This window comes from Moschus berezovskii, chromosome 20 (genome assembly GCF_049115385.1).
Source record: "Moschus berezovskii isolate FMDL1 chromosome 20, NW_MosBer_1.0, whole genome shotgun sequence".
Taxonomy (NCBI): Eukaryota; Metazoa; Chordata; class Mammalia; order Artiodactyla; family Moschidae; genus Moschus; species Moschus berezovskii.
This window is the reverse complement of record NC_142479.1, coordinates 48,843,634-49,418,359: the sequence shown is the minus strand read 5'-3', so window position 1 is coordinate 49,418,359 and position 574,726 is coordinate 48,843,634. Positions and strand designations below refer to the sequence as shown.

The 574,726-nt window shown below is 46.0% G+C and overlaps 9 protein-coding genes, 2 long non-coding RNA genes, 1 other non-coding gene and 2 pseudogenes across 24 annotated transcripts; 4 read left to right on the top strand and 10 right to left on the bottom strand.

Moving 5' to 3' along the window:
- Positions 1-35,024: 35,024 nt before the first annotated feature.
- On the bottom strand, positions 35,025-100,735 carry ZNF652 (zinc finger protein 652). 5 transcript variants are annotated; one of them, XM_055407605.2, is made up of 7 exons: positions 100,419-100,735; positions 61,504-61,604; positions 56,950-58,112; positions 53,655-53,802; positions 52,293-52,408; positions 51,681-51,825; positions 35,025-44,072 (listed from the first exon to the last, which is right to left on the bottom strand). In XM_055407605.2, the coding sequence occupies exons 3-7, from the start codon at positions 57,850-57,852 to the stop codon at positions 43,561-43,563; spliced, it is 1,824 nt and encodes a 607-aa protein (XP_055263580.1). In that variant the 5' UTR covers positions 57,853-58,112; positions 61,504-61,604; positions 100,419-100,735; the 3' UTR covers positions 35,025-43,560. The 5 variants fall into 5 exon arrangements, with proteins under 5 accessions (XP_055263580.1, XP_055263581.1, XP_055263579.1 ...); XM_055407606.2 differs by lacking the exon at positions 100,419-100,735 and adding an exon at positions 99,480-99,721; XM_055407604.2 differs by lacking the exon at positions 61,504-61,604.
- On the top strand, positions 99,759-109,996 carry LOC129544280 (uncharacterized). 2 transcript variants are annotated; one of them, XR_016035519.1, is made up of 3 exons: positions 99,759-99,918; positions 106,835-107,063; positions 107,896-109,996. It is a non-coding gene; the product is annotated as an uncharacterized LOC129544280 (long non-coding RNA). The 2 variants fall into 2 exon arrangements; XR_016035520.1 differs by lacking the exon at positions 99,759-99,918 and adding an exon at positions 100,938-101,045.
- Positions 109,997-135,607: 25,611 nt separating this feature from the next.
- Positions 135,608-146,124, bottom strand: PHB1 (prohibitin 1). Of its 2 annotated transcripts, XR_016035518.1 has the most exons (8): positions 146,040-146,124; positions 144,713-144,827; positions 143,112-143,273; positions 140,557-140,699; positions 140,309-140,425; positions 138,084-138,179; positions 135,989-136,757; positions 135,608-135,905 (listed from the first exon to the last, which is right to left on the bottom strand). XR_016035518.1 is itself a non-coding variant. In XM_055407602.2 (7 exons), exons 2-7 carry the CDS (start codon positions 144,798-144,800, stop codon positions 136,545-136,547), a joined length of 819 nt encoding a protein of 272 aa, XP_055263577.1. In that variant the 5' UTR covers positions 144,801-144,827; positions 146,040-146,124; the 3' UTR covers positions 135,608-136,544. The 2 variants fall into 2 exon arrangements, 1 of the variants encoding a protein (XP_055263577.1); XM_055407602.2 differs by having other exon boundaries at positions 135,608-136,757.
- A 22,031-nt stretch (positions 146,125-168,155) lies between these two features.
- Positions 168,156-169,212, bottom strand: LOC129537244 (small ribosomal subunit protein uS2 pseudogene; annotated as a pseudogene).
- Positions 169,213-229,752: 60,540 nt separating this feature from the next.
- On the top strand, positions 229,753-249,009 carry NGFR (nerve growth factor receptor). Its single transcript, XM_055407601.2, has 6 exons — positions 229,753-229,923; positions 236,798-236,939; positions 240,221-240,580; positions 244,459-244,711; positions 245,948-246,108; positions 246,781-249,009. Exons 1-6 carry the CDS (start codon positions 229,858-229,860, stop codon positions 247,080-247,082), a joined length of 1,284 nt encoding a protein of 427 aa, XP_055263576.2. The 5' UTR covers positions 229,753-229,857; the 3' UTR covers positions 247,083-249,009.
- Positions 249,010-284,311: 35,302 nt separating this feature from the next.
- Positions 284,312-288,356, bottom strand: LOC148774719 (uncharacterized). The gene is made up of 3 exons (XR_016035408.1): positions 288,294-288,356; positions 285,294-285,408; positions 284,312-284,875 (listed from the first exon to the last, which is right to left on the bottom strand). It is a non-coding gene; the product is annotated as an uncharacterized LOC148774719 (long non-coding RNA).
- Positions 288,357-297,580: 9,224 nt separating this feature from the next.
- On the top strand, positions 297,581-301,887 carry NXPH3 (neurexophilin 3). 2 transcript variants are annotated; one of them, XM_055396742.2, is made up of 2 exons: positions 297,581-297,840; positions 300,225-301,887. In XM_055396742.2, exons 1-2 carry the CDS (start codon positions 297,787-297,789, stop codon positions 300,927-300,929), a joined length of 759 nt encoding a protein of 252 aa, XP_055252717.1. In that variant the 5' UTR covers positions 297,581-297,786; the 3' UTR covers positions 300,930-301,887. The 2 variants fall into 2 exon arrangements, with proteins under 2 accessions (XP_055252717.1, XP_055252726.1); XM_055396751.2 differs by lacking the exon at positions 297,581-297,840 and adding an exon at positions 298,105-298,198.
- Positions 301,888-319,728: 17,841 nt separating this feature from the next.
- Positions 319,729-408,967, bottom strand: SPOP (speckle type BTB/POZ protein). 2 transcript variants are annotated; one of them, XM_055407599.2, is made up of 11 exons: positions 408,800-408,967; positions 361,707-361,752; positions 341,742-341,885; positions 340,984-341,105; positions 338,973-339,124; positions 338,720-338,847; positions 330,350-330,527; positions 326,479-326,534; positions 325,867-325,989; positions 322,039-322,181; positions 319,729-320,770 (listed from the first exon to the last, which is right to left on the bottom strand). In XM_055407599.2, exons 3-11 carry the CDS (start codon positions 341,817-341,819, stop codon positions 320,626-320,628), a joined length of 1,125 nt encoding a protein of 374 aa, XP_055263574.1. In that variant the 5' UTR covers positions 341,820-341,885; positions 361,707-361,752; positions 408,800-408,967; the 3' UTR covers positions 319,729-320,625. The 2 variants fall into 2 exon arrangements, with proteins under 2 accessions (XP_055263574.1, XP_055263575.1); XM_055407600.2 differs by lacking the exon at positions 361,707-361,752.
- Positions 408,968-421,801: 12,834 nt separating this feature from the next.
- SLC35B1 (solute carrier family 35 member B1) lies at positions 421,802-433,020 on the bottom strand. Of its 2 annotated transcripts, none has more exons than XM_088828988.1 (10): positions 432,785-433,020; positions 431,932-432,035; positions 431,228-431,358; positions 430,907-430,937; positions 430,167-430,324; positions 428,276-428,402; positions 427,402-427,508; positions 427,092-427,245; positions 424,572-426,427; positions 421,802-422,237 (listed from the first exon to the last, which is right to left on the bottom strand). In XM_088828988.1, the coding sequence occupies exons 1-9, from the start codon at positions 432,985-432,987 to the stop codon at positions 426,375-426,377; spliced, it is 1,068 nt and encodes a 355-aa protein (XP_088685114.1). In that variant the 5' UTR covers positions 432,988-433,020; the 3' UTR covers positions 421,802-422,237; positions 424,572-426,374. The 2 variants fall into 2 exon arrangements, with proteins under 2 accessions (XP_088685114.1, XP_055263573.1); XM_055407598.2 differs by having other exon boundaries at positions 425,733-426,427.
- On the bottom strand, positions 428,409-429,781 carry LOC148774718 (large ribosomal subunit protein uL16-like; annotated as a pseudogene).
- On the bottom strand, positions 429,682-429,816 carry LOC129544817 (small nucleolar RNA SNORA70). Its single transcript, XR_008683564.1, has one exon. It is a non-coding gene; the product is annotated as a small nucleolar RNA SNORA70 (small nucleolar RNA).
- Positions 433,021-435,270: 2,250 nt separating the features above from the next.
- Positions 435,271-479,472, bottom strand: FAM117A (family with sequence similarity 117 member A). Of its 3 annotated transcripts, none has more exons than XM_055407595.2 (8): positions 479,225-479,472; positions 453,189-453,358; positions 444,742-444,837; positions 442,699-442,809; positions 442,178-442,312; positions 440,849-441,050; positions 439,527-439,677; positions 435,271-436,521 (listed from the first exon to the last, which is right to left on the bottom strand). In XM_055407595.2, the coding sequence occupies exons 1-8, from the start codon at positions 479,418-479,420 to the stop codon at positions 436,221-436,223; spliced, it is 1,362 nt and encodes a 453-aa protein (XP_055263570.1). In that variant the 5' UTR covers positions 479,421-479,472; the 3' UTR covers positions 435,271-436,220. The 3 variants fall into 3 exon arrangements, with proteins under 3 accessions (XP_055263570.1, XP_055263572.1, XP_088685113.1); XM_055407597.2 differs by having other exon boundaries at positions 453,189-453,383; positions 479,225-479,355; XM_088828987.1 differs by lacking the exons at positions 444,742-444,837; positions 453,189-453,358; positions 479,225-479,472 and adding an exon at positions 443,053-444,714.
- Positions 479,473-498,752: 19,280 nt separating this feature from the next.
- Positions 498,753-537,532, top strand: KAT7 (lysine acetyltransferase 7). Of its 2 annotated transcripts, XM_055407593.2 has the most exons (15): positions 498,753-498,934; positions 501,996-502,143; positions 506,359-506,535; positions 507,633-507,872; positions 510,966-511,048; positions 514,085-514,174; positions 515,601-515,699; positions 518,098-518,208; positions 519,880-520,071; positions 525,997-526,086; positions 526,303-526,443; positions 527,426-527,519; positions 530,855-531,001; positions 531,599-531,705; positions 532,484-537,529. In XM_055407593.2, the coding sequence occupies exons 1-15, from the start codon at positions 498,920-498,922 to the stop codon at positions 532,583-532,585; spliced, it is 1,836 nt and encodes a 611-aa protein (XP_055263568.1). In that variant the 5' UTR covers positions 498,753-498,919; the 3' UTR covers positions 532,586-537,529. The 2 variants fall into 2 exon arrangements, with proteins under 2 accessions (XP_055263568.1, XP_055263569.1); XM_055407594.2 differs by lacking the exon at positions 514,085-514,174 and having other exon boundaries at positions 532,484-537,532.
- A 3,196-nt stretch (positions 537,533-540,728) lies between these two features.
- On the bottom strand, positions 540,729-550,211 carry TAC4 (tachykinin precursor 4). The gene is made up of 5 exons (XM_088828986.1): positions 550,095-550,211; positions 544,856-544,949; positions 542,658-542,687; positions 541,763-541,822; positions 540,729-540,766 (listed from the first exon to the last, which is right to left on the bottom strand). Exons 1-5 carry the CDS (start codon positions 550,209-550,211, stop codon positions 540,729-540,731), a joined length of 339 nt encoding a protein of 112 aa, XP_088685112.1.
- Between the last annotated feature and the right edge of the window lie 24,515 nt (positions 550,212-574,726).

The window sequence follows — 574,726 nt, the reverse complement described above, 5'->3', positions numbered from 1 at the left end:
CTAAGCCCGAGGGTAGGCTTCGGTTGACCCCGCCCAGGGGAAAGCAGTTCCTCTCCCCTGTGCGCAAAGCTGGGCTGGCTGGGTGCCCTCTGCCCTCCAGGCGGAGTCACTTCGCCCCGCTACCTGGGACCCTTGCCCCGGTTACAGGTTACAGAGGACTGCGGATTTTCCCGCTCTCCTTTCCAGTATACACTGAGTTGGGGACCAGACTCTCTGCCCCTTTGCAAGTAGTGTTGTAAATAAAAACCCCGACTTTCTCCTCGTTTCCTGAGTCCTTTCCCAGTCACACCCGCTCCACCCTTATGCCCTCCCACCCTGGTGGTGAGGAGTAGAGATCATGTTTAGAGAGGAAAGAAATTTACCGGGAACACACTATGAACCCGGTATAGTACTAGGTCTCAGCACTTAACGGTTGAATGTTGACAGCAGGAGAAATTGAGTTCAAACCCCCGCACAGCTAACTCAGACGGGGTCACAAAGGGACTGTTTTAGCTAGGAAGAAGGTGGGCACCCCCCTACCTGCGTCTAACTTCAGTCCTACCTGGTCTCCCTGGCTCCACTCTTGGAAGAAGAGAAGGAGCAAATGCAAAGGGCCTGAGTCATCTGGGAGCTGGTAGGGCTGGAAACCAGAGGCAGCGGGGTCAGTCAGGGAGTACCCTAATCTCTGTGCCAGGGGCTAGGGGTACACTGATGAACAGGACAAATGTGTACCATGCTTCCATATATACAAAAGGAAACAAACGCTTTAAAACTGCAAACCTGACCCTTGAAACTCTTACCAGTAACTCCCAGTGTCCCAGCTCCTTCAACTGATTGGCTGCTTCACCTCATCTCACTCCCCTGTCTTCACACCTCACCTTTTTCTCTTGCTCTCCTGTTGGGGCCCTCTCCTCCTCAGGAGCACGCCCACCCCATTTGCTGAAGGAGCTCAGCCTGGACATCATCTCTTGCCCTGTTATGCATCCTGCAGCCCCTTTTATTATACTGACCACATGTGTACTAACAGAGCACACAGTAGGTGCCACAAGTGTAAGCACATAGGGTAGGGGGGCCCCAGAGAAGGAGATCAGGCATGGCCTTCTTGACATGAGAGGCCTTTTATTTAATTTTTTTGAGAGGTCATTTTTTCCTAAGCCATTTTGTGATCTTAGCCTGGCCACAATGATTATCATTGACAGGTCTCAGTAATTAACGAGCTTAAGGAAAGAACACAGGAAAAGCAGTCAAGAAAAAATAGTTCAGTGATAAAACAGAGTCCAAGTTCCTCCACAAGGGATACATAGCAATCTGATACATATCTTTGAGTTCTGCAGGAACTATGGCCCCAACCCAGGTGGAGGATGGAATGATGGTGTTGACCCTTCTGACTTCAATCAAGTAAAGCTTGAACTCTGTTGACCTTTGCCCCAACTTTATGCTGAATCTCCTCTGCTCAAGCCCCTTCATGAATACACATATACCAGACAAACCCCTTCAAGAACGCATGTACCCTTAGCTTAAAACTTCCCCAATTTTGCTGATCAGAGACACTGCTTTGGGAAAGATCTCCTTGCTTGCTGTAAGTAATAAATCTTTCCTTCTTCCTCTCTTTGGCTGGGTTGTGTCTAGTGGCTCCACACCCACCAAGAGTTTTCAGGTAAGGTAAGTATTTTTCCATGTGTCAATTCATGGAATCCTTCCCACTCTATGAAGTGGGCGCATGGCTTACGTTACTGTTGGGAAATCAAGGCACAAAGAGTTGAGCTAGTCTAGGGCCAACCAGCTGGTGAATGGTGGCGCTGGGCCTCCAACCTAGTTGCCTTAGTCATCACCCCACACTATCCTTTCTCATTTTGTGTCTGCCACCCTACTTCTCCTACAGGAGACATGAGGAGACCAAGTTCATCTCATTTATTAATGTCCCCTAGTCCCTAGCATATAGACCCTGGCACCTTGCTGCTGCTAAGTCACTTCAGTCGTGTCCGACTCTGTGTGACCCCATAGACGGAAGCCCACCAGGCTCCCCCGTCCCTGGGATTCTCCAGGCAAGAACACTGGAGTGGGTTGCCATTTCCTTCTCCAATGTGTGAAAGTGAAAAGTGAAAGTGAAGTCGCTCAGTCGTGTCCGACCCTTAGCGACCCCACGGACTGCAGCCTACCAGGCTCCTCCATCCATGGGATTTCTAGGCAACAGTACTGGAGTGGCTTGCCATTGCCTTCTCCGCTTATTTGTAAGATGGAAATGCTAAAACCCATCTGCCAGGATTGATGTGGGGATTATGTGCCTGGCACCAGTTGGTGCCTGGTGTCTGAAACGCAACTCTCCCAGCGGTGATCCACTCCTCTCTCTGGTCTGTGGCCCTCCTGCCCACCAAGCTAACCGGAGAGTCAGAGGCCACATTCCTGGCCTTCTGACCTCCCCAGCTCTACCACGGAAGTGGTAAGGTAAGTATTTTTCCATGTGTCAATTCATGGAATCCTTCCCACTCTATGAAGTGGGCACATGGCTTACGTTACTGTTGGGAAATCAAGGCACAAAGAGTTGAGCTAGTCTAGGGCCAACCAGCTGGTGAATGGTGGCGCTGGGCTTCCAACCTAGTTGCCTTAGTCATCACCCCACACTATCCTTTCTCATTTTGTGTCTGCCACCCTACTTCTCCTACAGGAGACATGAGGAGACCAAGTTCATCTCATTTATTAATGTCCCCTAGTCCCTAGCATATAGACCCTGGCACCTTAGGCCTTGGATATCTGTTATTGGATGAAAGAAATCCCCTGCTGTGTTCTTGTCTCAATGTTACTGCTTCATTTGTGTTCCCTCCTTAACTCTTCACACCAGGGTCCCTTCAGATTTATTCCCACTTTACAACAGGAAATTGAGATCAAATGACTTGTCCAGGGTCACATGCTCCCAGGAGGCTCTTGATGCAATTAGCCCTTTTAATCTTGTTTCCAAATTCACTGCTGGGGGTGGGGGAGGGATGGACAGAGAACTTACTCTGTCAAGAAAGTAGAGAGAACTCACTGCTCTCTGTAGTGAGTGGCTGGGAATACCAAAGCTCATGGGGGCTTCCTACAAAGTGCCTTTGTGGAATAAACGTGGAAATTCCTAGTTCTCCCTGCACTAAAATTTTCAGGACACAAACCTATTTCTCTTTAAACTTTCTCCTCTCATCGTGCCAATGAGTCAGCAAGTTGGATGATCAGTCATGTGTCTAAAGATGGGGACAGAAGGAATGGGAATTCCTACCTGCTGCCCCACCCTATCCCTGCCCCCAGCAGGTTGAGGCCTCTGCCCAGCGTTCGGGCTGCAGAACTTCCTCCCCCACTATGGGGTTCCTCTTAGAACTCAGGCCAGTCCATCTGGCAGAGAACTTGTGGGGACAGGAGTCATCTGAGGTGACAGGGACAGGAATCCCTGATGAACTCTGACTCAGGCAGCCAGGGAGGGAGCTTTCCAGCTGATCCTCACAAAGAGGGTGTGATTCTTGCCGGAGGCTTCCGTGGTAGAGCTGGGGAGGTCAGAAGGCCAGGAATGTGGCCTCTGACTCTCCGGTTAGCTTGGTGGGCAGGAGGGCCACAGACCAGAGAGAGGAGTGGATCACCGCTGGGAGAGTTGCGTTTCAGACACCAGGCACCAACTGGTGCCAGGCACATAATCCCCACATCAATCCTGGCAGATGGGTTTTAGCATTTCCATCTTACAAATAAGAAAGCAGAAGCACATTAAGAAAGCACCTTGCCCAAGGACACTGTGTAGCAACCCCAATCGTGATCAACCCCAATGTTCAGGTCAGCATTTCTCTGTCTGCAGAAGGCACTGGGCCCTTGGGGATCTGGCCACTGATGCAAGTGGGCTCAGTGGAAGAAGCCACTGGGAGTGACCCCATTCAGGCATTGTAGGCGCTCAGTGTCTAAGGCATTGTGCTGGGGCTTAGGGATCAGGGCTGGATAGATTCCTTTCCAGGTGTCTCATTTCCTTCCTAGATAACAATTACTGACATTGATGGAGCTCACTGTGTGCCAAGCAGTGTTCCCAAAGCCTCAGCTTTCTTCCTTCTCACATCAAGCCTATGATCTAGTCATTCTCCCTTTTTACAGATGAGAAAACTGAGGCACAGAGTGGTATGTAATTTGTCCTATGTCAATAGAGCTAGGAAGAGGCAGAAACAGGACTTGAACCCAGGCAGTCAGCTGCCGGTCTCTATTCTTAATCAGAACATTACATGACCTGCTTTAAAAGTCTCTTGAGTTTTGAATTGCCATTCTATAGATTCTTCCCCCATCCTTGGAAGAATCTGGTGATAACATAGATCAAGGCTCAGATCTTCAGTAAGGTCACATCAGTAGCTGCTGGCTGACTCCTGCTCTCCAAATCACCACTACAATGCAGTATTCCTGTGTTTGTGCTTTCATTCATTCAACAAATATCTGCATCCAGTACTGGGAGATATGACATTGAATAAGACAGAGACCCTGCCATCCAGGAGTTATAAGTTACAGAGAAGACCCAGACAAGCAAATAGTTCTTTCCAAAAGGGTGTCAGAGGGAATTCCTTGGCAGTCCAGTGGTTAGTGGAAGACTCCGTGCTTCCACTGCAGGGGGCATGGGTTTCATTCCTGGTCAGGGAACCAAGATCCCGCATGCCACATATATGATGTGGCCTGGCCAAAAACAAAAAAGAAAAAAAAAGGAGTGTCAGAGAACAACTGGCAGATCTGTTCTATTTGTGACTGTCAAGCCATTCTGTCTTGTCTCTCAGCAGGTAAGGCAACTGGAACCTGAGGTGCCTCCAGGAAAAAGAAGAGACTCATAATCAGGACTAGGATCCCCCAGAGATGCCCCATCCTGACCACTCTCCTTCCCTGGCCCACCCTAATTCCTGTTCTTGGCTACTGCTGGCTTTCCCCTTCCCTCTCTTTTCTACCTTCCCTGAACAGCCTGGAGATACCCTAGAACATCCCTCTACCTCTGCATCTTTCTGTAAGCAGATAGGTAGGGGGTCCTTGGAGAAAGAGAATCAGACCTGGATTTCTTGACATCAGAGAGACCATTTTTGACCTTAGATCATTTTGTGATCTAAGCCTGGTCACAATGCCATGCTCTTAAACAGGTCTCAGTCATTGAGATTAAGGACAGAAACAAAGGAACAGTGATAACAAGAAATAATAGCTCAGAGATAAAAGAGATCTAATTCCTCCTTAAGGAATATACATAACAATCTGATCCACTTTGAGTTCTGCAGTAACTAAGGCCCCCACCCAGGTGAAGAATGATAACTACATGCTGAGTTCAAAAGGAGTGATGGTGTTGATCTTTTCTGAGTTCAATCAACTAAAGCTTAAACTCTGTCCACTTTGCTGAATTCTGTGCTGATTCTCCTTTGCTTAAGCCCCTTCCAGAATGTGCATATACTGCCCAAGCCCCTTCAAGAATATGCATTTACCATTAGCTTAAAAATTGACTGCTTTGGGAATCCCTAGTGTTCTCCTTACTGGTTGCAAGTAATTAATCCTTCTTTCTCCTGCTCTTTGGCTTGGTTATGTCTTTGGCTTCTCACCAGCCAAGAGGCGAAATCAGCTTTTCAGGTAACGTTTACCCCACTTCCCTCCCCAGCCCCAGCCCCTCCTCCATACAACAGGCTCACCCTGGCTGAGCTGTCCTCTTTCACTCAGCAGGAAGGATGGGGAATAAGGTGGCAGGGGCAACAGGGAAGAGAAGAAAATGATCAAACAGTTTTTCTCCTATGTGGCAGACCCCCTGTAGTGGGGACAAAGTAATCCCGAAGGGCCTCCTCTGGGCCAGGAAGTCCGTGCTGTCTGACTCAGATCCCACTTGCTGGGGTATTTCCTCTCATTTCGCTTCTCAGGCCCTCCTGTGAAACAGCTTCAGAAACTTGAAATGTGCCACTCCTGTCTCTTCATTTTTGCAAAATATCACATTAAAGAGAACAAAGTGATTTAGTCTCTGCCTGTCTCATGTCCGTGGTTACTTCTTGTATCCCTCTCCTCCTCACAGTGGGCTTCCCTGGTGACTCAGATGGTAAAGACTCTTCCTCCAATGCAGGAGTCAAGGGATCAATCCCTGGGTTGGGAAGATCCCCTGGACAAGGAAATGGCAACTCACTCCAGTATTCATGCCTGGAGAATTCCATGGACGGAGGAGCCTGGTGAACTACACAGTCTATGGGGTCGTAAAGAGTCAGACACAACTGAGCAACTAACATGCACACCTCCTCACACTGAGCCTTAGTTCAGATTTTCACATGTGCTGCAATAGCCCCTTTGCCCATGTCGTAGCCTCTTTCCACCCCAGCCATGGTCTTTCAGTGAGTTCAGAGCTCAGCTCATATGCCACTTCTAAAAGAAAATTTGTTATGCCCACGGTCCCTTGATGTCAGGAACTCCCATTCTACATCTCTACAGCACGCTGAGCTTGTCCTGGGTGATTAATATCTGCCTCCCACCAGACCCTCAGCTCCACAAGGATAGGGCCATGGTGTGTTTGCTCCCACAGAACCTAGCACAGGCCTAGATCTACAGCAGCTGCACAATAAATACTTGTTGCCTGAAGGACTGCAGGAGTCTCCCTCTGATCTACTGGTGTGGCCTTAGGCCTGGAGTAAGACCAAAGCAAGATGCCTCAGTTGTGTTGCAATCTGGCCAGCTGACTGTGAATTTGCTAACAAAGGACAGGGCTGGCAGCTCAGCCTGTTTTTATACCTTCCTCTGAGCAAACTGCCCCACCCTGGAATCTCCCTACCCCTAGGCAAGCCTGTGCTACTGGGAGGCCTTGAGGGCAGGTTGATAGGAACTTTTTTTTTGTTCCTTTTGCCTAAATCCAACCAGGAGATCCAACCAGTCCATCCAACCAGTCCATCCTAAAGGAAATCAGTCTGAATATTCATTGAAAGGACTGATGCTGAAGCTGAAACTCCAACAATTTGGCCATCTGATGCGAAGAACTGACTCATTTGAAAAGACCCTGATGCAGAGAAAGATTGAAGGCGGGACGAGAAGGGGATGACAGAGGATGAGATGGTTGGATGGTATCACTGACTTAATGGACATGAGGCTGAGTAAGCTCCTGGACTTGTTGATGGACAGGGAAGCCTGGTGTGCTGCAAGTCCATAGGGACATGACTGAGCGACTGAACTGAACTGAACTGCCTAAATCCAGGTGCACCCAAAATTAGAATTCCTCATATTTTCAGTGGCCTTTGGAACTTTAAAACGCTTTTTGGGAAATTTCTTGGTGGTCCAGTGATTATGACTTGCGTTTCCACTGCAGGGAGCATGGGTTTGATCCCTGGTTGGGGAACTAAGATCCCACAAGCCACACAGTATGACCAAAATATGAATCATTTTTTTAAATTTAAAAGAAAAACAACTCTCTGTAGTTCACATTATTTTCCTGATGAGGAAAATGAGGCTGAGAGAGGTTAGGTGACAAGTCCAAGGTCATACGGTCAGTAGTGTGGATAAGGCAAAACTTGAACCCAGATCTTTTGAAGCCAACCAGTTGTCCTGAGGCGATTATACCAAGGGGGATGATGTGCTGCTAACCAGCAAAGATTCCAAGATTCCCACCTTTGGGGCAGTTCACACTTTTTTGCTCTTTTTGTTCATCCGTGCATTCATTCCTTTGATCAGGAGACACAAGGTTCTCATTGCCTTCAAGAAGACCACAGTCCAGTGCTAGCATTTTGAATCTGTGGTCCGTCGGTGATTGGCCTGAGTTTATTACATACACTTTCTGTGTGTTTATGTACCACAGTGCATTTTTAATATAAATTTCCCAAAAATTTCCAGACACCATCTGCCCTGCTCTTCCCTTCCTGCAAAAAGGTTAACACCTCTGGTATTAACACACTCTACTTAGTGTAAGGGCCTCCCTCGTGGCTCAGGTGTTAAAGAATCCCCTGGCAATTCAGGAGACCTGGGTTCAATCCCTGGGTTGGGAAGATCCCCAGGAGAAGGGAACAGCTACCCCTTCCAGTATTCTGGCCTGGAGAATTCCATGGACTGTATAGTTTGTGGGGTCGCAAAGAGTCAGACACGACTGAGCAACTTTCACTTTGCGTAAATGGACAGCAGCCCACGTACTCAGCAGTCTGTCCTGCTTGTTTGGGTGACTAAGGCCCCATCACGTGACCATCTCTGGCCCAAGTGATAAACCTGGTATCTGGACCACATGACATCCTCGGCACTGAGACCCTGGACAGCTCCATTCAGCCACTTCTCCTAGAAGAGTAAACATATAGAAACACACATAACACTCAGTTCTTAAGCTGCTCCTGACATTAGGGAGATACTTTGGTTCCCCGCCCCCACTCCCCCACACCGCTGGTATTAGTAACACACAGTGCTGCCCATGATGGCTACATTTCTTCAGGACTGTGTGAGTCAGACACTACAATGCTTAAACACTCCTCTCTTTTCATCTCCACAACAGGCCCATGAGTTTAGGAGCCTGCCCAGGGTCACGTGACAGGGAAGAGGCGGAGTTGAATTGTAAGAGGGCCATGCGGACAGAGTGGTGGGCTGACAGAAGCTGAGTGTGGTCCAGACCCTTCGGGGATGGGGCAGTGGTCATAGCTCTTAGCTGCCCATGAGAACGGGTTTCTGCGGAGATCATTCCTCCCTGCATTCTTTCACTCTACAACTGCTTCTTGAGCATCTTCTCTGTGTTGAGGACAGGTTGGAGATGGGTAGTCAGCTTCCAAGACGGCCTCAGTGATGCTGGCTTCCCGGTGGCCACACCCAGGGATGGCTTGAGTGACCTGTGGCATCGGGCAGAACCAAAGGGACGTCTCTTCCAGTAGAGGCTCTAAGCCTGTGGCTTCCTCCTGGGAGCTCTCTCACGCTCTTGTGCTTCCTCTTTGGTATCACTTGCTCTCGTGGCAGCAAGGTGCCAAGTCACGGGCAGTCCTACAGGGAGGCCCACAGGGCAAGGAACTTGGCAGCCAGGGCACACCTGAGGCCTGTCAGCAATCACACAGGTCAGTCTGAAGGCAAACCCTCCGCCTCGGTCAGGCCTTGTGCTAAGTCGCTTCAGTCGTGTTCAACTCTTTGCGACTCTATGAACTGTGGCCCGCCAGGCTCCTCTGTCCATAGGATTTTCCAGGCAAGAAGACTGGAGTGGGTTGCCATTTCCTTCTCCGGGGGATCTTCCCAACCCAGGGATAGAACCTGTGTCTCTTAGGCCTCCTGCACTGGCATTGGCAGGCAGGTTCTTTACCACTAGTGCCACCTGGGAAGCCTTGAGGTGACTGCAATTTTGTGAGGGTTCCTGGTTCCCAGAAACTGTGGGAGATAATAAACACTAGTTTTAAGCTGCTAAAAATTTAGGGTCATCTGTTACACAGCCGTAGAGAACTAAACCAGAGATATATCTGCACATGGGTTTCTTACATTCTGTAGAAAGGAGACAGACAGTGGACGGAAGAAAAGGAGGGAGGGAGGGAGAAAAAGGGAAGGAGGGAGAAAAGGAAGCTGTATGTTAGACAAGCAGCAGGGCTATGGAGTGAAGGGAATGGCAGCCACTCCAGTATCCTCGCCTGGAGCATCCCACAGACAGAGGATCCTGGCGGGCTGCAGTCCATGGGGTTGCAAAGAGTCGGACACAACTGAGGGATTAAGCACAGCACAGCGCAGTGCTATGGAGAAAAATAAAGCAGGGAAATGGGGTGGGAGTGAAGGAGGTTCATTTTTCAAAAATTTTAAATTTTATTTTATTTTGCCCCATTGTGTGGTATGTGAAACTTCCCCAACCAGAGGTGCCCGAGGTGGAACCTGTGCCCCCTGTAGTGGAAGAGTGGAATCTTAACCATTGTACTGCCAGGAAAGTCCAGGACTTTCCATTTAGTTTATTTATTTATTAATTATTTCAAAAAAATTATTTTTGGCTGCATGTGGGCTTTCTCTTGTTGTGGTAAGTAGGCTCTAGAACTCAGGCTCAGTAGTTGTGGCACATGGGATTAGCTGACCTTGGAACTAAGTTGCATATGGAATCTTCCTGGACCAGGGATTGAACTGGTATCCCCTGCACTGGCAGGTAGATTCTTAACCACTGCACCACCAGGGAAATCCAAGGAGGTTCCTTTTAAATAGGGCGACCAGAGAAGGTCTAAGTGCGAAGGGGTCAGTTAAACAAAGACCCATGGGAGTAAGACCTAGAAAAACGTGAGGGGAAGAGCATCAGGCAGAGGAAACAGCAAGTGTAAAGGCCCTGAGGTGGGCTCATGTCTGGATAGGCACCTCCCAGAGCTCACATGTTATTTTTTACCACTAGATTGATTGTCCTCACCAGGCCTGGCTTTGGCCACTCATCATGCAGCCTCCAGGAGCAGGGAGGTGGTGTGCAAGGCAGTCACTGTTGTCTCTCTAAAAGGCCTGGGCCCTAGACCTTGGCTTTGTGGCTGTACACCTGGGAATGGGTCTCAGGCTCTCAGGAGGTAGAAGCAGCTGCAAGGCCCGTATTTTCCCAGCCTCCTAGGTTGGTGGTCTGGGACAAGCTCGAGTGAAATTTCAGGGTGAGAGAAATGATGGAGGAGATACAATTTGGATGCAGAAAGACTCAAATTTCAAAGATCCTCCAATAATTAGTGGGGGTTAACATGTAGAATTGGAGAAGGAAATGGCAACCCACTCCAGTGTTCTTGCCTGGAGAATCCCAGGGACGGGGGAGCCTGGTGGGCTTCCGTCTATGGGGTCACACAGAGTCGGACACGACTGAAGTGACTTAGCAACATGTAGAATAATCTTACTCCAGCCTCACTGCTGTAGTCGTAGGCTATTCTTTGCAGTGCCTGTCTTTGGAGCAAGCAAAGTGCAAAGTGTGCAGTTGGAAGAGTGCAAGTGAAAGTTGCTCAGTGTCTGCCTCTGCGATCCCATGGAATTCCAGTCCATGGAATTCTCTAGGTCAGAATATCGGAGTGGGTAGCTGTTCACTTTTCCAGGGGATCCTCCCAACCCAGGTCTCCTGCATTGCAGGCGGATTCTTTATCAGCTGAGCCACCAGGGAAGCCCATGATTGGTGGAATCACAGCACAAAGTGCCAAAATAAGAACCCACTCTACCCATTTGGCCAGCACAGCCTCCCTGCCTCTTAGTAACAGAAAGGTAGCTTGTCAGTGACCCATGGCCTGCGGACTCCTTCCTTCCTTCTGTGCCTCCCTTCCTCTCACCTGAAGGAGGTCTGCCTTATCCTACAGTGCATCTTCATGGTCCCTCGGGGCTCCCCTCTGGCAGGCCCAAGGCCAGAGCAACTGTATTTTCCAGATCAGAACGGACAGACAGTGCAGCAAGCCTGAAGGCATACTTAGAGGACAAAGGGACAGATCACTGAAGAAGGGATTTTCTGGGAAAATGAAGGGCCCAAAGTAGCAAATACCCCTGCCCCCAAGAGACCCACTCATTTTGAAGGGCAGATGTGCCATCCCTTTACTCATCAGTGAGTTCTTTCAACAAAATTTCTTGAACCCCTACTATACAGCAGGACTGGCCTGGGTGCTAGAAACAATCTGAGCAAATCAGACTTCCTGCCCTGGGAGCCTTACGACCAGCAAGGGAGAGAAACAGACCAGGGAGGGACTCTCATCTGAGTCCAAGGGAGGACCTAGGAGGAGCGTGTACGCGTGGTGATATCAGGGGAAAGTGCCATGAGAAGTGACCTCTAAGCCGAGATCTGCAGTATGAGTAGGAACTAGAGGAAGAGAAGAACTGAGTCTAGGCAGGGGAAGAGCTAGTGCAAAACTCCTGAGGTGCGATAGGTGGTAGAAAGGGCAGAGAGTGTTGAACGTTTCATCCCTAAGGCCCACAGGGCATTTTATTTTGTTTGTTTGTTTACATTTGCATTCTGGAAACATCACTTTTGCTACTGTTATTGACTGCTCCCCACCCACCGCCCGCCCCTTCCTGGCCCTGTGGCTGAGCATGAGCTGAGTCAAGAGCCTCTGGGGAGACCTCAGCCCAGGCTGACCCGATCCCCACGGTGTTGGGGGTGTAATGACAGGCTCTCCTCTTCTCTGCACCCCACCCACCCAGCAGACCACGGGGTCGGTTCTGAGGGCCGCTATATTGGGCTCTGGTGGGTGAGGGTTCTGTCCCTCCTCTGCCAACATAGGCTGGGTTCCCCTCGGGGATTGAAGGGTCATTTATATCTCCAGGGTGGCAGGGCCTCCTCCCCAGAGCCACGGGCGCCCAAGATAACAGGGCAGCCTAGGCGCTGTTTATGAAAAGGCAGTCTAGTGGCAGTGGGCAGGGCCTGAGGGAATGGTGACTGCTGCCACAGATAGCAATTGGGGCGGGGAAGGTTGTCTAAATTACAGCTCCCAGAATAGAGGGACCCGGAGGGAGTGGTGGGGCATCCTACCAAGAAAGCACTGGCTGCCTGCCAGGCACGTCCAGCCTCCGGGCCCTGCTGCAGGCAGAGGCGGGGTGACCACACGCCAGCCAGGCCCTGGGGGATGCCATTCATCCCTGGCCAAGGCAGCGGGTAGCTATGAGGTGGGCTGGGCAGTGGCAGGGCGGCTTCTGGGGCTTGGGAGAGAATCAGCCTGGTGTGACCTTCTGCCAGGGGTGAGAGCATTAGAGGAGGGAAGACCTGGGAATGGGGGCGGGGAGCACTGACATCTCGCTTGCCCCTGGAGGAAACTCCATCACACGTCCCTCTGGATATTTCACATAAGATGTGTGAGATACTGTAAAAATAACAAGAATGACAAGCATAAAAATAGCAGCTATGTGTCAGGCATGGCTCGAAGCAATGACATACATCACTTTAGTTAACCCTCATAGCTTAAGTGATGTGGGGAATTATCACCCCCATTTTACAGCTGAGGAAGCTGAGGCCCACAGAGGTCAAGTAGGTGCTAAGTAAAGCCAGTGAGTAGGAAACCTTGTTTGACTCCAAAACCTGAGCTCAGTCAGGAATCTGGTTGGAGCCTTTACCCACTGGGTTTAGGTTTTTTCTTCTTTTGTGTGGATCACAGCTTCCTGCTTTGTATCAGCCTCCCAGAACTGTTGTAGGAATTACATGCTGACAGCATGCTGGGCTGGAAAGATCTTCAAGTCTGAATACCTGGCCAAACTGTATGGCCTACCCACTCTAGGCCTCTCTGTTCTCATCTGTAAAATGGGGATTTCCTAGGGCCCTCTGATAATCAGATGAAAATATATATGTGGAAAAGTATTCAGATCTTTGAAGGCAGGTTATAAAGAGAATGCCACATTTCAAATGATTATTATTGGGAAGTTGAATTATCATAAAGGCAACAATTCCAGTTCACTAGGGGAGCTCACCCACGCACACCATCCCCAAGGAGCATCCTTCTTTTTTTCTTTAAAAATTATTTACTAATGGCTGCACACAGGCTTTCTCTAGTTGCAGTTAGCAGGGGCTGTTCTCTAGTTGCGGTATGTGGGCTTCTCTTTACGCCAGCTTCCCTTATCATCACATGGGCTCCAGAGCATTGGGCTTCAGTAGCTGCTGCTCGGGGGTGGATTCTTAACCACTGGACCACCAGGGAAGTCCAAGAGTCCTTCTTTAAAATATGGACTTGCCCCTTGGTTTATCCTTGGTAGTGATTTAGTTTTCCTGTAAGTGGTAGCTTAAAGCAAGGCACACTCACATTCATTTTCCATGAGGATTTGCTGCTCTGAAACTGCATTTCTTCAACTGCTTCTCCTCCAGTGCTGATTTTCAGCTGAGATGGGGGTCCCTTCCCACCCCTAAGTTCTCAGCACCAGCTGTGTTTTGGGCTGGGATCTCCACACTGAGACCCAGGCTTGGCCCTGGGTGACCTTTGTACCCAGGCTGCTGTCGGCTTCCTGAGCCTTCTGCCCTGCTCTCCAGGTGTGTTACTTAATGTCGCGCAAGATCCTCCAGTCCAGCCCCAGGGGGAAGTGGGGCAACCCGCCCCAGAGGCTGGAACTTGCTGATTCATCCAGGAGTCAAGGGCAGGTGAAGGACAGGAATAAGAGGGGACACCTGGCCACCAGCCTCACCCAACTCCCTTTGCACATGACTGCCTCCTCTCCCTTGGTCTCTGGCTCAGGGTCTGTGGTGATCTGCTTCTCCCAAGCCAGTGGTGATCTTTCCCAAGACCAGGTCTGCCTCCTCCCCCCAGGATCCTCGTCATTCACTGTGAGGAGCTGGTTCAACTGGGCACCTACGCCTTCTGCTGAGATTTACGTTGCACTCTCAACGATTGCTCCTGGTGAAACTGCCCCAGGACCTATTAATGTGAGCGGCCCTCTTCATGCTAGTGAGGATTCTATGGAGAATCCCTAAGGGGAAATCATTCACCATCATTCACCCACTCATCCATTCAACGAGTGCTTATTGCCTACTTACTGTGTCTATGGTACTATTCTGGTCACCAGGGACACAAAACATTTTGCCCTCATGGAGCTCACACCTAATGGGCGAGGCAACTGATACATAAATATACAGAATGCTGGCCAGCTAGACATGCCATGGAGAGCATAAAGCAGGGAAGGGTATTGAGAGTGGGGGGAAGGGTGATATTTATTCAAAGACAGCTGGAAGAAACGCAGCTGGTAAGATGTGGGGCAGGATGAGGGATCCAGCTGTGCAGATGTTTGGGGACAAGCCTTCAGGCAGAAGGAACAAGCCGCAGGAGACCAGGGCTTGTGAGAGAGTCCAGTGAGCCAGTCGGGGGCAGGGGCACTGGAAGAATAGAGTTGTTATTTAAGGAGAAGCAGGTTTGAAAGATGGCTGTAAAGCCCTAAACTCTAACCCAAGTCCCTCAAGCCAATTAGTTTAAATCAGCTGGGGTTAAGGGTTCACGTCCTGATTTGCTGCTTCCCCGACTCTGACCGTGTCTGCTGGAAAAGTGATCTAGCTCCCCTGTCTGGCAGAGTATCCTGCTGTCCCTCCCACCTCTCCACCCCACGCCTCCTCCAGCTCTCCTGAATCCAGAGAGGAGATGACTTACCTGCCTGCTCACCTCCCTTAACCCCTGACCCTGCACATACCCGCTTAATGTCATCACTTCTATTTATGTCTTTTCTCTCCAGCTACATTGAAAACAATGGTAGGGCAGGAACTAGTTTTAAACTGCTTGGAATTTATTGTGCTGGACTTAACAGAGACGTCTCTAAAAATACACTTGAATTGATCAAGATATAGATGCTCAAATGAGGCTATCTCTCTTCTTGGGGACAATGAGGCTCCAAGCAGCCTTCTCTCTAAATTGCCTCATGGGTTTGAGGGATGTGAGGAAGCCTGGCGGGGTTTACCAGTTCTCCCACCTTGGATCTGACAATCTGAACACCAGGTTCTTGTCACCTCTAGGATGTCACCTAAGATGAAACTGTGGTCTCTCAACCCTTGGGTTCCAAGAAGGTGCTGTAGGGGTTGCAATAAGGCAGAGGAAGCTCGCTAAACACCCCCTACTCACCCCACTTCACCAGGAGGAGGAGCTCTGCTTTTCTTTACATATATGCTTCCAGGTATGATCTCCTTTTGAAAAAAGATTTGCTGCTAATCACATGTGTATACACACTCAGAGTCTGTAAAACATCGGTGTAGCTGAAAGTGTTGGAAACTCTGGTCCTATATGAAGTTGACCAGGTTTGGCCACAGTCTCATTTAGAAACACTAACATATGGAAATACCTTTCCAACTACAGGATGATAAATGTCAAATTCTTCAAATCGATGTTCTCCAGCTCTAATGATTGTGACCCAAGGAGCAGACACTCTGAGATTCTGACTCAGGTGATCTATAGACCATGTCTTGACAAACATGGCTTTAAAAAATTCCTAAATGGGTAGGAGAGATAATTAGGATTAACATATACATACTGCTACATATAAAATGGGGCTTCCCTGTTGGCTCAGTGGTGAAGAATCTGCCTGCAATGCAGGAGACAGGGGTTCGATCCCTTGTCTAGGAAGATCTCACATGCCACAGAGCAACTAAGCTTGTGTGCCAAGATTATTGAACCTGTGTTCTAGAGCCCAGGACCCACAAACCACTGCAGCCCTCGAGTCCTAGAGCCTGTGCTCTGCAACAAAAGAAGTCAGCACAATGAGAAGTCAGTGTACAACTAGAGAGTAGGTCCCATTCCCCGAAACTAGAAAAAAGCCTGTGCAGCAGTGAAGACCCAGCACAACCAAAATAAACCAATAAATAAAAATTTTAAAGATATACCTTTATACTTAAAAAAATGTATTTAGTTTTGTGTGTGGGTCTTCATTTCCGTGTGGGCTTTTCTCTAGTTGTGGTGAGTAGGGGCTATTCTCTAGCTGTGGTGCATGGGCTTCTAATTGTGGTGGCTTCTCTTGTGAAGTATGGGCTTTAGGGAGTGTGGGCTTCAATAGTTGCGGCACATGGGCTCAGGAGTTAGCTCCCAGGCTCTAGAGCCTGGTGTGTGGCCTTAGTTGCTCCAGGGCACGTGGGACCTCCATTAGGGATCAAACTCAGGCGGATTCTTGACCCCTGAGCCCCCAAGGAAGCCTCCCTTTATATTTATTTACAGGCTTTTATTGAGTTCTACTGTGTGCACTGGGGCTAGGGAGATAAGCATAATTATGACGCGGAGAAAAGGAAGAAAAGTTAACTCTTTACATCAGAGAAAGTACGTGAATTAGAATCTTGGAATATTAGTGTTGGAAAATTTCTTGCTGCTAAGTTGCTTCAGTCGTGTCCGACTCTGTGCGACCCCATAGACGGCAGCCCACCAGGCTCCCCCGTCCCTGGGATTCTTCAGGCAAGAACACTGGAGTGGGTTGCCATTTCCTTCTCCAATGCATGAAAGGAAAAGTGAAAGTGAAGTCGCTCAGTCGTGTCCGACTCTTAGCGACCCCATGGACTGCAGCCTACCAGGCTCCTCCGTCCATGGGATTTTCCAGGCAAGAGTACTGGAGTGGGTTGCCATTGCCTTAGGGGTTTATATAATCCCTCTTATATAGGTAGGAAAACTGAGGTTCATGATGGGGAAGGAGCTTACCCAAGTACCACCAGTTAGAATGCTTAAGTGGTCTTTAATCAGATTTATTAATGAGAAAATAGGAGCAGTCCTTAGCCTCTCACCCTGATGGAGTGAAGCCGGGGAAGGTGGAGACAAGAGGGGGAAGGTGGAGTCATCCTGTGAAAGGAAGCTCGGGAACATAAAGCAAGGTCCAGGACCCAGGTCCTCCCTCCCTCCCAGCTTAGATCCTTGAAGCCTGCCATCCCCTCACCAGGGGATGCAGGCAGGAAAAGAAGGAGACTGGCCTGAGCCCTGCTAAGGAGGGTTTTCCAGATCTTCACTCCAGAGGCTGACAATGGAGGGACAGGAATTCTCTCTTTTCTGTTAGTTGTATCTTGCAATGCGTCTTTGGCCAAGTGGCTTCGCTCCTCAGTTTTGCCATCTGTTAAAGGGAGTTATGGTCCCCGCCAAGTCGCAGACGCAGATGGCAAGAGAATCAAGAGACCAGAGGCAAGGTTATTTGTACCCGGCTTTTCCTGAAAACAGATTCCGCCCCCCTCCCCCAGGACCTGTCCCAAAGAGGCGTCTGGAAATTCAACAGAGCCAGCCAGTCTGGGAGTTAAACAATCGGCAGCCGACGCGGGGATCTGCAGAGACAGAACAGCTATTCAGACGGCGGGGGCGGTGAGCGGGGGCCGCGCAGTGACACGTGGAGGGAGCAGCATTGCACACGCGTCCCCTCCCGGCCCCCACCCGTTGCCATGGCCGTCCCCACCCCACCTCGCCGGGCGTCCCCGGCTTTTCCCGGTTCGCGGTCGCTGGAGAGCGGAGCGTGTCACGTCCAGGAAGGACGAGTTGGCCCGCGGCGGGCCGGCATCAGGCTCCGGCTGGCAGCGGCCCTTTGGCTCCGGCCACGCCTCCGGCGGCGCCACATCCTGGGTCGGGTGCGGCCGCCAGGAGAGTCGCTTCTCGGGCCTGGGTGCCCGCGCGCCTCCCAGCCACGCGTGGCGCTCCTGGGGCGCCGGGCGGCAGCTCGCGGTTGCAGGGCGCACGTCCGACACTGGCCCCCTTTGTTAGCGCCGGACACTTGCTCAAGTTGAGTTGGCATCTTGGGGGCCAAAACCAACGGGGAAGGGGCTCAAAGGACTTCCGCTGGCCCTCCCCCCCGCCCCGCCTCTGCTGCCCCAGGTGGGGTTCCAGAGCAGAATCAATTCCTTCGCGCTTGGGTGACACTCCGCCTGCCCCAAGGGGTAACACTGCCTGCTCAGATGAACCAATCGTGGAACTGACTGCAGGATAGCATTGCCTGGTGGAGCAGGGTGGAGAGAGCCTAAGGTCAAACCTATGTGTTTTACTGCTGGGGAAACAGAGGCCCAGAGAAGGGGGTTGATTTGTTCAAAGTCAAGGTCCCAAGGTAAGTTACTACCCAGCCAGAACTGGGACCTATGTTTTCGAGGCCCAGCCCAGGGCTCTTTCTCCAACACTCTCCTACCTACATTAAATTAAATCACACCCACCCTGGGGCTAAGGACAGTCAGACTTTTTGCCAAGAGTGGCTTGGCTAAATTAGTGAAATGCCAGAAAAATGGAAGGTTTCTAATAAAAGCTGTCTCCAGGGGCCCAGAGTGTTAGAAGGTCTCACCCACTGACTCCACAAATCACCTGCACAACCTTGCTGGATGTTCACCTGCACAACCTTGCTGGATGTTTGCCGCCGGGCAACAGCAGATGGTCCAACACCTCCCTCCCTCCCAACACCCTCCCCTGCTCCGGACTCACAGACACAATAGCATTTTCTTCTCTGGCACTTGGAAGGAGTGGAGATGTCCAGAGACCTGATTTGACCTCTTACTGCCTGTTTTTTCTCTGACTTTAAAAAATCCCAGAACTGGGAAGGTGGGAGTGGGAGGTGGGTTTGATTTTTCTCCTATCTTGTACCTCTTGATGGGGTTCTTGCATTCTACCCGCAGGCAGTTCTCAAACTGTGTCCCAGAGTTATATTTAGATGTCCCTTCATTTCCAGTCTTTATGAAGGGCAAATTTAGCTATTTTCCAAGCACACCATGGCAGTGTTTCAAACCGCATCAAGGAGGACCTTTTGTATGTGAGTCCCACATCAAAAGTATTGAGTAGCTCTTCCTAGGTCCCTGCCCTGCCCCCAGAGAGTTCAGAGAGGAAATGGCCAGCTGTGTCTGCTGCAGTAGATTGAAACCTTAACCTGGTCGAGATTTTCTTTGGTCAGGAAAACCCAGAGTAGAAACTGAGAATATCAGCTGAGAATCTGGATCACCCCTCAACATGTGTGTGGTTCAGCACATCACTCAACTCCTCTAGATTCTTCTCCTTCCATCCCCTTGGGGAAATGCTCCATCTTCTCACCTATTAAAGAAACACCATCTCATCTCACATTGTGATGACAGACCTCAAAATGCTTTCAGATGACTAATCTATGCCCACACTTGGCGGGGGGCGGGTGTGTGTGGGGAAAAGGCATGTCTAATCTCCAGATCTCTGTCATGCCTTTGTACATGATGTATACATGTATTTTCCCAGACGGTCACATCGGTGCCCCAGAGGTGACTTCTGGGGTTACCTCTCAGAGAGGTAACTTGTCAGAGACCAGCTGGGTTGGAACACTTGGATGGAGCATGCTTGGTCTGAGGGTTTAAGGATCCTAGGTCTTTCACTTCTCTGTGCCTCTCAGGAATTGGGGTGGGGTTGGGCTCATCATAGACCCTTAAATAAGGAAGTTATCTTCAAGATTATCCTCTCATTTTGGAGCAATTCCATAATTACTTATTTGTATATTGAGTACCTAGAAAGAAGAGATGATCAAGACACTTCTCTTCCTTCAAAAGCTCACAGTAGGCCCATACACAGAGGAAGGGGTGCTTGAGCTGGGTTTTGAAGGATGGACAGTTGGCCCAGAAAGGCAGGCTGGAGTTAGGACCTGTTTTCTAGGCTGGTGCTCTTTACATATATGGTCACTGCTTCTGTCATCATTAAAAATATATATATTTAAAAATATTTTACTTTATTTATTTCATTATTTATTTTGCTGCACTGAGTCTTAGCTGAGGCATGCAGGATTTTCTGTCTTTGTTGCAGCAAATGGGATCTTTATTCTTAATTTTTATTTATTTAGTTATTAGTTTTGTCTGCGCTGGGTCTCTGTTGCTGCACACTGTCTAGCTGCAGCGAGCGGGGCTACTCTTCATTGCGGTGCATGGGCTTCTCGTTGCCCTGGCTTCTCTTGTTGTGGCTCATAGGCTCTAGGCCTACAGGCTTCAGTTGTTGCAGTGTGCGGGCTCACTAGCTGCGGCTCGTCGGCTCTAGTTGTGGTGCATGGGCTTAATTGTCCCATGGCTGTGGAATCTTCCCAGACCAGGGACTAAGCCAGTGTGCCCTGCATTGGCAGGTAGAATCTTAACCACTGGACCACCATGAAGTTTCTTCTTTTTTTTATAGTTGCAGCACGTGGAATCTTTAGTTGCAGTATATGAACTCTTAGTTGTGGCACGTGGGATCTAGTTCCCAGAAGGCCTCCTGCAATGGGAGTATGGAGTCTTTGTTATTGGCCATCAGGGAAGTCTTTGTTTCTATTATCTTGAGATGACTTGGTAGGGAAGCTGGAGAACTGAATTCCTAGCAGCCTGAAAAGGGGTACCGATGCAACAGTCTGGGAAAGGCCATTCTTATATTCAGCCTTGATCCAGTATCCATCAGAAGACCAGAGGTGTCTGGGCAGTAGAAGGAGGAAATGAGAGACAGCCTCACAGATGGACTGTGCTAGGCAGCAGCAGTGGAGATTTGAAGCCTTCAAAACCTTGGCATCTCCTGGAGGGAAACCATGGTCGAGTTGTTCCATTTTTCCTAGGCAAAGAAAGGAGAGGTAGTTTCCATTTCTCTTTCCACTCGTAGGCACCACAAGGATAACCTGCTGAATCTGAGCATTTGATTCTTGATTATCTGACTATGGCTTATCCACTAGTAAAGAAGCTATTTCCTAGACCCCTTGGTCCCTGCCTTCTGGCATGGATGTTCAAAGGATGCAAATATCTTAGCATAAGACAAACACAACTCAGAATGGCAACATGCTGCGTTAAACACACGCTTATAGAATGAATATCTAGTAAAAATGAAGTGGGAACCTGTTGTTTTGGATTAGTCTCTATATTGCTTCCTCTCCCTTAAAATAGGAATGAATTAGAATTTTCATATTATTTTGAAAGACTGAAATGAGAGAAATACCAGTGTAACAGAGCACGGTGAGTGCAGGCCATAGCTCACAGCCATTGCTGAGCATCATCACTCTGCATCCTGTTACTAGGCAACGGGTCCTGCTCAGTCATTGGTCAGTGCCTCAAATGGGCCCCACCCACTGGCAATCAACAGTCAAGAAATGACAGTGAGGAGATTCAGACAACAGAAGAGTGGTGGTTATGAGGTAGAGAATAAAGTAAGAGGCAGATCCCGGCCTTCTCCCAAGGCCCTGCTCACCTGGCCTTGGGCCAGTGGGTGAGCTGGGGGGCCCAGAGAACAGGCTTGGGACTGTGTCCTATAGGGACACAGGGCTCTGTGTCCAGAGCCCTCACCAAGGCCACCCACTAGCCGTGGCCCAGGCCTTGAGGCAGCAGTGAACCTCCATCCTTGTCTCTGCAACCTAATAGCAGTGGCAATCTGCCTGCGTTGCAGTCTGTGGGACCTTGTCTCCCTGCCTTTGGGCAGCCTGAGGAGCCTGAGGGCCAGTTGGGTTGGGCGCCTGCCTCCTTCAGCAATGACAACTGGGCAGGGTCTGGGGACCTGGCTCTGAGGAAGCTGCCAGCTGAGAGCTGCCTGCTCTTAACCAGGATGGGGACCTTGGAGGGTAAAAGTTGTGCCTTGGGACCTGGCCCTTTCTTGTCATCAGAGAATAATATTCATTTGGTGGAGATTTACAGGTACATTGTTACTTGACCATGATCTGACTTCAGGAACAAAGGATCTGATACCAAGAAATTTGAAACAACTAATCACACCCCTCCCTCACTTTTTGCTTTTAAAAGGGCTGTGATGAAAACTTTCAATAACTTTGGGGTTGTTAAGGCATGAGCCACCCATCTCCTTGCATGGCCCTATAATAAACCTTTCTGTGACCCAAACTCCAACATTTTAGCATTATTTGGCCTTACTGTGCATTGGGCGCATTCACCTGAATTGTTTGGTAACATCAGCATGCAAGTGGAAGGTTGAGAAAGGAATGCTCCAGGGAGGTTCTGGAACTGACCTTCCAAGGGTCAGCTCTGCCATGAACTTGCAATGTGGCCTTGATTGGTCACTTCTCTCCAGGAGTCAGTTTCCTCACCTATAGAATGAGGGCAGAGACTCCAGGGACTATGAAGCATGGAGTTTAGTCCTAGAGAGCTCAGACTCTTGAAACAGAAACCTACCTGTCTACTTTATCCCGCATCACGTGGAAATGTCTCCTGGTGACTGTCCTGAACATCAGTCTAGAACACAAGAGCAAAAGTGGAGGATGAGAGTCTGAGTCTGGGGCCCAGGCCCGGGTGAGCACACAGAGGGTGAGCTCAGGGCCGGGCAGAGGGGACGTGTGATCTAAGAGGGCTGGTCTGAAGGGAGGTAGAGGTGGCGGCAGAGGGATTGGAGATGGTTCTGCCCATTGCCTGTTAAGTGGCCTTGATGGATCCTGCTCTCTTGTCATCCTCACAACATGTGATTCAACTGATGGGGCAGCTCTCAGGATTCTCTAGAATGGGTCCCCGAATACGGTGGAGTTTTCAGATGCTCCACTGTTGGTCTCCTGAGCTGAAGTCCCCAGCTCTCTCCTTGACCCTTCCGTAGGGTCTGGTAACTTGGATCATAAAGAGATGGAAAAAACCAAATCCTTTGACAAGGGCTCTGTTCTTTCACTGAAGACAGCCGGTATGGTCTTCACAGGCCCAACCCAAACAGGTCACATCACCCCCAAGGACATCATTCTATTCATTCTGCTTGTGGTGCAGACCTGGACAGAAAGATGTGGCTCCCTGAGGGTGAGGAAGGTAAATAAAATGGTCTTAATTTGGTAACTAGCTAATGTCTGAAGCTTTAATTTTATGGCTTTCCAGGGTGAGCACTATTTTGTGGTCTGAGATTGTCTGGAATATTATTTGCTAACCCGAGCCACCATCATTTACCTAAGCCTGCATGCATTCCTGTTCTTTAAAAGTTCTGCTGCTCCATGCCCGCATTGGGCTGGCGTTTTCCCAGTGAGTTCCCTGATTTTAACCCTCCACTGGGTTGGCCTATGAAAATGAATGTCCTTTCATGGGCCCAGCATGAGACAAAGACAAACCCAGTCGTGAAATCAGAGCATCAGTCAAGGCAGATCAGTGGCTTCCTAAACTGATTTTTACAAAGTCACAACCGGAAAGCAAGAAAAGTAATTTTCAAAGGCTGAATGCTGACTGTTCTCATTTTTTGGCTCAATATTTCTGACTCCAGAGGAGCATCTCTCATTACTCTGACTGGTCAACTTCTCATTCCTCTGCTTCTGACCCATTTCAGGGCTTGATCCGGTCACTTCACACATGAGGGGCTGCGGGGGGTCATGCTGCATTCATCCTGCAGGCTCACCTGACTTCACCCCAACTTCAGCACCTGCCCATTTCCTCAAGGGGGAGACTTTTCAATGAAAGTCTTCGTTGGATGAATGTGCGCACACCCCCTCAGACTGGCCACACTTTCTGGTTACCGTTTCTATCATCCATTGATAACATTGCCAGATGCGATTTGCCACCATCTGTGATTATTAGGCTGGAGAGTTATGATCCTGAATAGTTTTCTTCTGCCTTGCTCTTGTCTTTAACACCAAATCTGTATTAATGGATACCACAGCAGGTGCTTGGGACAGGTGAGCTGTGGACTTATGGGTTCCCTGGAAACTGGTGATCTGGGAGCCAGAGGCTTTCTGTCCACTCTCATGCCTTTATTTATTTTTTTGTAAGCCCTCAGATAGTGACGCTGGCACAGGCCTTAAATCAGCCAGGGCTCTACCAGAGAAACCAAACCAGTAGGAGATATATCTGTGTCTACCTATATCTTTAGGGACTTATCGCAAGAAACTGGCTTATACAATTGTGGGGGCTAGCTAGACATGTCCATGATTTATCAGATCAGCAGTCTGGAACTCTTAGGCAGGGGCTGATGCTGCAGTCCACAATGGAATATCTTCCTCAGGGAAACCTCACTGTTGCTCTTAAGGCCTTTCAATTGATTAGATGGTAGTGGTTTGGTTACTAAGTTGTGTCTGACTCTTGCGACCCCATGGACTATAGCCCTCTGCCCATGGAATTTCCCAGGCAAGAATACTAGAGTGGGTTGCCATTCCTTTCTCCAGGTGATCTTTCTGAACCAGGGATCGAACCTGGGTCTCCTGCAGTGCAGGCAGATTCTTTACTGAGTAACCAAGGAAGCCTTGACTAGATGAGGCCCATTCAAATTATTGAGAAGACTCTCCTTAAAGTCAATAGACGTTAACTATCATAACAGCAAAACCTAGATTGAATTGGTGTTTGAATACGGGTGCTATAGCCTAGTCAAGTTGATGCAGTCCCTATTAACTTACCTGTAGCAGGAAAGGCAAACACATAACCAGAATATGTGTTGGTTCCAGTCAAGATTAATTGCTGCTGCATCCAGAGTAGAAGGGATCCAGTGTGGTCAACCTGTTACCAAATGGCTAGTTGATTTCTTGAGGAATGGTCATGCTGTATCTGTACCACAGCATTGGCCTCTTAGAGGTAGGTTGGTTGGGAGTAACTAGATGAATCTTGTTGAGTGGAAGTCTATGCTAGTGGGACCAGTTACAACTTCTATTCCCTGCTTTCATGGATCTCCATTCATGTATCCACTGGGTGAGCACTGGATTGATCAATGTTAATGGTTAATGTCAACTGGCCCAACAATTCATTCTACTTGGCATGTAGAGCATAGACATTGTGGATGTCTGGGATGGTCCTTAATGTGTATTGTGAAGATCTTCACACTTCACGCCCATTCCCTTAGGTCCCTCTGCATATCTCTTTACCATGCTTCTTTGTTCCTGATCATCCAAACTTTATTTCTCAAGCCCCTGGACAACTAGTCAGACCATTTGCGCCTATGCGTGTCTCTGGGATATACTTACCTCAGGCTGCTCCTTTTTCCACATGCAATGGATGTTGGCATACGTGGCCAAAGCTCTGCCCATGGAGGATTCTTCCTCATTGCTCTTCCTCAGGATGACACAGAGAGGGTGACAATGTAACACTAATCTATTCCAGAGTGTGTCCAGCAAGGCAAACCGTCTGTGAACCAAGCTTTTCCTTCAAATGATCATAGAGGGCCCCTCACCCCCCACACCAGGTATCCACCACACATGGATAACTAGAGGAGAAGTACCCATGTGGTGGGAGACATGGGGGTTTGGGCCATGCTTGTGTAGCTTATTTGTATGTTTTACTTGTGCCCTCTGTCTTTGCTCAAGTTCAACCCTGAATATACTCCTTACATCTTAGAGTGCTGCTCAGCCCACCTAACCTTGTGAGTTGGTGAACCTGACAGACTTGAGCTCATGATGGGAAGTTCTGGCTGCACGAACACTGATAGCTGAGGTCAGGCGTTCTGTTTATACCAGGGTTCAGTGGCATTCCAGAAGCTGTTTTGCAAAAAGTTTATAATGATCTTATGCAAATAGAATAGATCTGCTCCAGATCCCATATGGAAAGTGTTAGTCATTCAGTTGTGTCCAACTCTTTGTGACCTCATGGACTGTAGCCCGCCAGACTCCTTTGTCCATGGGATTTTTTCCAGGCAAGAAGACCCCATGTCTATGTAATTCTCCTATTTGGGCTTGCTATAAATGCCACATAATTTCACAGATACCTCTGATGCCACAGTTGTTGGGCCCTAATGTGTGAAGTGGTAGGCCGGCTTGCACCATGGCCTGGACCTGCTGAAGAACTCTTAAACTCTGGACCCTGCTAAAGTTGGCATCCTTTTGTGCCACCATTTACATGAGTTGAAGCCAAGTATGGAAAGATGACTCCAGAACCCACTGAGGCCCACCAGGCATTATACTTCTTTAAGTTGGAAGGTGCAGGATGAAACCATTTGTCCTTTATTATGGATGCCCTAGGAGGTGTCCCAGGTGGTGCTAGTGATAAAGAACCCACCTGCCAATGCAGGAGACGTAAGAGACACAGGTTTGATCCCTGGGTCAGGGAAGATCCCCTGGAGGGGGGCATGGCAACCCACTCCAGTATCCTTGCCTGGAGAATCCCACGGACAGAGGAGCCTGATGGGCTATAGTCCATGGGGTCGCAAAGAGTCAGACACAACTGAAATGACTTACCATGCATGCATGGATGACCTAAATCACTGGACCCCTAAACATTTCACTGATGTGGCCGGCCCTGGAATTTTAAGGATAATTTTCCACTCACTAGAGCACACATGTCTTAGCAAAGCCTACAAAATACTTGCCACTTCTTGGCCCTGCAGTCTGATTAATAATGTCGTCAATGTAGTGTATCAATGTGATGCTTTTCGGGATGTCCAGTCATGTCCCTTTGGACTATATTATATCAGAGGCAGGAGAGAGGACACAGATGGAGGGTAGGGGAATAGGCTATAAAATATACTCTTATCCATCTAAAGTGAATGTAAATTTTTTCTGCTTCTCTTTGCCTGGCATTGCCATTCACTAGGTCAATGGCCGTAAACCATGTATTAACACTTGAGGCTGTATTAATTACCCTTAGCAAAGATACCAAGTCTGGCGCAGCAGTTTCAGTGGAGCTATCATTGTTGAGTTTGCAGTGAAGCCTGTTTTAATCCCTGAAGCCCAGCCTGTTTTTTGCAAAGGCCAGACTGGTGAATTTAGCAAGGATATAATGGAGATTGTCATTCCTGCCATGTTCTATTAATCATCTCTGTAACTCTTTGCAGATCAGCTACCCTGCCCCCCAAATCTGACACGGCCACTCATTATAATTGAATCCACCTTGCCTCTGATGTTTAAGTGCTACCATCTGCCTCCAGTATGTAAGGATCCTAGTACCCCCATTGCTATTAGGAAGTCTGGTTCTGTACCATCAGCTCTGGTCAGCAGAGGACGGACCCATGGAGCTTCTCAGGCATGGTCTTACTCTCACCAGAGATTCTAATTCCTCCGGTAAAAGGCATGTGCTCCAGGTCCTCTTGTGGAATACAGTTATTTGTTGAATTTTCTAGCTCTTCATTGTATGTTCCACTCAAGCATGCCTACTTCTTTGAGCCTCCCATAGCAATTTCAGCTTATCTCCTTCTCTTAGTGTAGGCCGTTTTCTCTCTCCATTTCCAACAGCCACCCTAGCAGTAGTATATTAGCACCATCTCCTGTGGAATCTTTGCTAGGGTCCATTCTCAGAATGCTCCCATATCAACAAACTGTCATCTGTTCAACGTTCCACCACTCTATATCTCTTGATCTTGATCCTAATACTGTCCTGGCTTCTGTCAGTACATGCTGGCTAGGTCCTACAACTTCAGAATATAGAGTCTGAATCAGTCAGAGTCCAATCAGGAGTCAGAAACCACATTGTAATTTGGACATGGAAACTTTAATATGTAGAATACTGAAGTATAATAGGCAACTGGAATGATAAATGATTGGCTAGTAAAAAACAAAGAGAACTGAGAAGCAGTTAACATAAAGCTGCTAACTATAAGGAACAGCCACTACCCTTAATGTTGGGGTGGGGCAGTCAGGAAGAGGCCAGCCCAGGGTTGAGATCCAGATCTTGTTTAGAGGATACAGTCATGACTCTCAGGATGGCAGAGAAGTCACTGTGGTGCTGAGCAGGTGGAGCAGGAAACTGGCCCTGCAAACTTACCAAATCCGTCCTCCAGGCTGCCTGGGTCAGTCCACTATGAAACTTTCTGATGGGAGTGCTGGGAAATGCTGCTGGCTGCTGGGTGCTGCTGACTGTCCTGCACCAGAACTGGACATGGAAGCTGCCCATGCTGCAGAAGCTGGGAGCTGGAGATGTTGCAGGAACCTGCCAAGAGTGGCACACGAGAACTAGGAAGGAAAGCCCCTTGCTCCTGCAAAGGTTCTCCATGGCTCTCTAGTGCTGGAGCTTAGCATCATGCCAGCTGGCAAAGAAGAAACATTTAAAGGGCTCAGATCCATTCCTACAGAGCAGGCAGTGAAGGGTGTTTCTAGAACTAAGAGGCAAAAATTGACAACTGGCATAACTCTTTTCTTCCTTTGGCAAGGCCAGCACTTCCCTGGTTAGGTTATGTTGTGACTTGATCCTAGTTATTGGTCTGGTAGTCAGGAGGAGAGATGGGGTAGACCCAGAGAGGTGTGCAGTATAGCAAGGCAGAGGTCTCTGCATCCTTTTTAAGCAAGAGGGTGATATTAGTTTCTTCCAGGAAGGGGTGAACTGTTTCTGCAGTGCTAGAGGGTTCAGGGAGACCTGGGATTTCTTGGCCCAGATGTTCCCATGACATCTCTTCCCAACCAGACCCCTGGACTTGTCATAGTAGACAATGGATGAGAATTCATTGGATGAGAATGCAATGGATGAGAACTCAACTTTATCTGGAATTCTGCTACTCTTACATTTAAAAACTGGACCTGATCTTCAGCTTTTCTGCCTTCTGGCTGCAGAAGATGAGGATTTGTCCTTATATGTTGCCAAGGCAGTTAGTTTTCTATTGCTGTGTAACGAAAGACCACAATGAGTTGCTTTAAAAAATGTCCACTTAGTATCATGCAGTTACATGGTTTAGGAGTCTGGGCAGACTGGACGAGGTTCTGCTGAGGGTGTCAGGTCAGTTGTGCCACAGTATATAACATAAATATGGGGGTAGAAAGAATCTCATCATATTAATAGGTTCCAAGGATTAGGGCTTCCCTTGTGGCTTAGCTGGTAAAGAATCTGTCTGCAATGCAGGAGACCTGGGTTCGATCTCTGGGTTGGGAAGATCCCCTGGAGAAGGGAAAGGCTACCTACTCCAGTATTGTGGCCTAGAGAATTCCATGGACAGTCCATGGGGTCACAAAGAGTCAGACACGACTATGTGACTTTCACTTTCACTTTCAAGGATTAGGGCATAGAATCTTGGGAGGCCATTTTTAGAATTCTGCCTTCTATAGTCTATCCTGTGGTCCCCAAAGATTCCCATTCCTCCTAAATGCACAATATACTCAACCCCTTCCAAAGTTCCCAAGGGTCTCATCCTATTACAGCATCAATTCGAAGTCCCAAATCTCATCTAAATATCATCAACTCGTACAAAGTTTTATCATCTAAATCAAGCACAGATGAATCTACTGAGTGTAACCCACTAAGTACAGATCCTGGGCACAATTCTGCATCTATTGACCCGTGAAACTAAAGAAATAACAGGCTCTGGTTCGAAAGCGGGAAATGTCATCAGTCCAAAGCAGTCATTAAATCTAATCAAGCAAGCTCTTAGATTTCAAGGCCTGGGACAGCTGGCTCTTGACTCTGCCCTTGGGGCTCTTGGATCCCCTATTCTTCATTTTTCATGAAAGATAGCACATGTTTTCAGCTGAGATATTTTATCAACCTGCTTCTTGCTAGTGAAATTTGGGGGACCCAAAAACCTTCTTTCATTTTCCACTCTGTCTCTTTCCCTGTGGGTATAAATTTCTCAAGAACCTTGTGGGCTTTGCATTGATTGCACAGGGATTAACCAAACATCTAATGAGACAAAAGTCTCTCCCACACATCTTTCTGGAATAATCCCTTCTCTACATTTGGCTTCTGCTGAGGCGGCTAAGGAGCAATAACCCCTAAGCTTCCTACAGGACCCCTGGTTTGCTTGAGATCTATCACAATGACAGAGACTGAACTGTATCCTCCCAAAATTCGTCCTTGAAATCCTACCTCCCAGTACCTTAGAATGTGATTTTATCTGGAAATAGGGTTACTGCCAAGGTAATTAGTTAAGATGAGGTCAACCTGGAATAGGTGGACCCTTAATCCAATATGACTGGTATCCTTAAAGAAAGGGGAAGTACACACACACACACACATGGAGATGAAATGAGAAGATGGAAGCAGATATCAGGATGATGCTTCTACAAGCCACGGAACTCCAGAGATTGCCAGCAACCCCCGAGAAGCTAGAGAGAGGCATGGAACAGACGGTCAGTCTTCAGAAGGAACCAACCCTGCTGACACCTCAATCTCAGGAACTGTGAGACAATACATTATTGTTATTTAAGCTACCAAGTTTATGGTACTTCACTGCGGCACCCCAGCAAACTAGTACAACCCCTGATCTCTGGTGACTGGCTCATGGATCTTTCTGAAGTTTCAGCAAAAGGTTTTACAGCCACATACCAGGGCTTTTCTTTAGGCCAGTTTTTGGCAGCCAGTTTTTGGTTTCCTTTGTGGCTCAGATGGTAAAGAATCTGCCTGCAATGCGGGAGACCTGGGTTCCATCCCTGGGTTGGGAAGATCCTCTGGAGAAGGGAAAGTTTACCCACTCCGGTATTCTGGCCTGGAGAATTCCATGGACTACAGTCCATGGGGTCCCAAAGAGTCGGACACGACTGAGCAACGTTCACTTTCACTTTCTGAATTTTACTATCTTTTGCAATCTAGATAGGCTGAGAATTTCCCAAATCACTGTCTCCGTCCCCTTTCAACAAGTCTTCCCTTAATTTCTTTCTCTCCTCTTGTATTTTACTATCATTAGCAAAAAGAAACCAGGCTTTGCCTAGAGAATTTCAGCTATGTATCTACATTCCTTGCTTATAAGTTCTGTTTTCCACATAACTGCCGGACACAACTCCGCTAAGTTTTCTGCCACTACATAACAAGAATTACCCTCTCCAGTTCCAATAACATATTCCTCACTTCTGTCTGTGCCCTGTCAGCATCTTAAGTTTATGTGTCTGTTAATGATCTGTTCACGGAGATTGAGGCTTTCTCTAAGGCAGTTTAGGATCTCTACATTGTCCTCATGTTCTTTTGACCTGCAGCATCTTGAATGTACACATTTCTACTAAGAGTCGGTTCAAGGCAACTAGGTCTTTTCTGTCATGCCCCTCAAAATTCTCCTGGCCTCCACCCGCTGTCCAGTTTCAAAGGCATTTCCACCTTTTTAGGTATTTGTTTTGGTACCCTGCTTCCAGGCACCACATGTTTTAACTTTGTATTGCTAAATATCACAAACTGGGGCAGGGCGGGGGGCAGCTTGAAACAACACAAGGCCCTTGGCTTTCACACTTGTCTTCAGTTGGTCATTAAGCACCCTCAGCCATTCATTATCTAACTCCAATGCGTCAATGGCATTCACCAGTAACCTTCAGATTCCACTGTCTTTAGAGTTAGTACTTATTCCGCCTCTCAAAAGCCTGTGCCATCACCAACCGCACCCCCCAACCCCCATGCCCAGGACACTCCCTTCTGCAGGGTCCCCACTAGTGACAGTTTGAACGGTTGTCCCACCTATCACTAGTGATGGTGTCTTCATTACCAGCTGCCACCATTTTTGACTCTGCTTCCCTGAGCCAGTCCTAGTACCAACTGTATTAGGTCAAGTCCCGATAAAACTTGGAGAGTCTTCAAGGAAGAAGGACTGGACAGAGGTCAAGTTGGGCAGAGTTAAACTGTGATGCATTCACAGCAAAGACCTCAGCTGATCTCACAGGAGGTCAGGAGAGGGCAGCTCTTTAAAACTGTGCCCCCTGAGGCAGTCAGTCCAGGTCTTTATACCTCTGCACCAGTCACTGGATGTGGGTTGCCCTTGGGGAAGGGAGGAGGTGTGACTTTGGGGGAGGTGGCTGTCTTCAGCTGAGAGCAATCCTGGAGACTCAAGCTGAGGCAGAAAGGTTTTGGAGTGACTGGGAGAATGAGTGCCTGGACTCTGAAGCGGTGGCAGTGGGGTGGGGGAGGGTGCTTGGGGGGTAGAATTTGGAAAAGAACACCACAACATCTACTGCAATTATTGTTTTCTGTATCTGCTAATAGGTAACATTTATACTTTGTATTAATTCCTTGTTGCACAAATTACCCCCAAACTTAAAACAACAGTATCATTTCGTTTGTTGGTCATGAATCTGAGCTCAGCCTAGACAGGTGTCTCTGGCTCAGGATCAGCGAGCTACTGGCCTGGGCTAAGTCAATTCCAGACTGTACTGTGCTGGACAGCCCACTTCCAAGCTCACTGATGTGGCTGTTGGCAGGCCTCAGAAGAGCACTTCCAAATTCACTCACGTGGTTGCTGGCAGGTTTCCCTTCCTGGGCAAGTCCTCCACAGGCTGCCTTAAGCGTTTTCACGACATAGCAGCTGGTGATTAAAGCGGGAGAGATCACGACCAGGAGTCTTTTTTCTTTGCTCCCAAGTCTTCTTGTAACTAATCTTGGAAGTGAAGCTGTATCACTTGTCATATTCAATTCCTTAGAAGCAAGTTTCTGAATCCAGCCCAACTAAAGGGGAGAGGATTGCATGGGGTGCAAACATCAGGAAGTGGGGGTCATTGGGGCCAACTGTCACAAATACTATCTGGCAAACACTGAGCTGAGCATTTTACCTGCCTGGTTTTATTTAATCCTCACAGTGACCTTAAGGGAGCTGCTATTAATATCTTTCTTTGCAGATGTGGAAATAGGAACAGAGTGGTTAGATAACTTGAAGCCATACAAGTGACTGTTAGAGGAGAGAAAAAACGGAGTCCAGTTTTGTAGACACACACAAGTCTATGTGTTTCTAATTCTTATAATGTCTCCATTAATAACATCTTAGGAAAGTCAAAATTGTTGTAAAGATCAAAGCTGGATTGGGGGCTACCAGCTTTAGGTGCAGAGGCTGGGAGTGAGAGGTACCAATCAGAGGGGTCTAAACCCAGGCAATTCCTAACTCAAGAAGCTCAGGAAAAAGGCTGGGGACACAGAAGGCAGGCCAGAAGTCTGGGGAGAGGGGAATTCTGAACTGGTTGTGTTCTTGATGAAATCAGCTATGGACATGAGGAAACCCCTCCTTCCTTTGTAAGTTTAGAGTTGCTGAGTAGGGACTAGAAATAGAAGTAGCAGGGTTACAAATGAGTTACAGCTATCACTTAGTCATGCCCTCCAAAGTTCTTGCCTGATGAACTGTGCAGTTATAAGCTTTTAATAGTCAGACTTCAGTTTTAACTGTTAGACTTAAATCTTAGGGCTTTTCCAAGTTATCTTATTGCTGTGTAACAAACCACCCCGAATCTTAGTGGTTTCTAACAAAAATAATTTCTAGTGATTCTCTGAGTTGGCTGGAGAGTTATTCTGCTGGCATCACCTGGGCTCTTAAGCAGGCATTTAGTTGGAGTGTTAGCTGAGCTGAAGGGTCTGTGATGCCCTCACCCACAGGCCTGGAATCTTCACAGGGACACCTGGGACGTCTGTTTCCAGCAGTTCTTGTCAGTCAGTGGTCTCACCTGAGTTACCTTAGTCATGTCCGAAGAGAACAAAGGCAGCTGCTCCACTAGGCTCCAGAACCACAGCATCACTTCCTCACACTCTATTGCTCAAAGAAGTCATGAGACCAGCCCAGGTTCAAGGTAGTTGAGAATGGCCACTAAATTCCTACTGGGAGCTTAATGAAGAGAAGGGCAAGGCCAAGACTACAAAATGGTATGGACACAAGGAGGCATGGCACATCAAGGGTCACTATTATTACCATTTACCATGGAGACCTTGACACTGCAATAAAGTATTTCTAGCTACCTTGGTACAGGCAGCAGGTTAGAGGCCCCACAAGATAGGACTGCAGTGTGCCCAAGATTGACCTGTCTTCACTGCAGGGCACTGGAATAAGCAATGGCTAATCTGTGCCAGGAGCTTCAGAGTCTTGACCCAATCAGAAATAGAAACATCTAAGACTTAAGATGTTGGAAGACCCAGTTAAAATAACCAAATTCTACATGAAATTGAATTCAGGCTGCTGTTGGGATAAAATAATACACATACGCATATACCCTGCTTTAGAAAGATTCTTCAAACTGCAGGCAGAACTTAGTGGGTCTTAAAATTAATTTTGTAGTTCAAGGTCAGCATTTAAAAAATAGAAAATATCAAAGTAGATATTTTTCTTGAATTTTTAATTCACTTATACAAACTCATCAATATATATATTGGATAGCCAACTAATGTGAAAATACATTTCTTACTATGGGTCACGGCCAAAGTTTGAAAGCCACTGATTTAGTATATGCTGGGGTCAGGGGCTATCTACTTTATATTCATGAAAAAAGTGTGTTAACATCAGTATTTAGTCAGAGTTACAAAATGATAGAAAATAAGAATGTCAGTTCTATGATTTGGGCAGTTATGTTCCATTCTAAGAGGTAATAAAAGGAACCTTGAACAAGGTTTCCTTTCTATATGCTTAACTCCCTCAGTAGAATCCTTAATCTGAATGAAGCAGGGTGCATCCTGAGCTGAAAGGTTCCTGGCAGAAAATAGTTGCTCCTCCAATGGCTACAGTAACAGCTCATGTGTTGGAGAATTATTTACTTGCTTGTTGTCAGGTTTCCTCCACTGGAACACAGAATCCACGAAAGCAGAGAGTATCTTGTTTATGGTGGAACCCCCAGTGGGCAGGTCAGTGCCCAGTACGTGTTGGGAACTCCATAAACATTTGTGGAGCAGACAAATGAGTGCATGAGTGAACGGGGAAGGGAGCCTCATCCAAGTACCACATTTTATAATCATTGCTTTTCACTGAATGTGCTTTGTAAGCACTTTCCATCTGGCTTCTTTTTCTTCAGACTGATTCAGAACCCAATCATGATCCTTTTTTCAAACACTGTTTTCTAGGATAGGTTCAGATTATTGCTCAGCAAACAGAGTAATGTTACTGAAACCAATCAGCACTGAGCCAGGCAGCAGAGAAAAGAGAACTAATCACTCTAACTTTGGCCAGCAGCTGTGAAAACATGCTACCTTTCATAACAGGGGTCAGCAGGATTTGTGGGCTGGACAGCGTGTTATGAAGACTGTCAACTGAGGATAAGGAAGAAATGAAGTGAAGAAAGACACGCAATGGATATGGCTACTTTTTTTTTTTTTACTGTGAACATTAGCATTAAATTGGTTACCGTACACATCCAAAGGCCCAGTATCTTGGAAATATTATGAAATGGCACACCTTGTACCAGAGTCTCACAAGAATAAAATAGACAATGCTACATCAAGTGGTTAAAAATACACAAAAAAGTAGTTTTAACAGTCTATAAATTTTTATACTTAAAATCATGATTGAGTTGAAATAAAAAAAGTGCATTTCAATTGCTAAAAAAATAATATTGGTACAGTTAACACAAGCTGGGGGGGGGATCAGTACATTGAGGGATCTGACAGGATGCTGGAATACAGAGGACTCCGGGAAGCTGGGCACGTTTGGAGATGTGGGAGGGAAACTTGGTTCCCCCTCACCATGGTTCCCTGGGGCCGAGCAGCTCTCCTTCCCCAGTGTCTTTCCCATCTTAGGAGATCCTGTCCCATTACCTGTCACCTCCCCAACTGAAGACTCCTCTAAACTTCTTTGCAGCATGAGAGGTACCTGCCCTACATGAGTCCAACTTGACCTTCAACTGCATCCTCATAGAGGTAGGAGGGACACTGCCCTCTTCTGGACTTGACATAAGTACCCCAGCCACATGGCCTTAATCCTTATGACCTAGCAGGCAGAACAGGGACCAAGCAGCTTCTGTTTCGTCAAACTCCTTTGGACAAATGTTCAACATTCAACAACAAGCTCTGTAAACCTAACGCTGAACAATTCCTGGCAAGCAAACTGGATTTTTTCTTTAAGAAATGAGGAAAAGTGCAAGTGATTTCAGTACTGTCAGGGAAAACAAAAATAAAGACAAACAAGTTACACCTGGCCCCGTTACCTAAACTGATCACAGCTTCAGTTTTCTTTTTCATCAAATGGAGTTACAAGCAGATGCCTCTGTCCACCTATATTGCTCAGGGTCAGATTCGGCTGGGGAAGAAGGGCCAGGCAGACAGCTGTTTGGAAGGCCATTTCAGGTGCAAATGCCTCCCAGTTCTACAGGCTAAATAGTTATGGTCTGGGGTTTCCTCTTGGTTGATAACTGACCTGCTTATTGTGAGGAAGACGCCGCTATAAGCACAAACAAACCTTGTGATCAGAGAGCTGATAAGGATTAGGAGCCTGAAGACAAATAACAGACACAGAGGGAACATGAGCTGAACTCTAACTGGGCAGAGTGGATGCTGAAGCAGACCTCCCACAGGTCAGGATGCAGGGCTGACCCCAATGACTTGCTCTCTGCTATAAAGGACATGTGCTTGGAGCAGAGAAGGTAAGAAGCATTTCCTCATTCATACGCCAGTTATCCCTGCCGCTCTTATTCTTCTCAGAGACGTGATGGCCCTGCACTGGTGGTGGGATTTGGGAGGAAGAAGTAAGGAGGGTGGCCTTCCTGCTTTGCATTTAGCACATGACAGATCCCTCAAGGGAAGGTTCTGGCTTTCAATTCAGATGCCTGAGCCACCAGGACACCTGACCCACTCACCAACCTTTGTTTCCATAAGGCTGAGCACATAGTAATATGGGGAAACGTCTTAAAAACCAAGATGTGAAAACAAATATTGAGCCAGTAAAGAATATTCTGCAAGAGACTTAAAAGTGGGATGCTGCTTTAGAAGGTGAGAATAAAGAAGCTGAAGTATTTTGTTGCTCCCTTGTGGACAAAGCCAGTACTGCTGGTGGAGCAGAATCACACTGCCCATGTCAAGAAAAGAGGAAAAGGCATACTCAAAACTTGCAGAAGATTGAGAATTCATCTGAGGCTGCATATGTATGGCTGGGGATACAACTCTAGTAGGAAACACTCAAATTATGCCACATAGTTTCTTTCTTTTTCACTTTTGGAAAAAGTCTCAGGAGTTGAATGATCAAGCATAGAAAAGGTATTTTTAGGTCAGGTTAGAGATTCTAATAGAATAAAGTATTTCCCCATGAGCTTTCAAATGCAGTTAAACATAGCCTCAAGTCCTATGCAGAATGTGAGTTGGAGTCTCTGGCCTTGCAATCACACAGTCCCTTTCAACCCGTAAAAGGTAGGTAAGAAGGAAGTTGTGTTTGTCAAGGGAGGTGGATATTTAGAAACAACTGGACTCTTTGGCACATCCACTATAGAGACAGGCTCTTTGGTTGACCAAACCCAACAACACAAGTACCAGACTTCCTTCCAACTTTGGAAGGAAAATTCAGCTCCTACCCCTTCTGTCCCCCAAATCATTTTCAAGTAATTTGTAACATCCCTGATCTCACCAGGGAAGCTCAGATAGTGTGAAACTAGAAAGTGGAGGCGACACTTCTCCGGGGCCAAGACCCTTTGATACCTGTGCCAAATGTCTCATACAGACATGGACATGAAACAAGTCAACAGTCTGTCTCAGGGATGTGGCTCCTCAGTGTGAGCCCCCATCACTCCCACTGCTGTGCTGAGAGTCCCAGGAGAAAAGCCAAATATACAAAGCGGCTGCTTTAGGTAGAAAGTTACTACATAAAAGAGGCAAACTTCTAGGTCAATTACGGGGACTACCAAGGCATATTAAAGTAAAAAGATTTAAAACAACAAGAAACTTTTGTTACTTATTTCTGTAGAAATCAACTTTTTGCATTTTGTAAACTAGTATTCCCATTCCAAATAGCCACTGAAATCTTCAAATGTCTAGAACGTATTCATTATCAAACATAAGCATTCTCACAATTTTGCACTATCCCATCAATAACATACTGTCACCAGATAAAAAGCAGTAAGAATTTATTAACAGCTGCCTTCTTAGACTCCCACTTCATGTGGTTATTAGTTAGTCTTGAAAACCTGAGTATTAGAATGATTAACTTTAAGGAAAGAGACATGACATTTCAAGTCAGAAAGGAAAAATTTTGACTAAGGCCAATATATTCAACTCAACAGCCTTATTTTACTTAAAAAAAAAAAAAGCAATCTAATTTCCTCATTTGAAAGAATTGAATTTGTTTTCAGTTTTGGAGGAGAACTGAAAGGGAGCAAGAGACCTGTACACAGCACAAACTACAGTGTCGACCGTGAAAGGTGAGCCAATGACTAAAATGTTTTTATGATTAAGGTGCTCATATCACATGGAGAATACAAGGAAACCTCCTTTTTATTACATCCTTCATATATTACGTATCAACAATATTTAAAAAATTAATTAGATGAGAACAAGTAGAAGAGAAAGTAACTGGAAGTTTTTGAGGGATAGGATAAAAGAGGCAGATCAAAAATCAGTAAGGGACTTCTGATAAACCCAGAGAGCAATTTGAAATTAGACTAAAATAAAATTATGAGTACAACCTTGCAAAATGTTTCTAGAACAGGGAGAGAGCACATAGAAAGAAGGCATGGCAACAGCAGCATTCACGATACCTTACTCAGAAAGGGGAGGCATTCAGGAAGACTAATAAAGATGAGAAAAAGATGTTCGGAAGAGATACTTAATGACCTTTAATTTGAAAGGAACATCTAGTTTCTGGTGAAAGAAAAACACATGAGGAGTAAGATAAGGATAAAATAATTCATCATTAGATATGTAATACATGAAGAAACAAGATATAAATTAAAGTTTAAAGTGTAATCTAAATGGAGGAACAAAACAGAAATGCATAAAAATTTCACACCCGAGGTTTCAGCAAGCTGGTAGAAACAAACCAACTGGAATATAGGTGAGTTCCAATAGTCATGGAGGATGAAATAATCAGAGGTAGGATTTAGATCAGGAAAATAATGTTCCAGGATGCTGGCTTTTTGAAGGCACTCAAGAACAGAGCGAGAGAGACTGAAGCTGCAGCGAGAGATTGGAGAGACACACACTCACTAACCTGTCATAAGAAAATTAAAAACAACTCCAGGAGCACTGTGACAATACATACAGTATCAAGTTACACACAGTCTAACAAGGTAGAAATCCACCTTGTTAGTAGTTTCTGACAACAGTATAGCTTCTACTTAGGGGATAAGGAAGAGAACTTTGTTTTCTGGATATGCAATTCTGCAAATGGTAAATGGTATTCTATCTAATTCTTTAAACAAAAGTACCGAGTTACAGCTTCAAAGCTGGGACAATCAAGGAGTGTGATTTTCCTTTGAATATTGCAAAACCTATCCTCTAAGACAAAAAGATCTGATCACAAAATCTATAAAAAGTCCAGAGAGTATAAAAGTACAGAACTATGAAAGTAGATATCTTGATGGCAACTTTTATGGCTTCCACAGAAAGTCTAGAGAGGATCTCTGGTGTGCTTTATCGAGGTAGTGTCCAGGGTTGGAAGGTCATTGTTATTTATCACAAATGCTACAGATGACAGAAGCAGGTTAGCTAGGGTGTTGCTAGTACATAATAATGCCAGTATCTCTTAATGGCTAATGACCTTTCATTCCTGAAAAAAACAATGATCTTTTGGGAAATTTCCTATCTTGGTTCAGGCAAAGGAAAATTAAAACCCAATATTTACTTGCTCAATTTTAATAGTCTGAAGAAATCCAAGTGAGTTGATTTTTGTAATGGGACATAGTTCATAAAATTCCTAAATGTAATCTATCCCTTTTTCATCAAATACTTCCCATACAGTCTGGAACAGTATCAAAATGTTCATCATGTTGGTCAGCAACATAATCATAAAAGTTGTCTCTTCTATACAGTAGCTCAAACAGAAGAGTTTCTCTAACTTTAGTTTTTCTTTCTCTCTTTTCTCAAACATTAAAATCCCACCATTCTGTATTTCACTAACTGAAATCTTTAAGATGCGGTAAATACACACACACACACACACACACACACACACATATATACACACACATCTGCAATGAGTTTCTATTTCTGCTGGATTTTCTTAAAATTTAAAATTTCCAGTGAAATAAAATTAAGCTAAACAAGCATATCCATTCAACAAACATAAAAACTGAAAATAAAAGTCAAGAAATAGAAAATCAAAAGTTTACAAGCATCTCTTCAGAGTATTTTGCCTTTAGAATACAAGGGACAATCAATCATATATAGAGAGTGTATACAGGGAACATTCTAACCACAATGAAAATGTTCTTCCAATCAATGGTGCTTTAAGAAAGATGGTATGACTATGGTAATGTCCATGCTCAGTCATTAATTTAGAACAGAAAATGTAAATGGTAGACTGTAAAAGTATATGTAACTGATTAGTAAAGGCTACTGTGAACTATGTAGTAAAAGTTTACGTGGAGACTTCCCTGCCTGCTAAAAATAGGAATCAAATCACAAATATACATGGAAAGGAAGCCACATGCTTTAAACTGTTCATCTTATTTTCTTCATTCAAATGTAAAAAATCTAACTGAATATGCCTGCCCCTCTCAATTTGAGAAAGCAACAAGCAGCCTTTCATTAAGGCTAAGGAAGAGTTTATATTTGAATGACAAATCTACACAAAAGAAAAATGTAAAAAGAAAACTAAAAAGCAATATCAACTCAAGCTGGGAATTTCTAAGTCAGTCTTAATTCTAGCAATGGGACAAGCCTTTGAAGACAGTAAAATTTAAGTCATGAAAAACAGCCTCCATTTGATATCTATATAATGCTGAAATGTGGCCTTTGTTGTCTTTAAAATTTAAGTACAGATAAGGGCTGAGAACTCAAACTCCTCCAGAGTTCTTTTTTTCATAAACAGATAACAAATAGTAATTTCTGAAGAAGTCACACGGTGCTGTACTATAGGTGGGAGGGAACACACAACACAACACAACTTTTCTCTTAGTAAAGGATCCCAATCAAATTTTTAACCCTGAGTTTGAGTCTTAAGCATGTTAAACCTGATGTACATACACGTTTAAGGCTTCATCCCGCAGTTCTTCTATTCAGAAACATTGTTATGAATATTCTTAATGCATTTCATTAGGCATATGTAATCTGACACTGATGAGCAGCCAGTATGTTCTGAGTAGTTTTCCTGAAGACCACAAACCCCAAATCAGGGAACGTATACTTAACCAGGGGAAAAATTTGAGTTTCCAGATTGTTCCATAATACATTTCACTAAGAACTGTATTGTGTGACAATGCTGATTTTTTAAAAAAGATAATCCTTTATTTATTTTTTGCTTCTGTTAAGGGTGGTAGTGATTTTCTGCTTAGTATTGGTTTTCCTACGTAGCAGATATCTTCTTATGGCTATATTCACTTGAATGAAAAAAGAAATATTACTACCTGAATTTTCCAGTGTGTAATTTACAGTACACCTCATAAAATGGTTGATTCTGTAAGTCTCCAGTTAGAATTCAGAACTGCAGCCTAATACTGTAAATTTATTTAGAATAAAATAAGGTATAACCAATTAAGCTCAATTTACATCTTTAAAATCATTTTAATATTATAAGCTTGGACATGAAAAAATGATATGTCCACACAAAGGTGTATACCCACAAACTTGTCATGGAATGCCAAGGAAATTGTGTAAGTAAGGGGAGGCAGCCACTAAAGATAGAACAGTCATAAATAAAGAATTAACTTTTCTTATTGGGTTTGGGTACTTGAGTGTTCAAAGAATGTATACAAACATTTAAAAACAGCATTCTTCAGAAGTTACATCCAAAAATAGGGAGAAAAGTATGATAATAAAGATACTTTTCTGCCTCATTCCCAAATTTTCCTATGCTCACTATAGAAGACAAAGGCAATAATCAGAAAGAAAAAATCTGGAAGTATTAAACCAAAAAGCTAGCAGAGAATGCAGTATTTTAAAAATAGGGACTTAACCTCAATGGAGAGTTCCAGTTTTTCCTACCACAGAGCTAATAAGCCAGAAAAGTGCTGCACATATTTCTGCACATTTAATATTAAAAATAAAAAAATAAATAAAAGTCAGGGTTCTGAGTCACGCAAAGATTTAAAAGCCCGAGGAAAGAAAAATGAAGAAATTTCAAGATTAAAAAAAATGAGGAAGGGAGACAGAGAGAGAAAGTAGACTTTGCGCTGGAACTCAGTTCACTGACATGAAAAATTACAAAACTTTTAGCTATACTGAGTCTGGATAAATGTGATCAGTTAAAAATAATCTGTTAGCCCTTCTGCTCAGCCTTTCCTATAATGAATCCCCAACTGACCATGCTCTTTAGAAGTTACCCAAACGCTTCCAAACCTGCCCCAAATTAGAGATTAACTCTTCTTATCACCAAGAAGACTGCTACCAGGTAATTTCTTGCAGAGGACAGGGCAGCAAAATGTCACTTTCTTTCCCTCACTGCAATATTAACTGTTTTGAACAGCTTGAAGTTGTGATTATATCCATTAATACAAGAGACATTTTAAAAGTCATAACCCATTTGTGTTCTTATCCAAATTTCTCAGCCACTATCAGCAACATCATGTTTTGATTTTAATGTACTATTTTATCTTTCCGCAACAATTCTAGAAAAACAAAGCAACCTCAAAATGAGCAGTGTAGCAGGAGACTTCATTCTGTCATCCCACAAAGGTTGAACCTGAACACAGTTCTGAGGGAAGTGAGACGTGACTGAGATGAAACAGCCTCCCCAACTTCCTCCTCTTGATGGTGAACAGCCTGACTCAGATTTTCAAAACAGGCCAGCTTCAGGTGACTTCCCAGGAAAAGGCTCAACCCCCTGCAAGCATCCCATTTAACACACTAACTGAACCAAACAGAACATGGAGGATAGAGCATGTCCATAAGCCTAACAGACCCCCCAAGTGTTAAGCAGAGATTAAAAAACTACCAAGGACTTATGTCAAGTTCTGAAAGCAAAACCTCATTTTTTGCAGTAACTTGATCTGGAGACCCTCTGAGATTCATCTACTTTCTGAAGCACCTTTGAGTTGTACGGATGTAAGAATAACTTTGAACTATAGAAGTTATATGCATCTTTAAGAATCACATTTTGATGATTATAAAAATTTTTTCTATTTTACAACATAGGTCCAGCTACACTGAAAAAATTACACCGCTTATTGAAATACATTTCATTTTAGAAACAGACTACTAAAGAAGTCTATACAAAAACTCTAAAATAATTTCTGTAGTAAAATAAAGAGTGCATTAGGAGAGCTACACAAAGAAGAAAATTTCTTTCTCTATAATGCTTGATATACTGTGAAACACAGCTAGCTCAACTCTGAAGCCAGCACCAAAAGCTGAAAATAATTTGTTACGATACACAGTGATACAATTAATGCTCTGGATTAATCTCACAGCCTTCCCGATTAGTACAAAGGAAACCAGGCCTGTCCCCTCTTTGAGGAGAAGTCCAGGATATAAAAGCAAGCATACCTCATCAGCTGATATGAAATTATAAAATTCCACAAGTCTGAGTATTTGAAATTTATAAAAGTCACCAGAAAATGCAAGCAAATTGGGCTTTACTTCGGTGGTTCCCTGGTTTAGATGACAGTTCCCTCTGTGAGCTCAAGGTCTTCTTCACTCCCTCGGATGTGCTGATTCACCAAGACAATGACAAAGCTCTTGGTGGAGGCTGAGAGTCTGACAGCTACAGAAATGCTCACCAACCCCCTCTGCAAACTCACACAGGGGCACGCAACTCGTGGAGAACACACTTAAGGAGATGGATGTTAGTGATGCTGTGCTGCACTGTTCTTCTCTGCCAGGTGCCGCAGAAACGTGTCCTCACCCTGGCCTCTGTTGTTTAAAGGCTCACTCTTAAAGAGAGCTGGAGGTGGGGGGAGGTGGGGGACGGGGGGGATGGGAAGGTGGTGTGGGTGGTGAGGGTGAGCGTGGATGTGAAGGTGTGAGAAGGGGTGGGGGATGGGCCGAGGGGGCAGCGTGCCCACAGGGTTCATACTGACGGGAGGGGCGGGGGTCGTGGGGGTGTTCACCGCAGAAGGAACTGGGGTGGCTGGGGAGGTGGTGAGTGGGATCTGGACAGCAGGTGGCACGTTCACGGGGCTGGTCACCCGGAAGCACTTCTCCTTGTGGGCCTTAAGCATGTTGGAAAAGCGGAACCGCTGGCCGCACACGTCACACGGGTAGGGCTTCTCGCCTGTGTGAGTCCTACGGTGCCTCTTCATGTTGGGGCGGCTGGTGAAGCTTTTGCCACAGATTTCACAGATAAAGGGTTTCTCTCCTGAGATGAACACAGACACAAAGACATGATTAACACACCAGGCGGTAAGTATGTGCTCCAGCTACCCCTCACATTAAGGAAGGAGGTTACCACTCCTCTCCCTTACTGTGTATTATATTCTAGTAGTCACAGAAGAGTCCCCCAAAGTTGGGACTTCACAAAAAACAGCAGACAAAACTAAAACTTACATACAACCTACCATCGGGGTTTGGCTAAAAGAAGATTTGGGGGAAAAAAAAAAAGGCATCCACAAAAGTTATCTTCCACATCCTACAGGAAGAAGTGGTCAGATGGCTTTCCTGTGCTCAAGGGGACCAAGCCCACAGATGAATCTCTGCCTTTAAGCTAGGCCAGCTGATCTGTAAGCAATTTCTGACATTCCAACCCAAAGTAGGACTTTGATGAAAATGTCCCATGGAGTAAATAAGTCTCCTTAAGTCTACTCGTACCTAATCCTTAGCATGTGGCTTACTTTTTGGTATTTGGGGAAATACTGGACTGACTCACCCTACAACATGGATTTCACAATGCAGTGTTTCTCTGCAGGCAGTTTTCCATCACATGGGACTGTCTGCACATCTGAAGAGCACTCAGTGGTCCTGGCTCCAGTCCACTAAATGCCCCCAAGAAATTCTGACCATCAAAAATGTCCCCATACCATTTCCAAATGCCCAAGGGTGTGGGGAGGATTGAAAGGCAGGCTGTCGTTCTTGGTGAAGAACCTTTGGGACAGAGCCAAAAAGGAAACAAAACCCCATAATTCTAAGGGCACCTAGGCAGGAACTTGGGTTTGGGTTCTAAGGGATTAATTTTTAAGCTTTCCTTTGGACTTACTGCACAGTGGACTTACTGCTTATTCTATGCTGTTTGCCTGCCCCTCTCCCCAGGTCATAGGGGAGAAACAAAATGATGTTTGAACATACGTGTCTGTGATCACTTCATCCAGAATGCTGTGGTACCATGTGAAGTACCTGTACACATGTGCATCAGTGACCATGTGCTTGTACTTATCAATTCCTTCACCAATGCTCAGTGTATGTAGCTTCTATCTTTACTGCAGCTCCTGCTACAAGAGTTTGCTCTCACTTCAATCATTGCTCCCTTTCTTTCTAATGAAAATGAAAGTGAAAAGTGAAAGTGAAGTCACTCAGTCGTGTGCAACTCTGCGACCCCGTGGACTGTAGCCCACCAGGCTCCTCCGTCCATGGGATTCTCCAGGCAAGAATACTGGAGTGGGTTGCCAGTGCCTTCTCCAGGGGATCTTCCCGACCCTGGGATCGAACCCAGGTCTCCTGCATTGCGGGCAGACGCTTTAACCTCTGAGCCACCAGGGAAGTCCTTCTTTGTAACAGATGTCCTTATTCTATTCAGTATAAATAAAAGCTACTGCATATTGTTCTAATATGCAGTATTACTTACTTACTATGTTCTAATCACTTAACATCTCATTAACCTTTGGTGATCCTGACAGCATTATGAGGGAGGTATGTTGTTATCCCTATTTTACTGATTTCTTAAGAAACTTGCTAAAGGTTCTATGGCTAGTGGAGAGGCAGGATTTAAAATTCTACAGAATGGCTCCAGACACAAAAACCACAGCACTTTATACCTCAATGCTTTGTGCATTCCTGCACACACAAAGGAATGTTATTTTTCTTACTGTTTTCCTCCACCTTGAGACTTCTAACCCTTTGGCAAACACCTCTTTATCCATATTTCAGTCTTTACTTCTTCTCTCTGCCTTTGAAAATGGACATCTCCTGGTGGCCTCCTTCCATGGAAGCCAGAATGTCCTCACTTCCTGAAGACTGAATTGAACCGTCAGGACAGACCAGTTTTCTCCACTGTTACCAGTACCATCTGCTGAGCGGAATATTCCTTTTACCTTCCTACCGTTCATTACTCAGTCACTGCCACTCTTCACTGTGATTCACGTTCATCTTTCTAGATAAACTCTGTACCCATTTGCTTTCCTTCTTTCTAATCCATTTCCTCCAATAAAAAACTTAAAATTCTGTGTTAAATGGAATTGACCAATTGTGATATATTTATCTAATGGAGAATGTCATTAAAAACAGTATTTTAAAAAGTATAGAGATGTAATTGTTGACATGAAAATCTATAATCTATTATCTGTAGTCTATTAAGTAAAACATGCAAGTTATGAAAATGTATGCATGTGTTATCCGCTTTTAATGAAAAATGCATATAGGAAAATATGGAAAAAAATACAAATGTTACAAGTGATTATCTTTAGATAATGGGTTTATGAGTGATGTTTTATTCTCTTTTTTATGCCTATATGTACTTCCTGTTTTCTAAGATAAACATGATTCATTTGTATAATAAAATGTTTTAAAAGCACACCTATTTGATAACCTATTAATCCCATTGACCCTTTCCTCCTTGACTCTTCAGAGTTAATATTCGTCATTCCTAACAGCCGTATGGAACCAGAGTCAAAGGACCTAATCTTTGATTATTAACCTAACACAGGCAAATACTCTCCATTTCACTAATCACTTCATTGGTTCACTATGCATTTTACTGACTGAAAGCTTATTAAATATAGGGACATGGAACTTTCTGTTATGTGTTCAAACCTGGGTCCAATACTGGGTCTCTCTAATCATCTCTCATTTGTAGTCTTCCAGGCTATAATGATTTGCCACAGATAGATCAAAAACTATTAGAATTGGTCTACCACAAATCCATGTATTCAAATTTTAATGAGTCCTTTCTACTACTTACTAATCTTTTATCCATTTCTTGAGGTCCTACCAAATTTTCCACATTTGCTGTTCGAGACATAAACCCACAATCTCACCTAACTCTAACTCTCATTATTTATTAGGCCCAATCTTTTAACTGTGCTAATGACTGATGATAAAGTTTTCCTGAAACCTCAAGGCAAGATTACAATGGGGCTGAAACAAGGAAAAATAAAAATATAATATTTGAAATCAACCACCTGTACAATGTTCCATTTTAAGGAAATGCTAGTAAGTGGGTGGCTGGAGAAAGTACTAACATCTAAGTCCATCAAGGTAACTGCTGCTGCTGCTAAGTCGCTTCAGTCGTGTCCGACTCCGTGCGACCCCATTGACGGCAGCCCACCAGGCTCCCCCGTCCGAAACACATATATCAACACATCTTATGATGTGACCTGTTACATACAGATAAAGGTAACCTAATTTTAAGAGATAGTATTATAGTGAATCTGAAGAACACACAATATAAATGAAGAGAGAATCTGCAGGGAAGATAAAAAAGAGCAAGAATTTGGCTAGTTAGCTGTCTTCTGCACTGTTCAAAGGAAAAACTGATCTGGCCAATAAACATAACCACTCTAGTCTGCTTATGAATATCCATGAGCCGCATCAGAAATCTGTGTATCTATATATCTGGCCTACCATAAGATTACAGTCCTTCACTTGGATTACTGCAACAGCCATCTAGCTGGTTTCAGCTTATCTACTCTTGCTCCCCACCCTCCAATCCACTCTTCACACTGTGCAGCCAGAGTGAACTTTCAGACAGTGTGTCACACTCTGCTTAAAACCTTTTAAGGACTTCCGACTGTCCTTAGAATAAAGCTCAAACTTTTCTACATGGCTTATCCTGTGAGCCAATACTTGCTTATTGCCCTCAGGTATCATGTCTTATCATATTCCCTGCCTCCTCTCCTCCCCTAATTCATCAAATTCTAGCCAATTTCATTTAGTTGTACTTACTATGCTCTCATCACCAAACCCCTTAGGCCTTGACTGTCTGTCACCCTAACCTGACAATAAGATCTGTGAACCTAGGGACTATTTTAGCCTTCTTCACTACAGTAACCCCATTGAGTAGATTCTTAACATCAATAAATAAATATTAGTTAATTCTAAGACATGTATTCCCCCCCAATATTGACATCTGTGAAACTGATATATACCATAACAATCGATAGCATTTCATTCTTTAATTTGCAGCATTTTCTTAGTGATATATGAACTTAGCTTTGTCATGGAACTGATGACTTCTTGAATTCAATGAAGGTTGGTACTCACCATTAAGATCATTCGATTACCTTCCTTGCCTAAAATTTCCTGTCCCTGACAATCTTGTGATTATAATTTAGCAACTAATATAAATTTTATTTTAGGCAAAGAATATTCTGACCAAAGAACATAAGAGTTTGGAACCACCTATCATTCAGCCTTTTCATTGTAAATTAGCAATTTTATTAATATATCATTAAAACTATTTAGCATACACACACAAAAAGACTATTTAGCGCGCGCGCGCACACACACACACATACACAGACTATATTTAGCACAGATCAATCCCTCTGATCCTGACTGGGTACGCTGACAAATTCTGTAAGTTGAGAACCAGACTCTGGGATGGTGCTTTTTGCCCTCATGATGTCCTGTGAATCCTTCCATTTTATTACTTGCTTCATTAAATTTGTATCAGAATAACTATGTGTTTCTGGAGTCAGATTGCCTTGGAACAAGTTCTTTACTCTCTAAGCCTCATCTGAAAAATGAAGATAATAATAGGTTACTGTGATAAGTTAAAAATTCGAGGAAAGTGCTTAGGACAGTATTTGATACATAGTAAACATTCAATGCATTTTAGTGCTATTACTACTCTTATTATCGTCATTACTATCACTGGACTATAAGCTTTTTGAGGGCAAAAACCAGGCCTTAATTCATTCTGTATCTCTAGGTACTTAGCACTATGCCTGGTACAAGGAGAATCAGCAATTATTCTATGTTGAACTCACCCCATGTCCACACCATCCCAGGAAACCCTGCCTGAGGGCTGGTCGCTTCCCTAGATAAGATCTGCCTCACTTCTGTTTAACTGCAAAGAAATAGCCCAATCAATGTCAGTTCCTGCAATGGCCTTAATCCCCACCAAAACACACTCTACAAGTGGTTCCAACCAGCCATAAGAGTTATCTTTTTTTCTTCTGTAAAAGCTAACCCTTCTCGGGTCCTCTCCAAGGTACTACTGTCATCCTTATTTAATACTGATACCAATGGAACCAGAGGCCTACAGGAGTTGCATAATTCAGGTAAGGTCACACTGCTAGTGAGTGGCAGTGCTTTCCCGGTGTAAGCATTATAAACAATATTAAAAGGCAGATGACAAACCAGGCGGAAGTATTAACCTGCTGTTAAACAAGGTCCAGGGGACATAAATATATACAAAGAGCTATTATATAAAGAGCTACCACAAACAATAAGAAAAAGCCAAACACTGCAATGAAAGGATGAATACAAAAAAGGCATAAGCAATTCAGAAAATATACTGATACCCAACAAGTGTACTGAAAGAAATGTTCCATCTTACTTAGCAATTAAGTACAAATTAACACAAAAAGAAACCATTTTTCACCTATTAATTCAACAATTATTTTATTTACATTGGACAGGGTTAGGAAAATGAGTGTTTTCATGCACAGCTGCTAAGAGTGTATAAGGACAGCCATCTGGCAATACATACCACCAAGTCCTAAAAATACACACATCCCTTTGCCTTAATAATCCCATTTCCAGGAATATATCTAAGTAAATAATTATGGATGTGTTAGCCAGAAAGTTGTTTGTCACAGTACTATTAATAACAGTAGAAAAATTGGAAAAATCTAAATGTGCAATGGGGAACTGGTTAAATAAAATGAAGATAATATCCTTAATAGGACTGTGGTAAAGGTTATATTGATTAAATGAGATAATGTATGCAAAGTGCTTAAGATAGTACTTGGCATATATGTGCATAGTAAATGATGGCTATTATTACAACAAATTTATAAGGACTATTACACAACTATTAAAGTGATATTACTGTTAATGACATACTACAGTAAAATAAAAGTAGATTATAATAGAGCATAAAGACCCAATTTTTGTTTTATTACTATATATATATGAATATATAGTTTTTCACAGTATCTGTATATATATTAAGAAATTACAGAATTTTAAAAATACATATGCTAAAATGTTAACAGTAGTGACCTCTCACTGATAAGATTATAGATCACTGCAATTTTCATATTTTCTAATATACTTTGGTAAGTATATACTATTACTTTTAATGAGAAGAACAAACATTTAAGTGAATATAGGTGGCTATATTCCTTTAGAAGAAATAGGAAATATTCAGGCTGACTGGTCAAAGAAGAATATGTTAAATATATAAAACTTTGTTTTTGTTCAACAAATACATTAATCATGAAATGTACACTTCAGTTTCATACTCTGGATTTAAGGGCCTGAAAAAAGAAAGAAGGACAAAGGAGAAAGAAGAAAGAGGAAGGAACACAGAAGGAGAAGGAGAGGAGAAAGTCCAGGGAGGAAGCAGCACAGGGAGACAGGAAGAGAAGAGGTGAGCACGGAGGCAGAGGCTTGCATGGTGGACGTTCCTTCCAGTCTTGCAACAAACATTAACTGGGCATCTACTATGTGCCAAGCACTGTTTGTGAGTGTGAAACAGCTTCTGCCATCAAAAAGATTTATTTTCTGCTGAATAGTTTCCTGCTGAATTAACAAAAAACTGTGCTCTAAAACTGACTCAGAACTAAGAGTCTATCCAAGAACCACCAGACTTTAAGGGGGGAATCTGTTAAATACTCTGATATATACTGCTATCTGTTTAGGCTGCAAAGTTAGCATTACCTTTTGAAATGTAATTTACTTAAACTTCTCTCATGACTCTTCCTCTAGCTTATTCCTTAAAATCTGAGGTGCTCTGCTCTGAAGGGGAAAGAAGCCCATCAGGCAGGCATTCTTCCTCGGACTTTAAATACAGAAATGGGAACTACAGAGACCCAGACATGAGCAGAATTTCCTCACCACTCGTAAGCAGGCTAAGCAAGATCATCTCTTGTGGTTCTTTCTAGCTCTGCTACCCTGCAGACTAATAAAACCTAAAATTCTGTGATTAGATTTTATTTAAAAGCTTGAAAAATGTTTCATACTGTTCAGTTTGTGCAAAGACATCTAATTCCAGAGCATCAAGATGAGATGGAGATACAATGCCCTAGTGTTTACACTGGGCTATTATTCTAACCAGCTCTCTGAAGGCTGGGTGATCAAATGCTTACAAGACAAATGCTATGAAGCACATACCCCTGAAAACATAAAGCAGTTAAAATATTATTTAACCTCAGTTGATGGTTATGTTTACGAAAAGTAGTGAATTTTGGCAAATCAATTCCAATCAAACTTTAAGACTACTGAGAGGGTATTCTGCTAAAAGCAGTCAATATCCTCCATTTTTTAAAGACCTAGAATCCTTAACTCAGAAAAATAACATATACACAAAATAAGTTTCATATAATTTCAGGAGATCCTGTGCCCCAAATAAAGAGTCCATCACCTTGAAGGAACTCACAGTTAAAAGGCACTAACAATACTTTTTGAAATAAATACACTGATAAAAGCCTAATTTTTCAATATTATATTATTCAATATCAGATTTACGTAAAGCGGCATTTGCACTTGGGATGCAGGCTTGTGGTTTAGAATTTTAAGTAAACAGACTCACAGGTGATCATTAATAAGTGTCCAAGACACATCTGTACCTTTTTCAGGAATTCCTTACCAGTGTGTGTTTTCATGTGCTCATCGAAGTACTGCTTCATGTTGAAGTCCTTGCCACACCACTGGCACATGAACTGTTTGTGCCCGATGTGGATGCTCATGTGGGAGCGGAGCTGGTACTTGTACTGAAACCTTTCGTCACAGTTCTGCATTGGACACAGTGGAGACTTTTGAATGCCAGGCATAGTAGCTTTCCTTGCGCCCACCCTATACAGTCTGAGATTAGGTTTATTTATCATACTCAAAATAGAACCTGCTTGTGTCAACTGTTTGGCTCTGCTGTATTTCCCAACTGAGTTATTAATAAAGGGAAACATAAATAATTATCACTGAAGTATATCCAACTTCTCTGAATTAGTGAGAAAAGTAAAATAATTCATCACGTGTTAGTCCCAACTTTAACCTAATCTAAGAAAGTCAACACTGTGTTAAAAATGACTGCTCTTTACCCAGCAGTGAGCTAACAACACACAGCGCTCAGCATGTGGGTCTGACGGTTCTGCGGAAACGCAGCCTGTGCTACACACAAGGGATGCCTCTCTTCCACTGCTCACCACGTATACACACACAAGCCAGCCCCACACCTGGGCCTGGTGGGCAGCCCGGGCCTTACCTCACATCTGAAGGGCTTCTCTCCAGAGTGCTGCAAGGAGTGCACCTTGAGTGACATACTGCGTTTGAATGACTTTCCACAGGTTTCACAGGTAAATGGCATATCTTTTGTGTGTGCTGCAACACAGAATGCACTTAGACTCAAAATCAGTTCACCAAAAGGCTCAAACTGGAAAAGAGATATGTTCTACTATAAGGACATCTTAATTTACTACACTCTAATCTGTGTGTGTATGTCAAGGTTGTATATTGTCACCTTGGTTATTTAACTTATATGCAGAGTACATCATGAGCAACGCTGGGCTGGAAGAAGCACAAGCTGGAATCAAGATTGCTGGGAGAAATATCAATAACCTCAGATATGCAGATGACACTACCCTTATGGCAGAAAGTGAAGAGGAACTCAAAAGCCTCTTGATGAAAGTGAAAGAGGAGAGTGAAAAGGTTGGCTTGAAGCTCAACATTCAGAAAACAAAGATCATGGCATCTGGTCCCATCACTTCATGGGAAATAGATGGAAAAACAGTGGAAACAGTGTCAGACTTTATTTTTTTGGGCTCCAAAATGATTGCAGCCATGAAATTAAAAGACGCTTGCTCCTTGGAAGGAAAGTTATGATCAACCTTGATAGTGTATTAAAAAGCAGAGACATTACTTTGCCAACCAAGGTCCGTCTAGTCAAGGCAATGGTTTTTCCCGTGGTCATGTATGGATGTGAGAGTTGGACTGTGAAGAAGGCTGATTGCCGAAGAATCGATGCTTTTGAACTGTGGTGTTGGAGAAGACTCTTGAGAGTCCCTTGGACTGCAAGGAGATCCAACCAGTCCATTCTAAGGGAGATCAATCATGGATGTTCATTGGAGGGACTGATGCTAAAGCTGAAACTGCAATACTTTGGCCACCTCATGCGACGAGTTGACTCACTGGAAAAGACTCTGACGCTGGGAAAGGTTGGGGGTGGGAGGAGAAGGGGACGACGGAGAATGAGATGGCTGGATGGCATCACCGACTCTGTGGATATGAGTTTGAGTGAACTCCGGGAGTTGGTGATGGACAGGGAGGCCTGGCGTGCTGTGATTCATGGGGTCGCGGAGAGTCGGACACGACTGAGCGACTGAACTGAACTGAACTGAATCTGTGAGGCTGTAACAGCAAAGTTGAAAGAATAACAATGTTGAAAAGAAACCTGGGTGTGGAAGACTACCATCCAATCTGGTGATGCTTACTGAAGACATGTTGCATTTGGTTTCAACAAGTCAAAACTGATTCAAGTAAGGCAGTTTCTCATATGCTGCCCAATTCGAAGCATAAAACACACCAAAGAACAAGGGAAAATTATAGGTGTTAGAGAAAAGCAACTTACCAACCATATGCTTCCGTACATGAGCCATGGTATAGAATTTCTTCTCACAAATTTCACAGGAAAATTTCTTTTCTGCATATCCATGGACAATCTTGATATGTTCATGAAGGGACCAGAGTTTCTTGAACGATTTATTACAGGAAACACACTGAGCAGGATAAACAGAAATAATCTTTATTTATAGGGGTTTCCAGAAAGCCTCACCTGTGGACCAGCAGCTGAAATTGGCCAAGTTGAATGGGTTGCAGTATCTTAGTTCCCTTGACCAAGGACTGAACCCAAGACACAGCGTAAAAGTGCAGAGTCCTAACCACCGGACTGCCAGGGAAGTCTCATGAAGTGGGTGTGCTTTAGATTTGTGGCACAGACCAGAATCCAAACAAATGCTATTCTTCCATGAAGTCCAGATTTCAAAACCAACATCTTTATGTTACATTTCCTAAGATGAATTTTTTAGAGACACTTTGGGAGTATGAAAACAATGGCAAAAAGACAAAAAGAAATACAAAGTTCCACTAATATCAAAGAATTGACTGCTTTTATCAAATTAGTATTGCACCTTTGAAAAGAACCTTCAAGTTTTGTTTTTTTAAAAATATGGATTACTGTAAGCAGCTGTTTCCTACACATGGGTTACTATGCAGTTAATATGTGTTTACCAGAGAATACAAACTAATTTTAAATTAACATAAAAGCAAGATAAAGCATACGTGTATGGTTACAGATCTACAGAAGAATAACAATATTTTTGTAGCTTAGCAAACATGTTCAGAGTCTTCATTAATATAAACTACTGAGGTTTTACTATATTTTCCTGATTTTCTCTATTAAACATTTCCCTCTGGCAGAATTTAACATAACCCCTCAGCGACTGATATCTTCCCATTTCCTGAGGAGCTCAGATCCAGATCTCACACAGGCATCTGTAGGAGACACAGGCAATCCACCTACTGCCCTGTATTATGCATCATTACTAGTTTAGGATATCATAACATGTATCAAAATAAAATACTTCTGGTTAAAAACAGTACTAGGAAGTTCTAGGTAACCATCAGACTCTGTAATACATAAGGGAAAAAGTTGTTACTTGCTGCAAAATTTAATAAAGATCTCTGAACACACTGTCACTTCAGGAAATGAGGACCAAGAAGAGTTACAGAGCTAAGCCTCTGGCTGGATACTGCTGGAGGAAAGGACAGACAAACCCTATAAGCCATTCATCCTGTAGAGCACAGTTTAATTTTTACTTGTTATTAGGTCATCAGGATTAGAAATGCCAGAAGAGTTCATTCAGCAGAATCCACAAAACTTAAATTATAAATTTAAATGAAATTACGGTGAGGAGCAGTGAATATACAGTCACACAAAAAAAGGATTTATTAAATGTTTTCTTTTCTGCATTTCTTCTTGTTGTTTAGTCGCTAAGTTGTGTCTCACTCTTTGGGACCCCATGGACTGCAGCCTACCAGGCTCCTCTGTCCACGTGATTTCCCAGTCAAGAATACTGGAGTGGGTTGCCATTTCCTTTCTAGAGGATCTTCCTGACCCAGGGATTGAACCCACATCTCCTGCACTGGCAGGCACTGGCATGCGGATTTTTAACCAGCAGAGCTACCAAGAAAGCCCCTTCTGTACTTAATGAAGCAAAGTCAAAAGGAAAAAAAACAAAAAACAACTACACAAAGATCAAGAGACACCTTCTCAGCAATGAATCATTACAGAACTAAGTTTGACCCCTAGGGTGCAGCACAGCATCGCGCTTCCTCTGGCCTGAACTGTTGCAACCAATTGAGAACCAAGTCCCGGCACCAGTAGTTACTGAATGAGAGGCGCCATGATTCAGTCTTACCAAGTATGTCAGAGATCAAGTCACAACTGATAAATCAAAATGCAGTGAACTTTGAGCAAATGTAATTTGTATATATATATTTAAATTTTATTGATTTATTTTTGGCTGGGCTGGGTCTCTGTTGCTGCGTGGGCTTTTCTCTAGTTGTGGAGAGCGGGGGCTACTCTCCAGCTGCAGTCAGTGCTCAGGCTTCTCACTGTGGCGGCTTCTCTTGTTGCAAAGCATGGGCTCTAGGGCACAAGGGTTTCAGTAGTTGCAGCACATGGGCTTAACAGTTGTGACTCTGGGGCTCCAGAGCACAGGCTCAATAGTTGTGGCACACGGAATTAGCTGTGGCATGTGGGATCTTCCTGGATCAGGGATCAAACCCATGTCTTCTGAATTTGTAGGCAGATTCTCTACTACTGAGCCAGTGGGGAAGCCCCTAATTTATATTTTTAAAAAACTCTTTAAAGTAATGATTTCAGTTGTTGATTAAAAACAAGAAAGAAAAATGAAAAATAAGGAACATTCCAAATCAGGAGTACTCCAAGAAACACACTGAAACCAAACGATTTCATCTTCTACAAGAAGTTCAGCTTAAGTATGGTACAAGAAATTTCTATTTTACATATCTTTTGGAGACATTAATAGACTTACCTTTATGAATGAATATTCATATTCATAAATATGCACTTACATGTGCAAACCAACACAGCTCAACATAATGTAGTTCACACAACATGATCTAATTAGCACACCTCTTAACCTATCACAATACAGTCCTTTCAAGACACCAACCTGGTTTGAACACCGTGTTTTGTTACTTTAATACTACACAGTAGCATTATATAAGCCTACCGCCAGGTAGGCAATATTTTCAATCAGCTCAGCCTCCTTTAAAGTTTGCATATTCCCATGAGCTTAGCCTCTTGACAAATTTAGTGCTGTCATCTCTCCACTGGTTTAGAAGCAAACTCACTCCTGGAGATCTTCCATTTCCACCAGTCTGAGTCATTATGGTTTCTGTCCCCAACAGCTGCACTAGAACCTGGCATCCTTTCAAACCTTAAAAAAGGACCTCTCTCTACTCCTGACTTTTACTTGATATCTCCCACCTTGACAGCGAAGACACCAGAATGAACTATATTACATGTCTTACAAGAGTAAATCTCAGTGCCAAGTCGGTGTTGACTTTACCTCCTTGTCAATCACCTATAACAGATTCCCCTTTCCAATGGACCTGGGTTCCCACTAGTCCAGCGTCAGTTAAATTTATGTTTTTGAAAGAAAATGTTAAGCCTGGTTTTGAAAATACCAAAGCAGGGGCTTTAAAAAAAAAAGATAAATTGGTGAAAACTGTCCCTTCAGCCTCTATTGTATTTATTCTCTTGGGCAGATACCAGGTGCGTCTGAAACAGCCAGGTTCTATCCTGGAAAGTTTGCCCTCTTGGTGATAAGACCTACCTGAATATTTTTTTCACAGTCTGTTTGCTGGTGAAGGGACAGCTCACTTTCCAGGACAAACTTCTTGCCACACTTATCACAAATCTGCATGCGCCTATGAGTAACGTTCATGTGCTTCTCCAGGTACCAGCGAGTATTAAACACCCTGGGGCACTTCTCACAGGTCAGAGTCTCTTTCTCTTCACACTTAGCTTTCTGGACTGGTGCTTTGGGCTCCTTTGTGGCCCGCTTCTTACGCTTAGGTGGCTCTACACTCTTCCTACGACCTCTTGTAGCTCTGGGAGCAGGGGAAGTGGCAGCTGCGGCAACAGAGGCAGCTCTCCTCGTTCTCCTCTGGGTCACGCTGACCTTCTCCACTGTCTTCTCCTTTTTCTTCTGCCTCTCATTCTCTCCATAGTCATTGCTGTCATCCGTGGCCTCTTCCTCACTCTCTTCCTCTTCCTCCTCACTGCTTGTCTTAAGAACAGGAGTCTCTTTGGACTGAGAAGAGACACCCTTTTCCCCTTTAGACACATTTAACGTTTGATTATTAAGGTTTACCTCCACTATGATCTGCTCCCTTTTGTAGGAGACCTCCTCCTCCTCCTCCTCTTCTGTGTCATCAGAATTCTCTCGGTCTTCTTTAACACCGTGCACGTCAGACACTGCTCTTGTCTCCCTGAAATACGGCTGCTCCTCTGTTTCATGGAGATGTGGCTTGCTCATCTTGGTGTCCACTAACACAGAATAAGGACTTCCTGATTCCCTTTTGTACACTTTGGTGGACAGGTCGAGTTCTTGGTTGGCACCATGATAAAAGGAAGATGGCACTTGACCACGACGGCTATCTTCTTGTGCCATTCCTGCCACGTGCACAGCACGGTTTTCAACCAGCTCCTGACAAGGACTGGCTGTCTGGCTCATTAGTAAGTGGCCTAATTTATTAAGCAGTTCAGACTATAGAGAATAGGTTTAAAACAGGATAATTATTAAGACTCAAATTTTTTTCCATCCATGAAGAATCACGCAAACAGGGGGAAAAAAGGTATTCCTGGAACCTCCGTGCAATTCTTCCAGTGTGTGGCAGCACCAATGCGTAAGTCAAAGGTTTGGTATTATGGCAAGAGCAGAGCACTAGTGATTTTCCTTTTGCAGAGAGCTGCAAGTGACTTGGAGCATCTTATCTGCAAAGAAAAGCAAAGAGAAAAAAGATTAGATATCTCTTATTTCCTTCTTATAGCATGCACTGACATCATACGACAAACATACCTTAAATGATTAAACTCTTTATATATACAATTCTTTATCCTGCTCAAATGGTCCGGTGTGGGCCATCATTTTGCTGCATTACATGAATTCAACAAACATTTTGTAAGAATGTAAATTCTAAGACAGCAGGAGTCATTATCTGTCCCATTCACTGAGATATCCTTAGAGCTTAGTACACTGACTACCAGCACTTAGCTGGTATTCATTACACACTTAATGATGCTTAGTGAACATCTGTTTTTGCAGAGCAGTCATTATCCTGGACATACTGACATGGCAGAATATATGGTCCATGTCCACAAGGAGTTTACAGTCTAGATACACAATATGTGAGGTCCATGAAATACACAAGAACCTCATGCTGGCTGGCTTTCTTTTCAACATCAGACACCACCATCCACCACAGTGAGAGCTTAAGGAACAAAGGCAGTAGTGGTCTCAGCACTGTGGACCAGAAAAAGAAAGCAGCTAACGGACATCACAATAGAAGAGAGAGCGAGATACCCCTGGCCTTAATCATTTATAATCCAGCTACAGATATCATTGTTTTCAGGTTTATCAGAATAATTTCAAAGTTGCTATGTATTTTTTAAATTTGCTCTCTAGATTCACTCAATAACCAGATGATTTTCATGTGTCAGCTGCACAAAAGTCTAAATTCTAAGAAACAGTAGCCATAAAGCTGATATGGTTCCAGGAAAAATAAAATCATCCATTAAAAAAAAAAGATGAGAAGGGTGCATAATTTGCTTTGTGACGTACCTCACATTGCTGCTTAGCCAACCACTTAACTTCTGAGTCACACGAATATCACTACAGGCATATACCCTGTCTAATTAACAAAAGGAAGGAAACTAGTCCTGAATACCTGTTATGTGCACAAACACTGTAAAGGTGCTCATTACTTGTTATTTCTATTTAACACCCACTACAAAACTTTGGGGTTGATTTTTAAACTTATTTTAAATCTTTCATCAAAGTAATCACTAATAAAAAAAGCATCCACAGTTTTACAAATCAAATATACTGCAAGGTTTATAACAAAAGCAGCCATCCTCTGCCTACTCCATCCCATCTGAATTCTTTACCTGAGACAAAAGTGTTTCTTTTAGCTGTTCCTCTTCCCTTTTCCCCCTGTATTTACTTTTATATTTCTAAACAATGTGGTTATATTTCTTTTCTTTTCTTTTTTTTTGGCTGTGTCACAGGGCATGTAGAGTCTCAGATCTCCCATCAGGGGTTGAGACGGGGCCCTTGACAGTAGAAGCATAGAGTCTTAACTATCAGACAGCCAGGGAAATCCCTGTGATGATATTTCTATTTCTTGACTTTCCCTCTCCAATTTTAGACACTACCACTTATCTTTCACTATAGTTTTCTTACCTTATTGCTCTCAACTCTCCTTTCATCCTCTCAATATAGTTCTATCACTTCTTTTGTCAAGTATTTATTGCTTACAGTATTACGACTATAATAAGTAATTCACAACTATTTCTATCATTCATCTGCTACTGTTTCTCTTCCATTTTCTAAAAAATTATTTTAGGGAATTTCCTGGTGGTCCAGTGGTTAGGATGCTGTGCTTTCACTGTCAAGGGCCCGGGTTCAATCCCTGGTCGGGGAACTAAGATTCCATAAGCCGTGTGGCATGGCCAAATAAAATAAATTAACTTAAAAAAATGTATTTTACTTTCATTTTAGTAGAATTTCAGAAAGGAGCAGTGAAAAATGCCACTGTGTTTTACTCGACAACTTTATATATATATATTTCTTTGTATTTGTAAAAGAGGAAATTATGCCTATGAGAGGTTAAATAATTTGTCCAAGATCACATATCTGTTAAATGACAAAAGAATATTTGACCCAAGGCCTGCCTGACTCCAAAGGTTTATTTCTACTATGACAAATGACATTCCAAAATAATTTAAACTCAACTCTTCCTGTAACCATATAGCTTTTAAATCAGTTTTATACCTTGTATTTCAAGTAGGAAAATCACAGTAGCTTTATTTTGTATTGCCCAAACTTCTGAAATAATGTAAACTACTACAAGAACCAGTAAATAAAACTTACCCACATTAATTATCTCAAGTTAAGCAAGGGAAGAGGGACAGTAAAATTGAATTAGCCAGCAAAAAATAGGAATAGAACAAAATCATGAAGAAAAATAAATGAAAGGATATCCTCTATGGTAGTCATTAATGTGTTCTTCCCATATATCCTGGCCCTCAGCCTTCTGGACACATTGACAGGCCTGTACTTTCTGACTCTGCCCCTCCCCAGTAGTTGGGTGGGGCCACATAACTACTTTCAGCCAGTACAGGTGAGTAGAAGTGACACATGGAAGAGCAACATGAAACCCTCCGGGCCTCTCCTCCCACTGTGACGTCGACCAGCAACCCTCAAAGTGATGACTGCTATGGCTGCTATCAACCTAGGACTCTGAGTAACAAAATGACCCACAGGATATGCACAGTGAAGTAATCATTAAAATTCTTTTGTATTTTATTTAAATTGAGGGAGAACATGTTTTCAAAGCCACTGAGATCTTGTGTTGTTTATTACTGCAGCATAACCTGGGTCTCTCCTAGCTGATACAGGTAGAATCCAGAAGTGTGGTACTGTCTCATCAAAAAACCTAAAGTATATGGTGAAGGCTAAGGAGCTAGGGAGAAGGAGGTAAGAAAACTTATCAGAGGCTAAAAGGATAGCAGTTCATAGTGTGCAGTAGTGAAGAGAGCTAATATGCCTTGAGAATTTATAGCTCTAGTGGGAAAATGGACCATTAAGGGATTATGTTGGTTACTGCTGGCTGTATTTAACAAATTGTTGGATGAATTCAGAAAAGAATTCATCAGTTTCCAGCGATTTGTGGGGTCAGAAGAATCAAGTGCTTAACCCAAAACTGAGAAGGTCTCTGAGCTACAAATGCTATGCAAGACTGATCAGAGTTCAGTCTTGAGGCAAGAATCAAATAAAAGATTTGGCCTTTACAACCACTGATAAAACCTTCCAATTGATTAAGGTACTGCTGAATAAAACAGCTTTTCTAGAAAAAGACTAAAGAGGGGTTCTCTCATCAAAACAGCCTCTAAGTCTGTTTTGCTACTAAGCATGTTGCTTTGATGTGAATTAGTTCAAATGCTGTTAGTAAATAAGGAAATGATGTCAGTCAGAAGTTAAGTTGGTTTATATGCACTTTTCTTTTGTTGGAAGTAACCAGGAAAAAGCTTTCCCAAATTTAAAAGAAAGCCTTAGCAATATATGAAAACACTAAGAGAAAAACTAAACATCCCACTTATGTACCTTCCTTTAATGCAAGTCGTAGCTGATTGATTCAGCTGCTTCATGAATCACTGCATTTTCCACTTTATATCTGGTGAAGCTGAGGATATATGTTTCTCCTCCTGTGTTTAAAGAAGAAAGTTTTTGACTGCTGAATCATATACCACACCACAGATCAAATTTTTACTGTACTGAAATTAGTTTCTATTGTAAGTGAATGTCTTCAAGACCCCAAAGTCGCAGAGGAAAAAACAAGCATTCCAGAGGCTGAGTCTGTAAAGCTTCAGCCAACTGATGCTGACTGCATATGCCAATGGAGATTTAATACGCTATTGTTTTTATTTCAATTACTTTGTTGTTATTAGTGCACTGGTTACAGTGGTCCACAGATTTTGAGTTTGCACAATCCTATTTTTTCCTATAAGCCCTGTTTATTTTAGTGTGTAATTTTGCAGAATTCAGGAAAGCATATATGGCATTATAGAAGAAATACCTGTACTCAAAATTAAGTCAAGAAAGAAGTATGAGACCAATAAGGCAGAGCCACACAACAAATCTATGAAGTATGGTTAGAAAGAATTATGGATGTGGCTAGGGCACATGGAGCTGACCGGAAACAAGTAAAAAGCCAACTAAGTTTTTGAGGGTTATACTGCTAAAAGAACCACCAGCCTACACTTGAGAGTCTGTGACTATTCAAGACTTTTTCTTTTTGGCTGCACCGTGTGGCATGTAGAATTTCCCTGACCAGGGGATCAGACCCATGCCCTTCTTGGTGGAAGCGGAATCTTAACCACTGGACCACCAGGGAAGTACTCAAGACTTCTAAAAATGATCTTTGGGTTCCCAAGCATCCATGGCAGGAAGTGGATTAAAAAAGCTGTTCATCCCCTTAAGGGGGAATATTCCTTATTGTCCGTTTGGAATACAGCCAAGGAACAGAACAGGAAAAAAGGAGAAGGATCAAGAATATTACGCCAGGGAGCAAAGAAAGAGCAGACAGTTGAAACGGAGCAAACTTGGGATCTCGTCAAGAACATTCCCTATCCCTGGAGGGGTCCCCTCAATGACTGCTCAGAGGGACAGCAGTATTTGCTGTATGTCTCCTATTCTTCCTCTTTTCAAATGGGAGGTTTTTTTTTTTTTTTATCATCCTGCCACTAGTCACCACTGTACATTGTTTGTGAGGACAGCCAATCATTTGTCAATTTTTTTCTTAAGTCTATGGATCAAAAAGAGCAACATTTGGGCCCTATGTAGAGACAACCATGCATCATCTCCTCACGAACAGACCACCAGGATCACATCTTTGCATCCGCTCAGAGATCCTGGACTTCAAGCTTAATGCCATGATTGGATAGGAACTTAGGGTTTCTTACCTGGGAAGGAAGTGAGTATATTTTTCCTGTGTGAGAGAGTAGATCAATTAACTGGTGGCCAAAAGAATGGTGCTATTAATCAAATATTTTCAGCTGTCTGCCTGGCATAGGCATGTTATGTTTCCTGGCTCTGCCTAGTTACATGAGACCATCATGTTGTGAAACAAGCAATGTGAGTCACTTCTGAGCTAATGAGAGACCCTCTGGACTTCATTTCCCTCTTAGCATGATGACAAGTAGAGTACAAAAAGGTGGCTGGTTGTTCCATCAGCCTGGATCACTGAATGACACAAGCAGAGCTCCCCTGCTGATCTATAATGGCCATGAAGTGAGAAAAAATATTCCTTCATTGTTTTAGTGAACCAGATTGGGACATGGTTTGTTACTGTACACAATATAGCTAATGCAGTTCTTTATGAATATTTAAAGGAGATCAGCCCTGGGTGTTCACTGGAAGGACTGATGCTAAAGCTGAAACTCTAATACTTTGGTCACCTCATGTGACGAGTTGACTCACTGGAAAAGACTCTGATGCTGTGAAGAATTGGGGGCAGGAGGAGAAGGGGACGACAGAGAATGAGATGGCTGGATGGCATCACCGACTCAATGGACATGAGTTTGAGTGAACTCCGGGAGTTGGTGATAGACAGGGAGGCCTGGCGTGCTGTGATTCATGGGGTCGCAAAGAGTTGGACAAGACTGAGCAACTGAACTGAACTGAACTTATACGTACATCAACAGTTTCAGTCTTAAGCTAGACAGACTGAATTGCTAGGTGAAAGTTAAAAAATCAGAAAGATAATGAGATCAATTCTCTACTTAATAAGTTAGAAAATAAGACTTTTCCTTTTTTTAAAAAAATTAGACTTAAAGGGCTTTATTCTACTTTTTTTGTGGGGGTGGTGCTGCATGGCTTGTGGAATTTTAGCTTCCTGAGCAGGGATTGAACCTAGGCCCCGGAAGTCAAAGCACTGACTCTTAACCACTGGACACCAGGGAATACCCCTCCCCTCCTTTTTTTGCTTTATTCTATTTTTAACGATGTACACATATATGAGAGCTTCCCTGGTGGCTGCAGTACAAGAGATACAGGTTTGATCCCTGAGTCAGAAAGATGCCCTGGAGAAGGAAATGGTAATGCACTCCAGTATTCTTGCCTGGGAAATCCCATGGACAGAGGAGCCTGGCAGGCTATAGTCCATGGGGTTGCAAAAGAGTCGGACACGGCTCACCTACTAAAATTAGCAACACATATATGGATTCCCATATGAAACTGAAAGTGACATCTCACTACTAATAAAATCAGGAAAGCTCATAGAAACATCAATAAATGACATTGTTACAATATAAGAGGCAGTCTAATGGTTCACTCTGAAATACATATGGGCTTTCTGCTCACATTTTACTTTCTTCATTTGATTTTGGCACCTTTTCCCTTGTCTGAGTTTTGATGATAATCTTCCTGTATTTTCTTTCCAGAAAACTTAAAAATATCTCATAAGAGAATAACTGAGTAACTTTTAAAAAACCAAAACCACATTAGGGAAATTAAAACCTTTATCCAACTCTTCATGTGTAACTGAGGATAGAGTTCTATCCTTACTTATAGAGTAAGAGTTCTAACTTACCTATTACAAATCATCTTAACTTAGTTCTTAAGAAGACTAAGTGAATGTATTGAGCTCTAAGAAACTAAAGACAGACACAAGAGGCAAATGAGAAATAACCTTCACTGATATTTAAAGCTGTTCTATAGTATTAAAACAACATAAGTCCATCAGTTCTTAAAGATAATTTTCTAAAGTGTCATAAAATAAATCCCAAAATAAAGTGGGTCATTCTTTAGTGTTTTGTTATAATTAATGTGTGTATCTTGGGGGTAAATGTGGTATATGTCAGGGGTACACACGCTGAGAAGCAGTCAATCCTGGTACTCTATAAGTTGGACGAGCTATCAGGAAGAAAATATAATTTTTTTTTTTAAGTTAGAAAAGATGTCAGCATATATATAGATAGTAAAGTACAGCTTCCAGAATGTGCTTTTTTCAATGTCATTTTCCCCCAAGTGGACTACAAAATAAGTTTATGCAGTCCTCAAGGGTGTTTATTTGAATTTAGTTTTAAAAGGAAAACAATTAATTTCGTTCCCTGAAAATTTTAATTTCAACAAATTTAACTTCTTTTCTACTAAAATATGTACCTGTGCATTCTCCTTATATGTTAAAAAGATTCTATTTGGGATGAGTCTTTTCAAGTTGAAAAGGCAATTTTGTAAGCTACATCAATCTAGTACCTCTGCTTACTCCACTTCCTTCAGAGTCGTGGCCCCTGACCTGTTTACAAAGCTCAAACCACCCATGTGCTGCCAGACCCTGGTCCTGCCAAACAGAGGTTTCTAAAGCACACAACTACCTACAAGGCTCAGGCCAAAACTAAAACCACCAAGAAATGGAAAGGAAAAAGGAGGAAGAGATAAATATGTATCAGCAAAGTTCTTTCGAAAAATAATCCATTAGGAAGAATGGATAAGATGGGTTTGTGATAGCAAGGGTCTGATGTTTTAGTCAAAGCTTTCTTGCTTTTGCTTAAGGCTATTCATTTCTTTCTTATTGGGAAAGTATGTTAGGGATACATTTATCAAATAACAATTAATCTCAAAGTTTTTGGATGGTCAAGTAATTATTTAACAACTACTAACTAACTGTTTAATATGAATTAAAAAGTAGAAACCTGAAAGTTTGGAAGATAAATTGCATTCAGGTGGTAAAATCAGGAAAGTTCTGTGAAGGATAGTACATTTCAGGAAAACCTGAAAGGCAGGCAGGTTTCAGGTTGGCAGAAATGAAGGTAGAAAAAGTCATTTCTAGCATAGGGAAATAAGAATGGGCTAACAGTGAGGTACACTCCTGAACAAGAGACGGTATAAGTTGTTTAGTTTTACTAGAATACAGGGCTTGAGCAACAAAGAGATGGCAAGATAGGTGAGTTATTGCCATATAGTGACAAACCTTAAACCCTGGTCTGAAGAGTTTGTAGTTAATATGGATGACAAGATAGAGCAAAGGTTTTCCAAAAAGGAACTAATATAATTAGAGTCATGTTTTAGGGGTCAAATTATATCATAACAAACAATTGTAGACCTATATTTAAGTATGTATTTGAAATATATATATATATATATATATATATATATATGTGCTGTGCTTAGTTGCTCAGTTGTGTCTGACTCTTTGAGACCCCATGGACTGTAGCCTGCCAGGCTCCTCCTCTGTCCATGGGCATTCTCCAGGCAAAAATACTGGAGTAGGTTGCCATGGCCTCCTCCAGAGGATCTTTCCAATCCAGGGATCGAACCCAGGTCTCCCACATTGCAGGTGGATTCTTTACCATCTGAGCCACCAGGGAAGCCCAAGAATACTGGAGTGGGTAGCCCTATCCCTTCGCCACGGAAACTTCCCAACCCAGGAATCAAACCAGAGTCCCCTGCATTGCAGGAGGATTCTTTACCAGCTGAGCTAACCAGGAAGCCCAACATATACATGGTAAAAAAAATATACAATTAAGCAAAATAGAATAAATTTAAAATATGTAAATAAATTGAAGTAGGAAAATAAGGTAATACCAGGAATTAGGATAAAAACAAAATGAAAACACAATTTTATTCTAAATCCTATATTAGTACAGACTAAAATTTAAAATATCCAAATGGCAACTTTAAAGAGTTCTTTACAAGAATGCATTCTTTACGAAATAATTAATTCCCTACTTAGTGATTAAACTGAGTTTAAGACTCATGTTCACACTAAAATCTTTATTTATACATATATATAAAATACAGCAGGTTCTACTTTCAGTAGGCCTAAAATAAGTGAAATCTTACCATGTCCTGTTTTTTCCTTAAAAATAATCTGTGAAAGCAGCCGCTATGAAAAACAGTATGGTGATTCCTCAAATTAAAAATAGAACTACCTTTGATCTAGCAATTCTACTCCTGGGTAATTATCTGAAGAAAATGCTTATGCTCATTATAGTATTATTTACAATAGCCAAGAAAAGGAAGCAACCCAAGGGCCCATCAATATATGAATGGATAAAGAAGATACAGTGTGTGCGCACATATGTGCATGCGCATACACACACACACAGAGGAATATTACTCAGTTATGAAAAAGAATGGGCTTCCCTGGTGGCTCAGTGGTAAAGAATCTACCTGCTAATGCAGGGGACGTGAGTTCAATCCTGGGTTGGGAAGATGATCTGGAGGAGGAAATGGCAACCCACTCCAGTATTCTTGCCTGGGGAATCCCATTGACAGAGAGGAGCCTGGCAGGTTATAGTTTATGGGGTCACATGACTTAGCAACTAAACAACAAGAACAATGAAAAAGAATAAGATCTCGCCCTTTGCAACAGTATGGATGGATCTAAAGGGTACTAAGTAAAATAAGTCAGACAGATACTATATGACTTCACTTATATGTGGAATCTAAAAAACAAAACAAATGAACAAACATAACAAAACAGAAACAGAGTCACAGATACAGAAAACAAACAGGTGGTTGCCAGAGGGGTGGAGAATAATGGGGGGAGAAGAGAAACAGGTGAGGAAGATTAAGAGGCACAAACTATCACTTATAAAATAAATGAATCATGAGTCTAAAATGTATAGTGAATATAGTCAATAATTATGTAATATCTTTGTTTGGTGACATATTTGTAACTAGACATCACGGTGAAATTCACAGAAGTACTGAATCACTATGTTGCGTACCAGGAACTAACATAATGTTTTAGATCAATTATACGTCAAAACCAAACAAACACACTCACAGAAAATAGGATCAGATTTGTGGTTACCAGAGGCAGGGCAGGGAAGGAGGGGGAACTGGATAAGGTGGTCAAAAGGCATAAACTTCCAGTTATAAAATAGTTAAGTAACATATAATGTAAATATAGTTTACATTATACATGAAAGTTGCTGAGAGTAAATCCTAAGAGTTCTCATCACAAGGAAAATTTTTTCTATTTCTTTCATTTTGTGCTTATGTGAGATGATGGATATTCACTAAACTTATGGTAATCATTTCATGATGTATATACGTCAAATCATTATGCTACACACCTCAAACTTATACAGTGCTGTGTGTCAATCATGTCTATAAAACTGGGGGAAAAAATCTTAAGAAACCTTTCAGTATACAGTTGGCGCCCCCTATCCAGGGGTTCCACATCCACAGATTCAACCAACCTCACATTAAAAATATATATATTTGAAGGCAAGGGTGGGATGATTTGAGAAACAGCATTGAAACATGTATATTACCATATGTGAAATAGATCACCAGTCCAGGTTCAATGCATGAGACAGGGCACTCAGGGCTGTGCACTGGGATGACCCTAAGGAATGGGATGGGGAGGAAGGTGGGATGGGGGTTCAGGATCGGGGACACATGTACAACCATGGCTGATTCATGTCAATGTATGGCAAAAACCACTACAAGATTATAATTAGCCTCCAATTAAAATAAATAAATTTTTTAAAAAAGAAAAAAATATTTTTTTAATTGCAGAAAGTTCCAAAAAGCAAAACTTGAACTTGCAGCACCCAAGCAACTATTACACAGCATTTACACTGTGTATACCTAGTACAAGTGATATAAATACTCAGAGATACCTACAGGAGGATGTGTACAGGTTATATAAATACTATATACCATTATATACGAGGAAGCATCCTTGGATTTTAGTATCATGGGAGTTCTGGAATCAATCCCTCACGGATACTGAAGGATGACTTTACCGTGCGGTGTACACCAGAAGTCTGAATTACTTAAGATGATAAACTGCTACATAATTTTAATTAGGAGAAGGAAATGGCAATCCACTCTAGTACTATTGCCTGGAAAACCCCATGGACAGAGGAGCCCTGGTAGGCTACAATCTATGGGGTCGCAAAGAGTCAGACACGACTGAGCGATTTCACTTCACTTCACTTCAAGAATCATTTAGACCCCTCTGTCCTTGTTCTTTTATATAAAACAAAGCCATATTATTATAGTAAAGAATGCATGATCAAACAGGCTTAACGATGGGACTGATAACCAGGGTTCATTTTTAAATGAAATTTTGGTATTGTCAACTCTTAAATTTTACTAATCTATGTCTCAATCTGCCAGTCTGGAAGATGGGAGCTAAGAAAACAAACTGCAAAACTTGGTAAATTCTACTCTCTGAGCTATGAAACATATACAGTAGTGGAGATAATTACACACATTTACATGATACTTTACATATTACATAAAGCACATTTATCACAAATTTGTTAAACATTAACTAAGTGCCTACTTTCTAAAAGTGCTCACAAAATTGATCTGGTTTACACTAGAAAAGCTACCAACACCAACACATAAAAGGCAACTTTACAATAAACAAAACCTTAAATGATATATATCACTGAACCATATTTTAGATAAACATCATAAAGAGTTCTCAGAGGCCTATACTTTATATAGTTGAAAAATGTAACTAATTTTAATGTTGTGTTATCTAACAAAATTTAATATGTCAAAGAATTATTTTTTAAGCAGTCCATTTAATCCATTAACTGTTAGAGATGAAATTGAGAAATGCCTGTCACCTCCAATTTTAAACAAACCTTCTGTAAAAATAAAATTTCACTGTGGTTTCTTACATATGTATTTAAATGAGACTGTCACTGTGTTCCTTGGTAATATGCAAGTGAAGCTAGCAGAAGAGGACAAGGGAGAGGTACTCCTCCTAGGTACCACCTGATTACCTTCAAGCATCAACAGTCTCCACATTTCCAAATAAGATAATAAAAACTAAAGTGCATTACTCATCACACAGTCCGCTTAAGCAACCTTAACTTTCACCAATAACTCCCTAGGGTCAAAGAAACCAAACACTAAGTAGGCTACCCTTCAGGACCTGGGTGATCACAATATATTTTCACAACATCTTTCCCATTATTCAGTTTAATTCATAAATGTTATCTATAGACAGGAGAATATAATTTAACAATGGAGTTATTTTTGAAAGAAGAGTAAGAGTTCTGTATTACTGTTATCTTTCCCAATAAGAGCAAACAAAGTCCTGGACACATAAACACTTTCAGTGCCATTAAAAACAATCAGAAAAAACAAAACAATCAGAAGAACATAACAACAAAATACATAATTTTTGGAATTCTCAGTCTAGCTTTGACCAAAGATTGTTTTATGGAACAGTTACTGCATTTAATGTACTAGCCCATTTTCAAAATGGCTATCAATGTGAGTATCTTGATCATTATTAGTTGATATCCTGCCTATGAGAATGAGAAAAATTAGACCTGAAAGGCCTTGTGCATCTTACATTTCTTAAACTCCTAAAGGTAACATGTTAAGTTAGAACTGAGACCTATTTAGCAGGTACAGATGTTCATACCATGGCTACCTATATGGAAGCCATCATGAGAGGCCTATGTGTATGTTAACTAGATCACTGTGAACTTGAATTAAAAGCTCATTTAGAAAATGAAAATCAAGAAATTCTCTCATTACATTCATCCATGATACTTTACAAAAATAAAAATCACAGTATTCAGATGCACGACCAACACCAGGAAATTATAGAATTTATATATTTGACCTGCCTACATGCCTGCTCAGTCATTCAGTCATGCCCTACTTTTTGTGACCCCACAGACTATATAGCCCACCAAGCTTCTCTGTCCATGGGATTTTCTCAGCAAGAATACTAGAGTGGTTACCATTTCCTCCTCCAGGGGATCTTCCTGACCTAGGGATTGAACCCGAGTCTCCTGCACTGGTAGGTGGATTCTTCATGACTGAGCCACCTTGGGGTGGGATATCTGACCGACCAAAAGACAAAGGACTGTTTATGCTTTCTCACTGTTGGTGCTGTTGTTGTTGTTCAGCGTGTTGGATTCTTTGTGACCCCATGGACACCAGGCATTCCTATCCTTCACTATCTCCTGCTCAAACTCATGTCCATTGAGTCACTGATGCCAATCAACCATCTCACTCTCTGTCGCCCCCTTCTCCTGCCCTCAATCTTTCCCAGCGTCAGGGTCTTTTCCAATGAGTCAGCTCTTTGCATCAAGTGGCCAAAGTTTTGGTGCTTCAGCTTCAGCATCAGTCCTTTCAATAAATATTCAGGGTTGATTTCCTTTAGGATCGACTGGTTTGATCTCCTTGCAGTCCAAGGGACTCTCAAGAGTCTTCTCCAGCTCCACAGTTTGAAGACATCAATTCTTCGGCGCTCAGCCTTCTTTATGGTCCAACTTTCACATCCATATATGACTACTGAGAGAAACCACAGCTTTGACTACATCAGTTCAGTTCAGTTCAGTTGCTCAGTTGTGTCCGACTCTGCGACCCCACGAATCACAGCACGGCAGGCCTCCCTGTCCATCACCAAATATGGACCTTTGTCAGTAAAGTGACATCTCTGCTTTTTAATATGCTGTCTAGGTTGGTCATAGCTTTTCTTCCAAGGAGCAAGTGGCTTTTAATTTCATGGCTGCAGTCACCGTTCCCCAGTGACTTTGGAGCCCAAGAAAATAATGTCTGTCACTGTTTCCATTGTTTCCCCATCTATTTGGCATGAAGTGATGGGACTGAATGCCATGATCTTTGTTTTTTGAATGCTGAGTTTTAAGTCAGCTTTTTCACTTAAGAGGCCCTTTAGTTCTTCACTTTCTGCCATAAGGGTGGTGTCATCTGCATATATGAGGTTACTGATACTTCTCCTGGCAATACTGATTCTAGCTTGTGATTCATCCAGCCTGGCATTTTGCGTGATGTACTCTGTGTATAAATTAAATAAGCAGAGTGACAATATACAGCCTTGATGTACTCCTTTCCCAACTTTGAACCAGTCATTCTATGTCCAGTTCTAACTGTTGCTTCTTGATCTGCATATAGGTTTCTTAGGAGGCAGGAAAGGTGGTCTGGTATTCCCATCTCTTTAGGAATTTTCCACAGTTTACTGTGATCCACACAATCATAGGCTTTAGTGTAGTCAATAATGCAGAAGTAGATGTTTTTCTGGAATTCTCTTGCTTTCTCTATGATCTAACGGATGTTGGCAATTTGATCTCTGGTTCCTCTTGTCTTTTCTAAATCCAGCTTGTACATCTGGAAGTTTTCAGTTCACATACTGCTGAGGCCTAGCTTGAAAGATTTTGAGCATTACCTTGCTAGCATGTGAAATGAGTGCAACTGTATGGAAGTTTGAACACTTTTTGGCATTGCCCTTTGGGACTGGAATGAAAACAAATAAATAAATGAAATGAAATGGGCTATCTGGACACTAATACTTCAAAGATGGTCCAAAAGAAAAGATGAAATTAGGTAGTCTATATAAAAATGACATTATTGATTTACTGGATAGGTTATAAGTGATGAACTGGACTCTTAACAGGAAGTGATACAATGAGACTGAGTGGAAAATGTAAAACCACCCACAGTACTAAGGTCACAGGATTTAAACTGGCACTGTTGTGGGCTCTTCCACACCACTGGGCAGGTTACTCTACCTTTCAAACCCTCAGATTTCTCATCTACATACTTAAGGGCATCCCTTCCACCAGTGACACTTACTGTTTGCACTATTCTTTCTTTCCATTCTCTTGCCTATTTCATCTGGTCACCTAATGCTGCACAGTAACCCCAATCTTTTCCACATGAAGGGCATCATTTATACTCCCCTTGCCATTCTCATGATGCCCCTTCCACGTTTGCATGCAGCACTGCTTTTAAAAGTTGTGTTTAGGAATTTGCATTTAGGTCATACTTTAAAAAATTTTTGTACTAACCAAATATAAAAAAATAGCCTACCTTAACTTTTCGGTTAGGCTCTCCAGCTTTTACCATAATTTCCATTTGACTTTCTGAACACTAAAATTAGTTATTGATCTCAGGATGGGGATGCCTGAGTTAAGGGTATATATTATCTACAATCTTGAAGGAAGAATGACACTAAATGGGACTGGCTCATAGCCTGAACCACAGTATAGGTAACTTATCCCAAAACACTGGGTCCACCACACTTTCTCAGAGTAGAGAGAGAGATGACCATGCTTAACACCATTCCTTGGATGATTCAATCCTCAGCCTTGATCGGAAGGCATTTATGACAACGTGCCAAATAGGATGTAGAAGAAATCTATGAAGCCTCAGATACCTGCCATATCCATTGATACCTTATTTTTAATGGTCCTTAAAAAAAATAAGTTGTAGGTTGAGTGAAACAAAACCAGGTAGCAATGCCACAACTGTGTCAAAAAGGTAGAGACACGTGGTAGCGAACTGAGGCAATGGCTCTTCCTTCTCTTTTGGGAGGTACAGCTGAATATACGGAATAGGTTGATACTGGGATGTGGGTTGTAACCCTAACCACACTGAATTATGGTTAAAGAATTGTCACGAGACATCCAGTGAGTCACAGTCTTGGAAATGATAGGACTCTACTAAAACTGCTGCTACTCAAACACAGAGTTTATTTGTGAATGCCCAGATATCCTTTCTTCCTCTAAGGAGAGAAACGTCTAACTTTTTTTTTCTGATTATTAAAGGCAAAGTTTACAGGTCAAATGGGTTTATAAACTAAGTGTTTTCTGTCCAATTATAGAACTCTACTATTCATTCACATCTGTCATCTACACACAAAGTACCAAGAGTCTAATATAAGGAGAAAGATATTCATTTATTCCTTCAAATAATTATTGTATTGACCTCAACCTTCATAGGCTTAAATTTGTTTGGAGAGCAAGAACAAAAAACAAGTTACAATTGCCCAATAAAACAAATGGTATTTTTTAAAGGCACCACATAACTATTTAAAAGGGCAAGAAAGATGCAGAATGCACAGTTATGGAGGACCCCATGAAGAGCATGAGATCTGAGCGAGGTCCTGGAGGATGGAGGGATCTCAAGAAGCAGAGAGGAAATGAAAACACAGGCTGAGGAGAGTAAGGCTGTCATCATGAAGAAACACAGTATACTCAGGCCCAGTCAAAGAGATCTTACCAGAGGTTCAGTTCAGTCCAGTTGCTCAGTCGTGTCCGACTCTTTGCAACCCCATGAATCACAGCACGCCAGGCCTCCCTGTCCATCACCAACTCCCGGAGTTCACTCAAACCCTCCTCCATCGAGTCAGTGATGCCATCCAGGCATCTCATTCTCGGTCATCCCCTTCTCCTGCCCCCAATCCCTCCCAGCATAAGAGTCTTTTCCAGTGAGTCAACTCTTCGCATGAGGTGGCCAAAGTATTGGAGCTTCAGCTTTATACCAGAGGTTATAAGCTTATAAATGTGATTAGTGCAGGGACAGAAAATGGAAGGGTTTGACTATAGGGCTGAGAGATACGGGCATTACTAAAAGTGGCAGAGAGCCAAAAAAAAAAAAAAAAAAAAGGGAAAATCAACAGGATTTTCTCATCAGATGTGAAGGATAAACAAAGAAAAGTAATGGACTTCCCTAGTGGTACAGTGGATAAGAATTCGCTGCCAATGCAGGGGACATAGGTTCAATCCCTGGTCTGGAGATTCCACATGCTACAGAGCAGCTAAGCCCGTGTGCCACAACTACTGAGCATGCACCCTAGAGCCCACACCACAACTACTGAAACCCATGCACCTAGAGCCTGTGGTCCACAAGAAGATTCACCACACTGAGGAGCCCAGCACCACAATGAAGAGTAGCTGCCCCTCATGGCAACTAAAGAAAGCCCGCGTGCAACAACGTAGACCCAGTGCCGCCAAGAAGGAAAGAAAGAACAGTATCCAAGATGACGTAAGACAATTTGAATTTCCGTATCTAAGGCATCCTAATTTATACGGTCATGTTTGAGATGCAAATTAGCCATGCAAGCAAAGATATCAAGTAATCAATTGGATAGAAGATCAGGGGAGAAGACAGGACTGGAGTTACATATTTTGGAGACAGCAGCACACAGGAAGAATTTAAATCTGAGGACTGGGAAGACAGGATAGATAGAGAAAAGAAAGCTTTAGAGCACTCCAAGAGCAGAGGAGAAAAAGCCAACAAGGAAGAGTGAAAAATTAATACTGAGGTAAAATGGAAATGCTAAACTGCAACACACAGAAGCCAAGAGATTAAATTTTTTTTTTTTCAAGAAAGAAGAACTGGTCAGCTGTATCAAATACTGCTAAAAACACTGAGTAAGATGGAGACCTGATGTGAAGAACAGGCCCATTGGAAAGGACCTTGACACTGGGAAAGAGTGAAGGCAGAAGGAGAAGGGGACAACAGAGGATGAGATGGTTGGATGGCATCACCGACTCAATGGATTTAAGTTTGAGTAAGCTCTGGGAGTCGGTGATGAACAGGAAAGCCTGGTGTGCTGCAGTCCATGGGGTCGCAAAGAGTCAGACACAACTGAGTGACTGCACTGAACTGAAGAGAGAAAAGTGACCACTGAATTTAGTGGCTGAATAATTCCTTAACGTGAAGGCCCCGCTGTCCTTCCACAGCCTCCTTCTCCCTGGAAAAATAGGCGTCTTAATTAGTATAATACGTCCTCTACACATGAATGAGTTCCATTTTGAGAACACATTTGGAAATCCAATATGCTTTTAAGTCCAACAAAGTTAGCCTAGGTACCCAACTAACACAATCAACTATGTAGTACTATACTGTTATAGGTTTATAATACTTTTCACACAAATAATACATAAAAAACAAACATTAAAAAATAAAGAAAAAAGTTAAAAAAATAAAGAAAAAAGTTTAAATCTTATAGTACAGTACAGTACAGTAGTACCAGCTACATCACTGCTGCTTTTCTGCTCGCTTCAGGACATCCTGGGCTTGAAATGTAGTATGATATATTTCAAGCCTACATACAGTACTGTTCAGTAAAGCACACAAAAGCACAACCACTTGTAAAGGATGCACACGTATGACAATGTACGGCCACATGTATACCAGAATGTGACCTAACTTACGTGACTGGACATGCGAAACATTTGCATCTTTGAAAGTCTGCAACTTGAAGGTTCGTATGTACAGGACTTACTGTGTAATGCCTGAGGGCTCAGACTTGGGCTGAGTTCTAGAGCTTCCACTCCTAGCTGTGGGGCCCACTCAACTAACCAGCCTTTCCTGAGAGGAGCGGGGAATGGCAGCTAAGGAATGCCAACAAGACTCCAGAAAGACACAAAGTTTGATTTGGTTTTCAAAGATGGGAGAGATTTGAGTATGTTTAAATGCTGATGGGGAGGGACACCTTTTACCACAAAGAACCCACTACAAGAAAAGATTTTAGAATTTCATTATAGTAGGTTAGTTTATTAAGCTTTAAAAAATTATATACAGAAGAAAAACTATGATAAAGTCACAAACTTCATCTCCACCTCATTTCAGAACATATCAACCAAAAAAAAAAAAAAAAAAGCTACCTACCACAATATGTAGTAACAGTAAATAAATGAAAAGTAGAAAAGTACCCAATCTTCTCTTGGTTATACTAAAACAGTAATTCCAATATTAAAACACTAGGTACTAAATCACAAAAGTTCAGATATTTTAAAAGCTAAGGAAATCTATAACACAGCTACCTAAAACTATTTGGAATACACTCCTAAAACACTTTCAGTCTTTCATACATTCTCAAATCTTAAGTATTTTTTCCTTTTGGTCTTATTGAAGAAATATGCTGTCTAGAGATAAGCTTTCTATAAACTTATGCACAACAACCACATAAAAAATACTAAAACATTTTAATGTTCACTTCAGAAACTTCTAAAATTTAAAACCACTCCAAATTAAAATATGACCACTTCAAAGAAAAAGGGATAATTTCAAAGTTAAGACCAAAACAGCTTTTGATACAAACCACTGCATGTTGCAGAAGCAGTAACCTAGTTTCACTTTGAGTGTAGTGTTTGTTGCCCTCAAGGGATCTGCAACTTTCAAGAAAAAAAAATTTTTTGCACTAAATGCCATATAGCAGGTAAAGCAGTGGAGGAAAAAAAAGTCAAACACATCTCAATAGTTCAGTTTAAGGAATGAAAAGCACACTCCTTACGAACACATACATATACAAACATGCATACACATACACGTATCATACTGACAAACTTATGCTAGTTATTGGTGACAAAACACTAAAATTTTAACTCAAGGCCAACCCATAAAACATGTGGCAATTTAACAATGTGTTTGTGAGGAGCAAAAATCCCTCAGCATCACACAAAATTATTCTTCACTATTTGCTCTGTGGTTCAATAATTGGTCAGGGGTAAAGAGTCGGACACGACTGAGTGACTGAACTGAACTGAACCTGAGCAGAGAAAGCCGGTGGCAGATGTTCAAATATACAAAGGTTTTTCCACACAGAATTTTTAATTACTTTTCCCCAAACATGGTTCTCTATATTGAGCTGTGAATGACTGTGCATATTTCAGTAAGACAAAAATTCCAAACATCCTTATTTCTGAGCAAACAACCTGTTCCAAGGCACTATCTCCCTATAAGCCCCAGAGAAGTTACTTTGAGGGTATAAAATAAATTATTTAGTAACAATACACACTTTAAACATTTATATTTTAAATGCACTGGAATGTCTAGAAAATGAGCTTATGAACAGCAAAGGCAATGAGCCCAAGAGGAAATGAACAAACTCCTGGCTTGCAGACAAATGAGTGGGTAGAGGAAACATTTATGTGAAGATGATTTTTATATGATGCTTTTCTTAATCTAAAGAAAACCACAGCTCTTCACAATATATGTGCTATAAATAGATGTAATCAGTCAAAAACCTGAATATTTATTTGCCTACTTTTTTGTCATAACCCAAATCCAATGAGTGATCAAGATAAGCAAGCCAATATGACCAAGCAGGTTGCCCAGTCAAAGCCTTATGGACAGATGACCAAAACAAATTCTCCTTCACCTGTTTACGCTGAAGAAAATATATTAAATAGTAATGTGGATTTTTATTGTAATATCTTTAAATATACTTCCCTCACCAAAATCAAAGTGTTTTCACACTGTTTTACATCAATGCAAAATTTCTATCAACTATTTTTGGCAATACTTTTAAGAAACATTGAGAGTTTTAATCACATAACTACTGTTCAAGTAACTGTTTTCTCCTTCCCCAGCTCCCTCCTCCCCCGACCAAAACCCTGTATCAATCTAAGAATTACAAAGTTCCTGTCAAATGCGTACAAGTCTCCTTTATAAATAGAGGAAATTAAGGTCCTCTGGCTAAATGGTGAGTGAGAGGGACTCTGAGAGTTAAGAACTAGTTGAGTATATAACTGCTATGCTTTTTTCTCCCTTTAACTAAAATCCAATCAAAGGATGTGTTATTCTTTAGTTGCTAAGTCATGTCTGACTCTTTTGCGACCTGCCAGGCTCCTCTGTCCATGGGATTTCCCAGACAAGAATACTAGAGTGGGTTGCCATCCAGGGTATCTTCCCCACCCAGGGATTGAACCAGCGTCTCTCGCTGAGTCTCCTGCACTATAGGTAGATTCTTTACCGTTGAGCCACTGGAGAGGCCCATAATCAAAGGATAGATGACTTTTTTGGGGGGGGAAGTGGAGGTGAGAGTTGCTGGTAAAGAGGTAATCTACATATTCTAATATTTTTATAATGAACATATATTATTTCTACAATAAACAGAACAACAGATACTACACTTAAAAATTAAATGAATTTATCAAATCTATTCAGGTTCAATGTATAAGATCCCTTAGATGCAAGTGTTGATGAAAGCTGGAAGAAAGTGCAAACATAATTTAACAAAGCGTAAAAAACACTTAAATCTACACCACTGGAAGGATTGATGCTAAAGCTGAAACTCCAATACTTTGGCCACCTCATGCAAAAAGCTGACTCACTGGAAATGACTCTGATGCTGGGAGGGATTGGGGGTGGGAGGAGAACGGGACGACCGAGGATGAGTTGGCTGGATGGCATCACCGACTCGATAACTCCGGGAGTTGGTGATGGACAGGGAGGCCTGGCGTGCTGTGATTCATGGGGTCGCAGAGTCAGACACAACTGAGTGACTGAACTAAACTGAACTGAAGCCTCAAAATACCAGCAGATTTTCAGTAACACTCAACAAGTATTTACTGAGCACCTACCACAGTGAGTTACCACAGATAACTACTAACATGCTAATATGATCCCTGGTCTCTGGAAGCTTACAATATTGCCAATTAGTTTATAAACAGAGTGGCGGTATAGTCCTGATTTATACCTGTTTCTCCCAGAGTAATTATTAATAATGCCCCTCTCACATATCTCCCAGTCTGGACAATAAATTATATGGTTACTTACACATTTATGCAAAAAACAAACATACTATTGTTCCTGCATGGCATCCGGTTTGTAAAATGTGTATCATTGCCAGGTTTTATCTTTAAAAAGTCATTCTATTAATTTTTATTACACGTTAAATTAAAAAAAAAAGACCTTCATCTCATTCTGATATATACCTATCATACAATAAAATCAAAGATTTGCTTCAATCAAGTAAGAGAAAATCGAAATCTGATTTTACCACATCAAAATGTATGCAAAGTAAATAAACCAAATGAATAAAAAATGGAACTTTTAAGACTATAAGCCCCTTGAGATCAGGTAGTTCTTTGTGAAATACTACTTCAGAATTCTAGCCTGTGTCTAGCTCAGTACTGAGAACATACTGAGGTTCATATATTTCCCTCTAAAAGGAAACAGGACAGGAAACATCTAAGTCTGAAACATCTTGTCATAATGGAAAACAAAGAAGCTAACAAAGACTCCAAGGTTGTGTCAAAAGACTCAGAAGCCAGCCTGGTAAGCTCCTAATGGATAAAAACAGGACAACTGAGTATCAACAATGATGAGTAACAGAGTGCACTGAAACACATCAAATATGCTTAAATCCACTGGTCACCTTTAGCGGATGCCAAAAGGACAAGCTCATTCTTCTGAAAACTGGTTAGTGAAGGACAAGAATCAAGCATTCAACTTGCCATTCCTATCAGATCTGTACCTCAAGGAAATTAAATATTTGTTGAGGCGAAATTTCTTTTTATAGAAGTATTCTAATTGAAGAAGAAATTATTTTTGTATCATTTTGCAACCCATAACGAATAGATATAGACAAAGATCATCAGTGGCTGGTAACAGTACTGAAGAAACAACCAACGCTGTACACCTCCTGGTAGAATTATACACCACCACCTATTAGTCTTGCCCCACACCCACAAGAAAAACTGAACCTTAATCTGATCAAGTCTGTAGATCTAAAAACCAATTTACAGGAAACAAAAAGGGACCAAGGAACATGTTAAATGGTGTCACATGGATACAATCAGCACAATCCAGACTATGGAAGATTATCCAATAAAGGACATGCATTCCTCAACAAAAATTCCAAGGAAAAGGAAAAAGAAAGAAGAAAGGAAAGAGAACCTATATATTTAAAGAGATTTAATAGCCATATTAGCCAATCACTCATTCTTTGGACCTTAATTCAACATTCTAGCCTATATCTAAATGTTGAAAAAACAAACTGAAAAAACAATTACGAGTCAACTGGGAAGTATAGATACTGATTACTTAATGATGGTCTGGAAGTTGTTTTAGTGTAATGGTATTTGTCTTTTTTAAAAAAGAATTTTCATATATAAAAATAATATGATACGACATCTAAACCGCTTCAAAGTAACTGGAGAGAGGGAATTACAGTGAGGGTGGATATATATGAAACAAAATTGTGTGTGTGCTTGGCTGCATCCAACTCTTTGTGACCCCATGGACTGCAGCCCACCAAGCTCCTCTGTCCATGGAATTTTCCAGGCAAGAATACTGGAGTGGGCTGCCATTTCCTACTCTGGGGGAATCTTTCTGAACCAGGGATAATACCTGTGTCTCTTGCATCTCCTGCACTGGCAGGTGGATTCTTTACCACTATACCACTGGGAAGCCCTATGAAACAAGGTTAGCCATGTACTAATAATTGTTGGGCTTCCCTGGTGGCTTGGAGAAAAAAAAATTTATAACTACAATTAACTCTAAATTAACTGTTTGATATGACTAAATTAAGGAATTATAGAGGTAAAATATAGTTTGCAAATCCCCCCATATTATGACATTTTCTTTTCCATAACTTAAATTTCACATCTCTAAAAACTATAATATAAAATGTACCAAATATGGTATATGTTTGATATAATAAAACTTTAATCCCGAATATGCTAATACAGAATAATTTTAAAAAGTTAAATATATTCAAATAAAACAATTTGCCTACTAAGATCATCACTCAGTCAAGACTGGTTAGACAGTAGATGCTACTGTATTCTATACACTAAGTCAACTTTTAATTTTTCAATGAAAGTTCAATGTAGTTCAATAAGACTGAACTACAAACTTCTATCTTCATGTGGAACTTACTATGTAGCTCTGGCTACAGGTAAGGTTTTAGGTCTATACTGCTTACATGCATAGCCAACGTTTTAGTAAGAACTGGCATTAAAGCTGCTTTACATGTGTTCTCTAGCTGATGGACTACACAATACATTCTGTCACCTTCATATACACAGGTCCAACTAAGAAACCATTAGCCAAACAATGTACACATATGTTTATAAAGAGAAGCCTATGGGTGAGCAGAAGACCATTTTAGATGATTTTCTAAATCTGCTGTACTATGAGGTCACCAGGATTCTCATCTTCAGTCAGTGCTGTGGTGTTGCCATCACCATAAGTACAATACGTGCTCAGCTGCTCAGTCATGTCCAACTCTTCTGAGTCCACGAACTGTAGCCTACTAGCCTCCTCCATCCATGGAATTTTCCAGGCAAGAATACTGGAGTGGGTTCCCATTTCCTTCTCCAGGGGATCTTCCTGACCCAAGGATCAAACTCACATCTCTTGAGTCTCCTATGAATTCTTTACCACTGTGCTACTTAGGAAGCCCAAGCAAGAACACTGGAGTGGATTGCCATTCCTTTCTGCAAGAGATCTTTCTGACCCAGGTATTGAACCCAGGTTTCCTGCATTGCAGTTGAATTCTTTACTGTTTGAGCCACCAGAAAAGCCCGTAAGTAAATGGCCTACACCATTCACCATATAAAAATCAGATGCAGGTACAAGCCATAGCAATGGTTCTCCACTGTTAAATGAAAAACTACCTTCTTCCTTGCCTGGTTTGCTTCCTCTATCTTGAGTCAATTCTAAGCTGCATTTTATGGTTTCTAGAACAAGACTACATAATGTTCCTCAGTTCTAGGATGTTATTAAGTTCTTATTTTATGGTCAATTTTGTGGAAGGTCCAAATGAAGCAGCTGTAATTTCTGACTGAGGATCCAAACTTCAGGTTCATTCTGGGCTGTACCTTACCCCAATACCTAATGAACAAACAAGTCCTGTTTTTAAAAACTGACATGTCCTCCCTATTCCAATTGCTAACATAACCTCTGAGTTCAGGCCCTAATCATCTCATACACACATTACAATAGTCTTTCTGCCTCCCTTTTTTAAACCACCTTCAGTTCAGTTCAGTTCAGTCGCTCAGTCGTGTCCGACTCTTTGTGACCCCATGAATCACAGCACGCCAGGCCTCCCTGTACATCACCAACTCCCAGAGTTCACTCAAACTCACGTCCATCGAGTCGGTGATGCCATCCAGCCATATCATTCTCCGTCGTCCCCTTCTCCTCCTGCCCCCAATCCCTCCCAGCATCAGACTCTTTTCCAGTGAGTCAACTCTTCGCATGAGATGGCCAAAGTATTGGAGTTTCATCTTTAGCATCAGTCCTTCCAACGAACACCCAGGACTGATCTCCTTTAGAATGGACTGGTTGGATCTCCTTGCAGTCCAAGGGACTCTCAAGAGTCTTCTCCAGCACCACAGTTCAAAAGCATCAATTCTTCGGCGATCAGCTTTCTTCACAGTCCAACTCTCACATCCATACATGACCACTGGAAAAACCACAGCCTTGACTAGACGGACCTTTGTTGGCAAAGTAATGTCATAGGTTGGTCATAACTACACAGAGATTTTCTAAACTACATTTTCCTAAAGAATTTGGATTATGTCATTCCCTAGCTACAAAACTATTATCGGCTTCCAGAGCCTTGGAATAAAGTTCAATACCTTAGCAAGGCGTTCCAAAGCCGTCCTCCATCTGACCCAACTGACATTTTCAGACTTGGCTCCCCAAATCCTTCTCTTCCACCTAATGTCATCATGGTATTTCTAAAGTGCACCCTGACTTTTTCCACTTCTAAACCTTTGGTTATGTCATTCTTTGCTTATACCTAAACCACCACCACTCCACCCCCATGGCCTATATGACTATAAAAATACTAGGCACCATTGCAGACCTAGCTCAAAAGTACCTATCTCCTTCATGAAGCTTTTCGTGACTACCACTTTTGTTTCCAAGAATGCTTAGGAAGATTTTTATTTACTTTTAAAAGGACATGTAAGCTAATGGAACAGTCAACAGTTTTAAGCTGGAAAGAAAGTGATTTTTAAAAATCCATACCCATGTGATGTTGCCAATTTCTTCTGCCTCTTCCATAATGTAAACTGTTTCAATAAATCATTTAAATATAGTGAGTTTGGATGCCTCAGGAGGGATTCTCTGAATTAGCAAGTGAAAGATACCCAAGTAGTACCCCATCTATAACGGTTCAGTTCAGTGCAATCACTCAGTCATGTCTGACTCTCTGCGACCCCATGGACTGCAGCATGCCAGGCTTCCCTGACCTTCACCAACTCCCGGAGCTTGCTCAAACTCATGTCCATAGAGTTGGTGATGCCATCCAACCATCTCATCCTCTGTTGTCCCCTTCTCCTCCTGCCTTCAATCTTTCCCAGCATCAGGGTCTTTTCCAATCAGTCAGTTCTTTGCATCAGGTGGCCTAAGTATTGAAGCTTCAGCTTCAGCATCAGTCCTTCCAATGAATATTCAGGGTTGACTTCCTTTAGGATTGACTGGTGTGATCTCCTTGCAGTCCAAGGGACTCTCAAGAGTCTTCTCCAACCACAGCTCAAAAGCATCAATTCTTCAGTGCTCAGCTTTCTTTATGGTCCAACTCTCATATCCATACATGACTACTGGAAAAACCATAGCTTTGACTACATGAACCTTTGTCAGCAAAGTAATGTCTCTGCTTTTTAACATGCTGTCTAGGTTGGTCATAGCTTTTCTTCCAAGGAGCAGGCAGCTTTTAATTTGATGACTGCAGTCACCGTTCCACAGTGACTTTGGAGCCCAAGAAAATAATGTCTGTCACTATTTCCACTGTTTCCCCATCTATTTGCCATGAAGTGATGGGACCAGATACCACGATCTTCGTTTTTTGAATGTTGAGTTTTAAGCCAGCTTTTTCACTCTCCTCTCACTTTCATCAAGAGGCTCTATAGTTTTTCTTCTCTTTCTGCCATAAGGTGGTATCATCTGTATTTCTGAGCTTATCAATATTTCTCCCAGCAATCCTGATTTCAGCTTGTGCTTCATCCAGCCCAGCATTTCACATGATGTACTCTGCATATAAGTTAAATAAGCAGGGTGACACTATACAGACTTGATGTACTCCTTTCCCAATTTTGAACCAGTCCATTGTTCTATGTCCGGCTCTAACTGTTGCTTCTTGACCTGCCTACAGATTTCTCAGGAGGCAGGTAAGGTGGTCTGGTATTCCCATCTCTTTAAGAATCTTCCAGTTTGTTGTGATTTACATAGTTAAAGTCTTTAGAGTAGTCAATGAAGCAGATGTTTTTCTGGAATTCTCTTGCTTTTTCTATGATCCAACAGATGTTGGCAATTTGATCTCTGATTCCTCTGCCTTTTCTAAATCCAGCTTGAACATCTGGAAGTTCACGTACTGTTGAAGCCTAGCTTGGAGAATTTTGAGCGTTACTTTTCTAGCATGTGAAATGAGTGCAACTGTGTGGTAGTCTGAACATTCTTTGGCATTGCCTTTTTTGGGGATTGGAATGAAAACTGACCTATAATGGTATTCTGCTGCAAAACCAGCACCATTTTCTCTTTCAAGAACCGCTTAATATTTATATTCTCTCAGAGCCAGACAGTGCAACCATCCAGCACAAGTTAATTTCTTAGTAAAACAAAAGGTAGCTGTGTGCTCCTGGAGATAGAGATTTGTAACTGGACTGAAAAGGGTATCACTGTGCAAGAACTATACTTACTCATAATATAAATTATGCTTCTGCATGGACACAAGAAGGGTGGGGGAAAAAGACCTCCAAACCTACCCTAATATGGTCTTGGGCAGACATCTGTGAACATCAAAAGATAACTTTCAAAGATAATAACGACAAAGATATTTTAAATTTATCTAGACAAATATAAAGATCCAGATACATTATACACGGTACAAATGTACAATGTACGACTAAAATTAATCTATGAACAGATATTCAAGCTTATTGAAGCACAGAGTTTAAAAGCTTGATTTAGGATGTTTCCAAATAGAAAAAGAATATTAGTTGAAAAACTAGTGAAATCTGAACCAAATCTGGAGTTAAGCCGATAGTAATGTACCAGTGCTGGCTTCTTAGTATATGTAAGACTTTAACAGAACTAGATGAAGAGAACCATATTCAATATTTTGTAATAATGTGTAAGGGAAAATAATCTGGAAATATATGAATCACTTTGCTGTATACCTGAAACTAACACAACATTGTAAATCAGTTATACTTCAACGAAAATAAAGTTAAATTAAAAATTTTTTAAAAGAATTAATATATGAGAAAAGTATCTCAAAATCCTATTTATTGTTGCTGTTGTTCAGTTACTAAGTTGTCTGACTCTTTGCAACCCCATGGACTGCAGCGTACCAGGTTCCCCTGATGTCCTTTACTATCTCCTCGAGATAGCTCAAATTCATGTCCAAAACCCTATACAAATGTTATAATTATTCCTATGCTTTGTGTTTATATGATTTTCAACTTTATTCATAAGATATAATCATCTGGGATTATTTTCATATTCTACCTTTATTATAACTTAACGTGAACAAAAGGTCAACACAGTGAAGTAATTTTCAAATGCTAATTTTCATAGCTTGCCAAATACATAATAAAAATATACCGACTTTAATGTTCTTACCATTTTATTTTACCTGTTCTAACAATTATAAGAGAACAATGAATTTAGCTAAAAATAATTACAGATTCATTTCTCTAATGTACTCAACTGCTAAAATCTATGTAGAGCAAGTAATAAGCTCAGAAATATTGATATGTAATTGCTTTTTAAGTAATAATTTGTTTTCAATTTGGTTCAGAATAATGTGAAAGACTAAGTTATATTATTTTAATGGCTGTTAGGTAAAACTCGCAGTATCAGAATTAGGTTAGGAAACGTAAACACAGTCATAGAAAAAACAAAAATAAACCTTTAAAAGTACTGGACCTTAAACTCTACCATTATTCCATAAACCACAAGAAGACTATAAAGTTACTGAAGATTATCAATTGCATTTATAATATTTCTACGGACAGTTGTACTGTGTTACTGTAACATTTTTAAGTATATATTTTAACCTAAGGCTTTCTTTTTATAACCAAGAAATAAATGCATACACATTCATCTTAAGAAAATAGAGAGAACTAGATGAGGTGATATACAAATACCTGTTTTAGTCTATAAGCAATAAATGCTGGAGAGGGTGCGGAGAAAAGGGAACCCTCTTACACTGTTGGTGGGAATGCAAACTAGTGCAGCCACTATGGAGAACAGTGTGGAGATTCCTTAAAAAACTGGAAATAGAACTGCCATATGACCCAGCAATCCCACTGCTGGGCAGACACACCAAGGAAACCAGAATTGAAAGAGACACGTATACCCCAATGTTCATCGAAGCACTGTTCACAACAGCTAGGACATGGAAGCAACCTAGATATCCATCGCTAGCCGAAAGGATAAGAAAGCTGTGGTACACATACACAATGGAATATTACTCAGCTATTAAAAAGAATGCATTTGAATCAGTTCTAATGAGGTGGATGAAACTGCAGCCTATTATACAGAGTGAAGTAAGTCAGAAAGAAAAACACCAATACAGTATACTAATGCATATATATGTAATTTAGAAAGATGGTAACGATGACCCTATATGGGAGACAGCAAAAGAGACACAGATATATAGAACAGTCTTTTGGACTCTGTGGGAGAGGGTGAGGGTGGGATGATTTGAGAGAACAGCATTGAAATATGTATATTATCATATGTGAAACAGATCGCCAATCCAGGTCCGATGCATGAGACAGGGTGCTCAGGGCTGGTGCACTGGGATGACCCTGAGGGATGGGATGGGGAAGGAGGTGGGAGGGAGGGTCAGGATGGGGAACACATGTGCGCCCATGGCTGATTCATGTGAATGTATGGCAAAAACCACCACAATATTGTAAAGTAATTAGCCTTCAATTAAAATAAATTTAAAAAGAAAAAAAAAGTACCCATTTTGCATCTTTCTGTGAATTTAAAATTATTCCAAAATTTAATTTTTTTAATTTTAAAAAAGAGAACTTACAGGGGTAGTACAAATTGAGGTATAACCACATTAATGAAAAGATTTTCTTTGAATTAAAAAAAAAAAACTGCTTTATTAGTTTTTCTCAAAAGTGAGGGCTTTTTAAACTTTTTTCCCCATGCCACGTGGCTTGCAGGACTTCAGTTCCCCGACCAGGGAATGAATTGCAGCCTTCAGCAGTGAAAGTACAGAGTCCTAACCACTGGATCACTAGGGAATTCCCTAAAAAACTGCTTTTTTAACTTTGATGTTTTTCAACATTTTCAGGTTTACTTGGTAAAGACTATCAATTATCAAATGGACTGAGTTTTTTCAGCAGGATCCACCAACAAACATGTATAGATATGTTTTATGGCTTAAATCCCAAACTGGCTAATGCCAAGATAACCTGACTTCTGACATCAGCTGGTTTGGCCAATATAGACCAGAATGCTATGTGACTATGGAATAACCTTCATTAGAGCAACTCAGCACTATTTTCCTAAGTGTGAAGAGTGCATATTTTTGGACCCAGCTATCGAGAATTCCTCATTATGAAATAACACAAGTATAAAAAGATATGTGTACAAGGGTATTCATTTTATAGCACTATTTAATATAACAAAAACTTGAAACATAAATACTACATATTTATGTATACTACATATTTATGCATACTACACAGTCATTCGAATGATGATGTAGGTTTATATTAACTGACACAGAAATATGTCCACATGAGAAAAAATAAGAGTAAAGTACATGTGGGAGAGGAATCACGCGATCCCACTACGTAAAACTATGCACATACAACTACGCATATGTATGCTCATACTGAGAGATACCTAGGATGGGGTAAAGATGAAGAAGGAGATACTTTGTTTCTTCATATTTTTCTGTAATACTTAAATAATTTTGGATAAGCTTATATAATTCTTTAGAAAAATAATAAACTATTCTTCATAACACTATAGAAGCAATTTGTTTCACACTCAAGACACTAAGTACCCAAATATGTAATTTTAAAAAAATGATCCCCTATTCATGACTGAAAATGGTAAAATATTTGTTACTGAACTTACTGTAAACAATAGCCCTAGAAATCTGAGAAACAGTTCTATTATGAAAACATCCAACATTAGCCAAAGACTCTAGGTTGTCAATGTTAACTGCAACATTAGCTATATAATTCTAACTTATAGATATGACAGACACATCTCAGTATTATTATGCTTAGCTAGAGCTAAATTACAGTTATAAATATCAAGTTATTTCACATAGATTCTAGTTACAAACAGACATATATTGTTTATAGTGTTTATACCTTAGCTTAGATCCATCAACAGATTTTTTTGCATAAGCAACACAAATCTGTCCTGTTGCCAAGGATTTATGCTTCCATACAGAGAATGAGATGGCTGGATGGCATCACCGACTTGACGGACATGAGTTAGCGTGAACTCCAGGAGTTGGTGATGGACAGGGAGGCCTGGCGTGCTGTGATTCATGGGGTCGCAAAAAGTTGGACAAGACTGAGCAACTGAACTGAACTGAACTGGACCAATGAACTGGGGAGCTGCAAGAGAACTTACAACATGTTCAATATTCTCTGTTATATGAGAGATGAAGAAAAATGAGGTTTTAAAATGTTAAATGGTTCCTGTAAGGTCAACAGTTAGTTGATGGCACAGCTTGGTCTATTACCCAGATTCTGGTCCTAACGGTCAAAATGAATTATTTCTACACACTCATTAGGACTCAGGCTTCCCTGGTAGCTCAGATAGTAAAAAATCTGCCTGAAATGCAGGAGAACCGGGTTCAATCACTGGGTCGGAAAGGTCCTCTGGAGAAGGAAATGGATACCCACTCCAGTATTATTGCCTGGAGAATTCCCTGGACAGAGGAGCCTGGTGGGCTGTAGTCCATGATTTGTAAAGAGTTGGACATGACTGAGTGACTAACACTTTCACACACACACCCATTAGGACAGTGAAGATACAAAATACAATTTCAAGTGTCAGCAAAGATGTAGAGCAAACAAGACTGTCCTATGTTACTGGTGGAGATACAAAAGGGCACACTCTCTGGAAAACAGTGTGGCAGTCTGTTACAAAGTTAAACACACACACCTTATCATCAAGCAATCCCACTCCTAGGTATTTACTCTACAGAAATGAGAATTTATATTCACCCAAAACTAGAAACAACCCAAATGCCCTTTAAGAATGAATAAACAATCTGTGGTATACCTCACACAATGGAATATTAGCTAGCTAGCTAAGTCACTTTAGTCGTGTCCGACTCTATGCGACCCCATAGACGGCAGCCCACCAGGCTCCCCCGTCCCTGGGATTCTCCAGGCAAGAACACTGGAGTGGGCTGCCATTTCCCATTGCCTTCTCCAATTGGATATTACTTGGTGATAAAAAGGAACAAACTGTTGATACCGAAAAAACTTGGATGAATCTCATAGGCATTATGCTAAGTGGAGGAAGACAGTCTCAGGAGGCTACATACTGACTGATCCTATTTACACAGCACTTTCCAAAAGAGAACACTATAGAGATGGACAGCAGATCAATGGTTGCCAGAGTGGAGGGTGGGGGAGAGTACCAATGCAAAGGGATTACAGGAGTCTTGAGTGATGGACTTATCCTGTATCCTGACGTGTTGGTGGTAACATGAATCTATACAGGTACTGACACAAAGACCTGTACACATGCCAAAATATCAATTTTACTGTACATTATTTAAAAAAATAAAACAGGGACTCCCCTGGCAGTCCAGTGGTTAGGACTTCATACTTCCACTGTAGGGGGCACAGATTTGATCTCTGGTCAGGGAACTAGGATCCTGCACACTACATGGCATGGCCAAAATATTTTTTTTTAAAATAACAATTTAACAAAATTACTTACACAGTCTCTGAATTCTAAAAGCCAAAATATTTATGGATTTTTTAATTTAATTTTAAAACAAATTTTTCAATTACCAAAATAAAATCATTTGATGGGTCTTTTCCTACAAATCTCAACACCAAGAAAAGAATACATTCACTTTGGCAAGTTCCATAACCTCACTTTGTCTTAATTTCCCTGTTGAAAAATGGGGATAATAATATCTACCTCAAAGGGTTATCGGAGAAGGCAATGGCAACCCACTCCAGTACTCTTGCCTGGAAAATCCCATGGACGGAGGAGCCTGGCGGGCTGCAGTCCATGGGGTCGCTAAGAGTCGGATAGGACTGAGCAACTTAGCAGCAGCAGCAAAGGGTTATATGAGGATTAAATGGTAGATAAATAAAGAAAAATACAGACATATTCACAGTATATATAACTTCAGGTATGGAAATGAAAGTCAACTCCAACCAAGTAACTTTTAAGTTTTGTCCTTCCACTGAACCAGGTTCTGATGATCGCTTTTCTGACTGAGCTCTCTCTGAAACATAGTCCAAGCCCAGAGTCTGATTTTCACACAGTGGTAAAATTCACTATTGAGTCCTTGATGTATTTTTATTCTGTAACCATTTTACACAAGTAAATTGATATTTAAACCATACTTTGTGTTAAAGGTTATGCTGTATGTATTACATTTGTATATGTTTATATGTATTTGTATATATTTCTTAGTCCACTCAATTCTACCTAACAATGAATAAACAGCCAGTGCTTGACTGTATGTGTGTGTGTATTAAGCAAGAGTAGGTGTCCCATCTTTTAGAAGAACATAGTTTAAATGCTAGGCAAAATGAGAATCTAATTTTAACCTTTCCAGAGTTTCATCTTTAAGAATTAACTCTCTTTATGCAATAACTGGGTTTCCCTGGTGAGGCTGAGCAGTAAAGAATCCGCCTGCCAATGCAGGAGATGCAGGTTCAATTCCTGAGTCAGGAAGATCCCCTGGAGAAGGAAATGGCAACCCACTCCAGTATTCTTGCTGGGGAAATCTCACAGACAGAGGAACCTGTCTGTAGGTTACAGTCCATGAGGTCTCAAAAGAGTCAGATACAACTTAGCGACTAAACAACAATAATGCAATAACTAAGGTCATAAATATGATGATTTCCTTCATGCCATGTTTCTTAACACTTCACACTCATGCCATTAAGCACAGCTTTTCGTTATATCACTCCCCCATCCCCATTTAATCCAGTAAGCATTTGTTTAGCATCAACTTCAATAAAATACTTTTTGTTAAGTTCTATTTAGGGCAGTGATTTTCAAACTGTCTGTCCCAACCCAATTTTTACAAATGAAACAGTGTAAAATAACAGCCTGTCTCACAGATGGTAAGGCTAAGTACTGTTTCTGGAGCTTTGTTTCAGTTGTAGGTGGTGGAACACATGTGAGGGAATACATGTGGGCATGCATTCTCTCTGTGGATCATGGTCCAGAAGTTTGAGAAACAGTGTTACAGAGAATTAAATAAACACCAGTTCTACATTTAGAAGAGTCTAACCCTGCAACAGCTGGCTCTTGTGGAATGTCTTTAGGACTCTCTGTACCCCCTGACCTTAGAGACACAAGTCATCTTTAAAGAAAAAAATCTAACTTTCCATTTGAGGTGATGAAAAGGTTGAGGAGTTTCTGAAAAGCAGAAAAAACTACCTTTTGGATACAGTTTCAATTCCTGATAAGTTGAAACGGATACATAGGTGTATACATTGTTTACCACAATCTGACAGGAGGAAACTAGCCATTTGAAATGATATAATTTTTAAATGAGAAAAATTATTTAGTATACACGAGCAAGGATCAAAAATTTTAAGTACAGAAGAGAATATAGTGAATACAGCAGCATTACTCAAGACAGCTACACCAGAAACAATCCAAATGTCCATTAATGGTAGAATGGAGAAATAAATTATAATGTATGTATACAATGAAGTATTATATGAGAATAAATGAAGTATTGTTACACACAATATGAATGAATCTGATAAGCCATACTCAAATGAGTACATACTGTATTACACTTAAATATGGCTTAGAGATTTTTCACAATACTATATAGCTTCTTCATTCTTTTTTGTAGCCATATAAAATTTACTCAATTGCATGAATATACACTAACATTTATCCAATTCTTACTGTAAGGATTTAGGAATTTCCTAAACACTCACTGAGTTAATTTAAATGACTTTGTATGCCTAGTGCGTATGCCTGGTACGCTGAGGAAAACTGAAAAGCTCAGGATGTTTCAGGCAAGGTTAAGTTCAAACTCTTGTTCAGTCACTCATTCATGTCTGACACTTTGCGACCCCATGGACTGCAGCACACCAGGCTTCCCTGTTCTTCACCATTTCCTGGAATTTCCCCAAACTCATGTCCATTGAGTTGGTGATGCCAATCATTCATCTCATCTTCTATTGTCCCCTTCTCTGCCTGCCTTCAATCTTTCCCATCATTAGGGTCTTTTCCAGTGAGTTGGCTCTTCGAATCAGATGGCCAAAGTACTGGAGCATCAGCTTCAGCAACAGTCCTTCCAATGAATATTCAGGGTTGATTTCCTTTAGGATTGACTGGTTTGGTCTCCTTGCTGTCCAAGGGACTCTCAAAAGTCTCCAGCATCACAGTTCGAAGGTATCAATTCTTTGGCACTCAGCCTTCCTTATGGTCCAGCTCTCACATTCATACATGACTATTGGAAAAACCATAGCTTTGACTATACAGATCTTTAGAGGCACAGTAATGTCTCTGCTTTTCAAGACACGGTCTATGTTTGTCAATGTTTTTCTTCCAAGGAGCAAGCGGCTTTTAATTTTATGGCTACAGTCACTATCCGTAGTGATTTTAGAGTCCAAGAAAATAGTCTGTCACTGTTTCCACTGCTTCCCCATCTATTTGCCATGAAGTGATGGGACCAGATGCCATGATCTTAGTTTTTTTAATGTTGAGTTTTAAGCTAGCTTTTTCACTCTCCTCTTTCACCTTTATCAAGAGGCTCTTTAATCTCTTTAATTCCTCTTTGCTTTCTGCCATAAGGGTGCCGTCATCTGTATATCTGAGGTTATTGATATTTCTCCCCTCAGTCTTGATTCCAGCTTATGATTCATTCAGCCAGGCATTTTGCATGATGTACTCTGCATATAAGTTAAATAAGCAGGTTGATAACATAGAGCCTTGACATACTCCTTTCCCAATTTTGAACCAATCTGTTTTTCCATGTCTGGTTCTAATTGTTGCTTCTTGACCTGCCATATAGGCTTCTCAAGAGGCAGGTAAGATGGTCTTGTATTCCCATTTCTTTAAGAATTTTCCAGTTTGTTGTAATCTACACAGTCAAACGCTTTAGTGTAGTCAATGAAGTAGAAGTAAGATGTTTTTCTGGAATTCTCTTGCTTTTTCTATGATCCAATGGATATTGGCAATTTGATCTCTGATTCTTCTGCCTTTCCTAAATTCAGCTTGTACATCTGGAATTTCTTGGTTCACAAACTGTTGAAGCCTAGCTTAAAGGATTTTGAGCATTACTTTTCTAGCATGTGAAATGAGTGCAATTCTGTGGTAGTTTGAACATTCTTTGGCATTGCCCTTCTTTGGGACTGGAATGAAAAATGACCTTTTCCAGTCCTGTGGCCACTGCTGAGTTTTCCAAATTTGCTGGCATATTGAGTGCAGCACTTTAACAGCATCATCTTTGAGGATTTGAAATAATTCAGCTGGAGTTTCATCACCTCCGCTATCTTTGTAGTGATGCTTCCAAAGGCCCGCTTGACTTCACACTCCAGGATGTCTGGCTACTAGGTGAGTGATCACACCATTGTGGTTATCCAGGTCATTAAGATATTTTTTTGTTCAAACTCCAGCAATTAGTATATTAATATAGGGAAAGTCCATGGGCAGCTGGGACATAGTTTTAAGAGGAACTGGGGGTAAAAAACAAGATTTATCTACAAAACTGAGGTCACAAATGCTCTCCTTGCCACCCCCTCAAGAAAGAAAACAGTACTTTACTGTATTATTTTTTGCATTTCAATATTCACAGGCCACTGATATTATTCTAGGTATATTAAAATAATATATTCAAAAGTAAAAATAATTTATAAGGGCCTAGTTATAAATCTCATTTTATAGCTCACACAGTATAATTAAGAAGTTATATTCTGGGACTTCCTTGGTGGTCCAGCGGTTAAGAATTCACCTACCAATGCAGGGGACGCAAGTTTAATCCCTGGTCCAGGAAGATCCCACATGCTGTGGAGCAACTAAGCCTGTGCGCCACAATCACTGAAGCCCCTGCGCCTAGAGCCTCTGCTCCCCAAGAGAAATCACCACAGTGAGAATCCCATGCACCGCAACTCGAGAGCAGCCCCTGCTCAACGCAACTAGAGAAAGCCCATGAGCAGCAACTAAGACCCAGCGTAGCAAAAAATAAACAAAAAATTTTAAAAAAGATTACTTAAAAAAAGAAGTTATAGTCCATGGAATCTCCCAAACTGAATCTAAATCACAAAGCTGAAAAGTATAAATGTGTTGAAGATTATATTCTACATTAGCATTGAAGTCAAAAGGAATCACCCACACTTCCTATCCTGGTGAAATCCAGGTAGAGTCACAATTCTCTGATACCATGGTCTTTACATCCATGGTAAAGACCAAAAATCATGCTCAGGAGCCATTCTTTGCATTATTTCCATGCTTATTCTCTTCCAGCAATTCCTTCTCACCACACACTGACTGGCCTATCAAGAAACTGACAAAAGCAACAAGCCATCTACTGAGCCATTTGACTCCAGTAAACTAGACAGAAAAAAAAAAAAAAACGCACCACTTCCAAAAAAAGTTTACTTGGCAAAATGTATTACAGTTGAGAAAAAATTATGTTAACTCAATCATCTAAACTTTGTTTAGTCAGTGGGTTCACATAGCATAAATGCTGCTGCTGTACATTCTGGCCAAGGCTAAGTTTTTTTCAAGTGTTCTGCAAAGTCTAAGGTGAGTCTAAGACCATTACTTGCCAACTCCTCATTATCAGCAATCCAATACGACTGATTCCACTGATGGGCAAGCCCCTAAGTGGGTCAATAATAAAAGAAAATAAGGCTTAGCAGATTCCCTTGAGCTATTTCCTAATGCATTACTGATGTGCCTACCTTATCTGAAAAGTCTCTAGCTAACTCTTGGGTTATGGACTTATCATAGTGATATTCTGCAAAAATGACAGAATAATTTAATTCTATAGAACTAAAGAAACCCTATTTTAAAAGTTCTGTGTATTGAATAAAACTGTATACATGCCCTGAATCTACTTTCCAAAGTAACTAGACTCTTAAACTATGTTTATGTATGTGAAGTCGCTCAGTCATGTCCGACTCTTTGAAACCCCATGGACTGTAGCCTACCAGGCTCCTCCATCTGTCCATGGGATTTTCCAGGCAAGAGTACTGGAGTGCGTTGTCATTTAAAAAAAAATAATGTATTTTACCATAAACTTGCCTTTTTTACTAAAAACAATGCTGGGAACTATAAACATAACCTAAAGGTATAGGTCTAAAGTGGAGAGCTGATCAAATTTGACAGGTAAGGGACCTTACTTTTCTTTCCTTCACCCTTCAAAGCAAAAATGCCTTAGGCACTCAAACTTATAGCCCTAATAATACTTTATGATCAAAACCTCAGAAGAGCAATGAGAATTTTTTAAGAAAAAAATGTTCATAAGTGTTTTCAAATATCAAAGATAACTGCTATATAAACAAACAGATTAACTAAAATAAGCATCGGATGTCTTCACTGATTCCACCAAGCACTTTATGACTTGCATTAACCATGAAAATTTACACAAGGCTTTGCACGTGATTCAACTCTGGACACAGAACTCATTGAGCTACATTAGTGTCCTAAAACACCCCTTTCACCATGTAAGCTCTGAAAAGGCTTAAAATAAGCACAGCCTGTGGGTAACACTGTTGAATCTGGAGCTAAGTTTTATTGTCTCCACCAAGTTCAGCCAGCCATAGAGCAACAAATCAAAGTTCCAACAAGCACAGTGCACCTGCAAGACTTAGGTATGCACCAAGTTAAATATTTGCAATTTTTTCATCTCAAATCGACACAAATTAAAGTATGCAGATCACAGCACCAAACTTCTAAATCCTGTAAGCCAGAATGATCTGTAGTTTCACACCCACATCACTCCTGTCCTACCACTGAGTCCTTAATGTGTAAATGTGCCTGTGTTCCAGAAGTTCATATATATTATCTCTAATATCATTACAAACCCCATTCTTCTGATGAGGAAACTGAGGCTACAGAGAGGTCAAAGTGACTAGTCCAATGCTGTAAAGGCAGTGGAGCTTTATTCAAACCGAGTTCTGCCTAGCTCCAAAGAACCATCTCCCTGATCCTCCCTCAGCTAAAGTCACTAACTCCAACACCAACTCACTTTTATTAAAATAAATTCTGCTTATCAAAATCATTTTATCAAAATGCTGTCTGAAATGATGACAATAGATGAGAAAAACATCATACCTAAAACGGTAGCATAAGACTCAGGAATTCCTGGCGAGGAAATGCAGTCACCTCCTTTAGTTCCAAAGGCTATGATTCAAAATACGAGAGAATCCAGTTGAGTTCTTTTTTGCTTTTGGTTGTTTCTCAACTGACTTTTCAAAACAAGGGAAATGAAACTCAAGAGTATATTCACATTTTGGTGAAATTTTCTGAAACTCTTGAGAAAAGGGTGATTTGTTTTCAACAGTTCACTTTTACAAGTTTGCTTCTTCGAAAGGCTTCAGACATTCAAAAACAAAATCACATCAGCCGCATTACTAATCAACTTTTTTCTACAGACTTGAAAAGTATTTTCTTACCACACTACAAGATTACTTCCCATACTGAGAGCAGAAATGGAAACAGCTCTGGGTGTCACGCATCAGATCTTGAGGCCACAGTTGCAGAAAGTAGGTGCTGTTTCCCTTGAGTAGAAGCTGCTGATCTGAAACCTCCTAAGGGAAGGATGTCTGAAGAAGAGCGTTGAAAAACTACAGCAAGCTGTTTGTGTTAATGAGAGTGAGCTGCTGGCACCACTATTCCGTGTTTCACTGCTACGCAATTGTTTTCCAGCTTCCAAGCTCTGAATTTGGCAGAGACAATGCTGTTCTCACAGCCATATGAGTTATATGATCAGCTGCCTTGTGGTGTGTGGGTGTTTACCTAGGTAAGTGACTGGTTAGAAGAGGTTCTGTGATGTTAAATCAAGGAAGCACACTGTCCCCTGAGATTTTAATGATTTGTCATATACTACACAGACAAAGAAAAGTAACATATTTGCAATTTTGAAATTCCTTGGGCTTAGGATAGGCAAATAATTTCTGACAGTAAAACTTTAGGCACGACATGAAAAAAAACATAACCTGCAATATAAGCCACTGCAATCATGTTTATTAGATAATAAAAACTCAATATTTGCAATCTCAGCATGCTTTCAGATTTCATAGGATATACTGCATAATTATTAGAATAAATGCTATTCTTCGGGTGAATGAAACAGGTTTTACGCAAGATTCCAAGGCTCCCTTGCCATCCAAAATGCTGTTAATACCATCAATTCCTTAGCCTTTCAGAAACTCCAAAATATCAAAAATATGAAAGTCCTAAAGGATTTTGTAAGTGAAAAATATTATCAGAATTACAAGCTCCTGGAGAGCTGGGGACCTGTTTCTTTTATCTCACTGCCCATCATAACACTATCACACACTCTCTCCTGACTGAGATATGGTCAAAAGGCAAAGGCTGAGGGCAGGGTGATTTAAATAAGAACAGTTGGTATTTATCCCCTGCTTATTGTAGAATGGTGCAACATTCACACCGAGTTTTAGATTTTAAACATGGAGATTGAATTTCCTTATTATAGTTAAAATCCTTCCATTAAAACAAAATTAAAAAATGGATGATTCTGATGGTAACATCACTCTGAAAAAAAGACATGAAATCATATTTAATAAAGTTGAAAAATCTTCACAGAGCAGGTACTCTACCATGGGAAAGATAAGGCCTTCTTTTAAGAGATCAGATCAACCTCAAACGACACAAAATGATCCCAGATAGGCATTAGAAAACAGACCACTGATTCTGCTGTTGAAATCTGCTACACTTAGAAGATAGTGCCAGGCACAATTAGACACATTTAGACAAGTTACTCTGACTCCAGTTTTAACTTTCTCTGAAATTCTCACATACATTTCTTTACTGCAAGACAGGGAAATGATACCTTACAAATACCTAACTCACTGTAATTAACGAACAAAACAGGAGGATACATATTTCATCTAGTCTGTTGCTTACCGCTCAGTACCAAAGTAATGTCAATCCTCAAGAAAGAAAGAAAGCAAAACACAAAATTCAAAGTCCTTTCAATACAGATTTTAACCTTAGGGCCCAGGACCAGGTTCAAGATGATTGTAATTGCATACAAAATTACGAGTGTTTATTTCCCGTGGAAGAGGGTCCTAAAGGCTTCCATGAATCCAAAGAGAGGTTAGGAACCACTAAAACAGACATTTTCAGAATCCCGAAAATGAAGCAGTGTACACTTTCAACAAAATTATACTAAAGGCAGTATCTATCTGAACATATGTGCACAGTCCTGATACAAACATCCCAGATGCCTGCCAGCCCTATCACAGTACAGCTCACCACTCTCAAATCAGTCCTACATGGGAACACAACCAGCATTCGGTGCACACACTCTCAGACACCAGCCACAGCAGCTCTTCATTCCCTAAGCACACACATGTTGTCAACAAAGCATGTGCTATTTGCCATTCCCAGAACAATACAAACCATGCCATCTCTGGAAAAGAAAAGAAAAAAAAAACAAACATTTGTCCCAAAATATTACCCTATATATTTACTATGCCTTGACCACAGATGTTAAACATTACAACAAAATAAACGAAATTTTTAAAAAAATGAAATTCCCACACACCATACGTAATTAACTGGGGGAAAAAACCCATCACTCAGGTATTACTGGGGATCCACGGGAGATGTAATGTATATAGGGGAAACACTGGAAAGATGATAGTTGAACACAGAGGCAACCTGAGGACAATCAAAGACAGACTCACACAGCAATATCCTGAGAACATGGTTGTGGAAAGCAGCCTTCTCCAAAGGCAAAAGCACATTCCTTTGATTGGCACAAGCCATTCCTGACAATGGATCCGCGATGACAGGGACTGTTCAGCAATCAGGAAGTGTGTGTGTGTGTGTGTGTGCGCGCGCGCCCGCGCGCGTGTTGTGGGGGAGGGATGTGCTAGATGTGATCAAAGACTGGCTCTCTTCAAGGAGAGCAGACTGGATCTTAAATCGTGAAGACAGTGTTCTAGGGTGAAGCAGGGGTATTTTTCATTTCTGGCGGAGACATTCCTCGACAATGAACATGTTCTGTACAGACGTAACGGGGGTGTCACTACCTTTAGTGGCTCCCATCTAAGAATCTTAAGCAGAGCCTGATTGGAGGGGAGGCTGTGGTGGGGGTGGAGAAAGGTCTGCATTACCCTCTGGGTGAGTATTGGGCGGGTGTACACTTAGATGCATTTTTATCTCAGGCGGCACAATACTCCCGGGGGTTGGTGGTTTGGGCGCAGCCGCAGGGCAGGGGAGGCAGTGGGTGCAAGCCACCAGCTGCTGGGCAGGAGAATGCTCGAAGGAGGACCGGTGCAAACCTCCCCTCGGCCCGCTACCCCGTGCAACCCCAGCTTCCCCTCGGGCCTCCGGGCGAGCGCACTCTGCAAAACTGGAGCCCAGCCCGGGTCCGAGAAAGAGGGGGCGAAGGGACAGAAGCGGGCGCCTCCAGCCAGGCTCGGGGCCAGAAGAGCTCAACGCCCGGGGCCTCCCCGCCGGATGGGGGCTGCTCCGGCCTAGTGCACGCAGCTGCCTCGGCGAAGGGTTAACCCGGCGCCCAGAGCCCCTGTCGGCTCGGAGGGCGGCGGAGAGGAAGGGCTGCTGCCAGGGGCGCAGCCGCGGCTGTGGCGTGTGCGTGGGGGGCAGGGGCCCCTACTCACCCGGGCCGGCCGCCTCCGCCTCCGCCGCCCCGACCGCCGCCTCGGCGGTCCATTCCTGCGGCGGGGGGCCTGTAGCCGCGGCGCTCGAGTAACAACCGCCGGCCGGGCCGGCCCCTCCCCCCTGCCCAACGTCTGTCCTCAGGGCCGCTCCGCAGACCCGGCCTCGGCCGCCGCCGCCGCCGCCGCCGCCGCAGCGCTACGTGGCCGCCGCTCCGACGTCTCGCGACTCCCTTCCGAGCGCGCGAGGGCGAGCGGGGCTGGCGGGGCGGGCGGCGCGCGGGGAGGGAGGCAGGGGAGGGGGGTGTGCGTGTGTGGTTGTGTGTGCAGAGAGGGGGGCAGGGAGAGAGGGAGGGCGAGCGGCGGCGAGAGCGCGCGCGCGCCCGCGGCCCCTTCCCTTGCCGGCCCCCCCCTCGCCCGCCCGCCCAACAGGGAGCCCGACACCTCCCTCCGCCCGCCCCCCTGGCATCCCGGCCGCTGGGCGCGGCGGCGCGCATGCGCAGCCCTCGGGGCCGGCCCTGGCGCACCTTTTCTCGCTCCTGCCACAGTGTGAGCGCTTCGCCTCCCACACAACCGCCGACTCCCTCTCCACCCCCGCCTCCCCTACTCCGCCCACTGCCGAGCGCCCAGGTAAAAGCGTGGAGTGCGCGTGCGCGCCACTCTCCTTGGGTCTGGGGGCGTGGCTGCTGAAAGGAAGCCAAAATGTAGAGTAGCAGGGAGCTTTGGGCTGCAGAGTGGGGGCGTTCCACGAAGTAGAGAGCGGGTTAAGATTAGGGAAAGTGAAGTTCAGAAAGGGGGCCAAAGTAGAAAAGTAGGTCCAAGCGAGATTTAGTAGAAGTCAAGGAGGTTTTTTGCTTTGTAAGGTAAACAAACAAAAAACCACTTGACTCTGGCCCCCTTGTTACTGAAGGGCCGTGTGGGTGACAGAAGACAGAAATAAAAAAGAATGTAAGCAGTAGTGGGTTATTTGTCTGATGAATGGGACAGCTAATAAAAACGAGAAATTTAGAGATCGCCCAGACTTGTCAGAAAAACAAATTTAGAACCCTGCTTGTTCTGCGGCCAGAAATAGGGAAGGGGATTGTGTGTGGGTGGTGGGTGGGTGTGTGCAGGCGCACTCGTGTGCGCGATTGTGCTTGAGAGATGGAGCTGCCGAAAGAAAGGAAGCCTCCATTTAAGCATTACAGCATCATGACTAATTAGCTATTAATCATTAATATAATTAATGGTACTATTAGCTAACAAGGTAGCATTTATCCAAGTTCATCGCCAAGAGAAGCTGTCCATAATTGAAAGCGCTTGGAGTACAGGGAGGGGAAATGAACCAGGCAAAGTAAAGGCCTCCAGTGGAGTAGAACCAAGTCATGACCTTTCCCACCATAAACCAAAGTTCCCTGATGTTTTCCAAATTTTATCTTAATTGGAATTCCTTATTATTCTTACACTACACTTAATAAATGTTCTTGCACTAAATCTGAGCTCTCAACATTTTGAATACATATGCAGCTACTTCTCCAAAAATTGCACTCCAAAAAATTCCTGTGGGGAATAAAATGACCTGAGTCTGGAAAAAGGGAAGAGATTGAAACTTTATAAATAAAAGGGTTCCAGGGCTAACTCTATCCTTGGCTACTTCTCAAAAGATGCTTCATTTTTATTATACTTGGGACTCCAGGGATCATAATTTAGCAACTTTGGGTCATGTTCTTCAGTAGTGAGTGTCTTCAGTGGATAAACACTAAAAATAATGTCATATTAAAGCAGGTGAGAGAAAATCTTCAAGAAAAACAGGAGGAAACAAGCATAAGTAGTAAAAGGAAAAACTTAGATTCAATGTGAGAAAAACCTTGGCATCCATGGAGGCTAGTGAGCCTAGAACATCTCACTGAGATGTCTAACTTTGCCTTCTTGGACATTTGTTTCATCTCTTCTCCCACTCTGCCTCTTGGAAGAGGGGTATGCAGAGTGATGGCTGAAGAACCAAGTTTCTAGGAGTTTGTTTCTACCCATGGGCCAAACCTCTGAAGGGCTCCTAGTCATTGGAATAGTAATATCACCTTCCACTTGAAGAGTGCTTTACGGTTTTTGCAGACAGGTTATATCCATTATCAGATTTTCCAACAACCCCATGATGCAAGCAGAACTGGTATTATTTCCAATGAAGGCAATTCAAGCCAAGGTGTGTCTACTGGCTCAGCCTAAGTCACCCAGCCCAGTCAACAATGGAGGCAGGGCAGGACTCAGTCTTCTGACTCCCAACATGCTGTCCTCTCAAAGGGCTTCTTGGAAAAATGGCTGCATTTTCCTGTGGAGTGAAAACAAGTAGCCGCACAATGTGAGGGATCAGTTCAGTTCAGTTCAGTTCAGTCGCTCAGTTGTGTCCGACTCTCCGCGACCCCATGAATCACAGCACGCCAGGCCTCCCTGTCCATCACCAACTCCCAGAGTACACTCAAACTCATGTCCACAGAATCGGTGATGCCATCCAGCCATCTCATTCTCCGTCGTCCCCTTCTCCTCCCGCCCCCAACCTTTCCCAGCATCAGAGTCTTTTCCAGTGAGTCAACTCGTCGCATGAGGTGGCCAAAGTATTGCAGTTTCAGCTTCAGCATCAGTCCTTCCAATGAACATCCAGGATTGATCTCCTTTAGAATGTGAGGGATAATAGTTCTAATATTCAGTTTTACGCATCTCCTTTATTTCATGTTTTTTTCCTCTTCACTCTCTCCAGGCACTTGGGACTCGACCCGTATATTTGAAGCGTTGGTGACAGGTACTTAGGAAGGCCTTGGGCCTGGCATGGTGATCCTAGTTCCTCTGCTCCCCCTTAACTCTTCCCCCTTGAGAACCTACCAGAATAAGTGCTGTCATCACTTTGCTAGCTTCAGTGCCTCCCTTCTTCTGCTTGGCAGTCATTACAGGCAATATTTAGCACCCACATCTGGCCTTATTGGAAAATGAGACTTCTGTCATCCTGGTTTCCTGGCCCTGGATAATTCTTCACTATCTCATTAAGGCCATCAGCCAAAACCAGCAAAACTCCCTTGCCCCCACCCTTTTATTGGCCATGCCATGTAGCTCGTGGAATCTTGGTTCCCCAGGGATTGAACCTGGGCCATGGCAGTGAGAGCCCAGAATCCTAACCATTGGGCCACCAGGGAACTCCCGCCATTTAAAAAAAATTTTTAGTAAAAAATTCTGTATATTTTGACAGCTCTGAAAATCTTATAGATTTAATTTAAACAGCAGCAGAGCTATCTGGTTCCTATAAGGTGAGCTGGACAGCCTGGTACAAGCTCCCGATTCACTGCATTTCTTTGCTCCCCAAGTTTTCAGGGGTGTAGCCCTAGTCAATACTAGTTCTTTCCACGTGGAGGGGCAGTGGCTGTGGCTCCCTGCCTACCCATTGACTAATGTTACCCTATGTATTGCACCAGACTTGGGGCCAGAGTTCTGTTCGGGGTTTCCTAGGCCCTCATACTTGTAGTGCTGTGACCTTTGTTCAATCACTCCACCTTTGAGGTTTTGTAAGAAGAGGGGATTATATGGCTCTTAGAGCCTTTCAGATGTAATACCTAGGATTCTCCTTTAGAAAGTTGACTGTGTTCCTTAATACCTTGTAATTCCATTCCTTTCCTGAGAGTTACTATCCAATTTCTCATCTCGAAGCCCTTACTATAGGAAACTGCCACTTTTACAGAATGGATAAAGTTGTCCTGGACTTCCCTTTGGTAGCCACTTTTTTCTCAAGTGATAATATTTAGAGACAACCCAGAAAGTTGGACTCTTGGCTTGTCTGCCAGGGGGCTTGTGTGTGTGCACTTGTGTGTATGTGTATATAAGGTCCATGGGTGCTTTCATTCTGTGCCCTCTCAACTTTGCACCACCCCCACTAAAATTCCAATGACAAAACAAATGCCAGAATGCACTAAAAGGTCAGGTATGTGAGTGGAGCTCTTTTGCTTTGGAGACAAAGATGAGGGAGGCTCTTGAGGCTATTGGCCACTTTGATCTCAGCTGATTTAGCTGCAGCATGGCCTGGGACCATCATCTGGTTCAGAGCTCCATACAGCCGTGGTCTCCACACATCAGCTTCTCCAACTAAAACATCTCAGAGTTTGGGTCATAATTACTCTGGTGTCCTTATGATCAAAATGCATTTTATATATATATTTTTTTAATTCTACCAGTTTATTGCTATCAACCCATCTCCCTCTGCCCTCATGCACACATGCTCAGTCATGTAACCCCATGGACTGCAGCCTGTCAGGCTCCTCTGTTCATGGACTTTTCCAGGCAAGAATACTGGAGTGGCTTGCCATTTCTTTCTCCTTATAGTTTTTTTTAAAAAAACACACTTATGTGACAACTTCTACAAATCTTTCTTTTACAATATTTCACTTAATTCTTCCCTCAACACTGGAAGGTAGGAAGGGCAGAAAATGTTTGTTTCTGCTAATTTTTTTTTAAAAAACAATATATTAAAAACAAGGTCCAGATTTTAACGGTAACATGGCCAGAATGAAATCCTGGGTCTCCAGGGTCCAAGTCCAGGACTTGTCTGTGATACGGTACTGCAGCCCTTTGCTGGACACCATACAAAGCAAATGGAACACATGTGGTCTCTGCTCTCTGGAAGTTTGGACTCAAATGGCCAAGCACGATTCTGGCAAGCATAAAAGGACAAAAAGACTCACAGGCGACTCACATATGCCAATAAAGAAATGAGTTAAAGAGATAAGGAAAGCCACGTTTACCTGGCCTACTAATGTATTTGTTTGTTTGTTTCTTTAATTCCAGTTGGGTAGAAAGGACGGTGTTAATGAGGCTAAGGTTTTAGGCCAGTCCCATCTGCCTGCTGGCTTTGCACATGGACAGCTGTTTGTAGATGTACTGCATACTCTTTCCCCTTTTTGTCTTCGGCCTTCTATGAACCTTCCTGAAATGTCTACCAAGTGTCTGTCATGCCAGGTGGGAATCAAGACCATTAAGAAATTATCTCTCCCCTCAAGCAACATCTGTGACCGTTTTCCTATTTTAAACCACTGTGAAAGCATTAGTTAAACCTGTGTCTACCATCTCTGTGGATGGAAGGACAGATTAACTTAGTCCCCATCCTGTTGTGTGAGGGCCTCAGATTCATCTTTATCCACGCAAGATAGCCAATTAGGACAGTAGAGAGGTGGGCTTTGGAATTTGAGAGACGTTGTTACTACCCTAGAGAAACCACCTGAGTTTCCTGACTTTAAGCAAAGGCCAAGAGGAACCCTGGGGTTAGGGAGCATGGGTGGCCCAGGGCAGGGACCTACAACAAGAGAACATCTTCCATTCCTAAGTGGACTGCTGCAGCTCGATTCCTCCCCTGGGGGTTCTGCCTCAAGGTCCATGTACAGCTGAGTGATCTAAGGCAGTTAGGCTCGAACTGTGTTTGAGTTGTTTAAGAGGCTCACAGCTTCTTTAGGCAGCAGACTTAATTGTTGTGTGTAATTGATGTGACATGTGCCCCAGAGGCATGCATCGAGGTCCAAATGAAGAGATGGTTTTTCAAAAATTGGAAGTAATTAATTAAAGAAGGCAGCTGCACGGGGCTCTGAGTTAGTGCCAGACTCCGTAATCCTAAACCAGCCAACCCACCCAACCGGCCTCGCCACCTGAGGAACAATCCTGAAGGTCTCACGAAGGTGGGATGCGAGACCTGGGATGCAGTGTAGGATGTGGGGAATGCAGGGGTGAAGGAGAGGGCTCAGGAAACCCCCTCTTAGCTTTCGTGATCCTCAAAAGCCTTGGCTCTGGAGAGCAGTTTGGGAGTCAAAAGAAATGTGTTGGGGGTGCTAGAAAATTGCAGAAAAGGGGAGACAAGGTCAAGAGAGGTGTGTGAGGTTACATGGGGGAGAGGTGGCAAAGGGGATGCGGGTGTCTGGAGCTGGAGTGTTTGCGGGACTGGAGAATGATGGAGTCCCTCAGATGGGGCCTGGGAAGATCTTCCAGGTTGCAAGGACCCTGAAGGCGGAGCCCCGAGGGGGTGGAGCCTGGATATGGGGGCGGGAACACGGTGCCTGGGGCCTCTGGCATTCAGAAGAGGTATTCATTAAACCCCTGACCTGAGGTCACTAACAGAGCTGTGGCCGCTTTTCACAGGAGCTGGGTTAAGAACAACACTAACAAAAACAATAACAGCAATTAACGATAATGAGACCTTATCTGCAGCAAGTTGTTCCTAGAGCTTCCTAGGCATTAAGTCATTAATTCCCCTGGCCCCTCAGGGCCACTTTTTCTAGAAGTAATGGAGGTGCTAGAGAACACAGTTAATCCTGTGTGGTTAGGCCTCCTGCCGTCAGCTGGGTGGGTCAGTTCACATCCAGAGGGGGTAAAATTCCTTCCTGTTTCATAAACTGTTACAATCTTTTGCATTTACTTAGAGTTTCTGAAATGATGCTGAAATGGGGGTGAGTACAGAAATATAGAAACCAGCCACCACAACCTGTCTAAACAACTTGGATGTGAAAACTCAAGTCCCACCTGACAGCACCAGGCTGAACAAAATGCTGCAGTGGAAAGTGGCTGCAGATGACCAGGGAGTGACCTGGAAGCGATCATCTGCTTGAAGCCCTAACTGGTGGCAGGGCTGAGCCTCAGCCTACAAACAAGGTGAGTTGGAAGATTTCAGGTGTTTACCCCCCACTCCCCGCCACAGACCGAAGTTTAGAGGGCTCAAGGTGAATAAAAAAAGGAGGGTCATTCTAGATTGGAGGAGTTACATGGGATGGAGCCTGAGAGCCAAACCTTGAGCAAACCTAGTCCCAACAGTGACTAGCCTTGCAGATTTCGGTTGTTCTGTGTTTCATATAACAGTGACTGCGAATTACACACACCCAATCCAGAGGCAGACTTTCACTTTCATCCCATAGATGGTGAGAGTCATCATCATTATCCTAGTGCAGATCAAAGACAGCAATATAGACAAAATAATCTCAATATACTTAAGCAGAATGGATGTTCTGGTCACCCTTGGGTCCTGGAGCAGCAGGGATGATCCTCCCCATTAACGTAGAGGGCAGGTGTGATACGGAGCAGGAACTGAGCTTCTCTGAATCTCAGAGTTGGGCAGAAGAAGAAACTGTTTCACAGCTATCACCATTTATATCAGAGAAATAAGAGGGACCAGTCCTCACTATTTGGACCCTTGCCATCCCTCTGGAAACAGTCTTCCCTCCTTTCCCTGTGTTAGTACAGAAAATGTCTACCCACAGAAGGTACGAGAACTTTCAGGGCTTGAATACCAATCTTGCTTGTAGATTACATCAAAGAACATAAAGTGTTATATGATGAATTTAGGGAACAGAGTATTCTGGTTAATCAAATAATCTGTTTTTTAAAGTATTACTAAACATATAGTAACATTTGAGATATACTAAAATCATTCATTGTTTATCTGAAAATTCGGGTTTAACTGGGTGTCCTGTGTTTTATCCATTTGCAGGTAAACTTCTGGGCAATCCAAAACTGCTTCTTTAGAGTTCTGTAGAGAAAAAAACCGGAGAAGGCAATGCCACCCCACTCCAGTACTCTTGCCTGGAAAATCCCATGGATGGAGGAGCCTGGTAGGCTGCAGTCCATGAGGTCACGAAGAGTCGGACACGACTGAGCGACTTCACTTTCACTTTTCAGTTTCATGCATTGGAGAAGGAAATGGCAACCCACTCCAGTGTTCTTGCCTGGAGAATCCCAGGGACAGGGGAGCCTGGTGGACTTCCATCTATGGGGTCACACAGAGTCGGACACTACTGAAGTGACTTAGCAGCAGCAGCAGCATGGGGTCGCACAGAGTCGGACACGACTGAAGCAACTTAGCAGCAGCAGCAGCAGAGAAAAAAACCGGAGAAGGCAATGCCACCCCACTCCAGTACTCTTGCCTGGAAAATCCCATGGATGGAGGAGCTTGGTAGGCTGCAGTCCATGAGGTCGCGAAGAGTCGGACATGACTGAGCGACTTCACTTTCACTTTTCACTTTCATGCATTGGAGAAGGAAATGGCAACCCACTCCAGTGTTCTTGCCTGGAGAATCCCAGGGACGGGGGAGCCTGGTGGGCTGCCGTCTATGGGGTCGCACAGAGTCAGACACAACTGGAGCGACTTAGTAGCAGCAGCAGCAGCAGAGAAAAAAAACCAACAGAAAGGAGAGATTTTCTTTGATAGATTCAGGTTCTTTGGTAACAGAAAATGTGGACAGAGAAGATAGGGAAGAAGAGGCCCCAAACCAGTTGTCCACCAACTCAGAAGCACACTCATGGTCACACTGGGTATGTGGCTGAGATGTCGCCAGGTCTTTCACTGGCCCCGTGTCAAATCAAACACTTGTTCCAGGGATCTCAGGGAAGAGCTTAAGACAAAGCATCACCTACACTCTAATGTTATCCAACACAGACGGAACCCCACCTAAGGATAGGAACAGATTGGTGCAAATTCTTTCCCTCATTTCATTTTGCCAGCAGAGAGGAAGGTGAGAGCTCCACTGAGCAACGTGGTGCCATTCAGAGGGCCTGCATGATTCCTCTGTGCCATAGAATCCCCTGCCGCTTGGAGACCTCCTTGCTATTGTGTTGATGGTCCTGTGGAAATGGGTCCCCTAGAAGCTCCGTTCTGCTCTGCTTGGCATTGACTGCAGTGTTTTTCCTAGCCAGATTGCTGTTTTTTGCATGTACTGAGCACCAAGATGTCCCCAGCTTATTGAGTGCTTTCCACTGTCCTAAGTGTTGCACCTCTGTTAGTCTGCAGAATCCTTCCAACTGTCTTTTGAAGTAGGTATTCTCATTTCACAGATGAGGAAACAGAAATGAAGTAGAAAGTGATCTAAGATCACATGAGTCTTACGTGATAGAGTCAGGATTAAATCCAGGAGACCAGACTCCTACAGCTGCTCTTTGAACCACGGTGCTGTACTACCCAACACTCCAATTACCTCCATGCTCCTGCTCAGAATTCTGGCATGGCTCCTGTGATAAGCAGAATAATAGCCTTATAAATATGTCCACATCCTAAACCTGGAAGCTGTGAATATATTACCTTATGTTGGTGAAAGGGATTTTGCAGATGGGATGAAGTTAAGGATCTTGAAATGAGGACCTTAACCTGGATTATCCAGTGAAAGAAAGAAAGGAAGGAAGGAAGAAAGTGAAGTCACCCAGTTGTGTCTGACTCTTTGCGATCCCATGGACCACATGGGATTTCCCAGGCAAGAATACTCGAGTGGGTTGCCATTTCCTTCTCTGGGGGATCTTCCCAACCCAGGGATTGAACCTGGGTCTCCCTCATTGTGGGTAGACTCATTACCATCTGCCAGGGAAGCCCCATTATCCAGTGGGTCCAGTCTAATCACAAAGATCCTTAGAAGAGAGAGGCAAGAACATTAAGGTCAGAGGAGAAGTGACCAGGAAGCGGAGGTCAGAATGGTGCGATTGCTGGCTTTGAAGGTGGGAGAGGGACAAGTGCCAAGGAATGTCGGCAAACTGGAATAAGCAAAGAGCTGACTCTCTCCTGAGCCCCCAGAAGAAACACAGTCTGCCGACACCTTGACTTTGGCCCGGTGAAGCTCTTGACCTCCAGAACTGTTAGATAATAAATCTGTGTGGTTTTATGCTACCAAGTTTGTGGCAATTTGTTACAGCAGCAGTCGGAAACTAATTCAGCTTAAAGGGAAATCTGAACTGCCTTGCAGGGCATTCAGGGGCCTCATGTTATCTTCCCCTCATCTAACTGCCTGGCTAGCTTATGCCCACCCCACCCCTGTGTCACCCTCACCATTCTTTACAGATTGAATTGCTTGACGATCCTCAGCAGTCCATACCCTTTCTTATGTCAGTGCCTTTGCCTGGAACACCTTCTCCTCACTTGTTTGTCTGGCAAACTGCTCATCCTTTATGTCTCAGCTATTATGAAACAATACCTTCTCTGTGAGGCTTATCCTATTCCCCCAAAGGAACGTGGGACTCCTTTCCTGTATCTCATGCCTCTGCTGTTTTTCATGTTCACTCCCATTAAAGCAGATTGTAAGAACCTGTCTGTTCCCTTCCTGGGTTATGAGCTGTTTGAGGGGAAGGACCTCTCTTTTCAGCTTTGATCTCCTTTAGCACCTAGCATGGTCCCCAGCACATCAAAGAAAGGTCCCCAGAGAACAGAACTCTTATCGTGATCTGTGCCTATACCCATGATGCAGCCCCTCCAACCCCATTTCACCATCAGTAACAAGCATTTCAGGACATCATCCCTTCCCTTCCCTGATGAGAAATAATGACAAAGAAAATCAGATATGGAAGTGTTTCAAGTTTTTTTTTTTTTTTAAATAGCACTAATCAAAGTTTTGTGATATTCCAGCTGTACCTACGGTAGAAAATGCTTCCTGTCCAAGTCTCAATTTTTTCAGCTGAGAAATGGATCTGAGACGAGCTGTACAGAGACAGGAGCTATGGCCACTTTGTATCCTATAGTATGCCCTGCATCTACCCTGCTCTTGACTCGGGTGAAGCCTCTGATGTTGGTTGGTAAAGGTCTCGAGGGAGGTTTTTCCACATTCTTCGGATTCATCACTTCTCTCTAATGTGCAGGCTAATGTTGGGTCTCTTGAGCGAAGTTTTCCCCACGTCACGTTCTATGTAACTAAGTTCCAGAACCCTGAGTCAGATGAGCCTTCCAAGCCTCCAGACTCACCCGAGGGCTCTCCCACAGACACATCAGATACGGGGCTTCTTTCCAGTAGGAATTCTCTGATGTATAAAATGGTTGACAACTCCACCCAAATGAAGGCTTATTCATTTTTATTATTTTTATTTTCTTGTGTGAATTCTCTGATGTTTAATGAGAAGTAAAGGGCAAGTGGAGGTCTCAATAAAGGCCTATTAGATACCCAGCTCTGGGCTGAGGGACTCTAAAATGTAAGGAATGGCCCCTGCCCTCTAGACATTTTCAACCTGGTTGGAGAAAGAAGACTTGTACACAAAACAGCTGGGGAGCACCAGACACTGTGTAGTCATACCAAGAGATTCAGAGAAAGGAGTGGACAGCCGGAGATTGATTAGATGGGAAAGGTGTGTGAAAGAGGTTAGCCTTTAGCTTGACCTGAAAAGATGGTAGAACTGAGGCTGGAAGAGAGGAAGAAGGTGTTTCCATTGAAAGAGAAATGGAAGGATGGAAATAAAGAAGGTGGGGAGGCAGGAAAGTTGGAGGGAAAGAAACTTTCTAATGTAGGGATTTGCCTGTTGGTTTAGGAAACCCCCACAGACTTAGGGCAGTGGCCTTTGAAAGTTTTCTTCTGATGCTTTTCTTGTTTTAGAGCTCACACCACTTTCACTTCTGCCAGGCGCATCTAAAAAGGAACACTCTACTGCTGCCTTGCACAGGCCAGCCCCACCCCACCCACCACCTCCACAACATTCTTAGGGCCCACTCCAGTTCCAAAACCAGATGGTAGAGGCACCAAATGGGGAGAGACCCCCACCCATGGGAAGGCCCCGGGGAAGCACCCAGTAGGCTTATATTCAAGAATATGGGAGCTCTCTGCCCCCACCCTCTTACGCTACCATCACGTCCTCTAAAAAAGTTTCCGCACGGGATCCTCACTCTTCCAGAGAATGAGGGTCATCAGCTCTGAAACCCTTTTACTTTTGTCAGTTTTCTAGATGTTTGCTGAAAACATTAGGAGTAGGGGATACTTCATAACTTTTCCTTATTTTCCCCATTCCACAGAGAGCAGTGGACAAGCAAGCCGAGTGGAATATGCAGTGTCTCGTCTTGGTTAGATTGTTGGAGGACTTTTCTGCCAATTATAGTGGTTAAGCGCTGACTCAACGTCCAACCACTGCATAAGAGCTTAGAGCCTTCATTCATGGACAAGTTTCAAAATGAAACAGCATCACCACCTCTCATGAGCGATGTAGTCAGAGAACAGAGGAGAATTTCACCCTTAACGAAGTGGCTGCTTTCTGGAGAAGTGGCAGGATCTGGTATTTCCCAGCACGGTGAAATTGGGAAGTGCCTTTTGCAGTCCTTCTCACTTTCATGGTTTGTTTGGACACGGAATTCTTAAGCTCTTAATTCCGTCCCTGCTTCCTGTGTCACTTCCCTAGGAGACTGAATTCAAGGAGGGCGGGACCTCCTCCCCAGGGGCGGGGGAGAACAGAATGGGGACTGATGCCTTTGGGCTCTTACCATGAAGACATCCTGTTGGCACATTCTCCACTCCTCCCCAGCAAACCACACTCTGCTCTGTGAAGAATCCAGGCAGGAAGTAAAAGCGATCTGTGCAGCCACAGTGGAAATGCCCAGACTCTCAGGAACCCCAGATGGTCATCCAGTCTGATCACAGATCCCATTCTGTTTTCATTATTAGTGTCTGTCCTGTCTGTTCATGGGCTCCCCCAGGACCGGAGGCATATCTGCCCTAGTCACCATCAGCGCCACAGTACCTGGTACAGAGTGGCTGTTAGTAAATATTTGTTGAATAAATCAACTATAAACGTGGAAATGGTTCTCTTAAAGAGCTCTTTGCTCTTTCTCAGCTACTGAGTTACAAGACAAGTGTGCTGGTGGTGAGAAGGAACACCGTTGGGTTATAATAAAGGAAGGGGAGGCAGGGAAAGAAACTTTCCCACATTTCCCCAGAAATGTGTGGGAGGGCTCCTAAATGTTCCAGTTGTATATACTAAGCAACAGGGAATCTCTGCGAGTTCTTCAGGCCACCAACGGGAGATGGCGAACAGGTGGGGGCTGTGTTATTGTTGTTCAGTCACCCAACCGTGCCTGACTCTTTGCAACCCCATGGACTGTAGCACGCCAAGCCTCCCTGTCCCTTACCATCTCCTGAAGTTTACCCAAGTTCATGTCCATTGCATCAGTGATGCCATCCAGCCATCTCATCCTCTGATACCCTCTTCTTCTGCCCTCAATCTTTCCCAACCGTAGGTGACCCCTGGGAGTGGGGACTTTGCAGGCTGTTTTTGATCTGGAAGAGGGTAGGGTCACCTGAAGAACGAGTCCACCTTCTTGAAGAAGTCTAATCACAGTTGCAGGCTCCAGAGATGACTTTTGTGACTGACGGGTGAATATTTTAGCTAGGTGAGTGTCAAGAAAGTGGTAGGAATTCTAGTGAGCCTTGCTCCTGAGTGAACTCAGAGCTGTTGGTGGGAACAGAAGCAAACAAGTGCAGTCATGGTCAAAAATGGTCAAAGAGGAAGATGCCTTGGGACTCAGCCCAGGATCCTGGTATTGCACTACGTGGAATGGGGGGTGAAACCAAGTAGGAAGATTTGTTTTTATTCTGAAGGCAGAGGTCATGTCTTAAGGATCAAACCCATGGCTCAGAGCAGAGCACCTGACATATCATAGCTGCTTAATACATGCTTGATAATGAATGAATTGGGCTTCCTAGGTGGCTCAGTGGTAAAGAATCTGCCTTCCAACCCACAGGAGACGTGGGTTCAATCCCCAGGTTAGGAAGGTCCCCTGGAGAAGGGCATGGCAACCCACACCAGTACCCTTGCTTGGAGAATCCCTTGGACAGAGAAGCCTGGCAGGCTATCGTTCAGGGGACCGTAAAGAGTCAGACGAGACTGAGCACACAATGAGTCCTTGGGTAGTTGGCTGGCTCTGGGAGTCACTGAGAACACGAGAGCGTGTGGAGGCCTCCACAGCTGTGTTTACTATCCTCTCTCTTCATCCTTCTCAGCCTGCCCTCTGTGGTCCCACCTCTGCGTTAAGCCAGAAGACGTTCGTTCCCGAAGCTCACTGCTCTCTCGGTGGACAGCACCAGCTGGGTCTCAGCCTCAACTGATCAGTCCATTCCCTCCCTTCTCTTGGGGGTTCCCACTGCCAATAAGATCTCACTCAGCCCCCCACCCAGTCATCAGATTGGTGTTCACATCTTTTGCTCTTCGATCTCCTCTGGGCAGGCAGGGACACGCCACGGCTGGAAGCCTGGCCTTAGCGAACGCGTGTGTGTATGCACACACCCCCCTCTCCCTGTCTCAGAGCCTCGTCTAGCCCTCCGCCCCTGGCCTGGCCTGTCTTTATGAGACTTGGGCTCTTCCTCTCCAGGTGCTGAATGTAGTGTCTGGTTCGAGAGAACCAGGCATTTTGCAGGTCTGCATCTGTGGCCTTGGCCTCCCTCAGGGGCTTGGGTTGATCCACCCATAAGGAGGGACCTTCCAGAGAGACGCCAAACCAGGAGTCTGACCTCATGACGCCCGCAGCACCTGGCAAGGAGGGTACCAGCTCTGCTGTCCTGGCCCAGACCCAGTTCTCTCTTCTAGCATCCACACCTTCACTTTCCCTGGCTCCTCTCCAGGCCGACAGGACCTGCTCCTTCTGGGGAAGGATAAGCCTGGTCTGGTGAGTAAGGCCAGGAGAGTGAGGATCCCCAGGATCTTGGTCAAATCATTCCCTGGCTCCGTGCCTCAGTTTCCCCCCTGAGAAAGTCTGCCCCTGGTTCCAGGGTTAGGGAGTTAGTTCCCTGGTCTCACTGGGGAAGAAACCCGAACTAGTGTTGTGTTCCCTTGCAGCCAAGACCTGCCCGCCCCACCCTGCCCCAGGAGGCCTTGCTAGTTGGTGACGCCCGGCCAGCAAGGCAGGGTCCTGCAGGATGAAAGCTCAGAGAAGCCAGAGCAGGAATAATAATGATAATCATCAGCTGTGGCGTCTCAAACACCTGGGAATGCGAGGCCCACACCCTGTGCTCCCCACACCCCGAGACACTCTGAGGGCTCCTCTCCCTTCATTTTATTGGAGTGATCCCACACTCAGCCATTCCCAGCCCAACCTATTTGGATTCCCAAGGACTGCAGTCCAGCTACCTGCTCACTCAAGCCCCATGGGAAGAGTGAGCTCGACAAGACCCACTTGTCAAAGGTACGACGCCCGGCTCCTTGGAGACTCAGGCTCCTGGGTTTCCCAGAGAAGCATCTGGCCACCCCTGGCCTGAAGCACTTTCCCACAGACCCATTTCTGTCTGGTTAGCGTCAGGTCTAGGAGCTTTGCCTGTGTCAATATAAATCTGCATTCAAGTCCTGGCTGGGCCACAGATTAACTCACCATAGGACCCTGGGTGAGTTTTGTTTTGATTTCGACATTTTGATTTCACCTGCCCCTTGCTCACTGCAGATAAACTCTGAATCTTGTTGTCCAGCATGTGGCTGTTGAAAATCTGGTTTTAAATCACTTTTTCAACCCCACTGTTTGTTCTCTAGATGCTAGCCAAAGGTGACTCCTCACTGCTGGTCATGCATATCCCATGCCTTCCCATTCCAGAACTTCTGTCCTTCTTTGGGAATGTCATTTGCTGTGTTTCTACCTTGTCAGACCTTCCTAGCCTTTGAGGTCCAAGGCAGGGACAGCACCTCCATGGCTGTGCTTGACTTCCCACCCACCTTAGAACGCTTGTTCCTCTTTGTCTGAGCCTCAAGCCCCTGGTCTGCCCTGTACCATGGTATGTGCAGATCTCAGTTTGCTCACTGAATCATCAATGTGCTGGAGTCTCCATCTCTGGGTCCTTGTATAGCACCCTGCATACACAACACGTGCTCGATAAGTGTGTTGGGCATAAATTGTGGGAAATAATCATCCCTGCCCTATTAATTTCCCCACGCAAACGTGCTTTGAAAAAATAAAAGTAGTTATTTTAACATAAAATTGTATACATGTGTGTTCTCCCCAGTTTCCTTGGGGGCAGTGGGATGCAGGTACTCAAGTGGCAGGGGAAGGCATTAGCTCCCTGGCGTTGGGCCAATAGGTGGAAGGCTTTCCTCAACCAGTCTGGCCCAGTCTGGTCTTAGATTCTGGCTCAAAGGAGATGAGCACTTCCCTCCTCAGAGAATAGCAATCCCATCCCTTTGGAGCTTCTAAACCCTAGCAGCCTCCATGCCCCTTGGGATTCATACACTGGCAGGACCCCTAGATTCAAGTGTTGTAAAGAGATGAGTGGTTGGATGTGTTTAGGACCCTCTCAGCTGGATCCTTATGAGAACACCTTGGAACAGTGTTCACTGCTGCTGCCTGTTTAGTGTTGCGAATAATATTAATAGTAACGTAACTTCGGCAACGCCTTGTATTTACTTAATGCTTTTCTCCAGGGAGCTCAACTAATCTTTCCCTCATCTCCAGAAGGAAGAGAAGGACCAAGGCGATGAAAAAGTGAGCCATTGGGGCCACACTTTGAGTACAAGCATCCTTTGTTCTAAGAGGTAAATGCAATACGTAGCATTTCAGATGTGTGGAACTGATAAAGTAGGAAACCTGTTCATGTCCTGGGACCTGGAACCTAGGACTTAAGAATTTCCCCCCAAATCAAAGCCTGTGTGAGATGACAGCTCTCATACTGAGAAGTTACATATTATCAGTAATAAATTTTGAGAATGCACCCTTAACATAAGTTCAATCACTTACAAATCATACACACGACCCACTATCGTTATATTTCAAGACACAAAATACACTTGGGTGAGGTCTGTTTTTAACAATGGTAGGAAGTGTAATTCACATTTCAAACAGTGGCCTTGATAATTACAAATCATAAAGCAAGTTCGCTGGCCATCATTGTGTTAGACCTGATCAGGTTGTCCCCGTGTTACCCTCCCGATGGGCTGACAGAGAGCTCCTGGAAGAAGCACCAGTGGTGCTGCTTTCTTGTGCACTAGGGCTTGCCGAGTTACAGAGATCTTTACACTGCAGCTCCTTTGCAGGAATTATTTTAATTCCCATATCCATTTTGTGAAGTTAATTTAGTTCAAGTTAGATAATATAATCCATAACATCATTTAACCAGGCAATGGAAACTGTGATATTAATACTCTGTGGTTTTCTAATGAGCTAAGGATTCAGGAAGCCTGTCAGCCCCTCTGGTGTCAGCCCCTCTGGTATTAGCTTTTCTGGTATCACCCCTCTGGTGTCAGCTCTTCTGGTGTCAAACCCTCTAGTATCAGCCACTCTGGTGTTAGTCCCTCCGGTATCAGCCCCTCTGGTATCGGCTCCTCTGGAATCATCCCTCTGGTGTAAAACCCTTTGGTATCAACCCTCTAGTATCAGCCCCTCTGATATCACCCCTCTGGTGTAAACCCCTCTGGTATCAGCTCTCTGGTATCAGTCCCTCTGGTGTCAGCCCCTCTGGTGTCAGCACCTCTGGTATGAGCCCCTCCGGTGTCAGCCCTCTGGTGTCAGCCCCTCTGGTGTCAGCTGTTCTGGTGTCAAACCCTCTAGTACCAGCCCCTCTGGTGTCAGTCCCTCCGATATCAGCCCCTCTGGTATCAGCCCCTCTGATATCACCCCTCTGGTGTAAACCCCTCTGGTATCAGCCCTCTGGTATCAGTCCCTCTGGTGTCAGCCCCTCTGGTGTCAGCCCCTCTGGTATCAGCCCCTCCGGCGTCAGCCCTCTGGTATCAGCCCCTCTGGTGTCAGCCTCTCTGATATCACCCCTCTGGTGTCAACCCCTCTGGTATCAGCCTCTTTGGTATCACCCCTCTGGTGTCAACCCCTCTGGTATCAGCCCTCTGGTATCAGCCCCTCTGACATCACCCCTCTGGTGTAAACCCCTCTGATATCAGCCCTCTGGTGTCAGCCCCTCTGGTGTCAGCCCCTCCAGTGTCAGCCCTCTGGTATCAGCCCCTCTGGTGTCAGCCTCTCTGATATCACCCCTCTGGTGTAAACCCCTCTGGTATCAGCCCTCTAGTGTCATCCCCTCTGGTGTCAACCCCTCTGGTATCATCCCCTCTGGTGTCAGTCTCTCTGGTGTCAGCCCCTCTGGTGTCAGCTCTTCTGTTGTCAAACCCTCTAGTATCAGCCCCTCTGGTGTCAGTCCCTCCAGTATCAGCCCCTCTGGTATCACCCCTCTGGTGTAAACCCCTCTGGTATCAGCCCTCTGGTATCAGTCCCTCTGGTGTAAACCCCTCTGGTATCAGCCCTCTGGTATCAGTCCCTCCGGTGTCAGCCCTCTGGTATCAGCCCCTCTGGTGTCAGCCTCTCTGGTATCACCCCTCTGGTGTCAACCCCTCTGGTATCAGCCCTCTGATATCAGCCCCTCTTGTGTAAACCCCTCTGGTATCAGCCCCTCTGGTATCAGTCCCTCTGGTGTCAGCCCCTCTGGTGTCAGCCCCTCTGGTATTAGCTCTTCCGGTATCACCCCTCTGGTATCAGCTCTTTTGGTGTCAAACCCTCTAGTATCAGCCCCTCTGGTGTCAGTCCCTCTGTTATCAGCCCCTTTGGTATCAGACCCTCTGGTATCACCCCTCTGGTGTCAACCCCTCTGGTATCAGCTTCTCTGGTATCACCCCTCTGGTGTCAACCCCTCTGGTATCAGCCCTCTGATATCAGCCCCTCTTGTGTAAACCCCTCTGGTATAATCCCCTCTGGTGTCAGCCCTCTGGTGTCAGCCCCTCTGGTGTCACCCCCTCTGGTATTAGCTCTTCTGGTATCACCCCTCTGGTGTCAGCTCTTCTGGTGTTAAACCCTCTAGTATCAGCCCCTCTGGTATCGGCTCCTCTGGAATCAGCCCTCTGGTGTAAAACCCTTTGGTATCAGCCCTCTGGTATCAGCCCCTCTGATATCACCCCTCTGGTGTCAGCCCCTCTGGTATCAGCCCTCTGGTATCAGTCCCTCTGGTGTCAGCCCCTCCGGTGTCAGCCCTCTGGTATCAGCCCCTCTGGTGTCAGCCTCTCTGGTATCACCCCTCTGGTGTCAACCCCTCTGGTATCAGCCCTCTGATATCAGCCCCTCTTGTGTAAACCCCTCTGGTATCAGCCCCTCTGGTATCAGTCCCTCTGGTGTCAGCCCCTCTGGTGTCAGCCCCTCTGGTATTAGCTCTTCCGGTATCACCCCTCTGGTATCAGCTCTTTTGGTGTCAAACCCTCTAGTATCAGCCCCTCTGGTGTCAGTCCCTCTGTTATCAGCCCCTTTGGTATCAGACCCTCTGGTATCACCCCTCTGGTGTCAACCCCTCTGGTATCAGCTTCTCTGGTATCACCCCTCTGGTGTCAACCCCTCTGGTATCAGCCCTCTGATATCAGCCCCTCTTGTGTAAACCCCTCTGGTATAATCCCCTCTGGTGTCAGCCCTCTGGTGTCAGCCCCTCTGGTGTCACCCCCTCTGGTATTAGCTCTTCTGGTATCACCCCTCTGGTGTCAGCTCTTCTGGTGTTAAACCCTCTAGTATCAGCCCCTCTGGTATCGGCTCCTCTGGAATCAGCCCTCTGGTGTAAAACCCTTTGGTATCAGCCCTCTGGTATCAGCCCCTCTGATATCACCCCTCTGGTGTCAGCCCCTCTGGTATCAGCCCTCTGGTATCAGTCCCTCTGGTGTCAGCCCCTCTGGTGTCAGCCCCTCTGGTATCAGCCCCTCCAGTGTCAGCCCTCTGGTGTCAGTCCCTCTGGTATCAGCCCTCTGGTATCAGCCCTTCTGATATCACCCCTCTGGTGTAAACCCCTCTGGTGTCAGCCCCTCTGGTGTAAACCCCTCTGGTATCAGCCCTCTGGTGTCAGTCCCTCTGGTATCAGCCCTTCTGCTATCACCCCTCTGGTGTAAACTGCTCTGGTATCACCCCTCTGGTGTAAACCCCTCTGGTGTCACCCCTCTGGTGTAAACCCCTCTGGTATCAGCCCTCTGGTGTCCGCCCCTCTGGTGTCAGCCCTCTGGTATCAGCCCCTCCGGTGTCAGCCCTCTGGTGTCAGTCCCTCTGGTATCAGCCCTTCTGCTATCACCCCTCTGGTGTAAACCCCTCTGGTGTCACCCCTCTGGTGTAAACCCCTCTGGTGTCACCCCTCTGGTGTAGACCCCTCTGGTATCAGCCCTCTGGTGTCCGCCCCTCTGGTGTCAGCCCTCTGGTATCAGCCCCTCCGGTGTCAGCCCTCTGGTGTCAGTCCCTCTGGTATCAGCCCTTCTGCTATCACCCCTCTGGTGTAAACCCCTCTGGTGTCACCCCTCTGGTGTAAACCCCTCTGGTGTCACCCCTCTGGTGTAAACCCCTCTGGTATCCGCCCCTCTGGTGTCAGCCCCTCTGACATGCCTCTGTGCCTCTCCCAGCAGCCCCCTGGTGTCTACCATGGCCTCTGGCTTCATGTCCCAACTTGCTTGATTCAGTCTAAAGGAAGTCTTCTGCAACTGCACCTCATTTCCATCACTGAACTACCATTTCCTCCATCTCCAAGCCCCTCCTGGCTATCTCAGCCACCTCAAGCTCACCCTTTTTTTTTTAGTTATTTATTTATTTTTGGCTGCCCTCGGTCTTTATTGCTTCAGGTGGACATTTTCTAGTTGTAGCTTGTGGGCTCAGTAGTTGCGGCTCATGAGCTCTGGAGCACGGGCTCAGTAGTTGTGGCACACGGGCTTCGTCGTCCACAGTTTGTGGCATCTTCACAGACTAGGAATCGAACCTGTCTCACCTGCATTGGCAGGCAGATTCTTAATCACTGGACAACCAGGGAAGGCTCACTTTTTCTTTGACTGTCCCATGGGGTTTTCAGGATCTTAGTTCCCAGACCAGGAATTGAACCTGGGCCCTCCGCAGTGAAAACACTTAGTCCTAACCCCTCAGCTGCCAGGGAATTCCCTGAAGCTCACCCTGCCTAAACCTCTTCTGTCGAGCCTACTTTGTTCCCTTTCTTCCCCATCTCTGATAAGGACACCACTAAACACTCAGACTAGAAACTACAGGGTCATTTCTTCTCTTTCCTCCTTGCCATCCTTCCAAACTAGTCCACTTTCTTTCTTTTGTTTTCTTGAGCAGTATTTTTATTTTATTATTATTTTTAATTGTATAGTTGCTATATGGCAAGCCACTCCAGTGTTCTTGCTTGGAGAATCCCAGGGATGGGGGAGCCTGGTGGGCTGCCGTCTATGGGGTTGCATAGAGTCGGACACGACTGAGTGACTGAACTGAACTGATACAGTAGTATATTTGGTTGGCCCAAAAGTTTGTTCAGGTCTTTCCGTAACATATTACCTAGAATGTTGTCATTGCTGAGTCACTTAGTCATGTCTGACTCTGCTGCTCCATGGACTGCAGCACGCCAGGATTCCCTGTCCTTTACCATCTCCTGAAGCTTGCTCAAACTCACGTCTGCTGAGTCGGTGACGCCATCCAACCATCTCGTCCTCTGTCATCCCCTTCTCCTCCTGCCTTCAATCTTTCCCAGCATCAGGGTCTTTTCCAATGAGTCAGCTCTTTACCTCAGGTGGCCAAAGTATTGGAGCTTCAGCTTCAGCATCAGTCCTTCCAATGAATATTCAGGACTGATTTCCTTTAGGATGGACTGGTTTGATCTCTTTGTATGGTATAGGTGTATGATACAGTGAGTCACGGTTTCTAAAGTTTATACTCCGTTTATAGTTACTATAAAATATTGCCTGTATTCCCCATGCTGTAGTATATTTTTTATTTTCTAATTTTTTAATATTTATTTTTTATTTTATATTGGAATATAGTTGATCTACAGTGTGTTTGTTTCAGGTGTACAGCAACGTGATTCAGTTATATATATACATGTATCCATTCTTTTTCATATTCTTTTCCCATCCAGGTTATTACAGAGTATTGAGTAGAGTTCCCTGTGCTCTACAGCAGGCCCTTGTTGTTTCTGTTTTGTATATAGTAGTGTGTACTCCTAATCTATCCCTCCCCCATTAGTCCACTTTGTAAGGGCCCTCCTTTTGGTGTCTCTGGCCCTTACCATTGCTGGACCACAAAACCAATTGGCCTCATTGCCACTGTTCTGGTCCCTCTCATTTCCCCTCCACATTTCTGCCAGAGAATTCTTTCAAATACATGAGTCTGATTTGGGTCTCTCCCTTCCTAGCCTCTCCACATGCAGGATGAAGTTCCATCTCTCAGCAAAGGATGGTATGACTGGGCCCTGCTGACCCTTCTAAGCTGGTCACTCCCAGCTACTCTCTCTGCTCCCGACCCCCAGGCATTCACCCAGGAGCCACACCTTGAATACCATGCTTCCTTCTCAGCCTGCTGACTTACTCTACTTGACCTCTAAGACCAGTATTGGAGAAGGAAATGGCAACCCACTCCAGTACTCTTGCCTGGAAAATCCCATGGACAGAGGAGCCTGATAGGCTGCAGTCCGTGGGGTCGCAAAGAGTTGGACACGACTGAGCGACTTCACTTTCACTAAGACCAGTATGCCCAGCACCTTCCAAACACTGAAAGCAGGGAAGTTACTCCATCTTCATGCACTCTAGCACTTGGTACGAAATGCTTTTGTTTTATGCTGAAATGTGATTAGCTGTCTGTATCCTCTGTTGGTTCCTGAATGCTTAGGCTGCTGCTGCTGCTGCTAAGTCACTTCAGTCATGTCCGACTCTGTGTGACCCCATAGACGGCAGCCAATAGGCTCCGCCGTCCCTGGGATTCTCCAGACAAGAACACTGGAGTGGGTTGCCATTTCCTTCTCCAATGCATGAAAGTGAAAAGTGAAAGTGAAGTCGCTCAGTCGTGTCCGACTCTTTGAGACCTCATGGACTGCAGCCTACCAGGCTCCTCCATCAATGGGATCTTCCAGGCAAGAGTACTGGAGTGGGGTGCCATTGCCTTCTCCATGCTTAGGCTGCATCTATCTTATTTCTATCCCCTTCTTCCTTCCCTTCCTTCCTAGCCTGGTGTGGTGCTGGCTGTCTGTGAAGCGCTGTCCCCTGGACATGAGGCATTGGGAACTTCTTCCCACCCATCACCTGCACTGTCTCCTACTCCAGTCCGCAGTGACTAATGCTGAAAAAGCAATCCTCGGTACCAGGTAATGTTCTAGAAGCCTTGGGCAGGTACATAATCCTCCCCACAACACCATGAGGTTGTCCCTTTTGGCATCTCCATTTACTGATGAGGGAGCTGAAGCACAGAGAAGTTCTGCGTCAGTGCTAGGTGGTGGGTCTAGTAAGCAGCTGAGTCTGGAGTCAGACTCAGCATCCTGGATACAGGGGCTGACGGTCACCTCTGGTCAGTGCCATGCCACCTCACTCAGCCCTCTCACTGTCCTCCCTTCCCTCCACAAGTGTGGGTGCTGTTCCCAAGGCCAGGTGAGCCCCCTTCCACCCTGTCCTGGCCTGAGACTGAAGGTCTGGTGGCTCAGGTGGCCCTCTCCCCCCAGAGGGAAGGACAGACATGACAGTCTCCCGCTGGTCACCCCTGCCCCACTGTCCCTGGGGGCACTGCTTTCCTGGGCCAAGGCTCTTTGCAGGGGATTTGAGCCCTGGTCTCAGTGGATCCAAATCATTTCTCTGGGAATGTCTGCCTGAACCCTGCCCATGAGCCCCTCGGGCACCTGGGGGGCTTTCCCCACCTGTTTTACCTGATCAACTTCCGGCCATTACTAACATCTCATTCTCCTTCTCTGGGTTTTGTTTGTTTTTTTTTTTTTCTATTCTGCCTTGCTTCCCCACACTTCCTTCCTGTTCTTCTTTCTCTTTACAAGAAGACTGGGTATTTTTAACCTGAGGTTTCCACTCACCTCTTACTGTCCGGTTGGGACTGGGTGGGGCTGCTGGCATGTTTTGCCAACCATGGGGGTTACAGTCTGTGGCCTCCCTGCTGAGCCCAGCCTCAGCCCTCACCCTTAGCCGTCTCCCCTAAGCTCTCCCTTCTCCACTTATAGAGGAAACACCCTAAACGGGCTGTTCATTGAAGCTTTGGAAATTGGGCAGGGCAGGTAGGGAGCTGACTCCCCCCACTGCCTGCAATGCTGGGAGGCTGCTACGGAGCCAGGTGAGGATCACTCACATTGGAGCCTCACCAGGCCTCCAGGGTTAGCTCTCGGTCCACCTGTGTGACCCTCATTAGGAAGCGTCGGGGGGCTGCTGGTCCCTGGTCTGTGTTGTCTCCACATTTTCGGAGAGGCAGCTCTGACTCCCTCTCTGCCCTCCTGTGCTGTCCGACGTCTTTGGCTCCTGGCAGTGCTTCCTGCTTCAGCCCCAGCCTGGTCCCCCATCCCTCTGTCCTCAGCAGCCTCCAACCAAACCCCCGCCCAGGCTTCCCTGCCCAGCCAGTGCTTAAAAGAGAAACTTTTATTTGAAGGCCAAACAACTGCAAAGGGAAGATAACTGGGCTTTTAGAGTTTCCCAGTTATTGTTGTTTATTTTTAAGTTCGGTTTCTGTGCTCAGCTTTCTTAAATAAGAGAATAGTGGCAACTCAGTGAGTTGATAGCTGAGATTCTCTTTTAAGCAACTGACAGTGACTCACTGCAGGCTGCTGGGCCCACGGCTAATGTTCTCTAAATAATTGATAGGCGTAAGGACCGCCCGGGGCAGCGCAGTATCCCACTGCACCCTCTGAGTCACCACAAGGATTAAAAGTATACTCAGCATTGTTTTTATGTTGTGCGTGTGTGCGTGCTGAGTCGCTTTTAGTCGTGTCTGACTCTTTGCGACACTATAGACTGCAGCCCGGCAGGTTCCTCTGTCTATGGCATTCTCCAGGCCAGAATACTGGAGTGGGTTGCCATGCCCTCCTCCAGGGGCTCCTCCTGACCTAGGGATCAAATCTGCGTCTCTTATGCCTCTTGCATTGGTAGGCAGATTTTCTTTTTTTAACACTAGCGCCACCTGGGAAGCCTGTTTTTATGTTGACTGTGCTTTAAAGATTTGAATTCCTTAAAAAACAGCACCCACCATTTCCCCCCCATCCCCGTGCCGCCATATAACCTATATAGTAACTAGCTGATTACTGATTGGAAATGGGCCTCTGGGCCTTGTAGACCTGACAGAGTCTGTGCAGCCCTCATCCCTGGCCTCGGCCCCAACCATGTCTCTGCTTCACACTCTCTTAACTGACCCACCATTCCCCCTGGTCAGCTGCCCCACGGTCCGCTCCAAAGCAGCGATGCCTTCAGGCTCCACCATGAGCTGGGACTACAACCCTGTCCTGCCTCCCTTGTTCCCTGGCACCCCTTTTGGAGTTGGTCAGTCATTCAGTCTACAGACACTAATTGGGCATCCCCCATGAGCAGAGTGCCATGCTGGGTGGGTACTGGGAAAAGACAGAAGAGGTTGGTGCCACCTTCAAGGGGAAAGCTCTCCCTCCACAGACACCCAGAGAGCTGCTTACTGCAAGTTCACAAGAACTCTGTCTCACAATCAAAGAAGGGAGAGTCAAATGGAGTGGGGGGGACTTTATCAGAAAAGGCTTCTTGAAAGGGAGAGGCTGGAGTCTAACTTCGATTCTCAGTAGGGAGAAGGAAATGGCAACCCACTCCAGTACTCTTGCCTGGAAAATCCCATGGATGGAGGAGCCTGGTAGGCTGCAGTCTGTGGGGTCGCTAGGAGTAGGACATGACTGAGCAACTTCACTTTCACTTTCATGCACTGGAGAAGGAAATGGCAACCCACTCCAGTGTTCTTGCCTGGAGAATCCCAGGGATGGGGGAGCCTGGTGGGCTGCCGTCTATGGCGTCGCACAGAGTCGGACACGACTGAAGCAACTTAGCAGCAGCAGGGCCATTCCAGCTGGGAGAGTGGATGCACAGGGTTGCGGAGCTCATCTGGGAGTGGGACCAGAATTCCCCACCACCTCTGCCCGGCAGCTGCCTTGTGAATCCTGGGCTGCCCCTTCCCCCCTGGGCCAAGTGGGTGATAAGGATGGGGGACCAGCCCCAGCAAGGAGGAAGTGGCCTGGCTTCCTGTTTGTTTGTAAATCTCAGAGCAGCACCATGGAGCCATGAACCTCAGCTAAGCAGAGCAACCCCAGCCTGAGCCAAGAGCTATGGGGAGCTTGCCAACCAACCCAGCAAGCCCTCAGCCAGCTGGGACTCCAGAGCAGGGACCCGTCCAGGGCAGCCGTGCTTGGATGGCCAGCCTGGTAGCAGCCATGCCAGCTTGGCAGGGTCAGGAGTTGGAATAATGACTTCTCCAAAGAAGTCAGAGTCACACATTCACAAAATGAAGCCTCTGGGCAGCTCCAAGGGCTCAAGTGATACCATCCCCCCACCCCAAAGATTATTTCCTAGGACCCTGGGCACATCTCTTTTGCCCTAGAGGGAAACCTTGTGCAGAGATCCCTGGACCCTTTGAAAAATGGAGCTGCATGCATTGTGGTTTTGTTTGCAACAGCAAAATACATGAAAAACCACCACCAAGTCATTCAAAAGCCAGTTGGTGACAACAAAATATGATAGATTCAGGGGAAACGCTGCAGCCATTCAAAAGAATGGGGTGGATTTGTTTGTGCTACTGTGGTGAGATGTCCAAGATAGTTCAGTAAATGAAAGCAGTCAGATGCGGAAGAGCGTGATCCCTTTTCTGTAAATAACCAGGACAGCAGAGGACATGTTCATATAGGCTTAGAGATGGATGTGCTCCTGAATGCTTGACTTTTTGCTTTCTGAAAGGAAATTTAAGTGACCTAACAGTGATTATTCTGGGAAAAGCAACTGTGGGAGAAGAGTGGTGGAAAGGTTTTCACTGTTCACTGTTTATTTTCCTGCACTATTTTCATTTTAATTGATGCATATATGATATTAAATATAACATTTAAGAAACACTACCTGTGGGCACTTTATACTTCTCTGTATCATTTAAAATAAAAAATATTAGGCTTCCCAGGCAGTCCAGTGGTTAGGACTCTGTGATTCCACTACAGGGCGCGTGCCATTTGACCCCTGATGGGGGAAGATCCCACATGCCATGTAACCAAAAAAGTAAACAAATGAAATTAAAATATCAAAGCAATAAGTATTAGTTTTAAGCCAATTTAAGGAGTCAGGCAGTGTGCATTTGCAAGATTAAACAGGGTAGAGCTAGGATCACATTCTCCAGAAAAACTGACCAGAGGAGATGGGGAGAATGCTTTGCTTTAAGAGCTGTACACATCGGTAAGAGCAGAGCCAATTCAGTGCTCCACTTTATGGATTCCTATGGCAAATGTTTGAACTGTCTCTGTTTTCCTTTTAACCATTCCACTCCCCTGTTTCTCCTCCCATTTCATGGCCTCGTCATTTAACTTTTGACCTGAACCAAACAATAAGAGACAGAAATCTGAAGGGAGATGAAGATACACAATATGACTTCAATACACACAACCCGATCACCTGTCATTTGACTTAAGTTGTATTCACTTCTTTATAAAAGATCTGTGTTTGACTCATCTTCTGGTCCCCTGAAGCATCTAGCCCAGGACTGCACCCAGCAGGCACTCGGTAATCCTTGTTGGATGAGTAAATGGACCAGCTTGTGTATATGACACTTGTTCTTTTCAGGTCTGTTCATGCACAGAGCATCCACACAGTGGAAGTCCAAACTATCCCTAAGACTATCAGATTTTATTTTGCTTTTCCTCAGGAGTGTTTGGGGAGTTGGAAGGAAACTCCTGGGGTCTCAGAAGGAGAATGTGATGTCCCCTCTGTGTCTCATTAATTCATTAAAAACTGGTTAATTCCCCCAAACTAACCTCAGGCTGCCAAAGCTGTTAAGAGCCTGTCTGGTTTTAGAAAGAGTTAAAGCTGAACTAGTGGCGCTTTCCCACCTGGCAAAGAGAGGGGTAGCACCAGTTTGGCTGGTGGTTGGGGCAGAACACTTGGTATATTTACAGTCGCAGATGCCCAGGGGGTTCTATATCAGGAAGTCGACTGAAGAGGGTCACCTCTATCTATTTACTTACCCTCTGGTTAAGGGTAGTATTAGCTGGCGCTAACATCCTCCTGGTCCTTTCCTGGGGATCTTTTTCTGAACATCTTGTACTTGTCAACACAGCCTGGCACTGCAGCTGCAGGCAGGTTGCTGCCACCTGGTGGAGAAGAGAGGCCACAGTCTTGCCAGGCTGGGCCTGAAACAGACTGGAAGGAACCTTTGAAAACAGCTTCCACGGGACAGTGGATTTCAAAATTTTGTAGCCATGGATCTCTTCCTTTAAGACCACTAAGTGGCTGAGGCCTTCCTGTAAGACTGCTAAACTCAACTCTGCTGTGGCTATAGCAGGGGAAGGAGGGACTCAGAGCCCCAGGGGACACGTTCCACACTCCCCTGAGCTCAGTTGGCAAACAGCTGTTTACTCCCTCATTGCAAGGACGGGGAAATGGAGACTTGGAGATATAAAGAGATTTGTGCAAATCCTTTGTATGAAACACATTTTTGAGTATGTGCAGCCAACTTGTATCCCCAATCTCAAATAAGGAAGGTCTGAATGCAGCTTTCTGAGTGCTAGATCAAGCCTCCTACCTCAAGACATCTGGGCTCCGGGGAGGAGGAGCCTGGAACTCAACTCCTCCAACATCTTCTTGTTTGAATCAATCCAGGGGCAGACCCATGATGGTCCCTATGCCCCTCTTCAATAACTGGCCTCGAATCAGGGGCCAGTAGATGCCCAAATAAGTTTTTTGATATCTGACGTCAGGGAGAGGCAGGAAGCACCTTCAAACACAAATAGGGATGGGAACGAGGCGATTTGGGGCATCTCCTGTGTGCTGAGCCCTGTGCTGAGCATTTTCACATCTGTTATCTCACTTATTCCTCAACAACCCTGCAATGTGGATATTTGTGTCCTTAGTTTTGATGAGACAAAAAGGATGGTTAAAGTTGTTGACTAATTTACCCAAGGTCTCCCAAACTAGTAAGTGGCAGAGTCAGAATCCCAACACGAATCTTTCTGATTCTAGAACCCATATTTTACAAACTTAGTTGTTTTCTGGGATGAGAAACCTGGGACTTCCAGGCCAGCTCAGAGTTTCACAGTGTCTGCAAGGCTGAATGTAGCGCCTTGGCATGAGGGCCTTCGAAGGCACAGGTGCTGTCTCTGCCTCCTAAGTGCTGTGTTCTAGCTGGGGATGGAACTGTACACAAAGGGAATGAAGACCCCACACGCACTTGCACACCTGTGAGTGCCAAGGATTTACAGGACAGGGGCTCCTGGGTGTAGAATCCTGGAAGCTGAGAGATGGGATGGAAACAGTACTAGATGGAGGGTGGATGCCAATTCCCCCCTTGGCCTTACCACCTGCATCCTGTGGGATGCTGGGAAAGTCTCCTCCCCTTCTCCCCTAAATGAAGGGGCTGTTTCTGAGGCCCTGAAAACCTTCTGCTCAATTCTGTGCTGTTGTGACTGCAGTGGAGATTCCCAAAGGAAGTGAGTGAGCTGGAGGGTTGTGGATGCAGGAGAGGGAAATAGCATTTCACACTGAGAGGCCAGCGGAGGCAAGCAAGATAAAGAAGCCATCGTTAGCCAGAGACGGCAAGCTCCTCTGCTCTTGAATGTTTGGTGGAGAACAGGGTTGGCACAATCTACAGTGAGGAACATCTGTGGGTTCTTTTGGGGTCTCTGATTGTCCAGGATAGACACTGTCTTAACCAAGAGACTCTCCCACCCAGCGGCTAAATGTCCCAGAGGGCCCATCTCTGAAGTCATTGCTGCACCAGGCTCCCTTCCTTGGCTGTGGCCTCGCTTGGCTTGGAAAGGACAGTCCAGCAGCAAACGCTCCTGGAGGGCAGACAAATGGAAAAGAAGTGGTTTTACTGCAGGCCTGGAGATCCTCAGACCCCTTGTGACTATGGGGTCACCTAATTCCCATCTGTCTCCTACCCCATTCCCACTCTGCCTATTCCAGAGCCATGTGCAGCCACGGAGACAGCTGGTGTTGTAAGTCTGTGTGCCAGGGCCTCAGTGTTACTTTGCTTCCCAGTTCGCTGTAGCCTCAGACACAGTCAAGGACTTGGGTGACAATTACATTGTATCTGACATAAAGCCCTCAGGCCTGAGACTTCCAGATTTCAGGGTTCACCCCATCTTTAAGGTTATCTAATCTCCTTAAGTCAGAGGTCAGCAAACATTTCCTATAAAGGGACAGACAGTAAATAGTTTAGGCTTTGCAGGCCATATAATCTCAGTTATAAGTATTCAAGTCTGCTGCTGTAATGCAAACGTGCATAGTTCTTTTCCAGCAAAACTCTACTTATGAACGCTGAAGGTTGATTTTCATATCTTTTTTGTGTGTCACAAAATAGTATTCTTTTGATTTTTTCCAACCAGTGAAAACCACTGTTAGCTCATGAGCTGTACGAAAACAAGCAATGGGCTGCATGTGGCCTGCATGCCAGACTTTGCCAGCCCCTGACCTGAATGTTTGCAGCTCATTCGGGCAAATTTAGATGGTCCAAGCCTGTCATCAATAAAAGGCTTTTCTGGCCAATCCAGGTGGTTTGTCTGATCTTCCCTGGATGACAACAGCTTCCAGTTCCTTCAAAGTAGCCTTGCCCTTTTAGCTGTACTCTCTCTTCCAAAATAGCTTGATTGGAGGATGCTGGAAATACAGCCTCCTCCTTCTCCACACAGCGTCCTGGGCAAAGTCGTCCTCTTTCAAAATTTAACTAGCTTCCCCAGCCCAGTACATTTCCATTCTCTCTTCCAGCCATGTGCATCTGGGCCTTGCCAAAGCATCCCAGCCTCTACCAGCTGGGACAGGCCTCTTCACTCATTTTTTTGTTCAATCCTCAACCCCCCTGTTGCCAGAATTCCAGAGCTAAAGTCTTTTGAATAAAAGGAGACCTTATGTGTAAAGAAAGGTGGGAAGAGGTCAGCCACAGGCAAATTCCTGGAGAAGAAGGATTTTAAGTTGGGCTTGAGACAAAAAGGGACCGGGATTGAAAGAGGGAGGTGAGAAAGGAGAGGTGCTCCAGAGAGAAGCAAGGGAGGGCAGAGGAGAGCGAGGGGAGAGTCCGCACACGCAGGCCGCAGGAATTGAGGATGGTGGGACCTTTGTGGATGGGTCCGTCTGCAGGACTGTGAGCCCTGCTTTACCTAACATAACGGCGAGGGGAAAAACCCTCACCTCCCCTCTAACCTCAGTCCTGGATGTCTAGTCTTCATCTCTTCATCTGACTGACAAACATTCAGTAACTCCCACCAAGAACCAGGCATATTTGACTTGGGGGGAAAAGGTCACCAGGGTTGGGGGAAAGAAGAGGAAATGTTGACTCACATAAGGATCCTGCCTTCCTTAAATGTAGGGCTGGAGGGAGAACACACACACCTGCAACTCAAATGAGCACGAGGTGCCTCACGGGACTGTGGATCAGGGAAATTTTGTGTGTGTTAGAGAAAGAATCTGAGCTAGGACTCAGAGGGTGTGAAGGAGGAAACAGAACAGGCTCCATCTTGAAAGCAGGACTCCATCTTGGGCCGGACTCTGGACTTTGAGCTATATGCCCAGTATCTTTGGAAATGACATACCAACTGGAAAACCAGAGCCCCCCAACCAGATGGAAGAGCCCCAGGGTTTGTACCTAGACTCTCCGTAGCCTAAAAGAATACCCTAATTATCTGTGTAACCGAATAGAATCATAAATTCTATTATGCTTATTGGGGTATGACCACAGGCCTATTAATAATTGTCCACTGTTAAGTACCTAGGCTTAAGGCATATGAATCACGGTTTAACTTTGATTGTATCTTTCTTTTCCTTTGTTCAGGCTAGTTTCAGGGAATTTGGGGAGGTGGGTTTGGGCACTTACACTTAGGGTATATAAGGTTTTCACAAATGCTGGTTGGGGTCCTTGGCTAAGAGCAGACTCTGCCTTGAGCCCACCAGTGTAATAAACTGCACTCCACTATCTGCACTGTCCTTCTGAGTGAGTTTGTTTCCCAAACACGTGGCTACAACAGATGGGGGACATCTGGACCTGTGAAATGTGGGGGAACGGCTGACTGGAGGAAGTGACACTGTCAGCAGAGGGGTGCCGTGAAAGTGGGGGGTATGCCGACAGGAGCAAGGAACTTGGTTTGGTGTGTGTTTTCAAGGGGGGGTTTCACTGGCATTACATTGGCCTCATAGTGTCCCTGCCACCTCCACTCCCCATCACCTCATGCTGGTAGCAGCTGCCCCTTTCCACTTGCATTTTCAAATAGCACTCCCCATCCCATGGGAGCCACTAGGTAGGTATGCGACAGTAAGCAGTCAAGTATGTGAGGGGAGGGCCTTGAATGCCAGAACAAGGTATTTGCACTTTATTAACCAAGGGAGGCTTCCCTGGTAGCTCTGCTGGTAAAAGAATCCACCTGCAGTGCAGGAGATCCCAGTTTGATTCCTGGGTCAGGAAGATCCACTGGAGAAGGGATAGGCTATCCACTCCAGTATTCTTGGGCTTCCCTCGTGGCTCAGCTGGTAAGGAATCCGCCTGCAATATGGGAGACCTGGGTTCAATCCCTGGGTTGGGAAGATCCCCTGGAGAAGGGAAAGGCTACCCATTTCAGTATTCTGGCCTGGAGAATTCCATGAACTGTGTAGTCCATGGGTCGCAAAGAGTCAGACACGACTGACTTTCACTTCACTTCAACCAAGGGAGGAGTGGCTGCTGAAGGTTTTTCAGGAGAAAGGGGAAGAGATCTACTTAGAAAAATGAAGTCTGTTGACATATACTCATTCGGTTCAGTTCAGTTCAGTCGCTCAGTCGTGTCCGACTCTCCGCGACCCCATGAATCACAGCACGCCAGGCCTCCCTGTCCATCACCAACTCCCGGAGTACACTCAAACTCATGTCCACAGAGTCGGTGATGCCATCCAGCCATCTCATTCTCTGTCGTCCCCTTCTCCTCCCGCCCCCAACCTTTCCCAGCATCAGAGTCTTTTCCAGTGAGTCAACTCGTCGCATGAGGTGGCCAAAGTATTGGAGTTTCAGCTTTAGCATCAGTCCCTCCAATGAACATCCAGGACTGATCTCCTTGCAGTATAAGGGACTCTCAAGAGTCTTCTCCAACACCACAGTTCAAAAGCATCGATTCTTCGGCGATCAGCTTTCTTCACTACTATGTATAAAATAGAAAACTAATGAGAACCTACAGTACAGCACAGGGAACTGTTTAATGCTCTGTGGTGACCTAAATGGGAAGGAAATCCAAAAAAGTGGGGAGATATATATATATGTACACACACGTATGCATGCTAAGTCACTTCAGTTGTGTTTGAATGTCTGTGACCTTATGGACTGTAGCCCACCAGGTTCCTCTGTCCATAGGATTCTCCAAGCAAGAATACTGGAATGGGTTGCCAGGCCCCCCTCCAGGGATCCTCCCAACCCAGGGATTGAACCCATGTCTGACTCTTTGTGTCTCCTGCATTGCAGGAGGGTTCTTTACCGCTAGCGCCACCTGGGATGTGTATACATACAGCTGGTTCATTTTGTGATACAGCAGAAACTAATACAACATTGTAAAGCAACTATACTCCAGTAAAAATTAATAAAGAAAAATGAAGCTTGGAATAGTGTGCAGGATGAACAGGAGGCCAAGGAAAGGCAGGGACATCAATTACAGCATCCTGTGACGATCTCACCCAGGTTATTTTCAGTCAGGATGGGCTGCTTTGCCCACAGTATTGGCAGATGGCAAAGGTCCAGGGAGGGCCTAAACACTCTTCCCTGCTGATGGCCGGACCACTGACTCATTAGAAGAGAATTTGCTACACCAGGCTTGGACAATATTCCATTGTCTCTCTCTCTTTCAAACTGACCCACCTGGGGATGGGAGGAGCAACACAGCTCCTCCCACTTTGGTCCACACCGGCAGAACTTGTATAAAATGCAGCAAACTTTGAGGGTCTTTTTTCCCGGTTCCCCCAGTTCAGGGCCCAAACAAGGGAACTATTCAGCCTGACCAAAGGAGATAGGGATGAAGACACTCCCTGCTTGGCCCCCTCCCTGGACAGGACAGGACAAGGCTTTTGATCCAAGGCCAAGAGAATCCGGAGCTGATAAAAGCCCATTGTGGCAGTGTCTGGAGAAACCCGGAGGCCTTCAGGGGACACTGGGGGTAAGCAGTCAGTTAACAGCCCTTGAACATTTGTGAAAAGAATTACTTGGCGGAAGTCAAGGCAGAATGAGGCCCCGGGTTACCACTGGCACCATCCATGGCAGGGAGGCTACAGACAAAATCAGCAGGAACTGGCCTGCCTGCTGCTGAAGGGCTGACCTGGAGGCAGAAAGAACCCAGAGAAGCTGGGGAGGGCTCCCCTCACACACCTGGGTGGGAAATCCAATCTCCTGCCAAATGTAAGAAACAAACTGCTCTTTTAAAAAGGGCCTGGGGAAGTGAGGCGCCTCCTGCACCGGCCCCCCCCACCCCCCTCCGAGGGGGTCTGGAGCAATAAACAGCAGGAAAGGAGGAAGGCCGCTGAGTGGAAGCAGGTCTGGAACCTATTTAGCAGTCAAGCTCTTTCTGCTCCAGTCGTCATGCGTTTTGAGTTCAGGCACCTCACCACTTGCACACCTCGCTACTCTTACAGCAAAAAAACACAAGCAGAAAGAGTTATTCTGAGATAACTGATGCCAGGGAGGTGGTGAGGTGATGGGCTGAACGAGGCTTGCTCAGCATCAGAATGGAGCTTCGGTGGGAAGTTCAGCTGAGGGTCACAAGCCCATCACACTCCTGTCGGCATGCTCGCAGTGGTGGGAAGGGATGTGATCCCCGCGGAGGGGCCCTGGAAGGGGAGCAGGGTGTAGTGCCGGGAGAACTCAGTCCCTAACCCACCCCGAATCGGTGCATCTGTCCCCCTTCCCAGCTGACAGCTGGCCCTATCACTCTGGGAGAGGAAATGCAGAATCCAGGTCACGGACCAGCCTGCAGAGTCCTCTTAAGAGGCCGCTCTCCTTGGCCAGGTGGTGAGCCTGGGATTAAACTGAGAGCAGAGGTTAAAGCACAGTCAATGTGGGTGCTGACTGCATACTGTTGTTTCCGTTTTGTTCGTGAAAGGATTTGAGGTGGGTGACCTGCACAGCTCATTTCTCAATCCTGTCCCCCCTCCCCCAACCCTTCAAAGACCAATGCCTTTCCACAGCAAAGTAAAGCAGAATAAACAATACAATCCCATGACAGGCAAGGCACCTGAAGCCATCTACTGTCAGTCTAACCAGAGCGCACTGGGGGCTTAGCACAGGTCAATCCCTCTTTCAGTAAGTGGCCTACAACTCCCAACTCAAAGATAACAAAGGAAGTTAACAAGCCTCCATCCAACCTTACCTCCTAAGTACCCATGTCATGATAAACCTCACTTGACACCACTGATTAATTTCAGGCTGGGGATGATCTGGAACACAGCGACCCAGTATTTTCTGAAACCAAAGCATTTCCTGCCCTGCTGGAGAGTCTGTCCTCTCCGGTGATACAAATGTGCACACGAAGACTGCTGGAATGTTCTGTCCTGAGCCCATGGCTCCCACAAACAAACAAACCAAACCCATAAGACTGAGCTAGAAGGTCTGGGTGTCGTTTATTGATAGTAGTTTACACACATTTGTCTTCTTCCCATGGTCATTTCCTTCAAGGAACAGGCACAGAGCCCTCTAGAAGGGCAGTCTCTGAACCAGGGAGCCAGGAACACTGGATGCACACGTCTTTGGCAGGCCCGAACAGCTCTGGCCGGATGCAATCCTTCAAGCTGGAAATCCGCCGGGTATTTGAGACACGAAGGTGGGAGGTGGAGAGGAAGGCCATAGGACTCTCATCTCGGTCCAGGCCTGCTCTCTCTATTCAAATCCATTCCAGGACTCTGGGGCAGGGGGAGAGCAAATCAAGTCAGGCCCACCCACCTTCAGGGAGGCAGATTCTTCAATCCATGCCGTTTGTACACACCTGCTTCCGCTGGTCCCGCAGTTAAAGAGCATCGGCTTTATGGTAAGAGATGGGTCACGTCCTCTCTGACCCTCCCCAGCACCTCTCTTCAGCTGGGTCTGTGCAGGAACCACTGGAGAAATCTGAGGCCTGTGCTCACCATTCATCAGTGTGCCATCTTCCTCAAATCCCGAATGAAGGGTTGGTTGGAGGCTACAAGTTTACTCAGGCCTCCCACTGACTCCCAGCTCATCACACACAAGTCCCTGCTTTTCTTCTGCCAATTGTCAGTGCCTGGGCAGGAGTGCCAGCCAGCCCCAAAGACAGGAGCCAAGCTGTCTGTGTAGGCACTTAGCAATTTTGGGTAAGAAGGTAAATTTTAAAAAAGGGGATGGAAATGAGAAGAATCAAAGAGCTTCATCTGATTGAGTAATTAAGAGATCTGAAGTGATTTTACTTTTATTTCCTTCACTTTAAGCCAATCATTAAGTTTCACAGTGATTTCTGGGGCAGGAGAAGGAAGGTGGTGCTGAGCAACTTCGGGGCTGTGGTCCAGATGGCCCAGGAGGTGTGGGCCTTACTGGGGCAGCTGGAGGAGCACCGACTGCCCAGCGGGCAGGTAGGTGATGTTCCGCGAGCGCGACAGCTGGTACGCGATGTCTTCTGCGGCCTCCAGCTTGCGCAGCTCGATCAGGCCGTCGCCTGCGGTGGCGAGCGAGTTGGCGATTAACTCCGCCGCCTTGGAGTCACCCTCTGCGGAGATGATGGCTGCCTTCTTCTGCTGCTCGGCCTGCGAGGGTGGAAGCAGAGACCAAGATGACACGCTGGGGCATGGATGGTGGGTTACAGCCTCCAAAGCACTGTGTTAGGCACCCGCTCTGGGATTTTACCTCCCCTTTCAGAAGGGCTCAACAAACGCTGTTCACTCAATCCTCCTTGCCCCCATCATGCCCACTGCTTACTACTATAGGGACACGTTTCTGTTGGCTGTATAGACAGCTGTCTTATTTCAAAGTCCTCAATAACATTAACAGCAACCGAAGCCAGCCGCCTACTCTGAGCCTGGAGGAACCCAGACCAAGGAAAGCAAGAGAGAAAGAAAGGTAGACTCACTCTTCATCTTTCCCTCCAGGGCCAAGTGAAAGCGACTTTCATCAAAACCAGTGCAGCCAAGTAGGAGCAGCAGGCACAGGATGCTCCTTAGACTGTGGGCTGAAGGGGTTCCTGACCAGGAACTTGGGCACCGAGGACAAGACCTCCTGGCTTTCCCCGCTCTTATCAACAGGGAGACGTCTATCTACAATGCATGACCTTCAGAAGGGTGGGAGGAGAGCACAGTGCAGAGCCTCTTTGAGATTAACACACAGCTGCTCAACTGAGGCTCTGGGGCTGTTCACGCAACAAAAGTTGACGGATACCTAGTATCTACCCCAGGCAAGGTTTTGGACATGTTCTAGATGCGGGAGAGAGGCAGAAAAAAGAAAAAAAAACAAAAACCCTCCACCCACATGGAGTCTGTATTCTCTAAAGTTAAACGTCTTCCCATATATCTGTCTTTGGTTGATTCTAAGGACTAAGGCATCTTGGATTAGGAATAAAAATCCAAGTGTATTAGTGGTGGGGAGAAGGAGATACATGAAATAAAATACACCTTTGCAAAGACTGAAAGACCAGGCCCTGTGCAAATCCACTGCATCCCAGCACACTCTGACACATCTGGATGGATTTAGTGCTGGAAAAAACTTCAGCGACAACAGTGTATCTGGTGCAACGTTTGATCCCTTAGGCTGTCAGCTTTCACTGTGTAACCAAGGTTAAAAACAACTTCTCAGTGAAGCTGAAAGTATTCCAGAAGAAACATTTTTATTTGTGGGAGAGTGTTTTTGATCTTAGGGACGTGGAAAAGAAATTACTCTTCAATGATTTAGGAACATAACCTCACATATCCCTGACTAGACCCTAAAGACTCTGGAACCAATTGCAGGAGTACAATCCCCTTCCGATGATCCCGGAAGAAGAGATGACAGATGATGAATTTCCAGGCCACCCAGCAAACGGGGCGGCTGAGCACAGGAGAAAGGGGAGAGAGGCCCCTGCCATCTGGTTGAGCACTCACCTTCTCCACCACAAATCTGGCCCTCTCTGCTTCCTGCTGAGCCACCTGTTTGGCTTCCACCGCTTCTGTGAACTCCTTCCCAAAGGTCAGATGCGTCTAAGGGGAGAGAGTGAGCGCGAGATGAGGCATTGTAATTGCTTCAACAGGGCTGCTGCAGAGCCCCCATGGCGGCTGGAGGAAGGGGCCAGGAATGGCTCTAGCAGCTGGAGATAACATGAGGTCAGAACACCCTTCCACCTCCACATCCGTGTCCAAACTGAGTTCACAGCCCAGAATCCTCAGCTGCCCAAAGTGCTCCTGTACATCACTGTCCTCAGGTAGGAAACAGCCCACGCGCACCAGAAGGTGTCTATTCAACTGACCACCTCCCTAGGGGAGGAGAACTGTGGGTTCCAGGACCCCCATCACCGACAAGCGCTCTTCCAAGGTCCTTTGATGGCCTGTTCAAAGCCCTCAGAGAGACCAGATGGAAAACTGAGCCCCTGAGAGTGAGCAATGCAGCTGGTTCTCAGAGATTCAAGAGTGTGAGGCTCTCTGCTTATAGATTAACCAGTCCACTGCTTTCTCACAGCATCTCCATCACAAAACAGGAAGACGACGAGTGAGACTTCCAAATCATGATTTTGCAAATCACAGTATTCCTTATGAGCAAGTGCTTCTGGTAAAGGGTTTAAAAGAAAGAGAAAGCAGGTAAAGATTATTGCTTAGGGTGAAGGTTTAAAACTCTGATTATCCATAGGCCTTCCCTAGTAACATAAGTGACCAAGTGCAAACAATGGGAATAGCGCTCAGCAGTCCTAAAGCTTAATTTATCTAACTTTTTATTAAACAGGAAGAATAAAGGTGAGAATAGTATGGGTTCTGCTATCAAATTCTACTTGTTTCATTCCACCCCCACACTCCCAACCTCTGCTTTAAAAAAAATAAGCAGCTCAAAACCTCTTCTGGAGAGTAAATTGCAGTCCACTGTCTTTTCAGAATTTTTAACACGCCTAACTCTTACACTGCAGCTGTTCTACCTTGCTTGCTCCATTTCTGGACTCCCGTTCAAAGTTTGGGGAAGAAAATACGATCCTGAGAAATGATGCGCAATTAAGGAATAAAATTTCGTTCCAGAAGGGCCAGATAAAGGCAGCAAACTCCCCATGAAACCTAATTTTCTTCTCACACCTCTTAGACACTGTTTCTTGTGGTCAACCTGCATTTCCCCAGAATGGACTATGTGGTTAAATTTAGCAAAATGCCAAGGTTCTCCTAGGTTTTTACTTACTATGTTCTCATGGCCAAGGTGTTTAGATTAACACTAAGTGGCAGGGCCTGAGAAATTGCTTCAGTTGCAAGGGCCAAGTGGCTGCAGCCTGGCGTCTTGCCAGTAGAGGGAACCCAAAAGCCTTCCATGGAGGCAGTGCCCTGGGGTGAGCAATGGGTGTGCACAGGGTGACTGTTTAAACAGCTGCACAGATGCTGGGGAAGCGGTGGCTTTCCCCAGCGACGCACAGGAGAACGGAACAGGAAACACTCTACCTCACCACCCGAACAAATCACTCCAAATGATTTTTCCCAGAGAATCAGAAACACGACCCCTTTCCCTCACCCTCCCTGATCTGAAATGCTATCCTGCCTGTATTGCTTTCTGTCTGCGCTGCGACATTCAATGTCGTATAAATACACAGACCACACAGTCTCAAGAGGGTAACTCATGCCTCAGAGATGCCCCCATACCAGGCTTTGGGGCACAGAACCATTCATTTATACTCTATCACCTTTCATGGGGAGTTCTCAGAGTTCACGTCACTGCACTTCAAACCCTAGGTGTTAGGAAGTTCCCAAGGGTCAGGCTGGGAGGTCTGTGCAAGGGAGAAAAGACTGTCCAAGCTGCTCCCTAGTCTCTACCAGGCAGTTTCTGTCTGTGTCAAACGAGGTAGACATGACAACACTTCCTGGGGAGCTGTGAGGAACACTCAGTCTGGGGAAGGTAAAAAATCTAGTGGCTAGGGACCACCTGGGTAGGACCAGAAATCAAAATAGAAATGTCTGTGGCACAGGGGTAGTAAAAGAATCCTCACCTGAAAATAAACCCAAAGAGACTGTCTCATCCCACTAGGAAGGTTCCATGTTTTCAAGTTTTCATCAAGGAAAGTGGAAGGTAGGACCTCACAGTATCGACCCAGAAATGGAGCCAAGCACCCCCCACCCCCACCCTTCAGTCTCCCCCAGACCCTTACCAAGGATACGTCATCCAAGATGAGCCCAAAGGTCGCTGCTCTCTCTGTGAGGTCATCGCTCACCTGTCTGGAGACCAGCTCTCTCTGGGTGATCAGTTCTCCAGCATCAAAGCGAGCCTGGTTCCAAGGGAAGGTAGAGGAGCCAGTCATGATTGCGAAGAAGCAGAATCCCAATCAGTCATCACCAAGTTTTCTTCCTGCCACTGAGCTCGCTCTTGAGGGCTGGGCTCGAGGCCCTGCTCACTCACCACCACGGACTTGAGGATCTCTGTCGTGATGGACGGCAGCACACGCTCATCGTAGTCCTCTCCAATGCTGGTAAAGATGCGAGGAAGCTGACTAGCAACCGGCCGGAAGAGGATGCGCAGGGTGATGTTGACATTCTGTAAATCTGAGGGCAGGGCACAAATGCCGGAGTTAAAAATACAAATCACATGGTCTACTATGACCTCCCCTATGCCACATCTGCTACAATTTATAAGTAAAGTTGCTGATTAACAAACCCTTCAAGGTGAGGTACACAGGTTCATGGTTTCTTTGGTAGAGAACCCAGCAGAGCATCAGTGCTAATAACCTCAAGGATTCTGGTGATGGCAGCTTTTCTGTGTCCTAAATGCCCTCTGACATGAGCAAATTCTGATTATAGGTCTAGTGGGTGCCGTGGAATCTCTGGAATAATGAGTATTTTAAGCAAAGAGATAGGCCAACGCCAAGAATTCTAGGATAAGGCCTCTCCAAGGCCAGGTAAATGTGGCTCAAGGCAGGAGTATACCTCGGAGAGCTGACTGTGAGTCCAGTGGACTAACAGTCTAGGGCCTGGCTGCGCCTTAACTCTGATGTTTACTTATTACATGGCCTCACTCAGCCTTAGCCTCTCTCAGCTTATTTCCTCATCTGTAAGAACAGGGATGATATCATCTGCCTTCCAGGCATGTTGGGGGAAACTGAAGGAGGAAACAGATATAAAAGCACTCTGTCAAATATACAACAGAGGTGAGGGGTTATCAGACTCACTGAGAGGCCGCTTCTCATTACCAGTCAAAGGACCCAGGGAATTACAATGTCCCCTGACAATCCAGTTGTGCTTGGAGCTGAGGCACTGCTTGCAGCCATCAACAATATGGACCAAGTACCCATGAGACGAGTTCTGAACCAGGCACCAGAGTGGGAGATGGTTACACATGTGCTCCTTAAGGTCTTTAAGTTAAAATAAGATGTCCCTTAATGAACCCCACCCCACTGTTGATTTCCTCTGATGTAGTAGGCAGGTCAGACCCTTTACAGGAGGCTCGTCCTCTCCCTCATTGGGAGAAACAGGACGGATTAGACAATACCCTGTCCCCTCCCCTGTCCAACACGCTTCTCATCCTCAAGCACCAGCACAGATGCCTGTTCCTCACAGTCCCTCTGCTCCCCGACCTGCTGCATTCACCACACCCCATTCTTAACGCCCGTCCATGTCTGTCCCCCTTGCTAGATCGAGCTCCTAAAGGCTCCTGCTTTACTCATCGCTGAACTACCCCACCCTCCGACCCAGCACAAAGCCTGACACTACTATAGAAAGCAAACATCTGCCGAGGACCAGCAACAGCCACGCGATCCTCTCCTCCCGCACAGAAAGGTCACAGCCGAGCCAGCATCTCCCGCTCCATTTACTGCCATGCACCTCTGTGTGTATGACGGGGAGAGAAGAACCGTGATAGCAATTCATTTCAGGCCCCAACTAGGGAGTCAGTGGCATGTCAGACACCAGATTGCTTTCAGGGACGTGGGCCTTGGCCCAGGAGGTAACAGTGTGAGGGCAACACTGCTGGAAACATAAGCCTTGGAAAGCAAGGCAAAGGGTTGAAGGCAAACACAACAGCCAGCGATCAGTTTACAGTCACCCTGAGGGAACAAGAACTGATGGGAAGGGTCAACCAAGATAGCAAAGGCACATTCAGATTTCTTTAAAACTGGATCGCTATGCAACTATTGAAATATATCCGTTCATTTCTCTAAATTCATACAGTTGTGTATCTTGAATATACAGGCACATCTCATTTATTTGTGCTTTGCATACACCGTATTTCCTACAAATTGAAGGTCTGGGGCAACACTCTATCTAGCAAGTTTATCACCACCATTTTTCTAACAGCACCTGCTCACTTCATGTCTGTATCACATTTAAAAAAATATTTATTTGGCTGATTTGGGTCTTAGTCGTGGCACACGGGATCTTTTGTTGTGATACAGGGACTCTCTAGCTGTGGTTCGTGTGCAGCCTTAGTTGTGGGATCTAGTTCACTGACTGGGGATCGAACCGGTATCCCCTGCATTGCAAGGCAGATAACTACCAAGAAAGTCTCTCTGAGTCACACTGTGGTAACTCTTACAATATTCCAAACTTTCCCAATATTATTACATTCACTATGGTGATCTGTGATGTTACTACTATAACTCACTGAAGGCTCAGATGATGGTTAGCATTTTTCAGCCATAAAGCATTTTAAAATCATGCTATGTGCACTGTTTCTTCAGAGACAGAGAGCTGCTGCACCTGTAATAGCAATACAGTTTGGGATAAACATAACTTCTATATGCACTGGGAAACAAAAATATTGTGTGACTCGCTTTATTATGGTATTTGCTTCGTTGCAGGGGTCTGGAACTGAACTCATAATATCTCTTCAGGCATGCTTGTATATTTCTTTTTCTGTAGCCACATAAAACTCTTCAGGAAAAATATTTAGGGAAGTTCCACCATTCTGGATCCCACAGCACCCATTCCACACACTCTATCTGACCCACAGATGAGACTCACCTTTGCTACCAGTGATTACTGGCACATTGCGTGGTCGAGAGCGGCAGTCAAAGATAATTGGTTTCTGTACCCAAGGGATGAGGAAGTGAGTCCCTTCTCCTACGACAATGTCCTGCACTCCCCGGAACCGGTCAAAGATGACAGCTCTGTGCCCAGCATCCACTGGGAATGAAGGATAACAATGAGTCAGAAAAATCCCCTCACCCTTTAACCAAAAGGATCGTGTCTGAAAGACCCCTGGTGTTTTCCATTCATATATTGCTCTGTCTTCCCACACTTCAGGACTCCAGAGGCTTCTTAACAGCTACAAAACAAAGCAATCCCTCTCTGTCCCATGTCCTCCCAAGGACTTTGGTAACAGGATCTATTCTCAACATTCTTCCTCCTTGAAACAACTGGCTGCTGATTTTCTGATTAACCACTCCACCCGTGAACTCCCACCAACACATTCCTAGGAACCAGCTCCCAAAACTTCCTTCTAAAACTCACAGGCCATCCTGGCTCCGATTTAACCCAGTGTTCCCAGAAGCAGCACCCTCTCTATGGTAATCCTAAAATTTGGAAGTCCTCATTTTGTTTTTTTCCAACAGCTTGGTTTCTCTAAAGTCTGAAGGGGTTATAGAGCTGTATTGCTAATTTCAGAGAGAAATTAATGATGGTGATTACAGTCTAGCCATGCAGGGTGGCCAAAAAGATCAGAGTATAAAGCTGGGCCACAGAAGCAGAGCAGGCTTTTCTGATCAGCCGCTTTCTGTCTCTGCCTTTTTGAACTTTATAGTGTCTTCACTCTGAAAGTTATCCTTCTGCTGTCAGAGTCTCACGTGAGATGGGTCAATCTACTGCTGCTTTCCAACAGTGAAAAGAGAATATCAAAGCAGGAGGGGTCTTAGACATAAATTAGTTCAATCCTGCTGCTTGACTAACGAGAAAGCTGAGTCCTATGGAGGGGAAGGTGACTTGTCTAAGGTCACACAGGAAAGTGGAAGAAAACCTAGCTGTTTTTATTTTTTAAATTTTTGGCCACATTGCTCTACCTGCAGGATCTTAATTTGCCAACTAGGAACCAAACCTGCACCCCGTGCAGTAGAAGGACTTAACCACTGGACTGCCAGGGAAGTCCCCAAAAGACAGCTTAAAGCCTGGTTATGCTGTTAAAAGCTGGGCAATGCATCTCAAAGATATTTTCTCGGGAACAACTCAACTAGAGCAGAGCAAAAGTTTCTGTTCAGATCAAGGTCACCAAAGGTCTAAAGCCCTTGCTGAGTTACTCCCTACACAGGCAGAAGAGAACAGACTCTCCATTTCAACTGGCCAGCAAAATCCTGACATACTGATGCAGCATCACTTTAACAAGAGAAGGTGGAAACACCCAACTAGGTTGGGAGGCTGTTTGTAAATAAGGCTCTGAGAGAATCTATGGCTATGAGGACAGAGGTTCTGATGACAAGGCCATAATATGGTGCAGGATGGCAGCAGGTGAGCCTTCTTGGCCATAAATATATTCACAGCAAGTGGGTGCCAACAGGAATGTCACATGGGCTAGGCAGACCAATGAAAATCCTCTGGCAAAGGTCGTGACCCACCACCCCTCAGTGCCTCACCATTATACAAGGCAGAGTTCACCACGCCTCCTGCAACGGCTAAGGCAAGACCAAACTTGCCAATGGACTCAAACACTTTGGCAGCCATGTCTCCTTTGGCTGGACCCACTCACACCTAAGGGGGTAAAAACAAAACAAACAAAACAACTCAATCCCCAATCATCAGAGGAACCCCTCTCTGAGGCATCACACGCATTTCTCAAGCTAGCTATTTATTTCCCTACTCCTGACAGCTCTAAATCTTCAACTGAAAGACATTTGATAAATAACACTTTGCAGCTTGTAAAACTGTATAATCAATTCCTCTGATCTTCTTTTTCCGCTACTTTCTTCTTTTTTTTTACTAAAGAAATGGCGTCTGGGGTATTGGTTCAAAATGGGAAGGAGGCATGGGCTGGATTACCCATAGAAAACTTAGCACCATACCAAAACAGCCTCTCATCTTCTGGACCTGCAGGCCCCAGAAGAGAGGCTGTGGGGTTGGTTCTGTGCGATTTTGATTCAGAAAAGAATGTGATTTCAACAACAAAACAACAGTAGCGGCTAACCTTTACAACAGGCAGTCTTCTAACAGCAATTTGTGTATTTAACCTTCACATCAACCCCTATGAAGTAGAGGACTACACAGACGAGGAAACTGAAGCACAAAGAGAGGTTAAGCTACAAGAGAAGCCTAAGATCAGGCAGCTATGAAGGAGGCAACCAGGATTAGAACCTCGAGGTCTAATTCTAGAAGACACAGCTTAACTCCTCACCACGGTTTCTCAACATCAGGCATTAAGAATGAATGACCTGTTATTATGGAAGCAGGCCCTGGATGACGTTCTGGAGCCAACAAATCACGAGAAGTAACAGGGCCAAAAAGGTACTAAACAGCTGCACCGCGGAACAGCCGGGGGTGGGGGCAGAAGCGGGGTGGGCGGGAGCGCGGCTGGCCTCTCTACAATCTGCTCTGGCACTTAAACTTTGTCTTTCCCCGCCCCATCGTCGTCGGCCACTTCAGCCTCTCCCCCTCCTTCTCAGGCCTCAACTTCTGGGTATCTTCATCTCTATCCGTGCACTTAACTATTCCACTCCCGTGATCAGGACGCCTAGTCCGGACCCCTCGGCCTTTCCATTCGTAACAGCTTCTGGATTATTCCTCACCCTGCCCCCATACACACCTACCTCACTCTACGCAACTCCTGGCTCCTCCCAGGCTCACCCCCTTCCCCTCCGACACGAGGCGGACCCATGCACACACCCCGCCCGCCCAAACTTGAGAACGCAAAGGGGGCACTGCAGAGACGCCAGGACGCGGACCACAGCCGCTCCCCAGCATTCTCACCTGCTTCCACTCTGACCTCCACATGAATTCCTCAGCCACAGACAGCGCGTGCGCCGGACAGCTCCTCCACGTCCCCGCCCTACTTCCAAGATCCGCGCTTCGGATTGGTGAGGACGAGCGCTGTGCATTCTGGGAAGGGTGGCTTGCTGCCTTACTGTTGTTCCCAGGCTCTTCGCAGATGAACTACAATTCCCGAAAAGCCATGCAGGGGCTGACCCGCGCTGAAAAACCTTTTGTCTTTGGTAGTACTGAAGGCCCAGAGGTTGCCGCAAAGCATTTGGGGGGCTGTAGTTTCTTGGGGGATAAATGCACGTGCCTGTTGTGAACTGAAGCTGGAGGCTACCAGAAGATGAGCCCTAAGGCCCTCAGAAAGAGTAGCTGGGCCTGATGGATGGTGGACGAGATGGGCAAGGGCAAGTTTATGGCTGATGAAAGAGGGCGGGTGTACGCGCGGGATAAGGCAGTGAAATAGCTGGTGGACTGAGAGACAGAGGAGATATCTTCTTCCCAAAGACCTGTCTAGAAGCGACCTGAGTTGTGGGACATTGACGGCCAGAGTCAGAGAGAACCTTAGAAACCATCTGGACTAGAAAATGAGATCCAGAGAGAGGAAGGGAGTCGTTCAGGGTCATGCAACAATTTAAAAAAGGGATTGGGCTTAAAGTCGGGGTTCGGTGGACACATTTTTTAAAAAGTCTTATTTGGAGAACTTGCAGATAGTACAAAGAAGATGTGTAATCTTTACTCAGATTCACCTACCGCTAACAATTTGCTCCATTTACTTTTTTGATCTAAAGCAATAAAACAGCCAGTTATTTTATCAGTAAATTGGGTTTACTTGAGAACAGCAAAGAATTGCAATTCTGGGTGAGCAATCTATGGCAACCCATGGGCAAGTCTGCAGAACAAGGAAGAGGACTTTTCTTTTTTAGTGGAGAAGGGTGACTTGGAAGGGACTGTCATAAACAAAGAGAGGGAACTGGAAATTTAAAAGTGTGACTTTTCGTTGTCTCAATTGTGACAGTCTCTTTCTTATTGGCTGCGCTGTTTCTGAGCAAGGAGAAAATTTTCCTTCCTTCTGCTGGAAACTAAAGTAGTAACCTTCCTATTGGAGATGCAAAGCTGTCTCTTCCTGTTGAGTCTCTACCTGTTGGTAGGTTGTGAGAGTTCCCGTTTCTGTCCTCCTGACTCAATTTAAAATGAGATTTCTGCTTATTAATTTTCACATCTTATCATTTGTTTCCTCCTTCTCTCCCTGCCTCCTTTCTTCTCTCTCTTTGTATTTTTGAAGAATAAGGATATCCTCTTACATAACTTGAATAAATTTAATCTACCTTCTGCATTCCATTTTTTCCATTGACCCAATAATGAACTTCATAGCAGTCTTCTCTGCTCACCCTCCAATACAGGAGGCAGTCAAGATTCAGTTCAGTTCAGTCGCTCAGTCATGTCCGACTCTGCGACTCCGTGAATCACAGCATGCCAGGCCTCCCTGTCCATCACCAACTCCCGGAGTTCATTCAGACTCACCTCCATCAAGTCGATGATGCCATCCAGCCATCTCATTCTCTGTCATCCCCTCTCCTCCTGCCCCCGATCCCTCCCAGCATCAGAGTCTTTTCCAGTGAGTCAACTCGTCGCATGAGGTGGCCAAAGTATTGGAGCTTCAGCTTTAGCATCAGTCCTTCCAATGATCACCCAGGACTGATCTCCTTTAGAATGGACTGGTTGGATCTCCTTGCAGTCCAAGGGATTCTCAACAGTCTTCTCCAACACCACAGTTCAAAAGCATCAATTCTTCGGCGATCAGCTTTCTTCACAGTCCAACTCTCACATCCATACATGGCCACTGGAAAAACCATAGCCTTGAATAGGCAGACCTTTGTTGGCAAAGTAATGTCTCTGCTTTTTAATATGCTCTCTAGGTTGGTCATAACTTTCTTTCCAAGGAGTAAGTGTCTTTTAATTTCATGGCTGCAATCAGCATCCGCAATGATTTTGGAGCCCAAAAACATAAAGTATGACACTGTATCCACTGTTTTACCATCTATTTCCCATGAAGTGATGGGACCAGATGCCATGATCTTAGTTTTCTGAATGTTGAGCTTCAAGCCAACTTTTTCACTCTCCTCTTTCACTTTCATCAAGAGGCTTTTGAGTTCCTCTTCACTTTCTGCCATAAGGGTGGTGTCCTCTGCATATCTGAGGTTATTGATATTTCTCCTGGCAATCTTGATTCCAGCCTGTGCTTCTTCCAGCCCAGCGTTCCTCATGATGTACTCTGCATATAAGTTAAATAAGCAAGGTGACAATATACAACCTTGACGTACTCCTTTTCCTATTTAGAACCAGTCCATTGTTTCATGTCGAGTTCTAACTGTTGCTTCCTGACCTGCATACAGGTTTCTCAAGAGGCAGGTCAGGTGGTCTGGTATTCCCATCTCTTTCAGAATTTTCCACAGTTTGTTGTGATCCACACAGTCAAAAGCTTTGGCATAGTCAATGAAGCAGAAATAGATGTTTTTCTGGAACTCTCTTGCTTTTTCCATGATCCAGCGGATGTTGGCAATTTGATCTCTGGTTCCTCTGCCTTTTCTAAAACCAGCTTGAACATCTGAAAGTTCACGGTTCACGTATTGCTGAAGCCTGGCTTGGAGAATTAGGTATTATATTTATTTTTCATGTCTCTTTAGTCTTCTTAATTTGTCCTCAGGCTTCCTTGCCTTTTGTTATATTAAAATAGAAAAAAAGAATGTTCTGGTTTTGGGTTTCTCTGATGTTTCCTCTTAATTAGATTTGTTTTACTTTTTTTTTTTTACTTTTATTGCATTTATTTTTTGCGGCATTTATTCCCGGGCCATAAGTTTTTGTTTCTTCAGTTTCTTCTGGGATATCTTTTTCTTCTGTGCAACCTCCTCTTCTGGTTTAGGAGCAATCTGTTCTTTTTCAGGAAGGATCATCTCAATGTGGCAGGGAGAGCTCATGCAGGGGTTGATCCGACCGTGAGCTCTGTAAGTCCTGCGCCGCATCTTGGGGGCTTGGTTCACCAGGATGTGCTCAATGACCAGAGAATCTACATCTGAGCCCTGAAGTTCAGCATTACTCTCTGCGTTTCTGAGCGTGTGCAGTAGAAACTCAGCAGTCTTTCTAGGCCACCGACCCTGCATCCAGCGCCACTGTTTGGCCTGTGTACACCTACCAACTCCACAGTTGTAGCGACGGAATGGCACACGTTGCTTCTTTAAAGTGACATCCTTCAGATACTTGGTGGCTTTTCAGATATTCATACCCTTTATGGCCTGGGCAGTTTCACGAGTGTTCTTAAAGTGAACACAAAGATTTGAACCTCTTGATTTGCATGATTTTGTGGTTTTTTCTGGGTCAAGTGAATAGCACACCATTTTTAGGGTTCACCTCAGGCCGCTTACCGGAAAAGTTTGTTGTTTTGCATTCTTAACTAGGTAGCTAAGTGGTGTATGGACACTTAATTTTAATGAAACCAGGCCCATTTCTGGATTCTAGTATGATTGGATTCTTTCAACTTCTTTTTCCTGCATTCCTCTCCTCTCTGTCTCTCTTCTTTGTCCTCGCTTGGCACCAATGGGGAAACAAAGGGCCTGAGATATGCATGGCAGCACTCTTCAGGTAGTATGTATTTACCCTAAGTGCCCACGGGCTTTTCCTCTGCCTACCAGGATGCAAACTCTATGAGAGCTGCATATTTAGTCTACTGTCTTCATTGTTCTGTTCCCAGAACGTATGACAGTGCTTGGCATGCGGTGGGCACTCAATAAGTATTTATTGAATGAATGAATAATGAAGAGCATTGAAGTGGCTGGTTAGGCAGACTGTGGCCAGGAAACGCAAGGCAGGATGCTCCAGAATCCTGCAAGAATAGCCTTAGTATTGTCTGCTTCTATTCTCATCTCACTAGCAAGAATGCTGAAAATATGAAAAAAAAAAAACAATTTTTGTATGTTTTATCACTTTCAAGTCTGTGTATCTACAACGTCCTACATGAGCATCATTACAAACCCTTATGTTCTACAGATAAAGAAGTCAAAGTTCAGAGGTTAAATCACTTGTTTGGGGCCACTCATCTAGTCAGAGCCAGACTGGACCAGATCACATGTCTTCTAGGTCTAAGCCCTGTTTCCACTTCCCCTCTGTGTCCTGGGAAGCAAAGGCAACAGGAAAGCTCATGTGACATGCGGGCACTGTGTGGACCTGGACTAGTTGTAGGCAGAGAGATGGGAAGGATAAAGGATAATCATACTGAGGGGGGTACATGGGAAGAATTTAATTGGGCTGAGGCAAAAATTAAGGAAGAGCAGCATTGGGGAAGTGTGGAGATTCCATATAAAGCTGGAAATAGAACTGCCATATGACCCAGCAATCCCACTGCTGGGCAGACACACCAAGGAAACCAGAACTGAAAGAGTCACATGTATCCCAATGTTCATCACAGCACTGTCCTGGCTTCCATAGCCAGGACATGGAAGCAACCTAGATGCCCATCAGCAGACGAATGGATAAGAAAGCTGTGATACATATGCACAATGGCATATTACTCAGCTATTAAAAAGAATGCATTTGAGTCAGTTCTAATGAGGTGGATGAAACTGGAGCCTCTTATACAGAGCGAAGTAAGTCAGAAAGAAAAACAATACAGTATATTAACACATATATATGGAATTTAGAAAGATGGTAACAATGACCCTATATACGAGACAGCAAAAGAGACACATATATAAAGAACAGACTTTTGGACTCTGTGGGAGAGGGCGAGGGTGGGATGATTTGAGAGAATAGCATTGAAACATGTATATTACCATATGTGAAATAGATGACCAGTCCAAGTTCGATGCATGATACAGGGCACTCCAAGCTGGTGCACTGGGACAACCCTGAGGAATGGGATGGGGAGGGAGGTGGGAGGAGGGCTTAGGATGGGGGACACGTGTACATCCGTGGCTGATTCATGTCAATGTATGGCAAAAAAAAACACTACAATGTTGTAATTAGCCTCTAATTAAAATAAATTAATATTTTTAAAAATTAGGGAAGAGCAGCTTTGGGGAACCAGCTTCAGGGGTGGATCCAATTTATTGCTACGCAAGGCATTTCCCCTCCAGCTCTTCTTCCAGCCAGGTGTGCCCGTTGGTGTTAAGAAGAAATACATCTTGAACACTGACCGTGAACCACTTGCTTCATAAATACACAGTCTATTTCAATTCAGTTCAGTTCAGTTGCTCAGTCGTGTCCAGCTCTTTGCCACCCCATGGACTGTAGCACTCCAGGCCTCCCTGCCCATCACCAACTCCTGGAGTTTACTCAAACTCATGTCCATTGAGTTGGTGATGCCATCCAATGATCTCATCCTTTGTTGTCTCCTTCTCCTCCCACCTTCAATCTTTCCCAGCATCAGGGTCTTTTCAAATGAATTGGTTCTTTGTATCAGGTGGCCAAAGTATTGGAGTTTCAGCATCAGCATCAGTCCTTCCAATGAATATTCAGGACTGATTTCCTTTAGGATGGACAGGTTGGATCTCTGTGCTGTCCAAGGGACTCTCAAGAGTCTTCTCCAACACCACAGTTCAAAAGGATCAATTCTTCGGCACTCAGCTTTCTTTATAGTCCAACTCTCACATCCATACATGACTACTGGAAAAACCATAGCTTTGCCTAGATGAACCTTTGTTGGCAAAGTAATGTCTCTGCCTTTTAATATGCTGTCTAGGTTGGTCATAACTTTTCTTCCAAGAAACAAGCATCTTTTAATTTCATGGCTTCAGTCATCATCTGCAGTGATTTTGTAGCCCAAATAATAAAATCTGTCACTGTTTCCACTGTTTTCCCATCTATTTGCCATGAAGTGATGAGACCAGATGCCATGATCTTAGTTTTCTGAATGTTGACTTTTAAGCCAACATTTTCATTCTCCTCTTTCACTTTCATCAGGAGGCTTTTTAGTTCTTCTTCGCTTTCTGCTGTAAGGGTGGTATCATCTGCACTTCTGAGGTTATAGTTATTTCTCCCGGCAATCTTGATTCCAGCTTGTGCTTCCTCCAGCCCACCATTTCTCATGATGTACTCTGCATATAAGTTAAATAAGCAGGGTGACAATATACAGCCCTGACGTAGTCCTTTCCCTATTTGGAACCAGTCTGTCGTTTCACGTCCATTTCTAACTGTTCCTTCCTGACCTGCATACAGTTTTCTCAAGAGGCAGGTCAGTGGTCTGGTATTCCCATTTCTTTCAGAATTTTCCAGAGCTTGTTGTGATCCACACAGTCAAAGGCTTTGGCATAATCAATGAAACAGAAGTAGATGTTTTTTGGAGCTCTCTTGATCCCACAGATGTTGGCAATTTGATCTCAGGTTCCTCTGCCTTTTCTAAATCCAGCTTGAACATCTGGAAGTTCATGGTTCATGTACTGTTGAAGCCTGGCTTGGAGAATTTTGAGCATTACTTTACTAGTATGTGAGATGAGTGCAATTGTGCGATAGTTTGAGCATTCTTTGGCATTGCCTTTCTTTGGGATTGGAATGAAAACTGACCTTTTCCAGTCCTGTGGCCACTGCTGAGTTTTCCAAATTTGCTGGCATATTGAGTGCAGCACTTTCATAGTATCATCTTTTAGGATTTGAAATAGCTCAACTGGAGATTCATCACCTTCACTAGCTTTGTTCATAGTGATGCTTCCTAAGGCCCACTTGACTTCATATTTCAGGATGTCTGGTTCTAGCTGAGTGATCACATCATCGTGATTATCTAGGTCGTGAAGATCTTTTTTGTATAGTTCTGTGTATTCTTGCCACCTTTTCTTAATATCGTCTGCTTCTGTTAGGTCCATACCATTTCTATTTTTTATTGAACCCATCTTTGCATGAAATGTTCCCTTGGTATCTCTAATTTTCTTGAAGAGATCTCTAGTCTTTCCCATTCTATTGTTTTCCTCTATTTCTTTGCACTGATCACTGAGGAAGGCTTTCTTCTCTCTTCTTGCTATTCTTTGGAACTCTGCATTCAAATGGGTATATCTTTCCTTTTCTCCTTTGCTTTTCACTTCTCTTCTTTTCACAGCTATTTGTAAGGCCTCCTCAGACAGCCATTTTGCTTTTTTGCATTTCTTTTTCTTGGGGATGGTCTTGATCCCTGTCTCCTGTACAGTGTCACAAACCTCCATCCATAGTTCTTCAGGCACACTGTCTATTAGATCTAGTCCCTTAAATCTGCTTCTCACTTCCACTGTATAATCATAAGGGATTTGATTTAGGTCATATCTGAATGGTCTAGTGGTTTTCCCCACTTTCTTCAATTTAAGTCTGAATTTGGCAATAAGGAGTTCATGATCTGAGCCACAGTCAGCTCCCAGTCTTGTTTTTGCTGACTGAATACAGCTTCTCAATACATCTTTGGCTGCAAAGAGTATAATCAATCTGATTTCAGTATTGACCGTCTGGTGATGTCCATGTGTAGAGTCTTCTCTTGTGTTGCTGGAAGAGAGTGTTTGCTCTGACCAGTGGGTTCTCTTGGCAGAACTCTGTTAGCCTTTGTCCTGTTTCATTCCGTGCTCCAAGGCCAAATCTGCCTGTTACTCCAGGTGTTTCTTGACTCCCTACTTTTGCATTCCATACCCTACCATGAAAAGGACATCTCTTTTGGGTGTTAGTTCTAGAAGGTCTTGTAGGTCTTCATAGAATCGTTCAGCTTCTTTAGCATTACTGGTCGGGGCATAGACTTTGATTACTGTGATATTGAATGGTTTGCCTTGGAAACAAACAGAGATCATTCTGTTGTTTTTGAGATTGCATCCAAGTACTGCATTTCAGACTCTTCTGTTGACCATGATGGCTACTCCATTTTTTCTAAGGGATTCTTGCCCACAGTAGTAGATATAATGGTCATCTGAATGAAATTCACCCATTCCAGACCATTTTAGTTCGCTGATTCCTAAGATGTTGATGTTCACTCTTTCCATCTCCTGTTTGACCACTTCCAATTTGCCTTGATTCAAGGACATAACATTCCAGGTTCCTATGCAATATTGCTCTTTACAGCATCAGACTTTACTTCCATCACCAGACATATCCACAACTAGGTGTTGTTTTTGCTTTGGCTCCATCTCTTCATTCTTTCTGGAGTTATTTCTCCACTGATCTCCAGTACCATATTGGGCATCTACCAACCTGGGAAGTTCAACTTTCAGTGTCCTATCTTTTTGCCTTTTCATACTGTTAATGGGGTTCTCAGGCAACAATACCTAAGTGGTTTGCCATTCCCTTCTCCAGTGGGCCACGTTTTGTCAGAGCTCTCCACCATGACCTGTCCATTTTGGATGGCCCTACATGGCATGGCTCATAGTTTCATTGAGTTAGACAAGGCTGAAGAAAGGGAGATTCAGAGAAGCCAGGTAACTTGGTTACAGTAACATGGCTGGTAAGTGGCAGATATGTCTTAAACCATAGTCTGTGCTACTGCAAGCTGTGGGACTGTGCAATCTGTAATTAACACACAAACAGAGGTTGATTCTACTTCCAGGATCAGTGCCATAATGGGAAGGATGATAACTGAAGCAAGTAATTATAGAAAACAACTCTTTCTTTATTCATTTGACACATGTTTATTGGAGGTCTCTTGTATCATGCTAGACACTGGAGATAAGTGATGAAGACGGAGCAGGCCCCTGTCCTCATGGAATTTACATTATGGGATGAAGGGAGAGTGGCGTATTCAGACAAAAGGGAAGTACACAAAGGAATAAATGATACTGAATTTTGACTAGCTTCATGAAGGAAATAAACAGACAGTAAGACAAGGATCAATAAGTAAGGAAGTACTGCATGTAACAGAAGAGTGGACTCAGTTGACTTAGACAGTAAAGAAATAGATCAACTAGCAAGTCCCAGGGGAGAGCTGGTCTGGTGTTGGTTAATTTAGCGGCCCACCAAACCCTCAGTGACTCAGAATGTTCCATCTTTCAGCTTTGCCATCTTCAGGTGTTGACTTTCATCCCCATGCTTGTCCCCACAAGGACACGAGATGACTGTAGAAGGTTCAAGTTTAATGTTCTCACACAACAATAACCAAAGGCCAGAAGGCAAGAAAAGGGTATGTCATGTTTTTGGTCCCTTTAGATGAGTGAGGTAAAGTTTCTCAGAAGCACCCAAACAGACTTCCCCCCTTCTGTTATTGGGCAGAATTGTGTCATCTGCCCCTTTACAGAACAGTCACTGGCAAAGGAACAGCATTACAGTGTTGGAATTTTATGAGCCAAAAGTCAGCCTCTGGGACTGGGGAGGGCTGGCCTCTTTTCAACCACGTGACAGCCTAATATGCTAAGAAATCAAAATGAGGCTGCTTGTTAGCAAGGAACAGGATGCAAGGGAGAATGGATGTTGGAATTGCGACCAACTGGGTCTGATACAGTGTGTCTGTTTTGAGCGAGCTAGTCAAGGAGGGCTCCATGAGGAAATAACATTTACAGCAAGAAGTAAAGAAGTTAGATGTGAAAGGTTGGGTGGGATGGGAAGAGAGAATAACATTGATGTGTTCAGCCCAAGGAAAGGCATGGCAGAGATCTGGCTAGTAAAGAGACAAGGAGCCCTGTTTAGATTCAGACAGTTTATTACTTATACAGACACCAAAAGGAAGAGTAGCCAAAGATGCGAACTCCTAATGACCTTTGAGTAGTGCATCACAGAAAGAAATGGGGTCAGAGGTTAGGACGCCCTGTTACTGAGGAGCCCATGCCCTAACGGGGTGGTGGGGTGGGTGAGACAGAAAGCCTCAGACCTCACCAGAACCCAAAGGCTAGGAGAAACTATCTCCTGACCTTTTTTCCTGGTAGATAAGGAAATGAGTAAAAAATGGCCTTGTAGCAGCTCCTCACCAGCCTCTCTTTTGTCATAGGAGGATCACATGGTATTCTGCAAGACAAATTTTGCTGAAGTTCCAGCATTGCCAATATGGGCTCTGTTGAGACGTGTAAGGTTCCCAGGGTGCCATGGTGGAGCCGTTTCCCTACAGTGCAGAGACCTCCAGGCAGGCTGGACCTTGGTGCCCTGAAGGAACCCAGTGTGATCGAACTATAACGAGTGAATGGGACTGGGAGAGTTACCCACCATGACAGAGGTGAAATAAGCAAGCCCCAGATGGAGGTTTTCTAAAAACGTTCTAAATGCAGTGAGAGGTCTCTGAAAGTTTCTAAGCAGGAGAAAACCCCACAGATCCTGACAGTTGGAAATCCCCACTGAAAGAACCCTGGCAGGTCATCCTTGTGGAATGGTTCTTAAACTTTTTGATCTTAGGAACTTCTATGTTCTTCAAGGTTATTAAGTATTCCAAAGAGCTTTTAAAAATGGATTATGGGGGAGAGCAGAAATTAGGGGTTTGGGGATTAACATATACATATTACTATATATAAAATAGGTAACCAACAAGCACCTACTATGTAACACAGGGACCTATACTCAATATTTTGTAATAACCTACAATGGAAAAGCATCTGGAAAATATATATATTACTTATTTATATGCATATACTTTTTCAGATATATGTTAATCCCTGGGCTATACACCTGAAACTAACACAGCATTGTAAAGCAACTATCTTTCAATTTAAAAAAAAGACGGATTATACATATTCAAGACTGAAATGAAAAAAATTAAAGAATATTTACTTACTCATTTAAAAATAACAATAAACTATGTGTTAATGTATTTTTATGAAAAATAACTACAGTTTTCAAGTAAAAATATTTAGTGAGAAGAGTGATGTTGTTTTACATTTTTGCAAATCTGAGTTTCTTCATTCATTCTGTTAGGCTATCACAGGTCATGTAGCCTGCCTCTGGAAAACTCTGCTTGACACTCAGGAGAAAATGAGAGTGAAAAAGGTAAACAATAGTTTAGTATTGTCATGAAAATAATTTTTACTTCAAGTACCCTCTGAAAGGGCCTCAAGGACCCCCAGGTTATCTGGACCACACCTGGAGAGCCACTGCCTTGGCATGAAACTCACCCCTGGACATTCATACCAGTGAAGCTTCCAACCAGCTTTTCAGTGCTTGTATTAGCTGGAATATCAGTTAGAGCAGAGTTTGCTTTGCTATACCAAGGCGACCCCAAAATACAGTGGACTAAAGAAGATAGAATTTAGTTTCTCTTTGTTCCACGGGTCATTCACAGACCGTTTCCTTTCATTGGTTTGTCATCTCCTAAAAGATTGTCTTCATTTAATCATGGGCCATCTGTGCTCCAGCTTGCAGGAAGGAAAACAGAGGAAAATCAGGGCAGCAATTTTGTTGTAAGCATATGAGGCAGAAGCGGCACATAGAAATTCCACTTCAGTTTATTGGTGAAACTTGGCTGCATGACCTCATCTAGTCACAGAAGAGGCTAGAAAAGGTATCGTTTAGCTGGGCAGCCAAGTATCCAGGAAGAAAGGATTTGGGGACTAACCAGCAGTCTGCAGTACCTCACTTTCAAATATGAATAGACAGTGATGTAAGTCCATTTGAGAAAGCCATAAAATGAAAAAGAAAAGCAAAACAAACAAAAACAACTAAGCAAAACAAAAACAAAAGAACACAAAAAATTTGGCAGAATCAAAAACAAGGCAAAGAACATCGAAAATCTAAACCAACTAACCAACACTATAACTGATATCCTCAAGTAAAGGCAAAGAACCTTGAAGATGCATGAAATGAGAACAGATGCTTTTAAAATAGGTAGTGATGAAAGGTATTTTCCCTTAAAATCAAGATCAAGGTAAACATGCCCACTTCCATCACTTCTATTCAATATCAGGAGGTCTTTGCCAGTACAAAGCTATAACAGGCACAGAAAAATAAACAGGAGGCATACAGATAGGAAAAGATACAGTATAACTGCTTTTATTTATGGAAAATGAAGAAAATCCTAAACGTTTTGGAAAGAAACAATTAGAACCAATAAGTGAGTGTAGCAAGGATGCAAGATATAAGGTTGATAAACAAACTGAAAGATGGAAATTGAAAATTAAAAATACCCTTTACAATAGCATCAAAAAAATGAAATGCTTAGGGATAAATTCAATACCACATGCCCGATAAAAACTACAAACATTGCTAAGAAAAAATTTAAAAGAACCCTAAAAAAATGGAGAGATCCACCATGTTCATTGAAGAAAAATTCAGTGTTATTAAAATATCAATTCTCCTCACATTAATTTATAGATTCAAAGCAATCCCAAAGAAAATTCCAGCAAACTTCTTTTGGATAAAAATTGACAAATTAATTCTAAAATTTAAATAGAATTGCAAAGGACCTAGAATTGGCAAAACTACTTTGAATAAGAAAACAAAGAAGATTTAGTGTATATGGAGGATATACTGTCCATTCATCCATAAAGCTACAGTAATCTTGAAGATGTGGTATTGATTTTCAACAGAACAGAATAGAGAATCCAGAAATAAACACACACATCTGTAATCAGTTGTTTTTTGTTTTTTTTTTTACAAAGATGACAATGTAATTCAATGATCAATGGATTGTCTTTTCAAAAAATGACACAGGAGTAAGTGAATATCCATATGGAAAAATGAAAGTACTTCACCCTAATCCTTCTCCACACACAAAAGTTAACCTGAAGTGAATCATGGACTCAAACATAAAAGCTAAAGTCATAGAACTTCTAGAAGAAAAGCATGACAAAATCTTCAAGACTATGGTAAGAATTTCTTACACAGGACACAAAAGACACAAATCATAGAAGAAAAAAATGGATAAATTAGACTCCATTAAAACTTAAACTTTTGTTTTTTGAAACAGACTGTTAAGAAAAAAATTTAAGCTGCAAACTTGAAAATAACTGCAATGTATTTATGTGACAAAGCACTTGTATCCAATACATGTAAAGAACTCTTATAACTCAAGAACAAGAATATAAACTTAGTTTAAAAAATTTTTAAATAGACAAAAGATTTGAATGGATCCTTCATCAAAGTTTCTTAGCGTCAAAAAGCTAACAAACACATGAGAAGATTAGTCACCAAGGAAATGCAAATTAAAATGCAACAAGTTACCACTATACACCCTCTAAAATGATTAAAATGAAAAAGCCTAAAAATATCAACTCCTGGAAAGAATGTAGAATAATTGGAACTCTGCTGGTGGAACTGTAAAATAGTATAACCACTTTGGAAAACTGGCATTTTCTTATAAACTTCAACATATAACTATGCAAGTCAGCAATTTCATTCCTAGATATTTATTCCAAAGAAACAAAAACCTATGTCCGTATAAAAACTTGTGTACAAATGTTTATTTCAACTTTCTTCCTAATCTCAAACTGGGAGCAACCCCACTGTCAGTCACAAGGTGGATCGATAGAAATCTGTGAGGTGCAGTGGAATACTATTCAGCGGTGAGATGAAATGACTGACACAGCAGCAATACAAAAGTCTGAAACCATTTTCTTTATGAGAGAAGCCAGGTGCAAAAGAGTGAAAATTTACAATTCCATTTACATGAAACTCAAGAAGAGGTTGGTCTAATCTGTATTGTTGTACAGCATGTTGGTGGATGGTTGAGACCAGGATAAGGGGATGATCAAGGGCAAAGGGACTCAAGGGAACTTTCTGGTGTGGTGAGAATTTTCTATATCCTGATTGTGGTGGCGGTTACATGGGTGTATTAATTTGACAAATTTTACCAAATTTTATCACACTTAAATAGGTTCCTTTTACTTCATGTAAACTACACTTCAATAGGGTGGTTGTTGTTTTTCAAAGAAGTAGAGTATAAATAGACTCCTAAAACAGAGGTTTTTGTCTTTCTTCCCTGTCACCTAGAATGCCTGGCATATGCTTGATTCTCTATAAATATTTGTTGAATGAGTTATTGAAAACATGAAAAATCTCTTGGAGATTACAATTTTGAGATAAAGGTTAACATAAAAAATTCAATAGAGGAACTGGGAGATAAATTACTCCCAGAAAACAGAACAAAAGATAGAGATGGGTAGTAGGAGAGAAGAGATTGGAGAATCAATTCAGGTCTGACATCTACTAATAAGATTTGCAGAAAATAAGAACAGAGAAAGCAAAGAAGGAAGATATGATGAAATAGACAACATAGTGAACTGAAGGATATGATTTTCAGATTAAAACATCACAGCAAGTAGGGCATAGCAAATGAAAAAGAGTGCTTGACACCAGCACTCATCATCATAAACTTTCAGAACAATGAGGACAAAAAGGGGATTCTCAGTGCTCCCAGAGAGAAAAAGAACTGGAGTGGATGGCGTGAAGATTTTACCAGTCCCACTGGAATTTAGGATATGACAAAGCAATGCTTTCAAATTCTAAGGGAAACTGATTTGCTACTTAATATTCTATGTGCAGCAAGACGTTTTCAGAATACAAGATCTTAAAATTTTTATCTTCCATGCACTGTTTCTCAGGAAGCTACTTAGGGATGAGCTGCATTGCAGCAAAAGAAGGAGAAAAAATTTATAAAGGATTTAGGAAATAGGAGATCCAACCACAAGAGAGGCAAAAGAGATCTCTAGAATGATGGTTAAAGGAGCAGGAGGAAGCAGAGCTCCAGGGAGAATATTGTGAGGAAAAATATTTTGTTTGGGGCTTCCCTACTGGCTCAGATGGTAAAGAATCCACCTGCAATACAGGAGACCCAAGTTTGATTCCTGGGACAGGAAGATCCCCTGGAGAAGGGAATGGCTACCCAGTTCAGTATTCTCGCCTGGAGAATTCCATGGACAAAGGAGCCTGGCGGGCTGTAGAATGGAATGGCTACCCACTTCAGTATTCTTGCTTGGAAAATTCCATGGACAAAGGAGCCTGGTGGGCTGCAGTCGGACATGACTGAACACTCTATTTCCCTCAGTGGTAAAGCATCTGCCTGCAGAGGACACAGGTTTGATCCCTGGGCTGAAAGGATCCCACGTGCCATAGAGCAAAGTTTATGTGCTACAATGACTAAGCCAGTGCTCTAGAGCCCAGGAGCCACAGCAGCTGAAGCCTGTGTACCCTAGAGCCCCTGCTCTGCAACCAGAGAAGCCACCACAATGAGAAGCCCTTGCACCGCAACTGGAGAGTAGTCCACACAGCAACTGAGATCCAGCACAGCCAAAAATAAATACAGAAAATTTTAAAAGTCTGTTTGAAAATACTGAGATTTTCATTTCTGTCGAAGAGTGTGGGGATTAGCAATAAGCACATAGAAAATAAGCAAAAATTCTAAAAAGACAAGTTTAATTCCAGAGAAAATGAAGTTTTTCAAGGCAGGAAATAGTATCATAGTACACTAACTGGCTCAATGTGAATAACATTCTCATAGTCATAATAATATAAGCACTTAATGAGCTCATAAAACGTGAGACAGCAGCTCTGTTGGGAAGATGATGAACGAAGATGAGGTGTATGTGTATGAGGTAAATCTCCGACTTCCATAAGTAATACTGACAACGAAACATTCAGCAAATAGTTCTACAAGCATGTGGTTTAGAAACATGAAGGAAAATACCAAAAGGAAAGATACAAGGACTTCTGTTTGTCTTTGTAAGGCTTCTGAAACGCTTTGAATTATTTAACTGTGTACATATATATCTTTGATTAAAATGGAAACTAAAAGAATAAGGAAGAAAGATGGTTAAAAGGAGAAAGCATACACAAGAATACATGACAAAAGTTATCTCCCTAAACTTCTAACAAATAATTACAGAAGATAAAAAGCTGTGACGATTTGGCAGTACAAGAAGATATATATTCTACTTAGGCAGAGAGACAACAGACTTTTAGTTAAAGAGAGGCTTCTATTCTCTCATATATATTTTACTTTTTTGGATTATAAAAAGGTAAAATGTGTTCACTGAAGAAAATAGGAAAAAAGAAAAGCATCCAAAGCAAACAAAAATCACCTCTAATCCCAACATTCGTAAATGACCACCGTTAGAATTTTGCGCTTTCCTTCATTTTTAATGTATAAATAATTGGAATCAGACAGAATATGCAGCTTTATATCCGGCCTATATTCACTTTCCATTCTCTTATGAGAATTTTCCTGTCATTATTCTTTGTAAGCATGGGGGAAGAAAAACAGAATAGGAAGCAGGGAAGTGCAAACAGTGTGTCAACAATCCTTTGGGGAAGCAGAGAAGAGAAATGAGGTAGAAGCTGGAGAATGACGCGGGAAAAGGGGGGTCCCCCACCCCGGGAGTCACTCAGTCCTGTTTGTAGACTGACAGGAATTATCAGGTGGTGGGAAATGATGACTCCAGAGGCTAGCTCACTGAAGGAGCGATCTTCGGAAAGGCAAGGAGTGGAAGTGGAGGCATCGCGGCCTCATGCTGAGAGGAGGAGGAAGGATGGTGTGATGCAGGAGGTTCAGGGTTTGGTGGTGGGAAATGGCAGTCAGGTCAGATGGTTTCTCAGTTAAGTACGTGAAGGGTCATTGGTTGAGAGGCAGGAGGAGGAGGAGGAAGCCATGAGATGTCTTGGGGAGTGAAAGCAAAGCTACCAGAGAAACACAGCAGGATGGCTGAGCAGAGTCGAGTCCACTGAGGTCTGTGAGCATCAGTACCCGGTGACCTGCTCAGCGTCGAGATTCTCTGCAGCCACGGCCAGCTACTCACGCCAGGCTTGAGGAATGTGGATGGCTGACTGATGCCAGTGTTGGGATTTTGCCCCGGGGGTTATGACAACAGAAAGAGGAGAAGGATGGGTAGAGGGACTGCCAGGGGTGGGCCTCAGAATCCAGGCTGGGCTAAGGGGCGGGGGGAGTCAGGAAGGGCTTAATGGCTAGTGAGAAAATGGTACCCGGCAAGGAGGTCTCAATGAGCCTGAAGTGTGGGCACAGCAGGACCTGAGAAGCAAGTTGGAAGAACAGGAGGTGGCGTTTGGAGTTAGAGATTTCAGAGGAGGTGTAGTTTCTGGTGAGGATGAGGTTCAGGAAGGTGGATTAAGGTACAGATAGTGACAAGCTGGGGCGAAGGTAGATGGATCATAGGAGCTTCATTGAAGAAGAGAAGAAGGAAAAAAGAAATTGGAAGCAAGGACTCTTGTCTCCCCTCCAAGCTGCAAGGTGTTCAGGGTGTGAGAGAAGAAAAGCCTGCAACTGAACAGGCTTCAGGAGGGGCTGCCACGTGGGACCAGTTGCTCCCGACAGAGGGGAAGATAGAAGGGAGTCTGCCCGCCACAGGCTGGGAGCCCCAGGGGGCCCTGTGGGAGGGCTGGGAGGGCTGGGAGGACTGGGGGCCAGGCTGGGATTTGGGTCCATTGGAGGGATGCAGAGGGATGAAAGTCAGAGTGACCTGGGGTGACTTCTGGTGGAGATGAAGGTGAAAGAGGAGTGAGGCTGGGGACTGGTCTGGGGGTTAGGGGATGGGAGTGGGTGGGGCTCGCTTCCTGTCCCGATGCTCCCTTCCCTCCATAGCTGGCCTTCCTCGGCAACAGCTCTCAATCCTGCTGCTGGAGGTGCCCAGTCGCGATCCCCTGCTCCTTCTCTTCCTCTCACGGGTCTTCTGTGCTGCAGCAGGACCTGGAGGTGCCCTGTCTTCCCTGCAGAAGGAAACCGCCTCAGCCCTGGATCATTCATGTATTGGCTTGTTGGTCCCCCTAGCCCTGAAACCTCTGGAGGCCACGCTGATTTCCCTTTGAGCGCGCTGGGCTTAGACCACGCAGTGCTCCAGACGGTGCTCCCCAGGCTCCTGCTTGATTAAACTGAACTCATTCAGGAGGGGAGAGGGGAGGGAGGCATGCTTAATGAGCGCCTTCTGCATCTAGGCGTTTGTTGGTGCTGCTAAGTCGCTTCAGTCGTGTCCGACTCTGTGTGATCCCATAGAAGGCAGCCCAGCAGGCTCCCCCGTCCCTGGGATTCTCCAGGCAAGAACACTGGAGTGGGTTGCCATTTCCTTCTCCAATGCATGAAAGCATTTAGACCATTCTAAATCATGTTTGTGGTTTCTCTAGCGGAGCACTGGCACTCAGCAAATGTTAAGGGTTATTATTTAATCTTCCTAACACCTCACTGGATGGATATTATGAACTATTCCATTCTATGTATTCATGTGTTTCTTGAGTGCCTGCTGTATATCAGGCACTTCGTTAGACCCCTGTAATACTGAGTGTATATGAGTTTGCTGGTCCATCTTAGTTTAATTCCAGATCCATTTCTGTCCTGCCTGTAGGTAGGGAGGCCAGTCATTTCGTGTGCATCCACCCAGCTTGCCCACTACTTCCTGGTGAGTTAGGCCTGTGGGAGGCTCTGGCAGAAGATGGGGTGAGATAGAAACTCGAAGTTCTTCCTCGAGCCTCCCTTGCTTTGGGCTGGGTCTCTGGCAGTAGCCCAACTACCACACAGGGTCACCCCTTCCTTGCAGTTCTAGCTCTTGAGGGACTTTGGTAACAATATTTCTCTTCCTTCCTTGGTCTCTGAAAGGTCACAGATTGTGTAAAAGGGGGCAACTCTGTTGGAGAGAAAAAACAGTGAGCTTGAGAATCAGGAGACATAGGTCCCAGCTTTGTCACTCTTGCCAGTTCTGTGACCTTGAGCAACATATTTGCCTCAGTTTCCTCCTCTGCTAAATGGACATGGGAGAACATACCTTTCATGTTCAGAAGTCTTGCACAGAATCACCTCAGGACTTGTGCAGATGTTAGTTGCTGTTATAATCACATCCAACCCTGTCCCCAGGGCAGGACGCCCCCCTCACAAAGGACTTTTTCTTCTAGCTTACTCAGAAATGCAGGCACAGCCAGGAGTGATGAAAACGTTGCACCCTGGTTGGATGCCACACACAACTGACTCTTTACATAAAAAAAGAGGAAAAAATCACGAAAATTATACCAGCTCCCCTCCCCCAGAATTTTTTTTTAATTTTTATTCTTTTTCCTTTTTTTTTCCCTCAGGATTGTTGAATAAGCAAAAATCTTCAATTTTTAAAAGACCATGTGGAAAAAAAAAGAGAAGGATGGGGTCTGGGAAGTGGTGACAAAGCCTTGGTAAGGTCTCTGATTCACCTTCACTATTCTGAGGTGGAGTCCGGGCAGGGAAGGCTGGAGCCTGGAGGGCTGGGGGCTGGGTACAGACCCCTACAGACAGCTGGATGCAGTTCTGGGAGGTGCTTCTCCGGAGGGACCTGGCACCAGCCAAGCAGAGTAATCTGGGTTTTTTTTTAAAGGGGAAGCTTCATGATGAGCTGAAACAGAGGAGGATGCTGGTCCTGGGAGTGTGTGCAAAGAGGAGGCGATCTGAGCCCGGTGGGCGATCATTGAGCACACAGTATGTGTGAGTCCCTGTGTCAGACTCTGAAGAAACAGAGGTGAAGTAAGCATGGTTCTTCGGAGAAGGCAATGGCACCCCACTCCAGTACTCTTGCCTGAAAAATCCCATGGACAGAGGAGCCTGGTGGGCTGCAGTCCATGGGGTCGCTAAGAGTCGGACACGACTGAGCTACTTCACTTTCACTTTTCACTTTTATGCATTGGAGAAGGAAATGGCAACCCACTCCAGTGTTCTTGCCTGGAGAATCCCAGGGATGGGGGAGCCTGGTGGGCTGCCGTCTATGGGGTCGCACAGAGTCGGATACAACTGAAGCGACTTAGCAGCAGCAGCAGCAAGCATGGTTCTTGCCCCACGGAGCTTTCCGTCTGGCAAAAGTATCTAGGTATAACAGGGTGGGATGTGGATTACCAGCCATGGAAACACATCAGTCATGGCCCAGGAGCCTGTCCTGGAAGAGAGAGGGTCTTGTGGGGCCAGGCCTCAGCTCTGGTGAGAGTGAATGTCCTACAGTTGCAGTCCTCCGTTGGGGAATGAGGAACAGGGAGTGGGCCCATTCTGGAGATTGGTCAGAGGGAACTGGGGTCCTATGCTCCAGGGACTTGGGACTCCACGCCGACCTGGGACCAAGAGCCGTGCTCCTTGTGACCACTAGGAGGAGCCAGTGTCCTCGAGTGGACTGCAGGGTGGCGCTCTCTAGAGAGAGGGAGCATTCAGCAGGAGGGAAGGGAGAGCCCCAGAGGCCTGACAGAAACACCTCCCCTTTGACCTGGGCTCTGGCTGCCTCCTCTGTCACACTCAGGGTGGTGGGGGGAGTGGGGTACCAGGTTCTGTGGAAATGGGCAGATTGAGCGTAAATCAAAAGCAAATCTCATCACCCCCCCAACCCAGAGGAGGAGTGACTTGGGGGGTCAGTTTTAGCCAGGCCAGTCTACCCAGCTGAGCCTCAGTTTCTCCATCTGTAAGATATGAGGATTCGATCAGCTGGATGATTTTTGAGGCCCTCTGCTACGGTTGAAGAAGATTCGATAACCATAGGGCTCCTACCGTGGTTCCCAGCACCGCCCCTTCCCCTGCACCCCGGCCTTCCCTGATTCCTGCAGGTGCACGGTGCAGAGCGTCCTGCCCCTACTTTCCCTTCCGTAGCCCCCAGTTCAGGGGCAGTTCTCTGCGGAGGGGACTGCTGTGAGAGGCAGCATCCCTGGGAGACTGGGGAACCTACGCTGAGATCCTCGCTACTCTGTCTATCTCATTTGCAAGCACAGCCTGCTTCCCAGCTGACAGCCAGACCCCCCTGCCTGCATCTGAATGCACCCAGGCTGAACCCACCACACCGAGTCTAAGCTGTTCTTGTTCTGTGCTGTTCCTCCCAGGGGTGGTGCTGCCACTCTGCCAATCACCCTGACCTGAGGTGTGGGTATCAGCATCAACCTGTCTCTTGCTTCACTTTCTCATATTCACCAAAAGTCCAGACAGTCTTACCTGAAATGTGCCCTTTTCTCACTCCCTTGCCACCCCTGCCCTGGTTCAGCCTATGTTATTTCTTTCCGGAACTGGTCTGTCTCTCTGACTCCAGTCTGTCCTCTCTCTAATCTATCATCCATCTGTGTTGCTGCCAGAGAGCTCTTTCTAAAACACAAATCTGATTATGCACATCTCTGCTTTAAAATCTTGGCTGTAGCCTTGTGGCCTAAAGATAAATCCAAAGTCCTAATGAGCTTCCAAGTCCATTCATGGTCTGACCCTTGCTTCTGCAGCCAAGCGCATTTCCCAGCATGCTCCTTGATCCATCCACACCACACTTTGCCCCACCAAGCAGCCCATGTTCTTTCAGGGTTATTGCCTTGGCCGACATCACCCCCTCAACCAAAAATTCTGACCGTGATTTTTGCTTGGTGAACTTGGGCTCCTCCTAGAAGTCTGATCTCAAAGCTGTGAAGCCTTTCCCAGTTTCCCAGGCATATCTCTACTATCTGTCTGCCTTCCCCACTAGACTGTAAGCCCCTGTTTAGCTCTGTATCTCCATATCTAATCAATGCTTGATGTGTGGCAGCAATTCAATACCGGAGTCTGAATGAATGAATGGCCTGGGAAATCGCATGCTGGGTTGAAATCTTCTTTTTTCTCGGCTAGAGCCCATTGAGAAAAGGAAAGGCAAGAGTGGTAAGAAACGAGGTGGGGAAAGTTGGGGAGGCCATTCCAGCTGGGTCCTGTGGATCAAAATAAAAGAGTTTGGATTTCTTTTTTCCTTACTGGATCTCAGGTCCACAGTTTCATCATTCAGCTCACACTCTTCGAGTGATGTAGGAGCATCATCCTCAGCCTTCTAATTTGACTATTTTCTTGATGTCTTCCCTCACACTCAGTGAGAACCCACCAACATTTATCTCATGTGAATCTTCTATTCTTCCTGCTCCTATTACATTGACAAAAAAGCTCGTTTCGGTTTTTCCGTAACAGCTTATGGAAAAATCCCAAAGAACTTTTTGGCCAATCCAATAAGAAGAATTTGAGTTTCATTCTCAAAGCAATAAGTCTTCAGAGATTTTTAAGCAAGGGTGTGACATGATCTAATTTTCACCTCATAAAGATTGCTGTCTCCTCTGTGGAAAATGCATCACAGGGGACAAAGTGGAGCTGGAACACCAGATAGAAGCCACCAAAGTGGCCCAGATACCCAGTGGTGTTAGCCGGAGAGTGACAGTGGAGGCAAAGAAAGTGGGCAGGTCAGCGTAGGTTTGGGAGGGAGAGCAGAGCAGATGGGTGGGTTGGTGCACAAGTTGTGAGGATTAAGAAAGAAAAAGAGGAAAGGGGCGTAAATTAGGAGGTTTTTTTTTTTTTTTTTTTTTAGAAACAGTTTATTTTCCATCAACCAAATCTCCATTTGGAAGCCTGTGGAAGTCCTGCAAGTGTGTGGAAGTACAGCTTACGACCACTCGGTGGTGGTTCCTACCCATTCCGTGGCCTGAGCGGTGGGAGCTGCAGACCAGTCCTCAGTGGAAGGCTGAGCACTCCAGTCTTCAGTGGGGAACTGCTGAATGGGCACGGAAGGCACCTGCACACCTTCGGACCAGTCTGCCACCTCAGGCTGAGCAGCAGTGACCTCTGGAGCTGGAGCGGTCCATTCACCCTGAAATTCCTCCTTGGTCACAGCCTTCTCAGCTGCTGCCTGCTCTTCCTTTTCAATCTCTTCAGGATCTCTGTAGAAGTAGAGGTCCGGCATGACCTCCCACGGGTGTTCTCGGGAGATGGTGCCACGCGTGCGCAGAACTTCCCGGGCGAGCATCCACCACATCAGACCCACCGAGTGTGCTCCCTTGTTGTTGCATGGGATGGCAACGTCCATGTAGCGCAGAGGAGAGTCTGTGTTACACAGAGCAATGGTTGGCAGGTTAACGTATGAGGCTTCTGTGAGCGGCTGGTGGTCAGCCCTGGGGTCGGTAACCACCAGAAGCCTTGGCTCCCTGAACGCGGCCTGGATCTGGTTGGTGAAGGTTCCCGGAGTGAAGCGGCCAGCGATGGGAGTGGCTCCAGTGGCAGCAGCAAACTTCAGCACAGCTCTCTGGCCAGTATTCCTGGAGGATATGACACTGACATCAGCCGGGTTTTCAATGGCAACAATGGCCCGAGCTGCCAACAGAAGCTTCTCCCAGGTTCTCTTCAGAGTGATGATGTAGATGCCATCACTTTTCCTTTTGTAGATGTACTGTTCCATTTGGAAGTCAAGGTTGGTGCCACCTAAGTGGGTTCCTGCTGCAAGGAATTTGAGGACATCCTCCTCCTTCATTTGCAGGACATCAAGGGCTCCGGACATTGTGAAAGCTTCCCTTTAAGTTACGATGGGAATTCAGAACAACGCCGTATGGACCCCTCTCTGGGTAGCACCGAAAGAAATTAGGAGCTTTGAATTAACATATACACACTACTATATGTAAAAAAGATAATCAACAAGGACATACTGTATAGTCCTGGGAACTCTATACTCAATATTCCATAATAACCTATATGGGAAAAGAATCTGAGAATATAATATAACTGAATCATTTTGCTGTACACCTGAAACTGACACAACACTGCAAATCATCTGTATTCCAATAAACAAAAAGACCTCAGTAGTGAAGGTTCCAGAATTTCAATATAGAAGGGTTTTGGGAGCAGTCATGTTTTTAGAAGGGGAGCCAGGGACCATCTAGCAATTGTGTGCATAGCAGGCACTGTTCTTATTTAGACTGTGTTTATTTGGGGCAGGTGAAGGATGCTTAGGAGTATAATGGAGAGGGCAGTTTTGCATGGAAGGCTCTCACTCTAGCCTCGCTGGAGAGAGGACCTCTGTGTTCCTCTCCCACCATCACTCTGTCATGCTTTTACTTTCTTGGTAGCATTTATCAGTATGTTGGCATCATTCTCGGGTACAGCCCTTTCTGGAGCTTTTGGTGCATTTTCAAGGCTCCTCCCTGTCAACTACAAACTGGCACTTTCCATGGGCACTTACCTCTACAAGGATTAAGTCACATGCTGCTGTAGTTCCTAACCTTTAACCCCTGAAAAGAGCTCAGGGTAGGGAGCAGAAATGAGGCACTCTATGCTGGGAGTTAGATATTTTCAGGAGCCGATTTCAAGAGCCCAATTCTTGTGTCTTCTCGTATCTAGAAAAGTACTAAAATCCTCCATGGTGATGACGACTCCTCATGACTAGCAGAAACTTTCTGGAAAAGTATGTGCTTGATTGCAGGTATTCCCGCTTCACCAAAATGGCATATATAGTGACCTTTCACCCCCAGCCTCTTTGGGTCAGTTTCTCAGTTTCACCTCTCTCTGCTGGAGCCCCAACTATCTGAGCTGCTGTCGCCTGGGCTGCAGTCCTCATTTTGCCCCAAATAAAACTTAACTTGAGACTCTCACGTTGTGCACTTTTTATAAGTCGACATTCTCCCTGCTGGGGGACCTGCACAGGTTGGATGGCAGCTGAGAACTGAGTAAAACTGGACTTTGTGAGGAGCTGGTGCCAGGGCCACATCCAGGGCGGGAGGAAAGTGACCGGCTTGGCAGTCAGGCTGGAGTAAGTCAAACCCCAGAAGGTGGTAGCTGTCCTCCTATCCCTACTGTCACCCCCTCCCCCAGCTCAGCCAGCTGCTGGTGAGGGAAGCCCGGGAGGAAGGAGGCCTGGTGATTAAGAGCTCCGGTTTTCAGGGCTGGGGCCAGGGGGCACGCCCCCTGGGTGACATTTTCTCGCATTGTGTCCTCAGAACAAAAACGAGTCTTATTTGAGGAGTTGGAAGGGGGGCGGGGGCAAGGGGCCGAGTGGAATCGTGGCTCCAGGGAACGGCGATTACTCATCAAAGGCCAGGGCAGCCCGCGTCTTTGTGTGCCCTCCGCAGCCCGCCCGTGCCTGGCCACAGGCCCTCAGCCATAGACTCCCCCGCGTCCGACCTCCCAAGAGCCTGGCTGGGGATCGTGTGTGGGCAAAGAGCCGCTGCAGGCACGGTGGGGGAAGGGGGTGTCCAGGCAGACTTCCTGGAGGAGGGGAGACGGCTAAAGAGAGAAAAATGGGGTGGGTCTCCGGAGACCAGAGAGTGAGTGGAGGGGGAGGGCGGGGCAGAACCTCTAAGGTGTCAATTCAGCCCCCGGATGGAGAGTCCTGGAGGGGTCAGGGGAGGGGGCTGCTTCCTGCTACGAGGGCTATTTTGGGGCCTGAAACAAATCAAATCCGCCGCAGCCCCCAGAGCCCCCAGCAGCTGCGCACAACAGCTGTCCCGCGGAGGGCGCTGAGGGGTGGAACCTCGCTTCCTGCCCCCAACTGATCTCTCCCGCCGCCCCGGGGTGTGGGCTGCGGGAAAGGGGGTTAGAGGATGTGAAAGGGCTTTAGGCGCGAGTCAGAAACCTGGGCAAAACCTGGGCCTTTCCTCCACCTGTGCTGGGCTGCCTCGGGGCTGAGACCGGCTACTCCATCAGTCTTTAAGATGCTCCTGATCTTGGGAGGAGAGTCACCCCAGAAGCTCTTCCCTGCACCCCCCACCCTTCTTTGAGCCCCAACCGGGTGTCTCCCCTCGCCCAGACATTCCCTGCCTACAGTCCCTGCCCAGAAGCTCACCTACCTCTGGGAGAGGTAGGTGGGATAGGCGGGGTCCTTATCTAGCTCCTCCCGCCTCAAAAACCAGTCGCCATGCTCATCTCCCTGGGTCTTCTGGTTCTCTGTACCGTGATGTGTGGGTGCGAACTGCCCCAGCAACTGACCCTTCCTCCAGTGAGGGCTGGGGGCTCTGAGAGTGGGAGGGGTCTTAGCAAGGAGAGGGCAGGAGCCAAGTCCTTCCTTGGATTAGAGGCTCCCTGGAGGCTGAGGACACATCTCCTTTCCCCAGGGCAGTGCCCAGCTGGGCGGTGTCTGTCCACCAAACTAGCTTTGATTCCTTCCTGTTGACCCACAGGGACTGGCATGTGGGTGCTCTGGGATATTGTCAGCTTCAGGGCAGCTGCTATTCAGGCTACCCATTGCACTGAGCAGGGACCCCCATGCACGCACCCCACCAGGCCCACCCACCAGAACCCGAGACGTGGGTGTGTCAAGGAGCTGGAGGGGAGTATTGACCCCTCCTCCAGGGAGCCTTCTGGGACAGGCAGGAAGGAGAAGCTCTCTCTTTGGTCCACCCTGGCTCAAGGCCAGTCAGTGTCCACAAGTGTGACCAAGGCTGGGATATGCCCTGGGGCAGCCCTGTCCCTCAGGTCACAAGTCCATGCCAGAGTCCCTCGTGCCCATCTTGTGCAGAAAGAGCCCCGTTGTCCTAGGGGCATAGCTGAGGGGTGAGTTCAGAGCCCAGAGATGTGGACCACTTGACTGGTCACAGGCTTTCTGACCGCAATAGGAGGGAGTCAGGGAGAATCGCTGGACTGCTTGTTGGGGAAAGGGGCTGGTACACACAGCAGTGTACATGGACGGGCTGGTACACACAATGCACACGGAGGGGCTGGTACACACAACATGCCCACGAGCTGTAGCCCAGACACTGCCATCTTCAGTCACACGGGCCCACTTGCTCACAAGGTTCCCAACACACACACTCACACAATCTCCCTTCAGGACAGCCTCTCCTCGCTTCTTTTCACATTCCTGCCAGCAGATGCTCTATTCTTTCCTTCCGGGAGCTATTAAAGCAGAATCTCCCCACCTTCCGGGGGTGCAGGGTGGGCTCCGGACATGGCAACAACAAGGGGATTGTGGCACCTGTCCCTGGGGGCAGGGTCTTCCCTTGGAGCCCCACCCACACTGGGCTGAGAATGCAGGTGCTTTGATGTCCTGTCTGGGTACCCTTATGATGGGCGCTGCCAGGGTTAATGGAGATACACTCTTTCGGCCAGTTCTGCGTTCCTAAGCTTGAGTCCACATCTAAGCCCACATCTTCCTCCAGAGCCCTCTCCCCTGATGAAATCCTCTCCCTCTCACTGAGCACCTCACCGTATGGAAATCCCTGTCCCCTCACTGAATTCTCTTAACTCACTGAATTCCTCTCCTTTCCCACCCCCATCTGCGTCCCCCTTTCCGAGAGAGAAGCATCCTTTCCTTCTAATGTCTGTGGACCCCAGAGGATCTGGTCTACAGCACAGACTAGATGGTGCTGAGACAGTTGCACTGGTCTGCCCAGGCCCTGTCCCCCAGCCTACCCCACCCAGTACGCCCAGCACCACCACACAGGCCAGGCCTGTGAAGGCTCATCTGGGCCTGGACGGTGGGCAGCTTTGGTACCAGCCATTTCATCAGGTTGGGTCTCCTGGCCCAGCAGGGCCCACCAGGCTTCAAGCAGACCAGGACTGAAGAGAAGTGAATGGCCGAGGGATAGGTTGAACTTGATTCAGCTCTGAATCCTGGCCTCCTTGAAGGATCATTCCCAGAAATCACTATTCCACCTCCCACCCCCGCACCCCGCTGCCCTGCCAAGCTTCCAAAAGCGAGGAAGGTCCATTACCCATTCCCACCCTCTGTCATCCCAGACAGCTCAGCCAACTGGTCTGGTCCTGGTGGCCAAGAAGTCACCATATCTGCCTGGTCCCAGTTCTTCCTGCAGTGGTGGAGGCCCCGCCCCAAGAGAAGCAGGGCCTGCGGGATGTGCGGCTCAGGGAGGAGGGAGGGTGAGACCTAGGGAGCCAGAGACAAGCACAGAGTCAGCGAGCCAGAGAGGAAGTGATGGAGACACAGGGGGCAAGAGGGAGGAGAAAAGAAAGGGAAAGAGAAAATAAGCAGACAGGCAGGGAGGGGGGCAGAGGAGATTGAGAGGGTAGCCAAGTGCTGAGCCAAGAGACAGGAGGAAGGAAGCTATCAGCCTCCGTCCCTCGCTCTCTGCTCCTTCCTCCAGCTTGGCCACGCCAGGCAAGCTCCAGACCCAAATGCAGCCTATTGGGCACAGGCTCTAAACTGCTGCAAGGCCCTCCTGGGTTAACCTGGCCAAGGGTGTCAAATCAAGCATCATCCATCACCCCACACTCCTTAGAAACACAGGCCATGAGTTCCACTGGGAAGATGATTCTGGGAATCAAAAAGAAGAAGGCAAATCAGCTCAAGCCCCCCCACAGAAAGCTCAGCCCCTGCATGGCTGGAAATTCTCTCCCTCCCATAACAGGGCTGCACTGACCACCAGGCGGCCAGGCCTGCTTGCAGGAACAGACACCACCCCCAACCTTCTGCTGTGCCTTGCGAGTGACTATTTGCTGACTGTCTCTTTCATGTCGCTAATCGCCCGGCCCCATCTAATTGGTAATTAGCCTTGAGAGCCCAGCCTGTGCTTGGCTAATTGCTGTTTGTCTCACCCTCATCTCCGGCAGCGGAGCCGTGCCAAGGCTGCTGCCTGGGCTCTATCTGGGCTGCTGGCATCCATGCCAAGGCTCTGTGGAGGTTTCTGCAGCCCCACCCTGCTATATTCCAAGGGGGCTGCAGGGTGGAGCATCTCTCAGCAGTAGTCTCTGCCCTCAGAGGAGTGGTCCCCAACAGGTCTTCTGGGTCACTGCAAAGAGTGGCCCCAGCCTTCAACCATGTTCCACACCCAGTTGCAGAAGGAGACGGCCCTGAGTGAGCCATCCTGCTGGGGAATAGAGTCCGGGAGGGCTCCAGGGAGGGTGAGCTGTCTGAGGTAGTTCCTTGAAACTTGTCTAGGATTTAGCCATCAGAGAAGGGAGAAAGGACATTCCAGGCAGAGGGTAAGGCAAGGGCTGCTTGTAAAGAGGGTTCCACAGCAGGGCTGTACAAAGGCTGTCCAGTACCTGGAGGTGGTTGGCCCAGTGTGACTGGAGGGTCTGGCATGTGGGTGGTAGGAGAGGAGGCTGGAAAGGCAGGCAGGGGCTGGATTGTGGAGGAGGGGCTTTGGGTGCCGGGCTAAGGAGCTGGGTTTCAGTTTTCCCAGCAGTGGGAGCCATGGATGTTTTTTTCAGTAGGCGGGAGGCCAGATCTGCTCTGCTCTGGAGGCCATGAGGAGGATGAGGTTTGGTGAGGAGAGACCAGGATAGGGCACTTAGACCAGGCTGCTGCTTTGGGGTTGGAGGTAAAGAAGAGGCAAGAGTGGAAAAATCATTTTAGAGGAATCCACGGGATTTGTTGACTGATTAGAAGCAGAAGTCATCCATGGAGACCATGTGCTAAGGGTAGAAGCCATCAAGAGTCATCTCCTCCCTTCATAGCCCTGTTGAGGGGCAGGGCAAAGGGCACCTCACATGTTTTCTGTGGCTCAGAGTAGCTTGGGGATCCGTTTTCGAGAACTAACCCTCTGGTCTCTTTAGGAGCCTCTTAAGGAGTTGTTGCCATTGTCACAAGAACTGACATTGGCTGGGCCCTTACCATGGGCCAGTCACTGAGTGCCCACTTGTTTTGTGTTCAAAGAATCCTAGCTGGAAGCCCCTATTATTAACTTCATTTTTCAAATGACAAAACCAAAGCTGGAAGAGATTAAGTCACTTGCCCAAGGACACACAGCTAGTAAGTGAGGCTGGATGTAAACTCAGGTCTAAGTCCTCAGCCAGAACTGTAAATGTGCCTTCCACTCTCCTGTAACAACGGTGCTAGGCTAGGGTTTCTTTTATCTACTGATTTAGTTTAGCCAAAATGGCGCCAACCGGCTTGTCCCCTCTACCTGAAATCCCCTTCCTATTTAACTCTGTGTTGTGCTTAGTTGATCAGTCATGTCTGACTCTTTGGGACCCCATGGACTGTAGCCTGCCAGGCTCCTCTGTCCATGCGCATTCTCCAGGCAAGAATACTGGAGTGGCTTGCCATGCCCTCCTCCAGGGGATCTTCCTAACCCAGGATCGAACCCAAGTGTTCCACACTGCAGGTGGATTCTTTACTGTCTGAGCCACCAGGGAAACCCGAGAATACTGGAGTGAGTAGCTTATCCCTTCACCAGGGAATCTTCCTGACCCAGGAATCACACCAGGGTCTTCTGCATTGCAGGCGGATTCTTTACCAGCTAAGCTACCAGGTAGCCCTCTATCCAAATGCTATTTAACTCTATCAAAATCCTATTGATCCATTTAAGCTCAGGACAAAGCCTGCCCCTCCAGGAAGTGATCCTGGATTCTGTAAACCTTTCTCCACATGCTGGAGATAATCTCTCAAGTGTGCTTGATTTGAACCTGATGGCAGCACTTTTCCCACCTTTCCCCTTGGCCCGGAGCACCCCTGCGCCCGTGCATGGAAGGCCTGCCCTGCGGGAGGCCCCTCATGCATTGTCCACATTGCCCTGGACTGCTGGGGGGGTGTTCTTCCCACACTGGACAGCGAGTGTTCTAGACCTCTTGGTCTTCTTTGGTCCCCCATCCCCACCCCAGCCTGGCACTGCGCCCCTGGTCTGTGCCTGCTTACCAGCTGTGTGCTGGCTGAGTGATGCTTGCCTGCCCGGATGGAAGCAGCACCTCTCACACACCATGCTGGACTCCAGGGGCTCTTGGCTGCCCCCACACTCAAGTTGAACCCTCACGACTGAAATCTTTGACTTTGTCCTAAAGAGCCAGAAGCCTGAGCTGCTAGCTCAAAGACTGGCCCAAAACCTGGGGTGGGGGAGGGGTTCCTAGAAAGAGGGCTTTGAAAGGGACCACACATGGTCTGATGAGTGACTCCTGTTGCTTTTATCAAAACCATCAGTGACATCTTGTGTTTTCCTTTCAGGGCCCCTGTTTCCTCCAGCAGTGCTGGCCTCGAGCCCCTGGAAAACATGCATTCCTACTTTCCGCCCAGCCTGGAGGGCCCTCGGGTAAAAGCTGGTGGAGCTGCAGTAAAGGTGGGCTGGTGGGCAGATGAGCCCATTGTCTTTTGCTCTCAAGTGGGTCCCAGACTAAAGCAATCTAAGACTCATCTAAGAGCCATGGGTTGGAGACCCCACTGAGGACAGGATCCTGGGGGAAGATTTAGAATAGTGTTTTCAGTTGTGATCGAGAGACCTGCGGGATCCTTTGAGGTGCCTCAGGGACCATCTTGGGGTATGAAAGGGTATCATCTGGCCCTGGTTCCCACAGCCATTGCAGATGTGGGCTCTGCGACTGAGCTGCCTGGGTTCTGCCTGCTCTTCCTGCCCTGACTGTGTAACCTCGGGCTGTCACCTGGCATCTCCAGGTGGCATTCCTCATCTGCAATACAAGGACACTGATAATCACATCCACTTCAAGGTGGGTTGTGATGGTTGTAAAACCCATAGCAGGATGCCTGGTCCTCTGTAGGACTTTATAAATTTAGCTTATATTACTTTAACCATCCGCTTGTTTTGTTTTTCTAATCCCCTCTAGCCTGTCTGCCAGACTTAGGGAACAGCTTGGCACAGGCTGACAAAGACTTAGGAGGCTCCCACCACTGTCTTACTTCTGGGCACCCTTCTTCCTGGCCAGGGCTTGGAGCCGAGGCAAGAGGAGCCAGGTGTCCCACAGCCTGGTCCTTCCGGGAGGCCCCTCGGCCTTCCCACCTCTGAGAACATTAGGCCTTTGAGACGTGCCCCCGGCCTGCCCCCAACCCCCCCGGTCTGACAATGGGGGCTTCAGAGGGGATGGGTGGCAGGACACAGCCCCCTCTGTGAACTGGAGCCGCCCGCCAAGCTGGTGAGCCTCTGAGGACACATTCCTCAAGGGGCAGCGAAGGACAAGGGGAGGGGGCTGAGCGTAGGCCCCTCGGCCTGGCCCTGACCCGAAGAGCTGCCATCTCTGGGGGACTGGACAAAGGTCCCCTCTTCCTGCTGTCTGCCTCTTGGTGCCCACCCGGGAAATGGTGCCAGTCGGGCCAAGAAGGAAGGCATGAGGCTGGGATAGGGTAGGGGTCACCTCCAGGTTTGAATATAGCAACGATAGCACTATGGGGGGAACGGGGGAGGCCGGGCAGGCAGTGGAGAGAGTCTGCTAGAGTGTGTGGTGGCCCTGAGGGCATCCTTGCTGCCTTCTTGCATCCCCAGCCCCAGCCCTCTGGACCAACTCTTGGACAACATCTCCATCATTCTCAAAATTCCTCTCTTCTTCCTGGGTCTTCTTGGATTAATGGGGGAGTGGGGATGGCTTCACTCAACCCCGCTCAGTGTGAGGAAAGGAATTTCAACACCGTGTGACAACCCTCTTCCCTCATCAAGATCGGTGTCCAGATAGCCACCTCCCTCACCCCCTTGCAGGAGGAAGATGTCTGAATCAGGAAGCCCACCTTCCCCCCAGCAGCCCCATCTCCCCTCAGGACTTAGCTCACCACTAAAGTGAACTGAGCCATCCCCACAGGCTGGGCCTCTACATCACCACCTCACTTAGTCCTCCCACAGCTGAGGACCATCACTGTTCCCAAGACATGACCCAAGGTCATGCAGGTAGGAAAGAGAAGAGCCAGGATTTGGACCCAAGCTGTGTGACCCCTGAGAGTCATTGACTTGAAGCAGGAGCTCAGGAATGATACCCTAATCCCTGTGTCAGGCCAGTGGTTCCAGAACCAATGATTGCTTGACTCCTACAGAAGATTCTTGCTGGTGAAGGTAACAAGGAGGATAGAAAGATGAGATCGGTACTAATGAAGAAGAATGTGTTGATGAAGAGGTTGGATTCCTAGAAATTCCTACATGGGAGTCATTAAGTTGTTCATTCATACACTCCATCATCCATCTAAGGAGCTCTGTAGAGTACAGTGGTGAAGAATGCGAGCCCTGGGGTCTGACAGACAGTCCAAACCCCAGCTCTGCCGAGATTCACTGTGTGACTTTGGCAAGTTGCTTCGCCTCTCTGAGCCTCAGATTCCACATCAATAAAACGCAGATGATAAAAGTACTTGTTTTGTAAGGTTGTTGTGAATAATACATGATATAATATATAGGAAGTGGTTTGTATGGTACCTAGTACAGAATGAACACTCAATAAACGTTAGCGATTACTTCTACTCCTTGCCAGGCACTGGGCTAAGATGCCAGAGTTACAAAGATGAATGAGACTGCTTCTTCCCTGGAAGAGACTAGTGGAAGAGATAGAGGTGGACAGACAATATAATATGGGCTGGGAGAAGGGCCTATACAAACAGCTGCTAACTGTGCCTGGAATATTGAGGAAGGTTTCCTGGGACTTGAAGGATAAATAGGAACCTGTCAGGGAGACAGACAAAGAAAAGATAAAAGCCAGTCCAGCAAGGGAACAGCAAATGCAAAATGCTCTTGCACAAAAGGAGCATCATCAAGGGAGCAGGAGCAGTGTGTGCCTGGCAGGCAGCAAGTGCTGGGTCTGGCCCTAGTGTTGGGTGTAGGGTAGGCTAGCAGCAGGAGGTAAGTCTCTTACAGGACTAGGACCGTGATGCTTCTCCCAGACTTGGCTTCCTTAGCGGCTCAGTGGTAAAGACTCACCAGCAAAGCAGGAGATGCAAGAGAACCAGGTTCAAGCCTTGGGTTGGGAAGATCCCCTGGAGAAGGCAATGGAAACCCGCTCCAGTATTTTTGCATGGGAAATCCCATGGACAGAGGAGCCTGGCAAGCTGCAGTTCATGGGGTTGCAGAGTTGAACACCACTTAGCAACAGACTTTCTTACAGACAGGGATAACCAGTGAAGGGTTTTAGGTAAGACAAGACATAAGACAATCTTAGTAAAGCTGATCCTGAGAAGATAGGTTGGACACGAGACAGATTTTCTGGTGATTGGCGACCCTTGGGATTTCTTACACAGGAATCATGGAGCCCTTTGCTGATGCTGAAGGAGAAGGTGGACAGCTCTTTTGTGGAAATGAGACTTAAGACACATTTCTGGGGCTCTCCAAGCATGGACTGTGGAGATCCTGCCTGCCTTTGGGGTGTAGACTGAGACCTGGAATATCTGTGTGTGTGTGTGTGTGTGTGTGTGTGCACACGTGCACATGTATGAGTGTGAGGACACATGGGAGAATGAAGGAAAGACCTAGAAACCCTTCTGAATCATGGTTTGGACCTAGGAGAGGTGGACCCACCCAAGAAGTCAGAACCCTCTCCTAAGAATAAAGCAGAGACAGGGAGGGTGAGCATCATAGCCTCTTGCTGCTCAGCCTAACTACCCTTGTTGATCTAAACAACTTAGAAGCACAGACCTGGAGTCGTGCCCGCTTACAGTGGAAGGTTCTAGCACAGTGACTCTCAAACTTCAGCCTGCTTTAGAATCCCCTGGGAATCTTGTTAAAATACTGATTCTGATTCAGCAGGCTGGGGTGAGGACTAATAATGTGCATTTCTATTAAGCCTTCCCTCCCCCTTGGTGTTGATGTTGCCAATCCAGGAACCACACTTGAAGCGGCCAGGATGGTTTTCTTTTGGTTGCACATTTACAGTCACCTAGGGTCCCAGGTGGTGCTAGTGGTAAAGAACCCACCTGCCAATGCAAGAGACATAAAGAGATGTGGGTTCAATCCCTGGGTCGGGAAGATGCCCTGCAGGAGGGCATGGCAACCCATTCCAGTGTTCTTGCCTGGAAAATCCCTTGGACAGTTATAATCCATAGAGTCACAAAGAGTCAGACGCGTCTGGAGTGATTTAGTACACACAGGGAGGTTTTTAAAAGGAAAAAAAAAAAGGATTCCAGGGACTCATCCCAGACCAATTATATCAGAATTTTTAGGAGCAGGGTCTGGGCATCCATCCACTCCTGAAATGATTCTGATGCACTGTGAGGGCATGAAAGGAAAATTGCTCCAGAACGTGCCCATTCAGACTGGAGCACGGGGTTCAGAACTCCCTTTCCAGGCCGGAAACTAGAAATAGAAGGCAAGTCACAAAGTCCCAGACCCTGATTCTGTGAACAGCATTCCTGGTAACTCCAGAAGGGCAACGGAGGGGTATCCATATCAGGAAGGGGAAGGGGCAGGAAGGGCAGCCCCCTCTCAACTCTGTCCCCACCAGCTCCTCGGAAAGTGGCTTTGTCCAGTGTTTGAGGCACGGGTCTAAATATAGCCTAGGCTGGGGGCTGAATTCAGTCTATTGAGGGAGCAGGCCTGTTGCAGCCCTGCCCCAGGCCCAGGCCACAGAAAGCTGGTGCAGAAGAGGCTGGGAAAGAAGAGAGTAGGGGTGGGATCGGGAGTGTGGGCCTACCAGAAGGTGGGGCGGGGTGGGAGAGAGTTGGAAGGGGAGATCCGAGCTAGATCATCCCCCAAAATGGGGGTACAGTGTGGGGGGAAAAGGAAGAGAGATGCCTCACCCTGTGCTGTGGACCTGATTCGTGTCTCGCCTGGAAATTGGTATATTGAAGCCCTAACCCTAAAGTCATCATATTTGGAGATTACATATATATGGCCTGGAATGAGATGCTGCTGCTGCTGCTGCTGCGTCACTTCAGTCGTGTCCGACTCTGTGTGACCCCATAGACGGAAGCCCACCAGGCTCCCCCATCCCTGGGATTCTCCAGGCAAGAACACTGGAGTGGGTTGCCATTTCCTTCTCCAATGTGTGAAAGTGAAGTTGCTCAGTTGTGTCCGACCCTTAGCGACCCCACGGACTGCAGCCTACCAGGCTCCTCCATCCAGGGGATTTTCTAGGCAATAGTACTGGAGTGGCTTGCCATTGCCTTCTCCGTGGAATGAGATAATTGAGGTTAAATAAAGTCACAGGGTGGGCCGCTGATTTGATAGGATTCAGTTCAGTTCAGTTCAGTCACTCAGTTGTGTCCGACTCTTTGCAACCCCATGAATCACAGCACGCCAGGCCTCTCTGTCCATCACCAACTCCCGGAGTTCACTCAAACTCATGTCCATCGAGTCGGTGATGCCATTCAGCCATCTCATTCTCTATTGTCCCCTTCTCCTCCCGCCCCCAATCCTTCCCAGCAACAGAGTCCTTTCCAGTGAGTCAACTCGTCACATGAGGTGGCCAAAGTATTGGAGTTTCAGCTTTAGTATACAGTCCTTCCAATGAACACCCAGGATTGATCTCCTCCAGAATGGACTGGTTGGATCTCCTTGCAGTCCAAGGGACTCTCAAGAGTCTTCTCCAGCACCACAGTTCAAAAGCATCAATTCTTCGGCGATCAGCTTTCTTCACAGTCCAACTCTCACATGATAGGATTAGTGTCCTCATAAAAAGAGAAACACCAGATAATTTGTCACTTCCCTGGCCACCTGCATGCATGCAGCAAAGAAAAGTCATCTGCAAGCCAGAAGAGAGGTCTCAGCAAAAACCAAAATGGCCAGAATCTCGATCTTGGACTTCAAGCCTTCAGAACTGTGAGAAAATAAATTTCTGTTGTTTGAGCCCCCCAGTCTGTGGTATTTTGTTATGGTGGCTGGAGCTAGGACAAGAGTCAACTTCCCTTCCAGAAATTTAAGGATGGTTACTATAGTCTCCCATCCAACACACATGAGGAAGTTCCTCTTGCAATCTAGCCACAATCTTTACAGCTGCAACTAGACACGTTGGAGAGAAGAATGATGCTCAAATCCTAACCTGCAAAAAACCCACATTTCTTTGTTGGAGTGCCTACCAGAGGCTGACAGGAGGCACAGAGGTGTGGGCTGTGAGTACAGCAGAGAGAGTCAAACCCACTCCTGGCCTCTGGCACACCCCCTCCTCTCATACAAAGCCATTGTAGCAGACAGGCACCTCCGTAACACACACAGCATCCCTGAAACTCAGCTTGCCGCGGTACCAAGCCCCACCCTGAGGAGTGTGAGCTCTGTGGCTCGTCCCCATCAGCCTGGAGTGTTTAAGTGGTGAATTTGCACAGCAGTGAGGCCAGAGGCACATTAAGGATTAACTTCCTGGCTGCAGCCAGCCTGGCTCAGTCTTCCTGTTAGAGGATTCTGTGGGCAGCCTCTGCCCAGAGACACAATTCTGCAAAACCACAGCCCCCTCCCTGGCCTGGGCCTCCATACACCCACCACAGCCCCCTCTGGCGCCCAGGCAGGAGCTGTTCCTGTGCCTCTTGCCAAGGCCTTCCAGATGTCTTTGAGCAGCCAGCTAGAGACTTGAGGGGTCTCAGGTTGGGGGGAGGTGTGCAGAATTATCTTGGCTTTGCTGTTTCAGCTCTTAGCAATTATGCTTAACAAAATCCAAAGGTCTAATTGGCCTGACTACCTTATGGAAGGCACACTCCACTGTCTGCAGTCTGCATTTCGGGGTTTGGGGAGACAGTTCCAGACTTTCAGAGTGCCCTCCCATAGAGAAGACTGTCTTGGCTGCTTATGGGGTCCCAGACCAAGGGTAGAGACACAGTCTGTGTGCTTAGGTCTCCTAATCTGACAAGGGAGTAAGGACATATCTGGGGATGGGTGAAATGTAGCTGGGAGGATCAGAATGGGGGAGACAGGGAGGGGCATGCTGGGCTAGGCTGGGCCAGCTATGGTGGAGGTGGTGGTGATGGCAGATGTCAGGGAGAAGGGGATGTGGTGACAGGGTATAAGTTGGTCTCACTGCATACCTCTTTAACAGTCACCAGGAGAGCCCCATCTCAGGAGAGTTGCGCCAGTCACCCCATTGAGGGCAGAGCCCTCAGCCTTCTACACTGTGTCCTGTGTGCTGGATGGGGTCATTCCTCCTTTGCTCCCCAAATGACAAGAGGCTCCCGGGGTGTCTTGGGGCCCAGACTTGCTCAGACTGGTCCAGCCTGTCTCCAGGTAGCGGTACCCCTGACTGGGCTCGGGGTGTTGCCTCCATCACCTCGCTCTTCTCTTTGAGCACCGGCTGCCTCACAGTCCCAAGTAAGCAAGGAACTGCTTGGGGTGGGGGTGGGGTGGGTAGTCAGTGTGTGGAGGGGAGGGGGAGCCATTAGGGAGCCGAGTTGCTGCAGGACTAGAGGATTCTAATCGATGAGCTCATGTTATATTTATCAGCCACAGTACTTAGGCGCTGCCCTGAGCAGGACTAATGGCCTCCCCATTGGAGACGCCATTACAGGAAGTGTAGGGGGAGGGCCGGGGTGCTGAGAGGAGATGAACGCCTGGCAAGGTCTACTTCCCCTGACAACGACCCTCCACTTCACCCGCACCCCTACCTCAGGGGCAACTGATCTGCAGGCTGTTGTCAGAGTGTACTCCAGACTTCCTCTCTTCCCCACTGATGGGGGAGGAATCACCCAGAATCCTCTGTCAGAGGTCACTCCAGCCATCCCTCTGCCTCCCTTTCACCTTTCCTTGACTGAAGCCACACCCCCTCTACCCTTGTCTGAATGACAGCCATGTGGGCCAATCAAGTGGTTCACACTTTTCTGGGGTGGAGCCAGTAGTGGTTGCCATGGTGATCTTTCAGGGTGGTGGCTGGAGGGGCCTGGATTTTTCCTGTAACAGCCTTAATTGCTCATTTATTTAGGGCAATTAGTCCCTGGTGACCCTCCTTTCTTGACCCTAGCAGTGACTATTCTCAGCTCACACAACATTCCACCAAGATGGGGTGGGGCTTGGACGGGAATGCCTGGAGTGAGGAGGGGCCCGGAGGCAGGGTGCTCCCAAAGTCTGAGAATCCTTCCCTTGTCCTGTCACTGGCCCCCCGCACCCAGCGTGCTCTCGGCCCTCTCTGGGCTGTCCTTTCAGCCCCACGGGTGCATCCACCCCTCCACACTGCCAGCGTTGGTGGTCTTGGACAGTCACACTCTCCACTGATGGCATGAGGGTCTTTCCTGGCAGCGTCCGTTGTGGTTGGCTCCTGCACAGCTTTGCCCCTCCATCCCCGTGACAGGCTCTCCCATAGCTAAGGCTCTGGAGGGCACCTCCTTGCCCTGCCAGGTTGCACCATGTCTCATCCGATGACCACAAGGAGCTCCTTTGCCTGTGCCCCAAATCTGTACCTCCACACCCTGCTTCCTAGGACATCTTAGTTGGGACTGCTAGAACTTTGGTTCGGGAAGGATCTTGTTACACAGTTGGGGGAAACTGACCTAGAGGAGTGAGGCAGCCTGGAGCTCTTGGGTGAGTTAGAGGCAGAGCCAGGACTAGAACCCAACACCTTTGATTCCCATCCTGGTGTCCAGTGACTCTATGAGGATGCGTCCTCCAAATTCTTCATAGAAGCCCTCTTGTCCCTCTAATCCTCCTTCACCCCGTCCTGACAGTAAAGCCCCAGGAAACCTCCCGTCTCAGCTTCTCCCATCTCAGTGCTTCAGACTCTGGCTCTGTTGCCCTTCTAGGCTGTGGACAAGCTCTTCTACCTTCCGCAGCCCCAGCTTTTCCTGTACTCTGGGCCCCAGACACCCTCTGCTTCACTCAAAGCCTCCTCTGACCGTGCCTGTGCGACTCCCTGTTCACTTCCTCCCCAAAGGCCTCCTGGTGGAATGTTGAGGCAAGCTACTGGGGCCTTTCGGATCAGACCTCTCAGGTTTTCCTTTCGAGTTTGGAACTGTCTTTATAGATCAAGCCACTCTAGAGTCTGGAGATCCTTGTGAGGAAGTGTCACCCTGTAAGTTTGGGACTGTTCCTCAGCCCCGTGCCCTGAGTGTACCTGTGTCGAACCTTCTGCATCTCTACCAGTGCCTCCTGCCTCCCTGCTTGTTAGTGCTCCTTCCTGTGCCCCCTGGGAAAGCCTTTCTTGGGGTGGGGAGTTTTCCAGGGTTTTGGGGACAGGGAAAGGATGCCTGGATTTAGCCTTGGTGTCTCCTTGGCTCTAGGACAAAGAGAGTCATGTTGGGGGTGACCTCACCCTTTGGGCATCTTCCTGTTGGACAAAGGGCCCAATTGTTCCCTGGTTTAGAAGCAGGAGGCGGGAGGATGACACTCCAATCCTCGGACCCTTTTTAAAGACCCTGCACTTTGAGCTGATGTGACTTCAGCAGTGCAGTGAGGCAGGTCCTGTGGAAGGACACTGACCCAATTTGGAGTCAAGAGCAAAGCCTGGAATATCTGTGAAGTCCTTCCTAGGGTCTAACTACAATCTTGGGACACTGTAGTCACTGCTCTGAAGTGAGAAGCAGACATCCTCAGCTTTCTTTAATTCCAGCAGTGACCTCTGTTTGGACTTGCGGGGGGGCAGGAATCTTGTCTTCTCTTCCCTGGGAAATCAGTGGTTTTCAATATTTCTTTTCCAATAATATTGGGAGTCTTCAAATGAAATCTTCCTAGAAGTCTGATTAAAATGAAAGTGGAAGCTATTTTGATTGAAGTGGTAGGATTGGTGGGGTGGGAAGCAGAGACTTCCTCAAGCCCCTTTTCCCATCCCCCATGGCAGCATCTTTGGGGTAGGGGCATCCACAAAGCACAGTTTGAAAACAGCTGCTTTAGACATCTTTGCTCCATGCTGTTCCCTGTGTATCCAGGAGCCAGGTCTCTGTAGATGCTTAAAACCTAGTGGTTAAGTAAATAAATAGATGTCTCCCTCCCCTTGCTTATGGGCTATAAGATTTTGTCCTTGGTTCTCTTAAGGGCCTGGCTTGGGGCCTCTCCCACTTCCCCCTGTTCTAGGCATAATTAGGATCCTGGCATGTCCATCCCCAGTTAGGGGCTCCCTCTTGATTATGCAGAGCTATCCAATGTCCAGGCATTAACAGCCACAGCAAGGGACGTCAGTGGTGTCTGCTGAAGTAGCAAGCAGAGTGGGGGCAAGCATGTGGGCACCCTGGACACTGGTTACACACAGAATCTGCCAACAGCCCAGACACAGATTGAGTCCCCAAGACAGTCTGAAGTGGGACAAAAAATGAGGACCACCCTAACGTCATCCTCCTACATGAGCCAGAGGCCCTCAATTCTAGCCCCACCTCTACCACTTACTGCCACAGACCCATGGGCAGGTCACCTCGCTTCTCTGGGCCTCTGTTTCCTCCCCAATGAAACTGATGGAGTAGAACTAATCAGATACTCTAGGCTCTCGGTTCTGAGCTGTGCTCCTTCCCCCATGGCTCAATGGTAAAGAATCCGCCTGCAGTGCAGGAGACTCTGGAGATGTGAGTTCAGTCCCTGGGTTGGGAAGATCCCTTGGAGAAAGGAATGGCAACCGTCTTCAGTATTCTTGCCTGAAAAAAATCCCATGGATAGAGGAGCCTAGCGGGCTACAGTCCATGGGATTGCAAAGGAGTCAGACATGACTTAGTGACTAAACGATAACAAAGCCAGAGTTGAGCAGGAGTGGGGACAAAGCCTGGAGTTGGTTGCCACTGGAGGCTACCGGAAGAGGGAGAGACATAATCCTTGCCCCGGAAAAGGTTCATCTGGAAGTTATGGACAAGAAGGAAGGTGAGCAGAGCCTGGCCCCTTTCACTCCCTTGGCTGCACAGTTATGTCCTCGGTTTGAATTTCCTCTTGGGGCTGGGCCAAATTTCTTTGCCCTCTGCACCATTGTTCTTTGCCACTTTGCCCATAGATGTCCCATATTCCTACCTCTCCCTGAATATAAGCCTCCCCTCCTACACATTCTTTCTCTCCCATGTCTCTTTGTATTTTTATAATCCCCCTCCTCCAGGAAGCCCTCTCTGATCTCCTTGTCCCTGTGCCCTGGCTTGAGTTCATAGCCCCTGAGCTGACTCCTGTCAAGGCCCTCCTCGTGTGTTGCCATCATCATTTTGTTTAGAAGTTCTTGAGGATAGGAACACTACCTTTCTTTTTTTTTTTGGCCATGCTGCGTGGCATATGGGATCTTCGTTTCTGGACTAGGACTGAACCTCTGCCCCCTCCAGTGGAGTCTTAATCATGGGACTGCGAGGGAAGGCCCCAGGACACTCCATCTTTTCATCCCAGAATGCCCATCACCTGGTTCACAGCAGGGGCTTGTGGAAGGCAAGACAGGAGTGACCCAGAGGGAAGCACTCATGTGGGGATTTACGAGGCTGGGATTGTGTGCAAGGCAAACACTCCAGACCATCAAACTCACCCCCATGTATACACAAATCCAGACAGTCAGGCGCAGACATACACACCCATGTATATGTCTGCGCCTGGTGTGAGCACCTCTCTCACACTATGGCCCCCTTGTGGGGCGGGATGTGCTGTGGAGGAGGATGTGAAAGGGACCACCCTCCAGATGTTGTTGGAAATCCAACACATCCCCTCCACCCCTCCCTCTCCCGCTTCCCATTCCATTTCCCCTAAATATTTACTGATTTTTATTTATATTCTTTGCCCGAGGTGCCCAGCCCCTGTCAGGTCCCATTTGCTTGCTCTTGTTCCCTCCTGCCATTTCCCCTCCTCCTCCCTTGAATCTGGAGCCAGGAGTTGTGTGTGGTTGGCAAAAACCTCCTCCAGGCCCATGGGATGTTGGGGGGCAGTGAAGCCAGTGGACCAGCAGCTCTGGGCAGGGCTGGGGCAGACAGGGGCGGCTTGCCTCCACACTGTGGCCTGTCCCCAATCTGGGATAGCTTTAGCAAAACCCTTTGTTTCACGGAGGCTTCTGGAAGGGACTGATGGATGCCAGATGCCAGAAGCACAATCACCCAGAGAAGACCCTGAAGGGCGGGAGGAGGGAGAGTGGGAAAGATGTGACTGTGATGGGGACAGGTCTGTCCCTGGCATGCCGGGTGACTACTCCGAGCTGGCCGCCACTCTGGGCCTCCTAGCCCTGGCTGACCGAGGAGCCTGGAAAATTGAGTTTCTGCCCCATTTTCAGTCTCTCAGAGGCACATATACACTCTCTGTAAGTTATTTAATCAGTAGGTATTGAGTACCTACTATGTGCCAGGCGCTGTCCCAGGTGCTGATCACATATCAGCAAACCAACAGATAATTTTTTCCTACTCCATGGAGCTTGCTTTCTCTTGAGAGAGAATAGGTAAATTGTGGAGCAGTTAAAAGGTTGGAAGTGCATGGGAGAGGAGGAGAGAGCAAGGTAAAGGGGTGGGGCTGGGGAAGGAGTGCAAATTTCAATAATGCCAGCAGAGGAGGGGCCACTGAGAAGATGACACTTTAGCAGAGTCTTGCAGGTGAGGAAGTGAGCCATGGGGCTGAGGCAATGGTTTCAGGAAGAGACAACAGCCTAAGGAGGCTGGCCATGTGCTTGAGGAGCCCTCATGGAGGCTGCAGTCTAGTGGGAAGTAGACATCCAAATAGCCACACAAAAGCAGTCAGAATAACAAACATGGCCAGTGCAAAGAAAAAGTAGAACATGATGCCCTGAGAATATATATGGAGTGTTTGATCATCCAGGAAAACTAAGGGACTTCTTCAAGGAGGTGATGCTGAAGCTGAGGGAATGGAAAAATAGTCCAGGTAGAGAAAACAGTACATGCAAAGACCCTGTGGTGAAAGGGAGTATGTAAAAGGGGATTCGAGAAGGTGGTTGTGTCTGGATTTCAAAGATCAAAGGGTACAGATAGAGGGAGAAGTGGGCCGAAACTGACCATGCAAGTCAGTTTCAAACCTGGGTCAGTTTCAAACCTGGGTCTCCTGGGTTGGAGAGCAGTAGCAGCTCTTCAACCACATGTTGGAGAGTGTTTTGGGGTTGTGTTGGTTAGGTAACAGAGCATCACAGGTTGGCTTCAGATTGGGGGTAATGAGGATGGAGATGAGGAGACTTGTTAGAATGTGTTGGCAGTAGTTCAGGTAAGAACTGATGCCAGCTTGAACTAGGAGTTGGCAGGGAATTAGTAAGGCGAGGAGGGTGGTGACAAGGAAGTCTCCTGGATTTCTGTCTGCAGGGTTTTCCACCTGTGAAGAAGAGAGAAGCAGCTCTGCTTTCTCCTGGCATTAAGTGAACTAGCAGAGACCAAAATTCTCCTTCTCAGGAAGGCATGAGAGTGAACTCTGAGAATGCCATGGCTTCCTCCCCACAGACGGAGAGTTGTACCTTGGATCTACCTCCAACCCTTCAAACTATCCACACCCCTACAGAACCTGGAAGGTAAGAAGAGGTGCACCTTACACCGCAGTGAGCATGACGTCGATTAGACTGCTCGCTTCCAGTGGGGCTAGAGGAAAGTTATTAAGAATCAGGGGCAGGGGATGAAGAGGAGACAGGATTCAGGTGGAGGGCCACGTGCCAGGGGCACAGGACAGAGGCTGTAAACACCTGCAGAACAGTTAGGATCTGGCAGAGAGGAGGGGTGATCTCGGAAGCTGGCACTGGCCTGGAACACAGCTTCAAAGGGGATCCCGTACTGTACACCAGCAGAAGAGATGTTCTCCAGAAATCTCCACAGCCTCACAGGCCATGGACGTTGGCCTGCCGCCTGGAGTCTGTGTTTAATGGAGACAGAGGACACCCAGGAAACAGAGATGAAGGGTGTAGGTACCGGAGCTGGGCAGACATGCAGGGAACACTCTGGTGTGGCAGAGATGATCTGAGAAGCCTTCCTGTAGGAGGTGGAGAAGGAGGGACACTCAAAAGGGGCTTTGGGACAGCTGGATTTGTCGGCTATCTCTGGTGCAGCTTGGATTTACTCATTTAAGCTGACAGCAAGTTGGGTGTTAGGTGATCCCCCGCGCCCCACTGCATGCAGCACTTCCCTCCAGGATCCCATCTTCCTGTCAGTTTCCAAACTCCCAGTAAAAGGATGGTGGGCTCATTTCTCTGGGCCCCCTCCTCCGCTAATCTTTCCTCCTCTCTCACTCTGATCGCTAGCATCAGTGGCTTTGGAAGATCTGTACGCTTGGTTCCCTGCTCCTACCCTGCTTCTCCCAGGACCCTGGGTAGGTGATGCTCGCAGAGTGAGCACCACTTGGCTGATGGTGTAGGGTGTGCTGTGCCTTCGGCTCACATGCTGGCATTTGGGAAGGAACTAAGATCCTGATCTTCCCTGAGCATTGCTCCACTCCAATGAGGCCCCCAAGAGGGACCAGTCTTAACCTGTAGGATATGGAAGTTCAAGTGCAGGAAGGATTTCCTAGGCTTCAGTTTGAGGGACCAGCTCAAGTGCACTCTGCTGTGTGGAAAGTCCACAACTGAGGGCTTGGCTGGGGGAGGGTCAGGATCTTGAGAGGATCTGGAACTACAATGCCACACAGGCAAACAGAGGCAGCCAGACTGGACATCAGAACCATCCTGTGACACAGAGCAGGCCTTCTGTGAAGGCCTGTGGAGAGAAGAGGTTTTGGTTCCCAGCTGAGGTTTCCAATAGGTCTTCCTGAATCTCTAGCTTTTTATCTGGAAGATGGGTCATAATCCATGTACTTTCTTTCTCATTAAGCTGAAGTTCATGGGGAACATACAAAAGGATGATGGTGAGGGTCTTCTGTAAACACAGTCAACACAGCACAGTGCCTGACAAACTGTGATGGATAAACGTGTGAAAGATTGGGTCCCCAGCAGACTGAGCTCCATGAAGGCAGAGACCTGGCTTGTTCTTCCTGGTGTTGTTTCTCGAGTGCCAGCCACATAGGAAGAACCTGATAAATATTTGGATTGAATGAGTGATGGATGAATGAATGATGAAACTTAATCCTACCCTTGAAAATGTCTAGAACTTTGGAAGTGATGACCCTTAAACCACAGGGCAATGAACCGAAAGGCTTTGGAAACATCACAATCTTCATTTGAATTATGACTGCCTGAAAGCAGCTATTTCCCATTTTACAGGTGAGGGAAAAGGCTCAGAGAAACTGGGTGATTTATGTGTGGCCTCATTGCTCCTAGTACGTGATGGCCTCAGGATGGGAAGCCAGGATTCTGCCTCCAAAGCTTGTGCTTTTCTTTTCATAGAAGGTTCCTGCTATAGCTGGTCCATTGGTGTATGGTCTCCATTATGATCTACTTGACAAGCTGGTATATTCTTTTGGGTGGAGATCTCATAATTACATACCATCTCAGTGACTCCCTGGTCAGGGGCTTCTGGGTCTAATGAGAGGCCATGATTCTTTTGTGATGTGCCAGGTCACACACTTGCTCTTACATCTGTGTTCAGATGAGGAAACAACCTAGAAAAGAGAACTGTTTGTGGATTCTTCTGACCCATGGTCTTGGTCACATCCACCCACAACCACACCTCCCCTTGTCATCCTGGGCCAGCTCTGCTCCCCCACTGCTCCTATAGACCCAGCTCTGTCAAGCAGGGACTTGCCATGTCACAGCTGCCCTTTCCCTGCCTGAGTGGGTTTACCATTCAGTTCACTGCTTCCCAAAGTACAAGACAGTTTCTTGGGCTGTTTAGAGGTATTTCTTGCAAAAAAAGATAGTGTGGGATAGAGTTTGGGAAAACTGTGTAAAACATGCTAACCTTGCAGGACTTCTCAGAGCTTTAATTATGCTCATGTGGACTGTGAGTCTCCAAGGGGTAAGAAGCTCCAGTGAAGAACATTTTCCAAATCTGTTTGACCCCTAAGCCACTTTTTCAGGAGTATCACTTGGGACTGACATGCCCCATCAGTTTTGGAATTGTTGCTATAGTTGTGGAGAGTCCCTGCAGGCATTTAAGCAGAGCCAGAGAATCTGACTCTTGTCGTGAGAACCTCATGAACAGCATGAAAAGGCAAAAAGATTTGACACCAAAACAAGAGCCTCCCAGGTCAGAGGCAGGGATTGGACAATATGCTACTTTGAAAGAGCGGAAGGCAATTACTAGTAGCTCTAGGAAGAATGAAGAGCGGAAACGATGCTCAGTTGTGGATGTGTCTGGTGGTGAAAGTAAAGTCTGATGCTGTAAAGAACCACACTGCATAGGAACCTGGAATATTAGGTCCATGAATCAAGATAAATTGGACATGGTCAAGCAGGAGATGGCAAGAGTGAACATTGACATCTTAGGAATCAGTGAACTAAAATGGACTGGAATGTATGAATGTCATTCAGATGACCATTATATCTACTATTGTGAGCAAGAATCCCTTAGAAGAAATGGAGTAGCCATCATAGTCAACAAGGGCCCAAAATACAGTACTTGGATGCAATCTCAAAAATGATAGAATGATCTCAGTTCACTTCCAAGGCAAACCATTCAACATCATAGCAATCCAAATCTATGCCCCAACCACTAAGGCCAAAGAATTTGAAACTGAACAGTTCTATGAAGATCTATAAGACCTTCTAGAACTAACACCAAAAAAAGATGTCCTTTTCACCATACAGGATTGGAATGCAAAAGTTGGAAGTCAAGAGATACCTGGAGTAACAGGCAAGTTTGGTCTTGGAGTACAAAATGAAGCAGGGCCAAGGCTAACAGAGTTTTGTCAAGAGAACATATTGGTCATAGCAAACACCCTCTTGCAACAACAAGAAACAACTACACATGGACATCACCAGATGGTCAATAACGAAATCAGACTGATTATATTCTTTGTAGCTGAAGATGGAGAAACTCTATGTAGTCAGAAAAAACAAAACTTGGAGCTGACTGTGGCTCAGATCATGAGCTCCATATTGCAAAATTCAGGCTTAAATTGAAAAAGTAGGAAAAGTCACTTGGCCATTCAGGTATGACCTAAATCAAATCCCTTATGATTATACTGTGGAGGTGACAAATAGATTTGAGGGATTAGATCTGGTAGACAGAATGCCTTAAGAACTATGGACCAAAGTTTATAATATTGTACAGGAGGCAATGACCAAAACCATCCCAAAGGAAAAGAAATTCAAGAAGGCAAAGTGGTCATCTGAGGAGGCTTTAAAACTTGCTGAGAAAAGAAGTGAAAGGCAAGGGAGAAAGGGAAAGATATACCCAAATGCAGAGTTCCAGAGAATAGCAAAGAGAGATAAGAAAGCCTTCTTAAGTGAACAACACAAATAGAGGAAAACAATAAAATGAGGAAGACTAGATATCTCTTTAAGAAAATTGGAGATAGCAAGGGAATATTTCGTGCAAGGATGGGCATGATAAATGACAGAAATGGTAAGGACCTAATAGAAGTATAAGAGATTATGAAGAGGTGACAAGAATACACAAGAGCTACATCAAAAAAAGTCTTAATGACCCAGATAACCACGATGGTGTGATCACTCACCTAGAGTCAGACATCCTGGAGTGTGAAGTCAAGTGGGCCTTAGGAAACATTACTATGAACAAAGCTAGTGAAGGTGATGGAATTCCAGCTGAGTTATTTAAAATCCTAGAAGATGTGATGCTGTGAAAGTGCTGCAGTCACTATGCCAGCAAATTTGGAAAACTCAGCAATGACCACAGGACTGGAAAATGTCAGTTTTCATTCCAATCCCAAAGAAGGGCAATTCAAAGAATGTTCAAATTACTGCATAATTGCACTCATTAAGTTATGATCAACCTAGATAGCATATTAAAAAGCAGAGATATTACTTTGCCAACAAAGGTCTGTCTAGTCAAGGCTATGGTTTTTCCAGTGGTCATGTATGGATGTGAGAGTTGAAGAAAGCTGAGTGCTGAAGAATTGATGCCTTTGAACTGTGGTGTTGGAGAAGACTCTTTAGAGTCCCTTGGACTTCAAGGAGATCCAACCAGTCCATCCTAAAGGAAATCAGTCCTGAATATTCATTGGAAAGACTGATGCTAAAGCTGAAACTCCAATACTTTGGCCACCTCATGTGAAGAGTTGACTCATTGGAAAAGACTCTGATGCTTGGAGGGATTGGGGGCGGGAGGAGAAGGGGATGACAGAGGATGAGATAGCTGGATGGCATCACCGACTCAATGGACATGAGTTTGAGTAGACTCCAGGAGTTGGTGATGGACAGGGAGGCCTGGCGTGCTGCAGTTCATGGAGTTGCAAAGAGTCGGACATGACTGCATGACTGAATTGAACTGAACTAAATACATGCTAGCAAAGTAATGCTCAAAATCCTTCAAGTTAGGCTTCAGTAGTTTGTGAACCAAGAACTTCCAGATGTACAGGCTGGGTTTAGAAAAGGCAAAGGAACCAGAAAAAATTGCCAACATACATTGGATCATGGAGAAAGCAAAGAAAGTCCAGAAAAACATCTACTTCTGCTTCATTGACTAAGCTAATGCCTTTGACTGTGTGGATCACAACAAACCATGGAAAATTCTTAAGGAGATAGGAATACCAGGCCACCTTACCTGTCTCCTGAGAAACCTGTGTGCAGGTTAAGAAGCAACAGTTAGAACCAGACATGGTACAATGGACTGGTTCAAAATTGGGAAAGAAGTACAACAAGGCTGTATATTGTTACCTTGCTTATTTAACTTATATGCTGAGTACATCATGGGAAATGCTGGACTGGATGAAGCACAAGCTGGAATCAAGATTGCTGTGAGAAGTATCAACAACCTCAGATATGCAGATGATACCACTCTAATGGCAGAAATTGAAGAGGAGCTAAAGAGCCTCTTGATGAGGGTAAAAGAGGAGAGTGAAAAAGCTGGCTTGAAACTCAGCATTCAAAAAAAACAAAACAAACCATGGCATCCGATAGTATCACTTCATGGCAAATAGATGGGGAAAAAGTGGAAGCAGTGACAGATTTTATTTTCTTGGGCTCCAAAATCACTGAGGATAGTGACTGCAGCCATGAAATTAAAAGACACTTACTCCCTGGAAGAAAAGCCATGACAAACCTAGACAGTGTATTAAAAAGCAGAGACGTCACTTTGCTGACAAAGGCCCATCCAGTCAAAGCTATGGTTTTTCTAGTAGTCATGTATGGATGTGAGAGTTGGACCATAAAGAAGGCTGAGTGCTGGAGAATTGATGCTTTTGAACTGTGATGTTGGAGAAGACTCTTGAGAGTCCCTTGGACCACAAGGAGATCCAACCAGTTAATCTTAAAGGAAATCAGTCCTGAATATTCACTGGAAGGACTGATGCTGAAGCTGAAGCTCCAATACTTTGGCCAGCTGATGCAAAGAGCTGACTCACTGGAAAAGACCCTGAGGCTGGGAAAGATTGAGGGCAGGAGGAGAAGCGGGCAGCCGTGGATGAGATGATTAGATAGCATCATCAACTCAATGGGCATGAGTTTGAGCAAACTCCAGGAGATGGTGAAGGACAGGGGAGCCTGGGGTGCTGCAGTCCATGCGGTCGTAAAGAGCTGGACACAACGTAGTGACTGGACAACAGAGGATCTGAGCTGTGTTTAGGGAAGACTGTTGGGTGGACTGAAGGAACCAAAACAGAAGCAGAGAAAGTACTTAGGAGACTGACTCAACAGTGTGCAAAAGGGGAGCAGAGCTCTCCCGCCAGCCAGGCACAATGCCAAACCACAGTTTCTGTCCTCAGTGAGCTTGCAGTCAAGTGTGGGAAGCTGAGGGCCCATCAGGAGCTCTCCTCTAGGGCAGGAGATGCTAAGTGCACAAATTGAACCACATGGCCAATATCAGAAGGGTCCTGATGACTTATTCAAATGGCAGCCAGTGGCTTTGGCTGGCTTCCTCTCCTTCCTCTTTTCAAGAATCAATAAATTATTTGAGATTAAGTCAGGTGGTCTTTTGTTGTTTTTTCCACCTTCATTGATGAGTGAAAAATGGTCTCAGCATTCATCCCCAGAAGTAATTTGGAGTCAGCTTACCACATCACTGGGGCATTGAAACTCAAGTCAGGAGACTTGGTTCCAACGTTTAAGCTGCAATGCCTAGTTTATTTTTAGTCTATCATGTTGTCAAAAGGCCAATCCATTGACACTGAGGACAGCTTAGATTCAGTTAGGCTAGGGTGCAGATACAGTAATACTGCCATCCTCCCCTCTCGCCGGCTCTGCCCTGTCCCTCACCCACTCTGCAGCTCCAGTTATAGGGAAATGGGCTAATACAGCACTCCCTCCCCAGGCAGGTCAGGCAGCAACCAGGTCCCCAGAAAAACTGGATAAGAACAAAGACTCCCTTTACCATCCCTCTGCAGAGTCTATGTGGGGGACTGTCAGTTCTACCTAAGTCTCTGCATCCAGCTTGGATGTTCATCTAGCTGTCATGGCTGTTAGGGTAGGTTGGACCTCATGAGGACAGTGGATATTCGGGTCTTGTCCTCTGACTTGCTAAGATCCTAAAGCCCCCTCCTCTTCAGAGTTCTTCTCTGGGTTCACAGCTGGAGGCAATGGAGACTCCTTCTTCTCCCTGTGGTGGTGATTTAATCTCTAAGTCATGTTCAACTCCTGCAGCCCCGTGGATTATAACCCGCCAGGCTATTCTGTCCATGGGATTCTCCAGGCAAGAATACTGGAGTGGGTGGCTATTTCCTTCTCCATCTCCTCCCTATGCCCACAGGTTGAATTTGAATGGATTCCCTCTCCCAGTCTCTTTTCTTTCCTTGGAACCAACTCAGAATTTTCCAACATAAAATCTGATTGGGTCACTCCTGTCTTCAGCAACCTTCAGTGGCTCTCTATTGGCTTCAGGATAAAATCATCCTTAGAAACTGCACAAAGAGCCCTCGGTCATTCAGCTCCTGTCTGCTCTCAAAGCATCTCTCCTGCTTCTCAGCCACGTTAGACTCCAGCCTCCTGAATCTCGTTGCAATTGCCCCTGAAATTTCCATGTCCCCTGCCCCACTGTGGTTTTCCTAATCAGAACAGCTTCCTCCAGCTGGTTTATCCAGCCAATTCCTACTTGGTTTTCAATTCTGGGCTCAAATTCTAGCTCCGCTGTAAAGCCTTCCCTTTTCTGAGTACTTACTATGTATGTGCCAGGCTCTGTGCCAAGCACTATCTGTCCACCACTGTTTAATTTTCAGAATCCCAGTATTTAAGTATTGTAATGTGTCCTACTTTCCAGATATGAAAGCTGAGGCTTAGAGAGGACAAGCAACTAGCCCAGGTGACAAAGCTGGACACTTAGGATTGGAACTCACCTGCTCATTTCTTTCTTGCAGTTCCTGTCCCCAGGAAGGTTGCATCTTTTGTTCCCCCATTTTATTCCCTAAAAGCCACTCTTAAATTTCAATTGACATATAGTTGAGTTACAGAGTTGTGTTCCTTTCAGGCATACAGCATAGTGATTGTTGTTGACTGGTTTTTTTTTCTTTTTTCTTTTTTTTTTTTGGCAGATTATATTCCATTGTTCAGTTCAATTCAGTTCAGTTCCTCGGTCGTGTCTGACTCTTTGTGACTCCATGGACTGCAGCACGCCAGGCCTCCCTGTCCATCGCCAATTCCTGGAGCTTGCTCAAACTCATGTCCATTGAGTTGGTGGTGCCATCCAACCATCTCATCCTCTGTTGTTCCCTTCTCCTCCTGCCCTCAATCTTTCCCAGCATCAGGGTCTTTTCAAATGAGTCAGTTCTTCTCATTAGGTGGCCAAAGTATTGGAGTTTCAGCTTCAGTATCAGTCCTTCCAATGAATATTCAGGACTAATTTCTTTTACGATGGACTGGTTGGATCTGCTTGCTGTCCAAGGGACTCTTAAGAGTCTTCTCCAAATATTCCATTGTAAGTTATTACGAAATATTGGGTGTAATTCCCCATGTGCTGTGCTGTGCTTAGTCGTTCAGTCGTGTCTGACTCTTGTGACCCTGTGGACTATAACCCTGCAGGCTCCTCTGTCCATGAGGATTCTCCAGGCAAGAAGACTGGAGTGGGTTGCCCTGCCGTCCTCCAGGGAATCTTCCCCACCCAGGGATCGAACCCAGGTGTCCTTCATTGTAGGCGGATTTTTCACTGTTTGAGCCACCAGGGAAGCCTAAGAATACTGGAGTGGGTAGTCTATCCCTTCTCCAGGGGAACTTCCTGATCCAGGAATCAAACTGGTACCGCCTGCATTGCAGGAGGATTCTTTACCAGCTGAGTTACCAGGGAAGCCTGTAATTCCTCATACTATACAGTAAATCCTTGTTGCTTATCTATTTTATGTATAGCACTGTGTATCTATTAATACCATACTCCTAATTTGTCCTTCCCCTCTGCCCTCCTCTTGAAAGTGAAAGTGAAGTTCGCTCAGCTGTGTCCGACTTGTAGCGACCCCATGGACTTCAGCCTACCAGGCTCTTCCGTCCATGGGATTTTCCAGGCAAGAGTACTGGAGAGGGTTGCCATTGTCTTCTCCGGAGAATCTTCCCAACCCAGGGATCAAACCCAGGTCTCCTGCATTGTAAGCAAGATGCTTTACTGTCTGAGCCACCAGGGAAGCCCTCCTCTTAGGTAGCCATAAATTCCCATTCTTTCACCAGTGGTTCTCATGTGCTTGCCTGTCTGTAGTCCTATTAAGCTGGAATCTGCTCGAAGGCAGAGGCTGGGACAGTCACTTTATTATGTGCCTGATGCAAAAGAGGTGTGCAGTTATTGCTGGGGGAGGAAGCATGAAAGAACTCAAGGAGGGGATCATCAGAATCCCCACTTGAGCCAACAAATCCCTGTATATAATTAGTTAATTCATTAGCATTTGGTTATCTAGTGCTACTGCAACTAATCACCACACACTTAGTAGTTTAAAAAATATAAGTTCAGGTCAGAGGTTAGAAATCGAAAATGGTCAGCAGGGCTGTACCCTTCAAAATGGGAAAATCTGTCTCCTGGCCATTTCTAGCTTCTAGAAGCTGCTCACATTCCTTGGCTCATAGCCCCTTCCTCACATCCCTCTGACCTCTGCTTCTATCTTCACATGTCTGTGACCCTCCTGCCTCCCTCTTTCCCTTATATGGACCCTTGTGATTATATTGAGCTCATACAAATAACGGAGAAGGCAATGGCAACCCACTCCAGTACTCTTGCCTGGAAAATCCCATGGACGGAGGAGCCTGGTAGGCTGCAGTCCATGGGGTTGCAAAGTTGGACACAACTAAGCGACTTCACTTTCACTTTTCACTTTCATGCATTGGAGAAAGAAATGGCAACCCACTCCAGTGTTCTTGCCTGGAGAATCCCAGGGACAGCAGAGCCGGGTGGGCTACCATCTATGGGGTTGCACAGAGTCGGACACGACTAAAGCAACTTAGCAGCAGCATCAGCAGCATACAGATAATCCTAAATAATCCCAGTCAAAAAATCCTTAACTTAATTACACCTGCAAAGTCCCTTTTGCGATGGAAGGTAACATATTCACAGTTCCAGAGATCAGACAGAAGGTGGACATCTTTGGGGGAGGGCATTGTGCTGCCCACCACACCCTGGAAACAGAATGGGTCAATTTGGGAAGAAAGACGACTTCTGGAGTCTCAAATGAGACCCCTGTGCGGTCCTGTTTGTAATCAGGATCCCTGAAGTCCCCTTTGCGGACATTTTAGAAGCCCAAAGTTCTGCCCCTGAAGCAGAAGGGAGTGAGATGAAACCCCAGGAGGACCAGCTTCTTCTCCTGCCACAGGTGACACCTGCCCACCCCAGTATGAACTCTGACTCTCCCCAGAGCCCCCATCAGGCTAGAGTCCTGCTGCTCCTGGGGCCCTCCCACCCCCTCCCACCCCAGAGTCTGTGCCATCTTCCCCTGGGGTGGGACAGGGGGCTTTGTCTGGGCATCCTGTGTCCCTGTGGAGCCCTACGGCGTGGGGCAAATTGGGGCACAGGGCCTGATCAAGTGCCTCAAGTGGGCAAAGCCAAGGGGTGAAACACAAATTCCTTCTCAGTCAAAGATTTTTCAAGAAGTTTGGTAATTTAGATGAAAATAAAAATAATTTCATTTAGAACAACACGGATCTGTTATGGAGTAGAATACAAAATTGGCTAGAATTTTGCAAACAAAACTGCAGGACTCATTGTGTGGCAGCCACTGAAGGGAAAGCTGGAGGAAGCAAAGCAGAGGCCCTACTTGGGGCCTGAGGGGCCACAGGAGGAGCTGAGAGAGAAAACAGGTGTGTGTCGGACAGCGGGACTGAGGGAACTGGAGATTAAGGGCAAATCTGTGTTGAATGAGGCCTTGGGGAGTTGGGGGGGTGGTGGAGGAAGATGAACCTCCGCTCTTTCCCGTGGCTGGTTCCCCCACCTCCGCCTCCACTGGCCCTTCCTTCAGAGCCTTACCTCAGGTGTTTCCAGAGGAGGCCAGATGCTGAGAAACCAGGAGCCTTGGCCCCTTCAGGGGATGAAGGAAGACAGGAAGTGAGGGGGGGGTGACCTCAAGTCAGAGCCTTACAGACAGGGTCTTGGCTAATCCTCACGACTGGGGAGGCAGGTGTGGGGCCCACTTTTACAGATAAGTCAACTGAGACTCAGCAGCGCTGCCTCATCTTCTAAGATTGCCCACCCTCCTGCCCGGCCGCCTACCACCCCTCCCACACGCCGGATGAGAAAACATGTAGCTCCCTGGTAGGCCCCCTTCCCTCTCCCAGGCTTACCATACACCCGTCCTCTTTTCCTTGGCCTTGCTCTTCTGTGCTCTCCTTGCCCCCTCCTCCAGGAAGTCCACCTGAGGCCCTCACTCAGCGCTCTCCTGCTGGACTGTCTCTTCTGTCTGTCAGCAGAGGTGGGAAGAGGAGGATGTCTCTTCAATTTGTCACCTGCCCCCATCAGACTGGGCATGCACTCCTCCCACCGGGTCGCCTAACTACTCCAGGCTTAAGGGCTGCTCACTTGTAGACCCCGTGGAGGGGGGCCAGGTCGATCCCCCATGGCCGGCGCTGGGCACTGGGAGAAGTACAAAGGCTCCAGATGAGGTGAGAGTCTTGGCTACATCCCCACACCCATAAAGAAGAATGTTAACAGCCTCTGAGGGAGTGCGTGAGGGTCGATCAAAGTGGTGGGTCGGGGGTTTCCTGCTGGGGGGATGGCTCTTTCCAGGCTCCGGGTCAACACTGGCACCTCCTTTCTGCCCCATCAAATGGAGTATGTACATCCTGAGGCTGCTGATGGGTAGGAGAGTGTTTTGTTTCAGCTTCTCCCTCCTGCCCACCACCAACAGGGCCCATCTCTCCCTGCTCCCCCAGGGTACCCAGTGCTGTGCTCCCCTGTGGAGGGCGAGGGGACCAGGCTGCTATCCATAGGGACATGAGGAGGGGACAGGCAGAAGATTAGACTGGCATATAACAATCTGCACTCCTACCAGCCTGACTGTGAAAACAAAAATCAGTTGGCTGTGCCAGCTGACTGATGAAAAAACCAGGATCTTGAAAAGGCTAGAAGGTGTGCTTGGAAGGGGAAAGTAGGGAAGCAGAGAGGGGGACAGGAGCTGCTTTGGGAAGGAGCCTGGAAAAGCCAGCCAGGCATGGAAAGAACCCAAACATGGCACTAGACACCTGAGTCAAGGGGTGGAAGATAGTAAGCATATGGGGCTGGGGGCTGAGGTTGTCAGGACCCTTGTGGGACCCTGTGGTTAGTGGGCCTCGCCCATGACCCTCAGAGATGGTCAAGAACACCCAATTATTACTATTTTTAAAGTTTATTTATTGAAGTTAGTTGCTTTACAACGTTGTGTTAATTTCTGCTATAAGCAAAGTGATTCAGTTACACGTATATATTAGGCTGACCAAAAAATTGGGTTTTTCTGTAGGATGTTATGGAAAAACCCAAACAAGCTTTTTGGTTAACCTAATATATTCTTTTTCATATTCTTTTCCACTATGGTTTATCACAAGACATTGAATATAGTTACCTGGGTTACACAATAGGACTTTGTTGTTTGTTTGTTCTACATGTAATAGTTTGTGTGTGCTCAGTCATCTCTCAGTCCAACTCTTTGTGACACTTTGGACTATAGGCTCTTCAGTCCATGGGGTTTTTCAGGCAAGAATACTGGAGTGGGTAGCTATTTCCTCTTGCAGGGGACCTTCCTGACCAAGGGATCGAACCTGTGTCTCCTGCATTGTGGAGGTGAATTCTTTACCATTGAGCCATCAGGGAAGCCCATATAATAGTTTGCATCTGCTGGACTGTGAAGAAAGTTGATCACCGAAGAATCGATGCTTTTGAACTGTGGTGTTGGAGAAGACTCTTGAGAGTCCCTTGTACTACAAGGAGATCCAATCAGTCCCTTCTAAAGGAGATCAATCCTGGGTGTTCATTGGAAGGACTGATGCTGAAGCTGAAACTGCAATACTTTGGCCACCTCATGCGACGAGTTGACTCACTGGAAAAGACTGATGCTGGGAAAGGTTGGGGGCGGGAGGAGAAGGGGACGACAGAGAATGAGATGGCTGGATGGCATCACCGACTCTGTGGACATAAGTTTGAGTGAACTCCGGGAGTTGGTGATAGACAGGGAGGCCTGGCATGCTGTGATTCATGGGGTCGCAGAGAGTCGGACACGACTGAGCGACTGAACTGAACTGAACTGAATTCCAAATTCCCAATCTATCCCGCCCCCTGCACCCCTCCCTTGTCAACCACAAGTCTGTTCTTTTTCTGAGTCTGTTTCTGTTTCAGAGATGAGTTCATTTGAAGAATACCCCATTATTTCACAGACAAGGAAATGGAGAATCAAAGGCAAATAGGAACTTGCTCAAAGTCCCACAGCCACAATCCAGTGGCAGAGCCAGGACTAGATCCCAGCTCTGGTTTGGGGGCTGACTGCTGTGGAGGCCTTGTCTCTCGTATCATGCTGCTGCTAAGTCACTTCAGTCGTGTCCGACTCTGTGCGACCCCATAGACGGAAGCCCACCAGGCTCCCCCATCCCTGGGATTCTCCAGGCAAGAACACTGGAGTGGGTTGCCATTTCCTTCTCCAATGTGTGAAAGTGAAAAGTGAAAGTGAAGTCGCTCAGTTGTGTCCGACTCTTAGCGACCCCACGGACTGCAGCCTACCAGGCTGCTCCATCCATGGGATTTTCTAGGCAAGAGTACTGGAGTGGCTTGCCATTGCCTTCTCCGGCTCTCGCATTATAAGTCCATTTAAATGTGCGGCCATGAGGTTCTCTTTGTTTTTATTGCATCCCAATTCTCCCCATCTTCCCCACCACCAATTCTAATAGCAGGTTTCCCCCTTGCATTGCTCCTTCCCTGAACTCCAGCCCTCCCAGCCCTGTTCTGTCTATAGTAACCTCGGGTCAGCCCTGAGAGAGGCTGCAGAAAGGATGCCACCCCCATCCATTCATTCCCTGAGAGTCTCCATCCCCCAGGCTTTTCCCTGGCTCCCGCCTCAGGCCAGACCATTGATTTCCTCAGTTAACTGAATCACAAGAGCTATAGCCATCCTCTCAGTGAGTGTCTGCCCTGACCTTCTCTCCAATTGATCCCTCTTGCTCTTAGGCACACCTCCCTGAATGATCCACCCTCAAGATTCAGCTGTTGTTTCTCATTCACATAGCCTGCCAATGATCCAGAGACCTCCACAGGCCATGAACTCATAAAGCAATAAATTCATATGACATCAGAACTGGAAGGGTCTTCAGAAATGTCATCACCTTCTACTCATACCCTCACTTAACATAAGATCACTGAGGCAAGAAATAACAAATATTGACAAGGTTGTGGAGAAAAGGTAACCCTCCAACACTGTTGGTGGGAGTATAAATTGATGCAGCCACTATGGCAAACGGTATGGAGTTTCTCCAAAAAGCTAAGAATAGAAGTATCATAGGATGCAGCTATCCCACTTCTGGGTATTTATCCAAAGAATATAAAAACACTAATCTGAAGAGATATCTGCACCCCTGTGTTCATCATGGCATTATTTACAATAGCCAAGACATGGAAGCAGTGTAAATGTCCATCAAAAGATGCATGAACAGATTTATGGTTACCAGGTGGGAGAGGGTGGAGAGGAGAGATAGGGAGTTTGGGCTGACATGTACACATTGCTATATTTAAAATGGATAGCCAGGGACTTCCCTGGTGGTCCAGTGGTTAAGATTCCATGCTTCTGCTGCAGGGACCACAGGTTCCATCCTGGTCAGGGAACTAAGATCCCCCATGCTGCACAGTGTGGCCAAGAAACCTGTTTTAAAATGGATAACCAACAAGGACCTCCTGTATAGCACCAGGAACTCTGCTCAATGTTATGTAACAACCTAAATGGGAAAAGAATTTGGAAAAGAATAGATACACGTTTATGTATAAATGAATCACTCTGTTGTGCACCTGAAACTCATACGTCATTGTTAACCAACTATATTCCAATGTAAAATAAAAAGCTTTTTAAAAAAGAAAGAAAAAAGATACGGTAATATAAAAATAGAATACTACTCAGTCATAAAAAGGAACATAATTTTTTCATTTGCAACAACATGCATAGACTTGATAGTTACGTTTGGTGAAATAAGTCAAGCAGAGAAAGGCAAATACTGAATGTTTTCACTTATATGTAGAATCTAAAAATTAAAGCAATGAATGAATATAATAAAACAGAAATAGATTCAAGGATATAGGGAACAAACTAATGGTTACCAGTGGGGAGAGAGATGGAGGCAGGAGCAAAATAGGAGTAGGGGATTAAGAGGCACAAAATAATAGGTGTAAAATAAATGAGATACAAGGATGTAATGTTCAACACAGAGAATATAACCAATATTTTATAATTACTATAAATGGAGTATACGCTATAAAAATACTGAATCATTGTTATAAGCCTGAAACTAATATAACATTGCAAATCGATGATAATTCATTGAAAAAAAAACTGGTACATACATACACACGCACACACACACACATACACACAAACTACTCAGCCATAAAAAGACAAAATCTTGTCATTTGCAACAACATGGATGGACCTTGAGGGTATTACGTTAAGTGAAATAAGTCAAATAGAGCAAGACAAATATGGTATGATTTCACTCATATGTGAAATATAAAAAAACTAATAAACAAAAATAAACAAACCAAATCAAACAAAGACAAACGTAGATACAGAGACCAGTGGTGGCTCCTGGAGTGGAAGGGGCAAGGGGAGAGTGAAATGGGTAAAGGGGATGAACTGTTTGCTGAGAGATGGAAACTAAATTTTTGGTGGTAAGCACATTGTAGGGTATACAGAAGTAGAAATATAATGCTGTACTCATGAAGCTCATATAATGTTATTATAATGTTCTAAATCAAGTTACCCCAATTAAAATTAAAAGAAACAAAAAGAACAGTGAGACCCACAGAAGAGAAATGACGTGTTCAAGTTTTGTAGTTTGATTCGAAATCCAGATCCCCTGACTGCAATTTGTTTTCTGGTCCGGATCAGGTACTTGAGTTCCAGGGGTCATGCAAACCATGGCCAACTGTCAGGATTGCCTTCCAGCAAGACTCCTTGAATTGGATGGTTTCAGCTTGGGAGCAAGGCCAGAAGAACAGGAAGTTAGAGACAAGAGAAAAAAGTGAGTGGGCCCTCCAGCACCTCTCAAGCCTTTCTTGAACATCTCTAATGCCCCAGACCCCATCAAGGGAGCAAAGTTGAGCAAGCCACAGCCCCTCCTCTCAGGAATGGACAAGCAGATACCTGCTAAGGGATCTGCTGGTGTGGAAGTGCTGGGCTAGCAGTTTGAGCAAAGTGCTGTGGGAGCACAGAGGAGGGAGCAATTCATCCTGCTGAGCAGGGCAGTGAAAGCTGCATAGAGAAGATGACATCTGTCTCATCTTAGAAGGAATAGTACAAGTTTGCCAGGTGGAGGCGGGGAAAGGGGTGTTCTGGGCAGAGGTACAGTGGGAGCCAAAGCAAAGGGGAGTGAAAACCTCGGCACATTGGGGCAAGGGGAACAATCCCATGTGGCCAACAGCTCGTTAGATGTGAAAGGGAGGTGGTCAGAGGTGGGTTTAGAAAGGTTTGCTGGGGACTTCCCTGGTAGTCCAGTGGTAAAGACCCCACATCTTCAATGCAGGTTAGATACCATGTGCTGCAACTAGAGATCCCACATGTCACAAGTAAAAGATTCTTAGTTGCTGAGCTAAGACCCAGCGCAGCCAAATATATATATATTAAAGACAAGTATGCTGAACCCACTTCTTATTTATCTGTTTTGGTTGTGCTGGGTCTTCATTGCTGTACGCAGGCTTAATTTAGTTGTGGCAAGTGAGGGTACACTTCATTGAGGTGTATGAGCTTTTCATTGTGGTGGCTTCTCTTATTGAGGAGTACTGAGTTTTAGGCTCAGTAGTTGCAGCAGGGTTCAGTAGTTGTGGCACTTAGGCTTAGTTGCTCCAGAGCATGTGGAATTGACCCCCTCCAGGGATCAAACCTGTGTCCCCTGCATTGGCAGGTAGATTCTTAACCACTGAGCCACCAGGGAAGTCCTGGATCCACTTGCTTTATTTTGAAAGTTATGGGAGCCAACATTTTTAAAGCAGGAAGTGAAAGATTAGATTCCTATTTGGAGATGTGCATTCAGTGAGCAACATGGAAGAAGGAATTGAGTGGGGGATGGGCTGGAAGCCCATTGAGAGGGTCCTGGAATTGTGCCAGTGTGAGGGGCTCTGGGGCTGAGCCACCCCACTGCCTCACAGCTGGGGAGCAGGGGCCCAGTAGTGACAGGCCCATTTCATAGAATGGACCAAATTCCATACTCTCATGCCTGGTCAGACGTGGAGGAAGAAAGGGAAGAGGGAGCAATGGCCCCATGGTGCCAGCTTGGGCAGCCAATGCTGGCTTGAGCAGCTTTAGCTCAAGGTCCCTTTTGCAGGAGGAAGGAGTGGGCTGGGGAGTGAGGGATAATGAGCTCAGACTGCAACATGTTGAGTTTGAGGCCCCTACCAGACAGCTGGTTGATGATGTCAACTAGGCAGTGAGATAAAGGAGGCCAAGTTCAGGACAGAATCAGAGTCTCAGATGTGGTTCAGAGGACATTTGCTCAAGCATTGAAGTCAACCAGGCTGGGGTTCAAATCTGGTTCCCACATTCTTGCTCTGGGACCTTGGCCAAGTCCCTTAACGTCTCCACGCCTTAGTAATCTCATCTGTAAATTCACGTGGCAGCCAAAGCTCTGGTAGTTTCTCTCCCCATCTTCTCTGACTCGCCCATTTCCACTATTAGTTCTCCAACTAATCCTACCCAAGAGTGTCCGGAGGATCCTTCACTCCCTTCCTCATCTGCCGCTGTCCAGCATGGACTTGAGACCAACCACCGACCAGGCCTGAGAGTCCGGCTTTGAGGCTTCAGCATGCTGTGACTGATGTCAACACAGAGACTCCTGTGGGCTCAGGAGAGACAGCAAGGCACCGGCCAGGCTGGCTGCGCGTGGTTGTCTGTTGCCTGACCTGGGTCTCTGGTACCTTCTGTGCCCTTCACCTTCATCTTCTGTCAGAGGAGGGGCAGGTTTGGATCTTGGGGGCTGACTTGGGTCTGAAGCCATCCAGGACTCATCTTTCCTATAACCTGACAACTCAGGTCTAGCTCTCTGTTCTTGGAGGATGGAGAAAAGGGGGAAAGGCCAGGCTAAGAGGTCTCCTACCAGGTCTTTACTCAGGTTGAACCAGTCTAGTTGGTGGTGGGGGGTGGGGGTGTCCCATCTGGGAGCATCCAGTGCCCTCTGCCTTGCCAATGACACGCTTCTGGGATAGAGGGTCAAGGGTCTTCTCAGCAGTTCTGAGAGGGAGGTGCTCTGGGGAAGAGAGGACCATCCAAGGGAGGAAGGACCCCCCCCCCCGGCCGGCTCCATTTGGGGGGGGAGGGGCAAGCCGGCCTGACTAATGGGCTCATGATTCATCGCTGGGCTCTTGTCTATGCTAATTGGCTCTGCCGGCCGCCTGATTCATGGCAGGGAGCCGGGCTCTGGGGGACCCCCGTGTCCCTCCCCCGCCTCCCGCCCAGGATGGCTGCGTGAGGCTTTTAGATCCAGGATCCGTTCCAAGGGACTGCTGCCCAGCATCCATCACTGCTGACAGACTGGGGCTCCAAGGTGGGGGAGGGGACGCAGGCACGGAGCTGCCATCCACAGCTTCCGGACCCCACCCCAGCTGCGGAAGGGCCTGTGAGGGCAGTGGGGGCACCGGGGTCTTAGGGAGCAACACACGGGGGTATCCAGGCAGGTGTGAGTGGTGAGGAAAGGTTTTTAGAGGAGGGAGAGATGGGATGCAGTTCGAAAACGGAAAGAACGCTGGGGACAGGAGGAAAGCCTTGGGCAAGGGCTTAGAAGCAAGTGAGGATTGGGCTAGAAGGAAACAGAGAAATGTGAGCTGAGCTTGGTGACTCAGAGCAGAACTGTGTAGCCTAGAACTTTGAGGCTTTATCTCAAGATGCCCAGAGCAAGACAAATGAGACCTGAGGCTTTGCTCGAGAAACTGCTGTGACCTTTGGTAAGTCACTTAATCAGTCTGAGCCTCCACCGTGCAGGACTTTCAGAAGAAAACTATGACCCTCAGGCATAGGCACTCTTGGGGATCTTCTGGCAGTGTCTTGGTCCAGGCGCCCACAACCCCTGAGTAGTGTCTGTCATTCGTCACCCTCCACAATGACAATTATCTATCAGGACCTGCCTTCCTGGGTACAGGGATTGGTGGGGACTCCATCCCCTGGACAGGAACACTCCCTCCGTTCCCCCATCCTCCTTCAGAGTGTCTCACTACTCAGAGACTTTCAAGCTCTCTAAGGCCCCTCACGTCCACCCCACATCTGGGCAGCTGTGTATGAGGCCACACCCTGCAGGCTGGAGGGAAGGGTAGCTGTCTACCCTGATTGCAGAAGCTGGGCAGGGTCTGGAGAGGGCAGGACTGGGACTGGAAGGGGCCTGACTTAAGCTCAAGATGTACCTCTTGTGGGAATCCATGAATGAACAACTGTCCTGCAGCCTCTGCCAAGGCAGGCCCAGGCTGGCAGCAGCAGGAGATGAATGGAGAATGCAGTCCACACAAGACACAGCAAGGCTCCACCAGCCTCTCAGCTGCTCCCGCCAAAAGCCCAAGCGTCATCTCCTCTCCTCCTGTTGACCCTAGCCACAACTAGTTGTCAGCAGGGCTTGCTGGTTCGAATTCTAAACCAAACCCAGAATCTGGCTCTTCCCTCTGTCTCCACTGCTGCCAGCGGCTGTCAGCCCGACATTGCAGCAGCCCGGGTCTGACCTTCCCTCCCAGCTTCCACGCTGGCACCTATAATCCATTCTCCACACAGCAACCGGATCTTTTAAACACATAAATTGGATCTCATCACTCCCCTACTCAAAAAAGCCTCTGGTGGTTTTCTCTCGCATTTAGCAGAGAATTCAACCTCCTTGCCTTACCTCACAAGGCCCTCCATGATCTGGCCACTTCTCTGACCTCACCTCTGGCCAGTTTCGCTCCACTCACTCTGGCCTTCTTAGTCTGGCTCAAAATCCACCAAGCTCTGCACTGGCTGTGCCTTTTACCCAGAAAGCTTCCCCTCTGGTTCTGCACAATGCTGGCTCCTTCTTGGCCTTTGGGTGTCAGCTCGAATGTCACCTCCTTAGAGATAATCCCCATGACCACTCCATCTATTGCAGCCCCCAAGAACTCTCTATCACATCAATTTATTATATTTTTTAAACCCTTAATACTCCCTGACATTCTTATTTGTTTAAAAATCTGCCCTCCATCACAGAGTTCCGTCTCCTAAGCTTTCACTCCACTGGCTGCTCTTTTCCAGGGTGTCTGGGTCTCTCTCAGCATCTGAGGGTTGAAAAGGACTTAAAAGGCAGGCCTTGCCACCAGCTTTTCCTAGTGGAATGTTTTTCTCCTTCTTTTTGTCTGTGGAAATGTTTGTCTTCTCCATGCCTTTCCCCCACAATTGGACAGCTGCCCCCCCTCACTGCCATTCTATCCTTTTCACGGAGACTTCCTTTCTCCCCACCTCATCTTACCTCACTGCCTCCACCAAGCAGGAAGCCTAGGGCCAGAGCTGTGATGGAAGGGTAATCACCAGAGGGTGGTCCCTCCTGCAGAGGTTCTATGTGGCTTTGTGTTGGGACAGGTGGCTTATGGATTCATGAAGCTGGTGGGGAAGAGCATCCCAGCAGTGTCCAGGAGTCTAGCCCCCTCCATGCCACACACCCCTTCCCTGCCCCCAGGAAGGAGGCAGTTTTGGAAGAGAGGATCCCCCTTCCCACTGGGGATGTGGCCACTCCCTGCAGGGCCACTGCCTGCTAGGCTAGGAAGTCCTTCTAATTTAGTATCCATCCATTCTCCTGCAGTCCAACCTCACAAGTGACCTGAGTGACACTCACCCTCCCTCAGGATTTATTTCCTGTTCCCTGACCCCACTACAGAGGAAACTGGGAGTCAGAGGTCAGGAGAGAGAAGGCCAAGTTCATGTCCTCAATACTTAGAGGCCAGAGTCAGCAGGGAAAGGCTCTTATCTACAATTAGCAGTGGGGCCAGGCTGGAGAAACAAATCTCTTTTCTGGCTGGAAAAACTGAGGCCTGGAGGCTTGCTTCCCCCCGTCTAAAGTGGAGAACCAGGTTCCTCCTGCTGCACCTGCCTGCCTCATCTGTCAGGGGCTCCAACTGCAAGCTTCCGCCGTAAACCCATGCCCCTGCTGCCCGCCCCCCTACTCAAGAATTGTGATGGGAGTATAGAAATGGCTATGGAATTCTTGAGTCAAGAATTGTGACTAAAGAAGGTCCCCTGGGATTTCTGATGCTCCCTGTGGCCCTTTCCCTTCAGGAGGGTTGGCCTGATGGAAGGAGTGTAATGACTTTTGATCCTGATGGTGGCCACTGGGCAGAGCCACACCAGGAGAGGGGGTGCTGGGGCTCCTGGAGGCAAGTTTTTTCCTTCTCTGAGTGCCAGTTTCTCCATTTTCTATGAGCCCAAGTGGTGGTGGTTTAGTTGCTAAATCGTGTCCGACTCTTGTGACCCCATGGACTGCCAGGCTCCTCTGTCCATGGGATTCTCTGGGCAGGAATAGTGGACTGGGTTGCCATTTCCTTCTCCAGGGGATCTTCCCAACCCAGGGATTGAAGCTGGGTCTCCTGCATTGCAGGCAGATTCTTTACCGACTGAGCTATGAAGGAAGCCCATGAGCCCAAGGGTCTCTCCCACCTCTGCAGCATTTTCTTCTGTGAAATCCATCTAGCTAGAGATCTAGGAGAGGTGTCAATGCGTAGAAAAGAGGATGGGGTGTGCCCACAAAAGGGAGCTGCCTGGAGATTGTAGTGTCATTCTGAGACCTGTCATGCTGGCCACTCTCTGGTCTTACTCATTGTGTTCTTTACTGACCCTATTTTTCCCCATGCCCAGTCCTGCTAACTAACTGGGAAAAGGAAAACTGGGGAGAGGACTATGGAAGAAAGCAGAAGAAGAGAAAAGACATTTCCTCCCCAAAGTCTACTGACATCAACACGAACACTGATGTTGCTCCAACACCAGAGAGACTTGGCAGCCGCCCTAGTTCCTGGGGGCTCAGAGAGGGTGAGACAGGGGTCTGAGACCACCCTGTGAGTGAGCCACTAAGGCTGTGGGGGCTGGAATAAGCCTACCCTTGGGGACACTGAGAAAGGGGCAAGAAACCCAACAGGTTGAATTTCTGAAAAAGACACCAGGATTAGGCATATTTTCCCAGCCATCTCGAGTGTGGTTTTAAATGGAAAACACAGCCCATCAGGGCAAAAACATGTTTAGATGAAGAGCACCCCCTCCTCCCTCACTGCCTGGAAGCTCTCTTTCTGCTGAGACAAACATGTGATTATATTTATTTTGCAGGCCTGGGAGGCCTGATTGTCACCCCTCCCCTCTGCCCAGCTGGGGGCCTACAGATCTAGGCTTCATCACCAGCGGTTTCTTCTCCTATGGGCCTGGGGATGGTGGGAAGTTGCTGGGCTCACAGAGTAAAAAAAAAATCAGTGTTCAAGCCTCTGCTTTGGGTGACTAGAATAACTCTGGTGAGCCTCACTTTTCTCCATCTGTGAAATGGAAGTGATCAGATTACCTGTGATAGCCAGCTTCCAGCATGGGCCCCATGAATCCTACCTCCTGGTTTTCATGTTCTGAGTCCCTGGACCCCCACTAAATAGGGTCAAGTGGCATGAAAGACAAGTGACTTTCTCCTTATTCTTTCCGAGATCACTTGCTTGGGAGGAAACCAGCTGCCATGTTTGAGAACACTCAAGCAACCCAATGGAGAGGCCCATTGCTGAAGAGTTGAGGTCCCCAGCCAACAGCCATCATCAGGCGAGTGACCCATCTTGGAAGTGGTCCCTCCAGTGGTCACGTCTTAAGAGGACAGCAGTGACATCTGACTATGACTTCTCAAGAGACAGCTAGCCAGAACTACTCAACTAAGCTCCTCTGAAATTCGTAACCCACAAAAACTATATGAGATAATAAATAGATGAAATTGTTTTAGGTTTCTAAGTTTTAGGGTAAATGTGTTGGCAGCCATAGATAATCAGTATTCTCCTGCAGTCCCTTATCCTTCTGGCTTGGAGCCCCCCAGCAGCTGTCCTCCTCATCTATAAGCCTTGGGTCCCTCTATCACACTCCTGCTGCCCCCTCAATGCTAGAACCAGCCTTCTTTTTATTTGCTCACCTGTGTTTCCCAAACTTGTCTAACTTAACAACCACCCAGGACCCTTATTAAAAACACTTAGTCATGGGCTTCCCTGGTAGTCTATTGGTTAAGAATCTGCCTGCCAATGAAGGGGCACATGGGTTCCATCTCTAGTCCTGGAAGATCCCACACGCCATGGAGCAACTAAGCCCATGTGCCCAAAGTACTGAGCCCAAGCGCCTAGAGCCCATGCTCTGCAGCAAGAGAAACCATGGCAATAAGAAGCCCAAGCACCACAATGAAGTGTAGCCCCTGCTTACTGTAACTAGAGAAAGTCCATGTGCAGCAATGAAGACCCAGCACAGCCAAAAATAAATAAGTAAATCTTAAAAAAAAAAAAAAAGTCCCTCTAGAGGATCTAAATCACCCCATTGAGTCTTATGACCCAGCAACTCTGGAAAACTCTAACTGGTGTAGAAGTTTCTTACATAGCTCCTAGCACACAGGAGTTATTAAGTAAATGTTAATTTTTCTCCCAGAAGTTCTGATTCTACCATTATCTCCCTGGGACTTCCTATAAGGAACATACATGCCATCAAGTACCAGGGACTACACTACGTGTTAGCCTGCTTAATTCCACTCTTCTGAGATGGTGGGTACTAGGAAATTGTGAAGCCAGGATATGGCTTTTTCCTCTCCAGATCCCACTCCTAGCCACTTCCCCATGTGGAGCCCCCACTGCCTCCTGTCTGGTGTCCCTCAGGACTGCCTTCAGCCCCCTCCCTCACTGTCATCCCAGTTCGGCTCAATTTGATCCAGTTCACAATTTCTGGTATCTCCCTTGTGCCCGCTCAATTCTCCTTTTCTCCCAAACACCACCTTCATTAAGTTTCACACCAGCTATTTCCCGCCTCCACCTCCCTCCATCCCTCCCTCTGCCAGGAAGCCTGTCTGAACTGCCCACTCTATTCTCCTCCCTGCTTCTCTGTTCCCAGTTCTAGGATGGCCCCGGGTACTCCATCTGGACACCCACCCTACACCATCTCCCTCAGTCAAAAAGCACCATGAGAGCCAGAGACTCTACACAGGGCTTACTCAGCTCTGATGCAGCTGTAGCAGCCGCTGTGTGACTGCGAGTCAGTCACTTGATTTCTCTGAGCTTTAGGCTCCTCAGTCCCTCACTGAGCATCTAAAGCCTGCCTCCCGTGGATTGTGGGGAAGGTTAGATGAAATTGTGACCTTGAGAAGAACCTAGCAAGTTGTCAAGTGCCGTATAAATGTGAAGCGTTATTAGATGTGAGCTTTTTCCAAAACTGTCTCCACCCCCCCCCACCCCACAGACTTATGCTTTGCTGCAGCTCAGGGGTTATGTTAGCTCCCCTTCAACAGCCTAGGAGTCTCCTCTCTCATTTCTGCCTTGTTTGCTCCTATTCACTCTTTTCAGCCTTGTTCAAGTGTCACTGCCTCCAAATATTGTGGGCTTAACTGTCCTTGTCACCCTACTTATATCTACTAATTTATCTGCCTCCCTTGTGGACCATTTTATCTACCTCTGTAGGTATGCGTGTAGTAGGTACTCAATAAATGCGCATTAGCTTTGTATTCCTTGCTATACATTCCAGTCCTACTTAATAGCAGTTTGCTGTCTTCCTGTGAAAGTCGCTCATCCGTGTCTGTCTCTGCGATGCCATGGACTATACTGTCCATGGAATTCTCTAGGCCAGAATACTGGAGTGGGTAGCTGTTCCCTTCTCCAGGGGATCTTCCCAACCCAGTGATCGAACCCAGGTCTCCCACATTACAGGCGGATTCTTTACCAGCTGAGCCACCAGGGAAGCCCTAGGTATCCACAAACACTTCCTCTTCCAAATAAGTCTTCAGGAGTCACTCCCGCTTCCCTATAAAAATCTCCATCAGTTTACCTGCCCTCTGCAAAAAAGAACCAAAATGAGGCGTGACTGTGGTCTGGCACTCAGCCTCTCTCCTAGGGTCTGAGACAGAAAGAAAAGCTTGGGGAGGGGTGCGAGCGGGTAGGAGCTCCAGCTCCCCACCCCCACCTATTGGGAATTGGCTTTGACTCCACTGTTGTGAGGTTGGGGGTGGGGGGTCAGTGTTTGGTTTTCTGGCATTTCATTTATGCCTTGGAAGTTGGCTTAGGCTGTCAGGGGATCTAGGGAGGGGAGCCAGGCTGGTGGCAGGGGGTGGCTCCATGAGCAGTCCCTGACATTTCATTGGCTTCCTCCCTGTGCTGAGGGCAAGATCAAACATCAAACACGGTCTGGCTGGTGCCTGGGCTAATGGAGCTGGGCAAGCGTCTTCCAGATGTGTGCAGCTGTTTTTCCCCACTTCTAACCCAGAGTCTTGGGTTAGAGAATCATGTCAACTACTCTGGGGGTCCCAGGCCCTCAGGTTTGGGCCCGAGGAGGCCAGCCTGCCTTTCTCCCAACTGTGACCTCAGTGCTTCACGGATAGAGACTCCTTCACTTCCTCCCTCCCTCTCCTTCTATCTAAGGATTCTTTTCAGGTACTCCCATGGGGCTTTCCTAGTGGCGCAGGCAGTAACGAGACCTCCTACAAGGCAGGAGACCTGGGTTCAATCCCTGGGTCAGGAAGATCCCGTGGAGGAGGAAATTGCAACCCACTCCAGTATTCTTTCCTGGAGAATCCCATGGACAGAGGAGCCTGGCAGGCTACAGTTCATGGGGCTGCAAAGAATCAGACACAACTAAGTGATTAAACCACCGACTGGAAGTCCTTCTTGCTGTATAGTCTGCATCCTTCTGCTGTGGGAGATTGTCTCCTGGGACTGGAGGAAGGTAACGGAGGAGAAAATCTCTCGGGCAGAGAGGAAGGAAAGAGAGAGACTCAGGATGATTCAACAGGGGGAAATGCGCAGAGATAATGAAATATGTTAAGCACAAGTTAATTTGCAAATGGGAGCACTTCACTTCCAGGCACTCAGCCGTCAGAGAGGATATCAGCCTCTTAGCTGCCCGAGCCCCTCTTTCCAAATGCTATAAACTTCTAATAAGGATGTAATACAATTGAATTTATTACAAACTTAATTGTTTACAGAAATGTACCCAGCTGCAGACATGGACTAGGAGGATTGACCCAGTGGAAAGAGGGGAGAGCTGGAGAAGTACATTAGGAAAAGGACAGAGAATGGAGGACGAAGCGGGGATAGGAAGAGAAAAAGGAGGGGAGGGACACAAGAGGACGAAGGAAGCAAAGGGTCTGGAGTAGTAACGAGTCAGTCTATATCAGTCTAAGGATTTCTGCCTCTCCAGGGGCTCAAGGAGGCCCCATCCCCACGCTGGCTAAAGAGTGTTGGAGGAAGGATGGGCCCAAGAGGAGGGGCTTCAATGACACCTCACACTGGCCTAGGTAGTGGTCAGGTGGGACACTATGGGTGAGGCTTAGAGAGGGCAGAATGTCTAGGATCGGTTCAGAGACAGGAGTGCCTATGGAATGCTTTGGCAGGAAAGCTTATTGGATGGAGCAGAGCAGTGGGCTGGCTTTTCTGGCAGAGCCCTAGCTGGATCTAGAACCCTCCAGGCCCTTCTGCTCTATGTCGTCTTGTCCTTGTCTTTGACCCTGCCTCCCCCCAGTATATAGAAACACACCGAGAGGCACATTAATAACCAGGCACCAAACAGGAACAAGCGCAGGTGTCAGGCACTGAGGATTCACCAACTGGGCACCCATCATCAGAGCGCTTGCAGTCTAACAGGCAGATGCAGCGACAGATGTAGACATGGTCTCCAACAATAGGATGGCAGGAGGAGCCACAGAGCCTGGCATGCGGAGGGTGACCAATGAATATTGAATGGATAATGCGAACCGACTACTGGGGAACCGGGGAGCAGAGGGGAAAGGGGGCCTCACTGTGGAAGCTGGCCAGGTAGCACAGAGGGGAAGCCTTTGGACGAAGGTGAGGAGACTCTGAGCTTCTGGGAGGCAGGGGCTGGGAATCCTCGGATTCCACCACTCAGCTCAGCATGGCACAGAGGAGGAGAACAGTGAGTGTTTAATAAATGAAATGATGCCTGTCAGGAACAGAAAGTCATCTGAAACTGGCTTAAGTGAAAAGAGAGAGAGAACGTGGCTCAACATAACTACATTTCCTGGAGTAGGGTAGGGTGTTAACATCAACATCCAGGCAAAGCCGAGTGCAAATACTCATGGTCGCATTGAGCAGTTCTTGGCTCTTCTTCTTGTGTTGATTTTACACTCAGTCAGGCTCTGCCCAAGGGATGGTAAGAAGGCTTACTGTACTCTAGCTCAGCGTCCCAGCACAAAGAAAGCACTTCTTCCCTTGCAGTCCCAAAGAAACCCCAGGGCTGGCTCTAACTGGATGGGTTTAGTGATATACTCATTCTTAAACTGATCACATGTTACCAGGCTTTGGTCACAGGACCACTCCTGGAGTGGGAAGAGGGGTGAAAGTAAAGTGAAAGTAAGCTTCTCCTCACAAAAGAGTTGGGAAGAGGAGGCTTCCCATTAGCTAAAAAGTGGTGCTGAGCAACAGATGTCCCTGACAAATGGATACCTGAATGATTGGATAAATGGACTGGGCTTTGAAGGGTGAATAGGAGTTCACCAGGTGGAGAGAAGAGAGAGGGTCATCTTATATGTATGTGTACACACACAGAGTCCGATTTTTCATCCCTGGCTGCCCATTTATGTCTGTCCCCATCTGTGTGTCTGGCATCCTGGAAGCCCCAGAGGGCAGGGACAATGTCTGCTACACTCTATTTGGGCACTGCCCAGGCCTGTCCATTTAGACACTTAATCAAGGCTACTTAGGCTCTGCAGTTGCCCTCCCCTGCAAGCAGGGTGCTCTCTCCTTCCTCCAGCAGATCTGGGTTCAGCCAGGCCACAGTCCAGTCCTGGGGGAGGAGGTGGGAACTGTGCGGAGCCAGAGACCTGACAAGCGGACAGTGGGGAACCCTCTCCACAATCTCTCCTGTTCATCTGGTGATTCTTCCCTGCTCCCAACAACCTCGGAATGTCCTTAAAAAGGCACTCATGACTTGTAAACATAATAATCCAACATTAAAGGAGAGCTTTTAAAATGGAAAAAAACACAATTGCTCCCTTCTGGTCTTGAGCACATGGCATATTGAATTTAGGTAGAGTTGCAGCTCCACTTTTATCTACTTATTCCTCTCCCCATGCTGCCCCTTGGTTTCTAATTAGAGTTTTGAAGGTCACAGAAAGGTCACGGAGGGCACGCCCTCTTGACTTTCCCTATCCTCCCCCAGTGCTGTTTGCGCAACTGTTGGTTCATCGTCTTCCTCATTCATTCCTTAGCCACAGTTCATTCACCCACAGTTATCTCGTATTTGCTGCACAGGCCTGTGCTAAGCGAGGAGGAATACCCGATGGATAACAGACACACTCACTTTCCTCCCCAGGAGGCTCAGCATCCAGCCAGATAGCGAAGGCAATCACTGACCGTGCGGCAGCATGTTGGCGAGTGGGGGCGAGCAGGGTGCCTGAGGTCCATATGGGTCACACAGGCTGGAACAAGATGGAGGGCTTCCCGGAAAAGGCAACGCCTAGGCCAAGTTGTGAATGAGTAGGAGGGAGTGAGGCAGTTCTAAAGGGGGACGGTGGGGTGACGAGGCTGGAGAAACAAACAGGGGCGATAAGCATCTTTGGCTTTGAGATTTTCCTCGGCTGAGGTCTTCCCCTGGCCCCTGCTGCCACGTCTTCATTCATTTGTTTGCTTGAGCATTCATGCAGTTCTTTCACTCTTGCCTGCCCCCCTTAGTGTGGAACCCGACACAGACCTTCTGTGGAGACCCAGCGGAGCAGTCAGCAACCCTTTCTCTCAGACTCTGGGGTGTTTGCTGCAGGTTGGTGGGGGGGTAAAGTCAGGGACCCCAGGGGAAGTAAGCAGGGAGAGGGGAGTTATCTTTTATTTGGGAGGAAAGGCAGCATTCTGCGTGCCCCCAGAGTTGGGCTGAGATTGAAGGTCATATCCTGAGCATCCCCATAAAGCTCAGACTCATCTATACCCCATGGCTGATCCACTGGAGGAGGGGCCTCCAAGGAGGACTGGGATGGGAGAGGGACCTCAAAAGGCAGAGGAAAGAGAGAAAAGCCGCCAGGGAAATTACACGTTTCCGAAGCCGCCTGGGCTTCAGTAATGAGAACCAGAGAAAGGCCTAATGGAGATCAGATTGCCCAGGGGCTGGCTCCCAGCAGACCCCTCCCCATCCTGCTGAAGGAGAGGCCAAGGACAGGATGTATCAGGGAAGAGCCACTCTCCCGACCTGGTCCATCCCTTCCTTCATCTCGGCCAGAGTTGAGGGGATGGAAGTTGAAGGAGGAGGAGGACCGGGTGGACTGCTTCCAATGGGAGGCAGCAGGGTCGGGAAAGAGGGCAAAGGTCAGCTGGAGTCAGGCCCCTCGGCTGTGGCTTCCATAGGCCACTCAGTCAGTTGGTCAATAACCCAGCCCAAGTCCCAGGCACTCTGGCCACGGAGGGGCAGAGTGGGCACTCAGGGTCATAAGGGAACCTGGGCTGCACCTCCTCTCCCAGGCGATTCCCAGCCCACCCAAAAAGAGTTCAGGAAGCCCCCACTCGGGGACGAGGGAACACAACCCTGCCCTCAGGAGCCCCAGTCTGAGTCTGGTGGTGGGGAGGCTGGTGCCAAAGCCCACCTGCTGCAGGATGACACCTTGGCCTGTCATCGGGAGGCGCTCACGGCCAGGGGGTGAGAGGAAGAAAAACCAGCCCTCCTATTACTATTAATACTTCTACTACTAGTACTGCTTGTAATAACAACTGCCATCTTGAACTGAGTGTTCATTTCAGGACAGTTTTTGTGTACTCAATCACATCTGATTCTTTGTGACCCCATGGATTGTAGCCTGCCAGGCTCCTCTGTCCTTAAACTTTTCCAGGCAAGAATACCGGAGTAGGTTGCTATTTCCTATTCGAGGGGATCTTCCTGATCCAGAGGTCAAATCCATGGCTCCTGAGTTGGCAGGCACATCCTGGTTAAAAGTTTGGTAGGTATTTAACTTCATTTAATCTTCACAACCACGTCAGGAGGAGGAAAGGTGGACATGACCACTATTTTGCAGATGTGTGAAGAGGAGGCAATCACTTGCCCAAGGTCACAGCACTTGAGGGAGCCCACCCAGCGCTGGCATCCCGGGACTCAGCTCCAGCAGGCCCTGTGATTGGGACCCCAGGGGACCAAGGCCTCCCGAGCCAAAGCCATTTTCCTCCTCCTCCTCTGTCCCTATGTCTGCCTCTCAGTCTCTGCTTTTCTCTCCTTCCTGTCATCTCTTCTTGAAGTTGGTCCTTCTTTCTTCTTCTTCTACACGCTTCAGCTTCTGTCCGCTTTCTCCTTTTCTGTCTGTTCCCCCTTGCTCCTCTTCTGACTCCATCTCTGCCCTGTAGTGCCCTCCACTAGGCAACTGTCCAGCAGGGCACTTGGTTCAGGAAGGCAATGAGCAGACTCTAGGGGGTCTTCTTCCAAGGTAGAGAGCCAGAGCCAGGGCCTGCCTGCAGGGTACTGCGGGGCTCCTGGGCTGGACACACAGGCCACCCGACTGCTCAGTGGATGCCCACAGCCCAGAAGAGGAGACACAAGAGGATGCCGGCATGAGGCAGCTGAGCACAAGGTAGGGTAGCCCTGGAGAAGCTTGCCAGGTTTCTGGCAAAGTCATGGCATAAGGTGGGGATGGAAATGACCCTTCCACCCCCTCCTGCCTGTCACCCTTCCCTTCTGCCCGCCTTCTTATTGTTCTTTCCCTTTCTCGTTCCTTTTATCCTCTCCCCTGCTCTTTCTCCCCTTCCCTGAACTCATTCTGGGGCTTGCATTTTCTCTCTCTTTTTCCTCTCTCTCTCTTTCTCTCTCCCCCTACCCCATCCCTCTTCCTCCTCTATCGATCAGTCTCCCCAGCTCTAGCCAACACAGAGGCCTCGGATGGCGCTCACAGTCTTGCTTTAAATTTATTGCCCAGTAAAGGAGGCGGCAGATGGAAGTCTCCGCACCCCACCCCCACCCTCCATGTCTCCTCATCCCAACAAAAGCCAATCTAGACACGCATGTCGTCCATCAAATGCACCAATATGGGGTTATTTATAGGCCACCCCCTTCCAAGAAAGCAGAGTGTTTTTCCTTCCTCTCTTTTTCCTCTTTGAGCTTTCTCATCTCAGGAGCCAGGGATTCAATATTTGAAAAGCTGCACAATGAGGTCCCTATCCCTCAGATTCTAGGGTAGGGGGGCACAGAAGTGTCTTGATTGGAAATGAATTAATTAGAAGTGAGGCTCTTCAAGTCTCCGAGTTGGGTTATTTATAGTGTTTGGTTAATTTTGATAATTAACACTGGGGATGAAAAGCGAGTTCCGGGCAAGGCTGTGCCCGCCAACAGAGACATGCTTCCTACCCCTTCGACTGCCCCTCCCCACGCTGCTCTATTTGGACTCTGTCAAAATAGGCTACTCCCTGCCATGGAGCCCCTGGTTTTTCTAAAACCAGAATGAAGGAGGTAAGGGCAAAGGCACAGGGGCTGCTTGGGCGAACTGCTGTTTCTGAGAAGTGGGGGATGGTCTGGGGTCAGCTTCCCCATTCACCTAGTGTCAAGCCAGTACCCCTCCCTTCTCCTGCCAAATTTCTTTCCTGGAGCAGCAGGTGCCAGGCTGCTGGTCTGGGCTGTATACTGCACGGTAGCTTATAGAAACACAGGGGAGTCAGGGAGACTGTGCCTGAGGTTTGGGCATAGACGCTCATTCTCCCAAAACTGCTGGGGAGAGGCCTTCAGGCAAAGGGTGATGGGAACCAGAGACAGCAAGAGACAACAGGGAGAAGGTGGATGGGCAGAGATTCTCAGAGAAGCAGGAAGTTTTGACTTGGATCCTGCTGCCTGCCCCCTGGGCAGGCTGGGCATTTTAAGGAGAGGGAGTGATCCGTCACCCAAAGAAAAGGGGCCTTCAGAGTGCTCCCAGCCTGCTCGGCCAGCTCCATCTCAATCCACTTGCTCCCCTGTCCCCTGTGCTGCCCCACACTGATGGCTCAGCAGTTCCACACAGACAGCCTCCTTCCACACTCGGACAGCCTCGGACAGCCCTGGTGCTCAGAACGGCCTCCCCTCCCGGCTCCAGTGAGATCAAGGCCCAGTGCACTTGTGACCTCCTCAGCCTTACTTAGCTGGTGGTTCCCCTGCCTCGTGCTCTCCTAACTTTGGTGGAATTCACGGTGGAAGGTGGCTGTAAATATAGAACTGGAAAGACCCGGGGATGGACTCTAAAAGGCCCTGTGAGCCCTTCCCTGAAGGTGCGGGGAACTTCTTCTTTGCCTGGGAACTGGGCAGTGGGCTCTGGGCTGCCCCACAACACCAGGGTAGTTTACCAGGAAGGGATCACTTTTCTTCCTGGGATAAAGACCAACTGGACACCCTCGCATCTCAGTGGGGGGCAGGTGGGACCACCCAGGCCAGGAACAGGAAGTGGTGGGAGGCCTTTCTCCCTCCTGTAGTGTCCTCTCCCAGTGAAGTGCAGAGGCGGTCCAGAACTTCAAATGCAACCCTGATCTCTTACACTCTCCCGGTGACCAAGGGCCGTGGGCTCCTGTTGTTCCTGCAGCTTGTGCCAGCTCCCCCGCCCTCCCCTCCTCCCCCCAACGGATGTTCTCAGGTGTCTTAACCAAATCCCTTCCTCTGCCATTCCTTCCCTTCTCTCCTGGCTCCTGATCCCTGAGAGGAGGAAGAGGGATGGCTTTACCCTGCTCTCATCTCTCCATCTTCATAGTAAAATGCAATAAAACCCTCTGTGTCTCGTCTCACTCCCCTTTGCACGGTCTTCCCACTGCTGCCCGGAACAGCCCCGGTTCATTGGGATCTGAAATCGCCTTCGGGAAGCCTGCTGTGGCTGCCCCAGTTCTTTTAGTCGCCAGCCATGGTTACACTGGGCCACCCCCCGGGTTTGCTTCCGTGTTGTTCTGGGAGGTACTTATCGGTTTGTTATTTTCTATCTTAAATGTTTTGTGTGGACCCCAGCCCTTTTGGAGGTTGGCAACCTGTTCCTGCCCCAGACTGGAGGCCCCCCCTGTAGTGAGGGTCTTGGAAATGGAACTCCTGCTCCCCACTCCTCCCCCACCCCAGGGTGCAGACATGATGCCTGCGCCCCCTCCCCCCGCCCCCACCACCCTGCCTCTGCTCTTGTTCTGTCTCCACTGCCCAAGGCCTCCGGGCTCCTGCTGCCCTCTGTGGGCAGGACCCTGGCCATGTGGCAATTCCAGGCCAGGCCCCTGACCCTAGGCCACCACAGTCCAACCCTCAGACATCCCTGAGCATTCCCTGCCCCCCCCAACTTTTCAGCACAGGGCCCTTTGGGGAGCTGCTATTTCATCTCCAGCTTCCTCTGAATGGAGAGCCCATTTTTAATTAAAGTGGAAAAAGAGCTGAAAATCTGTTCGCATTTAATCATCTTGACGACCTTTTTGCTTAAGAGTTTCCAGCTGAGGGGGGGATGCTGAGAGGGGGATTTTGAATGGGGAGGAGGCATTTCTTGAGAGTGGGCCTGGGTTGGGAAGGACGAGGGAAATCTCTCACCAGGATGAATAATGGAACAGGAGCTCTGAGTGCCGACTCAGCACTTTCCTCCGTTGGTGCCTCCTCCAGGAGGTGCCCCCACCCGCACCTGCTGCCCCTCCCTGGAGCTCCCTGTGGGCTGGGCCACACAAAAGCCTGGCCTCAGGCTCCACAGGGAGCGGAAACAGGGGCAGCCTGGGAAGCACAGGTGAGCACAGGCCTGGAAAGGCACAGTGCACAGTCCCAGGTCACACACCTGTTACACTAGGCGGTCCCCAAGGCCCTGGGCCATGTCTCCCCTCCCCAGCCCCTGAGAATACAGGAGGGGACAGCAGCATTGCATCCCTCTCCATGTTTCAGACAAGCTCCCACAGGACAAGAAGCAGCAGTCTAGGTATCACATCTCCTCCTCAGAGTGGCAGGACCCAGGGCAAGGGCGCTTTCCCCCTCACTGGAATCCACTCAGTCAGCAGCCAGAGTGGGTGGGACTCAGAGAGCCAGGCCTTCTTTTGTAACTGTTCAGCCTTGTCTCAGGGCTCCCCCAGCCCAGCAGATCTGGCCTTGGGATGGTGGGGTTTGCGAGGGATCCTTCCCCAGCAATTCCTCCCCCTTCCCTCTTGGGGATCTTCTCTTGACTGGGACACTTAACAGACTATGCATCTATGCCCCTTACCCTCTTCTGCTAGAAAACCAACCCAGACAATTGCACTTGACCCCACTTCCCAGACGCGCCAGAGTGAAGATAAGCTGGGGCCTGGGCTGTCTCCTCCCCCAGCGATTCCCGTGGGAATTGTGCTGGAGCCTGAGGCCTGTCACAGCTCTGGCTCTTATTGGCAGCAGGAAGTCCCCCCAAGCTTCCTCTCGAGTGCTGAAATGTCACCTCACCTCTCATCTGGTCTCCAGCTTGCAGGCCAGAAGCCACCATCAGCAGGAGCAATCAGAATAAGAGTAACTGACCTCTGCCCAGTTCCCATGACACACACTCAAGACCTCTTTGATTCCTCACAGTAACTCTGAGACTGATTATCTTATGCCCATTTTATGGATTAAAGAAACTGAGGCTCAGAGCAGGGGAAAGAACTGGTCCAAGGGCACAGAGGAAATAAACGCTAGGCCTGGGCCTTCCCATGCCTCACCCTCTCACCTTCATGTTTCTCCAGCAGCGGGTAGCCCTACTCAGGTTTTCTTTAAAAGGTCTTGAACTGTCCTGGGCTTCCCAGGTGGCTCAGTGGTGAAGAATCAGCCTGCCAATGCAGGAGATGCAGGTTCGATCCCTGGACTGGAAATCCCTGGAGAAGGAAATGGCAACCCACTCCAGTATTCTTGCCTGGGAAATCCTGTGGACAGAGGAGCCTGGCAGGCTACAGTCCATGGGATAGCAAAAGAGTTGGATGCCACTTAGGGACTAGACAACAGCAACTATAATGTCTTGGATGCAGGATAAAAAGTGGGAGAGATGACTCAGTCCTTGAGTCCATGGCAACTCTGCCTGGGAAGGATCTAACTGGAGTGTCCAGAGGAATTTCCTAGAGAAAGGGTACTTCAGGGGAAATATGCTATTGAGAGGACGGCAAAGACAGAGAGAAGGGAGGCCCCCAGAGTCAGCCACAAAAGTGGCGGCCCCGAGGCGCAGGGTACCCAATCTCTCCCCTGTGCCCTTACCACAAGGCCTGGAACTCTCTCCATCCAAGCACTGGTGTATAGCATTGCCCTCTCTGGGAACCTCTTCTCCAAGACACAGAGTCTGGTAAAATTAAGTCCTTATTGCCTATGTGTGAACAAACCAATCAGATGTGATGCCTTGATGAGAGGTATGAGTGCAAAACAGGACACGTGTGAGGAAGGGTGGCCTTTGAAGGGAGACTACAGGTGGGACTTATGGAAGACTTTGACCAAGGCCACAGTTATGTTGAAGGAAGAGAAGAAACAACTCTCATGGGGGCCATAGAAGGGCTCAGAGGTGGGAGAAACTGAGTAATGTGGGTTAGACGGGGTGGAGGCAGGAAAGAAGCACCAGTCTCTGAGGTTGGTGCAGACAGTGGGGGAGGGCACCGCGGAACTGGCCCACTTTGATGCTCCAGTTAATCTAACTGGTCTCCAAAATTAGTGAATTCCTCTCCCCTCTCACTACTGATGCAGTTCTAGAATCCAACTGGGCTGACCCCAAACTAGTCCCCAGCCCACCCTGCCCCCTCATTGGTCAGAATCCCCTTGCAGCCCAGAAGGAGGCAGCTCAGAGGTAATCACTGCATCACGCTTCAAATCCGAGGAGCTAGTTCCTAATGCGGGGCAGTGGGTTTCACTTACCTGGCCTGACAGCATGCCAGAGGCAGATGGGATGCAGCTGGGGGAGGCCCAGCACCTCCTCGTCCCCCTCCCCTCAGAAATTGTCCTTTCCTTGCCCATTGCCCTTCATCCCTTCTCTGCTTGGACGCTGGAACTGGGGAAGAGGGGAGGTGATTTTCCCAAAGCAGGAAAAGTGAGTGTTCACTAGAAGAGCCTGGAAATCATGTCTTCAATCAAAAGACAGAGATCATCCCCTGGCTTGCCTCAGCCCTGGCCAAAATCCAGATTCTGCAAATGCATGTCAAGAGTGGATAACTGAGCTTTAGTATTGAAGGGCCACGTGCAGCCCCTCTGAGTTGCAGGTTCTATCTCCCCAACTCACTGGAGGGAAGGCTGGAGGGGCTGCTTTGGAAGAAAGGAGTGGTTGGAACATGGGCGTTAACATTGAGACATATGGTTGTGGAGGGCCTTGTACAGTGGTACAGTGGCCATTTATGGCATACTGGTTCCTTCTGGGATCCTTGAGCTAGTGGCTTAACCTCCTCAAGCTTTAGTCTCTTCATCTGTATATAGTGAAGCTAGCACCTCCTTATGAGATTATGTGCTGTGTTGTGATTAGTCGCTTAGCCGTGTCTGACTCTTTGCAACCTCATGGACTTCAGCCTCTGTCCATTGGGATTCTCCAGGCAAGAATACTGGAGTGGGTTGCCATGCCCTCCTCCAGTTATGAGATTACAGTGAGGATTAAAGGAGATACTTGTGTGGATCTCCTGGCTCACAGGACGTCTCAGTAAATGTGAGTTCTCATTGTCTGCACCCCCATTTCTGCTTAGAAGTGAGTTGGGGCTGCAGGCTGGTTCCCCAGGGACTGCTGGACACAGGCACAGAAAGCTGTGAGCAAAGTTCTACAGGGGCCCAAGGCGAGGGGTCCCAGTGGAAAGGAAGGACAGAGAGTATGAGTTAGGAGCTTGCCTTCCTGGAGGAGCAGGGAGGTGGAAGGATGGTGAGATTCAGAGGGGAGGGGCCAACACTTCCCGCTTCAATTCCTGAAGACGCAGCCTGACCCACCACTACCACTTTCAGCTCCATGTAGATCTGCATTGGGACCCTCCACCTTTTCACCTTAGGGTCATTGGGACCCTCCACCTTTTCACCTTATTTGGTCCAGGAGACCTTGGTGTATATGTGGTGGGGGGAGGGGGCCTGTATACCTGTAGTTCTGTTATAGGAGATGGTTTGGGGGGACCCTCCAATTAAAACTGCTGCCCCCTTGGTGCTGCCTTGCCGGTCAGCTCCTAAGAACCCTTTCCCCATTCCCCCCTCCCACAGCTGTGACTGCAAGTGCTGAGGTTTAGGGGAAAGGGAGCTGAGTCAGACAGAAATTTCTGAAGCATGCTCATGTTTGTGGCCAGGAATCATGACAATTAGGGAGTTAGGCTGGGGCAGGCAGTGCCACCATAGAGCCTCCAACATCGTTCCAAGGAAAAGGGGTGGACCTGTGTAATCAGCACTCGTTATAACAGGATTCCCTGCTGCTTGTGGTGCTGATGTCAAAAGGCAAGTGGTGGCAGTGGCCACGGCCCTGGCATTTGTGGTGATGATGTTGATGGTGGTGGTGATGATGTGGTAATCCTGACAGTGATGGGGACGGTTGTGGGAGGCAGGGATAGCAGTGGTAGCTGCGGTGCTTCTGGTAGTGATGCTCGTGTTATGGTGATGGGGGTCATAGAGGTACTGTTTCTGGTATAGGTGGGCAGGATGGTGACAGTGACGGAGATTGTGATGGCGGTGGTCCCAGCAAAGGAGCGCTCTAATCACAGTCTTGCCATCTATCTAACGGTCAAGCCAAGGTGTCACATTATAAAATAATCCTTCATAGCAAATCATTAACACACTAGAACATCAGCTCCATGAAGGCGGCTGCTATTGTTCCCTGCCGTATCCTCAGTACCTAGAGCAGGGTATGTATGGCCCATAGCACACGCTCAATAAATGCATGGGTTGAATGAATAAAAGGAGATTGAGTCTCTTTTTTGATGAACTTTATTTTGCTGTTCAAGATAGGATCTTTTCTTAAAAATTCCCATTTTATAGATGAGGAAACTGAAGCTGAGAGAGATGACATAACCACAGACCAGGCAGAAGTAACTGACGTGAGGATGAGGTGGGAGGTGTAGGCATACGTGGCCAGGCCTGTCTGACTCTCAGTTCAGTGCTCTTTTCTCTGCGCAGTTCACAGCGTCTCCCCACCAGCCCTCAGCTTTACATCGTGGTCTTGTGCTTAGGCTTAATCATAGAAATACTGCTAATAATAGTAACAATTACTGTTTGTAATTGTTCAAGTAAGGCTTAAATTGATCAAGACCATGGAAATTATTAATAACCCAGGCCCAGCCATGGTCATATTAAATTGTGTTGAGATGGATAACCTTGGCAATAATAGTAACCAAGGTCATAAATTAATAACAGAAGTATTTAAATTAATGCCATACTGCTGATACCCTTGGTAGTAAGCTGCTCAGTGCTGCTCTTAGTACTAATGTTGCTCCTTCCTGCCTTCCATGAATTCAGCTGAGAGGAAAGGCAGGGCTCTAAAAGCAGCAGGAGGAGACGGCTTAGAGGCAATCCCTGTCTTGGGGAAGGGCTCCTTGGGGATTTCTAAAGAGGGGATGGCTGCCTGGTGTCTTCTGCCCAGCCGTGGGAGGTAGCTTACTCACATTCATGGTCAAGGCCACAGTGATTGACGTCTACCTGTCCTTTCTGGGGATATCCACTGGATTTTGTTGGTTACACAGGAAAGAAACTCACAGGGCAGAATTTTTACTCCCACAAATGAATGATTTAGCTGAGAAATCACCTACCAGTAGTAAGCTTGCTCTGAGCACAAGTGTCTTAATCTCTCCCTTCTTACTGTAAGGCTATTTTTTCAAAGCTGAAACTGAGGTCCACACCTGGCCAAGATCAGGGTGAGGGGATGAGATTTATAGAGTTGCCCCCCACAACTCTGTGCTCCAGGGCTGTCTGGAAACCAGGAAAGGGTGGGGACAGGCAAGGTGGGGGTGAGCATCAAGGTGGAGATGGGAGTGCTTCCTGCCAAAAGACAGGTGGCAAACTCCTGGGGTTGCCAGGGCCTATAATTTGAAACTTCCAAGTTTTCTAGAGCATGGTGAGTGTGGTCCTGGAGATGTAAATGGATGGGTACATGGATGTGAGTCCATTCAACTCTTTTATTCTTTCTGCAGACCTTTATTGAACACCTACTGTGTGCTAGACATTCAGATAAGAAACCATAGTCCCTGCCTGCAGGGAGCTCATCAGCTTATGCAAACACAATCTAATGAAGGCAAATGGTTGAGGATACATCTATGTGTTCATATCTGTGTGTGTGTGTGCACGCTGTGTGAGAGACAATACATACGAGGGCTTTCATGGAGATGACCGCACACGAACACATGTATGTGTGAATGTGTACGGGAGGACGTGTGTTTGTTATGAGCACACGCCGATGAGTGTGCATACGTGGAGGTGCACAGGCATGTGCAGAAGGCGCTGGTCCACAGGACCGCGTGAGGATGGCAGGGACACAGGAGATTGCACAAGCACATACACATGTAACCTTGCGAGTGTGTGTATTCCTTTTTGTGTGTGTGCACACCTGCGATCGCTTCAGACCCGTCTTTTTGAGAATTCAAATGATGTCGGGAGGGTCTCCTCCTTGAACGTCCCCGCTGTCTGTGGTCGGTGTCAGACCGCTTGCCACCTCTCTCCCTCCTTCCCCTAGGCCTTTGTAGAGAGAACCACCCACTGGGAAGGGGCAGAGGGAGGGCTTGGGTATAGACCGGGAAATGAAAGGAGGGGCGGGCAGGGCGCATTACTGCTGATAACGGCTGGGCAGGGAGTAGGGCACCGGGGAAGAAGCTGAAGCCAGAAGCAGGGAAAGATGCGCAAGAGAGGGAACCCGAGCCCACAGCATGCGGGACGGACGCGCAGTAGCGCGAGTCGGGCGCCGGGTACCAGGTCAGGGATAAGCGTTGAGGGCGGGGCGCGGAGAAGCGGCAGCGGGGCGCACGGGCGCGGCTCCCTGCACGCTGTCCCTTTCCGCCTCTCCTCTCCGGGAGACCGCGGGGAGGGCGGGCGCGGTTCCGGGGGTGGGCGGGCTGGGCGGGGAGAAGGGCGGGGCCGCCGCACTGGCTTCTGCTAGCCCCTCCCGCCGGCAGCCAGAGGGAGCCGAGCCTCCGCCAGCTCCGAGGGGCTGGCGCTGGAGCGCTGCGCAGCGCAGCCCTGTCGGTCCGCGGAGCGGGCTGAACTGAAAGCCGAGCGCCGCCGCGGGAGGCGGGCGATGGGGTCAGGTGCCGCCGGCCGCGCCATGGACGGGCCGCGCCTGCTGCTGCTGCTGCTCCTGGGGGTGAGTGCTAAGTGGAGGGGAGCTCGCTCTCTTTCCCGGGACCGAAACCTCGATGAGGGCAGGTTTCCCTGAGGAAAAACAGAAAAGAGCCTTGGGGTCCCAGATGCTGGGGGAGGTGGCTGGCGAGAGAGGAGCTCCGATGCCAGTATCCACGGAGCAGCGCCCCAGGTTCTCAGAGCGAAGAGGCGACTCTGAGATTGAAGGTAAAGAAGCGGAGAAGACGGGCGCACGGAAGCAGGTCCTCGTGTGCCATAGGAGGTGCGTGAGGAGGAGCTGGGAGGGGTCTCGCAGGAGAGAGTCGTGGGGCTCTCGGATGCCTGGGTTCTTCGGAAGAGGGCGCTTGAATGCGGGATCTCGAGGCGACTTTCCCTCTGAGCATCTTGATCTCTGGAGAGTCGTGGGACGGAACCCAGGCTAGAGAAGGACGAGGAATGGGACGGGAACTAGACAAGTGAGGGGCGAGCGTGGTTGGGGTGGGGAACCGGAGACGAGGAGATAAGAATGGGGTGGGAGGAGGGCGGAGGGGCTGGAGGCAAGGGGACCGGGCATCGGACAATGAAGACCAGCCAGACAATGGGGTGGGGGGAGGGGCGTGGGAGGGAGAGGTTCGGGGAGCGGGGCTCTGCTGGAGGGAGAGAAGTGGGTTGGGCAGGGCAGAAGAGGGACGCTGGGGAGGGAGGTGGAGAGAGGGAAGCAAAAGGAAAGAGGACGGAGGAGGGAGAGCAGACCCTGAGTGGTCTGGGCCCCGCCTGTCCGCCGAGAGACAGTGGGACGAGAAGAGAGAGCAGAGACAGACTCTTCCCGCATGTGTCGCGCGCTCTTTCTCGCAGGGTCGGGGAATTGTGGTTTGGGGTCGAGGCTGGGAAAGGCGTGCCCACCTTGCCAGGGCGAACCCGCCTCCCCGGTTCCCCAGCGACCGGCGGGCTCCCTCTACGGACTTATTCTCGCGGTTAGAGGCAGAGCTGCAGACTGGATGGGAAGAAGCAGGCGTCGTTTGAGGGGTTCTGGCCGCTGCCAGTTCTCGGGGTGCAGAGAGGCGGGACTCGCAAAGCCGGGAAGGTCCGGGCAGTGCGCCGCCGAGGGGGCGCGCCGGCGAGGGCGGCCGGCAGGGGGCGCTGCGGCGCGTGATCGCCGCTACTGGCGCGACCCGGGCCGCGCGCTTCACCCGCCCCCCGGACCCCCTGTTAAGTCAACCTGCCGCAGCGCCGCCGCGACCGTCCGCTCCGTCTCCGCGAACGCGGGAGGGGGGATCGGCGTTCTGCCCGCGCCCCGCCCAGCTTTCGGTGAAAGAGTTCCGGCTCGGAACGAGAGAGAGGCTCTCACACATCCCGGCGAAGGGCTGCGGGTCTTAGAAAGCGCCGAGGTCCGCCCTGTAGATCTGACGGGACATTCAGGACCCGATGTGTGGCCGTGAAGGGAGTGCCCTGGAAGGTTCTGCAGTGGAGATGTCCTCACTCTCCCTGCCGGCTCCATCTCCTCCGAGCACGGAGCCCCCAAACCCCCATCTTACAGACAAGGAGACTGAGGCTCTGAGAGTTTTAACCGATTGGTCAAGGAAGGTCCCACAAGCAAGTTGAGCCAGAATCCTAGGGAGACTGCCCCTCACCTGACTGCCAGCTCGGTACCTCCCGTCCGTCTTACGGGGCAGCCCGGCGTCCCAGCTCCGGAGAAGAGCTGCGCGTCTCGGCGGCGGGCGGGCGGGAAGATGGGGGCTGGGACGGGCAGAGACCCATCCCCGAAGCTCCGCACGGCCCCCCGGGGCGGTCAGTACCTGTGGCTGCGTCCGGGCATTTGGGAGTGACTGTGGGCACGTCTGCGCACTAACGCCGCGGGTTAGAGAAGCCTCTCGGCCGGGGCCGGGGCCGAGGGCGGGGGTCGGGGGGATGGCCCGGAGCGGGGATTGGGGCAATCAGTAGTGCGGATTCCCGAGGAGCGAGGCCGTGGGCTCGGGATTTGGGCTGGAGAGTGTTCCCCCGAATAGAGAAAAGGCGAGGAAGGAAGGGAGCAGGGGACGGAGGGCCCGGGGGCTCGGGAAGGTGGACCCGCGCAGAATCTGCCGCCCGCGCCCCTGCGGCTCTCGCCCCTGCCGCGCCGCGGGGCTGCTGTCTACGGGCTGGCCCTGCGCACCGCAGCGGTCCGAGTTTCTTCCTGGGCCGCGGCGAGAGAGTGCTGAAACCGGAGCGCGTCCCGGCGGGTCGACTGGCGGGCAGCGCCGGTAATGGAGGCACTTTGTCATTCAGACGTCTGTAACCGGAGCCGCCGGCTGGCTAATGCGCCTAATAGGGATGCAACTAGGACAGCAAATGCGAGGACAGGAGCGGGTAGGGGAGGAGACCCCGGGAGGGAAGGGGACCCCGCCCCACCGTACCAGCCGGGTCGCGTTCACGCGCCTAGATTGTTCCCTGGGGGGCGAGGAGCGGAGGCGGGAATAATAAAACTGGTTGAGTGCCTACTGTGTGCCACGGACTACCCTGGGTAATTTCTCTTGTGTTATTTAATCCGTATAAGGTCCCAGCAGAGCAAATCTAGTTATTCCCATTTTACAGTTGAGAAAGCTGAACCTCTCAGGCCTTCAGAAAGGAAACTAGGTTCCCCAGTTAGTATGTGGTGGCACCCTTGTTGGAACCCAGGATTCCTGGCTTGGAGTTTACTCTTTCCTCCATATGCCAGGCACACTCCCCTGCCCAGCCTTCCAGATCACGGAAGGACACGTGGCTTTGAACCACCGCTAGACCTGGAGATTAGACTCTGTCCTATGCCCTTGGCACCACAGATTTGTAACTGAGCCTCTTCACCACCGCCCCCCTACCTCAGAGCTCTGCTCCTTTTCAAAGTCTTCCTGCAATATCCTCCTCAGTAATTAGATCTTGTTTTCCCCCTCAAACTCTACCCCTGTTTCAAGGGATGGGAGGGGGGCATGTGCCAGTGCCTCCTCAGGGTTTGCATTGGTCTCAAAAGACCCTTCCCATATTTGAAAACTCTCCAACCTCTTCACCCAGCCAATGGCTCCATTCACCTAAGGAACCCTTTGCTGAAGCTATTGTGAATAGTTAGAACTCATCACCCTGAAACCTTCCTATAGTTTCATATTCTTTCAACTATTTTGGCGTGTTTTCTTTTTGTCCAGTTTTTAAAAATTAATTATTAAAAGTCAGTTCACCTAAGGGTATTTCCACCTTAGTTTCTTGAAAGCCTGGACATGGGGAAAAAAAATTTGCAGACATTCTTGAAAATGGAATGAATAAGTATAATAAATGTAAATTTCAAGCAAATGTGTCTATATTTTGGTAAATTGCTCATTTTGGAACAATTAGCCTGAGTCCTAGTGACCCCCCCCCCCCACCTCACTTCCCAGGATTGCCTGGCCTTGGACCAATAGATGGTGTAGTCAGGTTAGTGCTTCCGGGCTACTTAGCAGCATGACTTCTGAGGGCCTCAGTTTCCACGTCTGTCCCTCAAGCCTTCCTCCTCAGCTTCTGGAATGGCTGTTTGAGCTGATATTTCCTCTCCCTCATGGCACTGTGACTCCTGCCAGGAATCAGGGACCCTGTCTCATTGGAAACTCTTAGTTTAGTGCTCAGTAAATATTTGCATTAGTTAACTTTAAACAGAGCCATTCCCCAGCCTCCTTTGGCCTGCATACCCTCTTCAGACTCCTTTTGGTGGGTAAATCTCTCTCCATTTCTATCCTGCCCCCTACTCTGAGGTGGTTTCCCCTGTTTGGGGATGGCTCAATTCTCCTCTCCCACTACCTACCCCTCAGGCTCAGCAGCTTACGCTGTATAAGACAAAACACTTCTTTGGTAACCAACATTTATTGAACTTCTATTATGCACCAGGCAGAGTTACATACCTTATTTCATTTAATTTTCAAAGCAAACTTGGACAGTAGATATCACCAATCCAGTGTTTTAGGGGGGGAAATTGAGGCTTAGAGAGATTGAGAATTGACCCAAAGCAGCATACTATTAGGTAGCAGATATGGAATGTTTTGAAATAGAAAACAAAACAAGCTTCGGAAACACATGGTTACTAATTATGTGGCCTGGATTCCAAACGGAAGACTTTGGAGAACAGAGAGGACCACAGGCTGCCGCAGGGGGAGGAGGCTTCCAGAAGAGGGGCTTGCATGAGGCTGCCCCTCTGCCCACGACTGCCACAGACAGACCCCCTCAGCTATCTGGAGCCCAGGTCTCTACCAGCCTCAACTAACTGGAACACAGCCAAAAGCCACAAAAGACCTTGGAAAAGAGAAAAGAGAGGTCCCAAAGTGAATAAACACCATACTCATTTATTTACTGCCTCCAGCAACCCTGAGAGGCAGAAACTGTCATGGTTACCTAATGACAAAGAATCTAAGGCACAGAGAAATTCAAAACCTGTCCCAGGTCACCCAGCTTGTAAGCCATGAGCCAGTAATCAGAGCAGTGAAGGCAGCTGAGGAGGAAGGTAGACTTTTTAACTCTGAGCATTGCCCTCTTCTAGTTCAGATCCTGCTTACACTCGATTTATATACCTTCTTCCCAGGGATAGTTACATATTTTCTAAAGATTCAATTTGTTGTTGTTTAGTCACTAAGTCGTGTCCAGCTCTTTTGCTATCCCATGGACTGTAGCCGTCTTCCCTGAAGCCGGCCAGGCTCCTCTGTCCATAGGATTTCCCAGGCAAGAATACTGGAGTGGGTTAACATTTCCTTCTCCAGGAGATCTTCCTGACCCAAGAATCGAACCCACGTCTCCTGCACTGGCAGGGGGATTCTTTACCACTGAGCCACCAGAAATGAGGATGGGAGGGGCTGCTCAGGTCCCACTAGTAGCAGTGAGAATTGACAACTGATATCCTGACAGGAAGGGAGCAGGCAGAACTGTAAGAAACGCTGACAGGGGAACTCAAAGAGACAGAAGTGTTACTTTGGGATAAAGAGCACAGGGCTTCACTGCATTGCATCCTGGAACACTTGTTGATGTAAGTATTGAGTCCCTGAGTCATGGGGAAACTGTGAAGGCGTGTTCTAGAGAAGCAGGAAGGTGCAGCCTCCATGGTTAAAGTGAGAAACATTAGGTGAGAACAGCAAAGCCATGACTTTCCAGAAACTCAGCTATCCAAAAAGTCAGTCCCTGGAGTGCTAGTTAATTGAGGCCATATAATATTATGTTCTTAAATATTCCATAAGTATCCATGTTGGGTCCCTAATATGTGCCAGGTACCATCACAGGCACTGAGGCAACCACAGCCCCTGGCCTCAGGGAGCTGACAGTCCACTGGGGGACTCTGTAGAGTGTCAGAGCAGACAGGAGTGATCAGGGAAGACATGTGACAGGGCAGCTCTGCCTGATGAAGCAGAGGCTGGGGCCACAGGACCAGTTCCCCGATGAAGTGCCATTTAAGCAGAACACTGAAGGATGAAAAGAAATCTATACAGACCCTTCTGGAATCTTGTTTACCTCCTGGGGGAAAGCTTGCATCTGGGACTACCCCCTCCCCGGGCCAAGGCTTCTGGTCTGCAGATGTTCCCAGCACTGTGTTCCTGCCACCTGAGAGTGGACGGTGGCAACACCCAAGGTTCCCCTCCTGTGCTACCCGTACCCTCCCTACCAATCTCTTGAGGACCATAGGCTGCCTCCTAGACTGATCCAACCTGTCTTATCCCCCTGCCTCCTCTGAACCCTAGTGAGACCTCGGGACAATTGAAAGGACTGAAGGGAAAGGAGTATTGGGAGCCATTCTGGCCAATGTGGAAGAAAGGAATGCCCAAATGACCCTTACGGCTCCTCTCTAGTCCCATGATCCAAGAGCCCATACTTCCTCCGAGCGTCAAATGGGAACTGCATGGTCTGGAGCCAGGGAAACAGGCTGTGGAGTTTTATTAGACATTAAGATTTTTTTCAAGGAACAGAAATATAAAGTAATCTGCCAGCAGCCCCTCCCTCTAGGGAATCTGGTGCTAAATCATTCCATCCATGAGTAAAGATGCCTCGGCAGCAAGAATCTGACTCCCCTTTCCGCTGTTTCCAGTGTTGTTCCCACTGACTGTGTGGGGGCAGGGAGAAAAGGGCTGGTGGCTGGAAATCAAACCCTGGGGGAGCAGGGCTGCTGGATGGTGAGAGCAGCCACTTTCTCATCATTGGTAACAGGCGTCCTTTTCCCCCCCGTCTTGGCACCAGAATCCTGATGATTGGCTGTTCATTTGCTTTGGCCCTGAGCTGTCTCCATCTCTTATCTGTCCAGAGAGATGAAAATTCAGAGGGAAATGATCAGGTCAGAACTCCCAGAGTGGAGTCAGGATTTGAACCCAAGGTCCCATCCCTCTGCCTTCTGTTCTTGGGTACAGACACCTCCCATTTGATACTTAATATATGGAATGGTAGGATTAAGGACCGAGAGTAGAGCTCTGCTAGCCTTTCTTAGAAAAAGATTCCCCTCAGGGTAGACGCATCCCTGCAGGTGTGCAGCTTAGCAAGTGGCATTTGGGCTAGATTTCAGCTTCAAGTTGCCCCCTTGGCTGGGAGCCCTGAGCAAGCTGCAACTTGCTTGCTGGTTCCTGACCACCGCCCAAAGGCCCTCTGCTGGTCCTCAGGTTACCTTCCCCACATGGTGTATCCTTGGGATTCCAGGAGTTACTGTATCCCCAAGGTGAACTTTGCAGAAGGTCAGCATCCAAGGCTCTGATCTCACAACCCAGCAGCCTGCAGGGGTGTGCTATCCCCCTGCCTTTCTTCCCTGTCAGCTTTCAAGTGCCAAATGCCTCCCTGGTGAGCTCATCCCAGGCCAGGTGGTTCCAATAGAAGGCTTTAGGAAGGGGTGTTTGCTCCCTCAGAATACATCCTGTCCCCTTTCTCTTGCCAGTCTGACCTTCTGATCTTCCCCCATCCAGGTGTCCCTTGGAGGTGCCAAGGAGGCATGCCCCACGGGCCTGTACACCCACAGCGGAGAGTGCTGCAAAGCCTGCAACCTGGGTGAGGGTGTGGCCCAGCCTTGTGGAGCCAACCAGACCGTGTGTGAACCCTGCCTGGACAGTAAGTAGAAAGTGTCCGGTGGGGGAAGGAGAGCAGAATGGAAGGGAGGGCAAGGGGACAGGCGGGCATGCCCAGTAGAGGCCTTACAAGCGCTCTGGGTCCTGGCAGGAACTCCTGCCCACCACCGCATGGGTGCCAGAAGTGAGTCTGACCCAGCATAGGAGACAGGGAGGGGCAGCTCAGAATGGATGAGGGAAATATATAGAGGGAGAAGGGTGACATGATAGGGGATGCTCAGGGGGTACCCGTTCCCAGCCCCCAAGTAAAGAGGCCTAGTAGAAGAGTGTGGCTAGGTGGGAGGAGTAGCTGATGCTAAGATCAGCTAAAAATACCATCCGCGTTGCAAAATCAATGGCTGCCACTTACCCTCTGCGCATTTGGGGGGAGGGGAAGAGGATCAAATCCTAGCTACCCTGGAGACTGACCTTGGGGAATCCTGGGAGGGTGTGGCTACCACCCCCCATCAGCCCCCAGCACCTCCCACTACCCACCCCCGCCACTGCTCCCCAGGTCAACTGTACTCCAGTTCTGACAGAGGAAACAGTTTTCCCCAGGCAAAAGGGATGGGGGTTGGAGCATTACAAGGATGTCCTTACTGGGTAGTGATGTTGGGTGCAACAGCGGGGAGGGGCGCTGTGGCCATTCCTACCTGGGGTTTCCTTGAGGAGGGGAGAGAAGCCCATCTTCCAGAGGTGCTGAATGAGGTGGTGGGTCTGTGATCTGAAATTCTGTGCCCTTGTCTCATCTCTGATGGATGCCCCTCCACCAGTTGCTTTCAGGCCACGAACCCTTTTCCTAACTCTGTCTGGAAACCTTTCCTGTTGACAGTTAGGTCCTGCCTTCTACCTGGCACTCAGTACCCACGTGGGGGGCCAGTGGGAATTCTACTCAGATTGTTCTTTAATCATGTTGGGAACCAGGGTATAGGAACTGGGAACTCTGAATCTGCCTGTCTTACCTTGAATGTCTTGCCACCGCCGTCACCACCACTGCCTCCGGCACCGCACTGCACACAGCATATCTATCCTTCAGGCAACCCCAACTCCTTGGTGTCCCAAACACCATTTTCCTATTTCTGTCCTTGTGGATCCTGTAACTCCATCCCCCAGCAGACGGATGCCAGGTAGGGAAGGCTAGACATCCCTTTGCTACCTTGCCGTCTGGGTACCTCCCCTGGCCCTGGCCTAACAGGGTTTCCATCCCAGGGCAGGACTGGCCAATCATAGCTGCCCTGGTATCTCCCATGTTTTCCTCTCATTTCCTAGACTCTTATCCAGGACCACTTCTCTTTGGACCATAAGTCTCCCAGGATGGGACCCTAATCCTTCTGTCAAAGCAAGGGCTGGGATACAGGAGGCTGAGAGAGGGCATCTCCAGGGAAGGGGAGGGGAGACAGGAGCTGAGAGGCAGCTCAGAAATCCCACTTCCTCTCTCCACTCCCCTCCCTTCCTCTTCTCTCACATTCCCCCTCCCCAGCTGTGTTAACAGGCTGCCTTTAAAAGTCTACTTTATGGGATAGAGACCCCAGCGGACTTTCCCTCTATCCTCAAAACGTTTCCACAAAGAAACCCATTAAGCTCCTGCCTTCATTCTCTGCCAAAAAAGACCACATTTTTCCCACCCCCTAAAACTCTCTCCTAGGAGTTCGCTGCTAATTTTCTGTATTTTCCCATGAGCAGGGCCCTCCCCGTCCCCTCCCATGTGACTGGACCCACCCCACTGCCACATGCCCACTAGAGAGGAGCTTCTTGTATAAACTGGACATCTTACCTTTGCTGTTTTATGTTTGGAAGTCCTTTCTGTTTGACTGTATCCCTGCTACTGAATTTATCATTGCCCACCCCAGGGACCCAGCTGTTACAGGATCCCTGCTGCGTGTCAAGTGCTTTATGGTGGAATTTCACTTATTCCTCACCACAACCCTGTGAACGGAGACATTATTCCTGGTTTTACAGAGAAAGAAAAAAAGCTCAGAGAGGTTAAATAAGACATCCAGAGTCACACAGCTAATAAAGTGATGGAAGCAGGTTTTGAATCCCGATCTGCTTGATGCCTAGGAAGAGAAACACAGGAGTTGCTCTGCCAGAAGTGACTTGAAACTGAAGGCTCCCTCCAGGCCCGTCTCTATCTTTTCTTCTCTCCATCACCCCCACTCCCAACTGCTGCCCCTTTCACTTCTCTCTGCTTTTTTCCTTCTTTGCTTCTCCAGCCCTAATCCCAACCTCCAAGATAATGATCCTGTGCTCCATCATGTGTCTGGATGCCGTTAGAGAAGGTTAAGATAGGACCCCCACAGCAAGCCCCAATTTCCCTCCATTGGGATCCTAACCTGCTACCTCTGCTTCCACATTCTGAGCTATCCTCTTTCCCCAGTTCTCAGGTCCTAAATGTGTGCTCTTCCTGCCCTTGGAGCAAGGGTACATTCTCTTGGATTCAGTTTGGCGTGGAGTTCTCCACCCTGGGCTAGAAGGGGTAAAGAAGATCTGGCTCTGTGCCTACCCACTCTGCACGAGGCAGAGAGGACCCTGGCATCCGTCCCCTTACTCCAGCGCATGAGTCAAGAGTGAGCTTGGAAATTTTTCCTTCATGCCCTTTGACTCATGCTCCAGAATGAGGGGAGGGATGTCAGGGTCCTCTCTGCCTCCTGCAAAGAGGGACCACACACACAAGTCCTTTATTCCTTCTAGCTTCAACCCCTCCTGCTGTGCCTTTCTTACCAGGAGTCCCATCCCCGCCCTCTAGAGCCAAGCCCTTCAGCAGCGTGGGGTAGCGCCATGGGTGGGAGATTTTGTCATCTAACCCTAGTCACTCCCATTCAGGCCACACCTGAGCCTCTGCCTGTGCGGATAGAAATGGAAGGGCAGCTGAAGCTCTCTGGGAAGGCTGGCCATGCCTGGGCTGGGTTCACAGCTCAGCTCTGGCCTGGGGGAAGGGCTGGGTGGGAACCACGCTCAGATTATTCCTTAATCATGCTGGGAACTCTCGGAGAGAATCTGCCAAGAAATTTACCGGCACCAGCTGGGTTACCCCCTGAGACTTCAGGGCCAGAGTTTCCGGGGCCAGAGCATGGGGCTCCTGGCTCCCTTTCTCCTTCCCAGCTTTCCCACACCCGGAATCGGGGACTGGCGGGAGAAGCGGGTGTCAGTGAAGGGGCGAGGTGGGCCGAGGGGCTCCCGGGATGGGGCGGGAGGGCCCCCTCAGCGTCCCAAGTGCCCGAAGGGCAGGCGACTAAATTCGGGGCGGCTCCCCCACCCCCATCCCGCACATCCCTCTGTCCTCAGGCGTGACCTTCTCGGACGTGGTGAGCGCCACGGAGCCGTGTAAGCCGTGCACAGAGTGCGTGGGACTGCAGAGCATGTCGGCGCCCTGCGTGGAGGCCGACGATGCCGTGTGCCGCTGCGCCTACGGCTACTACCAGGACGAGACGACCGGCCGCTGCGAGGCGTGCCGCGTGTGCGAGGCGGGCTCGGGGCTCGTGTTCTCGTGCCAGGACAAGCAGAACACCGTGTGCGAGGAGTGCCCCGACGGCACGTACTCTGACGAGGCCAACCACGTGGACCCCTGTCTGCCCTGCACGGTGTGTGAGGACACGGAGCGCCAGCTGCGCGAGTGCACGCGCTGGGCCGACGCCGAGTGCGAGGGTGAGAGACTGGGGCTGCCGGGTAGGGAGGGTGCCTACCCTGGCAGGCAGGTTCTGCGAGGGTCCGGCCCTGGCCTGCAGGGGCAGCCCCCCATGGCCTCGAGCCAGCAGACACCCTCCTGATCTTTCCCACCAAAGGACCCCATCCACTGTTAGCCCCTCTGGGCTAAGTGTTTGGAAAGCCATCCTTATCCTCCCAGGCCACACTCGGTTCCCACGCTTTGGTAATCTGTGGCTGCCCGCTCAGGACTGGGTGAGTGGCAGATGAGTGGCAGAGAACTGGCCTCCATGGCCAGAGCACAGATAGTGCATGTTTGAGCCTGAGGTAGACTCTCTGAACTGGATAAGGGGTCTGAGGACCCTCCGGAACTGGGACCCTTTGGCTCTGAGACCTATTGTGGCTCTGGGACCTGGGATGGAATCCGCCACCCTGTCACTTACTGCGTGACATCAAGAAGGTCGCTTTGGTTTCTGGAGCTCGGTTTCCTGCTGGTCACAGGGTTTCCAGGTTAGGGAAGGGGGCTGGTTCACTTCAACTTGTTGGGGAGGGGTCAGAAGTCACTGTTACAGTTTAGCCAAGGATGAAGTGAGACCCAGGGAACATTAAGGAGATCGTGGGAACAGGGGCTTTGGGACAGAGAAGGGAGGGGAAGCAGCAGGCCTGGGGTTTGGGAGCCTGAGGATGAGGCAGGTGCATGTGGACCCTCAGCTTCCCGGGGGGATGGGAGCTGGGTGTGCCCATCTTGGTCGGATGGGCAGTTCCTGGCATGGGGGGAGGAAGCCCTGTGGTAGCCAGGGCAGAACTGTTTTGGTCCCCTGGTTGGTGACATCCATCTTGGGGGAGAGGTTGACAGTGCCTTTACTTGCTATCACTCTATGACTGGGCACCCGTTGAGCTATTTCCCTTTGGGACCTAACCCTCAGGATGCTCTCTCACTTTGAGCAGGCAACAAGTGCCTCCTTCTGGGACCCCTGAGTTGGACAGGAGAGAATTGACCTTTGCCCCAGTCTGCTGAGGGAGACATGGTCCCAGCACTTAGTTCCCAGGAGATCCCCCTCTGTGGTGGGGGCAGCACAGCCTCTGCCTTCAGTCTGCGCCCAGTCGGATGGGGGAGGCAGATACCCTGCTGTGGAGAGCCTCTGCTCTGACACACCCATGCTGGCCTTCCAAATCCTGTGATCCTCTGGTGCCGGGACCTCAGGGTGGAGAGGGCTGTTAAGCTGGGCTGAGGCCAAGCATGTGTGTGAAGCTTCCTTCATTGGGCTGTGGGGTTGGGGTGGAGGAGTGGGATGTGGTAGTTCCAGTGGCAGCTGCCCTGGGCCAGGAGACAGGCAAGTAGCATCAGGCGCAGGGCAGAGCAGGGGGAGTTTCAGCAGCCTGCAACGGGCAGCGGGTGGCACGCTTCTGTGGGCAAGTTGGGACCAGTTGGTGGGGGGTGGGAGTTAGGGGTGCGGTTAGAGCGAAGAAAGGTGCCAGCTGGGAGAGGGGTGGGCTCTGCCTTTATGGGCATTCACAGATTCCTTCCAGATACCGCTCTGCTTTTCCAGCCACCCTGAAGGGTGTGTTTGTCCCTGCCCCTCTTCTCCTTCTCCCTCCGAAGGGTTAAATGTCAGCTGCAGGGCAGGGGGGAGCATTTCAGGAAGTGGAATTTGATCTGCGGTAGTTTGGCTGTCCCCCTCCCCTCCAGTGCGGGGTATATTCCTTGCATATACATTTCAGGTGTCCACACATGGTGACTCGCCCACCTTGGGGGCAGAACCTGACCCCCTAGCCCTCAACTAAAGAAATTTGGGTTTAGGAGGAGTAACCCAGTCCTTTCCACTGCCCGCCCCCGCCATGTCTGAGAGCTCCTATGCTGGAAATGGCTGTCAGGACCTGCCAGGGGCTTAGTGGGTTGGAATGCCAGAGGAAGTGGCCACATCTGGATCTCATCCTCGCCCTCTGTTGGGGGGCATTCGGGAGACCAGGGGAAAGCGCCCTGGAAGCGCTGTCTTCAGCCTGGTCTGGCTACCACCCTCCCTCAGCTCTTCCCCTCTGCTCGTAAATCTCTGTGATGCCTGATTCACTGAACTTCCACCTAACCGTGCCTTAAGCCTCTGGGTTCGGGTCACTTGAGCGGAGCTGTCCCCTCAGCCCTGGGGCTCAGGTTGCCCCTCCAGCTGGCCTAGTCCCCTAGCCAGGCAAGAGAAGACCCTCCCCAAACCAGCGCCTTGTCAGAAGGGAGGGCTGTGTCTCCTCCACTCCCTGCCACACCTCTTCCACCCCATCCTTCCCAGGACTGAGATGAGGGAGCCGAGGGATGGGGCAGCAGATGGCAGCCCCCTCGCCAGTGCCAGCCAGATGGATTCCAGAGTCACATCTGGGGACCTTATTCCTCAGAAGGTGCTGAAAATGGGGGCGTTTGAAGCATCTTTGCCTCGAGCCAAGGAGGTCTAGGAAACCAGTGGGCAGCTTCAACTCCAATTTGGGTGGGCAAACTGAGGGTTGAGTGGGGCAGATCTGAGGAGCAAAGTGCCTGCCCTTCACCCCAGTGGCATGTCCTGTCTGCTTTCCCTCCCTGCCTCAGGCGTGGGAAGCGAGGATAGATGGGGTAGGGAACTTTGCCCAGACAGGTACCCCCAGGTCATCCAGAGCCCACAACCCCAGGTACTGCCTTCAGCTGGGTGACAGAATGGAAAATACCACCCACTGCTGCCAGGGAGTGCTCAGTCCCCTACCAGGGAGGCTGGCAATGCCCAGCTGGTATGAAAGAACCTAAATAGATGGCAGAGCAGTCTCCTTCCTCTGAGACAGGGCAGTGCCTGGTCTGTGGGCCTGCTCTCCCCCAGCAGTCCTCATCCTTTTCCACCTGGGTTTGGGCTATCTGACACTGTCTTCTCTGGATGGCAAGATCAGATGGTATGGGGGCTACACAGGGCAGGAAATAGAGGCTAGCCACTATCCATGGACCGGTTGGAGGGAAGCGAGCTAGCTGTGCACCTCGCCACCCTGCCTGAGCCTAGAGCTAGGACACAAGAGTCTGGAAAGAAGGCTGGATGCCAGCTCTCAGAGGGTGGTGCATCGGACAGTACCTCTCTGCCACACCCGATTCCTCTTATCCTTCTTTAGGACAGGGGTGACTGGGACCACTCGGACAACCTGGGGCCAGAGAAATTACTTTTCACTAGCCCAGTGGCACCCCACTCCAGTACTCTTGCCTGGAAAATCCCATGGATGGAGGAGCCTGGTAGGCTGTAGTCCATGAGGTCACACGACTGAGTGACTTCACTTTCACTTTTCACTTTCATGCATTGGAGAAGGAAATGGCAACCCACTCCAGTGTTCTTGCCTGGAGAATCCCAGGGACGGGGGAGCCTGGTGGGCTGCCGTCTATGGGGTCGCACAGAGTTGGACACGACTAAAGCGACTTAGCAACAGCAGCAGCAGCAGCCTGATTCCAGCTGGAGGCATCCTAGTGCTTATTTTCTTCTTTGTGTGTTTATCTCCATGCGAGGCTTCTGGGTACCCAGAGTAGGCAGAGTTGAATTCTAGGGTCACAGCTTTCCCTGAGATGGAAAGGAGCTTAAAGACTATCTCTTTTAATATCTCCATTCTATAGATATGGAAATTGAGGTCCTGAGAGTTGAAGGGACTGGTCCAGAGTCACACAGGAAGTCAGTGACAGAGCTGAAGGGGGCCGAGCGCTGTTGATTCTTAGATCCCTTGGTCTTCTCCACCATTGTGATGTCATCCAATCCCAGCCCACACCTGTATATGTAGCCACTGGGCATACAAGCACCTGGGGCAGGGCCGGGGCTGAGGTAAAGCACTAGGGGTCAGAACCTAGGGGAGGGACTCGGGGGGAAGTGGGTCCTCACTCCTGTAGCCTTTTCTCCCAGAGATCCCTGGACGTTGGATTACACGGGCCACGCCCCCGGAGGGCTCAGACAGCACAGACCCAAGCACCCAGGAGCCTGAGGTACCTCCAGAGCAAGATCTGGTAACCAGCACTGTGTCAGATGTGGTGACCACGGTGATGGGCAGCTCCCAGCCTGTGGTGACCCGAGGTACTGCCGACAACCTCATCCCTGTCTATTGCTCCATCCTGGCTGCTGTGGTTGTGGGCCTTGTGGCCTACATCGCCTTCAAGAGGTGAGAGGGGGAACCCAAGACAGGGAGCAGATCTTTGGCCTCAGGGAGAGCTTTGCTGTGACCATGACCTGAAAATGCACACACTCTTTTAACTCAACCCCAAACCAAGCTCATCCTCACTTGCTATCAACTTCACCCTGAAGTCTTTACTTGAAGGTGTGGTGGGTCAGCAGGAGGTAAGGAAGGGGATCATTCCTGTCCTGTCCTGGTGCCGGCACCTCCCCACCCCCGTTGTGCTCCCCTACCTGAGTCCTCAGCCTCCAGCTGCACACACAGCTTCTTTACCAGCTGCTTGCATCCTCATTCCCTGGACTCCATTTATTCACACAGTTAAGTGTGTGTGTGTGTATCTTTCTTTCCCATGTCACACATGGATATTACGGCACTCCTGTCCAGAAATCCAGGATGTGGAGAAGACCTTGAAAGCATTTCAGATGTTTAAATGCATTTTCCATTCTTTAGAAAAAATCATCAAAGACATAACATGGTTGTTTGGGATAATGCAGAGAAGACCAATGTCTTGTAAAGCAAAAAGTAGTAAAACCTCCTTTTATCTCCCCAAATCCTACCTACCCCTCTCCTCTTTGGAATCTGTTTGGAATGGATCCCTTCCAGCCATTTTCTATGCATTTATAAACACATGTGTATAAAACCTTTTATAGTTATATGTACACACAGGTTGGCTTTTTTTAAACATCAATGTGATCACACTCTACATATTCTTCAACTTACTTTTTCACTAATCTCCCTTGGGAGAGCTTTCCTCAGAACATATAGATTATCTGATTATTTATAACTGCTCATTCAATAATATGGGTGGAGTATAATTTATTTAACCAATCTATCGAAGGACATTTGGTTTGCTTTTAGTTTTTCCTTATTGCTTATAATAGCAGAGGAAATCCTTACATGTACGCCTGCACACATGTGGGAGTACTTTAGAAGGAAAGATTGGGAAAAGTGAAATTCTGGGAAGTCATTTATTTGTGCACCATTTGTCCCACAGACATTTACTGAACACCGGCCACATACACCAAGCCCTGGGCATCTCTGTGCCCTCACGGTGCTTCCAGTGTGGGCTGGGGAAAGGTGTGGAGAGAGCCTCCCGTGCTGGGTGGGGGTTAGGGACCAGCCCCCACCAGGCCTCTGGTGCCCACACGCCAGAGCACAGACACTTTAGCCACATGGCCGTGTGGCTCCTCAGGCTCTGAGACTGGGCCTATGCTCCGGCTCCAGGTGGAACAGCTGCAAGCAGAACAAGCAAGGAGCCAACAGCCGACCCGTGAATCAGACACCCCCGCCAGAGGGCGAAAAACTGCACAGCGACAGCGGCATCTCTGTGGATAGCCAGAGCCTGCATGACCAGCAGCCCCACACGCAGACTGCCGCAGGCCAGGGTGAGCAGCAGGGCCGGGTCGGGGTGGGGGTTACTGAGGCAGGGAGAAGAGGAGTAATTAGACTGTAGGAGGGACTGCAGAGGGGCTGGCTGCAGGCCTCTGGGTGGAAGGATGGAAAAGGCCGGGTGAGAGAGTGGGTAGGAGAGGCCCTTGCCAGTGGAATGACTTGGGAAACAGAAGCTTTGACAAACTGGAGCATCTAGACTCATCAAGCTAATTGTCCCCCAGAGCTAATTACTCCTCAAAGTGGCTGCAATTAGCCTCCTGCCCAGGACTTCTGGGGAACAAGTAGTTAATTATGTCCCCTAATTGGTAGCCCATAGCCCAGCTCCAGACACTTGCTGCAGTTGAGTCTAGGACCAGAAGTCCTGTCTCCTCTGCCTTGATTAATTGCTGGGGGGTGGCGGCAGGAAAGTTAGGGGCTGGGGATGGCTCTGAAGCTAAGGATGAGAAGGAGACTTGAGTCAGCATCCCCCAGGTGCCGCCACTGCCCTGCCCACATCTAGGACTGCATCTTGGGCATCCCTCTGCTTCTAGGCTCTTGGGTCCTCCCCAGACTGAGAGGAGAAATGTCTCAGCCCTTCTTGGGTCTTATTCCAGGCCCCCCCACACCCACTGTGGGAGAAAGGGGGTCTAGTGGGTAGTGCCTGACTCCCCCTGGGTTCTTGGCAGCCCTCAAGGGTGATGGAGGCCTCTACAGCAGCCTGCCGCTGGCCAAGCGGGAGGAGGTGGAGAAGCTGCTCAATGGCTCTGCGGGGGACACCTGGCGGCATCTGGCAGGCGAGTTGGGTTACCAGCCTGAGCACATAGACTCCTTTACCCATGAGGCCTGCCCAGTCCGCGCCCTGCTGGCCAGCTGGGCCGCCCAGGACAGCGCCACACTCGACACCCTCCTGGCGGCCCTGCGCCGCATCCAGCGAGCTGACATCGTGGAGAGCCTGTGCAGCGAGTCTACGGCCACGTCCCCCGTGTGAGCCACCCGGGAGCCCCTGCCCTGCCCCCACATTCCGATGACTGATGCTCCAGCCAACCCCGCGGGTCAGAGCTGCCCGCCTCTGGGCAGGGCCTCAGAGCCTGGGCCCCCAAACCACAGCCCCGTCACTGCTCCTGTGTGGCCCTGTTGCTTCCAATCATCGCTTCTCCCTCTCCAGTGCCAGAAATGCCCCTGCTGCCTCTCCCACCCTCTCTGCCCCGTCGCCATCTCAGGCCTTCTGCTCTCTTCTCGCCCTGCTTCTCGGGATGCCAGCCCCTCCCACCTTAGCAGGCTGTCATATCTGGGGGGCTGACCCCAGAGATGGTGTTGGGGGCATGACAAGGCTCCAGAGACTCAGAAGGAGAGACTGAGGAAGCAGAGCCATGGACGCTACACTGTGAACTTGGGGAACGAGGGGGCACCTTTGTGGCCTAAACCTCCCTCAGCCCCCTCCCCTCCTCCCCTGTGGCCTAAGATGAAGAACCTCAGAGGTTTATCAGAGCTGGTAAGGGGGTTGAAATCTAGTCCATTCCCCTCGTCGTACAGGACCGTGAGGCCTAGAGAGAGGTAGTCATTTGCCCAAAGCATCCAGCAATGGAGAAGCCAAAGATGAACTGGCCCCTCACCCTGAATGAGGGGCGCAGGCCTCAGGCTTGCTGGAGAGGACCAGGTGACCCTCTGGCAAGTGTCTCAGCCAAACCCAGTCTGCTCTTCACCATCTCCAGGCCTGTCCAGCCCCTGTGAAGGGCAGATGCTTCACCCAAAGCCTGACCCCCTGGTCTGTCCTGACTCCGGTCAGAGTTGGGGTTTGTGGCGAGGGGTGCAGCTTCCCTCTGCCTGTCCCCTCAGGCACGTCAGTGTGACATCTGTGGTGTGGCCAGTCTGTAAGTATTTGCCATCCCAGCACAGACACGGAGCTAACACAGGCAGCATCTTCCCCTGGAGTCAGCCTTGGGGGTCGGGGACAAAGGAACCCCCCCGCCCCCGCAGCACACAGATTCACAGAGACACACACAGGATGAGAAATCTTGCTTCTCTCCAAGAGTTCTTTCTCTTGGGCCAAGGCCGGATCCTACTGGGGCAGCTGCCAGAGAAGCATCGAAGGGAATTGAACTCTGCTCACCGTCTTCCCTCACCCCCGGGTTTGGCGGGCCAAGGACAACTGAGGCTTGAGCTGGCGCCTGCCTTCCAAGGGCCCGCACGTGGAGGAATGCTCCCCCCTCCACCCTTTCCCTGCAAGCACGGGTTTGGCTGGCCCCGGAGGCTGCAGTGAGGAACAGTGGACCAGTGTGGGAACGCAGCAGGAAGAAACCGAGTTAGATTGTGGCCCATTGAGGGTCTCTTCCGAGTTTAGACGACCCTTCAAAGGACTGTTTCTTCCTAGCTTGGTACCAGAAAGGGGCTGTGAGGTCCCTCCTGGCCTGTGCTGTTTTGCTTGATGTTGGAATGAGTGTGGTCCCCTTCTTATTTAGCATGAACGAGCCCCAAGCAGGGTGTGCACTGCCAGCCACCCCCTCCCCAGCCCAGAGGTCTCTTATCCCTGTATAAGGGACTGGGGACATTGTACATAGACGGCACTTCTTTGACCTGAATCAGTAACAGGAGGAGGAAACTCACCTGCTGACCCCTCACCTGTGAATTTGGGGAGGGGAACAGAGTCTGAGGTATTTATTTTCCTCCCCAGCAGCGGGGGAAGGTTGGAGGTTGCAAGTATGTTTTAGCATGTGTTTGGTTCTGGGGCCCCTCCTGCCTCCCTTTGGGCTGAGATGGAACCCTTTTGCCTAGTCCCTCCCTGAGCTGGGAGCTGTGAGCTCCAGATTCCTCGTCACCTGCCCCTTGCATCCTGTGTAATCATTTCTTGGGTCCTCCTGAAACCTACACATAAAACATAAATGATGAACATTAAATAGCAAAGAAAGAAAAATTGTACAGAGATTTTCTGGAAACATACGTGGTTTGAGTTGGTAGGGGGTTGTGAGTGTGTGGTAGGGACCTGGGTATAATTTCCAACTCAGTGAGTTCCTGCCCTATTTTTTCCCCCCACTTAATGGGGAAGTTTTAACAGAAATCCAGCAAATTCACATGTGTCACCATGCAGTTAAGTGGGATGGAGACGGAGTGGGGGCCTTAGCCGCCAGATTGGAGAGGGAAAGTGAAAATGGCCATGCAGGAAGCTGGCCAGCTGTGAACTTGACCAGATGTCAGAAGTGAAACTGACCACAGGGGAGCTAGAGGCTTGCTAGGAGGGCCAGGTCACAACCCCACAGCTCCCAGCCACCCACATGACCTGGGAGGCACCCCTCAGCCCAACACACAAGCACACACACACAGTCCTGCTCCAGATGGCCTGGCAGGAGCCTGGCTGGCCCAGCCCGAGTTGGGCAGGCCCCTCCCCTGTGGCTCTCCCAGGCAGGTCCCAGCCCCAGCTCCCACCAGTCTGGCTTTGCTCCCTGCCTGGTCCAGGAGCTGCAGACTTCCAGGCTCTGGGCCTGTGCCCCTCTCCCAGGCTGGCCAGACAGCTGGTTTGAGCTGCTCAGCTTGTGGTTGCTAGGGAATGCCACGGGAGGCTTGCTTTCCCACAAAGAACAGCAAACAAGCCTTCCTGATCTTGGGATCCTGGGAAGGGCCAACCAGACCCCAGCCAAGAGTTATGTGTGAGGTGGAGGGAGGCATCTTCCATCTCCCACCCCCAGCCTGTAAGGGTTGTGAGGAAGGTGGTGGGGAGGGGCAGTGATTTAGAGTCGAAATTAGAAATGATCCTGGGTCTTGGGTAACCCCACCGTGATGGGGGAGACAGACTCTTGAGGGACCTCCCTTCCAAAGAGGGGAGACACAGCCCCAGACTAGAGGATACCTTTAATCTGATGAGGGAGGCACAATTCCTGTCCTAGAAGAGCCCCCATTCTGATGGGGGAAATGCCTCTAATTTGGTGGGTGAGAGCCAGATGCTGCGTGTGGAAATAAGGAGATGCAGACCCTTCCACAGTCTTGAGGGGGAGGCAGCAGACAGCTCCTGATGGTGTGCAGTGCCATGCTAACGGTGAGTGGGAGTCCCAGCCCAGACACCCCTCCTAGGGGTTAGGGAAGGTTTGCCAGGAAAGAGACAACAAGCGGAGTCAACAAGCTGGGGGAGGAGAAATTTCCTGGCAGAGGAATCAGCTCAGCAAAGGCCCTGAAGAGCGAGAACAGAGCACATGGGGCCTGGGGAGACTCCTGTGCCTGGAGCCCAGAGAGCGAGCAGGAGGTCAGTGAGGCCAGATAGGGAAGGGCTTACAAAGAAACACACTAAAGCAACCTGGACTACATTTTAGAACAATGGGGAGCCACTGAGGGGGATTAAGCAGGGGGATGCCGTAAACATATTTCCATCTCAGAAAGCACAGCTCTGGTTGCCATGAGGGGCATTAGGGTGGGACAGGATAGGTGGGCCAGGAGGTGGAAGTGAGAGGTAAGGAGGAGCCACAGGGCTGGTGAGAAGAGGGCGTCGTGAACGCTCCTTATGGCACACAGGATGAGGTAGGAGGTGTGGGGTAACTGACACTGGTCTGGGGCTCCTGGGGACAGTGGGGCAGAGAGCCTGAAAGACCGTGCCAGAGAGTCACACCCACCCTCCACCACACCGTGGAGAAACCATCTTTGTCCTCCGTCAGCCTAACTCTCCTCCCTTCTCTCATTCCCCTGCAAGAGCAAAACTGCTTCATTGGTTCCCGATCTTCCATGTTGCCTCAGAGGCTGTGTGAGACTCCTGCCAACCCCTCAGAGGCTGTGTGAGACTCCTGCCAACCCCTCAGAGGCTGTGTGAGACTCCTGCCAACCCCTCCAGACTCACTGCCTTGCTCCATCTGTCCTCATCCTCACTCTATGCTTCCCCACACCAGCACTCTCACAGTTCTTCAAGCTTCAAACCACAGGGCCTTTGCACATGCTATCCCTTCTGATTTCAGTCCTGACTTCATTGGAAGGACTGATGCTGAACTTGAAGCTTCAATACTTTGACTACCTGATGCAAAGAACTGACTTATTGGAAAAGTCAGTTCTTTCCCACCTGATGCTGGGAAAGATTGAAGTCAAGAGGAGAAGCAGATGACAGAGGATGAGATGGTTGGATGGCCTCACCAACTCGATGGACATGAGTTTGAGCAAGCTGCGGGAGTTGGGGATGGACAGGGAAGTCTGATGTGCTGCAGTCTATGGGGTTGCAAAGAGTCAGACATGACTGAGCGACTGAACTGAACTGACTGATCCTTTCTGTACCATTCTTCCTTTCTCAAGCTACCTCCCAGTTCAATGCTTCCTTGGGGGAAAAGCTCTCACCACATTCTGGATACAGATCAGGTTTTTTGAATCCAGGTTCAGAGAGCATCAGGTTCCATTCCTTCCCTGCCCCCCACTGATTGTGTCAGGTAGCATGCAGTGTCTTAGTTTCCCCGACCGGGGATCAAACCCATGGCCTCTGCTGTGTAAGCACAGAGCTTTAACCACTGGACCACCAAGGAAGACCCCTCAATTCCTTTTCTCTAAACTACTTATTTCTCTTTGCATTTAGGCACCCGTCTGAGTGATTATTTGATTACTGTAATCTCCAGGAAACCAGCGACAGGGTCTGGTTTTGCTCACCTTCTAATCCTCCACACCTTGCCTGGCATACAGCTAGCACCCAATAAAATTGTGTTGAATAAATAGATGAATGTGCTCTGAAGCAGCACTGTCTGATAGAAATATAATGCAGGTGACATAATTTTCAATTTTTTAATAGCCACATTGTTGTTCAGTTGCCCCGTCATGTCTGATTCTCTGTGACCCATGGGCTGCAGTACGCCAGGCTTTTTTGCAGTACGCCAACAGTAAAAAGAAGCAGGTGAGATGAGCATAATAATATATTTTATTTAGCCCAATATATCCAGTGTCTTTTCAACATATAATCAGTATTTTAAAATTATTAATGATATGGTTTACTTCTTTCTACTAAGTTTAAAAAAATCCAGTGTGCATTTTATTCTTACAGCACATCTCAGTTTGGATTAACCCCATTTCAAGTGCTCAGTGCTGTGTTTGGCTAGTGGTTGCCACTCTGAACAGCTAGCTCTAGTGTCAGACCTCATTCTGAGCCCTCAGTGGGCTCAGAGGGCAGATAGATGCTCCCTGGCTTCCTCCTGTGTCATCAGTCTGTTTGGGCCCGAGGCCTGTTGTTCTCTCCTTCCCAGCCCTAAGGCCCCTCTCCCTTCCGCTGTCTCTTTCATTCTCAAGGTTACAGGATGAGAACCTTCATCTTTGTCTGCTCATCACGGCCCCTTCTCTTCTAGAGCCTCCCTCCCCTCTTTCATCCGGTGCAATGAAGCTGAGATGAGTCTTGGAACAATAGGAGAGGCCTCTTTACCCAGTGGGGAGGGGTGTAATGGGGGCCACCGAGCCTGCACGCTACAGGAAGAAGGGGCTCAGCCAGAGCTGGGGTCAGAAGAAGACCTCTCCCATGATGCTCGGGGCTGTGGGGTCTGCTGACCATATGCCTGGAGGAGGCAGCTCCTCTGATAATGCAAAGCAGATTCCTCGCAGCTCCATGGCAGCTGGTGGGCAGAAGGCCAGGCGGCAAGACTGAGGCCCCAGGAATCCAGGTTCAGAAGGGCTGAGGTCAAGAGCACTCCTTCAGCCTCCAGCCCCTTGACTCCCTCCAATACCCCTGCCCTCATACTGACCGCTCCCAACCACACCAGGCTCCAGATCACCCTCCAGCTCCGTCAAAGAACCCCAGTTCTCAGCACACATCCTTGGGGATCTTTGATGCAACCTCCTCATTGAGAAGGGCCCCCAGCATTCTTCTCAAGGCAGACCCTGAGTGGGGCTCTTCATTTTGGGCCTGGGGTCATTCCTCCCAGTCCCCACTGAAACTTAAGGCTTTTCACATTAGTCCCAATTTCCATACCCCATCCCACCTATTCCAATCCACCAAACATCTCAGAGGTGAGGCCTCGATCATTTCTCTAAGGCTGTGTCATGCAAGAACGTTAAGGACATTCCAACTCTCACCCCCTATTCCTCCAAGGGCACTCAATCCTGCCCTCTTCCCACAGCATCCGGGCACTTCCCAGTTCCTATACTCCCCTCCCAGCAATCCCTGTTCCAGCTGCTTCCAGCAACATTCCCAAAGGGCTCCTGGGAGAGGTGTGATTGGGTCTCCTCCCTGGGCAGGAGCTGCTCCCTTTGGAAAAGTCTGGGAATGCACCCATCCCTTTCCTATCTTCTGGTGACTCATAGATGCTAGGGGTCCTTCTGCATCATCCAGGAGGCTGTTGCCCTCCTGAGAAGCCCTCAACACTCTCTGGCCTGGGCCTGGGCTCAGTGTCCACATTCCAGGGGCCCAGCCCAAGGCCTAAGTCTTCAATCAGCAGTCCAGATGGTTCTCATTCTACGCCTACGCACCTTGGGATGCCAGCAGTCCATTTCGGATATGCAGGCCAGGGGCATGGGGCAGCCAGGCCGCCATTTGTCAACCTTGGACCCAAAGGAGATCACATGGTGACCTCCTGTAAGATGATGCCGAAGGCTCAGAAGCCGGCCACCTGGGAGCTCCCCTGTCTTCACTCTGTGTAGCAGTTTGGATTTTTCATGTCAAAGGGGAGAAAACCCAACTCACGGTGGTTTGCAGGAATTTACTGTCCTCAGAAGTGAAAGGTCCAATGGTAGGGCTGGCTCTTGGCACAGCGTGATTCAGAGATGCATACACTACCCTATCACCCAGTGTCTCCTTCTCCATCTCATGCCTCCTTCCCTTGAATAGACTCTTTCTTTGTGATGATAAAACATCCTTTGAAAGTCTCCAGACATCCCTGGTTCTGACTGACCCAGCCAAGGAATGCCAATCACTGATTTGGTAAGGTGGAGGTCATATGATCCCTCCACAGGACAGGGATGTCGCCCTACCTAAGGCATTGGGACTGAGAGTGGCAGAAACAGGTACAGTGACCAAAAGTGAAAGTGTTCAAGTGTTAACCGTTCAGTCGTATCCGACTCTGCAACCCCATGGACTGTAGCCCATCAGGCTCCTCTGTCCAGGGGATTCTCCAGACAAGAACACAGGAGTGGGTAGCCACTCCCTTCTCCGGGGACCTTCCTGACCCAGGGATCACACCCACATGTCCTGCATTGCAGATGGATTATTTACCATCTGAGCCATCAGGGACGCCCATACAGTCACCAGAAGGGGACCCCAAAAATGTAAGGCTTCAGCCTAGATCAACACTTGGGCTCCTCCTTCTTCACCGGGCAACCTGAGCAAGACTTCACCCCCAGACCAAGCATATCTTTCTGGTGAGAAGGACTTGAATGCCAGGCTGAGGAATTTGGACTGAACAGGGAGCTACTGAGGTTGTCTGTTCTGGAAGGAGAGGCAGGAAGGCCAGCTGGGAGGCTGGTGCTTCAGACACAGGGACTAGCAGTGTGGAAGAAAGGAAGGACGCAATTTAGGAACCATTAAGAAGGGAGAATAAACTTGGCACAGGATCAGATGGGAATAATAAGACAGGGAGTACATGACTCGCAGTCTCCAGCTTTAGCAGCTGAGGTGCTGTTCACAGAGCGCGGTCCCTAGAGGAGAAGCAAGCTTTCATGGAAGATCAAGATTTCCGTGTTGAAACAGAACAAAGTCATAGATACAGAGAACAAACAAGTGGCTGCCAGAAGGAGGGAGGTGAAAGGAGGAGAGAAATAGATGAGAGAGACTGAGCTACAAACTTCTAGTTATAAAATAAGTGAGTCACCAGATTTGAAATATATGGGCTTCCCAGGTGGTGCAAGTGGTAAAGAAACCAGGAGATGCAAGAGTTGTGGGTTTAATTCCTGGGTCAGGAAAATCCCCTGGAGTAGGAAATGGCAACCTGCTCCAGTATTCTTGCCTGAAAAATTCCATGGACCGGGGAGCCTGGTGGGCTACAGTCCATGGGATCCCAGAGTCCGATACCACTGAGCAACTGAGCATGCGTACATGAAATATACAACGTGGGGAATATAATCAATAATTATGTAATATCTTTGTAGGGTGACAGTAACTAGACTTACCATGATGATCACTTTGAAATGTATAGAAATATCCAATTGCTATGCTGTGCGCCAGGAACTAACATAGTGTTGTAGGTCAATTATGCTTCAAATGAACAAACTCATAGAAAAAGTGACATACAACATGATAAGTATAATTAACACTGCTGAAAGTGAAAGAGGAGAGTGAAAAAGTTGGCTTGAAGCTCAACTTTCAGAAAACAAAGATCATGGCATCTGGTCCCATCACTTCATGGAAAATAGATGGAGAAACAGTGGAAACAGTGTCAGACTTTATTTTTGGGGGCTCCAAAATCACTGCAGATGCTGATTGCAGCCATGAAATTAAAAGATGCTTACTCCTTGGAAGGAAAGTTATGACCAACCTAGACAGCATATTAAAAAGAAGAGACATTACTTTGCCAACAAAGATCCGTCTGGTCAAAGCTCAGGTTTTTCCAGTAGTCACATATGGATGTGAGAGTTGGACTGTGAAGAAAGCTGATCGCCAAAGAATTGATGCTTTTGAACTGTGGTGCTGGAGAAGACTCTTGAGAGTCCCTTGGACTGCAAGGAGATCCAACCAGTCCATTCTAAAGGAGATCAGTCCTGGGTGTTCATTGGAAGGACTGATGCTAAAGCTGAAACTCCAATACTTTGGCCACCTCATGCGAAGAGTTGACTCACTGGAAAAGACTCTGATGCTGGGAGGGATTGGGGGAAGGAGGAGAAGGGGATGACAGAGAAAGATGGCTGGATGGCATCACCAACTCTGTGGACATGAGTTTGAGTGAACTCCGGGAGTTGGTGTTGGACAGGGAGGCCTGGCGTGCTGTGATTCATGGGGTCGCAAAGAGTCGGACAAGACTGAGTGACTGAACTGAACTGAACTGATGCATTATATATGAAAGTTCTTAAGACACTAAATGCTAAGAATTCTTATCAGAAGGAAAATTTTTTCTTCTATTTTTTAAATTTTATAATTATATGGATATATGGATATTCACTAAACTTATTGCAATCATTTCATGGTGTATGTAAATTAAATCATTACAATGTACATCTTGAATTTATAAAGTGCTGCATATCAATTATATCTCAATAGAACTGGAAGAAGAAAATTTCTGTGTTGCGTTTGAGAAACCTCTGAGACATTCAGAAAAGAAAGGCAAGCAGTATTTAAGTCAGGAGCAGGGAAAGAAATTCGAGGGCTAGAGTACCTCAGTGGTAAAGAATCTGCCTGCCAATGCAGGAGACACAGAAGATGCAGGTTTGATCCCTGGGTCGCGAAGATCCCCTGGAGAAGGAAACGGCAACCCACTCCAGTATTCTTGCCTGGAGAATTCCATGGACAGAGGAGCCTGGCAGGCTACATGTGGTCAAAGGAGTCAGATCCAACTTAGAGACTAAACTACCACCAGCAGCAGCCCAGTGGAATATTTAAAAGTCATCTGTCAGCCACTGGGTGAGGTCCCTGGGAGAGAGAGCCCTTGAGGTAGTCCTGCTCTGGTAACCAAGGAGAATGAGGAGGCAGAGATGACCATGTTAGTCGGAACATTGGGGAGTCAGTGAGTTGAAAGGCCTAGATCTTGCAACATCCAGGAAGTCTAAGAAAGGAGAAAGTTTCTGGGAGAAACAGCAGATGTTTCCCAATGCAGGTGCTGCAGAGAGGCCTGGGAGAGAGAGGCTGGGGGAGCTGCTGCATTGGACCCTAAGACTGCAGGAGACAGATGACAGTGATCGGAGGACAGGTTGGCAGGTAAGACAGTGGAGACACCCCTGGATAAATCTTCTAGAAGCTTGGCTGTGAGAGGGACGCAGGGCTTGCCCTGGGATAAGGAGGGGCTTCCCTGGGGAGATGGGGAGGGAAGACGTGACCTCCACAGTCAGGGGGTTTTAAGATTTAAAGCCAGGCTACCTTGAGCGGCCCCTCTGGTCTTGGACTCTACAGCCTCGTTCCACCAGCGCAGCCCTTCTGTGTGGTCTCAAGGGTCCAGGCCAGCTGAAGGGGGTCAACTTTGGTCCTCAGGTCCCACCCCTCTTGTTGTCCCAACCATCTTGCCCTCTACCCCACCCATTCTTCAGCCCCCCATCTCATCACCACTAATACAGGATTAATTAGCAAAAAACAGTGCCTGGTTCACAAGGAGCTCAAAATTCAGTTAAAACAAAGAGGGAAGTTGTCTAAAAATTCTAAATGGGACTGGATTCTGCCAGGGGAACCGCAACCTAAATCACTAGTCAAAATGCCGCCTCTTTGAGACTTTAACAAGCAGTCATTAGGCCCTGCAAGTTAGAGCCTCACGCCATGCCTTCCAAGACTGAAGAAGCTGCCAGAATCACATTAGGCTCCTGCAGAAGCCACCTTGGCAGTCCTAGCACCAAGCCCCACCCACCTCTCCCCAGGGCAACACCTGGGCTGGGCACGTGCCCAGAGAGTGCCACGTGTCTGCCAGGTTGCGGCCTGCCTCATGCCTCTCCAGAGAGGCTGCCAGAAACCCTGGACCAGGGCAGACCCAGAGCGGTGACTCGGTGAGGGGCAGGGGCTTGCCCCCTCCCCATCTGGAAGCATGGTGTTGCCTTCCTGGGCAGGAGAGAAGTCTGCTTGGCAGTCTGGCGTTGAGGCTGTCTCAGGCTGATCAAACGGAGACGATGCTCTGAAGCCAGGCTGTCCTCCGTCCATGAAGAGCTTCCACACAGGACAAAGGGCAGCCATGGGGCAGCCTGGAGGACCTGGCCCTGAGGCCTGCTGAGAGGATAAGAGTGGAGGTGACAGAGGGTGAGGGGTGTCAGGGAGCCGTAGCCCGAGTCTCTGGACTCTGGGCCCCACGTCGGGCCTCACGGTAGGGGATAGGCCCTGGCTCCCCCAGGGGACCCCGGGGGACTTGGGGGCCAACCAGAGCCTCTGAGGAGGCTGAACTGAACAGCACAGTTACCTGTTAACCAGGGCCTCTGGAGACACTACTTAATGATAACAGATGACATTCTTCCAGCATTTCAAAGTTGACAAAGCATTTCCACAGCTGTAATTTCATGTGATGGTCTCATGAGTCCGGACCGAGAGGTATTATTGAACCCACTTTAGAGGTAAGACAACTGAAACCCAGAGATTTGCCCAAGGTCACCTGATAGGAAGTAGCAGAGCCAACCTGGGAGCCACATCTCTCCCGAGCACCCTGGTCGCCTTTCCCTCTGCCCTCGCCACCCCCTAACCCCGCCAGGCTGCCTCTGTGGCCAGTGGGATGAGGAAGGAGGTGGTTGTGTTGGAGGTAAGGTGAGATGAAGGGTGGGGGTGGGGGGCTGGCCTGGGGAGGAGGGAGCCTAGAGTGGGGACTGGATTTCAGATAGGGGATGGAAATTGAAAATAAAGTGACCCCAATCAGGTATTTCCCAAGACTTACTCCTCTTCCAAAATCCCTTGCCCCCTCCTGCAAAGAGTGACAGGGACAGCTGGAGCCCACCAGGAGAAGAAAGGGGATCCCCATTTAGAGCCCAGTGTCTTAACACTGATGCACAACCGGCCCCCCTCCCTCTGCCCCCAGCCCCCTACCCACACTGCAAGAGGCTGGCGCCACACAGGGGACACTGGCACAGAGCCACACTGGCGGGGCTTGGTGGAGGGGGAAGAAGACCACTGCAACCTGGATCCCACCCTGGGCGACCCCTGCCTGGACCCCTCTGCCCATTCCCAACTGCTCAGCTCTCTGACTGGCCACTGAGAGTCCTCAGGGCCTGAGCTTCAGTCTGGGATTCAGAGAAGTCTGCCCTGTGGAAACACCCCCTCCTTCCCACCCACAGGGACCCTCCCCGGTCCCTGAAATGAAGCTCCAAGGTCAGAACACTTTTCCCACCTTTGCAGCTGGTAAATGGGAACCCACTCCAGTATACTTGCCTGGAAAATCCGGTGGACAGAAGAGTCTGATAGGCTACAGTCCATGGGGTCGCAAAGAGTCGGACACAACTGAGCGACTTAAAAAAAAAAAAAAAATTTGGGCTCTATCACCCGAGGAACATAAGTGTGACCTTTAGAATCACACAGTCCTGAGTTCAAATCCCAGCTTTGCCACTTACTAGCTCTGGGATCTTGGACAAGGTAGTTGCACATTCTCACAGAGCCTATTCCTCAGCTGTAAAGGGAAAATACATAGCAGGTCTTCTGGAGATTTGCTATAGAACTTAAAGCTAATATGTGTGAGATTAGACCTAGGACAGCCCTGGGTCACAGCAGATATTCGAATGATTGTCATTCCCCCTCCCCCACCACCACACTATCATAACTGGCTCCCACAGGAACCCAGCGTGCCTTCCAACTTACCCCCAACCCTGCAGCCAGACAAGGTGACTTTGTGTTCCCTGAGTTAAGCCAATGTTTCCCACTTGGGGCTTTTACTGCTGTGCCGGCTGCCTGAGGAGCCTCTGCCCAGCTCTATCCATAGCCACATCCCTTTCCCAGCTCCTCCCGGAAGTCCTCCCAGATCCCCCTCTCCCACTGCCTCCAGGATATCACCTTTGCACCACAGAGAAAAGACTGTTCATTTGGGTCCTTGATCTATCTTACGGTAAATTATAAGCTGACTCATCTCTGCAACACTTTCCATCTCCATGGGGGGCTTCCCTACCCTCCAGTGGCTGTAAAAGCCCACGGAGTGCTGACTGTGTTTCCCCTCCGTGGAGCAAGTTCAGCCCATCTCCCTCCAGCCTGCTTGGATCCACTTCTACCCGGAGCCTTTACATCATCCAGCCAGGACAGAGCATTACCATTCAAAGAGAACTTGGAACCAGACTACTTGGAACCGGTATACTCAGATACGATAAAGAGAGCGGGAAAGTGGAGAAAACAGCATAGTAATGGGAGCCAGCCCCATGACTTAATCCAACTTGACATGGTTGGGCAAAAGCCATTCACTGTTGTCCCTCTGGCTCCAACCAGGCCAGCAACTAACACCTTCCCCCATTCCCGGCTGTCTGCTATTGCAGACGTGGAGCTGGAGCAGCCACCCACAGACACCAATCTGCGAGACACAGCCTAGGCCTCCATGCAGGGGACTGCGGGAGGCTGTGGGGTTGGGGCAAGCAAACTTGAGGATAATCGCTAAGTTTGGCTGCAGCTGACACAGGGCTGGGGACGAATGCATCAGACACCCATCTGCCTTCTGAGCTGCTCTCCACCTCCAATCACCACTCCCCACTCCAGCAACATCCTCCATATTTTGAGTAAAGTCCCTTCTTCATTTCACCTGAACTGTGAGCCCCTTGAGAACAAGGGACTGGCCCTCACCCAGTGCTGTGCCTCATGAACAATTATTAGTACAATCACCCCATTGTACAGATGAGGAAATTGAGGCTCAAAGATGTATAGTGACTCATAAGGTACACATGAATGCACAGCAGAGTTGGGAACCTATTTGAGGCCTCGGGCCTCCAATATTCTGGACTCCTCTCACAGTACCTTTTGGCGGGGGTCAGTTTCTCAAGGCAAGATATTCTCCGCAAACTTCCAAAGCCAACAAGTTCTGGAAGATTCAGGAGCAGAAAGCAGGCTTCTTCCTCTCCACCCACACTCTTCCAGGGCTCCCCTCCTATCTTCGGAGGCCCTGAGCAAGGTCACTGGCCACTGGCCAGAGGGGTCTCTTTCCTGGTTTTTCAACAAACGCTTAGTCTTCTCCTTCCCTCCCTGCCTCCGCTCTGCGGAGGAGGACTTGAGGCCCTTGAGGGGCAGCGAGCCAGCCAGTGATGCCTCTGGAAGGGGACTCCAGGGTCTGGCTCCCAGGTTCCAGTCTTTCTGGAACCCCAGGCCATTCCTATATAAATAGCAAAGCTCTGCACTCTCCTGTTCTGCCAGCCTTAACTCTAACCTCAGTGTCGTCTGCTATTTGGAGCAAAAACTGCTGGCAGCAGCTGTTAAGCCCCCAGAGTGATGGGAAAGGCACGATTCTTGTCTCTGGTCAGCTCCTCAACTGATGGTGGAAACAGGTCGCACTTGGAAGACGGCAGAGAGAGGAAGAGCAGTGGGCGTTGGTGCAGGGCAGGAGGGTCGGCAGGGGAAAGGCGACTTGTGGGGAGCAGGGCGCTGGGAAGAAGGGCTGGCCCGGGAGTTTTTGGCCGGAGGAAAGGCCTGGGGGACCGGCGGCGGCGGCCTGCGTGGGTTGGGGCAGAGGCGCCGGCCAGGGCTGGCCCAGGGAGCGGGTGGCTGAGAGGCTGGGGGAGGGCAGGACCTCGGCGCTGGAGGTCCCATCCTGGACCGGCTCCGGAGGCCCCAGCCGGGAAACCTAAGCCTGTGGGCCCTCCCCCTCCCCATCATCGGGTGCTAAAAAGCCCACGACATTTACGACATTTACGACTTCAGGAGGGTAAAGAGCCTGAGAAAGAATCGCAGACCATATGGATTTGTTTCCTGGGTTTAAAAAAAAAAAAAAAGTCAAAACTTCTAATTAGGCCGGGAAAAGCAGTCTCGAGGCCCCTGGATTCAATTACGCCCCGGGCTCCCCCACGCGCGGCGGCAGGGCCCACCCCGCCCCTTCCACACCCGAGGTCAGGGGTGGCTGGAGACCGGGCGTGGAACGGGGGTGTCCCAACAATGTTTTTATTCACTTGGGATGGATTCGATGTTAGATCCCCTCGCGGCTGTTGCGAGTATTCAGCGCCCAGCCCTCCCCCAGCCCCGCCGCTGGGCTACTGCCTCCCAGAAGAGAGGTCTTGGGGTAGGACCTCCTTGAAGTCCCCTCCTCTCTGCTAGAAAAACTTCTTGACATCAGACTAAAACTGAATCACTGAGCAAGTTGGAAGGTAGAATTGGGGGTATTTTCACCAAAAATCGTTTTTAAGAGTTGGTATAAGACTTTTTCTAGGATATACGGAAACAAACCGGAAAAAGCCCCTTCGTGGGCCACCAGCGCTCTGGGCTCTCCCGGAGACTGTCCCCTCAGCCTGTAAACACCTTCTCTGAGCCCTGTCACTTTCTCGAGTCTGTTCTCACACCCTCTCCATCCAACTCCAGATTCTGGGAGAAAGAAGTCACCCCCTCCTGCCTCTCACCCTCAACCAACGCTGCTGACCTCCACCTCCCCATGCCTTTCCTGCCCCTAGCTGGCCTCCCTCCTTGTGGGACCCCCTGAGTGCTCCAGGCCTCACCCTCCCAGACCCCCTGACCCTGCCCCTGCCCCTGTGCTCTTAGGGCCTGGTCACCCCTGCAACGGGGTCCTCCCTAAGCTGCCTCTCCACTGACTCCTCCCCACACTGCCCCAGGGTCAAAGCTTCTGGGTTCCCTTCTGGGCCCTTCACTGTCTCTAGGCTGTGCTGTCTTTCTGGCTCACGTCCCTACTCTAAATGGCTCCTGAGTCTATTAGCTCAGCACCTTCTGATTTCCTCAGTTTTCTCGTTGCCTATAAGTACTGCCTTCTGCATGTTCTACTAACACCTCCAACTCAATGTGCTCGGAACGCAACAAGAATTCATTCTTGGGACTTCCCTGGTGGTCCAAGACTCGATGCTCCCAATGCAGGGGGCCCAGGTTCCATCCTTGGTCAGGGAACTAGATCCCACATGCTGCAACTAAAGATCTCACATGTCTCAAGGAAGATCGAAGATCCTGCGTGCCTCCTCTAAGACCTGGCAGCCAAGTAAGTCCATTTTTTTTTAAAAAAGAATTTATTCTTTATCTGCACCATCCTTCTGAAATCAAAACAACAAGAGTTCCTCCTTCAGTGCTCTGTATTGTTTTTTAATATGTATATTTCAAGAAGCAGCTTTAGGTTCACAGCAAAGGCGAGTGAAAAGTACCAGAAGAGCATCGACAATTCCCATGCGCCCTCTGCCACCCCAGCACATATCTTCCTCCACTGTCTACATCCCAGACCGCAGTGGTGCATTAGTTACAACTGGTGAACCTACATCGACACTCCATCATCACCACAGTCCATGTTCTCATTAGAGTTCACTTTCAGCGCTGTCCATCTTATGGGGTTGGACAAATGTATCATGACACGCATCCACCATTATAATATGGCAGAGAATTGTTCCACTGCCCTAAAAATTCTCTATTTGCCCCTCCTATTGACCCCTCTCTCTCCTAGTCCCTGGCAACCACTTATTCTTTTACTTTCTCCATAATTTTGCCTTTTCCAGATTGTTACATATATGACATACAGTATGTAGCCTTTTCAGATTGGCTTCTGTCACTTAGCAATATGCATTTAAGTTCCCTCCATGTCTTTTCATGGCTTGATAATGTATTTCTTTTTAGTGTTGAATAATATTCCATTCTCTGGGTATAATATCTATTCACCTACTAAAGGACATCTTGGTTGCTTCCAACTTTTTGGCAATTATGAATAAAGCTGTTATAAACATCTGTGGGCAGATTTTTGTGTGGATTTAAGTTTTCAGTTAGTTTGGGTAAATACCAAGGAGTGCAATTGCTGGATCATATGGTAAGAGTATGTTTCATTTTATAAGAAACTGGTAAACTGTCTTCCAAGGTGACTATACTACTTTGCATTCCCACCAACAATGAATGAAAGTCCCTGCTGCTCCACAGCCTCCCCAGCATTTGTTGTATCAGTGTTTTGGATTTTGGCTATTCCAATAGGTATGTTGTGGTATCTCATTTTTGTTTTAATTTGCAATTCCCTGATGACATATGATGACATCTTTTCCTATGCTTACTTGTCATCTCTTCTTTGGTGAGTTGTCTGTTCAGGACTTTGTCCATTTTGTAATTAGGCTGTTTGCTTTCTCATTGTTGAGTCTTTGGAGTTCTTTATATATGTTGGATAGCAGTCCTTTATTAGATATGCCTTTTGCCAATATTTTCTCCCAGACAGTGGCTTGTTTTCTGATTCTGTTGACATTATCTTTCACAGAGCAGAAATCTTTTACTCTAAAGAAGTCCAGCTTATCAACGGTTTCTTTCAAAGATTGTGGCTTTGGTTTTGTGTCCAAAAAGTCATCACAGTACACCAGGTAAACTAGGTTTTATCCTGTATTATCTTCTATAAGTTTCCTGGTTTTTTGGGTTTTACATTTAAGTCTATGATCCATTTTCAATTAATTTTCTTGAAGACTGTGAAATCTGTGTAGATTCTCTCTTTTCTCTTTCTTGTTTCTTGTGCATGTGGATGTCCAGTTGTTCTAGCACTGTTGTGGAAAAGACTATCTTTTCTCCATTGTGTTGCCTTTGCTCCTTTGTTAAAGATCAATTGACTATATTTCTGGGCTCTCTATTCTGTTTCTTGATTTATTTATCTATCTTTTGCCAATGCCACAGTGTGTTTTGATTATTGTAGAACAACGGGCTGTTTCCAAATCAGGAAAGGAGTAATTGGCTGTATATTGTCACCCTGCTTATTTAACTTATATGCAGAGTACATCATGAGAAATGCTGGGTTGGATGAAGCGCAAACTGGAATCCGTATTACTAGGAGAAATATCAGTAACCTCAGATGACACCAACCTTATGACGAAAGCAAAGAGGAACTAAAGAGCTTATTGATGAAAGTGAAAGAGGACAGTGAAAAAGCTGGTTTAAAATTCAATATTCAAAAAACAAAGATCATGGCATCCGGTCCCATCACTTCATGGTAAATAGATGGGGAAACAATGGAAACAGTGACAGACTTTATTTTCTTGGGCTCTAAAATCACTACAGATGGTGACTGCAGCCATGAAATTAAAAGATGCTTGCTCCTTGGAAGAAAAGCTATGACCAGCCTAGACAGCATATTACAAAGCAGAGATGTTACTTTGCCAACAAAGGTCCATCTAGTCAAAGCTATGGTTTATCCAGTAGTCATGTATGGATGTGAGAGCTGAACCATAAAGAAAGCTGAGCACCGAAGAACTGATGCTTTTGAACTGTGGTGTTAGAGAAGACTCTTAAGAGTCCCTTGGACTGCAGGGAGATCAAGCCAGTTAATCCTAAAGGAAGTCAATTCTGAATATTCATTGGAAGGACTAATGCTGAAGTTGAAGCACCAATACTTTGGCCACCTGAAGCGAAGGATTGACTCACTGGAAAAGACCCTGATGCTGGGAAAGATTGAGGGCAGGAGAAGGGGACGACAGAGAATGAGATGGTTGGATGGCATCACCGACTCGATGGACATGAGTTTGAGCAAGCTTCAGGAGTTGGTGATGGATGGGGAAGCCTGGCGTGCGGCAGTCCATAAAGTTGGGGTTGCATAGAGTTGGACACGACTGAGCAACTGAACTGAACTAAGTCTTAAAGTCAGGTCTTCCAACTTTGTTTTTCTCCTACAGAATTAAATTGGTTATTCTGAGTTTTTTTGCCCTTCCAGTCAGATTTTAGAATCAGTTAGTTGATATCCACAAAAAACTAACTAGTATTTTGATTAGGATTGCCCTCAATCTGTAGGTCACACTGAGGATAACTGAGATCTTGACAAAATTGAGTCTTACTATCTATAAACATGGAATATCTATTTAGTTCTTCAATATCTTTCATCAGAGTTTTGTAGTTTTTGTCATACAGATCTTATATGTATTGATTTATACATAAACATTTCAATCTAGGGGATGCTAGGTAAATGATAGTGTTTTTAATTTCAAATTCCTCTGTTCATTGCCTGAATGTAGGAAAGTGATTGTTTTATGTATATTAACCTTATATCCTTCAACTTTGTGATGATCATTTATCAGTTCCAGGAGTTTTTTGTCAGTTATTTCAGATTTTCTATATAGATGATCATGTAATCTAAGAAAAAGCACAGTTTGATTTCTTCCTTAATACTTTCCCCCGCCTTCTTTGGTTTTGCTGCATTAGCTAGGACTCCCAGTACAATATGGAAAATCAGAGAAAAAGGGGCATGCTTGCCTTGTTTCTTGTTCCTTAACAGGAACAGGCTTTCAGTTTCTTATCATTTAGTATGATGTTAGCTATAGATTTTTTGTAGATGTTCTTTATCAAGTTGAGGTATTCTATTTCTAGTTTACTAATAGTTTTTATCATGAATGGATGTTGAATTTTGTCAAATGCTTTTTTCTATACTTATTGATATGGTCACATGATTTTTCTTCTTTAGCCTGTAGATGTGATGGAGTAAATTAATTGATTTTCAAATACTGAGCCAGCTTTGCATATTTAAGATAAATTCCATTTAGTCTTGGTATATAATTCTTTTCATACATTGTTGGACTGGATTTGCTAATATTTTGTTGAGGATTTTTGCATCTATGTTCATGAAAGATATTGGTGTGTAGTTTTCTTGTATTATTTTTGTCTGGCTTTGGTATTCAAGTAATGATACTCTCATAGAACGAATTGGAAAGTATTTCCTCAGCTTTATCTTCTGGAAGAGATTGTGTTAGTAGAAAACTGGTATAATTTCTTCCTTAAGAAAAATAAAGTAAAAAATTAAAAATTTCACCATCTGGGTGAACCCATCTGGGACTGGTGCTTTCTGTTTTGAAAGGTTATTAATTATTGATGAAATGTTGGTAATAGGTATAGGTATATTCAGATTGTCTGTTAGTGTTCTCAGTGCTTTTGAACTGTGGTGCTAGAGAAGACTCTTGAGAGTCCCTTGGACAGTAAGGAGATCAAAGTAGTCAATCCTAAAGGAAATGAATCCTGAATATTCATTGGAAGGACTGATCCTGAAGCTGAAATTCCAATATTTTGGCCACCTGATGCGAAGAGCCAACTCTTTGGAAAAGACCCTGATTCTGGGAATGACTGAGGGCAGGAAGAGAAGGGGGTGACAGAGGATGAGATGGTTGGATGGCATCACGACTCAATGGACATCAGTTTGAGCAAATTCAGGGAGATAGTGAAGGACAGGGAAGCCTGGTGTGCTACAGTGATGGGGTCACAAAGAGTTGGATACAACTTAGCGACTGAACACAACAAATAAGTGTTTCTGTTCTTATTTGATAACACTTATGCCCCCACAGGCTTAGAATTGGCTATCATTGACTCACCCCAGTTTCTACCTGCAAACCAAATGGTTGTTACCTTAGATCAGGTCTCCCTCTCGCTAGAATAACTTGAAGGTTTAGAAGCTGGGTTCCAGGAGACTAAAACTGTTCTAAACTACCACACACAAGCTGTGTGACCTTCAACAAGACATTGCACCTCTCTGATTTCAGTTCCCCCACCCATGAAATGATGAGAGTTGGTTGTTACAGTGGTCTTGTAGCATAGACACCACGCTATTCTGCAGATTTTTGTTTTTTAAACAAGGATTGACTTTTAGACAAATCACAGAAGACTTATCTGTGGTTACAGCCTAGAAGGTAAATGTTAATAACTTGATGTCAAGGCTGGGAGATGTAAGAAAGAGAAGAGAGGTGAGGACCAATCATGAGGAAGTGTCCTCACTTCCAAAGTGGGAAATTGAGAGCTGTCACCTCTGGTGGGCTGAACAAGCAATAGAGGTCTTGATGTGTGATGTTGCAGGGATAAGGCGTGGAGGGTCTGCGAATAGTAGAGTGCAAGCCCATTTGGAAGGAAAAGAGGAAATGGGAGGTTGAGAGCCAAATCCTCATCAGTCCTGAAAGGCAATCAATAATGTCTAGAGTTGATAAGTCAAGGAAGAGAAATGAACAAAATGTTTTTTAAAAAAGAGTATAAAAATTAGAGATAAGATGACAATCACTAGAATATCTAAAAATAAAAATGTTTAAACTGGAGAACAGACCTCAGATTGGGACAGGGAGAGTCATTTTTCAGTTTAATCTCTTCTTTTTAATTTTTCAACCATAGGCATATTAGTTAAAATTAAAATGTTTAAATAAATTATTTTAATTATAAATTTCAACTGAAGAATTTTTTTATTTTCTTTCAGTGTTTTCTTTATTGAGTTTTAGTTGACATATGGTAAACTGCACAAATTTTAAAGGGTGCCACTTGACAGTTTTGACATATGTATACAACTGTGAAGCTCTCACCATAATCAGGATAGAGAATACCCATCACCCCTAAAACTTTCCTTATGCTCTCTTTAATCCCTCCTTCCTCTTACTCCCTACTGATCTGCTTTCTGTTTACCATAGATTAATTTCTGTTTTCTAGAAATCATCCTGGAATCAGGATGAATCATTTCCAGGAATCATCTAGCATGTGCTAGGATTTTTTGTTTGTTTTTTGGTCTGGCTTCTTTCATTCAGAATAATTATTTTGAGGTTCATCCGTGCTGTTGCCAGTATTTATAGTTTATTCCTTTTTATTGCTGAATAATATTCCATTGACCAACCTAGACAGTATATTAAAAAGCAGAGACATTACTTTGCCAACAAAGATCCGTCTGGTCAAAGCTCAGGTTTTTCCAGTAGTCACATATGGATGTGAGAGTTGGACTATAAAGAAAGCTGAGTGCCAAAGAATTGATGCTTTTGAACTGTGGTGTTGGAGAAGACTCTTGAGAGTCCCTTGGACTGCAAGGAGATCCAACCAGTCCATCCTAAAGGGAATCAGTCCTGAGTAATCATTGGAAGGACTGATGCTGAAGCTGAAACTCCAATACTTTGGCCACCTGATGCGAAGAACTGACTCATTGGAAAAGACCCTGATGCTGGGAAAGATTGAAGGTGGGAAGAGAAGGGGACAACAGAGGATGAAATGGTTGGATGGCATCACCGACTCAATGGACATGAGTTTGAGTAAACTCCAGGAGTTGTTGATGGACAGGGAAGCCTGGCGTGCTGCAGTCCATGGGGTCCCAAAGAGTCGGACACGACTGAGCAACTGAACTGAACTGAACTATAGATTTATAAGTTCTGAAATCAGGTAATGTTAGTTCTCCAACCTTGTTCTTTTATGAAGGCAGATTCAGAGTGATGCTTGGGCTAATCATTCCTATCACTAAAGTAAGACCTTCCTGCATAGTCTCCCCAGTGCTGCATGAATTATGAGTTTTTCCAGTCTGGCTGGTGGAAACAGGTGCTATTCCCAGATAGACACCGCTCTCTAATCCTTTCGGATTGTCTTTCCCGGCTGTTGGTAGTTTTCTCACCCTCATATGCTGATTGGCTCTCTGTGTAACACTCAAGACATTCCCTCTGTAGATCCGGCGGTAGCCTCTGAGCAGGTCTGTCCTCTCAGGTACCCTTCCCTGTAGACTCTAGACTCCTTGGTCTACTTGGACTCTCGTGTCCAGTCCTCCTCTCCAGGAGCCCCTCAGACTCTGCCTCAGTCTCTCCCTGTGCATGGCCTGAAAACCCTCTCTAGGCCCAGCACATGGTTTCCCATTTCTCAGGGATTACTGCCTTCGTCCCCAGTGCCTTGACGACCTTCCTTCATATCTTCTGTCTGGTTGTTTGGGGTTGTTTTGAGGATAGGCATACACAAGCCATATTACTCCATCCTGGGCAGAAGCTAAAGGATTTTAGTCTCTTCCAACTTTAAATCTTGCTGTTTATCAGGACTTCTGGGTGATTTCCCTCTCCACACATGCCTCCTTGCTGAGTCTAAAGTGACTCTGCCTGGGTGAAGGAGGGTCAGACAGAATGAAATGTGCAGGGCGTGGAGGTGGGACTGCAGGACAGGATTAGGGGCTTGTGCCAGGAGGAAACAGAAAAGAAGAAACGTGAACTCAGGGGAGACAGAGTCACATGGCCGTAGAAGAGCTGTTCAAAGAGGCGTGGGACCCAGGGGAGAGCTGAGGAGGAGACCCAGGGGCACAACCTGGTGTGTGATGAAACTGGCCGAATCTGGCTCTGTCTGACCCAGGAGCTCAAATTCAACTGCCTGCAGCTCTGCCTGCTCTGAGAGACCAACAAAAAAGATAAAGAGAGGGCTTGCATGCGGCCCAAACCAAGGGACCCTGCTGGACGGTCGCAGCTCCCAGGAAGAGCAAAAAAAGTGGGCAGAGCTGGGCTTTGCTGGGTCGGGAAGGGCCTCCTCCCTCCAGAAGGCTGAAGGCTATGTTATGTGAGAGGCTTACCCCTGGAGGCCTCCCAGGAGTTCAGAGCTCCCCTCAGTGCCCATGCGGTGCCAAGGACTGGGGGGCAGGGGTGGTGTCTCAGGGTGGACACCTTGTGCCCTGAAGGTTCTGGAGGTGAGGACGGGTGCAGCCCTGGAGTGTCAACCTGGCGACTTGCTGAATGTGCAGGAACCCAGGCCCCTGCCACCTGCCTGGATGAAGATTAGGATTCAGTGGGGCTGGGCCTCTGAGTCCCCAGTGAGTTTTTGGCAGCAGGTGGTTTGGGATTCCATTCTGAGAGCCCACGGGCGTCTTTCATCTAGAGTAGATGAGGCCTGGGGAGTATAGACAAGCATGGAAGGAAGGAGCCCAGGTAGACAGGCAGAGGTGCATTTGGAAGGGGGCAGATGTCGGCACCCCTTAAAGTCTGATGAGCCCTGGGCTGCCTCTCATCCCAGATCTTATCTCAGTGCTGGCCCCGGATGGTGCTTTCTCCAGGGCACCGCGGGATCCCTGAGGCAGGAGGAAGGGCAGATCAAAGGGCAGGCGCCCCAACAAGGGAACCCGAGATGGCTTCTTTGTCTGCACCCCAGAGAGGCCCGCCCTGAGACAGGATGGAGGGGAGCCCTGGGCCAGGGGGTTGGGAGGGAGTGTGAGCAGAGAAACCAAATCCTGATGCATTCTCTGTGGACAAAGGGAAGGACTTGCAGAGGGGCTCAGCCTCCTCTCACAGCTGCTCTGGCTGAAGGCTTCCGGCACAGTCTGGGGACATCTGGGTCAGTTCTTTTCAGAGGCAAGAAGGACCCAAAGGGGGTAGTGGTTTGCATGCCTGTCGGCTGGGGACTGAGGCCCACTCACTAAACCCTGTTTTTAGCTGATTCGAAGTTACCCACACCCAGAGGGGGCCTACAAGCAGAGCTGGTGTTAGGAGTAGGAAGCAGTGCCCCCCGATCCCAGACTCTCAAATCCCAGACACCCCCGACCTCACCATCCTCCTGGGAAAGCAGCCTAGCCACTTGGGTGTAACTCTAACCCCATGCTTGGGGCTCCCCCACATCTGGAGCCCCAGCTGCCGACCCACCATGGAGGCTGTGAACTCTTCCCCTCAAGTCTGCCTGGTCCCAACAACAGAAGAAAAGCCGAGGGAGCAGCAGCTGTCTCCCCAGGGTGTCAGGGCCACAGGCGAGCGCCAGTGCTCTGTAGGCGGGTGATGGGGGAGGATCTGGGTTTCACTTGCCTCTATGGTAATTTGGGACCTTGCAGTTGGTGTTAAGATTGCGGGTGTATTAGGGATACAGTTAACCTTATTGTAACTTTGGTCTGAATTCAAGGAGACCCAGAGAGACTAGGACCCTCAAACCATATACCCCTGCCCCTCCACAAGGCCCCTTCTGGGACCAGTTGGATTCCATGTAGACTTACTGGTCCAAGCACCCAATTCAGCCAGGCCAGGTCTGGAGGTGGAGATGGGTGGAGACTGGGCAGGGTAAACCCAGTGGCAGGTCGGGTATGAAGGCCTGAATTCAGTCCCCTCTCCTCCAGTTTTCTTACTCCCCTTGACCCTCCCCCTAGCATTCTGCCTGAGGCTGGTTGTTCTCAAGCCCACCCAGACTAGTTACTGAGTAACAAGTTATCACAAATCCAGCAACTGACAACAATGCACATTTATTATCTCGGTTCCCATGAGGCAGAATCTGGGTCCAGCTTAACTGGATGCTCTGCCTGGGTCTCACAGGCTGTAGTCAAGGTGTCCATCAGGCTGCATGCCTCCCTGAGTTTGGCCTCTTTTGAGCTCACGTGATTGTTGGCAGAATTCAGTTCCTGAGGCTACAGGACTGAAGTCCTGATTTTCTTCCTGGCTGCCAGCCGGAGGCTACTCTCAGCTCCCAGAAGCTGCCCACACTTCCTTGCCATGTGGCCCTCTCGCCCCCCTCTCACTACAGGAGTTTCCTCCTTCAAGGTCAACAAGAGGATCTCGCTGACCTCAGTCTCCCTTTGAAGAGCTTTTATCTGATTAAGCCAGGCCCACCCAGAATCAACTCCCTTTGGATGACTCATCATCCACTGATCTGGAACCTAACTACAGCTGCAAAGCTCCTTTCAGTTCAGTTCAGTTCAGTTCAGTCACTCAGTCGTGTCCGACTCTCCGCGACCCCATGAATCACAGCACGCCAGGCCTCCCTGTCCATCACCAACTCCCGGAGTTCACTCAAACTCATGTCCACAGAGTCGGTGATGCCATCCAGCCATCTCATTCTCGGTCGTCCCCTTCTCCTCCCGCCCCCAACCCTTTCCAGCATCAGAGACTTTTCCAGTGAGTCAACTTGTCGCATGAGGTGGCCAAAGTATTGCAGTTTCAGCTTTAGCATAAGTCCTTCCAATGAACACCCAGGATTGATCTCCCTTAGAATGGACTGGTTGGATCTCCTTGCGGTACAAGGGACTCTCAAGAGTCTTCTCCAACACCACAGTTCAAAAGCATCGATTCTTCGGCGATCAGCTTTCTTCATAGTCCAACTCTCACATCCATACATGACCACGGGAAAAACCATAGCCTTGACTAGACGGACCTTTGTTGGCAAAGTAATGTCTCTGCTTTTTAATATATTATCAAGGTTGGTCATAACTTTCCTTCCAAGGAGTAAGCGTCTTTTAATTTCATGGCTGCAATCAGCATCTGCAGTGATTTTGGAGCCCGAAAAATAAAGTCTGACACTGTTTTCACTGTTTTTCCATCTATTTCCCATGAAGTGATGGGACCAGATGCCATGATCTTTGTTTTCTGAATGTTGAGCTTCAAGCCAAACTTTTCACTCTCCTCTTTCACTTTCGTCAAGAGGCTTTTGAGTTCCTCTTCACTTTCTGCCATAAAGGTGGTGTCATCTGCATATCTGAGGTTATTGATATTTCTCCCAGCAATCTTGATTACAGCTTGTGCTTCTTCCAGCCCAGCGTTCCTCATGATGTACTCTGCATATAAGTTAAATAAGCAAGGTGACAATATACAGCCTTGACACACTCCTTTTCCTATTTGGAACCAGTCTGTTGTTCCATGTATAGTTCTGACTGTTGCTTCCTGACCTGCATACAGGTTTCTCAAGAGGCAGGTCAGGTGGTCTGGTATTCCCATCTCTTTCAGAATGTTCCACAGTTTATTGTGATCGACACAGTCAAAGGCTTTGGCATAGTCAATGAAGCAGAAATAGATGCTCTTCTGGAACTCTCTTGCTTTCTCCATGATCCAGCGGATGTTGGCAATTTGATCTCTGGTGCCTCTGCCTTTTCTAAAACCTGCTTGAACATCTGGGAGTTCACGGTTCACATATTGCTGAAGCCTGGCTTGGAGAATTTTGAGCATGACTTTACTAGCATGTGAGATGAGTGCAATTGTGCGGTAGTTTGAGCATTCTTTGGCATTGCCTTTCTTTGGGATTGGAATGAAGACTGACCTTTTCCAGTCCTGTGGCCACTGCTGAGTTTTCCAAATTTGCTGGCATATTGAGTGCAGCACTTTCACAGCATCATCTTTCAAGATTTGAAATAGTTCAACTGGAATTCCATCACCTCCACTAGCTTTGTTCGTAGTGATGCTTTCTAAGGCCCACTTGACTTCACATTCCAAGATGTCTGGCTCTAGGTCAGTGATCACGTTATTGTGACTATCTTGGTCATGAAGATCTTTTTTGTACAGTTCTTCTGTGTATTCTTGTCACCTCTTCTTAATATCTTCTGCTTCTGTTAGGTCCATACCATTTCTGTCCTTTATCGAGCCCATCTTTGCACGAAATGTTCCCTTGGAATCTCTAATTTTCTTGAAAAGATCTCTTGTTTTTCCTATTCTGTTGTTTTCCTCTATTTCTTTGCACTGATCACTGAGGAAGGCTTTCTTATCTCTCCTTGCTATTCTTTGGAACTCTGCATTCAGATGCTTATATCTTTCCTTTTCTCCTTTGCCTTTTGCTTCTCTTCTTTTCACAGCTATTTGTAAGGCCTCCTCAGACAGCCATTTTGCTTTTTTGCATTTCTTTTCCATGGGGATGGTCTTGGTCCCTGTCTCCTGTACAATGTCACGAACCTCCGTCCAGAGTTCATCAGGTACTCTATCTATCAGATCTAGTCCCTTAAATCTATTCCTCACTTCCACTGTATAATCATAAGGGATTTGATTTAGGTCATATCTGAATGGTCTAGTGGTTTTCCCTACTTTCTTCAATTTAAGTCTGAATTTGGCAATAAGGAGTTCATGATCTGAGCCACAGTCAGCTCCTGGTCTTGTTTTTGCTAACTGTATACAGCTTCTCCATCTTTGGCTGCAAAGAATATAATCAATCTGATTTCGGTGTTGACCGAAAAAACTCCTTTACCTTTCTCAAATTCTACCAACTAGAAGCAAGTCACAGGTTCTGACCATGAGCAAGGGAGGGGATTATATGAAGGTTTGACTCACTGAGTATCCCCCTTAGCCCTGCCTCTGCCACAGCAGCCACTGAGGGTCTTTGTAACTGACTACCCTTCCTCCTCCTGCAGAGCTCTGCTGTCTCTGGACGGTGGCAGCGAGAGAGCCAATACCCTGGGCGGGCACCTGTGTGGACTCTTCTTTCCTTGATTTCCTGTCAGCAAAGGGCTGAGACATGCACAAGGCAAGGCGTGGGGAGGGCCGGGGGAGGTGGCAAGGCTGAGACCCGTTGCTGGAACTCACATCCTCAAGGATAAGGCCAGCCCCACAAAGAAGTCACTTTAGAAGGCTTCCAAGGAGAAGGATGTTCTGAGCTGACTCTGATGGGGTTTTGAAGGCAACCAAGGTTGTGAATGGAGGGGAAAGGGCTGCTCTGGCTGAGGGACAGGCTGAGGGAGGTGAATTTGGGGAACGGTGTGCCTGTGGACAACAGGGGCTTTATTTATTTATTTGACCACACTGAGGCAGCGTGGGATCTCAGTTCCCTGACCAGGGATCAAACCCGTTGCCCCCTGCGTTGGAAGCAGAGACTCTTAACCACTGGACCACCAGGGAAGTCTCTACCACAGGGCTTTGGCTGGAGAGATCAGACTAGAAAGCAGATGCAGGAGGGCTGAGGATGGCAGGCTGAGGTGGCAGTGGGGAGCCATGAACCTGAACCTCCATGAGCCGGGGAAAGATACGATATCTTGCTATGACCACATCCTGGGAGGCCCGTGCCCCTTTCCCAATTGAGCCCCCACTCCGAGCCATAGACTCACAGTTTGGTGGTTTGGTGCTGTGAATGCAATATTGAATCAGCAGAGCGGGGATTCCAGGGATCTGAGAGACACAGACTAACCAAATCATCGATTCCATCTGGCATATGAACTCGGAGGAGAGAAGAGGGTATCGTATGAGCAAAGATCTGGGCTGTGACCTAGTCTGGTGAGTCTGAGGAGGCCACGGAAGGGTGAAGGTGGCGGGTCATCACACCTCAGCAGAGAAAAGAGAAAACAGCAGAGTGGGCCTGGATGCAGACTGAAAGCAGCTGCCCTGTCCCCGATTCTAGTCCTCTCTAATGGCGAAGGCCACCAGCACGTGCCCCTCTGGTGTGCCCAGCTCGGGGCCCTTCCTCTGCCTTCACATGCTGGGAAGGAAAAGCCCTCCTCACCGGGCACAGAGCCCTCCTCCCCGGGCACAGAGCCCTTCTCCCTGGGCACACAGAGCCCACAGTGGAGTGTCCCCAGGAGGTGAGAGCCCCTCTGTGTGACCACGGCAGGCCCAGGGCCCTGCCCCACCACCTCGATGCTCTGCACCCCCAGCCCCAGCTGTTCTCACGCCCTATCGCCCCAGACACAACCGCAAGAGCTGCACAGCTGGTGGCCTGTGGGACCGAGGGCCTGCCAATAGCCCTGGGAAGGAGGGCGAAAAAGGGACACTTCAGACAAACAGAGCTGGCTCCCTGAGCCAAAGCATACACCGCTCTCTGTGAGCCTGGGTGAGCAGGCTGGCCAGGGGGTGGCTTAACCCTTTCCCGCCCAGCAGGGCTCCATGGACCCCCGGGTACTCTCATCTCTGCCTTTCCCTTGCCTCCAGCCAGATGTCTCCACCTCTCCACCATCGCAGCAGACTCTTCTGGCTGGACAAAGGGAGTCCTTCCCTGCTCTCTGGGGGGCAGATTCATTCATTTTCACAGAAACAAGACACAGGTCTTGTCCCCATGGGGCCAGGGTCTGGAAGTTGTTTCTGCTGTCTGACCTTGCTCCCTGTCTCTGACTTGGTCACTGCTGATCTGCTCCGGCAGCTGCTGACTGCCCTCCCCCACTGGCCCCGATCTCCAGGCAGAGAGACAGGAGATGTGTCCGGGAAGAGCAGGGGCACAAGGGACGGAGGCAGGGTCTGGAGGCGGCTCTGGACCCTTGGTGTCCTGAGGGTGTTGCCTTGTTCTGGACGAGGCGCAGGGCAGCAGATGAAGCCTGCAGCCCCATCTCAACCCCCCACCCACTGATAGTGTGTTCCTAGACAAGTTGCCAAGGTCTCTGCTGACCTGTGTGTCATCAGATGGGCCAGAGTGTTGGTGTTGCCTCCCCAGGGCTCCCAGGAAAAAAGAGGCAGTTCATGCAAAGTACCCACTTAGCCAGGGCTGCTGGCTGCTGCTCAGACAGCAGGGCCAGCACGCTCCAGGCAGAGATGGAGTCTGAGTGAGTCTCCAGCTCACTCGCCAGGGGCCAGGGCCGACACTGAAACTGTCAGCCGTCCGCAAATGAGATCAACCCCAGCTGTGACAGGTGATAAGAAGGTACTCAGAGCAGGGTGAGCAAGGGTCTGGATGGATGGGTAGGAAGCAGAGTGGGGAAGGCTGGATGTTAGAGAGTGATTGTTTGTCCATCTCTCTGAGTCTGTGCCCTGGCGAGCAGATGGAGACTTAAACGTAAGCAGGTGCCAGGCCCTGCACCCAAGACAAATATTCAGAGAGACACAAGGCTACAGGAGCACAGAGCAGACATCCTTCATCCCCGGGTGGGCAGAGGGAGAAGAGAGGCTTGAGGCTATTGGAGGGAACGTGTGAGACTGGGATGAGATAAAGAAGCCCTGTGAGACCAGGAGTAAAAGGCTGTGAATGCCAGACAAGGAGCTGGCAGTGGGGAACCATGGAAAGTTTAGGCCCAGAAGTGATTGTTCAGATGTGGGTCTTGGAAGGACCGCTCTGACTGCTGTGAGGAGAAGAGATTGGAAAGGCTGGCCTGGGAGTGGCAGGGAGTCTAGATGGGCCAAGGGGGTGATTTTTGGAGAAAAACCAGTAGCTCCTGGCAACTGACTGGACCTGCAGAGGGGAGAAGACCTGGGTTTCCCTGAGCTGGACTGTGACTGTCCCTGCCCTGTTCAGTCCAACACATCTCAACACGTCTGCTGGGAGCAAGAGACAGCCGTGAACAAGCCAGATGTGGGTCTGATGAGGGCCTCGAAGAGATCCTAGCCGGTGGGGGAAACAGCTGTTAGACAAACTGCACTGGGAATGCTGGCTTCTGAATTATCAGAGGGAAGTGGGATGGGCTGTCTGCTTTAAACTTGAGCTTCCTGAGGGCAGGGGCTGTGTCTCCCTTCACCCTGGAGCTGCCTCAGGTCGGGGCACTGATTTCTTCGTGAGGCTGGAGGCTCCCTGAGAGAGGCTCTGCTTCCTGTTGGCGCTGGGGCTGTGGTCTGGCAGCCAGGCGCCTGGCCGCTCCCCACACCTCCCGGGAGGCCTGGAGCAGAGGGAGCGGGTCATGTCCTGCAACGTTCTCCAGCCACCCACTGCTTGCCGGTGAGCCCACAGCTCCCAAGGCAGCAGGGCCACCCCGGTATCTGAAAAGGGCCCCTTGGAGTATAACCAGGCCAGGGGAGGGTCAGCTCCCCAAAGGGGAACTCCGCAGGGGCTTACTGCCCTCCCCCAGCTCTACCCTTACCTGCCTATTCTCCCCCAACTGTAAACTGACTCAGCAGCCCATGTCAAGGGAGTCTGCTAAACGGGGCCGGGCGGGTACTGAGCTGAAGCCAAAGGCTTACACTCATCCTCAGGAGGGGCCTGAGGGCAGGACCAGGGTGGAAGGAGACCCATGAGAGCATGCCAGAACAGGGAGGGTCTAGAGCCAGGAGACAGAGCCTCTGCCCTCAATTCCCGTGGGCCTTGAGTAAGGCCCTTCCGTTCTGTCAGCCCGTTTACCACGAGGTGACAGGCCTGGGGTAGTCGCTGCAATCCCTCCAGCCTTTTTTTTTTTAACTTTTAAAAATTCCAACAGGGACAATACATCTTGGAAAACTGTAAGATTAGGAGACCTCCTGTGAGAGCCCCAGGAAGCCCAATGAGAGGAAATGCTGTAGAGCAAGGGGGAGGTTTGAGGCTGACACTGAGGAAGACTTCCTGGGAAGAAGGAGCTTGAGCCCCTGGACAAGCCCGGGGTCACTGCTGTCTGGGGCTCCAGCTTCCTGGACAGCGGGAGGGACCTGTGACCAAAGCAATGTCGGGAGATACCTCTGCCCTTGTCGCTGGGATAGCAGGACTTTGTCCTGGTCAGGCTGGATGTCCGTTCCTGGCCCTCATGAGATCTGACTTTTGACCTTTGGCTTAATCGTAGAGTGAGGTTGTTTGTCCAGTCACCCCACACCATTAAAATTGTGCGGAGCCCAGTGCTGGCTCTGAGCAGGGCGGGCAGTCTGTCTAAGGGGGAGACACAGCCTCTGCCCTCAGGAGCCCAGCGGAGGGGCAGTTAGCTCTCCTCCAGGGAAGAGCTCTATCACAGGGACAAATGACCTGGGGGTCAGGTGAGCCCCTCACCCCTCCTCTAGCGGCAGCTGGAGCCTGAACTGCAGGTGAATCAGAAACTAGATCAGGGAAGCAGAGCTGGCAGCATGCCCGGCAGTGAGAGCAGTGTTTGGGGAGCTGGTGGGGGTGAGGAAACACCCGGGGCTCCCCCTGCCCCTGGCTGTCTGCAGACATGCCCTTGGGGGTAAGGGACGAAGGCTGGGTGGGAGACTGTGTGCACGTTGTGTAGATGTTCAGGCCTGGGAGAGGGGCGTGCTGGGCTCTCAGTCCTCCATGCTGGTGAGTGTGCTGCACGCGGAAGATGCACGAGACATCTGAGGGTGTCAGGTGCAGGTGTGTGCACTGCTGGTGCAACACGTGTGGATGAGCCAGGATGCAGCCCACACGGGGAGCAGGGAGACGGGGCCGGTGTCTGCCCCAGGTCGTGCTGGGTAACCTGCCCCTGCTCCCTGGACCTCAAGGCCCCTGCACACAGGGAGGGGTCGGCAGACGGCTGTGTAGGCCTCCCCAGCTCCATCCGTCTGTGTTCTGAGCACCTGCACCAGGGGGAGTCCCAGGGGCCCTGCCCGCCCACTGCCAGGCCTTCTGTCTCCCCTTGATCCCTCGTCTTGGCGCCCCAACAACTGTGCCTGACCAGCAAATGCAGACTGAGCCAGCTGTCACTGTGACATCCATTCTCCTCGGTGGGCCTGGGCACTCCCACCCAGCTCCCCTAGCTCCTCTCGCCCGTCTCCCTCCCTGCTACACCCACATCTGGGAATTAGGCAGGGTGACACCTGAAAGCCTCCAGTGGCCATGGAATCTCATGGGGTTCTGAGCCTTAGTCCATGAGCTGGGAGAGACCAAGGTAACAAGAAGTTCTGCTCCCAGCACCCTCAGAGCCCCACTTTCTCTGCCCCAGGGATCTAGGAGGACTCCTGGGGCACCTGCCCAGAACAGGAAAAAGCCGCCTTATTTGCATATCACTTTCATCTGATTTGCACGTGCCTCCTGGTTTGGCCATTTCTAAGCAACCCTAGAATTCGGATCTCACAGGATGCTGAGCCGTTTCTAGAGCTTGCTTCTCTGCATCTCCCATGACCCAGGTGTCTCTTAAAGGACGGTCACTTGAGCGTCCTTGCAAATAATCCCCCCTGCCAATGCAGGAGACGCAGGTTTGATCCCTAGGTCGGGAAGATCCCCTGGAGAAGGAAATGGCGACCCACTCCAGTATTCTTGCCTAGGAAATCCCATGGACAGAAGAGCCTAGTGGGCTATAGTCCATGGGGCCGCAAAGAGACACAACTTGGTGACTAAAACATCAAAGGACAGTCACATGCACAGAACTCTCCCCCACGCAGCTGCACTTGTACACAGGCACAAGAGTACACCAGCCTCCACCTACGTGCAGAACTGCGGAGTCCGGGGTCCTGGCCCTGCGCACCCTCACCCCTGGCCCATGGAATATATACCGAATACACACTCACATGTGCAGCTGCATACTTCTGTCTTCACACGCACTCCAAACACACACATTTGTCTACACACAGCCTCAGGGCACAAGCAAACACAGCTCAGCTTCACGTAGGAGTTGGATGGGTTACACCCCGTCTCTGTGCCCACCTGCCAGTGAGGTGCCCTAAGCAACAGATCCCACCCAGCCCCTGAGATGGGCAGGACTGGCAAGGGCACTGCTGTGTGACTGGCTGGGAGGAGACAGCACAGCTCAGGGGGCTATTTTTAGCAGTTTTACCACCAGCAGGTCCCTAGGATACAGAGTCAGTGTAGTGATCCTTTAGTCAGAGTTTTGTCTTCCCTGAAATATGGTTTCATCCTGCATTTTCTATACCACTTTTGGTCCCCCAACCCCGGGCCTCCTGCCCTTATTGGTCCCCAAACAGCTTCCTTGTGTGGCCCTGCCTTCTGACTTTATTCACCCTGCTCCCTACCAGGAACACCTCCCTCTCTTCCTCCAACGTGAACAGGCAACACCTTCGTTCGTGCCCTCTTCCTGGGTGGGCTTCCTTCCCTGTTCTCTCAGCACACTTCTATACATCCTTCAAGTCCCACCTTGAACGTCACCTCTTGGGTGAATCCTTCTCCAGTCTTACCAGGCAGAAGTAATCTCGCTCTTCACTGTGTCTATCCAGAGGCAGAACAGTGGGTAGAAAGACACAGCTGGCCCTGAATATCTGTGTAGAGGATGTTTAGGGACTCAGAGGCTTTATTTGTAAGAAAGGGCAGGGGACTTTTCAGAAGAACATAATTACATGGTGAGTGTCTGGGTTTAAATACTTTGTGTTTATTTTGGGGGGAAGAGCAATGGCACCAGAATCAGACAATGCTGCTTCTACCATTTCTGCTGTGCCCCTTTGTGTGAGTGTTGCAGCCTCTCAGGCCTCAGTTTCCTCATCTGTAAAATAGGCTTATGGGGGGGGATTATGAGGACCCCATTAGAGCTTAACTATTTATGGCCTAAATTCTCATTCCATTGAACAGTACAGACTAATTTGGCTCAAAGGATTTTTGCTCAGTTCTTTGTCTCCCCACTGGACTAGAAGTTCCTTTACAGCAAGGGTTATGTCTCCATCTACAAAATGGGGATAATAATAGGACAGACCTCATCTGCTTATTGTTCTTGTTCAGTCACTAAGTTGTATCCAACTCTTTGCAACCCCATGAACTGTAGCACTCCAGGCTTCTCTGTCTTTCACTTTCACTGTCTCCCTGAGTTTGCTCACTCATGTCCATTGAGTCAGTGATGCCATCCAACCTTCTCATTCTCTGTCACTCGCTTCTCCTCTTGCCCTCAATCTTTCCAGCATCAGGGTCTTTTCCAAAGAGTTGGCTCTTTGCATCAGGTGGCCAAAGTATTGGAGCTTCAGCTTCAGCAACAGTCCTTTAATGAATATTAAGGGTTGATTTCCCTTAGGATTGACTGCTTTGATCGCCTTGCTGTCCAAGGGACTCTCAAGAGTCTTCTCCAGCACCACAGTTTGAAAGTATTAATTCTTCTGCACTCGGCCTTCTTTATGGTCCAACTTTCACATCCGTACATGACTACTGGAAAAACCATAGCTTTGACTAGATAGGCCTTTGTCAGCAAAGTGATGTCTCTGCTTTTTAATACGTTGTCCAGGTTTTTCATAGCTTTTCATCTGCTTATAGTGAGGATTAAACAAATCAATTCATGCAATATGCTGAGAAGAGTTACCTGGCACTACTCAGTATTTACTATTATAGTTATTACTACATACCTGATTTAACTCCGACAACAATCTTGTGGTGTTGGAGATACTGGCTTTCCACTTTATAAGTGGAAAGTGGACTTAGAACATTTAGGGGCTTTCCAGGTGGCACTATTAGGGGCTTCCTTGCCAAGGTCACACAACGAGCAAATATCAGAATCTAGATTTTAATCTGGATTTGGGAGTCTTAATCATGGGTCAGGATGTGACAGTTCTGGGCAGACAGATCAAATGTCCAGCCTAAGACTTCCTGATATAGCTTATTTGTGTAAGTCCACGCTCCTTCTGTGTGGCCCATAGGCCTGTGTTTCATCTGGACTCAGCAACTGATGATAGCGTGGGGTCCAGACCCAGAGAACCAGATACTCGAGTTCTGTGGACACTAGTGTGACCAGGGCTGTAGAGAGGAAGATCTGGTTGATAGGGAGGCAGTGGTCTGCGGGGCACACCCAAAACCTCAGCTTCAGCAAACCGCTCAGGGTACGGCGATGCCGCAGCGCCCTCTGTTGGCCAGAGGATGTGGCCATCTAGAGGGCTGCGATGATGAGGAGGGAAAGAGATTGCTTGCAGGGCTGTTGTTGTCCGGTCGCTAAACCTTGTCCGACTCTTTGCAACCCCGTGGAGTGCTGCACACCAGGCTTCCCTGTCCTTCACTATCTCCCTGAGTTTGCTCAAACTCATGTCCACTGAGTCAGTGATACCATCCAATCATCTCATCCTCTGTCACTCCCTTCTCCTTCCCTCAATCTTGCCCAGCATCAGGGTCTTTTCCAATGAGTCAGTGGCCAACATATCGGTGCTTCAGCTTCAGCATCAGACTTTGAGAATATTCTTCCAATGAATATTCCTTCCAATGAATATTCAGGGTTGACTTCCTTTAGGACTGACTGGTTTGATCTCCTTGCTGTCCAAGGGACTCTCAAGGACTCTGGCCCAATGCAAGATTTCTAGGGCCCCAGGAGTCAGTGCCCACTGAAGTGGTCATCTGAGCTGGGAAAACTTTAGTGACTCCTGCATCAATCCCTGTTTTGTTGCTGGGAAAACTGAAGCTGAGAGAGGGGAGATGATTAACCCCCAAAAGTGTCTGGGGCCAGGGACTGGATTATGAGGCTGGCTAAAGCCCAGTGGCGGTGTCATGGAATGACCTAATCACCCCCACCGGTCAGGCTCCCCACCAACCACCCCAGCTCAACCTACACCCAGACAACTCCAGATCTCCTAGCTCTGCCTCTTCCTCCCACCCCTTCTGCCCAGTCCCTTCTTATAAGAATTCGAGAACCTCCCTGTCTTGTTGCTCTGCCACCATATTCCCCAGTCCTCTTCAGCAACCCGTCTCAGGAGACTACCTGTTCTCTCTCACAACCCATTTCTCATGTAAAACCTTCTGCTTTTTTCTTATTTTTCCCCCCAAGAAATGAAAACTTTAATTTCTTTCTTTTCTTTTTTTAATTAACTTTATTGGATTTTCTTTTTAATTACAAACCACCATACTACACATTCTTTGTAACAGCTAAACAAACCAGAGGTATCTAAAGAAAAACTTGGTAAACTCCTCCCTCCCTTTCCAGCCCCACACCCCTGAGATCACTAACGTGGTTGAAGGAGCGTTGTCTTGCCTTGTTGTTCTAAGGCTATTCACTAAGCAGGCAGGAAGAATGGAAACCCACTACGTGCTGAGCCCTGTGCTAAGCCTGGGCTACGGGAAAACAAGACAACAGCTACAAAGTCCATTGCCCTCATGGGGCTTACATTCTAGTGAGGGGGGAGACAATAGACAGTGAACACTGCAGATAGTGATGCAACCTCTGGGTGGGGGTTGGGGGGAATGGTGGGGTGATGGGCTGGGAGTGATGGGTTCTAGGGCAGGGACCAGGCTGGTTTGAGTGGAACTGCCAGGGAAGGGCTCTTCAAAGAGGGACGTTTGAGTTGGTGCCCAATAGAGGGCGCTGTAGACCACTGTTTGAATGTTACTCTAAGGGCACCAGAAAGCCACTGAGCATAGGAAGGGGCTGGGAGAATGGATTGAGACTGAGCCAGTATGGCTGTCAGGAGAAAGAGGGAGAGAGATTTCTTCTTTCAGATATTCCTTCTTTTTATATAAAATGGGCTTAGACTATATACATTTGCTCTTCTCTTTTTCCTTCCAGTGCTCTGTCAGAAAATGCAATTCCAGTTCCAAAAGGACAGCAGTTCACACCGAGCAGCCAGCACCCCACAGGTGCCACAGCCCTGGTTGTTAATCAGTCTCTTAATTTTTCCAATCCAAGGGGTAAAAAAAATACAACACAGGGATTTAAACAACAAAATGAATAAAAGTAGTATTGGATTACAAGCCAAAGCAGAAAATATACATGAGTCCACAGTGGTTTTAATAAATGATTGAATAAGTTAATAAACGGGGGAAGAAGAATTCCAAGTAAATGGTGCAGTCAGTTCATCCTCGAAGAGGGGCATATAATCCCTCCCTCCTTAACTGTGGGCTGTACATAACGACATCCTTTTAAAGAGTAGAGCATGGAAGAGGCAGGCTAGGGAGTGAGGGATAACTACAGAGAAAAAGCCTGACAAACATACTGCAACCAGGTGATCCAGGTCAACATCAGCTGTCATAAGGCACGTTGACATTATTTGTTTCTGAGTCCATATTGGCTCAGTCTGTTCACTGCACAACAGGCCAGTAAATCAATGAGCTGTTGGGGCAAGTAACAGCAACTTTACCTGGAAAGCCAGCAGACCAAGATGGCAGACTAGTGTCCCAAAGAACTATGGATGCTAGAATAGAGAAGGGAAGGTGAGGAAATAAAAACAGGAATAAGTTGCTCCAAATGATGCCTGGTTCTAGCCAGACCCTGGAGAGGATGTGTTAATTTCTTCTTTCCTTCAGCCATTCACAGATAGACCTGGCCAGGATACTACCTGAGAACGAAACAACGTATTTTAGCTTCATGCTCAGCCCTGGGAGGCAGGGTTCCCAGAGATGAGCCATTATGTATATTTTAAGTTATAGGCAACATCCTTTCAGGGATTAACTTATAGCAAAAACAATAGAATACAGAGGTATAAAGTAAAACAAAGAGATCCAATATGGAGTCAAATTTGTTCTTCTCTATTATATACGTGGGCTTACCTGGTGGCTCAGTGGTAAAGAATCTACCTGTCAATGCAGGAGATGTGAGTTTAATGCCTGGATTGGGAAGATTCCCTGGAGAAGGAAATGGCAATCCATTCCAGTATTCTTGCCTGGGAAATCCCATGGACAAGGGAGCCTGACAGGTAACAGTCCATAGGGTCTCAAAAGAGTTGGACACAACTTAGCGACTAAACAATTACATACGTATCCTTGATATGATGTGATGAGAATGGCACTTCACCTCTGTGGTCAACCTCCCAAAAATGCATAGGCCCAATCTATAAGAAAAAGATCAGACGAAGTCCAGCAGAAGGGTATCCTACAAAAAAAAAAAAAAAAAAAACCTGATCATACTCCTCAAACTGTCAAGTCATAAAAAATAAGAACAATCTGAGACTAAATGTAATGAGGTATCCCAAATGGGATCCTGGGACAAAACATGGTAAAAATCTGAATGCAAGTATTGACTTTTGTTAACAATAATATATCAGTATAGGTAACTCAGACAGTAAATAATCCATCTGCAATGCAGGAGACCTGGGTTCAATCCTTAGGTTGGGAAGATTCCTTGGAGAAGAGAATGGCTTTCCACTCCGGTATTCTTGTCTGGAGAATTCCATGGAAGAGGAGCCTGGTGGGCTGCAGTCCATGGGGGCACGAAGAGTCGGACACGACTGAGTGAATAACATTTGTGTAACGATAGTACATCACTATTGGTATCTTTAGTTGCAGCATGTGGGATCTAGTTCCTTGACCAGGGATCAAACCTGGGTCTCCTGCATTAGGAGCAGATAATCTTAGCCACTGGACCACCAGGGAAATCTTACTATTGTTTCTTTAATTGTAACAGATGTATCATGCTAATATAAGTTGTAAATATTAGGGGAAACTGTGTATGGGGTAGGGCAAGGGATATCTATGGGAACTGTCTGTACTATCTGCTTAATTTTTTCTGTAAATCTAAAACTATTCTGAAAAAACTGTACTAGTTTAAAAATATGTATCTCATGCAACTAACAAGGGCTTAATTTCCAAATATACAAACAGTTCATGCAACTCGCAACAACAAAAAACATGAGCAACCCAATCAAAAAATGGGCAGAAGACCTAAAGAGAGATTTCTCCAAAGAAGACATATAGATGGCCAACAGTCACATGAAAAAATACTCAGTCTTGCTAATTATTAGAGAAATGCAAATCAAAACTACAATGAGGTGCCACCTCACATGGTCAGAATGGTCATCATTAAAAAAATCTAGAAATAACAAATGCTGGGGAGGATTTGGAGTAAAGAGAACCCTCCTACATTGTTGGTGTGAGCGTAAACTGGTGCAGTCACTATGGAAAAATGTATGGATGTTCCTCAAAAAACTATAAATAGAACTATCATATGATCCAGCGATCCCATTCCTGGGCATATCTCTTGACTAAACTATACTCAAAGAGAAACATACATCCCTATGTTCATAGCAGCACTATTCGCAATAGACAAGACACGGAAACAGCCTAAATGCCTACCAACAGATGGATGGATAAAGAAGATGGAATACTACTTGGACATAAAAAGGAATGAAATAATGCCATTTGTAGCAACATGGATGGACCTAGAGATTATCATACTAAGTCACAATGACAAATACCATGTGATATCACTTATGTGTAAAAACTATAAAGAAAGCTGAGCGCCAAAGAATGGATGCTTTTGAACTGTGGTGCTGGAGAAGACTCTTGAGAGTCTCTTGGACTGCAGGGAGAGCCAACCAGTCCATTCTAAAGGAGATCAGTCCTGAATATTCATTGGAAGGACTGATGCTGAAGTTGAAACTCCAATACTTTGGCTACCTGATGTGAAGGACTGACTCATTGGAATAGACCTTGATGCTGGGAAAGATTGAAGGCAGGAGGAGAAGGGGACAACAGAGGATGAGATGGTTGGATGGCATCACCAACTTGATGGACATGAGTTTGAGCAAACTCCGGAAGTTGGTGATGGACAGGGAAGCCTGGCGTGCCGCAGTCCATGGGGTCGCAAGAAGTTGCACATGAATTGAGCGACTGAACTGAACTGATATGTAAAATCTAAAATATGGCACAAATAAACTTATCTACAAAACAGAAACAAACTCACAGACATAGAGAACAGATTTGTGGTTGCCAAGAGGGTGGGGGAGAGATGAATTGGGAATCTGGGATTTGCAGATGCAAACTATTAAATATAGAATGGATAAACAACAAGGTCCTTATTGTATAGCACTGAGAACTATGGGCAATATCCTGTGATAAACCATAATGAAAAAGAATATGAAAAGGACTATATATTATATATACATGTATAGCTGAATCACGTTGCTGTACAGCAGAAATTAACACAACATTGAAAACCAACTAGATTTTAATAAAAATAAATTTTAAAAATGTTTGTCTCATTATTTTAAATTGTATTTCCCTGACACCTTCTGAAGCTAAATCTCTTTTCACATTTCTGTCAACTGCTTGTTTCTACTTCTGCCCACTCTTTTATTTTTTGCTTTTTTCTTATTGGCTTATAAATTTTTTTCACAGTAAGGATATTAACCCTGTTAATGTCTGTTACACATGTGTGGCAACAGTATTTTTTTTTATTTTGGCTGTGCTAATAGTATTTTTTAAAGTCTGTTGTTGGCCTTTCTATTTTGTTTATGGAAACATATGTCACCCAGAAAAATGTTCTTCTATTAAAAAAAAAAAAAAAACTCTCTCTTTTGTAAGACTTCCAGATCTCCTGTCCCTGCAAAGTTAAAAAATTATTCTTCTAATTTTTCTCCTAATATTTTTAGTTTTTATTTTTTACTCTAAGACTTTAACCCATCAGGGATCTATTTTGCAGGTGGTGTCAGGTGAGAGGGGAGAATGTGGCTTTATTTTCTTCCAGATGGACCATCGATATGGCAGCATCATTTATTAAGTATACAGACTTTCCCACTAACTGGCCATTCCTCATTAACAGAATATAAGTTGCCATATAGAGCCTTAGATCTGTGTCTGGGAGACTGTTCTCCAAGCTGTCATCTACATCCAGCTCAAGAACCCACACCCACCTTCTCCTGGAAAGCTGTAACCCCCTGCCCCACTCCTCCCAGCTGGAATCACCCTTATCCCCACTTGACCTCCCTTACCCCCCACCTGACCTCCTATGGGAATCATTCATTCAAACCATACACTCACATATCGCGCTCCTCCTGAGTGCTAGGCACTGGACCAAAGAAGACTGCCCCTGTCTTCTGGGAAGAGAAGGGAGAACAAAGTAAGGCCAAGTAACTGAGGGAAGCCTGATGGGAGAGGCATCAATTTCATTTCCGAAATCTTCAAGAAGGGAATGACACTGAGGAGGCTGAAGGGTCCAGTGGCAAGCAGGTGTTCACCAGGCAGTCATGGAGGAAGGAGCTGCCAGGTGGCATGAACAGTGTGTACAAAGGCACCAGGGCGAGGCAAAGCTTGGTATGTTTGGGGAGATGCAAATGGTTCAGAGGCCCCGGAAAGGTGGTGCTGGTGGAGAAGAGAAAGCAAGGGGCAGGCTGGCATGGTAAGTGTAAGACAGACTGGGACCTAGGACCTGGGACCCTTTGATGCCATGCTTGCATCTGGACAACACACAGAGACTATAAGGGACAAAAAATAACTACGTGCATGCATAGTTGGGACAAACTATGGACAAGGTATAAAAAGACCAAAAAACCCAATTGCCACTTTTGACGAGCCCAGAGCAAGGGCAAAAGCAGGGTACTATGCATGCCCCTTGAACACACCACCAAAGGGGAAAGCAAGCCCCTAAGCCACCCCTCAGGTCTGATCCCTGGACACACTCCTACCCTCACCACATGTAAGGAACCAGCTTACCTTTCCTAGGTAAGCAAGCAAGCAGGGAGACCTGTTACTTGTTCTCGTTCCCCCTTGCTGCAGCAGAGCCCCAGTAAAGCCTAGCCTGAAATTCTTGTCTGGCCTCTGGTCAATTTCTATTGATTAAGGAGGTCAAGAACCCTCGTTGGTAACAAGCGGGGCCAGAATGCTCACAAGTGTGCTGCAGCATGTCTGCCTTTTCTCCTGAGAAGCACAGTGTGGCAGCAAGTGCGCCGACTCTCATATCCCATCTCCACATTCTACCTGGTCTGTCATATGCTTACTACTTTGCTTTCAGCTGGGCTTCCCTTGTAGCTCAGCTGGTAAAGAATCTGCCCGCAAAGCAGGAGACCCCAGTTTGGTTCCTGGGTCAGGAAGATCCCTTGGAGAAGGGATAGGCTACCCACTCCAGTATTCTTGGGCTTCCCAGGTGGCTCAGACAGTAAAGAATCTGCCTGCAATGCAGGACACCTGGGTTCGATCCCTGGGTCGGGAAGATCCTTTGGAGAAGGGAACGGCTACCCACCCCATTATTCTGGCCTGGAGAATTCCATGGACTGTATATATCCATGGGGTCAAAAAGAGCCTTCTGAGTGACTTTCAGTTAGCTAATCTTTTTCCCTAAAATAAATTCATTTTAAAGAGTCACTTTGTATCACCTCCATAAATGGGAAACCAGTATCCCTTGCTATAAATAAAATAGAAGAAAAAGCCTTAAAAGGAAATATTTCTACAAAAACTAAAATTGTTCATCTGTACTATTTAAAAAAAAAAAGGATATCCCAGCCAACACAACAAATACTTCACATCAGGGCACACTGGTGTGCTGAGTAAAAGAATGGGCCGCCTGGGTCCAAACCCCAGCTCTGCAGAGTATTAGCTATGGATCTCTGGGGAAGCCACCTTATCTCCTGAAGTCTGTTTTCCCATCTGTAAAATGTGGCAATAATACCTACCCCACTAGGTTGTGCGATTAAATGAGAGAATTTGGGTACCATTTCATGAATGTTCTCAATATCCCTTGGCTCGTTTGAGGCTGTAGGAAGTCCTCCAAGGATATGAAACAGAAGATCATCTGGTTTGCATCTTTCCTTTGACTATGGGATAGGTAAGGAATGACTGGGAGAGACCCTCCCAGGCTGCTGTGGTCCCAGTGAGCAAGGATGGAGTCCTGAAGCCTCCAGTGAGTTGGAGGAGATGCAACTGGACATCAGGAAGAGAGACTGGAGGTGAGGCTGGCCCCAAGATTCTAGTGAGGTAGATGGTGGGGCCCTTCAAGGAAGGAGCAACACGGGAGGCAAGACCATGGTCCAGGGTGTGAGGAGTATGAGTCTGTATACTTGGGGTTGGCAGTCTGTGAAATCCCACATCCAGAGTTGGCTGATTCAGGGTCTGACATTCAAGGGTGAGTAAGTTATGTCTTTGGGCCTAAGTCAGTCCCCTCCCTCCAAGCCTGAAAGGCAGCAGAGTCTTGCGAGTCAGGCGTGGGCACTCAGGAAGCACCCCCATGGCGTCCTTCCTGCTGCCTCTTCACCGCTGCGCTGACCCTTCCTGGGAGCTGCCCGACTGAGGCCCCTTTCAGGCTGTGGCCAGTCCCAGACTCATCTCCCAACGCACCGCCCTACATTGAAATCTGGGAAGGGCTGGGGCACTGGAGGGGAACAGTGATGACCCCAAATGGGGTGGAAGGAGAATACTATGGAAGTCTTCCTCCTGAATTCTCTGAATTTGGCTCCCACTCCAACCCTGCCCCTTCCTGAGGGCCCCTGGACCCCTGCCCCACATTTAATCAGATTAATAATTGGAAGGTTTTGATCCCATCTCCACAACAGAACCCAGGTAAGCGCTGCTCTGGGAACCCTTCACCTCTGGGATCACCCCGATAGTGTCTGCTCCCCATCTCACTGCCCCCCCAACACTGCCCGCCACTCCCCCGCGCTCCCACCTAGGGGTGCCCAAGAGTTTAGACAGGAGTTCCTTGAATGGAGGGGAGGTTCCGGCAGTCCTTCCTTCCGCCGCTAGGCGTCACCATCGGTCTGGAAATGGAAGGCGCAGCCAGGCCCTCTGGACGCCTGGTGCACAGCGGGCCCCGCCAGCTCCGTGCCGGGTGCCAGGAACCCTGCAGGAAGGACGCCTCGACCTCCGGAGGGCTGCCATTGGGTGCTCTGGACCCCGTGTCCCGGAATTCTGGCCGCTGTGACCTGGAGTGGAGGCGAACTGGAGCGCCAGGGTGCGTGTGAGCCTTGGAACCTGGGGGCGCTCCGCCTCTCCGCCCACCCTGCGCCCCTGCCGTGAAAAGAAAGTAGGAATTGTTCACTTACGGGTGGTATGCTGACCCTTTCACAACAAAGAACTCGAGGTTCCCTTTCTGCGCCCAGGTGGACGACCCCTCTCCCTGACTCAGTCGCGACCCCAGAGCGGCCTCCCCGCAAAGCTCCTGATCCGACAGCGACGTGAACACCTGATGAGCAACCGCACGCAAACATAAGGACAGGTGGCACTTACTGAGCACTTTCTGTGCGCCAGACGCTGCTCCCAACAAGCTTATACGTGCACTGTTAACTATCCCCATGAAGAGGCTGGGCAGAGAGGTGAAGGCATTTACCCAAGACACGGTGGCCAATGAAGAATTGGGACCCAGGCAGTCTGGCTCGAGAGCTCGATTGCTCAACAACGTCTCCGAGCCGGACAGGCCCTCCCTTGGCTTCAGGAGTTTCCACCAAGCGCTTGGGCGCCAGAGGGACAGAGGGAGCAGCACAGCGGGCGGTGCGGCGTCATCTTCCCGGCGGGGCAAAGCGCCCCCAGGCGGCGCCCCAAGTGACCACCAGGCGGCGCGCTGACCCCACTCGCGTCCCACTCGACACGCCCGCGCTGTCTCCGCATCCTCCCGGTGGGAGCTGGCGCCGACCACGGCGACCTGGGTCCAGCCGACAGGTGGAGAACAGCTGACCTGGTGCCAGGGGTGGGGTCCCTGCCAGGTGCCCTGCGGTCTAGCGGCCCAGGGCCTGTTTTCTTCCCCTTGCTTCTCACCTCCAAGCATACTGGTTTGTACCATGAAAGGAGCACAGGCAGACTCCTTATGTTCAAGTGCTTCACTGTTTACAAAGCTCTTTCCACCAGCTCAGTGCAGACAAAAGACCAAGGTACTATGTGCCCACTGGGAGCCAGATGTTCTCACTCTCACAGTCCTCACCTGGAGAGAGGGGCAGTGCCAGCTCCCTAGACAGGCAGTGCCAGCCCCCCTAGAAGACAAGATGTTCTCCCAAGATCACCCACACAGCCAATCTCAGGGCCAGGCCCTAATCCAGGGATCCTGGACCCCACGATCTTACCCTTTCCTCTCAAGACAGCACCCATGGGAGGTGTACAGCCCTCCTGGGTGGAGAGTCCCACGAGAGGCCGGGGCACAGACAAAATGACCCCTCAAAGAGGCAGGCACAGTGTGGGATGTTAGGGGGCAGCTTCCCTCAGGCCTCTGGGGCCAGGGGATTCCTGGCTCCCCTGTTCCCGCTCTGTGATCACTCCTCCCTACATGACTGGCCCTGGCAGCCCATTGTGTACCCTCACTGTCTGTCCTTCGGGAGTCCCTCACACTCTCACCTCTAATAACTCGAGGTTTGCACACCTCCCAGTCTGAACCTTCCAGAGGGACCTTCACCCTGCACCCAGCTCTTCGCTGTACCTGAGCACCTGAAGCACTTAACACCACCGGTCCAGGGCAGGGCACTGCATCCTCCTGCAAACCTGCCCTTCATCTTGTGTCCCTGGGCTAGAAAGCTGGGGGCATCTCTGACTCCTCAGCCACTCTCCTAGAGCCTAACTCCTCTTCATCCCACTACTTAAAAGTCTTTCAGGACCATCCCCTCCTCCCCATCCCCAGGGGATCTGCCCTAACTCAGGCCACTAGCACCTCCTAGTGGGTCCTAGGACCCACTCTCTTAAATCTACTGTCAGCAGAGTGATCTTTCTAATGATCATTCTAAAGTGTATGTCTGCTCCCTGTTTAAAACTTGTAAATTAAAAGTTTGTAATACAAAACATCTTAATCATAGGACAAAGTCCAAACCTTTCACCAGCCCTATAAGGCTCTGGGCCCATCCAGGCCTTGCCCGTCTCTCTGCCCTCTTCTCACTCCCCACTCCTTCACTGCCTTCAGCTCCTTCAAAGCACCAAACTCTTCCTAGGCTCTGAGTCTTAGCATGCGCTGTTCCCTCTGCCTGGAAGGCCCCTCCCTAGCTTGATAGCTGGTGAGGCCTCCTCACCTTTCCGATCCCAGCTGAAACGTCACATCTCACAGAGCTCCCCCTGCCCAATTCCAGGGAAACTGGGACCCCTCCTTAGTTTCTCTCTCACTCAGAACTGGCTGGTCTTCTTCCTTCACACCTCTTGCCAACATCTCAGAGCTTGTGTTTTCATATGCTTAGCTATTTAGTCTCTGGCTCTCCCAGAGCCCAAATTCTCCACTGGAAGGGCTGCCATCTCTCAATCACAGCTGTACCCCCACACCCAGCCCAGGACCCAACATAAAAGACATCCGATAACTATTTGTGGAACAAATGAGTCTTTCATCCTGTCCTCATCAGAACCCCATTCCCAGCCTTTCTTTCATCTCTGGCCTTTGCATGAGTTGCTTCCTCTGCCTGGAAGGTTCTTTCCTTCTCCCACCTCAGCTGATGCACATATCATAAAACTAGTTTCTCTAGGATTCATCCTTGGCCCCCTCATTAGAATTAGGGTTTCCCTCTGGGCTCCCCTGGTTTCCTCTAATAGCATTCTATCCTAACACTCAAAAATTGCAAATTTCCAGGTAAACAGCAGAGATTGTTAGCAACAATGATCTACTCCCACTTCTGCCTCTCCCGTGACCTCTCCGCTCCAGCTGGCTCAAGGGCATCCATTCTCTGCCTTTCAAACCATCAGGAGCCCCATTTCCTATTCATTCAATAAGCACTGATCAGGCACCCCTGTGTTTTTTCCTTTACTGCAGCACTGGAGTGGCAGAGAGGAGGGGAGGGATACAGACAGGACTCTTCCAAAGGTGAGACTGAAGCAAGTGAGAGCATCAGAAGCACCAGGCAAAGGCCCAGCCAACCCACACCCAGGGTGCAAGCAGGCACCAAGGAGCCTGGGGGCCAAAGGGCAGGACTAGCACATTGAGTTCTACCCTCTTCACTGAGCATCTGCTGTATGCAGGGTGTGGTGGGTGAGAGGGTTAGGGATATGGAGAGGTGACCCTGAATGGCAGACACATCTGGGGTTACCTCCAGCACAGCTGTGCACAGAGTTCACTGAATTTGTGGTCTGTCTTCCCATCCTGCTAGCAGCTGGAAGAAACAGTGTTGGGTCCAGTTCCCAGAGGACCCTCTGCCAAACCCTATAGCCTCTTTTATGCCAGGTCTGCTCCTGTGAGCTGCTGCTCATTCCCTCTTGCTTGACATTCCCCACACACCAGTGTATCAAAGTCCAGAGGAAAGGGGCAAAAATGCATGGTCCTGAGCTCCCATCTGCTGACCCTGGAGTGGGACCTGCCTGTGTAGTTACCTCAGCTTGGCACACTCATGTGAGAGCCCCACTGCTTCTGTTGCTTCTGGGATCAGCCCACAAACCCTCCTTTCCCCTGGCTGCCAGCTTCTGCCTGGGGTCTTTCGGGAGCTGCTCTTCCTCTGCCCACCCCTTAAATCCATCCAAGCCCCTTGTTCTACTTGCACATCCACACTCCCAGTACCCCAGGCTAGACTCTGTTCTGCCTTTGAAAGGGTGGCTGACAGCACCCAGACTTGACTTGACCAAAGCCAATCCCCATCGCCCTGGAACCAACCTGCCTCCCCACCGCCGGTAGCGCCCACCTCAAACAGCATCCTGCCTATTGCCCAAGCCAGACACTCGGGTATCAGACTTGACTCCCTGTCTCCTTTCCTCATTTCAGCAACAACTCAGTCCTGATCTGCCTCCCCAGCATGTTTCCAGTCTCCCCCTCTCTCTCACCCCAGATTGCATTTATCCCCTAACTGGTTCCCTCCAGAGCGCTAGTCTTTCCTCTTTCCTGTGAATTCTCCAAAACGTTCTAAAATGCAAATCTGACTATAATTACCAGCCCCCCTTAAAACCCTTCAAAGTGTTTTCAAGGTCCTAACCCCCTTGACCCACAGGAAAGACCTTGGGTCAGCTGCTCCCAGCTTCCTGCTCCAACTTCCTCCCCTCCCCTGTGAGCTCCAGTAACAGCAAACTGCTTCCGGTTCTAGCCTCCAGATCTTAGACCATTCATTCGTCCTTTGGCACCACCTCCTCTGGGAAGCCATCCCTCTCCACCCACACCCACAGGGTCCTCGGCGTATCCATACTGACTGCTGGAAGGATCTTTCTACTCACCACGCTGAGTTACAATCATTGATTTTCATGTCTCGGTTCCACACTAGCCAGTGAGATCCTTGAGGGCGGGGACGGAGTTCCATTCATCTGTGTATCCCAACCCCTGGCCTGGTGCCTGGCACCAAGGGCAGGCTTGGCCAGTGGTTGATGGATGAATGCGGAGTGCAAACTTGAAGGAAGTGAGAGTCAGGAAGGGCTGAGAGGGCAGTGAGGGCAAGCCTGGCAGGAGGCTCAGCCAGAGCAAATGTGTGGGCAGTAGAAAAGAGCTTCTCTTTATTGCACGCCATGACTGCCCGCCAGCCATTGTGCCTGCTTTGCTTGCACATTCTGTCTCATTTCGTTCTTGCAACAACAGATCAGGAAACTGGCTTCAGAGAACCAAAGCAACCTGCCCAAGGTCACACAGCCAGGCCTGGAATGGAATCCAGGACTGTCTGGCCTGAAAATCTGTGCTCTTTCTGCTGGGTCACACTGCTCTCCTGGGGACAGGACCTTCTGGAGATGGACAAGGAGTGGGCCCAGCTACGCCTCTGCCTAGCTGAGCGCCGGAACTAGCTGCCCACGCTCAGGCCGACAGCTTCTTCCTCCCAGCCTGACCAGAGGCTCAGAGGCCAGACAAAGATTTATCTGTTCCTTCCTCCCCTGGCTTTGGTGGGGTGGGGGGTGGTCTTTGATTAGACAGGCACACCCCCCACCACCACCAGAGAAGGCCTGCTGTCTCCGGTACTGCCCAGGGTGCCTGGGGAATGCAGGGGGCCCTGTGACGCTGTCTGGGTTCTGCAGAATCTGTCTCCCTCATCGCACTTGGCCCAGGCTGATATTAAGATTCATCTGCATTCCCCATGCACCCGCCTGGCAGATGGTGGGGGAGGAGGCTGGGTGCGTGCTGGGGGCTGCAGCCAGAGACCAAGCTGGGCCTCAAGGGCCACAGCACAGTGCCCACCCACCCTGCCCCATGGGCCAAGGCCAGGCTGGGGCCACTCCAAATGCTGATGTACTTCCTCAGCCTCACAGCCTCTGAGAAGTGCTGGGTTCTGGGACTTGACCTTTGATTTTTCTAAGGACTAAAGGGGCCCTGCAATTCCAGGAAGACAACGTGGAGATGGGGGCGATGGGGGATGGGCCCCACTTTGCAATCTCGAATGAGGGTCTTTTTCTTCCTTCTTGCCCTGGAGGTTTGCAGAAACCAGAGACAGAGACCCTGCTGGCATAGGAGCCCCATCCCAGCCTGCGACTCCCTGGATCACAGGAAGGGCAGAGTGAAGATTGGAGGTAAGGCCTCCAGGGGCCTTGCTCACCTCACGCCTCAGCTTCTCGGGAGGCTTACCCTTGACCCCAGCCCCAGAAATCCAGCCTGGCCCCTAGCTGCCTTTTCATCCCAAGACTCCAGTCAAGTTTCCTGTCACAGTGACTGGACTGAAAGGTACTGGGGGGAGGTGGGGAGGCTTGTCCCAGTCCCTCTGAGTAAAGCAGAAGAGGATAGGAATTGACATTATAACCAAAGGAGTACAGGCTAGACACCCAGAAGAACTTCCCCCAGTATAAAAGCAAATCTTGCAGAGAGAAGTGGACTTTGGGCTGTGGAGACAGGTTACAATAAGGAAGACCTTCTTTTCTGGCTGTCTTGCAGTGGGGTTTGGGGAAAATAATCTTTTCAAATCCCAGGTCTCTTGGGGTTCAGGGCAGGGCAGCAGATTCTCAGTGCTCCTTAGCAGGAACAGAGGCCCTGCTCAGGGTTGGAATTGGTAGGGTCCCTATCCCCGAGGTCACCACCCTCTCCCTGCCTCGCGGAGTACACTCCGCCCCCAAATCCTGCCCCCTGCGTCCTAAATCCCCGGGTTGCGGGCCGGCAGGGGAGGAGTTAACTCCGGAGGTACCGGCTGGGCTCACAGTACCTGCCGCCGCCGCCGCCGCCGGTGGTGGGAGGGACGAGGAAGCGGGAGCCGCCTGGGCGCCAGGAGCGCTCCAGTCTGGCGGGAGGCAGCGCGGGGAGCGGCGGCGGGGCTTGGCGCGGCCAGGGGCGTCCGCCAGGGGGCGCGCCGCGGAGGGGCGGGAGGGGCCGTCTGGCCGGGGGAATTCGCTCTGGGGCGAGCGCGCGCGCGGGTCCCCAACACATCTGGGCGAGAGCGGCGCCGCTGGAGCCGAGGGGGCATATCTGGAGCCGCGGAGCCGCCGCGCAGCCGGGGCCCTTCGAGGCGCTCGGGGCGCACATCTGGGGCGGCGAGAGGGGGCCGCGCCGCGCGCAGCTGGCCCAGGGGAGGGGGGCGGCGGCCGCACAGCTGGACCGGAGGGGGCGGGGTCGGTCCCGGGCGGCTGGCCGCGCGAAGGGCCGCCGGGGCCGGGCGACTGGAGCATGGGACGGCGCGCCTGAAGGAGCGAGCAGGGGCGAGGAAGGGCCTGGGACCCTGAAGGGAACAGACGCGAGGAAGGGGCACGGGAGCAAAGGAGAAAGATGCAACTGACTCGCTGCTGCTTCGTGTTCCTAGTGCAGGGCAGCCTCTATCTGGTGAGCGATCCGCGGGGAGCGGCGCGGAGGGGCGGGGGCCGGGAGGACTGGGGGAGAGCGCGGGAAGCTTCCGAGCCCGAAAACTTTCTCCCTTCCCCCCAACATCCCGGGGATGGAGGAGAAGCCTCGAGGCTGGGGGAGAGGGCGGGCCCGAGGCCGGAGACTGTAGAGGAAGGGTTAACAGGGGCGGGGAGAGGGTGCTGGGCTGGCCCACCTACTCGGCCGCTGGTGGCGGGAGGTGCGACGGGCACGAGGGAAAATGCCCGCAGACGTCGCAAGGCTCACTCGACCTCTTCCCAGGCCCCGGGCCGTGCGGAAGGGTGGTGGAGGGTGGCTGTGGAGCTGACGACCTGCCAGGGTAGGGGGCATGGGCTCTCGCTGACCTCGGGGACGCGCGGGGACCCGGAGGGCCCCGCGCTCTGGGGCCCCCAGCGCACTAGCCGGCCCAGGCGGGGTGGCCCCCGCGTCCCTCGCTCCCGCCTTCCCCGCCGCTCCCTCCCTCCTCGCCTGTTGTTTTCCTCTCCTCTCCCGGCTGCGCGCAGCCCGAGCCCCACAGGACCTGGGCAGGCGGCTCCCGCCCCGGGCGCTCGCGGCAGCTGAGCGGAGCGCCCGAAGCCCGCTCCCCGTGCGCTCGCTCGCGCCTTCCTGGCGGCCCAGGACGCGGGGAATCCACACCAGACCCCAGGGCGCGAATCCCCTCCGACCGACCGCCGCCTACCAATCCTGTCGTGGAGAAGCCTCAGACCCACATCTGGGTCTGCCCGTCTCCTCAAAACAATAATCCCCTTTGCCATTGTGTGGAAGAACCCTTCCCTTGTCACATCTCTCCCTAGGGCCCTTCTCTTCCTCCTCCAGCCATTCAGCTGTGACCGCACCCCCCCCCCCCCCAGGGTTAAGTACACGCACACGTCTTCTGCCTTGACCCCAGCCCCGCGGCCCTCCCCTCCTGCTGTCCCTCTGCCCCACCCTTGGGTCCTGGCAGGCGGGGACACAGCGCACAACCGCAGACATGGCCGGGGCCAGAACAGGGGACATGGAGACCGCGAACCCCTTTGTAGCCGTGCATACGGCAGCCTCAGGCATTCTGCATCCTTATCCCAGGTCCCAGCAACTCCAGATGCTGCCCAGCTGTGAGCTGGTGCACCAGGTGCCGGTCATGAGACACAGAGGGTCTTTCTTGAGAAGCTGAGCATACCCATGCCAGGCAGCTGTCCTCAGGGAAACTGGTCCATTCCCTGGTGCCCTCCTGAGCTGTCCTGTGTTTGAGCTTGTCATGCTGTCCTGCTGGCCTTCCCCACAGCTCCTTCAAGAAGCCTCCCCAGATGTGGCCTGTCAGTAGAGCAGATGTGGCAGAGGCCAACCGAGCCTCCGCAGAGCTTTCCAGAGAGCCCAGATGAGGGTAGGGTTTGGATAAAACTTCCGTAGAAGGACCCATCTGGTCTGAGAGCCTGGGAATATGGTGGATTAGGAGGACTGACCCTGAAGGACTTAGTCTTGTAGTGATGTAAACTGTGAGTCTGGTGTCCCCATCTGTGAAATGGGAATAATAAGAACTCCTGTCTCCTAGTATGTCGTGCCCTGGCATGTTATCATCAGTGGAGTTTGGTCATCCTGGTTATGGAACTCACCCAGGTCTCCCTCAAATTCTCCCATTAAAACCTAAACTGCATTTGGACTTGAGATAGAACTTCATTGGGTTCTGTTTTCTTTTCCATCATCTGTTGGTTCTCTTTGCCTCTGAGGGTAGAAACTCTCCCAGTGTAGGAATGGTGTCTCATTCAGCAGACTAGAAAGTTCCCAAAGGCAAGGGCTGTACCTCCCCTGTCAATGAGGGGCTCTCTCAGCAGAGAGATGGGGCACCCCTACCTGACTTGGGGCTCTTTGAAGGCAGACAGTGTACCGCCCCCATTAGCCTGGGAATATCACAGAGGCAGAGACTGTATCTCTCCTAGACAACAACTGCTCTGTCAACAGAAGGGTGTACTTCTGCGGTCTGATGAAGGCTCTCCCAAGAACAGGAGCTGGGCCTCCCCCATCAGACTTGGAGCTTTCTTAAGAGTAGAAGCCGTGTACCTCTGCTGCCTTGGTCCCTGGAGAGAATTCTCCAGTATCCTTCCAGACCCCGAATAGTGGCCCGAGTCAGCACAGTGGCGCGAGGAGCTAGGGGTGACTTGAGTGTCAGAACATGCGATGGAACCATGACACAGGCCGGAATGCAAACCCAGTCCCCAGTGCAAGTGGGCAATGTGCCAGGGCCCCTTGGCCCCAAGTCAGAGTGGAAGGGAGGGGCAGAGAGATGGTGCTGGTGGTAAGGAGTGGTGGGCCGGAATTCCTGAGTCTTCTGAGGGCCCAGGGGCTCACTCTCCTCCCAACTGCCTCCACAGGTCATCTGCGGCCAGGAAGACGGTCCGCCAGGCTCAGAGGACCCTGAGCATGATGACTCTGAGAGCCAGGCCCGGCCCCGGATGCCTCGAAAGCGGGGCCACATGTCCCCTAAGTCCCGCCACATGGCCAACTCTACTCTCCTAGGACTGCTGGCTCCACCTGGGGAGGCCTGGGGGGTCCTTGGGCAGCCCCCCAGTCGCCCAAACCACAGCTCCCCGCCGTCAGCCAAAGTGAAGAAAATCTTTGGCTGGGGTGATTTCTACTCCAACATCAAGACGGTAGCCCTGAACCTGCTGGTCACGGGGAAGATCGTGGACCATGGCAACGGGACCTTCAGTGTCCACTTCCGACACAATGCCACGGGCCAGGGCAATATCTCCATCAGCCTCGTGCCCCCCAGTAAAGCTGTAGAGTTCCACCAAGAGCAGCAGATCTTCATTGAAGCCAAGGCTTCCAAAATCTTCAACTGCCGGATGGAGTGGGAGAAGGTGGAACGGGGCCGCCGGATTTCGCTCTGCACCCACGACCCAGCCAAGACCTGCTCCCGAGACCACGCTCAGAGCTCAGCCACCTGGAGCTGCTCCCAGCCCTTCAAAGTCGTCTGCGTCTACATTGCCTTCTACAGCACGGACTACAGGCTAGTCCAGAAGGTGTGCCCGGATTACAACTACCACAGCGATACTCCCTACTACCCCTCTGGGTGACCCAGGGCAGGCCAGGGCTGGAAGGACAGGCCTGCCCACACAGGAAGCCATCTGTCTGGATACTGGGCAGGGAAGGGAAGGGGCCTCAGACAGGGAGCTCCGGGGTGGAGAGGAGGAGAGGCCAAGTGTGGCCAGAACCGGGTCTCAGGTGGTGGGGAAGGGGTCGCAGGTGCTGGCCCCAACCTGAGGCTGTGGAGTGAGCAGGACACAGGAGCACTGGCCGAGGAGTGAGTTCTCTGGGTGGCCTCACAGGGCTTCCCCACTGAGCGACAGAAAGATGCCAGGTCCAGGAAGCCCCTGGGGCAGGCAGACCAATACAGTTCTTGAGAGGAGCCTAAAATCTTGGCTTCCTCCTTGCCATCCTGAGAAAGAAGAGCAACAAGGAGAGGATTATTTCATCAGTGTGGTCACCGAGTGAGCGCTGCAGGATGGTCAAGCTGCGGCTTCCTGGCAGCCAGTAGCAGGAACTCTCCAGCCCCACCCAGGGGGCAGCCCTGAGCCCCCATCCTGGACTGTGGTCTGAGCTCGGCTTGAGGCGGAAGTGGTGACCCTTGGAGTCTTTGATATTTTGGCAGAGAGGGAACCTGCCCCTAGCCAGGCCTCCCCTTTCCAAAATCGCTTCTCTTGCCATTGCTCCCCACCCCACCCTCGAGCTGAAGTACCCCTCTGTCTGTAAACTGAGACGAGGACGATTGCGATTCTCCCAGCACCAAGGCCACGGGTGGAAGTCACCCGTGAGCCGCGTGTTCCTCCCCCGTCCTGCCCCTGCTGGCTCCTCTGGGAGCGACCTTATCCAGCAAGTGAGCCTTCCACAGCCAGCCTCGCCCATCAGCCCAGGGCTCGCCTGGATAAAGATGCTGCCTCCCTCGTGGCTTGTGGGGCCGTCAGCAGCTTGGGGTGGGTGAGGTCACACTGTGGTGGGTGTGCTGGAACTGTCCCGTAGTGTCTGTCTGTGGGGGTGGGGGTGGGGGGTGGGGGTTGTGAAATCACCTGATGGTCGACTTGTGTGTGCAGACTTGTGTTCACCGAGCAGGGAATAAAGCTTTCCTGGATATTGGACTCCGAGTTGTTGGGGACAGAGGGGTAGGGGGAGGGCCCCAGGTGCCCGGTGTCTGGCCAGTGTCTCTCAGATGACAGCAGGACATTTCCTGAAGCCAGAGCTGTGGGGCTCCAACAGCTGCTGGAGCTGATGTTCCAGGGCTTCCCTCCCCGCCCCTGTCTAGCCCCGGAAGCTGGGCCAATGCTGTGTGGGCCTGGTAGCGGGTGGGCCTGGCATTTGCCAAGCACCTGGGGAGGAAGAACTAGTAGGCGGGTGGGCCACATAGGGTGTGTGATCCTGGTCACCTTCCTGGGTTGCCATTTGGGTGGGCCCACTGGGGAACCAATGCTCTGTCAATATTTGCTCTGTGGCTTTGGGCAAGTCCATTGTCCTCTCTGGTTCACTTTTCATTCTTCTCTATAAAATGAGGAGCTTGCCCAGCCCAGAGGTTCTCAAATGTGAGTGGGCTTCTGAACCAAGAGAGTTGTTAAAGCACAGATTTCTGAGTTCTACCCCAGAGTTTCCAAATCAGCAGGTCTGGAGCGCAGCCTCAGGGTTTGCCTTTCTAACGAGTAGCAAGTGCCGAGGTAGGTATTGATGCTCCCAGCCCAGGGACCACACTTTGAGGGCCTCACACATGTCCTCCGAGTCCCTTTCTGGCTCTGGTTCCCTGAGACGAGGAGACACTGCCAAGGCTCTCTCCTAGTTGTGATTTCCAGTGGCTCCTCCTGCGGAAGTCTCCTGGGAAGGGTCCCATCAGCGAATCAGGGGTATTGGGTTTTCAGTCTAACACGCTTGGGGAGGAACAGGCTGGGGTGTGGGGGGAGGACAGTAGGGGGTTGGAAGCGGTCATCCCCATGCTCCAGCCCACAGGAGGGCACCTCATCTGGGAGTCAGCTGGGCCCTTTGGGGCTCCATGAGGGGAAGGCAGGAGCCAAGATCCTGGTGCCCTCTCTGGAGAACACTCGAGGTCTGCTCTCCTGGGAAGGCGGCACGCAGGCCCTCTGCATCCCTTGCAGCCAGGTAGCCAGAGTGAGGAGAGTCTTAGGGTGCTCTGGCCACCCCCAGCCTATCTCCCTTGCCCAGCAGCACTCAGCACGGACTAGTGCCCTCACAGCACAAAGCAGAGCTTGTGGGGCCATAGAAGCAACCTTGCTGTCGCCACCCCAGCATGTAGGAAGTGACCCAGGAAGGGCAAGTGACCAGAGCCCATGCTCCCATCCCAGCCTCTTCACCCACCCACTGCACTGTGCTTCCCAGGGCATCTCTCCTCAGCAAAAATTTGAGAGCTCCTCCATGCCTCCCACTCCCTTCCCACCCTGGGGATAGGGGCCCGGCCTTGCCCTTTGGGGTCTGGGCTTGCTGGATTCTGGTGCATTGTTCCACCTGTGGACACACACTGGACACCGACCCTGAGCAGCTCCCACAGCCCTGTGGCTGTGCTGGGCTCCTCCCCCGTCCAGCCTGGCTGAATTGTCAGCAGGGCTGGGGGCACTCTGACCCAACCCCTCTGGCTCCTCTCCTCCTGCAGAGAGCCAGATGCTGCCGACAGCTGGAGGGCTGGCCTGCCTGGCACACATTCTGCCTGCACAGGGGGTGGGTTCATTTTAATAACTTCATTTCACCCGTGCGCACACTCTGCTGCCGCATCCCTCCTTTTCCACCTTCCCAGTAACTGGCGGCTCCTCTCAGTTAAGATCTTGCTAACAAATTTCTTCCTGAATCATAATTCTTTGGGAATAGTCCTTGAGCCCTACTGCTCTTGCCATCACCAGACACTTCTGCCCACCCTCCCGATCCCCACAAAGGGTAGGACACTAAACATCTGGCTATGAAGGTGCCAACCTTTGCCTCCTTGATGAGCAACGCCTAGGGCATCTGCCAAGGAGATGAGATGAACCCTCAGTTCCCAGCAACTGCTTGGACCAGTCAGGCAATTCAAAACTCACAGGAGAGCAAATTCTTCAGGAACAAACCTGTCTCCTGCCCCAGAGAGAAGCTCTAGGTGCCTACCTTGCCTCCCTGCCTGCTGTTCTTGCGGCCCTGCTCTCCAATCTGCTCAACTTGGCTGGGGAGCCAGTCAAAGTCAGGGGCCTTATCGCCTCCATTTGAGTGAAGCCTCTGGGACAAGCCTTCCAGACTGGGGGCTCTTTGGAGACATGACTTGTAAATCCCCACCAGCCTGGGGAGCCCCTGGGGCCAGGGTCTGTACCTCCCAGGTCAGACTGAAGAGCTCTGACACGAGGATCTGTGCCTCCCTCATCAGCCTGGAGTCTCTCTGAGAACAAGAAATGCAGTATCGACGCAGCAGGGAAAGCTTGCTCTTTTTTAAGTGTTGGAACAGCTGGAGGTGGCCTCTGCCCTCATCCTGGTGCTTGCACATCTGGGCAAGCATCCCCTCCTGGGCCTCAGCATCCCCATCTCTAATGGGGTGAATCTTCCCAGCGGTCTGTGAAGCTAATAAGAGGGTATACGTGTCAACTGGCTGCGATGGTGAGTCTTCCTTTTGGTGAAGCTTAAGGCAAAAGCAAATGGGTGCCTGGGTCCCTCCTCCCTCCTCTCTCCATCCTCCCTCCTTACCCTCTTCCCAGGGATGAGCAAGCAGGAACTGAGTCACCCTCTTTCCCATCCTTGGCTGGAATGCTGATGACCTTGCATATGTCAGACTTCTGTGGTGAGGCCCATTGCTCAGAGATGCATGAGGTGGTAGGTGGGTAGGGAATCTGGGGAAAGGTGTGTTTGGGGGTGGAGTGACCAAGGTTCTGGGTTATCAAGTGGGAATATGTAGGGGGTTGTGGGAGACGCAATGAACCAGTTGCTCTGTGCTGGGAAGTGATCCAATGTCAAGGTTGGGAATAGGAGAGAGGAATGTTACTTCCAAAGGCTCTGAGTCCTCTGGTACCACCAGGAAAACCAGGGGCTGGGTGATGTGTGAGGAGAGGGACCACCAGCCCCGCTATTTGGAGCCAAGATCGGCTGCGGGCAGCACTTGCCCATTATACCAAAGTCCTGGGGAGGCGGCTGCCGCAATTGCCAAGGCACGATGCCACAGGAGACTGGCACTCAGCTGGGCACCTGGTTCTGGTTCCACGGGAGCCTGCTTTCCTGTTGGTCTGCCAAACTCAAAGGCTGGCCTGATAACAATCCAAGCCAAGGTGTCTCGTTCAAAGCCTCCCAGCTCATCTCAGAGCCACGTGGCGAGATGGTCTCAAGGGAACAGACTAGCACCTTCTGAACCACAGAGGCTACCAATGAACTGCCAGCAGGACAGTCGCAGCAAGATGCATCTGGAGCCCACTCTGAGTCTGCAGTTTACTAGCTGGGTGCCCTGGACAAATGACATAATCTCCCAGAGCCTCCTTATGTGAGTATCTAGGGGTCTACCTTCCTTGGAACATTGTTGGGAAGATTAAATGAGTTGCTCAACAAATGTTACTTTCTCCTGTTTGTTTCTGGATATGGGTTTGTGTTCACTTCAGCCTTACTACTAGTGTGGAGAAGTGACAAGGTCCCAGGCTGGAGGTAGGAGACTTGCCCATAAAGCATGTGGCAGGGACCATTAATATCTATTTCCCCTTTCTACATATTAATAGTAATGGAATTCTCCATTTTTAGCTGGGCAGTTGGAGGCCTGAAAAAAAAAAAAAACTTCATTTCACTGCCTCTCTTGTACCTAGATGTGGCCACGTGACTTAGATCTAGCAAGTGACATGTAAGCCAGTTATTTGGCAACTTCCAAAAATCTTAAGACTTTGCCCCTTCTTTATTTCATCCTCTGTCCTGCTTCTTAGAATATATATGTGATTGCTGAAACTCTGTCATCTTAGACCAAGAGGGATAAGAGCCATACCCTAGAAGTGGCTGACCAATGAGCTGGAAGAAGATGCTGATTCCTGAAAATTTTGTGGAATAGAAATATCATATCAGGAGCTTCTCTAGTGGCTCAGAGCTAGAGACTCTGCCCATCAATGCAGGAGACACAGGTTCGATCCCTGGTCCAGGAAGATCCCACATGCCACAAAGCAGAGCAACTAAGCCCATGTGCCACAACTACTGAGCCTGTGCTCTGGAGCCCACATGCTGCAACTGCCGAAGCCTGCATGCCCTAGAGCCTGTGCTCCACAACAAGCCACTGCAACGAGAAGCCCACTCGCCGCAACTAGAGGAGCCCCCGCTCACCAAAACTAGAGGAAAGCCTACACAGCAATGAAGATCCAGCGCAGCCAAATAAATAACATAAATAATTTTAAAAAAGAAATATCATACCCATCCTAGGCTCCTACCTTCAGACTTTCATGTAAGAGAAAAATCAAAATTTTATCTTACTGGGTCTCCATTTCTAGCAGTTAGGTCTAGCCCCACTTTATTCACTGGATGTGGTTGAGGGCTTCACGTCTATGGATCTCATCTGTAGAAATGAGAAAATGCTCACATATCTTTCCACCCTTCCAAGAGGTTTTATCAACTCACGGGCAGGAAGGAACTCAGGAAAGCTCTGGTATTCTGACCCCTCTCTGACATTGAGGGGCACAGCCACGATTTGGCGGGTTTAACAAGTTGCTGCCGCATTGCAGGGGGCCCCTGAGAAGCCCAGAAGGATCCTGTATCCCTGTCTGAAAGGCCCCTCATCCCCAAATTTAGTCCCCACGCGTTTGAGTCCCTGTCCACATTCTGAGGTTGGTGACGTACAATCGTCATTAAGGGCTTGACTGGTCCCAGCCAGATGGGATCCTAATTTAATTAAAACCCTTTAATTACCTGCAACAACACAGCTCTGGAAGTCCAATGCAGAAGGGGGCATATAATGGGAGGGGGAATGTTGACAGAGTAGGGGCTGCCCTTACATCACTCTGGGGACCTGGGCTTGTAGAGCGTTTCTCCCACAAGGGTGGGCACAAACTGTGTGAAGCAGCCTGTGCAGCCCATGCTTCTGGCATGGTGAGTTGACTGCCAAGCAGGGAGTAAGGCAAACCAGGCCCTTGGGGACAGAGTACCAGGCTCCTGAAACTGAAGCTGTCAGTGTTGGTTTTGTGTTTATACTGAGACCAGCACAGGCTGTGTAAGCTCAGGTTTGAGCTCCCCCAAACCAGTCTGGGTAGGAGCAGGCATGGTTCTAACTTCTCCTGAATTGGCCTGGCTTAAGAAACGGGGGCACTTCTGCTTCCACCCAGGAAAAGCAATGCCCCTGTGAACTCAAGAGGTGTTATCCACCTGGCGAGGGAGGTGAAAGGGGGTGACCTGGGTAGGCTGCAGAGGGACCATGTGGTTTCTTGGGGTCTAGCAAGGAGCCCCCTTCCCCCAACTTGGTGCTGGCCCTCAACTGGCTTCTCTCTGTGAAGGCAGAAGGTGCTGGCCCAGGCCAGGCCGGAGCCTGCCAAGCCTTGGCAGGGTGGACTCAGAAACCTCGACTCCGTGAGTTGGGCTATTTTTAAGCCTTATGGATATAATACATTAATACCCTTCTGTTCTCCCTTAGTATTTATTCATTCGACAAATATTGTTTAATAAAGCCTCTGAAAGTTCCAGCTGGTCTCCATGGGGCCAGATCATCAGGGGAAGAGGTTTCAGTTCACACTTGAACCAGAGCCTTAAAGGACATATTCTGCTATTCTACTGTGGTCAGTGTGATGTCAATGGCTAGGATTGAAGCAAGAAATCTCAAGAAGAGGAAAAAACTCAAGGAAAACAGTAGGAGCCGTGAGTCCCCACCACTCCATACCCAAATGTTCTCCTTTTGAAGCTGAAGCCAAGAGCACTGTCGTCGACCATGTTCCCCAGTATCCAGGCTCTGGCCTTCCCATCTTCCTCCTCCCGTCCAGCATCCAGCCTCAAGTCTCCATTCCACCTTGCTTCCTCTGTTATCCCCCGGCATCCACGGTCCTCTCAAAAGAGCTTGCTTCTACCTTTGACTCAGGTTGAGTCTGGAGTGCTATGTAACTGCCAACTTGGGGGCTGTCCCAGCAGGAAAGTAGGTGTTGCCCCAGATTAACTGGAAACTGGACACAGGAGCTGTCGTTCCCCATCAGATTGGAGACTCGGGAGGGCAGCTGCTGTGTCCCTGTCCCCCTGGCCTGGAGGCTCCCCAGAGGCAGGAAGGCCTTCCTTTGAGGCATATCTGCTCGAAAGTGTCCTGCACACATCCTCTCCCTGGGAGGTCACCCCGATGGGCCTCATTGGACGGTGCGCTGAGGCGTGATCACAGCCTTCGCTCTGCCAGCTTGGGAGAGGAAGTGACAACAGGGGGACAAGCTGCCGCACCGTTCTCACTCCGGCAGCCTAGGTCCTCCTGGCTGGGGAAGAGGGTGTGCGGGAAGGGTGAGGGCAGCATGTCAGCGCTGGCACGCCCTCCTCCCACCTGTCCCCTTAGTGTGTGTTGTCTTCTCTAGAACGGTCTTCAGAGGCCTGGGTTAGCTCCGGGGACTCAGGAGGGGCACTGGGCATCACAGGAAAAGCCAGGGTCTTTCAGCTCTTAACCCAGTACCTGCTCTTTCCTGACACTGGGCTGCCTTACCCCTGATCCCCTTCGTGACTTGAGGAGTGGTCCCACCTGGAGAAGGATGGCCTGTCCAGCCCCAGGGAGACTGGGCTCCCCCACCTTGTGGTCAGAGCAAGGCCATTCCCCAGTCAGGATGTGACTGGCTTGGTTGCCATGTGACCTTGTTCTGGTCCCCTCAGCCCTCTGGACCTGGATGGCAGTTCTTTCCCCCACCTGCTCACAAGCTTCCTCCAAGGAGCAACTCTGGTGCAGTCGATCTGGTCCATGCAGGACTGTTGCCATCTGGCTGGGCTCACAGGCATGGGGGAGAAGGCTGCTTTTTTTGTTCTGTCCAGGGAAGGCTGTGGAGGGCAGCACTTGAGCACACCAATGCTGGAACCAAGTAGCCTGGATTCAAGTTCTTGCTCTGCCACTTCCTTATTGTACAATTTTGGCAAGTTATTGGACATCTTTGTGCCTCCTTTCCCCATCTGTAAAATGGGGGTGATCTTTACCTGTCAGAGGGCTGCTGTGAGCTGGAAGATGTAAAGCAGTTGAACTGTGTTTGGCACAGCTGCCTTGAGCACAGTCCTAGCCTGTAGCCCTCTTTGAGCTTGGCGGCCAAGCCTGGGTATGAGGGAGGGAGAATGGCCATGGGCAAGAATGTGCAGGAAGAAAGACCCACAGGGAAGGTCAGAAGTCTGTCATGTCTACAAAAGATGACACATACAAAGGAATCTACTTTTGATTCTGGTTGAGAAACAGAGCTCTTGGTTGTGTTCTTACTGCTCCTTGGGCCCCAAATCCCACTTTCAAACTCCAGAAGCCCCGGTGTACACCCCCTGGGACTTTGATTGGTAGGCACAAGGCTTGGGGAATACAGGTGGCCAAAGGGTCTTTATTTAGAAGCAGAGTTAAACTCCCACAGCAGTCAGCCAAGCGTGCTCCCAGGGCTGATGCAGCCTACAGGGGCCTCTCCTACCTTACTTGCCCCACCTCCACCTCATCTGTCTTTATCACCTCTACCCAGTGGATCAATTTCTCATCAACTTGGATGCTTGGTGGTCCCTTGCTGGTACTCCCGGGAATTGGGTGTGTGAAACGTGCCCATTTCAGACAGTACCCCTGAGGGTGAGTCCCTGAGGACTGGGCCTGTGTGACCCATTTCTTCCATACTTCGAGAAGGTCCAAGGGCATGGGGTAGACATGGGGCCTGGCAGTAAATCTTGTGACTCACAGATAGCTCTGAACTCTACCATGGGAGTCTTTCACAGGAACAGAGAAAAGGAGAAGGGAAGACACAGGTCAAGAGGCAGCTGAAACCCTGCCCTGTGGCATCTGCAATAAATGAGGAGGATGCTGTTTGGGGAAATCAGGGGTAGGTGGAGGATACTAGAATGTGGAAAGGTATATAAATGCCCCATTTACCAGTCTTGGCAGCTCCCAGGTCGGGGGTAGGAGGGAGCCTGCTCTGCTCAGTCAAGCTCTGCCATCTGCCACATCTCAGCGGAGATCAGCACTGGAGGGCTCGTTGTAGGCAGTTTCTTTTTTTTTTTTAATGCGACAGGATCAGGCTCAAGATGTCACTCTAGTGAGTGGTACTGGAGACAGGGGAGAGAAACGTCTAGGAAAACAGGGGAGAAATAATAGAAGCTTCCATGCTCTAGGAGGAGGGAAGGTCAGGGTGCAGAAAAGGAAGGAAAAAAGAAAAGAAGCTAAAACAGAAAACTGTGTTAAAAAAAAAGCGGGATTGGATTAGCAGGTATGCATCATCCCTCACTCCCTGGGCCCTCACGAGGCAGCAGCCATCCAAGACCAGGGCTCCAGGGCCCCCAGGTTACTGACATCCTCTCCCCAAGCCCTGTTTTCACATCTCCAAGCTGAAGTGCTTCTGTCCTGCCTCTTACCTTCCACTCTGGAATGCCCAATGTCAAGCACTCCTAGCTTTTGGCAATTATAACAATGATAGTTCTGTTCTGTTCCGTCGCTCAGTCGTGTCCGACTCTTTGCGACCCCGTGGACTGTAGCCTACCAGGCTTCTCCGTCCATGGGATTCTCCAGGCAAGAATACTGGAGTGGGTTACCGTTTCCTTCTCCAGGGGATCTTCCCGACCCAGGGATCGAACCCAGGTCTCCCGCATTGGAGGCAGACGCTTTAACCTCTGAGCCATCAGGGAAGCCCCATAACAATGATAGTAGTGACTGTAAATGAAGAATGGAAGAGCTCATCCAGGTGACTGAAGACTGGTGCTGGCAGACTCTTCCTGAGACTCCCCCTGTGACAGCAGATGAGGGCCTCAGAACTTGCAGGATGTGGGGCTGGCCAGTCCATGCAGGATGCTCTTCCCACAGAAGATCCCCTCAGAAGATCCTCCCTCAGAAGATCCCCACACTCTCAAAGGTGCCCATTTCAGGATCTCACTGCAGACTGACATTCCATTTCAAGAAATCCTAAAAAGCAATGGACTCAAAAGGCTACATATGGCTTAGGGTAGGACCAACAAGAGTACCCAGCAATAACAATGACATCAGCAGCAGTTTACCTTTCTGGAGCCCATGAATGGCAGTCCCCACATTAAGGACTTGATAGATATTACTCATTAATTTCCCATGGGAACTCTATGAAATATACCCATTTCACAGATTAAAAACAAAATAACAACTAAGGCTTATACTTGCAGAAGCTTTGGCCAAGATCATGAGTGGTGGCAAGAGATCAGAGCCAGGCTCCTGAACACCAACCTTGGCTGGACCCCCAGTGCTGCCTGACTCTCACCAACTCCTCCCCAGCAACTAGTTCTAATCACACCCCCACCCCCTTCCCAGGAATTCTCCGCCTCTGACCTTATCTCCTACTTAATACATGACAACATGTAAGTCACCAGATACAACCTTGCTCAATTTCCCACTATGAGACAAACCCCCTTTCTGCAGGACTCTTCTCCCACCCAGAGAGGGTGTTCCTAGTCTTTCTACCCGTGCCCACCAGCCTGCCTCTCCTGCCAGCTCTTTTGGACTTCCCAGCCCAGATGATCCTTTCTCTGCTGGATCACAAAGCTTTAACTGCTTCTTCTCTACTGGAGCCCTCCTGGCGACTTGAAACATGCTTCTCTCTCTCTTCCACACAATAGAAAAAATGGAACTCCTCCCTCTACTCATTATCCTCTTTCAGTTTTGCCCCAACTTCTTTCCATCACAGCCATACTTTGAAGACTTGCCTGTACTCTCAACTCCTCATGACCCACCACTCCCCACCTCGCCCCAGTCAGGTCCCTTCACTGAAATGGACCTGGCTAAAAAGTCACTAATGACTTCCAATGGGCAATTTTATTCTTATTCTATAGCATTTGACACTTTTACAGTTTTGTATCTGTCCCCTGACATATATTTCAGTCTCTAGCCAATTCTTCTCCTCCTTTGTGGCATGTTTTTTTTCTTTAACCAGCCCTAAAATATAAGCGCTTCTTAGGGTTTACTCCTGGACCTCCTCCTCTCTTCACTCTGTACTCCTTGATGATCCGACACACCAACGGCTTCACAACTACACCGCTAAACCAGTATATTCCAAACCTTCTCTCCTCTGAATCTTAGACTTGTAAATTCAATAGCCAGCAAGATACCTCTATTTAGATTTCTCAAGGCATCTCATGTGAAACTCAGGCTTCCCTGATAGCTCAGTTGGTAAAGAATCTGCCTGCAAAGCATGAGACCCCAGACCCTCTGGCGAAGGTATAGGTTGCCTTCGCCGCTCCAGTATTCTGGAGCTTCCCTTGTGGCTCAGCTGGTAAAGAATTCACCTGTAATGCAGGAGACCTCGGTTCCCAGAAACTTCTCTCCTTGGAATCCTAGGCTCACAAATTCAATAGCCTGCATGACAGCTCCATTTGGATTTCTCAAGGCATCTCACAATCAACAAGTAAAACGAACTTGATTATCCAGTTTCCCTATTTATCTTCCCACTGGTCTCTATTTGGGGTAACAGTAAAGCATCTGCCTATAATGCGGGAAACCCGGGTTCAATCCCTGGGTCGGGAAGATCCTCGGGAGAAGGAAATGGCAACCTACTCCAGTATTCTTGCCTGGAAAATCCCATGGATGGAGGAGTGTGGTAGGCTACAGTCCATGGGGTCGCAGTCATACACGACTAAGCGACTTCACTCACCTCTGTCCTTTCTCTATCCAACCATCAAGTTCTGACAGATCTGTCTCCTAACCCCTCTCCAAAGTATCTCTTCTCCAGCTCTGCCACCTTCGTGGTTCAAGTTCTATTTCTTGCCTTCCTCTATCCCCACTCACACTGTTAACTTTTCTACACTCAAGCCAAAGATCTACAAAAATGAAAATCTTGTCATTCCCTCCTCCTTAATAAAGCGCTTCCAAGATTTCCCCACTGTTCTTAGTAGAGACACCCAGACTCTGAATGTGACCTCTGAAGGTCCTGCCCAGGTCTGGCTTCTAACTTGTTGTCATACTTCTCCATATTCCAGCCACTCAGTCTTCCCTGGGTTCCCAGAATGCAAGCACCATGCTCCCTCCTGACTCTGGGCTTCATGCAGGTGACTTCTTGTGTGTGGAAAGTGACTCTCCAACTTTACCAAGTTGACAGCTCTTCATTCTGCAGCTCTCACTTCAAAAGTCGTTGTAGGGAAGCCTTTCTGGATCCTCCAGAAGAGATTGACTGCCTACTCCAGGCTCTCATGGTGCCTATACATTTCTTTCAGAGCACTCACCATGGCTTGGTATTATGTATTTGTGAGATTATTAAGGACATTCTCTCTCCATTAGACTGTCAGGTCCAATGAGGGCAGGGAGCAGTTAGTTTTACTGTTTATCCCTAGAAACTAGCATAGCTTCTGGCACATCACATATCAAATTTTTAGCAAAGAAAACAAAAAGGGCTCTAAAAATTAATTTTTAAAAGGCCAAACCCATGAAAGGTTCTTAAATTTTGGTGAGTGTAGAAGGCTCTGGGGACTATCCATTGTATGCTGACCATGCTCAAATGTCTCTAACTTTCATTCAGAGGTAATGGAGACATGAAGGACACCGCGTGGAGACCACATCTCTGGAATGTCTTACGATTACACTGGATAATTTATTGGGGGGTGTGTGTGCCTATTTTCCATTAGTGTGTCAATAAACACTTTCAATACCTCTGAAAGACAAATAAAAGTATTTATTTACCCAGAGAGATTAAAATGTGTAATATGACTATTGGTTCATGTATCAATGTCAATCTATCTATAAATTTCCAAAGAGGCAGTACTTCATTTTACCATTAAACTAGTAAGTGCATTCTAGAGTGCTGCAGGATAACAGGAAATGACAAAGCACATAGAAGTTGGAGGACAAGCTTGAACCCACACCAGTGGTATGCTGGGAGCTGGTTCACACTGGCTCTATAGAGCCAATTGTTGAGGGCTGGTTGTTAAACGGTCAATTAAAAATCAAACTGTATTAATGTACAACTAACAGCAAAAGTAATGAACACTCAAAATTCATCTTATTTATTTTACACTTTACCATTGCCTATGGATTGAGGAGGAAGCACAAGCTGGAATCAAGATTGCCGGAGAAATATCAATAACCTCAGATATGCAGATGACACCACCCTTATGGCAGATAGTAAAGAGGAACTAAAGAGCCTCTTGATGAGAATGAAAGAAGAGAGTGAAAAAGTTGGCTTAAAGCTCAACATTCAGAAAACTAAGATCATGGCATCCGGTCCCATCACTTCATGGCAAACAGACAGGGAAACAGTGGAAACAGTGGCTGACTTTATTTTGGGGGGCTCCAAAATTACTGCAGATGGTGACTGCAGCCATGAAATTAAAAGACGCTTACTCCTTGGAAGGAGTTATAACCAACCTAGACAGCATGTTAAAGAGCAGAGACATTACTTTGCCAACAAAGGTCTGTCTAGTCAAGGCTATGGTTTTTCCAGTGGTCATGTATGGATGTGAGAGACTATAAAGAAAGCTGAGTGCCAAAGAATTGATCCTTTTGAACTGTCTTATTGGAGAAGACGCTTGAGAGTCCCTTGGACAGCAAGGAGATCAAACCCATCAATCCTAAAGGAAATCAGTACTGAATATTCATTGGAAGGACTGATGCTGAAGCTCCAATACTTTGACCACCTGATGTGAAGAACTGACTCACTGGAAAAGACCCTGATGCTGGGAAAGACTGAAAGCAGGAGGAGAAGGGGACGACAGAGGATGAGATGGTTGGATGGCATCACTAACTCAATGGACACAGGTTTGGGTGGACTCCGAAAGTTGGTGATGGACAGGGAGGCCTGGCGTGCTGCGGTTCATGGGGTTGCAAAGAGTCGGACACGACAGTGACTGAACTGAACTGATGGATTGACGTTATATACATCTACTGTTATCTGTATGGTTGCAGTAATTGGTAACAGGGAGCTTCACTTCCCCTTCCAAGTCTGCATCCAGCAGTATCACTTTGAAGCTTGAAATGGCCACAGTGGGAGTATTTACACCATTGAAACTGGCAAGTGCTACCAACCAGGGCTTGTATTTTGGGTAAGTAAATTATACTTTTAGTAGCACACCACTGAACCAAACCACTACCCACAGAAACATTTTAAGGGTCTATAATAAATGTGACGCCACCTTTTCCTTGGAGGATAGACAGGATAAAGTATAGAAACATGTCTGACTTCAGGAAATCATTCTCAAAACTGTGGGCTTCCCTGATAGTTGGTAAAGAAACCGCCTGCAATGCAGGAGACCCTGGTTCGGTTCCTGGATTGGGAAGATCCCCTGAAGAAAGGGGGATCTTCCCACTCCAGTATTCTTGGACTTCCCCCTGGTGGCTCAGCTGGTAAAGAATCTGCCCACAATACAGGAGACCTGGGTTCAATCCCTGGGTTGGGAAGATCCACTGGAGAAGGGAATGGCTACCCACACCAGTATTCTGGTTTGGAGAATTCCATGGACTATATAGTCCACGGGGTCACAAAGAGTCAGACACAACTGAGCAACTTTCACTTTTCTCAAAACTGTGTAAGGGTTGAAGGTAATTGTTTTCTCAATTTGAGAATGTAATTATTCTGCAGATATGACTTTTGTTATAAGCCACCAGCCACTAAAGTGTCTATAATTTTATGGAACCTATACACCATTACTTCTAGACAAAAGTGTTGACTAAATTGAGACGTAAGTTCTTAAGAGTGAGTGGGAGAGATTCCCTTCCTCTCTCCTTGCGAAAACTTCTAGAAAGAGTAGCTTATACTCAAGCCACATTTGCTTACCTTCCCATCAGTCTTGGCTTCTGCTTCCACCACTTGACAGACGCTGCTCTAAGGGAACCGCTGACCTTATTGCTAAATTCAATAGCTTTTCAGTCCTGGCTTTGTTTCTGTGGGCCACTCCCCTCTCTCCTCCATTAGACTGGATTAATGGAGTGAAAATCCTACTCGCCGGCAAGCCTGGCCTCGCTGTGTTTGGCACTTTCTAGATGCTCAGGCATCATTTGTTCAGTCAGTGGCCTCAGTCTCTGATTTCTCTGGATATGTTTTCTCACACATGAAAAGAAGACGAACTATGTGGGGGCCCCTTTAACCCGCCAGTTTGTCAAGAGCTCATCCTTTAGGGTCTTGAGTTGACTAAAGCTCACCCCATTTCAACTGAGCATTATGAGCTGGTGTGTCCACTTAGGCAAATTCTTAGATTTTTCTTTTCTTTGGTCTGCAGGCCTATGCCCCAAAGCTATTCCTTTGCCTTCTGTTGCTTTTTGACCAAAAGCCAGGCTGAGTGACCTTGAGGATGTTACATTATCACCTTGGGATGAATGGGAGCTGCATAAGACAACTCCCAAGACAAGACAGCAAGTGCTCAGAACTCTTGCTATTCCCGTATTTGAGTAATGCCTATTTCATCTTAATGTTTTTCCCCCAGGGTTGATCCCCTTCAACTCCTTAGTCATTTCTGTTGCTTGTACTGAATTCCCTCAAGTCTAAGATTCTCTTTTCCTAGAGCTGCAGGAATCAGAACCAAACAATATTTCAGATGCCACTTTCCATTCCAGCATTACAGGATTTACAGAGGGGGAGTGATTATCTTGCTAATGGCTTAGCGGCATAAAGATCCCATCAGTCAACAGCATTCAAGTTTCTGCTCTCATCTAGAGGTGAAAGCTGCTCATTCTCCCAGTTCATTTTCCCAAATATTAATCATCCGACATTTGCTTCCTCACTGTCTTCAGGTGTCCACCTATTGGGTCAAAGGGCCCAATGTGGCACAGTCACTTCTGAAATCAAAAGAGGGGAAACACATCCACTTTGTGCATAAACATTCATAAAGAGCAATATAACAACACTCACCTGAATGTTGGATTAGTCAGCAAGCCATTAGAAATGAATTTAAATGATACAGGGCAGAGTTCAGGGAAAAGTCATGAGATAAAGGAAACACAAAGGCCCAAGCTGATTAAAAAGATAATTAGTTGTGGAAAATAAGATTGGGTTCCAGCCAAGAATTTGTCTTTGACAACGATAACCCAAAGGATCCAATAGTCATGTTGGGGGGATTTAGCTGCTGCTCCTTTATAGGAGTTGGACAGCCAGAACAAAGCAACAGTCAATTTCAAAGTGCAGCTCAACTCCCCAACACCGCCACCCCCTGCCAGTTTGTTGTTTTGCTCATAAACATACAAGCTGTTTCCTTTCATCTGCACAGGCTCATACAATATGGAGAACCCACAATAGGTTTAAGCCAGAATTATAAATGACTGTGCAGAGTGCTGGTCAACCGAAGATCTTTTGGCCTAAGAAAGAATCTTGAGGTCCCTGGCTGGAATCTAAAAGAGAGAGGAACCTTTTAAATACCTAAATAGGCCAGCAGGCAAGTAAATGACAAGGAAAAGCGAAACATCTCTTACCTAAATTATTAAATGCCATAAAGGTGCCCGAGATGCCTAATAATCAATACAGATTTAACCTTCACTTAAGGAACAAGAAAAATGTTTTGTGAATGGCCAGTTAGAGGGGGCTGACAACAAGGAAGGAGGGGAGTTGGGGAATGATGCCAGATAGTATTTGGACCTGAAACTGCAACTCCAAAGGTTCTGTGAAACTATGTGCTTGAAATATTGTTTTGATAAATAAGCTATATCCTAGTGGAATTGAAATCTCCAACTGTTCCACTGGCACGGACATCTCTGCAGTGACAGCACATGTCCCAGATTGTGGAGTTAACTTGAATTAAATTTCAGATGTGGGGGAGCTAAAGGAGAGGGTGGTGGCAGTGGGAGGTTTACAAACAGTATGCTGGGGCTCTGATGTTGTCATAACCAGATGGCTTCAACAGTATCACTTAAACAAAAACAAACATGTCCAGAAAGAATGATGACAGCAAAAGCATCGAACCGCTTCACCTGTACCCAAAATCCTAACTGCTCTGTTTCCATAAAAAAGCCCTTAGTGGAAATCCCATAAATATTTGGAAATCTCAGAAGAGACCTTTATCTTGCCAGGAGCCTGGTGCCCAAATTGCTAATTGCTACTCCTGAAGACACAGTCCCTGAACCCACCAACCCCCAATCCACAGCTTTCTGTGAATGAAGAAAAGCAAATCTAAAGCCTGGTTTGTCTTCCTGGATCCTCTGAGTAACAGGCCAGCTGAGGCACCTTTATAGAGCTTTTGCTCTTGCTCTTCCACACGAAGAAGCTTTACCTCAGATTTCAGATATGGAACTTCCTCCAGTTACTTACGTAATCTTTTCAGGGTATCATATAAGAACTCTTATTCAAGTTGTGTGACCTTAGGCATATCCCTCTGGGCTTCAATTTCTCTCATCTATAAAATGGGAAGATGCTATCTCTCACTTGTCCTACCAAACCCATCAAGTTGTTGGGAAGTTCAAATGAGATAAGTTATAGGGAGGCTTGCTGAAACCTGAGCAGTGTTGAGCCAGTGCAGTTACCTGAGGGACAATGTGGGTAGAGGAGATCTTGGGTACACCTCAGCCCCCAGCTCCGTGTGCTCATCTGGAAAACGAGAACTCAGGAGGCACAGGAAGGCAGGCAGGACATGGAGAACTGGGCGCCTGCTCACATAGGTGACACTTAGGAGGAAACCAAGAAGTGCAGAGGAGTGGTTTCTAATGAAGAAATCCTGCCTTTGATTATACTGATAATGTGAAGTGAAGTCGCTCAGTCATGTCCGACTCTTTGAGACCCTGTGGACTATAGCCTACCAGACTCCTCTGTCCATGGGATTTTCCAAGCAAGAGTACTGGAGTGGGTTGCCATTTCCTTCTCCAGGGGATCTTCCCGACCCAGGGATTGAACCCAGGTCTCCACATTGTAGGCAGATGCTTTACCGTCTGAGCCACTAGGGAAATGATATACTGATAATAGTTGTATCTATTTCATTCCAGGAGGGGCAAGATAAAATGAAAATCAGAAAGCTTGTGAAGGCTAAAGTCACTGGAGAACAATGGAAGGTGAAATGCTTTGAGTCCCCATCTAAGGTCAAATAATACACACCTTGGCCCAATGGCTAATGATTCTCTAGTGTACCCCTCTATCCTATCCAACACTGCCATAAGAAAGCAGAGGGGGAGCTCCAGAGTATTCCTGTGAGCTCACTGGGAATTCAGATACTAAGTTTTCTGAAAACACATCCAGTCAGTGACAGAACCAGTCAGAGATAAGAATTTCCCTTTATTAAATCTCCACATTCATGTCCCCTTGATAGTTTAGTTAGTTAAGGGAGATTGGGAGTTAGGTCTTAAAACATGTAGGGTGCAGAAAAGCCCACTTATATTACTTGCCTTGGCAGTAGGAGCTTGATCCCTCATTAGGATGTAGACTGTGAGATACTCAGGAAAGACAAGGGACTGGCAGATGCTGGAAGCTCACATAGGAAACTTGAGATTAGGGACACACAATGAATCCCTACTGCTTAGACATTTTGAGTGTAACCTCCGCAAGTTAAAGGATCAAACTAGGCCTTCAAAATCCCTTAAGGAATTCAGACTCAAAAGACAAACCAGGTGAGTGAAACAAAAGACCAGAGATACCACACAGTACAAAATAGTAATTATTTATATTTTCAAAAAGAAAAAAAAAATTAACATTTGGAAGTTCTCCCCTGCAGGAAGAGGGGTGAATTGGAAGGAACAGGACTGGCTCCTATGCAGGTGGCAAGTTAGGTACAAACAGCTGAGCAATCTTGGGCTGGGAGGTTTTTCACACAGCATTAATAATAAAATTTCCTTTTCTTTTCTCTTCTTTTTGCACTGTTATTGTTGTGTGTGTATTTGTGTTTTTTTTTTTTTTAGAAAAAGGAGTGGGGGAGACGAAATAAAATCAGAGAAAAATGCCAAAAAACATTTTCCACAATATCTAAAAACAGAGAACCATAGTTCTTGTCAAGACAGTATGAATTCTGGATAAACTATTTTTTCCAGTTTCAACACCAATAAAGATTTTTTTCCAAAAGCTACCACATCAGAACACTCATCTTCTAGATCAAATAATCTCCTTCCCCTTTCACTTCTGCTGGTCATTTTTCATCAAAGGATAACAGGACATATTCTGTTCTTGCAAACAATAAGTGCTAACCACAAGAGAGCTCTTCTGATAACTTGCATGGTAGTGAGGAGTCTTCACAAATATCCAAGTTTTAGCACAGCTGGATGGACTAAAATTTCTCTCAACATAAATACTACTGGAATCCACAAACTGATTTTTTGAGAAATTCTGCAAAAATCCTTTCTTCTTTCCTTTTCCCTTCTCTTAAAACTACATGTCCTTTTTAAGTTTTCTTTTTGCTCCAGGCACCTGACGATTTGTTCTGCTCAGTCAGATGCAGACAGGTTTCTCCAAAGTACCACCGCGGGGATGTCCTCAGGGCCAGCGCCTAAACTGAATCCCCACAGTATCAACCTTGGCCGGGCCAAAGGGGACACAGTGACGCAGCAACAGGGTTTTCATTAGGTTGAACAGCCCCGAGTCTTGGGCCCTTCCCTCCCCCCACCCCCATTTCCCCCAAGTTTATTTAGTGCTGTATTAAAAGTCTGGGGCCACGATGCAGTCTTTTCCCCCCACAACAGAGTAAAAGCTCCACAGATTGCGCTGTCTACCTGGTGGTCAGTGGCAGCCATGATGGCTGCTGCTTCTGGAAAATAAATGGAGTCTTACAACAGGCAGGATCTTAGGACTGCTTCAGGCGCTTGCGTGGGGGTCCCAGAAAGGGACACTGTGCTGAAGCCAGAGAGCGGTACGCCTCAGCCACCAAATGGGGATGTGACACCACCATTGACTTCCACCCGGAGGTCTCCAAGACATCTGAAGCATGGCTAGGAGAAATGTGAAAGATGGGTTACCAAAGAAGCACACGAAGGATGAGCTAAAGAGCCACCTAGAGAGCCCAGTTTCCCAGGGTTTGCTGTCTGGGTGTCAGTGCAAGACACACTCAGACAGAACCCTTAACATGCAGGAGAATTTGCATGTTAGACAACAGGTAGACAGGTGACCAGGTTACGGCTCTTGTAAGTCTGAAAACCAGAACTTTGCGCCACTATATTCTCAATTACAAAAGATGAAATGTTCTTCAGGCTTTTCTCTAAATCATCAAGGCTCTTTATATTCCTTGGTGATGCTGATAAAGAGCAGGAGTTCTCTGGGTCAGACAGCACTGAGTTTCCATCTGACTTTACCATTTACTAGTCCCATAACCACAAAGCAGAGCACAGCCTGGTGCTTATTTGATTATTGAAAAAGAGAGGCCAATTCTCACACTTTGTTGAATAGTTAACATCTAAAAAGCACCAAGGAAGTGTCCAGTACAGAGTGAGCACACAGGATAAGGAACATTTTGCCTCTACTGGTAACTCCTTCAAAACAGTCCTTCAGCCTTACAGAACATCTTTCCTTGTTTCAGGGCATTTTCTGTGTTAAATAATGTTTACTCATCTACCCTGCAACCTCTTAGACCTGTCTTACTCCAGTATGGCTATTGTGGGGGCTTCTCTTCTTGGGGTTTTTTCCCCAACTTTTGCCCGCCATCAGGCAAAGCAGTAGAACATATCTCACTGAGAATTACTTCCCACTGAGAAAGTAATATGGAAAGGTCACTTGTCATTTAGGAAGAAGGAACAGATGTACTGGAATGGATACTTCTTTCTCAAAACAGTATTCCACAACCTCATCTCCTAATTATGTTTTCTCTTTTCCCCATTCTGCAGTCGACCACTGGACACTCTTACTAACTCATAAAAATCCACTTCTGTTCTCCCAGAGATCTGCAAGTCTTTTTGTAATTAGCTGGTGAGTGTGAAGTAAAGATGCTATTGCTTTGGGGACAAAGGTTTTTCAGACCAGCGAGTTCTCATTTTCATCAATTCTCATCCTGCAAGGTAGCAAAACACTTCACTTACCAATCAGATTAGACTGATGAAAGCAAAACCATTTTTCACACTGTCAAGTTGAAGGAAAAGATAGACACTCTCTACTTACTCCTGAAAGCTTAGTTAGCCATCTGTTTCACTCACCAATTCAAAGTCTTTCTTTTTCATTTGCTAGCTAACCCAACTATCCTGAAAGAACTTTGAAGATGGCAACTCACTAGTTGATGAAATCCACTGCCTGAGTTTTCAACTGATCTGCACTGTGGAGGTCAGCCAGGATGAGAATTTCTGCGGCGTTCTCCACGGAGAGATTACTGCAGAGGGCATCCTCACACATGACCTTTAAACGCTCCAAGGCGTACTGTAAAACACAAGCGTGCTGTTGTCAGAACAGGAAAGGCTCTGGGCTGATTGCTACTGAAGTAGTTTTCTTCAACCATACCATCACGTAACTGGATACCTGAATAAAATTCCACAGATCATGAAAAGGCAATTATAAAACATAACCATACGCTGAAGGCTGAAATGAAGATGGCTAAAATAACTTGCAGAGCTGCCACTCAAGTTCTAAACTCTATTAGAAAAATAGCAATATGGGTCTATGCAATAGACCCACATCTTCAAGTTTTCCTTTATCCTGACTACGATTAAAGTCTCTCTTAAACAATCACACCTACCCTTACAATGAGGCATTTCTCTGCTTCAAGTCAACAGGGACATTACATTTTAAATTTCTGCGATCCTTTTATTTAGAGCTAGACTAGGGTGCAGCACAGCCCTTTCTACTTAAGTATTGTCACCAGCCCAGCAGGATATCGGGCTGTGAAAAGGAGCCCTGTGGGGACTTTTACCAGCATCTCTGCCGGTAGTTGTTCCTGAGTGTCAACCAAAGGCCTCCTTTTCAATAGAAAAGGATAAATGGAGCCCTATTTTATTGGGATTGAGGTTAAGATTCTGAGGGTAGAAGAACAAAGCAACAGAGAACCTGGATCTAGTTTCAGTCTTAAAAACTTCCTATTTTTCAAGTAAAGGGTAAAGTAAATGTTCTAGAAATGAAGGTCTAGGTTAATATTGGGCACATCTAATCTACTTGATTTGTTTGATGCAACTGTACTGCTTGCTCTCAAATATATCATGAACTTACTAAGGAACTTCAGGGCAAAGAGGGAAGACAGGGGAAAAAGGAGGCACAAAATAAAATTGTCACTAATTAGTTCACAGGAGAATGATTTGGTCTGAGGGTATCCACAGTCTCTGTACAGGTCTCATTTTGAGGGCCTCAGAACTCAATGACACAATATTCCTCTGGGCTGAATCATGACAATCAAACCAGGACAATTTTATTTTTATGAGTTCTGGGTGAGGAGGCATATCTGCCGGCACTGTGATCTCCTGCAGCAAAAACAGAATTTTATTGGTTTGGTTTTGGTGCAGCTTTAATTTCTTATATTTGAGTAACTGGAAAACAGTTTCCATGGAAAACAGGAATGACACTAGACAAGGAAGAAATTAGGTTGCCATTTTTGTTTTAGAAGACTGGAAAAAACTAAATATTCAGTCTTCACTCAGGGCTGCAAAGAATAGTCATCTTATCCTTTTTCTCAATATATTCTTTTAAAAGGACTTTTGCTGTGAATAGCTCTGATCCCTACTGCATAATTAGACAAAAGTAGCCATTTTTGTTCCTTGGGGACAGTTTTTTTTTCTTAATTATGCTTCTGAAAAACCTGCCTAATGGCAGTACTTACCCGAGAGGTTGAAATTTTGTCTCCCAGGCCTGGGCAATGTGTTTTGTTTTGTTTTTGGTCTAATTACACATGTCCCCAGGAGACTGGAAAAGCTCAGAAGAAGCTGTTTTAGTCACTTGGGTAAATTCTAGATGTTTAGATCCTTCCGTGAAAATTTTCTTACTCTGTTTTCCTGAAGCTCACAAGGAGGTGTAAAGGTAAAAATGTCTTAAAATAAGCTTAGAGCAAAGATTATCTTATCTAATGCGAAATTCTGAAAGGAACTTGAAAAACGAACTCTTCAGTTACTTCTCATTCATAAACTTAAAGCGCTGCTGTGATTCAACTGCTTTTCTGACACTGCACTGAAAACACCACCTTGGAATGTCAGTTCTGGCTGACCCCACGCTCGCTATCCTTACAGCAGGTTCCCAGTAGGCTCTCCGGCTGAGGAGCAGGAATGACAGCCCAGGGACACAGCTGTCTAAACCTGGCTCTGAGAATGTACAACTCTTGGTACTTCTGTCTAAAAACTTGACCTTGTGATACTACTCATCTTTACAGGAGCTGGATAATGGGAGGGGTAAACGCCTGGTATGTATAAGCACGAGTGACTGCTTCACCGAAAATCAGAGGGCAGGGAATTCCTTGGTGGTCCAGTGGCTAGGACTCCGAGCTCTCAGGATGTGCCCAGTATTAACCTAGATGTTCACTTCTAAAACATTTATTTATACCCTCACCCAGAACTCTTTCTGAGGTCCTGGGTTCAAAATCTGATTGGGGAACTAAAATCCCACAAACGGAGTGGTGTGGCCAAAAAACTTAGAGGGCAAAGGAGGCATAATCATTATAAACTCAGTTTATGAAAAGCACCCGTTTGGGCCATGTATTTTACTTTCCCAGACCTCACAGCGAATGTTTTCTTTCTGCTTCCACTGAAAGCCAAGTTTTCTCTGATTAGAACTGAGCTAGACTGGAAGGGTACAGGATGTTTGCAAATGCCTAATCATACTTAAGAAAGTTTTGCAAGTTGATAAAAGAATACAGTTATTATTCAATCCTCTCCACTGGAGGCACTGATTGGGTTTATATGCCTCATCCTCTATAAACACAGCAAAAAGATGATCAGTAAAGATAAAACCACCACTGTAAACACATTTTCCTCAGGGGTGCATAGGGAGGAGGAAGGAGATGACTCCCCTGAGTGAATCCTGGGAAGGCTCTAGTGCCTTCAGGTCAGAGACAGCTGGGACCCTCAGGTAGCTGCTGCAGCAGCAGGGCAGGAAAAGGAGGAACTTCCAGCAGAGAACCATCTCTCTCACAGAGTCTACTGCTGACTGGGCTTATGCCCTTTAACACTCTCACCTCAACTGCTCCCCAACAGAAGAAAAGTTTCCACAGGATAAATAGCAATTGTTTCCCCCATCCAATCCCCCCATTTCCTCAGACTACAGGGTCTTGGTCACTGCTCTCTCTGGCGTATCTACACAATGAAAGTCAGTTTCCCAAACTGTGATTTGGGGAACACTAATCCCTGGAAGTGATCCTTGAGAAAAGTGATTCTGGGTTAATGAAATTGGAGAAATTTGTTTACCGTATTCTTTTTTAGAAAATGCACAGTGCACACTAACATACTAAAGGTTCTGAGAAATGTGGTTGTAAAAGAGCAACACAAAAACCCCAGTTTGACTTAAGAGTTTCATTAACCTTTTCCCCCCTCAATCTTGGGAATCACCTGCCTGTTGTTTTAGTAATCACTCATTAAGGCTAAGATCTACATTATTATTTTCACACTTTTACATTTCTCAAATCAAAATGTGTCTCACAATCAAAGTGTTTGTTTATGGTAGAAGTATCTCTCTTACAATTTTGAATATATTTCAATAACTTCTTAGGGAAAAGCTGCAAATGACCAGAACACTATGTAAAAGTTATTCTCTTACTGACAAAGCTTAAGTAAAAGTTAATGAACTTGAAAACATTTTTGTAAACTACAAAGCCAAATCATAAATCCAAATGTTAGTCTGAATCTTTCAAATCACTGAGTTAAATTTGAGATGGGCAAGAGAAGAGAGGTAAACCTCACTTCTTTTCCATAGTGAGGGTGACCATACAATTTACCATTAAAAGGAGGACACTTTCGAAAATAAAAAGGGTGCTATCGATAACTGTGGGAACACAAGTATGAACCAGGATTGTTCTGACCAAACTAAGATATATGCTCATCCTGCCCACAAAGCAACATAAAAGCCCAGTCACGAAGCTCAAGAGGTCATGGAAACTCCCAGTCTTGTTATTATTTTCCTATTCTCATCTCACCTTGTCAGCAGCTGCCAGCAAATCATCAGCCATTTTGTCGAGGTTTGGAGCCTTCCCCGTGTAAATGAAGCACATCATTTCCTTAAAAACTTCAGGCTCCACATCATTGATTTCAACCCGATTCTATGCCAAAAAATTAAAAATGAGAAACATTCCAACAGAACAAAATTCCTAAACAATCGTCATGACTTTAAGTTCTGAGGAAGAGAGGAGTTAATATCATTTTAAATCTAACATCAACAGAAATTCCTCTTTGCTCTATTTGATTGTTAACAGCCTTTTCTGCCATCTTATGTACCACCTTTGCTTTCTCAAATACACAGCAAGACAACTATATCTTAGATTTTTCACGTTTCCTTTCAAAACACGTGCCTAATACTCCAACTCAAGACTATCTGAATGATCTGCTTGTAACAGTGAGTCTGCTTTACCCAGAATGCTTCCAGACCACCTCTCTCTGCTTTTAGAAATTGTCTGTTCAGGGTACTGTACTCCATTTTAATCACATAATGAGAAAAAAAAAAAAAAGGAAAATAAATCTGCTTCCAAACTGGGAAATAATCTGATTCTAGCCACCTAGCTAAAGAGACATATTTCTATCCTGTTACATACCTTTTTGCTTTCCTCCATTTCATGTTCAAACATGGCACTAAAAACTGGAGAACGAGCTACAAAGGGAAAGGAAAACAGACACAGATACGGTTATCACACCAAAATCTCTTAGCTCATCTGTTATGAAGGAGAGATCTTTTCTTTATCTGCCGTGTGAAGTGGCTTGCAGGATCTTAGTTCCCCAACCGGGACTGAACCCGGGCCCAAAGCAGTGAAAGCATCAAGTCTAACCACTGGACAGCCACAGAACTCCAGGAAAACAGACCATTTTCTTTTCTATCCCACTGCTACAGAAATGGTCTTTTATATTAATTATGCCAGAACTATAAAATTCCTTTCTTTTTATGTCAATGAGTGAATAATTATACATAGGGGAAAAATAATAATATAATAATACATAGGGGAAAAAAAGAAACACTCCCTTCAAAGTAATTTATTAGCTCCACTCCAACTATGATATTTCAAGGAGATTACTCAAATCACCTACGTTAGATGACAAGGATACCCTCTGGGTAGATCTGGGGCTCAAACAGAAGGCCCCTCCTGGTCTAAGCAGGGTGTCCTGACATCTACGTTGTTGTCTGGAACAGTGATACCCACTCTCTCCACTTCCAGGGTCCACAGAGCAAGGAGGTCAAGAACAGGCCTAAAAGGCATTCATTAGCTACATGAAGTACAGACTAATTTATGGCTGTTCCTTAAAGCCATGCATTATCAATAGAGATTATCACCCAAAAAGGTGAAAACCATCTCAGGTACCACAGTCATTTATGGTCCTTCAGATCTTAACCCAACAGGACAGAATCTTATTCCTTAATGTCTCTTAATGTTTTCCTCAGGGGTGGGAATCACAAAGAAAGGTTCAGAAACAGTGTTCTAAACAGTGTGAACTGATCCCTCTAGACATCTCTGCTTTGGACACTTCCTCTTTATTAAAAGCACCAGCCCTTTAGCCTTCAGCTTCTGTATATATTTATATAGTGCCTCACAGTACTACATATATATACACGCACACACATATATGTGTGTGCGTGTATATATATAAAAAATACCATGCCCATTCTAGTCTAATGAACACTATGAAAAATAAGTAAATGCAATTTCAAGCATGAGAGTAATAAAATGGTTGGGAACTCAAATTTTATCATGTTGTCCAATAAATCAAGGATTTTGGTGAAAGTTGAGACTATCAATCTCTACCTGAGAAGGAACAGATGAAATATAGGAGTTTCAGCTAACAGATACCCAGAACTTTTACCTAATTTATGCCAGAAAAGACTAATTTTAAATTTGCCATTTTCTAACCATATAATCTTAACCCTCTGAACCTCAGTATTTTAATCTAACTCCAAAAGAATATCAATTCTCACTGTTCTTATCTCTGAAAGGTTATAGACTATATGGTACTATATATAAATACATCACAGAAGCTGAAGACTAAGGGTTGGTGCTTTCTGGAAGGGTCCAAAGCCAAGAGATGCCTATAGGGATCAATGGATAGACAGAAACTGATGTTAAATCACCTAGGGAGATTAAGTAGAGTGAAAAGAGAACTAAGGCAGACCTTTAGGGAATAACAATATTTAAAGGGTGGGTGAAGAGGAAGGTCACACAATAGAAGTAGCCAGAGTGCCAGCAAGAGAAACCAGGAGTCAAACAATACATAAACTAAAGAGTTCCTCAAATTTAGGAATCAGCAGGTCAATATGACTTTGGAAAACTGCTTTCGTGGCATGCAGGTGAACTGAGGATAAGTGGGAAGAAAGAGTCGAGAGAGGTAATATGCTAACTCAAGAAACTTAGCTCTGAAATATTTAACTTATATGCAGAGTACATCATGAGGAACGCTGGGCTGGAAGAAGCACAAGCTGGAATCAAGATTGCTGGGAGAAATATCAATAACCTCAGATATGCAGATGACACCACCCTTATGGCAGAAAGTGAAGAGGAACTCAAAGGCCTCTTGATGAAAATGAAAGAGGAGAGTGAAAAGGTCGGCTTGAAGCTCAACATTCAGAAAACGAAGATCATGGCATCTGGTCCCATCACTTCATGGGAAATAGATGGGGAAACAGTGGAAACAGTATCAGACTTTATTTTTTTGGACTCCAAAATCACTGCAGATGCTGATTGCAGCCAGGAAATTAAAAGATGCTTACTCCTTGGAAGGAAAGTTATGACCAACCTAGATAGCATATTAAAAAGCAGAGACATTACTTTGCCAACCAAGGTCCGTCTAGTCAAGGCTATGGTTTTTCCCGTGGTCATGTATGGATGTGAGAGTTGGACTGTGAAGAAAGCTGATCGCCGAAGAATTGATGCTTTTGAACTGTGGTGTTGGAGAAGACTCTTGAGAGTCCCATGGATTGCAAGGAGATCCAACCAGTCCATTCTAAAGGAGATCAATCCTGGGTGTTCATTGGAAGGACTGATGCTAAAGCTCAAACTCCAATACTTTGGCCACCTCATGTGATGAGTTGACTTACTGGAAAAGACTCTGATGCTGGGAGGGATTGGGGGTGGGAGGAGACGGGGACGACTGAGAATGAGATGGCTGGATGGCATCACCGACTCGATGGACATGAGTTTGAGTGAACTCCGGGAGTTGGTGATGGACAGGGAGGCCTGACGTGCTGTGATTCATGGGTTTGCAAAGAGTCGGACACGACTGAGCGACTGAACTGAACTGAACTGAGAGGGAGAAGCTTGAGCATGCTTTAGCCTGAGGGCAAACAGGCAATAGGAGAAAGAGATGACGAAGATATCAGATAACAAGGGTGTAACTGGCAGAGTAAGGCTTCTGAGAAGGCAGCGTATGAAACAGAACAGCGGCAGAAAGTACAGTTTGCTTTGGACACAAAGAACTCCTCCTCCACTGAGAATGCAGAGAAAATGCAGGTAAGGTGAGAGCCAAGAGCCAAGAGATACAAGCCTCAATTTTCTCCTGGAAGAAGTAGCAAGATCATTTTTCAGGAGGTGAAGATTAAAGGAGAGTGGTAAAGGTCTGAAGTGTCTATTGTTGAGAAAAAAAAAGGGAGCTGACTAATATCTGTAGAAAGAGGTCCTGGCAGTAATGAGGGTCTGGCTGAGTGTGGAGACACTAACATAAGCGTTAATGACTTCCTTTAGCAATTCTCAGTAACATTCAGTTGAGAGGGGGAACAGTAGGATGGTTAGATTGAGCCAGACTGAGGTTTTGCCAGGTGTGCATTTCAGAATGACAAGGCTGGGGGTCTTGGTAAGAAATCTGTTGCCTGAAGGTTCATGTGATTTCCTCTCACATATTTTGGCCTGAATATAAGTTTGAAAGTTATGCTTCCCTGTGAGGTAAAGGCCATCAGTCCGCTTTATCAGTTCCCTCCTGGGAGTCAGTCTTTCCGGTCTTAAAGACCAAGGGCCTATTATTAGAACAAGACCTGATCTTCCGTGTCACTGGCAACATTCTCATTCTTCTACTGTTCGTATGGAAGAGACAGCTAAAACCTCCAGGGCTGGGGACTTGGCTATGTGGTGGTTTAGTCCTGAGTCCAGAATCTTCTCCATTACATCCTAAGTCCCTGTCTAGGGGCTAATACTTGCTCTTAACCAGTGTTTGGACATCGAACCTCGAGGTGTAAAGGCATCTAATACACATCATCATCCATTCCTTGAAAATGGAGGTTTAAGTCCACTACAGAGAGAAAAGCGAGGTAGCATTTTTATGGAAAGTCTTTTTGGTTTTGACAACTAATGTCACCACAATATAAAAATATGTTTAGCTGAAGTTTTTCTGTACTAGTTCAAAAAGTTTAAGTTATTCAAAAGGTGATTATGCAGTCTACTGTTTTTCCCTGTTTAACCAAAACGAAACTCCCCATGAATAAATACCGACCTGCTAAGATAGCTTTGTGAGCCTGGAATTCCTGGCCAGCAACACACAAACAACAGTCTGTGAACCGGGAGTTCTCCCACAGTCCTCCCAACTCATCTGCCAACCGGCACTCGGGAACCTTCACCATATTCATGGTATTCTGGCCAGAAATGTTGACGGAATCTTGTACCACACTCACCTATGGAAGACAAGAAAACACAGTCCAAAGCTTTTATTACCAGGAATTTTCGTCCCAGCAGGAGAAGAGATGACTTTCACCTTGCTGTTGCAGTACATTTAGAAAATAAATAAAAGTTCAGTCATATTCTCTTGGTTTTTAATCAAGGATTTATCCTCTTGATCAAGTAGTTCTAAACTATCACAATCATACTATCCTACAACATCTCAGGACAATGAGGAGAGAGCCCCACAAACTTCTCTCTCTTCCAAACGTCTCATAAGCTCTGCATTCCCTGCCCTGAATGTGTGTTAATCGCTCAGTCGTGTCCTACTCTTTGCAACTCCATGGACTGTAGCTTCCAGGCTTCTCTGTTTATGGGATTCTCCAGGCAAGAATACTGGAGTGGCTTGCCATTTCCTTCTCCAGGGGATCTTCTCAACCCAGGGATTGAACCCTCGTCTCCCGCATTGCAGGCGGATTCTTTACCATCTGAGCCAACAGGGAAGTACCTGGTCAAATCACCACAGGGAAAAAATAGAAAAAAATGTTAAGCCTTAAATATTTACCTTATTTTCCCTAAGCAAAAGGTTAAATACAAAGAACTCCTATAGAAACTCCCATTTAAACTCTCTAGAGAAAAGAAACTTATAACCCTAAAAGCACTTCACTTATTTCAGTTAGGTCTAGAACATAAACATAAAATACAGCTTCTATTTGTGTTGCCGTTCAGCTGCTAAGTCATGTCTGAGTCTTTGCAACCCCATGAACTGCAGCAAACCAGGCTCCTCCGTCCTCCACCATCTCCTCAAGTTTGCTCATATTCATGTCTGTTGAGTCTGTGATGCGATCTAACCATCTCATCCTCTGTTGCCCCCTTCTTCTTCGGCCTTGTATCTTTCCCAGTATCAGAGTCCTTTCCAGTGAGTGGGCTCTTTGCATCAGGTGGCCAAAGTATTGGTGCTTAGGCATCAGTCCTTCCAATGAATATTCAGGGTTGATTTCCTTTAGGATTGACTAGTTTGACCTCCATGAAGTCCACAGGATTCTCAAGAGTCTTCTCCAGTACCACAAATCAAAAGCATCAATTCTTTGGTGCTCAGCCTTCTTTATGGTCCAGCTCTCACACAGGGCATAGTAAATAACTGGTATATCCACACCAAAGTTAGGTTAATGAACAGGACTGAGCTTGGAAAATCTTGGGTAGTGATAACTGGGTAGGTATCCCACATCATTTACACGCTTACTCAGTCATTTGTGACAATGACACATAAGGTGATTGGCTCCAGCTGCTGCTGCTAAGTCACTTCAGTCATGTCTGACTCTGTGTGACCCCATAGACGGAAGCCCACCAGGCTCCCCTGTCCCTGGGATTCTCCAGGCAAGAACACTGGAGTGGGTTGCCATTTCCTTCTCCAATGTGTGAAAGTGAAAAGTCAAAGTGAAGTCGCTCAGTCGTGTCCGACCCTTAGTGACCCCACGGACTGCAGCCTACCAGGATCCTCCATCCATGGGATTTTCTAGGCAAGAGTACTGGAGTGGCTTGCCACTGCCTTCTCCGTGGCTCCAGCTAGGCATGTTTTTATAGCTCTGGGACAGAATGATGATGAGTTGACAGAGAAATCCAACTGGCCACTTGGCTTCAGTAGCAGCCATGTTTTAACTGTTTGGTCTAAAGAATCTAAAACCCTGGTACTTCTTAGATAGGTCAATGAAACTCAGATAAATGTGTTAGAATACAAAATACAAGGACTGAGGCTTCCCTGATGGTCCAGTGGTTAAGAATCTGCCGTGCAATGCAGGGAAAGCAGGTTCAATCCCTGGTCAAGGAACTAAGATCAACACGCCACAGAGCAACCAGGCCCGCATGCCACAACTACAGAGACCATGTGCCGCGATGAAAGATCCTGTGTGTCACAGCTAAGACTACACAAAGGCAAATTAATTAACTTAAAAAACCACAGGAATTTATAAACCATATAAAACATCATAAAATAAGTGTAAATTTCCAAGCTGAAGAGACCCAACAGATCTCAGTCTTCTGCCTGACAACCCTAGCTATGCTTCCTCTCCTACAGCATATTAGGTTAGAAATGTTAAAAAGTAGAATTCACAAACCTTGAGAATCAGCTCCCCACTCTTGCTATTCCTATGAGTTAGATGAGAAAGACAGCTAAGGAACATCCTAAATGACTCAAATTTCTTTTAACCTTCAAGATGCAAGTCATCCTTTAAATGCAATCATAAACCCAGAGATGGTGACGCCCTATCTAAATGACTGATGGCTGTTCTGCATAAGAGTGAGATGTTTACTCTCAGGTCAAGAAGTTATATTCATTTGTTTCCAACTAGCTGTTATGGTCCTGAACAATGAAGCAGCTGAGTTAGTCAATTATGAATGTGCTCAGCATTAGTAGCACATTTATCAGAGCCAGAAGACAATATTATCTTAACAGACCAGGACCCAACACAAACCACCCCACAGAGATCGTCCCGTGTCTGATCTCTAATCTGGTTCAGCAACTTTCTCTTATTAACATCCTTACTTCTTGGATACAATATTAACACCAAAAGTAGAAGCAGACTATTTCCAGTTTTAGCTTCAAAATACTGCTGATTTAAAAATGAACAAACAAAACACCAAGGACATGCCCAGTTAAATCCAACTTCCTCATGAGGAAAGGCAGGAATCTTATGGGATGGCCAATGAAAGGAACGGAGAATACATCTGGCACTGGGCTCCTAAGCTTGAATTAAACCAGTCTGACAGGAGCCCAAAGTCATCAACACTTGATGGCAGTTTACTAGACTGGGTAAAATGAACTGGCAAGAGCTAAGCTGATTTTCAAACTATGGTTACCAGTGGTCTCTGTGCTGGTTACATGTGTACCTGATGAGTGGGGCCCAAAGACAGTGACTCCTCTCACTGGAGTAATTCCTCTTTCTAGACACAGACAGGAACACAGCAGGAAGGAGAATGTACCTTTACTGTCTGAGCCAGACTTGTTCTGCAGATATATGGATGCCTGGAGTCTCTAGAGCTCTGAATGTCTGGCACCTCTTACCAATATTAAATACGCTTAATTAAAAATAAATTTTAAATGGCATTCACAAATGAGTCTTCAGAGCCCAAACTTTTAACTTGGAAAGGGATTGTTTTCCTCTGCAAATGATGACACTAAAATGATACCATTTTGAGAAAAACTAAAGATTTTTTTTTTAATGTTTATAAAGTTGACTATGGAGACTCATTCAGAATTGCAGCTGTGAAGATGACGTGACAGTGACATTTATGTCGTCTTAGACATGACTGCATGAAAATGTCTCAGGAAGGCTCTATAACCCTCTTAAATTTCAAGTTGTAAAAGGGCCTCACTTTTAAAGTCAATTCTTTTCCTTAAAAAAGAAAATTTCATGAAAGATTATGTCATTTCTTATATATTTTGTCCAAACACAGAAAGTTAAGGTAAAAAATACTGGAAATACATTTTTAACTTCCATATAATTAAAACAATCTAGAAAAATAAACAGACTATATATAGATTGTTTATAGCAGCAGCTGACTCTTTGCCAACAAAGGTCCCTATAATCAAAGTTGTGGTTTTTCCAAAAGTCACGTATAGATGTGAGAGTTGGACCATAAAGAAGGCTAAGCACCAAAGAACTGATGCTTTCAAACTGTGGTGCTGGAGAAGACTCTTGAGAGTCCCTTAGACAGCAAGGAGACCAAACCATTCAATCCTTAAGGAAATCAACTCTGAATATTCACTGGAAGGACTGATATAATATCTGAAGCTTCAATACTTTGGCAACCTGATGCAAAGAGCCAACTCGCTGGGAAAGATTGAGGGCAAGAGGAGAAGGGGGTGACAGAGGATGAGATGGTTGGATGGCATCACCAACTAAACAGACATGAGTCTGAAAAAAATCCAGGAGATAGTGAAGGATAGGAAAGCCTGGTGTGCTGCAGGCCATGGGGGTCACAAAGAGTTGGACACGACTTAGTGACTGAACAACAACATAGCAGCAGCACTACTTCTAATCAAAAGACTAGCAACAATCTAAATGTCTATCAGTAAGAGAATAAACAAACCAATGAGATGGTGTGTGAATATACAACAAAATACTGCACAGCATTAAAATCAATGAACTATAGCTACATTCACAATGTAAATAAATCTCAGAAACATAATGTGAAAATAGCAGGTCCTAGATGACTACATACATCCTGAGACCATCTTCATAAAGCTCAAAAACAAGCAAACCTAAACAATATATTGTTCAGGCATACAAATAATAAACAATGGAATGATTAATTAAAAAGAGCTATTTATTATCATTGTCTGAGTAGGGAGACAACAGTACTAAGGGATAGGGGAGAAGCATATATAAATCGGTTCTAAGTTACTGGGGGAAATGTTGGGTTGGGTAGTAGATTTACTACATTATCATGTTTTATAACCTATAATGAGAGTACACATTAAATCACCATTTTTGTAGGTCAAGAACAATCAATTATTATTAGCATTTTCTGTCAACTAATATATACAAATAACCCATTAACAAATAGGAAAAGAAAAAATAGACCAACATATTTAAACTTTGGCAAAAATACATATTCCCAGGCTTTGAAGAGATAGTCTGTTAAGGAAAGAGACATTTTAATAATTAACTAGTACCTAGATATTTCATATGGTATTTAATATTTAAACTTTACTTACAACATTATAAACAGGCACTGGAATCTTCTACCTGTCAAAGGCATATACAATGAAGATGGAATACACGGATCTTTACTGCTAACAGCTACTTGTTTTCAGTATAAATAAAGAGGATCAACAAAAGTCAAGCATCTCCAGTAGATTTTCTGTGGTCCAAATTATTAAAGAGAAAACTAAAAGTGTAAAGCTTTCATGAGTCTTTCATTACCAAAGAAAATTTGGTACAGCCCATGTTTCCTAGGGTGAATGGTGTTCAGTTCCACTTTAGTGTACCACAGCAGACTAGAGATGGAAAGTGGAGAGCTGCTACCAATTTGCTGCACAATGTCAGGAAAAATTACCTAACCTCCCTAGGCACTGCTTCTCTCCCCAATAACATAAAATGAATCGAAAAGAACTAACCCAGCTCAAAGGACTGTGATAAAAGACAATTGAGGGAATGTGTTAACTAAGCAGTACCAACTTGGAAAAATCACCACATTTCCTAACAGTAAGAAAGAAAGATCAATAAGAACCGAAAGTGAACCCAGTGTGGCACATTACAAACAAGACTACCCATTCGGCATTTTTCAGTTTCATTAACGGTTATACAGTTATACGGAAATATAGCCCAAGCACACAAATGTGTGATTCTGTCTTTCACCTTAGGATTCCCTCTTGTGGCCTCTGGGAACAGATAAAAAATATTCACAAAACAACTGTAATTATTACATCAGGACAGGACAGAAGTACCTGGGCCAAAAACTGGGTAAGGAATAGAACAGTGGAGTACTCATAATCTAAATTTGTATGTGGACATCAACTTCATAAAGGCCTCTAAATTATAAGAAAATATAACTAAACCAATAATGAATAAAATATAAATATGAACAAAATAAACTTTTTAATAAATATTCCATTGATAGAAGGGAGCAAAGGTCAAAGGGACAGAATTTTCACCAAAGGATGATCTAGCTCTGAAATCCACTAAGAACTCAGATGAGCTGCAGACATTTTTAAAACCCACACATCCAACACACACCCCTACGCAACTGTCTTGCAGTGCTGAACACTACTAAGTCCACAGAGAGTCTTGGAACAGAAACGAGTCTCACTAGGCACAAGCCCAAGAACGAGAAGCAACACTCAGCACCTGTGGCCAACAGAGAAGTGTGAGAGGAACAGATGGCACACCTGGTCCGATGGTAAGAAACCGATGGCATCAGCAGAACCCAGCCAGACGTTTCCCTGTTCAACATCTCCTCATTTCCAAAGTGTCATCTCACTTCCCTTCTAAGTCAGTAAGGCATTTCTAAACTTAACCACAGAATTTCTCCTAAGAGAATTTCACATGGGGAAGCAAAGAGAGAGCGCCTCAGACTCAACCACAGGATGAGAAACTGCCAAGTGAGGGCAGGTCAACTGGTCTCCAAATCAAGAATGTCAATACAAGGGCTGAAGCAGATGGAATGGATCTGGGTTGGGTGAGGTGCAGGGGAGAGCACGTAAGAAAACGCTGGACGCACTGTAGACTTAAAAATGTGGTAATAACGGTTCTGGTATTGCCTAAGACACCAGATGCATTATTTAGAGGTGATTTACTTCAGAGAATAGTTCAAAGATTGGCTTTCATTTCCAACAGAAATTAGAATCCACTATTTTAAATTTTTTCTGAAATACAGCATCTCTAAGGTGTGTGAAGAAAGCTGATCGCCGAAGAATTGATGCTTTTGAACTGTGGTGTTGGAGAAGACTCTTGAGAGTCCCTTGTATCGCCAGGAGATCCAACCAGTCCATTCTAAAGGAGATCAATCCTGGGTGTTCACTGGAAGGATTGATGCTAAAGCTGAAACTCCAATACTTTGGCCACCTCATGGAATGAGTTGACTCACTGGAAAAGACTCTGATGCTGGGAAAGGTTGGAGGTGGGAGGAGAAGGGGACGACCGAGAATGAGATGGCTGGATGGCATCACCGACTCGATGGACATGAGTTTGAGTGAACTCCGGGAGTTGGTGATGGACAGGGAGGCCTGGTGTGCTGTGATTCATGGGGTCGCGGAGAGTTGGACACGACTGAGCGACTGAACTGAACTGAACTGAAGGTGGGTGAATAGTCAATTGCTAGTTTGTTTATATAACATTCAGTCTCACAGAAAACCACCCAATTGTTCTTGCTTTCATTTCTCCACTTGGGCAACCAAGTATGATCTGTAACTACTTGGATTTATGTAGAATTGAAATTCCAAGATAAAAAATAACTGCAACATTTTATAAAAAATAACTGAAACATGTTATGTATTTTTATAAACACCTTCACTCTAGTAATTTCTTATTTCCTTTTTTCACTTAGCAATTAAAAAGGAGAAAAGGTAGCTATTATGCAAACTATATTTTATGTATTCAGTGTAGTATTTTAGTAAACTATACCTCCCAGGTTTACTAATCATCGGCAACTCTATGAAAATGTTCATTGAGCTGTGACTTGGAAAAGAAGCCAGCTACTGCTGGTCAGGCCTCTTCTACAACAGGGCAAGACTCCTTAGGGACACCTTCCCCACTGCACAGGTGGTAACATGCTATGCCTTTGGAGCTATTGTTAATGTTAACTCGCAATGTGGGCCTATTATTTGACAGAATACACTGTCATTCGAGAAACTTGCCTGCACCCTCCCCATGAAAGCACAGGAGACATTCTCTTGGTGATGTTGATCAGGAATCAGGTCCTTGACCACACAATGTACAAGGAACACAAACATCCCAGATGACTAGAGGTTTTATTCGGTTCTTACACTGTAAGCTTATTAGCATTTATAAACGCATTATTAACAGCATGAAATGACCAATTAGTATACACTCATTAAAAAAAAAACCATTTTCCAACTCACTCTCAAGGAATTTTATTTCTAGGCTTCTCCTATAAACCTGAAAAAGGCTCTTTAGGTCACTGGGGATCTTAGAAGGCTTCTCTTAAATGACTACAGATAATCCTCTTCACTAACAATGACTTAGCTTTATATAACCTCCACTCAAAAAAATGGTTCTTACCTTCCTATTTGACAACTCCCTCAGCAAGACAAACCAGAGACACTCAACAACCGATAAAAGTCATCTAGTTCAAAGAGCAGAAAAGAAAGTGCTCTATCGAACACATGTGGACCTCATATTCAAGGAGGAGCCAGAAAGCTCAAGGAACAAATACACTTATCCAGTTGCTAGTCATTCTCCTCAGTGTAAAGTAACAGTTCTTCCAAATGCTTTCTGAAAAATTTTGCAATGAAAAGCCAGAATCATGACCCAAGATAGTACATACATAACGTTTGTTTTTAAGGATAGTAACAAGTGGAAAACTGAGCTGCCCAACAACCTTGAAAACACGGCACAGCTTTCAGTCAGTCACGTAAATAATATTCATGCAGCACCACTCCATGTGGGGATTTTCTCACTCTCCATCCTTGATAACCATACATCAGGTCTGAGAACTGCTACTCTCACAGCAGGGTAAAAGGACTCACCTCACAGAAGAGGGTAAGCTTGTCATCAGGAAGAAGCCCATTGGCCTCATCCAAGAGAAAATCTCTACGGATGAATTTTTTGAATCCCCAGTCTTTCCCCTGCACAAACCTATATGCCCGTTGACTCTCTGGAGTGAAAAAAAAAAAAAGTTATATTTAGGGTTACTCAAAAAAAGATCAAATCAAATCCACAACTTGTCAATGTACACAGTTGCTGGATGTGAAAACAGAGTCGAACAAAGATAACATTTACCCATAGCTTTGGTTTCTTCTCCCTTAGCATTCAGGATGGAGAATTTGAATTTTGCTCGAACTTCACTCTTTGGACAGCTGACGAGTAACAGGTAAAGTGACAGGTAATCTTTGCTTTCTTCATCTAGTCCTTTTGGGTTTACCCGCAAACACCTGCCCAAAACAGAAGGAAAAAAAAAGTCAACATCCATGTTTGTAGGCTCATGAAGTGATAGGAGGCAACTAGAACATAAGAATCAACAGGAGATGTTAAAAAACAAACCCAGGCCCCATAGCAGGATAAATGACTACTTAGAAATCACTTTTCTAGAGCAACTTGAGGTACCTTTTAAAAAGTAAACAATAAAGGGAATCTTAGAATCTGACAACACATCCCTTGCGTATTCGCCTCTTTCCTCATAATCTCCCAAATCACTTTCTCCCCCTAAAATATTTTAAAATTCAGTTGAATCTCAATCTATTTTAATCCTCAATCTCAGGAAAAGCAGCCCCTTATTTTTTTGGGACTGTAGTGAAACGAGGAGAAAAAAAGTCAGTGAGCCTTTCAACACCAATTTGGGAGAGAAAAAGAACTCTAGAGAAATAAGTAATCTTTTATAGATATTTTATCAATCTGGCGATTATACTCTAAGATTAAAAAAGAAGAGGCAATATGGAGGAAGCACAGACAAAGGTAAACTTCCATTATGCGGGGCAGAGTTCCAAGTCAAACTTCCTAAGTAGAGTTAGCGATGCCAATCTGTTACCAATGGATCAAAACAAAATTCAGACAGAATTTAACAGGTTCAACTCAGTTAACTTCTAAATGTCATTAGCTGAACTGCATGTGGTTCAGACACTGTTTTACCACGTATAACACATAGGCCATATGCATCCTTAGGCCTTGCCAGTATTATGACATCTCTCTCAAACAGGTGGCCCAATTCACCGCTTCTCTGTAAAGTACAAACGCCATAGACATCACAACACATTGTGCTAAAGATGTGGATTTAAATACAATGCCTAAGAATGCTTAAACACAATGCCTAAGAATTCTCTCAGTAATTCACTACTTAACATACATAGCCAACAACTACTAAATGAATGGAAAGTCACTGAACTCTTCAGTGGGTTAACAGAGGTCAAAATGGTGGTTCACAGATATGTATTCTGGTCTTCGTAGAGTACATGGTTGTATACATAAGCGCCTGCTGCTCCTCAAGAGAAGACACGGTTTGGAAGGGAATGACCCACCCTGCCAGATCCCATTTCCCTTGCCACAGGGATCAACTGAGGGAACCTAGATCTAAACCAATCAGTGCACATCTGACACATTCTTGGCCACACAGTTCAGAGAAAGTTTAAAGACTGTTGGATGGTAGTGGAAGATGCCCATTGATGCCCAGTCAACTTTCAACCACAAGGGAAGCTAATCTTGAGATGTCAAACAGTGTGGAGAGCAGGGCAGAGCAGAGAGCACTGGGGTCCTTAACCTAACCATTGGGCTGGCTCTTGGATCAAATTACTTTAAAAGATATCCTATACCCTGGGCATTCCAGTTACACGTAAATAAACCTTTGTTTAAAAACAGGCAATCTAAAATTCAAGAGCTATTACATTATAAAATCTAGATTTTCTGTTTTTCTTGAAAAATCAGAGAATCTGGCAATGGTCAGACCTTATTCACATGTGGCTATAGTCAGGGGGAGCTGTAACCACCACTTCTTTTAGGACACAAACTAGTTTGCAAAGTGGTCAACATTCACACCAGGTACAGATATTATTTACAATACTGGCCCTCTTAACTCACTGACTTTACAGCCATTTGAACTTGCTGACCCCGATACACTCCCCGAGCTAATTGAACAAACATACAGTGAGCATCTGTTATGTATCAGACACTGGGGAATAAATAAAGAACAAAACAAAGTCCCTGCCATCAAGGATCTTATGTTCCAGTCAGTCTTCCATGAAGCCAAGCAAAACAGACAACTTTTAGAAAAATTTTTACAGCTAAATGTATTCTTCCTCACCATTTCAGTTTATCATTGGCTCCTGATGAAAAGGTTGAACTTTTAATGACTTCACCCATTTCCTCCCGGCAAAAGCTAAAGTTATTGATGGTCCACATGTAGGAGAATTTCACTACTTTGATCTGTTGATAGAAAACCAGCAAGTAATTAATTATATGGGAAGTGAGCAACCTGAAAAACAGGCTGGAGATCAGATAATTTCCCCCTCCCTCCCTTTGCATAATCCCATAGGAAGACAGCACTGTTCGGCCAGCATAGAGGCTCAGCCTTTTCCATCCCTCATCTACATTTTAAGAAATCTCACAGTTATCAACCGCTTCCACTGCTTTTCTTTTCAGTTTCTGAGAAATACTGGATGGAAAGTAAGAAATGCACAGACAATGTTGGGAAAGCATGTGATTAAGCCACACCTAAAATGAACCTCTGCTCAGAGCAGTGTTTAATGATTTAGATATTGATACCACTGCCTGGGGTTGCAAATCGCAAACCTAGTTTCCCCTTGAGTTGCCCAACTAAGTCACACATTACCATCGAGGAAGATGTAGAGAGTAGATCTAGTTTCAAAGATTCCCCTCCTTCAACCTCCTGTGAAAAACAGCGGCCTAGGCCAATCAGATTCCTCGTAGAAAACCAAGGAATGGAAAGCTGACATGTACTTTATCTATTTGACATGTATGACTCAGAGAAAGCAGGAAAGCCAACACAGAAAAGAAACCTGATTCCTTCTGTCCACCAATATCCTCCCAAGAAGCACCTACCTGTGTGTAGCACCAGCTCTCAGCTACAGGGCCACTCGACATTTCTGCCGGAGGTGGAGGACTTGGAACCCTTGACATCGCCAGTTTGAAGGTTAAACAAGATTTTCGAAGTCAGGGGACAAAAACTTCTATTGTTTCTTCACCCTGGTTGATGCAAGAAGCAAGAGAATTTTATTAGCATACTATCCTACTACTTCCATTTGACCTTCCAGAGACTGGAGACTTTGTCTCCTGCCTGGAATGCTTTACCGTTATCATTCAAATGACTCCTTAGCATTCAATGTTAACCTCAGAGAACATCACCTAACCTAAGGCAGTCTCCTCATCACAAAGATATAATCCTATTTTAATTTTCTGCACAAAACTAATTTAATTAATTATATAACTTATATATAATTTATATAATTATAAGATAATTAACATTATCTTACCAAATGAATTTACTCAAAGGGTACTTAAAGTAGGGGCTTCCTTGATGGCTCAACAGGTAAATATGCCAGGAATGCAGGAGACACAGAAGGAAATGGCAACCCACTCCAGTATTTTTGCCTAGAAAATCCCATGGACAGAGGAGCCTGGTGGGCTACAGACCATGGGGTCACAGAGTCGGACACGACTGAGAGACTTCCTAAAGAGGAGACAGCATGGTGAGCACCACACACAGGTTTACTATTGGCTCCTTCCCGTGGGGGTACAAATACTTCGAAAGGAAAACAACTGTGTTACCTTTCCAACTACTGTCTTGTCTTCTACACTTCAGTGCAAACTTATTAATAAGAATAGTCCTTGGGAGGGAGGTTCACAATGAGGGGACCTATGCAAACCTATGGCTGATTTATGTTGATATATGGCAGAAACCAACACAGCACTGTCAAGCAATTATCCTCCAATTAAAAATAAATTTAAAAAGAAAAGAATAGTCTTCTATTTCTTAACCCATTGTTAGCTGCTCTCTCGAAGGGCAACATTTACCCCTGTCTTAGATGTGTTCCTTTCTATGTAGCATTAACAATCTCTCATTACACTTCACCAGTATATGATTTTCCAGATTCTTCTCCTTGCCTTCTCTGTTTTCTGATCATTCCTCAATATCTTTTATTGGATTCTCTTACTTCATTGCTGTTCCCATGGTTTAATATTGAATCATTTTCTCAAACTACACTATCTTTTGTGGTAATTTTATCCACAACAGTGTCAAATTTCTGTTTTTATAGAAATGTTTCCCACATCTGCAACTCTGACCTCTCTCATCATAAGCCTCAGACCATTCCTAAATAATTGCTACACATCTCAAAACAGGGTGTCCCAGTAGCAAACCAAATCCAACTCAAAATTCTCCCCTTCAGGGTATTTCTAAACATAAAAGACATTAAAAACAGTGGTGAATACAATTTTTAAGTACTATGAACAAAGCCAAAAACAAACAAAGGTTACAATACATGGCTCAAAGAGTTAACTGTATTAATATAAGAAGTGATACATATAGAAAACGATAAAACACTGGTGAAAGAAATCAGAGAGGACACTAATAGATGGAGAAATATACCGTGTTCATGGATTGGAAGAATAAATATTGTGAAAATGAATATATTACCCAAAGTAATTTATAGGTTCAATGCAATCCCTATCAAGCTACGAACGGTACTTTTCACAGAGCTAGAACAAATAATTTCACAATTTGTATGGAAATACAAAAAACCTCGAATAGCCAAAGCAATCTTGAGAAAGAAGAATGGAACTAGGGGAATCAACCTGCTGGACTTCAGGCTCTACTACAAAGCCACAGTCATCAAGACAGTATGGTACTGGCATAAAGACAGAAATATAGATCAATGGAACAAAACAGAAAGCCCAGAGATAAATCCATGCACCTATGGACACCTTATCTTTGACAAAGGAGGCAAGAATATTCAATGGAGAAAAGACAATCTTTTTAACAAGTGGTGCTGGGAAAACTGGTCAACCACTTGTAAAAGAATGAAACTAGAACACTCCCTAACACCATACACAAAAATAAACACAAAATGGATTAAAGATCTAAATGTAAGACCAGAAACTATAAAACTCCTAGAGGAGAACATAGGTAAAACACTCTGACATAAATCACAGCAGGATCCTCCATGACCCACCTCCCAGAATATTGGAAATAAAAGCAAAAATAAACAAATGGGACCTAATTAAAATTAAAAGCTTCTGCACAGCAAAGGTAACTATAAGCAAGGTGAAAAGACAGCCTTCAGAATGGGAAAAAATAATAGCAAATGAAATAACTGACAAAGAATTAATCTCCAAAATAGACAAGCAGCTCCTGCAGCTCAATTCCAGAAAAATAAACGACCCAATCAAAAAATGGGCCAAAGAACTAAACAGATATTTCTCTAAAGAAGACATAAAGATGGCTAACAAACACATGAAAAGATGCTCAACATCACTTATTATCAGAGAAATGCAAATCAAAATCACAATGAGGTACCATTTTACACCAGTCAGAATGGCTGCTATCCAAAAGTCTACAAGCAATAAATGCTGGAGAGGGTGTGGAGAAAAGGGAACCCTCTTACACTGTTGGTGGGAATGAAAAATAGTACAACCACGATGGAGAACAGTGTGGAGATTCCTTAAAAAACTGGAAATAGAACTGCCATACGACCCAGCAATCGCACTCCTAGGCATACACACCGAGGAAACCAGAATTGAAAGAGACACATGAACTCCAATGTTCATCGCAGCACTGTTTATTATAGCCAGGACATGGAAGCAACCTAGATGTCCATCTGCAGACGAATGGATAAGAAAGCTGTGGTACACATACACAATGGAGTTTTACTCAGCCATTAAAAAGAATATATTTGAATCAGTTCTAATGAGGTGGATGAAACTGGAGCCTATTATACAGAGTGACGTAAGTCAGAAAGAAAAACACCAATACAGTATACTAATGCATATATATGGAATTTAGAAAGATGATAACGATAACCCTGTATATGAGACAGCAAAAGAGATACAGATGTACAGAACAGTCTTTTGGACTCTGTGGGAGAGGGCGAGGGTGGGATGATTTGGGAGAATGGCACTGAAACATGTATATTATCATATGTGAAATGAATTGCCAGTCCAGGTTCGATGCATGATACAGGATGCTCAGGGCTGGTGTACTGGGATGAACCAGAGGGATGGGATGGGGAGAGAGGTGGGAGGGGGGTTCAAGATGGGGAACACATGTACACCCAGGGCAGATTCATGTCAATGTATGGCAAAACCAATACAATAATGTAAAGTAATTAGCCTCCAATTAAAATAAATAAATTAAAAAAAAGAAGTAATACATAAATTGTTTCTACAAAATAAATAAGAAAAAGACCAACTATCCTATAAAAATACCGGCCACAAAAAGTAAATAAAATAGATCTTATTAGGAAACAATGTCAGACTTTATTTTTTTGGGCTCCAAAATCACTGCAGATGCTGATTGCAGCCAGGAAATTAAAACACGCTTACTCCTTGGAAGGAAAGTTATGACCAACCTTGATAATATATTAAAAAGCAGAGATATTACTTTGCCAACAAAGGTCCGTCTAGTCAAGGCTATGGTTTTTCCCGTGGTCATGTATGGATGTGAGAGTTGGACTGCGAAGAAAGCTGATTGCCGAAGAATTGATGCTTTTGAACTGTGGTGTTGGAGAAGACTCTTGAGAGTCCCTTGTACCGCAAGGAGATCCAACCAGTCCATTCTAAGGGAGATCGATCCTGGGTGTTCATTGGAGGGACTGATGCTGAAGCTGAAACTGCAATACTTTGGCCACCTCATGCGACGAGTTGACTTACTGGAAAAGACTCTGATGCTGGGAAAGGTTGGGGGTGGGAGGAGAAGGGGACGACTGAGAATGAGATGGCTGGATGGCATCACCGACTCTGTGGACATGAGTTTGAGTGAACTCCGGGAGTTGGTGATGGACAGGGAGGCCTGGCGTGCTGTGATTCATGGGGTTGCGGAGAGTGGGACACGACTGAGCGACTGAACTGAACTGATAAAACATTGTATACCTGTCAGGTGTGGAATGGGTCCAAGAATTTCTGTTTGTAACAAGTCTGGACATGGAACAACAGAATGGTTCCAAATAGGGGAAGGAGTATGTCAAGACTGTACACTGTCAGCCTGCTTATTTAGCTTATATGCAGAGTACATCATGAGAAACGCTGGGCTGGATGAAGCACAAGCTGGAATCAAGACTGCTGGAAGAAATATCAATAACCTCAGATATGCAGATGACACCACCCTTATGGCAGAAAGTGAAGAAGAACTAAAGAGCCTCTTGATGAAAGAGAAAGAGGAGAGTGAAAAAGTTGGCTTAAAGCTCAACATTCAGAAAACTAAGATCATGGCATTTGGTCCCATCACTTCATGGCAAACAGATGGGGAAACAGTGGCTGACTTTATTTTTTGGGGTTTCAAAATCACTGCACATGGTGACTGCAGCCATGAAATTAAAAGACGCTTACTCCTTGGATGGAAAGTTATGACCAACCTAGACAGCATATTAAAAAGCAGAGACATTACTTTGCCAACAAAGGTCCGTCTAGTCAAAGCTATGGTTTTTCCAGTAGTCATGTATGGATGTGAGAGTTGGACTATAAAGAAAGCTGAGTGCCGAAGAATTGATGCTTTTGAACTGTGGTGTTAGAGAAGATTCTTGAGAGTCCCTTGGACTGCAAGGAGATCCAACTAGTCCATCCTAAAGGAGATCAGTCCTGAGTGTTCTTTGGAAGGACTGACGTTGAAGCTGAAATTCCAATCCTGTGGCCACCTGATGCGAAGGACTGACTCATCTGAAAAGACCCTGATGCTGGGAAAGATTGAGGGCATGAGGAGAAGGGGATGGCAGAGGATGAGATGGTTGGATGGCATCACCGACTCAATGGACATGAGTTTGGGTAAATTCCAGGAGTTGGTGATGGACGGGGAAGCCTGGCATGCTGCGGTCCATGGGGTCACAAAGAGTCGGACACGACTGAGCGACTGAACTGAACTGAACAAGTTCCCAAGTGACCCTGATGTGCTGGTCCTGGAACGTTTTGAGAACCACTGCCCGAGAAAAACTGCACCTAGGCACAAGAAGACACGGACAAGGTTGTTCAATGTGGCAGTTATAAACAAACTAAAAATCCAGTAGGAGGGAAATAGGTAACTAAATTGGGTTATTTCCATACAATGGAAAACTATTTCAGGATTTAAAAGCAATGAACTGCACCATGGAGATGAGATAAAACACAATACTAATGAAAAAAGAGTTTTGGAATGTCTTGTGCAGTACATTATTTACACAAATTTAAGATTTATATATTACTTAGATATTTTCATACAGTTCAGTTCAGTCACTCAGCCGTGTCTTGACTCTTTGTGACCCCATGAACTGTAGCACGCCAGGCTTCCCTGTCCGTCACCAACTCCTGGAGCTTGCTCAAACTCATGTGCATCGAGTCGGTGATGCCATCCAATCACCCCATCCTCTGTTGTCCCCTTCTCCTCCTGCTTTCAATCTTTCCCAGCATCATGGTATTTTCAAATGCGTCAGTTATTCGCATCAAGTGGCCAAAAGATTGGAGTTTCAGCTTGAGTATCAATCCCTCCAATGAATATTCAGGACTGATTCCCTTTAGGTTGGACTGGTTGAATCTCCCTGCAGTCCAAGGGACTCTCAAGAGTCTTCTCCAATACCACAGTTCAAGAGCACCAATTCGTCAGTGTTCAGCTTTCTTTATAGTCCAACTCTCACATCCATACATGACTACTGGAAAAACCACAGCTTTGACTAGATGGACCTTTCTCAGTAAAGTAATGTCTCTGCTTTTTAATATGCTGTCTAGGTTGGTCATAACTTTCCTTCCAAGGAGCAAGCGTCTTTTAATTTCATGGCTGCAGTCATCATGTGCAGTGATTTTGGAGGACAAGAAAATAAAGTCTGTCACTGTTTCCATTGTTTCCCCATCTATTTGCCATAAAGTGATGGGACCAGATGCCATGATCTTAGTTTTTAGAATGTTGAGTTTTAATGCAAACAGTAGAAGTGAAAAAAAATCAATGACAGGCTATGTCGCAAATTCAGGATGGGGGAGCAAGAAAGAATGAAGCTGGGAAAAGAATGCAAGACATTTCAAGTCGATCTCTCATGTTTTGTTTAAAATTAGGAAGACCTAAGGCAAATATGACAATACAAATGTCATTTAATTTGGGATGACAGCTACTGTTGTGTATAATATCCTTTGTACTGTTTTACTTTATTTTTAAAATGTATTAATTGTAGGAATACTAATAAAAAGGATATACTTATTTCATTATATCATACATTGTCTAGTTTACAACATACAAGGGAGAAATTTCTTTCCCGAACTCCTGGTTTATTTTTAGTTAGGGATAGACAATATGAATCTTCTAAATGACTGTGTTATCCTCTGTGCTTGACTACTATGAAGCTCTGAGACAAATTTGTCTTGAAACTACAGGCTCACATGCTCATTCCATATTCTATATAGCTCATATTTTTACTGTACTATAGCTTTATTATTTTCTTAACACTGTTACTAATTTTTCTGTAAGTCCTTAAACTGTTTATTTTACTCTTTGATATGTTAAGTATTTCTGGAAACTGCCTCAAATCCTTCATAGAAAGAGGTATAAATGAATAACTTTCCCCTGCCCCCAAATCACTCAACTCATACACATTCAGTAGCTACTTAAGTAATAAGCATGGAAGAGTCTTAATAAGATATAGGGCACTCTCACAAAGTAATACCACTAGTATTACCAGAGTCCCTACTGGTTTAACACTATCCTACATGTGTTTATAATTAAAATATCCCATGTAACCATAGATGAAGTTAAGACTTATATAGAGGATATGCTATTTTACTTAAGCCAGCAAACTAAGCACTGCAATGGCCTCTGGGCCTCCCTGGTTTATGCAATTCAAGATTTCATAATATCAAGAAAAGAGACCTGTGATCAAGATAGGCTTGCATTTGATGGAAAACACATTCTCACCCCATGGGCTGCAGCCTGCCAGGCTCCTCTGTCCAGGGAACTCTCCAGGCAAGAATACTGGAATGCGTAGCCATTCCCTTGTTCAAAGGATCCTCCTGGATCCAGGGATGGAACCGGGGTATCTCCTACATTGCAGGTAGATTCTTTACCATCCAAGTCACCAGGGAAGCCCATTTATTTGTCTAGTAGGTAAACACACCTTAGGCAGCTTTATAAATCCAGTTACCATTACTGCCACTGAAACCAGAATGAAATTTCAAAATTCCCAATTAAAACTATCTTTTGGACAGGCTGGCAATGAAGATGTGAATTTTACACGTTAGTTAAGAGCATAAAACTTGGCTCTGTTGGGTGTGAGGTGCAGGCTCAGCTCTATATTGATGGATCATAAAATACTAATTTGAGTTTATTGTTAAAGTTTAAAAAATACTTCAAACTTATCTAACAATTAATAATTTAGGAATTCTCTAAGCTTAAGAAAAAAACAAGTTTAAAAGCCAGCTTATTTTAATGGATTAACTGTTGCTACAGAGCTATGGTTCATTATTACAACCAGAAAATAAAATACAACTTGTCTTGGCCATTTTTTCCTATCGTTTTTGTTTCTTATTTATTCTGTACACAAGTCTTTGTTTGTTTGTTTTTTTAAATAATATCACCCAACCGTCCTTCCAATTGTTTAAAAATGTCCAACCCAGCAGTCAGTAGAACTAGAGAATCAGTTTTAGACTCTAAGGAGCTCTAACCACACAACCTGCTGGGAGGGAAATTGACTAGGAGAGCATAAATCTAATTAATTTCACTCAGAGTAGGCACCATGTGCAAACACATGTTCACCAGCAAAGTAGCCCGGTGGTAGATGAACTCTTCAGCACTTCATGCCAATTGCCACAGATGCCCAGCAGAAAAACAATTTTAGAAAAGAGGTCTATTTGAGGGTCATGGTTTGAGAATCTTTAGGAGAAAACAAGCATCAGCATATACTGTTCCTGGCTTCAAATAAGTTAAAACAAGACTTCCCAAGTTCTCTAACGAGAAATTCATTTTCCAAAGCTTAGCAAACTTCCCAGTATGCTGACAACTCGGAGGCTGAACATATCTGTTATACGCGTGCTAAGCTGCTTCAGTCGTATGTGACTCTTTGCGATCCTATGGACTGTACCCTACCAGGCTCCTCTGTCCATGGATTTTCCAGGCAAGAATACTGGAGTGGGTTGCCATTTCCTTCTCCCAGGGGATTTTCTTGACCCAGGGATCCAACCCAAGTCTCATGTCTCCTGCATTGGCAAATGCGTTCTTTACCACTAGCGCCACCTGGGAAGCCCTATCTGTAACATACCACCATTTATTTTCCTGTTCATTTTATTAAATCCTGACCTGTGAGTCTACACCTCTTCTGAGTGTATCTTCATTCTATAAGATGAAAATGATTGGTTATTTTTCCCTTCATTGTGAAAACATAAATCAGTAATTCGAACTGAACTCTTACGTAATCAGGATACTTCCAGGATAGAAGATGAATTCCCTGTACAATAGAAAGAAACATCCCAATAGTTTAAGCTGTGGTATATGCTAGAGCTAGCCTAGACATTCTCTGCAAAATGTTATACAGACAGCTTGTGTAGTTTTCTTTTTTTCTTTCTTTTTAGTGGAAAAGGGATTCAACCCTTAAGGATTTTTTTTTTAAAAACTTTTTATTTTATATTGGGGTTTAGCTGATTAACAAACAATGCTAACAATAGATAATTTCAGGTGAAATTATCAATGCTAATAAATGATAATTTCAGGTGAATAGTGAAGGGAATCACCCATACATATAAACATATCCATTCTCCTGACAGCTTGTGCAGTTTTTAAATCTTTTATTCCTTATAAGCATTCTTCCATCTTCAATCTAATCCAATCATCCACAGAATTTTTTTAAAAACAAACAATTAATACAGGCATATCACATACGTGCTATCTTCATATCCATCAGTCTTAAAATTATAGGATAAAACTATGGAGATACTAGACTGAATCATTGTTTTTGTAGGCCAAAGATAGTAAAAAATTGGCAATTTCATATGGTTTAATACATAAACATGCACAAGCTAGAAGGCTGGGAATATGGACTCTTGCCAAAGTATAGTTTTTTAGGGACTTTTTAAAAACCTGTAACTTTTTATTTTTCATGGTTTAAAGCCTGGTACAGTTTCCAAGTAAGGAAAAATCCCAATGTCGTTAACTATTTTAAACTTGAGAGACGTCTGCATTTTCCAAAACAGAAGATGCCAAAAAGACTGTTGACACACACACACACACACAAACTATAGAAAGACTTGGGTATATTCATTTTTAAGAAACTTTTGGGGCCTCAAAGGAGTGTCTGTATTTCTTCTGTTACATATCCTCAATCATGTACAGCCCAGGAGGCAGTATCTTCTTTCTCATTACCCTATAAATTACAGGTCATACTGATTTCTTCTGCTGCAAGGTTTGAATGACTTTTGAATATCTGTTATGAGTAAACTTTTTGCAGTTCAGTCTAGTTGGTGCCCTGCTTAGTTGTTCAGTCATGTCCAACTCTTTGCAACCCTATGGACTGTAGCCAGTCAGGCTCCTCTGTTCACGGGGATTCTCCAGGCAAGAATACTGGAGTAGGTTTCCGTGGCCTCCTAGAGCGAATCTTCCCAACTCAGGGATCGAGCCCAGGTCTCTCTCATTGCAGGTGGATTCCTTATCATCTGAGCCACCAGGGAAGCCCTCAATGTAGTCTAACAAAATACTAAATGTACTTATTTTAAAAAATTTAGAGATACTTCTTAAAATGAAACTAGGAGCAATTATGAGAGATTTCAATCAGCAAAGGAAGACTGGGGTTTCTCATGTTACGTACATGCTTCCTAAAATTTACAAGTTAAAGATGACTGCTTTTTTAAAAAAACTGAGATATAATTGACATGTAACATTGTATTTTTTTTAAATTCTATAACACAGGGTTTTAGAATTGAGTGACTCTAAAGAGCAAGGGAAGGATTGGGGGCGGGAGGAGAAGGGGATGACAGAGAATGAGATGGCTGGATGGCATCACCGACTCTGTGGACATGAGTTTGAGTGAACTCCGGGAGTTGGTGATGGACAGGGAGGCCTGGCGTGCTGTGATTCATTGGGTCGCAAAGAGTCGGACACGACTGAGGGACTGAAAAAATAAAAAAAGAGCAAGAAGAAAAAAATCAACAGCCTAACAGAAAAATAGGCAAAGAACAGACAATGGTTTACAGACAAGTAAATATCAATGGCTCTTAAATATGTGAAAACAAGCTCAACTCTCATTTATAATGGATAAATGCAGAGTAAACCACACATTAATTCACCCAGTGACTCTGCAAAGATGAAAATGTTTGTCAACACATGCCTAGGGTAAGGAGAGCACTTCTGATTGGAGTATAAGCTGTAACTCCAAGAAGGGACATATATATCAAAATAAGTAAGAAATGCATATATCCTTTGATCTAACAGCTCTACATATAGAAATTTATCCTACTGATATATTTAATATGTCAAATATAAAAGATTTTTCAATGTGGCACTATTTGCAATCACAACAACTTAAAAGGAAATAACCTGAAAGTCCATCAGCAGGGGATTGATTAAATAAATTATGGTATCAGTTCAGTTTAGTTCAGTTGCTCAATCGTGTCCGACTCTTTGCGATCCCATGAATCACAGCATGCCAGGCCTCCCTGTCCATCACCAACTTCTGGAGTTTACTCAAATTCATGTCCAACGAGTCAGTGATGCCATCCAGCCATCTCATCCTCTGTCGTCCCCTTCTCCTCTTGCCCCCAATCCCTCCCAGCATCAGGGTCTTTTCCAATGAGTCAACTCTTTGCATGAGGTGGCCAAAGTATTGGAGTTTCAGCTTTAGCATCAATCCTTCCAATGAACACTCAGGACTGATCTCCTTTAGAACGGACTGGTTGGATCTCCTTGCAGTCCAAGGGATTCTCAAGAGTCTTCTCCAACACCACAGTTCAAAAGCATCAATTCTTCGGCAATCAGCTTTCTTCACAGTCCAACTCTCACATCCATACATGACCACTGGAAAAACCATAGCCTTGACTAGACACACCTTTGTTGGCAAAGTAATGTCTCTGCTTTTTAATATGCTATCTAGGTTGGTCATAACTTTCCTTCCAAGGAGTAAGCATCTTTTAATTTCATGGCTGCAATCACCATCTGCAGTGATTTTGGAGTCCAAAAAAATAAAGTCTGACACGGTTTCCACTGTTTCCCCATCTATTTCCCATGAAGTGATGGGACCAGATGCCATGATCTTAGTTTTCTGAATGTTGAGCTTTAAGCCAACTTTTTCACTCTCCTCTTTCACTTTCATTAAGAGGCTTTTTAGTTCTTCCTTAGTTGATATAAGGGTGGTGTCATCTGCATATCTGAGTTTATTGATATTTCTCCTGGCAATCTCGATTCCAGCTTGTGCTTCCTCCAGCCCAGCGTTTCTCATGATGCACTCTGCATATAAGTTAAATAAACAGGGTGACAATATACAACCTTGACGTAGTCCTTTCCCTATTTGCAACCAGTCTCTTGTTCCATGTCCAGTTCTAACTGTTGCTTCCTGACCTGCATACAGGTTTCTCAAGAGGCAGGTCAGGTGGTCTGGTATTTCCATCTCTTTTAGAATTTTCCACAGTTTCTTGTGATCCATACAGTCAAAGGCTTTAGCATAGTCATTAAAGCAGAAATAGATGTTTTTCTGGAACTCTCTTGCTTTTTCCATGATCCAGCGGATGTTGGCAATTTGATCTCTGGTTCCTCTGCCTTTTCTAAAACCAGCTTGAACATCTGGAAGTTCACAGTTCACATATTGCTGAAGCCTGGTTTGGAGAATTTTGAACATTACTTTACTAGCATGTGAGATGAGTGCAACTGAGTGGTAGTTTGAACATTCTTTGGCATTGCCTTTCTTTGGGACTGGAATGAAAACTGACCTTTTCCAGTCCTGTGGCCACTGCTGAGTTTTTCAAATTTGCTGGCATATTGAGTGCAACACTTTCACAGCATCCTCTTTCAGGATTTGAAATGGCTCAACTGGAATTCCATCACCTCCACTATCTTTGTTCGTAGTGATGCTTTCTAAGGGCCACTTGACTTCGCATTCCAGGATGTCTGGCTCTAGGTGAGTGATCACACCATCATCATTATCTGGGTCCTGAAGATCTTTTTTGTACAGTTCTTCTGTGTATTCTTGCCACCTCTTCTTAATATCTTTTGCTGCTGCTAGGTCTATACCATTTCTGTCCTTTATTGAGTCCATCTTTGCATGAAATGTTCCCTTGGTAGCTCTAATTTTCATGAAGAGATCTCTAGTCTTTCCCATTCTGTTGTTTTCCTCTATTTCTTTGCACTGATCGCTGAGGAAGGCTTTCTTATCTCTCCTTGCTATTCTTTGGAACTCTGCATTCAGATGCGTATATCTTTCCTTTTCTCCTTTGCTTTTCATTTCTCTTCTTTTCACAGCTATTTGTAAGCCCTCCTCAGACAGCCATTTTGCTTTTTTGCATTTCTTTTTCTTGGGGATGGTCTTGATCCCTGTCTCCTGTACAATGTCACGAACCTCCATCCATAGTTCTTCAGGCAGTCTGTCTATCAAATCTAGTCCCTTAAATCTATTTCTCACTTCCACTGTATAATCATAAGGGATTTGATTTAGGTTATACCTGAATGGTGTAGTGGTTTTCCCTACTTTCTTCAATTTAAGTCTGAATTTGGCAATAATGAGTTCATGATCTGAGCCACAGTCAGCTCCCGGTCTTGTTTCTGATGACTGTATAGAGCTTCTCCATGTATAGACAATGTAATAATAATATTTATTTTAAAAAGGAATGGGGAAGCTCCTTCTATATAAACACGCAAAAATATTTAGTGTGTGTGTATAAAGTATCTCTGTAAAGCTACACAAGACTCTAGGGACACTGCCTACTTCCAAGGAAGGAAACTGGTACTTGGGTGGGAAGGAGAATTTCCATTATGTTCCCTTTTGTACTTACTGAATTTTGAACCATGTGATTATATTACCTTTTCAAATAGTGAATAAAAATGTTAAAGAGAATTAGCAGACTTTACAATTAATTCCTCTAAGGTATGAGCTAAAGCTGAAACTCCAATACTTTGGCCACCTCATGAGACGAGTTGACTCACTGGAAAAGACTCTGATGCTGGGAAAGGTTGGGGGCGGGAGGAGAAGGGGACGACGGAGAATGAGATGGCTGGATGGCATCACCGACTCTGTGGACATGAGTTTGAGTGTACTCCGGGAGTTGGTGATGGACAGGGAGGCCTGGCGTGCTGTGATTCATGGGGTCGCGGAGAGTCGGACACAACTGAGCGACTGAACTGAACTGAACTGAACTGAACTGAAGGTATGAGACGACTTATCAATCAGACCCTTGTGAGAAACAAGACAGGAATTCTTCAGTGGCTTCCACTGTTATCCAAATAAAATCTGCCTCTTGTCATGATGGCCAAAGCTTCAGTATATCTCTTGACCTCACCTAACACTTACTCTTCTCAGTCATCAGGCTTCAGTTACTCAGGCCTTTAGTTCTGCCTGGTGAACACATCAGGCTCTTTCCTCAGCCTGGAAAGCTTTTTCTTCCCTCATATTTTTTCACAGCTGGCTTCTTCTTGTCATTTAGGTGTCCTGTCAAATGTAGTATCCACAGACAGGTCATCCCTGACCACGGGTTCAGAAGCAGTCCTCACTTAGCGCCTCTTTCATCACATTACCCTGTTTACATTTCTTTTTTATTTTTTTAACTTAAAGTTTTTATTTTGTATTGGGAATATGCTCAATTAACAATGTTAACAGTTTCAGGTGAACAGTGATGGGACTCAACCATACATATACATGTATCCATTCTCCCCCAAATCCCCTTCCCTTCCAGGCTGGCACATAACATTGAGCAGAGTTGCATGTGTTATACAATAGGTTTTGTTGGTTATCCATTTTAAATACAGCAGTGTGTAGATGACCCTCCCAAAGTCACTAACTATCCTTTCCCCTGGCAACCATGAGTTCAATCAGACAGAGGAGAAATATCCTACGACACCCCTTATATGTGGAATCTAAAAAGAAATGATACAAATGAACTTACTTTACAAAACAAGAAAGACTCAAATTCAGTAAACTAACTTACATATTTTTAGTATCACTATCTGAAATTGTTTTTATATTTTCACTTGTCTACTGTCTCTCCCACTAAGAAGTTAAAGCACAATGAGAGAACAGCATTCCCTGCTTAAAATGGTATCATAATAGGTATTCAATAAATATTTGTTCAATGAAATTGCTACTGACTAACTAGACTTCTGTCTTTTGGGATCATATTTTTCTTTAATGAACTCTAGTTAATAGGAGTTGTTGAATGAGTAACAGCTATAGGAATCCAAGCATACTTTTAAAACAAAATATTTTAGGGACTTTCCTGGTGGTCCAGTGGTTAAGAATCTGCCTTCCAATGCAGAGGATGAGGGTTCACTCTCTGTTGGGGAACTAAGATTCCACATGTTGCAGTGCAACTAAGCCTGGGCATATACTCTGAGAAAACCATAATTAAAAATGACACATGTAAAAAATATATATATGTACATGTACTCCACCAAATGACACATGTACCCCAATGTTCACTGCAGCACTATTTACAACAGCCAGGACATGGTGACTCAGATGGTCAAGAATCCGCCCTCAATGTGGAAGACCCAGCTTCAATCTCTGGGTCAGGAAGATCCCCTAGAGAAGGAATGGCAACCCACTCCATACCCACGCCTGGAGAATCCCATGGACAGAAAAGCCGGATGGACTACAGTCCATGGGGTCGCAAAGAGTCAGCCGAGACTAACACTTTCACTTTCAGGACAAGGAAACAACCTAAACGTCCATCTACAGATGAATGGATAAAGAAGATGAGGCACATATATACAATGGAATATTACTCAGCTATAAAAAGGAACAAAACTGGGTGGTTGGTAGAAATGTGGATGGACCCAGAGTCTGTCATACAAAGTGAAGTAAGTCAGAAAGAGAAAAATATCATATATTAATGCATATATGTGGAATCTAGAAAAATGGTACCGATGAACCTATTCCCAGGGCAAGAATAGAGGCACAGACATAGAGAATGGACAGGTGGACACAGGGAGGTAAAAGGAGGGTGAGACGAATCGGGAGATTAGGATTGACATGTATATGCTACCATGTGTAAAACAGCTGGTGGGAAGCTCCTGTATGGCACAGGGAGTTCAGCTCAGTGCTCAGTGATGATCTAGAGGGGTGAGGTGGAGGGGGTGGGAGGGAGGTCCAAGAGGGAGGGGATATATTATACATACAGCTGATTCATTTCATTGTGCTATAGAAACTAACACAGCAGTGTAAAACAATTATACTACAAAAAAAAAAAAACTAACGGTTCATCTTCAGTTTTAAAGAACTAATTTAATACATTCCAAAACTACATTCTCCTTTGATTAAAAAAAAAAAAATCCAAGAAAAGTTGAGAAAAAAGAGAAATGTGCAGGGCTAAATGGGAAATTCCTGAATCCACAACAGCTAAGATAAACACATCTTTCAGTATAAGTCAATCCTGAAAGTATCATTATAGCAGCTGTCAGAAACTCATGCTAGACCGCTCAGTTATTCCAAGTTAAATTCTATACAGTAAAATTCCCATATATGGATAAAAATGAGGTAGATTATTAGCATTTACTTAGAATTGATCTATAATTTTCATGTCTGACACAGGGTTTGATTCCCTTAAAACTGACATGTAGGGAAATGACAATTAACATTAAATATATGCATGTACAAACATGTATATAGAAATAAATAGAGACACAGAGATAGACACATCCACCTTTAAAACATGTCCAGACACATTACTAAGTTCTTTCTGTACCAGACTATGATGCAGAACATATTTTCTACCACAGTCAAATATTTATCTAACTAAGAGTTCAACTGTTCTTATATTTGTTGCATATAAGGAAAATTTAGAAGAAACTACTGTATATAAGGAAAACTCAGAAACAAGTATAGTATTACATATGCATGTCAGTACCATTAAGGTTTTCCCAGGTTACAGGTCTCTTAGGCAAGCATGGACTCTGAAATGACTGTGAGGATTAGGTATGCTTTTGAACATAAAAAGGCTATTTTTTTCTTCTTCTCAATGTGTTACAAGAGTTTTATAGAAATAGCCTGGCTAGTAAGGCTCATCCAAAGTCAAAATGAAGATGAACAAGAAGATACATGAAAGAATTTCAAGTCATTGAAAGCAAAGGAATAAACAATAGACTGCTCCCACTGACTCCCAACCTCAGCATGTGCTAGCTGTTTACAGTCTTACTGCCCTTCTCTACAGGTTATAAATAACTACAAAGTGTCCGTGTCCTCAAGGAGACCTCAGCAGCCAGCTCAAAGGTTAAAATATGGAATAATTCTCAATCTGGATGCAACTTTTCCAGTTAGGAAAAAAAAAGCAAAGAGCAGAAAAATTCACTGCCAATTTAAGTTAAGGGCTAGGGAATCATTCCCTCTCCCCAAAAACTATCCATTATGTAAGAGACGTTAATATAGACATATTAGCATAATCCCCTACCCGAAAAATATGTCCAGGGAGAGCATGTGCATGAGTGCATGCTAAGTTGCTTCAGTCATATCGGACTCTTTTCAACCCCATGGACCCATCAGGTTCCTCTGTCCACAGGATTCACCAGGTAAGAATACTGGAATGGGTTGCCATGCCCTTCTCCAGGAGATCTTCTCCACCCAAGGATCGAACCCACATCTCTAATGTCTCCTGAATTGGTAAGTGGGTTCTTTACCACTAGCGTCACCTGGGAAGCCTCCCAACGAGGGCAGGCTCTGCTCCAAATGCAGAGGTCTGCCCTGGAAAGAGGTAGGTGCCACTCAACAGTCTTGTAGGACTGCATCTCCTTAGAACTTAAAAAGACTTCTTGGGTTTTTGTTTTGCTTTTTAATTCAGGTACAAATAACTACATCTACATAAAAATGTAAAAGAAAAAAATTCCTGTCTCCACTTGAATGGAGGATCCTAAAGAATAAACCATGAGTGCAACAAGCACAGGTTTCACAAAGTCTGGGTTCTTTCATCAGGTGATGTGCTGGTGTTGTTAATTACTAAACCCCTGCTAGGATAAAATACAAAACAAACAAACAAAAAAGCCGACTTCCTCCAACTGCTTTAAAAAAAAAAAAAAAGGCAGATAGTGTTCATCAGATTAAGCTTCTCCACACATCACTTTCAAACTCTATTATTTGGGAGATGGCTAAAATAGAAAGACATGAATTCAAATCAGCAAACAAATCTGACTATAAAGGGGCTATTTCACTTCAAAGTGGATCTCAGTCCCAAAGGAAAACACCTTTAGAAATGAAGTTAGATAGGCAGAACCAAACAATCAGCAAATTCTCTCTTTTCACAAATAATAATAATAATGTGTTGATTCCACTGAATGGATTGGGCAAAAATCTCTAGGGCCACAAAGAGCAAACTTAGGAAAAATGAAGATTTTAACACATCCCACATGTTATCAAAGACTTCTCCTCTAGGTTGAGAAAATTTATTCTAAAACAAGAGCTGGAACAGAATTTTAAAAAAAGAAGAAGAAGGAAGAGGAAGAAGAAGAGGGACAAAACCTTATGGTTAAGAGACTATTATATAATTATATGCCCAAAGCTTTTTTGAGATTTGAGAAGTTATAGTTTTTCACCTTTTCCCCTCAACTACAACTATGAAGAACCTTACAAAATCAAACAGCAAACAGATGAGTGGCTTGGCCTTAATACAGTTTAAGCACGTCCAATCTGTAATGAATTAAAAAACTAAAGAGTCATTTTATGAAACAAATAGGCAGAGGTTGCATAAACTTGCAGGGTCCTCTGGCCTTTATAGAAGCCAAATTCAACAAGCAGTTCTCTTTGCCCACCAATGTTTTAGTCAAACCATTTAAAAATATTTCTTGCTAACACAATCTGGCTAGAGAAGGGGCCAAAGAATGCATACCAAAGAAGAAATTCTAAACTGGCCTTAGGGTATACAATTTGGGATAACTTCATTAACTCAGAAGCTGAAAAGATCCACCTGCTCCAGAGGACTTGGTCTACTACAAGGGCAACCAATTCTCTTCAGCATTTACTACTATATACTATCTAGCACTGCAGACAGTGACCACAGTCATGAAATTAAAGGATACTTGCTCTTTGGGAGGAAAGCTATGACAAACCTAGACAGTGTATTAAAAAACAGAGACATCACTGTGCCAACAAACGTCCACATAGCAAGGCTATGTGCAGATGTGAGAGTTGGACATAAAGGCTGAACACCAAAGAATTGATGTTTCGGAACTGTGGTGCCAGAGAGACTCTTGAGAGTCCCTTGGACTGCAAGGACATCAATCCAGCCAATCCTAAAGGAAATCAACTCTGAATATTCATTGGAAGGACTGATGCTGACACTCTTAATACTTTGGCCACCTGATGCAAACAGCCAACTCACTGGAAAAGATTCTGATGTTGAGAAAGATTTAAGGGAAAAAGGAGAAGGGGATGGCAGAGGATATGATGGTTAAATAGCCATCACCAACTCAATGGACATGAATTTGAACAAACTCCGGGAGATAATGAAGGACAAGGAAGCCTGGTGTGCTACAGTCCATGAGTTTGCAAAGAGCAGGAAACGACTTAGCGACTGAACAACTACTATCTAGTAGTATAGAATTCAGTATTCTCTGGAAACTTTTTATGAGAGGCATCTAGACCTCTCTGTAACTACAAAAGAGATACTGAGGTATACGTGTGCTTTCATTTTCTTTAAGTGTGGTTTTAAGTAGAGAAATCTGATGACTGTTTACACTGGATCCATGTTCCCTACCTAAAACCACCTGCAAAAAATAAAATTCTCCTTTCCAAAGTTCTTAAAAATAAGCCAATTTCTATGGTAATGGTAAGGTTCTAACCAAACTAAATGGGACAAAGGATGACCAGGAAGTTCTCGGTTTTAAGTGTTCATTCCAAAATTCATGACGCAAGGAAAAAGTAAAACCACACAGGCACACAAAACAGGTCAAAGTTAAAATGTCTGTCTTAACACAATTTCCTGGCTCCTGATGATTTGGCAGAATTTAAAAGATTAAAATGCAGTGACACCTATTTTACCCAATAAAACTGTATAAAAACATACATATGCATTTAAGGTAAGAATCTCATGCCACAAGCAAAACTTTCAAGATGGTAGCTAGAATGGTAGAAATATCTAAGTTACACATTGAGAGATGAGTTCTAAGATACATACACAAAGACAATTTGCTCAAAATCAAACTCCTTTTATATAAAGTAAAATGAAGCCCATGAATCGCTTTAAGGTATGTCCTTTTATAAGCCATAATACAAGTTTCTCTGAAGATCTTTTCTAGGGAGAAAAATAATCTTACTCTAAAAATGTCCAGATCATGTATTATCAACCATTAATTAAAATTTTTAATCCAAACATTTTTTCTAGTCTCCATCATTAGTGTAAAGCCTTATCCTATATATAGCAATCACTAGAGAAGACCTGAATAAATAACTCTGGTTTACTCCAGGAAAGAATATTTAGAATAAAACCTCTTTTGAAACCAATTATGAAAAATGTTTAACACTGATTGTAATGGTCTTAAAAAAAAAAAAAACTTACATGCTCACCTTGTATGACTTCCAACTTTACATACTATTTGCACTGAAATGAGACAGTAGACTGCACTCAAGATATGTACTTTTTAAAGTCATGATAAATACTTCTATGCATTTCATTCTACTTCTGTCCTCATGATCTTAAACTATGTTTAAAATAAAACTATGTAAAACTCACCAAGTCAGTAGGAAGACTCTAATTTGTCTTGTCTAACCGGAAATCTCTGTGGAAAATAGAGATGATGAATCAGACTTAAGATTCTGAATCTCATACAAGTCTTTACTTACTTAGGCTATTCTGAAAAGAGAAAATTTTACAAAAGCAAGTGATACATTAGCTAGGATTTACTAGTCAAAATTACCATTCTTGTATCTCATCACTAGTTCTGAGTGCTCTAGTTTCTAGTCATCTCTCAAAAAGGTTACACTTAGAAATTAAAAGTCAGAAAAATTCAAGTTAATTCTTCTAATGAACTGGCATATCAATACAGCAATAATGAAATAAGTGTCTTGCCCCATGTCAACATTTATAAGAGGAGAGCAATCATTTTTGCCAGCAACTTCACAAAATGCTTAAAGAATTACTATCAAGTTTTTATGTAAAATACCCTTTATAAAAAGTGCTCTGTGGGTCAATTACACCGAAGCAAGATGCATTTAAACAAAGCTATGTATCCTATCGGAGAAGGCAATGGCAAGCCACTCCAGTACTATTGCCTAGAAAATCCCATGGATGGAGCAGCCTGGTAGGCTGCAGTCCGTGGGGTCGCTAAGGGTCGGACACGACTGAGCTACTTCACTTTCACTTTTCACTTTCACACACTGGAGAAGGAAATGGCAACCCACTCCAGTGTTCTTGTCTGGAGAATCCCTATGGTTTTAATAAACAGCTGCCACACTGAGGTTGCTGTTGAAGACCGGTGAGATATCTTAGCTAACCACCACCACCATCACCCTAAATAATCTACCATATCCTACAAAGTCACTAAAACAAAAACAGGGATAAAAATGGTTGCTAGGCTTCTAGGAACATAAGCTAGGCAGAAAATTCAGGTACTAGCTTCCTTTTTATGAGAAAAGGAAGTACTGCATACATTGTGGGTGATTCCTAAAAAATAGAATCTTTTCCTGAAAACGTAAATGCTATCTTTAACTGCTACCCTGGTATAAATAAGGTCCTCTTATTTTGGTTAACCAAATCTAGTTACTATCAGCAGTGGATTTGATCCCTCACCAAAAACCATACTAAACTACTGAATCTAAAAGAGGACAAGTCATGATTAGATTTAAAATAACAAGAGTCAGGTCAAATTCATCTAGCAGATATTTACTGAACACCGTGTTTAACGTTTTGGTTTCTCAGTTAATTAGAATGCACACTTTTAGGCCTGGGGGACAGGCAAAATTTAAGAGTCTGACAATAGTGATAAGGACTAGAAGGAACAGGAACACTTTCACCCTGTTCTGTGGGTAGAAAGACAAATTAGTACAACCATTTTGGAAATCAGTTTATTCTTGCGCCACCTGGGAAGCCCCTAACTAAACAAAAGATCCAACAATTCCACTCCGAAATATGGCCCAGAGAAAGTCCTGTACATGTCCATCAGCACATATAAATGAGAACATTCACAGCAGCAATGTTACTAACAACTAAAAATATCAACAGAACAGGTACACAAACTGTGATATATTCATTACATGAATATATATACATGGCAATTAAATTACAGTTCTACATACAACACAGATGAACTTTACAAACATATAGTTAGGTTCTGAAAGAAGACATAAAAGAACACATGTAGTATTATTCCATTTAATTACATAAAGTTCAAAAACAGACAAAACTAAGTTATACTGGTCTGCAATGAATCCTACATGGTGAAATCACAAAGAAGAATCTATTACCACAAATGTCAGATCAGTGACACCTCTGAGCAGTGGTAGGGGCTATGATCTAGAAGGGGCTATAATCTATAACACAACAAGCTTCTTCTGGATGCTAGTAATGGTATTTATAGGTATAAACGGCGGTTAAAATAAAATAGAGTATATATGGTATGTATATATCTCCTCCAGTATCTAAGGGTGAATACAGTGTCTTCCACAGAATACATCCTTGACTTTTTATGCAAGACAATTCAGGATAAGAATTCAGTAATAAAGCAGGACCACGCAGGAATGACTATCTGTAGACAGGCTTTCCTATTATACTTCCTTTCTCTGATTTTAAATGTAATACTTAAGATCTGTATTTCTGGGAAATTTTCATACTGACACAAATGTTTAAATCTTTGTATGGCTGCTCACCAGGAGCCATTAGTTAATACCCAAATCATAAGAAACAAACAAAAACTTTTGAACATAAGTATTTTTTGCCATTACCTTTTTAGTTTAATCATGGATGAAACCTCCAATGATTTCCATCTCACTCTGAGTAAAAGCCAAAGTCCTTACAATAACTGAGAAGGCCCTGCACAATCTGGACCTCATTACCTCTCTCGCCTCATCTCCAATTATGTTCTCTGGAGCTCTCAGTGTTCTAGCCACATTGCTCTTCTCTGCTGCTGTTTCTCAGACAGAATACGCTCGTTCCTGCCTTAGGGCTTTGTACTTGCCCTTTATTCTACCTGGATAACTCTTTCCCCAGATATTCTCTTGGCACACAACCTCACCATCGTGGGGCTTTCCCTAATCATCACTAGCTCTGTGAGGCCTTCTCTGACACCTTTAAACATGTCATCCCCTGCCCCCATAGCCACAGTTTTATTTTTCCTTCATTTTTTTCTATACCACATAAAGTCATCTACCATACTTTACCTGAGATGTAAGAAGGCAGATGTCTGTTTTGCTGCTATACCCAGACAGTGTCTGGCACATGGAAAATCAGAAATAAATACTTATTTAATAAATGATTGAATTAATCTGCTCTTTGGATTTCTATCCTTGAAAGATTAGACAGTAACATTATACATTGGAAAAAAAGGTTTCCCCTCTCTATAAATCAAATTTATTAACAAAGTTCTACTAACAAGATTCAGATTTCTGCTCTTATCACTACTGACTTACAGGTAAATAAAAAGTCGATATGAACTAAATTGTATCTTCCCCTAAAACAAATGTGCATAGCATAAAGATGACAATGCTGGGAAAGCCCAGAGAGACAAGAGTTCCCCTGTACTGCTGGTGCAGAAGTAAGTGGTCATAACCACTAAGGGAACTCAGGTGTGGCATGAAGACTGAGGGACTGCTTTCTTTAGTTATACTTTCTATTATTTTACGTTGCTGGTTTTTTTGTGAGCATATTTTCATAAAATCAAGAAAAAAGGCGTTTTCAATAAGAATTATGCAAACAAAATATAATTCAAGAAGAAGATTCTTTATATTTTGATGCCCACAGAAACAGTAAAGTCTTCTATTACGGATCCAGATGAAATATCCCAAAATGGTAACTACAGTTAAAAGAAAAAATTATTTTTGACTTAGGAACTAAAATTTTTTATAGCAGAGCTTCTAGAGTGGAAGGAAAAACAAAACTCCATGGCGCTGGTGTTCCACATAGGAACACATTTTTATTCTAAAGAAAGATTTAAAATAGAAGCATTTCTCTGCAGCATAAAACATGGGACTAATGTGATAAACAGCAGGTAAGGAACTCCATTCAAACTTGGTGATTACAAAATAAGGAAGGTATAATTCACTGAACAAAACTACCTACTGGGTGATCAGACAGATACTTCTGAATATACAGATAGAGCTTATACTTTTGGTGGAACACTTCACCTACAATAAAGTCAGAACAAGCCTAGATCCAAAGGTTACTTTCCAACCACAGTAACTTGTGACTTGAACTATTTCTTAAGGACATAAACAAATCTGGAAGAAAATACACACGCACCTGATATTCCAGTTATATTTATTACTAACATTTCCATTTTAAGGTCTTATCAACTGCTTTTAAACATATTTAGCACATAAATTCTTAAAGACATTTATGTGTCTTAAAGACATAAAGTTGATACATTCAAGAAAGGAAGTCCTACTCAAACACTTCAGCAGGCCGTAGGGGTGGTGGGGCGGGGGGCGTGTATTATTAGAGAAGAGAACCAGTTTTCCTTTATAACACTTCAGCATTCCAAGTGCTCAAAGCTCTGAACAGGAATCCACCTTTTAAAAGGGGGGAAAAACATGCAACATAAAGATTAAAAAATACACCCGACCTCACAATAAGTATAGTGGATTAATGGACAAGGAAATGGCAACCCACTCCGGTATTCTTGCCTGGGAAATTCCATGGACAGAGGAGTCAAGCAGGCTACAGGCCATGTGGACACAACTGAGCATGCACCCACACAGTGGATTAAAGATTCCAGAAAAAGATACAAGTGAAATACTGGTCACTGAATCATATGATCCCTAAATTTACCTGTAATAGTTTTAAGGTAAAGGTTTACACTTTTAAAATGTTTACTTTGGCTAAGAATGCTACAAGAAACTCTTTTTTAAGTATCAGCTACATTTGGATCATGCAGAATTTATAAGACAATACAAGAATTGCATGAACTGGATTGGAGATCACTAACTACTAGTCCTACATTTAATTGGTGAGACATATTCTAGGAGTTAAAAAGTAATAAAACATATAATGCAGAAAGGGAAAGTTGAGTATAGTCACTGATGTATATGAAAATCAGCTACTGGACATGAAACAATAAAAATACAAAACATTAAATGCAAAGGTTACCATATTTATCCGAGTCCAGAGAGAATCCATAGGAAAAGAACATTTCAGAGCCTCTGGTCTTAGTAAAAGAAAACTGGCAAAATGGGAGAATTAAGATAAGATATTTTGGACAAAAATCAAACGAAAAAAGCAATAACAAGGAAGGAAGAGGAAAAAAACCGTATGAGATGGTTGTTCAATGAAGTTTTGTCTGTAATGGCAAAAAGAAAAATAGAAACGATTTAAATATCCATCATGGAGGTTTGGGGATTTGGTAAACTGAAATATTCATACAGAAGGGTAGAAAGCTAAAACGAGGTACCGAGATCGATGTGGATCCACGTGAATCTTGAAAAAATAGAATAAATGAAAAAAGTGACTGTGATAGAATTTATACATTCACACACATACTCTGTATTGGATGGACACGAAATTCACGGTCAGAGATTAGAGACTGTTTCTTGGGAGTAAGCTGGGGAAAAGAAACTGAGAAAGTCAATCAGGAGGACTTCAACTGAAGGTGTCACAATCTCTCTACTTCTTGTTAGGCTTTTTTTTTCCCAAAAAAAAAACACCAATAAATTCAGAGGGAACAGCAGGTTAGGAAAGCTTTAAAAAAAAAAAAAATCAACATTAGAACAATATATTAAATACACAATAACATAGTCTGAACCAAACCAAAAAAGCCAATGAATTCAGTACAGATCTTCTCAATAATAAAAAACTTAGCTCTTGGTTAAATACTGCCCCCAGCTAATAGGAACAGAGCACCAGGGTTACTTAAGCAGAGGGAGTAAAGGGACTGACTTTATACTTCAGTGAGAATAACACACACAGTAACCCAGGACTTGCTCAGTCAGTTCTCACGTTTCCACAGAGCACCTTCTCCTTCCTCTTCATCATCTACCTCTAACCTCCTGAAAACCTGTCCTCCATCTTTCCCTTTCACTCACTCTCCTCTAAGACCAACCCCTTCTTCAATCACCTCAAAAAATAGTACCTGAATTCAAAGACAGATTTTTAAAAAGAAAACTTGAGGCTTTTGGAAAATTATTTAATGCTTTTTCTTGAGCACTCCTTCAAATCTGTTTTTCCTCCCTCTGGCTTTACATTTTCCATTCCCCAACCTGTTTTTCCCCCCAGCTTTTCTCTTGCTGACCAACAGCTGCTTTCAACTGCCAGCAAACCTCTGGCATGTTTACACTTCTCCTTTGCTGAGAAAAAGATATTCCATGTAAACCAAATAAAAGCCCACTCCATAGCCCAAAGAGCAAATAAAGGGGGAAAATTTTAAGTAAAAAATACTAACCACATTTTGCTGCCTTTCATTTTCATTATGGCAAGGAATAAAATTCTAACTACCAAATAAGAGAGCAAAACCAAACTTATCATCCTTATCGCATTACTCTGGGGTTCTCTGTTTCACAAGTCATTCTGGTTAAGAATTACAAGGCCACACAGAATAGGTTCATAGAGTTAAGTACTGCTACAGTTTAATGGAAATCATAACCTCAAGATTCACAGTCCAGATACAGCCTGAACACTCCCACCCCTACCTTCCTGGTCTTTCCTGCGGGGGAGGGGTATGCTAATCCTCTCTGTATCGCTGTACTGTTCACATTTTAGTATTTGCATTGCCAAAGCAAGCACTTCTTTGCTGTCTTTAAAAGGACTTCTAAGGTCCTTTCGTGGTAAGTGCTTTAAGCTATATAACCATTCCCTTACAAGCAGTAGTCAGTGCTTCACTGTCTTCAAAGTACTTTCACATTCATGACTTTATTTGGGATTTTTTTAACAGAACTGTGAGGCATGCAGGGCAAGTATTTTACAAATAAGGAAACAAACAAACAAACAAACACAGACAATACAAATAAGGAAACAGAAGTTAAGAGGTTACAATCTATCATGGTTCAGTTCAGCTGTGTCCGACCCTTTGCAACCCCATGAATCGCAGCACGCCAGGCATTCCTGTCCATCACCAACTCCCAGAGTCCACCCAAACCCATGTCCATCAAGTTGATGATGCGATCCAACCATCTCATCCTCCGTCATTCCCTTTTCCTCCTGCCCTCAATCTTTCCCAGCATCAGTGTCTTTTCAAATGAGTCAGCTCTTCGCATCAGATAGCCAAAGTATTGGAGTTTCAGCTTCAGCATCAGTCCTTCAAATGAATATTCAGGACTGATTTCCTTTAGGATGGACTGATTGGATCTCCTTGCAGTCCAAGGGACTCTCAAAAGTCTTCTCTAACACCACAGTTCTAAAGCATCAATTCTTCGGCGCTCAGCTTTCTTTATAGTCCAACTCTCACATTATACATGACTACTGGAAAAACCATAGCCTTGACTAGACACACCTTTGTTGGCAAAGTAATGTCTCTGCTTTTTAATATGCTATCTAGGTTGGTCATAACTTCCCTTCCAAGGAGAAAGCATCTTTTAATTTCATGGCTGCAATCACCATCTGCAGTGATTTTGGAGCCCAGAAAAATAAAGTCTGCCACTGTTTCCACAGTTTCCCCATCTATCTGCCATGAAGTGATGGCACCGGATGCCATGATCTTAGTTTTCTGAATGTTGAGCTTTAAGCCAACTTTTTCACTCTCCTCTTTCACTTTCATCAAGAGGCTCTTTAGTTCTTCACTTTCTGCCATAAGGGTGGTGTCATCTGCATATCTGAGTTTATTGATATTTCTCCCGGCAATCTTGATTCCAGCTTGTGCTTTCTCCAGCCCAGCGTTTCTCATGATGTACTCTAAATATACGTTAAAAAAGCAGGGTGACAATATACAGCCTTGACATACTCCTTTTCCTATTTGGAACCAGTCTGTTGTTCCCTGTCCAGTTCTGTTGCTTCCTGAACTGCATACAGGTTTCTCAAGAGGCAGGTCAGGTGGTCTGGTATTCCCAGCTCTTTCAGAATTTTCCAGTTTATTGTGATCCACACAGTCAAAGGCTTTGGCATAGTCAATAAGGCAGAAATAGATGTGTTTCTGGAACTCTCTTGTTTTTTCCATGATCCATCGGATGCTGGCAATTTGATCTCTGGTTCCTCTGCCTTTTCTAGAACCAGCTTGAACATCTGGAAGTTCACGGTTCACGTATTGCTGAAGCCTGGCTTGGAGAATTTTGAGCATTACTTTACTAGAGTGTGAGATGAGTCCAATTGTGTGGTAGTTTGAGCATTCTTTGGCATTGCCTTTCTTTGGGATTGGAATGAAAACTGACCTTTTCCAGTCCTGTGGCCACTGCTGAGTTTTCCATATTTGCTGGCATATTGAGTGCAGCACTTTCACAGCGTCATCTTTCAGGATTTGAAATAGCTATCATGGTTACATGACTATTAACAAAATGGACTGAGTTCAGAACTCCTAATCTTTCAGCTTCTAATCCAATACTTTAATTCCTGTGACCAGATGATTCTTAGATAAGGGATTATTCAACATGGAGGAATTGGATAAACACCTGATAGAAGATACCTATTTACCTAACTTTCAATTCTGATTTCATTTTCAAGTGGTAACTCTGTTGAAAATTATGCTCTTTTGTTCTAACAAATTCTGAGCACCATTCTTAATGACACCTGGGCAAACCGTTGATAGGCTCAGGCCTACTTTCAAGACTAGAATCTGGGAAAAAAATCCTATGTCCTAATACTTTTTAAATAACTTTTTTTTTAGCACCTAATCATCGTTAATTTTTTAAAATGAAATCTCTACTGTTCTAATATGTCAGAGTTTTCTGAGTTTACCAAAAACAAACAAACAAACAAACATTGTCTTTTCCAGAGGAGATCTCTCTTCTTTGCCAAAATTAAAAAGCACAATTTCTAACATTCCTTAATTATATTCATTTGAGAAGTCTAACATGACTAAAATACTAAATGGCACCATCTTCTATCCGGTTGCTCAAGCCAAAACCCCTATCTTTCCATATCCCATCTATCAACAAGTCTTGTCAGCTGTACTGCTTCCCTAATGTATTCCACATTAATCCATTTCAAAGTTCATCCATTTTTGTGCAGTTTTGTCTCACCGGAACCAGTGTTAACTGGTTTCTAACTGATCTTCCAGCTTTTTCTGTAGGACAATCTATTTGCCACAGAGCAGCCACAATGAACTTTAAAAAAGTAAACCAGTGTTAACAATCCACCTTGCAATGCAGGGGACATAGGTTCGATCCCTGGTTGGGGAACTAAGGTCTCACATGCCATGGAGCAGCTAAGCTCATGTGCTACAACTAAAGAGTCATTCCACGGCAAAGAAGATCCTGAATGAGGCAACGAGGATCCCACACGCTGCAACTAAGACCTAACCAAATAAATAAATACATATATTTTTTAAAGTAAATCAAATCATGTCACACTTCCATTTATCTACACTTAAAATAAAATTCTGTCTCATTTACCTGACCCTCAGTTCAGTTCAGTTCAATCACTCAGTCATGTCTGACTTTGCAACCCCATGGACCGCAGCATGCCAGGCCTCCCTGTCCATCACCAACTCCCGGAGTTGACTCAAACTCATGTCCATTGAGTCAGTGATGCCATCCAACCATCTCATCCTCTGTCGTCCCCTTCTCCTTCTGCCTTCAATCTTTCCCAGCATCAGGGTCTTTTCAAATGAGTCAGCTCTTTACCTCAGGTGGCCAAAGTATTGGAGTTTCAGCTTCAGCATCAGTCCTTCCAATGAATATTCAGGACTGATTTCCTTTAGGATGGACTGGTTGGATCTCCCTGCAGTCCAATGGACTCTTGAGAGTCTTCTCCAACATCACAGTTCAAAAGGATCAATTCTTTGGCACTCAGCTTTCTTTATAGTCCAACTCTCACATGTATACATGACTACTGGAAAAACCACAGCTTTGACTAGATGGACCTTTGTTGGCAAAGTAACATCTCTGCTTTTTAATATGTTGTCTAGGTTGGTCATAGCTTTTCTTCCAAGGAGCAAGCATCTTTTAATTTCATGACTGCAGTCACCATTTGCAGTGATTTTGGAGCCCTATAAAGTCCTAATAGAAACTGGCCCATTATGCCAAATTCATCACCTACCCCTTACTCCAAACACACTGGCCTTTTTTCTAGAAATAAGCCATGCCTGTTTTCCATCTCAGGACCTTAGCACTATCTTCCCTCAACTTGGAAGACAGTTCTAGATATTCATATTGCTTGCTTCTTGTTATTTACATTTAGCTCAACAGTCATCTCTTTTTTAAAAAGGTGTTCAGTGACCACAGTCAAAGTAGCCGCCCCATCCTTATTCGTCCATGGATTTGCTTTCTGTGAATTAATTCTCTACACTGTCTACAGTTTACATAGCCTGATCATCTTCTGAATGCACTTATAATACTGACATTCTGGTCCTGCAAATCTGAAACCAGAACCTAAACAGTGGGAGCTCTGGGAAGATAACACCCAGTTCAAAGTCAGAAGCAGTCCCCTTGTCTTTCTCTTGTTCGAGTCCAAAAGAAACAATTAAACCTTCTTTTTCTTTTGGGTGTAAAAATGTTTAACAAAACCATCCTTGATCTTTGAAAATCATCTTATTGCATCCACTTAGGCTTCTCTTTTTAAAAATTATAGTATCAAGCCTGGATTCCATCTTGCCTAAAATAAATTACTAGTTTTTCTGACCACTAAGAAGGCTTCATAGTACACAGTTTATTTTCTACCAGTTAAGGAAAATAACTGATCAAAAGGGGCCGACTGGGAGCTGAGATCTGTTTTTCCTGAGATGGGAAATTGGCTTACAAGTAATAAAAGAAAAGGTACACATAAAAGCATTTTTGGAGATGTAGAAATAAATAATAAGAAAAACTGTAACAAATCCCTTTTGGGTGATACTAAAAAACCAAGAAAGTTGCTAATAATACTTGATTCAAGGGAGCCTGAATACTCGTTGCTATCAGCCTGAATACTCTTTGAGGGCAAGGGACATGCACCCAGAGAATCCTGTATTGTGCCCGGCACATAGAAGGTGCTTCACAGACATCTGCTGAATAAAGGAAATAGGAAAGTATTCTAGAGATAGAAAAGGATGTAATGAATATCTAGTAAAATGACTGTTTTCCAGTCATACCTAATTCAACTGTTTAAGTCAACTGTCAGGCTACCCAATTCCACACGTCAGTCAGCATTTACAACACAATTAAAGTGGCTACAGAAACTGGATTTCTCCCCAAGGATGTGAGGTTACAAAGATAAATTTGCAACGCTTTGTCCCTGGCCCTATATAACCTTTTCTTCCTTTCAATTCAACCAAACCTTAACTGATTAAAACTGCACAGATATTTGACTGTGATCATCAAGATGTAAAAAGACTCCTTGATTTCTTGAAAGCCCTTTCTTTTCAAACAACAAGTCATCTTAGTGGCCAAATCAAATTATTATCAAATAGAGATCCCATCTGGGAGAGATATATGGATTATTTAACTTTTGGAAGACTGTTTTTCCCACCTATACAACTAGTAAGAGTCACAGCAAAAACAGATTTTACTCAATGTTCAGTAACTATCCTTAGCATTAATAAATGTGTTTCCTGCAGAAGGAAATGGCAACCCACTTCAGCATTCTTGCCTGGGGAATCCCATGGAGAGAAGAGCCTAGTGGGACACGACTTAGTGACAAAACATCATCTGAACTAGTGACAAAACAAAAAACCACTGCTTGAACCCTAAAGTCAATCAACCATAAAAAACAGTCATTGATTGCAATTTGGATGTCCAGTCTCAAGCTAAACTGCCAATCTCAGCACTATCAATTTCTTTGCTTGGTTTGAATTAAGAGAAAATGTTTCTGGCCCTGAAGAGTCAGGAAAAGACTCAACTTATAGTTAAAAGAAGAACTCATATTTTAAAGAACTGAGAATTCATCTTCAATATATAAAATTTCCTCCATTAAGCAATTTCCCTATCATCTTTTTCAGTATACTTGATCTTTATATAGCAAGCCACTTAGAAGATATAAAAACTATTTCTCCATCTATTCACTCCTGAAAATTAAGTGGAACAAAAACTCAGTAAAATCGTTTTAAAAATCTAGATAGTCAGCTAGTACTCAAATAAAATATATTAAAAACTTACAGAACTCATAAATAAACTCTCTTTTAAGGATGAGTTACAAATGTAGGTAAGAGTTAACACTACCACTTTACCTTTATTGCCAGAGGTAGTTACATTAAGATCTGTCTTACAAAGGTCAACATTTTACTGTGTCTTTCAAAATCAATTCTTCACAATGAGAAATGAACATCAGTTAAATAAACTGTCAGAATAAGAACAGAACACATCAATATATTCAAAAGCTCTTGAAGTCCTTGACATCCAAATTCTAGCATTGGCTGATACTTTCCTAAATCTAAGTTTTCTTATATTTAAATTGAGGGCAACTATCCAAGGCTCTCTAAGGTCCCGGCCAGAGTTAAAGTTCTATGACCCTTTGGAAAAACTTAAAATTACATTTGCCTCCCTTCATATATGCTTTTTAAAAACTAAAAACAACATGTTTTCAGTATAAATAATTTGAAAGTTATAGGAAGCTAAAATTGAACAGTAAAAGTTACCTTCCAGACACCCAAATCCTCTTCCTAAGCCTAAAGACACCGATGTTTTCTTCTGGATCCTCAGAAACAAGTAAAAAACACACAAAACCAAAAAAGAAAGCATGTGCCAGCAAACACAAACACACACACACACACACACACACACACACACACACTCTCTCTCTCTCTCCTTGGAAGCACACATGTACCTTAATCTTTCTAAACGTTGCAAAGAATTCCACTGTACCCTGATGTGTGTTTTCTGGGGTTTTGCCACTGCAATGTAGCACACAGGTGTATCTGAATATAAATGCAAACAACCTCAAGTCTAAGCATTGTGTTTTTTTGAGAGATGATGCCAAATTGCTCAACGAAATATTGTGCCAGTATGTACTGCCCCCATGACTGACTGCTCAATTCCCCCATGTCTTTGAGCACAAGGAAGCACAAAGAGCAGGTGAGCAACTGGCACTGCAGATCTATGGATCACAAGGAGACCCAAGTTGTACCTTAGACCAAGATGTGGGCTTAACAGCACGCATGGTTACATTCCTCCACATATAATCTAGCTACTTCCACCCGAAGACTGTTATCAGTGCACTGAAAATCAATTCAGTTCCTTATCATTTTGCACTGGCAAAGAATCCCTATTAATTCAGTTGTTTATCCCTGGGTCGGGAAGATCCCCTGGAGAAGGAAACGGTAACCCACTCTAGTATTCTTGCCTGGAGAATCCCATGGACCGAGAAGCCTGGTAGGCTATACAGTCCACGGGGTCGCATAGAGTTGGACACGACTGAGCGACGGAATGGAACAGAACGCAACGGATCCCTAAATTAAATGGGATAGTACATGGTCTTAGAGTTGATAAAAGTGTTAACAGAGCACACAGAAGTAACTCTTAGTGTATTTTTTAACCGTTTTTTTTTTTAATTATTAAATAAATGGTACAATGTCTAACATGGAGTAGATACTCAAAAAGTATCTGTTAATTAAGTAAATGAGTGTCATTCACTTTGAAATTATAGACTTAGTTCAATAAGAAGTATTTACAAAGGACCATGTAAACATCCAATTTTCTGTTGATGGGCAGGGCTGTGTTCCCTCCCTATTGTTTGACCTGAGACCAAACTATGGTGGAGGTAATGAAGAAAAATGGCGACCTCCTTCAAAAGGTCCCGAGCACACACTGCTGCACTCAGTGCCCCCGACCCAGCAGCAGGCCACTGCCGACCCACACCTCTGCCAGAGACTCCTGGACACTCACAGGAAAGTTTGGGTCAGTCTCTTGTGGGGTCACTGCTCCTTTCTCCTGGGTCTTGGTGCACACAAGGTTTTGTTTGTGCCCTCCAAGAGTCTGTTTGCCCAGTCCTATGTAAGTTTTGTAATCAAATCCCACTGCCTCCAAAGTCAAATTCCCTGGGGATTCTCAGTTCCTTTGCCAGATCCCCAGGTTGGGAAATCTGTTTTGTGATCAAGACCATCCGCAAGAAAAAGAAATGCATAAAGGCAAAATGGTCATTTGAAGGGGACGTAACAAATAGCTGAGAAAAGAAGAGAAGCTAAAGGCAAAGGAGAAAAGGAAATATAAATGAATCTGAATGCAGAGTTCTGGGAAGCAAGGAGAGATAAAAAAGTCCTCCTCAGCGATCAATGCAAAGAAATAGAGGAAAACAATAGAATGGGAAAGACTAAAGATCTCTTCAAGAAAATTAGAGATACCAAGGGAACATTTCATGCAGAGGTGGGCACAATAAAAGACAGAAATGGTATGGACCTAACAGAAGCAGAAGATATTAAGAAGAGGTGGCAAGAACACACTACACAAAAAAGATCTTCATGACCCAGATAACCATGATCACTCACCTAGAGTCAGACATCCTGAAGTCCAAAGTCAAGTGGGCCTTAGGAAGCATCACTATGAACAAAACTAGTGGAGGTGATGGAATTCCAGTTGAGCTATTTCAAATCCTAAAAGATGATGCTGTGAAAAGTGCTGCACTCAATATGCCAGCAAATTTGGAAAACTCAGCAGTGGCCACAGGACTAGAAAAGGTCAGTTTCATTCCAATCCCAAAGAAAGGCAATGCCAAAGAATGCTCAAACTACCACACAATTGCACTCATCTCACACTCTAGTAAAGTAATGCTCAAAATTCTCCAAGCCAGGCTTCAGCAATACGTGAACCGTGAACTTCCAGATATTCAAGCTGGTTCTAGAAAAGGCAGAGGAACCAGAGATCAAATTGCCAATATCCACTGGATCACTGAAAAAGCAAGAGAGTTCCAGAAAAACATCTACTCCTGTTTTATTGACTACACCAAAGCCTTTAACTATGTGGATCACAACAAACTGTGGAACATTTCTTCAAGAGATGGGAATACCAGACCACCTTACCTGCCTCCTAAGAAATCTGTATGCAGGGCAAGAGGGAACAGTTAGAACCGGCCATGGAACAACATACTGGTTTCAAATAGGGAAAAGACTATGTCAGGGCTGTATACTGTCATCCTGCTTATTTAACTTACAGAGAACATCATGCGAAAAGCCAGGCTGGATGAAGCACAAACTGGAATCAAGCACAAACTGGAATCAAGATTGCTTGGAGAAATATCAATAACCTCAGATTCACAGATGACACCACCCTTGTGGCAGAAAGTGAAGAACTAAAGAAATTCTTGATGAAAGTCAAAGAGGAGAGTGAAAAAGCTGGCTTAAGGTTCAACATTCAAAAAACTAAGATCAAGGCATCTGGTCCCATCACTTCATGGCAACTAGATGGGGAAACAATGGAAACAGCAGACTTTATTTTTCTGGGCTCCAAAATCACTGCAGATGGTGACTGCAGCCATGACATTAAAAGACACTTGCTCCTTGGAAGAAAAGCTATGACCAACCTAGACAGCATATTAAAAAGCAGAGACATTGCTTTGCCAACAAAGATCCGTCTAGTCAAGGCTACAGTTTTTCCAGCAGTCATGTACGGATGTGAGTTGGACTATAGAGAAGGCTGAGTGCGGAAGAATGGATGCTTTTGAACTGTGGTATTGGAGAAGACTCTTGAGGGGACCCTGGACTGCAAGGAGATCAAACCAGTCAATCCTAAAGGAAGTCAGTCCTAAATGTTCATTGGAAGGAATGATGCTGAAGCTGAAGCTCCAATACTTTGGCCACCTGATGAGAAGAATTGACTCATTGGAAAAGACCTGATGCTAAGAAAGACTGAAGGCAGGAAAAGGGAATGACAGAGGATGAGATGGTTGGATGGCATCACCGACTCAATGGACATGAGTTTAAGCAAGTTCTGGGAGTTGGTAATGGACAGGGAATCCCTGCATGCTGCAGTCCCTGGGGTTGCAAACAGTCAGATACAACTGAGGAACTGAACTGAACTGATGTAAACATCAGGGAACTCCAGGAGGAACACATGAGTTTCTAAAAACAGACATATATAAAAGTTTACTTTTCTATAATGTGCCATTTTAAATACTTATTACATCTGCAGTTGTATTATGCTATCCCATAGAGGGAGGAACAACTTGGGTCTTTCGCTGAAATGTGGAATTTTTTTTTTTAATTTTTGAACCAGGGAAATGAGGTATATCTAATGCAGTATGTTTGTTTTCAACAGAAGCTCCCTCTAATTTTATAAAAAAAGGTGGGAAAACAATTTAGGAACACCCACTATGAGATTACTTCCAACATATTTTTTCCTTTCCTCACCCAAGTAAATCAACACACCCAATATTAAATCTCTTAAGAAAACCGCCACCAGTTTCTTCTTTTATCAGGGGATCTCTAAAATATAAAAAAGCATCACAGTTTTAAGCATCAACAGGAAGCACTCAAATCAAAGCCAACCTTACATATACCTACACGCAAACTCACCAAACATAGCAAGTGCTACACTAGGGCCAGAAGCATCTTTCAAAATGAAAGAAGTCTTCTTAGCACTTGCTCTGACTATTCCACAAATTATCAGTGGGGCCCAACTCCAGACTCTGGGTTCAGAACAGATAATCTAGGTATCCAACAAGGCATCAACTGGGAAAGGAAGGAGCAGTTGAACTAAATGGGACATGAAGTCAAATATAAGAGTTATTTGGCAAGGATCCTGTCCATGATATTATCAAAAAAACACGTGGGAAGTCCCCAAATTCCATCACTAACAACAACAATAAAAAAAAAAAAAAAAAAACCCTTACCTGTAGGCCCTTTAAGATTGGCTGCAGCTGAAAAAAAATTAGTCTTCCAGGTGCTAGCAAAGTCTACCTATTGGAGTTCAATGTCCTATTTAAGAGAATGAACTCCACGAATTAGCAGATACAGATTTTAGGTTTAACAGTTTTCAAATAAAAATTATAAACCACAGAAAAAGCAAATATTACAATCACATAATCAAAGAGGCAGGTCTCAGGTGGAGATGAAATGACACCCTTCAATACAATCTACTGTTTCCAAAACACGTAAGAATCTGTTTCTTGGACTTGAGATTGGTATTAAGTGGCAATGAATCAAGAAGAGAAAAATGACTACTTGAAACTAAACCAAAAATCAAACCCAAAGACACTCAATTTAACACTGAGCTTGCACATACTGTCGAGAACAAACTAAAGCAATCATTAGTTGGGTTGCTATGTTAAATGGCAAACTACTATGATGTAAAAGAAAATAATGGCTCAAAATTGGCTGTAGACAATCTGACAACCAAAGTGCATATTTATTGGTTACTGTCCATACTTGCCAGAAAAGTTTATCCAATCAGATAATGTAATGCAAATTACTTCCAAAAGTAAGAAGTAATTTATTTCTTTCCCCCACTGTATAAGTTTTTAATGAGCATGTACTCCATACAAGGCAACATTGTCAAGGCACAGTCCAATGGAGAAAGGAATGTGTCTGAGTTTTCCATTGCTGCACAACAAGTTATTAAAAACTGAAATGTCTTTAGGATTTCCACATAATTTATAATCAACCCAACTACTCCTATAAATATCTCATGTCTATAAACTTTGACTTTCCCAACTGACGTTACTTTGTTCCGTTGCTCAGTCGTGTCCGACTCTTTGCGACCCCGTGGACTGTAGCCTACCAGGCTTCTCCGTACATGGGATTCTCCACACAAGAATACTGGAGTGGGTTACCGTTTCCTTCTCCAGGGGATCTTCCCAACCCAGGGATCGAACCCGGGTCTCCCGCATTGGAGGCAGACGCTTTAACCTCTGAGCCAACGTTACTTTAGCTAATTCAAAATGTTTTTATGAGAGGGGCCTGGCAAAGAGTCAGGATCCACAAGGTCACAAAGAGTCGGACATGACTTAGTGACTAAACAACAACAACAAATCCTCATTCTTTATTCTAGAATGAAATTATAACCTTATTTCAATTCCTACCATACATACCTGAAAGGAGAGAAAAATATTCAAAAAGAAATTTTTAAAAATACTATAGATATCTGTAGTGAAACATCATCCACAATTTTTTGGTGGGGAAAATGGCTGGGTAAGTACAATCTGTAGACTCCTTAGAACCTTTCTTGCCTTCTGTATTCAAGGATCAATAAACAATGCAGGAGAAGGATGGGTACATTTAAATACACTAATTTTCTTATTTGTCAGCTAGGTCAAAGAACTGGCGAGAAAGATTAGAGAAATCTGTTAATATGAGATTCTGGCATTATGAAAAGTTCTCAACAGATTCCATTAAAAGGACACAAGAGAAAAATATCCACAGAGCTCTGGAATAAACTCTGGATGCATTTACTTATTTAGCAATTTTTAATATAATAAAATTTACCTTTTTGTGTACAAAATTTTTGACAAAACTGACATGTAAACACCACCATAATCAAAATACAACAGTTTTTGTGTGCATTTTAACATAACCACAAGTAAGAGTTACTAAAGCACTTACTTCAAAAGATAAGGTTTCATAAGTCAAAAGCAGACAAAAAAGGACCTAAAAATTTAACAAGGATTTACTGAAAACAGAAAAATAATGGTCCCTCTTTTTTTTTTTGCCCCTGCCCTCTAGACAATCAAAATCACTACAATCACCCCCATTTCATTAATTTCTATGGCTTTATAGTTACCACAGACTCTCCTGCCTAGCTCTTCTGCAATGCAAACCAACTTCCTGCCATGACACATCACATGGCTATCTGGCTGGCATCTCAAACTAAGTCCAAAATGGAGGTCCATCCTTCCTCAAAAAAATCTGTCTTCCAGTGATCCCACCATTCTTCTAAGTACTCAAGCTATAAACACTAGACTAGCTTCAACTTCCTACTATCCCTCACTTCCCCACCTCCCCCTCAATTTAGTTAATCATCATGTCTTATCAATTTTCCCTCAGAAATATATCCCAAACTTAGTCTGTTTCTCTTGATCTCCAGGAACAACCACCAGTTTAATTAGTTCAGAACATTAGTATACTGCAATACTACCTTAATTGTAAGATCTTATTTCATTCCTGCTGAGTAAGCTGTTTTTTGACCATACCATCTCTGCATTAAGGTTTCCTCTACCTAGAATGCCTTTCTTCCTTCTTTGGAGAGGTAAACAGCTAGTCTAATCTTTCCAAGTAGAATTAAATGCTTCCTTCCTATTCACTCTCAAAGTGTAGATCTCTCACTATTATAATTATATGTCTTTCCCACTGGACTGAGTGTCCCAGGAGGGCACACTTAACTGTGTTATATTCACCTCAGTAAGCCACGTGTCTAGCCAATGCCCAGCTAAGAGTAGGTGTTCAGTAAATGTTGAAATAGGAATGAGTGAATGGATCATGATCCAGATAGAATGGTTTCAAGGATTTTTACTTCTCTTTGCTAAGATTCATGCTTACCAAGTGATCTTTTGCTTAGAACAACACAGTAGTTACTAGTTATATGATCTCAGGCAAATTACTAAAAAAACCCTCTCTATACCTCAGGGGTGGTGGCCGAGAGGAGCTACCCCCCATCTGAGGTAAGGGACGGTGGCTGCACTTTGCTGGAGCAGCCGTGAAGAGAGACCCCACATCCAAGGTAAGTGAAACCCAAGTAAGACGGTAGGCACTGAGAGAGGGGATCAGAGGGCAAACAGACTGAAATTACAATCACAGACAACTAGCCAATCTGATCACATGCACCACAGCCTTATCTAACTCAATGAAACTAAGCCATGCCGTGTGGGGCCACCCAAGACAGAAAGGTCATGGTGGAGAGGTCTGACAGAATGTGGTCCACTGGAGAAGGGAATTCAGTATTCTTGCCTTGAGAACCCCATGAACAGTATCAAAAGGCAAAACGATAGGACACTGAAAGATGAACTCCCCAGGTCAGTAGGTGCCCAGTATGCTACTGGAGATCAGTGGAGAAATAACTCCAGAAAGAATGAATGGATGGAGCCAAAGCAAAAACAACACCCAGTTGTGAATGGGACAGTGATACAACCAAGGTTTGATGCTGTAAAGAGCAATACTGTATAGGAACCTGGAATGTTAGGTCCATGAATCAAGGTAAATTGGAAGTGGTCAAACAGGAGATGACAAGAGTGAACATCGACATTCTAGAAATCAGTGAACTAAGATGGACTGGAATGGGTGAATTTAACTCAGACGACCATTATATCTACTACTGTGGGCAGGAATGCCTTAGAAGAAATGAAGTAGCCATCATAGTCGATAAAAGAGTCCAAAATGCAGTACTTGGATGCAATCTCAAAAACGACAGAATGATCTCTGTTCGTTTCCAAGGCAAACCATTCAATATCACGGTAATTCAAATCTATGCCCCGACCAGTAACACTGAAGAAGCTGAACAGTTCTATGAAGACCTAAAGACATTCTAGAACTAACACCCAAAAATAATGTCCTTTTCATTATAGGGGACTGGAATGCAGAAGTAGGAAGTCAAGAAACATCTGGAGTAACAGGCAAATTTGGCCTTGGAGTACAGAATGAAGCAGGGCAAAGGCTAATAGAGTTTTGCCAAGAGAACGCACTGGTCATAGCAAACACCCTCTTCCAACAACACAAGAGAAGAGTACACATGGACATCACCAGATGGTTGACACCATCTGAATATAATCTGTCTGACTGACAGCAAAAGATGGAGGAGCTCTATATAGTCAGCAAAAACAAGACTGGGAGCTGTCTGTGGCTCAGATCATGAACCCCTTATTGCCAAATTCAGACTGAAATTGAAGAAAGTGGAGAAAAACCACTAGACCGTTCAGGTACAACCTAAATCAAATCCCTTATGACTATACAGTGGTTGTGAGAAATAGATTTAAGGGACTAGATCTGACAGACAGAGTGCCTGATGAACTATGGATGGAGGTTCGTGACATCGTACAGGAGACAGGGATCAAGACCATCCCCAAGGAAAAGAAATGTGAAAAAGCAAAATGGCTGTCTGAGAAGGCCTTACAAATAGCTGTGAAAAGAACAGAAGCGAAAAGGAAAGATATACGCATCTGAATGCAGGGTTCCAAAGAATAGCAAGGAGAGATAAGAAAGCCTTCCTCAGCTTTGCTTCCGATCAGTGCAAAGAAATAGAGGAAAACAATAGAATGGGAAAGACTAGAGATCTCTTCAAGAAAATTAGAGATACCAAGGGAACATTTCAGGCAAAGATGGGCTCAATAAAGGACATAAATGGTAGGGACCTAAAGAAGCAGAAGATACTAAGAAGAGGTGACAAGAATACACAGAAGAACTGTACAAAAAAGATCTTTAGGACCCAGATAATCACGAGGGTGTGATCACTCACCTAGAGCCAGACATCCTGGAATGTGAAGTCAAGTGGGCCTTAGGAAGCATCACTATGAATAAAGCTAGTGGAGGTGATGGAATTCCAGTTGAGCTATTTCAAATCTTGAAAGACGATGCTGTGAAAGTGCTGCACTCAATATGCTAGCAAATTTGGAAAACTCAGCAGTGGCCACAGGACTGGAAAAGGTCAGTTTCATTCCAATCCCAAAGAAAGGCAATGTCAAGAATGCTCAAACTACCGCACAATTGCACTCAGCTCACACGCTAGTAAAGTCATGCTCAAAATTCTGCAGGCCAGGCTTCAGCAATACATGAACCTTGAACTTCCAGATGTTCAAGCTGGTTTCAGAAAAGGCAGAGGAACCAGGGATCAAACTGCCAACATCCACTGGATCATCAGAAAAGCAAGAGAGTTCCAGAAAAACATCTATTTCTGCCTTATTGACTATGCCAAAGCCTTTGACTGTGTGGATCACAATAAACTGTGGAAAATTCTTCAAGAGATGGGAATACCAGACCACCTGACCTGCCTCTTGAGAAACCTGTATGCAGGTCAGAAAGCAACAGTCAGAACTGTACATGGAACAACAGACTGGTTCCAAATAGGAAAAGGAGTACGTCAAGGTTGTATATTGTCACCCTGCTTATTTAACTTATATGCAGAGTGCATCATGAGAAACACTGGGCTGGATGAAGCACAAGCTGGAATCAAGATTGCTGGGAGAAATACCAATAATCTCAGATATGCAGATGACACCACCCTTATGGCAGAAACTGAAGAACTAGAGAGCCTCTTGATGAAAGTGAAAGAGGAGAGTGAAAAAGTTGGCTTAAAGCTCAACATTCAGAAAACTAAGATCATGGCATCCGGTGCCATCACTTCATGGCAGATAGATGGGGAAACTTTATTTTTCTGGGCTCCAAAATCACTGCAGATGGTGACTGCAGTCATGAAATTAAAAGACGCTTTCTCCTTGGAAGGAAAGTTATGACCAACCTATACAGCAAATTAAAAAGCAGAGACATTACTCTGCCAACCAAGGTCCGTCTAGTCAAGGCTATGGTTTTTCCAGTGGTCATGTATGGATGTGAGAGTTGGACCACAAAGAAAGCTGAGCACCGAAGAATGGATGCTTTAGAACTGTGGTGTTGGAAAAGACTCTTGAGAGTCCCTTGGACTGCAAGGAGATCCAACCAGTCCATTCTAAAGGAGATCAGTCCTGGGTGTTCTTTGGAAGGACTGATGTTGAAGCTGAAACTGCAATACTTTGGCCACCTGATGCGAAGAGCTGACTCACTGGAAAAGACCCTGATGCTGGTAAACATTGAGGGCAGGAGGAGAAGGGGACAACGGAGGATGAGATGGTTGGATGGCATCACTGACTCGATGGACATGAGTTTGGTGGACTCCAGGAGTTGGTGATGGACAGAGAGGCCTGGTGTGCTGCGATTCATTGGGTCGCAAAGATTCAGACACAACTGAGCGACTGAACTGAACTGAATACCTCAGACTCCTCACGTGTAAAATACAGATAAGAATACCTCCCTCATAAGTTTTTACTGTGAAAATTAAAAGAGCTAAAAACAAGTAAAATGGGCTTCCTCAGTGGCTCAACAGTAAACAATCCACCTGCAAAGCAGAAGACTTGGTTTTGATCCCTGGGTTGGGAAGATCCCCTGGATAAAGAAATGGCAACCCACTCCAGTATTCTTGTCTCGGAAATCCCATGGACAGAGGAACCCAGTGGGTACAGTTCATGGGGTCGCAAAAGAATCGGACACAACTTTGCAACTAAATAACAGCAACTGGATGTTCATTGGAGGGACTGATGCTAAAGCTGAAACTGCAATACTTTGGCCACCTCATGTGATGAGTTGACTCACTGGAAAAGACTCTGATGCTGGGAAAGGTTGGGGGCGGGAGGAGAAGGGGACGACGGAGAATGAGATGGCTGGATGGCATCACTGACTCTGTGGACATGAGTTTGAGTGTACTCCGGGAGTTGGTGATGGACAGGGAGGCCTGGTGTGCTGTGATTCATGGGGTCGCGGAGAGTTGGACACGACTGAGCGACTGAACTGAACTGAACTGAACTGAAACAACAAGTAAAACACTTAAAACAGAAGCTGACACATATTAAGTGCTCAGTAAACACTGGCCTGGCATGCTGTGATTCATGGGGTCACGGAGAGTTGGACACGACTGAGCAACTGAACTGAACTGAAACATTAGCTATTAATACTATTTTTAAAAATACAGTGACACTAGGAGGGGAAATGACTGAGCAGACACGTTTTCTAGGTCATGGAAAGGACTTCCCCTCAATGTACCCAAATAAAACCTTCACCATGTACCTTAATAAAATGGCACTCTGGGGCCTTCCCAGGTGGTCCAGCAGTTTAAAATCTGCCTGTGAGTGCAGGGGACATAGGTTCAATCCCTGATTTGGGAAGATTCCACATGCTGCAGGGCAAATAAGACCATGGATCCAACCAGTCCATTCTAAAGGAGATCAATCCTGGATGTTCATTGGAGGGACTGATGCTAAAGCTGAAACTGCAATACTTTGGCCACCTCATGCGGTGAGTTGACTCACTGGAAAAGACTCTGATGCTGGGAAAGGTTGGGGGCGGGAGGAGAAGGGGACTACGGAGAATGAGATGGCTGGATGGCATCACCGACTCTGTGGACATGAGTTTGAGTGTACTCTGGGAGTTGGTGATGGACAGGGAGGCCTGGTGTGCTGTGATTCATGGGGTCGCGGAGAGTCGGACACGACTGAGCGACTGAACTGAACTGAACCCCAACTACTGAAGCCTACGCCTAGAGCCCGTGACCTGCAACAAAAGTAGCCACTGCAATGAGAAACTGGCACACCACAACTAGAAAGCAACCCTCAGTTCAGTTCAGTTCAGTCGCTCAGTCGTGTCCGACTCTTTGCGACCCCATGAATTACAGCACGACTGGCCTTCCTATCCATCACCAACTCCTGGAGTTCACTCAAACTCATGTCCATCGAGTTGGTGATGCCATCCAGCCATCTCATTCTCTGTCGTCCTCGTCTCCTCTCACCCACCATCTCACCCAGCATCAGAGTCTTTTCCAGTGAGTCCACTCTTCGCATGAAGTGGCCAAAGTATTGGAGTTTCAGCTTTAGCATCAGTCCTTCCAATGCACACCCAGGATTGATCTCCTTTAGAATGGACTGGTTGGATCTCCTGCAGTCCCAGTTCACCACAATCAGAGAAAGCCTCTGTGTAACAATGAAGACACAGAGCAGCCATAAATAAATACATCAGTTCAGTTCAGTTCAGTCACTCAGTCGTGTTCAACTCTTTGTGACCCCATGGACTGCAGCATGCCGAGCCTCCCCGTCCATCACCAACTCCCGGAGTTTACTCAATTCATGTCCATTGAGTCAGTGATGCCATCGAACCATCTCATTATCTGTCGTTCCCTTCTCCTGCCTTCAATTTTTCCCAGCATCAGGGTCTTTTCAAATGAGTCAGCTCTTCGCATCAAGTGGCCAAAAGATTGGAGTTTCAGCTTCAACATCATTCCTTGCAATGAACACTCAGGACTGATCTCTTTTAGAATGGACTAGTTGGATCTCCCTGCAGTCCAAGGGACTCTCAAGAGCCTTCTCCAACACCACAGTTCAAAAGCATCAATTCTTCGGTGCTCAGCTTTCTTTATAATCCAACTCTCACATCCATACATGACTGCTGGAAAAACCACAGCTTTCACTAGATGGACCTTTGTTGGCAAAGTAATGTCTCTGCTTTTTAACATGCTGTCTAGGTTGGTCATAGCTTTTCTTCCAAGGAGTAAGTGACTTTTAATTTCAAGGCTGCAGTCACCACCTGCAGTGATTTTGGAGCCCAAGAAAATAAATTTTGACACTGTTTCCCCACCTATCTGCCATGAAGTGATGGGACCGGATGCCTTGATCCTTGCTTTCTGAATGTTGAGCTTTAAGCCAACTTTTTCACTCTCCTCTTTCACTTTCATCAAGAGGTTCTCTAGTTCTTCTTCACTTTCTGCCATAAGGGTGGTGTCATCTGCATATCTGAGGTTATTGATATTTCTCCCGGAAATCTTGATTCCAGCTTGTGCTTCATCCAGCCCAGTGCTTCTCATGATGCACTCTGCATATAAGTTAAATAAGCAGGGTGACAATATACAGCCTTAACGTAGTCCTTTCCCTATTTGCAACCAGTCTATTGTATTGTTTCATGGCCAGTTCTAACTGTTGCTTTCTGACCTGCATACAGGTTTCTCAAGAGGCAGGTCAGGTGGTCTGGTATGCCCATCTCTTTCAGAATTTTTCACAGTTTATTTTGATCCACACAGTCAAAGGCTTTGGCATAGTCAGTAAAGCAGAAATAAGATATTTTTCTGGAACTCTCTTGTTTTTTCAATGATCCAACGCATGCTGGCAATTTGATCTCTGGTTCCTCTGCCTTTTCTAAATCTAGCTTGAACATCTGGAAGTTCATGGTTCATGTATTGTTGAAGCCTGGCTTGGAGAATTTTCAGCATTACTTTACTAGCGTGTGAGATGAGTCTGAACATTCTTTGGCACTGCCTTTCTTTGGGACTGGAATAAAAACTGACCTTTTCCAGTCCTGTGGCCACTGCTGAGTTTTTCAAATTTGCTGGCATATTGAGTGCAGCACTTTCATAGCATCATCTTTTAGGATTGAAATAGCTCAGCTGGAATTCCATCACCTCTACTAGCTTTGTTAGTAGTGATGTTTCCTAAGGCCCACTTGACTTCACATTCCAGGATGTCTGGCTCTAGGTGACTGATCACACCACTGTGATTACCTGGGTCGTGAAGATCTTTTTTGTATAATTCTTCTGTGTATTCTTGTCACCTCTTCTTAGTATCTTCTGCTTCTTTAGGTCCCTACCATTTCTGTCCTTTATTGAGCCCATCTTTGCCTGAAATATTCCCTTGGTATCTCTAATTTTCTTGAAGAGACCTCTAGTCTTTCCCATTCTATTGTCTTCCTCTATTTCTTTGCACTGATCACTGAGGAAGGCTTTCTTATCTTTCCTTGCTATTCTTTGGAACTCTAAGTACATAAATAAAAAAAAAGGCATTCTGGTTTATCCCTCAGCCCAATGTGAGCTTGGCTAGCCACTTTTCTCTGAGACCAATCAACTTTGGTGCACCGAAAAAACAAGTGTACTTGAAAAACTAAGAAATGGATCCTAAATCCTGAAAACCGCACTAAGTTAACAGCATCCTGATAAGGCTTGTCAAAAGAGCTAAACAGTCAAACTTAAAACCTTGGTTCCATCTAATAGGCAACACTGGTCAAAAATGATTGAAAAGAATGTGATGCTATGCACGAGATACTTAAAGTATACCACAAATTAGTTTTAACATGATTTTTTAAAGAGAAAACCTTAGCTTTAAGAAGCACTAGTCAGGGGCTTTCCTGGTGGTCTAGTGGTTAAGAATCAGCCTTGCAACATTTTGACATCAGTTCGATCCCTGGTTCGGGAAGATCCCACATGTTGTGGGGCAACTAGGCCCCTATGCCACAGTGACTGAGCCTGTACACTGGAGCCCATATGCAGAAACTACTGAAGCCCTGAGCACCCTAGAGCCTGTACTCCGCAACAAAGGAAGCCACCACAAGGAGAAGCCCATACAAAGAGTAGCTCCAGCTCTTTGAAACGAGAGAAAGTCTGTGCACAGCAACAAACACCCAGTGCAGCCAAAAAGTGAAATAAAAATTTTTTATAACTACTAGTAAGTTTTCAATTATCTATACTAAAGGAGGTGAAAAGTGGTGTGAATAAGTCAAAACAGACAGTAAAAGAAGAAACCCTTAACATTTCACTTTGGAATGTATTATGTAATTTTTCCTATAGATATATAACCAAAATTGCATATGGGCTGAACTAATAATAAAGTGTATTTACACAGCTTGGCCATATATTAAAGACATCATGGAAGTGAATTCAGAATAAAAGAAGAAAGCCAGCATGAGATAAATTCCTATAGATAATTTACATGAGGATGATTTTAAACTATTATTATGTAATAGTTCCTCTCAACCTCACAGCATCCTCTTGAGGCTCAATCTTAGGCCACAGATTCTTTCAAATGAAAATCTGTAATTGTCATTTAGAAATACAAGGTGAGAACAACTGAGTTTCCAAAAGTGAATGAATCTAGACCTGGGGAGCCATGAGACAATCACACAACTGGTGGGATTTGCTCCCACAGATATCTAGGTACATTACTGTGCCTACAGAGGTGGAAGTGGGTATCAACCTAACTGCAGGCCAATTTATTTCATAAAATCAAGGTATTCTTGAAAGTTTATGTAACAATTTCAAGTGCAAGAAAGGACTTCAGCAATCACCCCGTTTAAACCCTGATTTTACAGAAGAAACTGAGATACACAAAAGCTGCAACATGTCTGTCAAGCTATAAAGTGAATATTTAAGTATCACTTTTTTATTGAGATATAACATGTAACACTGTGTCAGTTTTAGCTGCACAACATAATGATTTGATATACACATGTATAGTGAAATGATCACCATGATAAGTTGAGTTAATATCCATCATCACAGAGTCACAAAAAAAGTTGCATGTGATAACTTTTAAGATCTACAGGAAGTTCATTGTTTAAATAATTCACTTATATAAATAGCCTATATTTCTTATAAAAAGAGACTTTATTTTGCTTAAATTGGACCACATTATCTGTTTTATCTTAAAGTTCCCTACTGTACAACTTCAGATGTACCAAAAAAAAAGCAGTCCTCTGGAATCGAAGGTTACTCCCATAAAGCCTCTCCACTATAGCACAGCAGGAACCCTCCTTTCCGATTAGTCTAACCACCTACTCTAGCCTATTTGTCAGCTCATACACGCATTCCTCAAATTTGTTATTCCATTCTGAAGGCTAGGAATGTTCTCCTACCTCGTATGTGAATACCACTCTTCTGGATCCAGATCAGACCTCACCTGGCCTTGAAGTGTTTCCTAATCACCTCAGTTCACTCTGAATTCCCATCATATTTATTGTCACTTTCTTAGCAGTTCAGTTAAAAAATGTTACTTAGAATCCCTTACCTGATCATTAATATAGGATGTCCAGAACTGTAATTGCATGTGTTTTTCCCTACCCTCAATTATCTTTTGGTAAGTGTAGTGAGAACTTGGAACAGGCACGTAAAAACCAAAACAAAAACAGTTGGCAAAAAGAGAAAATCGATTTTTTTCCCCCTTTACTAAAATGTCCTTTAATGCTGTTTACTTTTTCAACCATAAAGATACTAAAAGAATAATTATGGGAAATGGAATATTATATAATCTTCAACACAGCCAGTCCACTTCTACTTTAAGAATCCATCCTAAGGAATCAATCTGATCAGTGTATAAGGATTCATTACAGCATAATTTATAAGCAAAAATTGGAGAAAAAAGAAGTTCATTAGTAGGGAATTCACCACATAAAATACGATGCACCCACATAACACTATTTTTATGTAGTTACTTTAAAAGCTTATTTTTAATGACATGAAAATTTTAAAGTTTTTTTCTATTTTTCTCTCCACGATTTAATAATCAGAAAAAAGCAAATCTTCTCACTCTGAAAAAAATAGAGGGTAGATTTGAAATAACATACAACTCTTTATCACTGAAGAATGAAAACACTAGCTTAGGAAGAGAAATAATCCCTAACAATATATCAAAGTCAACATATAATTATTTTCATAACTAACATGTTGCTTTTTCATGCCAGAAGTTTCTGAAATAATTACCCACAACTTTCTCTGAAGGAAGTGTTCATCTATTCAGAGGACATCTTTGTAAGTGGTGACAGGACAGCAATGAGTCATCAAGTCAAGTCAACAATGACCACCACTATCATCCCATCATCAGAACAAGGAGGCAGAGGGGAAATCCACTTATTTAGCACCTCTGATCAACAGATTTGAATACTGAAGTACATGAAGACCAAGACGGTACTCGGCTGTCTTTTGTTGACTGGACTTCAACTTCAATGGCTCCCACAGCCATTCCATTTCAGGTCCTCATTCACACTCTCATACATTAGCAAGGATCTCTTGGAATTGTTTCTAATTTCCAGATGCTAACTTCTGAATTTTTCTCTCTGAACTTCTATTCCATTTACCAAGAGGAAGGGAAGACTCAGGATGAGAAAACAAGTACAAAAGCCCTGAAGGAAGACCTAGCTGGGCATACTGGAGGAACAGAAGGAAAGCCTGTGCAGCTTGAACATGGTGTACAAAGGAAAATGTCCCAAAAAATAGACAGGGACCATATCACAGAGGGCCTAACAGGTCATGATAAAGACTTTGGATGTTGTATTTTCAAAATTTTTTACACTCTCATGGTGAACTAATTTTATGTAAATAAAACACAGGTTTATGTTGCAAAGCTCACCTGCTCTTCCAACAGATTAAACTGCCTGCCTGCTAAGCAGTCTCTCTTAAATGTCAATACATGCAAAGCCAAATGCTTTATTTAAATCTGCTAACAGACTGGGCTTCCCAGGTGGCTCAGTGGTAAAGAATCTGTCTGCCAAGCAAGAGCCATGGGTTCGATCCCTGGGTCAGAAAGATCCCCTGGAGAAGGAAACAGCAACCCCCTCCAGTATTCTTGCCTAGAAAATCCCATGGACAGAGGAACCTGGTGGGCAATACAACTTAGTGACTAGGCAACAACAGACCATTACCCAGGCTTGACATCTCAAAGCTATCTTTCATTCCCTGTCTACTGTCCATCCGCACTACCAAGGGGCTTCACAGGTTTCCAAATCTCCAACCTACTGTTTTCTAGCCCCAATGCCACCATCCTAGTTCACATTAGCACCATTTCTTGTTCAGATTACTGGAACAGGCTAACCACTTTCCAAACTTTCAGTTCCTTCCACATCAAATGTATACTGTATGATGCTGTTTAGATACTTTTAAGACCATCAGCGAGCAGGTTACATACAAATTTATTAACTGAAATCCTGACTTTACTTCAAGCTCCACTCACATTTTTGCCTACTTAATATATTTATACTCAGCCTCATTCACATCTCAAATTTTAACAGGTCTAAAACTGAAGATCCTGACTTCTGATCTTCCCTCCAAACCTTCACCTGCTCCTCCCATTCCTATCTCCTGCTTCCATCTCAGTAAGTGATACTTCCACCCACCCATATACTTGAGACAGAAACCTGGAAATCATCCTTGACACTTTCTTATTCCAAACCCCCACATTCATTCTAAAATTTGATAGATTCTCTGACATACTTCTCAAAGACTTCTCTCCATCATCTCTGCCACTGAGTTCCACCTGCAAAGACAGAGACATTACTTTGCCAACAAAGGTCCGTCTAGTCAAGGCTATGGTTTTTCCAGTGGTCATGTATGGATGTGAGAGTTGGACTGTGAAGAAAGCTGATCACCGAAGAATTGACGCTTTTGAACTGTGGTGCTGGAGAAGACTCTTGAGAGTCCCTTGGACTGCAAGGAGATCCAACCAGTCCATTCTAAAGGAGATCAATCCTGGGTGTTCATTGGAAGGACTGATGCTAAAGCTGAAACTCCAATACTTTGGCCACCTCATGCAACGAGTTGACTCACTGGCAAAGACTGATGCTGGGAAGGATTGGTGGTGGGAGGAGAAGGCGACGACAGAGAATGAGATGGCTGGATGGCATCACCAACTCTATGGACATGAGTTTGAGTGAACTCCGGGAGTTGGTGATGGACAGGGAGGCCTGGCATGCTGTGATTCATGGGGTCGCAAAGAGTCAGACATGACTGAGCGACTGAACTGAACTGAACTGAAGGTGCAGCCCAGGCTTCAGGAGCTTCAAAGCTCCTCAGGTGATTCTAACATGCAGCAAAGGACTCATCCACTGCTCTACAGGTCCCAGACTCCTACTAACCTCTCCAAGTTTATTTCTACCACTTTCTCCTGTGTTCACCTAACTCCAGCCACCCTGGCCTCCTTGCGTGTTTCTTGCACATGTCGGGCACATATATTACTCCTGGCTTTTGCCCTTGCTACTCCCTCTGCCTGGAGTTTCTGGTTTACTCCCCCATTTTCTACTTCCACAGGTATTACTCAAATATTCCCTTTGTAGTGATTTAACGAGATATTCCCTGGCCATTCTATCTAAACTTGCAATACCCAACTCCACCCAAACACTCAATATCTCTTTCTCCAGCTTTATCTTTCTCCTTGGGACTTACCACCTTGTAACATAACCATATATTTTATTTATCTTGTTTACTGCCTGAATATGCACTTCATGAGAGCAGAGATTTTTATCTGTTTTGTTCCTTAACTATATCCTCAGCACCTAGAACATCATCTGGCACAAGACAAGTACTCGATTAAAAATTTAATTCCTCAGCAAGGCCTTCCCAGATTCCTCAATTCAACTTAATTTCCCCATTTACCCCCCATAGTAATTTATTCCCTTCCTTCGTAACATTTACAATAATTTGTAATTATATTTTATTTGTTGAAGTTCATTTCCTAAAGTGGAAATTCTCAAATAAGGATTTTCTGTTTGGTTCACGATTATATACAGCATTTCTCATGCTTAAGTGGCACAGAGCAACTATTTAAAATTTCTTTGATGAATGAACTAATAAACGATTGAGGCCAAATAAATTTTCTGAAAGCACACTCTGATCATATTATTTTTTCAAAAAATTTCAAAGTCTCTCCATCACTTAGCACATTAAACCCTAACTGCCAGGTCTTGGTAGAAAGTGAAAGTTGCATCCGACTCTTTGCAACCCCATGGACTGTAGCCTGCCAGGCTTCTCCGTCTATGGGATTTTCCAGGCAAGAATACCAGAGTGGGTTGCCATTTCCTTCTCCAGGAGATCTTCCTGCCCCAGGGATTGAACCCAGGTCTCCCGCATTGTAAGCAGATGCTTTACCATCTGAGCCACCAGGAAAGACCTCCCATATTCTGAGCCAATTTACTTTCCTTTCTTATCTCCTGTTTTCCCACGTGTCTTTTCCTTCAGTTACACTACACTGCTCATTATTTCCAGTACACACCCGACACTAATAACACATTTCCCCACCTGCACATTTTTGCTCCTGACATTCCTTCTGCCTGAACTTTTTATTTCTGCCTATCAAAATTCCAGCCTTTAAAATACCTACCCTTCAAAGCCCAGTTCAAATGCAACCTTTACAAAGACAGTCTTTCCACCCTAACTTTCCCAACTAAACTGTGTCTTCTTTTTTTTTTTTTTGGCTGCACCATGCAGCATGAATGAATGAATGAATGAAAGTCACTCAGTCGTGCCCGACTCTTTGTGACCCCATGGACTATCCATGGAATTCTCCAGGCCAGAATACTGGAGTGGGTAGCCATTACCTTCTCCAGGGGATCTTCCCGACCCAGGGATCAAACCCAGGTCTCCCACATTGCAGGCAGCTTCTTTACCAGCTGAGCTACCAGGGAAGCCATGCAGCATGCAGCATGGGGGACCATAATTTCCTAGCCATGGATCAAACCAGTGCCCCCTGTAGTGGAAACACTAAGTCTTAACCACTGGACAGCCAGGGAAGTCCCTCTTTCTCTTCTAAACACCAAAATACTGGGTTGGTTAAAAAGGTCATTTGGGTTTTTCCATAACATCTTACAGAAAAACTTGAACGACTTTATACAGTACTTTATATACTACCATAACCCAATATATACTACTGATTTAATTCCCCACTCATTTCAGAACATACCTTTTACCAAACCTTTTGTTTATACCTATAGTCAATAGGTATCTGTTGAAGTCAGTTAACACCACCAATCCTGTCTCTGTCATAAAACATATGTAAATTTGGGGGGAGGAGTGTTTTCTTTCACAAGACTCTTAAATGACCAAAAGATTTAAAGCTGTAATAGCAGATTGCTAGCCTTAACCTTCCTTCTATGCCTTTTCTGGAAAGGCAATATCTTCCCAAAAGCAATTTTTGCAGCTCAGATTTTTTTTTAAATTTTTATTTAAATTTATTTATTTTTAATTGAAGGATAATTGCTTTACAATATTGTGTTGGTTTCTGTCACATATCAACACGAATCAGTGACAGGGTATACGGATACCCCTTCCCTCTTAAAACTTCCCTCCCACCCTACCCTTCCACTCTAGGTTGTCACAGAGCACCAGATTTGGCAGCTCAGATTTTCTAATGTATTCAACTGCTTGAAAAAAAGTGTTAAGCTACACATGCCACTATGTGACTAAACTCCATAAAGTGAAAAACTGAAAGTGAAAGTTGCTCAGTTGTGTCTGACTCTTTGCGACCCCATGGACTGTAGTCCATGGAATTCCCCAGGCCAGAATACTGGAGTGGGTAGCCTTTCCCTTCTCCAGGGGATCTTCCCAACCCAGGGACAGAACCCAGGTCTCCCGAATTGCAGGAAGATTCCTCACCAGCTAAGCCACAAGGGAAATTCCGTAACCCATATTAAAATGGGTTACCCTACGATTATGACAAGTTTGAAGGACTAGCTGAAAATCTGAATGCCTTAAATTCTGCTGTTTTAAAACAATAATTACTAGGAAACTATTTCTGTTTAACAAAAAAATCTAAAACTTTTTATAATCTTTTAAGTATTCCATTACTTTGCCAACAAAGGTCCGTCTAGTCAAGGCTATGGTTTTTCCAGGAGTCATGTATGGTTGTGAGAGTTGGACTATAAAGAAAGGTGAGCACTGAAGAATTGATGCTTTTGAACTGTGGTGTTGGAGAAGACTCTTGAGAGTCCCTTGGACTGCAAGGATATCCAACCGGTCCATCCTAAAGGAAATCAGTCCTGAATATTCATTTGAAGGACTGATGCTGAAGCTGAAACTCCAATGCTTTGGCCACCTGATGTGAAGAACTGACTCATTTGAAAAGACCTTGATGCTGGGAAAGACTGGAGGCAGGAGGAGAAGGGGACGACAGAGGATGAGATGGTTGGATGGCATCACTGACTCAACAGACATGAGTTTGAGCAAACTCCGGGAGTTGGTGATGGACAGGGAGGCCTGGCCTGTTGCAATCCATGGGGTTGCCAAGAGTCGGACACAGCTGAGCAACTGAACTGAACTGAAGTATCCCTTCATTTCTCCATCATATTATTGTTAAGTAACAGTACTAGCAATCCAGTAAAATTCTACCATGAAACACTTGTTGTACCTCAAATAATAGACCTTTGTTATCCCACCCACTGTGGTTCCCAAAGTGTAGTTCATAAATCCCTGAAAGTCCCTTTCAGTGAGTTTGTTGAAACTATTTTCACAATATTAGGAAATTTTTGCCTTTTTCATTGTCTTGGCATTTGCATTGGTATACAAAATCGATGCCTTAGTATAAAGAAAGGTAATGGCATCAAACTGTACTAGAGTCATGCGTGTCTTTTACCATCATGGACTAGTATTCTTTTTAAAAAGTCAATTTCACTTGAAAATATTCCTGAGGAAGCAGTATTAATTTTATTAAATCTGAGCCCTTGTATGGGTCTTTTAAATATTCTGCATGAAGAAATGGGAAGTATGTAAACAGCACTTCTACAGGATACTCAAGTACATTGGCAGTCTCCAGAAAAACCTCTTGTGACTCTTGATTTATGAGCTAAACTCACCGCTTTTTTCATGGAATACTACTATTACCTGGAACAAAGGGCAAACTGGGTTATTCAGACATGAATATTTAGCAGATGTTTTCTTGAAAAATGAAGTGATTCTGTCACTTCAAGGAAGACAACTGACAGTATTTGTAACTAATGGCAAAATCAAAGCTTTCAATCAAAAATTAAAATCTTGGAAATATTGTAGCTGCATAGTTTCCAATACTTAAATTTTTTTCTGATAAGAAGGAGAATGATATTAGCTAATGTGGTTTCTTTGGTATCATATTATGAAATGTGTCATTTGGAAGATGTTTAACTCAATGAACCAACATTTCCAAACAACCAATGCATGATATCATAAAATCAAGTATCAGTTAAAGATCTATTTAAAGTACAAGAAAGACCAACGAATTTTAATATACAACATGATTTCAGATTTCACACTGCAATGTAACTTATGAAGTAACTACTGATAATCAAGTTTTGGTGTAGTATCAGAGAATATGCACAGCAGTCTGAAAATGCTCCTCCCTTTTCCGACTACAAGTACTTTGAGGACATATTTTCTTCAAATATTTCAATCAAAACAATCTATCACATCATGTTGAATATAGAAGCAGACATGACAGTCTAGCTGTCTTCTATTAAGCTGGATATTTAAGAGATTTGCAAAAATCTAAAAATGCCACTCCTAATTTTTTAGTTATTTTTCATAAAACTCTATTATTTGTGTTAATTAAAGTAACTGATATTTTTAAACGTTTTATGTTTTAATTTCTAATTTAGTAACTATGAATAGATATTAACTACACAAAGAAAAACTCAATTTTTAAGAATGTCAAGAGTCTTGAGACCAAAAAGTTTTGAGAATCACTGCTTAAGAGAACTTGCCTCTGATTCCAGCCACCCTCAAAACTGCTTTCTGTATCCTTAACCAGAGTTGAACCTGGGACAGATATCTGATCCAAGGGAAGTCAAGCCTTAGACTGATGAAATCAAATATTGCTCAGGAATCTGAATTAAGCTTCATGGATTCTAAGGTCTGTATGTGGTGGAACACTGTTGCTGCTGCTGCTAAGTCACTTCAGTCGTGTCCGACTCTGTGTGACCCCATAGACGGAAGCCCACCAGGCTCCCCTGTCCCTGGGATTCTCCAGGTAAGAACACCGGAGTGGGTTGCCATTTCCTTCTCCAATGTGTGCAAGTGAAAAGTGAAAGTGAAGTCGCTCAGTCATGTCCGACCCTTAGGCTACCAGGCTCCTCCATCCATGGGATTTTCTAGGCAAGAGTACTGGAGTGGCTTGCCATTGCCTTCTCCGGTGGTGGAACACTAGAATCTATTAACTCTAACTGCTAAAATACCTGAACTGTTTCAGTGCCAGCCCTTTCTGAAGCTCTGGTCAGCTTTTCCTTGGATTCTGTAACAGCTATTTCCTTTTGATAAATCTTTTATATGAGCTATTTTAAACAGGCTTAATTTCCTTATGATCAAGAAAGTCTTAATACCACAGAACCTCAATGTCATTACAAAAACAGTTTAATCTGGGTCCTTATATGAGACAACAAATTATAACAAGGCTCCCCTTCATTTGAAGACAATATTCCTATATAAAAGTAAACATCACTTCAACAAAATTAAAAACTGAATGGAAATTATTGGTTCATTCAGAATAAGAGACAAACTTAATAACCAGCTGTTATGTGAGAGGCTTGATAATTTTCTTTCTCTTGGAGAAGGCCCTTATATATCATGTCAATATAATTTAGACAGCCTATGGTGTCATTAAACCACACCAATCTGACACGGTTCTTCACAGAGGTTGATGAACAGAAAAAGAACAAGGTAGTGGGACCTGCCCTATCAGATAGGACAACTATTATAAAGCTATGACAATTAAGATGGTGTAGTATCAGCACAAAATATGCAAACAGACCAATGGTACAGAATACAGAGAACACAAACACAAACCGTCATATACTTGGAAACACATTAAGTGGTATCATGGCATCCGGTCCCATCATTTCGTGGCATCACTAAGATCCTGGCATCAGATCCCATCACTTCATGGTAAATAGACAGGGAAACAATGGAAACAGTGACAGACTTTATTTTCTTGGGCTCCAAAATCACTGCAGATGGTGACTGCAGCCATGACATTAAAAGACACTTGCTCCTTGGAAGAAAAGCTATGACCAACCTAGACAGCATATTAAAAAGCAGACATTACTGTGCCGACAAAATAAGTCTAGTCAAAGCTATGGTTTTCCCAGCAGTTATGTATGGATGTGAAAGTTGGACTAGAAAGAAAGCTGAGCGCCGCAGAATTGATGCTTTTGAACTGTGGTATTGGAGAAGGCTCTTGAGAGTCCCTTGGACTGCAAGGAGATCCAACCAGTCAATCCTAAAGGAAATCAGTCCTGAATATTCATTGGAAGGACTGATGCTGAAGCTCCAATACTTTGGCCACCTGATGTGAAGAACTGACTCATTGGAAAAGACCCAGATGCTGGGAAAGACTGAAGGCAGGAGAAGAGGACGACAGAGGATGAGATGGTTGGATGCCACCACGGACTCAATGGACATGAGTCTGAGCAAGCTCCAGGAGTGATGGTGATGGACAGGAAAGCCTGGCCTGTTGCAGTCCACAGTCACAAAGAGTGAGACATGACTGAACAAAACTGAACTGAAATGTTATCATAAAGTTGTAGTGGGCAAACATGACTATTCAACACATGATGGTGGTTTACCAGGTGATACTTATGGAAAGAAAATTAACCTTATTTTGGGTTATCCTAATGAAAAAAATTAGATCTCTATGAACACCAAACATCAAAATAAATTCTAGGTGGATTAAAAACTTAAATGTGAAAAGTATAACTTTAAAACTTGCAGAAGAAAACACAGGATGCAACTATTACCTTACAAAAAACATACACCATAAAAGAAAAAAAAAATCTTTAAAGTTTAAACTTAGTTTCAAAAAAAGATAAAATTATAAAACACACTAAAACATACCCATTAGGATGGCTGCTATATAAAAAAAAAAAAGCACAGGATAACAAGTATTGCCAAAAACTTAGAAAAACTGGAACCCTTGTACATTGCTGGTAAGAATGTAAGATGGTGCAGCCACTACATTAATCTGTGTGGAGGTTCCTCAAAAAATGTAAAAATAGAATTAACATATGATTCAGCAATTCCACTTCTGGGTATAAACCCAAAAGAATTGAAACCAGAGTCTCAAAGAGATATTTGTCCACCTATGTTCAGAGCCGCATTATTCACAAGAACAAAAGGTGGTGGCAACCCAAGTATCCATTGGTGGATGAATGGATAAACAAAATGTAATTATATACAAACAAGGGAGTATTATGCAGCCTCTGAAAGGAACGAAATTCTGACACACGCCACAGCATGGATGAACCTCATGGATATCATGCTAAGTGAAATAAGTCAGATATAAAAGGACAAGTACTACATGATTCCACTCATATGAAGTATCTAGTCAAAATCATAGAAACACAAAGTAGTACCTGTTTTAAATACCAAGAAAAGGACTGTGTAAATCTCAAATCAAGGTGAATGATTACACACGTATCTTTTTCCTTACGAAAAAACAGATTGCGAGGAGGAATTAGAGGCCTTCAGAGAACTACTGCAACTCTTCTTTGATATAGCTGGTGCCCCAGCCTGAAAATTTATGCCAACAGCTGCTTAGAAAGCAACACTAAAGAATAAAGGTCTTTGGGAACTGCCCTGGTGGTCCAGTGGTTAAGACTTCATGATTCCACTGTAAGGGGTGCAGGTTTGATTCCTGGTTAGGGAACTAAGATCCCATATGCCGCATGGCACAGTAAAAAAAAAAAAAAAAGGTCTTCACAGTCAAGTAAGGGTAACTGTCCAAATGTATAATTCCGATTTTGAGGTCTGCATCCAGTATTCCCAAAGTTGCATGACCAACTTTGCCACAAACAGCAACTGTACAACTCCTGCCAATTCTATTAAAACATGACCATAGTTGCAAGAATTAAGGCCCAAGTGTTTCCTAAAGAGGCTAAGCTTCAAAATCTTTTTTTACTGTAAGAGGAGTTTGTCAAGAACAAAAGTAAAGGAAGCTACTGAAATGATTCACCATAACTGAAAACAAACACAAGAAACAGGTGTGCTTCCCTGAACACACAACCAAAATTTAATATGGAGCCAGTACTGTTATGAAACCAGGTTGAGAATAAGCTTATAAAATCTGAAAGTAAATATGACAAGATGGCAAAAAGAAAAACGAATTTCAGATAAATATCAGAATACTGTTATTGTCAGGCTTTGAAATCAGTAAGTTACTCAAAATAGCACTAAATGGTTAAGAGTCTTATAAATCATTTTCTGCTAAGGCAGGAACATTTCATGCAAAGACGGGAACAATAAAGGACAGAAATGGTATGGACCTAACAGAAGCAGAAGATATTAAGAAGAGGTGGCAAGAATACACAGAAGAACTGTACAAAAAAGATCTTCATGACCCAGATAACAGTGATGGTGTGATCACCAACCTAGAAACAGACATTCTGGAATGCAAAGTCAAGTGGGTCTTAGGAAGCATCACTATGAACAAAGCTAGTGGAGGTGATGGAATTCCAGCTGAGCTATTTCAAATCTTAAAAGATGCTGCTGTGAAAGTGCTGCACTCAATATGCCAGCAAATTTGGAAAACTCAGCAGCGGCCACAGGACTGGAAAAGGTCAGTTTCATTCCAATCCCAAAGAGGCAATGCCAAAGAAAGTTCAAACTACCACACAATTGCATTCATCTCACATGCTAGTAAGTTCAGTTCAGTTCAGTCGCTCAGTCGTGTCCGACTCTCCGCAACCCCATGAATCACAGCACACCAGGCCTCCCTGTCCATCACCAACTCCCGGAGTTCACTCAAACTCATGTCCATCGAGTCGGTGATGCCATCCAGCCATCTCATTCTCCGTCGTCCCCTTCTCCTCCCGCCCCCAACCTTTCCCAGCATCAGAGTCTTTTCCAGTGAGTCAACTCATCGCATGAGGTGGCCAAAGTATTGCAGTTTCATAAAGTAATGCGCAAAATTCTCCAAAAGCTAGACTTCAGCAATACATGAATCATGAATTTCCAGATATTCAAGCTGGATTTAGAAAAGGCAGAGGAACCAGAGATCAAATTGCCAGCATCCGTTGGATCATTGAAAAAGCAAGAGAATTCCAGAAAAATATCTATTTCTGCTTTATTGACTATGCCAAAGCCTTTGACTGTGTGGATCACAATAAACTGTGGAAAATTCTGAAAGAGATGGGAACACCAGACCACCTGACCTGCCTCCTGAGAAACCTGTATGCAGGTCAGGAAGCAACAGTTAAACCGGCCATAGAACAACAGACTGGTTTCATATAAGGAAAGGACTATGTCAAGGCTGTATATTGTCACCCTGCTTATTTAACTTGTATGCAAAGTACATCATGAGAAATGCTGGACTGGATGAAGTACAAGCTGGAATCAAGATTGCTTGGAGAAATATCAATAAACTCAGATATGCAGATGACACCACCCTTATGGCAGAAAGTGAAGAAGAACTAAAGGGCCTCTTGATGAAAGTGAAAGAAGAGAGTGAAAAAGTTGGCTTAAAGCTCAACATTCAGAAAACTAAGATCATGGCATCTGGTCCCATCACTTCATGGCAAATAGATGGGGAAACAGGGCAAACAGTGGCTGACTTTATTTTCTTGGGCTCCAAAATCACCACAGATGGTAGCCATGAAATTAAAAGATGCTTACTCCCTGGAAGAAAAGTTATGACCAACCTAGACTGCATATTAAAAAGCAGAGACGTTACTTTGCCAACAAAGGTCTGTCTAGTCAAAGCTATGGTTTTTCTAGTAGTCACATATGGATGTGAAAGTTGGACTATAAAGAAAGCTGAGCACTGAAGAATTGATGCTTTTGAACCGTGGTGTTGGAGAAGACTCTTGAGAGTCCGTTGGACTGCAAGGAGACCCAACCAGTCCATCCTAAAGGAAATCAGTCCTGAATATTCATTTGAAGGACTGATGCTGAAGCTGAAACTCCAATACTTTGGCCACCTGATGGGAAGAACCGACTCATTGGAAAAGACCCTTGATGCTGCGAAAGATTGAAGGCAGGAGGAGAAGGGGACGACAGAGGATGAGATGGTTGGATGGCATCAGTGACTCAATGGACATGAGTTTGAGTAAATTCCGGGAGTTGGTGATGAACAGGGAGGCCTGGTGTCCTGCAGTCCATGGGGTCGCAAAGAGTCGAACACAACTGAGCGACTGAACTGACTGACTGAGGAGTTAGTTTAGACCCTAAAACAGCTTTACAATATAGCTCCACTGTATCTTTCCCTTGTATTAACTTTTATTAGTGCGATGGGTTTTCAGGAAACACTGAGGATGCATCAACATTTCTGAGTCCACAGCACCCAACAGAAATCCACAGGGATTTAGTACTGTTCCAGACCCTGTGTTAAGAGTGCTAGATATTAGAGCTCATGGCCTAACTGAAAATTTTCCTTAATTATGAACAATTTGTCACTTTTTCATGATGAAATCTAGTGATAATGAAAAATATATATTACAGCATAATCTTACATAACACTCCAACTGTGTTGGAGAAACGTGTGTAAATAAGGAAAAGGGAGGAAAGACAAACATACACTTATACATGTACACACAAAGGTATATAATGCTCAAAACCCCACATCTCGAAAATGTTATATACAAATTATCAGTTTATAAATTTCATCTTGTATAGCTTTCGTCTCAGAAAAAAAGCGAGCTTGCTCATGAGAAAAGAAATTCCCCAGTCTCTTCTATGCTGTGCTGTGCTGTGCTTAGTCCTCAGTCATGTCCGACTCTTTGCGACCCTATGGACTGTAGCCCGCCAGGCACCTCTGTCCATGGGAATTCTCCAGACAAGAATACTGCAGTGGGTAGCCATGCCCTCCTCAAGGGGATCTTCCTAACCCAGGGATCGAACCCAGGTCTCCCACATTGCAGGTGGATTCTTTTACTGTCTGAGCCCCCAGGGAAGTCCAGTCTCTTCTATAGCTAACCTTATATTAATGATGTGGGGTTGGGAAGCAATGCTCTCTTGAGAGAGACTAGCTGTTTTTTACAAAGAGTATTCAAGATAAGAAATCTGTGAGGTCTAAGATTCAGAATCCAACAATGCCAGTGACACAGAAATGAATCAAACACTAGGTACACTGTGCTAAAAGAAAGGCACCTTTAGTTAGAATTTGGAGCCAGAAGCTCCATATGGAGTGAACAACACAGTTTATTAAAATGGAAGGAAGTGTAATATAGATATATAAGCATACAGAGGTGAGGTGAGGGGACAACTGAGGCAAGAAAAATACAAAGTGATTCAGGGACTTCCTCTACTAGAAGCTCATACACCAAGTATAAAAGGCTCCCAAAGGTCAAATATGGGACATTTTGAGCATCAGAAAAAAAAAGTCTGTAATTATTGGTAAAACACAGAGTAAATTAAAATCCATGAGTTTATAAAGATACTAAACAGAGCAAAAAAAAAAATCATTTCCTATCATTAGAGGTATACCAACTTCTTACTCAGAAAATTGCTAAAGGATTCTGAGTAAATTAAGAATTTACCTGAACTTTTGGAAAGAAATTATAATCTATTCCTAACTGATGAGAGATAACTTTACAGATGATGGAAGACTAATCAATGTAAAAGGAATGCTAGAAATAGAAAATTACCATTTTGTAATAACCAAAGAAATAGCTGATTCAGGCAAAGATTGTTATCAGTAGGTGATAAACGTTGCTGAAGAAGCATAAGAGTACTGGATCAAAGTGTCACTACTCTACAGATTACCTGCTAATTACAAAGTCTTTACAATGAAGAGATCTGGTATTTATCATCTTGAACAAACAAATCCATCACCATTATCAGTCAGACATTATGACATGATGTTTCTCTTATTGTGATGTGACATGAGGTACAGAGCATCACCTATGACGTATTATTACCAAAAATGCTTAACTGAATATAACCAAGACTTCACTGCCAGTTTGTAAGGAAATATAGGGATAAAGGAACAAATTAAATGAAACTGAGAGGAAACTCCAGTTTCTCAGAAAACTCCAGAAGTGATATATTATACAAGACAAATGGCCTGGTCTCTTCAAAAAGGCAATACTGCATAGCTCCTAAATAAAATGTTCTAGATTTAAAAAGAGACTAAGGAAACATTTTTGGAGAAAAAATACCAATAGCTAACAAGTGTTGTGTTGGGGACAACTGGGAAAACCTGAACATGAACTAGGTATTAGATGGTACTGGGAAAGTATTAATTGCCTCCGCTGTGACAATGTATTGTAAGATCAATGAACTAAAATAATGACTATTTTAAAAAGATGCACTAAAGTATTTAAAGTATTAACATGTCATGATGTCTACAATGTAAAGATTTATATATTATATATAAACACATATGCACATACAAAGTGGCTTCCCCAGTGGCTCAGCAGTAAAGAATCTGCCTGCAATGCAGGAGACCTGGGTTCGATCACCGAGTTGGGAAGATCCCCTGAAGGAGGGCACAGCAACCCACTCCATTATTCTGGCCTGGAAAATCCCATGGACAGAGAAGTCTGGTGGGCTACAGTCCATAGGGCCACAAAGAGTCAGACACAACCAAAGTGACTGAATACGCACACATGCACATATATAGATAAAACAAATACAGTAAAACATGAAAAACTGTTGGAATCTAGGGAGTAACTGGTAAAAAGATGACAACTGTACTATTCTTTCAATTTTTCTGTATGTTTACAATTTTTTACCTAGACAGCTCAAAATGCACTTCCTTTCCTCCAGGAAGGCCTCCCAAATGAATTTTCCTCTATTTCCTCACAATTCATAGTGAAGCACACATTCTGCAACTATCATTAAGAGTACTAGTAGAAATATTCTGTGCAGGCACTCAGAAAAGCATGTTAAATAACTGGGTTAGTCTTTCAATTTCTCAACAGAGTAGCAGTTCACTTGTATAAACAATCTTGAGTCACAGCTCTCAAAGGGAGATCATCAAACATCACTTATGGGCTTACAGAATTTCCCATAGAGAAACAATCAGCAAGAGTGATAGGGAGAAATTAGAATACAGGTTCTACATGTCTTCATAACATTGCTTTTAAAAAGCCACGTTATCCAGGCTATGACTTTATTCTCATGAGATTATTCTTCAGTCCAACAATATCTTTTACCACCACCCCTGGTGTGCAAAACAGTATTTATCCACAACTAGTGGGGATAATGAAGCTTAACAAGCTACATGATGAACTTCAAAGTCTTACACAAAAGAGTGTACAAAGTTTTATTGTTTTTGTTACTGTTTTGTTTTTTTGGCTGAATTGTGGGGCATGCAGAATCTTAGTTCCCTGACCAGGGATCAAACCCATGCCCACTGTACTGGAAGCATGGATTTTCCACATTGGACTGCCAGGGAAGTCTCCTGCAGGAAGATTTAAAAAAATCAGATAGTACAGTATTGGTGAGGAAACAGCCAGACTCACACTGCTGGCAGGAATATGAATTAATACTTTTATGAAAAACAATTTAGCAATATTTAACAACATTAAAAATCCATATAGCTTTCCACCAGGAATTAATCCAACAGATACCGATGTACATAAAAAGTACATATGAGGAATTAATTGTAGCCCTGGAAACAACCTAACTATCCAATAAAAGCTGGCTGGATAATGGCACATCTATACAGTGGAATATCTGCCAGCTTTCAAAAAGGAAGAGGTACTCTATGTACTGTATGAAATGACAGCCAAGATATATAAGTGAAAAAAGCAAAGTGCAGAATAGTAGGTACAGAATCTTACTATCTGTATAAACAACAAATAAAAACAAAAACACCGAAGAATATATAGTTGTATATGCATGTAAAAGCCTTATCTATGGAAAGGTAAACAAGATACAGGTAACAATTTCCTTTGAGGGAGGAATCTAGAAGGATGAAAGGAGGACAGAAAAGGAAAGGAGAACATACTTCATGTAGTTTCCGATTTTTGTATCATATGTGTGTACATGTGTTACTCATTTTAAAGAGTTAGTATTTTAAACAATGCTCTACACCAATTTCGGGCTTCCCAGGTGGTGCTACTGGTAAAGAATTCATCTGCCAACGCAGAAGACATAACAGATGCTGGTTCAATCCCTGGGTCAGGAAGATCCCCTGGAGTAGGAAACTGCAACATGCTCCAGTGTTCTTACCTGGAAAATTCCATGGACAGAGGAGCTACAGTTTATGCGGCGGCAAAGAGTTAGACAGAACTGAGCGACTGAACACACTGCACCAATTTGAATTATTTAATTAATACTTATCTTAACCTAAAAGCATTTCATGTCTTCACACCATACAACTTTTTTATGAGACTTCAGTAAATTCAACCAGATAAAAACAAAGCACCCTATATGACAGAAGTCTACTGAGAAGAAAAATGGACATTTATTACCTCCAATTTACTTCAAAATTTTACCAGACTAGGGGACTTCCCTGGTGGTCCAGTGGTTAAGGCTGTGCTTCCACTGCAGTTGACCCGGGTTCAATCCCTGCTCAGGGAACTAAGATTCCACATGCTGCATGCATGGCCAAAAAGTTTTAAAAATTAAAGAAATAAAAAAGGTTTTACCAAACTACCTGACAGAAGTCTGGACATAGGTAACATTAAACATCTCCAAGCACTAAACTAACCACTATGAAGAGCTCTAAAATGATAAGTCCCAAAGTATCAAATGGACATCAACCACCCCAGCCTAAGCATGAGGTGGTCACAATAACTTATACTTCTCAGTCTTCACACAAGAAAAAAGATGAATGTCCAGCTCTTTCAAAGGATACAAGAAGATATATGCCCCCCAAATTCTTGTGCTTCCTGTGTCATTGCTTGGCTCCAGCTGTAACCATGACAACAGAAAACAGCACAAAAGACAGCTGAACCATGCAAAGGCCAGAGTAAAATGAGGAAATAAAACATATATATATATATATATATATATACACTTTAAAGCCCAAGAATGTAAGGCCCTAGAGTTAAGAATGACAGCCCCTTCTCCCCAAAAAGCCTTGAGAGATGAGTATCAAAGAAAGAACACAAAGGAAAGAAAAGAGAAAACAAGGCTTCCTAATAACATGCCCCATTCCTAAGTTGTCCAGACAGGAAGCAAGGTTGGCAGAGACAACTAAAAGAACACAGAAAATGTGCACCACCACCCCCAACAATTTAACTATTCATTTCAATGCTATTCAGCAAACCTTTTGCTTCGAAGAGTTTATCATCTCTTCACCCTGTTCTGATGGCAGCAAGTATTCAAGAGCGACAACACAGGAGCAAATTAAGGGACCATGTATAATCTGCCAACTGAAAACACAGGTTCTAGATCACTGAGATATTACTGCACCTTAAAGTTCATTTTAAAAATTGCTCTTTGTTATTTGCAAATGTGAAAGAAACACCATTCTTGTTACTTAAAACTTCCACTGGCTAAGTTATTGTTCACCAGTAGTTTCAGATTGCTTTTTTCATGTGCTATTCAAAACATCGATAATGTGCAGCTAAAAACGAAAGCACCAAAAAAGATCTTTTACCAAAAAAGAGGCTAATAGGTCACATTGAGGAGGGCTAGAGATCAAAGAACATAGATGTCTTGATTTACAGCTACTACTCTAAGCCTTATACTCTTTGCTCTTTACTTTGTCTGGTTCTGTGAGAATAATAAATAATTTTACTAAAAGGAATTCCCCCTTACTTTCTTTTTTATGGCCCTAGTCCTCCTTAGAAAGGCTACCAAAATCCCTCGCCAGAACAATTGCCACCTACTCCTAAATTTAGAGGAGGTTTGCATTAGCGATACAACATGAAGATGGAAGAATCCGAGGAAAGAAAAGTAATACTAGAACTAGAAGTTCCAATGACAGTTTCCAAAGAAGGGTCAGCGTGGAGAATGCTGGCTCTCGGAGGCGTTTGTAGCCTGGGAGTCCCTATGACAACATAAGACGCGAACGGTGCTTTGTCATAAATTCCCTCAAATAATTTAAATCCTCCCTTTTGGAGAGAAGCAACAGGCCCACTATCTGGCACCAAGTCTAGCCCACTGCCTGGGAAGAAGGCGGGCGCGCGGTCAAGTGGCTCTTTATCCCGCAGGTCCCTGCAACACAGCGATGCGCATGCGCCCCGAGGGCAGCGACCAAGCACCCCTAGCTCGTTCACACTCGAGCATGCGCAGTCACCCATCTCGCCGCAGGCGACAGCTCACTATTTGGCAAGGGGGATGGGACTGGGAAAATTATGGGGGGGCCGAAGGCAGGGGGCGCGTTTGTGTCTCCTGAATGCTTGGGATTAGGAGAAGGCACGACTGCTGGCATTCGCGGGCCATATAATCCGGGATGTGGGAAATGGGGCAAAAAAGAGTCTATGTGCGGCGCGGGGTGGTGGGGGGGAGAGTGGGGGGTCAGTCACCTCTTAAGGGAGACAACCCCCGCACTCAGACAGGACAACCCTTTCCCTCGACTCTCCTCACCCCACTCACCTGAGAGCGGCGGCGACAGCTGCTGGTCCCCGTCCCCCTGCGCTCGCCTCATACTGTCCGCAACATCCGGGACCTGCGGGACCGCCGATACACAAATACACACACACTCGGAGCGCGCACACTCACACACACACACACACCGAAACACACCGGCCGGGGCGTCATGGCGTCAGCACGTCGACGCAGCGAGCGCGTACCCGCCGGGCCCCACCCCGCGCGGCCTCCGCCCCCTCTACTCCGCTCCCCTCCCCTTTTTAGGTTCTCCAGCTCCTCCTCCCTCTGCCTCAAGACTCCGCCTACCTTCCCTAGTGCGCATGCGTCCCGAGTGTCGCCCGGGCCCGAAGGTTTGAAGGGAAGGAGGGGCTTGAGAAAAAAGAGGCGGGAACTCGCAGAGGGTCTCGTGTAGGGCGCGGCAGGCTGCGCAGAGGTGCGAGGACGAAACAGCGGCTCACTAAGATTGGGAGTCGGGTGAGCGTAACAATAAAGGCATTTAACAACAGCACCGTATATTCGCTAGCAGCTTGTGGGTTGCTAAGGACGTTTACATATATTATCTTATTTTTCTAACCAGTTCTGTGTCAGTAAAATATTTTGAACTTTTTGATGATTTTAGAGACTTTTAAGTAACTTAGAGCTTTCGGAAACAAAAAAGGCCCATTCTTTTGCGGTAAGGTGAGCATGTAGGTGGCTTAACTGATAGCAAGCTGATTCAGGGACAATTTATTTTCTTGGACACCTGGGTCCCCAGTTGGTCTCACATCCTGTCTCTTAAGAACTGTCATTGATTGCTGAGTTGAGTAAAAGAAATGTATCTCAGGAATTTCCCTGGCAGTCCAGCAGTTAAGAAAGACTCTGTTTCTGCTGCAGGGGCACTGGTTTGATCCCCTGGTCAGGGAACTAAGATTCTGCCTGCATGCTGCATAGTGTAGTTAAAAAAAAAAAAAACTTAAAAAAAAGGGGGGGTCTCAGAGCATCTCTGCCCTGGGAGAAAGAAGTTACCTTCACCAGTGATGGAATATTTGATTATTGCTACAATTCTTGCCTAAGCTTAAACTTCAAAAATTTTATTCTAACTGAATCGAGCCAAATAATCTGGAAGAAGCATTGTCTCTTTTCCATACTGAGATTGTATCATTATGTAGACACACACACACACACACACAAACGTGTGAGAAAGCATCTTATCCAAAAAAGCAACCAGATAAACCTCTGGGTCATGGGGTGACAAAGTATGAACCCTGCCTTGGGGATAGCTACTGGAAGTTCTGCTTCTGTGGCACTGTCTCCAGGACACAGTGCTCACTATGTCCTGCCACATGGGTCCTGGGGCCCCTTGGCTGGTGAGTCTGTTCAGCAGGGACAGCTGGAAATACATGAGCCAAACCACATGGTAGGCTGTGACAGTGCCAGGCTGTTGTCCACTTTCAAATACACAAGCAGACCCTACAAAATATCCTTGGAATGACAGACAAAACACTCCTAAAGCTTGCTCAACCCATATTTTACCCAAAATGATCAAGAAATGGAGATTCTAGACTTCCCTGGTGGTGTAGGGATAGGAATCCGCCTGCCAATACAGGAGATGGGGGGTCAATCCCTGCTCCAGGAAGATTCTATGTGCCTGGGATCAACTAAGGCTGTGCGCCACAGCTACTGAAGCCTGTGCTCCTAAAGCGTTGTGCCCCACAACAAGAGAAAGCCACCGCAATGAGAAGCCTGCACACCACAACGAAGAGTAGCCCCTGCTCACTGCAGCTAGAGAAAGCCCACGCAAAGCAACAAACACCCAGCACAGCCAAAAAAAATTTATTTTAAATGGAGATCCTAAATTCAACAATGATGTGGTTACTATCCCTGCACCACTTAAAACAAGAAGTACTTTTGTCACCTATCAGGCTGATTCTTGAAACTTTCCAACTAGATTTCACTCACTCATCATAATCAACAAACATTTCATTCCATTATCTGAAGGCATCAAGGGTTTTGGTCCTTGAATAAATGTAGTAGTGCCCCACAGGCAACCCAGTAACCAGTTACAAAGAACCGATTCCTAGTGTCACTGAAGCTGTTAATTTCCTGTTCTCTTGACTTCAGATTTCACAGGATGGCAGGGAAGAAAGAAAAAGTGTACCACTCCTTGGATGGAGAAGTATGGAAGTGGGGAAGGGGTGCTCAGAGGGTAACAAATCTGCCTGAAATGCAGGAGACCTGGGTTCGATCCCTGGGTTGGGAAGATCCCCTCGAGAAGGAAATGGCAACCCACTCCAGTATTCTGGCCCGGAGAATCCCATGGACAGAAGAGCCTGGTGAGCTAAAGTCCATGGGATTGAAAACAGTCGAATGAGTAACACTTTCACTTCTTTTCACTCTCACTCCTTGGAGGGAGAAGCATGGAGGTGGGGAAGGGGTGCAGAAGGAGAGAACTGGAGGCATGGTCAACATACTCTAGCTACCTCACAATTGGGGCTAATCATTACAGTTTAGTGAGATTCTGCCTGGGATCTGGGAAGTGACTCCTCAGAGCTGGTGAGTCTGCACCAGCGGCTTGTCTCAGCTGGCCCTGAATCTCTAGAGATCTGGAAGGACTTAAGCGTCTGATGCCCATCTGTAGCCTGGTGTGATGAGGCTCCCATTCTTCTGTGTGGACCATACCGCCCACCTGAGATGTGATCCCACCAGCCTCTGTACAAAGGGCTTTGATTTGGTGTGGATCTGATTAAATGACTGTAGATGTCCTTGGAAGCACTATGTGGAAGAATTTTAAACAGCTTCTCCTTTTTAATATGCACTTCCTCTTCGGTTTTAATTATTTTGTTCCTACATTTTCCCTTTCAATTTACTAAAATCTAGAAATGTAATTAGAGCAGAGGCTGGGCTCAGAGAAAGCTGCCAGGATTTCTACAGCATGATTAAATATACTAGGCATCCCTTTAGTGTGGGACTGAAAAATAGGATTCTCATTATTATCTTTCCTTATCCAGGAAAGAATCAGCACCACGTACAGATATGGATTTATTGAAAATGCAGCACTAATTAAAAACTCACCCAGTCTCTTGACAAGGATTGGTTGGGGCGGGGGGAGTGCAGTTATTTAATTATTTCCTCCATTGACTGTTTTGTTGTTGTAACCACAAGCAAGAACCCCCCTCCGCATTCCTCTATCCTCAAAATAAAATTCTCTTCCTCATGAGGGACTTAATGAGGCTTTTATCTGTGCCACAACAATCAAGCTTACAGTGGCACCAATTCAGTTCACTGCTCTTTGTGATGGCAGGAAACACACAGAACTCGTTTTCTTAATCCAAAATACAATGACAAAGTGTTCTTTGGCCATCACGAGCCAGGTCTGGGCAAGGAATCTGTCCCAAAGACCCCTACGATGTCTGGTATTTATTCTGCCAACGAGGATCTTCAGTTCCATTTTACAGTCCAATGAGCAAAGGCATGGTTTCTCTTGAAGGTGTAGGGGAGGTAGAGGCAGGCAGGAATGCACAGATGGGTTGAGGCATAGGGCAGGGAAATGCAGGAAGGAAGATCCTTAGTAGCGGCATGTGTGTGTGCTCAGTCTCTCAGTTGTGTCTGACTCTTTGTGACCCTGTCCGTGGAATTTTCCAAGCAAGAAGACTGGAGTGGGTTGCCAGCATGGTCCTGTCTAAAGAGGCAGATGACACCCCCCGAGATACGGGTGTAAGACTACACTCAAGGAAGCATACCAACAAGAACACACTGATTAGGTCGTGCTAGGGCTGCGATGGGGTTAATAGAAAATTGACAGCAACAAAATATTTATTGATTAAATTTCATAGTGGAACAGCTGTGGCTTAATGAATGAGCTCCAGGCGCTTCGCCTAGAGATTCAAGTTCAAACCCAGCACTAACGCTTACTAAATATAAACTTGGACAAACCTCATTGAGCCTCAGTTTTTCCATATGAGCAATGGAGACAATAATATCCACCATATCATGTTGTTGTGAGAATTAACTGAAATCATATTTGAACATAGCACAATCCCCATACACAGACTAGGATAGACCCTACTTATTTTTGGATGTGTGACTGAATGTGGATTTGGGGTAAGTGTTCACATGCCTGCTGGTCTTCAAACCTCACTCTAATTGGTGTGCCATCCTTGCTCGTTTCCGCTATGCCCTTCTTTATATTTGTTCAGGAAGCATGGAACCAAGGAAGCAGCATGGGCTTCTCAGCCAGAACACTGACACTTGCTAGGTGGGGCCCCTGACAAGCTCCTTGGAATCTGTTTCCTCAGAGATAGTCAGGTTTCTTGTTGCAAGAACTGCCCGAATGCTGGCTATATCAGCCCCAGCTGAAATTTACTGAAGATATATCTCTGGCTCCCAGAATTGTCAGGAGTGGAAGAGTCGGAAATTCAGCAGAAACCAAGGACTAATAGAGGAAGAACAAAATCTTCTTTAGCAGGACCTTGTCGCCAGGAGGTCCAACCACTGAGCACTGCCGCAGAATGCCACCACCAGACACATTTGCCCCTGCTGCTGCTGTTGCAAAGGACATCTAACCTTTCCATCTGTGTACCTCAGGCTGCAAACCCAAAGCCCAGGCAGCAGCACCCTGTTGACTATCCCTAGACCACATCCCAGGCCCTGACCACCTTGGGTGGTGGTGGTGTTGGGGGTGGGGGGTGGGAAATGAAAAAGGTGTCGCTGCCATAGTGTCCATGGTGTCACCTTCAGCACTCCTTCTCACTGATGCTGTCCACAACAGGGTACTCATCCCGAGCAGGAAGAGAGTCAGATGCTGGACCACCAACCCTGCCACCTCATCTGTGAAAAGGGCGTTCATCACAGCGCAATAAGCAGCATTGAATGATCTGTTTGTTCAGAAATGCTCGGCATATAAAAGACATTCTGTTACTTTACTCCGTTCTTTTATAAAAGAAAAGACTTGAAATGGTATACTTATCTGAGGACTTGATCAATGAGCTTGTCGATATTGAAGTTCTGAGTTTTTAACCTGGAGAAATGGTTAGGAAAGATGATGTCTGAACAGTGGAGGATCAAGCAGAGCAGATTCAGTGGGAAAGAGAGGAGAGGAAATGGCAAGTTTCAGTCCAGCCTGTCTGATTTTTGTCCTGGACTGGCCACACAGCTTCATCTCCATCTTGTTCTTATTTATTTATTTATTTATTATTGGCCGTGTGGCATGTAAGGATCTTAACCCTGACCAGGGTTCTAACCCATGGCCCCTTCATTAGCAGCATGGAGTCTTAATCACTGGACCACCATGAAAGGCCCTCCTTCATCTTTAAAATGGTTCTAAGAATTATCTAGTCATTGTTTCAAAATAAGTTTTGAAGTGTCAATATTTGTTTTCAACAAAAAATATATTAATAAAATATGGGTTATATTCAGTGTTATGAATTATTTTCAGTGGTTTCTTGGTTCTATTCTGAACAGGCTTGATCCATTACCTGATGTTATTTGCCCTAAAGTAACATTTACCTAAATGTAGATAATTTGTTTAGCAAAAACAATTTTTTTCTCTGTCTCCACTCAAATAGAAGTTACTTCTGATTTTGTAATTTTAGATTATCCTTGCCATGGCTTTACTTTATCAAGGTGAATTGATTTCAATTGAAAGTTTATTCTACATTAGAATCCTATTTTAAAAGGGGAATTTAATCTAAAATTCAATTATGGAAGCTCTGTGCCCAAATGAACAGTCAACTAGCACTTACTGAATGCTCCCCAGGTATGGAGCTCTACCAAGGTAACTACAGGAGAAGTCAAAAGAATAGAAATATCGTCCCTATTCACAAAGAGTTTTCAGTTTAGAATTTTAAAATTTCAAAACTAGAAGGGACCATACTGAGTGTCTCCAGCCCAGTGGTTTCTGAACAGTGTTTGCTTCTCAAGCTCTGGGTTTCTGATGATTTGCCTCAGGGTTTCCAAGGAAGAGGGGAGCAGCAAAGTGGGCTGGGGCAGTCCAAGCCAAGCCAATCTGGTTCTCTTTTCACTCATTCAGGCCAAAAATTGAGCATCATCCTTGAGTCCTCTTCTAATACCTCATATGTAAACCATCAGGGATTCCCTTTAATTCTAGTTTCAAAGTATCCCTTGAATCTGTCCACCTCTCTCCATCTCCTTGGTCCCATTCAACTTCTAGCCAACATCCTCTTTTGCCTTAACCACAGTGATAGGGTCCTAATTGGTCTTCTTAATTCTTTGCTTGTCCTTCATCTGGTCTTCACTCTGCAACTGCTGCTGCTGCTAAGTCACTTCAGTCGTGTCCGACTCTGTGCGACCCCATAGACGGCAGCCCACCAGGCTCCCCCGTCCCTGGGATTAGGGCAGTCTAATTAAAACTTGTCAGATCATGCTCCCCCCTGCTTAAAAACCTTAAATAACTTCCCATTGTACCCAGACTTTGTACCACTGCCTTTAAGAGTCTCATGTTCAACTATGTGTCCTGTTTGCTTTTCTCCCCCGTCTTCATTTTAGCCATACTGGCCATCTGTCAGTTCCTAGAGCCCATCAAGCTCTTTCCCTCCATGAGCGTTTGTGGTTACTCTTCCCCCTGCCTTGAACGCTTTCCCCCTAACTCTTCGCCTTAGCTGGTTCTGCCTCTTATTTCAGGTCTCAGTTTAATTTTCACGTCCTCAGAGAACCTTTTCTGATCACCAGCTTCAGTGGTCAGGACCCTCTTGGTACTAAGTTTACTTCCTTTACAGCACTAACACTAACTTGTAGTTGTGTGTTTACTTTTTTACCGTCAGTCTCCTCTAATCAGTTGTTGGCTCCAGCCTGTTTGTTTTGCTCTCCTTAATGTCCCAGAATTCAACGCAGTTCTGACAACATAGACAGAAGGTGCTCAGTCCATACTGAATGAGTGAACATACGACAGAAAACCCTAGACTTGTGTGGAATGTCAAAGAAGGTTGGAAGTACGAAAGGAAGTTTAGTAGGCCAAGAGTGTGCAGAAGGGGAATGAGGAAGGAAAGCAGACCAACCAGATGAAGATCCTAAGGCCAGAAAAAGCATGGAGTTTTTTTTAGAAACTCAAGGAAAATTTGTGTGGCTGGAGTACAGAGAGCAAGTGGGAGGGCTGTGGGGAGGGGATCAGGTGGGTGAGGAAGAGCCAGCCAGCATGTCTCTCCTATGATCCAAACCGTGGAACTGAGGACAGAGTAGGAGTGAATTCCCCAAAGGAAATTCAGGGCTCTCTTGGCAGAAGGAGGAAACGAATGCTGGAGGCCAACGACAGAAGACTGTTGCTCCTGGTTTTCCTTCTTTCTTGCTGGCTACTGCTTCTCAGCCTCTTTACAGGCTCTTCTTTTGGCCATCCTTTGAACATCAGCTTGCCTTGGATTAGGTTCAGTTCCTCTCCTCTTCACACTGTCCTCACTTGCCTGGAGATGGCTCCTTTTTTTTCCCTCACAGCTCCACTGCCATCCATCTGCTAAAGAATATTCCAAATCTATCTTGAGCCAGGACTTTCTTGAGCTCCAGACTTACATATCCAACTATCAGCCTGATACCTTCAGTTGAATGGACCATAGGCACATAACAGATGTAAAACCTGCTTCTCCTTCAGTGTTTTCTCATCTCACCAAGTAGCTCAAGCCTGGAATCTGGAAAGTATCCTTGACGTCTCAAGTCCATTTCTAATTCAGCACCAAGTTCTGAGAGTTTTATACGTTAGTTATCTCCCAGTTCTGCCTACTTCTATCTTCTCTGACACTTCCCTCATCCTTCCCAGGATCACTGCAGCCTCCTCCCTGGGCTCCCAACCTTTGGTCTTCACCCTTCCAGTTATTCTCTGCTCTGCAGCCAGACTGAGAGTTCTAAAAAACCAATCTGATCAAGTAATTTCTTTGCATTCCACCCTTCATTGCCCTCAATATAAAAACCTTAACAGATGTGAGAGGCTCTTTAACAGTGACCTATACCTCAGTCTCCAGGCCGTGTCTTATGCTTCCCACTGTACCCAGCAACTAAGTTTCCTGTCATACAAAGAACTGCTTTCATCTCTGAGAAAACCAGGTTCTCGCATTTTGCATATACTATGACTTCTTCCCAGAACAGTCTTCTCCACACCTTTCCCAGATCTAACCTCATTTTCTCCTGGTTAATTTTCTGCTGATGTTCCAGCTTCAGGTCATCTATCTATTCCTCCAGAAAGCTGTGCGTGTTACCTAGCCCTGAGCTAGGCCTTCCCATATTTCTCTTCTCACTGCAACCCCTGTATTGCTGTTGCCTGATTCCTTCTCTGTTCCTCACTAGATGATAAGCTCCTTGGGGGCAAGAATTTCCATTCTTCGTCTCTATTGTGTTTCCAGTACAGGGAAACATTCCTCGCACATAGTTGAATATTCAGATAAGTGCTTGTGTGATGAATAAATGAATGAACTGGAGGAACAAACATTCCTTTCAGGAACTTGGATCCTATAGTTTCAGGCACAGAAACCTCCATCAGCTTCCTCTTCCTGCATCCACTGTTTGGCCACAGGCTGGTCAGAAGCCTGTAAAAACTCTGAACATATGCAAGAGCGGCTTCTTGACTCACACCATCCACTGGGAGCCCAGTCTTCCCTTAAAAGGCCACCTTATCAGAAAGTGCCTGGGATGGCATTTATGAGCTCTATTTTTATCTATGTTGGAAAAGTCTCAAAGTTAATTCCCAAGCCAATGACATTAAACTCGGGAACGTGAATGAGCAAGAAAGCATCTATGTGATGTCTTTGAGTCACAGCTTTGTCTTCTGTGGCAAGGCGTGCAGTTGTCCCAGTCACTGGGCCCTTGTTTTTCAGGACAGCTGACTCTAAAAAGCTTTTGATCTCCCATTCATTAAAACTAGATCCTGGAGTCCTTAATGGTCAAGGAAAGGGTGTTCTCTTCCTTAAAGTTCTCTTAACTCTGCTGGTGCCCTCAATGAAGAACAAAGAGTAGATTGCCAAACATAGCCCAGGTTGTTCAAACCAACTTTCTACCCCCATTCCCAAATGGAAATGAATCACAGGTGATAGCATTGCTAGCAGCAGGAAGGAAGGAGGCAGCATGGCCAGAGGAGAGGGCTCCCGATGAGCTTGGCCAGAGAGCTAATTGGACAGAAGCTATAGAAATGAGACGAGTAACCCAGCAGGGCTGGCAAGCAAGCCGAGGGTCTGTGCCAGGGAAAAGATTCACTGTCAGAACTGCGGGAGAGTGAGAAAGAGAGAGAAGGAAGGAGAAGGGGAGAGGAAAATGACACGAAGGACTGAAGGGGGAGGTGGCAGGAGGGTGGCAGGCAGCGGCAGAGATGGGAGGAATTTTAGAGTTTGCAGAGAAAGTGAAGAGAACCGAGGGAGCACACGTTTCCCTTTAATCCAAATGGGGTCCTCTGGGGAAAGGGGATGTTGGAGAGTCAGATGGAGGCCCCAGAGAGATGGTCAGTCACCCCCTACCCCAGGCAGGTTACAAATGAGACAAGGAATGGTCTTACTTCCAGATTAAAGATATTAAATTTGCCATCATCCCTACCCCTGGGAATTGAGGAAAGATAGTTTTTGTCAAAGGATGCTGGAACCCAGAGGACTCAAGCCACTATTTGAGTCTTCCTTCCCTTATCCTTAGCAAAAGCTTAAGCAATTTAGGGTTCAAAGTTAGGGTTCCATTTAGGGTGCAATTTAGTCTTGCACCCCATCCCTCCTTCTAGGCAGCATCACACAACCCAGGATTGTAGCCCCCTGTGTGCCTCTGCCCCTTCTGGCTACTCTGGGCCAGGGACCAGCCTGAGAGCTTGGAATCTGGGCTGAGTCAGCACTGCCTGTGGGAGAAATTGCTTCCTGGAAGGTCTTGCTTCAAAGCTTCTGACTGGCCAAGCTCTGGTAGGGTGCAAAAGGCACACTGGAGGCTGGATAGATCTTTGGCTTTCAAGATACTTCTCACCAGAGAGAGAAACACGGGGCCAAAACTTCCATAATCCAGCTTAAAGAGTGACTCCAACGTACTGCAGGCTGCCCCTTCACCTCCATGATTCAGAAAATTACAGTTTCTTAGGTCCCAGAAGGAAATGGCAACCCACTCCAGTGTTCTTGCCTGGAGAATCCCAGGGACGGGGGGGCCTGATGGGCTGCCGTCTGTGGGGTCACACAGAGTCGGACACGACTGAAGTGACTTAGCAGCAGTAGGTCCCAGAAGAGATTTCAGGGCCGAGATGGAAGTTCTGATTCCTGATTGATCTAGTTACTTCTCCTGTAAATCAGACAAAATATACTTTCTGAGCCTCAGATTTCTGTTTTCTGAAGATATGTCTTTATTCACTGGGGCAGCAAGAATGCTCCCTTGCGTGGGCACAGGCAGCATCCTCTCTCGATAAAAAGGACAGCATACCATTAGCAGAATCAGCAGACTGCTCCAGGGGTCAAGCTTCCTCTCTGTCTCTGGAGGCTGCAATGGGGAGTCGAAGCCATCCTCACCCTTCTCTCTAAGTTGGGAGTTTTGATCCCCCAATGTAGGATGAGAGGTCATTTTGATGATCTCACTTTGGACAAGTGAGAAGAGAAAGTGTTTTACTTTGACCCCCACAACTGCTTGCTATGCAGTGGGCACTCTAGCGGGCAGGCAGTGGGTGGCAGCAGCTGCCAGACACCTTCCCCCGAGGATGGATCAGTTTGTGCCAAAAACCTCTATAAGCTCTTTCTGATCTCTGTGCCAGTGACTACAGGTCCTGGAAGGAAGCCAGGAGTCTACCCTGAGCCCTGCATTCTTCTCCTCCCCCTCATCCGCCAAGAATGGGGAAAGATGGCTTGGGAGCTCACTGAGAAAGGAGCTGATGGTTCTCAGACATATTTTCCAGCTATCACACCTGCTAACATGGGAACTCACACTCATGAGCATACACACACTCAGCAATAAATTGTTTCAGGTTTTCTTGTTCCATCTGTCCCATGCCTAAAGCAGTGGGACTAAGAATTTCCATCAACAAACTTATTCCTAGTTTGTCTGCTTCTTCTTCCCTTCTTTCTCCCAAAATTTCCAATAGATATTTATTGATGTTTGACTGGCACCTACCCTGTGTCAGTTACTATGTGTTAGGGGATAAAGACACAAGGACACAGTCTTGGGGGAGAAAATTCATATAAATACTAACCAGATGTAAGAGAGTGATACAACGTTGCAATAAGGGAGGTGGCAAACTGGTGGCCAAAGGCCAAATCTGACTTGTAGGCACATTTGGTTTAGCAGGCAAAGAATTTTAAAAACTGTCAGAGTTCACATAAAAATCAATATTGCTGTCTTTTTTTTTGAAATAACCAAACTGGCTACAATCCAGAGGAGGTGAAAAGCCACTGTCCCTTGTAGGCGGGATGTACTCTCAGTGCTCTCATAGGCCACATATCCACCCACCATGTCTGCCCACCTCATCCGCTTCCCTGTTGAGTTAAACTTGTTCTTTTCATTCATCCATGTTCATCCACATGATTGGGCAGAATTTGAGACCCTTAAAATGAAAGTCATCAGAGGACCCAAAGCAGTTATCCCTCAAGCTAAGTCTGAGTACGTTGTTGATTTGGTTGCTTGTGTGTCGTTTTTCCCCTGCTCCCATCATGAGATGTACAAGGCAAATGCTCCAGTCAGCTACCTCCTCCAAGTGTCTCCAGCCCACAGCAGAGTGCCTTGTACAGGACTGGTCTCAATGCACACTTGTGAAATGTGTTGAATGAATGGAGTTGCTAGAAGCATCAAGTGGAAAAGGGAATCCCAACAGAGGGAACTGTGAGTACAAAGGCATGACAGCGAATGCTGTAGTGGGAAGCTGCAAACAGTTCATGGTGAATGGGGGTGGGGTGGGGGTGGGGTGGCAGAAGTGTGAGGAGTGTAGGATCAGGTAGGGTGGAAGCAGCAGGAGATGAAGCAGGGAAAAGACTCCAGTGGGATCCCCAAGGGCTTTTTACAGTGTATTAGGAAGTTAATCATGGAATCTTGGAAGTGATTTAAGGAGTGAAGTGACAGGATCAGATTCTTGTTTCACAGAGATAACTCTGGCAGGGTGGTGAGGTGGGGAGAAGTGGGAAGCTCCAGAGGGAAGACAGAAGCCACAGAAACTTCAATAGTCCCCTGTCTGAGTCCCTAGAAATGCCACTGAGGATCTATTTTAAGAAAATGGTGCCCCCTGCTGACCAAGTCTGGGATTGCATCTCGCCCTGGCCAAAAGGGAAATTACAAAATGTTTGGCTCTGAGCAAAAGTACCTGGAAGCCCTGTGCACAGAATTGCAAGTGTTGATGCATCTGAGAGTGTCTTCTTTTCTAGGAAAAGAGGGGCCCATGAGAACAAGTGACAGTGACTAATGCCACAGGCTGTGTTTCCAGATAGACACAGAACACCAGCTAAATCTGACTTTCAGATAAATAAGACAAAATTGTTTGGTATAAATATGTCTCAGATATTGAGTGGGACATACTTATACCAAGAAGGCATGTGCTGTTTATCTGAAATTGAAATTTAGCCGAGCATCTTCTATTTTTATTTGCTAAACCTCACAACTCTAGTGTGTTGGAGGGGCCTAGAGAAAGCTAGATGTGAAACTGGCTATGTTACTCTTCCTGGGTTTCTCTGCAAACTCGATCCCACCCCTCCATCTAAACAGAGCTGGAGATGATGCTTTCTCATATTCTGCAGTGGTGCCCAGTTATACAGTAACTCTAGTTGGGAAATCAGTTTTCATTAAATGAGAGCATGATTACAGTGGACCCCTATGAGAATGAGAGAGATGTGGGCCCTTTTTACAGCAAAATCAACCTACTCGCTTGACATATGTGTGACCACTTGTCTTACACATACATATTTACATTAAAATTTCAGAGAGTTCTCAGCCTTCCTGAAAGAGTGACACGTTCTCTCTAGGGCTACAGTATGAATGTGGCAATTTCAGGGTCCCAAGTAGGAGGAAATGGTGTCTAGTCAGTTCCTAAGCTTAAACATGATGCTTCTACTAGCTCTGGCCACCCACACACCATGACAAAACACACAAGTGGGCAGGAAGTAATATTCTGTCCCTCCTCTTGAAGAATGTCTTGAACCTCTTTCCCTCTTCCACTTCTCCCCAGAAATAGCAGGGAGTCAGCTATACCTGGACAGAAAACCACCAGCCCTCATGAACTTGCTCCTCAGGTGGAAGGCACTGGATGAAACCACTCCTCATTCCAAGAGTCTCTTTGTTCTTCTTTCTAGCTTTCTTGCCGCGGCAGGCATAGCCCTGTAGTTCCCAGTCTGAGGACTGTGCCTGTTGGAATCCAGCTCTCACCAGTAGGGGGAAATTCTTCAAGAATCAATTCTAAGCTTCCTGAGCTGGGTGATGGAAGCCATTGCCCGAACATCCTGGGAGCAGCAGACCTTGGAGCTGAAGTGCCAGGTCTGTCTCCGTCCCACAGCCCTTGTGGAAAGCCTTCTGGCCCCCATGGCCTGCTCTCTTCCTGGCCCTGCAGAAGGAAGGCAGAAGTGGCTCAGGTTGGGAGGATGTTGTTTTTAGACTCTCAGAATGTTCTAGATGATGTCAAACCTCATTGCAGGTTGCTTCCACCTTTGTCAGCATGCTTCTGTGACATTCAGCTTCAGTAGACCACATTATGGAATATAAGCCCCAAACAGACCAGGGTGTTTCAAGACAACAATCATAATGATGCACCTACAATGTATTGCTGTAGGATGTTTTATGTTGAACATTTTCTGAAATTAATCAATTTTTCTTATTACCTATACAGTGGTATGACTTCCAATTATCATTTCTGGAAGAAGCATTCTTTATTCTGAGGTGGATACTCTTCCTAAAATTTTTGGACTTAAAATGTCCTTCTGTAAACCATATGACATTAAAAATTTTTTTTGAAAGTCCTTATTTGAAAAAATAAAAAGCCAGTATACCTATTATCAACATCTGCTCCCAAATTATTTGAAAATCCTATTGGATCAGGAAATCCAAAAAGCTGGGAACCACTGATATAGCTCATTGACCTCTGACATGTGCTAAGTGGAGGTTCACTTGGGCCCTGTCCTCCCATGGAGTCATGTGACCTTCAGCTGATGCACTTCAGTGGATTTGGGGCTCTCTATTCTGGATATGGGGAGACTTGTTTCTGGCTTAAGCTCTCCCCAGGAGTGTTGTAAGGATAAAATGTCATGAACTAAAGAGCTTTGGGAAAGGAGGAGTTCAATAAATATGAGATTGCTGTTCCTAAAGACAGCTGGTGTGTTTTCAGTGGGAAGGGCTGAATGATCCCGCAGAGACCCAGGACAATTTATCTGCCAGGACATCTGGGGAGAGTGACCAGTACCACTTATAAAATGTGCAAACTGTTCCACTGCCAAGTGGGACCAGACAGAAGAAGCAATGGGTCTCCTGAGGAGGTTGGCTTCTGCCCTTGCGAGGGCACAGGTCCAAGATGCAACCATAACTAGGGGAAACTTGAGTTCTCCTTAATCTCCCTGGGACACACCCAGGGACCCACTGCAAGTTGCCCCCTTCCCTAACTTGTTTTTCCATTTTCAAAAGATGCAAATGCCTGCTTAGTCCTCTTCATAAGGGTTTACAGGGCTGAGGAAACACATCACCTAATGCTAAAGAACCCACTTTAGAGATCATCCACACTACCCCTTTAAGTCATTTGAAAAACAACTTACAATTTTTCTCCCTTATGATGATTAATTCCAGAATAGCTTTCCCTATGGTTTTTACCCCCAAATCACATTTGCGTCACTCCCCTTGCCCTAGACTAAGAGGTGTACAGGAAATGGAAAAACCACTCTGCCATGAGTCTGAGTACAAACAGCTAAAGAGGCAAGCCTGATAGGTGGACCAAAATAGAATACACCCTAAATGAAAAAGAGTGCTTGGGAAAATGTGTGTGCTGGTTCCCTTCTACACAGAGCTGAGAATTAACTGCAGATGAAAGTCCTTTGATGTTTAGAAACCTGAAGCATCAGGCCGCCCAGGGTTAGCGATCAACAATCCTTCTGTTTGAACTTGCCTGGTATTTCACGTTTATCAGTACCATAATAACCTAGCAGAGTGTTACTGATCGAGAGTCTGACTTGGCACTCTCAGTTCCTGTGATCCTGTAGGTGAGTACACCACCCCGAACAAGCTGGCAGCTTACACATTTTAAAATATCTTCCAGTTGAGCTGAAACGATGCCTCACTGCAGAGCCACTCACCTGCTCCTGTGCTCTCACTTGAACTGATTAGAAGCAGGAGCATGGGGGGAAAAGACAGTTAGGGAGTTTGATATGGTTGTATACACAGCACCGTATTTAAAATGGATAAACAACAAAGACCTATTATATAGAACATGAAACTCTACTAATGTTATTGTACAGCTCATGGAATTCTGCTAACAGCCCGGATAGGACGGGGGTTTGGGGGAAACTGGATACATGTTGTGTTTGAGTGGCTATACCCCAATACAAAATTAAAAGTTTGTAAGACAAAAAGAAGCAGGAGCATGGGGAGAAGCCAGGCAGTTTAAAACCCTATTTCCCACTTGGCAGTAGAGCCAAAGCTCCCTTTTCACTCCCTTTCATCTTCCCACACTCTCTCCAGCTCAAGCCTCACCTTGTCCAGACACCTTTCTTCGTTGTTAGCTCTGCATTTCTGAGATGCAATGATTTATCTACCCGACTCCCTGTTAGACCCTAGAGGGTAAGTACTGATCCTAGTCAACTTTGAACTCCCAGCATGCCCACAGGATGTGGCATACAGAAGGATTAGAACAGGCAAAGAACTGAATGAACAGTCCAGAACTGGGCTCCTGACTCACCGAGGATAGGACAGCCTTGCTCCAGTATCGGGTGAGAGCCATGCTGAGCTGTTGGAAATCCTTCTTGCTCTTGGTGACTAGTATGAGGTGTGCCTGAGACCCCTGCTTGGGTAAGGCAGGGGGCAGAGGTGGAGGGGACTGGCCTGATAACTGGGAAAATGTCTCTTGTTAAAACGCCAGGCCCAGGGACTTCCCTGGTGGTTCAGTGGCTAAGACTCCATGCTCCCAGTGCAGAGGGCCTGGGTTTGATTCCTGGTCAGGGAACTAGATCCCACATGCTACAACTAAGAGTCTACATGCTGCAACTAAAGATCCTGTATGCCACTGCTAAGATCCAGCACAGCCAAATAAACAAAAATAATTATTTTTAAAAAACCCAAAACAAAAAAACACCAGGCCCAGGTAAGGACTGCTAAATAGGCCCCTGGCCCTGGTAACATGCTCTCACTGCCTAACTAATCCACAGAAGAGAGTTTGGAAGAACTATCAGTCCAGTAGGTAAGGAGCTAATTGATGCAACTTTCAGAATGGGAAACACAGAGAAAAGAAAGGGGTGGAGAAAAGAAGGAAGTTCAGCCAGATGCATTTAAAACCTCTCTTCTCAAGGAGGAGTTCAAAATGTGAGAGGGGGCCTTTCAGGGCAGAGCTGCAGTGACACCCAGGGCCCCAAGAGAGTGAGACGAGTGCAAGTGAGCCAGGCTTGAAAGGCTGGGTGCAGGGGGTGGGAAGGCAGCAGCGCAGGAAGGAGGCTGGGCGCCCATCTGGAGAGCCAAGGGGCTGGGGCTGCTGAACAGATGGAGTGAAAGTTGCAGCTGGTGGAAATGCACTTTCATGTGTAAAGTTTGGTCCACGGAGGATAGCGATTTCCAACTCCAAAGGCAGCAGTGGGCAGGTGGCTCTGCTCCATGCTCCGCCTTCTCCCCCCACTGCCACCCAGAAAACTCAACAGCGGCTCTATGCCAGGACTCAGCCACTGTACCTTCCGCCAGCATCCCTTTCAACAGGCAGGAGCTGGCATGGGAATACCAGGGCACCGCCAGGATGGCAGAGGCCTGCAAGGCTTTAGCAGCTGAAGGGGACAAGAGAGGATTAATCCAGCCTCCCCGGGAGGGGACCGAGAGGACTGAGAACAGACACGGAGGTACAGGGAGGGAATCAGACCTTCCAAAGCTGTTCACGACATGCACACTGGGTCTCCGCTCTCGTTTTGGTTGAGCTTTGGTTGAAGGGGAGGAAATGAAGAAATGTCAAAACGCAGCAGACTCTGAGGCTCTGGGCTCATTTTACCTCAACCTCAAGAGGAGTTTCTTGAGGAGAGAATATATCTGTAATTTTTAAGAAATATTTGCCCACCAGAGCTTTAAGAGATAAAGTGCTTTTTACATTCTCTAGCTCTCACTGACAGCTACCTGTTCTAGCATATTTAGACCTTCACCTGTGGGAATAGAGGCCATAAGCGCAACAGTTCTTGGGGGAACCGGCCCCCCAGCCAGGTTAACCACACCCACGTGGGAGCAGCTTGGGTCATGAACACCAAGCTCTGCCTCTTCTCTTTCTTTTTTTGTGTGAGGCTGTGCTCCTGGTCATCAAGAACAGAAATGGCCAACTGTGTCTTGTTAAAATCCAAATTGTTTTTTAGAATATGTGATTTTGCTTCTTTAAAAAACAACAACAACAACAAAAACAAAAAATACCCAGACTGAAACCTAGTCCTTTATCTCTATTGTGTCCGTTTTCCCAAGAGATGTGACCGTTGGAGAAAATAACTTAAATATTCTTGGAGTGGAGGTAGTCTCTCTCTTCCTAGTGGGATGTCTTCTTGGCTCCCTTCCCAAACTTGGCATCAAGACCAAGACCTATGGAAAGAGAAAACACGGGCTTAACTTTATGGGGAGAAATGAAGTCTACAAATTATATGGGGGTGGGAAGTGGGGTGTGCCTTGGTCTCCAAAATTGGAGCTTTAAATAAAACTATAATTTTCAAACATCAGTTTTATCAAACCTCCTCAGAGAAAAGAGGTTAGTATCAAATGAAAAAAATCACCAAGACACTGATAAATTACATGTGTATATAAAATACAGCAGGGATTTTCCTGGCAGTCCAGTGGTTAAGACTCCTTGCTTCCACTACAGGGGGCACTGGTTCGACCCCTGGTGGGGGAGCTAAGATCCTGTGTGCTTCATGGTGCAGCCAAAAAAAAAAAAACAGCAAGACTGAATGAAATTTAGGAGTCAAATTTCTAGTTCTCTCAGCTCATCCATAGCGGTGCCAATTAGTAGGGAATAAGTATAATAATTTTACCCTGCTCAGCGTCTGGGGAACAAAAAATCATTGGAAAGAAATCGTTCAAATGAAATGTTCCTTAAGAAGGCTGGATTACAGGTAATGCTTCCTCTTCTTTTTATAAAAAGTCTGCTCTAAAATAACACATTTCAAAAATATACAAGTAAGTATTAAGGGAAAAAAAAAATAAAGTCCCTTTGTATGGCCCAGAGCTGCATGCTCTGGATTTAACTTACCCAAGAATACCAGGACGGTGCCCACCCACTGCATGGGGCTGATGGGGTTGGCGAAGAGGATCACAGAGGCCAAAATGGTGAAGAACTTTCGAGTTGTGGTGATGATGGAGCAGGTTAGGGGACCAAAATACACAACTGTCATGAAGATGAAGCTCTAGAGAAAGACAGAAAGACAAAGTCAGGCTGGCTCCTGGGTATCTACCAAGGAAAGACTGTAACAGGACATCACAGCTGATCTTGCCACCCTCTTCTCCCAGGCAGGCCAGTCTCTTCTTGGGGAAGCCAAGTCATCACCCATCAAGGCACTCACCTGGCCCAAGGCACTAGTCAGGCCAAAGAGAAGGATGTTATAGATGATGGTAGGGTACCTTTCGGCAAAGCTCAAGAACTCCCAGAGCTCCCCGGTGAACAGGATTCCTAGAAAAAAACATTCAAAGATGAATGGTGCATCCTGTGTGCCCATTCTCACGCATACACCTGCAGAGGCCTGTGAAAGCACTCTGAAGTGGGGGAGGGCAAGGGAAAATGTATGGCGTGAGTTTGTACTGTCCCATCAAGCATCTCCTATTTTTCTGAATAGAGAAACTGACTAAAGACTCTTCTGGGAAATACTTAGAAGTTAATGAGCTACTTCTGTCAAAGTGATGGAAAGAATCAAACCTCAGATGCTGTGAAGATACTGATCCAGACATCCCTAGCTCAAGGCAGCCCCAAGCACTGGTCGATTCCAGGCATCAGCAGCCTCCTCTGTTAACCCTAGCATGTTGTATGAAAAACACTCCCTGTGTGTGCCCAGATTTGAAAAAAAAGTTAGAAAGCACTGATTTAAAAGCAAACACATCCATGTTTGAACAATCTTCAGTATTCACCACAGACCAATGTCTCATCTACCTCAGAGAAGGGTGAGTTCGCAGGGCACCTCTGCATTTTACTACTGTGCGTCTTCCCATGATACCTGACACAGATCTATTCCTGATTGTGCCAGTATAAGCAGCAAGCAGAGCTGACTGGTGCAAGTTTCTCTAAGGCGGCTTCTCAAGGGCTTGGACAATAAGGCATCTGAGAACTGAGGCTGACCTTCGGCCTGGGCAAAGAACACAACTGGCACCAGGGCTAGAGATTACGTGGATGAGGCAGTCTGCCCTCCGCTGACACACGGAAAGAACAGCAGAGCCACGCCTCACCAGCTCCCAGCAGCAACGTCGACCAAAGGTTGATGTTCAGCATCATGTGGTTGGAGCCTGTTTGGTAGTGAGCTCGCATGTGGTCCTGGGAAACACCGGTCAGTCCATCCAGGGTTAGAGACAAGAGCTGGGAAAGAAAGAGTACAGCCTGCAATGAGAAGGCCACTGGGGCCCTCCCTAACTCAGGACACAGACCTCGCACTTTTCTGAACTCCCTCAGAAAGCTGCTGCCTTAAGACAGAGTCCTCAGAACAAAACGCTGCCATTTGCCCACAAGCAGAGGATGACAAGAAACCACGTGCACTCCCTCCTGCCCCCAGCAGCAGGACAGGTGATCTGAGCCACACAGATGTAGTGTAATCAGAGCAGGGCAGGAAGCCTAACATTTCTCAACGCAATGCCGTGAAGCCCGGCATGCAGGGGCCTAGAATAGGCCGTGGTGAGCTACACATATTCTTCCACTAAAGGTGGAGACAGGAAATCTAATCCCAGCATGTTAGCCTCCTGGCTTGGGAGTCCAGTGCTCCAGAGACTGGATTCTGTGGTCACACTGCTGGATTAGAATCCAGGGCAATATTGGACACAATTTGTTCAGTCGTGTCCAATTACTTGGGACCCCATGAACTGTAGCCCGCCAGGCTCCTCTGTCCATGGGATTTCCAGGCAAGAATACTGGAGTGGGTTGCCATTTCCTACTCCAGGGGATCTTTCCAACCCAGGGATTGAACCTGTGTCTGTTAGGTCTAACCTGCAATGGCAGGCAGGTTCTTTACCCCTAGCGCCACCTGGGAAGCCCATGTTAGCCACTAACTCTGCCAATTAACAGCCATATGGCCATGGGAAAACGATTTAACTTTTGCCTTATTTTCTTCATCTGTAAAATAGAGATTAATACTATCTAAGTTATAAAGTATAGTAAAAAGTAACTAGTTTTCATGTAGAACACTTGGAACAGTACCTAATACCTAGTAAGTAATAGCTACTATAGTATTATTTTTTGACAGGAAAGTAGGATTTATCGGTGGGCAGGAGGGAGGGGACAGCATCCTCATGAGTGCAGGACCCGCCATTTGTCCAGAGGACCACGATTAGGGATGTATTTGACCCTACAGAAATCTGGGATGAGCCGCTTTTCCGCCACCATGGTTTCAAATTCATCTGTGTGAAACTTAGTAAATCCCTACTTCCTGGCGATGTGGATCCTCTGGTGGCCAGGAACTTGAACTTGGCCCTGTGGAGGGCCTCAATCATATGCCCTTTGTTCTGCAGCTTGGTGTGAATAGACATTATAACTTGGCCAAAGTGGACTCTGGCAACTGCGCCCTGGGCTTTCCAAAGGCACCACGCATACCTGTCTGAAGCCTACACTGGGGACAGCATGCCAGTCATGAATGTCCACTGGCCAGAGTTATCTCCAAGGTCCCTTAGGGCAATCTGTACAGAAAACAGGCTGCATACGCTACCAAAGAGGCTGCTGTTTGCAGCCACTGCACACTGGGCCCCCATGGGGAAAAGAACACGGTTGGCTTAACTGGCTATCTAGTATTATTTTTAACTCTGGCTTCCAGGTTTCTTGGAAAGCCACCGTGAGAGACACACTACTCCTTTCCTCTTTACTCTCAGGTCTCAGGGACCTCACAGCAGCATTTAGACACGGGCCTCAGAGTTATCTCTTCTCCAGAAGAGCTGACCTGTTGTGAAATATTCTAGGCTTCCCACTACAGCCTCAGCAGAGCCAAGGACCCTGCAGCAAGAGACAAAAACCAGAAACGGGGAGCAAGAAACACCACTTATCTCTCTCAAAACATAACTGGCCTTCTGTATGCGCAGGGGGAGGGTATTCCTGTTAAGATCACTGGAACAGGCTTCCTTTCCCAACAGGATTACATACCAGGAGCAGCTCTCCATGGCCAACTGTGTGTTCTTCTATCCCGACTACTTTTTTGGGTTTGTACATGAAAAGGGCCACTCCAGCCACAATTAGCAACACACACAGGTACTTGGCCATTGGGTACTTCTTCTTCAAGAGGGTCACTCCAAGGAGCATGACTACAGGGAAGAAACAGGGTGGAAAATTCAGGCACCCATAGGCATTGTTGAGACCAATAATCTCCTAGCAGCCAAAGACTCATGGGGAAAAAAGAATGTCTGAGAAGGAGAGCTGACAGAGGACAAAAAGAGGAGAGTGCAACACTAGCACCTACGTAGAGATGACTGTGAGACAAGATTGAATGAAGGATATAAAGCGGAGAAAGGAAGCGAACAAAGGCTCCAGGAAGGAACCTGGCAAAGGTGGGACCGTGGGGAAGAGTGAGAAACTGAGAATAAGGAGACTGATGATCAAATGGGATTTAGGGTATCTAATGACAATGCAGGCCACCAAAACGACTGACCATGTAAGGCAGATGAGGTCAGCTTCTAACTCACAGTGAGGATTAGCAGCTAATGAACACCCAACACCACAGGAAGTGATACAGATGGCAGGATGGGCAGGAGGAAGGGATGCAGGGAAGTCCCTGTAGATAGCAATGGTAAGATGACAAAGCTCAGAGGAATAGAGCCCTAGCAGGGGAGGATCAAGCTCACTACAGGAAGATTGAGGATGGACCACAGCGACCATCTTCTGCTTACCTGGGATCGGCTTGCAGGATTTACCAAGGACCTGAAATTAAATTGAGCAAAAATAATTTCTGAGTGTCTTTGACATGCCAGGTACTGAACTAGGTGCTACATAAGATGAATAAGTTAGCGTAGGGCCTGCTCCAGAGACTGTAGCCTCAGAAAATGGCTCTATCGCGGCCCACCCACCATCATTAAATGTCAGATCTGTGGTTCTTCACACTCTTAATTTCCCAGACACATTCTCCTTTTATTTAAGTCACAGACCTGAGGGAAGAATCTTTCATCCTTCTGAACTTCTGAGCCAACCCTCACCCCACCCTGAGGTTTCACCTGAGTTGGGTAGTTGACAAACTGTAGTGCTGAGTTGCTGGAGACCATAGCACCCAGATAGGAGACAGAACATGCAGCATAGAGCCAGCTCCGAGTACGATCCACTCTGGCAGTGTCAAAAAACTGGATCACTGGGAGAAGATAAAAGAAACACACAAGAGAAAGTTGGTGGGCCTAGGATGGACCACTGAGCAAAAGTCAAAGCCACATGAAAGGAATTTATCTGTCAAATAAGATGAGAAGTACTTAGACAGAACTATTTCTGTCCTCTTAGATAGGGAAATCTCTGAAGATTCTCCAACTCTCCAATCCCATCTAAAGCTAACACAAGACCTCATGCAGGGCAGCGGTGGGAGGTGCGGGGTGGATGTTCATTCAGATCAAGAGACTAGTCAGCCCTGCTGCTAGCCCCCAGGGAACAAAGAGAGATGACACAAAAAGGAAAACCAAAAAGACAAAGAAAAAAGTTTTAAATATTCTCATGGGGATCCGGAATACAGATCCATTCTCTGCACATTTCTGATTGAGAAATTGATTTAGTTTAAGGAAACAGAATTCCACCTTTTTCCAAAGCCACTCATTTTATAAGTCTAATAGAGAGGCTGTTGTTAGCACTGAAGGGGCTGAGGGTCTTGAGAGTTAGACCTAATGCCTAGGATACAAAGGGAAGGGGACACACAATAGATTATTATCTAAGTACTCACAGATCTTGGCAAACACAGCATTGACCACACATTGGATGAAGACCAAAGTTAAGGCAAAAGTGAAGGTCTCCTGCTTGGCTCCCTCCCCATACTTTCCTCTTGTTCTAAGAATAAAATGCATGAGAAAGAGACGAATTAATATACTTCCCTCAGGGTCCTCTAGTAGTCCTGAGCCACTGAACGCTTTGAAATTGTTTTGCTTCTCTAGACTCAGGGAAAGTTTGGTAAGGATCACCGGGCACATTTACAACAGGAGCCAATTTTATTGGAGCTAGAAACTATATACTCCAGGCTGCTAATCAGTGAACAGAATGAAACAAACTCTGTGTGTGTGTACACACATATCTGTACGGGATGGTGCTGAAGGAAACGTGAAAAATTGTGTGTGTGTGTGTGTGTACACAAATCCGTACAGGATGGAACTGAATGAAACGTGAAAAACTGGTGAAACGACGTACACCGGGGCAGGGCCAAGGGCGAAGTAATCAGCAACCTGCAAGAATACAGGAGTTTCAAGGATAGCCCAGAACAGGTCATGGAAACCTAAGTCTGTAAAACCCAGTCCTTTAGAACCAACAGGAAAAACATCAATTAAGGGAAGAAAAATAACCATCTCCCGAGAATCTAGGAACCAACTTTCGCGTTTTGTGTAACCCTTGGGAGGTTTAGCAGCAAAGGGGTCAGGATGCTGGGAGAGCAGAAGGGGCCAAAGGGAACACTGGGGCTAGGGGCGGGAGGACCGCGAACCTGAACCTGACCACAGGCTGGGGAGACAAGGCAGGATCGAGCGGGCGGGGAGCGGGTGGTGGTACAGTGGCGGGAGTCTGCGTTCCCACCCTGGGGATCCGCTCACATCTTTTCCTGCAGGATCCCATAGTAGAAATAGCAGACAAAGACGCCGAGGAAACAGAGCGGCAGACGCAGCCGGTCGGGCACCAGGGAGCTGCTAGCGGCCATGAGACGCCCGGAGGACCCAACCGGAGACCCGCTCACAGCCGGCAGCGGCGGCGGTGACAAGTCCAGCCGGACATCGCCGACCGGCGACAGGGGCCTCATAGGAGCTGCATGAGACCGCCGCTGAGAAGGGCCCCGGCAGCCGCCGCCGGAACTGCCAGCTCAGGACCAGCGAGGGGAAAACTCCTCAAAACCCAGAACCCGCTTCTAAGGAAAGGAGACCCACCCTGGGGCCTTGGCCTCGTCCCTGATGGCCGGGAGAGCCAGCTGAATCGAGGGCAACGCCTCGCCCTCGAGACTTTCCGATCAGGCAACTCCGAGGACAACTGCGACCCGGAGCGCGACGGGATGGCCTAGGCGATAGGCGGACGTGGAATGATGACGTATAAGGATGTGGAGGTAACCAATTGGCTACGCTGTGCAAAGACAAACAGGTGGGTGGGAGGGAGGAGTACGCCGGCCGAGCAAATCGAATACCATTTTCCAGGTCGGCTGTCAGGCTTCTGCTGGGTCCTAACTCCCGCAGTCTGTCAATGTAACCGTAGCGCCCCCTAGCGGGGCCCCAGAGTCCCCCGACTCTACCCTTTTTACCAGAAGAGCGTTCAAGGCCTGTCTTTGGGGAGCCATCCTCCTCCTAGAGCACATCACAAGGCTCCCAAGGGCGGCAGGGCTCTTGTCTCAGCTCTGTCACTTAAAGGCAGGGTAACCTGTGCGTGTCACCTGAATGCCGAGCTACAGTTTTTCTAATCTATATAATATATATGGTCCATAGGAATTAGTAATAGCCACTTTGTCACCTCCTGACTGTTGAGAATCAAATGAGCTGAGCTTGGTGAAAGTGTTTTATAAACTGTAAAAGTGTGCTGTGCAAGTTTAAGGTATTTATTAGTCATGACTCGTTCTCAACTCTGATCTTATTTCCTCACATCTGGAGATGGAAATAGAAGCTTGCTGAAGTGGATTTTCTTCAGGGTCTTATAACTCACCAACAAGGGAGCAAACCCTCCTGCATTAATGAACTCCTTATTGGGTCCCCACCTGATGACACCAGGAGCTAAGGCCGGACTAGCCCCAGGGCTTGCCACTACCAGCCTCAAGCCCCACAGTAGTCACTGGACTCTGGGCTGCTCTCTGCGTAGAGGCTCCTTCTCCCCTTCCAGCAGCCTACTCCTCTGGCACAGCCTCAGGCAAAGGAAGGAAACTCGGGGCAGCACCACACCCATCCCTCTGGGCCTGACTCACTAAGACTTTGGGGGTAGGCCAAACGTCTTTCAGGGGAGGGGCAAGAAGTAGAAGTAGGGTCTGTCCCCAACTGTCTCCTTTATATTCATTGGGGAGGGGGACCTGCACACTTTTGCTCTCTTGCCCAGTGGCTTCCTCTACTGAATTAGCTAATGATTCCAGGGCACCGATCTAGGGTTCCAGTCCCAGCTCTGCCTTTTTCCCAGCTGGGACTTCAAACAATTCATTTGACCTCTGAGTCAAGTTTCCTCAGTTGAAATTAATGGAAATATAACAACTGGGAGAGTACTGTGGTCAGAAGAATGGGCACTGGAATCAAATGATCTGGTTAACAATCCTAGCCTCCCGTTTGTCCTTCCCTCATTAGTACAGTGGGATTTATCCCATCAGATAGATGGTTTATGATATTTCAATGACCTCTTAGGTAAAGCATTTTACAGTGCATCTGTTGCTTACCTAGCTAATTCATGGCAGTTGGGATAGCCTGGTTTGTTTTGAGGTTTTCTGAGATAGATGCAATTATAGTTATTATGACTGCCCTTAAGGTAGTCAACTTTTATCCATACAATGGGGATAAAGTCTTTTGTGAAAATGCTTTGTAAGTTGCAAATCACTAACAGAATGGTGGGTTGGTTATTCTCATCTCCCCCACAAAGCTCTTACAGGTGGGGCACTATAAAGCTGATAGGCTGCAAAAGGACCAGAACAGTTTCTTCTACCATCTGTGTTGTGGGCACTCACTCATGTGCAAAGAACACTCAGAAGGAGCTAAAGCTTCCCTAAAACTGCCCAGAGATTCAGTCTGAATGCCATTCCCTTGTCTTGTAAATTGCCAAACCGTTTCCCCTTGGTCACCCTCATTTCCCAGGTAAAATCCACTCTCCATTAGGGTGTTTTTCCAGATTCACCCAAGAAAGGATGACTTCCCCCACTAACTCCTTCACCCCCCCTCCATCCACCGCACTCTTCATTCAGGACATCCCTTCTCTGGCTGCACTGTTTATGTGTCCATGTAGAGAAGGCAAGCCTGCTGTCCTGAGGACCCATCCACCCAACATTATGTGTTAAGTAAACACTCTTCTTGAAGACAAGGATGAAGTGATTAATGATACCCTCAATCTCCATCCTGCTCCCTCACACCCAAAATATTTAACAGAAACTCAAGCTGCTGGGAATACTTGTTTATTTGGTCTATTAACACCAAGATCTGCAAAAAAAAAACCTTCTAAACACAGGATAATAAAACTTGAACATTAACATTCTTCTTCAATTTTGTGTAAGCTCTGCAGTACGGAAAATATACAAACTTCAAACAGTTGCAAAAATAGTGTCTTTGGGAGAAAATAGAGTTTCTACATCGATACAAGAAAAATAGGCATTTTCCTAATCCAACCCAGTCCTGGGGCAGGTGGAGAGTGGAGAGTCGCCACTTGCCACCCAGAGGAATGCCAGCTCTCCCTCTCCCCCACGACCCACCTGGGGCTGGGCAGGCTGGGCTGCTACTTAAGACAATCTTAGGGTGAAAGCGAGATGAAAATGCCACTTGGGAAAACGCCTGGTTCCCCCTCTGCCAGCAGCTGGACTGGTCAAGTGTCATGGCCCTTTCAGGCTGCTTTGGTCAGCTCCTCCAGTGAGAGGGTGGCTTGCGGATGGGACTGAGAGGATGGGGTATCTGCTTGGGTCTCCTTATCTATGTCTGAAGGAGAGGGAGGGAAATCTGTGGTGTCGCCTCTCCTTCAACCATGGAGAGCTCATTCCATGATAAAGACAAGGGTCCCGTATACAGCCCTTTGAACTCATACCCAGGAGTGGGAGACCTAAGACCTTCTGGGTGAGTTTTCCACCAAGTGAGAGAGGTGGCAAGAACACACGTGTGACTTGTGAGCTGCCCAGCTATTAGTGGACAAAGCAGGTCCCCTCACATGTGAAGGGGCCAGTGTTCATCAGAAAGAGGACCCAGGGCTTTGACACAGTAAATGAAAGTGCTCAAAGGCCGAGAGGGAAGGGCTCCTTCATCCCCCACCTCAGGGGAGCTAGGGAGGGTCCTGCCACCAAGGCACTGGTCTCCATGGTCAAGTGGAGGTGAAGCTCCCTCAGACCACCAGGGAGCTCTGGAAAAGCACAGGCTCTTCTGATGGTGGGGTGCGCTGCCACGGCTCAAAGGGCAGTGAGGAGGCCTTGGAGGCCTCTGGATCCTTCCGAGGCGGTGGCCTGGAGCTGGCAGGGGGAAGGGGGGACCCCGGGCTTGAGGGGCAGTTACGGAAGATGAAGCCCATGCTGGGGAACAGAGGCTTCATCAAGCTGACGGGGCAGAAGGCCGAGCCGGTTGGGTTGAAATGGACTTTGTTCTTGTCAGGACAGGAAGTCAGGAAGGCCAGGTCAGGACCTGGGGACCTGGAGGATGGAGACAGAAACACAAACACAAATAGCCAGTGAGCAGGGATGAGAAGTGTCACAGTGTCGGGGGAGCTGGGCCTCTGTTCCAGCAGGGTGGTAGCTTGACCAAAAAACTACTGAGCAACAACCAGTGTTTAGGCCCCTCAGCTCTCCATGTTTTAGAAACAGGGCTAAACAACCGGAAATCTACTTTAGCTAAAAACAGAAGGGATTAAAGCTAGACAGGAAGGAGAACTTCCTGACTGTGATTCTAGAAGAAGAGACTGAGAGACCTTTTGAGAGATTTTTATCAGTAAACAGTGTTTTGGGGGCGGACCTCTTTCAGCTCTGCCTGAAAGCAGTGCTCCTAGCAAAGTGACTTTCTTAGACTTTTTACAGCCTAAAGCTGAGATTCTCAGCCTCCCCATTATTGGCATTTGGAGCTGGATAACTCTTGCCTGTGGGGAACTATCCTGTGCAGCGTCGGATATTTAACAGCACCCCTGGCCTCTACCCACTGTATGCCACTGGCATACAACCACCCCATGTTGTGACAACCAAAAATGCCTCTTGACATCGCCAAATGTCCCCTCAGAGGAAAGCTACCCCTCACTGAAATCTCCTGGCCTCAAGAATCTAATTTTTGAGCAGATTGAAAAGATTTAAAAGGTATGATTTTCAAAAGCCCTTGCTGAAAGGAAAGGACAGCAGCTAGACCTTATCAGGAGATCTAGGTTCTAACTTAACCATGTGCTCTTGGCCTAACCTGCCTCACCTAACGTGGAAAGAATTCCCTACTCTGCTGATCACGTAGGGGAAATGGAAGGATTAAAACAGGTCAGGTCAGAGAGTTCTAGAGTAAGGAATCTGTATGATTAAAAAAAAGAAAGAATGTCCGGCCACGCTTCAAGGGTGAAGAGCCCCAAGAAGCTGCTGGCTGTGAGGATTCCAGGCAGGAACACAAACAGGTGGGAAGAAAGTCACGCTCTGTGCCAGGGCTTCCCATCACCTCACTTTTTCTTGATGTGTAACATATACACACAGAAAAATGCACTCAGCGCACAGCTTGATAAACTGATTACCATCTGAATTGTAGCACCATTTAATTTTAATTCTAACCATTTCAAACCCAGGAAGAAGAGCAAGGCATGTGGGGGAGGACAGATGTTGGCCCAGAGTGGGAGGTGGGAGGAAAGGTGGCAGGAAGTGAGGGTCCATGTGCGGGGTGTGTTTGGAAGCCTGGGGTCCCAGAGAACTCCACAGTGGCAAGGTGTCCCCTGACTGAGAAGGACTTACAAGAATTCCACTTTAGGAAGATGTAGGGGATGGGCAGGAGAGGGCATGCTCTCGATGTAAGCAGGCACACAGGAGGAGGGTGAGCGAGGGAAGACCAAGTAATGCTCGAAGGACATGACAACCAGCATGACCCTGAACAGCTTGATTCCCTCCCTGGGAAATCCAGGCCATCTTACCAGCTAGGCAGCCAGGAAGAGGAAAATATGAAAGATGAACGACTAAACAGAACTTCCCAGCAGGAAAGTTCATACAATGAAGAGACACCAATGAGTTGAGAAGTTCTGTCGCAGGATATCTTAGAAAGTAACTGATGGCTCACCACCTCGCTTAAAAGAGTTAAGATAGGGGCAGGAAGCTGGATGAGATGGCTTTAACCCTCTTCTGGCCTTCAGTTCAGTTCAGTTCAGTCACTCAGTCGTGTCCGACTCTTTGCAACCCCATGAATCACAGCACGCCAGGCCTCCCTGTCCATCACCAACTCCCGGAGTTCACTCAAACTCATGTCCATCAAGTCGGTGATGCCATCCAGCCATCTCATTCTCTGTCGTCCCCTTTTCCTCCTGCCCCCAATCCCTCCTAGCCTACAAAAGAATAAAGTCAAGCAGCAGCCTAATTGTCACAAGCAATTCCAGGCTGTAATTACTCAACTATACCATGCACTGGGGAAGGAGACAGGGTCCAGAGTCTGCTTCAGCTACAGGATCTGGCCTTTTCCCTCTCACCCACCCCAGAGGACCGAGGATTCTAGGAGAAATGGCAACAGTGATGATGTGAGCAAAGCCCCAGTGCCCATGGTTTTCCCCGTAACTCCCCCTGGGTTATGTATGTACCTCCTGCTACTACCAAGGGTCATCCTGTCCCTTATCTGGGATACCAGATAGAGCCATCAAGCCCCCAAGCCCTGCCCTAGCTAAATCTCCACTCACACACCATAACTGAACTTCCTGACTTCTGTTGAAACCATAGCTTCCACTGTGAAATGGCCCCAAGGAACATTACAGTGGTAGCAGGAATGTGATGAGCTCTCTTCCCAGCTCCTGCTAAGCGGGGCCATGAGCATTTGGAAAGCTTTGGCTCTGGATTCTCTCTGCTAATGGGAGGGAACAGTAGTAAAGAAATCAATTTAAGAATGACTTCTGAATTGTCCAGGCTGGTTTGGGAATATTCCATAGTCCTTACTTGCAAGGACTGGAAATTTCTGCCAGGAAGTTCATGACACTTGAACCACTGCAGCTGCAGGGTGAAGATTTGACTCAGAAGCAGTACGAAAGCTGTTTCGGCTCCCCCGGCCGTGCTGGTGGGCATGAGGCACTTCTAAGTTCTGCCTGAAGAGAATTACTAATATGTTCCCTCTCTCTCTCATTATGGTCTAACAAATTCTCACACCTTCCCTGGAGATGGAAAAAAAATAGAAGAAACAAAGGGTTTAAGTTTCAGATCTCTTTCCTTTCCAGCTTCTGCTGCGCCTGTGGCTGGCATGTGGGCAGAGAGCAGGTTTCTATGGAGATCATGATAAGCAAAGATTTAGGTGCTCAGAGGAGGTAATGTCAACAAGTTTGATCATGGAAAAACTGCAGTACTGATTGTCTATGGCTGACAGTGTCTCTTGACAAGAAGGAGTCCGAGCCTGAAGAGGAGCCTATCTGGTGGGACACGACAGGACTCAGGCAACATCTCTGTCCCTCCCTCGCACGCCCAGACCCCCACCAACTGGCTGAGGTACTCACGTGGCCTCTTCAAACACCCGTACTCTCTCACAGCCTTCTGGGGGCTCCCGTTTGAAGACATAGCTGTGATTGGGCCGAGGGGAGGCGGCAAAAGCAAGGACTGGAGATGGGCTGCCATCTTCAAGGAAGGTGGGGTGGCCTGGAGAGGAAGCTGCACACAGAGTAAGGCTGAGTGGAGTGGCACCAGAGGAAGTCTCAGCTTTCCCAGGCTCGGGCTTGGTGTGAAGGGGCGGGACTGGGAGAAATGGCACCGTGGGTGGCAGTGATTATGGTCATCCCGGTTGTTTGTCTACGCTCTACCTTAAAACATCTTCGAGGGAGCTTACAAAATTATAGCTTCTGTTATACAGGGTAAAAAAATACAGTTGAACTGAGAGAAAAGTCTGGTCTAATACCAATTCCATATGCCCCGGAGGTAGACTGCAATTGGAACTCCAAGTCTCAGATTGAAAAGAATCCTAAACGTCTGTGTCTCTGCCTTCTTCCAAGACTGCACCACCCTGCCTGCCAACATACCACAGCTTCTTCCTTTCCACGGTCTTGAAAATCTATCCCTTCTTCCAGGAAGAGCTCTTCTACTGAGTCAGACAAGCAATCTTTACTCACCCCACTTGTGGGATAAGATTCCTCTCGTTTTCCACACAGCAAATGTACTTTGCTGAGGTTTCAAATATTGACTTTATCTGTGTTTATCCCACATTTATTATTCTATGCTCTGTTCACCGCTGTATTGTCAGATCATGCCTTTGACCGGCCTACCTGATGGGGCTGCTATGAGGATCAAGTCAGGTGATGCAGGCAACAGTGCCTGCATGTGAGAATGTTAGGATCATTCATACAGGAAACAGGGACTCGTGTCTTGTCCTCTCAGTGATGCGGTCATGGAGGAAGCACAGGGTGGAGATTTGGAGTGAGAAAGCTTGGGTTTTGATCTGGGTCAGACTGTGTGACCCTGGGCAAGAGTCATTCTTTTATTTATAGCACTCTCACCTGCCCTGAGATGTGTGCCTGGTTATGGGTACAGTGAACACTTGACGGGCTCATGGGTTCTCCACTATGGCCGGACCTCAGCCAAAAAATGGAGGTGGGAGGGATTGCTTCTCTGGATTACAAGTGAGGATTAAATAAAACTGTACGTGCAGAAGCTTCATATAAATTATAAATCAGAATCTATATCAAGGATCAATATAACATACAGAATGAAGATATTCTAGTTGGTTAGTGAGTAAAAGTGCCCGGCTAGAAGTTGACGAGTTGGGAAAGGGCACAGAGGTGACCCCATACTCGACATGGGCCGTGCGGCCTTGGCCTCCGCAGCTTACCTTTGTCGTTGGGGACGGACACCAGCTCCTCAGCTGCACCCCGGTGTTCCTCACGGCTGGTCTGGCCAGAAGGCTGGGGGGATGCCAGGGGCATGGAGGGAGAGCTGGCAAGGTTTCCAGGCTCCAGGAGGAGGAGGGGGTGATCACAGCTGCCGCTCTGGGAGGGAGCTGGGGCGCGGTGCCCGTCAGGGATTTCAAGGATCTGCCGAGGAATAGTGGGGATGGGGACTCGCGGGCCTGTCCCCTCAGGCCATCAGGGCTGCAGGGACCCTCAGGATCCTCCCCCCCGCCACTGTCCTTGCCCTCTATTCACGACACGGTGACACCATTTCTTCACTTCCCTGACTTTCCCAACCACCCCGATCAGAGCGCTTTGTTCTTGTCCCTCATGGACAGCATGTCGTGACCACAAATTTTACGGTTTCATCCACGTGTCACTCCCACTAGGCTATATGCCTCACGAGGGCAGGGGCCTCCTGTGTGTCAGGCTCTGGAAACACAAAGGTGAACACACATGGGGGCACGAAAAGGAGCAAGCCAGCAGGACACTGTAAGGCCACTGCAGTAAAAATGTGCAGGTCAGTACCATGTATTAAATACACACTCCCTTTTTTAACATTCAATGGTACTTGTAGCAACAGCTCACCAGTCTGTATGCGTGTATAAAATCCTACATATATGCACATTAAAAATCAACCAGCAAGTAAATCATAAACTGAGGAGTGTGCCCATTAGAATTATATTAATACTGCCCAACTGGCATTCCCCAATTGTCCTGTGTCAGTATAAAAATGTGCCTGAGACTGCAGAAAAGGGAGCAAATAATCCATCTGGGAGTGGACGGGGGGAGAAGGCTGCACAAAGGCAGCTGGGCATGAAGGATGAACCCGTGTGACCAGGTAGCGATGGAGGAAAGGGAAGCGGTAACTCAGGCACCGAGGCTGCGTGAATGGAGGCACAGCTGGGTGGTGGTGATGGTGACAGTGACGAGTGTGCCAGGAGCACTGAGCTGGTGCTTTGCTGAAGAGTGATGCCTAGTCCGCTCCTCCAGCCAGGGGCCCTCCTCTCTGCCAACCCCTACTCCTTCTCTTCCTACTGACTGCCCCAAAGCCTTCCCAGCTTCACCCAGCCAGCTCTGCTGTTCTTGTGGTCAAGTCCACTTGAGTCTAATAAACTCCATTTGGGTTCCTCCCATGGGGTGCTGTTGGCACACTGCTCTGTGGACAGGTGCACAGCCTGTGCACCCCAGACAGCACGAGTCCCACCTCCCTGTGTCCAGACTCAGCAAGCTGCGACTGTCTGTGCACCCAGGGTGTGGCCCCCACTCACCCGCAGCAGCTCCTCTTCACCCTGGTCCTTCACAAACACCTCCTCCAGCTCTTGGTTGAGCCCTTCCAGGCTCCGGTGCAGGCAGGGGCTGAGTCTCAGGACAGGGGACCCTGCGGGGAAGCTGGGAGGGGATGCCTGAGGAGGAGGCAGATGAGGCCATCACTGAACCCCACCAGGCCCCATCCAGGTATCAGTTCTGACCAGCGGGCAACAGTCTTGTCTACACAGCAGAACCAAGTGGGTAAAGGAGTTTGGGGACAGTTACCAATTCAGTGGGGCTTTCGCTACAAGGCAGAGGTGCAGCGTGTGCTTTTAGAGTCTGCACCGCGGCCTCAAGTGTTCAGGGGGTGGGGATGGAGGACAGACATGCAGCATGTGCCCTTTCCAATGTTGCATCAGAACTTCCCTTGCACTCACGCGCTGCCACAGGCCCTGCAGTGAGGAAGGGCTCTGAGGACCTGTCTGCGCCAGGGGGCCCACCACGGAGGATGGGCAGGGAGAGGGCTGGGGGACAGACGTACCCTCAGTGCTCCCCGCACAGCATGGTCCCCTGGGAGTGGGGAGCCCCGCTCCTTCTCTTTCCCATTGCGGCTCAGCTTTGTCCTCTGCAGCTGTTGCTTCAACTTGGTAATCTGGCGGCCGGTAGAGAGGAGAGGACAGGCAGGTGAAGCAAAGCAAAGGTGCACTGGGTCCTCCCTCCCAGGTGTGCGTGCAAAGTCGCTTCAGGAGTGTCTTGACTGTGTACGAGCCCATGCACTATGGCCCGCCAGGCTCCTCAGTCCATGGGATTCTCCAGGCAAGAATACTGGAGTGGGTTGCCATGCCCTCCTCCAGGGGATCTTCCCAACCCAGGGATCAAACCCCGCATCGCTTACATTTCCTGCATTGGCGGGCAGGTGCTTTACCACTAGCGACACCTGGGAAGCCCCTCTCTCAGACGTGGCTCCTGCCAAAAGCTCAGGATACATAAAATACATAGAAAAAGACGGAAGTTAATCTTCCATCTCAAAATACTTCAGTGGTGTTCAAATCTGTGATGATATGCTCACCGGGCAAGCTAGACACCATATTGACCAGATTATTGGATGTTTTGAATTACCATGTATTATTCCACAGGTGGCTCAGGTTTGAAAAAATGAAAAATATACAACACTCAAACCATTTTTGTCTTTCACAGATTCCAAAGGCATGGAAAACTACTCTATTAATAAAAATGGGAAATGATGTTTTTACATTCACTCCTCAAAGTATATTCACAGCTATTTCAAAAGCCCTGGGACCAGGAAGGATAGAAGGATTTTCCCCTATTTTATTATGATTATTATTTTGGGGGCAGGGGCTGTGGTGAGTCTTCATTGCTGCTCGAGGGCTTTCTCTCATTGTGGCCCCTGAGCCGGGGCTACTCTTTGTTGCGGCGTGTGGGCTTCTCGTTGCAGAGGTTCCTCTCGCTGTGGAGATGGGCTCTAGACACATGGGCTTCAGTAGCTACAGTTCTCAGGCTCGAGAGCGCTGGCTCAGTATGGCACATGGGCCGAGTTGCTCTGTAGGCATTTGGGATCTTCCTGGATCAGGGATGGAACCAGTGTCCCTTGCATTGCAAGGAGGATTCTTAACCACTGGACCACCAGGGAAGCTCCCCCTGCCCCCATTTTAAAGTAGACTGTGCTGAGCAAGGAGCAGCCTTTCCAGAAGGAATATCAGCTTTTGTCCCAACTTCACATCCGGTAACAATTATGGAGCATCATCAACAACTTTGACTGTTATCCCAGTCACTTTGTAATTCTGGATCTACTGATCCTTAATGTAAATATTCTGATAATTACAAATTTCAAATACTTTGTATTTCCCACTAGCCTTAAATACTTCATATTCTCCTACTGGGAGAATATGAAGGACAGGGAAACCTGGCGTGCTGCAGTCCGTGGGGTGGCAAAGAGTCAGACATGACTGAGCGACTGAACACAATTCTCCTTCTGTTCTTGCAGCCAAGAGGGCAGAAGCTACTGCCCTGTAAACGGTGACCCCTGGCAAGCTGGTCCTCCTGGGTTGGGAGCCTTGGAATTCAGTCTATGGCTTTTTCTCTCCTCACCCTCCAATCCCAAGGGCGCTCATGAGAGGGAGGGAGGGCCAGGAAGGAGTGTTTGGGAACATATCACTATTTTCACTATTTTTCGCTGCTTTTAAAAATAAGGCTGGATGGGTGGTTAAGCAGTGAGGTTGGAGGCCTCCAATTCCCAGAAAACTCGTCCTCTGTCTCTCTCTGGTCTCTGAACTGCTTGTCTGGATGCAACCTCAAAGTGCAGTAAGAACAATGGCCACCCCCACCCTGAGCTTGGCTGGTGGAGGGCAGCAGTAGGTTTGGGCCAAGCCTCTGCCTACAGGAGGGCCTGGGCTCATAAATCCAGGCCACCAGGAGGCTGGGAGGCAGCTACGAAGATGCCATCTCATCAGGAAAAGGCCAGATCAAGGCGGGTGAGACTGAAAACGCAGGTCCACTTTGGAGCAGATGGTGCTGGGGGAGACGAGGCAGCTACCCTGGCCGGGGCCTCAAAGCGGGTGGTTACCTCCTTCCGGTGGTCTGTGCTGCCCCAGGATGCCGAGCGCTTGTGTGTGCAGGAGATGGCCCGCTCGCCTTCAAGCTCTTGCCAGGATAGGGGGGTCTGCAGGAAGAGAAACCCAGTGAGACAGCTCAGCTCCTCAATGAGCACTGGGGAAGCAGACACACCATTTTCAGGACAGAGGGGGTGGCTCTGGGTGGTCTTCTCTCGCCTGCACGTCAGCCCCCAGGATGCCGCCAGCCCCTCTCATTCTTTTAGGCTTCTCCACCTGCACTGCCTCTCACCACATCCTCCAGGAAACTGTCCCTGATAAGCCAATGAGGACAACCTGCTCTTTACTCTCTTAAGACTTTTGCACAGGGACTATAGCCCCAGAAAGTCCAGGTGCTTCTCCCCAGCAGTGAGGACCAGTTTTGTCCCTCTCTATCCCAACCAGGTCCAAACGAGCTTGAGTTCAGGGAACCACTGGCATCCCCGATTCCCTCCCCATCTAAAAGCCCAGTTCGGGCCCAGGCTCCTGTGAGTCTAATGAAAACAAGTTACCAGACAAGACCCCATTAAGCTCAACAGAGATGCCCTGCTCTCCATCCTGGACTGAAGCAAGAGACTTCCTGCAGCGAAGTGCCTCAAGCTTGTTCTGTGACGTTTTCCTGTCCACAGAGTGTTGGGGGCCCCAGTGTCCCCCTGAATACATGGCAGGAGGGATTTTCACAAAGGGGGGAGCCAGAATTCTGAACTCAGCCCAGACACCTGACCTCTCTTGGCTTTATTGCAGCTCCTTCTCCTAGGCCCTGCTCTGTCACTGTGAGAACCAGGCTCTCAGTCCACCATCCTTCCTCCCCGCTGTGCAGAAGACAGAGGACCCAGGATGGAGGCAGGGACAGTTGTAGACCCACTTCCTGAGCCCCTGCTGGAGGGGGGAAGCTGTTGACTCTAAGCATGAGGCAGAGGAGGACATGGTCCATCTCCCCCGCCAGCATCCCTACTTCCATTCCAAGGGCGGGGCCCAAGGGGGAGGTTCCAGTGGAACCAGTTCCTCTCTAACTTCTTTGCACAAGCTGCCAAAACCATGAGGGCCTGGGAACCGTCTCCTCCAACAGATCCGCTGACCTCCCCCGAGAGGCTGTTGCAAACAGAAAAGGGGAGGATAAGAGGGAAAAAGCCCAGCAACTCGCCACCCAACAGCTGTTAAGAAAAGCTCAGTGGGGGCAGTCTGAGCGGGGCTGTGGGAGCAGACTGCCCTGCACGACAGCTGCAGGAGAGGGGCCACGGGGGCCGAGCCTCCCTGCCTCTTCCTTCTCCCAGCTGCCCACCCATCAGGACCTCTGCTGGGCCGTGCAAGACAGCCAGGGTGAGACGACTGCCCTGACTCCTTTCCCTGAGGCCAGCACCACAAGGGGGACCCTCCAGAGATGAAGCCCCACCATCCCTTCTTCCACAGAACGGTGACCTCAGGCTGTACCCCAAAGCCTGGAGGTGGAGCTGGCTCTAACAGGGGAAACCAAGCAGCTGGTCTACTTCCAAATGCCCATCAGAGTATTGGCAGACATAGCCTCAGAAAATCCCTACCACTGCATATGCTGAAAAGAGAGGAGAAGCTGCCTCTCCCATAGCCCCTGAGCTGGGCAGATGCACAAATGTTCCTCCTTACCAGGGCTCCAAGCCAAACCGATATATAACTAGGTCTGCTCATCAGAGCTGAGCTCCACTCCAGCTTGTTATCCCTGGAAAGGTGGCAGAGGCTGCAGAGGAGGGGTGCTAAGCACAGGCTAAGGTGCTGCCCGTTCTCCTCCTCTGGGAAGATACTGCACCCACAGGTGGGTGGTGAGAAGGTGGTAAATCAGCCACCTTCAGGCTTGCCCCTGAGTCTACTAACATCTCTTGAAAACTTTTCAACTGCCTCTTTCTTCTGAGGTATGTGAGGGGGTGGAAGGAGAAGTGTAGGCCAGCGCTCGAGGCTAGAATGGATGTGAAAACTCACGGCAGCTGGGAGACTCTCCTCTCTCAGTCCTCCCAGTCCACCGCACCTCAGTCTGCTCAGCAGCATCTCCTGGCAACTACTGCCTACTCTGTAAACTGTGCTACTAAAGGCCATCGCTTTGCCTCAACACCCACCCCTCACCACAGACATCACCATCTTACCCTCCACCCTGGGCTCTCTGTCATACAGCCAAATGTAGCTCCATCTCCTTTGTCTTTCCTTATCCCTTGACCTCGAAGCCTGGCATCCCCAACTAAGACAGCGCGCTCTACCAGCTCTTCTTAGCCTTCCCATCAGGGAAGCCTTCTTAACTGTCCACCTCACGTGGCCTGCTGCCACCCTCTGCATCTTCTCTGATCACGTGGGTTCAGGGCACATATCACATGTGCTTTCAACAAAGAGTTACTGAATGCAAACTGTGTGTCAGGTACAATTCCAGGTGCTGGGGATATAACAACACACAAAATGACAAAAATTCTCATCTCCTTTGAGTGTACATTCTAGTTGGAGGCACAGTTTAAACAGTGATAGGTATAAGAGAAAAATACAGCAAAGACAGGAGACAGGAGGGACTTCCCTGGGGCTCTAGTGGTTAAAATTCCACCTGCCAATGCAGGGAACATGGGTTCAATTCTTTGGTTTGGGAAGATCCCACATGCCTCAGAGCAACTAAACCTGTGCACAGCTACTGAGCCTGTGTGCCTAGAGCCCCCGTGCTCCACAAGAGAAGTCAAAGCCACTGCAATGAGAAGCCCACGCAACATCACAACTGGAGAGTCATCCCCGCTCGCCACAATTAGAGAAAGCCCGTGAGTGGCAACAAAGGCCCAGTGCAGCCAAAGGTAAATAAAGAATCTTTTTTTTTTTTTTAAAGAAAGAGGATAGGAATGTTGGGTTGCGGAACATGACTTTAAATGTTAGGGAAGTCCTCGTTGAAAAGGGAGAATCTGATGAAAACATGAAGGAGATGAGGAGTGAGCCACATGGAGGGAACAGCAAATGCGAAGGTCCTGAAGCAGAAGCCAGTCTGGCAGGTTTGTGAACGATAAGGAGATCGGTGTGGCTGGGGTAGAGTGAGCAAGAGGCAAAGTAGTAGGTGACATCAGTGTTGTGACAGATTGAAAATGGCCCCCCAAAGAAGTCAGGTCCTAATCCCTGGGGCCTGTTGCTGTCACCTTATATGGGGAAGTGTTTGCAGATGCAATTAAGTTAAGGCTCTTGAGATGGGACGTTTATCCTGGTGGGGCCTAATGCCATTAAAAGTGTCCTTATAAGAGGGAGACAGAGACACTCACAGCTGTGACCATGTGACTCGCAGAAGAAGATGTGGCCATGGAGGCAGAGAGTGGAGTGACGTGGCCACAAGCCAAAGAATGCTGGAAGCCACCAGAAGCTGGAAGATGCAAGGCATGGGTCTCCCAGAGAGCCTCCAGAGAGAGTATAGCCCAGCCAACACCTTGACCTTGGCCCAGTGGAATGGAATTCAGGCTTTTGACTTTCAGAACTATGCCAATAAACTTCCATCATTTTAAGTCGCTAAGTTTGAGGAAATTTGTTACATCAGCCTCAGGAACCTAATACAGTAGGTTATCCTGTGTGTGAATCTGCTTACACACTGACCTTGAGTATTCTTCAGGCAGGCATGTGCACAGGTGTGGGCTTTGGCCACTCCAACTGAACTGGGAGCATCAAGAGAGGAACCATGCCTGTGCCTTATTTCCAGTGCTCCTGGGTAGACAGGCTCCTCCTCTTGGGTCTCACCCCAGATATCTGGTCCAAGGTCTCCTTGGAGCACATAAAAGTCAAGGCTAAAGAAGGCTACTCTTCAAAGAGCGACCCTTTATGGCACAACAGGGGTCAAGCCAGGCTGTGTGACAGCACGGTAAGTAGCTGTTCCAGATGGTCTTCTGGAAGCAGGATAAAGCTTGAGCTCAGCAGGCCAGTCGTGTTTGTCAAAGGGACTCACACACTGGAACAGATTTATTTTAACACCCTGGCCTTGGGGAGCAGCTGAGAGAGAAGCAGGGCTACTTACTGGTCATGAGTGGCATCAGCCAACTATGCAGATGATGCTCGGATTATGCAAAACTGATGTGGGTTAGACCAAGGAAGCTTTAACTGGGACTCTGAAGTCTCAGAGCAACATGTGGGAAAACTGGGTTAGGGTGAGGACAGCTTTCCAAACAGCAGCCTGATCTAACAAGAGGGCAGGGGTGAGATGGAGCCAAAACCCCCCAAACTGGAACCTCTTCCTCTGCCCCACAGCCAGCTAAGCTTCTGTCCTGATTCTGAGGCAGGAAGAGTCCTGGTCCTCGCTTTCTCCAGTGACCTCGGCTGGGCTCTGGGGACATAACCCAATGTGTACCTACTATGCGAATGTGCAGAGCAGCATGGTGGTTGGCCTAGTACAGATGCTCAGTAACTACATGGTGAGCTGAAATTCAGCAGGGAATCAACCACTTGGGACTCTGGCCAGAAAAAGAGTCAGGGAGGGCTCTGAGGATGGTCGGTCAGCCAGCACCAAGAACTCTAGCTGCAGAGTTAGAGTTCTCTGGTCCCACAGTGTCTGCAACCCTCAAAATTTCCATCATGGACCCATTTTCAAATATTCTCAGCTACCATCAAACCATATACTGAACAACTGGTTCTGCTCACCAGTTTGGGAAACAGGCATTGTGCCCAGACCCTCACAACCGCAAAAAAAAGCCCGTGATGAGCAGACTGAGTTGTGTGTCATCACCAAATGCTGAGGCACTGTGTTGGGGAAAAGAGAAGGACAGCACAGAGGTTGGGAAAGTCATAGAAAGGGAAAACAAAGAGAAAAAACAGGCTTTCTAAACAAAGCCTGCCACCTCTGCCCTGCTGCTGCTGCTGCTGCTGCTAAGTCGCTTCAGTCGTGTCCGACTCTGCTAGTCTAGGACTTAAGCTAATTTTTTCCCCAAAAGGTAACTCAGACCTAAAGGGAGAAAAAAAGTCTATCATCAGGGCATTTCCCCACATCACCTGGAGCCTGAAGAGGAAACGGGGCTAAGGATGAGCAGGATGGGGCCAGGCGAACAGGCACCCAGGGTTGCATCTGTCTGCAGGATGAGAACACCAGTGGCTCCAACAGTCATCCCACTGTGGTAAGACCACTTCCTCCCTTCAGAAGACTCCCAGAAAGAAGGGAGGGGGCAATCACCACCACCAGAATGTGCTGCCATTACCCGCCCAGGCCCAGCACTAGGAGGGACTGGCCCACAGCACTTGGTGGCCAGCTCTGAGTGACCAGCTGACCTGGGGGAGGGCAGACTGACCTGGACAATCCTGGCACAGTTTTCCGAGATATTAAGACACCTCCAGATGATGGTGATACCACAGAGGAGCCTTCCGAGTTCTCAATGATTGTGCCTTCTGAGTCCAGCACCCACTGCACCCAAGCTCTTCCTTACACCCACCATGCTGACCTCTGGGAGATCTGGTCATCTTGCTCCTGGTGTGCACCCTGGCTCAGAACATGAGCAGCTCCAAAGCCCTCCTTCCCGGATGACCACATTCACACCGCCTTAGAAGAACCAATTTCCCAAATAAGGCCCACCCACCTCTCTTTCTCACTTGCCCCAAATATCTGGGTAAGCTAGCTCTCTACATCAGACCACAAGATGCCTGGGAACCACCCATGCTTCCTTTGTGCTTTCCTAAGGGCTTAAAACATAGCTAAGCCCAAGGAGAGAATACTGGGACTGTTTGCAACCTGCTACCTTTAAGAACTGAGAACTTTAACTCCATCTTCTGCCTTGGAAGAAGCCTTGAGGACAGTGTGTTCTCATGTGAAACTTGCAGGTCTCTTGCCTGCTCCGGGGGTTTGGAGAGGGGAGCTGAGCTGCTTGGCCCACCCCATGACTATAGCTGCTGTCTTCATTGTGAGTCCTGTCCCAGGAGTGCCAGGGTGATGAGGTCTTCAAACACACACTCTGGTGGCTGGCTGGAGGTATGTATGAGGAGGGGTGGAGGCAGGGGTCAGCAGCACAACTAAGAGAGCAGAAGTGAGGGCCTTCCAGATGTGGTGGAGGCGCTACACTGGTGTGGCTAGAAGACAGAGCACAGGAGGTAGGGGTAGGCTGTCCCCGCTCGAGCTCAAAGGAATTAGGGGAAGGTGCTGGCATCATCTATTTTTAGCAACTGCTGCAGTCCATGGGGTTGCAAAGAGTTGGACTGAACTGAACTGAAAGCTTTCGAGAACTTTGGTTCTGGCCTCGCTACCTTCCCTCCACTCTTCGCTACAGCCCTTGTATCTCCCCCATAAAATCTCTCCCCCATCTCCAGTCCTTTCTAGGTGATGCAGCTGTGCTCTATAGGGAAGGAGTACCAGTTACTTTGGGAGATGTCAGGAGAGGCTTGGGTTCCTGGCGTAACCCCAGTGTTGAAGAAGGTAGCTTGTGCCAGGCCAGGGTGCTTAAGCAGGAATTTGAATGGAGCCCAAAACCTAGAAGCAGAAAATTCCCAGAAGGCCAGGAATGAAAGACGGGCCGAGCACATACTTGGGTTTGGATGCCTATGTTGATCAGAATTCTCCCACCTCCTCACTGCAGCCACAATATTGACAGGTTGCTAAGAGTTCCTCGAGGGCTGGAGCCCATCCCAGGGAAAGAGGAAAGCTGCAGAGCTCAGCCTTGCCAGACCCATGGAGGCGCATCGCTGACCTCTGTCTTGCTGTGGCAAGAAGCCCAGACTTGTTATATAAAAGATCTGGCCTGCAGCTGGAGCCTGAGCAAAAACACACAGCCTAGAGCCCATGCCTCTAAATCTAGCCAGGGAACATCTGAGGCCAACCCTGCTCTGAGTTGACAAAGAGAACGCCATCTGAGGAGTGGGATGGAGGCTTCCTAGAAGGCGGAGAGCAGGAAATGACAGAGATAGGGATTCAGGGATAGGTGGGGTGCGTGGAAGCCTGCTGTCTGATGAAGTGGATGTAATCATGAGCACATCTGAAGCAACCTCAAGTCTTGCTCCTCCAGGAAACCCTCCACGACTAGACACGTTACTTGGACTAACCATTCTCTCAAAAGAGAAAGGGATGTGTGCTCCAGGCCTGTGATGGGGAATCATTACCTATACTACTTGCCCTTTTCAGGGGACACAGGGAACAACAGTGTCCAGGGCTCCCAGGAAGTAGGCCTATTTGATCTGCTACCCAGAGCATGCTGTTCATAGATCTTAAAAGGGCCATCGATTTTAACTGCGAACTTTTGTTGCTCCAAGGTGGCGTATTCCTATGAGAATGTCCCTCCTGTAAACTGTGCCAGACACTTGGCCCCATCTCATCTCTTGGCTCCCGGTTTACTGGCCTTCATGGAACTGGCATCCAGACTCACCAAGGCCAAACCTTGTTCTCATTTCCTTGTTCTTCACTCTGACATGCCAAGAACAGCACTGGGCATTCAAACATTCACTAATAACATTTGAAAATGGATCTCATTTAAAAAATAAATAAAAGGGACTGATGAGATGTGCTCAACAGAGGAGGACAAGGGAAGTGAGCACACAAAAGCCTCTTCCACTTGGCCAGCACCCCACCTCCGATCAGGCGGGATGGGCACACTCCAGCGACTGCAAAGGAAGAGCAACTGGCCCAGCATCCCCCAGGATGCGGGCTGCCTCTCCTCTGAGCCTGTGTTCTCCCCACCCTGTTTCCTCTTTCCTGAGAACAACTCATTTGTCCTGAAGTTGAACAGGAATGGGCTTAAACTGCATCAAAGGGAGATTTGATTCTTAAAAACTTAACTGCTGAGAATGTCAAAGTCCTCAGTCAGACGAAGAAATATCTTTGTATAATTTCATACACGAGACAACTTCTTGCTCAGGCTAATACTACTTTATTCAAAAACTGACCAACGAACTGGATGATTGTGGAGATTCCTTCTAAGTTTAGGATTATTAATGAAAAGAAAAACCCTGAAGAGGGGACCTGGGCTCCACAGGACTCAAATGGGTCCCCTAAAATCCCAGATAAGGCTGCTGACTAAGGATCAACTCTCCATTATCTGAGAACTTTCCCCTCCTGTTGCTCCAGCGGGATATATCCTGGCTCAACACATATTTTGGCCACCTCTTCCAGTTGTCGGGGAATGCATACTCAGCTGAATATTGGCTTGTTTTAGCAAGGTAAATCTCATTTATTAAAATCTAGAATAAATTCCAAAATCAACTCTTGTATATCCACACGTGAATACTCAAAGACAAATGGTTTGCCTTCTCTCTCCCAACAGGTGGAATGCAAACTCATTTTCAGGTAAATTTACAAAGAGAACTAAGCTGGTAAACATGAGATGTTTACATATACATATAGCTTTTCACGTATAGTGAATATGTATAGCCGAAACCGAGGACAAGTCACGTAAATGACTGAGGGTTGATAAGTAGACCCAAGACCTTCTCAGTCACCCCACCACCCCATTCTTACCCCTCACCCCATTAGAAAGAGCTTCGTTACCTGGGTGGCCTTGTCATTGGTACAGCAGGTGAAGGCCCCATCAGTATCTCGTGGCCACTGGCCCAGAAGGTAGGAGCTGAGGATGGTGTCCAAGGAGAATGTACGTCGGACCTGGGGTGGCTGAGGCCTACACATTGGTTTTTCTGGGGCCACAGAACATGGGACGCTGGCTGGAAGAGAGCACAGCCCGAACACCTAGAGGTCAGCATGGAAGAAGCAGACATGGTAACCAACTGTCTCTCTTTTAGGAAGCCTGGCTGAACTGCGGTATCTTCACTCACTTCCCTCCTACAGGAATCCGAAGCAGCCCATAAAAGCACATACAGCTTGCCCAAAGCTCTCCTGACTTAACCAGCTGGTCTTTGTCACTGGAAACAATTTACACCATGTCCCTCTGGATGATGGATTACTTTATATATGTCCTCTTTCTCCTGTTCCTAATGGACTACGAACTGTGAACTCCAGGTTTCCACACCGAGTTTCCTGAGAGAGGTCTGTTTCCCATCAATAAAAAAAAAAACTGGATGCTAGAAGTGGACAAAAACCAAGTTTTCCTTCATCTTTTGTTTCCTGCCTTCTTCTTCCTTGCAGCTCTGATTGCAAGGCTCCTATGCACAAATTCAACCCAGTTAACTGAAGGACACTTCCTACTTCCTTCAAGACCATTAGCTCTGGGGAACCTAGGTCACTGAGACAAACAGAATGATGTAACTACTTTCATCTAGCCAGCATCCAGGAGAATATCCCAGTCTTTTGGTTCTCTCCTCTGTCTCTGACCCCTGGCTAAACAGAACAAAAATAAACCGATTATAAGTCCACTCATTTTATTTTTACCTTGATTAAATCTTTCTGGGAGAAGGTAAAAACTGTTGATAAAATCTAAGAGTTGTAGAATCATCTGTAACTTTCAGTTATCTGAGTTGACCATGTCTTCCACAACCACATTCAAAACACACTACGGCCTTAAACTCTATAAAATTCTTCCCTTTAAAAAAAAAAAAAGCAAAATGCTTTCATATCTGTACTAATCTCTTGATAATTCATGTCTGCATTAATCACAGCAAAAGGAACTGGGGACTGTAGATATAAATAAACTTGAAGAGCTTTATATTAAGACGACACTAACAGGTTGGCAGTTCCTCAAAAAGTCAAATAAAGAATTACCATACAATCCAGCAATTCCACTTCTAGGTATATATACAAAAGAATTGAAAGAAGAGTCCCAAAGAGATATTTGTACACCCACGTTCACAGCAGCACTATTCACAATTGCCAAGAGGTAGAAACAACCAAGTGTCCACTGACAGATGAATGGAAAAACACAATGTGTTCTACATATACAAGAGAGTCTCAGAAAGGAATGAGGTTCTGATACCTGGACATGGAACAACAGACTGGTTCCAAATAGGAAAAGGAGTATGTCAAGGCTGTATATTGTCACGCTGCTTATTTAACTTATATGCAGAGTACATCGTGAGAAACGCTGGGCTGGATGAAGCACAAGCTGGAATCAAGATTGCTGGGAGAAATATCAATAACCTCAGATATGCAAATGACACTACCCTTATGGCAGAAAGTGAAGAAGAACAAAAGAGTCTCTTGATGAAAGTGAAAGAAGAGAGTGAAAAAGTTGGCTTAAAGCTCAACATTCAGAAAACTAAGATCATGGCATCTGGCCCCATCACTTCATGGCAAATAGATGGGGAAACAGTGGAAACAGTGTCAGACTTTATTTTTTGGGGCTCCAAAATCACTGCAGATGCTGATTGCAGCCAGGAAATTAAAAGACGCTTACTCCTTGGAAGGAAAGTTATGACCAACCTAGACAGCATATTAAAAAGCAGAGACATTACTTTGCCAACCAAGGTCCGTCTAGTCAAGGCTATGGTTTTTCCAATGGTCATGTATGGATGTGAGAGTTGGACTGTGAAGAAAGCTGAGCGCCGAAGAATTGATGCTTTTGAACTGTGGTGCTGGAGAAGACTCTTGAGAATCCCTTGGACTGCAAGGCGATCCAACAAGTCCATTCTAAAGGAGATCAGTCCTGGGTGTTCATTGGAAGGCCTGATGCTAAAGCTGAAGCTCCAATACTTTGGCCACCTCATGAGAAGAGTTGACTCACTAGAAAAGAGTCTGATGCTGGGAGGGATTGGGGGCAGGAGGAGAAGGGGACGACAGAGAATGAGATGGCTGGATGGCATCACCGACTCGATGGACGTGAGTTTGAGTGAACTCCGGGAGTTGGTGATGGACAGGGAGGCCTGGTGTGCTGTGATTCATGGGGTCGCAAAGAGTCGGACATGACTGAGCGACTGAACTGAACTGAACTGATACCATAAATGAAACTTCAAAACATTATGCTATGTGGAAAAAAAACCCACAAAAGAACAAATATTACATGATTCCATTTAAATGAGGTACTTAGGATAGGCGAATTCATAGGGACAGAAAATAGAACAGATTACCAGGGGCTTAGCAGGAGAAAGAAATGGAGTATTATTATTTAATGGGCACAGAGTTTCTGTTCCCAGTTGGTGCTGGTGGTAAAGAACTTGCCTACCAATAAAGGGGACATAAGAGACACTGGTTCAAATCCTGGACTGGGAAGATCCCCTGGAAGAGGGCATGGCAACCCACTCCAGTATTCTTGCCTGGAGAATCCCATAGACAGAGAAGCCTGGTGGCTACAGTCCACAGGGTTACAAAGAGTTGGACATGTTTGAAGCAACTTAGCAGGCATGCACCAGTTTCTGCTTTGGGGCGATGAAAATGTTCTGGAAATGGACAGTGATGATCATCACACAACATTGTGAGTGTACTTAATGCCACTGAATCATAAAATGGTTAAATGGTAAATTTTAAGTTATGTGCGTCGTGTGTGTGTGACTCTGTGACCCCATGGACTGTAGCCCACCAGGCTCCTCTGTCCATGGGATTTTTCCAGGCAAGAATACTGGAGTGGGTTTCAATTTCCTCCTCCAGGGGATCTTCCTGACCCAGGATCGAACCTGCGTGTACTGAGTCTTCTGCATTGGCAGGTGGATTCTTTACCACTGAACCACATGGGAAGCCCCTATGTCTGTTTTACCACAATAGAAAAAAGAGAAACACTAGTAATACTATCTACATTCTCCAAATCCATTTAAATATTTACACACATTTTACTGTATGAAATGTATTACATGACATAGTAATCAATATGAAATGTATTAATGATATTCTTCTTTGTTCTACCCATTTCATATATTCAAGTATGAACAATCCACATATCTGTCATTTTTAATACAGTATATTAAAAAAGTAAAGACACCACTTTGCCAACAAAGGTCTGTATAGTCAAAGCTATAATTTTTCTAGTAGTCATGTATTTCTCATAGTCATATATGGATGTGAGAGTTGGACCATAAAGAAACCTGAGCATCAAAGAATTGATGCCTTCAAACTGTGGTCCTAGAGAAGACTTGAGAATCCCTTGGACTGCAAGGAGATCAAACCAGGAAATCAATCCTGAAGATTCATTGGAAGGACTGATGCTGAAGCTGAAACTCCAATATTTTGGCAACCTGATGCGAAGAGCCAACTCACTGGAAAAGACGTTGATGATCTTTCCCTCAATCTGGGGACGACTGAGGGCAGGAGGAGAAGTGGGCAGTAGATGATGAGATGGTTAGATATCATCACTGACTCAATGGACATGAATCTGAGCAAACTCCAGGAGACAGTGAAGGACAGGGAAGCCTGGTGTGCTACAATCCATGGGGTCGCAGAGTTGGACACAACTTAGCAACTGAACAACATTTTACCAAGTTGATATACAGTAGTTTGCTTAGCCACTCCCATATTATTAGATGTTTGAGAGGTTCCCCTCAATTTGAATATCATAAATATTATTGCATGGATAACTTTTAGTCTCAGTTTTTATCTAATTTCTTTTGTCTAATTCCTATAGTTCTAGATCATTTCCCTCAGCCATCATATATATGCTCATTTAAAACAAATTAAAAATGACATAAAAATGTGGGAACTTCCCTGGTGGTCCAGTGGTTAGGACTCCATGTTTTCACTGCTGTGCGCCCAGGTTCTCAGGGAACTAAGACTACGGAAGTCACATGCCACAACAAAAGATTTAAAAAAAATAGTAGTGCAAAGAAATATGTAAATAAATAAGAAAAAAGCTTCAAATCTCAACACCCAGAGATCAGTTCAGTTCAGTAGCTCAGTCGTGTCTGACTCTTTGTGACCCCATGGACCGCAGCACGCCAGGCCTCCCTGTCCATCACCAACTCCCAGAGTTTACCCAAACTCATGTCCATTGAGTCGGTGATGCCAACCAACCATCTCATTCTCTGTTGTCCCCTTCTCCTCCTGCTTTCAATCTTTCCCAGCATCAGGGTCTTTTCAAATGAGTCAGCTCTTCGCATCAGGCGGCCAAAGTATTGGAGTTTCAGCTTCAGCATCAGTCCTTCCAATGAATATTAAGAACTGATTTCCTTTAGGATGGACTGGCTGGATCTCCTTGCAGACCAACGGACTCTCAAGAGTCTTCTCCAACACCAGAGTTCAAAAGAATCAATTCTTTGGCACTCAGCTTCATTGATAATAGTATGAGATATACATCCTTGGGGGGCCTTGCCTTCTGTGCAGTGTGTGTGCACATATTTGAAAATAAAAATGGGATCATATTGTATATATTATTTTGCAGTGTTTTCACCTTATAAACACCTTTCCAAATCAATATACAGTGATCTCAACACATCATTTTAAATGACCTTAACACTCTCAAAACTCTTCAAAGGCTTTCTTTCAAAGATGGTACTCAAGTCTCGTGTTCCGGTCCCACTTACCTTTTCTTTACACATCACTACTCTTCGAGGTATCTTATGTCCCAGACAAACTATACTGTACGCCACTTCCCATCCACGACTTGGGCCTGCCCTCCTCTGAGGCTTTGCACATATGCTCAAGGCTAAAATCTGACCCGTCCATCAGGGCCAGCCTAACCATCTCCACCTTGACGGAGCCTCCTGGGTCCCCTGGAAGGAATGTCTCAGGATTTTCTGATTTTCCTCAATACTCTGTACTCTTCCTTTTTTCTTTTCTGTCTAGGCTGCTCTGTGCAGCATGCAGGATCTTAATTCCCTGACTAGATTCAACCCGTGCCCTCTGCAGTGGAAGCACAGACTCAACTGCTGGACCCCCAGGGAAGCCCTTGCTGCGTCCTCTTCTAGTATTTCGCAGCCTCTCTCAGATGACAAGTATTTGTAACTCCCAGATAATAAATAACCATTAGCCAAGGGCTGTGTCTAATTTATCTTTGAAGCCCACACAGCATCTAGAGCATAGGGCTGAACACTGGCAGATGCATTAAGTATTTGCACAAAATCAAAAACCTGTTACTATAAGGGTGAGCCTGCTCTACTTACACCTGGATTCCAAGAGTGTTCGCCTTGCATATCCATGCTCACCCTGCTCCCCGTGAGTAAATCCCCCAGAGTCACTTGTCCCTTTCCTCTGAGGCTCAGGGAGGCCCAATGTCTTTCCTCTCTTCCCTGCACCTGTTGCTCAGTAAGTTAGTGACAGGCATGCTAGGTTCAAGCCCCAACTGCATCTCCTACACTGGCATTCCAACCACTTGTTTTTCGATCCTTGGTTTAAGAGCAGAAGATGGCAATCTGGATATTTCTGGGAGCTTCTGACCCATGCTGGCACCCTGGCCAGACACCAAAATGCTATCCTGTCCTTCTCCCAAACTGTCTCTCAGAGTCCAAAGACGAGGCAGGGGTTCTGGAGGGCAAGTTTACAAGATTACACAGCAGAGAAGCAGAGAGCAGGTGGGCAGCAGATGAGCCAGAGCCTGGCACAGAGGCCAGAACACGATGATCCTAACAGCTGCTTCACTGCTGTTGGAAGGAAGGGGGGTGTGGCTCCAGGGGTGAGAAAAGGCTCTGGGGAGAAAGATTTCTTGGAGACACCTCTCCCAGCCCCTCAGCAGAATTTGTTGCAAAAACCTCCTTTAGAATTTTTCCATTCTGAGGCTTTAAGTATACCCCCATTTACATAATACTTTCAAGTTTTACCCCAAAGTACTTGTGCCATTTACTTGTGTGGGTACGGTCTTTTGTTTTCCTAAAAGGGGTTCCAGAAAGACTGATAAGGAAAACAAGGCACAGAGAAGTCCAGTCTCACATTGGACTTGGTCGCCCAGTGAGTGAGGAGCAGTCATACATTCAAACCCAACCCTCCTTCTTCCTACACCAGCTTACGGGGGCTCTTGGCCTTCATGTATCAGTCATCCCCTCGAGGGTGTGGGACACCTGTCTACACACCTGAAGGAAGGAGTCCCTGGCAGCTCCTTTGGGAGGGGAGTGAGGAAGGAGACTGCGGGCCTGACCAGGATGTCTGTTTATTTTGGGGGCAGGGGCGGGGGTGGGGAGCAGATGGTTGGCTGGTTTTCTGGAGAATGTTGTGAAACCTGGGGGAAAGTCTAGTATCCCCAGGGATGTCTGAAACCACGCCTGTCTTACACTGTTTCCATGGATACCCTTCACAGCCTACCCCATTGCTGAACTACAGGGGTCCAGGCTCAAGGGCAGTAACCACAGGCTACGTTACTCCCCAGCACCCCAGGGCTGCGGAGGGCCCAGGATCCTGGAATTTGGTGTAAGACTCCAACCACCCATTTTGGTCAATTCTACATGTCCTCCAGTCATTTCTGACCAAAGTTATTCACAAAGACTCTCAGGGTTCAGGGGTTCTGACTTGCTCCTCCATATACAAAAAAAAAAAAGAAAGGTAAATCACCAAAAAGGATTAAGGGCAAAACCAAGGTGTCACATTCCCCCCCAAATGCAACATAAACCAAAGCCAAAGTCAGACACTGGCATGTTCTGACTATCCTCAAAGGGGCCACAGGCTGGTGGAGCGTGGCCCTGACATATCTGGAAGGGACTTGGTGCAAGTGATCTGGTTCTGATCTCAGCTCGGCTCTCACTGTGATGTGACTGCAGCCCGCACCATGCACCCTTCATCCCTCACCAGACCTGCTCTTCTCTTGTCAGCAGGAGCACAGTCCCAGCTTGTTATCTCTTAGGGAAGCAGCGCTCCCCAACCCTTTTGGCACCAGGGACCGATTTCATGGAAGACAATTCTTCCACAGACCTGGAGTGGAGGGGATGGTTTTGGGATATTTCAAGCACATTACACTTACTGTGTACTTTGTTTCTAATCTAATGCTGCCGCTGATTTGAGACGAGGTACTGGTCGGACCCCTGCTGCAAAGAACAGAAGATGAGAGGCAGAAGACTTTCAAGTCTTTGATAGATTACATCAAACCAATTACTGTCAGTTAGCCCTTCCCCACGCTGTGATCTTTTACGACTGAAGGTGGAGGTGGGGAGTATAGGAAGAGGAGACACGCAGGGTGAGTTCCAGCCACCAACGTCCCCTGGGAAGCGGGCAGCTTAGTGTTAGAGCCTTTTCCTTCCCTAGTGTTGGTCTAACCCAGGCCGGACAACATCCAGAGAGAATAGTGCAGGGGAAACAGCCACTGGGAGGCGTAGGCATCAGCGGCTTGGTTAGATTGGCATGTCCCCTGAGTGCAAATGGAACAGGACTGGGCTCTCCCTCCCTCATGCGTACACCGGAAAGACCTGGGGATGGGGTTCTGCCCTGCAATTGTGTGATTATGGTTAAAGGAGAAGCGTTGAGAAGTCACAAAGAACGGTTACTTGTGGTCGGAAAATGGACTGGTTTCATTTCTGGAAAGTACCCTCTCAGATTTGGGAAACGGGGAGAGAAACAGGACAATTGGCTGCCCTGTCTGAGAAGAGCCGCCCCTATCACGACAGGCCAAGACAAAGCAACAGGCTGCCGGGGCACTGGCTGGGTGGCTGCAGGAGGGTGGGGTGTCCTGTTTACAGTGCTGTGGGTATTATCGGCCCATCGCATGCAGCAGCCTCCACAGCCCAACCACCTGGCGAAGCTCCCTGGCATGGGGCCAGGCTGTTTCACCATGCAGCTGAGCAGTGGCGGATGCTTTGGTTCTTGGGCAACAGCAAATGGGAAAAACAAAACTGCACACACCGGAGATAAGAAGCCTTAGGTGCTATCTTCCGGAGCCACTTGGCCCCGTCTCCCAACTGCTGCCTGTGTATGGCTTTGGGGAGGGGGCCTCTGAGTGGAGAGGACCAGTGGTCCAGGGTCTGTGCCTTGGGGAACAGTGAGTAGGACAGAAACACACGAACAGCTGACAAGGGGCCTGGCACACCACAGCAGACTGATCGATTCCTTCAGTAGCAGATTCTAAGTGTCCACCGTGAGCCAGCCATGGTGACACTGGAGGAGCAGGACAAGAAGCTTCTGACCAGGCTGAAGTGGGGGCAGCCAATATAATCCCTAAGGGCCAGGCTGCCAGCTCAGCCTCTGGGGTTCCTCCAGCCACTGACTCTCCAGAAGGACCTCATATCCCTGGCTGGAAATCAGCTCAGGCCTGACCACACCAGCAAACCCCCACCTCGAGAACCCAAAGGAGAAGGGCAACAGCTCTTAGGAGGAGGGGTCGGGGCAGGAGGAAGGCAGCAGATGACACAGGAAGTGAGGCATCTGTGGCTGCCTGTCTCAACTTGGCCAGAGCTAGACTGCAGGGTGGAGGCTCAGCAGCTTACAAGGAGAGAACAGCCCCTGACCAAAGGGTCCAGGCTGTGCAGCTATGGGGCTACTTCCCTTATTTTACTATCTTTTGGGCAACGTAGGAGACAGAAGCCTGGGAAGTAAGATGAGGCTACTCTCCATCCACCCTTCAGACTCACTCCATGAGCCTGAGTAACCCCAAAATATCCAAGGACTACAGAAGTGAGATAGCCAATGAGATTTCACACGTGGCAAAACTCAGCAACCGGCAGGTTCAACAAACAAGTTATTAGTCGCTTTCTCATGTTGCTGAGGTTTGAACCAATGTTAGCACTAGTCTTCTCGCCACCCCTCTTTAAGAGAAAAAAACTCTCATTATAACAGAAGCTGTAAATATATTGGAGGAAATTAAAGGAAATTTTAAAAATGCAGATTAGCAAAATTGAAAATAAAAAATGATGCATGCCACCACTCAGAAATCACTACTGAGCAATCCTTCCTGATCTCGGGGCACATACGTAGGCATATATATACATATATATATATTTTTTTTTAATTTTTAAATGAGATCCTATTACACATGTTTTTCTAACAATATGCTTTTTTCAGTCACTGATCTTCACTTTGGGAGCAAGCAGAGGCAAGGCCGCCCAGGAGGCTGAAGCAGGCAGCCGGCTGCACACTGGGGGAGCAGGCCCTGTCCTGTCTCCTAGCTGTGATGCAGCACTTTTGTTGGGGGTGGGGGGAGGGAGGAGCGCTCATCTGGAGGGGAGCAAAGTAAAATAGAGATTCCGAATTTCTAAACATTTCCCCAATACCAGATCTGTAGCAATTAGGGGAAGTTCTTTCTTGCAGCTTCAGAGGGATTACTTTTCCATTTTAGTATGTGTTTTGGGATTAAGCAGTGCAGGCAGTCTTCTGAGCTGCTTGTGGTCCCGCGCCGCTTAACTGCTTAACTCAGGGACATGTGGGTTTTGGAGGGAAGTTGTGGTCAAACCGAAATCCCCAATATGACTGTACAGGAGTTAGAAGCCCTCCTTGGAAAGCCCAAGGAGACCCCATCCATCCCAGCTGGGAAAATTAAACCCGGAGCTTTAAACACTTCTTTCAACACCAAGCAATAGCTCATTTCAACCATAACAGGGAGAAGAAACTAAAGAAACAAGATTAAAAAGAAAGAAGAAAAAAAAGAGTAACAGCACATTTCCCTTACCAAGAAGGCTTAACTACAGAGAAAAAAGAAAATGAAAAACTTCAGCCAAGACCTCAATACTGGCTCTGTACTTAATACTCCCTCCGTATCTAAGTGTGCAGCTCAGGTGAAAGCATTTCTCGCTGTGTGTCTGACTCCCCAGGATGCAGACCACACCTATGGGTGGCTGGAGAGAAGGGTCAGTAGAAACTCATTTGGAGGTGTCACTGTGGGGAAAAAATAAGGAAGTCCCAGACTCTTCCTAGCAAGGAAGGAAAGGGTGATTCCACAGTGGACGTGTGTGTTGTGTGTGTGTGCACACAGAGAAGACAGCAGTTACTTAGATATTTGTTCAATTCTCAAGAAGCTGCAGTTAGAAGAAAAGGAAGTGGTGTGGACTTTTCACCTTTTATCTGAATTCTCTGAAAAGGAGTTCTGTAGGATTTCAACATTCTTAAAACAGGACAAAATACTAGCAGTTACTGATTGGAGCATGCTTTCTTTTGGGATCTAGTTGGCCTTTGTAAGAAGAGCATAAATAGCCATGGCCTAGCCTTCTCCCTCTAAAAACAATTCTCACACCTTGTTTATTTGGGAGTGATGAATTTCTGGATTGCTAGAAACTCAGAGGACAGGCATAAACCTTCAATATCTTCACTCCGGACAACAATCTGATTCCTATCAAGCAGAGAGGAAATCATGATGTCCAGTCAGCTCTTTAAAGATGAAAGAGGTGAAGGAAGAACCAGAGGTTGGGGAGGTTCATCTACAGTAAATCCTGTGAGAGGACAACTGTGATTGAAACCCTACCCTGATTTCTGTTCTGAATGTGCATGCCCCACATACTCTCAGGAATTCTCCAGGTGAGGGTCCAGGAACACCCTCGTGCAGACATTTCTCCAATGCCACAGAGCAACTTGAGACACAGGTCTTTTTTCCCCACACAAGACTTTTCAAAGTTCATTTCCCCTCTTGTGTTTCATTGTCAGACTCAATTGTCATGACTGGCTTGATGCCTTGGTTCAGGAACTTCCCTTCAGTCTGGAAGGGTTCTATTCCTTTCCCCTACTAGGAACTAGCGTAATCAAACCTGCATCTAGGGAACAGTTCTACTCACTGGGCATGTGAGACAGAAGGACAAAGGAGACCATTAAAAAAGGAGGGATCCCTTTTCTAGTGAGGACAGTGCAAAGTGAATGAAAGAAAGAAAAGGAAATAAGAATAGAATTACAAAAAAAAGAAAGAATTACAGGTGATGTTCAAATAGGCAAAATAATTTCTGCTTTGTAAACAAATCATGACTTATTTTTAGCTTCATCTAGCCTGCCTTCTCCCTAACCTCACGAACTGCCAGACAGCAACATACGTGTGAGCAGCTGATACTCAATTTACTATCAGTCCAAGTCACACAAAATAACCTAGACTTTGACCGAATTTGATGGCCTCAATTTGTTGCCTTCCTCCCCCAGTGGATTCCAAAACTCCGAAATATTTTATTCCTCTTTAGAAGAGCTCACATTAATACGCATGCCCTTCTGTGTTAGTTTAGAACCGGCTTTATGCAACTCCCAAGGTAACAGCTCAGTCAGGAAAAGTCATCAGTGGATGCCAAAACTACTGGGAAAAACATAGTGGGGAACAGAATATTTAAACGCTGGAGTATCTCCCCATAAACCACTTATACAAGAATAATGTACTTCTGCAATGGGAAAACTGGTGGTCACTACCTCGAGTGATCAAACTTGGCATTACTAGTAATGGAAGACCTGACCCCACGTGCCTCCTGAAGTGATTCATCATGGGCACACAACTTCACCCATGAAACGTTTGTGCCCAAAATGTTTCACTTGAATCAAATTGGGCCCCAGACCTAACTTCCCACTTGCAGGAAACACAGGGGATGGAGGCAGTTTCGATCCCTGGCTGGGGAACTAAGATCCTGCATGCTGCCCGGCATGACCAAAAATTTTAAAACAAACAAAAAACTAAGTTAAGAAGTGGCATGTCACCCCAGGAGCAAGACCTGGACTGGGCAGACTCAAGGGGTTCCCACAGGTCCAGAAACAGTGGGAACTGGGTATCACCTCAGTTAAGTCCCACCATGTTAGTTAGCCTGGGCATCCATTCGCCATTACTGCTCTTCAGCACGGAGAAGGCAATGGCAAGCCACTCCAGTACTCTTGCCTGGAAAATCCCATGGATGGAGGAGCCTGGTGGGCTGCAGTCCATGGAGTCGCTAGGGGTCGGACACGACTGAGCGACTTCACTCTCACTTTTCACTTTCACACATTGGAGAAGGAAATGGCAACCCACTCCAGTGTTCTTGCGTGGAGAATCCCAGGGACAGGGGAGCCTGGTGGACTTCCATCTATGGGGTCGCACAGAGTCGGACACGACTGAAGTGACTTAGCAGCAGCAGCAGCAGCAGCTCTTCAGCAGGAATGCAGGAACCAGTGAGATCCCAGGGAAAATAAGTAAAGGTGAAGGTAGCTAAAGGGAAGGTATCTAGATCCCAGGAGGAAGGTGAACTGTGTGAGTGTAAAAACAAAGGACAGAAAAAGACTTTGATTAGGAGGGATTCCAATCAGATAAAAGGAAGAACTTCCTGCTCATCAGAACAGGAGGGATGGATGAGGAAGATGGTAGTGTCTGCCCTTGAAGAGCTCCAGGGAAAGATCATCACATGGCCCCAGAGGTCTCAATATTTACCTCCCAGAAGGCAGGAGGTTGTACCTGGAGAGTTTGAGTCCCAGCTAGTTCTAGAATTCCCCAACTGTTAAAGAGTGAATAATAAGAGATGGCAACTGACAGGGTCAGCTAAACTGAAAGCCCCAAAGCCCATGCTGTCATCTGGGGCAAAATTAGCTAAGGGAGAAAACAGGCACAAAGTCAAAGTGAGATATGATATGTCTTACCTGGGCTGATCAGACAGTTGTATTGTGGGCTCCCAGACCATCTCTCCCACCTCCTCCCCCAAGCAGGAGTATAAATAGCACTCAATTTACCTTTGGGTTGCCACAGGCAGAAAGGCCATCACGTGGTAACTGCTGAGTAGACATCAGAGCTCGGGGGGCAGGTTTGCTCACTTGCTACACCTCAGTAGGTCTGACAGGACCTCTTCTCTGGTTCATTTTGCTTTGGACTGGGGGTTGATGAGGGGGTTTTAAAGGAGCAATTAATCAATCCTGTTTCTCAGGGCCATGCTTTGCCTTCAGGGTCTAAAATCCTATTAGGGTTGACTCTGCTCAACCCTCAAAGCCTTGAAAACCTCCATGGATCATTTTGTCCCACTTGCAAAGTCTTCTCTGGTTATGTCCATCTCCTTACTCAAGTTCTACTCTGTTCCCAGCTTCAAAACGGAAATACCCAAGAGACCACTCCATCCCACTGAGTGATTCCCTACCTGGCCTCCAACATTCTAGAACTGATCCAACCTGACCTCTAATCCCAGGCAAATTCCCAGGCTGTTCCTGGTGGAAAAACCCCAAAGTGTGCTAGGCAACATTCCAGGGCAGCCCCTGCTCTAAAGCCCCGGTCATGCTGGTTGCTTAGATCTCCTAAGGGAGGCTCAAAGGTCATATAGTGCCTCCAGGGTAAACCCTGTCTGAAACACAGGATTAAATGGCTCCTCTAGAAAGAGCCTTGAAAGATATGACCTTGGGAAGGCTTTTCCTACCCTCACTGTACACCTGAGACCACTGATGACTTCATAGCAGAAGGATGCTTGTCAAGTGACCTCTCCACATGTGCTTTCAGGGGCTGAGGACACAGAAGGTGGGTTATACCATTTTCCCCATACATGATGGGTTTTGTATCTGCCCTTAAACCATTACTGCTTGACAGTAATGATACCTTTTATTAGTCAGGTAAAAAAACAGGCTTATCCTCCTGAAGCAAAGGAAGAATATGATCCACGGGAACAGACTGGGGTGTTATTTACCAAGATGTCCCCTCCATGCCTCTAAGAGCTGGAAGAAAAAGATTCAGTGGTCAGGGCCCCCCACCCCCAAGTAGACAGCTCTGGCCATCTGTACAACAGCTCTAACACAAGCCTCTACACTGCACAGCACCCAGCAGGACCTTGGGGACAGCCTTTTCTCATCCTCTTGCATCTTATCTGGATTCTGGATGTTATCCATCGGGCGCTGATTTTGGGGTGAGACAGAGCCAAAAGAACACTGGAGACAGCCTATACAGCTTGATAACTGCTTAAGAACAAACAACCGAAGCATAAAAACTGGCATAGTAATATACTAAAGGGGCTTCCCAGATAGCTCAGCTGGTAAGAATCTGCCTGCAATGCAGGAGACCCTAGTTCAATTCCTGAGTCAGGAAGTTCCCATAGAGAAGGGATAGGCTACCCACTCCAATATTCTTGGGCTTTCCTGGTGGCTTAGACTGTAAAGAATCTGCCTGCAATGTGGGAGACCTGGGTTCGATCGCTGGGTTGGGAAGATCCCCTGGAGGAGGGCATGGCAACCCATTCCAGTATTCTTGCCTGGAGAATCCCTATGGACAGAGGAGCCTGGCGGGCTACAGTCCATGGAGTCCCAAAGAGTCAGACGTGACTGAGCGACTAAGCATAGCACAGCACAATATAGTAAATGTTCATGGGTCCATTTCACATAACTGGCTGGAGTACCTGAAAAAAGTCCTTTGAGGCCAACTTAACCACAGTGTCACACTTTAGGGTGGTCGCGGGGTGGCAATTTAGGTAAACGACACACACTAAAACTAAAGATTTTCCAAAAACTGTTTCTTCTATGTTAAGAAGCAGAGTTGGACTCATTCACTTACCCCAATTCTGAAAGCTGGCAGGAAATGTCAGTAAACAAAAATGTCAGAAATAATTCAAGGGCCTTGAAGGAGCACAGACAGATGCAGAGTACTCAGTGTGGGGTGAGAGAACAAGGGCTGGGAACAAACAGAAGCATCTGAACCCTTAACACTGCTTAGCAGCGATGACCAGATCCACTCCTCCTGGGGCCCTGCGGGCAGTGGAAGGTTAGAGTGCAGCCCTTCCTTTGTGTATGAAGTTGTAACTCCTGTCTACTTGGTGAGATGAGTTGCACTAAAGCATAGGCTCCTGTACAATCACAAGGTGGTGGGCACAACAGGCAGACTGGTACACAGCCAAGAAAGCTGCCTGGCCCAGCCTATGATGGCATCACTTTCTATTAATAAACAAAACTCAACTTATTTTCCCCTCAGATTTCTGCTATAAACATGAAAAGCAGTATTACTCTGCAGCTCTGGCACACAAAAGCCTTCTGATTTCATGTATTTTAAGAAATGAAGAGAGCTGAATGAAGAGCAGAGTGAGAACGTTTCTCAGAATGAGGAAGTGTTTTCCCTAGAAGATACCTGGACATCCTGAACATACTCAGTGCGGATTAGCAGCCTGCTGCAACACTGCTGACCCCTCTGCCGGGTTAATGCGGGGCACGGACTGGGCTCAGACACATGGTAGCAGGCACCCAGTGGCTCTCAGAATCTGATGCCAACCTTGTCCAGCTCGAGCAGCAGGGGCAAGCTGCAGTCTCCTACCATAACGGTCAACACTTGGGCCCAAATTCTGCCTCAATGTGCTACGTGAACTCAAGTCGAGTCACTTAACTTCTTTGGGCTTCGGCTGTTCTTTCTGTTAAATGGGAAGAATAAGAAATGTTACAAGGATGACAGAAGAAAACTTCCATTCTAAAGAACTCCTGATACAGTCAAATTAGCCTAGCATATATTCATTTTTCAAAACTTTTTATTTGGAAAGCATTTCAAACATACAGATGTAAGAACAAGAACAGTACACAGAATACCCATACGCCCTCTCTCCAGATCTGCCTATTGTTAAACATTTGTCCTGTTTATCATTTGCTTCCTTTCACATGCACTTTTCCTTACATACACACTCACACATGCTCTCCCACAGTCACATCCAGCACCCACATGTTCTCACTTAAGACAAACGTGAGCGTGTGCACACACACACATACACACTCACATCCAGCTACACAACACATACTGTCCTTTGTTGGGCTTTGTGTGGTGGTCTGTCTGAACGACCAGGACGGGGGGAGTTTCGTGATGAAGAAAAAGCCAAGTGGGGCATGCTACTTGGTGATGGGTCCACAGCCCCACCCCCCACCTCCAAAGCAAAAGTCAGCACTCACATATTCTGGCTTAGAGATGAACTATTACATGGACGGGGACCAGAAAAAGTAATTTTTACATAAGATAGTTGCTTATCCTTTTCTTTTTCTTTAAACAAGAAAAAATAAAAACACAAAAAAACAACAACAAAAGCATTTATATGAAGCATGGACACAACTTTATTATATAGAACTATATTTATATTCGTTATCATGGAGCTCTACCTATGCAGTTGGGAAATAACTGGGAAAGAAAGGTTCCAAGTAAGCATATGGTTATTAGAACATTCAAGAATTCTATACAAAATCTGGTTTTGTAAGAGAAATAAGGAAGTCAGAGCTGCCCATAACCCTCCCATGGAAGCAGCCCAGGCAGTTCTCCATGATACCACATCTCCAGATGAAGCTTTCTCCTGAGTTCGAGTCCCTGCCAGTCCCCTCACTGGATATACACTTGTCTCATAAAGGCACTATCATGTATCACAATGACTCCACTCCCAGTTAATCTAAAGCTAGAAGAGAGATACATTCAGGAAGGACATGGTCAGGGTGGTGGAGGTCTGCACCAGTCATCCCCTATATGGAGGATTAAATTGTCATCTAAGCCACAATCCCATCTGTACCTATCTCCCCACCATAGGAATGCACCACCCACGTTTATCTGGGTGCTTTTGGGGGATTCCACACTTACACATAAGAAAGACACCCTTTCCCATAAGCTCCACTTTAAGAATATCTCCCTGATATGGGTCAAAGCTCAGTAACCGTAACCATGACTCCACAGAGGTAGGAAAACCCTGCCTCTTGGTTAGCTTCTCATTCCGCATGGAAATTGCATATTTCAAACCAGTTGGAAACACTCAAAAGCTGCCACCATATCACACATATAATGTTATTACCATCAACTTCCAGTCAGCCACATCAAGTGGACAGTTTCTTATGGGGTGCAAAAGGAATGAACAGATTTCTCTGCAGCCCATTTTCCTAATTATCTTCTGGTCAGTTAAACATAAGAACTTTTGCTCCTGGTATACAGGTATGTGAGCAGAAGGGAAACAGGCTGGATGTGTGTGGGCAGGCAGCACAGGATGCCAGCCTGGAGGGAAATTCCTCACGGATTCTCCACACATAAGTGGGAAGAGCCCTGGATCAGGAGCAAAAGGGCTTTACTAGTCACACAGTCTTGGGCAAGTCACTTCCTCTAAGGGCCTCAGTTTTCCTATCTGCAAAAACAAGAAAATGCCACCTGCACCTGCAGGTCTTTGACGAGAATAAAGGAAAAACGTTCAAGGGTACTGACCACAAGCAACAAAGAGCTAAATATGCAGAATGCACTGTCACAAATAATGCTACCCACATTCTCAGCTTCCCTGAAAAATGCACATGAATTTTGGGGCTTTTTGGGGTTGGGATCCAAACTTTCTTTCCACAGAAGCAGCTGCTTTAGCCTTCTGTGAAAAGAGAACCCCCCAGGATAGAGGTTCCAATGAGAAAGAGTCGAGGTCCTGCCTCCAGCATTAAGATGTGCACACACCACATGGATGGCCTTGCATGAGCCTCCCCTCCCCAACCTCGAAATCCAGACAACAAAATATTGTGAAAGCTCTCTGGCTGCATCCCTGTCATGCCAAATGCTATCCACTCCACTCTCAACTCCAATTTGTGTGTCATATCTGATGGGCATGAGTTACAAGACAATCGCCAAATAGGGGCCAGGCATCAGGTTCTCAGCCAGCTTGCAGGTGTGGGGCAGGGAGCGCACGTGTTATCAGCTGCGGTTCTCTCAAAGCTGTGTGGGCGATCAAACACATGCAGAGCACAGAAAACTCTGAAAGGGAAGCAGTCTGTGGCAGTGGGGTTGGGGGGGTGGAGAAGAGGGGAGGAGGGGAGAAGCTGCTTTTTTTCCCTTACAATCACATTTTTACTCTGTTCAAAGTTACCCCCAGCTGGGCAGGTTTATGAAACCATTTTGACTAAGCCACCAGGCCTGCAGTCTGGCAGAACACAGGCACTACACATGACAGTGTAGGTATCAGGGCTTGGAGAATGACAGTGAGCAGCTCCTTACAGTATTTTCCCCGATTTGGTGGGGAAAAGAAAGAAACAGCAGTGCTTTTGTATTAATATAAAGGATGGTGCCTGGGTAGGGATGGGAGCTTCTAGCCTGATCGCACCTCTGGTCACCCTAAAGCAATTTTGTCTAGCCAACAAGCTAGACAATTCCGTTCTCTAGCCCAGAAAAGCTCCTAATTCAGATTCTGCTTTCCTTATACATTATAGCACTCCTAGGAATTTGGTGCAAATCCACCTGGAATCAAAGGACATCCAGCCTTCATCCTTGGCTTCTCACCCATATACACATCTAAGCCTAAAACCAGGTCATCTGGCTCTTTTACAAAATCACAACAAAATCCTAAACATTGGTTGTTTCCATGGATCAACCTGGTAACTAACTGCCCAAGCTCACCCTCTGGCTTTAAGTGTGTGGGGGAAGAAAATCTACAGGCCTAGCAAAGACATCCATGAAAATGCCACGTCTTTGCCACCAGCTGGGCTTTGAGCCCAATAACCAGGATGAATGGGAGACCAGTGATTGGAAGAGAGAGAATACTAACACTTCAGGAGGGGAGGAGGTGCCTTGTAAGTAGCTAAAGAGAGAGTGTGGGGACCAAAACTAGGAAAAACCATTTCAAATGAGCCTGGGGAAGTGTGGCTCACCCCCCCCTCCCCTGCTGCCTTTCCAGCAACTCCATCCAACAAGTATTTATTGAGCATGACACTCCCCATCTGCCCTGGCCCTCCCTCTGCAAAAACACTCAAATCTGTTCAAGCTGCAGGGTGAGTTCCATTGCACTTGAACTTGAAACATGAGGTGCCTATCTTTTAAAAAGGCAGGCACACAATTTCCAACATGGGGCAGAAGGGCCTAAAGAGATTTGAGAAAGTTAAAGAGCACAGCTGACCAAACAAGGACACACTAATGCCACTTTCAAAAGGGAAGGGAGAGAGTAAAAATTTAATTTAACCGTAGGGAGAATAATACGCTGGCCAACTTAAAAAAAAAAGCCTACTAGAGACATTTCAGTAATTCTCTAATTAATCCTACCTAACTCTAAATATTCCTTCATTTTGTACCTCTTCCAGCTAGAATTTACATTTTATTCACCAGTGCATGTGTTAGTAATTTGCTTTCAGAGCTATGTTTAATCCTACCTTTGCCTCTTAAGGAGGTTAGACCTCCATGCTCTCCTGCATGTTTTTATTTAGGATCGGACGATGAGGGAGGCAAGCAGCAGAGCAGGTGGTAAACAAGACCTACACTTGTTAACAAAGTTCCTCCTGGGAAAGCCATCCACCATTTGCAAGATGGGGCACACAGGGTCAGAGAAGTGGCGCCCCAAACTACCACTCTGCCTGCGAAATCCTGGCAACTCTAAGAAGTCACAGTTGGGCAGGGTCTCAGAGAAAACTCCCCCAACCCTAAAGCCTGCCACTTCAGATCATCCAAAGCCCTCGGAGGTGTCTCCCTAGCACCCACCAACCTCCACCCTTCCAGAATGTGTAGCAGAGCTGACCCCAAGGCGTTCACCACCCCTGGTGTCAGCTGTCTGGGTAAGGGTCTACACACAGCCCGGACTTTAGTTCCAGGTTCCTCAGGGGCTGGAGTTAAAAGTTCTCCTATTATGAAATACTTTGATAGCATTCTTTTAAGTTCATTAAAGCCACCCTTGATTGGCTGTGGTGCTCCCACAGTAAAAGTAAAAGTCAACTGAAATATATTCAGGGTCTGAGGACAAATACTTAAATAACTCCAAGCTGGGCATTCAGTTTTGTAGCAACTCTGAGGAAAAGTGTGGAGGAGAAAGCAAAGTGCCAGTAAGAGTTTTCAAAACCAGGAAGTTCAGTAGGGACCATGAGCCGGAGGCCTGGCTGAGAGCAGCCAGCTGTGGAGAGCCTCCCTCCAGACAGCTGTTCCCAAGAACAAGAGCCCCTTCAGTTCCACACGACCGGAGAGGAACTGGAGCACAGTTCATTTATAACTTCAAATATAATCCCAAACTCTTTTCTCTCTGAGATCAGGATTTGTTTTGGACCCAACAATGTGACTAGTTTGGCTAATGTTTGGTTAATTTATAAAGTGGCAAACCAAATAACGGAGCCCCTCTGTGAAGACTCAAAGCACCAGATTTCTCACTCATCTTTTCTCTGCTTTCACTCTTCCCCGATCCCTCTTCTATCCATCTCAGAGGGTGATAAAAGATGAGACAGCCCCATCTCACCAAACTAACTTGCTGGTAGCGACCCACCTTCACTGTGAAATGGAAAGAAACACAAGGCTTTCCCTTTCAAAGGGCTCCAAGCTGCCTGCGGAATAAAAGTAAGCCCAGGTAAGTCTAGTAAAGCATTTGTGCTAGTGTCATATAGCATTTAATATAGATGATGGTGTCCAAACGAACTCAAAACCAGACCTGTCCCCAGAATATGTCACACCCTAAAATAAAATCTGAATCCTGTGGCATCAAGGCTCTACATGAGAACTGTAAGAATCCGGAGGAGGATGTTCCATTAAGATCCAAGGGATAGCGTGGGCTTGGTACCCATCACATCATTCATTATAAACTGGCAGAAAATGTAAGTGAAGTGTTCTCGGACTACTAAAGCCCACCAACCACTTTGGCAACACTCATATTGCCCACACAACTATGAAAATTTTGCTATCCTGCCTCAAATTTTCTAGAGAATAGTCTTTATCTGAAACCAGAGAGAACAATGTCCTCTTACCGCCACACCCCACCATTGTTCTCAGCCTTTCTCCACTGACCTCAAATAATTTGAAAAATCCTCATTCTATGTTACTGAAGTGGAGTGCTTCCCATATGGATAATCCTTTGCTGTACAAAATACTGAATAACACATGGACCCATGCTTCTCTGGGTACCAAAAGGATAAGTAGTTAGGAATTGTGGCCCCCAATTGCAAGGAAGCCATCATTGGTGATAACATTTAAGAGTCAGATACTTCAACAGTGCATTTTGCTGACCATGTGCCTCGTGCTAGCAAAGCTGTCAAAAGCAAGCTAGCAGTGTCAGGCTGGGAAGTGCTTCATGTTTAATGCCTCCCAAACAGAAGCTGCTTCAATCACAGGTTTTTAAAGAACAATTGTAGCTAGCTCTTAAAGGATTTTAACTGCAGCCCCAAGCTTCCTTATAGGCAGATGGCTCTGTGGCATAGAAAAGTTACACTCTATTCTCATCTCCAGGCTGTTTCTAACACCAAGGTCCAGAAGGACCATGGTCTGATGAGGGTCGCTAATAAGCAACCTCTTTATTGTTTCATACCTCTCCAAACACCCATCCCTAAGGACGAAGTTTACAAAAGCATGGCAGGGAAAGAGAGTTTAATAATTACCAATAGCACTGCTAATAACAATGCTGCTTTACATTCACTGAGACGGCCATCGTGGAAAACCTGATGGACATTTGCTTCTATGTCCCAGTGGGGAAGTCAGTATTTGAGGGCAACCATGACAATGCCAGTTCTCAATGATCTGTTCAGAAAAATAAAAGGTAAGGATAAGAATCCAAAACAGGAGATAAGCCAAAAGTAATTTCCATCTGACTATGAAATGTGTTCACTGCGACTGTGGGTTGTTAGCTTTGGAAGGAGGGTTAAGAAGGGAAGAGATGCAAATTTGCCTAACAGTTAAGCTTTTATGTAAATCCAAACTAGTTTATATCTACTGAACACATCACCTGACAAGGGTGGGGGTGAGTAGCCTGGATTTACGTGTGCTGATCTTCTATAAAGATTGAGAACTGACTAGAAGTTGATGATGTCCCTTTCTTTTTCCCTAAAATACGTGTGGGGATACAGGCTTGCGTTTTCTTTGCTCCCTTAGGATTTTCTGCACAGGTATATACTGTGTATATTTGAAACTCGTCTTTATACAGTAATATTGGTCAGGAACATTGTGGAAGACAAGGGGTAGGCTATTGGGGCTATTTGGTCTCTATCAAAACTACTCAACTCTATCACTGTGCAAAACTTCTTAAATTTTGCCAATGTGCAAAAACAGCCACAGACAATACATAAATGAAGGAGCATGGCCGTATTCCAATAAACGTTTATCTATAAAACCAGGCAGAAGCCTGGATTTGGTCTGCAGGCCATAATGCCAAGCCTTGGTTTAAGAAAAATCTAATGGGCAGAGGAGATTCAGAGGCAGCATTTGGCTCCACCAGCACCCAGCTCGAAGGCAGTGGCAAGCCACTCCAGTACTCTTGCCTAGAAAATCCCATGGATGGAGGAGCCTGGTAGGCTGCAGTCCGTGGGGTCGCTACGGGTCGGACATGACTGAGCGACTTCACTTTCATTTTTCACTTTCTCACATTGGAGAAGGAAATGGCAGCCCCCTCCGGTGTTCTTGCCTGGAGAATCCCAGGGACGGGGGAGCCTGGTGGGCTTCTGTCTATGGGGTCACACAGAGTCGGACATGACTGAAGTGACTTAGCAGCAGCAGCAGCAGCACCCAGCTGGCCAGTGGGGCTGGTCTTCTAGGGAAGAATTCGCAAACCTCGAATGAACATTAGCTTCATTCTCAGGACATGGAGACAGAGACACTAAACAGAATAGGTAAGACTGGAGCCCAGAACAGTTCACCTCCTAGCCCCATTGTGTTCAACATCTGTCCTAGAAGAACTTAAAAGTCAGCAGACTCCAACTGACATAAGACACAAACAAGAATTTAATTAAAGGAGAAACTGCAGTAAGATATTTCTCCTAGGTTTCTGTTACCTACTAGGAGCTCTTAGCTTCTTAAGAGTTGATCTTCATTTTTCTCTCCACTCTCCTGCCTTCCACAACCCTCGCCCAGGCTCATAAAAACCCAGGCTTCTTCACTTTATGAAGACATCCTTTAAGGATGAATGGCCACAGAAGGTAAATCCTTAACCCCTCCTTTTTAAAAAAACAAGATCTAGGACTTCCCCAGTGGCTCAGTGGTAAAGAATCCTCCTACCAGGAGACACGGGTTGGAACCCTGATCTGGGAAGATCCCACATGCCACCGGAGCAACTAAACCCGTGCATCACAACTACTGAGCCTGTGCTCTAGAGCCCGGGAGCTGCAACCTCTGAGGCCGCGACTACTGAAGCCTGCACACCCTAGAGTCCATGCTCCCGCAACAAGAGAAGGAACACAGCAACTAGAGAATAGTCATTTGCTGCAACTACAGAAAAGCACAGACAGGACTAAAGATCCAGCACAGCCAAAAATAAATAAATAAATAAAATAAACAACAACATCTAACATATCTTGTCAAGAACACAACAGGGTGTGTGGTGGAGAGATAACTGCACAGCCCTGAGCATCACATCCCTGAGATGGGAAACAGAAACAGTGACGACACAATTGTTTCTGAGACTCAGTTCCAGCTCACATTTTTTTAAACAGTTGGGTTTCAGAGCCCTGTTTAGAAAGCCCATTTTAAAAGATGAGTGAATAAAAGTGCAAGGGTAGGCCCTGAAATTCTGAAACCCGCAGTACTGGTTTCAGACCAATATGGGTTTGCTCTTTGAAGCCTGAAAAGGCAATGCGCTCTGGCCAACAGGCTCTCACCTTGGCTGGGTGGAGAAAATAACAACAATATAAGCAGCAGCAAACACTGCAGAGTACATTCTACTTGCCAGGCACTGTTCTAAGCACTTTACAGCTATTGACTCATTTGATTCTTATGATGTAGATATTATTATTCATACTCTACAGATAAGGAAATTGAGGCACAGAAGTTACTTAACTTCTTCTAGGCCACACAGCTAGTAAAAAATAGAACCTGGATTTGATACCCAGGTAACTCTGGCATCCAAAGTCATTCTCTTAAGGGTTTATGACCACAAAGCATTTCCTTCTATCACATACACCCTTCGGGCCCAGAGGAAACCACTTCTGCCACTTCTCAAGGCCAAGGAATGGAAAAAATCTGAACACACATAAAGGTAAAAGTTAACATGCAGAAGACCTGATGCACTCCCAAACCAAAGGCCAGGGACATTCCTTTAATGTTTGGTCACAAATAAGTTCACAGGCTCAGGCTGCTCTTTCCTCCTCTCTTTCCTCTCTCCTGCTTCACTGCAAACCTACAAATAATCCCACTACAGACCAGGTAAGTGCCTTATTAGTGCCTCTGGGATACTATAGGTGGAGGAGAAACAATCCTTCAGCCCAATCTATAAGCAAGAAATCACTCAATCTGTCTTAAATCATTCAACAAATCATGCAGAGCTCTAGCCTCCTATATTTTTCACCAGTATCTTAGGGTACCTAGCCCTAAAAAAGGAACTGGCCACATAAAGAACTCAGTCATCCAAAGTTACACTCTTCTTTGCACCATATCCACCAGTGTTTGTCCTTTTAATGTTAGTTCTATAGTAAACACAACATAACTGCTCTTAAAATATGACTGTTAATAGATTTCCAACTACTACACAGGCAGGCTTTCTGCTGATGCCCACTAAAAGTGACTACGTTCTGGTGCTTGCTGTTCTACTAACTTCCCTGACTCTAAGGAGGCACAAACAAAACCAACAGGTTTGTACTCTTGTGGTTTGCTTTAGAGCAGTTCACGATAGGCCTGAGTTTGTCTGGGCATTGTTTTGCTCTACATCGTCAGACTCTAGGCATACTTTTACTAGTTGGTTACCATCTTGCTACCAGATTTGACCAAGTTTCTGTGTTCTAAGATGCAATGCTAACATTTACAATGAAGTCCAGACTGACGAAGACGTTCTAGTTCAGAGACCCTCTTAATCCCATTCCTACCTAGGAAGGCACCGGAGCAACTACACTTTTAGGAGGAGCTGGAACTAAGTTTAGTAATCACAAAAAGCCTGAGAAACTCTGGTTTAAAGAATGTCATTAACCATCAGATGGCAGGGACTATGACTTTTGTATATTTGGTGGACCCTGAGGCTTTGGAAGTGTGCAATGATCTTTTCACATCTGGTGTGAATCAAATGTAAGCCTCACTTTCAATTTATTGCCAATCTCCTCATGAAAGTAGGTTCCTTCTCCTATTCCTAACTGCCTGCATTTGCAGGGGATCCATTACAACTTTGAGTGTGAAAGCAAGGTTAAGCTTGCTCTTTGCCAACCACATCCACCACGTTAAGCTGCTATTAAGACATCTTTTTGGTGCTGTTGAGAAAGTGGGAGTATTTGCCACACTGCACTCGATTGTAGCCCTCACCCCACTGCCACGTTGACCGACAAGCTCAGGACAAAACAGCACTGGTGGGGGGAGAACGGAAAGGCAGGGGGCAAACTACCCAGATCCTACACCTTCACACACACACGTGCGCGCGCGCGATGGTTGGAATGAGACAACCATATTAACCAGGTCTGTGATCTGGGAAAATACAACTTTTGGGCCATACCAACAGGAATGTAGGGAGTAGAAGCGGAGCGTTTGTATGGTGGTAGAAGCCGTTAAACTTATTCCAACGGCTTAGAAGAAACAAGCTCCAGGAGGTGCCATAAAGCGAAGCGCATATGAAGTGGTGGGAAAAGGAACTCCAGAGCTGCAGAACGGGATGCTGGGGCCAAACTCAAGTTGGAGAACTAACACATGGCTCCACGGGGCTCTCCTCCATGCCCCTCCCCCTCAGCGTGCAGACATCCAACGCCCACCGGCTCCCCGATCCAGTGCAATTCCTGTATAGGGCGCCCCCATCATGCGCCTCACACCTCGCTGCCACCCGTGCATCCTCTATTCACCCCCACACCACATCTCTGCCCACATTTCGGTTACGCCCCCAAAGCCAGCCTCCATCTGCCAGGACTTTCCCCTCACCTCCCGGCCCGACTCCCCTGCACTATGTCCCGGCGGTGCACTCCGCGTTCACCGCTCCTCGCTCTCGCTCCTTCCGTCCTCGCAGACTCTGCGCGACCCCCTTTCTCTTCCTTTGCCCCTATTCCACTTCCCCCTTACACTTTTCCCACACCCCTCCCCCCGACACGCGAGTCGCACCCCCCCCAAGGCTCCCTCAGCGGCACGCACTCCGGGCCCGGCTCACCTGCGCGGCCACCCCCGTCCCGGCGCTGGTGAGGCTGCTGCAGCTGGAAGGGGACGGTGGCCCTGAGAGGCTGCAGACCCGCCCGGGGGGAGCCGGCAGGGACTGGGGGAGAGCAGCCCCGCCGGAGCCCCCCGGCCCCTCCGCGACCCGGCCCCCAGGCACCTCCGCCTCTGCCGCCTGCTGCGGCCCCCGCCATCGCCCGCCGGCCCAACTGCTCGCCTGCCTCGGACCCACAGCGAGCCCCACACAGCCCCCCAACCCCCGCTGCAGCTGCTTATCTGCCCTACGGGGCGGAGACCGGCCCCCTCAGCCCAAAGCCCTCATTGGCCTACGGATCCCCAGACCCCTCCTCCCAACCAATCCGTGGCTTGATCTTCCCCTACCAGAGGATGATTGGTTAATATGCCTAACGATCCAGCCCCAAGACCCCACCTCCATCCCACCACCGCCTGCTGCCCCACGCCCGAGAGTTCGCTGATTGGTCCGTCCGGAAGGGGGCTGGTTCTCCGGTACCGCCAATGACAAGATGCAGAAAAGGGGAGAGTCACACCCAGTCCCAGGTAGTATGCAAATACGATGTCACGTGACGTCAGGCAAAGTGGGGGCGGGGCCGGGGCCGGGGCCGGGTGTAAGATGGAATAAAGTACTAGTGAAATCATCATGGGGAGCTGGGAGGAATGTCAAACTTTCAGCAGTTGAGTCCGGTAAGTATGAAGAAAGCAATAACTTCAAAAAGCATTACTTCTGGTTTAACCTAAAAACATTAGTTTTAAATCCTCATAAGGATCTCAATGTTGCTTGCAAGTTCTAAAGTAAGTTTCTACAAATTAATGAAAAGTTTGCATAACATTTGCATGCGATTTGCATTATATCCGTGAACTTAATAGCTACTGTGCCTCATGTGGCACCACATTTGTCTTTCTTCATATATCTAAGTCCTTACTTGGTGTTGGTCCAACCTAAAAACTCATGCTAGCTTGTAAATTAAACTGAGACTGAAAAGGAGCAGAGTTGTCCATTCCAAGTATGTTCAGCAGAGTGGAAGGAACAAAGTAACGGAGAAAGTTGAGCAGATCTACACAGTGACTCCATAACCAAATCCTGGTCTTCCCAGCTCAATGCTCTCTGACCTACAAGTCAAAATGAACCTGAATGGGCCACAAAGAGAATGCACGCCGTTGTGAAAATCACATGCTATAATATATACATGAGACGTTTGAGGGAAAAAGCATTTAAGTTACTGCTTAAAATTATTCTCTTCAAAAGAAAAATTATTACTCTTGGTATTCATTAACCATTTTCTTCTCTTATGTGGAAAAAGTGAAAGACAATCAATCCTAGATTGTCTGTGATAAGGGACCATCCAAATAATTAGATAATTCCCTCCAGATTTATATTTAGCCATGATATCTATTTTTGATCTTGCTACAGATTTATCTTTCTATTTCTGTTTTTTCCCAGTTTAATGTTAAAATGAAAGTATTCCCTGAAGCCATACTAACTATTAATAATCAGAAAAAAGGAGGTAATCTGGAAGCATGCTGCAAGGCAATGAGAGGTCATTTTTGGGATTAAATATTGAAAGCAGATAATACCTAAAGTGGAAATTCAAGAGTTGGATGAATATTAAAATCAGACTACGTACAGAAAACAAATTGAGGATATGGAACAGCCTAAAGAAAATTTTTCTTTGCAAAGAGTATATTCCTGTAGATTTGTAGAATGTACTTTAAGATGATATTTGAAATCTTTTTTACTGACAGGGAGATGTACTTCTTTTCTATGAAGTGGACAACTTTACCAAAGGCAGATAGGAATGAAAAAAATTGATGAACTGATAAAAATTTAGTCTTAATAAATAACTCAATTAAAAAAAATCTTACAATTTATAACATTCCAGTTAGTTCAAAGTCTTCATATATGTTTTTTTAATCCCCATGAAAATCTGGAAAAAGGAAACCATGGATTTTTATTATGGTTCAGGTAGAGAAACTGAAGTCCAAAAAGGTGAATCTTTTTTATTCTTGACTCAGATCTCTATCAGATCTTAATGGACCACACTGCCTCATTGTGGCACACTTCATTAATAAAATCAGTAATAGTAGCAGCTAACATTCACTGAGTTTCTTTCTCCATGAGAGGTATATCTTAAGCACCATGCATACATTGCCTCATTTAATTCTCATGAGCATACCTATGAGATGGGTATTGTCTCTTCATGGAGGCTTCAGAAAGAAGCAAGATTGCTTACTGCTCAAGGTTACTCAGGCAGCCTTACTCCAGAGATGAACTCCTAATCTCTGTCACTGTAAAACTTTCTTATAAACAAAGAAGGATTACTATTTACATTTTACATAAAGAGTCTCCAAAGATACAGTTTGGCTGAGATGTTAAAATTAACACTTGTCTCGTACTTCATAGCTTTCATATACACCATCTCATTTAACTTTCACAAGTATGTAATAGGTAGACTATTATATGTACAATAGGTAGAAAATGAAAATATTATTGTCCCTATTTTACAGAAGGCTAAGTCCCAGAGGCTTAGATGACTTGCCCAAGATTGTCCACTTAGTAAATGGCAGACCCAGGACAAACATCCTAGGTCTTTTGACTTCAGATTCAAGTATTTTCTCAACACACACTCAACTTCTAGACAATTAACTTACCTGGTAGCCAAGGTGTGGGCCAGTTGGCCTCTTAAAATCTGTTCTTACCTGACAACTTTGTCCATTTTAGGACACAACATGTAAATTCTCAGGCAGTCTTAGAAGATGATGTGTGATTTTTACTGGCTGGGCCATATGGTGTGTGTTACAGGTAAAAGCCCGGAGTGAGGAATCTTGAAATACTTTGGACAAATGACTTCCTTTCTCTGTGCCAGAATCAACTGTGCTTTATCAACCTTACAGAGCTGTTCTAAAAAGAAAATGGCATATTATTGGGCAGTGGCATTCTTCCTTTGGAGAGAAGAGGGTGGTCTCAAGGATATGGAGTTTACATTTCATTTTAAAGCCAAAATACCAAGAATAGAGGGCCTAGACAGTGGAAGAAGAGTTGGTGGGGGTGGCACAGCTGAAGAACTGGATCTTCTGAATCCAGAGAGTTGTGTTCCTTCTTGATAAGCTGGCTAAAGACACTAAGAGGGCCCAGCTGGAGGAATGCGAAGGCAGGCATGCGGAGGAGATCCCTGTCCTCTCCTTACCCCAGGTATCATGCCCAAGCAGCTGTCTCTCATTCCCTTCTCTATCACTGGTTGCTTCTCCTGGCAGGGGCATGATGGGAGGATAAAGACTTCATCTGAAGATCAACTCCTGTTTCCTCTAATTAAAGAAGCCAGGGCTTAGATACTTCCTGGTGGTCCAGTGGCTAAAACTCCATGCTCCCAATGCAGGGGGCCTGGGTCCAATCCCTGGTCAGGGAACTGATCCCATATGCCGCAACTAAAGAACCTGCATGCTGAAACTAAGACCCGACAGAGCCAAATTAAAAAAAAACAAAAACATTTTTTTAAAAAAGAAGAAGAAGCCAGGGTTTGGGGGAGACTGCGTGCTGCTAAAGGGAGATGTATTGCCTTAAAAGCATCTTCTAGCTTCAAGAAAACCTTTGTCATTGTCCCTCTGTCATTTTTATCAGCATGATTGTCACCAATTAATTTGCGTCACAAATTTATTGAAATGACCACTATGTGCCAGACACAGAACTAGGCACTATGGAATGACAATAATATTCAGAGATGTACTTCCTATTCTGGAGTTCATAACCCAGCAGGCCCTGAAGCTTGTAAGCAGAAGTGGTCTAGAGGCTGTTCTGATTGAGACATGTTCTGGGTGCTGCTTTCAGGGAGGTCGGAGGCAGGCACTCACTCAAAAACATCAAAAGTGGAGGATTACATACACCAAGTATATCAATAAATTGTTTTTTATCTATGGGAGAATTATTTACCTCAGAAGGTTCCAACAGCAAATGCTCAGCCCCTTGATCCTAGCCTGCTCTTGGGATGTCCACAGCTGTCACAAATAAATGAAGACTCGAATTATTTTTCCTACAAGTGTGGGGTCAGAGGTATAGCCCCTCCCAAAGCAGTCCCTATAAGGCCTGGGGTCTTAAAAGCTGCAGATGTCTGAAGGGCTACCAACGATGAAAGGCTTTGGAAATTTCTAGAAGATCAGAGGATCTGTAGGATCCACTGGCTACTGAATTAAGAGAAGGCTAAATGGCAACCCACTCCACTGTTCTTGCCTGGAGAATCCCAGGGACGGGGGAGCCTGGTGGGCTTCCGTCTGTGGGGTCGCACAGAGTCGGACACGACTGAAGCGACTTAGCAGCAGCAGCAGCAGGGTTGTCACAGTCAAGAGAAGCTTTCCAGTTCTGAAGGTGCTGTCTGGCCCTACTTCTGGGGCACCTTGATCCTTCACCCTGTACATTTATGCCACAATAACCAACAAGAATGAAAATTCCAAATCACCTTTTTTATTCTCCAGAATCTGATACTCAGGAGCAATTGTGCAGCAGAGATTAGAGAAGTCTTGATATTCCTTGGTATCTGGGACTATCTCTGAACTTCCTGGTAAATGTATAAGTACTTACATCTTTGGCCCTGGGTTCCTAAGTAATAAAGGCAAAAAAATACAATGACGCAGAAACACAGTGTCTTTTTCTGACCTACCTCCTTCCCTCAGCCTCTGTCTGAAATGTCAGGCCTGGTTCCTCAGGGAACGAGATCCTGAGGAAATGGGGTCAGAGCTGAAGGAGCAGAGCAGCCTTAGAGGGATTGAGAAGGAGTGTTGAGGGAATGAATGAGGTTATGGGAACAGAGTAGGGAGGGGGGCTAGCCCTCAACATCTCTCCCACTCTGGGGCCTCCCTTTCCCTGCATCCCTGCCCCATTACTCCCAAGATAACTGTGGCCTGGATTTTGACCTCCGGTGCTCTGTCTGACACACTTTGTCCCTTGCTGCAGCCCACCACTTTCTGTCTTCTGCTTAGTTATCTCACTTGTTCGTTCTCCATCTCTCAGACTGGGTGATGTTCACTCCTTAACTCTTCTTTTCCTCTCAGTGGGAATCAACTTTTCTTGCTGAACTGCAGCCTTTTAAAACTGAAGTTTCCTCATCCTTAACAATAAAGGATTTGTTACATATTAAAAAAAAAAAAAGTCAAAGTGTTAGTCATTCAGTCTTGTCCAACTCTTTGTGACCCCCAATGGGCAGTCCAGGGTCCTCTATCCATGGAATTCTCCAGGCAAAGATTACTGGTTTGGGTAGCCATTCCCTTCTCCAGGGGATCTTCCTGACCCATAGGTAAAGGGTAAATGTGGGATCAGAGACATCAAAATTTTGGTATACAGGACCTAGGGGCACTCCATGAAAAATACAAAGAGCCATTAGAGACTGTGTATGATCAGTCTAGTCCCTTCATTTTACAAATGGAGAAGTGGGTGTCAAGACAAGGGAAGGACTTGGTAGAGGTCAGCTGGCAAATAAGAGGCAGGACAGAGGACCAGGGCTCCTGCATCCTGGTCAGTGTTGCCTCAAAACATAAATAACTTCTAAAAGAATTTATAGAGAATACTATTCAGAAATAAAAGGAAATAAACTACTGATATATGCTACAATGTGGATGGACCTTAAAAACAATATGCTAAGTAAAAGGAGCCAGATACAAAAGACCACATATTATATGATTCCATTTATGTGAACTCTCTAGAAAAGGCAAATTTATAGAGAAAGCAGATCAGAAGTTGCTCCCAGCTGAGAGTAGAAGCAGGGATTATCTGCGAACAGGCACAGTGGAACTTTCTGGGGTGATGGAAATGATCTAAAACTGGAATATGCTGATGGTTGCACAACTCTATAAACTTTAAAAAAAATCATAGAATTATACATGTATAATAAGTGATTTTATGGTATATAATTTATTCCTCAATCAAGCTGCTTTTAAAAAAGGACTTAGATATGTTTATGGATGAGAGATCTCTGATGTGTGTCAGACCCTGCTAATCTTTTAAGGGAACATTTCATGAAAAAGATATACATACCCCTATGATATCCATAAAAGGTCACTGTGAGAGACAAAAAATTTGGTTCTTTGACTTATGAAATATCCAGGTTAGCATTCTTCATAAATGTCCTCCTCACTAAAACATGTACGTTTCTCGAGGAAAACAGGCATGTCTTGGTCCTCAGTCTAATGTACACCTAGCACTATGACCAGCATGCAGATACTGCTTCACAAAAAGCAAATTAAAATAAACTTTAGTTCTACAGTGTCATGTGATTATGGGTACCTTGAGGGACCATCTTCTTTCTAGAGCAGCGCCTTGGTGGGAATAGTTTGCATCCCCCACACATGACTCTCCCAGGTCCCTTAGAGATCAGTCTCTGGAGGGGAAATGCTGGTTGCGTATATCCCTAGAAGACTGTATATAAACCAAAAGGCCTATTCATTTCACACCACTTTAGACTTCTCTCTTCCCCACCATTGTTCCCATTTACCTTATCCAGGTCAGTCTCAAAAATACAATGACCCCTGGGCAAATAAGCTACAATACTCTAAACATTCTTCATCTAATCCTCTCCCTTACCCTCACACATTGTACCAAATGAAGAATCAAGTACCATAAAATCCAATTCAAAGATACTATAAATGTAACAGAAGAGACAAGTGATGTGAAAGTTGGGCTGTAGTTTGATTTCCTTCAGACCTAGGACATAGGCTCAGAAATTATTTTCAGAGCCAAGAATATTATCTAAAGGGCTTTTGTAATAGATAACTGTAAAATATCACCACAGATGTGTCCACAGTTTTATCTTCTGTGATTTGGAGATGATATCCCCCCTCAGTTCAGTTCAGTTGCTCAGTCATGTGCGACTCTTTGTGACCTCATGGACTGCAGCACACCAAGCTTCCCTGTCCACTGTCTTCATCATCAACTCCAACTTCCAATCAGACCTCACTTCCTGCAAGCATTCCTCAGCTAATCCTGTGAGACAGTAATGATGCCTCCAGGACTTAGGTGTTTGACCCATTATTTTGTGCTAGCTTATGAGTAGCTTCATAATTCCTCTTCTGTCATTTTATGTTTGTCCTTTCTCGCCAATTATTTTTTTAAGTTAATTATTTACTTTTGGTTGTGCTGGATCTTTGTTGCTTTGCACAAGCTTTAGTTGCTCTCGGTTGTGGCGAGCTGGGGCTCCTTTTCATTGTGGAGCATGCATCTCACTATGGTGGCTTTTCATTGTGGAGCACAGGCTCTAGTCCTGCAGGCTTCAGTAGTAGCGGCATGTGGGCTTGGTAGTTGCGGCTAGAGGGCCCTAGAGCCCAGGCTCAGTAGTTGTGGCACCTGGGCTTAGTTGCCCCGAGGCATGTGGAATCTTCCCTGACCAGGGATCGAACCCATATCCCTTACACTGGCAAGCGGATTCTTATCCACTGAGCCACCAAGGAAGTCCCCTCTCTCCCCAGTTCCAAGCAAAGGAACACATTTGCTCTGTTATTTCTTGTCAGTTACTAGGGCATGCCACTGCATCTGGCAATGTTGCGGCAAAGTTGATTATTTAAATATTTGTTTTTCCAACTGTTTACGATCACTCCTGAAGGTTGAGGCTAAAAGTCCTGCAGACTAAAAGCAGGGAAGGCTTCAGGTTCTGCAAAGTCTAAGGCTTATACCACTTGAGGTTTCCTCAAGTTAAATAGTAAAATAATTATAGAATTAGGGATAAGGACTTGGAAGGGTTCTGTGCAAGTGAGGGGCTCTGACTCTTGAGTTTCATTAGCTTCATTGTAAATCTGTTTCTTACTGAAAAATGAAGTTACATCTCATCTAACTCTTCAGCCCTGATTGATTTGGTGCCTGTTCCTGGCTTTTCCTGTGGGTATCTTAGCAGCAGTTCTTTTTCACAAGATGCTCCTTGCTCAATAAAATGGCCTTAGCAGCCAGGTTTCTCTGTCTAGTGAAAAAGTGCCAAAAGACTGTACTGACACTCCCACACTTAGTAACTAGGTAGCACTTAGAAGAATGCTTCTTTCAGAGCAGGTGATTTCTTGCTGTGTGTGGTGGAGGGGGAGGTCCTTGTACCCAATTCTTCCTTGAAGACCCTGATGGCTCTAAGCTCAAGGGGTGGTGTTGTGCAGCAGAAGGGCCTGGAATGTTCCAGTACATTCCATCAGTGGCCTCTGTAACCCCTGCTTCCATTCAACTTAGGCAAAGGCCTGGTAATCTACAAAGCAGTGTGTATTTTGCTTGGTCTTGCTTCTTCCATGACAGTCTGATGGCATCACACAAGTTGGTACCTTCCCTGGAAGTCCCACCCAGAAGCTCCATCCAATTCTCTGATCTACTGGTGTTTGCCTAGAATGTCAAGCCAGGGTCTAGATCTCAACCCTGTAAATTTTTTGGCTGTGTACACCAAATTTTGATTTCTTCCCCAAATAGATTAGAAATCCTGGGATCTCTGAATCAGTGGTGAGTCTACGTTCCTCAGAATGCCCACAAAGTTCGTGCCACCTGAGGAGACGCTAACATCAAGGCCCCAGGAAGAAAGCAATATACTCAGGATGCTATAGGCCGTGTGTCCTGGCCAAAAGGCATAGAAGAATACCACTTCTACTTACTGGGAGCTTCCTATAGGCTAAGTAATTTGCCCACATAATATTATTTAACTGTTAGTCACAGTTATTGCATCCTATACAGTAGACATAACTATCCCCAGTTCACAGGTGAGAAAACTGAGGCTCAGAAAGGTTAAGAAATGTACTGAAGTTTCTGCAGCTAGAGAAGACAGGTCCATCTGCTTTCAAAGACTATGTCTGTAACTATGGAGGGACTCAAAGGACTAAGTTAAAGGGATGCAGACCTGGAGGTCCACTCCTTACCCAGAAACTGAAGGTCAGAGTTAGGAAGACAGTCCAGATTGGTCATGCTATAACCCACTTCCCTGCCTCCCTGTCACTTCCCTGCATCCTAAACTTCCTAGAACTCTGACTTTGTTTATATTGCAGAGAAGCAATGCTCAGAAATTATGGAGGTGAATCTGGCAGGTTCCAGCTGTTCTTGGTGAGGGAGTTGGAACATTTTTTTGGAACTTCTTGACAAAAGCAGGTTTCTCGTTCAGTGGACTAAATGCACTTCCTTTCTCCAAGTTTTCCCTACCTTAGAGAGAGAGAGATGGGGAAGCTGGGGGATTTCCATTAAGGAGAAACCAGAGAAGATCAAAGGAGAAGGAGGGTGCCCTTTAAGAAAGTCTGCCAGAGCTCTGGAACTGGGACTCTTAAGAAACTTCTGTAATGTGCCAAGTAAAGTGAGAAAGCTGTTCGTGGGGTCAAAAGAGAAGCTACAAGAGGAGGCCCCACGGAAAACTTGGCAGAAGAGGGTGGGAAGGAGGTAAGAATCTATCCAGGACCAAAAGTGTGTTTTAATTCTGAACCCACCAAAACCAAAAAAAAGAAAAGGACTCACGCCTTGACTCCCTACTTCTGGGGTGGGGCAGCCAAATAAGGGGAACTCTTGCTGGACTGTGCTCTCCATTTTGACAGAAAACACTGGCTGCACTGCCTGCCCAGCCTGCCAGAGCACTGCTGGAAAGAGCCACCAACCACTGTGTTTGGTTGATAAATGATGGGCACCCCTGCCTGCTGCCCATTCTTCTTTTCTCCCTGCTTAGTTTGCAGCCTTCTGCCTGCTGGGGAGCCCCAGAGGGGTGGGGAGAGAAGGGTCCTCCAGACAATATTAATACTCAGTGATTTATAGGCTGCTGTAAGGGGAGGGGGGAAGTCAGAGGCGACAAGCCCTTGGGACTAGTTTCCATGACACATCAGCATACCACTGACAAGAGTCAAATTATTTTTGTGATGCCTATGCCTTCAGGCCCATCTTTGAGACAAGACACAGCCCTTACCCTGCTGGTACCAGGTAGGATGAGACCAGCAGAGCTGGCTGGAACAAGGCTAATGAACATACAACCAAGTCCTCAACCTTTACTTTAAGCCCCACACTGCTGGGAGAGGGAAGAAATAAGTGAGGTCGAGCAGCTCAATAGCTGTTTTTGGAGGATTTATTTTTTTAATGTGGAAGAATTCTTTTGAACCCTCCATGGCTCTAAGAAAAACTGTTTGAAATGTCCCCACTTAAGGGGCCTGAGGTTAAGTGCCAGGGATGGAAGGCTAAATGCCAGGGATGCTGCTTGCAGAGATTCTTGGGACCGGGGCTAATGGCCTCCCTGCTGTGGGCTCAGGAATACCAGCCCCAGGCTCTGGTTGCCCTGAGAGATGCAGCCATTTTTACTTCTGATTGAAGGGCACCACCTTCTGGGTTTTTCCCTTCTTTGGTGAAAACCAGAGTAGAATATGCCCATGGAACCAACGGGGCATGTGTCCAAGAGTCTGGAGGGCACTGGAGATAACAGTGTGAGGCAGGGTGAGATCAATGCTTTATATAGCTTAGAGTTTGGTCCCTGCTGGTGGAAAGACGATGCATTTTGTGAGAGTGCATAGTATAAGGATGATCTCAAAAGGTCAAGGGATGGGCCCTGAATAGCCCTAATGTCCCTGAAACAGTCTATTGTATAGCTATTGTCCATACATGTAAAGGAGCCCTTCTTGACCCTATTCATACTATTCTGCCTCTGAGATTTCCCAAGTGAAAAACTGTATTCTACTTTATCCCCAGACCCACGTCTACCTCCTTTAAGCTTCAAACAAAATAGTTCAACATACATTTCTTGAGCTCCTACTATGTGCCAGACATCATGCTAGGTGTTGGGGATATAGAGATAAATAACACAGTCTCTTCTCTAGGGAGTCCATAGTCTAGTTTTCAAAAAATTTTCCTTTGCACTGATTTTTGGGATTTAGTAAATAAATCTGTACTTATCTCCTTTATAGTTTCACATGGATGGATCAGAGTATCAGCCTCCATCTTTCCACAGCCTTTAAGATTTTGCCTCATATGGTAACTTCCACTTTCCTCTTGACCAATTTAGAAATTTCTTTGGACTCTGATATGTCTTAGGAATTGAGTGACTATAACTAGTTACTATATAGACACATCTACAAATGCTATATGCATGTGGGTACAAGAGTAATGTTATGTTTTCTAACTTCCTTCATTTATTATTATTACTGCCATTTTTTCATATATCTGATAGTGACTAAGTGCCTGTTAAGCACTATGTACCTTGCTAGGTGCTAAGAATGCAGTGGTAAGTAAAATGGACATTGCTTTCATGAAACCTTTAGAGTATGCATTGCGAGGACAGAAAGCAAAGAATCTAGATTAAACAGACATACAAATAAATATATAATTATAAACTGAGACAACTGGTATGAAGAAAAATGCAGGGTACTCTAACAGTGTAGAAATGAGGGCTTTGGTCTAATCTAGAAGCTTTGGGAAATAGTTCCCTGAGGAAATGACATTTGACTTTAGATCTGAAGGATTAGTAGAAAGAGGTGAAGAAGAGAATGAGGGAAGAAATTTCCAGTCAGAGTAAAGAGTATGTGCAAAGGTCCTGAGGTGGAAGGAACTAGGGCAGGAGGGTCAATGAGGTTAAAACACAGAGAATGAGGTTGTGTGGGATGGGCTGGAGAATTAACCAGAGGGCAGATAATGCAGGGAAGGTCATGATGGTTGGACTAGGCCTTTTTGAAGCCCTCTCTTTTCTTCCAGGCCTATCTTTGGAGAATGTAGTCAGGCCAGGTAAGAATTTCAGTTTTATCCTACAGAAGATTATGGAACCAAAGTCTTTATAGAATAGCTCTTTTCCCCAGATTATTAATGCTACTTATATTTGTCTTGAAGGAAAACAGTAATGACAGTCTGAACTATTAGGAACTTTCCCAGTTTCCTGGAGGGTGTGGTTATATGTCTGGCTGGCCCTCGGAAGGCCCAAAGCTGATGAACCAGCCCCAGCCTGGCAACCCTCAGGCAAGGGATGGCCCCTGTCAGTTCGGACAGAGGGGCAAGGGTGGAGGGTGGGTGGAGTGCTTTGCTTGAGGTATCTACTCCACAGTGACATTTGGAAGAGCCCCAAGACTATGGCTCTTGTTCCCTGATAAGTCTATCATATGCACACCCCCATTGAAATGGTCTTGCCACCCTTCCTACAGCAGCTGTGTGCCCCACCCCATCTGGGGAAGGCCTCTGGATAAGAACTCTGACTCTGCCCAGAACCTGAGGTCTTGGCCTTCTGAGTTCAGGCTTTAGTACTGTCTGGAGCATGTATATACATATTCCTGATAGTTTTCCAGTTATTAATGGAAGCCATGGGAGAATAGGGTCAAGATGGTTGGACTGGGCCTTTCTGAAGCCCTCTCTTTCCTTCTAAGCCTATCTTTGGAGAATATGCTCTGGTGTAGTGACATCTACCGGCAAGGCTAGGCAAGAAAGAAAATGACCAGATGCCCACTCATCTCCAGGTAATTTCCAGACTAGTAAGAAAATCATCCTTCACCCCTGAGATTGGGTTGGATCAGTAACCTCAGTTGGTTAGAGCAAGACTAAGAAGTCCAAGGTTGTTAGTCTGGACCATGTATGTGCTGATTTACCTTAAATAGAGAAATTATTTTCCTAGTTGTAGCTTGCATCCCTCACCCTGGCAGTTGATTCACATTTGGGGACAATTAGTCACAAGGGAGACTGACTAAGCATGTGTAAGTGACTCAGAGAAACCCATTCCTAGCCCCTATTCTGGGGAAAACATCTCCTAACAAATGAAATGACCCTCAGTTTACAAGTGGCAGAATGCAGGATCATTTTGCATCCTCCTGAAGTTGACTGGTTTGTGAATTTTTTTTTCTTCTAGGACTCAATTTCTCCTAGGTAATCAGGAAAATAGTGTCTACAAGCCATCTTCAAAGTTTCTGTAGTGGGCAAGAGTGACTACCGCTTTTAAAGTTGCTCCTCAGTTCTTGCTGAGGAAAGACATAACCTGCTTCCTCGCTGCTTTCACCCATGTCATCTACACATTCTGTTCATAATCTCATTCTCTTTCTCAACAGCATGCATACTCGACAAAGGCTTTACCACTAGAGGTAACAGAGAAGCCAGAGAAAGAGTAAGGAGAAACTATCAGAAATCATTATGAAGCAAATGTTCTTTCTCAATAACAAGGACTCCATAGCTGAATGTGGCTCAGACAAAGCATCTGTCTCTCCGTCTTTCAATCAAACTTTTGAAAATCATCAAGACCTCAGTAGAGAAATGAGTAATGCACACGATTTCATGGAAGAGGAAACAGGACTAGTAAATAAACACATGGAAGACTGAAGTCCATCCTAACTAGAAATAAAATGAAAAGCACATTTGAGGTGCAGTTTTCTTTCTTTTTTAAAAAAACTAAACTTGCAAGATTTTATTAAGTGGTAACAGTTCTGGGAACATCTTAAAATTGGTATCCTCCCACAAGGATGGTGACACTTTAAATTTGGACAAGTCTTTGGGGAAAAAAATCAAGCAATGTTGAAGAAGTAGAAATAAAAACAAGAGAGCTACAGATGCATGCAGACACTCACTGCAGCATTATCTGACTTAAAAGAACCTCAATAATCCCAAACAGAGCACGCTATGTCACAGTGCCACATTACAATATTACACAGCAATTATAATTACAAGGACTACAGGGAAACAAGGAGATATTAAGAGTGTGTAAAAAATATGGAATTTCATGTAAGCAATGAGTGTATCTATGCAAAACATGTACATATAATAAAATGTATGCTTGTGGAGAAAAATTGGAAGGCTACATGCAAACAATAAAAACAGTTCTATAGCAGCAATGAGGTTAAGGATGTCTTATTTTTTCAAATATTTATTTAGTGTTATACTGGATTAATAACTTTTGAAAAGGTGGAGAGGGTTGATGCAGGTGTATGTCATACTCCCCCAGCCCCCACTATTACACACTGGTCCTAAATCGACAGCTCTAGGAGGAAAAGACCTGTCTGTTTATTCACAGAGTACACTCAGCTCCTACCCAATTCACAGCACTTATCAGATGCTTGATAATATTAGTTGAATGAATAAATGAAAATAACTTCAGTCTAAAACGTCTCAACCCATGATCACTGAATACATTCCATCCTGGGAATAAAAAAGAATTTGGTTTTGCTGGAATTAAAAAAAAAAATGAAGGCCCATCCATAATGACAATTCCCTGGTTTTCTTGATAAATGAATTTGGGCATAGAGAAACAGGGAGAGACAGTCTGTGAAAGCAAACCCAATTACCAGCCAGGAACATATGTTGCCCTGAGGCCTCTGCTGCTATAACAACATTGTGTAACTATAACTACAGCCCTGGAGGGCTTTGCCCATGTCAAATAAGGAAAAAGATGTCTTCATTGTATGAGGGCTTTGTGCTTAGATTGGCTTCCCCAGGGAGCTTGGATCAGAGAAGAGAGGTAGATAAGTGAAAAAAAGGGGCAGATGAGGGGCAGGAGTGGGAGAACTGCTACTCAGTCAGGATCAGAGTGATCTTTTTTTTAATTTGAACAATTTTCAAAATGTAGTTATTTGACTGTTTAGTTTTGGTGGTTATTTATAACCCTAGCTGCAGAGGCGGGGAACAGTGCCTGAGCTTGCTGGGATCTGTCCAATACCTTCCCCCAGGGCAGGGCTGGAGGTAGGTGTGGACAAGGTGATCCAAGAACCAAATTAACAAGTGGCCAAGAAGGTAAGAGACATTCCTGGCCTTATCCAGCAAGAGTAAGAAAGAAGGAACCATGAATGACCTCACTGACTCTATTTTTTTTTTTTCAATAAAAAAAAAACATATATTTTCACTGATTCTATTTTTAAGGCAGCTGTAAATGAAAAGATTTTAATATGAATAATGGTCACATTAGCAAATTCTGAGATTTTCACAGAGGGCTAGGGACTAGGTCAATACTTTTACTCAGAAGTTATGAGACTGGCCAGGCTACACCAGCGTTGTCTTTAAAAGGTCAAGGCATGCTTCCTCACCTTACAGGACAGTTATTATGCACACAGAAGAAACTGCTGTCCTTAACCACTACTGGTCAGAAAGAGGCTTAGAGGAGAGAGGATGATTGGTTCTGTGCAAGTCTTTCCTAACTGAGCCAACACCTGGCAGTGGCTATCCCATCTTCTGAGCCCTTTTAGATGCCAGCAAGAAAGAAGCTGGAGACGATGTGGCCAGCCAGGCAAGGCTCCCAACCTCGAGGAACTCCTAGGCCTTTGAAACAAACAATGGACAACTATACTTTGTATTTGAAATATGGTATATATTATTTTACTGGCAAGGGGAACATCTGAAAGGCGATTGAGGGATCTTTTAGGAAGTTTCAAATGTAACAGAGAAGAGGAGATACAGATATGAGGAAGAAAATTCACAAGAACATACACAAAAGATTATCCCTGCTACCTCTGCCCTGTTTGGTTCCTCCTCGACTCTGGGTAAGGTTATTATTATGGCAGCGTTCTGATTGGTCTCCTTGCCACTCTGATCAGTCCCCCTCACAGCTTCCAGAAACAGATCTCTATAAAAGTGCAAGCCTAATCATGGGACTCCTCTGCTTAAAGTCCTTTAGAGATTCCCCCTCACCTTCGGCCCAGGCTCCTCAGCAGGACATTTAAATGTTTCCCAAACCATTCCTGCCTCTTCTTTATGTCAGCCACTCCAAATCTAGTCATGCCTTCAGCCACACACACACAGTGGTGCTCCACACTTCTGTGCTTTTGCACATGCTGTTCCCTTTGTAAGAAAGTCCTTCTTCTCCTTGTCTGCAGGGAAACTTATTTGTCCTATGAAGTTCACCTCCTCTATGTGTACTTTCCTAAAGCTTCCAGATAAAATCCCACATTTCCTCCTCTGTACCACTTTTGAACTTCGCTCATTTTTCTATTTTTCCATTACTGCTCTATTGTACTTTGGAACAACAAGCTTACTGACCTAGGGAAACATGATGTTTTGTCTATCTTGCTTTGACTCAATACCTAATATATAATACCTGGGTAATCATTCTGTATCTTTTGAGTTAAGTGAAGCTCAATAGAAAAAAGCAAACAACCCACTGAGACCATATAAAGTTACAGTCACAAACATTAAGATGTTACAGCCATAACTAGGATGACTGGAATAACAACAGCCATTTATTTAGCACTTAGTCTATCAGGAATTGTGCTAAGTTCTTTATTTTTATTTTTTTTAAAGTGAAGTCACTCAGTCATGCCTCACTCTTTTACAACCCCATGAACTCTAGACCCCCAGGCTCCTCCATCCATGGGATTTTCCAGGCAAGAATACTGGAGTGGGTTGCCATTTCCTTCTCCAGTAAGCTCTTTATAACAATCATTTCCTTTAATCTTTATAACAACTCTTAAAGTGGCTATTCGTATCTCCATTTCACAGATGAGAAAACTGAGACACAAATTTTATAACTTGTCCAAGAGCAATGCAGACAAAGTGACAGAGCTGAAATTCAAATCTAAATCTGACATCAAAGCCCTGTATTGGACACTAGAAGAGTTGATGAATAAAATAAGTAGGAGTTAAGTTCCTATTGTTTGTTAGGCACTGAGTGAGGGAAACAGCACATCTACCAAGTTATATAAAAAAAGTACATATAACATATAACGTAGTAAGTGCAAAGTAACATATATCACTATGCCCTAATACCTTAGAAAGAATAAATCAGGAAAGACCTTATGAAGAACGTAAATATTAAAGAAGGCTGAGAGATGCATCAAGGCAGAAAGAAAAGCCTGTATGAAAGTGTAAAGGCAAGAAGAACAGTGGAGCTACCTATGTGAAGTCTGGCAGATGAGGACAGGCAGGGGGCAACTAGTAAAAGGTAACTGATGAAACCAACATCAGTTCCTGCTTTGAGTGATAACTGTGTCATGATGAAAATAACAAAGTAAAGATTATGTGTAGTTCAAAAAAAGAAAGGAAGAGAGAAAAAGCTTTCAGGATTTCCCCCTCCCCCATTCTAAACATACCTAGGTGTTTGGCTTTCATCTTTAGTACACACTTTTCTTACGATCACATTTCTATCCCGTTGGTGTTAGTTTTTCCATCTTTTTGCTAGAGGGTACACTTTCCAAGGGCAAGAACCATGTCTAAATGAAACTGTAGACCCTTTTAGTGCTGGCTGCAGTGTTTGAAAATTCAGTGTAAGTGATTAATTAATGTTGAATATCTGTAATGTTGGTGTCTGTATGATGAATATTTAAGTCGGGATAAGATTTTACTCTAAAACACTAATCTCCAGGGAGGCATACTGCACCATCTTTGAGTGCTATACATTCAGACTGTGAAACAGTAAACCTATTATGATTGACCAGCAAGAATTTACTGTAGGCTTCACAGGTGGCGCTAGTGGTAGTGGTAAAGAATCCATGTGCCAACGCAGGACACATCTGCCAATGCTGAACACGTCTGCCAATGCAAAAGATGTGGGTTCCATTCCTGAGTCAGGAAGATCCCCTGGAAAAGGAAATGGCAACCCCCTCCAGTATTCTTGCCTGAGAAACGCCATGGACAGAAGAGCCTGGCGGGCTACAGTCCAAGGGATCGGAAAGAGTCGCACACGACTGAGTGACTAAGCACAGCACAGAATGGACCGAGTACTATTAAGGATGGTATTAAAGAAGTGAGACATGCTGTTAACATAAGAGCTCCTGACCAACAGCTGGGGGAACCAGAAGACTCAAAAATAACCTTAGGAACATACCAGTAAGTGCAGAATAAAAGTAATAGTGTGAAATTAAATGCTTAAGTCCTGAGGGGATACAAAAGAAGAATAAACAGGAGCCCTTTTCAAATAAGATCTTATGTGCACTTCAAACTAAGTAAGTTATTCAAAGGTATCTATAGTAAAGACTAAAAGCTAAAATAATAAAAAACAAAATACCAAAAGCTGTCTGCCTTAACACTAGCCCAGAATATCTCCCTGGTGGCTCAGACGGTAAAGCATCCGCTTGTAAGGTGGGAGACCAGAGTTCGATCCCTGGCTTGGGAAGATCCCCTGGAGGAGGGCCTGGCAACCCACTCCAGTATTCCTGCCTGGAGAATCCCATGGACAGAGGAGCCTGGCGGGCTGCAGTGCATGGGGTCGCAGAGTCAGACACGACTGAGGGATTAAGCATGCAGAATATCTCCAAGGAGAGTGCTAGCTAAGGGTCTGGAACTTCAATCCTTTAGAGTCCTCTGTTTAGCACATCAATCAAATGTTTGCCTTATGCTGCTTTGCTCTTAATCTCAGCTCCAGGGGGAAAAAAATCTCCATTTTAGCTAGCCTCAGGTGACACTGGGGTCCAGGATCCTAAATTAATGACTGAGCCTGCCTGGATCCCACCCATGCGCTCCGGGTCAAGCTTTGGTCCTCTCAAGGCTCTTCTTTCAGCAAGGCTAAATCCTTAGCGGCCTTCCTTTACGGCTCAGCCGGTAAAGAATCCGCCCGCAATGCGGGAGACCTGGGTTCAATCCCTGGGTTGGAACATCCCTTGAAGAAAAGGGTACCCACTCCAGTATTCTGGCCTGGAGAATTCCATGGGGTCGCAGAGTCGGACACGACTGAGCGACTTTCACTCACTCACTCACTCAAATCCTCAACGTCTGCTATCCACTTCCCAGCCTTTAAACTCTTCTAGCCTTACATCTCCACAACTTCTCCTTTCGAGGCCCCCTCACTACTATTTAAAAATCAGTGCCTGAGATCCAGCTTTACTAAAAATATTCCTTCCTGTTCCTCCGTCCCCCAACTCTTGGCTGAAGCAGCTGAATTTCGAGAGGTCACTTGGGCTCGTGAGGTTTAAAGCTTCTGAGGCTCTGGCGCACACAGATGCACACACATTCGCATCCTGCGGGCCACCCAAGGCTCTCATACCCATACAGGATGGGGTAAGGAGACGGGTGCTCGCCACAGAGCTAAACTGGCTCTTCTTTGGAGCTACAGCTTCTGGAGAATGGTTCGATCTCCTTTCGCGATTGAACGAATTAATTTACTTTATGTTTGCTAAAGGGCAAGAACAATGGCTCCTCTAGCAGACAAGAAACTTCCCGGTGACGGACGCTATCCTTTCGGTCCTTTCCCAAGCTCCCATTCCTCACCATTTTGACACAGGATAGGTGTTAAAATTGTTTCTTTTGCAAAATATCCCTTCCCAACTTTGAGTTTATGCCTATAAACGGAAACGTCCTTCAGCCAATTCGGCGACGAAGGGGTTAAATTTCAGCAACCTGATGGATTCTGGGGCTTTCCTTCTTCGACTTCAGAAATTAAAACGACCAGGAAGGGAAATTTTGCCCAAGGTAAAGATGAGAACCGTTAACTTCAATTGTCAGGCTTCTGCCCCAAACAGGAATGGCTACCCACGCCTACAAAGGGTGCCATTCCCCCAACTAAACATGGCTGGCCCCACTTTCCACCACCGGAGCCACTTCCTGCCCAAGTCCAAAATGGCGCTCAGTAGCCTCACCAGGGGAACGAACCTCCCAGCATCCTCTCTGACCCGTAACGTCAAGTGACGCAAACCCCAGCCGGAAGTGGAGGAAAAAGCGCCTCAGCCCGCGGCGCCTGCGCAGAAGGCTCTAGACGCTGAGAAGCAGGAGGCACTTGGGATCGTCCGCAGGGTTGGGACTGCTACAGAGGCCGCCACGGAGCCCGCCGGAGCCACCGTTCCTGCTGCTGCCTCCGCTGCCCGAATCATAACCGTCGGGCCGCAGCAGCCGGCAATGCCTCGAAGGAAGGTGAGAGGAACAGGACGGGAGGGACGGCGGGTTTCTAAGGACAGTCGTTTGAGAAACATGACGCATTTGGCCACGCCTCACAATGGTTGGGTTCCAACTTCCCGCTCCCCCGAACCTAGCTTAGCAACCCTCTTCTGTCCATACCCAACAGAAAAATGTGGGCCCGACCCTGGCCTCGGCCTATGGTTGCAACTATTCCCGCCCTCTGCTTGCCTGGCTCGGAGGCGTTCTTCTCGTTAATTGGTCGCTGAAACGTCTAGAAGCATATTGATTGGCTGGTGACACCGCCCATTTGGGCTCAACGGTCACCTCCCCGCGTGTGGGGGCGGTGTCTGGGCCCGGCTCTATCGCTGTCCGACAGGCCGTAGAGAACGATCTCTCCTCTCTTGATTGGCTAGGCCTGCCAGTCTGTCCTGTGGGGGCGCGGTTTATCGGAACCGCGATTGGGTGGCTCGAATCCCCTCCCTTCCGTCTGATGATGCTCACAGAGGCGGAGTTTTGGAGCATCCTTCCTTTCCCCGCGGGGGACACAACAAAGCCGAGAACTGGGTGGTAGAGAACCAGCGCCCACTCCCAAGGGATCTCACTCTGGCCTGTTGCTAAGCTGTAATTTTTCCTTGTCTGCTTAGTTAGACCCTATAAAATGCAGTTCGTTAAATCAGAAACTTTATAGAATAGGATGGGGTTTATGAGATCACCTAGGGAGAAGGAAATGGCAACCCACTCCAGTGTTCTTGCCTGGAGAATCCCAGGGACGGGGGAGCCTGGTGGGCTTCCGTCTATACCCCAGGGGTCACACAGAGTCGGACACGACTGAAGTCTTAGCAGTAGCAGCAGCAAGGACACCCCCACCCCTTCTTTCTCAGCTAAACAGGCTTAATGGAGTACCCCAGCCACTCAATTAGGCATTGCAGAGCCGGGACTCCAGAACAAATCTAATTCAGTTTAACAAATGTTTATTGACTGCTTGCTACCTGCTGGCTGCTGGGGATTCAGGAATTAATTAGACATGATCCTTGGCTTAAGGAAATCTGAGTCTGATGGGGAAAACAGACTGGTAAATAACTTGAAAGGATCTAGTAAATTCTCTACTTGGCAATAATAGACAAAGCTTAATGGCAGGAAATTGAGAGAGCAATTAAGTCTGCTATGGAGTAAGATGGGAAGTAGATTAGTAAAAGCCAGGAGAGAAGAACTCAATTCCATGATTAAGCCAGGAAGGTGATGGTCAGAGATAATCAGGGATTCAATATCTGAGTAATTGGACTGGATGACTTCTAAGGTGAGGTTGCTCAGTTGTGTCCGAATCTTTGCGACCCCGTTTACTGTAGCCCACCAGACTCCTCTGTCCATGGGATTCTCCAGGCAAGAATACTGGAGTGGGTTGCCATATCCTTCTCCAGGGGATCTTCCCGACCCGGGGATCGAACCCAGGTCTCCCACATTGCAGGCAGACGCTTTAACCTCTGAGTCTCCAGACTCCCCTTTTATCCTGTCAGTTTGCTGTGACTGTCTCTGGAGCCTCCACTCAATATCTGGGCAGATTAGCCTTGGAATATTTGGAAATTTGATTGTATTTTTTTCATTTCTGCAGAAATGTTTCTCTTCCCAGAGGCTTTCAAGTATTTATACTTTTTAATGTCTCCTACAGTGATGTACATTGATAGGTGGTATTTATGTTAAGGCTCACCAAATGCAACAGTAGTACTGGTGCCTTGGAATAGGCCCACAGTTCTCTTTCTGCAGCTCCCAAATATAGAGAACTTGTGAAAATGTACGCTTTTTAGTAGCTTATTTGGTGGCAAGACCTGTCCTAAACTGTCCTGAGGCGATTTACAGTTTTTGTGTGTCTCATTTAGTGTGATTGTTTATAAATTTTGCTGCAGAAAGGGTATTATTTGCAGGGTGTATGCAAATTTTTCCTTTCCAAAAATCTAAAAGATTATGAATTCTAAACACAGCTGGTGCTTAGGATTTTGAATAAAGAACTTATATCAATAATTTGAAGCTTTAGTGTTGTTTTTTGTTTTTTTTATGTTTTTAGCAAATATGTGTCTCTTTCTGGTTTAGTAAAAAGTATAGTGTTAATAAAAGTTAACACTTTTATTATTAGCACAGTTGATAAAAGTTATCTCTGTGGCTAATCATGCCTCAGAAGGCTAACAATTGGTAAATAATTATTAATTGAGAAGGTGATTTTTTAAAAACCTGTTTGCTGCTGCTACTGCTGCTAAGTAGCTTCAGTCGTATCCGACTCTGTGCGACCCCGTAGACGGCAGCCCACCAGGCTCCCCCATCCCTGGGATTCTCTAGGCAAGAACACTGGAGTGGGTTGCCATTTCTTTCTCCATCGCATGAAAGTGAAAAGTGAAAGTGAAGCCGCTCAGTTGTGTCTGACTCTTAGTGACCCCATGGACTGCAGCCTACCAGGCTCCTCCGTCCATGGGATTTTCCAGGCAAGAGTACCGGAGTGGGTTGCCATTGCCTTCTCCAACCTTCTGTTGATCCTTACCTATAAAAGTCTTCATGTGTAAGTCACTCCCTTCCCCCCTTTTTTAAAGCACTTTTGGCATTCAAGTGGAGAAACTTTAAAAGTAGATAACGTAAGAAAGAAGAATGTTATTTTCTTTCTCCCTAAGTTCTTTTAGGACCATGACATTTTGAATTTGTGTGGTTTTTAAAAATGTAATAGCTGTTCATGGAGACTTTAAACAAAAGCTACTCTAAAGTTCAATGGGGTCTAGCACTAACATTTTTCTCATTACCCTTGACTTACTGTAAGTACATGTTTTATGTCAACCAGACTGTTTTGAGTAGAATACTTTATTAAAGTTTGTGGTACTGACCTAATGAACTTGTTTTAGAATTATAATAATACAGTAAGAATTCTTCTGTATTTATTTAATAAAAGTGCATTATTTGTCGGTTGTTCCATTTAAGTAAATAAAAGGAAGGTTTGAACTTGGTGTTATCAGCATCACAGTCTGTTTTATTTCCACTGTTAATTCAAACCCACAGAGTAAATGTTTCTGTGCTAATGTCTGAATCTATGATGTTACAGAGGAATGCAGGGAGTAGTTCAGATGGAACCGAAGATTCCGATTTTTCTACAGATCTTGAGCATACAGATAGTTCAGAAAGTGATGGCACATCCCGGCGATCTGCACGAGTCACCCGCTCTTCAGCCCGGCTAAGCCAGAGTTCCCAAGGTAAAAGGCAGCTTCCTTTTTCATGATCACACCTCCCAGCTTATTGGACATCATATTATTGTGCTGGTTAATGTGGAAACTGGTGCCTTGTCTGAATGTTGATGACAGAATCTGGTAAAATACAGAATAAATGACTACGAAGTGTCACGTGTTTAAAATGGTTCCATTTGGGGAACTGTCTGATTTGTAGACCCAAAATAACTGTGTCTGGTTTAATAGATGTGTGAAACATTAATGTCCTGAGTGATTTAATTTTTTATAGATTACAGTTTCCCAATCAGTAAAATGAGAGTGTTATCTTTTCACTTCCTAAAAGTGGTTTAGGCCTAGGGACTTAAAGTGGTCTCTTGAAGAACTTGTTATTGTAGGAGACCCAGTACTTCTAAGTGAAGTGAAAGTTGCTCAGTCGTGTCAGACTCTTTGTGACCTCATGGACTATCGAGTCCATGGAATTCTCCAGGCCAGAATACTGGAGTGGATAGTCTCTCCCTTTTCCAGGGATCTTTCAGGTTGATCTTCTTTGATAAACCCAGGGATCAAACCCAGGTCTCCTGCATCATAGGCAGATTCTTTACCAGCTGAGCCACAAAAAAGTTCCAGTACTTCTAAAACCATGTTTAATTATACAGTATAGTCAGGTACAGTTAATAAATAGAAACAGTTGACTAGCTGTCAATTGTAAATACCCAGAATTTTGCCTTGGTAGTAAAGAATGGGGAATCTTAGTGTTGGAAGGTTCTGTAGTGCAATTGGCCATTTGGGCTTAGATTTGGAGGATATCTCTGACCCTCCTGGCTCTGCTCTGGGATTCTCTGGGGAAGATAGAAAGTTGTAATTAATACAGAAAGCCGATGATCAATTAAGAGGGATAGTAAATTAAGAAGAAAAATATAAAATACTTTGAGCACTTAAATAGTATTGATTTGGTTATTGCTTTATGAACATGTTGCAGAATAAGATAAAAACATCTATTTTTTCAAGCAAGAAGGTGGGGACATTCTCTTGTAGCAACTGTTCTTTATTTTTGAATCTAATATTTGAGCTAAAGTGTAGATGTCTCTTGATTTCTCAACTTTAAGTTTTTATCTTTTGGTACAATGGGAATATTGATAAATGGCTGCTATAATTGAGGTACTATGCTATGTTCTGGAATACCATGACAGGAAAATCTTGCCCTCAAGGAGCTTACAGTATAGTGCAGGATGTAAACTGATATGATAATGTATTGTGGAGTGGGCTCTGAGAGAGGTTGGCATAGAGTACTGTGGAAGTCCAGAGGTGGAAATCTTAAAGGATCTAGTAGGAATTTACAAATTGAAAATGGAGAAGTGGTATTATAGGCAGAAGGTATAGTATATGCAACAGATTGTGCATACGTGTTCTTAGAAAGTATAATTGGCCATTCACTGGACAGCTAAAAGTTGCAAATATTCAAAATAGCTAGAAATTATTAGGTTGGTACAAAAGTAATTGCAGTTTTGCATTGTCGAATTTTGCCATTTGATACCAGAATACATTCTTAAATAAAAGTGGTTATCTTCCACATCATTTCAATGCACATTTCTTGCTTTATGTTTTTTGCTAATGAGTTATTACTTGCTGTTTATATGCATTTTAGACTATAGAAATGATGTTAGACAAAAAGCAGATTTGAGCGATTTTCTTGTTCAAATTAAAAATGGGTCATAAAGCAGCAGAGACAATTTGCAACATCAGCAACACATTTGGCCCAGGAACTGCTAATGAATGTTCAGTGCAGTAGTAGTTCAAGAAGTTTTGCAAAAGCCTTCAAGATGAGAAGCGCAGTGGCCAACCATTAGAAGGTGACAGACCAGTTCAGAGCAATCATAGAGGCTGATCCTCTTACAACTACATGTAGAAGTTAACCAAGAACTCAGTGTGGCTTGTTCTACAATTGTTTGACATTTGAAGCAAATTGGAAAGGTGAAAAAGCTTGATAAGTGAGTGCCTCATGAGCTGACCACAAATCAAAAAAAAAGGATTGTTTTGAAGCATCATCTACTACTAGGTTGGTGCAAAAGTAATTGCGGTTTCAGACAATTTTAAATCATCGTAACTAAGCTCAAACACATCTTTATTCAAAATAGGAACCATTACAATCAACACTTTATTGCAAAAAATAAATTTGTTTATTTGTGTAGTGTAAAAATCCATGCTTTAGAATTCAGTGAACTCTTGGAAATCACTTTCTGCCTCCTGCTGATTGTGGAAGCATTTTCCCTGCAGAAAGTTGTCAAAATGCTTGAAGAAGTGGTAGTCAGTTAGTGAGAGGTCAGATGAATATGGTGGGTGAATCAAAACTTTGTAGCCCAGTTTGTTCAACTTATGAAGCATTGGTTGTGTGACGTGTGATCAAGCATTGTAGTAGAGAAGAATTCTGTTGACCAATATTGGTTGCAGGTGTTGTGGTATTCAGTGCATCTCATCGATTTGCTGAGCATACTTCTCAGATGTAATGGTTTCACAAAGATTCAGAAAGCTGTAGTGGATCAGACACCTGCAACAGGCCACCAAACAGTGAGCGTGACTTTTTTTGGTGCAAGTTTGGCTTTGGGAAATGCTTTGGAACTTCTTCTCAGTCCAACTACTAACCTGGTCGGTCGCTGGTTGTCATATAAAATCCACTTTTCGTCGTCAAGTCACAGGTCATAATCCAATCAAGAACTGGTTCCTTGTTGCATAGAGAAGACAACACTTCAAAATGACAGTCTTTTAAATTTTTGATCAGCTCATAAGGCACCCACTTACCAAACTTTTTCACGTTTCCAATTTGCTTCAAATGCCAAATGACCGTAGAATAGTCAACACTGAGTTTTTGGGCAATTTCTTTTGTATTTGTAAGAGGATCAGCTTTGAAGATTGCTCTCTGTTGGTTGCTGTTACCTTCTGATGGCCAACCATTGTATTCCTCACCTTGAAGGCTCTTGTCTTCCTTTGCAAAACTTTGTGAACCACCACTGCACTATATGTTCATTAGCAGTTCCTGGGCCAAGTGCATTGTTGATGTGCGAGTTGTCTCTGCTGCATTATAACCGATTTTGAGCTCCAGTAAAAAAAAATTGCTTGAATTTGCTTTTTGTCTAATATTATGTCTATAGTCTAAAAATAAACAGAAAGTAATAAGTCATTAGCAGAAAAAAAAGCAAGAAATACGCATTAAAATGATGTATAACATAACCACATTTATTTAAGAATGTATTCCAATATCAAACAGCAAAGTTCAGCAATGCAAAACAACAGTTACTTTTGCACCAACCTAATACCGGAGCCCTTGGTTTCTTTCTAGTTATACTTTATCACCTGTAAGTTACACAACTCCTGAGGATACCATTCACAGTATGATTCATGTTAGATGGCCCTTTCTAAAACAAAATGTAGACTGCCTTGTAAATGGAGCTCCTTGGAGATAGGCAAACTGAAAACTGAGCTGTGTGCTAACTTTTACACAAGAGTTTGAGAATTTCAGTTTTCTTTGAAGAATCTGTAAGATTTACATATTAGGATCTTTTGTTGTTTAAAATAGACTTTAATTTCAGCTCTGAATTGCTTTTATTCCTGTATCTTCAGATTGGAGATGTCATAGAACTATTGGCTGCTTCAGAATAGATTTCTGCATCCAAAAATTTTTAAAGTTGTATCCCTGCCTTACCCTTTATGAATCTAGTATTATTTTGCTTTAGAGTGTCAGGGTAATAAGGAAGAAAAAAAGATCCTTAAAGAAAGGAAATATTTGTGTATTGTTATATCTTTAGTATATCTTTAGTAGTAGAGTATCTCTTTTCTGGTGGGTTAAAAGAGCATGTAGCTAATATTTATAAAGCACTGCATTTAGATATCTAAGGATCTTATTAAGTCCCTTATATGAGTTATTTCACTTATTTCTCACAGCAAATGTGTGAGAAATGTGCTACTAGTATTTTCCCTTTTTTTTTTAATAGATTAGGAAATAGGCTTGGAGAGATTCACTTGCTCAGTATGCCTAACTAGTTAATATGATGAAGTGGAATTGAATTACATTCAGTCTTGATCCCAGTGCCCAAGCCATTAAGTCTGTGCTGTGCTGCACCTCTCTGCTGTCTCTGTGTTGCTTATGTTTAGGAGAAACTGCATGCTAATAAGTCACACTAATGGAATATAAAACAGATTTCTTTCTTTTTTCTTTAATTGTTTTATTATTTTTAAAATCGGGATCAGATTCCAGTCCTGTTCGAAATTTGCAGTCTTTTGGCACTGAGGAGCCTGCTTATTCTACCAGGAGAGTGACTCGTAGTCAGCAACAGCCTACTCCAGTGACTCCGAAAAAATACCCGCTTCGGCAGACTCGTTCATCGGGCTCAGAAACTGAACAAGTGGTTGACTTCTCAGATAAAGGTGAGTGGGTATGGGTGATTTGGCCTCATTGCAGAGAGAATCTAATCAGTTTTCTCTTACAAGAGGCTTGGAGCCACTGCAGATAGATGCCCAGTACAAAATTCAGCTAGGTGATTGCTGTTTGTCTGATTCCTTTCTTACCTTTTGCTGAGGACAATTTGATACTCTGCTACTCTTGAGGTCCAGAGTAGCTGGAGTATATTTGATCTGGCTTGCAATAGGCAAAAGAAACTGACGACCTCTTACCCACAGATGAAGAAGGCTTAAAGCAGATTTTCTTACAGTTGTGCTTATGGGTCCATTTATCTCTGAAGTTCTGAGGAGGAATGACTGTCAGTAATGGGGAATGAATGGTAAGCTGTTGAGGTTGTGATTCACCCGGCCAAATCAGATATGGACTGCTGAACTTCTAGCCTGCCAACATGGTCTGTTGGTTTGATGGCATCATATTTACTTTCTTAAAAAAAAGTGGCCAGTATTTGAAAAAACAAAGATTCTATGTAAAAACATGAGTTACTAGTTTCTTTTAAAAATGGAAAGCTCTGGGAACATTAGGTGGCCATTCACCACATAATTGACTGGAAGTGAATAGTAGTTATCCCTTTGAGAGAGACAATCGGCTCTCGATTTGGCCTTGTTCAGCACTAGTTGGCATTTGGTTTGCAACACCTGATTCAGAGTCAAGTCCTTTCACACTCATACCAGGTGTGTTCAGTGTCATCCAGAAAGAATCGTTTTCATTTATATACCATCCTATGTATCTCCCAGCAGGAGAGTAGGATGATAATGCTTTTTAAAAGTTTATTTCCATCCAGGTTTGATTATTCATGATTTGGGGCTTGGGAGAAGCACAAATTAGTGAAATGTATCATGTAAATCTCAAATGGAATTTTAGTCAGAATTTAAAGTTGCAGAAGAGGAGTGCTGTTATTAATTTTTCTTCATTTTCCATTTAGTTTTATGGCAGATAAATGGCAAAAGTTACTGGTTAAATCACAGGAAGAGGATCTTGGGAAGCCTGTAAACTCTTTTGAATATAATAATCCTCTAAGTAAAATAAACTCCGTTCATGAGTTCTACCAATTGTTTTACTTTAGAAACTAAAAATACAGCTGATCATGATGAGTCTCCACCTCGAACACCAACTGGAAATGCCCCTTCTTCTGAATCTGACATAGACATCTCCAGCCCCAACGTGTCTCACGATGAGAGCATTGCCAAGGACATGTCCCTGAAGGACTCGGGTAGTGATCTCTCTCATCGCCCCAAGCGCCGCCGCTTCCACGAAAGCTACAATTTCAATATGAAGTGTCCTACACCAGGATGTAACTCCCTAGGTAAGTGTGCCCTCACCTCATGACACCGTGGATTGTGTGGTTTTCTCTCTCTGGAATTAGAATCACCCAGAAATGTTTAGTGTTCCATTGCAACTTAGCTTCTTAGGCTCTTCAATGACCACTGCTTAGCGTAACACTGAATTGCTCACTTGGATAAAAGCATTCCTGCTTCTTGGCTTATTGTCCATAATTACAGATTTGGTTACAAGGAAATTAACTGTGATGCACCATTCAGTTTATTGAGAACTCTTCCCAGTGAAAAATTCTTTCATTTTTCCAACAAAAACAAAACAGAACGTCAGTTATCTCCAAATATCTCATTGTATGGTGCATAGTTCGAGTGTACTGAGGACTAATAATAGAGTGTAAGGTGAATAAATTATGGTTATATGGCTATAGCTATTAAGGAAGTGAGAAAAACAGGTTTTTTTGGTCAAGAGGCACTGAAGGTTAGGAGTTTATATGAGACCCTGACCTTTTGTGACTTCAGTAGTTTTAGGTCTTCCGGCTTTGTATGCTTAGGAAGTATAAACTAGATAAATATTTCTTCTCAGATAGATGAATTATATCATTGTTTCCTTAAGAGTTATTTTTTCTCCTTACTGAGGGATTCTAGTAATGTTTTAAAAATCTTACGTGTGTTCTTTAAGTGAGCTTAGGTGCAGATGTTGGTCTAAACTTTTGTCTAGAGTTGGAAGGTGCTGATTGGGAGACAATGGGCCTCTCTTTCTGTCTACCAATTTAGCCTTTGAATGTGGCCTCCAGGTTCAGAAAAAAGTGCTAAGTAAAAGTTCTCCTATTTACTCATATCCCCAGAATATGTCCTCGATATAAAAACTACTATTGCTAGTTGTGTATGAGTACTCCTAGTAAGTTTCTATACATACATAACACATGTATATGTGTATGTATATTTCTTTCTCTGTTGTTATTTATAAAAAGGAATATAAACAATGGTTGGTTTGACATCTTAGATATTTTACATTATTGGCACTCAGAGGTCCCTCTTGTTTAAAGGATATAGAGAATTCCATTATATTTGAAAGTTTAGAAATTACTTGAATTGCCCTGTATTGATTGATATTTATATTGTTTCTCATTTTTTTAGCTTCTTTTTAAAGCTATTTAGAACAATACTCTAGTTGATAGACTTGTATGTATGTATAATATTTTGGTGTCTTTCTAGAAATTATTGGATGAATTCATAGCAGTGGAATTGCTAGGTTAATAGAGCTATCATTTATAAACTTTTAATATAGGCAGATTGGTTTTAGTTTACATACTATAAAATAAACTTGAATAATTTATTCAGAAGTTATAGATAGATGCATAATACCTAAAAGGCTTGCTAGAGCCATGATACTTTACATTTTGTACATAGTGTTTGATCACTGAGGGTAGTTTTTGTTGTCTAAGATAAATGTGTGAATCTCTAAGATTGCATTTTTAATAACATGTGCTGTGCTGTGCTAAGTTGCTTCAGTCGTGTCCAACTCTGCGATCCTATGGACTGTAGATCTCCAGGCCCCTCTGTCCATAGGATTCTCCAGGCAAGAATACTGGAGTGTGTTGCCGTTTCCTTCTGCAGGAGATCTTCCTGACCTAGGGATTGAACCCGTGTCTCTCTTATATCTCCTGGATTGGCAGGCAGGATTTTTAATAATACAGTCTTGGAGAAATGACAGCCTGCATATCATCATATTACCTCTTGTCTTGTTCTTGTGTATGTGTGCTCGGTCATATCCAACTCTTTACGACCTCATAGACTGTGGCCTGCCAGGCTCCTCTGTCTATGGGATTTTCCAAGCAAGAGTATTGGAGTAGGTTGCCATTTCCTCCTCCAGGAGATCTTCCTGACCTGGGGATCAAACCCACATCTCTTACATCTCCTGCATTGGCAGGTGGATTCTTTGCCACTAGTGCCACCTGTGAAGCCCTGTATTAATTCTCCTCTCCTGCAATACTTGCACTGTTTTTACCCTTTTTTTGTTTATTTATATATTTTTTGGCCACTCTGCCCAGCTTGTGGGATTTTAGTTCCTCAGCCAGGGATCAAACCTGGGCCCTCGGCAGTGAGGATGCTGAGTCCTAACCATTGGACCACCAGGGAATTCCCTGTTGCTACCCTTTAAAGCTTACTCTATAAATCTTGTATAATTTTTAGATCTCTTTTAAATGTCTCCTTTACTGCAAATTAAATGTCTTTTTTCCATGAAAGAAAGATTTTTGTAGATTTGCAGTTTAACTTAGCTAATTTATCTCATTAGCATTGTCTCACCATCTGTTTCAGTCTTAGATGTTTGATGAATGTTTTGATTAAAGAGATATATAAAAATGAAATAATCAATTACTTGTGTATTTTCACAAACCATGTGAAAAATAGAAAAATAAATACCCTTTTAGATAAAAAAGAGCTTTCTATATTGTCTTTTCTAATATTTTTCCTTCTTTCCATTGCACAAACTGCCTGTTTAAAAGTTTATGTATTTTAAAAATAAAATAGTAGTAATATAAAAGTTTGATTATAAAAGAAGCCTAAGTCTTTCAACGAAATCTGCCACCCCTCCACAAAAATGAATATATTTAATCTGGTCCAAAATTACCAAAGTATATTTCCTCATATGATAGACCACTTCCATCTCCATTTTCTTTTGATTATTCTAAGAAGTTCAATTTAGATTGGATAACATTGCACAATAGAAAGTACACTTATACATATGACTTGATCAATTTAGCATAGGAAAGTTAAGTTCTACCAAAAGAAAATATTCTTGCTTATAACTTTGTGCCTTTTAAGTAAATTTATGGGTTTCTGACATTTTGGAATTTGAGAAATTCGTAATCAGAAGAGAAGGAAATACAATTTATATTGAATATATGCAAATATGTTCAGAGATGGTTAAGTCCAACCTGTAGAAGAAAAGAATTTATTTTGGGTGCAAGTTACGACCCTTACCTTTGATGGATTTAATCTGTAATCAGACATATACTTGATAAAAAGGTATTGTAAAAAAAAGTTTACTTTAGTGGAAACTGTTACTTTCCAAGCTTAGATCTTTCATCTTGAGGTTAAGTTTTTTCCTCTTTTAACAGGACACCTTACAGGAAAACATGAGAGACATTTCTCCATATCAGGATGCCCTCTCTATCATAACCTCTCAGCTGATGAATGCAAGGTAATTATATTGTCATTTATTCACCATATACTTATTGAGTGCTTACCATTTGCCAGGCACTTGGCTAAACAATGGGGATACAGTGTGAACGAGATGGGCAGGGTCCTTGTTCTTACATACTAGTGGAGGAGGAAACATTATGAAACAGCTGTGTTTAAAAAAGGAAAACAGACTAATAAAAGAATTATTGTCTGTAAGGAGTGCTTTGAGAGAAATTAACAAAGGGATTATCTATGGAATATTTTGGACATCACCCTCTAATTGCATCGATATTTTCTATTGAAAATTTTCTTCAAAAATTGCTAGTGACCTTTTCCACTAAGGAATGATTTGCATAAATATGTGATCTCAGTATTTATGCATTAGTTTCTTTTATAAATCTATGAAGATATTTTACTTTTTAAAGGTTTTTCTGAATTCTCTTCCTCTTTGTCTACTTCTGTGGAATGCTTTTCCTTTTTGTTACTCTCATTCATACCTACTCTTGGCTAATTCTTGTCTCACAGTCTTGAAAAATACAGTTCTAAATAACTTTTGGAATTTGAAATAATGGATTTAGGAGTATAACCTAATACCCTATTTTGTATGTTTCTGTCTGGATTGTTGCTACCAAGGAGGAACCAAAAAACGAATTATGGGCAAACAAGTTGAAAATGTTATTAATTAAACGCATTGCTCAGGTAGTATTTGGATAGGGTATCCAGGTTGGTTAGACCAAAGTATTAATTGTTGCTTTTGTGGTGATTATTTTGCTAATAAGGCCAGTATAACAGGTTTATTCCTGTCTGGGCCAGATTCCTCCTGAGAAAAATGAGATTCCCTAGTTAATGTTAATCCTCCCTGATTCAAGAATGTGTTCTCTTACTTACAAGTGGACCACAGGAGGGAAAGCATTTTTATGTTTTGTGTTTAGTCTTTCAGTAAAATAGTATTCTTTCGGTACTTAACGTGAATTTTGAGTTTGTGGACTCTTGCCCTTGTTTTCCTTCATCTCAACTCTCTCTTATAAGCAAGGCAGTTTCTTCTGCTGACTGTAGAAGTGGTAGGTCTTGTCATTCTCTTCCCGTTAGTGTGAGACCAGATCAAAACAGGAATAGCTCTTCCATCTTCTCCTTCAGAAGCTGACAAGTCATTAGGTGCTTCTTTCTCTGAAAATAACTGTGATCCCTGTTTTTTGGGAGTTGTCTGTTACTGCTGCTGCTAAGTCACTTCAGTCGTGTCCGACTCTGTGTGACCCCATAGATGGAAGCCCACCAGACTCCCCCGTCCCTGGGATTCTCCAGGCAAGAACACTGGAGTGGGTTGCCATTTCCTTCTCCTTGTCTTTAAATGTAACGCTCTAATACTGTGGATGGTTTTACATAAAAGTCTTCCTAAGGTATAAAATTGTTGGGTGATAGCAGTATGACCATGTTGCCTTAAGCAATTTATTTTAAAAAAGACAATTTTCAGTTTGGGGAAGAAAATTTTGGAAAAAGGAACACATTTCTTGAACTTTACTCTTTTGTGGTCTCTGTTACAAAGGGAATCAGACTTAGGATAGTCCATCTTTACTACTGGACCATGTGGTTAGAGGATCAGGAGTATTTCTGAAAGAGACATATTTTATTACATTTAAAATCTCAAATGGAAACACTGGACTAATTGCTCACATTTATTAAAAGCCCCAGAGTTTTTTAAATACTTGGCATGCACAGAATTACTCTTGAGTTTTCCAATAAATGATTGCAATCAGTGATATTACCATTTTTATTCAGTCAAAAGACCGTATTCATTGAGTTTACATTTTCATGGGGAGAGACATAATCAACATAGAAAATTAGTATGAATTTCATTTAGTGGTAAATGTTGTGAGAAACAAAAAAAAGACTAAACAGAGAGTGACTGTTTTGGAGGTGACAGGGCGGCACTGCTTTTGCTTGGGCTATGAAGAAAGACATTTTAATGTATCTGAGCCATGGGTGACGGCAAAGAGGCAGTTGTGTCTAGATGCTGAGTAGAAGGGTGGGTAAGCTCAAAGGCTGTGAGGTGGGGAAAAAATGGTTGGGTTTGAAGGATGGAAAGTAGGCCAGTGTGGCTGAAATGTGATAGGAAATGAAGTAGGATCCAGATCATGAAGGGCCTGTAGGCCTTGGCAAAAGGAGCATGCTTTTGTTCTGACAGCCATGGGAAGCATTCAGAGGGCTTTAGCAAAATACCAAAACACCTTTGAAAAATCACAGCTTGCTGGTATGTGGAGAATGAACTGGAGGGGGAAAGAGTTGACAAGGGTAGACTTGTAGGAAGGCTACGCTGAGGTTCAGGCAGTAGATGGTGGCTTGGACTGTTGTCAGTGGAGGTCAGAATTGGTTGGACTCAAGATGTGCTTTGGAGAGGGGTAGCCTGATAGACTTGCTGATGAATGTCATGTGAGGTGGGAGAGAAGAGAAGAATCAAACATCATTGATGTTCAAGTTTTTGACCTGATCGGTTGTTTAAAAAGTGTTACTATTTATTGCTATAGAGGAGGTTTGGGGTGGAGCAGATTTGTGGGAGAGTGTTAGTCACCCTGTTTTGACCATGTTGAGCTTTAGCGTTGATGTCAAATAGGGAGTTGGATATGAGTCCTCACTGCCCAGTAGATGAATCTGAGACTGTTGGCAATCGAAGGTGATTTATCTAAGGTCATAAATGCAGTTAAGTTTCCCTGTAGACATGATCTCAAGTATCTAACCTTTTCTTTGTACTTCTTTACTCTGTTCTTGCACTTCCTCACACTTACCATTGCACAGTGGAAAGAGGCTCAGAGTCATCAGACTTAGTTAAAATACTAGCTTTACCACCATCCAGCTTTAACTTTCTGATTCTCGGATAATGGCTGAGAAAACAGAATATGAAGCTTGCCTTATCTGTTTGTTACACAGATTGTGCTAATATGAAGACTCTTTGAAAGTAAAAGTATAGTGTACATTGAAGGGATTACTGCTGTATTCTTACGCTTTAAGTAAACATAGTCTTAGAAGCAGGTGGATTGATTGACATTGTTGATGGTTGCAGGTGAGAGCACAGAGCCGGGATAAGCAGATAGAAGAAAGGATGCTGTCCCACAGGCAAGATGACAACAACAGGCATGCAACCAGGCACCAGGTACGGGCCTTGTTAAAGCTCTGGCCGTTCACAGTTTGAGAGCCAAGTCTCTGCCCCATGACGGTTGTAGCTATTTCCACACCTCTTGTTTCCTGTGCTGTGTCTTCATAACTGGTCTTCAGTCATAAACTTAGAAACAGTGCTTTTTCCAAATAGTAAATTTTCTAGAAACAAAACTTCTACCTCATAAATGAAGGAATCGTGCTGCTTGTGATAATAGTAGGCAATCTTGATTATTTGAAAGATTACACTCTCTGCTCTATTTCCTCATTTTCATCCACTTTCTAACCCGTTATAATTTACTTTCAGGCCCCTCTACTCTGCTGGTATGTTTCCAATGGCATCAGTGACTTTTTCTTAGCATTGATGCTTGTTGATTTTGTCATTTTTCTTCTACTTTTCTTTTCTATTGGATTCCAAGATGCTGCTTTGCTCTAATCTTTCTGTTTCTCTGAACATTCATGTACGTTGATTATACTTAATTCCTTGTCCCCTCCCCTGCCCCCGAATGCCTTTGGTGTTTTCTCTTGCTGTTTTTCTGCCTAGAACTCTATACTTATACCAAGAAGAGATTGTGTTTTTCCTTCAAGGCCTTGTGCAACTCTTAGCTGTTGTCAGAATTCTTCCCAGATCATGTACCATTAATGAATTTCTTCCTTATGTATTCCTGTTTGTAATGTTCTCAGAATGTTAGTTTAGCTTTTGACACATTTTATATACTCATAGCTCATCATATGGATGTCTGTTTTTGTGGTTAGATTATAAGTGGATAGCAGAGGAGGTACGGTGATGGGGAGAAATTTGACTTTGGAGCCAAACAGGTCTGGATTTGAATACTGCGATTCTGTTACTCTAGTGGTGTGGTCTTGGGCAGGTCAGCTAACTTTCCTCAGTTTTATTTCCTTGAATAGTACCTACCTGGTAGTGTAGTCAGCTAAATTATGCATGTAAAGTACCTGTCCTCAGTGCTTGGCAGGTAATAAGCACTCAGTAAGTGGTGGCTACACTTTTCTTCATTGTTTATCTTGGGTTCTATTCTTATTCAGTTTTTAAATTTTTGTTCATTTTCCGTATCAGTGCTTGAAAAGCAGTAAGCATTCAATAAATGCCTAATGAATTGAAATGATCTTTATTTTATTGCTGTTGTTTCCATCCTTAATCTATATTCCATTTGAATTAACATTACAGTGAGTACATTTCCTGAACTCATCTTAACTGACAGGGTAGTGGTCTAGGTGATGAGGGAACCCCATTTGGAGTTTAAAAATTACTGCAGCATTCACAGGGTGGCTGTAATATACTTCACATCCCACCCCCACCGTTTTTCCCTCCATCATTTCTTTGGTGTATGTTACTTTCATCTAAAGACTTAATTATGTAATGAGTTTTCTAGCTAGCTTCTCGGTTTTCTCCTTTTTCTTTTTAGGCACCATCAGAGAGGCAGTTGCGATATAAGGAAAAGGTTGCTGAACTCAGGAAGAAAAGAAATTCTGGGCTGAGCAAAGAACAGAAAGAGAAATATATGGTGAGCATAAGTTAAATATTTAATAGCATGAACTCTTGCTATCACATTTGACTCCTTTTGGTTGCTGCTGCTGCTGCTAAGTCACTTCAGTCGTGTCCGACTCTGTGCGACCCCATAGACAGGAGCCCACCAGGCTCCGCCGTCCCTGGGATTCTCCAGGCAAGAACACTGGAGTGGATTGCCATTTCCTTCTCCAATGCAGGAAAGTGAAAAATGAAACTGAAATCGCTCAGTCCTGTCTGACTCTCCGCGACCCCATGGATTGTAGCCCACCAGGCTCCTCCATCCATGGGATTTTCCAGGCAAGAGTAGTGGAGTGGGTTGCCATTTTGGTTGCTAAGATTCTGCTTTTCACATTTGCCATTTGATATGCTCTGTAACAGGACTCTTCTTTGGCAGTTAGAGTTCACTGTATATATAATTCTCCAACAAGAGTGGAACTGGGAGTCCTCAAAAAACAAATACTGTTAGAATTTAGATTAAAAAAATAGAATCTTCTAGTTTGTAAACCTCACTTTAGGTTTAAAGGGTTAAATTTTCTTGTTTGAACAAATACGATGTTGAAGATAAGGAAGAATATTCAAGCCAAGCATCAGTCCATTTCTTTAAATGAAAGAATAAACACCTACGTGATAAAAGGTTTTAATTGGGTGATAAATATAGTAAATCTTTTTGTAGTTTTTTATTTTTCTAGTTTTAAAGATAGTGTACATTTATGACTTCCCTGGTGGTCCAGTGGTTAAGAATCCACCTACCAGTGCAGGGTACACGGGTTCAATCCCTGGTCCGGGAAGATCCCACATGCCTTGGAGCAGCTAAGCCATTGCGCTGCAACTGCTGAGCCTCACTGCTAGAGCCCATGCTCTGCAACAGGAGAAGCCAGTGCAATAAGAAGCCCCTGCACCTCAAGGAAGAGTAGCCCCCACTCACTGCAACTAGAGGAAGCCCAAGCCCAGCAGCCAAGACCCAGCTGTAGAATTGGGCTTTTGGGTGAAAATTGTATGCTTCCCCTCTGTCTTGTTCAGTATTTTTATCTACAAGTTGGGTAGAGATGTAATAATATGATAATACTATTTATTAAGTGCTTATGTGCTAGGCAGGCACTGTGGTTATGTTGCTCCCATAATCTTTGTTACAAAGATGGGTGGTATTTCAGCTGTTTTATGATGGAAAACTGAGATTTAGAGAGGTTATTTTCCCAGAATCATAAAGGTAGAGAGTGTCTGAATAAAAGCTCCTGAAATTTACCTTATGTCTGCTTTCTAGTTTGGGCTGAACCTTCCTGGTAAAAGTGCTGGGTAGAATTTTTTAAAGCTTTTTTTAAAAAGTACATGAAACTAGAAGAAATACTTAGAACCCAAGTCTTAGATGACAGAGCCCAAAATTAAAAAGATATCCATCAAAGAGGCCCAGATTAACCCGAAGAAATTTTAATAGGGGTAAAAGTACTGTTGAATGGTTTCTTCATATGCTAATATATGAGTAAAGTCTACAGTGTTCTTCCTGGAATGAGCCTTCTGATCCTCTTAGCCATTATCTTCTACTGTCTTCTGATCCTCTTCACCTTCTGCTAGGAGGTGGAGTCCAAGAAGGAGTAGGAAGGGCTAGAATCGAAGGTTAAAAGGATAGTTGCCCCTATGGAATTTCTTTCTTGTGTGTGGATACTTGTGTACTGACTGCCATGGTAAGATTTGATATTATTTATTTAAAACTGGATTATTTTTATGATTCTAATTTTCAGTGACTGTTCCCTCTTGTACTTGCTTAATATTTAGTAAACCTTTTCTCAAGGAGGCTAATCTTTTCCTGTAGACTTGGACTGGAGTTCTAAAGTGGGAGTATTCCAGTACCTTTGGTGGATTGTGTAGCAGTTCAAGGGAAAGAGTTTACAAAAGCCTGCTTAGTCCAGTTGCTCCTTCCTACCTGTAGATTTTATTTTCAGCCTAAAATCTTAGAATTGAAGGCTTAGAGAGATTCTAGTTTTTATTTGGTTTTGTTTTTAAATGAGTGTCCAACTAGATCTCAGGATTCTAGGAGTTGGTAGTGCATTTGGGTTTTGTTATATTTTATTTCTTTGTTTTGCCATACACATTTTCAGAGGAAGAAATGGAAGCATAGAGTTCTGAAGAATGAAACTCCCTTTTGGGGTGGTTATAAGAACATTTCCTTTCCAGATTCACTAGAGTGGGTAGTGGGTATCTTCTGGAATTAACCTGTCTGATAAATAGTATGTTTTGTACTTGATTCCTAGCGCCTAGTATAATGTCTGGCAAATATTAATAGTAGGCACTAAATAAATAGGTTATGGTTATTCTTGGCCCTCTGGTTGGCCTCCGATGAAATGCAATAGGTTAAGTTCTTAGAAGCAGAAAGTATCATGCTCTGGTTATTTTCCTAGGAACACAGGCAGACCTATGGGAACACTCGGGAACCTCTCTTGGAAAACCTGACGAGCGAGTATGATTTGGATCTTTTCCGAAGAGCACAAGCCCGTGCTTCAGAGGATCTGGTGAGTATTAAAACTTCTAAGATGAGGACCACTTGTGAGGGTCACTTGGAACTGCCAAGGAAAGTTAGCAGTCAGTTTGCTAGGGATTAAACTTACTTTGCTGCTTGACTCTTTTTCCCTTTCCCCGGCCATCCTTGTTTGAGACTTCCTTCCCATTCATATTTAAAATTAATTACCCCTCCTCCCTTCCTTTGTCCCTTAAAGTTTTCTCTCTCCACCTCAACTCCTGGAAGGACCTGTTTGGTAGAGGTAAGTTATCTGGATAGAACAGTAGGTGCCCCTTTGTGTCAGTTGGATAATTTGCAATTCTGAGAACCTCTAGACTGGAAGGTACCCCTCTCTGTTGTCCTCTTAACCTAAATAGGAACTCCCCTTTGTGGGTTGCTTCAGCCTTTCATTACAGCTATAAAAGAATGGGAGAGGAATAATGATCAAGGTTGTTGTCAGATAGTTTAGTTTAGAATTCTGATTTAATGAATTAAATATGTTCAAAGAAACTTAAAGTTTGTAAAGTGAATTTCATCTTGCTTTTTTTAAAAAAAGTTATAATCAGATACTTTATTTAAGAATTCTTGATTATGTAGTGGTCCATGGGCTGGTTGGAAAAGAATTTCCAGACATGAGGCAGAATGAGAGGAGAACAGTTTCTTACAGTGGGAGATGCTATTAGAACATCAGGCTGGCTCAAGGGAGAGCTGACCCCTTTCTTGGGCTAGTTGCCAATTTTTATAGCCTCAAGGCAGAGAAAATTCCAACTGGAAGGGTGACATTAAGTGATTGGTTAGAATGTTTCAGGATGGGTATTTTACCTAATGCAGGGTAAAGGACCTGGCTGATTTAGATCAAGAGGCTCATGGCAACAATTGCTACTGACCTTGGTTAATTACAGAAATTTTTGTCCTGTGACCTTGGTATAAGGCTCCATAGAGGAGACATGTTGAAAGAGGCAGGGTTTGATTGCTGCCCTTGTTTAGGCTGGGCTACCGCTGCTGGTTTTCTCTATGCTACCCTGGTACTGAACGTTTCCTAGGCCAGCTTTTTAGAGTTCTGCCTGATTATTCTTCAGAATTTTTTCTGTGGCTAACTCATAGCCACTGAGTGGGGACAGGTATTCAAAAATATCTTCTACTTTCTAGCTTTAAATTCCAGAATTAAAGCATCATCCCTGTTTCAAAAGTGTTTTTTAAAGGACCCAAGTTGAGAGGATGCCAGCATGGGTGCATGTCATGCAGATCCATACAGCTTTCTTTATAAGAGCTTTTGCACACGTATGAAGCACATTCTCAAGAAGCTTTTGTTTAGGTTTAGAATGTTTGTTAAGGTGTAGGGAGTTTATGATAGATGGTCTTTTAAAATTCGATTTGTTTCAGACTGATAAAAAGTAAAATTTTACGAAGGGCTTGTTCTGATGTTCAGGAGATGAGGCCCAAGTGGGTAGGTAGCAGAGAAAAGCCACTCTCAAGATCTGTGCTCTGGGCAGTGTAGACAGTACATTTTCTCTAGCCTTCCTGGTGACCCATGCCCCCATAGTCCTCTTCAGTGCAAGTTTCTCATGAGATAAAAGCCAGATACTATTTTTTTCATAGCCAGTTGTGGTGGCATGCACATAGCTTACAATAGAAATGATTAATTCTGATCCTCCTTTGACTTGATTTCTTCTCTGCAATACAGGAGAAGTTAAGGCTGCAAGGCCAAATCACAGAGGGGAGCAACATGATTAAAACAATTGCTTTTGGTCGCTATGAGCTTGATACTTGGTACCATTCTCCCTATCCTGAAGAATATGCACGACTGGGACGTCTTTACATGTGTGAATTCTGTTTGAAATACATGAAGAGCCAAACAATACTTCGCCGACACATGGTAAGTTGTATAAGCTCTAGGATGTCTGGATTGTTTTTCAGTTGCTCAGTCATGTCCAACACTCTACCCCGTGGACAGCAGCACTCCAGGTTTGCCTCAAAGCTTCCTTTCCTTTTGCTCAAGCTCAAGTCCATTGAGTTGGTGGTGCCATCTAACCATCTCATCCTCTGTTGTCCCTTTCTCCTCCTGCCTTCAATCTTTGCTAGCATCAGTCTTTTCCAGTGAGTTGGCTCTTCACATCAGGTGGCCAAAGTATTGGAGCCTCTGCTTCAGCATCAATCCTTCCAATGAATATTCAGGACTGATTTCTTTTAGGATTGATTGATCTCCTTGCTGTCCAAGGGACTCTCAGGAGTCTTCTCCAGCACCACAGTTCAAGAGCATCAATTCTTCAGCTCTTGGCCTTTTTTATTGTCCAGCTCTCACATCTGTACATGACTATTGGAAAAACCATAGCTTTGATTAGACAGAACCAGTCTGTTGTTCCATGTCTGGTCTATCTAACTGTTGTTTCTTGATCTGCATACAGATTTCTCAGGAGGCGTAAGGTACGGTGGTCTGGTATTCTCATCTCTAAGAATTTTCCAGTTTTTTGTGATCTACACAGTCAAAGGCATTAGTCAGTGAAGCAGAAGTAGGTGTTTTTCTGGAATTCTCTTGCTTTTTCTATGATCATATAGATGTTGGCAGTTTGATCTCTGCTTCCTCAGCCTTTTCTAAATCCAGCTTGTATAAATCTGGAAGTTCTCAGTTCACATACTTTTGAAGCCTAACTTGAAGGATTTTGAGCATAACCTTACTATCATGTGAAATGAACACAATTCTACATTAGTCTGAAATGTAGTCTGAATTAGCACATTTTTTGGCTTTGTGCTTCTTTGGGATTGGAATGAAAACTGACATTTTCCAGTCCTGTGGCTAGTGCTGAGTTTTCCAAATTCATTGACATATTGAGTGCAGCACTTTAACAGCATCGTCATTTAGGATTTGAAATAGCTCAGCTGGAGTTCTGTCACCTCCTACTTCCTGACCTCGCACTACAGGATGTCCGGCTCCAGGTGAGTGATCCCACCATTGTGGCTATCTGGATCATTAAGATCTTTTTAGTATAGTTCTTCTGTTTATTCTTGCCACCTCTTCTTGATGTCTTCTTCTGTTAGGTCCATACCGTTTCTGTCCTTTTATGTGCCCATATTTGCACGAAATGTTCCCTTGGAATCTCTGATTTTCTTAAAGAGATCTCTAGGCTTTCCCATTCTATTGTTTTCCTTTATTTTTTTGCACTGATTACTTTAGGAAGGCTTTCTTAGCTCTCCTTGCTATTCTCTGGAACTCTACATTCAGATGGAGATATCTTTCTTTTTCTCCTTTGCCTTTCGCTTCTCTTCTTTTTTCAGCTATTTGTAAGGCCTCCTCAGACAACCATTTTGCCTTTTTGCATTTCTTTTTCTTGGGGATGGTTTTGATCACTGCCTCCTGTACAGTGTCACGAACCTCCGTCCATAGTTCTTCAGGCACTCTGTCTATCAGATCTTATCCCTTAAATCTGTTTGTCACTTCCACTATATAATTATAAGGGCTTTGATTTAGGTCATACCTGAGTGACCTAGTGGTTTTCCCTGCTTTCTTCAATTTAAGTCTGAATTTTGCAATAAGGAGTTCATAATCTGAGCCACAGTCAGCTCCCAGTCTTGTTTTTGCTGACTATATAGAGCTTCTCCATCTTTGGCTGCAAAGAACATAATCAGTTTGATTTTGGTATTGACCATCTAGTGATGTCCATGTGTAGAGTCATCTCTTGTGTTGTTGGAAGAGAGTGTTTGCTATGACCAGTGCATTCTCTTGGCAAAACTCTAAGCCTTTACCCTGCTTCATTTTGTACTCCCAAAGCCAAACTTGCCTGTTACTCTAGGTGTCTTTTGACTTCTTACTTTTGCATTCCAGTTCCTGATGATGAAAAAAGATCTTATAAGTTTTCCTAAAACTGTTCAGCTTCAGCTTCTTTGACATTAGTGGTTGGGGCATAGATCTGGATTACTGTGATACTGAATAGTTTGCCTTGGAAATGAACAGAGATCGATCATTCTGTCGTTTTTGAGATTGCACCCAGGTACTGCATTTTGGACTCTGTTGTTGACTATGAGGGCTACTCACTTCTTGTAAGGGATTCTTGCCCACAGTAGTAGATATAATGGTCATCTGAATTTAATTCGCTGATTCCAGTCCTTTTTGGTTTACTGATTGATTTCCTGAGATGTTGACTCTCACTCTTGCCGTCTCCTGTTTGACCACTTCCAGTTTACTTTGATTCATGGACCTAACATTCCAGGTTCCTATGCAGTACTGTTCTTTGTAGCATCGGACTTCACTTTCACCACCAGACACATGCACAACTGGGTGTTGTTTCCACTTTGGCTCAGCCTTTTCATTCCTTCTGAAGCTATTTCTTTGCTCTTCTCCAGTAGCATATTAGACACCTACCGGCCTGGGGGGGGTGGATTCTAGATTTTGACATCTATCTGAATACCTCTCAGTGGTCCACAGAAATGGAATGAAGGCACAGGAAATTGAAAGCCACATTTCAGGGTTGGAGTATACAGCCTTTGGCAAGGCTGGTGCTGGGTGGCTGTTAAACACATGCTGTCATTTTCATTTCCCTGTCTTTTTCTTGCTGCCTGCTCTTCTCTGTTCCTGGGGTATGAATTACCTCTGCCCACAGTTTTTCTGTCTCAAAGTGGATAAAAATGGATGGACTTCACTAGACAGAACTGGGACAACGTGATTCACCTTTGTATCTCTAGTAACTAGCCTTGGCAATAAACGCCCCATAAATGTATGTTGAAGGAACTCTTGCTTAAGAAAGACAAATTATGAAATTAACAGAAGAGGTCCTTGGGTCAGCCTTTCCCATGAGTTGTTTAGTGTTTGCTGGTTTCTGAACAGCCTTCTTGTGAAAATAGGAATAAACAGTTGAATCATTTTGTTTTTTTACAAATGTATTCCCTACTTATTTTATAGTTTTAAGCCATGTTTCTTCTCCTAATTGTGGAATGAAAAGTCTTGTCTTAATTTCTGCCGTGGAGCAGGGGTGGAGATTGGTCTGTAAGTCGAGGAAACCTCTGTTTTTTGTTATTTCCATAGTCACAAGTGATTGTGGCTGTATCTATAGCCCAGCATTCCTATAGTTTCTGTCATAGTATTCATTCCAGTTTGGTGCTAAAACTGCTTTTTTGTGTTGCCAGCTCTGGAGTACACTTTGGCCCAGAACCACCATTGCCAATTAAGCCCTTTAGACTGCAGCACAATAGGCTCCCACTAGACTATGTGGGGAAGAATGCTGGGAGTAGGGGACAGGTGGGTGATAACTGAGGACTGGGCTCCATGATTGTAGACCATGGAGATAAGCTAATTCAGAGTTTGCTTTGTGAAAGACTGGTATTTTTATTGATGTGAACTGCTTACTGTTGTTTTTTCTTTCTGTTTCTAGTTAGTGGTACTAACTAACGAAGTAGCCAAAAGGCAAGAAATAGTAGGGAGAGAAAACAAAGGGCCTATATAGTCTGAGGATCAAGTAAGCAGTCTGAATGTTTGACGATGTCTATTGTATTATGTGTTATAAAAATCAGATTTCACGAAATAGAAAACCTGTTTTAATTGATACCTCTGAAGAGTCTTCTTGCTTTAGGCATAATCACAGAAATGGGCTTTCTTTGCCTATTTGGCCAACAGTTTGGCTTCTGTTTCTGAACAGATAATTGTTGTTAGTTTGTTCACTGTTGGGAAGAGCCAACATGAGTAAAGGGGTGGAGACAGGAAGAAACCACAGGTGGAGCTCTCATTACTAAATGAATATGTGGATTTATATGTGACAAATTGGGGCATGCTTCTTTTTTTAATTATTATTTTATTTTTGGCTCAGCTGGGTTTTCATTGTGGTGTGTGGGCTTCTCATTGCGGAGCAGGGCTCTAGTCACATAGGCTTTAGTAGTTGCAGTGCCTGGGCTCTGTCTGGAGTGCTGGCTCAGTAGTTTTGGCACGTGGACTTAGTTGCCACGCAACATGTGGGTCTCCTGCATTGGCAGGTGGGTTGTTAACCCCTGGACCACCATAGATGCCCTTATGACTCTTGATTGACCCAAAAAGTTCGAATACAATTTCATAAAAAATATTCATATATATACTTTTTTTGTTGTTTAGTCGCTTAGTTGTGTGCGACCCTGTGACTGCATGGACTGAAGCACACCAGGCTTCCCTTTCCATCACATTTTCCCAGAATTTGCTCAAACTCATTCATGTCCATTGAATTGGTGACGCCATTCAACCATCTCATCTTTCCCAGAATCATAGTCTTTTCCATTGAGTCAGCTCTTTGCATCAGGTGGCCAAAGTATTGGAGTTTCAGCACCACTCCTTCCGACGAATATTCAGGATTGATTTCCTTTAGCATTGATTGGTTTGATCTCCTTGCTGTCCAAGGGACTCTCAAGAGTCTTCTCCAGCACCACAGTTCAAAGCCATCAGTTCTTCGGCATTCAGCCTTCTCTCACAACTGTACATGACTGTTGGAAAACCATATGCTTTTTAATGATATTTTTTAAAGTATTTACATAAAACCTTTCAAAAAGTCACCTATTTACAGTAGTGGCTTCCCTGCATTAAATCTGTGAGCTGGAGAAGGAAATGGCAACCCACTCTGGCGTTCTTGCCTGGAGAATCCCAGGGATGGGGAGCCTGGTGGGCTGCCGTTTATGGGGTCGCACAGAGTCGGACATGACTGAGTGACTTAGCAGCAGCAGTACATTGTACTATCTTATTATTGTTTGGTTTGTATAAAAATTAAAGTGGTATTATTTGCAAATAAATATTCAGAGAATATATGCTGTATATTCTCTACAGTACAGAGTAACACATTATTAAGTAAAGATTATCAAACTTTTATGAATAATAAGCTTTTCTCTCTTCCTCCAAGGTTTGTTTTCTCAAATATTTTCCCAAACACTGTTCTTCCACCATAAGTAATATTGAAGCTCATCTAGAAAACTGCCAAGTAGCCCTTACTATAGTTACTCTGGATACATTTTTAAATGACAAAATATATCTTATGTTTTGTGAAATAGCTCTTCTGTTGTATGAACTACTTTAAAACTATGCAAACCAATTATTTTAGAATTAAAGTGTCTAGAAATTTTCTTATGCTTGCCCCAGTAATGTAAAATACATTAATATCTATTAAATTCAAGTAAATCATAAAAATAAAATAAATCTGTGAGCACCTGAGGGTGAGGGAAGGGGTACCTTGTGCCCTCTTGTGGCCAAGTTGTTGTCCCTCCCCCCAACCCCAGCCTGTCTTCCTGTTGCTCAATCAGGCTTCCTTGCCTATTTTTCTAAAGCCGCAGAAGGACATGTCCTATTTCATTATAGTACAACAAAGGGAACATTTGGAGAGGGGGCCTGGTTTTTATCACTGGGTCTGTTTTCTAATCTGAAAAGAAGACCATAATGGTTTAGGTGGTAATGAGAAGTTACTGGTAAAGGTGAGAGTACCTTTACTTAGCAACTCTTAAGCTGCTGGAAATAAGCTGCTTAAGAATTTCCTGTTGGCAAAAGCCATTTTATAATAAGCCTGGGGTAGTTTTTATTTATCTTACTTTTACATAGTAGAAGATTTAATCTCTTGGGTTGGAGCAATGCCAGAACATAATCCAGAAAACTTGTTCCAAACTGCTATAAAAGTCTGTAAATATATTGCAGTGAATTTAGAAGTCTTTATTTGTTTCACTAAAAGAAAAAAATCCATTTCGCTGTCAGTTTGTCAAACTGTCCATCTCAGCTAACCCAGTTCGACCTGTGGTTCCTTTTCCCTTTTGAGCAGCAAGTCTTACTGGGAAGGTTTGTTTCCCTGATGTGAATTCCATTCTCTTACAGGCTAAGTGTGTGTGGAAACACCCACCTGGTGATGAGATATATCGCAAAGGTTCAATCTCTGTATTTGAAGTGGATGGCAAGAAAAACAAGGTAAAAATGGTGACATCAGAAAAAGGGATGGAAATGCTGTACTTTCACTGGTTTCAGAAGTTTATCTGCAGCTTGTAAAGAAGATAGAACTTTTCTGTTGGCCAAAATACAGTTTCTGCTTCATTAACAATATGGTGTGATCTTTAATTTTAGGCCTTTACCTGATAAGTATAAGAATCACTTGTCCATACATAAATGCTGTTTCTTTACTTCCAGATCTACTGCCAAAACCTGTGCCTGTTGGCCAAGCTTTTTCTGGACCACAAGACATTATATTATGATGTGGAACCCTTCCTGTTCTATGTTATGACAGAAGCAGACAGCACTGGTTGTCACCTGATTGGATATTTTTCCAAGGTCAGCGGGATCTGGAGATTAAGAAGCTGATGACCAGAGCAGGGTGGTTGATGTTGGCATATGAAGCCTCAAATCACTGACAGAAAGAGGTGGTCCCCTGGGCATTGATGATTGCCCTTCTCTTAAAGGGTGGCAGGGGGTGGGGTGGACATCCACGTATCAAAGATTATTTAATGAAAATGTGCAGTCTTTATGAAAAGCTTTTGGTTTATTCATTTCTGGACTTGTGGGTTGAAGCTACCCATTAGTTGCTGGCCAGCACCCGGCCTACTAACCCACAAGCCCACATCTTGCCATCCAAGCCAACCAACTCTCCTGGCTTTGCTCTCCTCTGTGTTATTAGCTTAAAACCAGGAAATATGTTCCTTTTGCCTGGTTTTCTAGCTGGGCTCCTTCAGTAATAACACCACTACACCTTTAAAGATTTAAGGCCAGATTTTACTTACAGCTTTTCAATACAGCAAGTTTACTGAAATGTAATTTTCACAAGCATACAGTTCACTCATTGACTGCGTACGGTGCAGTCACAGAGTTGTGCCGTCAGTTTTTGTTACTCCCAGTTTGAAGCACCATACTCATGAGTAGTCACTCCTCATTTCCATTCCTTCTGTTCCCAGGCCCACTGTCTCTATTTAAGCTTGCATATTCTGGACATTTCACATAAACGAATCATACAGTATGTGATTTAAAGAGTGCTGCTCTAGACTGGATTCAGTGTTCTAAACCGTCTTGCCTTGCCCTTTGCCTCTAAAAAAGAATCTTAGAGTCAGTGCCCTTAAGGTGAGACTGGAGTTCTCAGCTAGGGAAACCCTGGGATCATCAGCATAAAGGGTGTGGATGTACCAGCTATGAGGCTTGACAGCCACTCCCCAGGACTAGTTAGCATATATTTTGCAAGCAGCCTTGCTTGTATCTGGGACTGCTGAGACACCTTTGGTCCCATATTCTTCCAATCTTCTCATCTGTTTGCTCTTGATTTTAGGAAAAGAATTCATTCCTCAACTACAATGTATCCTGTATCCTTACCATGCCTCAGTACATGAGACAGGGCTATGGCAAGATGCTCATTGATTTCAGTAAGTAAAACAGCCAAGTCATAAGTTGCATAAGCAGGGACCATGTGAAGTATTGTCGTCTTTTTGTTCTATGGTCTGTCTTCACAATTCCTGGCATATAGTGGAATTACACTCATATTAAGTGAATGAGTAAGTGGAAAAAACCTGAACATTGTCAGTTGGCCTGATACACATTGAACACTCAGATGAATACAAGACCCTGAGTTGGTACCTAATAGTCTGAGATATAGAGGATAGTAAAGTAAGCTCTTTAGTATTATCCTAATGTGACACTTACGAATAGCATATACATACATAAAGCTTCAAATGTGTTTATGGGTGTTAAGTTCAGTTTTGTAAGTTGTTCTTTAAAGGCATTCGATTACCTGATAGAGGCTTTGGGTCTCATTAATCATGAATGTTGTATTTGGGAATTTGCCTTCTCAGTAAAATTTATTTGTAACCCTAAAATCAAAGAACATGCACATGGCAGCAAAAAAAAGTCACCACATGTTTCCAGATGAGGTCAAACAGATACTTATTTTGGCTTTGTTTAAGCTGGTGTCCTTTAGAGCCATGTTGTTCATATTTTTATGCTTTTTGTTGCTATTTTTATCTTTATTATTATTTTTTTGGCCATGCCACGCAACTTGTGGGCTCTTAATTCTTCTGACAAGGGATCAAACCCAGGCCCTTAGCAGTGGAAGGGTAGAGTCCCAGTCACTGGAATTCCTTGTTAATTTTCAGTGGCCCCTGAGCACAGTGCTGAAGTACTGTCTAGTAAGGTTGCGATGTGCCTTCCAGAGAAAATGTGTTTTATAGACAGGTTTTTTATTCAGGCATTTGTGATTGTGCTGTTGACTTTTGCTGCTGCTGCTGCTAAGTTGCTTCAATCGTGTCCGACTCTGTGTGACCCCATAGATGGCAGCCCACCAGTCTCCCCCGTCCCTGGGATTCTCCAGGCAAGAACACTGGAGTGGGTTGCCATTTCCATCTCCAGAACACGTTTAGTTCAGTGTTAAATCAACAGTATGTATTAAATAGGTGTCTTTAAACAAAAACACATAAAACAAAGTTGGTTATATATTGGTTGGTTGATGAAAATGTGACAAGGGGCCCACAGGAACTTAACCCTGTATTTACCCCAAGAGCAGCGGTTCAATATAGCTTATTCAGTATTTGCTGTGACTTCATAGAATATAATTACTGTAAATAATGAGATTCAGCTGTATTTTATTCTATGTTCACTGTAACATGATGTATTTTGGTCAAATTAGAATTCCTAGAATCAGCTTTTTGATCCTTTTTTAAAGCCACCTGGTTAGAGATAAATCAGGAGATGGCATAATCCACTAATGGAGTTGAGGGGATTGTGTATCTTTGAATAGGTAACAACTACTTCACAAACTTTGTGGAAATTTTCAAACATACACTAAAGAAGCATAATAGTATAATAAACCCCCCTGTAATGATTACCATTATATGTCCAGTCTTGTTTTACCTATAGTCTCACCCTCAGTTATTTTGGAATCTAAAAGTATAAGGTCTGTTATACCTAAAAAAGCCCTACAAAACAAAAAATTCCTTAATGTCATAAAATACACTATTCAAATTTTCATTATTTTGTGGTTCGATTCTTTTTTAAAAAAAAAGGTTGTTTTTACTCAAATACAGATAGAACTGTGTCTTTTATAAATCAGTTTTTAGTTTAGAGGTTCCCGCTCCATCTCTTTTTTCTTTGCTATTTATTTAAGTTGGTTGTCCAGTAGTTTTAGTTTCCTGAAGTATGAGTTTGCTGACTGCATCCCCCTGGTGTTGAAAGTTAGATGTTTAGCTGTTAAAACTGGAGACTGTGAAATTCAGATCATGTCTATTCCCATCTGCTGCCCCCCCCCCACCAATATTTCACAAGCAGTACTGAGATAATCCATTATATTTTTCTTTTAAGAATTTTTAGGATTACTTAAAAAAAAATTTTTTTTTTTAAATTATTTTATTTTTAGCTGCATTGGGTCTTTGTTGTTTTGCCTGGGCTTTCTCTAGCTTCAGCGAGCGGGGGCTGCTCTTTGGCGTGGTGTTCAGACTTCACATCCGGTGGCTTCTCTCATTACGAAGCACAGGCTCTAGGCACTCGGCCTCAGTAGTTTCGGATCTTGGGCCCTAAGGGTGTGGGCTCATCAGTTGTGGTGCACAGGCTTACGAAGCATGTAGAATCTTCCTGGACCTGGGATTGAACCCTTGTCCCGTGCATTGGCAGGAGGATTCTTATCCACTGGACCACCAGGCAAGTCCTGAGATAATCCATAAAGTGCAAAAATCTGAAAAAGCTTGAAAACTATATAGTGAAATGGCTTTCAAATCTGTTTCCATCTATTCTGTTCTTTTTTTGGCTTGTGGGATCTTAGACCCTTGCTACTGCTGCTGCTGGTAAGTCGCTTCAGTCGTGTCCGACTCTGTGCGACCCCATAGACGGCAGCCCACCAGTCTCCCCCGTCTCTGGGATTCTCCAGGCAAGAACACTGGAGTGGGTTGCCATTTCCTTCTCCAATGCACGAAAGTGAAAAGTGAAAATGACGTCACTCAGTCATGTCCAACTCTTAGCGACCTCATGGACTGCAGCCTACCAGGCTCCTCCGTCCATGGGATTTTCCAGGCAAGAGTACTGGAATGGGGTGCCATTACCTTCTCTGCTTAGACCCTTGACCAGGCATCAAACCTGGGCCCCAGGCAGTGAAAGCACTGAGTCTTAATCACTGATTGCTGCTGCTGCTAAGTCACTTCAGTCATGTCTGACTCTTTGTAACCCCATAGTGGGCAGCCCTCCAGGCTCCCCCGTCCCTGGGATCCTCCAGGCAAGAACACTGGAGTGGGCTGCCATTTCCTTCTCCAATGCATGAAAGTAAAAAGTGAAAGTGAAGTCGTCCAGTCATGTTCGACTCTTAGCGACCCCATGGACTGTAGCCTACCAGGCTCCTCTGTCCATGGGATTTTCCAGGCAAGAGTACTGGAGTGGGGTGCCATTGCCTTCTCCCCTTAATCACTGAATTTCTAGGGGATTCCTCATCTACTTTGTTCTTAATGCATACCTACAGATAACTATTAATAAGTTTCTAGTGCAGGCTTCCACTAAAAGGCTTTTATATTAAATGTCTTTTATAAGTAAATGTGAAAACACATTCGTCCCCTTTTGTTTGTACAAAGGCAGTCAACTGTACCACAGCTAATACATAGCATTGCATTAAATGACTGAACCCTGATGGATATTGCCAAGCAGACTCTACTCCTTAAATCTTTATCCATTTTAGTACACTATTCTTGTTAGGATGAGATACAGTGTCTGCATTGTTCTCTGGCAGGTTATTTGCTTTCCAAAGTGGAAGAAAAAGTTGGCTCCCCAGAACGTCCGCTCTCAGATCTGGGGCTCATAAGCTATCGCAGTTACTGGAAAGAAGTGCTTCTTCGTTACCTACATAATTTCCAAGGCAAAGAGATTTCTATCAAAGGTTGGTTTTTTGCTCTTAGAGAATGTTACCTGAGATGTTTGCTCCTCTGAATATTCTGACTTTTCTGTTTGGCCCTGTTCATGTTTTGTAATCTGCAAAGATAATGCCACGTTCTGTGTTTCATCTGAATATGAGAGTGGAAGACTCACTAATGTGGACCACTCACTAAGGTGCCTAAGGATTCCAGAGCATTTGGCCCTAGGGACTGGTTATATGATTTGGTTTCTCAAATTTTAGGTTGCTAGCACTTTAATTCACAAAATTCTCAACAAAAGCAAGAAAGAAGAAAAACTTCAAGTCATTTGGTGCACACAGGAACTTCTAACATCCCAAAATATTTATGTGAGAGTGAAATAATTTAGTTTGTTCTTTGATTTCAATTTCTGTAGGAGCCAAAGTGGTTTCCTGCTGTACTGTCCCTCTTTTGTAGTTATTTTAAGTGGTCAAATAAATACTTTATAAACTTCTGGACAGCTTGGGTCAAGTAGCAAAGATTCCAAACATTTGGAGTCTGTGTAGATTTCCTTCAAAGGAAAGGGATCCTTGGTAGGGGGATGGGGAAGTCTGCATTTTGACCAAATAGCTCTTCTGTTTCAGAAATTAGCCAGGAGACAGCTGTGAATCCTGTGGACATTGTCAGCACTCTGCAAGCCCTTCAGATGCTCAAATATTGGAAAGGAAAACACCTAGTTTTGAAAAGACAGGTAAAGTTTTTGTTAGCCTCTTACTCATTACTTTATGTCAGTTGAGGCCTAGCAAAGTGGAGCCTTCACACCTTAAAGGTAACCTTCCCTTTTTAAAGAGTCTGACTCCATGCAGCTTTTCCGTGGTCTCATTGTTAGGCTTGTCTCTGACTGTACCCTTATGAGAAGCTTCTGGTAAGCTCCTGTCTCATACTTGGATGACAGAAGCATCAACAGCTCCAGTTAAGCAGCTTTATGTTGCACTGTTGTACTTCTGTCCTTTTGATGATTTTCTTACATCAGAGAAGAGTGCCCATCTGTGGGGGAGAATCTCCATAACCTCCAGGGCCTGTAGAAGTGGTTTTAAATACCTTTAGCAAATGCCATCTCAACTCATGTCAACTTGAAAATTTTTTTAAGTTGACTTACAACATTTACTCTGGAGGAGCCATGGCAACCTACTCTAGTATTCTTGCCTGTAGAATCCCATGAACAGGGAAGCCTGGCAGGGTTGCACAGAGTTAGGCACGACTGAAGCAACTTAGCACGTATGCACAACATTTAATAAGGGAAGATGGGTAATGATTTTCAGGTCTTGCTGAGGGCATAATAGGAAGAAATGGATTAGGTAGGAGAACATTAGGTAAATCAAAATAACTTTTTTTATACCTGTCTCACACCTTAGTGTATTATGAAACCTTTGGTGATTTCTTCTTTGCTAACAATCATTTTGGAATCCACATATAAAGATGTTTTAGTTGAATGCATATAATAATTTTTTCCCATTGTTTTCTCTCAGGATCTCATTGATGAGTGGATAGCCAAAGAGGCCAAAAGATCCAACTCCAATAAAACCATGGATCCAAGCTGTTTAAAATGGACCCCTCCCAAGGGCACTTAAAGTGACCAGTTACTCCGAGCCAGCGAACCCCAGCAGTAGGAATCCGTACCCTAGGGATCTGTCTGTCATTTCTGTTGCTCTTGTGATTGGCAAGTACAGTATCCTTTGGGAAGGCCATCCCCCTCAGGACTGTCCTGGCTCCGACCTTTGTGTACACTGCAGACGCTGGTTCTGAGGAACTGTTGTTTCGGCCTCAGTGAGGTTGCCTGGATGGGATCTCTATTAGACTTGAGTGCAGATCCCTTGTAGCACTGACCCAAGGTGTTCTGTTTTGGTACTGTACCTGTCCAGTCACTGGTTCTCTCCTCTGGCCCCATGAGGTTGTGTCGTGTCTTCTAAACTTTGTAATAGTGCTTCTTGCCACCACCAAGTACGGTTACTGCCACCAGGATCTTTCCAGTTATTCCTTACATGTGATTTTGGAGGGGCAGGGAAGAGGTGACACTTCTGAGTGTGTGTTGGGAGGGGTCCCTTCCCTTTGGATTTCATCTCACTTTAAGTTATTTCCTCCATTTTTACTAAAAGACCTGTTTTTGATCAGTATCAGGCTGACCAGAGCCAAATACTTCTGAAGACTCTCACAGGGATTAGTCTTGGTTACAGCACATGAGCTAAATGAGATGGAGAAAAGAATTGAGAGGTGGTGATTCTCTATTTGGATTTGAGTTCACCCGTGGGCAGTGGGCAACATCTTGGTGAAAGGGAATGAAATACTACTTTTTGCCTCACCAGAAAGTGCCCAGTAGTAAATGTTTTCTTCTCTTTACTCCCTGCCTCTTTTTACTTTTGCAGGTGCCAAAATAATTCCAGTTCTCCCTTTCATGCTGCATGATAACCGGTTAGTTATATTGCAGAAACCTTTTACCAGTACCGGTCTGATATTGCACACCTAAGTTGCACATAAGTTGCATTGCTTTTGTCTGAACGTCCTTGGAGAAGTGATTGAAAATGACTTGCGTATCTCAGCCCATGACTCAGCAAGGCAGAATGGCCACCCCTGCCAAGGTTTGCTTTTCTTTTCAACAGTGCCTCACCCTCCCTCTAAGGACTAGAGTGCTCATGCCCTTCCAAGAACTCCATTTCCTTTTTGGGATTTACCACCATCCCCCCATTCTCTGGTCTCCTCTATTTTTGGTGTCGTTTAAGTGAAGGAAGAGATGCTCCCTCTAATTTCTCTCTAGCCCATTATAACCTGCTATCTTGGGGCAGCTTTTGATGTATGACATGTCACCCTTCCCAACTTGGTCTCCTGCAACACCGCTGTCTTCATGTGGAGCCCTCACCACAATCCCAACTCTGGTCATTTGTGCCTTTCTCTTGTCATCTTTGTACACTACTTATATTCACTGTGGGTTGGGGGGAGCTAACTTTGAGCATGTTCAGTGGCAGCTCCCTGCCAGTTTCAGTGTCACTGTTAAAATTTACCCAAAAGCAATTTCACTGGGGGTTTTCTTAAGGGGTAAAGGCCTTTTACAGAAGCTAACCCTTCCCCAAATGTGGTAGAATGTGCTGTTCTATATCTACTCTTCAATAAAGCATGTTCTCTGCTGAAATTTGCTTCACCCAGGTACTCTCATTTGAGTATGAAATGGTGCTGCTGGCCTACTGCTAATAAGAAATGCACTTGGGTTTATTTTCTAAGCAGTAAACTGTTCAGGGACATGATTTGTGGGTGGGGAAAGTTGTTTTTTCCTCTGATGCAGGCTATCTGGAGGGAGTGCTTACTCTGAGCTTGTCTAGTTGATGGAGTAAATTCTCTGCCACACTCTGGTTCCAGCTAACAGGTATGCGTGGCTGTGAGTAGTTAGTGTTATCCATGTGAAGACCCAGCAGGAGGTATGGCTAGGTGGGATAGCTGTGGGAGGTGGGAACAGACGTGTCCTCTTTTATCTCCAGGCTTACTTGCCGGTACTCAGCAATGCCATCTCTAATCATTGTCTCTCTCAGGTTGAGGTGATTTCTGAAAGTAGCTGCACTTTCCTGTAGTGTTTACCTAGTGTGAGAAACGGGAGACCAGGCACTTAACTGGATGGTGGAGAGGAGGCGGGTGGAAATTGTATTTGTTGGAGTGGTTTTGCCCCCTGTGGCCAGCATGGTGAAAACCTCTCCTGGCAGAAAAACTAAGTGTCTTGGTAAGGTTATAGTCCTATGTGTCACCTGCTGGGGTGGGAAATGGGATGAGAGAAACTCAGGTTTATAAAAAGACCATTCTTACACACGTCTTAGAGAAATGTGTGCCCTGATTTCCCTCTCCTAGGCCTTTGCATCACAGGGGAATTCTGTTGTCTCTCCCATTTTGGAAAAATTGAGGAAGGTAATATGGACCATGATAGTGAATAGACAGTGCAGAATCACAAGTCTTTGGTGAATGCCATCCCTCTTTCCTCACCTAGAAATCAAAGGAACATTTCTCTGCTTTAAATCCTTACAGGTGTGGGAACTGACCATTCACTTCCTTGGCTGTTTTGAGTCAGACTATTCCCTCTGGCTCCTTTTGTACCTGCACAAAAGAAGTTTAGCTTCTTAGCTTCCTTCGTTAGAAGAGCAAAAGTCTGGAGTCATTCCTGCATCTTGCTGAGACTCCGTAAGTGGAAGCACCAAACATTTCTAGAGGAAGAAAGCTCCAGCATGTGCGGGTTGCTTCCTTTCTGCTCAGCACTGTGCTGGGTACTTTAACACTGCCTTGTTTGACCCTCCCCTCTGCCATTTGCTTTCTTGGCTTTTTTGATTCCCTAATGATTTACCTTCTCCCTTCTAGTTAGTTTTCTTTGCTTCAGCCACAGTCCCCCATGCTTCTAGTGGCTTCCATTGCCAGAAAAATGACAAGACTGGTGAAAACTTTAAGATGAAAGAATTGAGTTTAGTTACTCCTGTAGGCAGCATTTGTAGGTCAGAGACCTAAACCAGGTTACAGATATGTGCCTCATTCTGGTTCTGCTTCTGATTTAGGAATAAACTGTTCAGTAAGCACTGTCCCTTTACTTTTGTGGTTTCCTTCAGTCCTTACCACATCATCACTGTAAGGTAAATATTGTAGCCCTCTTCCACAGGAGAAAATTTGAAGCTTAGAAGTTTTACTACTGGGTTATAGAAACAGAATGAGAGCTTTGCTTCTCTTGAGTCCAGATCCCATGCTTCTGACAAAACTACTGTGAGTCATCTGATGCCTCGGTGCCTGCTTTCCCATTTCTCACAAGGGGGAACAATGAGTCACATTAAGTAGTTTTTAAGAATATGGTGTGCCCTTTATATGGCAAGATGATTCTCTTGACAGGACCTGAGCTTTGGTTTATCCCTGTGGTTCTGGGCGGGTTGCCTGACTGGGGTTAGGAATGGCCTCTAATGGAGTTCATGTGAAGCCAGTATAGAAAAATACCACAGCTTGCTTCCATCACGCATTCCTTCTGAAATATGAAATGAGTGAAAAGCAGTTTTTGAAAGAATATTAGTAACTAGGCATAAACATGTCTGCCTTTTCCTCCTTTGAAGAGCAGTTGATATGCCAGACATTGAAGGAGCATGGTTTTTATGATCCCAGGTACTGGGATCAAGCAGTGTTGCTCTCCGTGGTGATCCTTACCCATTTTACTTTAACTTCTGACCTTTTGAGAATCTAATAAGTGTTGGGTCTTTTAAAAGAAAAATATACAGGAGTGCAAATGTGCACACATTTGTCTACAGTTCAGGAGATTGAGGGTTTGAGAAAGTGCCAGTGAAAAGGCAGACAGGAGCCCCACCTGCCTGTCTTCACTCAGTCCTTGGCTTGTGCATGGTTTGTGCAGGCCCAGGTGACAGGTCCCATTAAGTGAGGTCCATTGATGACCAAAGAGAAGGCCTTACTGAAGGTTAACATCCTGCCTGCCCATGGTTTCACAGATGCACTTGTATACACAGTGCTGTATAGGGTTTTGCATATTCAGAGAATAAGGTGAAACTTTGCTAAATATAATGTATGTTAGGAGTTCTAAAAACTACTTTTTGCTATTCATTGGGATCATGGAGTTATAGAATTGGACCACTGGTTTTACTCCAGCACTTTGTGCTACAAACTTGTATGACTGCATCTCCCAGACTGTCTCCTGCTGATGAGGGCAGTTTAATTGCCCACTTCCTTTGTGGTATCTTCAACAAAATGCCAATGAATGTCACTAAGAAGGGGGAACAAAAGGACTGCCCAGTGGTGAAAAATGTCCCTTGTGCTGAAATACCAGTTTGTCTCTTCTGTCTTATGTGATACCTGTAGGTGCTACCACTGTTCCGTGCCTTGGGGTTTGTTGATTTGTACCCAAGAGTGGAGAAAAGAACCTGTGTTGTTGCACAGCTCTGGCTCTGCTGCTCCCCCCGGATGTTCTGTTTGAGAACATCTTTACCCTGGACAAGTCAGGTCCATTCACGAAACCAGTGTTTCTTAACTCGGTACATGTTTTTGGAACCACTCACGTTTTATTCAATCATATGCAGAGTTTTTAGAAACCTTTACCTTTATCTCAAAAGGTGTGGTACATCACCTCCAGAAATGGTCACCAACAATCCCATCTCTGTATATGAGTGCTGCTCCTTCCAGTAAGAGCTAATTTTCCTTCAGGGTGTGGACTGGACTTTTCACTAGTCAAAGGTGCCAGAAGTGATATTCTAGCTGTTTCTGCTTTTGCTGATGGAAACCTGACATATTTTCAGACCAGAAGCTTAAGTGTCAAAAATCCAGACCCTGTACTCAGGCTGGATGCAGCCTCAGAATGACCCCTGCTGACCTCCTGAAGCTAAAGAATCATCTAGCTGAGGGTTGCTAACCTAGAGAATCATGAGAAGTGCTGTTATATTTTTTTGGTCACACTGAGTGGCATGTGGGATTTCAGTTCCCTGACTAGGGATCAAACTCATGGCCCCTACAGTAGATGTGCAGTCTTAACAACTGGACTGCCAAGGAAGTCCCTGGAAGTATTTTAAACCATTGACCATTTTGGGATGGTTAGATATACATATAGATATATAGCAGTGGGTAAGTGAAAAAAGGAGAGTAAAAGACCTTTCCTTCTGAACTTTTGAGAATCTAATAAAAGTATTGGGTTTTTTAAAAGAAAAGTATACATAAATGCAGATATGCACACATTTGTATACAGTTCAGGAAACTGACTTTGAAGTCATTTCTGAACTTGGGTTAATAAAACTGGTTTGAGAAAGCTCCAGTGAAAAGGCAGGAAACCTCACCTGCCTGCCTTCAAGGTTGGGCCTTGTAGATTTATTTTGGTAAATGATTACCTGTGATTAGAAACCAGATGTGCCCAGAGGAGGACCTCCTCCTTGTGTAACTCCAGGGGAACACTATTCATGCAGTGGCACCCACAGACCCAGTTTAACCCTGGTTGATATCTCAGCTTCCAGTCAAATTGCCTCTCAGTTGCCTAGCTTTAGAATTACAGAAGTGGATCAGGAAAGGTGAATATCCTGCTATTAGGAAATAGCTCTCCAGTTCCCCCAGAGTTCATGTGGCTTCCCATTTTTGGATTAAGTTCCCATTTATCTTGGCTTTCAAGATTCCATAAGTGGACTCCACCTGGGTAATTTTCATCATTCCCCTACACATCCTCCACATGCAGCTGGATTAGTCTTTTTTCCTGTTTTCATTTGTCAGCATTCCCCCAAGTGTGTCCCACTAAACAAGGTATTACAGGTAAAATGGGTACTGTAGTCAAACTTGGAAAACACAGTTGAGGATGGATATTGATATGTTTCTTGAGTTCTGGGCGTCTCAGAACCTCTCGGGATTTTCCAAGAAGGAGACAGAATGTAACGTTTCCTAAAATGGTCTGGAAGGATTCTCTGGAGACCAGTATGCTGTGGGGCAGACATTTAGATGTTTCTTTGGTACTTACTGAAATGGCCCAACTAAAAAGGAATTCCTTGTGAAGACTTCCTTATTTTTCTGCCTGAGACGTCTGTAATTGTGGCAGAGACCAAGTCATTGTAGGGGTCAAATATGCTTGGAGTGAAGGACCCTTCCCTCAAATCCTGGCTCTGGGATTTTCGGTGCAGATTGAGGATAATACTTGTGGAGGTAACTTGTCTTTCAGAGTGCCTAATATATTCAGTCATTCATTTGTACACAAAAGATGTAGAACTTGGTCTCCTGGAAGATATCAGCATTAAATTCCAAATTGTGATCAGTGCCCTGAAGGGCAAAGGACAAGTGTTGGGTAAGCATAACTGGAGAGAACTAGCTGAGCTTGGTTATCCCGGAAGCCCTGATTGAGAGGGAGCTTGCTTTATCCTGGGACCTGACAGATGATTGGGTTAGCCAAGTGAGTGGGGAGGGGGGGCGTGGGCAGTGTTCCCAGAGGGAGAGCCGGAGCACAGATCACAAAAGCTGGTGAGCCTCTGGTGTGCCTAAAGGTCTGAGAGAATGTCTGGTAATGGCTGATGGGGTGGGAGGAAGGATCAGGGAGCACAGGGCTTTGAAGGCCCCAACAAGAATGTCAAGTTGACCTAGGAAACTGAACTGTGGCCAGTAGGGGATGGACGGGTCCACCATATTAAAAGGTCCTGCTCTGGATGGAGAGCAGTAAGGTGGGAAGCACGGATGCTGGTGCCCCTTAGGCAAGGGAAGATAGTACCTCCTGTGAATGTGTAATGAGAGCAACAAGAAGATGAATTTAGGTATGTTTGGAAGAACCACCAACTTGGGGGGAGGTGTTTAGATGGGGCAGTGAGGGCTGGGAGTCACTCCCAGGTTTCTAGCCCACAGCAGGGTGTGTGGCAGTGCCGTCTGTGCCAACTGAGCCAACGAGAGCAATTAGTCCTGGGGCTGGAGATCAAGAGCTGAGCATTTGAGGACCATGCATTCTATGTGAGTCCTTCGTGAAAACCCTCTCCAAGGACTTCTGAGCTCTATTGTTGGTATGGGGGTAAAGACAATTAAGAAGCGGTTTGTGTACTTGACAAACCCTGTTATTGAGATAAACTGTTAATTTTTTATCAGATATGAGTTCTGTAGTGGAAGAATGTGCAAAGTGTTGCGGGAACTCAGTGGAGGGAGTGAATGAGTAGTTGCCGGGTTGGAACCTCTGAGTAAGAATTCACCAGCACAGGAGGAGAATGGCATGTGCAGACACCAGCTTGAGGGGACGTGGTGGGTGTGAAAAGGGTTGTTGGAGAGCAACGGCTGCCTTGAGTGAGTACATCACCTCTGCCCTCTGTGGTCGGTAGTTCTTCAAGGACAAATTCCAGTCCCCCTCCCTGCTCCCAGTCCCGCCTGAGGGCCCAGCAAAGTGCCAGCCCAAAGAGGGAACTTACTGAATGGTCAGTGGCTTCAGCCAAAGCTTGAATGTCTCCAACTTCGAACATGGGAATAAAATCTTCAGTTTTCTCTTCTGCTTCTTCACGTTGAGTTGACACAGTGAGCCATCTCCCAGGACCACATCTGGGCCAGGACAGTGATCCCCCGTCACCTCCCTGAGGTACAGCCGCTTTCCTTACTCTAGAGCTCTTTGAATGACTGGCTGCCTCTGACCCCAAAGCAGGGCAGTCAGTTGAGGGGCCACGTCATACACGAGAATTGATAAAGGACCTGGGCCCCAATTCTCCAAGTCCAAAGACACATGGATTTGGGTCCTTGAGGTTATGATGGTGGGTAGGCAAGGGCTACCTGTGTGCCAAGCCTGTTTTCCCATTTCAGGTGGGTCCAGGTGGGTTAGCATTTCCTTTACAACTCTCAAAGAGGTCTCCTGGCTGCTGACATGCCGGGCCCTTGGGCAAGGTGTTGAGCCCTGGCCATCCCTGTCTGCTGCCCTGCACCAGAGAAGAAATCATTCGCTCTTCATTGGTTTATTGAACCCTTGCTGTGTTACGGGCACAGGATTTAGAGAAACGGGGTAGGAAGGTCTCGGTGGGACTCATCCTGCTATGCGGTGAGGTCCAAGAGTGTGTGGGGTCATTAGCTAGCTTACAGTGGTGACAGTGGTGCATTTGTGCATGACTGCTGCTTGAGACCGAGAGTCCTGGGAGGAGTTCAGTGTGGTGGGAGGGACACATGATGAGCACAGAAGACATGGAGAAGAGGGCTGGCCTGGTCGGCTGGTTGGCTGCCACGTCCAGGTAAGGAGAAAAGGGTTTCGTCCTCTGGGAGGCGTGGGGTGGGGGCTCACACTCACCCATGGTTCTCATCCTCTTTGCCTGGGAAGAGTGCTGCACATAAGCAGTGGTTAGTGCAGTGGTTAGGCCACCCTTGGAGGCCTTCCTTGGTCATCCACTCAAGGCCCTCCATTTGCCCAAATCAGATTTCTCTATAGTTATTTAGGGCAATCAAATTCCAGGTTAATCTGGCAGAGCTTCCGTTTTTCAATCATAAATGCCTCTAGAGAGTGGATGAGCCAACCCTCACTAATCCTCTCTGAAGAAAGGGAGTGGTAATCCAGCACTTAAAATTCCCATGGCCCTCTGAGGGCTCCATGAAGTGCCCGGACTAGGGAGCAGGAGACAGTGTTTAGTCCTGGCTCTGTTAACAGTTCACCGTGTGACTTTGGGCAGATTGTTGCCATCCCTGGAAAATGATTTCTAAGGTTCTTGCCAACACTTTGCATGGGGGGATGTGCATTTCCATGTTGGCACTGGGGCAACTTCCATGGCCCTTCGAATGAAATGGCTCAAACACTTAGGAAAAACTCTTGGGGGAGTATAGAGAACTTTTCCACCTTGATTCCCAAGAGCCTCTGTTGGAAGGAGCAGGTGTTCTATCGGAAGCTAGAGAGGGGCCCACAGGTCTGCAGCTCTTGGGGGAGAGGTCAGGATTAAGGAAGCAGACGAGCTTGGTGTCTTTGCTCAGGTATGTCACCCCCTGCCCTTCCTCTCGAGCTTGCTAGCTTGAGCTCTGGATCTTTCCCCAGCCTGAGTCACTTATCTACTGATTCACTTACCTTCTTGTTTATTGAGCATCCCTTTGAACGCTTTTGTGGTTGTGGCCCAGGCCAGAAGGTGTCACCTGATAGCCCCTCCCAGGGTGATATTGCCTTTATTTAGGTCATTGAAGACAGAAAATACCTTAAGACTTCAACAATTAGTGAGGGAATAAGGGGAATGTTCCAGGGTCTGGAGAACCACACACCATTCTCTGTGGCTTCAGCTGGCCCTGAGAGTGGGGAGCAAAATGTGCCTGTGTGTGCTGGCGGAGAAGCTATCACCCACCTTCTGTAGTTGCTCCTCCCTTACCCAGGAGGCCCTGGACCACTGATTCTTGCTGATACCCTGGTGATGAAGAGAGGAGACAGAAGAAAAGGAGAAAGTGAAGCAGAGGAAGACTGCCTTGGGAACCAAGAAAGACAGGGCCAGAACTGGGGACTCAGGAATAGAGTAACTTCTCTAGGAACTGAGGTTCATTCACTCACTGATTCCTTCCTCTTTCTCCCATTTTCCCTTCCTTCTGCCCGCCCTTCCACAAATACCTCATGAGTGCCTCTAATGAAACTGCGGGGACAGAGAAGATGGTAGACTTCTACCTGCCCGTGGGGTGGCTGTTACTCGGGACACCAGCCATGTGACCCAGCAGAACAGTGCAGGGCAGTGTGCCAAGGAGGGCGCCATGCCCAGGCCATGAAGACAGGCTCTGGGTAGGGCAGGTGGGCAGAGAAGGAGAGGTAGAGCTAAGAGTCCCCTCAGTGAGGGTGGCCGGGAGGATGTGTGTGGCTTGCTCCTGGGATCACTGAAGGGTACTGGGTAAAGGCTGGTTTGTTTTGATTTCGATTTTCCCTTTTCACTGAAGGATTTTAGACAGGGTTAGGGTTTTCAGTTTTAAGGTCCTTCTGGATTGGTGAGTTTCTTCAACTCTAGGCTTTAGACCCACAGTAATTTTGAACCTTTGGCAGAACTGGATTCACTGCCATCTCTTGCAGCTGCTCCCTAGGCATGCACAGACCACCTCTCTTAAGGAAACAACCAGGAAGCCTAGCATACAGCCGAACCACTCTGGCCCCACCCTCAACAATGCCAGCCTGTGCACCCTGGCCAGAGCATCCCCCCCACCTCCCTGACAACTCAGTCTTCCCCAGGGAGCATGTGGGGGGAAAGTGTGAACAACACTTACCTGTTCCCTCTGACTGGATGGGAGGTATTCCTGGGGAAAGAGAAGAAATGAGGGTTGCACTTCTTCCCTGGGGGCCCAGTGAGATGAAACGGCTCATAGTTCTTTGGGATCCATGCCTTTGGTGGGTCTTTGGGGACTCTGGTCACCCCCTGTTGTCCTGGTACACTCTGGGTAGGAGGCAGGGTAGTGGGAAGTGTGCACACTGTGGAGTCTACCTGGTGCTAGTCAGGCCTCCTTGGGAAAGTATTTAGCCTATGTGAACCTTAGTTTCCCTGCTGGTGGTAAAGGGGATATTAGGAGATTTAATCACAAGTGAGCACAGTGTTCAGTAAATATTTCCCATAAACCCCCACCTCCTGCTTCCTGAGTTTCTGGATTTGAAAGAGACCTCTGAAATGGCCCAGGCCAAAACTCATTTTGTAGAAGAAGCTGAGGCCAAAGTTTGGTCACAAGTTAATTTTCTCTATTTTATTTTATGGTGCATGTAGCAGGAAGATTTTCTCTATTTTTAAATGTATTTTTTAAAATTATAAAAGCAGTTTCTGAATAAATGCTTACTATGAAATGGTAAGGTAGAGGTTAGTGTAGTAAAAGTCCCCCTTAACTTTTGCTCTCCCTCACCTTCACTTCCTATCCTAGATGTAAAACACTGGTGACAGTTTGATATTTATCCTTCTGGAACTCTCCCTATGTTTTCATATGTGTGTGTGTGTGTAAGTATGCAGTGACTTCTTTAAACATGTAGGCCCCTATCTTCAGTTCAGTCGCTGTCATGTCCGACTCTTTGCGACCCCATGAATCACAGCACGCCAGGCCTCCCTGTCCATCACCAACTCCTGGAGTTCACTCAAACTCATGTCCACAGAGTCGGTGATGCCATCCAGCCATCTCATTCTTTGTCGTCCCCTTCTCCTCCTGCCCCTAATCCTTCCCAGCATCAGAGTCTTTTCCAGTGAGTCAACTCGTCACATGAGGTGGCCAAAGTATTGGAGTTTCAGCTTTAGCATCAGTCCTTCCAATGAACACCCAGGATTGATCTCCTTTAGAATGGACTGGTTGGATCTCCTTGCAGTCCAAGGGACTCTCAAGAGTCTTCTCCAGCTGTCATATAACTTGCTGCTTCCGCTTAGCCAATATCTTGGAAATCTTTCTCTATCTATCCACAGATCTGCCTCATCCATTTCAATGGCCACAAAGGCTATGGATGTGCCAGACTTCCCTGGTGGTCCAGTGGTTAAGAATTCACCTTCCAATCCAGGGGACTCAGGGTCGATCGCTGGTTGGGGAACTAAGATCCCACATGGTACAGGGTAACTAACCAGGCCCATGCTACAACTAGCGAAGTCCAAGTGCCACAACCAAGACTCAGCACAGCCCAAAAAAAGGCCATGGATGTGTCTAATGTATTTTGATTATCCCCCCACCATTGATAGCTTTTAGGTTATTTTCACATTCTTGCTACTTGGCACAAATACCTCAGGGCTTATGTAGCAACAGCATTTCTATTTGATGGATTTCCTAAAGCGAACCTATCAGTCAGAAGGTATGCATGTGTTGCCAACTTTGATGGATGTTGCCAACTTTGATGGATATTGCCAACATGTCCTCCAAATGTACAGTGTATTAAAGTGTATGTAAGTGCCAGTTCTTTCGTATCCTTACCAAAACCACTTTAAAAAATTTAGTTGTCAATAAGAAAACCGCTCTCTGTTCAGACTATTTTTATCTTTGTCCTCCCAGGATACAGATTTCATGTGGAGAGTGCCCTCAGGGAACATAGATTCATTTTAATAATTCTACTTGAACCAAACAGAATCTCATAGAAAGCTTAGTCTTCAGCTTTACTCACATCAGAGGCAGATCTCAAGTTCTACCACCTCTCTCCATAGACCTCCACAGTATGGAAGGAAGGGCACCAGCAGGGTGCAAAATATTTGTCCCCACTCTTAGGGTCACTGCACTCCCCAGATGCTGGAGTGGTTTGTACCTGTTGCCTGGCATAATTAACACTCTGAAATGTCCTGATTTGGATAACAATTGATATGGACACTGTATCCCATTCCATGGCATGAGTGACCACTACTGGACTGAAGTAAAGGATGCTGAGTCCTGGACTTTAAGTTAGGGCCTCTGTTTGGGGTAACAGAACCCACCCAGAAGCCTTCCTCCCTGGGCATCCACCCACATCTGTCACTTACCTCCTGCCTGCTTCCCCATTAGCCCAAAGAACTGGCTCGCTTTCCCCTTCTTCACGTCCCGTAGCTGAAGCAGGATGCTGGGGATGACATCTTCCTGAAGAAGCAGAGAGTTCCTTAGAGTTGAGGGGAGACTGACAAGACAGTCTGAACAATAACAATCTCAGTTACCCATGCTCTGTGCTGGCATTGATCTCCTCACATTTTATGCAATACTGTAAATAATAACAGCAGTAATAAATAGCTAATGTTAAAGTGTTCCTAAGCACTTTCATATATTAACTCAATCCTTACCAAAACCACATAAAGAAAGTACTATTTGGGTCTCCATTTTACAGATGGAAACTAAGGTTCAGAGTGATTACCAGTCAGGATGTGAGACGAAGCCAGACTCGAACCCGGGTCATCTAACTCAAAGGCTCAGACACTCCAGGCATAATCTCATTTACGCTTCACAACCACCATGTGAAATATCCATTTACAGGTGGGGACACAGGTTTGTGGAGATGAGGTGCCTTGTCCGAGGTCATACAGGAAGTGGTAGAGTCAGAATCCAAACTCAGTCTGACTCTAGACTCCTGCTCTTCCCTCTTCCTCTGGCACTCCCCTCATTGTCCTGGATTTAACCTGGGCCTCTCATGGCATGTGGCCTGGGGCAGAGGCTGCTCCCTCAGGCAAAGACATTTTCATCCTTGAGCTGGTGGGGTAAAAGTTCTGGACCAAGGACTATAGATTTAAGTTCTCATTTCTCCATTAACCTTTGTGACCTTGGCCAAAGGCCTCCTTCCCTGGCTTTTACTGGAGCCTCTGATGAAGGGCCTGCTTGACTCTGCTGAGACTGAGAGATGCTTGCCAGTGGGGGAAGTGACAGTCATTAGACCATCTCCATGTCTTTGTATCCCCAATACCTGGCATAGTGCCTGGTACACACAGGAGCTCAGCATGTATGGGATGCAGGATGGTGAATGAAAGGCCCTTTCTCTGATAGTCTGGGAATAGGGAAGAGTGAGACAGGTGACCAGAGCCCTAGACTAAACACAAGCTGCCTGCCTGGAGGCTGGCAGCTGGGGTTGGGCCACGGGCTCTTCCATTCCCAGTTTCCCCAGGGGCAGCACTGAAGCTTCAGGGACAAGCAGGGACCTGGCTGGGGTGCAATGGAAACCCCCTCGACTCTCCCAGCTTATCCCAACTTTTGGGATCAGGAGTGGATTGTTTTCTAAGCCTTGGACTAATTCAGTCACTTCCAGTCTGTCTCTTCTCCAGGACATCAATGGCTGGGGCAGCTGTCTCAGGCTGGAGTCATCTAGCCTGGCCAGGAACCGGAAAAGTGTCTTTGGAGATTTGGACCCGTTTCTGAAAAGCTTATGAAAAGCACTTTGCCTCGGTAAAAGGCAGTCTTCAAATGCAAGCTGGACAGAATGTGTTTTTTTTTCCTCCCACCCATCAGGTTTCTGGGGCCCTTTAGGAGGTGTCTTTTACTCAAGAAGGACTCTTGCCCTGACCAGAAGGCTTTCTTACCCCTTTAACTCAAATCCCCAGCTCCAGGGCTAACTGCAGGCCGGGAGACCTGAGAGCAAGGGAGAACATCAGACCATCCCTAACAGAGGCATCATTCCTCTTTCAGATGAGGGGGTGTCTATGTCACAATTCTGTGTCTTGGGAAGCAGAGGGATTGTAAACGAGAGTGAGCCAGGAAGAAGCATCAGACACAGCTGCAGCGTGGAAAGCCCCACGAGTCGCTGGTTGAAATCGGTGATGTTTCCCATGTAACTGTGTAGGGTGGTCCCTATTACACAGCTTCCCAGCGCCTGGGCCATGTCCCCTGATGTTTGGCACAGACTCCATGTCAGAGCTGGAAAAAAAACCTTGGGAGTCATCTTTCCCCCCTCTCCCATTTTACAAGTGGGGAAACTGATGTCCCCAGGTCACACAGAGTCAATGGCGAAGCTGAGACTTGAACCTTCATCTCCTCAGCCTGCTGTCTCCTCAACGGCACACACTTCCAAGTTCAGACAAACCAGGAAGGAAGCCCACCAGAAGGAAAGCCGCCAGGCATGGCTGTTACTTGATGGCTCGTCCTGCAGCCCCAGTGTCCTCACCGTCCCCGGACTAGGGGGAGCAGGCCCAGCCCTGTCCCGTCTGCCCTCCTGGAGGCTTTCCCTGAGCACTTTGCCTGTGTGTCTCTAGTCCACTGGCCTCGTTCCCCTGTCTGATGGGAACCTCTGAGGTCAGGATCTCTGTCTCTGACCAGATGGAGTGGGGCACAGATGCCGTGTCTCTATTTGTGAGATTTCTTCTCAGTGACAGCACTCAGGTCCACTTAGTAGGAGAGGCTGGCAATCAAACCATTACTTGTCAGGGAATAAGTTTCTACACGTGAGTGATCCCACTCCAAGTTGACCCCCTTGAAAGGATGTGCTGGACAATGTCCTCCGAGGCACAGATACACAGAATAAGACATTGGGCAAGGTGTACAGTTGTGCTTTGATGCTGTGTAATATTGGACGAGCTGCTTGACCTTTCTATGCTTCAGTTTCCCTATCTGTGATATGGGGATAGAAATGGTGCCTGTCCCGCAAGGTGGATGTGAGGATTAAATGGGTTACTATTTATGAGGCATTTAGGACAGTGTCAGGAACATGTATATGTTAAATAAGTTTGTTAAATGAAGCATGAACACACATACTGTTCACACACACACACTGCTAATTCCATATACCACTAGGCCATTCAGGTAGGAGATAAATCAAATCCCTTACAATTATACAGGGGAAGTGCCAAATAGGTTCAAGGGATTAGATCTGATAGTGTGCCTGAAGAACTATGGACAGAGGTTCACATTGTATAGGAGGTGGTGATCAAAACCATCCCCAAGAAAAAGAAATGCAAAAGGCAAAATCGTCTGAGGAGGCCTTACAAATAGCTGAGAAAAGAAGAGAAGCAAAAGGCAAAGGAGAAAAGAAAGTTATATCCATCTGAATACAGAGACCAGAGAATAGCAAGGAGAGATAAGAAAGCCTTCTTAAGTGAGCAGTGCAAATAGAGGAAAACAATAGAAGGGGAAAGACTAGACATCTCTTCCAGAAAATTAGAGATACCAAGGGAACATTTCACACAAAGATGGGCAAAATAAAGGACAGAAATCTTGAGAGTCCCTTGTACTGCAAGGAGATCCAACCAGTCCATTCTAAAGGAGATCGATCCTGGGTGTTCATTGGAAGGACTGATGCTAAAGCTGAAACTCCAATACTTTGGCCATCTCATGCGATGAGTTGAATGGAAAAGACTCTGATGCTGGGAAAGGTTGGGGGTGGGAGGAGAAGGGGACGACAGAGAATGAGATGGCTGGATGGCATCACCGACTCTGTGGACATGAGTTTGAGTGAACTCCGGGAGTTGGTGATGGACAGGGAGGCCTGGAGTGCTGTGATTCATGGGGTCGCAGAGAGTCGGACATGACTGAGCGACTGAACTGAACTGAACAGAAGAAGGAGATATTAGGAAGAGGTGGTAAGAATAAACAGAAGAACTATACAAAAGAAATCTTAATGACCCGGTAACCAAGATGGTGTGATCACTCACTTAGAGCCAGACATCCTGCAATGTGAAGTCAATTGGGTCCTAGGAAGCATCACTATGAACAAAGCTAGTGGAGGTGATGGAATTCCAGTTGAGCTATTTCAAATCCTAAAAGATGGTGCTGTGAAAGTGCTGCACTCAATATGCCAGAAAATTTGGAAAACTCAGCAGTCGCCACAGGACTGGAAAAAGTTTTCGTTCCAATCCCAAGAAAGGCAATTCCAAAGAATGTTCAAATTACCACACAATTACACTCATTTCACATGCTAGCAAAGTAATGCTCAAAATTCTCCAAGTTAGGCTTCAACAGTACGTGAACCAAGAACTTCCAGATGTTTAAGCTGGATTTAAAAAAGGCAGAGGAACCAGAGATCAAATTGCCAACATCCTTTGGATCATAGAAAAAGCAAGAGAATTCCAGAAAAGCATCTACTTCTGCTTTACTGACTACGCTAAAGCCTTTGACTGTGTGGATCACAATAAACTGGAAAATTCTTAAAGAGATGGGACTACCAGACCACCTTATCTGCCTCCTGAGAAACCTGTATGCAGGTCAAGAAGCAACAGTTAGAACTGGACATGGAACAATGGACTGATTCCAGATTGGGAAAGGAATATGTCAAGGCTGCATATTGTCACCCTGCTTACTTAACTTATATGCAGAGTACATCATGGGAAATGCCGGACTGGATGAAGCATAAGCTGGAATCAAGATTGCAGGGAGAAATATCAATAACCTCAGATATGCGGATAACACCACCCTTATGGCAGAAAGCGAAGAGGCACTGAAGAGCCTCTTGATGAAGGTGAAAGAGGAGAATGAAAAAGCTGGCTTAAAACTCAACAAACAAAAAACAAAGATCATGGCATCGGGTCCCATCACTTCATGCAAATAGATAGGAAAACAATGGAAACAGTGACAGACTTTATTTTCTTGGGCTCCAAAATCACTGCAGATGGTGACCGCAGCCATGAAATTAAAAGACACTTGCTCCTTGGAAGAAAAGCTATGACAAACTCAGCATATTAAAAAGGAGAGACATTATTTTGCTGACAAAGGTCTGTCTAGTCAAAGCTATGGTTTTTCCAGTAGTCATGAACGGGTGTGAGAGTTGGACTATAAAAGAAGGATGAGCGCCAAAGAATTGATTCTTTTGAACTGTGGTGTTGGGGAAGACTCTTAAGAGTCCCTTGGACAGCAAGAAGACCAAATCAGTCAATCCTAAAGGAAATCAGTCCTGAATATTCATTGGAAGGACTGATGCTGAAGCTGAAGCTCCAATACTTTGACCACCTGATGCAAAGAACTGACTCACTGGAAAAGACCCTGATGCTGGGAAAGATTGAAGGCAGGAGGAGAAGGGAACGACAGAGGATGAGATGGTTGGATTGCATCACCGACTTGATGGACATGAGTTTGAGCAAGCTCTGGGAGATGGTGAAGGACAGGGAAGCCTGACATGCTGCAGTCCATGGGGTCGTAAAGAGTCGGACAGGACTGAGCGACTGAACAAGAACAAAATATGCTTGCATCTCTTTGGGGGTCTATCAGGCCAGGGGCGACAGCCTTGAACGTGTCCAGGGAGGGCAGGCAGACACCCTACCGTGCAATGTATAACCTGCTCTGTTGCTATCATACCCTGCTCTCCCCAAAGGTACCTACCTCCAGGGTCACAGTCAACCAGGAGCCTGCTTCAGCATCAACTGCCAGTTCCTTGTCACCTGCCACAGTGCATGCAGACAGCCCCAGGAGGAGAAGCAAGGTGACACAGAGCAGCATCTTGAGACCCTAGGGGACGCCTCTCAGCCCAAAGACTGCCTCAAGCAGGATTGGTCCTCTCTCTGGCTCCTCTTAGCAGGTGGGGGAAGCTCCACCTGTTCCCTCCTTCCATCTACTCGGCCTCTTCCTTCAGCTTATCTGATGCCCCAGGCCATTTCCTGTAACTCCCCACCCCACTTGCTGGAAAAGCCAGTGATACCATGAGCTGCCCAGAGAAGAGACCAGGCCTCCTCCACTGCCACCCCCAGCAACTGATCTTTGTTGCAACACCACCTTACCTTTGGCTGTGTTCCCCCAGGAGGCAGGTGCACAATGGGGCAGTGTGTAGGGCCTAGTGCTTTTGGCTTCCTGACTAGAAGCCCTGAGGGGGCCTTGGCATCTTGGAAATGGAGAGGGGGAACTGCCTGGTTTCTTTCCTCCCCTGTAGGAGAGGCCTATCCCCAGAACTTAGTATTCTCCCACTAGTCTCCCTTTCCTGTTACTGCACCTCTTCCTTGGCGTTCCCCGCCATGTCTTGCCCTAAGAGATCAGTTTAGTACAGTTGCTCAGTCCTGTCTGACTCTGAGACTCCATGACTGCAGCACACTATGCTTCCCTATCCATCACCAACTCCCAGAGCTTGCTCAAACTCATGTCCATCAAGTCGGTGATGCCATCCAACCATCTCATCCTCTGTCATCCCCTTCTCCTCCTGCCTTCAATCTTTCCCAGCATCAGGGTCTTTTCCAGTGAGTCAGTTCTTCACATCAGGTGGTCAAAGTATTGGAGCTTCAGCTTCAGCATCAGTCCTTCCAATGAATATTCAGGACTGATCTCCTTTAGGATTGATTGGTTTGATCTCCTTCCTGTCCAAGGGACTCTTAAGAGTCTTCTCCAATATCACAGTTCAAAAGGATCAATTCTTTGGCACTCAGCTTTCTTTATAGTCCAACTCTCACATCCATATATGATTACTGGTAAATCCATAGCTTTGACTAGACAGACCTTTGTCAGCAAAATAATGTCTCTGCTTTTTAATATGCTGGCTAAGTTTGTCATAGCTTTCTTCCAAGGAGCAAGTGTCTTTTAATTTCATGGCTGCGGTCACCATCTGCAGTGATTTTGGAGCCCAGGAAAATAAAGTCTGTCATTGTTTCCATTATTTCCCCATCTATTTGCCATGAAGTGATGGGACCGGATGCCATGATCTTTGTTTTTTGAATGTTGAGTTTTAAGCCAGCTTTTTCATTCTCTTTCACCTTCATCAAGAGGCTCTTCAGTGCCTCTTCGCTTTCTGCCATAAGGGTGGTATTATCCACATATCTGAGGTTATTGATATTTTTCCCTGCAATCTTGATTCCAGCTTATGCTTCATCCAGTCCAGCATTTTGCATGATGTACTGTGCATATAAGTCTTGCCCTAAGAGATAAGGCAAGACTTAAAAAAAATACAAGGAGGAATTGGGATTTGCCAGAAAAATGGCCTCCTGCTGAAATGGCATCAGCTCTAAAGTATCTTGCCACTGCTGTCAAAGTGGTCTTTTCAAAGCCCTAACCTGACCTGTCTCTCCCTGCTTACAACCTCCCAGTGTCTCCCCATTGCCCATGGTGTAAAGTTCAAGCTCCCTAGCATGGAATTCAGGGCCCTTCTCCACTTAGTCCAACAGATATAGAACAAGGGCCCTGTGGTCAGAGAGCTGTGAATTCCATCCCCAGGGCCCTCACTAAATAACTGTGTGACCTTAGGCATGTTACTTAGAATCCTCATTAGTAAAATGAGATTATTAATAGAATGTATTTCCAAAGTTGTTTGAGGATGAAATTAGATAATGCATGTGGAGCACTTAGCACAGTGCATGACGGTAAATATTTAATACCCATTAACTATTATGGACGCTGGGTGACAGAAGATGAATGAGGCACCGTCCCTGCCCAACAGCATCTCACAGCCTCTAGGAAAGGAGAACTCTGGTTGGCAGATAAGCTGCAGTCAGTTTGCTTGTGCCAGCAAGTGGTGGTGGGGGGAGAGAAGGCTGTGCTCCATGCCCTCAGTCTGCCCATTTCCTACCCGCAGACAGCTTCCCCACCTGCTCCTATACAGGACAAGATTCCCCGCCCCTACACGCTGTCCTTAGCTGTTTCTCTGCCTGGACTTCCTTTTCCATGTGGTAAACTCCCACTTATTAAAGGTCTGCTTAATGGTCACCCCCAGTAGAGTTTTTCTCTTTCCTGATTCCAGCAAGAATTAACTGGCCCCTTCCCTAGGCTTTCCCTATGTCTCGCACTCACTCATATCTCTGGCAGCTCTGCACAGGATGTGGTCAGAGACTGTGCAGGTTGTGTCCTGCGCTGAGGAGGCTGCTGACGGGGGGAGTGCAGGCAGAACCTGGCCCTTGCTCTCTCATTGTGCAGTACAGCCTGGCATGAAGCTTCACCCCCTGCACGAAGGTGTCTGGCTCCATTTCTCTCACAGAGTCAGTTGGGTTGAGGACAGCCCTGCCATGCTGCTCTATTATGCCATGAGTGCTCTGAGAGTGGGGCTGTGATATATGTGTGCTTGGCACACAGCAGGTCCTTAAGAAACATGCAGTCACTCCATGTCCAGGCCAGTGAAGGCAGAGATGTTGTAAGGGCAAGTGTGGAGCTTTGGGCAAGGACACACTACTTTCACTCATTTTCGGGAATCTCCTTGGTGAATCCCATACCTGACAGTTTAGGGACTTCCTTGGTGGTCCAGTGGTTGAGAAGCCTACTTCCAATGCAGGGGACACAGGTTTGATCCCTGGTCAAGCAACTAAGATCCCACATGCTTTGGGGCAACTAAGCCTGCGCCACAACTACTGAATCTGCTCTCTAGAGCCCATGCTCCACAACAAGAAAAGTCTGAGTGCCACAACTAGAGAAGCCAGCATATAGCAACAAACAGTCCAGGCACCACAATGAAGACGCAGAGCAGCTAAAATGAAAACAAACCCCCCAAAACCCTGATGGCTTCAGAATCCCTGCATTTGCTAAAATGCAGGTTCCCCAGCTCAGCCCCTTCTGACCTAGTCAACCCTAGTTTGTGGGTCTGAATCTACACAGCCCCCAGCTAACTTTCCCACGGGCAGGGCACTTAATAACTTACAATCCACTTTGGTTCTCCACTTTTGTTAACAAGTTTTTCCTTACAGAGATGAATGGCCCCTTCACTTTACAGACGTGGAAACTGACACTGGATTTCACAAGCCAGCAAGTTGGGCTTGCTGTAGGTTACACTGAGAATTACTGGTTGACTAGCATCCCAGGTCCCTGGTTAGCCCACTTTCCCACAAGAGCAAGAAGTCCATGGCTGGAGGCAGAGTAATAGCATTCACCTCTAGACAGGGGACATGGCTTCCCATTCTGCAGGTTGAAACCCAGTGACCTTAGGACCCAAGGGGACCTTCTCTGAGCTTCAGTTTCTCCATCTGCAAATTGGAGCCAACCCTCATCTAGGGGTGGTAAAGGTTTTATGAATGCCTACACTTAAAGAGCTCAGCACACTTAAAGAGCTCAGTACAGTGACTGGCACATAGTATGTGTTCAGTTAGTCCTAACTTTTGTGATTATTCTACCTCTGGAACTCTGGACCTTAGCGCTGGTCTCCAGGCCCCAGTTTGACAGGGTGTAGTGGGGGCACAGCGGGGAGGGGGCAGGGGTCACCGGGCAGAAGAGAGGGCGGCAGGAAGAAGGGAGAGAAAATCCCGAAGGTCCGGAAGGCTGGGAGGGAGGCCGGACACCGGCTGGAAACCGCGGCTATTTGCAGCTTTGCCCTCGGGCTGCGGTCAGGCTGGCGCTCTCGGCCCGGCTGGCGAGCCCGCCGCCCCGCCCGGTGCCCTCGGCCACCCGGGCACTTCCCTGGCCTGCGGGTCCCTCCTCGCCCGATCCTCGCGGCCCGGCGGGGGGTTGGGGAGCCGCTGCGGAGCCGGGACGAGGCCTCTGGAGCTGGCCGAGCGCGGGGCTGGGGCGGGGGCGGCGCCGGGGGCGGGTGGGCCGCGAGGTGAGTCGCGGCCGCGGCGAGGCTGCCCGGGCGCCGGGTGGGCGCGCACGATTGTTAAAGGCTGCGGTTTGGCTAGGATTGCGGAGCCGAGAGGAGAAAGGACGCAGGAGGGAGGACGGCTCGGAAGAGGGAAACACGAGCCGAGGGCGGGGTGCGGGCAGGAAGCTGACGTTTCCCGAGCGCCGACTGCGTCCAAAGGAGGTGGAAAGACTGGGCCCACTTTCCCGGCCGGCTCGCGGAGGCTGGGTGCCTCGACTGAGGCCGTCCAGCTGTGACGCCGCGGAGCCCGGAGCCTGAGCGGCCTCTTTCCCTGCGGCTGAGAACGCAAACGCAAGCCGGGGCAGGGGCGGGCCGGGCCGGAGCGGGAAGGGGAGCGGGGGCGCTGGCTCTCTGGGTTCCCCAGCCTCAGAGGACGCCGCAGAGACCCTGCTTGTCTTTCCCGCGCCCTTCCAGCGCCCCCACGTGGAGGCTCCTTCTGAAGCCCAATCCACTCGCCCACCCCACCTCCGCGCGCGTTTCTAGAACTTGGCGTTGGCGGATCCGGAAGGGGCCAGAGCTGGGTCCCAGTCTCACGGCCTGCCCCTTGGATAGAAAGACGCGAGGAGAAAGGGAGGCTGGGCCCCCAGAGGAGGCGAGCCTCCTTGGGATGCGCAGCGCGGTTGTTCCAATGGAGAGGGCAGGGTGGTTACTGGTACAAGTAGCCCGGAGTGTGGAATTGGGGCAGTAATCTTTGCACCCCGCGCTTGGACCCTTTCGGCGGCAATGGCTTAGTTTTACTGCGAATCTTTGAGATTACATTAATGCATTAATTTTGCATTTGATAAGACCTTACAACATGGGAGTTGCCCCACAACACAGCTGAAAAAACCGACAAGCATTGTAACATTTGTAACAGCGTGGAAAGTGCCATGGCAGTGCTATCTGGGGGAGAGAATAAGAATCCTGGGCCCTCTTTACTCATATTTTCAGTGTGGTTACAGTATGGGTACACTTAGAATCCGCCTACCAGTGCAGGAGATGCAGGAGACGAGGTTCCATCCCGGGGTCGGTAAGGTCCCCTGGAGTAGGAAATGGCAACCCACTCCAGTATTCTTGCCTGGAAAATTCTGTGGATGGAAGAGGCTGGCAGGCTACAGTCCATGGGGCCCCGAAGAGTTGACTGAGCAACTGAACGCATGCACAGGCACTTCAGACACTTGACCTAGACAGAACACTTTGGGTTTGGAAAAGTGGGTCTCTACACATGGATTATAGATGGAGCAAATGAAGCCATAACCCTCTGTGCCCACAAATTGTGTGGGCATGGCAGATAATTTGGCCCAAGCCTGCCTTGCCTTTGGCGTTTGTAGCCTGTCAATTTGGAGAAGGCAATGGCAACCCACTCCAGTACTCTTGCTTGGAAAATCCCATGGGCGGAGGAGCCTGGTAGGCCGTAGTCCAGGGGGTCGCTAAGAGTCGGACACGACTGAGCGACTTCACTTTCACTTTTCACTTTCCTGCATTGGAGAAGGAAATGGCAACCCACTCCAGTGTTCTTGCCTGGAGAATCCCAGGGATGGGGGAGCCTGGTGGGCTGCCGTCTATGGGGTCGCACAGAGTCAGACACGACTGAAGCGACTTAGCAGCAGCAGCCTGTCAATAATATCCCAAGGATTTCTGAGAGGGCCTGAAGGTATAGGTGGCCCAGTACCAGAAATTCGTGAGTCCTGAGAATGATTGAAAACAGTCCCTGTTCTTGCCCTTTTCATCAGACCCCTTGCCCACCACCAAAGGTGCTTCTTGGCCCAGGCCCATGGCCCTGGGACTTCTCACTCCATCTCCCTTCCTTCTCCATCACCTTTCTCCCCAGGTCCCTGGCCCCCACCTACCCACGTCTTTTTCGCAATTAGGTTCTATGAGGAAACACAAATGTGCACAGTGACTGGCGGGGATGGGGGGCGGTGTTTATCCACAAGAAGGAAGCAAGTCAAGAGAAGCAAATTAATTAAAGAAAAAACACTTTTATTAGGGAGAAAAGAAAAAAGAGTAGAAGCAAAGTGTAGTGTCTAAGAAGATGACTCCAGGTTTGAATTCTGACCCCATTGCTTAACAGTGTGTAAACTCAGACACCTAACCTTTCTGACCTTCACCATAAAATAGGAATAATAGTATACTTACTCCAAAAGGTTGTTGAGATGTTTAAATGAGGTAGTGCATAAAAGAACTTCATGCGGCATCAGGCACATTGTAGGCCTTAGTAAATGTTAGCTATTATGATTGCCATTAATACTATAGTTAAACAATAACACTTATCCCTATTTTACAGGAAAGCCAGATTAAAGAAAGTCATTTTCGGCATTCCCTGATATTTTGTCATCAGGTCAAGAGTTTCCTAAAGACAGGAACTGGGTCTCTCTCAGACTAGGAACTCCCTGTGGCCAAGTCCCTCTGACAAGGTTCAGTGTGCCCGGCCTTAAAGTCAGGGTTCAGAAGCTTCAGGCCTGGATGCTGAGGGAGGTGTGTCAATACCCCACATTAGGGAATGTGGGTTCTGCTCAGCCCTCGCCTCATATGTGGTGGTGAAGTCTTGCATGTGTGTTTGCATCTCCTAGAGCCTCTGTGCAATAAAGGCCGCCAGAGCCTGACCCCATTAGTGGGAGAGGCGAAGCTCATGAATCCAATTGGCATTTTCTTCCTGCATCTTAGTTAGCGAGTGTGGCAGAGAAATGAACTGCTAAGTGAAAATATAATTATAATGCACCATTCTTTGTCTACCAAGTGGAGCCTCCAGACCCCACTGTCTGCAGAACAGTTTGTTTCTAAAGTCAGGGAGGACACTGGAGCCAGTCACTCAGAAATGGAAGTGGCACCCATGAGTGGGCTAACTTGGCTAGTGCGGGTGGGGCATGAGACTCAGGATTGATCCCTGTCCTGCTCTCTCTGACCGAAGTCTGGAACATGTGGGCTCTCAGAGGAATGCTGAGTTCAGTGAGACCCTGTACAGGCTGCCTGTGTATTGGGGAACCGAGAGATGAGGCCCTGAATGCCAGACTGGGGAGTGTGGCTTTCATCCAGCAGACAGTGGAGTCACTGAAGGTTTTAGAACAAAGGAGTTATGTGGGATTGCGTTTTTTTCCCTTCATGGCTTCCCAAATCCTCCTCACCTCAAACATGCATATGTTAATGCCTAGATAAAGGGCTGGCAGTATACACATAGGTGGTCGTGGTGGTAAATTTTGAGATGGAGAAGTAGGTAAAGGGAGGTTTCCATTATTTATGCAGTACCCTATATGACTTGAATATTTTACAGTGAGAATATGTGCACTTATTACCTTTACAATTTAAGACAAGATGAGAAATAATCTAAATGTCCATTAACAGGAAAATAGGTAAGTCCATTGTGGCAATAGAATACTACACAGCAGTAAAAATGAATAAGTTAGAGTGTGTATATCAACGTGGATAAAACTCATAAAGTGTTGGGCTAAAAAAACCAAGTTATATCAGGATACCTAGACTATGGGTCCATCTACATAGAATTTAAAAGCATGAAAAACATATATCCATATTATAATGGACATACACATGTAGTGAACATATACATGGGGAGGAGGAAGAGGGAGAGAACACAAGTGGTTTCAATTTTCTTTGTAATGATACCTTTCTTAAACTAGGTAGTGAGGGAATTCCCTGGCAGTCCAGTGGTTAGGACTCCATGCTGTCACTGCCAGGGGCCTGGGTTTAGTCCCTGGTCAGGAAACTAAGATCCCACAGCCATGTGACCAAAAAACAAAACAGCCCCCCAAAACCAAACTAGGTAGTGAGCATTGAAGTTTGTTTCAGTTATTATCTATACATTTTTATGTGCCTGATATAATTAAAACATTTTGAAAAAAAAGAGGGATTATAAGGGAAAATGAAGTTGAAAAAAGGAAAGGTTAACAGGATGAAATGTGGAGAAAGTTTTTTTTTTCTTTTGAACTTTTTATTTTGTATTGGGGTATAGCCAGTTAACAATGTTGTGATGGTTTCAGGCGAACAGTGAAGGGACTCAGTCATACATATACATGGATCCATTCTCCCCCCAACGCCTTCCCATACAGGCTGGAAATGTGGAGAAAGATACAGGGACAGAGTTGGGGGCAGAAATTGGGCTGACCCGGGGTAGGCAAGCTCCCACCAGTGTTTTGAGCCCACAGGCACAGGCTCTGCTTTCAGTTTCCTGTTAAGAGTTGTGACAAGAGGGTCCTGAAGGCCCATCGTCAGCCAGTGGTCCACCTGGGGACTTCCTGTGGTCTGGATCCTGTGAGGGGTGCTGACAGTCTTTGCTGTTGCTGCTGCTGCTACAGTGAAGCTGTCCTTGTTTCTTACCAAAGAGTAAATGGAGTCATCACCCTGGGAGGGATTCATCTGAGGACCCAAGGGGTGACAGTGGCTGGACCAGTCAGTGCTGCTGGAGCCGAAGTTTGGCTCTGAGGCGGGGGGATGACCATGCCGACTTTGGCAGGAGTCAGCAAGTCTCTGGCACCCAGGGGGGTGGGTGGGCGAGGATAGTGTTGAGGCTTGAAGGCTTGGGGAGGCAAAAGCCAAACCCTGGTGCCTAGGTATGGAGAGTGGGCGATGCCCAGGCTTGGCAGACAGCAGGCTGAAAGATGCTGTGCCAAGATGGGGAGAGGGGCTGCCAGGGTTGGAGATCAGAGGAGCGGATGGGGGAGGGCCAGGACACTGTCAGGGCTTGAAGCAGGAGGCCGCCGGGGGCAGGGTGGCGGTGGATGGAGTGTGAGGATCAGTGAAGCCAGAGGGTGGCCAGGAGGAAGTGGGCAGTGCCAAAGGAGCAATGGGAAAGAGTCAGTGCCAGCTTGGGGCTGGGAGGCAGGGAACCTTCACATTTATTCTTGCCTTAGTTCTCATTCAGTTTTGTAATAAAAACAGATGCCTCTGTTGGTGAATTATAAACCTAGAGTTCAGGGTTCAGAGAGACTTCTGGGGTCGTCTTTTCCAATTCCTTCTTTGTACTGGTGGGGCCAGTAATACCCATGATGAGGGACTGACCTTTCTGAGGCCACCTGGTGAGTCTAGTGACATGACCTGGATGGAACCTGGCTTTGTGTCCTTGTCTCTGCCATACCAGTGGAGGGTAGCGTGGAGAGCTGGGAGGTGAGGGGCACCAAGAGTAAAGGACTCTGCTCTTGACTAAGGGGGCTAGTGGGCCTTGGGGAGGTGAGGACAATCCCAGCAGCAGTGGAAGACCACCTGTGCCCCTGGGGAAATGTTCTGGGTCAATAGTGGAGTGCACCTCCTGTGAGCTGATACCTTTGGGAGGGATCTCCTGGAAATTGTAGTTTTGGTGGAACTCCAAAAAATAGAGAGGTGTTAAAAATCATTAGGAATTTATTTTCAATGGAAATCAAACACCCACGGTACTAGGAAGGATTTTACAAGACAAAAAGACATCATAAAGGTGGGTACCTGGATCTGACCTTGGTTACTCTGCTGTCAAGGGGGATCAGTCTGTGGTCTTCCTGTTGGCAGATAATTCTAAGGCCTGCAGGTCTGTGTGGGGGACAGAGCTGAGGACTTTCTCTCAGCTCCCATCAGCTGCAGCCCCCCAAAGACATACTGCAGGCCAAGGCAGGTGTCAGTTGGGAACTGCCCCTGGACGACACTGATCCCTCTTCTCATTTCAGAGTGCAGCAGACTGAGACCCAGGGAGAAGTATCATAATCTCCAGCACAACTGTTTTTGCATCATTCCATTTATTTCTGAGATGTGTTTGGGGCCTTGCACAAGACTGAAGGAGTGCTTGGCATTCTGGGAGGGCGTTGGTCTGAACCAGGATGTCCCAGAGGGAGATGCTGCTCCTGGGTGGGTGATCAGGGGACCAGGCCTGGCTGGGCATAGATCGAAGGGGTCATCTGCCCTGTTGTCCTCTGGTCAGGGGAGGGGCTGGTTGGGGCCTGAGCCTGGGAATCCCCCTCCCCACCCCATCCTGATTGCTTTGGAAGGGTGGCCCACCATCAGCGAAAGGGCGGGGTTGCCAGCAGGTCCTGGGGGCTGCAGGATGGGGCCCATTTAGCCTCTGCAGTCATCTGACCCCCATGACTCAGGCCTGGCCCTGCCCATGGAGGGCAATGGGCCAGTCTGAGCTCATCACCACTGCCCAGAGCAGAAGTGGTAAACAAGTTTGCCCTCTGCCTCCCGCCCCTGGGAGGAAGCAGGAAAGAGGGTGAGGTGGGGGCCTCTAAGCACTCCACTCGGCCCAAGCCATCTGCATGACAGGTGCGTGTCATGGGTGTCCATGGGGCCTGTGGGGTGTGAACTGGGCTCTTACATGTGGGCAACATGTACAGAAGCATGTTTACCTTCACACACATCCTTGGGGGAGTTGTGGCCAACCTTTTCCAGGGAACATTTCACTCCATCACTGGTGTCTGGGGGCCAAGAGCTGAAGGCCCATGGGGGTGGCCTTAGAACTGGGGGTCCCTGTGGAATAACACCTGGTTTGACCTGCTGGATCTCAGCCTCCTGACCGTCAGGCCTCATGGCTCAAACTCATGCTGGGGTTGGAGCCGCATGGCCTCTGGAAGCCTCTGAGAGGCTGCAGATCTTCCTGGGCTGTTGTTCTGGGTTGCCCAGGCCTGTGGCAACATCCAACAGGCGCAGTCCTGGGCATCTCCCCTTTTGCTGTGGGCCCCTGGCTTGTCTCCCTCTTTCCATCTCACTCCCTCCTCCCCTCGCTCCCTGGTGCTGGCCTCTGTCTCCCTCCTTTCCTTTCACACCCACTTTCCTGTCTTTCCTCCCTTCTCTTAACCCAGTAACTAGCATTGCTCTCTGTAGCCACCAGATGGCATCAGCGTACCATGTGTCCCATCCTAGATGCGGGTACCCCCCCGCCCCCTCCTCCCCGTTCCATACCCCTAGCCCAAGGTGATTAACCACCCTTAACCCTTCACAACATCCACACCCTGCCCAACACCTTCCTGAGACTTTAAACATGGAGGAAAACAGATGCAGCAAAACATGGGCAGGGCCAGGGGAGGGGCCAGGGGCTATTTAGAGAGGCTCTAATGCCCCTTAGGGTAACACCTATCTCACAAAGGGTATTCGCACACATCACAGGGTTTCTACCTCAAACCAGTGAGCTCCTGGGTAGGGTGCACTGTACCCACAAAGAGAATGAAACCCAAAGGAATGAAGTCAGTTACCCAGGGTGAGACGGCAAATGTGTAGTGCAAGGGAGCTTGAACCTCAGCTTTGCAGGTTCCCAGACCTTGGGGTTCCTGGGCTGGCAGCAGTTGGGCAGGGGTCACCAGAGCAGGTAGGGCCCTTGAGCACTCTCTTCCATGCTAAGGCCCCTTCAATCTCTCTTTGGTGTCTCTTTCAAACCTGACACAGAACTTCACCAGGAAAGTGCCCGCTATTTAGTCTCTGGGTCTTCTCAGAATTTAGGCATCTAACCAGTTTCTTCTTTTCCCTTTGGCCTCTCTATGTATGTTCATGCTCTGTTTCTTCTAGTAAGGCTGAAATGCAGAAGAGGCAGCTCCTCCCTGCCTTCTGGGAGCCCCCAGGATAGTGGGAAACACAACCTTGCCCCAGGAGCCAATCGAAAGGGGGACACAGAGGTGCAGCTTTCTGGGAACCTCTCCTGGTATAGAGCCAGGGCCAGGTGAGGGTATTCAAGGCAGGCCTCCTGGAGGAGGCAGGGGTCAGGACTAGGGAAAGGTAGGCTGAGTGAAGGCAGCACCCTTTGTGACCGCTGCTGAGTGATCCTCATGAATGAGGAGCAGCAGGGGTGGGCTGTCACAGCCCTGGAGTCAGGGGAGGGGACGACACTGTCCCTAACTTGGGCTCAACTGCCCTACTGGCCCATCCCCCCACCCCACCCCCCACCCCCTGTCCCACTGGGAGGCCTGTTGTGGGCTGGGGACAGGAGGCCCAGGGTGGGGTCCCTTCCCCAGGGCCGGAGCAGGATCCTGGGCCGGCTGTGGCAGTGCCCAGGAGCCAGAGAGGAGCCGCCGCCCCCCACCCTGTTGGGCCCCTCTGTAATTAGGGCTATTTTTAGGTCCTTCTTCCTTCCTATTTCAGGCCTCTGGACTGGGCCAGAGAGTGGGCTGTCCTGGGGCCGCGGGCTGGAGCCGCTAAACTGGGCCGTGGCGTGGGAGCTGCAGCCACAGCACAGACCACAGCCCGGGGCGGAGTCCTGGCAGGGGGAGGGAAGTGGGGACGTGGCCAGACCTGAGGCAGGGCCCAGTGGGGGCGTGTCCTTGGCTCATCTGACCCCTCCCGGGGCCCCTCACTGATCTGCCCCCCTCCCACCCCCCAGGGTCCATCCTTCTGCCCCCTGCCTGCAGCCCTGCTGACTTCAGGCTGTTAGCCCTGGGCCTGTCCCACAGGGGCGCCCAGAGTGTGTATAATAGTTTACTGGGCACTTACTGTGTACTAGGCACTGATCCAGCACTTTACCTGTGTGAATTCATTTACTGTGTACAACAACACTGCGCGGTCAGTGATGAATTATCCTTATTTTACAAATAGAAAACCTGAGGCTCGAGAGGAGCCCATTTTTTGTGTGCTGGGCTCAGGGAGCATCCTGTGGAAGGATGGGGGTTGGGGAAGGGTGCTTCATCCACTTCCTTGGATCCCAGTGCTCTGTCAGGCGCGACTCCCAGGAAGTGGCCTGCTGATCTACCGGTCCCTGCTCTGATGGCCCGTGGCCTGTCCTGCAGGCGGAAGGGTGGGTCTTGCCCAGCTGGTTCCAGTTAGGCACAAGAAAGCTGGCGAGGGGTATATTTAGCCCTGGTTTCTGGAGGAGCCAGAGGTCTTTCATCCTTGGAGGCGCTGGCCACAGCAGGACTCAGCTTGCCAACGCTGGGCTCCTGGGCTGCAAGGCAGACAGGCTTCGGGCAGGGAGCCGGGTCAGGGAGGAGAAAGGGCACATGTGATCCTGTGCATCTCTGTGGCTGGCGGGGGCAGTGTTAGTGCCAGTCAGGGCCTCTAAGTTCTGAATGCCAATCTCAGGATGTGTCTAGGTTTGCAGGCTCTGGAGAAGTGGGCTGCAGTCTATGGAGTCACAAAGAGTTGGACACGACTTAGCAACAAAACAACAGGCATTGGAGGGCTGGCCTGGAGGTAGACCTGCTGCCTGCCCCTGTGAGCCTGGGTCCTAAGGCCTAGTGTGTCTGTGGCATGGGGTTAGCTGGGCCTGGGAGCCTGGGGGCCTGTACTTAAAATTAAGCAGGAGAGGTGCTCAGGGGGCAGAATTGCAGGGACAGGAAAGGGGTGGCCTTTCCATTCTCTCTAAGGAGACTGACATGTTTGGGCATTGATGTTTTGGAGAAGGTGGAGGGTTGTGGGGTCAGGTATATCTGTGTTAGACAGAAAGAAACAGGAACACAGAGAGGCAGTTACGTGGTGCCGAGTGGTGCTAGGTGGTGAGGGTTTTGGGTGTGTTTGACTCAGTGCCACAGGCTTTAGGCGGTGGGCACCCTCTGTGTGATGGGGCTGGTGGGCTGGGACCTGTGTGGTGTGGGTGACTGTGTTGCTGGGATCTGGTGGCTCCTGGGTGTGAGAGGACACACCAGTGGCTATGGCATTGCTCCGCTGTAAGTGACTAGGACAGCATGTGACCCCATCGTGATGTTTCTGGGGGGCAGCCTATGAGTATGGTGGTAGATGAGGGCTGTTTTAAACTGTCCAGCTTTGATCCTTGGGGTTGTGTAATTATCCCCCTGGATGTTGGTCTCTGTGCGTGTGAGCCTGGGAGTAAACACACGTGTGGATGCAGAGTTTGGGACTCAGGCTGTGTGTGTGTGTGTGTGTGTGTGTAGGTTGTCATTCTGGGTGTGACCGGGTATGTGAATGTAGCAGGGCTTTAAGCTTCCCACTGCACATGAGTCCTGCTCCCACTGCAGGTCACGGCCCACTGCCCTTCTGGGGACCCCTACCCCAGAGCCACAGGCCCTCTGGGCCGGAGGGAGGGAACCCTACAAGTCATAAGCGCCTGTCTCTCTCCTAATCCTCTCACCCCCACTCCCTCCGACCATCCCCACAGACGGCAGGCTTCTACCTGCCCTGGGGCGGGAGGCAGGGGAGAGAAAGAGGAGCCTGCCCGCCTGCCCGCCGCCCCTCTGTCGTCTCTGCACTCAGACAAAGAGCTCACCCTGGTCTCTGTGGGCGTCTGGGAGACGCTGGGGGGATTAGCTGCCCGCGCCGCCCTCTCCCCACCTCATGCCAGCCCACCCGGCTGGCACCGACACCTCCGAGCCCAGGGGCGGTGCCCTCACCGTGGAAGCCTTTCCCGCCTGGAGGGTGTGTGTGTGTGTTCCCTGCCCCCACACCTTGGTGGGAGCAGAGGTGCAGCCACACACCTTCCACTGCTGGTGGAGCCACCTTCTCCCCTGGGTTTCCACTTCTCTGTCACTCAGCATGTGCTTGGCAGGCCTACATCTGGGGCGGCACCCCTATGTCTTTGAACCTCTCATTCCTGGCTCTTGCACCCCTCCCCCACAGTTGACTGCAGCTCCGACCTCCCATTCCTTCCCTCTGCATTCCTGGGGGAGGGTGTGATCTGGCCAGTAAGTGCTGAGAGCAAGAAAGAGAAGGCGGTGGGCACCAGTGGGTGACCCTCTGGGGAGGGCTCGGCTGATCCTAGTGAGGTGAAAGCGAAAGTCACTCAGTTGTGTCCGACTCTTTGCAACGCCATGGACTATACAGTCCATGGAATTCTCCAGGCCAGAATATTGGTGTGGGTAGTCTTTCCCTCCTCCAGGGGATCTTCCCAACCCAGGGATCGAACCCAGGTCTCACACATTGCAGGTGGATTATTTACCAACTGAGCCACCAGGGAAGCCCAAGAATACTGGGGTGGGTAGCCTATCCCTTCTCCAGGGATCTTCCTGACCCAGGAATTGAACCAAGGTCTCCTGCATTGCAGGCGGATTCTTTACCAACTGAACCATCAGGGAAGCCCTAGTGAGGCAGAACTGTTCAAAGGAGCTCAGTGCAGGAGACATGGGAATGACACTGGGTGTCCTCTTTCTGGAGAGCCACCTATGGCCTCTCCATGGGGAGGGTGACTGGTAGACTGGGCTGGTCGCACCACCTCATGTTGAGGCTTTAAGTCTAGCCCTTTCTTTGTACTGTGAAAAATCAGAAATGATTTTCAAAGTTCTTTCACATTTACTCTCAAGGATTTTCTCAACAGGTAGGGCAGGTATTGGGGTTTCCCTGGTGGCTCAGTGGTGAAGAACTGGCCTGTGGTAAAGAAACCACCCAGGAGACGTGGTTTTGATCCCTAGATTGGGAAGATCCCCTGGAGAAGGGCATGTAACCCACTCCAGTATTCTTGCCTGGGAAATTTCATGGACAGAGGAGCCTGACTACAGGCTACTGTTGGGTTGCAAAGAGTCAGACTCAGCTTAGTGACTAGACAATAACAACAAAGGATGGGTATGTCTACGTTTCCCAATTCAGAGGTGTTGAGACTGAGGCTCTGAGAAGTTAAAGGATTTACTCAAAGTTACACAACTGGTGAGCAATAGGTACAGCCAAGCTTTTGGTTTGTAACTGTCAGGGGAGACCTTTTGCATCCCTCCTAATCCCTGTGGCTGGGTCTCTACCTCATCAGTCCCTGCCACCCCTGAAGACTCTGCTGCTTTGGGAGACTCTGGAATGGGGGCAGGCCAGTGGGAGCTGGATGAGCTGACCTGGTTCCGCCCTGAGTCACACCCCATCCTGAAGCAATCGGGGGCCTGTGGCATGGACAGTCCTTGCATCCATCCTGGGATTTGCAGGTATTTATGGATGCTCTCTTCCTCCTTTTGCCAAATGGGTTGGGATCTACTTTGTCCCATATTCTTCTTTTCTATCAAAATATTATTCCGAGGTTTAGTCCCCTCCTATCTCCTTTTATTCAGTCTTTAGTAGAGACAATGAGGCACCAGCCCCATTCTGTCCATGGAAAATACCAAGAAGCTGGGATTTCCCAGTAACTGCAAATGGTCATGGAGGTTAGGGATCTGGCTCCATGCCTTCCATATAAGAGATGATCAGTGTATGAAGATGGACATATAGTGGTGAGTGGGTGGATAAATGTATAGAAGAGGGTGAATGCACAGATGAGTTGGGTGGGGGACGCATGTGTCAATTGGCAGGTAAATGGATGGACGGACAAGTGAGCAAGGGGAATGTGTGGATGGGTGAGTGGGTGGTGTTAAGATGGATGGGTGGTCAGGTATTTAGATAAATGGATATATGAGTGAATGATTGAATGGATGGATTATTAGGTGGGTGGAGGATGGTTGGATGGACAGATGGGTGGAAGAGTAGGTGAATGGATGGAGGCATGGAAGGATGGATAAATAGATGGATGTATGAAAAGGTAGAGATGGGAAGGTGGGTAGATATGTGAGTGAGTGGATTTGTGGTGAGATTTGAGAGCCTGAAGGAGCTTTTGAAAGACAGGCTATACATAGAAAATGAATTTTTCACAAGTATTTTGGTTTTGGTCAGCTCTCAATCATCTGAACTGATGGAGAGAAACAATGTTTAGAAAAATCTAGAATATTCTGATTGGTTGCAACCTGATTTATATCACACTCAGGGGTAGGTTTTATCTCTCTGCTCTGAAGTCTGAGGGTCTGAACGCTGGTGATGTGTCGGTCTTATGCACAGGTATGGCTCATCTTGGGAGTCTAGACCTCCTGTTCCTCTCAGCCTGCCATCTTCTTCCTCCCTCCCATGCTGGACAGGACAGCATCTCCTCCCAGATGGTTACAGACGGCAGACAGGGGGGTGTGATTCTCCTGCACTCTCTGGTGGGCTCCTTCCTTCTCTAGGGACAGAGGCTGTACTTCCTGAGGATCTAGGGCTGTTCCTCCAGGTTTCCCGAGGTTTAGTCAGCACTGGAGGAGCCCATGACCACAGAGACTAGCCTGGCATCTGCTAGGTGGTGTGATGCTGACGTGAGCTTGATAGCGCAGTTCTGCTCTAACAATGGAAGGTGGACACTGCCCTGCTTTCCCGAATGTGAGGAGGCAGATGGAAGCTGTGGAAGTCAGATGCCAGGAGGGGGTGTGCTTGGTAGGGAGATAGGTGGAGTGGACTCTGCGATCATTTCTTTGCCCCTTCCCAGGTGTCAGGCCTCTTCTTGGTTTCAGGAGGATTCTCATTTGCCTTTCTCTTGGGGAAAATCTTCCCTCTGGGACCCTGGATGGCCTGACTTCCATACCTGTACCTGTTGGAGGCCGGGTACTTTACATACAGCATCATATTCAATTCTCACAATATGCTTTCAAGTGAGTATATCTCGCATTTTATAGATGAGGAAACTAAGGTCCAGAGAGATTAAAGAATGTGCCTGGTGTTGCCCATTTAGGAGGCTGTAAAATCAGGATTCCTATTCATGTTGGCCTGGCTTCTCTGCTTGTGCCACTTCTTATACTGAGCCCACCACCCCCTTCCTGCATCCTGCTCCAGCTGGTTAGAACAGGTTTAAGGAACAGCAGCTGGGAAGACACACCAGAGGGATGTAGGTGATGCCCCAGAGAATGAGAAGGCTTGAGACCAAGGAGATGGTCTCTAGCAGGGACCTTCATGTCGTGTGTCTAGGCCATTGTACAGAGACCTGCTAGCCTCCATCTGAAATAATGAAGGATTTGTGTGAGAACACCAGAAGAATTTTCTGGCCTAGAGGGCTGTAGAACTCTGGAAAGAACAGAAGAGGAAGGGCAGACACATAGATTCTTTGGGGAAGGTGATGTATAGTGGTTCCAGCACAGCTGATTTGCTGACCTGAGACAAGGGGGTGGCCCAGAGGTCATTTCGAGACATCCTCTTGCAGCCAAAGAGGACAGAATGACCTGGGTGGGAGTTTTCCTGAGAACTTTCCCAATTGAAGGTGAGACCAATCATGGGAACTGGTGCTGAGATGCCGAAGCTGGAACGGTTTGGAATTCACCTCAGGATCCCACAAGTGGAGGGCCCAAAAGATGCCAGGACATACTTTTTGGGAGATAGGGAGGGGACAGCTGCAGGAGCCACAAGGGAAGCCTGCCCCTCCCCAGTCCAGGCAGTCCCTGAAGCCCAGAAGCCTGCCCTGACCCTGGGGATGCTGAGAAGGCAGCAGGGATTTGCAGGAGCCTGAGCCCCAGGCTGGTGACCAGGTGGCCGGAACTCCGGCCAGTCCTGAGCAGATGGGTGGCGGGGAGCTGGGGGCTGGGCAGGGCAGGGGTGGAGACTGGGAGGTCCAGGTGGGCCCGAGCAGAGGGCGGCCCCTCCTGTGTCTCCCCCTCGCCCTGCTGGCCTCCCTCCTTTCCCTTTGATGCTTCTCACCACAGACTTCAAACAGGCTGCCCTCTGCTCCTGCCCGCCCGCCCATAATTAGAGCCTGGCTCAGGCTGCCTCTCGCCCTCACTCCCTTCCCTGCTCTCAGTCTGGCTCCAGCTCTCTGACTCGTCTTTCTCTCTCTTCTCTCTCTCTTTCTCCCTCTTTTCCTGGTCCTCGGCTCTCTGTGGCTCTGATCCTCTGTCCCAGGCAGGGACCATCCTGGTCCCCACGTTGCGTTCTGCCTCAGTCCGGTCCCCAGGTTGCAGTTCCCACAGACGCACGTTCTCTCCCTTGTGTGTGTGTGTGCACGTGTAAATCGACTTGGGTCTCTGATGTAAGGATCTGTGTGCACACGTTTATATATGAATGTGAGTGAGAGCAGGAGGGAGCAGACAGGTGTGACTCTGTGCACACGGGTGTGCGTGCGTGTGCTGCTGTGTGAGCGGCGTCCCCTTCTCTGTCTCCTGTGTGTTCTCACTCTGACTGGAGACTTGACTTCTCTGTTTATTGCCATATCTTCTCTCCATCTCTATAAGCTGTTTCCATCTTTCTCTCTTCCTCTTCGTTCTGATGTGATCTGCATCCTCTCCCCACACTGAAGGCTGCCCTCCTCCACGCCTTTCCCACCCAGAACCTGGGGCTCAGGCCTTACCCTCTCCCTGGTGGAAACTGCCACCGGGGCAAGCCCGCAGGGCAATGAGCTAGGCCAGCTCCAGGCTGCCCACCTCCTTCCTGGTTGTGCCCTCGGCTCCCAGCACAGTCCCCGGACCTCCTGCCCCTCCCTGGACTTATTTCGGGCCCTCCCAGGGTCTGTTTTTTCTGGGCCGGGCTGACCTCCCACCCCGTGGGTCCCCTTTGCAGCCCTGTGGCAGGCTGCACCATGTCATTCTCTTTCCTGGGTGAAGGAGGTCTTGCCGGGAGCCTCTCCATGACCTAATATGGGAAGTAGGGGATCCAGACCCCTACAAGTCCCCGCCCTCCAAGGCACTGGGCTGAGGCTGCATCTTGGCCTGTGACGGAGCCCACATAGCTCAGTAGGATCTTCCCTCTGGTGTAAGAGCTTCATCCCCATCAGAGAAAAGGCTGACGCTCTCCTCCCTGTTACCCCCCGGACACCTGGTGGCACAGACCCGGGCCCTTTTGGAGAGACTGACCTTGAGCTTTGAGCGGTCTGGGTGTGAATAGACCCCCAGGGCTGAGAAAGCCCTCCCTTCCTGCTGCAGCTCTGGACTAGCCTTGGGGCCTCCCTGGGCCTGTTTTGCAAGGATGCCGTGAGGAGGGTGATGCTAAGAAAGAGATGACTAACCCGGAGGTTGAACTTGGTGTTTTCCAGCTGACGGTGCCCTTTTCTGGTCACGTGGGAGCCTTGTGACTCCTGACAGGGGTGTGGAACGGAGGTGACCCCATCTTTATACAGGTGAGGACACTGAGGCACAAGGATGTTCTGTGCCCTATCCAGGGTCGCTCCTCAGGGGGAGGCAAGTCTGCTGGGCTTAGGGCTCAGGGCCCTGTGGGAGTTCAGGCTCCAGAGAGTGGGAGGGAAGGCAGGACACATGTTCCTGGCTGGGGCCTCACTTCCCTCTGGACTTGGTAGTTCTGGCCAGTTTTAGGTTCTAGGCAAAGATGGGCACCTGTGGGTGGATGCGAGCTTGTGAGTCAAGGGCTTCAGCAGGGATTTCGATTTGGGCATTTCTGGGCAGGACCCAGGTGATACCATGCCTGGGGGATGCTTAGGGGATCAGGAACTCCAGAGGCTGGGGGGCACCCCCTCTGAATTGGCAGCCCAGGCATGTATGATTGTGTGTGTGTGTGTGTGTGTGTGCATGGCTGTGAGGGAGTGATGCTGGGTGAGTGTATGAGAGTGTGTACCCAAGCATGCGTGACTGTGGGTGTGTGTGCACTTGTGTTGTGCCTGGGAGCAAGGGCTTGTGACTCTCTAGACAAGTGTGTGAGACGCTGTGGCTTGTGAGTGCCTGTAATCCTGTGAGGTCATTTCGAATGTGAATGAGGGCGAGGGTTGTGTCTGTGAGTCCTGAGCATGCGTGATGTGCATGTGGATGTGAGAATTGACTTGGGTCTCTGATGCGAAAGGGTCTGTGTAGTTTCTGTGTACACACATTTACACATAAACGTGAGCGAGAGCAGGAGGGAGCAGACAGGTATGAGTCCAGGTGCGAGTGTGTGTGGATGCGCGTGCTGCTGTGTGAGAGGCGTGATGCCCTGGCTTCCTCCGTCTTTAAGGTCAGCACCACCCCCTCCCTCTCTCCTCTGTCGTCCCTCCCTGCCCCCTTCTTTCTCCCTTTCCTACTTAGCCACCCTTTGGGGCTCAAGTGCCAGGGCTACTCCCCAATTCCAAAGGCACCTGGAGACACTCTTTTGTCCCTTTGCTGACAGGAAGGGGGTCCTCAGGGCCCAGGTTGGGGTGGTTGGTTCACGACGGAGGGCATGGCAGCCCCTGTCTCTAGGCCTGGTTCGAGGTGGAGTGAAGAAGTGCTTCCCGGCCTCTTCTCCCCCGCATCATCCCACGGCCCAGGGCGGGAGGGGGATGAGAGTGATTGTCCAGCGTCAGCATCTGGGTCCTGGTGGTCAGTGGTCATGGAGGCAGCTCCCAGACCCGGACACTGGCTCCAGCTCTGCCCAAGTCTCAGCAGCCCTAGCGTCTCTGAGCCTCCGCTCCTCCCCTGTGAATCTTCTGCTCCTGGGTTAACACCTGGCTGCCTGGGTCTCACCCTCTCCCCACCTGACAACTGTGGCCTGTTTCCCCAGCTCTGCCAACTTGGCAGAGCCCCCAGTCTGAGGTTCTTGGCTGAGGAGAAGCCTGGAGGAGTGAGGGAGTTTTTTCTGCCCTAGAAACGGGAGATTTGGGCTGAGGTGGGCATGTTCTCCCCAGACAGACTTGTCCTAGCACACCTCTGCGGCAGGGAAGGACCCCGGGGGTGGCCATCTGAGGGAGACAGTGCTGCACTGGCTCTGGGGAGCCCCAGTCTGAGGGGGGAGCCCCTCAGTTTCATGGGAGCAACAAGACACCCTGGATACCCAGAGAGCTGGGCCCACACAGTGAAATGAGGACACGATTCCCAGCCACATGGAACTATAAGATCCACAGTACTTACAGAGGGCTGGGCTGAAGGCAGCCACTCAATTCTTTGAATAGATGAAAGGAGAAAAAGGAAGGAAGGGTGGGTGGAGGGAGGGTCTCGGAGTGAGAGGGACGGAGGGACAGATGGAATTGAGCTGTGAGGCCCTGGGCAGCTTCCTGAAGGCTACAGGGGTGCAGGGACAGCTGCGTCTTCCCCCTGAAACTCTGGATGTTTAAAGCCTCTGGCTTTATTGTGAGCATCAAGGCCTCTCCAGGACCCTGGAGCCAGGACCTCGGAGCCAGAACCTCGATAAAGTCCCTGCTTAGTTCTTTTCCTGCTTCAGTCTCCCACTAATATTTTGAAGAGACTCCCTCCTGGAAGCCCAGAATCAAAGGTTCCCTTCCTGTCCTTGCTAGGAGAGGAAGGGGGTCCATAGCAGAGGGTGGTGTGGTCAGCCTGGGTTCCCTACCTTCTCAAGGGCCGCTCACTCCCCCTGGCCCCGCTCCCTCCCTCCCTCCCTCCTAAACCCAGGAAATCTGGGGGCAGGCATCTCTGCCCTGCTCCTCCCACCACCTGCCAGGGGGTGACTGCCAGTGGAAAGGGCCTCCAGCTCATCCCTGCAGGGGTCTCCCCTTTCGGAGCCCAGGAGGACAGGAGCCCCTGCGGTGTCTGGAACCTACTCATTCCAAAGTATCCTGCTTGGTCACAGCTTCAAAAGCAGGCTCAGGGAACCCCAGAGATGAGTAGGAGGGTAGAAGGCAGGTCCCAGGCCCCCATGAGGACCTGCTCTTTGCCCGGAGCCTGGTCTCCAGATTCAGGTGATGGGAGCTAGTCCTGAGACCTGAGGCTGGCCCTCCCACATCAGCTGAGCATCTCAGAGAGCAGGGGATGTGTGCCCTCATCTGACTGGTTCCAGTTTTAAGGAAGAGGAGGCATGTGAGACCAAGGATAGGCAGATCTAGAACTACATTGTGATGGCAGATCAGCCCGTTCTCTTCTTGATAGAAGATCAAAGTTCTGGAGGAACTGGTCTGAGACTGGACCACCCCTTTGCCAATGTTGAAAGCTCTCCTGACCCAAACCAGCTAGTGTAACAGTAGCTCCAATAGCTTTATTTACAGTTGACTGAGGCAACCCATCTCAAACAGGAACTACTTCAGTTTGTGATCATTTTACAGTTTGCACATTCACACACCTGATCTCATTTTGAGCCCCTGGAAACCCTGAGATGCGCAGGAGCTATGTCGTGTCTCCCGTTTTGCAGGTGAGGAAACAAGGAGGAGAGCCCTGCTCATTCAGAAAGTGTGTTTTCATTCAGAAAGGTTTTGGGGTCTCAGGCCCCTTCTTTCCCACTCTCGTTACTTACCACGTTTGGGAAATAATTTGGTTCAGTCCTTGGAGCCAAGGAAGCCTTGGATCCCTTGTGGGTGGGCTGCATGTCTGGTTTAGACCAGGGTGACAAGGCCGGGGGATGGTGGATGGGCTTACCCTGGCTGAGTGCAGACCCTTCCCATCCCAACACAGCTGTTAGCCCCTCAGAGCTGGGACCATAGCAGTCTCAGAACTCAGGACCCCTTCTGGGGTAGTTGTGTGTGGTAGCTGCCCACTCTCCTCCAGGAACAGAGCCTCGTGGCCCCAGCCAGCATCCTGTGGGCTGCATCCTGGCTCTGGTCTTGCAGGGCTGGTGGGAGGCATAGGGTCCGCGTTTGGCCCCAGACTGGATGGGCTGTTCCTCCTTGGGTGGGTGGGAGATGGGATCCAGTGCCTTCTTACCCTGGGGGGAAGAATGCTAGAATGGGTCCCTCCCCGCTGCTGGTGACTGGCCGGGCCACTGCAGAGTACAGCTTTCTCTGCGTGACGTCCCTTTCTTTACCCTGGCCCCTGGCAAGAGACCCCTCCTCTTCACGGCCACCCAAGACTCCAGCCACCTCAGCTCACTCCCTCAGAGCTCTCCGTCTTCCTCCGTCCTTCCTACTCTGGACTGAGCTCCTACCAGTGCCAGGCACCTAGTGGGTACTTCATCCAAGTGGTCTCATTAACTCTGCTTGAGAAGAGGTATCAGTAGCTCTCATTTTGGGGTGGAGGAGCTGATGCCAGAGAAGGTAGAATGACTTGCCCAAGATCACACAGTCAGGGTGCTGGCAGAGGTGGGATTCAGTTCTTTGAGCTCCACAGAGAGTGGAGGTGGAAGAAATGCTTCAGAGGGAGCTTGGAGCTTGAGAAGGGCTTGGACTACTTCAGTGGGGATCCCCAGCTTGATTCTGTGGGTGCAGGGCTTTTAAATAGGAAAGTTTCACAGAAGAGCAGAGACCCAGAATTCCTGGGTCCAAATCCTGCTCTGAAACCTAGATAAACCAAGTAACTTTGGGCAAGTTACTTAACTTCTCTGTACCTCGTTTTTCTCACCAGTACAAAGGAACCAGTAATAGTGCCTATCTCAGAGGCTTGCTGGGAGGGTTGAGAGTCCATGAACCTAAGGTTTTTTGAGCAGAGAGCAGTGCAGGCTGCACATTATGCACCGTGTGTTTGCATTAGCGCGGGTGGCTCCTGCTGGATCCCTTCCTTCCCCCTTTCTCACTACCTTGCCCTCCTCCCACCCGTCATCCTCTCTGAGGACTGAGAGATGCTGCCCTGAGCAAGGAACTGAGCCCCTGCCCTGCCATGGACACAGGCCACCATGTGCCCTGCCCATCTTTGCTATGGCTGCTAGGCGCCTGGTGGGCAGAAGGTATGTATACATGACTCAGGTGGGGGAAGGGGAGCAACATGGAAGAGTCTGAAAGAGGCTCCCCAGTGACTGCGGGTGGCTGCCAGGGTACAGAAGGGGCTGCCTCCTTGTTCCGGCTGTGGGATGAGAGAGGGGCTTCAGGTGCTGGGTGAGGAAGAGCTGGGGCTGGCTTCCAGCAGGAGGACAGGGGTAGCCAGGCTGGGAAGGAGGGAAATGGGGGTGAGGGAGAGGTGGGGCTGGGGTGGGAGATGGGGCAATGGAATAATGGTGGTGGCGGGGATCCGACTGAAACCCACCCTGGAGCAGGGTTTGAGGACAGGCCTGGAGGTGGAGGAGGCTTGGCAGAAGTGTTGGCCTGGTGTGTCCCCTGATTTCTGTTTGCTCCTCCAGAGGCTGGGGCATT

Bases quoted from the DNA above. Each gene is read 5' to 3' on its own strand.
- NXPH3 (XM_055396742.2), top strand. From the start codon at position 297,787: ATGCAACTGACTCGCTGCTGCTTCGTGTTCCTAGTGCAGGGCAGCCTC. The intron at 297,841-300,224 runs GTGAGCGATCCG...CTGCCTCCACAG, and splicing joins TGCAGGGCAGCCTCTATCTG to GTCATCTGCGGCCAGGAAGA.
- TAC4 (XM_088828986.1), bottom strand. From the start codon at position 550,211: ATGCTGCTCTGTGTCACCTTGCTTCTCCTCCTGGGGCTGTCTGCATGC. The intron at 544,950-550,094 runs GTAGGTACCTTT...CTGCTTCTTCAG, and splicing joins GGTTGACTGTGACCCTGGAG to GAAGATGTCATCCCCAGCAT. The intron at 542,688-544,855 runs GTAAGTGACAGA...CTCTTTCCCCAG, and splicing joins AATGGGGAAGCAGGCAGGAG to GAATACCTCCCATCCAGTCA.
- KAT7 (XM_055407593.2), top strand. The intron at 511,049-514,084 runs GTAATTATATTG...TGATGGTTGCAG, and splicing joins TCTCAGCTGATGAATGCAAG to GTGAGAGCACAGAGCCGGGA. The intron at 527,520-530,854 runs GTAAGTAAAACA...GTTCTCTGGCAG, and splicing joins CAAGATGCTCATTGATTTCA to GTTATTTGCTTTCCAAAGTG.
- SLC35B1 (XM_088828988.1), bottom strand. From the start codon at position 432,987: ATGAGGCCCCTGTCGCCGGTCGGCGATGTCCGGCTGGACTTGTCACCG. The intron at 428,403-430,166 runs GTATGTAATCCT...TTTCTTTCCCAG, and splicing joins GCCATGGAGAGCTGCTCCTG to CTCTTGTCTCTAACCCTGGA. The intron at 427,246-427,401 runs GTGAGTGCCTTG...GTCTTTCTCTAG, and splicing joins TGACTAGTGCCTTGGGCCAG to AGCTTCATCTTCATGACAGT.
- ZNF652 (XM_055407605.2), bottom strand. From the start codon at position 57,852: ATGAGCCAGACAGCCAGTCCTTGTCAGGAGCTGGTTGAAAACCGTGCT. The intron at 53,803-56,949 runs GTAGGTCTTATC...TATCCTGCTCAG, and splicing joins ACTGTGAAAAAAATATTCAG to TGTGTTTCCTGTAATAAATC. The intron at 44,073-51,680 runs GTAAGGAATTCC...TGTTCATCTCAG, and splicing joins GCACATGAAAACACACACTG to GAGAGAAACCCTTTATCTGT.
- SPOP (XM_055407599.2), bottom strand. From the start codon at position 341,819: ATGTCAAGGGTTCCAAGTCCTCCACCTCCGGCAGAAATGTCGAGTGGC. The intron at 339,125-340,983 runs GTGAGGAAGAAT...TGTTTTGGGCAG, and splicing joins GCCAATGATAAACTGAAATG to GTGTTTGCGGGTAAACCCAA. The intron at 322,182-325,866 runs GTGAGATGAGAA...TGTGTTTTACAG, and splicing joins TGCTGGCAGCTGCTGACAAG to TACGCCTTGGAGCGTTTAAA.
- FAM117A (XM_055407595.2), bottom strand. From the start codon at position 479,420: ATGGCGGGGGCCGCAGCAGGCGGCAGAGGCGGAGGTGCCTGGGGGCCG. The intron at 444,838-453,188 runs GTAACGAAGCTC...CTCTTCCTGCAG, and splicing joins CCAATGACAAGGCCACCCAG to ACCCCCCTATCCTGGCAAGA. The intron at 439,678-440,848 runs GTAAGCTGCGGA...CTCTGTGTGCAG, and splicing joins GTCCGTCCCCAACGACAAAG to CTTCCTCTCCAGGCCACCCC.
- PHB1 (XM_055407602.2), bottom strand. From the start codon at position 144,800: ATGGCTGCCAAAGTGTTTGAGTCCATTGGCAAGTTTGGTCTTGCCTTA. The intron at 140,700-143,111 runs GTGAGTCTCATC...CCCTGCCCTCAG, and splicing joins AGTAATCACTGGTAGCAAAG to ATTTACAGAATGTCAACATC. The intron at 136,758-138,083 runs GTGAGTGCTCAA...CCACCCTCGCAG, and splicing joins CCAGATTTGTGGTGGAGAAG to GCCGAGCAGCAGAAGAAGGC.
- NGFR (XM_055407601.2), top strand. From the start codon at position 229,858: ATGGGGTCAGGTGCCGCCGGCCGCGCCATGGACGGGCCGCGCCTGCTG. The intron at 240,581-244,458 runs GTGAGAGACTGG...CTTTTCTCCCAG, and splicing joins GGCCGACGCCGAGTGCGAGG to AGATCCCTGGACGTTGGATT. The intron at 246,109-246,780 runs GTGAGCAGCAGG...GGTTCTTGGCAG, and splicing joins GCAGACTGCCGCAGGCCAGG to CCCTCAAGGGTGATGGAGGC.